Source organism: Manduca sexta, chromosome 1, assembly GCF_014839805.1.
Source record: "Manduca sexta isolate Smith_Timp_Sample1 chromosome 1, JHU_Msex_v1.0, whole genome shotgun sequence".
Taxonomy (NCBI): domain Eukaryota; kingdom Metazoa; phylum Arthropoda; class Insecta; order Lepidoptera; family Sphingidae; genus Manduca; species Manduca sexta.
In genome coordinates this window covers 3,613,769-4,135,817 of record NC_051115.1, presented here as the reverse complement: position 1 = coordinate 4,135,817, position 522,049 = coordinate 3,613,769, and the positions used below count along the sequence as shown (strand labels likewise).

The 522,049-nt window shown below is 37.0% G+C and overlaps 23 protein-coding genes across 40 annotated transcripts; 15 read left to right on the top strand and 8 right to left on the bottom strand.

Annotated features, from left to right (window-relative positions):
• The first annotated feature begins 13,033 nt into the window (after positions 1 to 13,033).
• Positions 13,034 to 61,691, top strand: LOC115454508 (M-phase inducer phosphatase). Of its 3 annotated transcripts, XM_037441595.1 has the most exons (7): positions 13,159 to 13,202; positions 50,092 to 50,668; positions 52,243 to 53,122; positions 53,777 to 53,928; positions 54,455 to 54,636; positions 55,022 to 57,248; positions 57,289 to 61,691. In XM_037441595.1, the coding sequence occupies exons 1-6, from the start codon at positions 13,159 to 13,161 to the stop codon at positions 55,263 to 55,265; spliced, it is 2,079 nt and encodes a 692-aa protein (XP_037297492.1). In that variant the 3' UTR covers positions 55,266 to 57,248; positions 57,289 to 61,691. The 3 variants fall into 3 exon arrangements, with proteins under 3 accessions (XP_037297540.1, XP_037297492.1, XP_037297569.1); XM_037441643.1 differs by having other exon boundaries at positions 13,034 to 13,202; positions 55,022 to 61,691; XM_037441672.1 differs by lacking the exon at positions 13,159 to 13,202 and adding an exon at positions 47,621 to 47,958 and having other exon boundaries at positions 55,022 to 61,691.
• Positions 61,692 to 62,310: 619 nt separating this feature from the next.
• LOC115453637 lies at positions 62,311 to 70,477 on the bottom strand. Its single transcript, XM_037442990.1, has 6 exons — positions 70,269 to 70,477; positions 68,061 to 68,226; positions 66,895 to 67,112; positions 65,170 to 65,304; positions 64,372 to 64,553; positions 62,311 to 63,049 (listed from the first exon to the last, which is right to left on the bottom strand). The coding sequence occupies exons 1-6, from the start codon at positions 70,475 to 70,477 to the stop codon at positions 62,580 to 62,582; spliced, it is 1,380 nt and encodes a 459-aa protein (XP_037298887.1). The 3' UTR covers positions 62,311 to 62,579.
• A 53,879-nt stretch (positions 70,478 to 124,356) lies between these two features.
• On the top strand, positions 124,357 to 164,254 carry LOC115451040. 6 transcript variants are annotated; one of them, XM_037444461.1, is made up of 5 exons: positions 124,357 to 130,377; positions 150,922 to 150,939; positions 155,873 to 155,981; positions 158,880 to 158,981; positions 159,329 to 164,254. In XM_037444461.1, the coding sequence occupies exons 2-5, from the start codon at positions 150,937 to 150,939 to the stop codon at positions 162,058 to 162,060; spliced, it is 2,946 nt and encodes a 981-aa protein (XP_037300358.1). In that variant the 5' UTR covers positions 124,357 to 130,377; positions 150,922 to 150,936; the 3' UTR covers positions 162,061 to 164,254. The 6 variants fall into 6 exon arrangements, 3 of the variants coding, with proteins under 3 accessions (XP_037300358.1, XP_037300395.1, XP_037300325.1); XM_037444498.1 differs by lacking the exon at positions 124,357 to 130,377 and adding an exon at positions 132,673 to 132,861; XM_037444428.1 differs by lacking the exon at positions 124,357 to 130,377 and adding an exon at positions 136,113 to 136,278.
• Positions 164,255 to 165,226: 972 nt separating this feature from the next.
• On the top strand, positions 165,227 to 225,421 carry LOC115451036 (catenin alpha). Of its 5 annotated transcripts, none has more exons than XM_037439836.1 (25): positions 165,227 to 165,425; positions 167,514 to 167,687; positions 168,804 to 168,950; positions 170,496 to 170,662; positions 171,055 to 171,183; positions 173,114 to 173,194; positions 173,733 to 173,856; positions 174,347 to 174,405; positions 175,692 to 175,810; positions 177,921 to 178,005; positions 179,425 to 179,540; positions 180,711 to 180,828; positions 183,419 to 183,511; positions 185,238 to 185,394; positions 185,930 to 186,035; positions 186,851 to 186,945; positions 208,292 to 208,443; positions 210,903 to 210,975; positions 213,159 to 213,226; positions 213,664 to 213,845; positions 214,216 to 214,321; positions 214,904 to 215,029; positions 216,825 to 216,941; positions 220,698 to 220,864; positions 221,828 to 225,421. In XM_037439836.1, exons 2-24 carry the CDS (start codon positions 167,519 to 167,521, stop codon positions 220,860 to 220,862), a joined length of 2,754 nt encoding a protein of 917 aa, XP_037295733.1. In that variant the 5' UTR covers positions 165,227 to 165,425; positions 167,514 to 167,518; the 3' UTR covers positions 220,863 to 220,864; positions 221,828 to 225,421. The 5 variants fall into 5 exon arrangements, with proteins under 5 accessions (XP_037295733.1, XP_037295661.1, XP_037295710.1 ...); XM_037439813.1 differs by lacking the exon at positions 210,903 to 210,975 and adding an exon at positions 209,112 to 209,181 and having other exon boundaries at positions 165,228 to 165,425; positions 214,904 to 215,038; XM_037439799.1 differs by lacking the exon at positions 221,828 to 225,421 and adding an exon at positions 165,678 to 165,738 and having other exon boundaries at positions 165,243 to 165,425; positions 214,904 to 215,038; positions 220,698 to 220,862.
• Positions 191,044 to 196,718, bottom strand: LOC115451037 (larval cuticle protein LCP-17). The gene is made up of 4 exons (XM_030179229.2): positions 196,622 to 196,718; positions 193,159 to 193,350; positions 192,674 to 192,778; positions 191,044 to 191,211 (listed from the first exon to the last, which is right to left on the bottom strand). The coding sequence occupies exons 1-4, from the start codon at positions 196,622 to 196,624 to the stop codon at positions 191,116 to 191,118; spliced, it is 396 nt and encodes a 131-aa protein (XP_030035089.1). The 5' UTR covers positions 196,625 to 196,718; the 3' UTR covers positions 191,044 to 191,115.
• Positions 225,422 to 227,289: 1,868 nt separating the features above from the next.
• On the bottom strand, positions 227,290 to 230,082 carry LOC115451042 (PCNA-associated factor). The gene is made up of 4 exons (XM_030179236.2): positions 229,870 to 230,082; positions 229,280 to 229,348; positions 228,487 to 228,630; positions 227,290 to 227,758 (listed from the first exon to the last, which is right to left on the bottom strand). Exons 1-4 carry the CDS (start codon positions 229,901 to 229,903, stop codon positions 227,442 to 227,444), a joined length of 564 nt encoding a protein of 187 aa, XP_030035096.1. The 5' UTR covers positions 229,904 to 230,082; the 3' UTR covers positions 227,290 to 227,441.
• A 5,184-nt stretch (positions 230,083 to 235,266) lies between these two features.
• Positions 235,267 to 255,224, bottom strand: LOC115451033 (GTP-binding protein 2). The gene is made up of 18 exons (XM_030179220.2): positions 254,867 to 255,224; positions 251,224 to 251,341; positions 250,653 to 250,802; positions 248,896 to 249,226; positions 247,410 to 247,545; positions 246,607 to 246,819; positions 243,102 to 243,195; positions 242,691 to 242,806; positions 242,435 to 242,599; positions 241,444 to 241,608; positions 241,175 to 241,278; positions 240,169 to 240,292; positions 239,525 to 239,639; positions 238,821 to 239,029; positions 238,158 to 238,328; positions 237,587 to 237,682; positions 237,072 to 237,199; positions 235,267 to 236,563 (listed from the first exon to the last, which is right to left on the bottom strand). Exons 2-18 carry the CDS (start codon positions 251,336 to 251,338, stop codon positions 236,521 to 236,523), a joined length of 2,475 nt encoding a protein of 824 aa, XP_030035080.1. The 5' UTR covers positions 251,339 to 251,341; positions 254,867 to 255,224; the 3' UTR covers positions 235,267 to 236,520.
• A 237-nt stretch (positions 255,225 to 255,461) lies between these two features.
• On the top strand, positions 255,462 to 259,105 carry LOC115451035 (ribonuclease H2 subunit C). Its single transcript, XM_030179225.2, has 4 exons — positions 255,462 to 255,713; positions 257,009 to 257,136; positions 257,744 to 257,848; positions 258,681 to 259,105. The coding sequence occupies exons 1-4, from the start codon at positions 255,560 to 255,562 to the stop codon at positions 258,693 to 258,695; spliced, it is 402 nt and encodes a 133-aa protein (XP_030035085.1). The 5' UTR covers positions 255,462 to 255,559; the 3' UTR covers positions 258,696 to 259,105.
• A 268-nt stretch (positions 259,106 to 259,373) lies between these two features.
• Positions 259,374 to 264,820, top strand: LOC119189007. The gene is made up of 5 exons (XM_037437539.1): positions 259,374 to 259,592; positions 261,544 to 261,643; positions 262,909 to 263,308; positions 263,895 to 264,085; positions 264,700 to 264,820. The coding sequence occupies exons 1-5, from the start codon at positions 259,547 to 259,549 to the stop codon at positions 264,788 to 264,790; spliced, it is 828 nt and encodes a 275-aa protein (XP_037293436.1). The 5' UTR covers positions 259,374 to 259,546; the 3' UTR covers positions 264,791 to 264,820.
• Positions 264,821 to 265,008: 188 nt separating this feature from the next.
• Positions 265,009 to 281,250, top strand: LOC115451034 (4-hydroxybenzoate polyprenyltransferase, mitochondrial). The gene is made up of 7 exons (XM_030179222.1): positions 265,009 to 265,424; positions 270,906 to 271,201; positions 272,048 to 272,223; positions 276,296 to 276,443; positions 277,268 to 277,461; positions 278,609 to 278,797; positions 279,858 to 281,250. The coding sequence occupies exons 2-7, from the start codon at positions 270,925 to 270,927 to the stop codon at positions 280,029 to 280,031; spliced, it is 1,158 nt and encodes a 385-aa protein (XP_030035082.1). The 5' UTR covers positions 265,009 to 265,424; positions 270,906 to 270,924; the 3' UTR covers positions 280,032 to 281,250.
• Positions 281,251 to 285,177: 3,927 nt separating this feature from the next.
• LOC115451039 (protein pxr-1) lies at positions 285,178 to 290,125 on the top strand. Of its 2 annotated transcripts, none has more exons than XM_030179230.2 (5): positions 285,178 to 285,296; positions 285,853 to 286,002; positions 286,715 to 286,895; positions 288,306 to 288,400; positions 289,107 to 290,125. In XM_030179230.2, the coding sequence occupies exons 1-5, from the start codon at positions 285,269 to 285,271 to the stop codon at positions 289,541 to 289,543; spliced, it is 891 nt and encodes a 296-aa protein (XP_030035090.2). In that variant the 5' UTR covers positions 285,178 to 285,268; the 3' UTR covers positions 289,544 to 290,125. The 2 variants fall into 2 exon arrangements, with proteins under 2 accessions (XP_030035090.2, XP_030035091.2); XM_030179231.2 differs by lacking the exon at positions 285,178 to 285,296 and adding an exon at positions 285,301 to 285,381.
• A 2,084-nt stretch (positions 290,126 to 292,209) lies between these two features.
• On the top strand, positions 292,210 to 295,769 carry LOC115451041. Of its 2 annotated transcripts, none has more exons than XM_030179235.1 (6): positions 292,210 to 292,243; positions 292,348 to 292,475; positions 293,153 to 293,295; positions 293,712 to 293,861; positions 295,161 to 295,299; positions 295,659 to 295,769. In XM_030179235.1, exons 1-6 carry the CDS (start codon positions 292,240 to 292,242, stop codon positions 295,752 to 295,754), a joined length of 660 nt encoding a protein of 219 aa, XP_030035095.1. In that variant the 5' UTR covers positions 292,210 to 292,239; the 3' UTR covers positions 295,755 to 295,769. The 2 variants fall into 2 exon arrangements, with proteins under 2 accessions (XP_030035095.1, XP_030035093.1); XM_030179233.1 differs by having other exon boundaries at positions 292,348 to 292,502.
• Positions 295,770 to 298,456: 2,687 nt separating this feature from the next.
• LOC115452292 (dentin sialophosphoprotein) lies at positions 298,457 to 322,454 on the top strand. The gene is made up of 15 exons (XM_037436404.1): positions 298,457 to 298,489; positions 299,521 to 299,616; positions 300,715 to 300,766; positions 301,726 to 301,773; positions 308,371 to 308,415; positions 309,122 to 309,166; positions 311,103 to 311,123; positions 312,373 to 312,438; positions 312,901 to 313,077; positions 313,997 to 314,050; positions 314,625 to 314,675; positions 315,610 to 315,654; positions 316,789 to 316,809; positions 317,683 to 317,727; positions 318,140 to 322,454. Coding segments are annotated over exons 7-15 (4,404 nt in total). The 5' UTR covers positions 298,457 to 298,489; positions 299,521 to 299,616; positions 300,715 to 300,766; positions 301,726 to 301,773; positions 308,371 to 308,415; positions 309,122 to 309,166; positions 311,103 to 311,122; the 3' UTR covers positions 322,084 to 322,454.
• Positions 322,455 to 328,737: 6,283 nt separating this feature from the next.
• On the top strand, positions 328,738 to 331,603 carry LOC115452291. Its single transcript, XM_030180769.2, has 3 exons — positions 328,738 to 328,769; positions 330,167 to 330,203; positions 330,767 to 331,603. The coding sequence occupies exons 1-3, from the start codon at positions 328,740 to 328,742 to the stop codon at positions 331,054 to 331,056; spliced, it is 357 nt and encodes a 118-aa protein (XP_030036629.1). The 5' UTR covers positions 328,738 to 328,739; the 3' UTR covers positions 331,057 to 331,603.
• Positions 331,604 to 331,611: 8 nt separating this feature from the next.
• On the top strand, positions 331,612 to 343,368 carry LOC115452288 (gastrula zinc finger protein XlCGF58.1). 2 transcript variants are annotated; one of them, XM_037444907.1, is made up of 6 exons: positions 331,612 to 331,668; positions 333,266 to 333,505; positions 338,990 to 339,728; positions 340,829 to 340,912; positions 341,670 to 341,711; positions 343,238 to 343,368. In XM_037444907.1, exons 2-6 carry the CDS (start codon positions 333,308 to 333,310, stop codon positions 343,297 to 343,299), a joined length of 1,125 nt encoding a protein of 374 aa, XP_037300804.1. In that variant the 5' UTR covers positions 331,612 to 331,668; positions 333,266 to 333,307; the 3' UTR covers positions 343,300 to 343,368. The 2 variants fall into 2 exon arrangements, with proteins under 2 accessions (XP_037300804.1, XP_030036626.1); XM_030180766.2 differs by lacking the exon at positions 331,612 to 331,668 and having other exon boundaries at positions 333,201 to 333,505.
• Positions 343,369 to 346,961: 3,593 nt separating this feature from the next.
• On the bottom strand, positions 346,962 to 349,983 carry LOC115452287 (zinc finger protein Xfin-like). The gene has a single exon (XM_030180765.2). The coding sequence runs from the start codon at positions 349,876 to 349,878 to the stop codon at positions 347,254 to 347,256; it is 2,625 nt and encodes an 874-aa protein (XP_030036625.1). The 5' UTR covers positions 349,879 to 349,983; the 3' UTR covers positions 346,962 to 347,253.
• A 1,537-nt stretch (positions 349,984 to 351,520) lies between these two features.
• Positions 351,521 to 358,908, top strand: LOC115452286. Its single transcript, XM_030180764.2, has 3 exons — positions 351,521 to 351,690; positions 355,194 to 357,638; positions 358,792 to 358,908. The coding sequence occupies exon 2, from the start codon at positions 355,379 to 355,381 to the stop codon at positions 357,635 to 357,637; it is 2,259 nt and encodes a 752-aa protein (XP_030036624.1). The 5' UTR covers positions 351,521 to 351,690; positions 355,194 to 355,378; the 3' UTR covers position 357,638; positions 358,792 to 358,908.
• A 1,327-nt stretch (positions 358,909 to 360,235) lies between these two features.
• On the bottom strand, positions 360,236 to 402,117 carry LOC115452289 (serine-rich adhesin for platelets). 2 transcript variants are annotated; one of them, XM_037447722.1, is made up of 25 exons: positions 402,038 to 402,117; positions 401,704 to 401,746; positions 399,171 to 399,416; positions 397,475 to 397,519; positions 395,809 to 395,856; positions 387,743 to 387,790; positions 387,355 to 387,450; positions 386,774 to 386,821; positions 386,579 to 386,674; positions 386,105 to 386,152; positions 385,899 to 385,994; positions 384,664 to 384,711; positions 382,981 to 383,076; positions 381,109 to 381,156; positions 378,953 to 379,048; positions 377,790 to 377,933; positions 375,633 to 375,731; positions 374,450 to 374,497; positions 373,197 to 373,337; positions 371,307 to 371,363; positions 370,534 to 370,581; positions 369,789 to 369,836; positions 368,489 to 368,536; positions 361,266 to 368,012; positions 360,236 to 360,410 (listed from the first exon to the last, which is right to left on the bottom strand). In XM_037447722.1, exons 1-25 carry the CDS (start codon positions 402,074 to 402,076, stop codon positions 360,259 to 360,261), a joined length of 8,673 nt encoding a protein of 2,890 aa, XP_037303619.1. In that variant the 5' UTR covers positions 402,077 to 402,117; the 3' UTR covers positions 360,236 to 360,258. The 2 variants fall into 2 exon arrangements, with proteins under 2 accessions (XP_037303619.1, XP_037303623.1); XM_037447726.1 differs by having other exon boundaries at positions 371,307 to 371,351.
• A 6,051-nt stretch (positions 402,118 to 408,168) lies between these two features.
• On the bottom strand, positions 408,169 to 421,256 carry LOC115454059. 2 transcript variants are annotated; one of them, XM_030182803.2, is made up of 12 exons: positions 420,989 to 421,256; positions 420,412 to 420,564; positions 419,722 to 419,901; positions 418,121 to 418,243; positions 417,556 to 417,621; positions 416,520 to 416,596; positions 414,845 to 415,237; positions 413,645 to 413,785; positions 412,101 to 412,234; positions 411,586 to 411,669; positions 410,558 to 410,676; positions 408,169 to 410,149 (listed from the first exon to the last, which is right to left on the bottom strand). In XM_030182803.2, exons 1-12 carry the CDS (start codon positions 421,163 to 421,165, stop codon positions 408,920 to 408,922), a joined length of 2,877 nt encoding a protein of 958 aa, XP_030038663.1. In that variant the 5' UTR covers positions 421,166 to 421,256; the 3' UTR covers positions 408,169 to 408,919. The 2 variants fall into 2 exon arrangements, with proteins under 2 accessions (XP_030038663.1, XP_030038664.1); XM_030182804.2 differs by having other exon boundaries at positions 419,722 to 419,898.
• Positions 421,257 to 421,791: 535 nt separating this feature from the next.
• LOC115450713 lies at positions 421,792 to 437,400 on the top strand. Its single transcript, XM_037447489.1, has 9 exons — positions 421,792 to 421,911; positions 428,674 to 428,763; positions 429,777 to 429,815; positions 430,353 to 430,533; positions 432,969 to 433,136; positions 434,453 to 434,607; positions 436,550 to 436,676; positions 437,059 to 437,067; positions 437,237 to 437,400. Exons 1-9 carry the CDS (start codon positions 421,840 to 421,842, stop codon positions 437,383 to 437,385), a joined length of 990 nt encoding a protein of 329 aa, XP_037303386.1. The 5' UTR covers positions 421,792 to 421,839; the 3' UTR covers positions 437,386 to 437,400.
• A 1,505-nt stretch (positions 437,401 to 438,905) lies between these two features.
• Positions 438,906 to 461,867, top strand: LOC115450712. The gene is made up of 26 exons (XM_030178790.1): positions 438,906 to 438,910; positions 439,248 to 439,253; positions 439,499 to 439,510; positions 440,403 to 440,411; positions 441,613 to 441,731; positions 442,965 to 442,991; positions 443,867 to 443,875; positions 445,327 to 445,483; positions 446,019 to 446,199; positions 447,563 to 447,681; positions 448,654 to 448,659; positions 448,751 to 448,756; positions 449,195 to 449,200; positions 450,244 to 450,249; positions 450,663 to 450,721; positions 453,416 to 453,537; positions 454,109 to 454,194; positions 454,641 to 454,646; positions 454,927 to 454,932; positions 455,784 to 455,884; positions 456,780 to 456,857; positions 457,782 to 457,900; positions 459,663 to 459,697; positions 460,243 to 460,257; positions 461,039 to 461,163; positions 461,803 to 461,867. The coding sequence occupies exons 8-25, from the start codon at positions 445,456 to 445,458 to the stop codon at positions 461,146 to 461,148; spliced, it is 1,089 nt and encodes a 362-aa protein (XP_030034650.1). The 5' UTR covers positions 438,906 to 438,910; positions 439,248 to 439,253; positions 439,499 to 439,510; positions 440,403 to 440,411; positions 441,613 to 441,731; positions 442,965 to 442,991; positions 443,867 to 443,875; positions 445,327 to 445,455; the 3' UTR covers positions 461,149 to 461,163; positions 461,803 to 461,867.
• Positions 461,868 to 465,566: 3,699 nt separating this feature from the next.
• LOC115450710 lies at positions 465,567 to 487,158 on the top strand. Of its 2 annotated transcripts, XM_030178788.2 has the most exons (9): positions 465,567 to 465,675; positions 476,131 to 476,257; positions 478,012 to 478,149; positions 481,423 to 482,094; positions 483,146 to 483,270; positions 484,053 to 484,178; positions 484,549 to 484,767; positions 485,409 to 485,522; positions 486,028 to 487,158. In XM_030178788.2, exons 2-9 carry the CDS (start codon positions 476,132 to 476,134, stop codon positions 486,101 to 486,103), a joined length of 1,596 nt encoding a protein of 531 aa, XP_030034648.1. In that variant the 5' UTR covers positions 465,567 to 465,675; position 476,131; the 3' UTR covers positions 486,104 to 487,158. The 2 variants fall into 2 exon arrangements, with proteins under 2 accessions (XP_030034648.1, XP_037303644.1); XM_037447747.1 differs by lacking the exon at positions 478,012 to 478,149.
• A 1,018-nt stretch (positions 487,159 to 488,176) lies between these two features.
• Positions 488,177 to 514,098, bottom strand: LOC115450711 (regulator of G-protein signaling 7). Its single transcript, XM_037445929.1, has 17 exons — positions 513,360 to 514,098; positions 507,045 to 507,198; positions 506,055 to 506,141; positions 504,954 to 505,114; positions 503,913 to 503,971; positions 502,851 to 502,995; positions 502,627 to 502,705; positions 502,077 to 502,190; positions 501,102 to 501,189; positions 500,854 to 500,995; positions 499,586 to 499,699; positions 499,134 to 499,262; positions 498,880 to 499,008; positions 498,128 to 498,191; positions 497,336 to 497,426; positions 496,326 to 496,415; positions 488,177 to 488,660 (listed from the first exon to the last, which is right to left on the bottom strand). The coding sequence occupies exons 1-16, from the start codon at positions 513,425 to 513,427 to the stop codon at positions 496,348 to 496,350; spliced, it is 1,692 nt and encodes a 563-aa protein (XP_037301826.1). The 5' UTR covers positions 513,428 to 514,098; the 3' UTR covers positions 488,177 to 488,660; positions 496,326 to 496,347.
• Between the last annotated feature and the right edge of the window lie 7,951 nt (positions 514,099 to 522,049).

Sequence of the window (522,049 nt, the reverse complement as noted above, 5' to 3'; positions counted from 1 at the left end):
ATCAGAAAACTAAAACCAGGATTTTTGTAAAAATATTAGTTATTAATGGATGATTTTTGGCACAATGTCAACAAAGGTGAAGACGAGTATGTGGTTTCATTTAGTAACGCAATGTCAATATGACTCTGTATACAAGTTATGGGATATTATATTGAGCAATCGTCCCGTGACACGAGTGTAAACTTCAATACATTTGCTTGGAGATTGAACAACAGTTAGTGCCTTGGTTGCAATTCTGCCTATCTCTTCGAGAAATAAATCCGATTTAGACTTATTTTACGACATGTTTACAATAAGTTATTTCATTAATAAGTTAATTATAAGGTAATTTTCAAGAGTTGTGAGCGCCTAAAGCTCTCTCCCAAAAGTCCTGTGTTTGTATAAGCCGGCCTTTCTAGTCTAACAAACGTAGGGTTAAAAAAAACGGCTTATAAATAAAACACAGAAGTGATTCTCGGCGCTTGAAAGCGAAACAATGCTATTGTCTACGGTTATTGTCTCTGGCTCATTGATTTTAACGGCTACCACGTGTCTATGGATTTTGGAACAATTTGAAATTTTGAAATTTTATTATTCTTTTAAAAAAGCGGCGATAGCTTAGTTGGTTGTGGAACGGACTGCCGAGACAAATGTCCGCAGGTTCAAATCCCAAGGGCACACACCTCTGACTTTTCTATTATGTGTGTATTCTTTGCGAATTATCGCTTGCTTTAACGGTGAAGGAAAACATCGTGAGGAAACCTGCATACCTGAGAAATTCTCTATTACGAATTTTCGAGGGTGTGTGAAGTCTGCCCGCACTACAGCGTGGTGGACTAAGGCCTATTCCCTCTCAATAGTAGAGGAGACCCGTGCAGCAGTGGGACAGTATATAATACAGGGCTGATATTATGTTATCATTCTTTTGTATAGTCTTTACTGGATAGTGGATGTAACCGACTAGGGATTCTTAAAGTAAGTTCCACCACGCCGTTCTGCTGTCTAAAATAAAAATGCCCATGAACTTTAATGCAAGGAAGAGGAAGCCACGGGGCTCTTCGAATGTCCTAACTAAGGTTAGTCAAGTAGAAGTAGAAGTCAAGCCGCCATCTTGCCTCTTAAGTTTTAAACTAGGCACCAGTGATGTCTTTGATAGCTATTTAAGCAATTTTTAACCACCTCTTAACGCTAAAACAAGTTTATAAGTAAGACTGATTATGAAAATGCAATGATCCCTTATGGCAAAGATCAGGGAAGGGTTAAATTAAATTCGTGTGTCGTAATTCATGGTTGAGTCCTTAAATACAACACAATGGATTTGGACCGTTGTGTTATTTATTTACGTTAGACATGAAATATAACCATTAAACAATTTATTGATCATATTTGTAGTTTTTATACGTATTAATAACGAACAAGGGAGACTATTATAACAAAAACATAATAATTACTATGTTTACGCGAATGTTAGATATTAAAATAAAACTATTTACGGATTTCATCTCGGTTTTTATATTATTACTAGTTGACCCGACAGACGTTGTCCCGTCTTAACTATGAATTTGCAGCACGCATTCTGTCAATCGCTGACAGTTATTTCAAACAATTGACAGTTATGTAAAATTAATGTTTTCGTTAAGTTTTCTTAAATTTTCAAATTTTCCACGCAATAATTTGAATTTTTTCTTTCATAAGAACCATCTCCTGTCAATAACAAACACAACAAAAAAAATAAATAGGTATTGAAATCGGTGCAGCCGTTCACGCGCGATGGCGTGACCAAGGGAAATAGGGATTCATTTTTATATATATATATAGATATTTATTCTTCTGACGTAAAGGCGTAGAAGCGGCGATAACCTAGTTGGGTGTGCAACTGAGAAGTTCTTTATCGGAATTTTGAAGATGTGTGAAGTCTGCTCGCACTACAGCGTGGTGGACTAAGCCGTAATCCCTCTCAGTAGAGGAGGCCCGTGCAGCAGTGAGACAGTATAATGTTCTATATTTAAATACTGAAGATTTTGTCATGTGACGTCACAAAACTTATGATCCCCGCATCCTTGTCAAGTCATACTTCGTTGACACTTGACACCCTCCCAAACCTGTGACGTAATTTAAGGATGAGCAATATCCCAGCTTCTGCCTCGCCTTATATATTGCGTGTGCGGTAAGACAACTCTCTGAGCTCCTCGGCAATTCTTGTGCGTCTGGTCTCCACACCTCACGCCCGCACGGGGGACATTTGTCGCTCTAGACACACAGCTCAGTGTATACCTCATAGTTGTAACACATTGAGGTCTATGAGCTCGTGAACAGTTCCTAGCCTTCTCCCCTACTCCCGTTCTATGAGGTTCCCTTATGCTTCCCCCACACTTCCTTCCCAACTTTCCTTCAGGCCCCTGCACTCGTTAAGCCGGGGGATGCCAGTACCCCGTTCTCGGGTTTCCCTTGGCTGTGACTGATGGGTACGATATCAAAAAAAAAAAAAAAAAAAAAAAACAAAAAAAAACAAAACTGAGGTCACGGATTCGAAATCTGGGCGGGGAGTGACATTAGTTCTAGATGAATCGGTAGTTGAATACACTTTTGAAGACGTGAGGCATGATGCCAGTTCACATACCATTGCAATGGCAACAAAAACCAGTTTATTTATTTATTTGTAATAAGGAACACCAACAGCACATATTACATCAATCAATATTATAAAAGCAATAAGGTACAGCATCTGATATGTGTGCTACTAATAGGTGAACACGACATTTAAAATACATCGACTAGTTTGAAATACATCGACCTTAAAACGTCATAGTGGCCCACGTGTCGCGTTCCGGGATCAGCCTGTGTATATCCAGTTCCAACATAATTGTGTCGACTGAGGGGTAATCATCTCTCGTCAGTCGACATTCTATTGAACACTTACCATCAGGGTCACTTTAATAATAATAATAATATCAGCCCTGTATTATATACTGTCCCACTGCTGCACGGGCCTCCTCTACTACTGAGAGGGATTAGGCCTTAGTCCACCACGCTGTAATGCGGATTGGTAGACTTCACACACCTTCGAAATACCTATAGAGAACTTCTCAGATGTGCAGGTTTCCTCACGATGTTTTCCTTCACTATTAAAGCGAACGATAAATTCACAAAGAATACACACATGATTTTTTTTTTAAAAAGTCAGAGGTGTGTTTGGGATTTGAACCTGCGGACATTCGTCTCGGCAGTCCGTTCCACAACCAACTAGGTTGTCGCCGCTTAAGGTCAGGATCACTTTTCCGTGAGTTATACAAATAATAAAGAAGTTCCCGTGGGCGCATCCGCGGGAAAAACCTATACAATTAACCGACAAAATCTATTGTTATATTAAGGCGATACCTCAAGGTCCATTTTCATACATTTTGTTTCACCTTTAATCTGGGTAACTAAACAAATTTAGTAGTTGTGATTAGTTCTCGCAGTTGAAAGAAAAACGTAAAAATATTTAATAATCATGGATATTTCTGCCTTTAAAATTTCGTCATATTAAATTTTAAAGGCCGAAATATCCATGCATATTAATTATTTTTACGTTTTTCTTTCAACTGCGAGAACTAATCACTAACTAGACGTGAATTTAAATTCTTTACTTGCCAATACTTGTTTAGTTACCCAGATTAAAGGTGAAACAAAATGTATGAAAATGGACCTTGAGGTATCGCCTTAAACGGAAAATTTTCCGATACTAATTTGTAGAGCGTGGAATATTACTTGCATCACGGAAGATTTAACGGTAAATTTTAATCGAATAAATAACGGTGGGCAAGGCTTGGCTGGGCTTCTGGCATTGTTTTATTCTATACGGATGCTGCTCATCATCAAGTGGATCGAAGAAGGCGAATGCTGGTTTACCTACTAAGGCAATACAAAAATGCTTGAAGGTACACGACTACATTTACATTTTTTTATTGCTTTGAATGACGAGACGAGCGTGCTGTAATGATGGTAAGCGATACGATCCATAAACAGTAGAAACACCTTGAATTACAAAGTGTTTGGTACTCCACTGCGCTCGTCCTGAGACATGAGATGTTAATTATTATATCCAGTTACACTGACTACAATGTTCAAACCTACACCAGTGACTACACATTGCTTGACAGAAATAGACGTTGCGGTGGTACCTACCCAGGACTGTCACATATGAGACATCTACCATCAGTTGCTTGTGATAGTTTTCTAAATAAAACTAAGTTTTGAAGTTTGTCATTATTTTTCATATATTAATTTAATTGTCACATGTTAGTAGATATTGGCTGATCGATCAACAACTCTGCCTCGTATTCCGTAACCACGAAGACTACAGTCTTCTAAACGTCGGTAATTAAAAAAAACCGACCAGATACAAACCTGTAGGTAAGTAACAGTTCACTCATCGCGACAATCGAGTCATAGTTACGGTATTTTTATGAAATCCATAACATTACAATATGGAAAGCTGGAGGAGCATAAATTAAAGACATAGGTGTAAAAATTTAAGGTTTTCGCAATTTTTCCTTTATATGTGCTATAAAACTTTGCTTCATGCCAAGTTTCATGATTCTAGGTCGACTGGAAGTACCCTTTAAGTTTTGATTCCCTTGCGAGTAGTTGCGAGTTTGAAAATATACGGCTTAAATTGCTGTTTCCTTTGATTGCGTTGACATAGAAGTTTGATTTTGTTACATCTTAAAGGTATTATAGATCTGAGTATTTGATATAAATATCAGTTGAATACCTCCACGCGTTCTAGAGAAAAAGGGTCTTGACAGACGGACGGACGGACGGACTGACAACAAATAATATAAGGGTTCCGTTTTTTCCTTTTGAGGAACGGAACCCTAAATAACGACGATAAACTCCGTAAATTATTTTATTTCGATCTCTAACATTCGCGTAAACATAAATCATTTCGATTAGGTTATTTGCATCCTCTCAGATAGCAACCGCACACAGGTCGTACAACCCATAGCGACGTATACATCCTTCAAACAGGCCGGCATAATTTTGTCAACTGACGTCAGTCAATACTATCTGGACCCTGCCTTACCATGAGGTGTAGTGGCAATGACGTTTTACAAAGACGCGTCATACACTAAAAAAATGGCACATATAAACGGCGCACTATTTGCTATAGTCACGTACGTACATATAATTACAAATTGGCTCGAAGAAGGAATAAAAATATGCACACATTCGTTAGAAAAGGATATATATACATCGACAGTTACGTAACAACGTTAGTGCCGCACGCTCATTGGCCGTCAAGTCGGGCAATTACCTTACTTTCGTCTTGCCAGTATTGAGCTCGGACAATGTATTTATGTAATGAAAACATCTTAGTGTAGTGGGATCACTTTGTAATGCCTGGATAACAAACGCTGGATTACATAGTTCCTAGGTAAACAGTCCTGGATTTGCAAATAGGTCGTATATGCCGCGACTTATGGGCGGCAGCCTCTTAGCTGGCAGATTTCAGAGGACGCTCACTCGATTTAATCAATCATTCGTTTAACTTTAAGGCCTTCTACAAACAAATGGAAATTTATTAAGTATTTTAGAAACCTACATACATAAACCTATCTACATGGGGCGGTGGAAATAAAGTGGCCTACACTCATACAAAATATAAATTCGACACTGGGTAACTGAAGCTTTTAACTATGGTACCAAAGCCGTACGAATTTATTGTAATTTTATGGATCACACGAACATAGTCATATGAAGTAAGAAAATGAAAATATTTATTTCGTTCCACAATACACAAAAACATTAGAGTAAGGTTGAGGCTTCATAGAAGGCATGAAAAAGGCCTTGATCAGGAGTTACCGCTCGCATAACAGAAATATTTACACTTAGTAATGAATTATTTGTCTACTACAACTTTATATAAAATAATAAATTAGTTAGAACTATTTAAAAAACCAACGCCAGGTTATATTTGTTATCGCTAATTTGCCAAAAATATACAGTCGTATTTAACCTCAAATTAATTAATCCAAAATGGCGGCCCAATTGTTAAAAATCACGAAACAATCATTAGTTCAGTAAAACACGCTCGATGCGATATCGTGTTTAAACAAATCGGAATATATTTACATAAATACATTCAAGGAATCGGCTCTAATAAAAATTTATGTTTCGAATTACAATGAGCGCATTCTTACTTCCGAATCGTTCAGTCTATGGTTTTTAAAAAGAGGTTTAGTATTTTTTTAGTCTTACGGCCATTGACGTGTATTGTAAAGACACGAACGTCCATATAAACTATTTGTTCAAAATATGAACTAAAGTGGCGACCAAAACGTCACTTATAACCTATTTATTCACTTGAACAATGAATTTAGTACTTATTTTACTAATATTTTTTATTTAAATCCAAGTTTACACTTAGACTCAATTTCTCATATCATGAGCGCCACTCCGTACATAACCACACGCTGTCAATGTTGAAATCATACTAGTCAGGTGTACGGATTGCAGTACAGTTGAGTCAAACGCAATGAGTGTACGTCAGATCTAGTACGTAGTACATATATATTGATGCTTACGCCTAGGTATTTGTAGGCGACGAATTCTTTTTTTATTCAAATGAGCAGACGAACCCGCCGCTCGCTTTATGGCAAGGCACATAACTGCTAATTCTCGAAACTCAACAATAATAATAATATCAGCCTCGTATTATATACTGTCCCACTGCTGGGCCTCCTCTACTACTGAGAGGGATTAGGCCTTAGTCCACCACGCTGTAGTGCGGGCAGACTTCACACACCCTCGAAATTCCTATAGAGAACTTCTCAGATGTGCAGGTTTCCTCACGATGTTTTCCTTCACCGTTAAAGCGAACGATAAATTCACAAAGAATACACACATGATTTTAGAAAAGTCAGAGGTGTGTTTGGGATTTGAACCTGCGGACATTCGTCTTGGCAGTCCGTTCCACACCCAACTAGGCTATTGCCGCTTAACTCAAAATATATTATGTTGCTTAACTCAACAAAAGTTACTATGCATTACTAGTCTTATAAAAATTCCGCGAAGCTATGCTTTGTTGCTTTAGGTGATAGCCTACTTGACTGTGGAACGGACTGCCGAGACGAATGTCCGCAAAACCCAAACACTCATGACTACTAAAAAAACCATGTGTGTATTTGTGAATTATCGCTTGCTTTGGTGAAGAAAAAGATCGTGTAGAAACCTGCATCCCTGAGTTCTCTATAGGAGTGAGGGTGTGTGAAGTCTACCCGCACTACAGCGTGGTGGACTAAGGCCTAATCCCTCTCAGTAGTAAAGGCCCGTGCACCAGTGGGACAGTATATAAATACAGGGCTGATAAAATATTTATCATTGACATTTATTCTATAGACACGAACGTCCAAATAAACTATTTGTTCAAAATCTGAACTAAAATGGCGACCAAAACGTCACTGTTATAACCTATTTATTCACTTGAACAACAAATAATTATACTTATTTGACTAATATTTTTTATTCACATCCAGGTTTACACTTAGACTCGAGTTCTTATATCTATGCGCCACTCCATACAACCACAAGCTGTCAATATTAACCATACTAAAGTCATTTTAAATGGATTGCAGTTCAATTCAGTTGAACTCAGTGAATGTTCGGAATGCCAAATCTAGTATATAGTACATATAATCAATGATATTTATATTATGACCCTTATAGTATAGTGCAAAAGTTGCTTACCGGTTTTTGTAGGTAAAAATTGCTTGTGAAACAAGTTTTCTTGGTGATCAAACCTAGCTTTGGTTAGGTTTTGTTGGTACCCAGACGCTCGCGATACCTAATAGATTAAAATCTGGGCCATGTGGTCATAGGTCATACTTAATGAATGATGATTGTTGTAATTTAGCGAGCTATGCAGTCTTTAGATCTGTTCGAAGTAAAAATGAAAAAAGGATTTGAATCATTGAACTTAGGCTATGTCTTTAATGACGGTATATTTTATTCAGTAAAATATGTTTTACGAGCGAAGTCGCGAGCAACGCCTAGTTTCTGATTTTTTTTACGTTTCATTTCTATTCACCTCTTTTTCCATATTCGAAATTGTATCGTAATATAGATTCTAAATTCAAATATTCTTTGGTCAAACGTCTAAAGAGATTTCGACAAAACTTTTTTCTCTCTGGTTAATTTCGGTTATGTTGTGTCCAATCATATGGTCAAAAATGTTAAACCCATACTAAATTCAACCTTAAGTCATTTTAATAAAGGCAAATATCGTATAAAACGCATTTCCATATGATTTCAGTTTGAATTGAACGCATGTGTGCGTGTGAAATACTGGATTTATTTTGAACAACTCAAGCGTATTAAAACTGTATTTCCTTGCAATAGAGTCAATATTTCACTATTGTATTGTATTTATCAGTGTGCGTAGAAACAGGATTCCCGGCTCATATGATTGTCGTGTAGCATTCCATTGAAGGAATAGACACGGGAATATAAACTTTAAACGTTCACAATAAGTTGTAAAATCGACTGGGATACAGTGTAGGATACCCGGTCTATTTGTGCGGGCCGACGGTTCTTGGGTCGACATTGGCGGGTAAAAAACTGCCAGCGTAAGGAGCAAATTTCTACCATTTTTAACCGACTTTAAAAAGGGGTTTCGTTCATTATTCAATGATTTAAGTCAAACTTATTTTGTTTCAATCAATGATCCTAACCTTTGGATCGACAACGAAAATAGACTAAAGATTATTCAATAAGAATAATGTTTTAAATGTTGTGATACCTAGCTTTTGCCTGCGGCTTCGCCTGTGTGCATTAGTTTTCTGGGATAAAAATCCTGTAGCACCCATGACCTATGTTTTTTTTATTGCTTTGAATGACGAGACGAGCTTGCCGTTTACCTGATGGTTAGCGATACGATCCATAAACAGAAACACCATCCAACACCTTGAATTACAAAGTATTTGGTATTCCACTGCGCTCGCCATCCTGAGACACGAGATGTTAAATCTCATTATGTCCAGTAGTTACACTGGTTACAATCTCCTTCAAACCGGAACACAACAGCGACTACACACTGCTTGGCAGAAATAGACGTTGCGGTGGTACCTACCTAGACAGACTCTCACATATGAGAGACCTACCACCAGCGTGTGTATATACCTTCATATTAGTGAAAAATTTCAAAATTGACATAGTTCCTGAGATTAGCGCGTTCAAACAAAATCTTCAGCTTTATATATTAGTATAGGTAAATGAGTTATTTGTTTGGCTTGTTTGTACTAATTATCCGCAGTTAGAGATGAGAATCGTTTAATGAATTTTATCGTTATTGTTTTAGTTCTGATTCAAAGTATTTTATCTAAGCCAAAATCAGAGATCGCTAGAAAATTTTGTAATTTATTAACAGTTGTTCAGCTGTGAGTCGAATTATTTTATTTATTTATTGCACTTCATACGAAACATGTAAAGGCGGACTTAATGCCAGAGACATTCTCTACCAGTCCACCTGAGGTGGTGCAGAGATAGAACTTATTTATTAATACCTATCTAAAATTATGTAAGACTGTGACTGTTTAATTAAATTATATATTAACACTGTAACAAGATACAGTGGGGTTGTTATGTCCACTAAATATAAAAACACCGAAAACAAAACCAAGATTAAAAAAATCGTTATTGTTTGAGTCAAATATTACGTAACTATAGATATCAATAGCTTAACATATAACGTAATTATTGTTTTACGAGCTATAAATATTATAAAACAAAGTCCCTTTCTGTCTATCTGTATGTTATCGATTTTCTCAAAATCTACAGAACAGATTTTTATGAAATTCGGTATGGAGATAGTTTAAGTCTCTGGGAAGGTTATAGGCTACTTTCTATCCTTAAAAAATATTAAGCGCGACTTTTATCCAGGAAAACTCCTTCACACAGGCAAAACCGCGAGCAAAAGCTAGTTGCATATAAGCGTCTATAACCTTTTAAATGGAACAGATTGCAAAAACGAAGGGCCTTAGGTATCAACCCGAGGCAATTAGACTTTTCGAAGTAGTGTATTAAAAATATTATCCTATTCATTCATTTTACACTATGTATACATGGTATACAGGCGGAATTAATGCAATGGGCATTCTCTCCCAGTCAACCTGGGAGTGGTGTAGGGAGGACAGAGGCATGTGTATAATAAAAAAAGTCTGTATTCTTGTGTATTCTGGCAAGCGCGGCGTCGGACATCCAGCCACTAGGTGGACAGATGACCTCATAAAAGTAGCAGGAGGTCACTGGATGTGGACCATGAATAAGTCGATCTGGAAATCTTAGGGGGCTTGATGATGACTCCTGCTGCTGTTGATGATGGTTCTTCGTTAATTTAGTTTTAAGCATGAAAGCAAATATCAAGAGGAAATCTACATACCTGAGAATTCTATATAAAACATTCTACGTGTGTAATATGCCCGCGGTAATACGTGGAATAAGCCCTAAACCTTCTCAGTAATAGAACACTTTTCAATCCATGGTATAATACAGATCTTGTTTAATTATATAACCTCTGCTTACCCTTCTTTGGTTAAGCGTGAGATTATGAATCTCATTGTTAAAGTTTCGCAAAATAGCAAAATGTCTGTTGAAATATTTTAGTAGCAATAAATTAGGCTTTTTAATCTCTTTGCAACTAATCTACCGCTTTCGCAAAACTCTGGTGTAAGCCTTTCTTTGTTTATCCATTATTTATTACCCGAGTAGTAAGCTTGCTTAGCTTTAACCTTTTTAGAACAATAGTTAACGATCATTGAGGTTAATTTATGATTAGCATTACACAACCATTTTGAATGGAAAATAACAATCATGACCTCACTTTTAGACCATGTTGTATATACAACGTGTTTACGTATTTACTGATGGTAGGTTTCTCAAGTGTGAGACCTATCACCAGTAATACAGTGGTCTAATGTGTGTCAAGATCCATCTATATGTTTTAAAGCTTTGTACGTTTATTTCTAACTAGTTGACCCGACAGACATTGTCCCGTCTTAACTATGAATTTGCAACGCGCATTCGGTCAATCGCTGACAATAACAAACACAAAAAATATATAGTGTAATCGGTCCAGCCGTTTACGCGTGATGGCGTGACCAAGGGAAATAGGGATTCATTTTTATATATACAGATAAACATCATCACAAACTAGCGTTTATAAAATAAGATCTCTTCACTTACAAAAGTTTACTTTGTCAAATATAATATAATATAAACAAAAAATATAAAAAATAACATTTATCTTTATTTTACAATACATTAAATATTACCAAATAATATTCATCGTCAAATTATTTTACACTACATTAATATTACTAATTCCTCCTTACAGTTATAAAAGCCGCCCGTTCCCAGTAGTGATTCGTATAATACTGGGTGTTTGTTACTTTAATTGGTAAAGAATAAAATATAACTGGATGACAAGACGAACAAGCAAAGTATAATAACAATTTGAAAAACACACGTGGCTTGTTTCTGCCATTCTGGGGCCAGATGTTAGAAAGATGTTAAGTAACCAGTAATTACGTCCTTCAAGCCTGAACACAATCGAACAAGATAAAGAAAATATAACATCTACAAATATTAAAATATCCATCATCTATTAAAATATCCATCATCTATTAAAATATCCATAGAGGTGCGCGTCTTCTTATATTTATACTTTATAAAATTTCTAAATGAATTTGACAGCAGCTATATAACTATATCCACCTCTAAATTCATGAAACTCCGTTCAATAGCATCTAAGACGCTAACAAACAGAAAAAATATTAATATCACAAATGTATCGCTTTTCTCTCAATATATAGACACACCGAATTCCACTGTATTGTTATATTATGTATAGATACCAATTAGTACGATGTATGTAAGGCTATTTGGGTGATAGAATTAAACACAAATATTACTGAACGTATTTGATAAAACATAATATTAATATCATAGATTAACAAAGCTTAATTTTTATTGGAAGTGTGTAGACTGTGATGTAATTTATGTGGGCGGGGCCGCGAGCAAAGCGTAGTATTTAAAGACTAATATTACTAATATACTACTGAAACACCGGACATGCATGGAACGAAACATGAAAAACTTTTTTCACACAAATACACGGCCACATTGACGTTTGTTCTATAGACATTAGACACGAACGTCCATATAAACTATTTGTTCAAAATCTGAACTCAAATGGCATCCGAAACGTCACTGTTATAACCTATTTAATCACTTAAACAACAAATAATTATATTTATTTGACTAATATTTTTATTCACATCCAGGTTTACCTTTAGTCTCGACTTCTTATATTATGAGCGCCACTCCGTACATAACAACACACTGTCAATATTGAAATCATACTAATCAGGTGTACGGATTGCAGTACAGTTGAATCGATCACAATGACTGAACGAAACACCAGATTTAGTACGTAGTACATTTATATCGATGCGAGGCCATAATTAAGATGGCGTTGGCTTGGGTCTTATTAATAAACAGATTAGCTAATTATTATTCGGTGCTAAAAATGGCTTGCGATACGAATTACTCAACGTTGATTCATAATCAAATCACGTTTAAAATATAATAAGAACCCTTATTATGCTCTACCGAAATAAAAGGCATGGTTTAAAAATTATTATATGGATAATTTTAAATTAAAACGTTTAATAAAACATAAAATCGTATTACTATTGTTAATGTAAATGTTTACATAGGTAATATAATATTTTGACGAATTAGTAATAAAAATATAAATGCCTGAAAAGATTTGGCCCGTACATAGACAAAGCCCTAAATTACCTTAAAAGCTATTTCTATCTCGGAAAATATACAGTGTATTTTCAAAAAATAAGAATTAATGTTAGTAATTGTTTACAAAAATCGTACTAATCTCTACAAAATCTTTACCTACCTTTTTATAAATTCTACCAAATCTACCGTAATAGTAGAATCTAGCGAGTCCCGCTATCCCGAGGGCGATTGACAAATGTTCTCATTCCGCACTCGGCAGTCCGTCGCCGGCCGCCAGCGTGCGTGGATGTACTTCAGACTGTATTAAAATCAGCTGTGCTATGTTTTAAATCTAATGGACGCGTGATTTTGTGTTATTTTTTTAGTGCCATAGACTGTGACAAAATGTGGGAGAATAAAAATTGTGAAGCAAACTGCCAGTGTTCCGGGTGAGTTCTATATTCAAAAATTCATAAAAATATATTCAAATCTATTTATTATGTCAGTTAAAATATTGAGTTCTATATTCATAATTGCGAAAAAATAACGTGAAACGCCTTTGGAACGCTAATTTATTGAGATTGCGTGGTTAAAATTGTTATTTATGAATGAAACATAAAAGCATAGAGTGCAATGGATACGGTACGAAACCAAATAGGTAATTTGCATAGAGTTCGAATAATATTTCCTTCGTCAAAATAGTATTAAAATCTTTTATTTTTACGCATATTTTTAATATATTTTATAAAAATGAATCTTACACATTGTGTTCTTTTCTTGTGTGGAACGATATTTTAGCTTTAAATTGTATTTAAAATGGTTATTAAGTGTTAATTATTAGCTTATAATATGTTAATAACACTGCAATTGTTTTAAAAACAAATGGATATTTCGTTATGCAATACCCGTTAGATAATATTTAAAGTCAAACTTAACGACTTTTTTGACTTAGTCTTAAACTGCTGCCACTGAAGCATAGATTTTCATTTTTGTTTTTTAAGATTTAGGTATATAAATAAAACGATAAATATTTAAAAAAGGAATCAGGTAATACTGGCTGGTAAGATGGAACTTTTATCAACTTGCTTGGTGAGGCTGTAAAAACCAACCTTCTTGCCGCGTTTCTTGCAAAGGCTGTATAACATTCCGCCTAAAAACTAGAAATACGACGTGTTAGGATTTTTGCAATTTTGTCCGTTATTTTTGTAAATTGCCACGTCATAGCCACGAGGGTCCCTGAACTCTGAAACTTTGTAATTATTACTTAGTTTTCTAACAAATTATAGCCAAAAACTATAAAATAACTGCCCCAGGAACTCGTAACATTAAATTACATTTTAAGTATGACGTAATATCATTGCTGATACATATCTAAAAATAGGAATATATTTACGACTTCAAATATACCAAACTATACATCATAGTAATGTTTTTATCTAGTATACCAGTTCACTGTTACCATACTTAGTTGATAGAAATCATGTGTATTACAGCATGCATTTTAGCATTTGTATTTGGAATAACGGCCTATATTCAATTTGTGACTTAAAAATAAGGCTTTATGTTCCAGGAGCATCTTTTTTGTGAATTATATTCTTGATTTAACTTCTTTCTATGGATTATGACTTACTGGAGTTCGAATTATGTGGGAACATAGTCCTATTGAACCATTTTGATCTTAATTTGATTTCATAGTGTGTGGGCGTCAGTCTTTACATTAAGTTACGATGCATAACTGGATAATATACTGCCAATTTCAAACGGCGTTTTCATTATTATCAACAGTAGTAAGAGTGTGAATATAATTTATACATACTAGTAATTTGCTTTATTTTCTATTAATTATTGCTTGTATATTTCCCTTAAAAACCAATAAATAAATACATGGTCGGAGAAGGACAAAAGAAATAGGTAGGTAATACCTTATAGTCGAATTTCGGCAACGGCTTATCTCAACGGAGATCAGCAGGAGATATTATAGTGCACGAGTGTGTGCAATACACAAGCACTCTCTGTTCCTTCTCATAGTCAGGTGAGACGACATGACCGGAGAGAGATCAGCGGGAGATATTATAGTGCACGAGTGTGTGCAGTACACAAGCACTCTCTGTTCCTTCTCATAGTCAGGTGAGACGACATGACCGGAGAGAGATCAGCGGGAGATATTATAGTGCACGAGTGTGTGCAGTACACAAGCACTCTCTGTTCCTTCTCATAGCCCGGTGAGACATAATAATTAACATCTCGTGTCTCAAGCGAGCGCAGTAGTAAGTAAATACTTTGTAATTAGGTGTTGATGTTTCTACTGTTTATGGATCGTATCGCTTACCATCAGGCGAACGGCAAGCTCGTCTGGTCGTTCAAAGCAATTGTTGCTTGGCGGCTGAAATAGTAGCTTCCCAGCCGTTTTACATACAGGAGGAATACTTAGCGTCTAGCGAACTGTTTACCTTCGTACCTACTCTAAATGAACCTAGTAGATAGGTAGATTACCAACATTGCGAGTTCAAGTTTCGCGTTGCGGTTGGTAAGAACAAGTTTTTTTGTTATTTCCCACGGTGTTTGTTGCGAGAGGATGTGGATTTTATTTTATAGTGTCATCGGATATTGTTATTAATTTTAGATTTGTACATTTGACGTAACCTCTTTGGTGTCAAAAGGCCATTTTTATGTTAACCCGGATTGCCTGCGTCACCTAAATGTTTTCATTTGTACAATTTATCACAGAAAAATACATATGAATGATCCACAATATAATGTACTTATTCTACGTGACAAATCTTTACACGTGTACAACAATATTGGCTAAATATTTTTTTGTCTAACAGAAATTTTAAATCACATATAAATTTATATAAGTAATAAATGCAAACTTAAAATCTTTTAAAATTACAAAATTACAACTTAGTCTAATTAAATTAATATATTAAATTTAATACAAATTAGCAGAGGTACAAAATTATTCAGATTGTTATTGCTTTAATGAAACACATTTTAAAACTAGACAACTCTAATGTTTTCAAATCCAAAAATAAGTTTGTCGTTCCATTGTGAAGGAAATTCTAAGGAATTTCTACTGGGAATCGATTTGAATTTCGAATGCGACGTTTCATTGTATTAGGCAAGATAGGTGTATGAAACCTTATTAGTAGAGTTCTGGTTCTACGGCGAATAAATACTAAGGAATGTTTATAGTTCATTTGAATTTCGAATGCGAAGTCTAATTACGGCCAGGTTTGAAACCTCCTTAGTGGAGGCTCAAAAAAGGTACAATAGAGAACGAATACGTAAGAAAAAGATTTAATCCTAAACACATTTCATAACCTCAAATCCATACAAAGGATGGTCATTACGTCACCAACCTTGAAACGGCGGCGAGACGTCGACCTCTAGTTTTTGTTGTCTATGGCCGGCGGAATGGCGCGAAAGTTTTCCGTTTCGTTTGAAACGAGAGTGAGAGCTATCTCTAGTTACCATAGCTACGATTTGCGCGGGAAATGTTGCAAAATTTTTATTTTTTTATCTGTATTTTATGAAAGTTATTGAGTCAATAAAAACAATATTACTTTTCGCCATACTGCATTTACAACGCGTATACAAGCGTTGTTCTATACTTTCTTGTCCAAGCATTCCACTTTAAAGGTTCTTCGCATTCTGTTAGCTTAGATATAGTGAGGAAGGCACGTAATAAGGGATAAGTAGATCCTCATTATTAGACTTACTTCCATGTCTGGCCGGATGAAAAACATCCTTGGGCAAAAAAAAATTCGTTACAAAAAATATAGTCGTCTCGCTCACCAAACGCGATAGAAAAGGACATGGGAGGAAGCGTACACTATTCTATGAATTGTAAATGAGACTGGAATTAGTTTCATTAATGCTAAATCGGTTATGTTTCTGTCAATAAGGTCATGGGAACGAAAAATGTAAAATCTTTAACCAATTTGATAAAACAAAGCTATAATAAATTGTCATATGTTTTGATCGCTGACTTGCTAGTATTTCACAGTTGAAAGATTGTAAACACGAGTATTTGATATAAATTTCAACTTTGTTACACGTTCCTAAGAAAGACAGACAAACAAACGGACAACAAACCTAAATGAGTAACGCAGAAACTAAAAAAACGTCATTTCAAGGGATTTCTAAGCTTAAAATTATAGGCTTTGTTAATTTAAACTATTTTTTGGATTCTATCGCGGTTTTTATATCCAATTGTCTCCCGAAGTTTCGAAGCCTGCGGCTTGCTTACGGAGGGGATTGACTACGTGACCACGAGACTGCAAAGTCTTCGAAACGTCGAGAGACAATTATTTATTAACTAGTTGACCCGACAGACGTTGTCCCGTCTTAACTATGAATTTGCGGCGCGCATTCTGTCAATCGCTGACAGTTATTACAAACAATTGACAGTTAAGTATATAAAATAATATTTTCGTTAAGTTTTCTTAAATTTTCTAATTTTCCGATTTGTTATCGCAGCAATGCTCCGTCCTTAGATAAGTAACGTCTACGAATAAGGGGGTAAGTAGCTATATTTTGTATGTCAACATTTTCGATTAAACACAGTATTAAAATCGTACTTTCTTAACGTCCAGACGGATTCTCGGTCCAAAAGATCTCTATCCTTCATCAAAAGACCTCTAGACTCGTCACAAGCCCGTAACCCCAGCTATGGGCAAAGCTTATCTACTGAATAATTTGAGACATATGTCGAACGTCACGGCTCGTGAGTAGGGGCTCAGGTACATTTGGGCTGGCCGTTTGATACCCGATAAGATATAGAAATAATACATTTTACTTATTTGACTAAGTAATAATTTGTATTCACTTCCAGGTTTACACTTAGACTCGAGTTCTTATATTATGAGATCCGCACATAACACGCTGTCAAAACTACACTAAAGTCAGGTGTACAGATTGCAGTACAGTTGAGTCGAATACAATGAGTGTTCGCCAGATCTAGTACGTAGTACATATATATATATGATCTACCTACATTTTACAATTATACAAAATAAAACTGGTGTTAGGTCTCTCATATGTGAGAGTCCGTCTGGGTAGGTACCACCGCAATGTCTATTTCTGTCAAGCAGTATGTAGTCACCGTTGTGTTCCGGTTTGAAGGACATTGTAGCCAGTGTAACTACTGGACATATAACATCTCATGTCTCAGACGAGCGCAGTGGAATACCAAACACTTAGTAATGCAAGGTGTTGGTGTTACTACTGTTTATGGATCGTATCGCTTATCAGGCGAACGGCAAGCTCGTCTCATCATTCAAAGCTATAAAAAAATCATTTCTCGAGTGGTGTCGGTTTGACGCCCAAAGCTCATCAAACTTCGTATTTTATTGGTCGTTTCGCAACAATATTGACTACAATTATTAGGAAATTATATTGAAAAATACATTAAATATAATAGAGACATAAACAATATAGAAAAACAACGACAATAGGAATACGGGCGCATTGTTGCATAGAGGACCGCGGTCGTAAGAACTTTTTGTACTCTATGGTTTCAATATGGCGAATAACTCACTAAAACTCGTAATATTATGTATAATTATAATTAAACAGTAGAGTATTCATATTTTGTTATAAATACTACAAATTTTGATGTAGATTTCATAATGTTAATCTAAATTCTGATGTTTATTATGCAGTATATAGTAGATATACTATCACTAAGCTATGCTTTTGGCTTTGTCCGTTTTAGGAATAAAAATGGAGTCTTTAATATTTTGATAAAGTACGAGATCTATTTGAGTGCCAAATTCAGATCCGTACTGCGCTTTTGGAGTTTAGTTTTGACGAACATCTTTACATATTTTCGTATAATAAGTATCTATTAGTAAGATTTATTTACAGGTCTGTGCAATCATCGTATCGTGTATATTGTGTCTTGCAAAGGATTGCGTAATGCTAATAATATGAATGAACCAGCCCCTCCTATGTAGATTTGGACAGGTATTTCCTATTCCAAATTCATAGACAATGAATGTCTGACATTTGACATTTACACCAAGCGGTCAATGACTAGCTAATTTATGGTAATTATTTATTTTGAAATTCTATTTTATATTGGCCGTATGAGTTTAGTTATCTTCGGTTTAGATCAACATAGAAATTAAAAAAATATTAATACGCATGTTTTTTTAATTTGGAATGTTATTTTTTTTAAATTATACCGCGTTCGGCACATGATCTAAGTTTCATAAAGTCAATAATTCGGACTACAATGCTCACACTAATAACAAAATATGGCGGCTGCAAATTGTAATAACTATTGCGATGGTACATGTAGTCGGAAACTCATACGAGACATAGTCTTACAATACATTACTCTTTGTTGTACATACATTATAAACAAATATAAAAGGACACAAACCCAAAATTATTCTTAAAACAGAAACAGGATGCATAAGTCTTAGTTGTTAGTAACATTAAAATGCACACTTATACAAAAATGATTTTATTTTTCTTTCCGCTTTGTTATTTTAGCCATCACGCTTTTATCTCCAACAACTTTTTTCGCTGTTCCGTCTTTTTTTTTTATTTGGCTAGTGTATAGCAATACCTTAAACTGATTTTGAAAAAGCTACAGTTTCTTGCCCGTCTCTGGTGAGAACTGTACTGGTGGTAGTTAATATTGACGGAATCTAAATAACATTTTACAGGTTCAAATAAATTACTTCATTTCTTTTCATATAAGGCATAACTGATTCCAATCCGATACCAAACAACAACATCAGGATTTGAACTCATGATCTCGGCGATGTCGCAATACTAAGCTATCGAAGCACTCGCTTAGTAAATAGACAAAAAGCCCAGTACCAACGTACCGTCACATATCGCTACCCACCCCCGGATGTACCCATCTGTTGGGGTCAACGGCCAGGGTGGCATCGATCGGTAACCGTCACAGGGTTGCTATTGTTTTGGCAATCATCGTTTTAAGGCTATGATTTTTGATCTAGTGGCCATTTTGTTCATTTAGGACGGATTCTCTAGGATTAAAGAATAATATTGCAGTATAATAGGAACACTATGAAGTAGGCATTACATAAGTTCATTCCTGTATTTCTTTTAATGCCTAAATAGATTTGAAAAAAGAATACCATTTAATACCACAAACAAAATGGTAGTTTAACAAAAACTACACAAAAAAATTACTGGCTATTTACGAATTCCAAATTTAAAAAATTATCTTTTCATATATTTTTAAAAAGTTTCGAACGTGGCTATGCTTATTGTATTTGTACCACAAGTTCAATACCAAAAAGGCGGAGTCTAAAGTTTGGACAATAAATAAAACCGCGAAAGCAATTTGCGAAATTCACTTAAACTAATTATTTTACTTGCCGAACTCATTGTGCGTATAGAAAGTCCAACAAAGCGGACGATTTGTGAAAATTACAACATTTAGAGCTTCACACGCGATCACGACTTCAAAAGGCGAGGAAATTGTAGACTACCCTTTTGTCGCGTTTCCACCCGTCTTTTGGTTGAGAAATAAATTACCACAAACTGAATTTTTATCCCGAAAAGTACAGGACTTTTCTGGAAAAGGTCTTACAATTCAGGAGTTCTATTGTTCCTGGTCAAAGACCTGTGCCATAAGACAGGTAAAACTATTTTATTTTTACATACAATAGTTTTATTCCGCATATAACTGTACCCAATCGATATCGCCCTTTCCAGCACCCTTATACCACTCTACACTGCATTACAGTTCAAATCACTACGCAATAGGGTTTAATTTCCCCTATACCTTGATAGAGCAGGTGGTGCTTCCCCTATCAAACGTTTTTCAAAGCGAAAAGCAACTGTCGTATCGATTTTCTTTCTAGGACCATTTTCGTTGACCCCTCTGGTGTATGATGGCCTGTATTGTAGAGAGGTCATGTGATATTTTTGATTGGTTGTGCTATTTTCGCGTCATAACCGCAGTTTTATTTATCACTCATGAATTAATCTAGCGAATGCAAGTACTTGCATTGTTTCTTATATTTGTGTTTGAATGAAAAATAAACAGTAAAATTATTTAGTACACAGATAAAAATATTAAAAAAACTTACTTTTGCCCGCGACTCCACTCGCGTAAAATATTTTCCCGATATAAAAACTAGTAATGGCGCTCTCTATTAGTGAAATAAATTTCAAAATCGATTCGGTAGTTTCTGAGATAAGCTCTTTCAAACTCTTCAGCTTTATATTATAGTATAGTTTCAAACTGTACAGAGAACTTTGATACATGCGAAGTTGCATGTTGAAGTCATACTAACATCTTATATTATTACTTATTGTAATGGCCGATATTCGGTGAATATTTTACCATAATCTCATATTGTAGTTAGACCTCTATAATACAAGCTAGATTCCCACAAAAAGATCTTATAAAAACTATAAAGGCGTTTTAACCACACAAGCGAGGTAGGTAATTTCAAAAAAAGAACTACGAAGCATAGATAATCACTAGCGCGTTTGAAAATGGAACGTAATGGTCGCCATCAGCGGTTAGGGACGGGTCGGTAACGTCTTTTTTTTTCTACATAGCACACTGCTTGTATGTAGGCGGATGAAAGTTCCCGAATGAGGTCTATAGCTTTTTATTGCTTCAAGAATTTTATTTAATTTATTTAAAAATGGCAAATCAAATTATGAAGCGATAGTACCTCAATAAATAGCAAACTCAAACACACTACATACAACTACTATCCAAGGTATATGAAATCTATCACAATACGTCTACACTCATTTAACTACACGCATTATACACCCACACTCAGACCCAAATTTATAAAACCTTGCATTGATATTTCACACTTTTATTATAATATGTAACGCGGTATGTAGGGACCGAAGTATAGTTTTTGTCTTTTGATCTCAATTTAATATTATTAGTATGTTACCTAAGAGTTATTTGTCTTAGCTCATAAGGAAAATTGTATTTTTGGTAAATTTGATAAATAAATAAAATATAGCGAGGTGGATTAAGTCCCAAACCTTCTCCATAGAGCCAAGTTCCTGCGTTGGATAATACAGGGCTGATATTATCATTTAACCATCAAGAATTCTTACATAAGTTAAAACTTATCAGATCTTCCAATCTTGGTAACCTTTACTCCTAATTCGTGACTTGTAAGAGAGAGAGCTTAGAATATTCAAAATGTAGATACGCCGTACTCTCAAACGAAAAACTCTTGCGCACACATGACATTGGCTTGTGAAAAATATGATGATATCGAAAACTGCTAGCAGTGGCGGAGCGCGACATTTTCCAAAACGAACCCGACTACATATAGGTACTAATATAAATGTTTTGCAACTCGTTCTAATGGTAATGAAATTTTCCATACGTTACAAAAGTCGGCAGGAATCGACTTATACGTATAACGTACGTTCGCCACTAAGAGCTAGTATTTCTCATTTAAACAATAAAACGTCCCAAATAGGACAATTGTGATTCTTAAGATAACCCGTCGAATCTACTGTAAAACATCGTTGCCTCGACTCTCAATGGAGCCGGTTCTTGTGTGTGGGTGCGGCGGCATGGGTTTAGGAAATGAGGTACATAGCATCGTTATAGTCACGCCTTTTTCCCTTTTCTGGGGTAGGCAGAAGTACACTTTTTTATATTGACGAGACGAGCATGCCACTTGTGTATAACAATACAACCACCTATAAATATTAGCAACATAGAGACCGCTCAAATATTACGTAACGCAATTTTTGAAGATTTTTGATCCTACCACCCCACCATGTAACGCATTGTAACGTTTTACAAGAACACCCCTTCCCCCCAAATTGCGCTACGTAATACTTGAACGGCCCCTTACAGAACTTGGAGTTACAAACTGCGTGACATTACGCTCATCTGAGACATAAGATGTTAGCTCTTAGATCCCAAATGGGCTTATTTACAAGACATAATTCTAGACTCCAGGCTAAGGGTAGCCGAATATTGCCCGACTAAGGGGTTTAAAAAAAAGCTGCGATAGCCTAGTTGGTTGTGGAACGGACTGCCGAGACGAATGTCCGCAGGTTCAAATCTCAAGGGCACACACCTCTGACTTTTCTAAAATCATGTGTGTATTCTTTGTGAATTTATCGTTCGCTTTAACGATGAAGGAAAACATCGTGGGGAAACCTGCATACCTGAGAAGTTCTTTATAGGAATTTCGATGGTGTGTGAAGTCTACCCGCATTACAGCGCGGTGGACTAAGGCCTAATCCCTTTCAGTAGTAGAGGAGGCCCGTGCCCAACAGTAGGACAGTATATAATACAGGGCTGATATTATTATTATTAAGGGGTCTAACCTGAGACGGTAGTTTATAATACAAGTATGCAACCGAAAAGTCTGAAATAAATTCAATTCATACCATATTTTCTAAATTCTGAATTGAACAATCCCTTAGTTACTTACTAAATACGATTTTTTTTAACAATCTGAGCAAATTATTGATACGTATTTTTCTTTTTTTTCGTGTGAATATTTTAATGTAAGGCTTGAAGGATTTTAGCGAGCGGAATCTAAAAAAGGAAATTGTCTTTGATTTACCTTGCCTTTGACATTGGCACGCTACATTCTGGTTTAAAATTCATAAAGCGTTACTTGCCGATTAAAACGCGCACGTCCATCTCTATGATCTAATAGGAAATGACGTCATCCGAAAAAGCTTTTATTGTCTACGGGTCCTCGTTTACGTGAAGGTATTTTTGTAATTGCCATTTTTTTGCTTTTTTAACATAACATAATTTGTATAAAGTTTTTGTGGAGTACTTATTTGATAATTACGAAAAAGTAAAAAAAAATACGCTGAAACTTTTTTTTATCGAAATATTTACTGAAACAGTGCCTAATTTTTTTTATAATTAAAAACGACTTTTTTTCTTATATCAGTGAAAATATCACTTTTTTTCACAATTTTCCCAACCACACACCTTCACATAGCAAAAAAAAAATACGTTAAATAACAGTTATAACAGTTATTTTCACAAAAAAACGTTAACTAACTCTAACAAGCGATGCAGTGTTTGTGAAACACTTAGCAGTTACGGTTGAATACATACACATGGTCGGCCGTTGAAAATATTACATATTTCTAACTTTAGCATGTGAAATATTAATATTGTACTTTAATGTTGTTTTTTTTTTAGTTATATCTCTGTAAAAAATATATCAAAGAAAACCGCATTAAAATCGGTGAAGGTTTTTAAAAAAACGTTATTTTGTAATCGGAGTTAGAGGATTATTATTTGAAAACATTTCTGAAAAATATCTATTTTTAAATAAATTATGAGTTTCCTTATATATATTTAACTTGAAAAATAACAAATCGATTTCCATGAAATTTCACGGACAAAGGCAACTTTTTATCCCGGGAAAATATATAGCGGGACTTCTATTCAGGCAAAAGTCTTTCACGCAGGCAAAGCTGCGCGCAAAAGGTATTAATAAAAAAAAACTACAAATCTTTCTAAACACCAAATATAGAATTGCGAAACTCGTTCTGTTTTCATTTAGTTTATTTACGGATCGGTTAGTTTCGTCGCGGGAGTCGAACCTGCGTCTCACACCCGATTACTCTCCCGCCGCGTCCACAATTTGTTTTCAATTACGTTTTTTATAACTTATAGTAGACGTATATAGTGAAAATACTTATACTTCAAAATTATTAAGTAGGCAATACTTAGAAAGTTGTGTTTTGTTATTAATTTATAGAAATACGGTTCAAAATTGATAATTAAAAGACAATTATTAAAATATGATTTCACGAAATATTACACTGTAGCCGGTGTAACTAATGGACATAATAAGACTTAACATCTCATGTCTCAAGCGAGCGCAATGGAATGCCAAAGAATAATTTGTAATTCAAGGTGTTGGTGTTTCTACTGTTTGGTCGTATCGCTTACCATCAGGCGAACGGCAAGCTCATCTCGTCATTCAAAGCAATAAAAAAATCCCTTAATTACATTAAAACCTCTGTAGTATCGGAGAAAGTCCGGCACACATCAAAGTCCTTAATAAAAAAAAAAACAATCACAGATAATTAGACACATGTTACTATGCACCTTTACCAACGGTGATTTCAAATTTCGAATCTCGATCCGAACGTCCGTTAGAGTTTGAATATGGAACGGGATTTGATTTTCGTAACTTTGTAAATAGAAAGCTTGTTGACTCTGGCCAATGACTCTTGGGTATGCAGATAAGTGCTAGAGTACGTACTTGTATGCGTTCTTTGGACCATCTTATTGTGTAACAACATTTTAAGTAACTCAAAAACTAGTTTTATAAAATACTAGCGACGCGCCCCGACTTCGCACGGGTACAATATTTCTCCACTATTTAATGGATGTTATTATACATATAAACCTTCCTCTTGAATCACTCTATTAAAAAAAACCGCATCAAAATTCGTTGCGTAGTTTTAAAGATTTAAGCACACATAGGGACAGAGAAAGCGACTTTGTTTTATACTATGTAGTGATTACTGTAGAATTATTACATTGAGATAAAAGTTACAAGAAAGAGTGACTGAAAACATTAATTGAACACAAATCAGCGAATTTGGAATTCATTTTTGGTCCTTTATTTTTTTTATTGTTTTGAATAATGAGACTAGCTTGCCGTTCGCCTGATGTTCAGCGATACGACCAAACAGTAGAAACACCAACACCTTGAATCATAAAGTATTGTTTGGTATTCCACTGCGTTCGCTTGAGACATGAGATGTTAAGTCTTACGTCCAGCAGTTACACTGGCTACAATGTTCAAACCTACAACAGTGACTACACACTGCTTGACAGAAATAGACATTTCCGTGGTACCTACCCAGGCGGACTCACATATGACAGTACTACCACCAGTTCAAAGAAATAGTAATTAAAATTTTTGTCTTATTCTTTTACACAGCAAACTAGCCCTTTCTTCCAGTATGTTAAAAACTTTCATGTTCTAGAAGCTATACTGCTTGTTAAGCTAATTCTTTGGATATTTAAAAAGTACTTTTAAAAATGTTTTTATTTATGTCTCAAAGGAATGAGCGAGAATAGGTGTCATAATTACGTAATATATAGGGATTTGATAATTTCAATTGTTTTTTTTTAGTGCAATCTAGATTAAGTACTAATCCTAGCTATAATAATTATTATATGTTTCGATTGTATTGTGTGTCTTCAATAAAATAAAAAATAATTTTGTCATAAAAAAAGAGGTAAGTAATTATTTCATTATTCGTTTAGATTTTGTTTTAACAAAAATTGGAGAAAAAGAATTCAAATACAAATTAAAGCTAGTTTTGAACGTTATGATTTAACAAATTGTATAAAATATTTAAAAATATTGTCTATGCCTAGACAAAAATAAGTTCTAAATTCAAACATCCTCGTCCATGGTGCGAGAGAGACGCACGGCCGTTAAACAGGTTGTTTTTTTGTCGAGATTTGGTCCCGACATGGGGACTTTGACCTCAGGGGCCTTGTACCCCAATTCTTGTCTTTGAATGTGGAACTAGATTGGGTTCGATCCTTAGATCAGAAGCGATGATCAGTCATTTTTAAATAAAAGGATTGCTCTCTAGCGTCGGTATGTACTACGTACTAGATTTGGCGTTCCGAACATTCACTGTGTTCAACTGAATTGAACAGCAATCCATTCAAACTGACTTTAGTATGATCAATATTGAGTGGTTGTGTGCGGAGTGGCGCTCATGATATAAGAACTCGATTCTAAGTGTAAACCTGGATTTGATTAAAAAATATTAGTCAAATAAGTAAAATTAATTGTTCAAGTGAATAAATAGGTTATAACAGTGACGTTTTGGTCGCCATTTTAGTTCATATTTTGAACAAATAGTTTATATGGATGTTCGTGTCTATAGAATATACGTTAATGCTCTCTAATCCCTATGGGTTTTAATGAAATGTGGGTGTCGCAGCTCTGCGTACCCTGGAAAAAGATGTGCTTCTAGTTTAACGATTCTTATATATACTGAATCGGAGACAGTGATAGGACATAAGACGGAATACACTTGGCGAAAAGTGTGTGCTTTGGTTGCGGCTCTGCATACCTCTTCGGGGATGAATGCGTGATGTTGTGTAAAAGGTCTAAAAGGTCATGTTGTTAGCAATTGATACTTTGACCTACTATTAAAATTCATTGTTAGAACTCGACGCATCATATATTTTTTGTTTATACGTTGTTGTTTTTTTAACATTTATATGTTATATCGAGGTCCATTTTGGACAATTTCACCCGTCGCTACTGACAGAAATACGGGAACCGGTGCGATATCTCGTATAAGACTATTATTAAAGGTATCCCACATTGTCTCTGGTTATAAGGAAACGAAACTGTGTCACGTTGATAGATAAATTGCTGTTTCCGATTGTCACTGGTAAGGGAACAGACTGAAGAAATCAGTAACGAGGTTCTTGTTCTGTTTCTGTAACCGCTGTATTCTATACGTATAAAACAAAGTCCCCTTTGTCTGTATGTTATCGATTTTCTCAAAATCTACTGAACGGATTTTCATGAAATTTGGTATGGAGATAGTTTAAGACCCTGGGAAGGTTATAGGCTACTTTCTATCCCGGGAAAATATATAGCAGGACATATAACATACCTCGTGTTTATGATAATAGGAATTGAAATAAAAGTAATTTTTGTAATTAATCGTGGTTTTATAAATTATATATTTCTTTCTACTAGGGAGAAAATTATAATAAAAATCCGCGATATAATTCCAAAAATACCTTAAAAAAAATAAAAAAAATTCTTTATTTATCACATAGACGAACAAAGTTGCACTTATGATACGCCAAAACGATTTATAAGAATAATTATTAATATTTTTAAACAACAATTACAATTACTTATATAACTATGAACATTTTAAATTAGGGATAAAATTTATAATGAAAACAAGGTACAAATCGAAGTATCCAGCTCGGGCTGGCAAGTAGGGGGAAATAGAAGGCTAACGCGTCGCGATCCTCACCGGCGAGGACATGAGCTCTAACCTAGCTAACCTACCTTTCACTAGCTATCTAGCTACCTTTATTTAAATGTCTAACATTCGCGTAAACATAAGAAATTACAACAGAAATTGGCATATTGAATACCATTCTACATTAATGACTAAGATGTCGGAGCGTGTCCTTTATTATATTGTGTTTACATTATCTAAGGCCCCTGAAATAGTTCACAAAACTAACTGATTTCCACAGCCTTTGTCAGCCAGTTACTGTTTATGTTGAGATAGCGCAGTGACTTAATCCAAGCATGTGTTTAACTTAAGTTTAGTTAACGAGTACTGTTAGATGCTAAACTATTATTATAATTTGTTTTTAAATTGTTATATCACATTTATTTGTTGTGATAGGAATTATCAAAATTACAAAGATTAAATAACCTCTTTTATCATGGATGTCATCGTTTATTTATCAGTGATTTTGCCAATGTCTAATAATAGCAGATTAAAAACAAAATTAAACTATCAGATCGCAATTTTTGTCCTCTTCGAATAAATAACTATTATGTTTCGAAATTTGAATAAAGAATACACAGGTAATTGAGTTTCGTAAAAGATTGAATAATTTAAAAAATCGAACATTACAAAAAGCATAGACGATTTGAGTTCCAATTTCAAAATGGTTATTTTTTTTTAGAAAATCACGTTAAGGTTTTGCTTAGAAATGCCAAGTATCCACTCCCCAACGGATATGGTAATAGTTGTGCACGCGACAGTCCTCCCCAAGCCCTTTATTAACAACATCCTGGTATGCGACGGTTAATGACAACACACACATGTACAACGTAAACTTACGCAATGTGATTTCCTTTGGCTCTTCACTGTAGCCTAGTTTGTTACTCTTGTAAACTAATAAACCGCTTTTAGGGTATTTAATATATGTATATGATTTTGACATTGCGTTACTAAATGAAACCACATACTCGTCTTCACCTTTGTGACATTGTGCCAAAAATCATTCATTAAAAACTAATATTTTCACCGAAAATCCTGGTTTTTGTTTTCGGATATTTTATCGTTTTGTAGTTTAAGGCGAATATGGTGCGTGTATAAGTGTATTTCTGACTCAAAGTATGTTTTCGCTGCGACGAATTCTCTTAGAGAAGTAGTAGTGGCATTAGGGCGTGTAATATTGATTTTGTTCGAAACTTACACTTTTTTATTTTACATCTACGGCTCAAGTAACTTATTGTAAAGTGTTATTTCTAAGTAGATAAGTATGTGGTTTAATTTAGTAACGCAATGTCAAAATGACCCTGTATTTTGGGAATACTACTTTTATGTCACTTTAATAAACACGATAATTTGTAAAAATGTGTTAATATTTGTTAGAAGGTACGCAGAAGCCGCTCAACGGGCGAATAAAACAGACATGTCCTAGATTTATATATTGGTACTAACCTTAAAAATAATATTTACTTTTATAAGTACTACAAATGTACTGTTTTATTGACGTGCACCTATTATGTTCTATCTCTGCCCCACCTCAGTTTGGTAGAGAATGCCTCTGATCTAGTTTTCTACATGATTTGTATGAACAATAAAATAAAAGTAGATATTATTACAGTACACGGGGACAATTATCCAAGGAAACTTCTTATAAGCAACACGTAAACAATAAACGGTATCGAAGTCAGAGATGCGTGGACATGACAGATGCTCCAAATTCAAAAGGTGTAACGCGATGGGAATTTCTCATACCGTTAGAAAAAATATCACCCCTCAAGGTCATGAACTTAACTGTAATCTACATTTTTTTTCGGTTAGCTTTCTTGGGTACTGGCATAAAAAAAACAAGAGACCATAGATAGAATGTAATTTAAATTTAAAATATTTCTTTATATTTCAAATTTGGAATTGAATTCCCATTCCAAGCGGAGCAATGTGGAAATGTTTTCGAAATTCGAATTTTAGTGTATGTATATTTAGGTATATGCTTGTTATTTTTAAGTTTTTAGATTATGATTATATTTCTACCATTATTTAGTAAATTTGTCGCGATTTACATTTTTTAGTTATATATTCTTTCCTAAGCAATATAAAATTATACGTTTCCATGCGTAATAAGATGAAATTATACGTTATTTATATGCAATAAAGAGATCTCAGGACGCTCGCCTGGTACTAAACACATTAGCAACACTATCTAAAACTATAATACTATTTACTACACACATATTTAAATCAATAAGTTGTGACAATCTATACCCGGTAATTAAATACATGGCAGATGTCCTTCCATGGGAATCTGACCATAACCACATGCTCTAATTCCCACAATAGGATCTGCACCCATTGTACACCAAATGTAAATCTTACCTCGCGCCTAAGGTCATGACCCTTGCGAAATTTCGCATTGTTAACAGCTTCCGTACACAAGGGAACTTCCCATGATTGTCTACTTCGAGACGATTCTCACGATGCTGATTAGATATTGTCCGTGAATATGTCTTTATAGTGTGAAATATGTGTCCCTTTTGTTTATATTATGTTTGCCAGTCTTTTGTAATGGGATATTGTATTTTAAGGTATAACAGTTAAATTAACTCATGATACCGTATATTTCATGTAGTTATTAAGTCGATTATTGATCTGTTTCATTTTTTACTATAGTTATATATTGTTATTATTAACTTAATTAGCGTAATTGGTTTAGCCGTTCTAATTGAAATAAATAAATAAATAAACAGTTTTTCTGTTTTTAAGGAGAAAGGATGAAAATACAATCTGATATTAATGTAATAGAGTGGATGATTGAGAATGCTGATTTTTGGGACTTGCATAATGTACTTCGAAGGGAATATAACTGGAAATTTGTTGGAAAAATCGTGTTTACATCAGTAGTGAAGCATCCATTCCTGTCGGATTTCCTTTATGTAGAATCTAATTATCATTAGAACGATTTGTAGACCACATTTATGCATGTTAGAACTTATATGTTGTGTCGAGTTCCCTTTTAGAAAATTTCCCCTTTGGCCACTAGGTTAAAAAACATTGCTTCATATCCTAAGACTGTCTTCGCGTTTATATTTATTCTAAGGTCACATTTATTTCCCTTACTGCGTTTATGGCGCGAAATTCAGTCACGTCAATATCGACCTAAAATAAACAAAGCAATAAAAAATTATTATAGGAAATAAAGAATGGAATTAAAATTCTAAAACCATACAAGTTTATGTGTGTTATCTAACGCCATCTTTGGTTTACGACTGCCATCCGTTATATCGCGCGTTCTATTTTTAAAACTTAGCATAGACAATACATATCTAAATATGAAACAGCCGTTACATATTGCAGTTTTGTATTTCGAATTAACTTTTCTTCGGATGGATTTCATGAGCGAGTTGCTCATAATTTTGACTTTAGTTATTTAATTCCTTTTATTAAATAATTTTTCACGACATGGGTTTTTTTAGGTTCCTATAATAGTTATTATGGACTATAATTATATTTAGAATTTTAAACACGTATTGCAACCTCAATCTCCAAACTAAAATTCTTAATTCAAAATATTTTGAATTTCGAAACTATTCCAGAATGTTAGCAAACACGTTCCATATTCAAATAGCACGAACCTTATCCCGTGTTTTATGGCGCGAACAGAGTCCGTTGTGGGCGGTTTCAGGGTGACGTCACCTCTAACGGTTGTGCAGTGTTGCCAACACGTGCGTGCTGTGCAAAAAAGTGTGATAGAGTTTTAAATTTATCTTTTTGGTGTATCGAATGAGGTTTTAAATAAAAAGGAACATGGCCTTATATTTACGTAAAAAAACCAAATCGACTTCAATATCTGCATATAGAGTACATAAACAGAAGCTGTTTAAAAATGGGCTCACGGACCAACTAATCTAACTGGGTCGCAGATATTAATGTTCTAACGCGTAAATTATCACAATATGGTCAATTGAGGTCACATGAGTTTTGTGAGGAACAAAGACTGGCTGTATGGTTATGGTGGCCTTTGCGTTTATGTTTATATTTGAATTTAGAATACATTGTCTTTGTGTTTTAAATTAAAACTTTTAATCAGGTGATTCTTATTTCGTTATTGACGGTGTTTCTTTTTTGAGTTATTTATTTGAATTTCGAACAGTTTCAGTTGTAATGATTAGAATACCTAATTATTATTGTGTGTAAATTTATTGTTTATAGTGATAAATTAAGCTTTGATAACCTTTCATTGTTCACAGAAAACGGTTTATTTTTAAAATCTAACGAATTGATGCAATATTGTTTTTTTAACCTTGTCAATGCTTTATATGGATATATATGAAACGGAATGTTCTTTTTTCAATTTATGTTTTTTATTGATATTTTTTTCTTTTTCAACCACCGATTGCGAGGTTTATTTTTTTTTTGTTATTTAAAGTAACAGTAAGTTAAACAATAATCATACAAATAACTAGTCATTAGTTAACATCCTGTTGTCGGTTCGTTTGAACTAATTTAACTCAACTGACGTCTCGCGACACGCGACGCTATAGTCGATTCCTTGAGATTTTGTAAAATTATGTTTTTCTGCCAGCAATAAATAAAATTCGCATATTTTCTGGTAATATTTTTTTTTAGTATTAATATCTAAGGACGCTGTGACATATTGTTACACGGCTATTCAAATAAGACAGCGACTTATTACCAATTCATAACTTTAAGAGCCAAAATTTGGCCCATCGACATATATATATGTACTACGTACTAGATTTGGCGTTCCGAACATTCACTGTGTTCAAGTGAATTGAACTGCAATCCATTCAAACTGACTATGTATGGTCAATATTGACAGCTTGTGGTTGTGTACGGAGTGGCGCTCATGACATAAGAACTCGAGTGTAAGTGTAAATCTGGATTTGAATAAAAAATATTAGTCGAATAAGTAACAATAAATGTTGTTCAAGTGAATAAATAGGTTACAAGTGACGTTTTGGTCGCCATTTTACTTTAGATTTTGAAATAGTTTATATCGTTCGTGTTTATAGAATATACGTCAATGGTTGGTGTTGTAGCATATGATTCACGAACGAAGCAACGTACTGGTGACTGTATGTGAGAAATCCGTTACTCTTGATAGCCTGTTGCGCTCGCCTTGACCCGTTTTGGTTCGTGTTATTGTTTATATGTATAACGCCTTCACACTGATACGGCCCGACTTCAAACTTGGGAAGAATGTATGTCGGTTTTATGTTCTTCGCTGTTAACCAATCTTAATTGGAAATCGACAAACATGCAGTCAGCCTGCGGACTGCCGAGACGAATGTCCGCAGGTTCTAATCCCAAGCACACCTCTGACATTTCTAAAAAATTGTGTGTTATTTGTGAATTATCGCTTGCTTTAACGGTGAAGGAAAACATGGTGAGGAAACCTGCATACCTGAGAAGTTCTCTATAGGGATGAGGGTGTGTGAAGTCTCCCCGCACTACAGCGTGGTGGACTAAGGCCTAATCCCTCTCAGTAGTAGAGGATGCCCGTGCCCAACAGTATATAATACAGGGCTGATATTATTATAAAAGTGCAGTTACAAAAGGAGGTCCTAGGACCTTAGACGCATTCCTTCTCTGCTATCTGCATTCGGAGTATAACTGGAACACATTTCTGAAGGTCCAAAACCATGCTTTCTAATCCCCATGGCTTTCCCTAAAGCTGTTGTTCATTCGTTGCCATTTTAGCTCAGATATTGAAATAGTTTATATGGACGTTCGCGTCTATAGAATATACGTCAATGGCTGACCTTGTACGTTTGTAAGACATTGTGAGTGACCGCGGCGGAAGTACTCGTAGGATTCAAGCTTCGGTGACTCCTGCCCTATCGAGTTTTGGGACTTACGGAAACATGGTTGAAGTATACAGTGGTTTTACATGGTCTGGAAATTGTCGCCAGTGGTAATGCGCGAAATAATTAATTGATTCTAATTCACGAAATATATTATTTGCACTTTATATTTCGGAAATCAGTTTCCAAGAGAAGGACCTCAGGTGTTTTTTTTTCAAAATCAGTAAGGTATAAAGTAGGCATGGTGTATAAAGAAAAACCTTTTTTGTTTAAACAACTTTAATAAAAATACATTTCAAATATCATACAAGTGAAACCATAAATTTTTCGGTAATATCTACTTCACGGACTTTTACATATCACTAGGCTTTGTTAAAACACTTTGTGAAATACCTGATATACTGAGATAAAAACTGCATTATAATAATGATTACAGGTTAATCCAGAAAATAATCTTTACCACAGTGTAAAATATAAAATTAATATCTCGATTGTCTTATCGTCTTTGCGTGTGAGAGTCGCCATTTCCACTGAAAATGTTTACAAACTAGTTTACATTTGGTTTTATATAAATAAAGCAATTAGCTTAGAATTGAATTATTATCCAACTGCTATTGAAGGTGTGTGAAGTCTACCAATCCGCACTAGGCCAGCATGGTGAACTAAGGCTTAATACCCCTCAGTAGTAGAGGAGGCCCGTGCAGCAGTGGGACAGTATATAATACAGGGCTGATATTAATTTAATTTTCCTGGTGCGAATGTTAGCCTAGGACATTGATTTATGTTTCCAATTTTTTTTCATATCTATCCAGCGCAGTGTCGGCCTGCGATATTATATATGTGGATGTTAAATTTCAATACCCAGTAATTCAAACTAGTACTCAATAGAGGTAGAATTAGAGTACTAGGCATTATATTTCAAAATTTGGGTGGTAAATGTAAAATAATATTTCAATGCACTTTACAATTGAGTTGGTTCGGTTTGGTCGGACGCCATATGTCGCGGGCGGGCGACCCGGGCGGTCTTCCATTAAATCAAAACGGAAAACGCTAAGGAAACACTTTTACGGCTTTTTGTAACGGAAAATGATGACGGAAGTTGCGGCTTGGGTGACCACTGCCTTTAATATAAAAAAAAAAAACTGATAAAATCGGCAGTCAGAAAGGAGGTTTAAACACATAAAATCGAAAAAGAGGTTGTAGTCATTTAATTTAAATCTATGTGGGTTTTTAAATAAAGAACGATTTATTTTTAAAATGTTTGCTTGGAATAATTTTTGTCAAATCAAAACTTAGATTATTTTAATATTTATTAATAATAAAAGTCTGAATGCTGACTCCTATAGAGAAAAGGAACTTTGAAAATAATCATTTTTCTATGGCTGCATTAGGCTGTAATGTAATTGATTGAAACCATAATATTTAATGGCGAACGCAATCAACGGACCATAGACAGCGAGTGACATGTTTCACCCTCGCACGCACACAATAGGCCAGCATCGATCGGTAACGGTTTCGACGATGCAATGTTTTGCTTTTTTTATCGCACAGATCATTTTTTTGGCAAAGGAAACTTTTGAATCTATTTGCATACTTATATTATTAACATTTAAAAATTATGAAGTTAATTTCATAAAATTTATATTCGATAATCTATATCTTTAAATTTTCCTAGAGGTAACTAAGTTAGGCCTTTTTCACTATTGGCTATTCTCTAGAGAGGGTGTAAAACAAATTTTTAAATTCTAGACTCAAAATGAAGTGCCTAGCGTTTGGTATGGATCAGGTCTGATTTTTAAATTGTCGCTCGCTTTAGCGGCAGAGGAAAACATCGCAACCTGAGTATTCTCCATAAGAATTTTGAAGGTATGTGAAGTCTTGCATTGCAGCGTGGTGAACTAAGGCCTAACCCGTCTCAGTAGAGACCTGTGCTCAGCAGCGGGTATACAATACAGGGGCTTAATTCTCCATATCACAATTATTGACAGTTCGTAACAATCACGCAACGCATTCACGTTTAAGACAAAAGAACTTGGCATACGGACTACCATTCCACGTTAATTTTACACTGTCAAAGAATAAAAAGTAGAGGCAGTTATAGCCTACTTGATTGTGGAACGGACCACCGAGACGAATGTCCGCAGGTTCAAATCCCAAGGGCACACACCTCTGACTTTTCTAAAAAAAAGGATGTGTGTATTCTTTGTTAATTATCGCTTGCTTTAACGGTGAAGGAAAACATCGTGAGGAAACCTGCACATCTGAGAAGTTCTCTATAGGAATTTCGAAGGTGTGTGAAGTCTACCAAACCACACTAGGCCAGCGTGGTGGACTAAGGCCTAATCCCTCTCAGTAGTAGAGGAGGCCCGTGCTCAGCAGTGGGCAAGTATATAATACAGGGCTGATATTATTATTATATAAAAAATAAAACCTCTGGCTGGTTGTTTTTATAGGCTCGAGATATCTTGCAATAGTTCTGTCGTAGTTCTATTGGCCAGTTTTTTTTTGCCAACCTTGATCGGCTAGGGGGAATTGCAGATGTTCCTTAGATAAGATATGGGGTTTATTGATTCCAAATCGAAAATTGTGTTAGTTAATTTGAAATACGAATGTAATTTTAACTTTGACATGTTTATTTCGATGTGGAATTGAAAATATATTGGAAGATATAGGAGTGATATTTTAATGTGTTTTTAAAATACTAGGGTATAATAAATCATGAATAGGTTACAGCTTTCAATAAAAACTAGCTTGTAAATATCAAGGAGTCCATAATTCATGTAAAACGTTTTTACTATGAGGTTAAAACAACGAGATTATCAAAAATTGTACAGTGAAACAATATTTATTATACCAGGATATCATAATCAGTTCTAGTTATATTACTTTTTATCAAAAAAGTGTAACAAATCCCCGTTTGAAGTACTAGGGCATGATGAATTAAAAGAGATCAAATTCAAAAACAGAAGTCGTGGTTGATCGAATCAGTTTCCGTCAGCTATTAAAACTATATCCAAGATTTCGCGCCATTTCGACACGCGACGGTTATCGAGTCTACAAGACAGTTCCATTTATGAATAAAAAATGTAATGGCTTTTTTAATCGACCGGATACGGAAGCGCACGTGCGCGACTCATCCCATTCACTTTCGATCAATGAATGGAGTTTGTTTTGATAAAAAGTCTGTATTATTATTTATTTCTTTAGAATAGTGTACTTATAGAATATACGTGTTGTTATTATGGCTTTAGTGATTTCAGCTGTGTACTTCTAGGTAAAATATACCTTAAATCTTAGACAAAATAATTAAATTACTCTGAAAAGTCGTCTACTTGTAAATGTTTGTCAAATTAGTTAAACAGTTCCGATAATGCTTAAAAAAGTATATATCAGTCTACTTATAAACTTGTTTTAGCGTTAAGGTGGTTAAGGTTATAGCTTAAGGTCCATTTTCATACATTTTGTTTCACCTTTAATCTGGGTAACTAAACAAGTATTGACAAGTAAAGAATTTAAATTCACGTCTAGTTAGTGATTAGTTCTCGCAGTTGAAAGAAAAACGTAAAAATAATTAATATGCATGGATATTTCGGCCTTTAAAATTTAATATGACGAAATTATTAATATATTAGTTACCCAGATTAAAGGTGAAACAAAATGTATGAAAAATGGACCTTAAGCTATAACCTTAAGTATTGCTTAAATAGCTGTCAAAATCACCGGTTCCTAATTTAAACCTAAGACGCAAAATGGCGGCTTGACTTACAGCTGATCGAGAAATGTTTTAACTAAGCATAGCTTTGCGCAATTTTATAAATAAAACTGTATGTTCGGTAGTCTACCGTGTGAATTCAAACATAGAATTTATTTCAAATATAGAATCTGTATCTCCCGCCAAAAAGAACCGTTGCAATTCACACAACAATACCGTAAATTGGCACCCTTATCATTGACCCTTGGTAACGTCTTCAATATCCGGATAAATGGACATCTTACAATAATCTCAAGGTGCCAGAACAGCTGTAAATGCATCTGCGTGCACTTGTTGCGTTTTATTGTTACGCGAGCAGCTGTGCCTCCCGCGCACGCGCCAAATCTTTTTCTTACCTTTGACCCGAGGGCTATATTGTACTAAAAAGTATTGTTACAGTAACGGTTGTATCTAATACAGTTCAGGGAAGATTGTGTATAAAAACATTTTGAGGTTATGTGGGTGGCGCGCGTCAATTTAAAAAGTAAATATGGGTTTATGTTTGATTTAGAGTCTAAAGAAAGGGCTTACATACGCTTTTATTTCCGATGGTTACTATTGGGTCCACTTTTCGCCGCACACAGTGATTGTGTATTTCCATCAAAATTAGTACATAGTTTTCCGCGTTTACTTCTAAAAACTTTAACGAACATACGAATTTTTAGGAATAAGATTTGACGCGATCTTTTCCGACCAGTCGTAGTAGGGGTCATAATAAAGGTTGAACTCGACTTGATATAATGGTAGGGGACACGTAGTGCGCCCTCGGTGCATACTGCATCGTTATAACGGTTTCTGATAACGTTTTTTTTGCTATTTTTAACGGTTATTCCGTTATGATTTGATCGATTAGATTTTGATGTTAAATTTTCTTAAACATCTCACTTTTTAATTATGAAAACTAGGAATTCTAGACTTCTCCCATTGAGGAAAAAAAAATATAGATATGTATTTTGAATTTAGAACGAAAACTTTTATATGAACAGAATTAAAAACTGAATAAATATCTACCTTACGTATACAATCGAGTCTTAATTGAGTTAAAATAATATAATTTGTATCATTAATTCATACCTTCACAATATTCCAATTAACGAACATTTAATAGATAAATGCCAATTAACCAAGAATATAAATAAACAACAACAATAGTTCTAATTAAACTCATAGTTAAGTTAACAATAGCTAAACAAGGAAACACAACTAATAATAACTAACTAGGGCAAATGGTCGATTTATACGCTTACCCTAAAATACATTATACTGGTGGTACGTCTCTCATATGTGAGAGTCCGCCTGGGTAGGTACCAATGCAATGTCTATTTCTGCTAAGCAGTGTGTAGTCACTGTTGTGTTCCGGTTTAAAGGATATTAACTACTGGACATGAGACTTAAAATCTCATGTCTCAGACGAGAGCAGTGGAATACCAAACTTTGTAATTCAAGGTGTTACTGTTTGTACTGTTTATGGATCGTATCTACTATCAGGCGAACGGCAAGCTCGTCTCGTCAATTGTGGTCATGAGATTTGTTGAACCACAAAGGCTTAGAAACATCTGAAGTAAAAAAAAAACACGATAAAATCCGAAACTCAATTGTATTTTTATATATTTGCCATAAATCTCAATATTTATCTGAAAGAAGTGCAAAATGACGTCTGCAAAGTAAAGGTGTTGAGACATAGGATGTTAGTAGGTACCAAATTTAAATGAAATAGTCACAGGAAAACAAACCAATAATGGTAAACAGGACGGCGCGGCGTGCCGCGTTCCCAAAATAGTTTGCATGTGGCGAATACTTTTTGCGAACCGTGAAATGACATTTCCTGCTAAACACCTGCACTATGGATTTATCCTTGATATTTGCGGCCCTCGTGGTTCTATATGTATAAATAAAAAAAAATGGTTTATTGGTAGCAATAATTAAACGTCATGAAAAAAAATATTAAAAAAATAAAAAGTTATGTTATTTCATTAAAAAAATATAAAATAATATTCATTTTGGTATAATGTATACAACAATTGCCATAAAAAAAAATACATTCATTGATAAATTACTAACTAAACGATTAACAGAAAAGTATAATTGGGATATTTGCTAGAAATATTCGTTATTGTTGATTTTGGGCAGTATATTTATTTATTTTTTATTTATTTATCAAATTTACCAAAAATACAATTTTCCTTATGAACTAAGACAAATAACTCTTAGGTGGTAACATTCTAATAATATTAAATTGAGATCATAGGACAAAAACAATACCTCGGTCCCTACACTAGGCACAGCCTGTATCGTAGGCGACCGATTTACATACCGTGTTACACATTATAATAAAATAAAGTAAATTGCGAAACATCAATGCAAGGTTTTATAAATTTGGGTCTGAGTGTGTGGGTGTATAATACGTGTAGTTGAATGAGGGTACACGTATTGAAGTGTCTGTGTCATGTGTGTGTGTGTGTGTGTGTGTGTGTGTGTGTGTGTGTGTGTGTGTGTGTGTGTGTGTGTGTGTGTGTGTGTGTGTGTATTATGACTGTTTAGTATGAGTATAATTGTATGTGTGTTGTGCGTATGAGTTATAGTATGCTACTGGGCTACTTTAAGTAGTGCTTCAATGTCGTTATATTCGAGGGAACATAACCACTTCTGAACCTTAAATTTCATTTCTCTGACTGAACAATGTTTAATTATACAATTTGCGTTACCGTTTACTTTATTATAAATATGGGGATGAAGAAAGACACTGAATCTTCTTGCAAAAGATGTGTTTACTTTTGATGTGGGTAGTTTATATATACGATCGAGTAACATGTTTTTATGTTTAGGCGAATCTAAGATGGTACGATGCGTATTTAGCATAACTCTCAGGATAAATAGACTACGGACTGAAAGAACTTGAGTTTCTTTATAAAGACTAGTAGTTGGATACAATATAGGCTTTTCAAAGATCACTTTGAGCACCGATCTTTGTGCTCTCTCTAGTAACATCATATATGACGCCGCTGTACCACCCCAAACTATAATACAATACGATATTACAGATTGACAGATTGCATAATAAACAGTTTTAAGTAGTTCAGTGGAAGCTGAAGTGCGTAAGTTTTTAAAAATGTATATGAGTTTTCGAACTCTATTTGCTGACGTGATCAGGTGCTCTTTAAAATTCAGTTTTTCGTCAATAAGTACACCAAGGTACTTAATACTGTGAGATTTGCTGATAGTTTTACAGGTGCAGTGTAATGAATTAGGACAGGTATGAATTTGAATATTCATGTTGGACGGTGGGGCCGAAACTTTAGTTTTGTGAAAACATATATAGGTTGTTTTTGATAAATTGAGTGTCAATAAATTGTTTTGTAGCCAAATGGCAATGTTTTTCATTCCTCTTTCGGCTACATCAAAAACTTCCGACCAAGTATTTGCATGAAAAATAACTGCCGTATCGTCTGCGTAACATATGATATCAGAATTACTTATATTGGTTTTAATGTCATTTATGTATAAAATAAATAATATAGGACCTAATATGCTTCCCTGTGGAACGCCGAATTCTAAGCTACATGGATTGCTTTTATCTTGATTAATTTTAATACATTGTTTCCGATTAATTAAATAGCTACGAAACCAATTCAGGCAAATACCTCTAATACCTAGGAGTTCCAACTTTCGTAACAAAATAGGAATACAAACCGTATCAAAAGCTTTGCTTTAAGTCAAGGAAAACGCCTATACAAGCTTGTTTTTGTCTAACTGTTCTACAATAATTTTAGTCGTTAAGTCAACTGCGTTTTCCGTTGATTTGTTTACTCGAAAACCAAATTGCCTTTCTGATAGTATATTGTGTTCGTCAAGAAATTTAATCAGGCGTTTATGCATTAATTTCTCTAAAATTTTAGAAAAAGACCCTAAAAGTGATATTGGACGATAATTACTAGGTTCAGACTTGTCCCCTGATTTATGGATAGGAGTAACTGCTGCCATTTTCCAGGCAGATGGAAAAATACCCTGTGATAAACTAAGGTTACAAATAAATGTTAAGGGCATAATTATGTGGTTTTGAATGGAGTATAACAAACGGTTTGAGATACCATCCAGGCCTGGGGCACTGGATGGTTTCAAACTTCTACTATCAAGGATTTAATCTCTTCTTCGTCAGTGGGATCAAGAAATAAAGATTGTAAGGGTGTATTGTCTATTGCTACTTTGCGGGCAAGTGAGTCCTGGGTTTCGTTAGAAGTTGACAGTATATTATTTGCTAATTGTTTTCCAACACTAGAAAAATAATTGTTACAGTAATCTAAAGATTTTATTACAGAATCTTTTGTTTGTGTGAGCTCCAATGGTACTTGTTTAGTGATCTTTGTATGTGTAATATTTTTAATGGTATCCCAGAGCTGTTTTGGACAATGTTTACTCTCCTCTAGTTTATTTGTATCATAATTTTGTTTTAATTTACGAATAATGTTACCGTAGAAATTTCTGTAGCGGGTGTAAATGAGCTTAATGGTCTCATCCTTTGGGTTCTTGCGAACCCTAGAATGTAGGAGGTCTTTGTGTTTAGAACACCTAATTAGACCAGGAGTCATCCAAGGTTCGATGGTAAATTTTGAGCGACTTACTAGTTTTTTTACTGTGTTTTTACTCAGTATATCAGCGATAATAAATTCAAACTCAGCAACAGCTTCGTCGATTGTACTTTTATTGATGACCACGTTCCAGTTAACCTGGCTTAATTCAGCATTAACCGAATCGTAATCAATTTTGGATATCAATCTTCGTTTACTGGAATATTTATTTATTTTAGTAACTACCCCTGCTATAACAATGTCATGATCTGTTATATCTGTATTACACACAACTGATTGCGTTTCGAACTTTGACGTAACATGAATATGATCTAAACATGCGTTACCACGTGTGGGCATATTAACTATTGGTTTAAGGTTCAGTTCAGCCAGTAGACACAGATAGTTTGCACTTGTATTTATATCCGAGTCATTTTCTAAATAGGTGTTTATATTCATATCACCAGCCACAATTACACATTTAGTGTCTTTAATCATTTGAACAGTGCAAGACAGGGAATTTAGAAAGGGCGAGGTGTCAACGAAGGATGGAGAGCGATATATTCCTAGTACGGTTATATCGTTTCGTATAGAAATTTGAAGGCAATTTGCTTCTTCGATCAAAGGTTCAGTGACCTGTGCCGACCACTGGTTGTTAACATATGCGACAACCCCACCAGCTCTATTTATGTATTTTGTTGTCCTATAGTTATTGTATCCTTTTAGCTGTGGAATAATGGAACTATCATTTATCCAACACTCCGTCAAAATAATAATATCAAATGACATGCGGAGTCTCACAAGTGTGGTTAGAAACGCATTAAAATTATGTTGTAAACTTCTGATATTTAAAGTCAAAATCTTAGTATTATATTTATGCGAAAACATTGCGCTGCAAGATTCAGGGTTACTTACTATATGGCACGGCATTACAGACGAATCGAGTTCTCCTAGTATATCGTAATTAGCCATTATTTATTATTTTATTTGTATAAAAGTACATATATTCCGAAAAAAGTAAGTATGCTTGCCAAAAGTAACCCGAGAAGGCACAACGCAAAATTTTAAATTGATCGGTCTCATTATTATAAGGATCGATTTCATGGATTTCGTTAACCTCAGTAGCTTTTTTATTCATTGTGTATGTTTTTATTTGGTGTGTATTGGTATGTATGTTTTGTGTATTCAGTGTGTAAGTGTATAGTGTAAAAATATGAAAATATAAAATAAAATTAAACTTGTTATAAAATAGGCAAAAAATTAAACAAAAATATAAATAGAACAATCTAAAACAAGGTTGTGCTATATAACATACTGACAGTTTACTCCTGGGCATGCAGATATAATTTAGAAGTTTTTGGCTCGCTTTGGAGAACTTTATCGATGTCTTCCTTTGATTTGATGTGATAAACATCCGAGCCTTTGCCATCGTGTTTCTTGACGAAAATGGATCCGCCCTTTGTCCAGCAGTATTTGAATCCAGCTTCTTTACAACGAGTTCTACATTCACGAAATAAAATCCTGTTGGCTCGAGTTAATCTTTCATTGAAATAAATGTTGGTGGTTATGCCTTCTATGTTAAGGTCATCCGTAGTTAGCCGTCGTGACTTAGCTGACTTGTAGAATAAGTCTCTTGCATTTCGGCGAGAAAATCGGACTACCAGCGGTCGTGGAGTTTTCATTGTTGCATTTTGACGTGGACCTACGCGGTTTACATAATCAATGTCAGAGTCGGATAGATGCGAACCCACTTTAGCGGCTATAATTTTCATTAAGTGTTGGGGGTTCTCATGTGCTGCTTCTGTGATACCGAGTATTTCAATTTCATTAGACATCATTGATTGGGTAATAGAGTTAATTTGGTTCTGTAGTATACAATTTTCATTCATTAGGTCTACAATCTTGTTAGATTTTTCTTCAGCTGCTGTCAGTCTGCATTCCTGAGAGGAGAGCGTAGATGATAATTCCTCAATCCTGCTTTCACACCGTCTCAAGGCAGTAATGGCTACATCAAATTCTGTTTTCAAGGATGCTATTTCAAGACGCAACAAACGTATTTCATCCGTCAGTTTACATAGAGGCGAATCGATGTCTTTGTGCGATGTAGTATCGGACTTACTGATGGGGTTTTCAATATCAGAGCTATTTCTTTTCGACAGACATACACAATCAGGACACTTCCATATTTTCCTTATGTCACTGCTCACATTTGGGATGTTGACACAGAGAAGATGATATCTTTTGTTACAATTTAACTTTGTGCAACAGACGAATTTTCTGTCGGTGATTATATTTGTACATGTCGCGCAGCAGTTACCTTGTTTAGGACTCATATTAAGTAAACGCTTTCTATAAATCACAATCAATTGTATTAAAAATGCTCTGTTCAATCTGGCAACGTGGCACGGGGTTAGCTTAATGGGCAGAACTTAGGCGAAAGAAATGTACTGTACAGAGCGGCAACGCGGCATGGATTGAGCGTGGAATTTGGCAACGCACCCAACGCTTAGATAGCACGAGTTGTCGTAGGTCAGTAAATTAATTATTTTGAATTGTTATATTCTCGTATTATCACTTTTTAAAACACTATTTATCACCTCTGTTTTTATATTTCACTTCTGCAATGTTTATAAGTTGTAATGTAATAAAAATATAGTACTGTTATTAGCTTTATCCACTATTTCAACAATAAAATTACGGAGCGTATGCAAATAGATGTGCTTGCATTGACGGTTCGCATTGAAATTGATATCATCAGACAAGACAAGTATACGGTTTCATTTATTAAGGCAATCCCAAAACTGTTTGGAATAACTGTAGCAGCCTCGTAACTGGCGCAAATAGGGACATAATCGGTTCACTCGTCATTTTAATTTTTTTAAACTGGTAGTGAAAGAGTATTCATGGTAACTCCGATCTGAACCTTGGACGTTGAAAGAAAGTTCGTTGCGTCAAACTAGTTTGTGCATCCATTGTGCCGTGAGTGACAGGTCGAGGGTCAAAAGGGTTTATCACATATCTTTAAGATTTGGTTCTTTCCAGTGTATCTTACATACATACATACATACATAACATCACGCATTTATCCCCGAAGGGGTATGCAGAGGCGCAACTAGGGCACCCACTTTTCGCCAAGTATGTTCCGTCCCATGATGTGATAGGGGGCGAGCCTATCGCCATATCGGGCACTAATTCCAGACTCCGGGTTGATACTGAGCAGAAAAACCCAAATATCACTTTGCCCGACCCGGGATTCGAACCCAGGACCTCAGAGCGCTATTGTACTGGACATGCAATACAACTACGCCACCGAGGCAGTCGGCAGTATATCTTATGTTTGCGATTTTAAGACATGGTAATGAAACTAGTTTTTGGAAGACCTATACCTCAATTTCTCCCTTGACCGTAAAATAAGTGGCTAATTATAATATAAAAACCACAATAAATCCCGAAAAATAATTTCATTTCGATCCAGTATTCAAAATAGTATCTTGAAGATTTGCAGAAGACTTTGGCTAGCAATTTTTACTAAAATCACAACCTGACATGCAAATGAAGACAGACATGCGACAGTGCATTTTTTTTCTTTGAATGACTAGACGAGCTTGTCGTACGCCTGATGATAAGCGATACGATCCATAAACAGTAGAAACACCAACACCTTGCATTACAAAGTGTTTGGTATTCCACTGCGCTCGTCTGAGACATGAGATGTTAAGCCCTAATGTCCAGTTACACTGGCTACAATTTATATTGAAAAAGCAATAAACCCCACGTAGGATCTGACGTAGCTGCCGTGAAGTGTTACACCTCTGCCTACCCTGAAATCCGTGATGATAAACGTGCAAACTGTTCCTCAGATTTCGTCTGTAAAGCCCAAAAAAAATCCAGAAACCGTTCTTAACTTTCACCCCAATCGTCCCTTAACCGTTAAAAGACCCCTGATAAGCGAGTGCAATGCTCTGTGTAAGAGGGTTGTTTTCAATGGGCAGGGTGATGTCGTGGGTATGAGAGGAGCGGGTAGCGGGCAAACAGCTTTTTACGAACAGTTAAATACATTTTTTTTTGTATTTTATTTTACTAGCAAATTGTCGCATGGGCTATAGAGTTTGACTGATCATCTTTGACTATAATATTTCAAAAAGGCTTGTCATTCATTTTTGCGTTAACTCTTAGCAAGTTGTATAATTTAAGCACTAATTTGATTTTTATTTTTATTTGACTGTCTCACTATGAATCCACGTCGAATTCACATATAGTAGATGTCAACAAATTGATTGTACATCATACCTTTTATTATAGCATGTAATATACAAATGGTAATAAAACAAATCTATTAAGTTTACAAAAAGATAACCTCTAATTTCAATTACTCGCCTTTCACACTGTAACCTCTGGCTTAAGATCTGCAACTTATCGGGGCCGTTATGACGTCATACATAAACAGTATTTTGAATTTGGAATTTTGGGAAACTGAAGATGATGTTCTTTTGCCTCTATAATTTTTTTTTTCTATTTCTAGCTATGTGCTATTGAATAATTCTGCCAACGTCAAGTGAGGTTGGAGTGAGGGAAATATTCGGTAAACTAAGCTTTAAAACTACTTTGTAATCTCCGATGAGTTTTTAGATTTTCAATTGATTAGTATTGGTGTAAAACATTCATGAAATAACGTCATTAGATTTAAATACTAGCTCAAAGATGTAGTAAGTAGTTCGTATCATAAGATTTCATTGGCCTATGGAAAAATTAATATCTCTATACAAATATGTGACGTGCAAAACGTTTATAAACGCATTCTCAAAACAACAGTAGCTTAACCTGAACTTCGAAATTATTCATTTGTTTTTTTATTAATTTTCGGGTAACAAACAGAACAATATTTGCCTTAAAATAAATTAACACTAAATATAATACAACCCAGTAGTTTCCGCAGTAAGGTGGTACATACATGTTAAGTTAATAAAGTAAATAAGCACTGAGAAGAAAACATAAAAAAAAAACAAAAGAAAGCGTCTGGAATATTACATAATATCAATTTAAACCAAATGACGTCATGCCAATAGTTAAGAGCCAGATCTTAATAATGCCATTACATATTACATTGCACTTAGCTCGTCATCTTGAGACGATGTTCTGTCTCTCATTATCCAGTAACATTACCAGTGGACAAATCCTTGCACTAAAACACAGGTGTTGGTGTTTGGAGATGAATGATTAAACTATATAAGTACATAGGTGGCGTACATAGATGAATGCATTTCTAGCAAAAAGGATAATAATCCGAGATTAAAAAATAATAAATTACAAACTGAATAATTCGATATTTAAATTAAAGATGACGTAATCGTTAAGAACGTTAAGAAAACCGTTATGCGTGATTATCACAACGCCCCATCCCGAAATCGATCAAGCGATTTTATGCTATTCAACTATTGTTAAAAAATGTACATAAATTGTCAATAAACGTCACGATATCATTATGCAATTGAAATTCCTCATTATGATTTTAAGTGATGTTATAGTGAGACGTAAGGGAAGACTTGTATAAATTATTTATTAGATTTCATGTATTTACAATGACTTAGTACGAAGTTTATCTGAATTAGGGTATTATTTATCTATTTTACTATTATCTTAGATATAAATACAATATTTTTCTGTAATTTCATAAAATAGTTAATTTATATTCATAAGGTCAAGACGTCTGACCGTCAAAAGCAATAACAAAACGCACACAAAAGCTCAGCTGATACCACTGGCTGAATGACGTCTCCCTCGCCGCGACAAAACTTTGACAGCTGAGTTGCAAAGCAAAGCGCGCGAACCGAGTGTAACAAAAATATGAATTTTATCAAATCTACCCTGTAATTAACAAAATATTCAATGAATATTAATGTGTTATCCCTAAAATAGTTAATTTATCGTCGACATATTGCTTAACCAACGTTTTCACACGAGAAATTAGTTGTTCGTACATCGAAAAAAACTTTGTCGCATTGTGAACTTTTTTAGTTGAAATATATTTGGATTGTGTTGACAATGGCTGTTTCAGGGCCTGAGAAAGGGCATGGAGGTACGTAAACCAGTTTTTACCGATGATATAGCCCCCGGAACCCTTACGAAAGGGTTAATTGTATTGTTATCTATTGGTACCGATTTCGACAGGATTTCGACGTTCGTCTTTTGTTAATGTTACGTAGGGAGTATCGAGGATTACGTGACCAAGAGAGCAACGCATTGTTAAAGTTTGAGGTCATTTTCTTGGTTTTGAACAGGTATTTGACGTGTTACATGTAACTATGAATTGTGGTGAAAAATCTCGTTTAAGAGCTATATTAGAGGGAAGATTACGTTTATTATTGTACAAAGAATGTTTATACGATATAAAAATAATTTTACACATGAAAATTGTCTAAGTAGAGAAATAATAACTATGCTCATACATATAAATGCATATTGAATTTGATGAAATTCCTCACTGGATAAGGTTAAACCTCTGAAAAGGATATATACTAGATCTCTAATGTTAAACCAAATTCTGCAATGCCAGTCTTAATAAAACTTTAGTATACAGTGTAATTTTGACATTGTTACTCTGCTGACAAATATTTTTCCAAGAAACCCAGCTATACTTTCAGTTTTTTGATAATTTTGTGGTATAGTATGAAAATGGCGTGCGTGACTATTTCCGCCTGAAAGTATGATGTTGCTGTTGCAAAAAAATCTTTTAGAGTAGTAGTAGTGGTGTTGGCATATGTAATGTTAAAATTACTTTATATAGACATTTATTTTATTCAAAACTTGCACTTTTATATGTTACACTTGTATAACTTATTGTAAAGTTATTTTAAGATAACTATGTGGTTTCATTTATTAATACATCATCAAAATGTCTAAACATTTAAATGTTAATTAAAACTATTAAACTTTCCTGTTATTATCAACCTTCCTATTATAGAAACATTACTATCATAGGTAAATGTAGGTTGAGTTATTGTGGAATAGAAAAACATACAATATTCTATACATATAAAGCAAAGTCCCCTTTTCTGTATGTCTGTATGTTATCAATTTTCCCAAAATCGACAACAAATTTTTATGAAATTTGGTATGGAGATAATTTAAGTCTCTGGGAAGGTTATAGGCTACATTCCCTCCCAGGTAACTCATTCATGTGAGCGAAGCCGCAAGGTAAAGGTAAAGGCAAGTAAGGAATAAATACCAGTAGGTAATAAATATCTGAAATCAATAACAAAACAAATTGATGTTTCATTATTTACCTAGTTTCCAATCAATAATATTCAACTATACTAATATACAAAGCTGAAGAGTTTGAACTTGCTAATCTTAGAACTTACTAAACCAAATATGAAAATTCTTCCACTAATAGGAAATCACATTACTCTTGAGTGCTATAGGCTATTTTTTATCATGGGAAAATATGTATCCAGAAACAAATGTGTATTTGGGCAGATCTGCAGACAAAAGATAGTTTAGTATATAGTCTAGTGGTTAATCTATGTTAAAAATTAGTCAAACACAGTTTGAATTCATGGAGTTGGCAGTGTGATACCCCCATGCCTCAGCACGTAAAGCCGTTGTTGTGATCTCTCTCCGGTCATGTCATCTCACCGGACTATGAGAAGGAACAGAGATTGCTTGTGTATTGCGCACACTTGTGCACTATAATATCTCCTGCGTGGCTGATGTCCATTGAGATTGGCCGTGGCCGAAATTCCCTTAGGGATTAACTCACTGTGGTCTACTATATGGTCGTGTAACAAGTGAGAATTTAGCTCGTCTCTTTATTAATTTGTATATGAATAAAATGCCTTGCCAATCTCAGACAAATGAAACTATATCGGAGCATGTTTCCTGTTGTTATCAAATAACGAACTTTGCGATAACTTAACGGTTTTGCATAGTTTTTTTGTTTTTATATTTCATTTACCTTGTATTTTGGTGGATATGTGCGGAAGCCTATATCTGTCTGTGTTAACAGTTTAATAACTGATTCCAATCTGCAATCCGATTTCGAGAATCAACCAATCATAATAAATCATTTGTAATATCAAAAAATACTTTGATCTGATTGGTCCATTTTTGAGATCGTGAGCCTGCATCAATCCACCACACGCCGCCTTTTGCAAAATTAACAGTTGCAAATTGGATAATTGTACTCAAAACCATTGTTTTCTCATTCCAGATTAATAACAGAAAACTTCAAAATCAACTCTGGGAACAACGGGACCAAACGGAAACAGGAAGAGGCGAACTCCCTCAACTACAGACTTAAAATGAACCCGCATTCATTAGACTTCAACAAGTCACCACACAGCCCACAGAACAAGCGACGGATACTCGGAGAAATAGATAACATATACAGTATAAAGACTTCATTGTTCAAACCAAATTCGCCATTGGACAGGCTAAAATCGCCCTTAGGTGATATCAGGCCGCTACCCATTTCTCCTTTAGCTTACAACTCGCCCGTACTCAGCCCTAAACCAAGCCCCAAGTTGACCCCAAGGTCCTTAGACGTTTACAACGTAGCCCAAAACATATTGGACAGACCTTCACCGCTCACAAGCAAGTCGGTGAGAAATAGGAGGCTTAAGAGGGTATTTGAAGAGCGCACAAGATTCAAAATGTCTAATAAGGAGAACTGTGGTCCTCCGATGGCAGAGACCTTCTTGAAGTTGGATGTGGAGGAGGAGACCAGGGATTGTTCGTTCGGAGGGTTTCAGTCAACAAGAGAGACGGAGAAATGGTCTAATACTAAGGTTAGTGTATATACTATATTCTAGAATTTATGTCTGATCTTACATTAGATTCACTCCTATCTCATCATGGGACGGAGCGCACATAGTGAAGAAATCTCTGCTTACCTCTTCGGCTACAAAGGCATCACGAGTATTTGTTTTATAGTATATGAAAAATTTCTACTTCTGCCGCTAAGCAGCAGTGTGTAGTCCCTGTTGTGTTCCGGTTTGAAGGTCATTGTAGCCAGTGTAACTACTGGACATAAGACTCAATATCTCATGTCTCAGACAAGCGCAGTGGAATACCAAATACTTTGTAATTCAAAGTGTTGGTGTTTCTACTGTTTATGGATCGTATTGCTTACCATCAGGCGAACGGCAAGCTCGTCTCGTCATTTAAAGCAATAAAAATAAAATCTGATGCCACAGACTTCTTTCATACACTATTCCACTCCTGGACCTAGACTACTACTGAGAGGGCTTAGGCCTTAGTCCTCCACGCTAGCCTTCACATATCTTATGTCTATGAGTTATTAGGTGTCCCTACAATGTTTTGTTCCATAAATGCTATTGAGAAAATATTCAAGCTATTTCGAGGCAGAGGATGATAATTTTTGTAGAGGTCATTCGGTTCATCTTTTCATCTCGAATTGCAACAGGATGCTGTGATTGTGCATAATGCCAATGAATCATTGAGATATCAATGCTGTATGTGTTGGAACTGTTAATATATTTTAATAATATTACATGCAAGCCGCTGTCCTGACCAATTTTCATTAAACAGATTTTTGACAGAGATTTTATGTTTAAAAAAATAGTACTGGCTTGTACAGTTTTAAATGGCTTGACCAGGAAAGTAAAACACCTCGAGAAGTTATAAAATAAACAACTAATTTGTGGTAATGACAATGTTAACTTTAAAACGTTTAAATATTCCCAATCAATGCTGGTGGTAGTTTATATTCTATATCCGCCCGGGTATCAAGCGGCGATAGCCTAGTTGGGTGTGGAACGGTCTGCCAAGACGAATGTCCGCAGGTTCAAATCCCAAGGGCACACACCTCTGACTTTTCTAAAAAAAAAAAACACGTTTGTATTCTTTATGAATTTATCGTTCGCTTTAACGGTGCAGGAAAACATCGTGAGGAAACCTGCACATCTGAGAAGTTCTCTATAGGAATTTCGAAGGTGTGTGAAGTCTACCAATCCGCCCTACAGCGTGGTGGACTAAGGCCTAATCCCTCTCAGTAGTAGAGAAGGCCCATGCTCAGCAGTGGGCAAGTATTATACAGGGCTGATTTTATATCCGCCCGGGTATCGACCGTACACAAGGTGTTAAAACCCGTCACAGTGGCCCACGTGTGTCGCGTTCCGGGATCAGCCTAGGATTCAACAGGCCGGCATAATTGTGTCCACTGCCGAGGTGTAATCATCTCTCGACAGTCGATATTATATTGGACCCACTACTTATCATCAGGGGCAGACGGTCACTTTGCTTATAAAAAAAGCCCTTTTATTATAATACAACCATATTCTCTATATAACATGAGTTCTTTATACTAAATATTTAACAGTAAATATTTTTAAAATTTCAGCTGGATTTCTCAAACCTCCAGTCAACTCTCCAAACAGATATCAAAGAATCCTTCGTGCCAGAGAAAGAAATGGAACCTATTGATGACTTCGAAACCCTCCATGATCTAGAAGAGGAATTTGATGCGGACAATTTTGATACTTGCACTAAATACGAGATCATATCTACAGATAGTCCAAACATCATCTCTAGAGGACGGCCATCTACTTCAAGGAAAGTTAATTCAAAGGACTTCATGTTTGGAGCTCCGTTAGCTGAGAATGAACCCTCAACTTCCTTCAATAGGCCGACAACAGCCACAAGGATGCTTAACTTCGAAGAAGAAGATTTTGAATTCACATCACCGGCCATCAAGAAGACTTTAGTGAAAAAATCTTTGAAATTCAACGAAACACCAACAAAAAATCCGTTGAGACATGAGAAAAGCGACTCTAGCATCGGCTCTATGAATTCAATTTCCCCTGCATCGTCTAAGCTAAGATTGTATACTTCAGAATCAACCACTTCTATGGAGAGCGGTTTCATTTCTGAATTAGAGGAACCTTTTTTGGAAATAGAAGAATCGATCTCGCCTAAAATTGCAAACATAGATGATCTACTGTCGGGGCAAATTAAGAATAACATTATAGCGGAGAAAAGGAAAGGGTTGAACCGCAGTTTAAGTTTCAATCCAGAATGCAAGGCCCGGGTATCTCTATTCTCTATTAAGGAAAGCCCGCAGAAGAGATGCAGTAAGAGAACGGAAGAGAGTGGGTTAGAAGTGGCTACTAAGAGGCGGAAGTCAAGTACACAGAATCCTAGCATTGAGAAAATTCAAAGACCAGTTTTACAAAGAGCGTTCTCGGAGAACAATGCTTCCATCATGTCGGCCTTGGCTAGATGTAAGTAGATTTTAATAGAATATAACTTTACTTTTTGTGAAAGTGTTTTTCGGGATAAAAGTCCCGCTATATATTTTCCCGGGATAAAAAGTATAGCCTATAATCTTCCCAGGGTCTTAAACTATCTCCATACCAAATTTCATTAAAATCCGTTCAGTAGATTTTGAGAAAATCGATAACATACATACAGACAGAAATGGGGACTTGGTTATATAATATATTCAATAGAAATTGATATAAATAACAATACAGAATCAAGAATAACGATAACAATCTGTAAGGTTTCATTTTGACAGCAAGTCTAATATAGTACTCCAGTCCAGCGTCGTCAACCGATGGCCTAAGTTCAAGTTGATATGGAGAATGAGAAAAGTATGAATTGTAGGTAAAGTCGAGAGCACGTGTTCCTCGTCCGCTCCCCTCTCCCGCTTTAACAACATAGAGCAGAGCTTATTGAGCGTACGGAATATTAGGAATGGAATTGGTGAATTTATTCGAATTTTAGAACCTCTAGGGGGGGGGGGAGGGAGAGGTAGCTGCTCCCCCCCCCCTGGCGACACCCTTGGTCCAGTAGTTTCTGAGATTAGTGTGGTCAAACAGACAAACTCTTCAGCTTTATATATTAGTATAGATTATATTATAATGTCTTTGCAGCGGCTGCAGAACCGGACCTGATCGGTGATTTCTCCCTGCCGTTCGCTTTGCCACTCACGAGCGGCGAGCACTCCGATCTGAAGAGTATATCTTGCGAGACGCTGGCGGGACTCCTCAGGGGGGAGTACGAGGACTCCATTAGTGAATTCCAGGTAATTTAAATTTGGTTTTATTTCTTGCGGACACTACTGGTGGTAGGTCTTATATGTGAGAGTCTGGGTAACAATGCAATGTCTATTTCTGTCAAGCAGTGTGTAGTCACTGTTGTAGGTTTAAACATTGTAGCCAGTGTAACTACTGGACATAAGACTCAACATCTCATGTCTCAGACGAGCGCAGTGGAATACAAAATACATTGTAATTCAAAGTGTTTCTTCTGTTTATGGATCATATCGCTTATCAGGCGAACGGCAAGCTCGTCTCGTCATTCTAAGCAATAAAAAAACTATATACACTGCTGAACATGGGACTACTGCTGAGAGGGTACAGGTCTTCATGATGGCCTACTTCAGGTCTTCACCATACGAAACGAAATAGTAAACTGAATTCATCGATTTCCAGGACAGTATTGATAAAATACCTTCAATCAGCTGTAGAAGAATATTTACCGTGCGGTTAAAAAAAACTCATTCTTCAGATGTCATGTTGGACCCACATTCACCATTTTGTCTGTTCCAGGTTATTGACTGCCGCTACCCCTACGAGTACGACGGCGGACACATCCTCGGAGCTGTGAACCTGTACACCCAGGATCAAGTCCTGGACCTGGTCAACAAGCCACTACAGCCTCGCGAGGACGAAGCCAAGCGGCGGATACTGGTGTTCCACTGCGAATTCTCGCGCGAGCGTGGGCCTAAGCTGTAAGTGCTGATCTGGTTTTGTTCACGGTCTACTGAGAAGACCATGGTTTAAAGAGAAGACTGAAGGTTTTTATATACCTTTGTGGGTCTGGGGAAGTCGAATTTGTGGGTCGAAGTAACGGTCTACTGGAAAGACCATGATAAATTTTAGTGAAAAATGGGGTATAGATAACGAAGGATATATTGTAGAACTATGGTCTAATCAGAAGACCTGACAAAAACTTAGGTTTAATGCGCATGTCTGCAGCCCCGCACTAATTGTAAGTTGAATACTAAGTTAAAGATTACGATTTACGACGATAACATCTAAATAGTATTTTAGCTGTAAATAATATACTTATTTTCTTGTTTTATTAAAAATATCTAAAATTTTTTTTTTTTACAGATCCCGCTTCCTCCGGTCTTCAGACAGGGAACAAAATAAGGAGAACTATCCCTGCCTCCACTACCCGGAAGTGTACCTTCTCCACGAGGGTTACAGGTCTTTTTATCAAAAATACCCGGATCTATGCTCGCCAGCCGGATATACCGCCATGTTGGACCCCCAGCACCGACATTTGCTAAGGAAGCACCGATCTGTCTCCCAACCCACGTCTACTCACATCAGAAGGAATAGACTACTATTGTAATAGCGGTCTACTCAAAAGACTAGCGGTCTACTCAAATGATCGACTGTGCAAGGTGCTGTAATGATGTCGTTCACTAAGATTTCAATAGTAAAAGTATATAACGTCATGGTTTCTCATGGTCTTCTGAAAAGACCGACGGTCTACTCAAAAGACCGACTGTAAAAGGTGCTGTAATGATGTGGTCTATTAATATTTCTGTTGTAAAAGAATAAAAGCCGTGATTTCTCACGGTCTTCTGAAAAGACTAAGTCTATCGTGGTTGATATCGACTGTTTTATGTGATTGAATGAAGACTGTGCTTGATCTATTGAAAAGACCATGGTCTACGGAAAAGACCACAATTTGGTCTATTAGACCACGGTCTACTCAAAAGACCATTTTCCTACATCATGAGTCCAAATTTCACAGTCATATTTGTATTAACTGTAAATATAGGTAAGAAAATATATGCCATATAATATTAAGTTTTTAGTACAAAGATAATTAGTTTAATACGGTATCCCACCTATAGTATAATGCAATTATATCTGGTCTTATCGCCGGAAAGGCCATTAATAGTCGGAATTAAGTGCCATTTTACTAGTGGCCACATTAGGTGTATTGACTTCGAAATTTTAGCACTAGTAGTTTAGAATGTTCATGATTTGCATGATAAATAAAATATTACTCCTTTGTTCGTAGACGTTATTTATCTAAGGACGGAGCATTGCTGTGATATCTAGTCTGTTTCTCAGTGCTGACGGCATGGCAGCCTTCGCAGTGTGTAGACATAGGGCCGTTGTGATTGGCTAATATTGAGATACAACTTGAATCTAGTTGGCTGTCAGATAAACAAAGCTGAGAAACAGACTTGTTTCACAGTTTTACTCCGTCCTTAGATAAATAACGTCTATGAATAAGAGGGTTAGTTTATAGTTCTACTGCTGGCCATCCACCACGCTGGACTAGTGCGGGTAGACTTCACATGCCTTCGAAATGTTTCGGATATTAAAAAGATGTGAATTCGGAATTCAAAAATGTATTTCATATCATTTTTAAATAAGGAACACTAACAGCGTTCTTTTTTCAAATAAACTATAGATTAATTTTGAATTTTTGTTACTGGCCGAAATTGTAATGTAAAAAATAAAATAATTATGTGAAGTTGTTCACTACTAGTGCCATGTCCATTACTAGTTCATCAAATTAAAAAAGGCGAGGTGAGGTCGTCTACAGAAGCGTCACAGCCTTCGAAATAAAAAGCCATGTTGAACTTAGCTTTAAATAGACAATGTGCCGTTTATTCCAAAAAAAATGTGTAAATATTAGTTCGTAGGCCTTTAGGAGTAAAAATTATGGCCAGATTTAGCCGTTAGGTTAGTTTATTTTTAATTCGTTCCTTGTGGGCAAAAGAATGACCATACAGCCAAGTTTATTTTCGATGAAATTATTAAATTCTTCAAGTACAATTAATTATTTGTCTTATTCTTTAAACTAAAAGTAAAGCATATTCTGTTCTTCGTCTTTAATCTTCAAATACGTATGAGGCTGTATGGGCTGTTTCCTTTGCATTCATCCGATAAAAAAGTAATTACTAATGGTGCACTGCCACATTCTAATTAAGTAAATTTATTTTCTTTTAGACTACACGGCATTTATTTTATTCTAAGTTAATTATTTGGTGAAATTTTATTAACTACGGTCATCGGCTTGCCTAATCTCTAACCGAGGTTTACAATAAACGATCCCGATTTGAATCTTCAATCCGATCCGAGAATGAACCTATCAGTCATTATAACCAGGTCAAATACCCTTTTTTTGGATTGGTCTATTTTTGAGATGGATTGAAAATCGATTGGAATTGTTCATTGAAAACGGCTGAAGCTAGTTTCAGGTCTGTAAAAGTAGCTAAAGTAACCCCGAGTTGCTACTGTAGTTTAGGCAAAGTAACAGTAAAATTGACTTGTTACTAAGAAACGTCGTAATTTTAACTAGGCGACTTAGGTAAACTTAGGCGACTTAGGTAAACTTAGGTGACTCTTAGGTAAACTTAGGCGACTTAGGTAAACTTAGGCGACTCTTAGGTAAACTTCGGCGACTTAGGTAAACTTAGGCGACTCTTAGGTAAACTTAGGCGACTTATGTAAACTTAGGAGACTTACAACTGATGTTAAATGGTCCCAAATGGTATCTGATTATAAACAAATAAAATATCTAATCATGTTTAAACTGTATTGATTGGTCAATTTTCATGATGGATCCGAAGGTGACGTTTGGGACCATTTGTAAATATCAGCCCTTAGGGTCCAAGCTTGTTTATACGCGCGTCGTCCGCGCGTACACGAGCCATACTTCACTCCTAACTAGGCGACCTAGGTGATTCGCGCTGATTATTTTAGGCGACTTGCGTTTTGGTTACTTGAAAGGAATTATACTGCCGTGCTAAGCGCAAAAGCGGTATGTCAGGGAAACATTATTTCGAGATAATCAAAGTTTTGTAAATATAGATTTGTATGTAAAACTGAGATAGAGAAACTCTTTAAAAGATTTTTAACAAGTTCTAAACAAGATACCGCTATTTAGGTAAGTTCATTGGATGGGTATCTCTTTAAGCTATCTGACGACATAAAAAGCAAGATTTTTTTTTGAGATACCGCTTTTGAGCTTAGCACGGCAGTATAGGCGACTTAGGTCACACTAGGCGACTTGGTCACGGAGCGACTTAATCTTAGGCGACTTACACTAGATTAGGGCAGTACGTGTTTAGCATCAGTTTTAGATGAGTAGTTTTGTCATTAGAGAGGAAAATTGATATTATTGGAATAGGCGGGTTAGTTGAAGTTGAGATCTAATATAGAGCGGATATTGAAAAGACTGTCATACAAAATTGCGCTCATGCGATGGTTCAATCTACCGTTAAATAGCAAAACATCAATGTAAAATACTTCATGTTTTTCCACATCATGATTTGCACTTTTTTAATGCGAATATTAGCATATTCTGTAAATATTTTTGTATTAATATATAAGGACGCTGCGACATCTTGTCCCACAGATATTTCAAACAAGACTTATTACCAATAGAATAACTTGCAGCACAAATTAGGTTTCAACAAGCGAGAATATTTTCTTTTTGAAGATAGGAAGCGAGTCATTAAATATGTCAATACAATCATATTTTTATACAATTCGGTTATATAATCCGTTAATTAATCCGAAAAGGAATCCCACACAACATATAGGTAATAATAGTTAGATTCTAAATAAAGAGAAGCAGGAATCCGTTTATATGGATCCTTTGCCACTAGTTTTGTGATCTTAGGCGTGTTGGTTGATCTAGGTATGTATGATAACGCTAGAGAAAGGATTTGATGTTAAGCGTATGAGTATAATATAAGGATGTTATTTTCTGACGCTAGAAGTGTGTCAAGCTAGTGTTATTTAGTGAAGTTAGAGTTTTTGACGCGTTAGTATAATTTCGTGAAATGTTGAACTAGCTTACTGTAGGCGACTTAGAGTTAGAGCTAGGCAAGCCAATGACGCCAGTGCAAAATTGTATAACTTCAAAAAATTTTAAATTGCAATATTAACAATACGCTTGGACTAATTTAGTTTTAAGGGAGATATATTTTTTATTTCGATTAAACTAGTTTTGCGTACTTGATTGCCTTAGTATTGGAATAGTTATTTTAGGTTTTGTAGCTGTTTTTATCTACTGCAGTTTTGGACCATTCCGAGTAAAGTGTTCTTATAAGTACTTTTGAATGGTTTATTGGGATCGAATTGAGGATTATGGTTGGGTTCGTTTATTGCAAACTGCGGTTACTCTATATACAGCCTCAGATCTGAAAAGTAAGTCAGAATAATAAAATTCTGAAAAAAAAAATTGACGCGGTTATTTTGAAATTCGACATAATGTTTAATTATAAAAGTTTGTCATGTATTTTTTTTATCAAGTTTTGTAAGTAGAGAGTAAATGTTCATATATTTTCGGAAAAATCGTGAAAAATTTATTTTTTGAAAACTTTTATAACCTGATTCAGATCTTTTCGTCTTAAATAATCTATAAATATAATAAAATCGTAGGTGTATCGTGTATATTAAATATTTTTAGAAAAATAATTAAGAGGCGAGGAATAGGTCGAATGCCATATAAACCAAAAATATGTTAAATAGATATCTTCAAATAAAAAAATCTCGATAATGATTCCCTATGTTAACGCGAATGTTAGACATTGACATAACATATTTTTTTTTTTCGCGGTTTTTTATATTAAAATAATTTATTTTTGGGAACAAAGGAAACAAAATATGAAAATCCGCGATAAAATCCGAATAGGTTTTTTTTTCTAAATATTAAATTGCGTTACTAAACATTTCGACTGTACTCAAACTATATTTCATTTTTATAAAAAAACTAAATAACTCAATTTTTTCTTCACTATCTCAAGCACTTTCGTCGTACGCAATAATCATAAGTGTTTTTATAGAAAAAAAATACGAAAAAAACTTTTTTTTTCTCCAACGACAGATTATGAACTCGAGATATCTTGAAGCGAAAAAGTATAGTTTATGTAAAATATAATAGAACTATCATTAGTACAGTAATATCTTAAGTTACAAATAGGGTTTTATAAACCATTTTTTTTAATAAATTAAGCCTTCTATCACATCATGGGACGGAATATGCAAATTAGCGCATCTATCTACCCCATCGTGATGTGTCTAATTATAACCTAACCTAACCTCACTAGAAAACATAGATGATTTAGCTTGACCAGAAAAATAATACACCTCCATATAAAATATTGTAATGACAACTTTAAAAAAAAAAGCAAAAATGGCGCCTCCAAAGGTTTTTTTATTTTTCCGATCAAGGTATAATTTAATACCTTATTTTTGTAACCGCCTGTATATAGTAGTAGTGTTTTAATCACATTAAATCGTAGTTTCGTTTCTTTATATTAAGTCGACAAAGGATTGGACTTGGAATTTTTTGCAATAGTTTTATACCTATTTGGTCTCACAAATTTTTCGTTTTTTTTTTTATTTTATTTTTCACAATGTCGCTTAACAAAATTTTTGGCGTTTAAACATCGAAATATTTTTGGAAAATAATAACGGGCGCGACTTTAACCGTCGTTTCATTAAATACTATTATAATACTAAGGTAATTGTTGTTCATAGTGTGATTATTAAGATTGGTACTACAGCTCTGTCTGGAAACTAATTTCGGATACGCGTATATTGAGTAATACTTAGCCCGGTTGTGCTCGTTATGGCGATATATTCACTCTCTAATGGGCCGGAATATACGAAAACTGCCTACCCCGTTGAGGCTAAGGCGTGTGTATTCACTTTTTAACATAGATTTCCCCTATATTGGCAGTTGAAAGGCTATTTGTTTTAAGCGCCTTTTTTTGCGACACAAGTTTAATACATATTTGAAATCAGCAGTTTTTTCCATATTTTTTTAAACTACAGTAGAAACCGATTATAACGACTCCGGCTGTAGTGACGCATCGGTTAAAGCGACTAAATAGTAAGGTATATTTATATAAATATATATAAAAAGCGATTTTATAACGACTATCGGATATATCGTCCAGTCAGTGATCCCTTCGAAGTCGCTATAACCAGTTTTCACTGTAGTTAAATTTTTTCGAAAAAAATGCCGCTTACGTCAACAAGGCTTTCAAATTTTGATATGATGTTTGTGTTATACAGCGTGTGTAATGTTCAAAATTATGGGTATTTTAATTATTGTATCTAGAGCGAAGTTTGAATTAGCAAGAATACTTGAAAGTCTTGTGACGTCACTGCACCTGAGGGTAAAATGAGGTCCAATAATGACTAACGAGAGATTACCCCTCAGTCGACACAATTATGTCTGTTGGATATACACAGGCTGATCCTGGAACGCTACACTTTCCACTATGGGTTTTAACACCATGTGTATAGTCGCTTACGGGCGAATATAAAATATGTTCTATCAAAACAGAATCGGGAAGTTGCGCAATATGTTGCAGCAAGAACTTGCTAGTCTGAACTAAGCAATACTGGCACATGTACATAATCTTAATATCACTATGAAAAGCTGAAGTACGTCAAACAATTCAATACGCTTACTAGTTATAAATATGTAAATAATTAGTGTATTTTAGTTTAAAATTATGTTAATTTTTATTGATGTTTATGACTTGTACATTTTAATAGGACATAATTACTTATACAGTATGTTCCAATAATGAGGTATTATTTTGTACAAGTCATAAATATTTTTTTGACTACAATAAAAGTCTATGGTGTCTTATTTTTGGTGTAAAAAATGGATTTTATTTCTTTTCGGATTTAGAAATTATATCTTTGGCGTTTAAATAAACTAATATATAAATATATCTTAGAATATTTGATTTGTAATTAAGTTGAAATAAATTATGAAAATATATTTTGGTTTTTGAATTTTAAAATATACGTACTCTTATTGGCTAATTCCAATAGGACCCACGTATGCAAATGTACCTCACAAATTATCCCAAAACAGCGATATATATGTACTACGTACTAGATTTGGCGTTCCGAACATTCACCGTGTTCAACTGAATTGAACTGCAATCCATTCAAACTGACTTTAGTATGGTCAATATTAACTTGTGGTTGTGTACGGAGTGGCCCTCATGATATAAGAACTCGAGCCTAAGTGTAAACCTGGATTTAAATAAAAAATATTATTCAAATAACTAAAATTATTTGTTCAAGTGAATAAATAGGTTATAACAGTGACGTTTTGATTGCTATTTTAGTTCAGATTTTGAACAAATAGTTAATATGGAAGTTCGTGTCTATAGAATATACTTACATCAATGTCCCAAAATAAGTTATTAATATTTAACTCACAATCAATGCAAATATGATACTGTACTGTTCAGAATCATGTGTGTGTGTGTGTGTGTGTGTGTGCGTGAAGCAGAAGTAGTGTGGAAGACTGAGTGTTAAAAATATTTGGTTTACAAGAAAACTGGGACGTTGTCTTCATTCAAATAAAAATGATAAATTGGATCAAAAAAATTATAATTAACATTTGACTAGTTACAGTTAATTTCTTATTTCTAAACATAAATACAGGTCTCATAAAATTATTTTTTATTCAATACAGTAAGAGTTAACGTGAGATGTTTTTACTTTCATTCTGGGGCTATTTGGCTGTTAAATGTTTTTATTATTACTCACACATACACACTTACATACTCATACACACACTCATTCACTCACTCATTCATCCATTCACTCTCTCAAAGAGTTTTGAAAGATTGGATTTTACATTTCAAAAGATTATCTAATTTTCGTTTTTAACTTCACTCTCAACATTATCTTCTTTTTCTTTTTCTGTGACTTCATTCTTCTTGGGTATGTCTAAGGAACTCTTTGATAACTGCCGTAAAATATTTTCAAATATTTTCGGCGCGCTTTTCGTGTTTGGCAACGAAATGTCAGTTTGCGTTGTCACTGTCTCGCTTCTCTTTTCTTCTTTCACCTCCAGAGGTATGTTTGTCTCTCTCAGATCTAATGTCATTGTTTTCTTTTTAATTTCGCGTTCCGGTTCGGCGTTTAGTTCTTGCAAATTCTCATCTTTCTCCCTAGACCTTCTTTCTATAGCTTTTGATAGAACATTGCCTAAAATATGTGCACATTTTATCATGTTTTGTGTTTCGCGCGGCGTTAAATGTAATCCTTCATTTCTGATGATGTTATTTACGTTTTTCAAATTGTCCGGTGATCGCATTCTCGAGCCCTCTGTTGATAAATCTGAAAAAAAAAAACAATTAAACACAAGAGACCAAGGCATCATCAATTTTGATATATAACCTTTATTCCCTAGGATTTAAGTTTACAGTTTCGTACCAAATTTCATTTTTAATGAATTAGTTCAGCCGTTGAAGCAGTGCAGATGAGGTGCTTTAGCATTTCTATTACAATCTAAAGGTTGTGTTGATATGCGAATATCACTTTTTAGTAGAATATTAATTAAACATTTAAACAGTATAGTTCTAGACCGGGCATCAAGACCTGGGGCCTTATTCTCTATCCCGCACGTTATTTTAACAGGGCCCTTATTCTGTATGATAGTGTAAACGCGCAACGCGGCCGTGTCATGTTATCTCCGAGAAATGTGCGTGGAATGGTATTCTGTAAGTCAAATTTCTATAGTCCTAAACATGACGCGTTGTGTTACGTGCTTGTTACGCGCTGTTAAAATAACGTGCGGGATAGAGAATAAGGCCCCAGTGCGTAACAAGCACGTAACACAACGCGTCATGTTTAGGACTATAGAAATTTGGTTTACAGAATACCATTTCACGCACATTTCTCGAAGATAACATGACACGGCCGCGTTACGCGTTTACACTATCATACAGAATAAGGGCCCTGGTGCTCCAAATGCTAATACCAATTGGTAATGTCTTGTTTGAAATGTCCATGTGACAAGATGTCAGCGTCCTTAGATATTAATACAAATCATATTTACAGAAAATATGCAAATATTCGCATTGAAAATATGAAGTATTTTAAATTGGTGTTTGGTATTTCTTTGTGAATTTATTGTTCGCTTTAACGGTGAAGGAAAACATCGTGAGGAAACCTGTACACCTGAGAAGTCCTCTATAGGGATTTCGAAGGTGTGTGAAGTCTACCAAGCCGCACTAGGCCAGCGTGGTGGACTAAGGCCTAATCCCTCTCAGTAGTAGAGTAGGTCCGTGCAGTGGGACAATATATAATACAGGGCTGATATTATATATTATTATTATTTCACGGTAGATTTAACCATCGCATGAGCACAATTTTGTATGACAACCTTCCCAATGTCCGCTCTATAATCGCTTTCTTAAAATAATGACCTATTCCAAAATTGTTAATTTGTGGGAATCATCAAAGAAATGAATTTGTGTTTGCGACCTTTAAGTTGCTATAAAATAAACTTATTAAAGATATGTCTAAAACGAAACCATGAAAGAAAGGAGAAAAAGTAAATGTCGCCAACAGAAATTAGTTTTTAGACCCACAAATTAACAAATTTGAAATAGCTCATTATTTTATTAAAAGAGCGATAATTTTAGAACTCTACTCACCCAAATCCCCAAAGTCAATGGTGTCCGTCCGGTATGGCGTCGGACACTGGTCGTAGTAACACTTCATGGGCATCTTCGAGATGGAATTGTTGTAGTTCGCCCAGAAGTGGGTCCATTCTCCCTCGCCGCGGTCCACCTTAGTATCCGCCTCAGAGCAGTCCTGCCATGTGCTGATGCAGCAGCTGGGAATCATTAGCACTAAGTATTTTTGACTGTATTCTAAAATATATTCTTTGTGAATTATCGCTTGATTTTACGGGGAAGAGAAGTTAAAGTTACTGTTTAAGTTAGCGAAGTTCTCTATAGGAATTTTTAGGGTGTGTGATCTATCAATCCGCACTACAGCGTGGTGGACTAAGACCTAATCCCTCTCAGTAGAGGAGACACGTGCAGCAGTGGGACAGTATATAATACAGGGCTGATATTATTATACTATTATTTACGGTGAAGGAAAACATCGTGAGGAAACCTGCATACCTGAGAAATTCTTTATAGGAATTTTGACAGCGTGTGAAGTCTACCCGCACTACAGCGTGGAGGACTATTGCCTAATCCCTCAGTAATAGAGGAGGCCCGTGCAGTGGGACAGTATACACGGCTCATATTAAAATACTTATCCACGTGAAAAGTAGTCACAATAGAGAGAAGCTTAGCCTAGTAAAGAGACAATATAAGACTGGTTTATTTATTTATTGTTTCGGATTATCAGTAGGTGATGCACAATACAAGAAAAAAAAAACGAAATTGCGAAATTCCTCCCCCGAAATTGCGTTACGTAATACTTGAACGGCCCCTCACCTGGACAACTGCATGTCCTGGCTGGCAGGCGTGGCGATGGTGCTGGTCTGTCTGTAGGCGCGCGGCGACAGGTCTGCCGACGACTGGCCAGAGTACTCCGGAGACACTGACGAGTAGTCCAGCTCTGTGCCGCAGCTGGGAAGAATATAGACACATTATACATTATATAACTGCGGCGATAGCCTAGTTCGTTGTGGAACGGACTACCGAGACGAATGTCCGCAGTTGCAAATCCCAAGGGCACACACCTCTGCTTTTTCTAAAAAAAATATGTGTGTATTCTTTGTGAATTATCGCTTGCTTTGGCGGTGAAGTAAAACATCGTGTGGAAACCTGCACACCTGAGGAATTCTCTATAGGAATTTTGGAGGGTGTGTGAAGTTTACCAATCCGCACTACAGCGTGGTGGACTAAGGCCTAATCCCTTTCAGTAGTAGAGGAGGCCCGTGCCCAAGAGTGGGACAGCATATTACAGGGCTGAGGGGGGAGCGAATTACGTATCAAATAGCGGAACCTCGCGCGCTCCCTAACCCTATGTGATAAACACTAACTTGTGACTCAGGTCTTGCGAAAAATACTAGAATTGTCTGTGAACTGATTTGGAAAAACAAAACAAATGTACCCCTTTGGTGATAAAAGGCGTGTATGTGTGGCACGTGCGGGCGTATACATAGGCATCCCTTAAAATCCTTACGTACTTTACCAAGTGTTAACAACATTAACATAGCATTTCTTTACAAGGGTAAGTAAATATGTAACAACCACATATTGCTAGCTATGTTACATAATGATTTTTGTGTTAACGCGAATGTTAGACGTTAAAATTAAACTATTTTCCGGATTCTATCGCGGTTATTATGTCTTAATTGTCTTCCGACGTTTCGAAGACTTTGTAGCCTTCGTGGCCACAGGGGGACTGAGGTGTTGGTCATCCACAAGTCCAAAGTTATAATATCTATGTTACAACCAATAATAAAAGTCGCTGTGTCAGGAACAAAGTTTAGACTTCGCACGGTAGTCATACAAATTACAATTATACCAGCAAACCAAACCTACTTTAACAACTTTGACTACCTCGGTGGCATAGTTGTATTTGTACACAGTAACTAACTATTGCGCTGAGGTCCTCGGTTCGAATCCCGGGTTGGGCCAATGGTTACTAGGTTTTACGATCTTAAAAAATACCCAGTCTTAGTTCGGAGTCAGGAAGGTGGTGTGATACCCCCGTGCGTGGGCATGTAAAGCCGTTGGTCTGATCTCTCTCCGTTCATGTCTCACCGGACTATGAGAAGGAACTCAGTGCTTGTGTATTGTACACACTAGAACACTACAATATCTCCTGTGTGGCTGATTTCCGTAGAGAATGGCCCCCGTGGCCGAAATTTTACTGGTGGTAGGTCTCTCATATGTGAGAGTCCGCCTGGTATGTACCACCGCAATGTCTATTTCTGCCGCCAACCAACAGTGTGTAGTCAGTGTTGAGTTTCGGTTTGAAGGACATTGTAGCCAGTGTAACTATTGGACATAATAATAACATCTCATGTCTCAGGCGAGCGCAGTGGAATACCAAACACTTTGTAATTCAAGGTGTTGGTGTTTCTACTGTTTATCGTATCGCTTACCATCAGGCGAACGACAAGCTCGTCTCGACATTCAAAGCAATAAAAAAAAAAGATTAGAAAAGAACGGACCACTTCAACAAATTATATTTGTTTGTATCCTCACCGATAAGGGCTGCTGGAAGAAGTCCTGCTCTCCTTGCTCCTGGCCGTGTTCTCCAGACTCTTCTGTTGTCTCTTGACCTCTACCTTCTGCGTCTGCATCGCGCTCTGCAGGGAGCAGCTCCTCGTCTTCTGCCAAGGTTTCTTTGGAGTAGAAGTGGCAAGCGCGCGAAATTTCTGTTTCACCCCGTATTTTGAGTTCGTGTCTTCGAAGTCTGACACCTGGTAGAATATATAAAATTAATAGTTGCTGAGTGTGCTCAATGCTTTGTCCAACCATATTGATATATTTTCATGCTCTGACGGAATTCACATCGGCCGCTTATGTAATAGTAAGTAATAATAAAATATTATAATAACTATTGTACTACGCTATTGTATTGGGTATTACCTGTAAAATAGTTGTATGTGGAAAATAAAAATAAATAAATTAATTAATTATAAATTATAGTTATCTATCTATATCTATACTATTATATAAAGCTGCAGAGTTTGTTTGTTTGTTTGAACGCGCTAATCTCAGGAACTACCGGGTCGAATTGAAAAATTACTTTTGTGTTGGATAGCCCTTTGTTCGTGGAGTGCTATAGGCTATATATCATCACGCTATAACCTATAGGAGCGGAGCAGTAATGAAACATGTTGCAATGCATTTTGCATTGCATGTTGTCTCTTAGTAAATAAGTTAAGTTTTTGTTATAAGTACTAAATACGATTTAGTTTTGAGTTAATTGTCAAACAAATAAATGTTAAAAACGCTAAATATATATATTTTACCGTCTTCCACTTTCCTTTCATGTTACCATGATTATCTTTGTACCACCATAGGGTTGAGTGGTAGATAATGCCTATGGAATTAATTTTTTAAAGTTTTCTTTCCATAAGCATCTTTTAGAAAGGTATGTACCACTGCACTGTCGATTTCTGCCGCCAGCAGTGTGTAGTCACTGTTGTGTTCCGGTTTGAAGGACATTGTAGCCAGTGTAACTACTGGACATAATAACACCTAACATCTCATGTCTCAGGCGAGCGCAGTGGAATACTAAACTTTGTAATTCAAGTTGTTAGTGTTTCTACTGTTTATAGATCGTATCGCTTATCAGGCGAACGGCAAGCTCGTCTCCTCATTCAAAGCAACAAAAAAAACTGAACAATTATCAGTCTCCTTACCTGCGACAAGTCCAGCGACATATCGTCTTCTAGCGAAGTCTCCTGACTCTTGGAGGTTTGGGAGACATGAGCGACCTTCTTTGGAGAGTCGACAGTTCGTTTTACCTTCGGCGAATCGACAGACGCTCGCCTACACGTGCCGGGAAGCGAGTTGGCGCGGTCGCATCTGGAAATATTGACGATAGATATAAACAGATCACAGGTATATACAATGACGTTTTACAAATAGACGCGTCATACACTAACAAAATTGCACATAAAAACGGCGCACTATTCACTGTAGTCACTTACCTATACATATAATTTACAAATTGGCTCGAAGAAGGAATACAAAGATTAGGCATACGTTCGTTAGAAAAGAATATATATACATCGACAGTTACAGCTCGCATTGATACGGCCCGAGCGTCGACCGCCCAGTCGCCATGACAGTCGAATAAAATGCATTTATTAGTTAAAAAATAAGTTAATAGTGTATACTTATTACTAACGTATGAAGTAAAACAATTTTTTCATTCACAGTTAGAGTATAATTTGTACATCGTCTAAAACACAGGAAGGTATTTTATTTATCAAAATACTAAAAGTTAGTAACCCGACTAGCCGCGACAGTGGTTGGAGGTTGACTACGTGAATGTCGGGCAATTCCCTTACTTTCTTCTTGCCAATATTGAGCTCGGACAACGTATCAATGTAATAAAAACATCTTAGGGTATATACAGTTTATTTTTTGCTTTCAACTAGGCTATCGTATTGATGTAAATGTTAATATTCCGATAGTTATCCTACATAACGTGTTTAACACGCCACAATGGCCCACGTAAGCGTTTCGGGATCAGTTTTTTTATAAATACACGGTGAAATGACCTCTCTGTAACTGAGTACACTGGTAATGGCCCACGTAAGCGTTTCGGGATCAGTTTTTTTATAAATACACGGTGAAATGACCTCTCTGTAACTGAGTACACTGGTAATGGCCCACGTAAGCGTTTCGGGATCAGTTTTTTTATAAATACACGGTGAAATGACCTCTCTGTAACTGAGTACACTGGTAAGTGTCTGATGAGAGATGATTACCTCTCAGTCGACACAATTATGCCTGTTGGAATATACACAGGCTGATCCTGGAACGTTTACGTGTGCCACTATGGCGGGTTTTAACACCTTGTGTACGGTAGCTATCCGGGATATAAAATATATCCAACCGGCAAGATCTGAAGTCTGTGTATGTTCTTCAAACAGGCTGGCTTGTGTCGACTGAGGGGTGATCTCATCAGTCGACTCTATCTAAACCAATGACGTTTTACAGATAGACGCGTCATACACTAACAAAATGGCACATAAAAACGGTGCACTATTCACTATAGTCACGTACCTGTACATATAATTACAAATTGACTCAAATAAGGAATAAAAAGATTCAGCATACATTCGTTAGAAAAGGATATATATACATCGACCGTTACGTAACAACGTTAGTGCCGCACGCTCATTGGCTGTTAAGTCGGGCAATTACCTTGCTTTCGTCTTGCCAGTACTGAGCTCAGACAACGTATCTATGTAATAAAAACATCTTAGATCTAAACACTTCCATCAGGTGCAGTGGGGTTGGTACCCATTTATCTATATATATTATAAAACAACGTCCCCTTTTCTGTTTCTCTGTATGTTATCGATTTTCTCAAAATCTACTGAACGGATTTTTATAAAATTTGGTATGAAGATAGTTTAAGACCCTGGGAAGGTTATAGGCTACTTTCTATGCCGGGAAACTATATAGTAGGACTTTTATCGCGGAAAACTGCTTCACCCAGGCGAAGCGGAGTAAAAGCTAGTATAAAATAAAGATATGAAATTTAAAAATTAAAGAAAAGCCATTACTTAATCCCTTGTTAGTGCGCAAATTACCTTTTCTTTTTTTAAATTTTTTGAATGACGAGACGAGCTTACAATTCGCCTGATGGTAAGCGATACGATCCATAAACAATAGAAACACCAACACCTTGAATTACAAAGTATTTGGTATTCCACTGCGCCCGCCATCCTGAGATATGAGATGTTAATTATTATGTCCAGTAGTTACACTGGCTACAATGTCCTTCAAACCTACAACAGTGACTACACACTGTTTGGCAGAAATAGACATTGCGGTGGTATCTACCCAGGCGGACTCTATGAGAGACTCACTACTAGTACTTTTCCACTCACCTCCTCAAAATCTGTTTGCCAGTGACTACAAACTCGAAGTTCTGCGGCTTTACGACTTTCTTCGGCGTGGTGTTAGCAGAGCTAGTCGCTGTGTTTAAAGGAGACTTCTTTACGTTTTCTCTAACACTGCCTCTTCTTGATAGGGAGGCTGAACTTCTTCGAGAAGAAGACCTCGTCTTGGGCTCGTCATCTTCTTGGTTTCGCTGCATCTAGAAAATCCAAGATTTATATACAGTGAGCAATAAGTATGTGAATAATTTAAAATAAGTATCAAGTCGTCGCAGGAGCAACGCTTTCAGTCAGAAATATACTCGCGCACGCCATTGGCCACTGAAAACCAGCGCCGTGTTGTGGCTCACAACGCAAGACAGCATTATGCTGAGCTGGCCACCTGATTGTCACATCGAAGGCGTGTAACATTCCATTAATTTGTTTAATGATTAATGATTAAGCGTGTTTTATGTTTAATCTTACACACACTTTTTATGTATTGCATGCATCAGTTGTGACAATAAAAACTTTTTTTTTCTTTCTTTCCATATACGCACCAACGTACATAATATTTTTGTTCTTTACTATTATGAAATATTTACGTTATATAAATTATAACACAGAAGGAATTATTTAAATCCAGTAAAAAATCAACAAGTTATAAGTCTTGGAATGTCGGTGGAAGGGGTAAGTAACAAGAAAAAGAAAAGAGACGAAATACCCACATGTGACGTCATCGGAAATTACGACGCGTGCGAAAGAAAGAGATGAAGCGATATCCCCACAACGCGCCCACTTCTGCACATTACAATATTTGAAATATGAATTACTAGCCCATTCTTTAACCAATTTTTATGCAGTTTTCGCAGGAGTGCTTCGTATTATTAACCATTACATATAGAATAATGAACAAAATCAAACATAGCCCGGTTCCCTATTGTTGCGAGCGCCTAAATCACTCACTCAAAAGTCCAAGTATTTGTATAATTCGGCCTTTGCCAGACTAACAAAAGTAGGGCAATGTTAAAAAAAATAACACAATATTAAAATGATAATATTTGATTTAACCACAAAACCCCTTATTCTTATAGTCCTATAATGTTTTGTGATAACATTCAATGGTATTTTATTTATGACATGTGATTTACGATATGATGATGTTACTTCTTAATGTATTTTTTTTATGATTATTTAGCGGTCGATTTTTATTTTTAAATAATTATAAAAAATATGTCGATTTGTGATTTACTATTTCATAATTTTTTGTAGGACAATTTTTAATTAGACTAATGCATGCTGTATCTCCTTAGAATTAAAGATACACAAGGTTTGTATATTTATGTTACTTGTACTCAATGAACCATTTATATATTATGTGTAATCTTTTTTGGAGATCTTGAATAAATAAATAAATAAAGCCGTCGCTTCACTCCCCACATTGTACCCTGTTTTATCCTTTTATTCATTTTGTATGCTGTGACGAATCGTAATTGAATGATTTAGTTTTAGTTTGAAACCTTGGTATCAGGAATCGATGTATTGTTAAACGCTCTTTTTACAATATTCATTATATTAGCAAAAATAATTACAGAATACAATTTTACTTTTTTTTTTACTACGTGCAACCAGAGAATAAAATAGTCGCCGCGTGACATATCTTCTCTGCTAGTCTGCCCGCGCAGCCGAATACTTCCGGAAACGCCCGATGTCATCGGCTACGATTTGCAATTAGTTTCTTTTAATAATTAAAGATTGTTGAGCATAAGCTAGTGTTTCTTTTTTCTAATCACAACCCTTTGTATCTGTTAATTAATAATTTACGCCACATTCCACTTCACCGACGCTATGATCACACGAGCTATAATAAGGTCCCCAGGGACGTATATTATATATGTCATGGAATACAGGGTCATTTAGACATTGCGTTAATAAATGAAACCACATACTCGTCTTCTCTGCTTACATTGTGTCAAAAATGATCCATGAATAATGAATTTTACTAAAATGCAGATATTATACTTTTCTGATGTTTTGATTATTTTGTAGTTTAGTGCGAATTTGGCGTGCGAGTGTATTTCTGACTGGAAGTGTGACGTCGCGATGATTTTAGTAGTAGTAGTGGAATTAGTAAAAAAATAAAATTACTTTTAATTAATATTTATTTTGTTCGATACATATTTATTTTACATCTACGGCTCAAGTAACTTATTGTAGTGTTATTTTTAAGTAAATAAGTATGTGGTTTCATTTATGTCAAAATTATCTTGTATATTTTTTACTAATTTTGGAGTTGTTGCCGAATTAAAATTAAATATTGTTGTCGTATATTTGTTAATGTATTTATAATAGATAGTAATGTTTCGGTTAAATGTTTTTTTTGCTTTTTTGTTAATAAAACATTGAAGGCCTCGATGGAAGAGTTATATTACGCACGCGGCAAAATTATCGTGCTGAGGTGTTGCTCCTTTGTCTATCCATGAAAAAGGAAAAAGGCGTGATACTAAGTATATGTTAAAATAAGACCCAAGAAAACAACTGAAAAAGTCAAAGGAAAACAGAATTTTGCAATTCCGTTTACTTGGTAGTGATACTTATTACACTAACAATTCTATGAGACTAATTTGAAAATAATATATTCTTTTAAATAAAATAAAATAATTTTCAAATAGGTTATTAAATGACGGAGTTCTGAGGTAAAAAAGAGGAAAAAAATACACATCGAATTGAAAACGTCCTCCTTTTTTGAAGTTGATTAAAACTAACAATAAACCTATACAACGAATCAACGCCTCTTCCAAATTTGCTTTTCAACAGTTTAACGTGTATGTATTATTCACTTTCTTTAACAACAACGAAATACATATTAAAATAGGTACTAGTATTAACAGTAAAGAAATTAACAATTCCGCAAATAATCACGTGCAATTTCAATGTTAATTATTTATGATAATTTATATTTTAAATTAGTACAAAATCATACAATATGAATGAAAACATATTTAAATATCCTTAGTTTATTATAATATTCGTAAAAATAACCTAAATTCTTGAAAATTCATCGTAAATTATATTTAGTAAACGTAAAATCACTGTCTTAACACTTTGCCGTTGAATTTCTGTCAGGCGCAATTGGTTGCTATTATACTCTTTTATTTCTTTATTTTGTTTTTTATATATTTCTTACCTGCAGGATGGTGGTGTAAGTCCAGGTGGGCGCACAGTGATACACTGAGAGGGATCTAATGGCGCGTCACGCATGGATGGAGGAGGGAGGGGATACGGTCATGAGCGGAGCGGTTTTTTTTTCTAATGAATCACCAAAAAATGTTTTATTACATACTATAAAACTAAGTCACCCGTCTGTCTGTATGTGATTGATTTTCTCAAAATCTACAGAACGGATTTTTGTACGGTTATTACTAAAAGATAGTGCAATTTTTGATGAAGGCTTAGGTTAATACATTACGGTTTTATGTAAATTGACTGAAATATAACGATTACTGTTGAAGAGGCGATAAAGTTGGTTATGGAACGGACTGCCGAGACTAATGTCCGCAGGTTCAAATCCCAGACACACCTCTGACTTTTCTAAAGTTATATGTATTCTTTGTGAATTATCGCTTGCTTAACGGTGAAGGAAATCATCGTGAGTAAACCTGCATACCTGCGACATTCTCTATAGGAAATTCGAATTAATGTGAAGTCTACCAATCCGCACTACAGCGTGGTGGACTAAGACCTAATCCCTCTCAGTAGTAGATGCCCGTGCAGCAGTGGGACAGTATATAATACAGGGCCGATATTATTACGGTTAAAGAGGTCGCGTAAAAAATCTCGTGGGTAACATTTACGCGGGAATAACTTTGTACCACTGATTTCCACGCTTAGCCGCGGGCACAGCTATTTAAATACATAAATAAATGTAAATACTTGTACTTTGTGACAAATCGGACGTCTTTCCTCCGCTACCCGCTCCGCTATCCGCTCCGCTATCCGCTCCGCTATCCGCTCTGCTCTCCGCTCCGCTCTGTACTATAACCAAGCCGTTAATTAAGGGTCGAAGCGGGGTGTCCACTCGCGCGTGCCAGCGTATCCATAAAAGGGCATATTGGCATTATAAATAACTATTTATCGATAGGCTTGGAGGTTGTCATTGCCAGTCTCAATATGTTTCTAATTCCGCCGAATGCACGCCCGCACGGACATTTGTCGCGGACCTAGGCACCCGTGGTGGAAGGTGAAATTTCCCAAAAAGAACCCGACACAACATACACAATGCATGTCTGGTCTGCAAGTCGTTCTCATGTATACCGATTGGTGTCTCACATGGGCATCTCATTGAAAACCAGCGCTGCAGTATAACATAGGTATTGCAGTATATAGCTGAATTGTTGGCCAATGGTTGCAAGTTCCAACTGCCAACTGCAAGCTGCTGACTGCCGACTGCTTTGGAGTTCGGGCTGTCAAACGCTGTGTTTTTATTCACGCAATACTTATAAATTTAAGAAATTGTATTATACAAGAGTGGCTTAATGGACTTATCTCCAGAGCCGTAACAAAAAGCAAAAAAATAAATATAACAATACACTCAAGGTTAAAGATATCACCTTGAAGCTAAAGGAAACAGATTAGCGATTCTAGCATCTCAGCCTTTCAGGGTATAGCTACTTTCATTCTTTAAAATTCCTATATTAGTGTATTATCTATGCTTTAAAGTGAAACTCTACTTTTTATAAAAGCGTCCGTAACCAGACACTTTACAAAAATTGTAATATGAAGTCGTAATATCAAATGGCGCTATTGCGTTAATTATATTATATGTAGATCCTTGCTAGAGTATACGTACTAGCGACTGCTCAAAAACATAGCGCGATGTAGCTGTAAAAGCGCTCAACGCGGTCCCGCACGCGGCACACATGTCGCGCGACATTCTGACACACGGCGACAAATAACAACACACGTCATGGAGACAGTGGATTTTTTTTTTCAGTTAAATATTGCCTCATTCGCAAGATATTATAGGAAAAATAAAAATTGTTGCAAAGATAGCGCCATCTTTTGGCATCTGGGAAGATACTAATAGTAGGGAATGGTTATTTCATATAGTCCCAAAGGTCAGTACTCAGCGCCGAAAACTACAACTTTTTAAAATCTGTTATTATGATATTTATTATTTACTAACTTTACTAAAAGTACAATTCTGCCGTGCTAAGCTCAAAAGCGGTATGTCAGGGAAACCTTAATTCGAGATAATCGAAGTTTTGTAAATATAGATTTGTATGTAAAACTGAGATAAACTCTTTTAATTTTAACAAGTTCTTAACAAGATACCGTTATTAATGTAAATTCATTGGATGGGTATTTCTTTAAGCTATCCGACGACATAAAAATCAATGTTTTGATCTTGTTTGAGATACTGCCTTTAGCTTAGCACCGCAGAATTTTCCTTATGAACTAAAACAAATAGACTGACAAATAAAAAAACTATTTCTTTTTTATATGCGCTCTTATGCAACCCAAACATTCGTCAGATAACTCTTTATACTTTGCTGTTAATTTCATGTTACAGTAGATTTTGTATTATTCATCGGATCTGTAAAACTGCACTGATCTTAACAATATTACCTTATACCAGTAAAACTAACGTAAAAGGTGGAAAAGCGACGACAACCTAGTTGGTTAATTTATAAAAATAAGTAAAAAGATGTGTTATTGACACGAGTGTTTATTTCAGAGTGTAAAATACGTAACTAGGCAAACAACGACATTCCAATATTTACAAAAAATAGAACACATTAAAAAGAATATTGGTCACAATAAAGGTTACATTCTACAACAGCCAGCTTATCGGTTTTTTATAGGATACACTTTGGAGAGTGCTCGAAGGCTCTTTTCGAACTGATTGAGCCATCTCCATACCTTTGTCGGACCACGCGGCGCAGGCAAAAGTTTCATCCATATGTTGTTGTCATACCCAAAAGTCGAACTAAGTAAAGTAACTAACTAAGTAAAGTCTACTCTCTTCTATGTATGTATTACCTATTAGTGGAAACTGTGTTGGATTAAGAACCTTAATTTACATATTATTTTTAGTCATAATTTGTTCTGTTTGTTTCCCAAATAATAAATAAAACAAAACGGTTTGACAGCTCGTTTTTGGTGAGAGTCGTCAAGATTTGGATCGACCTGCCTGGGTCTATTATTCCTGATAAGTTTAACTCTGGAGCCTTTAAGAGTAGAGTGAACAGCTTTTGGATGGGCGTGTACCATCTTCGTCTTCATCTAGACTTTCCATCAGGTGAGATGGAAGACGAACGCCTATTCCATTACAACTTTAAAAAAAAAATATAGGGGGTTCTTAAGGGTAATGCGAACTCTTGGGCGCCAGCTTAGTTTAATGTATGTATGGGCTAAGAGGCTCCAAAGCTCAGGGATCTCTTATACAGCTGATGCAGCTGTAGCTACGCCCCGCAGCACTATGACGTTTTACAAATAGACGCGTCATAGATTAACAAAATTGCATATAAAAACAGCGCACCCTTTACTATAGTCATATACTTGTACAGCCCTAGCAGCTCGCATTGACACGGCCCGAGCGTCGACCGCCGCGGCCATTTGGTTTATTGGTCTCTGATCGCTATGACAGTCGAATAAAATGCATTTATTAGTTAAAAATAAGTTACATAGTGCATACTTATTACTAACGTATGAAATGAAACGTTTTTTTCATTCATAGTTGGAGTATAATTTGTACAACGTCTAAAAACACAGGAAGGCATTTTATTTATAAAAATACAAAAGTTAGTAAGCCGACTAGCCGCGACAGTGGTTGGAGGTTGACTAAGTGAATGTCGGGCAATTACCTTGCTTTCGTCTTGCCAGTGAGCTCGGACAACGTATCTATGTAATAAAAACAGCTTAGCCGTAGCAGATATGAACTCGGAAAAGGATCGTCATTGTATTACCTTCCGCTTTGCCGTTAACCTAATGTAAGCACGTAATCAAAGTGGATCAGCATCTCCGGTGCGTCGACTCGGCTACGACCGACCGCTGGTGGACATGGCTGACATCAGAGCGGTGAGAGGCAGGGACAACGAACCGCAAGCGCGGGAACTACAAGTTGACCTCGCAATGTGAGCTAGTGTTGCATATCGATAATCTGCTATCGATATAATCGATTATCTATCGATATAATCGATTATCTATCGATATAATCGATTATCTATCGATAATATTGTCACGTATCGATACTATCGATTGTTTTGTAGTATCGATAGCCAGTAATTTTTCGATAGTAATGATATATCGATAGTTGTTGGTTAAAACGAATAGTTTTTGCAATACTATCGATATTATGACACCATTGTATGTATTATCGATAATATGGATATCATCACTTATCAATAGTATTGCACATGAGAGCTATCGATACTATCGACAGTATGGACATAGGCAATACAATCGATATCCTGAATAGTTTTGGAAGTCAACCATCAATGGTTCTGCAACACTAACTTACTGCACCTTTCAAGTTTCAGCTGAGTCATCTAGCATCTACATTGTTAATGTTCAACACGAAAAGCCTTTTCAATCAATTATAAAAGTGTCCGTAACCAGACACTCTGCGAAAATACAGTAAAAGACAAATGAGTGATCGGAATCACCATACCCCAAAATCCTTGGCTAGAGTATACATACTAGCAACTGATTCAAATCATAGCGCGATGTAGCTGTGAAAGCGCTCAACACGGACCCAGACGCGGCACACATGTCGCGCGACATTCTGACACACCGCGACAAATACCAACACGCGTCATGAGGACAGGGGATGTTTTTTTCAATTAAAAATTGCCTCATTCGCGAGATATTATAGGAAAAATAAAAATTGTTGCAAAGATAGCGCCATCTTTTGGCATCTGGGAAGATACTAATAATACGGAATGGTTATTCCATATATTCCAAAAGGTCAGCACTCAGCGCCGAAACTGCAACTTTTTAAAATCCGTTATTGTGATATTTATTTACCAATTTTACCAAAAGTACAATTCTGCTAAGCGTAAAAACGGTATGTCAGGGAAACCTTAATTCGAGATAATCGAAGTTTTATAAATATAGATTTGTATGTATAACTGAGATAGAGAAACTCTTTTAATTTTAACAAGTTCTTAACAAGATATCGTTATTTAGGTAAGTTCATTGGATTGGTATTTCTTTAAGCTATCCGACGACATAAAAATCAATGTTTTGATCTTGTTTGAGATACTGCCTTTAGCTTAGCACCGCAGAATTTTCCTTATGAACTAAAACAAATAGACTGACAAATAAAAAAACTATTTCTTCTTTCTATGCGCTGTTCTGTAAACCAACCATTCGTCAGATAACTCTTTATATTTTGCTGTTAATTTGATGTTACAGTAGATTTTGTATTATTCATCGGATCTGTAAAACTGCACTGATCTTAACAATATTACCTTATACCAGTAAAACTAACGTAAGAGATGGAAAAGCGACAACCTAGTTGGTTGTGGAACGGACTGCCGAGACGAATGTCCGCAGGTACAAATCCCAAACACACCTCTGACTTTTCTAAAATTATGTATTCTTTGTGAATTATCGCTTGCTTTAACGGTGGAGGAAAACATCGTATGGAAACCTGCATATCTGAGAAATTCTCTATAGGAATTTTCGAAAGTCAGTGAAGTCTAGCCGCACTACAGCGTGGTGGACTAAGGCCTAATCCCTCTCAGTAGTAGAGAAGGCCCGTGCAGTGGGACAGTATAATACAGGGCTGATATTATTATTATATAAGATGTGGAAGCAAAACAGTTCCCGATTTGTTTTTTAGGTTATGTTGGTGACGCGCGGCAACGACATGCAAAACGGTGTTACAGATCATAGCTCACCAGTAGCGTAGCTTCAAGCTTGCTATATAGGGGCTTATATCTAAACTTGTTGGGGGCTCTTAATGGCAGTGCAAACTCTTACATTATTAATGTTCAACACGAAAAGGCTCTTCATAAAAGCGTCCGTAATCGGACACTGCAAAAATACAGTAGAAGTGAAATGAGTGATCGGAATCACCATACACCAAAATCCTTGGCTAGAGTATACATACTAGCAACTGCTTCAAATCATAGCGCGATGTAGCTGCAAAAGCGCTCAACACGGTCCCACACGCGGCACACATGTCGCGCGACATTCTGACACACCGGTGCAAATACCAACACGGATATGGAGACAGGGATTTTTTTTTCAGTTAAATATTGCCTCATTCGCAAGATATTATAGGAAAAATAAAATTTGTTGCAAAGATAGCGCCATCTGTTGGTATCTGACTAATACCTATAATAGAGAATGAATAAGGTTCAAAAGGTAAGCGATCAGTGCCGAAAACAACATTTTTTTAAATCTTTTTTTGTGATATTTATTATTTATTGACCAAATTTACCAAAATTACACTTTTCCTTATGAATTATAACAAATAACTCTTAGGTGGTAATATACTAATAAAATTAAATTGCTAAACGGGGCACGGTCTGTATCAACCTAATTACATACCGTGTAACACTAAGGTGTTTTTATTACATAGATCGACGCTCCCTACGTAAAGTATCGAATCTCGAATCACTTTGCGTAGGGACTCGCACTCAGGACCTCAGCGCGGTAGTCATACTGACACCGTGTACAGTTAGGATTACGCCACCGAGGTAGTCCAAATTATTACCCGAGTTGATCAAGATAATTCTATCTTCCGGTGATATCTCTTAACTCTTTACCTTGCTGATATACTAAGTAAAAACAAAAAAACCGACCAAGAGCGAGTCGGACTCGGACACCGACGGTTCCATACAAACCTGTAGGTAAGTGACAGTTCACCCATCACGACAATCGAGTCACAGTTACAGTATTTTTATTACAAATCCATAACATTACAATATGGAAAGCTGGAGGAACATAAATTAAAGACAAAGGTCTAAAAATTTAAGGTTTATGCAATTTTTCCTTTATCTGTACTGTAAGACGTTGCTTCGTACCAAATTTCAAGATTCTGAGTTCACGGGAAGTACTCTGTAGGTTTTGATTCCCTTGCGAGTTTCGAAAATTTGCGACATAAACTATAACATATATAACGCGCTCTTAATAAAATAATAACCTATTTCAAAATTGTTTATTTGTCGAAGTCGTCGGAAAACAAATTTTTGTTAGCTACCTTTTTTTTGAAGTTGCTATAAAATTGAGCTTATTAAAGATAGGTAAAAAATGAAACCTGTAGCATGAAAAGAAAAGGGAAAAAACTAAAAGGTCGTAAACAGAAATTGGTTGTTTGACGATTCCCACAAATTAGCAATTTTGGAATGGGTCATTATTTTATTAAAAGCGCGATGATTAAGGCTGTATTTTTTTATTGCGTTGGCTCAGAAGTTTGTTTTTTATCACAGTTCCAAGAGACAGTAGAGCTGAGTATTTGATATAAATTTCAGCTTGATACCTCCACGCGTTCCTAAGGAAAAGGGTCTTGACTGACGGACGGACAACAAAGTAATCCTATAAGGATTCCGCTTTTTCCTTTTGAGGTACGGAACCCTAAAAAGAATAGAAATCTCTCACAATTTGCCATCAAACCTGACGACACCTCTAATTAGACGTACCAAACACAAAGATCTCTTACATTCTAAATTACGACCAAAGGACGAGACCATTAAACTAATGTAACTACTGGACATAATTAACATCTCATGTCTCAGGCGAGCGCAGTGGAATACCAAACACTTTGTAATTCAAGGTGTTGGTGTTTCTATTGGTTATGCTCGTATTGCTTATCATCAGGCGAGCCGCAAGCTCGTCTCCACATTATATCAGAGACCTAACATCAGTTTTTTGTTAACTTGTTTACCCGAACGCCAAATTGCCTCTCCGATATGATATTATGTTCGTCAAGAAATTAAGTCAAGCGATGCAATAACTTCTCTATAATTTTAAACCTTTGAATGTTTCGCACTTTTTTTTATACTATGTTACACCAATGACGTTTTACAAACAGACGTGTCATAGATAACGTGACCAGACGTCCCGTTTTGAACGGGACCGTCCCGTTTTTCGGTAATCTGTCCCGGTGTCCTCAGAAAAAACTCGGGACACAAAATTGTTCCGTTTTTCGAAACCGTGCGAAAATTTAAGGGCCGACCGGGCTGCTACTTGGCTACAACGCCTACGAATCTTTCTTCTCTTTAATGAATAAAATGTGGACATCTGAAAAAACTCAGTTATAGATTCCAGTTCTGAAAACGATGTTGATAACTAATGACAATATATAAAAAAACAGCTGTAATAAAACACTTTTTTTTTTCAGACTAATATAAATAAAACTGAACATTTGTATCTTACATAATATTTTTAATTTTGGTTTATCTAATAATCCAATCCTATCCTAATAATATTATAAATACAAAAGTTTGTATAAAGGTTTGGATGTTTCGTATGTTTGTCTTTATAGTTGTTATATTTTATCTTTATAGTTGTTCGAGAAAACGTGGAACGTGTTTTCGGAGTTTTCTTACGTGCAACGCTCGGCCGCTGAAGTACAAATTTTCTAATAAGCGTGTCTTATTTTTTTTCTATTGTTTTTTTTTTATACTTGACGTAAATAAACCGATGTCCCGTTTTGTGACGAAAAATAAATGTTTACGTTAGTCATAGACTAACAAAATTGCACATAAAAACAGCGCAGTATTTACTATAGTCACATACTTGTACAGCCCTAGCAGCGAGCATTGAGACGGCCCGAGTGAGCCCGAGTGAGCCCGAGTGGGCCCGAATGGGCCCGAGCGGGCCCGAGCGTCAACCGCCGTCCCCAATGACAGTTTTATAAAATTAATTTATTAGTTAAGCATTTTTAAGTTTATAATTTTTTTCTTCGTACTAAGTATTACAAAAATATTAAAAATACATAATCGAACTCAGAATAGGAAAATTAAGAAACGATATTTCTGTTTTAGGCAAGTTTACATTTTGACATGTTGTTAATTACTCACTCGCAGCTTGGAATCAGGAAGTTGGCGGTGTGACACTCCCATGCCTCGGCACGTAAAGCCGTTGGTCTGATCTCTCCGGTCATGTCTCACCGGACTATGAGAAGGAACAGAGTGCTTGTGTATTGCACACAATATTATGTGCACTGTATTTCTTGCTAATCTCTGTTGAGATTGACCGCCGTGGCCGAAATTCTGTAAGGAAGGAATCATTTTGCTCGTTAAACCCACAAGTTTTATTTCTAGTATCAAGCGTCTGTATTTTAATACAGCGACGATGCCTTTCAGAGTTGAAATGTGTTACGACCTTTCTTACAGATGAGTCACATAGCATCTCAGATATTATTAATGTAAAACACGCAAAGCCTCTTCATTTATAAAAGTGTCCGTAACCAGACACTCTGCAAAAATACTTAAAACGTCAAAAATGTGATATAAATCACCAGAAACATAAACCCTTGGCTACAGTATACGTACTAGCAACTGCTCCAAATCATAGCGCGATGTAGCTGTGAAAGCGCTCAACACGGACCCACACGCGGCACACATGTCGCGCGACATTCTGACACACCGCGACAAATACCAACACGCATCATGAGGACAGGGGATGTTTTTTTCAATTAAAAATTGCCTCATTCGCGAGATATTATAGGAAAAATAAAAATTGTTGCAAAGATAGCGCCATCTGTTGGTATCTGACAAATACTTATAATAGAGAATGAATATGGTTCAAAAGGTAAGCACTCAGCGCCGAAAACAACATTTTTATAAATGTTTTTGTGATATTTATTATTTATTAACCAAATTTACCAAAAGTACACTTTTCCGTATGAATTGTAACAAATAACTCTTAGGTGGTAATATACTAATAAAATTAAATTGCTAAACGAGTCACGGTCTGTATCAACCTAATTACATACTGTGTAACACTAAAATGTTTTTAACCGACTTCAAAAAAAGGAGGAGATTATCAATTCGACGTGATTTTTTTTTATTACATAGATACGTTGTTCAGGCTCAATATTGGCAAGACGAAAGCAAGGTAATTGCCCGACATTCACTTAGTCAACCTCCAACCACTGTCGCGGCTAGTCGGCTTACTAACTTTTGTATTTTTATAAATAAAATGCCTTCCTGTGTTTTTAGACGATGTACAAATTATACTCCAACTGTGAATGAAAAATACGTTTCATTTCATACGTTAGTAATAAGTATACAGTATTTAACTTATTTTTAACTAATAAATGCATTTTATTCGACTGTCATGGCGACAGAGACCTATAAACTAGATGGCCACGGCGGTCGACGCCCGGGCCGTATCAATGCGAGCTGCTAGGGCTGTACAAGTATGTGACTATAGTAAATACTGCGCTGTTTTTATGTGCAATTTTGTTAGTCTATGACGCGTCTATTTGTAAAACGTCATTGGTGTAACACAGTATAAATAAAGTGCGAAACATTCAAGGGTTTAAAATTATAGAGAAGTTATTGCATAAACGCTTGATTAAATTTCTTGTCGAACCCAAAATCATATCGGAGAGGCAATTTGGTGTTCGGGTAAACAAGTCAACAAAAAACTGATGTTAGGTCTCTGATATAATGTGGAGACGAGCTTGCCACTCGCCTGATGATAAGCAATACGAGCATAACCAGTAGCAACACCAACACCTTGAATTACAAAGTATTTAGTATTCCACTGCGCTCGCCTGAGACATGAGATGTTAATTATGTCCAGTAGTTACATTAGTTTAATGGTCTCGTCCTTTGGTCGTGACTTAGAATGTAAGAGATCTTTGTGTTTGGCACATCTAATTAGAGGTGTCTTCAGGTTTGATGGTAAATTTTGAGAGATTTCTATTCTTTTTAGGGTTCCGTACCCCAAAAGGAAAAAACGGAATCCTTATAGGATCACTTTGTCGTCCGTCCGTCTGTCAAGACCCTTTTTCTTAGGAACGCGTGGAGGTATCAAGCTGAAATTTATATCAAATACTCAGCTCTATTGTCCCTTGGAACTGTGAAAAAATCAAACTTCTGAGCCAACGCAATAAAAAGATACAGCCGTTTATGTCGCAAATTTTCGATACTCGCAAGGGAATCAAAATCTACAGGGTACTTCCCGTGAACTCAGAATCTTGAAATTTTGTACGAAGCAATGTCTTACAGTACAGATAAAGGAAAAATTGCATAAACCGTAAATTTTTAGACCTATGTCTTTAATTTATGCTCCTCCAGCTTTCCATATTGTAATGTTATGGATTTGCAATAAAAATACTGTAACTGTGACTCGATTGTCGTGATGGGTGAACTGTCACTTACCTACAGGTTTGTATGGAACCGTCGGTGTCCGAGTCCGACTCGCACTTGGCCGGTTTTTTTGTTTTTACTTAGTATATCAGCAGGCTAAAGAGATGTCACCTGAAGATAGAATTATCGTGGTTTGGCAATTCGTGGTGGCGTAGTCCTAATTGTACACGGTGTCAGTACGACTACCGTGCTGAGGTCCTGAGTTCGAGTCCCTACGCAAAGTATTGCATCTGACTGTCGATATATAGTCCATTGAAATGTTACATTTTTTAGGCCTTACCTTGCGTTTTTTAGAGGACGCAATTTTATTTTTTTAAAGTGTAGGGGGGGTCAGTGTAAAGCTAAAACCAAGTTTGTGGGGTCACCACCCTTGTCCCACGGCCGCCATCTTGGGTTGAAATGGTTTTACGATGTATCTCTTAAACTATTTATCTGACAAAAAATTATAAACATTTTTGTTGCAAATTAAATTCTCTACAACTTTGGTCTAGTAACTTTTGTCGTAGAACTATAAATAAAAAAAGTTATAAGCGAAAATGTTAAGAAATTCAATGTTAAGCAATGTCCATTGCAACGTCATCAGAACGTGTGTTTATAAGGTTCATAATACGTACAACACAAACCCGCGGTTGTCGGCTTGTACGCGAATTACTTGGATCCTAAATCGCTTTGGGACAGATGAAGCAATTGCTTAACATTTTTGCTTATAACTTTTTTATTTATAGTTCTACGACAAAAGTTACTAGACCAAAGTTGTAGAGAATTTAATTTGCAACAAAAATGTTTATAATTTTTTGTTAGATAAATTGTTTAAGAGATACATCGTAAAACCATTTCAACCCAAGATGGCGGCCGTGGGACAAGGGTGGCGACCCCACAAACTTGGCTGTAGCTTTACACTGACCCCCCCTACACTTCTAAAAAATAAAATTGCGTCCTCTAAAAAACGCAACCCCAAATGTAACTTTTCAATGGACTACTATGTAATAAAAACATCTTAGTGTTACACGGTATGTAATTAGGTTGATACAGACCGTTTAGCAATTTAATTGTATTAGTATATTACCACCTAAGAGTTATTTGTTACAATTCATAAGGAAAAGTGTAATTTTGGTAAATTTGGTCAATAAATAATAAATATCACAAAAACAGATTTAAAAAAAAGTTGTTTTCGGCGCTGAGTGCTTACCTTTTGAATCATATTCATTCTCTGTTATAAGTATTTGTCAGTTTTCAGTCTTAGTTTTTTAAATAAATAGTAAGGTGGACCGAGGAACTACTTCATTCAACCGTATGTATGACGTCATTAGGCATTTTTAGGTTTATACTTATACTAGCTTTTGCTCGCGGCTCCGCCCGCGTTATAAAGTTTTCCGTTATAAAAGTCACGCTATATGTTTTCCCGGGAGCCTATGTTCTTCCCAGGGTCTCAAACTGTCTCCATACCAAATTTTATCCTAATACGTTGGGTAGTTTTTGAGTTTAACACGTTCGGGCAGACCGATGCAGCGGGGACTTTGTTTTATGATATATTTTTGTAGAACTTTTAAGAGGAACAATCCCGTCATACATTATTGTTGCATAACTTTAACCGTTTACGCAGCGCACGCAACAGAAGCTCTCAAAACTAATAAATTGTCCCCGTTTTTGCATCATGTTTCATTACTGCTCCGCTCCTATTGGTCATAGCGTGACGATATATAACCTATAGCACTCCAGGAACAAAGGGCTATCCAACACAAAAATATTTTTCAGTTCGAACCGGTAGTTCCTGAGATTAGCGATTACTGCTCCGCTCCTATTGGGCATAGCGTGATGATATATATAGCCTATAGCATTCCAGGAACAAAGGGCTATCCAACACAAATAGAATTATTTAGTTCAAACTCCTAGTTTCTGAGATTAGCCATTACTGCTCTGCTCCTATTGGTCATAGCGTGATGATATATAGCCTATAGCACTTCACGAACAAAGGGCTATCCAATACAAAACGATTTTTTTAGTTCGAACCGGTAGTTTTTGAGATTAGCCATTACTGCTCTGCTCCTATTGGGTATAGCGTGATGATATATAGCCTATAGCACTGCACGAACAAAGGGCTATCCAACGCAAAAAGATTTTTTTCAGTTTGGATCGGTATTTCCTGAGATTGGCCATTACTGCTCCGCTCCTATTGGGTATAGCGTGATGATATATAGCCTATAGCGCTCCACGAACAAAGGGCTATCCAACGCAAAAGATTTTTTCAGTTTGGGCCGGTAGTTCCTGAGATTAGCCATTACTGCTCCGCTCCTAATGGGTATAGCGTGATGATATGTATATAGCCTATAGCACTCCACGAACAAAGGGCTATCCAACGCAAAAAGATTTTTTCAGTTTGGACCGGTATTTCCTGAGATTAGCCATTACTGCTCTGCTCCTATTGGGTATAGCGTGATGATACATAGCCTGTAGCACTCCACGAACAAAAGGCTATCCAACGCAAAAAGAATTTTTCAGTTTGGACCAGTAGTTCCTGAGATTAGCGCGTTCAAACAAATAAACAAACAAACAAACAAACAAACTCTTCAGCTTTATATAATAGTATAGATTCTTCGTACTAATTATTACAAAAATATTAAAAATACATAAGGCTCGACCGAGACGGGTTTTTCAATCTCGGCCGAGACCGAGAACGAGACCGAGAATAGACAAATCATGAATAAACTATGAAAATGTTGTTAACTGTATACTACAGTAGGCACTGTTTTATAAAAAACCGCTTAACAATCAAAGTCAAATAACATAATATAATATATATTTTTTTCGGTACTTTCACCCTTGAAAGAATGTCTCCTTTTATCGTACAAGTAATAACTCAGCAAAACAAAAATACTTATAAAATAATTTTAACAAAAAATTAAACCGCCTTCAAAAACCACTCAAAACCAAAAAATAATTTCACATAACAAGTATATAAGGTATATAGGAAATTTAGCTCATAGATGGACTATGCAACAAATATAGCTTAACTAGCAATTTTAATTAGGCACCGACTCCAAAATTGCTATCCAATATATACCTGTTATGTGAAATTATTTTTTGGTTTTGAATGGTTTTTGAAGGCGGTTTAATTTTTTGTTAAAATAATTTTTATTTTTTTAAATTTTGTGTTAGTAAAAAATAGACCGTTTCGATGGCGTGTTTCACTCACGATACGACTATCGCGCTCAGGAGTTACACCTCTGAGTACCCCTGAAAAGGGGAAAAGGTGTGATGCTATATATATATATATGCATGTAAGAAGTAGAGTCAACTAAACCCAACCCAAAAACACAACTGATATGTTTCACACACAGTACGACTATCGCGCTGAAATGTTGCGCCTCTGCCTACCCCTGACACTCGGAAAAGATGTTATGCTATATGTATAAGTATATGAGAAGTACACTCAACCAAACTCAATGCAAAAACATAATTAAAAACGTCATAGGAAAGCAAAATTCGCGATTTGGTTTTCTAGGACGACATAATTATTCTAGTTTTTTTAGTTTTACAACCAAACTAATGAAGCGATGTTGAAAAAAAAAATTATAGGACCAATCTGGAGAGAAATTCTTTCGAATAAAAAAAGAATTTTTCAAATCGATTCATAAATGAGCGAGTTCTGAGGTAACAAACATACAAAAGAAAAAAAAACATTCCCGTCGAATTTATAACCTCCTCCTTTTTTTGAAGTCGTTTAAAAAGTACTTACATTTATACAATTTATACGATGTATTAAATATTGGATCCCACTGCTGGGAACATCTCTCCTTTACTACTGAGAGGGTTTAGGCATTCACCAAGCTGGCCTAATGTGGGTTTGTTACTTACTTTTATTAACTAGAATATTTTAACTAATTTAAATTTAACAACAATAGCTAAATAAACCGTGAACGAACGGCGCGAAGGCGGCCGCAGTTCACCAAGTGGGACTCCAACCAATCACAACGCAGACTGCCTACTCACTCACTCACACCGAGCGACGAATATGGCCGCGCGCTGATTTGAATCTCATTCTGTTCCATACAAAGTTTCTCGGTAATTGCCGAGAATCTCGGCGGTTTTTAGCCGAGAACCGAGACAAAATTCTCGGTTGGATTTATAGCCGAGAATGCCGAGACCGAGACCGAGACCGAGATCTCGGTCGAGCCTTAAAAATACATAATCGAACTCAGAGTAGGAAAATTAAGAAACGATATTTTTGTTTTAAGCACGTTTACATTTTGACATGTTGTTAATTACTCACTCGCAGCTTGGAATCTGGAAGTTGGCGGTGTGACACTCCCATGCCTCGGCACATAAAGCCGTTAGTCTGATCTCTCTCCGGTCATGTCTCACCGGACTATGAGGAACAGAGAGTGCTTGTGTATTGCACACTCGTGCACTATAATATCTCCTGCTGATCTCTTTCCGGTCATGTCTCACCGGACTATGAGAAGGAACAGAGTGCTTATGTATTGCACACACTCGTGCACTATAATATCTCCTGCTGATCTCTTTCCGGTCATGTCTCACCGGACTATGAGAAGGAACAGAGAGTGCTTATGTATTGCACACACTCGTGCACTATAATATCTCCTGCTGATCTCTTTCCGGTCATGTCTCACCGGACTATGAGGAACAGAGAGTGCTTGTGTATTGCACACACTCGTGCACTATAATATCTCCTGCTGATCTCTCTCAGGTTATGTCGTCACACCGGACTATGAGAAGGAACAGAGTGCTTATGTATTGCACACACTCGTGCACTATAATATCTCCTGCTGATCTCTCTCAGGTTATGTCGTCACACCGGACTATGAGAAGGAACAGAGTGCTTATGTATTGCACACACTCGTGCACTATAATATCTCCTGCTGATCTCTCTCCGGTCATGTCTCACCGGACTATGAGAAGGAACAGAGAGTGCTTGTGTATTGCACACACTCGTGCACTATAATATCTCCTGCTGATCTCTCTCCGGTCATGTCTCACTGGACTATGAGAAGGAACAGAGAGTGCTTATGTATTGCACACATGTGCACTGTATTTCCTGCTAATCTCCGTTGAGATTGATCGCCGTGGCCGAAATTCGGTAATTCCTTACCGAACTTTACGAATTATTTTGTTCGTTAAACCCACAAGTTTTATTTCTAGTTTCAAGCGTCTGTATTATTATTATTTAATAATACGGCGACGATGCCTCTCCGAGTTGGAATGTGTTACGATTTTTCAAGATGAGTCATCTAGGACTAGCATCGCAGATATTATTAATAAAATCACGAAAAAGCCTATTCAATTACAAAAGCATCCGTTACCAGACACTCTACAAAAATTGATTAAAATATCGAAAGATGGAATATAATAACTATGCACAAAATATTTGGCTAGAGTATACATACTAGCAACTGCTTCAAATCATAGCGCGATGTAGCAGTGAAAGCGCTCAACACGGTCCCACACGCGGCACACATGTCGCGCGACATTTTAACACACCGCGATAAATACGAACACGCGTCATGAGGACAGGGGATTTTTTTTTCAATTAAATATTGCCTCATTCTCAAGATATTATAGGAAGAATTAAATTTGTTGCAAAGATAGCGCCATCTGTTGGTATCTGAGAAGATACTTATTGTAGAATGTTCATGCTTTGTGAGTATGGTTCAAAGTAGGGATGTTATGGATATGAAATTTCAGATATGGATACGGATATGGATATAGGAATAAAATTATATCGGTTTCGGATACGCTTACGGATATGTAATTATTTCGGACTATCCGGTAGTTTCCGATAGCTTCGGTTACGGATATTAGATTAAAGTAAAATAAAAAAAAATATTATGTAATACAGTAGGGCGACGAATACTAAGTATCTTTCATCGTCATCGTCGATTATTATTTATCGATGAAGTAATTGGGGGACATGGGTGTTCGGAAAACTTCTGTGTTTTAATTTGATATGAAGTTTCAGTGAAGTAGTGTCACCTCCTCTCCGTGAAAAGTTTCTATCACACTGTTAACATTTTGCGAAATTACCTTTAACAATATCAAAACAAAAAAACAAAAGGCCAAATTGAATTACTTTGGACGCATTTTGTCCTTATAAATGAATTTTGTACGTATCACAAAACTTTTCCTTCACTTTACTAAATAAAAAAAAAAACTATTTATGAATGAGGTTATGTTATGATTAAAAATAACAAACTATATAAAATTCACGTAGCGCGTGAGCGGTGAAACAAAAACCTGTCGCAACATATTATCCGTAACTTATCCGAAACTTTTTTAACGGATACGGTTTCGGTTACGGATATATTTTTATTTCGGATATCCGATAGTTTCGGTTACGGATGTATTTTTATTTCGGATATCCGATAGTTTCGGTTACGGATATATTTTTATTTCGGATATCCGATAGTTTCGGTTACGGATATATTTTTATTTCGGATATCCGATAGTTTCGGTTACGGTTATGCAGCTCCATAACATCCCTGGTTCAAAGGGTCAGCACGCAGCGTCGGAAACTGCAACTTTTTAAAATCTGATATTGTGATAATAGGTCGCATTTTGTGGTTTACAATATTGGCGTCTGATTCGCATCTTACACTACAAGCATTATTTCCACTTCCAAAGCAATAGTTTTATTAAATATGTCGAGAGTCCAAATGCCGACACATTTGTTGATAAAAGTCGCACCATCAAAGTCATTAGTCAGTAAATATTGTTATTTATAATCCGGATATCAAGGCCATACATTCACGTATATTGTATAGACACGAACGTCCATGTTAACTATTTGTTCAAAATCTGAACTAAAATGGCGACCAAAACGTCACTGTTATAACCTATTTATTCACTTGAACAACAAATAATTTTACTTATTTGAGTAATATTTTTTATTCAAATCCAAGTTTACACTTAGACTCGAGTTCTTATATCATGAGCGCTACTGCGTGCATAACCACAAGCTGTCAATATTGACCATACTAGTCAGTTTGAATGGATTGCAGTTCAATTCACTTGAACACAGTGAATGTTCGGAACACCAAATCTAGTGCGTAGCAGGGATGTTATGGAGCTCCGTAACCGTAACCGAAACTGTCGGATATCCGAAATAAAAATATATCCGTAACCGAAACTATCGGATATCCGAAATAAAAATATATCCGTAACCGAAACTATCGGATATCCGAAATAAAAATATATCCGTAACCGAAACTATCGGATATCCGAAATAAAAATATATCCGTAACCGAAACTATCGGATATCCGAAATAAAAATACATCCGTAACCGAAACCGTATCCGTTACAAAAGTTTCGGATAATATGTTACTACAGATTTTTGTTTCACCGCTCACGCGCTACGTGAATTTTATATAGTTTGTTTGTTATTTTTAATCATAACATACTTTACCTCATTCATAAATAGTATTTTTTTTTATTTAGGAGTAGGTAGGTACTTCATTTAGTAAAGTGGAGGAAAAGTGTTGTGTTACGTACTAAAATGATTGTGCAAAATGTAAACAGTGTGATAAAAACTTTTCACGGAGAGGAGGTGGCGCTACTTCACTGAAACTTCATCTCAAATTAAAACACAGAGGTTTTCCGAACACCCACGTCCCCCAATTAGTTCATCGATAATTAATAATCGACGATGACGACGAACGATAGTTAGGAATCACCGCCCTACTGTATTACATAATATTTTTATTTTACTTTAATCTAATATCCGTAACCGAAACTATCCGAAACTACCGGATAATCCGAAATAATTACATATCCATAACCGTATCCGAAACCGATATAATTTTATTCCTATATCCATATCCGTATCCATATCCAAAATTTCATATCCATAACATCCCTGGTACGTAGTACATATATATCGATAGGCCAACCAATTGGTAATAAGTCGCTGTCTTATTTGAAATGTCCGTGTGACAAGATGTCGCAGCGTCCTTAGATATTAATACTATAATTAAATATTACCAGAATATATGCTAATATTGGCAATAAAAACTTGCAAATCATTTTATGAAACTAGATCTAAAATTATGAGATCCATATTTCTTCTTTTTTCATAATTCATATATTTTCATACATGATTTTCACTTTGAATTTTGTTTTATTCTAAAACGACGTAAGCACCAAATGACGTCATATATACGGCTCAAGACGTAATGACCATTGCTTTGCAGTAAAAAAGAAGTGAAGTGACAGTTTTTTTTGTTTCTATCTCTCTCTATGTAGGCGAATGCACGCTGTACGCCGTTATTTAAGTATGAATCTATGTTCTCTTTTATATGCTATCGCTAATTTTATTTTATGCCGCTCCAGGTTTAGTCGATTGGATTTATTCACTCTCTCAGGTTATGTCGTCACACCGGACTATGAGAAGGAACAGAGTGCTTATGTATTGCACACACTCGTGCACTATAATATCTCCTGCTGATCTCTCTCCGGTCATGTCTCACCGGACTATGAGAAGGAACAGAGAGTGCTTGTGTATTGCACACACTCGTGCACTATAATATCTCCTGCTGATCTCTCTCAGGTTATGTCGTCACACCGGACTATGAGAAGGAACAGAGTGCTTATGTATTGCACACACTCGTGCACTATAATATCTCCTGCTGATCTCTCTCAGGTTATGTCGTCACACCGGACTATGAGAAGGAACAGAGTGCTTATGTATTGCACACACTCGTGCACTATAATATCTCCTGCTGATCTCTCTCAGGTTATGTCGTCACACCGGACTATGAGAAGGAACAGAGTGCTTATGTATTGCACACACTCGTGCACTATAATATCTCCTGCTGATCTCTCTCAGGTTATGTCGTCACACCGGACTATGAGAAGGAACAGAGTGCTTATGTATTGCACACACTCGTGCACTATAATATCTCCTGCTGATCTCTCTCCGGTCATGTCTCACCGGACTATGAGAAGGAACAGATAGTGCTTGTGTATTGCACACACTCGTGCACTATAATATCTCCTGCTGATCTCTCTCCGGTCATGTCTCACCGGACTATGAGAAGGAACAGAGAGTGCTTGTGTATTGCACACTCGTGCACTATAATATCTCCTGCTGATCTCTCTCCGGTCATGTCTCACCGGACTATGAGAAGGAACAGAGAGTGATTGTGTATTGCACACTCGTGCACTATAATATCTCCTGCTGATCTCTCTCCGGTCATGTCTCACCGGACTATGAGAAGGAACTAAGTGCTTGTGTATTGCACACACTCGTGCACTATAATATCTCCTGCTGATCTCTCTCCGGTCATGTCTCACCGGACTATGAGAAGGAACTAAGTGCTTGTGTATTGCACACACTCGTGCACTATAATATCTCCTGCTGATCTCTCTCCGGTCATGTCTCACCGGACTATGAGAAGGAACTAAGTGCTTGTGTATTGCACACACTCGTGCACTATAATATCTCCTGCTGATCTCTCTCCGGTCATGTCTCACCGGACTATGAGAAGGAACTAAGTGCTTGTGTATTGCACACACTCGTGCACTATAATATCTCCTGCTGATCTCTCTCCGGTCATGTCTCACCGGACTATGAGAAGGAACTAAGTGCTTGAGTATTGCACACACTCGTGCACTATAATATCTCCTGCTGATCTCTCTCCGGTCATGTCTCACCGGACTATGAGAAGGAACTAAGTGCTTGAGTATTGCACACACTCGTGCACTATAATATCTCCTGCTGATCTCTCTCCGGTCATGTCTCACCGGACTATGAGAAGGAACTAAGTGCTTGTGTATTGCACACACTCGTGCACTATAATATCTCCTGCTGATCTCTCTCCGGTCATGTCTCACCGGACTATGAGAAGGAACTAAGTGCTTGTGTATTGCACACACTCGTGCACTATAATATCTCCTGCTGATCTCTCTCCGGTCATGTCTCACCGGACTATGAGAAGGAACTAAGTGCTTGAGTATTGCACACACTCGTGCACTATAATATCTCCTGCTGATCTCTCTCCGGTCATGTCTCACCGGACTATGAGAAGGAACTAAGTGCTTGTGTATTGCACACACTCGTGCACTATAATATCTCCTGCTGATCTCAGTTAAGAATGGCCGCCGTGGCCTAAATTCGGTAAAGAAGAAATAATTTTGTTCGTTAAACCCACAAGTTTTATTTCTAGTTTCAAGCGTCCGTACTATTATTATTATCTATACTATTATATAAAGCTGAAGAGTTTGTTTGTTTATTTGTTTGTTTGTTTGTTTGAACGCGCTAATCTCAGGAACTACCGGTCCAAACTGAAAAAATCTTTTTGTGTTGGATAGCCCTTTGTTCGTGGAGTGCTATAGGTTATATATCATCACGCTATACCTAAAAGGAGCGGAGCAGTAATGGCTAATCTCAGGAACTAGCAGTTCTAATTGAAAAATTCTTTTTGTGTTGGATAGCCCTTTGTTTCTGGAGTGCTATAGGCTATATATCATCACGCTATGACCAATAGAAGCGAGGCAGTAATGGCTAATCTCTGGAACTATCGGTTCGAACTGAAAAAAATATTTTTGTGTTGGATAGCACTATGTTTTTGAAATGCTATAGGGTATATATCATCACGCTATATACCAATAGGATCGGAGCAGTAATGAAACATGTTGCAAAAACGGGGAAAATTTAGTAGTTTTGAGAGCTTCCGTGCGTACGCTGCGTAAACGGTTAAAGTTATGCAACAATGATGTATGACGGGATTGTTCCTCTTAAAAAGTTCAACAAAAATATATTATTAAGCAAAGTCCCCCGCTGCATCTGTCTGCCTGAACGTGTTAAACTCAAAAACTACCCAACGTATTAGGATAAAATTTGGTATGGAGACAGTTTGAGACCCTGGGAAGAACATAGGCTCCCGGGAAAATATATAGAGAGACTTTTATAACGGAAAACTTTAGCCCGAAAAACTTTATAACGCGGGCGGAGCCGCATGCAAAAGCTAGTTTAATAATACGGCGACGATGCCTCTCCGAGTTGGAATGTGTCACGACTTACGTACTTTCATACAGATGAGCCTTATCGCATATCGGTCCATCGGATATTAATAATAAAACACGAAAAAGCCTATTCAATTATATAAGCATCCGTAACCAGACACTCTGCAAAAATAATTTGTAATTATATAAATTAACAAATGGAGAGCTTGAAATTATACCTACTCACAAATTACTTGGCTAAAATATACATACTAGCAACTGCTTCAAATCATAGCGCGATGTAGCTGTGAAAGCGCTCAACACGGACCCACACGCGGCACACATGTCACGCGACATTTTAACACACCGCGATAAATACGAACACGCGTCATGAGGACAGGGGATTTTTGTTTCAATTAAATATTGCCTCATTCGCAAGATATTATAGGAAAAATAAAATTTGTTGCAAAGATAGCGCCATCTGTTGGTATCTGAGAAGATACTTGTAGTAGAATGTTCATGCTTTCTGAGTATGGTTCAAAGAGTTAGCACGCAGCGTCGGAAACTGCAACTTTTTAAAATCTGATATTGTGATAATAGGTCGCATTTTGTGGTTTACAATATTGGCATCTGATTCGCATCTTACATTACAAGCATTATTTCCACTTCCAAAGCAATAGATTCATTAAATATGTTGAGAGTCCAAATGCCGACACATTTGTTGATAAAAGTCGCACCATCAAAGTCATTAGTCAGTAAATATTGTCATTTATAGACTGGATATCAAGGCCATACATTGACGTATATTCTATAGACACGAACGTCCATGTTAACTATTTGTTCAAAATCTGAACTAAAATGGCAAAACGTCACTGTTATGACCTATTTATTCACTTGAAGAACAAACAATTTTACTTATTTGATTAATATTTTTTATTCAAATCCAGGTTTACACTTAGACTCGAGTTCTTATATCATGGGCGACACTCCGTACACAACCACAAGCTGTCAATATTGACCATACTAGTCAGTTTGAATGGATTGCAGTGCAATTCAGTTGAACACAGTGAATGTTCGGAACGCCAAATCTAGTACGTAGTACATATATATCGATAGGCCATCCAATTGGTAATAAGTCGCTGTCTTATTTGAATCGCCTTGTAACAATATGTCACAGCGTCCTTACATATTAATACAAAAATAAAATATTAGCAGAAAATATGCTAATATTGGCAATAAAAACTTGCAAATCATAATATGGGGAAAATGGATAAACACAGTAAAAAGACACACGCAAGTATGAATTTAAAAAGCATTTAGGCATGACTTATAATGTTATTTGTTAACACAACTAAGGGGCCGTTCAAGTATTACGTAACGCAATATATGAAGATTTTTGATCCCCGGAAGATGTTTTCCAGTACCCGTCCTCCCTCCAAAAATTACGTAACTCTAAATTTACATTTTTTTCTATTCACAATTATTTTACACAAAATACCGGAGTCACTAAAATACCTTTGCTTTATTTTAAATTAAAAAAAAAACAATGTTACATAAGGCTTTGTACGAAACTCCCTTCCCGCACCTATAAAGCGTCGTAACGTTTTACATGACCCCCCCTTCCCCCCAAAATTGCGTCACGTAATACTTGAACGGTCCCTGTTGCAAATATCAAAATAATTAATTTGTAACACCTGAATATGTGATGATTGTGATTATTATTTTTTTGATCTGGCCACGCTAAATAAAAAAATGCTCTGTCATAATTTCCTTTCAAGTAATGGTAACGTGTTTCATTTTAGCCCCTAACTGGAGGTTATATTCATTACAAACAAATTAGTAAGTAAACATAACCTCAAATAATTTTGTTTCAGTAAACATCCAAGTAACTGAGTCACATCTAAAAATATTACAATATGCAGCGAGCAACAAAAAATCCTTTAAATCCGTCATACAGTCCTTAAATTTACCCTCGTGAAAATAATGCGACAATATTGAATAAAAAAATACATTATAGAAAACATGTAATAAAATACATTTAAGTACTGGTAGGTCTCATACGTGAGAGTCCTGGGTAGGTACCACCGCAATGTCTATTTCTGTCAAGCAGTGTGTAGTCACTTGTGTACCAGTTCGAGAAGTAGCCAGTGTAACTACTGGACATAATAATAACATCTCATGTCTCAGACGAGCGCAGTGGAATTCCAAACAATACTTTGTAAGTCAACGTGTTGGAGTTTCTACTGTTTATGCTCGTATAACCATCAGCCGAACGGCAAGCTCGTCTTGTCATTCAAAGAAATAAAAAATGTACATTAAAAACTAATGCAGAAAATATTTTACCGTTATTTAAATATTCTAAACATTAGAAATTCTCGTTTGAGCAACCATTTTGGTTGTTATCATTGCACTTTCTTCATCAACTCTTCCTTCAACTCCTAAAATATGTCCGGACTTGAAGTTTTTGGCCTTTTAAAATATTCTGGCCACACTGGGTAACAATACCATTAATCGAACGGAACTCACATTTTATAATTATCATATTTGAAAAATAATATAAATCTATATATATAAAAATGAATCGCTATTTCCCTTGGTCACGCCATCACGCGTGAACGGCTGGACCGATTCCACTATTTTTTTTTGTTGTGTTTGTTATTATCAGAAGGTTCATATAAAAGAAAATTCAAAAAATTGTGCGGAAAATTTTAAAATTTAATAAAACTTAACGTAAATATTAATTTTATATAACTGTCAATTGTTTGAAATAACTGTCAGCGATTGACAGAATGCGCGCGTGTATACATAGTTAAGACAGGACAACGTCTGTCGGGTCAACTAGTGAATTATATATTAACTTCGATAACGGGTTTGAAAAGTTTCTTTTTTTATCCGCACCTTGGCTCTCGTGTCGGCTCTGTGCTGCCACCTATAGTTAGTGTACGTGCCCTATAAAAAATAAAAAAAAATAAAAATGCTTTATTCATCACGTAGGCGAACATGGTTGCACTTATGATAAGTCAAGGTACATGAGAACATTTAATTATTACTTAATTAGATTAGCTTATATAAATAAAGACAATTTATATTGAAAATAAAATAAATGAAAAATATACCTAGTAAACAAAGAAGCCAGCTCGGGCTGGCAGGGAAGAAGAAATAAAATGATGTATAAATGTATTTTTGAATAAGCAATAAGGGAGAAACGCGTCGCGATCCTCACCGGTGAGGACAATAAAAGCCCTAACCTAGCTAACCTACCAGCCTTTCACTAACTACCTAAGCGATGACTACCCGAAGAAGAAAGGCAGAAAGAAACTCCGGGCTTTATTTTTTGTCATCAATTGTCCATTCTTTTATAATATTGTTATTAAATATATATATTTTTTTAATTAGTCTTTTCTATACAAAGTCTGATTAATAATATAAGCTAATACACGCACATCACCGTAAAAGTGCGGAGAAAATCCACATAAAAGTATTTAGCAATAACTAAAAATTAACGAAAAAAAACAATAATACTAAAAAAATTATAAAAACTATGAAACGGTGTACAGCGTGCATACGCCTACATTTACAAACATAATATTTTCATTTCATATTTTGTCATAGATCTCGGTCAATATAATTTAGATTATAAATTTTAAAGCTGATGCAACAAAATGATCGGTCGGTCGTCTATTATACATTGATAATTCAATGAGTCAATATAAAATAAAATATGTCACGGACATTTAAAACTGTTACCCAGTATAATGTCAAAATTGTAGAAAGGTACACATGAGACGTTTATGTAGTTAATTTCTAATATTGGCGTTAACATAGGGTTGGACAGGGTGTGCAGGACTGTTTTTCCAAACCGTCTGATCATCGAGGTAATCCTTTACATTATAATACCCCTTTAACATTAACTCGCGCTTAATATGACACTTAAATTTGTAGCCGGGCAGATTGGTTATTTCAAGAGGAATTTTATTATAGAATTTAATACAATTCGCTAGATAAGATTTATTTGTTTTACAGAGCCTGAAATTTGGAACAACTAGTTTTTTCTTATTTCTGGTGTTCAAACAGTGCAAGTCACTGTTTTTCATAAAAGTACCTAGGTTCTTACGGACATACATAATATTTTGAAAAATGTATTCAGCTGGCAAAGTCATATACTGAGCAAAAATACCCAAATATCACTTTGCTTTACCCGGGATTCGAGCCCAGGACTTCAGAGAGCTGCCGTTCCGCGCATGCCGTACAACTATGCCACGGAAGCAGTCGAAATTATGATGGTTGAAGTAGTATCGCTACCCCACGCTAGATGGCCTTCTTTGATATTTTTTCTAATAAGAACATAATAATATATAGATTTTTGTCATTTTCATTTTATCATTATATTTTTATAGTCTTAGCAATTTAGTTTGTAAGTTAATTTAGATGTTTTGTTTTTATTTTTACGAGATTTGTAGTTATTCGTATCTACATTGCATTTTTAACTGATTACAATAAAAGGAGGTTTTCAATTCGATTGTATTTTTATTTGGTTATTTATTTAAGGACCTCCAACGAAGGATACAAGGCATAAATTAAACACAATGTCGTAGCATTTTTACAATTGGCAATGTGACGTGCCTCTTCAATTATAAGAGACCACAGCATGCAAATTTATATTAGTACAGCGGCAAAAATAATAATATTTGTTATTAATATTATTTAGATATATAAGTAGAAAATAAAACAGACAAAAAAGGATAAAACATTATAAGTGACAAAACATAACAACATCTTATAACATGTGGTGATGAATGTGATTAATTATAATTTATTTTGAGTACGTAATAATAGGGTCCTCCTGTGTTTGATTTTGTACATTATTCTATATGTAATGGTTAATACTATGAAAAAAGAAACTATCCTGCGAAAACTGCATTAAAATTGGTTAAAAAATGAGCCAGTAATTCATATTTTAAATATTACTATGTGCCGAAGTGGGCGCGAAGTGGGGATACCGCTTCATCTCTTTCTTTCGCGCGCGTCGTAATGCCCGATGACGTCACATGTGGGTATTGCGCCTCTTTTCTGTTTCTCGTTACTTACCCCTTCTACCGAAATTGAAAGTCTTATAACTTGTTGATTTTTTTACCGGATTTAAATAATTATTTCTGTGTTATAATTTTATTTATATAATGTAAATATTTGATAATAGTAAAAAAACAAAAATGAGTCCGGTCCCTTATTGCAGAACTTGTTTCCTGTACTTAGGAATGTCCGTGGTGTCAGTCATACGTTTTTGCAAGAGTATAATACTGCCTACAGAGCCTTGGCACAGCATTTGTTATGTTTATTCAGAACTTTTGATTGGGTGAAGTTTGATGATTATTTTTATTCGAAAGCTGGTGCTTGCCGTGTTTCCTATTTAAAGTTCATTGTTATTGGACCTTTGAATTTGGAGATACATCAGAAAATTCTTAAAATGATGTCATCAACCATGAAGTCAACGTATACTGATTTTTACTACAAAAAAGCAAAAAATAAAAAATTCTTTTGGTTTGTAATTGTAAAACAAATACCTTTTCAGATTACACCACTCCCTTGCATACTCCTGTCTCCTGAATAAGCATTTTCGGGAATATCAAGAGATGGCGTCACCTGCGCATAAATTTTTTGTCTTTCCGCAATATCTAAGAAATTAACTAATAACAAAATTGGTAAAAATACACCGGACCTCATGATGCATGTTGCATCTTATTGGTGTATATTAAGATGTCGCGCGACATTTGTGCCGCGTGTGGTAGCGTGTTGAGCGCTTTCAAAACTGCATCGCGCTATGATTTTGGAACAGCTGTGAGCTAAAGGTGTATAGTCAGTACTGAATATTTACCTTATACTTTACATAAACTAGCATATATTGATCAATTTTCGTAGTGTCTTGGACACTTCGCCTGAACCGAAAATTGCGGCAAACGTCGTAGTCTCTTAGGTTATACAGTAAAACTTAACTTCAAGACTTCTGATTCCACACCCAACTGGGCTATCGCCGCTTTTTAATGGTTGAATCTATCTACCGAGAAATAGTAAACACTAATGTAAAATACTTCATAACTTTCCACATCGTGATTTGGATGTTTTTAATGTGCATATTAGTATATTTTCTGTGTTTTGTGTTAAAGTCAAAGTTATAACAAACAATATCAGTTAATAGTTACACGTATTATTATTCCTATATCAATATTTTTATCTTAAAGTTTTGCTAGTAGGATATATATCCGCCCGGATAACGACCGCACACAAGTTGTTATAACCATAGTGGCTCACGTAGGTCGCGTTACCGGATCAGCCTGTGTATATCCGGTTCCTACAGGTTAGTCGTCGCTCGTCAGTCGACATTATCTTGGACCACATACCATCAGGTGCAGTAGAGTAGTTGGAAGGAAGTATTTCGGGCCCTGTTATGTTTAGAACGTATTTGTAGCCCCTAGTACGCTATTCCGCAAGTCCTTACGCTCCCTTTGTAAGTGGCAGATTTGGTCATTTTTTCTTATTTATAAAAGCGTATTAATGAAAACACTACTAAAATATTTACTATAATTTTATTATAATTATTCATGAATATGTCTGAGCATAACATTGTATACGTATTTACGTTTGTAGCTGATTCAAATGATAGCGCGATGCAGATGAGAAAGCGCTTAGCCAACGACGTTTTACAAATAGACGCGTCATAACTAACAAAATTGCACATAAAAACAGCGCAGTATTTACTGTAGTCACATAGGGGCCGTTCAAGTATTACGTAACGCAATTTTTGATGATTTTTGACCCCCGCATGTAACACGCCGTAACGTTTTCCTGTACTGCCATAAAAGTTATGTAACTCTAAAATTCGCTATAATACCTTTGTTATTTTTTTAAAATCAAAAAATCCATTGTTACGTAACGCGTTGTACGAACTCTCCCTCCCGCGCTTGTTACGCGTCGTAACGTTTTACAAGACCCCGCCGCCCCTCCAAATTGCGTTACGTGCTTAATCCTTGAATGTCCCCTAATCCCAAAATGGTCTGTCTGTTTGCCAAATTTGATCCAAGTTAACGGCAATTCTCACGATTCGCGGAAATCGAGATTTTTGAATGGAGTAAAAATATCATAAACATGCCCTTTTTGTTTATTTCACATATTCTATACAAATATATAAAAACGATTTCTACACACAGGGCTAAAGTTTTTAATACGATTGAGTTTGAAAATTCTATTCAAGGTGGTTATGAGAATGACTGTGGCAATGAATTTGCTAAAGGTAGCAGTGAAAAAAATTAACAATTTTATATTTTACATTTTAATGCATCTGTAGTCTGCTTCATGTTACTTAATAATGGACACAAATTTTTAAAGTCTTGAATAGATTTATTTTTCTTCATAATGACGTCATGAATTCTCCTTCAATTCATTTCTTTGCTGTCTCTTCTGCCGTGGCGATATGTTTCTTACTAGTTATATTTAGTTTCATATTTTTTCTTGAGATAACATTCCTGCCTTCTTATCCTAGTTTTGCTATAGTGCATACCTTCCAGAAAATCTATTTTTTATTAAATTGGCTTTGAATGACGAGACGAGCTTGCCGTTAGTCTGATGGTAAGCTATACGATCCATAAACAGTAGAAACACCAACACCTTGAATTACAGTGTTTGATATTCCACTGCGCTCGCCATCCTGAGACATGAGATTGGAAAGACAGACACTGGCTACAACGCCCTTCAAACCGGAACACAACAGTGACTACACACTGCTGCTTGGCGGCAGAAATAGACATTGCGGTGGTGCTTACCCAGGCGGACTCACCTATGAGAGACCTAGTACCAGTGTTCACTATTATTAGTGGCGAATGGCGAGAAAATCACTGTTCAGCTGTTTCTAAGGTCTATCTATAACAAACAAACTTTCGCATTTATAATATAAGTAGGATTTTACATTTAGTGCAGTTACTGAGGCGTTAAAAACGTTAAAACCTCGGAATTCTCAGGGGGAAGATGGAATCAAATGATTTTTGCGGGAATATGTTAAGAATAATATAAATAACAATCTCTACCTATTTAAAAGTTGTGCATTTGATTTTATAATAACAGACATTAAAATTAAACTATTTTATCGCAATTTTTATATTTAAATTTTTTCCTGACGTTTTGAAGACTGCAGCCTTCATGGTCACGGGGGGGACTGACGGCGGATGACCAACAAGTCATCCTCAAAGTCAAAGTTACAATACCTACCTACAATTTACAATTATACAACTATTAAATTCATTTAGCTTTTAATGCTCCGATCTGCGCAGAATAAGCTCACAGTATCTTGAAGTCTGGCAGCCGGTCTTTTGGGTTCCAATTTAATTAAATGTAGAACTGGATCCCAGGCTTGTGCAGGCTTCCAACGATCTTCTCAATTGAAATTCGGATTTTTTTTTGATTTCAAATGCCTAGCCAATAATCCTATGTAGGAATTGGTGTTTTTTGGCAAGCATTTGAGGCTTGTCTAGTTGCAGATAGTGGTTGCAGCCTTCTTCAGAATGTTGAGCAACTACAGACTTCGTAGAGCGTCGGTGCTTTACATCAGGTGTATATTCTTTTACGCGGGTTCTCACTTGACAAGTGGTAAAAATTGACTTATCTTAGGCGGCTTAAAATAAGTTTTAATGGAATCACGCTTCAGGACATAGCCAATCTTGTCGGTTACTCTTCTTACATATGGTAACACAACCGGAACACATTCAACTGTGGCCGGTTCCACTCGATTTCTGTGATGGCGGCGTGGAATTCAGAGCTTGTTGACTCGCAGTACCTGACATGTTGCAGCTCGGCTAGGTGTTTTTCGTTACTCTCTGAAACAATTATAGCTAACTGTTTTGGATGGTGATGGTGGTATTAGTAAGCTCGTGAGGAGAAATTGAACATCAAATCTGACCATTTTTTCGTTGTCAGGTAATTGTAGGTGACAACCTAAATTAGCGTATACAAATTCAGCTTGTAAATGTGGCAACAGACCATCCTTTCGCTCACTTGAGGCAGCTCTCACAGTTGTTATTCCTCTACTCCTTTTTACAATTTCCTCCAGACCTGCAACGTTTTTTCCGGAAGATAAACCCAATTTTTCTCACATTATACAGATATGCTCATCAGTAATGCTGCTGTTCGTTGGTTGATCCGTTACTCGAAAACTAGAATAGAAAACAATTAAATACGTATGCCTATGATGGATCTATTGCATTTTGGCCATGATCAATTGTTATTTACTTTAGTCAATCATATAATAATGAACTAGAATTTATAATAATATTACTTACCAAACGATATAATAAAAATCACTTAGTAAAAAAACCTTTGTTTATGAAACTTGCGTAGAAATATGTAAGGATTTTCAAGTTGCTCCGATTAAAAAACAGCTTTGATAATATTTTTAAATTTCAACAAAATCACTGAATTTTACTATTCATGCAAACAATATCTACTTATAACTGAACTAGCCAGAACAAATGCATATAGTAGTACGCAGTCTAAGCAGCACTTGCTATGCTCTCCTACACGTTTAACTCCCTGCTCAAGGACCCTACGACCCTTCAAATAAACCCCGTACTATACAAAATGTTGGAAAGATGTTTGTCTATCTAATTGGGTAAAATTGTACGTATAACTAAATATATATATATATACCTAGTCTTGCCATAAATATTGTAATAAAGAAAAAAGAAAATTGTTAACTGCAAATAACATTTATTACTTTTACAGTGTGTCAGTTTAATACATAAATATAAAACAATTAAAAATATAAAAGCTTATTCGAAGTGGTCTCCATTGGCTGCAATACAGTCCTTTAAACGATGAGGCCAGTTATCAATAGAAGCACGCACTCTTTCCATGGGAAAATTCTTCACTGCCAATCGTATAGATTGTTTTAGGGACTCCAAATTATCATGGCGTTTAGAGCAAGCTGTACTCTCTAAAACTGACCACAAATCATAATCCAGCGGATTAAGATCGGGACTAGACGACGGCCAGTCTTCAGCTCTGATGAAGTCCGAAACGTTCGATTCCAACCAAGACTGCGTGGACCGAGCTTTATGACCCGGCGCCGAGTCTTGCTGGAAGGACCATACTTGGTTATTGAACATGGTGATGTTAAGGGGCTTAACTACCTTCTCAAGAATGGTATCTTGATACACTTGTGCCGATGTTTTGATACCTTTTCACAAAAATATGGCTCAGTCACTCCTTCATAGCTAACACCCCACCAAACCATCACTGAAGTCGGATAATGTCCACGTTGCACTCTGTCGACTAATTGGGAAGCTTCCTTAGAGCTTTGAGCATAAATACGGTCATTTTGTTTGTTAAAATGTTGCTCAATTGTAAAAATTTTCTCATCCGTAAACAAAATTTTTCTGTGACCTCCCTTTGCGTACCGCTTCAGTAGTTGTTTCGATTTTACCACCCTATTCTTCTTTAAATTATCAGTTAAGAAATGGCCAGTGCGTCTCTTATAGGCTGCAAGTCCTAAGTCATCTTTTAAAATACGCGACATGGTTCTAGGTGCTATCTTCATTTCCCGAGATAAAATCTTTTGCTTTCGGACAGGATTTCTTCGAATTCTTTCCCTTACTGCTTTGACCACCTTTTTCGTACGAACACTACGTGGACGGCCAGATCTTTTTCTGTCACAAACAGAGGAGGTCTCATTGTACCTATTAATAGCCCGGTACACAAACATTTTACTAATACCAAGTGTATGGAGAGTTTTAAAAATTGCATTTGGCTCCATACCTACTTTGTGTAATGCTATCACAGCGATTCGGTTCTCTTTATCACCCCACACCATTTTAATATCGCAAAATATTTTACAATGTATTGGCGCCAAAATGAGAAAACACAATGAACAATCGTATAAAAATGACAGATTCGAAATTCAAATGTAATATTTTTTTATAATTAAGTGTAACAGTATTTATGGCCAGACTAAGTATACTCGTATATAATTTCATACAAAATATTATGCTCTCATATATTTTTTTACATCCATTGAAAAAATTTATTGCACAATATAATATTGGTAGAAATTGCAATTTAGCGCATAAAAAACAATATCCCGAAGGTATATAATAATTCGTTCACCCCTTGAGAGATCCGAGGTCAAAACCCCCGGGCACTGCATTAGTTGGTGTTTTGCTATTTCAGCGTGAACTTGTATGACATTCTTCCTAATGTCCGCAAATAGAATCTCGGAAGTTATAACTAAATAGAGGCATTAGGGCTTAGATGTCCGAATTTTCCAATAAACACGAAGCGTCAGAGACGCTCTTCCAAAAACTTACTATTATTAAATTCTGTATATAAGATAAGTGATAGTAATTACCTGAGAACAGGACCTTACCTCGCAGCTGCGACGAAATCATAGCGCGATGTAGTTTTGAAAGCACTTAACACGTTGCCACACGCGGCGCAAACGTCGCGCAACATCTTTATATATAACGATAAGACGCAACACGCGTCATGAGAGCGGGTGTATTTTTTGCTAATTTGCTAATACTTCATTTGCTAGATATTGTGGAAAATAAAAAATTGTATGCATAAGTAACACCATCTATTGGTAATTGAGAAGGAACTTATTCGAGAGAATGCGTGGTGTTTTTCAAATTTTCCAACTGGCGTATTTTGTTGGCAAGTTCTAGTCCGTACTGGTTTGCATAATGATTTCTTATGTTTACGCGAATGTTAGACATGGAAATTAAACTAATTTTCGGATTCTATCGCGGTTAGTATTTTATTTTTTATTTTTCTCCCGACGTTTCGTAGACTTTGCAGCCTTCATGGTCACGGGGGGGACTGAGGTGTTGTTCATCCGTAAAGTCAAAGTTACAATATTTACCTACATTTTACAATTATACAAATTTTTAATTTTTTTTTTTGCTGTTGGTGGTCCGATCTATGCAGAATGAGCTCACAGTGTTTTGAAGTCTGGCAGCCGGACTTTTGGGTTCCGATTTAATTAAATGTAGAACTGGATCCCAGGCTTGTGCAAGGTTCCAAACATCTTCCCTATTGAAATTAGGATATTTTTTAATTTCAATAGCCTCGCGAATCATCCTAGGCAGGAGTCGGTGTTCTTTGGTGAAGATTTGTGGCTTGTCTAGTCGCAGATAATGATTGGCGCCTCCTTCAGAGTGTTCAACGACTGCAGACTTTGTCGAGCGTCGGTGTTTCATGTCAAATATATGTTCTTTTACGCGGGTTCCTGTATTTGTTTTTGTTTACCCGATATAAGAGATGCCCGATATATAAATTTAATTATTGTTGGACCTTTGACTTCGAAGATACATCAGAAAATTCTTAAAATGATATCATCAACTACGAAGTCAACGTATACTGATTTTTACTACAAAAAAGTAAAAAATAAAAAATACTTTTGATTTGTAATTGTAAAACAAATACCTTTTCGGATTACACCACGCCCTTACATACTGCTGTCTCCTGAATAAGTATCTTCGGGGATACCAAAAGATGGCGTCACATGCGCATACAATTTTTGTCTTTCCACAATATCTAGGAAATTAACTAATAGCAAAATTGGTAAAAATTCACCCGGCCTCATGATGCATGTTGCATCTCATAGTTGTATATTAAGTTGTCGCGCGACGTTTGTGCCGCGTGTGGCAGCGTGTTGAGCGCTTTCAAAACTGCATCGCGCTATGATTTTGGAACAGCTGTGGGTAAAAGTTGTATAGTCAGAATTTAGTATTCATCATATACTTTACATAAACTAACATACATTTATCAATTTTTGTAGTGTCTTAGACACTTCTCCTGAACTGCAAATTGCGGTAAACGAAGTCTTTAGGTAGGTTAATGTTAGATCATAGATTAGTCGAATTTTAGGTAATGATCTCAGAACAAGAACAAGCATAGAAGTAACACTATGACATTTGAGTGTACTCTGTCCAATGATTAAAGAGTATAGAGGATGGGTAATATGGTCACGTGACATGCGGCACATTTAATGCATAAAATGGTGCCGACTCCGCCCCTTACAATAGTGATATGCTAGTACCGAAAATTTTGTATCGACATCGAAGAATTAAAAGAGAGACAAACAAGCCCAAAAAAAGATCAAATACGAAAAGGGTTAGGTTCTACCATAATATAAATATAACAAACCATAATATAAACAAACAAACTGAAACTGATTTATAAGTAACAATTGTTAAAGAAAGCAGCACCTGTTGTGACAAACATCCAGTTGTGTTTGATCTATATTTGTATGTTGCACTATTCCTTGCTAAAAATTTAAGTTACAGATTAACATATTTACTTAATACATGATAAATGGAATAAGATAGCGTAGTCAGCAATTATTTGGTTGGTTTTATTTTATTTTATTATTATGCTCTTTGATCGAGAAACATAACCATGTTTCAGCAAACTAAAATCAATGAGCGTAAAGATGGTGGTTAAGATAATCAATTATAATAATTATTTGCAATAACAACAATATGATTATGTATCTATTTCCGTGCATGCAAAGGTTGCTCGAAACATAAGACCGCCAATTGTAAAAATATATCTTACATTTCATCTTTATGTTGTTTCTTTTATGTTTATCTATTCTTTTATGTAACAATTCTAATTTTATTCATAGCAATATATTAAAGTAATATTACTATTAGGTGAAGTATAATAATCATTACTATTTTACTTATCGGGAATATTGTTGGAAAACAGTTATCTTTACTCGCGTTAATTAAACGTGTGTTTTATGCATATCTTCTCAAAATGTAAAGAAATATGTATTTGGTGTAGGATTCCAATCACGTCGCTCAATATTCTCAATTCATTTTGCCTTGGTTTTTAAATTTTTTGGTTATCTTAAAAAATATTCTAATTTCACTTAGTTTGTCGTTCTGGATAATACAATATTGATGTGTGCTCTAACATTCTTTCCAAAGACAAAAACCGTAACTGATAAACGGGCGTCTGTTAAAATATCGATATCAATAATTTCTAAACAAATCCACCCACCCATCCCTAAGCTCGTGTGTAAACAAACATAATGATTTTAATGTGTATAAATCACGCCTAAAAGGGTCCAAAGCTTAACAAACCAGATCCACATATCATTTTAATTGATAAAAACAAATCCAAAAAGTAAATATACAAAGATATTTGCTAATTTTCGGTAAAAACAGTTACTAACCTATGAAAAGATATTTCGGGGTCTTTCTTGCGTGAATTCGATTTGCATCCTTTCACACAACACTGAGTCATTTTCGACACTTAACAAATACACTAATAAACACACTGAACAATTGAGAATATGATTATATTACTTTAAATTCAATATTTATGAAGATTTGTTTACATCGTCTGACACTACATGTACTTGCTGACTCGCCTGCAACAAATGGCGTTTCTGCCGCAAGGCGGTCCCAGTGTGTTGAAGTAAACGAAATAGTCCCATATGCGAAGAAAGCAATTATTTTTGTCTTTTTTTGTTGCGTTCCAAATAAGCTTTGAGTAAAAGAGATAGACATATATATTGACAATTCTGCGTCGATTTCCCTGACATAAATATAACTTATTCATATAGCTAATTTTTGAGGCCTGTCCTCTTTATTTTGTCATTGAATCTGTCTTAGACAGCAAGAAATTTAATTGTGTTGCGATCCCTTCTGACATCTTATCGATATCGATATCGATAGATGTTTTGTCTATCGGCTAAATTCGCAGACCTGCTAAAATAAACACTTTTCGGTCAGTCAACTACAAACCGTTGCAAATTGCTATTTTAGATAAAGGATAAAAAAAAGATATCAAAACCCTGATTTGGTATTCAAGTACCAAATGAAGTCTGGGTATATAAAAGCACTCGTTAAGAACCTGTTAAAATACAATAAAGTATAGAACTTTCCGGCTTTCTTGGAACTAAATTTTGTCTAATTTTCATTTGCTATTTACAGCAGTTTCCATGCCTTCCGAAATGTCATTCCACAAAAATGGTTTAGCATTTAGATTAAATTAAGAAAATGTTAGAAATTTCGGAAGGAATGGAAACCGCTGTAAGTAACAAACAAGAAATCGGCCGGAATTTCGTCTAGGAGAAAGCCAGTACGCCTTCTGTTCTTTTCTGACTTTCTTAGGGATTAAAAGATACCCAAGAGGTGTGATTTGACAGAAGCTACTAAAATGGGACGGTAAAATTAAAACACAGCGGTATCATTCATGTCACATATGTATATTTGATAACTTATTTCAATGTTAATAAAACTTTGTCGAAATGCTTAGAGCTAACACGGTGCTGTTTCTTCCAATGCCAATTAGGACGAGCTATGACAACGATCCATTTTGCCTCATAGCATCATCTGTGGGGAATCTGCAATGAAACACATTGTATGAAACACACTATGAAAATCAGATAGTTTCCTCGACCCCAGCCTTCGCGCACGGTTTCCAAGTGGCTTTTACCACTACACCACCGTATATTGTAAGTAAAAGGCAATTTATGCAAAATAGTAAACTACAATATACTAACATCTATGTTATCGACAGAATATGCAGCACAACACTATTGAACACGACTACGTAAATTGGTAAAAATGAAAAATACTTAATAATTACTGTATCGAATGGCCAACAGCAGATTATAATATGACTACAGCATAATAAAGATTAATTAATAATGCTTTTTGCACTTATGTACAGGGTTTAAGCAAATATATTAGGTTTATTGAAATAAAAACTAAAAACTATTTAAACGGATTTTATCGCGGTTTTTTATATTATTATTTTCTCCCGACGTTTCGAAGACTTTGCAGCCTTCATGGTCACGGGGGGGACTGAGGTGTTGTTCATCCGTAAAGTCAAAGTTACAATATCTACCTACATTTTTCAAATATACAACTTTTTAAAATTTTATCTGTTGACGGTCCGATCTAAAGTAAATAAATAATAAAGATAAAATTTTAAAAAGTTGTATATTTGAAAAATGTAGGTAGATATTGTAACTTTGACTTTACGGATGAACAACACCTCAGTCCCCCGTGACCATGAAGGCTGCAAAGTCTTCGAAACGTCGGGAGAAAATAATAATATAAAAAACCGCGATAAAATCCGTTTAAATAGTTTTTAGTTTTTATTTCAATGTCTAACATTCGCGTAAACATAAGAAATCATTATATTAGGTTTATTGTTTACTCACCGATGGAAGCTGATGATTTCAGTTTCATTTTCGTTACGGGAAGAATGAGATTTACACCCCACAATAACGCAGGCCATTGCTTGTTCGTAGGGCTATATTATACTTAAACAGCACTGTGTATTTATTAAAATTAACAACAAAAATATTACAAAACATGTAGCCACTTTTGAAAAGCACGCGCTGAAGTATAACGTAACTAAATTGTGTGGGCGCGTTTGTGACATTGTTTTGAGGTTGGCAAGTTGGAATTTTTGACATTTTATTTGCTTTTTAATTCGGCTTCATAGAGAGGACCAAAGGTAACCATTTGATAATTTTAAAGCGTACGCAAGCCGACTTTAGCAACATAATATTTATCTCGTTCTTTTCAACGGTTTTGGCCTATTTGAAAAAAAAAGGATAAGTATATGAGGGTAATTTAGATTCCTTCTATACTTGTTCTTGTTCTGAGGTAATGATACTATTATAGAAAATAAATGTACTGACTCTCTGGTCTGTTATGTCTTATCATGACAAGATGTATTTTATTTCGCATTACCACCTATATAAATTTCTGATTTCGTCTATTTAAAGTAATATTTATCAGTTAAGAGCAAGACTTTTGATATAATTTAGAAATTAGAGTGGATATTGGGAAAATATTATACAGAAATGTTTGGCTCATGCAATGGTTCAATCTACTTATATCCACCGAGAAATAGCAAACACTAATGTAAAATAGTTCATAACTTTCCACATCGTGATTTGCATGTTTTTAATGAGCATATTAGTATACTAGCTTCCGCCCGCAGCTTCGCCCGCGTGGATTTCGGACTTCAAAAATGGAGGAGGTGCTCAATTTGTCGGGATGTTTTTTTAATGTATGGTGGTATGCAGGTGGTCCGATTGTCCTGTCAGGATCTGATGATGGGATCCTGGTGAAATCGAAGGAAGCATATAGCATGATTCAGTATTCACGCATGATGGCTTATTATTAGCGTATTTCATGTATAACTTTGGTGTTTCTATACCAATTTCTATGATTCTTTTTTATGGAATATTTAATAATGATAACTTTTTTAATTAGGGATGACTGAGAGTGTTATAAACGTAAGAGTAGACAAATATAATGAGAAAGCTTCGAACTGCTAAGCTATCAGGAGTTACACGTATTATTGTGAGTCAACCATAAAAGATAGACATATGCTGTCGTGGGATATTTTTTACATAATTTTAAGGAAAACATTTCCGTCATACATGATTTTTGTGTAGCTTTAACCATTAAGGTTGCACACGCGACGGAAGCTTAAAAAATGGAGTAACTTCTCCCGTTTTGCTAACATTTCCCTTCACTGCTCTGCTCCTATTATTTGTAGCGTGATGAAAAGTATACTATAACCAGCACAGGAGTATGACAAATAATTGTACCAAGTTTCGTTAAAATCCGTCGAGTAGTTTTTGTTTCTATAACGGTTATACAGACAGACAGACAAAAATTTTACTAATTGCATTTTTGGCATCAGTATCGATCCCTCATCACCCCCTGATAGTTATTTTGAAAATATATTTCATGTACAGAATTGACCTCTCTACAGATTTATTATAAGTATAGATTTTCTATGTGTTTTATGTATATTGTGTTAGTCTAAGTTATAACAAACAATATCAGTTAATAGTTACACGTATTATTATTCCTATATCAATATTTTTATCTTAAAGTTTTGCTAGTAGGATATATATCCGCCCGGATAACGACCGCACACAAGTTGTTATAACCATAGTGGCTCACGTAGGTCGCGTTACCGGATCAGCCTGTGTATATCCGGTTCCTACAGGTTAGTCGTCGCTCGTCAGTCGACATTATCTTGGACCACATACCATCAGGTGCAGTAGAGTAGTTGGAAGGAAGTATTTCGGGCCCTGTTATGTTTAGAACGTATTTGTAGCCCCTAGTACGCTTTCCGCAAGTCCATACACTCCCTTTGTAAGTGGCAGATTTGGTCATTTTTTTATATAGTTGTAATGGAATAGGCGTTTGTCTTCCATCTCACCTGATGGAAAGTGTAGATGAAAACGAAGGTGGTACACGCCCATCCAAAAGAAACCTGTTCGCTCTACTCCAGGCTCCAGAGTTCAACTTATCAGGAAAAATTGACCCGGGCAGGTCGTTCCAAATCTTGACGAATCTCACCAAAATAAGCTGTCAAGCCGTTTAGTTATTTTGTTATTTCACAGTAAAATTGAATCATCGCATGAGCGTGAGGTTGACGCTCTTCCCAATGTAAAATGTTAGAAGTATTAACTTCATAGAGTTCTTAACATTAGACTATCGGTTCCGAATTTTTCCAATTCAAACGAAGCGTCAAAGACGCTTTTCCAAAAGTTTTCTATTATTACATTCTATGTACTGTTTATGCTACTGTATATAATTCAGAACAGGAGGTTACCTCGCAGCTGCGACGAAATCATAGCGCGATGTAGTTTTGAAAGTATTCAACACGTTGCCACACGCGGTGCAAATGTCGCGCAACATCTTGTTATACAACGATAAGACGCAACACGCGTCATAAGAGCGGGTGTATTTTTTGCTAATTTTCTAATACTTCATTTGCTAGATATTGTGAAAAATTAAAAATTTTATGCATACGTAACGCCATCTATTGGTAACTGAGAAGGAACTTATTCGAGAATATGCGTTGTGTTTTATATAAATACAAATAAAAAGTATTTAAATTAAAGGTAATAATGAAAATACTTTATTTATATTTATTATTTATTTGAATATATTCTTTTAATATTACGGATATAAACGCGGTGAGAAAGTCAGCTGAGTATGATAATATTTTCGTTACAAAAGTTTAAATATCGATGGAAGATTAATTATATGAGTATTTTATATGATTCATACTAAAAATATTTTATTAGTGTCAGAAAAATATACATATTTCAGAATTTATAAACTATGTTTTTAAAGATATTTTTAAATAATAAAGATCAAGTACGATTATTTACCGGTGACAGTTGAGAGGAAATGATATATTACCTTTTTTGCAGTTATCACTACATAGTATAAAAGAAAGTCGCTTTCTCTGTCCCTATGTCCATTTGTATGCTGAAATCTTTAAAACTACGCAACGGATTTTGATGCGGTGTTTTTTAATAGATAGAGTGATTCAAGAGGAAGGTTTATATGTATAATAATATCCATTAAATAGTGGAGAAATACTGTTATTTTGTTATGTTATACCCGTGCGAAGCCAGAGCGGGCCGCTATGTTTTCATATACAACGTTCACAGTTTTCTGTAGTGTATTTAGTATCTGCATTGCACCCGTGCGAAGCCGGGGCGGGTCGCTAGTTAGTAATAAGTCTTGGGTGTAAATGTTGATATCTACACTAATATAGCTATATAAAGCTGAAGAGTTGTTTAAACGTGCTAATCTCAGGAACTACTAAGCCGATTTCAGATTATGTTTCACTAATAAGAAGCCACTATTTTAAACTGCTATTATAGGCTACTTCTTATCGTAAGAAAATACATAAATATAGGACTTTTATCCCGGAAAACTCCTTCGCGCGAGCGTTACTGCGAGCAAATCTAGTTTCTTAATAACAATCAACCCTTTCTCATGTTACCTACCGTACTTATTTCTCATGTTAATAAGGTCGAGTTTCGCGTGTTTCGCGCAACTGTCATGTTAGCCGGCTAACATTCCAATGATGAATGGGTTAAAATCACTTAACTACGGACATTTTAAAGTAAAACAAAATATAATAAGATTAATGTAAATAAGGATAGAACGCCGATGTAATTGTGACCCAGTTATGTTCTACTTTCATGAAGTTTGTATTTGAGGATGCATTGTGTAATGTGGTTTTAAGTAAAATGAGTAATGGAATGCCAGTGGCATGCGCTTACGCAACGTGAAACGCTACGGTCGCCATGATTTATGGACGTTACGGACAAAAGTACAAAATAAAATATCGTCGCAATACATTGTAAAGATAATACCGGATTCCTACGCAAAATGGATGTATTTTAATTAATTTATTAAACTTATTTTATCTTTGTTTATTTGTCACTCTCTTAATAAAATAATGACTTATTCCAAAATTGTTAATTTGCGGGAATGGTTAAGGCGATACCTCAAGGTTCATTTTCATACATTTTGTTTCACCTTTAATCTGGGTAACTAAACAAGTATTGGCAAGTAAAGAATTTAAATTCACGTCTAGTTAGTGATTAGTTCTCGCAATTGAAAGAAAAACGTAAAAATAATTAATAATCATGGATATTTCTGCCTTTAAAATTTCGTCATATTAAATTTTCTTTAATTCAATTCTTTACTTGCCAATACTTGTTTAGTTACCCAGATTAAAGGTGAAACAAAATGTATGAAAATGGACCTTGAGGTATCGCCTTAAAGAAACGAATTTCTGTATGCGACCTTTTTTTTAAGTTGCTGTAAAATTGAACTTATTAAACAAAAGTCAAAAGTGAAACCTGCATGAAAAAAAGGAAGAAAAAAATAAAGGTCGCCAACAGAAAAGAGTTTTTAGACGATTCCCACAAATTACCAATTTTGGAACAGCTTATTATTTTATAAAGAGAGCGTTACCTAGAATTGAAATATTTATTCGTCATAAAATTGTATTCTTATAATGATTTCTTATGTACTGGCGGTTTACTTATTTGTACCTCGTCTTATATACTGGTTTATAGCTCGTTTCATCATTTAAAGCAATAAAAACATTGTTTACATTTAGCACAAAGCGTTACATAACATTGTTTTTTTTTTATTTTAAAACAATAACAAAGGTATTTTAGCAAATTTCCGCTACTTTGCGTAACATAATTGTGGATATTAGAAAAATATTGAGTTATATAACTTCTGGAGGTGTAAATTGCGTTACGTAATATAAAGTAAAGACCTACCTTAAATTATTTATAATATTAAACCTCTGCCGGATTCATGGAGTTTCTACTCATCTGTCGAGTGAAAGTGGTAACACACCCAGCGGCCTTGCTCACCAGCGAAAGTTACTCGTATGAATGGGCGAGATCCGTGACACTCAAAAACACCTTGTTTATTCAACTTTACTATAGTTAGTGGTTCACTATCTTGCAAGATAGTGACAGACTGGTACCCCAGAGACGGAAAGAGAAAAAGAGGGAGACAACATATTAGATGGGAAGTGGAAATCAAACAGACAGCAGGACCAAACTGGAGGAGGGTAGCTCGCGATAGACGATAATGGAAACAGTTAGAGGAGGCCTTTGCCTCAAGGCACACCGAACTTCGAGACATACATTAGAATAACTTTAAACTAATAATTACTGATGAATATTGTTTTGCTGTTCAGTTTTTCGGAAATAAAAGGCTTTATTATTATAGTTAGTGGTTCGGGCCTGATTCCGTGCATATTTGAAAGATCGTCAAACCGACGGCTAAACATTTGCAATACACGGACACGCACGTGTGACTAGAGCTTAATGGCTCCCCGAGTCGTGGTGGCATCTTTCCATCCTAGCTGAACCTGAGATGCTGCACCGAATCGTCCCCGTTTCCGCAATCCAAGCACCTAGTCTTATTGCTTCAATATTGAAGGTGGAGTTAATGCAGTCCCACCTCACAACTAGCTTGCCTGAGTAGAAACGGGCGCCTCATGTATATACTGTTCCACTGCTGCACGGGCCTCTACTGAGAGGGATCAGGCCTTCCACCACGCTGTAGTGCGGGTAGACTTCACACATTCAAAATTCCTATAGAGAACTTCTCAAGTATGCAGGTTTCCTCACGATGTTTTCCTTCACCAAAGCAAGCGATAATTTACAAATACACACGAAACTTCAGTAAAGTCCGAGGTGTGTTTGGGTTTAGAACCTGCGGACATTCGTCTCGGCAGTCCGTTCCACACCCAACTTCTCTATAGGAATTTTGAGGGTGTGTGAAGTCTACCCGCACTAAGCGTGGTGGACTAAGGGCTAATCCCTCTCAGTAGAGGAGGCCCGTGCAGCAGTGGGACAGTATATAATACAGGGCTGATATTATTATAACCTTCAGTAATGGAGACGCGCCTGACAAAGAAGATGTCTCCATTGGTGCATATCTCAAATATGATTTATTTATTGCTTTGAATTGCAAGACGAGCTTGCCGTTCGCCTGAAGCGATACGATTCATAAACAGTAGAAACACCAACACCTTGAATTACAAAGTATTTGGTATTCCACTGCGCTCGTCTGAGACATGAGATGATAGTTATTATGTCCAGTAGTTACACTGACTACTTCTCAAACCGGAACACAACAGTGACTAAACACTGCTTGACAGAAATAGACATTGCAGTGGCACCTATCATGGACTCTCACATATGAGACTATAAGTAAAGTTGATTCCAATAGTACTTCAAACCCATAGAATTTTAATTTTAAGTGGTACTGTGGTATTAGTATCGAGGTCACTGCCCCAACTGGGCATCGAACAAGTCAACGCTCGCGTTTGCGCAACACTTGCACGATTCACACGAGAAAGTCATTTGTGCGTTCCATAAATTTCATGGTTTGTTTATGGCTGGTAAGGTTTGACGCTTTTGGGTATTTTTTTTAATTTATTTAAATTAATATACAGGGTAATTTTGTCATCGCGTTACTAAATGAAACCACATACTTATCTACTTGGAAATAACACTACAATAAGTTACTTGAGCCGTAGATGTAAAATAAAACTTTTTAACAAATAATAAAACCGCCTTCAAAACCAAAAAAATAATTTAACATATATTATTGTTATACAATAATTATGTAACTTTATTTTGACAAAAATAATCTCGCGACAACTTATTTGTATGACGTTTGATTCAATTTACAACATATTTATACTTTAATAAAAATATGTTTTTAAACAGGTTTCTTATTCTTTTTTGTTTTAAAGTTAATAGCGTTAATACAAGAAATTAGTTTCATATTTTGTCAACATGGCGAGGTTAGGGAAGGATACAAATTCATTTCTTAAAACACATCAGAGGGTTAAATAATTATTCTAATAAATTAAATTAATGCGTGTATTTGTGAATTATAGCTTGCTTTAACGGCGAAGGAAAACATCGTGAGGTAACCTGCATACCTGAGAAGTTTTCTATAACAATTTTGAGGGTGTGTGAAGTCTACCCGCACTACAGCGTGGTGGACTAAGGCCTAATCCCTTGCAGTAGTAGAAGTTCGTGCCCAGCAGTAATATAATCAAGGCGGGTATCATTTATTTATTTTTATTTCTTCCTGCCACGATATAAGTTCCGCTCGAATAGCGCGGTTCGCAAGCCTTAATCCGCCATAGTGGCCACGAAAGCATTAAAAAATCAGCCGCGCTAAAATCTGTAAATAGTTATTTCAATATCTTGTAAAACTTTTAAATTCCTATTTAAGAGATGTATATAATGCTCGCATCGTTACGTAATTGCCGGTAATTGCTGATTCACATATTGACGTAATGTGTAAACTTCTCAGGGCTTGGTCAAGAGAAATCTGCGACGCGGACGTCCGTGTTACATTCGCAAATATGTCGACAAAGTCATCATGTGTGATATTAAAAAGTATATGTATAAACTATGGTTTAAAACTTTTGTAATCTACTTAATAATATTGAAGGATTTATTTTTGCTAATATAATGTTTAACACTGTAAAAAGAGCGTTTAACAAATTAATTAATTGTCGTTCCAATATGTACATATTGGAACGACAATATTATTTTACAAACGCATTCCATATTCAAACTGCACAATGTACTCACCATTTTATTTTTTAAGACATTCCATATTCAAATTGTTAAAAACAAACACTACAATGTATAGAGGTTGAAAGTCAACACATAAATACTCCTTGCACATCACAAACCACTCTCAATAAAAAGGCACAACCATCGATATATAATATGTACTACGTGCTAGATCTGGCGTTCCGAACATTCATTGTTCAACTGAAGTGTACTGTAATCCATTCAAACTGACTTTAGTATGGTCAATATTGACAGCTTGTGGTTGTACGGAGTGACGCTCATGATATAAGAACTCGAGTCTAAATGTAAACCCGGATTTGAATAAAAATTATTACTCAAATAAGTAAAATTATTTGTTGTTCTAGTGAATAAATAGGTTATAACAGACGTTTTGGTCGCCATTTTAGTTCAGATTTTGAACAAATAGTTTATATGGACGTTCATGTCTATAGAATATACGTCAATGTATTGTAGTAATATTTCTTTAGAATCGTTATGATTTGAAACTGGATAAAACGAAAATGCGTTCCGATATTTGAAAAAGGAACTGCGTTCAACCAGCCTGCATGCTACATTAGGCATAATTTATTCTTTTAGTAGCTTCCGCCCGCAGCTACGCCCGCGTAGATTTCGGACTTCAAAAATGGAGGAGATGCTCAATTTGTCGGGATGTTTTTTTAATGTATGGTGGTATGCAGGTGGTCCGATTGTCCAGTCAGGGTCTGATGATGGGATCCTGGTGAAATCGAAGGAAGCATATAGCATGATTCAGTATTCACGCGTGATGGCTTATTATTAGCGCATTTCATGTATAACTTTGGTGTTTCTATACCGATTTCTATGATTCTTTTTTATGGAATATTTAATAATGTTAACTTTTTTAATTAGGGATGACTGAGAGTGTTATAAACGTAAGACTAGACAAATATAATGAGAAAGCTTCGAACTGCTAAGCTATCGGGAGTTACACGTGTTATTGTGAGTCAACCATAAAAGATAGACATATGCTGTAGTGGGATATTTTTTACATAATTTTAAGGAGAACATTTCCGTCATACATGATTTTTGTGTAGCTTTAACCATTAAGGTTGCACACGCGACGGAAGCTTAAAAAATGGAGTAACTTCTCCCGTTTTCCCAACATTTCCCTTCACTGCTCTGCTCCTATTAATTGTAGCGTGATGAAAAGTATACTATAAACAGCACAGGAGTATGACAAATAATTGTACCAAGTTTCGTTAAAATCCGTCGAGTAGTTTTTGTTTCTATAACGGTTATATAGACAGACAGACAAAAATTTTACTAATTGCATTTTTGGCATCAGTATCGATCCCTAATCACCCCCTGATAGTTATTTTGGAAATATATTTCATGTACAGAATTGACCTCTCTACAGATTTATTATAAGTAAGTACAGATTACAATTTAATTATTGAACAGTAACATTTGAGTTAAAGCGGATTTTCAACAATGCAATACTTATACATACATTAACATATATTCTCAGAGTTTTATCTATTTTGGTGATATTTAAATCTAATGTCTGCCTATGTGAAAATTATACATTAGAAATCTTTCATAAATCTATATATATAAAGAGAAATGTTTGTGTTTTTTGGTTGTAGATTTACATGCTTTTTTATTTTGGTTTGGCAAAGTGGCTTTACTGAACCTAAAAACATCGTGAGGAAACCTGCATACCTGAGAAGTTCTCTATAGGAATGAGAGTGTGTGAAGTCTACCAATCCGCACTACAGCGTGGTGGACTAAGGTCTAATCCCTCTCAGTAGAGGAGGCCCGTGCAGTGGGACAGTATAATACAGGGCTCATATTATTATTGAAATACAGAGGTCGCCGTGTACTCATTAAGCAAAAATGTTTAATTAATTGTAAATAATTAGTTTAATAAAATAATTATTGGTCGAAAGATTTTTTTCATTTTCAAATAATGTTAGTTGCGGTTAAATTTAGAAGTAGATGATTATATTACTGATGGTAACTCTCCGCCTGGGTAGGTATCACAATGTCTTTTACTGCCATTAAGCAATAGTTTGTAGTCACTGTTGTAGGTTGGAAGGGCATTGTAGCCAGTGTTACTACTGAACATAATAAGACTTAACATCTCATGTCTCAGACGAGCGCAGTGGAATACCAAACACTTTGTAATTCAAGATGTTGGATGGATACCGTCAGGCGAACGGCAAGTTCATCTTGTCATTCAAAGCAATAAAAATATATATCCAAATTCCTACTCAAAATTACTTTCTATTGTTCACTGTTTTGTCACAAACGGATTCTTTTGTGGAACAAGCGTGTCCGTTAACAAAAATATCGGAATATTTTCGCAAAACCAGTATTATAGAAAAACACATAATATTTGTTTAAAATAGAAAGTGTTCGGAACAGACGATTTCTAATACGTTTGAATTAATTTATGGCTTCATGCGTTTTATATTGAAATTTGCTATGGTGTTATTGACGTATCTTGTTATTTGCATAATGTAGGATATATCCTATATCCGCCCGGATAGCGACCACACAAGGTGTTAAAACCATAGTGGCCCACGTAAGCGTTCCGGGATCAGTCATATCAGGTTCCAACAGGCATAACTGTGTCGACTGATGAGGGGTCATATCCGATTCGAAGTAATAATAATATCAGCCCTGTATTATATACTTGCCCACTGCTGCACGGGCCTCCTCTACTACTGAGAGGGATTAGGCCTTAGTCCACCACGCTGTAGTGCGGGTAGACTTCACACACCTTCGAAATTCCTATAGAGAACTTCTCAGATATGCGGGTTTCCTCACGATGTTTTCCTTCACCGTTAAAGCGAACGAAAAATCACAAAGAGTACACACATGATTTTAGAAAAGTCAGAGGTGTGTGCCCTTGGTATTTGAACCTGCGGACATTCGTCTCGGCAGTCCGTTCCACACCCAACTAGGCTATAGCGACCGTACCCAAGGTTAAAACCCGCCATAGTGTTAAGTGTCGCGTTCCGTCCCCTGTGTATATCCAGTTCCAACAGGCATAATTGACAACATTTCATTTTTTCAACATACCAAAATGTTTATATTTTATGAAACTAGATCTAAAATGATGACGTATCTATTCTAATATTGACATTTGACATTGTCAAATGACGGTGTCTTAGTTTTTTAAAATAAGTAATAAGGTGGACCAAGGAACTATTTCATTCAACCGTATATGTGACGTCATCAAGCATTTTTCGGTTTTTAATTTTTTTTTCTCCGAAATTAAGTATTAAAAAAATATTAAAAATTCATAATCGAACTCAGAGTAGAAAAATTAAGAAACGGTATTTTTGTTTTAGGCACGTTTGCATTTTGAAATGTTGTCAATTGTGTCGACTGAGGGGTAATCGTCTCTCGTCAGTCGATATTCTATTACCTACTCTTACCATTAGGTGCAGTGAAGTAACTTTTCTGTATAAAAAAATCTAGCTTATAAGGACTGCCCCGGTGGCGTAGTTGCGCATGCGCAACGGCAGCGCTCTGAGGGTTTGAATCATTGGGCAAAGTGATGTTTGGGATTTCCTGTATCAGTCCGGAGTCTGGAATGTGATCCGATATGGCGATAGGCTCGCATATCATCATGGGACGGAACACACTTGGCGAAAAGTGGGTGCCCTGGTTGCGCCTCTGCATACCCCTTCGGGGATAAATGCGTGATGCGTATGTGTGTGTGTGATTTAAAGATCAACGAGACCTCAACACGGCAGTCGATTTATAAAACACTAGTTGACCCGACAGACGTTGTCCCGTCTTAACTATGAATTTGCAGCGCGCATTCTGTTAATCGCAGAAATGAACTTTTCTTAAATTTTCTAACGTTCCGCTCAACTTCCTTAATTTTTTCTTTCATAAGAACCTTCTCCTGACAATAACAAACACAAAAAAAAATTGTGTAATCCGTCCAGCCGTTCACGCGTGATGGCGTGACCAAGGGAAATAGGTATTCATTTTTATATATATATGGTTGCGCCATATTTCTAATTCATTCTTTATAAATTTTAACTTCGCATTTCCGGTCGCGTCAATCCCAATGATGTCTTTTTTATTAATAATTAGGTGATACGACACGTACATTTCCTTACCGCATCCCTTTCCCGCACATACCTTTCCAGCGAGCGAGAGCGAGAGCGCTTCGCTGGGAATTGGTTCCGCGAGTGCCCGCGCGCCGTACGGGGTGCGGGTGCAAAAAACACTTTTTGTTCGCGCCCCGCAATGACATGGACACGATGACGTCGCTCGCATAATTAATTGAAAATTATCGGTCTGTGATGTTATTTCCTTAATTAACTTCGTGTGACTGTGCATATCATAGATAGTGAAGTTTAGTATAAGTGGTCGCCGCAAGCAGAAACACGAAGCCGCCAGCATCAACCAGCCGAACCGCCGCCGCAGACGCCGTAAGGTACTGTGCTCCCATCCTTTAGGAGTTGCCTATATTTTCATTCCTATCCCGCAGGCAGCTCTAATCCTACAAGTGCGTGTCGTGTCCAGATACATTTTCCCCCCGCAAAATACAGTCCACTATTTTTTCTAAAGTAAAGAACCAGCGCCTCCATTTTGTGTTCCTATCGAACCGGACTTAATTAAATCTAACCGCATCGTTTGTAATAACGCTAATATTTATATTATAAATAGGATTGAGCCCTATTTATATTCGCGTAATATATTTCTTATATTATTTTCGCAATTTGTCATTCCGCATTCATCGTTTCGCAAACCGCGTGTACCTACAATTTGTCGTAGTTGTCTAGGTACTATATATCGCACCTATTATAGGAACCGCGCTATTTTTATATAGTTTATACCGCTAATAAATAACATTTATTATATTAACGCTAGGTACTCAGTAGGGGTAGGCATAGTTATACACGTGTACCGTGCATGCATCTACGCATCATAATTTATTTGTACGTAGGTAGATATATATTCGCGTTAATAAGTACTTATTTAATCCGCGTAACGTGTGGGTATATTCTGCTTTCCATTGCATCGCACCGCGTACTTCGTTATATTTCTTTGCTCACTTCGGTACCTATTTCATTTTAAATCATGTCTAACGACAAGTTAACACTTTTAAACGCAAAGAAGGAATGCATGTATATGCGCATGCAATCTTTAGCTGACAAATCTAATGATTTGTCGATCGAATTAGTTAGGGAAGAATTTCTATGTGAGTTGGAGTTAATTGATAAATTGAGGTCTGACTTCGAAAGTGTTTTAGATGAAATAAATATTATACAATTAAAATTAAAACCTACGCACGTTGTTAATTATCAGTCACTAATTGCCTTCGATGACTTGTACAGTCGAGTAAAACGCGCCGAGAAGAAATTATGTACGACAACTCAACCTGATGTTAAGTACAGCAATAAAATAAAATCTAAATTAGCTCGTATTGAATTGCCCGAATTTACCGGTGATGTTAAAGCATGGCCGTTGTTTTATTCCACATTTAAAAGCATGGTTCACAACAATCCCACGCTAGACGATTCAGATAAATTGCATTATTTAACATGTAAACTTAAGGGCAAGGCGCAGGCCGTATTTATTGGTATAAGTCCATGCGCTGAGAATTACACACTTATTTTAAACGCATTAATTAGTAAATACGAAGATAAACGGCTCCTCGCTAGTTCGTATTTAGATCAGATATTTGAACTCAAACCATTTCATTCCGCAACTGTCAATAACCTTGAACAGTTTCTCGATAAATTCGCAACTTCAGTTTCCGCATTAAAGAATTTAAAATTCGATAGTCTTTCAGATCTAATATTTTTATATATGGCTTTAAAGAAATTAGATAAAGAAACCGCACACGCTTTCGAGTTAGACAACAGGGGCTCCGCTATTCCACGTTTTGATTCCTTGGTGTCATTTGTTCGCGATCAAACCAAAATATTGCAAAATACTGTCAAATCAGAAAATGTAAAGAAGAGTTTGGACCGTCGGACAGATGCGCCATCGAAGTCGCTCAAGTCAACGCATACCTACCTTAATACCGCGTCAGAAATTCCGCAGTCTAAATGTCCTTTATGCAATGTATCGCACGAACATTTATATAAATGTCCGGGTTTTCACAAACTTACACCTAACGAACGCTTTAAATTTGTAAAATCAAACGCTTATTGTGTTAACTGTTTAAGTATGAGGCATCGCTTATTTAATTGCAATTCTAAAATGCAATGTCGTAAATGTCAATTGAAACATCACACTATGTTGCATTTTGATAATAATTCCGCATCGAGAGTGTGTGCAGTCGATTCGCCGCTTACGCCTATCGCGCCGCACACTAGTGTGACCGCGCGCGAATACAATAGCGAACGGCTCGGGGAGTCCGCTGCCGCGCCGGCCGCGCGGGCGCTCCCGCCCGCTACTACTCGCACCGACGATGTTGCGCTGTGCGCTCTCTCGCACAATAATATTCCGCCAGTGCCTAGCACTGTTTTACTCGCTACTGCGCGCGTTGTTATTGTTGACGCTCATGGAGTTGAACATTATGTTCGTGCTTTATTAGATAGCGCTTCTCAAAGTAATTTTATTACTAGTGTGTGTTGCGACCGTTTAGGATTAAATTGTCGTAAAGAACAACGGTGCGCTGTTAAAGGTATAGGAGGTGCCGCTAAATTTACCCAGGGTTCCGTGAATATTAAATTCTTTTCTCGTTTTAATAAAAATATTAATTTTGATATGGAGTCATTGGTAGTGGATAAGGTGACCGAATTATTGCCGACCGTCTCGGTTGATACTTCGCTGCTGACTTATTTAAACGACTTACCTCTGGCTGACGATACTTACGCCGTCCCTGGCGAGATTGACTTATTAGTTGGCGCTTCTATTTTCCCTCACCTTTTGTTGTCGCACAAGGTCCAAGGACAACCCGCTCGCGTCGCTCCACATGCATTAGAGACCGTATTAGGATACGTAATCTTAGGTTCCGCGCCCGCATTTAATCATACTTGCGCGTCAGTTTCGTACTGCTGTGCAGTTGAGCCGCTAGAATCGGTGATTCGAAAGTTCTGGGAGTTGGAAGAAGTGGTAGTTCCACCCATTCTAAGTCCTGATGATAAGGAGTGTGAAGAAATTTATACTCGCACTACCACCCGCGAAGATGATGGTCGTTATACCGTCGCGCTTCCCTTTAAAGGGGATGTATTTAGTCTCGGCAATTCTCGACGAATAGCTGAGAAATGTTTTTTCTGTTTAGAACGGAGAATGCAGGCTTCGCCTAAATTAAAGCAAGCCTATGATGATGTCATACACGAATATTTACAAAAGGGTTATATCGCAATCGCACCTCCGGACATAGGTGATATTAATACCGCTCCGTCATATATTATACCGCACCATGGGGTTATTAGGGAGGATAAGCTTACCTCTAAACTACGAGTCGTGCTTAATGGTAGCGCAAAAACTAGCACATCGGTTTCCCTTAACGATATTCTTCATAGTGGACCCAATCTACAGAGCAACTTATTTAATATTATTTTTAACTTTCGTTTATTTGCCGTAGCCCTTTCAGCGGATATTAGACAAATGTTTCTTTGTATAAATATACGCGAGTGCGACCGTAGATTTCAACGCATTTTATATCGTTTTACGCCTGAGGAACCCCTGCAGGTTTATCAGTTTAACCGCGTCTGTTTCGGTCTTAAGTCTAGTCCGTATCACGCGCTTCGGACGATAAGGCAACTTGCGTCAGATGAAGGCGATTCATTTCCTAAAGCTCGGGAAATTATTGAAACCGGGTTATATATGGATGACTTTGTTTACTGCGTCGACAGTGAAGATGAAGCCATCTCCACCGCCGCTCAGGTTATTTCTCTTATGAAGGCCGGGCAGTTCGATCTCGTAAAGTGGACGAGCAATTCGCAAACTGTATTAGATTCTATTCCGCCCTCACATCGTCTTTCATCCGTAAAGGAGTTTGATGATTGTGATTCGCATAAAATTCTCGGTCTGTGTTGGTCACCTAGGTCAGATTCATTTAGTTTAAAAATTTCTGCACCAGACGAGACATGTACGAAGCGTACCATACTTTCCTGTGTTGCGCGATTATGGGATTTAATGGGGTTTGTAGCTCCGGTAATATTATATGCCAAGCTCCTCATTAAGGAACTTTGGTTAATTAATTGTGATTGGGACGAGGTCCCACCTGAGAACATTATTAAGTTGTGGCAGCGCTTCAGGGAGGAACTTCCCATTCTTGAATCACTTAAGATACCACGCCATGTGGATATTAGGCCGACTAGTGTAGTGAACGTCATTGGCTTCGCTGACGCAAGTGAGAAAGCTTACGGCGGCGTTGTATATTTTCACGTCGAAAATGATGGCGTTAACACAGTTCATCTAATCTGCGCAAAGTCTAAAGTTGCGCCTCGCAAAGTTGTATCACTCGCTCGGCTTGAATTGTGTGCCACATTAGTTCTCGCGAAATTAATAAGTAGCATCATTGACGCTTGTAATAAACGCCACAATATTAATAAAGTATACGCGTTCTCAGATTCCACAGTCGCTTTATGTTGGATTCACTCCTCGCCGCACAGGTGGGATACGTTCGTGGCTAATAGAGTTTCTAAAATTCAATCTTTGTTACCTCCGCAAAACTTTTATCATGTGCCCGGTATAGACAACCCAGTGGATTGTCTATCTAGGGGACTTTCTCCCGCACAAATTCTTAATCATCCGCTTTGGTTTCATGGTCCGTCCTGGACATCGTGTAGTCCGTCGGAATGGCCCATTTCCGCTTTCGAACCGTCTACGGTTTCAGAACCGCCAGAAGAGAAGAAACACGCTTTAGTCGCTTCGATTCCGCGTCAAGAATCGGTAATTATTGACTTGGCCAATAAGTTTTCCTCTTGGTCCAAGTTTTTACGCTGCGTTGTATACGTTTGTCGCTTTTCGAAATTATTACCCTTGCGTGATAATATTTCCGCTTCAGATTTAAATTTCGCAGAAAATATAGTTGTTCGGGAATTACAAAAAATGTTTTTCCGAGATGAGTTAGTTAAACTACAAGCCGGAAGGATTTGTAGTCGTACTTTTCAACGACTTAAGCCATTTTTACACAATGGTCTTATCCGCGTAGGTGGTCGTTTAAGCCACTCTGATTTAAAATTTGATCAAATGCATCCCATTGTTTTACCGCGCAAGCATCATATTTTAAATTTATTGGTTGATTATCACCATAAAGTTAATTGTCACGCTGGTCCCGACCTACTTATGTCTCTCCTGCGTCAGAAGTATTGGATACTCTCTGCACGCAGCTTAATTAGAAATAGGGTACATAATTGTCTTCCTTGTTTTCGTCTTCGTCCGAAACAAATATTTCCGGAGATGGCAGAACATAGGCCTTGTCGAGTATTAGAATCCGCAAAACCGTTTGTACACACGGGTACTGATTACGCAGGTCCATTCAAGGTCACCCTCACTCGCGGTCGTGGTGTTCGTGCCACCAAGGCATACGTTTGTCTTTTTGTTTGTTTAACAACTCGCGCTGTACACATTGAACTCGCCGGCGATTTAAGTACCGCTAGTTTTCTAGCCGCGTTTAAACGTTTTCTTTCGCGTCGCGGTCCCATCAGTAGAATGTATTCGGACAATGGGACGAATTTTATCGGTGCCAAGCGTACGATGACGGAACATCAGAAATTTCTGAGGTCTAAATATTTTAAGACCGAATTTGGTCACATATTGAGTGAAAATCGGATCGATTGGTCTCTGAATGTACCGACTGCGAGTCATTTTGGAGGCAATTGGGAGGCTAACATCAAGAGCCTCAAATCACATTTATTCCGCGTAATAGGCGAGCAAATTCTTACTTTTGAAGAGTTGAGTACCGTACTCACTCAGGTAGAAGCAGTAATGAATACCAGGCCTTTGTACCGCACTTTATCTAGTGACCCGTCAGAACCACTAGCTTTAACTCCAGCCCATTTCTTAAATTTCACCCCGCTTAAATTTTTACCGACCAAGGAAATTACTGATAATCGACTTAATATGCTTTCGCGTCATGATTTACTTGACAAATTGTTACAATCCTTCTGGAAGCGATGGAGAGCAGAATATCTGCATACATTGCAATCTCGCGTTAAATGGAATACGCCTTCCAACCCTATTCAAACAGGGACCGTAGTTATTTTAAAAACAGATAACGCACCGCCTCTTCACTGGCCTCTTGGGCTCGTTGAAGAAGTATTTCCGGCGACTGATGGCGTGACTCGCGTCGTCCGCGTTAAAACCGCGACCGGGTCGTATTTACGTCCAGTTGTTCGTTTATGTCCTTTGCCCAACCAATAATATATAAAATTCGCATTTAAATAATTTAACTTTAATTTAGTTTTTGTTTTGAAGCCGTCCCTTCAAGCCCGGGGGGAATGGTTGCGCCATATTTCTAATTCATTCTTTATAAATTTTAACTTCGCATTTCCGGTCGCGTCAATCCCAATGATGTCTTTTTTATTAATAATTAGGTGATACGACACGTACATTTCCTTACCGCATCCCTTTCCCGCACATACCTTTCCAGCGAGCGAGAGCGAGAGCGCTTCGCTGGGAATTGGTTCCGCGAGTGCCCGCGCGCCGTACGGGGTGCGGGTGCAAAAAACACTTTTTGTTCGCGCCCCGCAATGACATGGACACGATGACGTCGCTCGCATAATTAATTGAAAATTATCGGTCTGTGATGTTATTTCCTTAATTAACTTCGTGTGACTGTGCATATCATAGATAGTGAAGTTTAGTATAAGTGGTCGCCGCAAGCAGAAACACGAAGCCGCCAGCATCAACCAGCCGAACCGCCGCCGCAGACGCCGTAAGGTACTGTGCTCCCATCCTTTAGGAGTTGCCTATATTTTCATTCCTATCCCGCAGGCAGCTCTAATCCTACAAGTGCGTGTCGTGTCCAGATACATTTTCCCCCGCAAAATACAGTCCACTATTTTTTCTAAAGTAAAGAACCAGCGCCTCCAATATAGATGTAAACCCTTGTAAGTTTATTATAAAACATAAAACGTTTGTTGATAAGAACACGCAGTTGGCAACGGCTTGGCTGTGCCTCTGGTTACCATTCACACACCCTTAATCTTATAGAGAACTTCTCACGTATGCAGGTTTCCTCACGATGTTTTTCTTCACCGTTAAAGCAAGCGATAATTCACAAAGAATACACACATACAATTATGTTCGGTTTGCAAACTTTTGTATTTACATATTAGTTAGACGTACTATTATTATGTTTAAATTATGATTACCTTCGCAGTTGTTAAGCTAGGTGAAGAATCGAATTAAGGTCTCAGACTCAAATAGTCGGGCAAAGTGATATTAAGTTTCGAAATCAGTCTGGATTCATAATGCTCGATGTGCCGGCTAGGCTCGCCTACGAACCAGTCCTGGATTTGTGAATAGGCCATATAGACCGCGGCCTATATGCGCCAGCCCCTTAGCTGGCAGATTTCAGAGGACGCTCACTCGATTTAATTAATCATTCGTTCAACTTTAGTGCCTTCCATAAAAAAATGGAAAATTATTAAGTATTTTAGAAACTTACATAAATAAACCTACCTACATGGGGCGGCGGAAATAAAGTGGCCTACACTCAAAAAAAGCGGCGATAGCCTAGTTGGGTGTGGAACTGACTGCGGAGACGAATGTTCAAATCCCAAGGGTACACACCTCTGACTTTTCTAAAAAAAAGTCATGTGTGTATTATTTGTGAATCTATCGTTCGCTTTAACGGTGAAGGAACACATCGTGAGGAAACCTGCACATCTGAGAAGTTCTTTATAGGAATTTCGAAGGTGTGTGAAGTCTACCAATCCGCACTAGGCCAGTGTGGTGGACTAAGGCCTAATTCCTCTCAGTAGTAGAGGAGGCCCGTGCTCAGTAGTAGGACAGTATATAATACAGAACTGATATTATTATTATTTATTTTTTTATTATACACTCATAAAAAATATAAATCTGGCACTACTATAGACGGACTAGACACGAATGAGTACACTAGTTGAGCCTATGCATAGTCCTTTGGATATAAAGGTGTGAGAGTGTACAATTACGAAATAAATCTCTAAAATCATTTAAACTAGGCCTCCGGAACTCGGAAATAGCACCACTTATGCAAATATGTGCAAAATTGTTACGACTTCGCTGTTTAAGATGGTTGCACACCGAGTTAAACAATAGGTTTCTTATTGAGCTATGGAACCAGGACCGTAGCTAGACTTGAATTTAAGGTAGGGCAGCTGTTTTTACAAGCAGAGCGGAAATAAAAATGTTATTAGATCTGATCTGCTCAATCGATTTTTGGTTTCCTTATATTGTGTAAGTGAGAAAAAAAAAAAAGGTAAACTAACTTACGTAATTTTTAAGCTAATATACAGATTGTAACAAAATTCCCCTAAATCTCGAAAGAAGGTATTTCACCCCACAATACGAATAACTTACTATGGGACCAACTTCCAAATCGTAAAATAAAACCGCTGCTCCATATATATTCATTGAGTCGTAATGTACAATTTAGTTCATTATTAAGGTAGGGCATTAGTATTTTAAGGTAGGGCATTAGCATTTTAAGGTAGGGGATTGCCCCTCAATGCCCCCCCCCCCCTAGCTACGGCCCTGTATGGAACGTGCTATGCTCAGAGTTTCTCTGAAGGATAAACTTCGGAACGAGGTCTTCGTCTTCTCAATGTCACCGACATAGCACACACACAAACTGAAGTGGCAGTGGGCAGGGCATACCTGTCGAAGAACCGATAACCGATGGGGTAAACGAGTTCTTGAGGGGAGACCTTGGCAAACGTAGTGTAGGACCCCCTCCAGCTAGGCGAAGTGACGAACTACAAAAGGTCGCTGGCAAGAACTGCATGCGATAGGCCGGAGTAAAATGGCACATATTGGAGGAGGCCTATGTCCAGCAGTGGACAAAGATATAGGCTGATGATGTTTCTTATATGGCGTTTAGACACAATCACATTGGTCTCGAAAACCAAGGAATATGGTTGTGCCTTTTTATTGAGAGTGGTTTGTGATGTGCAAGGAGTATTTATGTGTTGAATTGCAACCTTTACATTGTGGTGTTTGTTTTTAAAAATTTGAGTATGGAATGTCTTAAAAAATAAAATGGTGACTACATTGTGCAGTTTGAACATGGAAAGCGTTTGTAAAATAATATGTCGGGAGTATTCGAACGACAATTAAGTAACCAATTGTATTTATTGTTTGTAATAACAGAATTGTGGAAGTTTTTGGATCTGATTGCTGAATCTACTGCTCCGATATTTTTTGGTACAAGTATATCTGGTGAGTTTTTTGTTTTGTTGGTCACATTATTCACGGAAAGCCTACATGTTATGCAAAGAGTTTTATGATTATGTATAGCGGACATTGGAAATATTGTCATACAAAAAATTTGCGCTCATGCGATGGTTCAATCTACCGTGAAATAGCAAAATATCAATATAAAATATTACATACTTTTTCATATCGTGATTTGCACGTTTTTATTGCGTATATTAGCATATTTTCTGCAAATATGTTATTTTGTATTAATATCTAAGGACGCTGTGACATCTTGCCACAAGGACATTTCAAAGAAGACATTACTATTGACGTATATTCTATAGACACGAACGTCCATATGAACTATTTGTTCAACATCTGAACTAAAACGTCACTGCTATAACCTATTTATTCACTTGAACAACAAATAATTTTATTTATTTGACTAATATTTTTTATTCAAATCCAGGTTTACACTTAGACTCGAGTTCTTATATCATGAGCGCCACTCCGTACAACCACAAGCTGTCAATATTGACCATACTAAAGTCAGTTCGAATGCCTATCAGTTCAAATCAGTTGAACACAGTGAATGTTCGGAACGCCAAAACTAGTACGTAGTACATATTATATGGATGCTTATTACCAATTAGCATATCACACTCATCACACTGCACATCTGAGAAGTTCTCTATAGGAATTTCGAATATGTGCGAAGTCTACTAATCCGCACTAGGCCAGCGTGGTGGACTAAGGCCTAATCCCTCTCAGTAGTAGAGGAGGCCCGTGCAGCAGTGGGACAGTATATAATACAGGGCTGATATTATTATTATATTACTAGCTTTTGCTCGCGGCTCCGCCCGCGTTATAAAGTTTTTCAGGCTAAAGTTTTCCATTATAAAAGTAGTAGTTTCCCGGGAGCCTATTTTCTTCCCAGGGTTTCAAACTGTCTCCATACCAAATTTTATCTTAATACGTTGGGTAGTTTTTGAGTTTAAGACGTTCAGGCAAACGGATGCTTTGTTATAATATATATTTTTTAGAACTTTTTAAGAGGAATAATCCCGACATACATCATTGTTGCATAACTTTAACCGTTTACGCAGCGCACGCAACGGAAGCTCTCAAAACTAATAAATTGTCCCCGTATTTGTAACATGTTTCATTACTGCTCCGCTCCTATTGGTCATAGCGTGATGATATACAGCCTATAGCACCCCACAAATAAAGGGCTATCCAACACAAAACGAATTTTTCAGTTCAAACTGGTAGTTCCTAAGATTAGCCATTACTGCTCCGCTCCTATTGGTCATAGCGTGATGATATATAACTTAGAGCACTCCACGAACAAAGGGCTATCCAACGCAAAAAGATTTTTCAGTTTGGACCGGTAGTTCCAGAGATTAGCCATTGCTGCTCCGCTCCTATTGGGTATAGCGTGATGATATATAGCCTATAGCAATCCACAAATAAAGGGCTATCCAACGCAAAAAGAATTTTTCAGTTTGGACCGATAGTTCCTAAGATTAGTAAACAAATATAATGAGAAAGCTTCGAACTGCTAAGCTATCGGGAGTTACACGTGTCATTGTGAGTCAACCATAAAAGATAGATATGCTGTCGTGGGATATTTTTTACATAATTTTAAGGAGAACATTTCCGTCATACATGATTTCTATATAGCTTTAACCATTAAGGTTGCACACGCGACGGAAGCTTAAAAAATGAAGTAACTTCTCCCGTTTTCCCAACATTTCCCTTCACTGCTCTGCTCCTATTAACTGTAGCGTGATGAAAAGTATACTATAACCAGCACAGGAGTATGAAAAATAATTGTACCAAGTTTCGTTAAAATCCGTCGAGTAGTTTTTGTTTCTATAACGGTTATACAGACAGACAGACAGACAGACAGACAGACAGACAAAAATTTTACTAATTGCATTTTTGGCATCAGTATCGATCCCTAATGACCCCCTGATAGTTATTTTGGAAATATATTTCATGTACAGAATTGACCTCTCTACAGATTTATTATAAGTATAGATATAGATTATAATAAATCCAAGAGTCTTTTTTTGTCAACTAGAACGTAAATAACCTCTTTGATATTTTTTCTTTTTTAATTAATTACGTAATTATACAATTTGTAATACATCGTTAATCTAATACTAAATGTTTTTTATCATCACGCATTTATTCCCGAAGGCGTATGCAAAGGGGTGAACCAGGGTACCTACTATTCGCCAAGTGTGTTCCATCTCATGATGTGATAGGAGGCAAACCTATCGCCATATCGGGCTCAAATGCCAGACCCCAGGCTGATACTAAGCAGAAAAACTCAAATATCATTTTGCCCTACCCGGCATTCGAACTAAGGACCTCAGAGCTCTCTCGTACCGCGCATGCTGGTTGGCTGGCTTTTATCCCGGAAAGCTATCAATCAAAGCAAAAGGTATATAATTGCAGGTATAGTTTAAAAAATATAATGTATTTTATTATGTTTGGAGCTTGTTATGATATTTATAAGGAGTAATTTCGGGTGTGAGGGCGAGTAGCTTTTTTAATTGAGCTTTCGAAAATAGGGTATTTGACTATGCTTCATTTTGCTTTTATATATAACAGCAATTAGTACAAAAGAGAAATTCTGTGAAATAGCATTAAAATTCCATAAGAAATGACGCAGTAATTTATATTTTAAATATTGCTACGTGCAGTGGCGTGGAGTGGGGATATCGCGCCATCTCTTTTTTTCGCACGCAGGGTAATGCCCGCTGATGTCACATGTAAGTTTTTCGTCCTTTTTCTGTCTTTTGACACTCACCCCTACTACCAAATTTCAATGGCTTATATCTTGTGGATTTTTTTAACAGATTTCAATGATTTCTTCTATTTTAGAATTTATACGACGTACATATTTCATAAAAGTTATGAAAAATAAGTCATATACTCTATTATAGTGATTACGAAATGTTTTAGTGTCTCACAGCCTTAAAACTACAAAATAAAAGAGAAATGTGTTTGAAACAATCCTGTTTTTAGCAATTTATCAATAACTAATAAAGAGTTTTAAATCTTCATTATTAAAGTTTAAATCTGTTCGGTAACTTCTCTTTGACTCGGAAGAAAATATTGACTGAACAAACAATGGAATATAAACTTTAAAACTATGAAGTAAAGTGTAAATTAGCAATTTTTAACGAGAGAGCGGCCTACAACTCACAACATACGGATGATATGGGAAGCGAGACCCCACTTTCTTAAACCTCATCTCATGAGTTGGCAGTATGACCCGTGTTCTCGGGCCCTGTGGACGCTAAAAAATGAACGGTCTTAGGCGCGATTAAAAAAATAATTTAAAAAAGTAGGATTTGAAAATAGAACGTTTTGCAGTGAAGTGAATTGTGCTTGTGTTGTGTTTGGATATTGAAAGTTAAAATGGTGAGTGTTTTTTTTTTTAATTGACAAGGGAATCAAAATATAAGTTTTATTTTATTTATAAAAAGATGACATTATATAATATGTTATTTTAATTTCGTAAGTAACTGACTTATATTACTCGGTGTGCATTATTTAATTATCCGGATTATAATAATTAATTACTTATCATATATAATAATAATAAGTAAATATTTTAACAAAATATCCATTTTAAAACAATAAACGGAAATTATGTGAATTACTTTCGATTTTAAAATTAATAGTTTATGCAAATGAGGTCATTGTGCAAATTCAGTAGAAACTCAACCGAATATAAAATAATATTATAATTCTTTATGTTTATAGATTTTAATAAGTTTTTTATGTCAGAAATAATATAATTAATTCAATAATTACCGCCACAGCGTGGAGTGGAAGTATATTCGGTGAGAAACATCAAGTCGAATAATAAAAATGAATTTTCGAAATACGTAATTTGTTGAGAATTTGAAATTGGGTACAATAAAGTCAATGGACCTATATTATCTGATATAATACTCAAACTTGGAAAAAATGAGATCACGCTATTCTCGAAAATGCAAAAGGTATTTTTATACAATTTTATCCGTGGTTAACAACTGACTTATCTAGTTGTAAACGTCCCTATACTTGAGGTTAACATGCCTCCTTCAGTATTTTGTCTCCCGCTTTGCTATGGAGGGAAGTGGATAAATAATATTTCCAACTCTCTATCTTTTTGTTTGATTAATTTCGTTGCAGGATGACATATTAGTGTTCCTTGAAACTTAGTGCTCTGGAGGGAAGTGGACAATTAATATTTCCAACTTCTTGTCTTTCTATTGGTTTAATTTCAAGATAAAGATACATTAGTTTAGAAACTCGCTGGGCTTCACCGCTTGGTATCATGCGTGACCTTAATCCTGATTTACAGAAGAAGTTTGTTTATTAATCCAAACTTCGCTTTACGAGAACAATTTGCGAACCCGCGGAACTCAAGTAAGGTAGAGGGGAAGATTACTGAACACTTTATAAAATTCTATTTCTTATTTTCAATATGTTGTATATTAAAGCAAAGGCGGTGATAGCATAGTTGGTTGTGGAACGGACTGCCGAGACGAATGTCCGCAGGTTCAAAACCCAAACACACCTCTGACTTTTATAAAGTTATGAGTGTATTTGTGAATTATCGCTTGCTTTAACGGTGAAGTAAGACATCGTGAGGAAACATGCATACCTGAGAAATTCTCCATATAATTTCGAAGGTATGTGAAGTCTACCAATCCGCACTAGGCCAGCGTGGTGGAGTAAAGCCTAATCCCTCTCAGTAGTAGAGGAGGCCCGTGCAGCAGTGGGACAGTATATAATACAGGGCTGATATTATATATAAATTAATTTATTGCGAGTATGAAAATAACTGGTTGGTCTCTCATATGTGAGTCCGCCTGGGTAGGTACCACCTCAATGTTTGTCTCTGCTGCCAAGCAGCAGTGTGTAGTCACTGTTCCGGTTTGAAGGACATTGTAGCCAGTGTAACTACTGGACATAATTAACATCTCATGTCTCAGACGAGCGCAGTGGAATACCAAACACTTCGTAATTCAAGGTGTCGGTGTTTCTACTGTTTAAGTCTTAAACATCGACTTAGATCATATATCTTACGTAGTTATTTCAAGACAAAATTATCTTTAAGTTTTTGCGAGAAAAAGCTCACACTAAAGCTCCGCAGCTTTTAAGCTGAACAGGATGTTAGTTTCTCTAACGGCACGCGTATCAGCGAGTGTAGACAGAAAGCATCCTGGCAAACACATTACATTTATACTACGCACTCTTAATAAGATAATGACCTATTTCAAAATTGTTCATTTGTGGCAGTCGTCGGAAAACTAATTTTGGTTTATATAATAATAATATCAGTTCTGTATTATATACTGTCCCACTGCTGAGCACGGGCCTCCTCTACTATTGAGAGGGATTAGGCCTTAGTCCACCACGCTGGTCCAGTGCGGGTTAGTAGACTTCACACACCTTCGAAAATTCCTATAGAGGACTTCTCAGGTATGCAGGTTTCCTCACGATGTTTTCCTTCACCGTTAAAGCGAACGATAAATTCACAAAGAATACACACATGATTTTAGAAAAGTCAGAGGTGTGTGCCCTTGGGATTTGGACCTGCGGACATTTGTCTTGGCAGTCCGTTTCACAACCAACTAGGCTATCGCCGCTTGATGATGATGATGATGTGTAATATATAGCTATTAGAACTCGCTAATCTCAGGAAATACTAAACCGATTTTGATTTTGTTTATTAATAGACAGCTACATTGTTCTTGAGTGTTATGGGTTGTTTTAATCCCGGGAAAATATTTATCCCTTTTTCACGCGGGTGGAGACGGAGGGAAAGACTAGTAATAGTATACAAATCATACATACAATTGATATATATGTACTACGTACTAGATCTGGCGTTCCGAACTGTGTTCAAATGAATTGAACTGCAATCCATTCAAACTGACTATAGTATGGTCAATATTGACAGCTTGTGGTTGTACGGAGTGGCGCTCATGATATAAGAACTCAAGTCTAAGTGTAAACCTGGATGTGAATAAAATATATTAGTCAAATAAGTAAAATTATTTGTTGTTCAAGTGAATAAATAGGTTATAACAGTGACGGATTTATATTTTGTATTAGTGTAGGCCACTTTATTTCCGCCGCCCCATGTAGATAGGTTTATATATATATATATGTATGTATGTATGTTTCTAAAATACTTAATAATACTTAATAATTTTCCATATGTTTGTATTATTGAAGACACTAAAGTTAAATAAACGAATGATTAATTAAATCGAGTGAGCGTCCTCTGAAATCTGCCGGCTAAGAGGCTGCAGCCCATAGGCCGTGCCCTTCACTGCCTATTTACAAATTCAGGACTGGTTATAACAGTGACGTTTTGGTCGCCATTTTAGTTCAGATTTTGAATAGTTTATGTACGTTCGTGTCTGTAGAATATACGTCAATGCCTACAGCTACGCCACTGAGATCTTTATAATATTAGATAAGAACTTAGGATACGAACCCAAGACCACCGTAGACACAGCCACTACACCATGCCGTTTTCTAGTCATTAGAGATCTTAACTTAACACTTTCACTATTTAGCATAAAGAACAGGTGTTTCAAAATACATTAACATACGGGGCCTTAAAACGCACCGAGCCCCTCTGCCTTCAGCAAAATGGCGTGGTAACCCACTGATAATATTATGTAAATATTAATTACATTTCTTTTTTTATTGCTTTGAATGACGAGCTTGCCGTCCGCCTGATAAGCGATACGATCCATAAAGAGTAGATCCAACACCTTGAATTACAAAGTGTTTGGTATTTTACTGCGCTCGCCATCCTGAGACATGCCAATATAATAATAATATAATAATATCAGCCCTGTATTAGATACTGTCCCACTGCTGGGCACGGGCTTCACCTACTACTGAGTGATTAGGCCTTAGTCCACCACACTGTAGTGCGGATTGGTAGACTTCACACATCCTCAAAATTCCTATAGAAAACTTCTCAAGTATGCAGGTTTCCTCACGATGTTTTCCTCCACCACTCAACGATAAATTCACAAAGAATACACACATGATTTTAGAAAACCAGAGTTGTGTGCCCTTGGCTCTTGAACCTGCGGACATTCGTCTCGGCAGTCCGTTCCACACCCAACTAGGCTATCGCCGCTTTTTGGACTAGCCAATACAAACCCAGAAATCTACAAACATTACAAACCTACTAATAAAAAGTCCTTTTTATAATATTAGTATAGAGAGATATAATAACAAAAAATTTAACCGCCTTCAAAAACCACTAAAACCTAAAAATAATTTAACATTACCTATATTCTGGTTACAAATTTTGGAGTCGGTGCCTAATAAAAATTAAACATTATTCATTAAATTGCTAGTTAAGCTAGATAAATACATGAACAAATGTAGGAAATTAGTCTCCGACTCCAAAATTTGTAACCAGAATATAGGTAATGTTAAATTATTTTTTGGTTTTAGTGGTTTTCGAAGGCGGTAAAATTTTTTGTTAATTTTTTTTTAATTTTTGTTTTTTTTCGTCTTAGTAAAAATCTATATATGTTGAAGACATTTTAAGAGTTTTCTAATGTACCTCCGAACTCAAGAGTCCAACATTTATATGGGACTACACTGGAAGCACCAGCTTTCAAATAAAAATAATCAAAATCGATGCACCTAGTCAAAAGTTCTGAGGTAAAGTACTTATACATTGAGAGCATCATAGTTGACATCATTTTAAGAAGTTTTTGATGCATTTTTTGCAGTCGGTTAAAATTTAATACAATGAATTGCACCGGATCTGTGGAAATACCATTGTTTGTAGTTCCCATAGCAATACCCTTGTACACCATTGTGTTCCAAGGCAAGTCTCTGACCGACACCTGGAAGCCAGGTCTTGCAATCTCCTACAATGCTCTCAATGCGTTCCAGTACGCTATTTTTGGAGATTCGTGATTGTTTGGGTGTTCAACGTCCCCAATATATCCAGCAATGTATTAAAATAAAACTTACATATCGGTGAGAAAGACATTTATTTCCTTGAATTTGAAAACTTAAGTATATTGGTAAGCGAATCTTGACATCGCCATTAAATTATTTATAGTTTTTTATACAACACCATCTATTGGCATATTTATGACAATATTTATTTATAATTAAAATTAATATATTGGGAAACAAATGAAATTTAATTTTCCATAATAAAACCTCTGTGGTCCATAGTTCCCATTGATAGGTGCATCGTGCACCATACACCCCCCTCCAAGTCAGAGAAGTGCCTCTAGGATTTGAACCTGCAGACATTCATTTCTACAGTCCACTCTCAAGGTTATCATCACTTTTATGAGTATGTGGATCAAACAAGCGCGTGCAGTAATAAAAACATCAGCCCTATATAATATCAGCCCTGTATTATATACTGTCCCACTGCTGCACGGCCCTCTACCACTGAGAGGGAATAGGCCTTAGTCCACCACGCTATAGGATTGGTAGACTTCACACACCCTCGAAATTCCTATAGAGAACTTCTCAGGTTTCTTCACGACGATGTTTTCCTTCACCGTTAAAGCAAACGATAATTCACAAATACACACATATGTTTAGAAAAGTCAGGGGTGTGTTTGAGATTTGAACCTGCGGACATTCGTCTTGGCAGTCCGTGCCACATCCAACTAGGCTATCGCCGCTTTTTAGCCCTACTTTCAGTTTAAAACTAGTGCCATACATGCCACACATCCGGCACCGAACCTGCTCATTACGCAATGACTTCGCTTTCAAATATACTTTCTACAAATGTTGGATAACATCGCAGCCGCAAAATGTATTACCTTTTCAAAGATGTTTTAAAATTACTTTGGAATTTGCTGAACGATGCGATTGTCTCGTTGGCTTAGTTGTATTGTGGTACTACACCGCTGTGAGGTCCTGGGTTCGGAGCTGATGTGGACAACATAATGATATTGGTGTTTTTTGCTATCCGCTTGGTTTTTTTTATTGCTGTGTATGACGAGACGAGCTTGCCGTTCGCCTGATAGTAAGCGATACGATCCATAAACAGTACAAACACCAACACCTTGAATTACATAGTATAGTTCGGTATTCCACTGCGCTCGCCATACTTAGAATTGAAATGTTAAGTCTTATGTGCAGTAGTTACACTGGTTACAATGTTCAAATCGGAACACAACAGTGACTACACACTGTTTGGCAGAAATAGACATTGCGGTGGCACCTACCCAGGCGGACTCTCGGATATGAGAGACCTACCACCAGTAGTTTAGTTGTATTGCGGTACTACACCACTCTGAAGTCTGGGGTTCGAATACCGAGTTGGAAAAAGTGATATTGGTGTTTTCTCTATCAGCTTGGAGTCTAGGCTGTCAGATATGGCGATCGGCTTACCTATTATATTATGGCATATGATGAAAAGTGAGCTTTAGTTGTATCTCTGCTTACCCCAGGAATAAAGGTGTGATGAGTCATATTATACTCTGAATTATTTCTATTGTGAAATGAAATCCTTAACTGAAAAACAGTCATAAAGAGACTTATATTTATATAAAAGTACGAGATCCTTAAAACTAGAATTTCCAGGTACCCAAACTAGGCAAAGCCTGTATCTTGAGCTACCAGCGACAGAGTTAACAGACGAAATAAAATAAAGGTAACAGACTCCTAAAACAATGTACGAACTCATGCATAAAATAAAATTGTAATTACTAAGTGGACACAGAATTTTAAATCAGTTGCTAAATAGTATTACACTTACTAATGACGAGCCGCTATGCAATGTAATCAAAAGCTTTAGTTTTAATGTTGTAGGCAGTCGTATTACCATCAGGCGAGGTATTAGCTCGTCTCGTCATCCGGTCGTAGCAAGGCCTTTGACATGAGAACGGCAAAGTGACTTTCTGCACCTGATGGTAAGTGAAATGGGCTCCAATAGTGACTGACGAGAGATGATTACCCCTCAGTCGATATAATTATGCTGGCCTTTTCGAACCGGAATAGCGGCGATAGCCTAGTAATAGCGGCGATAACCTAGTTGGGTGTGAAACGGACTGCCAAGACGAATGTCCGCAGGTTCAAATCATGTGTGTATTCTTTGTGAATTTATCGTTCGCTTGAACGGTGAAGGAAAACATCGTGAGGAAACCTGCACATCTGTGAAGTTCTCTATAGGAATTTCGAAGGTGTGTGAAGTCTACCCGCAATACAGCGTGGTGGACTAAGGCCTAATCCCTCTCAGTAGTAGAGGAGGCCCGTGCTCAGCAGTGGAACAATATATAATATAGGGCTGATATTATTATTATTACTTCGAATCGGATATGACCCCTCAACAGTCGACACAGTTATGCCTGTTGGAACCTGATATGACTGATCCCGGAACGCTTACGTGCGCCACTATGGGTTTTAACACCTTGTACGGTCGCTATCCGGACGGATTTAAAAATCAGCGAAAGATTTTCGGTACAAACTAAAGAATCTTCACAGTCCATCGACAATGACATTGAAATTATAGTTATTAGAGCGTTTGATTTGAAAAGTAGACACGCGATGTTTTTGTTGGTCATGCAACTTAAACATGCATGGTTTATAGTGACGAAGCGTCCATACGACCAAGGTCGTCGCCAAGGAGGCAGGGGCAGCTACCACCCCCTCCCCTAGAAATTCAAAAAAGTTGACAAATTTAAAGCAATTTTTATGAAATTTGTCTCCTTTCTATCCCAGAAAACTTCACTTAAGCAAAGCAGTGAGCAAAATCTAGTAAATACCCATAAGAATTTGATCCACATTTATAACTAAAGACAATAATAGTAGTATCATGCTTATTACATGCTATACACGTATAAGTCAAGGACATCGGATTACATAAACATACGTGCTGAGAATAATTGGAACATTTCGATAATACGTACGAGAGGTGAATACATTCTTTTGTCTCGGCTTAGTTGTAGTGTACGAGTACTGAGCTGATGTCCTGCGTTCGAATTCCGGGCCAAAAATAATTGTGGCTTTTTTCTTTCTTTTTTTTTGCCCTAGTAAGCAAACGAGCAAGCGGTCTACCTCATTGTAATCAGCATCCGTCCATGGACTTTGCAATGCCAGAAGCACAGCAAGCCGTTGCCTACCTGGAAGTAAGCACTTTTTAATGAAAAATCTTGCGAAAGGGGAAAAATTTACACCTTTGCGAGCTTCTGTTGCGTGCGCTGCGTAAAAGTAAAGTTTGTAGTTCAATTCAGTTAAACACAGTGAATTTTCGGAACGCCAGATCTAGTACGTAGTACATACATACATATATATCGATGGTTGTATCATTCACAGAAACATAAGAAACTAGCTGACCCGACAGACGTTGTCCTGTCTTAACTATGTATGCACGCGCGCATTCTGTCGATCGCTGACAGTCATTTCAAACCACTGACAGTTATATAAAATTAATATTGTCGTTAAGTTTTCTTAAATTTTCTAATTTTCCGCGCAATTTTTTAAATTTTTTTCTTTCATAAGAACCTTCTCCTGACAATAACAAACAACAAAAAAAAATATTGAAATCGGTCCAGCCGTTCACGCGTGATGGCGTGACCAAGGGAAATAGGGATTCATTTTTATATATAATATAGATTATAAAGCAGAAATAAATTAATTATACCAGCACGCGGGTAGATAAAGCTTACATACAAAAAGATGTTATATAAATACTTCCGTTACTTTTATTAGCTGGTAGTAAAGAGAAGGTGACGTAACTTTTATCTGAGAGTAAATCAATAAATATTAACATGGAAGCGTAGAAAGGTCGGTGAAAGCATTGATGCCACAGAGTATTTGCGACGGTGGATTTTTGCCTACGCGCAGGCAGATCTTTGTATATTTATTTAATAGTTCTAGGCATAATTGTGTCGACTATCGAATCATCTCTCGTCAGACGATACTATTAGACCTACACTTACCATCAGATGCGAAAGGGCCAGTTTGCGGTGCCTGTATAAAACAATCTTATTTCTAAACTAGCTTCCGCTCGCAGCTTCGCCCGCGTGGATTTCGGATTTCAAAAATGGAGCCGGTCGCGAACGTTCGAGAATGTTCGTTTTACGAAGCTACTCGCTAGGTGATTCGCTAGCCTCTAGGTGCCAAGCAAGCCGCCTGCCTGTGCGTTCGCGACCTTATATATATACAAAAATAATCCTTATAGCATGATTCAGTATTCACGCATGATGGCTTATTATTAGCGTATTTCATGTATAACTTTGGTGTTTCTATACCGATTTCTATGATTCTTTTTTATGGAATATTTAATAATATTAACTTTTATAATTAGGGATGACTGAGAGTGTTATAAACGTAAGAGTAGACAATAAAATGAGAATGCTTCGAACTGCTAAGCTATCGGGAGTTACACGTGTTATTGTGAGTCAACCATAAAAGATAGACATATGCTGTGGTGGGTTATTTTTTACATAATTTTAAGGAAAACATTTCCGTCATACATGATTTCTGTGTAGCTTTAATCATTAAGCTTGCACACGCGACGGAAGCTTAAAAAATGGACTAACTTCTCCCATTTTCTCAACATTTCCCTTCACTGCTCTGCTCCTATTAATTGTAGCGTGATGAAAAGTATACTATAACCAGCACAGGAGTATGACAAATAATTGTACCAAGTTTCGTTAAAATCCGTCGAGTAGTTTTTGTTTCTATAACGGTTATACAGACAGACAGACAGACAGACAGACAGACAGACAAAAATTTTACTAATTGCATTTTTGGCATCAGTATCGATCCCTAATGACCCCCTGATAGTTATTTTGGAAATATATTTCATGTACAGAATTGACCTCTCTACAGATTTATTATAAGTATAGATAGATTTCTAAATAATTCGAAAGTTTGTGAAAATGTTTTGTTGTTAGTAAATGCAGAAACTGGATGAAATTTGGCACACTAGCAGACCATGTCCTGGGTTAATATAAGCTACTTTTATCCCAGTAATTTGCATTTATGGGAAATAATAGTTTTTTTAATTGTTGCCGCTAGCGTTAGATCGCAACAGTGAGTTAGGGATATAGTGGGAAAGTTTTTCACGTGTGGAGCCAACCATTGCAGCTGGCAAGACTAAAGACTACGTTTAGGGACGTTACCACGGTAAACCCCTGCCTGTCGTAAGAGGCGACTTATAGGGGCCACGAAGGGGGTCGTCGGCGGGCAGCAGGGGGCTGTCCGCCCTAGTGCATTTTTGTGCATTTCTTGCACATTTTTCGGTTGACCCCCGGGATGGACGGCAGTGTGGCGTTGACCCCATGCTGCCGTTGACGCTGAGAGCGTCCTTCGGTGCGAGGGGGCTTAGGCGCCCCCCCACATTTAGGAGACGGGCCGCAAGGCGGCACCGCGCAGGGGCGGCCGCGGACGAAGACTCGGACCTGCTGTCTCGGGGAAGCCCGCAGTCGTCCCTTATGCGCCGAAGAGGGTCAACGCGGAGTTTTAGTTGGTAGGCCGTTGCGTAGGGACTTAGGTTAGGTTCATTGGTTAGGGACTCGGCCGACCGCCGCCCGAGGGTCCCGGGCTGCTTCAATTGTCGGGTCGTAAGGCAACGGTTACCCCAACAAAACCGCTCAGTCAACCCCCGCGAAAACAAAAAAAAAAAAAAAAAAAAAAAAACGTCCGTAGAATCTACACTTATGTAATATGGTTTGTAGATAGTTCTCTTTATAGCGTGTGAATTATATTAAGTATTTTTTATTCAAATCGCGCGGGAATTTAAATATGCTTTATCATAAAACCTCTGTGGTGGAATATTCCGCTTATAGCAATGTTTTTAGTGAAGTTTTTGTAATTTATTTTTAGATAGGTGTACGCATAACCTCTTGCAACCCCCTCCTGAGGCACATTTCGCGGGCAAAAACGCTGTATCGTTACTATCACGTGCGGGATGAATGGAATGGTTATGTTGGTTTCACCGGTCTTACGGCCCAATGTACGGGAGTATAACATCCGAGCGAGCATTGGACCGAGTCCCTAACCCCTGTATAGGTACACACCGGCATACCAACCAAACTTGCGGTGGCCTTCTTCGGCGCATACGCACTTTTTGTTGCACTAAGATAGCTGCTCAGAACCCTAATGGAGCCAACATCTCGTCTATATATAAAAATGAATCCCTATTTCCCGTGGTCATGCCATCACGCGTGAACGGCTGAACCGATTTCACTAATTTTTGTTGTGTTTTTTATTGTCAGGAGAAGATTCTTATGAAAGAAAAAATCCAAACAATTGCGCGGAAAATTTGAAAATATAAGAAAACTTAACGACAATATTAATTTTATATAACTGTCAATTGTTTGAAATACCTGTCAGCGATTGACAGAATTCGCGCTACAAATTCATAGTTAAGACGGGACAACGTCTGTCGGGTCAGCTAGTATTCCTATTAATCTCAAGGTGTGTCGCGCGTCGCCTCTGCATTGTAATAGTCTATGTTCCCACCTGTTTTACAACTTTGCTTTCGTGTTGAGAAAGCGAGATGAGTCGTCCGGCCGCTTTTCAATGTCAACGAACCTCACACGTGGAACGAATGGGTCGGCTATCATTCACTCGCGAGTAAGTGAAGTGAGTGAATGAATGAACTTTAGTCTTTCGACTTATTTTTTAATCAACTTCAAAAAAGGAAGTCGTCAGTTTTTTGTATTTAATTTTTGTTACCTCAGATTTCAGTTATTTATTAACTGATTGGAATGATTTTTTTATTTGAAAATATATGGTTTCAGATTGGTCGAATATTCTTTCAGATTAATCAATCAATTCAGTAGTTTGGTTGAAACTAAAGTAACTGAAATAAGTATGTTATATCATTCAAGTAAACAAAATTGCGAATTTTGCTTTCCTGTGACTTTTACATAATGAGTGTTCGGAACGCCAAATCTAGTACGTAGTACATATATTAGTCCATTGAAAAGTTACATTTGGGGTTGCGTTTTTTAGAGGACCCAATTTTATTTTTTTGAAGTGTAGGGGGCTTCGTCTGTGCCAAAGCGATTCAGGATCCAAGTAATTCGCGTACAAGCCGACAACCGCGGGTTTGTGTTGTACGTAATGAGAGTACAAAAAAAAGTGTTATGAACCTTATAAACACACGTTCTGATGACGTTGCAATGGACATTGCTTAACATTGAATTTCTTAACATTTTCGCTTATAACTTTTTTATTTATAGTTCTACGATAAAAAAGTTACTGGACCAAAGTTGTAGAGAATTTAATTTGCAACAAAAAATGTTTATACATTTTTTTGTCAGATAAATAGTTTAAGAGATACATCGTAAAAACCATTTCAACCCCTATTTCCAAGATGGCGGCCGTGGGACAAGGGTGGCGACCCCACAAACTTGGTTTTAGCTTTACACTGACCCCCCCTACACTTCAAAAAAATAAAATTGCGTCCTCTAAAAAACGCAAGGTAAGGCCTAAAAAATGTAACATTTCAATGGACTATATATCGATGCCACGCAGGCAGACGGTATTTTCTTGTTACAAATCCGTAACGCACTTGATCAGTGCTTGGCACAATGTTCCTTGATGACAATTACTTTGAAATATATAACATTCATGTAAGTTAAACGGACTGACGAGACGAATGTCCGCAGGTTCAAATCCCAAACACACCTCTGACTTTTCTAAAGTGTGTATTCTTCGTGAATTATCGTTTGCTTTAACGGTAACGGAAAACATCGTGAGGAAACCTCTATAGGAATTTTGAGGGTGTGTGAAGTCTACCCGCACTACAGCGTGGTGGACTAAGGCCTAATCCCTGTTAGTAGAGCCCCGTGCAGAAGTGGGATGGTATAGTACACGGCTGATATTATTATTATGTAGATTTATTAATTAGTGAAACTTATTAATAATATTCTTATCATCGAACACACTTCGTTTCGCGCCTAAATCAAACAGCACCCAAATTATAGGCGTATGCTTTTTCTATTATATTATGGCTTCCGGCGATATTTATCGGTGATTTTGCCAATGTCGAGTAATAACTTATAAAACATAAGAAACTAAAAAATCAGATCGCCATTTTGACGATTAAAATAAAATAAATATAAATTGCTTTATTCATCACGGAGGCGAACATAGTTGCACTTATGATAAGTCAAGGTACATGAGAATATTTAATTATTACTTAAATAAAGCCGCTTATATAACTAAAGACAATTTATATCCTACTAATATTATAAATGCGAAAGTTTGTGAGGATGTATGTATGTTTGTTCCTCTTTCACGAAAAAACTACTGAACGGATTTGGATGAAACTTTACAGTGATATCGGTTATACATCAGAGTAACACATAGGCTACAATTTATAATGATTTTGTGTAATTTGGTCATAATATAACGATATTTATGAAGTAAGTCAGAAAAAAATTATCCTGGAAATCTCCTTCACGTGCGAAGCCGCGTGCAATACTAATTAGATGTAAAACAGATTTTCTTTAACATCTCAAGCGGATCCTTGTGACTTTTAAAGTGCACAGTTCCCGCCTTTTTGAACAACGCCCTGACTTTGACATTTCGTCTCGTTCCGATGCTAATTAAAACAACGTTGGCATGTTGAACTTTCGCACTGTCCGTCCTTGTCTAGCCGCGTATGAGTGAAAGAGACGGACCCGCGGCATTCTCCAAGTGAAAGTAACGAAAGTTGATGTATTAAGCGACATTTTAATGTTTGCAATGACCTTATATTTCATGTATAATCAAATGTGTAGTAATTTTGTTGGAAGTTTCTAATCAGTTCTTATATAATTTAAACGATTTCTAAGAAACACTTCAGCAATGTTGTCCAATGCGTCGATATATATTATGTACTACGTAATAGATTTGGCGTTCCGAACACTCACTGTGTTCAACTGAATTGAACTGCAATACATTCAAACTAAGTTTAGTATGGTCAATATTGACAGCCTGTGGTTGTGTATGGAGTGGCGCTCATGATATAAGAACTCGAGTCTAAGTGTAAACATGGATGTGAATAAAAAATATTAGTCAAATAAGCAAAATATTTGTTGTTCAAGTGAATAAATAGGTTATAACAGTGACGTTTTGGTCGCCATTTTAGTTCAGATTTTGAACAAATAGTTTATACGGACGTTCGTGTCTACAGAATATACGTCAATGGTCTAATGGTATTTTAAATGAAATTAAATAATTTATTTGAACCTGAGTTCCGTCGCCATAACAGATATAAAAATCGACAATAACAATAACAATTAAGTTAATATAAGAGTTAATGTTATAAATAAACCCCCTTATTCATAGACTTTTTATCTAAGGACGGAGTATTGCTGTGATAACAAGTCTGTTTCTCTGCTTTGTTTATCTGACAGCCAACTAGATTCAAGTTGTATCTCAATATTAACCAATCACAACGGCCCTATGTCTACGCACTGCGAAGGCTGCCATGCCGTTAGCACTGAGAAACAGACTTGTTATCACAGCAATGCTCCGTCCCTAGATAAATAACGTCTATGAATAAGGGCGAAAGTCTGTATTAATAAACCAGTTCTCAGTTAATCCAAGGGCTTTATAATTTTACACTTTTTAAAAAGACTTTCTCCCCATCTCCGGTTATAACTCCTGTAAAATGTTATATTTACATTCCTTCAATGTGAACTCTACCACCAGTTCGCGTAGTTCTCACCAGAGAACGGGCAAGAAACTGGTGTTGCTCTTTTCAAAATTAGTTTAAGGTATTAATTACGTACTGTACAAAGAAAAACATTATTTTTTATTGTTTAGATCAGTTCATTCATACGCTCGCAATATAGGTAATAAATGAATTTAAAATTTTCACACGAGTGTTCAACCTTCTCAATATGATAAACAAAACTCAACAGTCAAAAACCGTTATATGCGTTATATTATAGTCACAACTAATATGTATTTTGAAATGTTATTTGTTAATTGAACAGTGACGAACTTAAGATTTTTTTTTATTATTTTGTAATCTTGCTTGTTACAAATAAATATTTTCTTACATTCTATAAAAACATATTTTTAATTGTTATTTCTTTGTTACAGTTACTTCGATGGAGGATGGTAATTATATAGTTTTATTTACGACAGAGGAACTAACCGTGAAATGTAAAAGACAATAAAAATATGTAGTATCAGCTCTGTAATATATACTGTCCCACTGTTGGGCCTCTTCTACTACTGAGAGGGATTAGGCCTTAGTCCACCACGCTGTAATACGGGCAGACTTCACACACCCTCAAAATTCCTTTAGAGAATAGGTGTCCTCACAATGTTTTCCTTTACCGTTGAAGTAAGCGATAATTCACAAAGAATACACATCATGTCAGAAAAGTCAGAGGTGCTTTTGGGTTTTGAAACTGCGGACATTCGTCTCGGCAGTCCGTTCCACAACCAATTAGGCTATCGCCGCTTCCTTCATCGTGAAATGTACATTACTGGGCGAAGCCGCAAGCAAAAGCTAGTTTGTAATAAGTATACATGAGAAAAAATCTTAGTGTAAATTATAAGTAGGAAATAGGAAGTCAGAATTAAGTTCCTAAAGCAATTTCAAACGACTTCCAAGTCACTGTCACAAGTAAACGAAATGCTCGACTTTTACAAATATAAACATGGAAGTAAAAGGCCTTAATCACCTTTCTAATATATATAGCGTTATAATTTACATATATAATAACATAGCAACTGTTAAACGAACAGATGTTTTTATACTAACACAAACAGACCCCACTGCACCTGATGATAAGAGAGATCTGATAGAATGTCGACTGACGAGAGATGTACTCCTCGACATTCGACACCTATGACTTATTAAAACTTATGTGTGTTTGTGAATTATCGCTTGCTTTAATGATGAAAACATCGCGAGGATACCTGAGAAGTTCTCTATAGGGATGAGAGTGTGAAGTCTACCCGCACTACAGCGTGGTGGACTAACGTCTAATTCTTCTCAGTAAAGGCCTGTGTTGCAGAATGAATCCCTCATAGTCGAATGACTACGGCGGCCAATCTCAACGGAGATCAGACAGGAGATATTATAGTGCACGAGTGTGTGCAATACACAAGCACTGTTCCTTCTCATAGTCCGGTGAGACGACATGACCGGAGAGAGATCAGACCAACGGCTTTACGTGCTTATATATTACTATTATAGCACGGGTTAATTGCCTCAGTGGCGTAGTTGTAATTATACACGGAACAAGTACGACTACCGCGCTAAGGTCCTGGGTTCGAATCGAAGGTCGGGCCAAAATAATTGTGACTGGGTTTTTCCATCTTAAAAATTACTCAGTCGCATCTCGGAGCCAGGAAGTTGGCGGTGTGATACCCCCGTGCCTCGGAAAGCACGTAAAGCCGTTGATCTTGCGCCTGATCTCTCTCCGGTCATGTCGGATTGCTGTCTCACCGAACTATGAGAGTGAAGAAACAGAGAGTGCTTGTGTATTGCGCACACATTTGTGCACTAATATATCTCCCGCGTGGCTGATCTCCGTTGAGATTGGCCGCCGTGGTCGAAATTCGGCTAGGAGGGATTCATTCATTCATACATTCATTATAGCACCAGTTACAATACTTAAAAGTGTAAATAACTAGTCCGAACCGGTTCCGATGGCGTCGGGAACTAGTTAAGTCAGTTCCTGAACAAGAAACTACTTCCTTCGCTAAGATCGTGTGAATTTTACACAATTAAATTGGTGGAAAAACTGACAGCACAATTAGTAGCGATGTATCAATAGATGTAGATGTTCTCGATAATTTTAAAAGTATCGATAAGTTACAAAGTACCTTGTATGTGAATTCAGGACGTGATCCAATCAGTAGTGCTAGATTTATACTTCCCTTAAGATCCTCTTGCTAGGAAAACGGTATTTTTACAAGCTATGTACCGTTTTTTATTGCTTTGAATGATTAGACGATCTGGCCGTTCGCCTGATGGTAAGCGATACGATCCATAAACAGTAGAAACACCATCACCTTAACTTACAAAGTGTTTAGTATTCCACTGCGCTCGTCTGAGGCATGAGATGTTAAGTCTTATTGTGTTCAGTTGTTACACTGGCTACAATATCTTTCGAATTGGAACAATAATGACTACACACTGCTTGGTGGCAGTAATAGAGATTGCGGTACCTACACAGGTGAATCCTCACATCCGAGAGAATAGATACTTATCTACTTGCAAATAACAATAATAAGTTATTTGCGCTTTAGACGTAAAATAAAAAAGTGTAAGTTTCTAACAAAATAAATATTAATAAAAAGTAATTTTAATTTTACGCGCCCTAGTGCCACTACTACTACTCTAAGAGAATTTTTCGCAGCAACATCATACTTTCAGTCAGTAATTCACTCACGCACGCCATAATCGCATTAAACTACAAAATGAAAAAAAATATCAGAAAACTAAAACCAAGATTTTTGGTAAAAACATTAGTTATTATTGGATGATTTTTGGCGCAATGTCAGCAGAGGTGAAGACGAGTATGTGGTTTCATTTAGTAACTATTTATAGAAACACATATGATACCACTAATTTGTTATATATAATCGATATAATATTTTCAATCAATAGTCCCCTCACTATTGAACTAGTTCTTGAGTGATTGGGAACGAGCGTGTGAACGGCGAGAGTGATGCCCCACCGACACGGTCGTTGATTTAGCAAGAGGTTAAACTACACGAAAAACTTTACATAGATTAACTGTAGGCATCCACGTATATTCTATAGACACGAACGTCCATATAAACTATTTGTTCAAAATATGAACAAAATGGCGACCAAAACGTTACTTATAACCTATTTATTCACTTGAACAACAAATAATTTTACTTAATGACTAATATTTTTTATTCAAATCCAGGTTTACATTTAGACTCGAGTTCTTATATCATGAGCGCCACTCTTCAAGCTTTCAATATTAATCATACTAAAGTCAGTTTGAATAGATGACAGTTTAATTCAGTTGAGCGTTTATGGTATACCTATACCTCAGACCTATACAGTACATGATAAAGAGAATAAAAAAATACAATTCTTTTTTTATTGTTGTTTAGAGCAGTTAATTTTTATGCACGCAAAATAAGGAATAATATAAAAACTATTAATAATTTATGACGTAAAAACCGTGATAAAATCGGCAAAATAGTGTTAAATGCTCTTTTACAGTATTCATTATATTAGCAAAAATAATTACAGAATATAATTTAAGACTTATTTGACTACATGCAACCAGAGAGAATAATAGAATAGTCGCCGCGTGACATATTTTCTCTTCTGCCAGCCTGCGCGCGTAGCCGAATACTTCCGGAAACGCCCGATGTTATCGGTTAGGATAGCGGCGCGTAGCAAAAGTTTTACTTCAATGTCTAACATAAGGAAACTCATTGGCAGTACGCCAGCTGTAGTTAATTATCTATGCTCTAAGAGCTCATGATGTTAGAAACGCAATGAATATACAACCTCATTTGTTTAATCGTATCCGGAGAGATCTAGCATTTAAAGATGTCAGTAATGATTTATTTCCTAGGCGCGTTGCTAGTAGGTTCGCGTAGAGAGGCCGAAAAGTTCATACCATATACATATATTATAATTCTCTTTGGTTCATACCATGTGATTTACCAGTTAAAAATTGCCTTCCAATGCTCCCTCGGATAAAATAAAATGCTTCATTCATCACATAGAATATAGTTGCGCTTATGATAAGTCAAGGTATATGAGAATATTTAATTATTACTTAAATAACGTCGCTTATATAACTACTTACATTTTATATTGGACATAAAATAGATGAGAATACAAAGTAAACAAAGAAGCCGGCTCGGGCTGGCAGGAAAAATGTAATAAAAAAGATGCATTTAATTCTAATAAAGATAAAGGGAGGAACGCGTGAGGAAGATAAAGGCCCTAAGCTAGCTAACCTACCAGCCTTTCACTAGCTAGCTAAGTGATGACTACCCGAAAAAAGGCAGAAAGAAACTACGGGCTCTTATTTGGAGGATGATGATATACTTCCCTATTTCGACATTGGACCCTAAGATCAGAAAAGCAAAACCGTTCCACTTACTAAGTGAAGGTGGCTAAAACGCGTTCTTGAAAAAAAATGGTGATAAATTGCCTTTAGGTAAATCAAATAAAACAATCATCTTCTCTGCTAATATTATGCGAAAAATCATCTATGAATAATTATTGTAGTCAGAGGGCCTATTCCATATAGTGGGTATATTCGTCCTTTTGTTATTACGGGTGTTGGTATCGAAGTACAGCTTTGGTAGCCGTATAGATCACTTACGGATTTTTTTTGACTAATTTGACTAAATGAACATCAAAGCTATCCTTCGTTTTTTTATTATTTTGAATGATGAGACGATCTTGTAAACAGCCATAAACACCATCCAATACCTTGAATTACAAAGCATTGTTTGGCATTCCACTGCGCTCACCATCCTGAGACATGAGATGTTAAGTCTTATTATGTCCAGTAGTTACACTGGCTACAGTGTCTTTCAAACCTACAACAGTGACTACACACTGCTGCTGTTTGAAATGACAAACTATTGTAGCTATTCATAGTATTATCGCTGCTAAAAAAACCTATAAAAGTAAACACCGAGATGGAAAGTTATCCATATGATAATCAAGGATACGACCTATCTGTATGACAAATCCTTTCTTTTTTTTATTCGTCCAATACAAAGTGACCCCACTGCAACCCATGGTGAGTGGAATGGGGACCAATAGAATCTCGACTGACGAGGGATGATTACCCCTCAGTCGACACAATTATGTTGCAACCAGATATACATAGGCTGATCCCGTAACGCGACACACGTGTGCCAATATAGCGGGTTTTATCACCTTGTGTATAGTCGCTATCTTGGCGGATACAATAATATATCCTACCACCAGCAAACCATTCAGAGGTTCCGAGTTTATTTTAAACAAACATCGAAAAATTTCCACAAACTTTTGCTGAAGTAGAATGTATTCTATTTGTAGGTGGTAGTTCTATGGTGCCTACTCCTGGCCGTGGCTGCTGAGGAGGCGCCTCCAGGACTCGTCTCCAAGGACAGCGAACAAGACCTCGTCGCAGAAGCGTCGCATACAGGTAAACAAAAAAAATGGAATGTAATATAAACCAGAAACATATTCCACTTACCATTTGACAACATTTCATTTTTTCAACATACCGAAATGTTTATATTTTATGAAACTAGATCTAAAATGATGAGACCCATATTTTTTCTTTTTTCGAAATGCAGATATTTTCATTCATGATTTTCGCTTTGAATTTTGTTTTATTCTAAAACGACGTAAGCTCCAAATGACGTCACATATACGGCTCAAAACGCAATGACCTTTGCTTTGCAGTAAAAAAAAATGAAGTGACAGTTTTTTTGTTTCTGTCTCTCTCGTTGAAAGTGACAGTTGTGACGTATCTATTGCAATGATAAAAGAAGTATAGAGGATGGGTGATATGGTCACGTGACATGCGGCACATTTAATGCATAAAATGGTGCCGACTCCGCCCCTTACAATAGTGATATGCTAGTACCGAAAATTTTGTATCGACATCGAAGAATTAAGAGAGACAAACAAGCCCCAAAAAGATCAAATACGAAAGGGGTTAGGAACTACCATAATATAAATATAACAAACCATAATGTAAACAAACAAACTGAAACTGATTTACTTATAAGTAACAATTGTTAAACAAAGCAGTACCTGTTGTGACAAACATCCAGTTGTGTTTGATCTATATTTGTATGTTGCACTATTCCTTGCTAAAAATTTAAGTTACAGATTAAGATATTTATTTAATACATGATAAATGGAATAAGACAGCGTAGCCAGCAATTATTTGGTTGGTTTTATTTTATTTTATTATTATGCTCTTTGATTGAGAAACATAACTATGGTTCAGCAAACTAAAATCAATGACCGTAAAAATGGTGGTTAAGATAATCAATTATAATAATTATTTTCAATAACAACAATATGATTATGTATCTATTTCCGTGCATGCAAAGGTTGCTCGAAACATAAGACCGCCAATTGTAAAAATATATCTTACATTTCATCTTTATGTTGTTTCTTTTATGTTTATCTATTCTTTTATGTAACAATTCTAATTTTATTCATAGCAATATATTAAAGTAATATTACTATTAGGTGAAGTATAATAATCATTACTATTTTACTTATCGGGAATATTGTTGGAAAACAGTTATCTTTACTCGCGTTAATTAAACGTGTGGTTTATGCATATCTTCTCAAAATGTAAAGAAATATGTATTTGGTGTAGGATTCCAATCACGTCGCTCAATATTCTCAATTCATTTTGCCTTGGTTTTTAATTTTTTTGGTTATCTTAAAAAATATTCTAATTTCACTTAGTTTGTCGTTCTGAATAATACAATATTGATGTGTGCTCTAACATTCTTTCAAAGACAAAAACCGTAACTGATAAACGGGCGTCTGTTAAAATATCGATATCAATAATTTCTAAACAAATCCACCCACCCATCCCTAAGCTCGTGTGTAAACAAACATAATGATTTTAATGTGTATAAATCACGCCTAAAAGGGTCCAAAGCTTAACAAACCAGATCCACATATCATTTTAATTGATAAAAACACATCCAAAAGTAAATATACAAAGATATTTGCTAATTTTCGGTAAAAACAGTTACTAACCTATGAAAAGATATTTCGGGGTCTTTCTTGCGTGAATTCGATTTGCATCCTTTCACACAACACTGAGTCATTTTCGAAACTTAACAAATACACTAATAAACACACTGAACAATTGAGAATATGATTATATTACTTTAAATTCAATATTTATGAAGATTTGTTTACATCGTCTGACACTACATGTACTTGCTGACTGGCCCGCATAAAATGGCGTTTCTGCCGCAAGGCGGTCCCAGTGTGTTCAAGTAAACGAAATAGTGCCATATGCGAAGAAAGCAATTATTTTTGTCTTTTTGTTGCGTTCCAAATAAGCTTTGAGTAAAAGAGATAGACATATATATTGACAATTCTGCGTCGATTTCCCTAACATAAATATAACTTATTCATATAGCTAACTTTTGAGGCCTGTCCTCTTTATATTTAGTCATTGATCTATTGTAATATTGACATTGACAAATGACGGTGTCTTAGTTTTTTAAAATAAATAATAAGGTGGACCAAGGAACTATTTCATTCAACCGTATATGTGACGTCATCAAGCATTTTTGGGTTTTTAATTTTTTCTCCGAAATTAAGTATTAAAAAAATATGAAATTCATAATCGAACTCAGAGTAGAAAAATTAAGAAACGGTATTTTTGTTTTAGACACGTTTACATTTTGAAATGTTGTCAATTGCGAACCATTTTTTGGTCACGCCAACGTAGACCCCCGTTAAGATTTTCGTGGACTCCCGGGGGTCCACCTGCACCCCTCTGGAAATCAATGATCTATATTATCCTATATTTTTTTCCACTGCTGGACATAGGCCTCCTCTTCTTCTTGTCAGTGACTATCCAGATCCTCGTTCCTAGCTGGAGGGCATCATACGTTTACGGAATAATGGTCTCCACTCAAGAACTTCTTTACCCTACCATCTTAAAATAATAATATCAGCCCTGTATTATATACTGTCCCACTGCTGCACGGGTCTCCTCTACTACTGAGAGGGATTAGGCCTTAGTCCACCACGCTGTAGTGCGGGCAGACTTCACACACTCTCGAAAATTCCTATAGAGAATTTCTCAGGTATGCAGGTTTCCTCACCATGTTTTGCTTCACCGTTAAAGCAAGCGATAATTCACAAAAAATACACACATATTTTTTTTAGAAAAGTCATAGGTGTTTGCCCTTGGGTTTTGAACCTACGACATTTGTTTCAGCAGTCCGTTGCACAACCAACTAAGCTATCGCCGCCTCATCATCTTACCATTTAATAAATTATACCTCCTTAAGGACCACTATTTTAGAACGTTTCCTATCGTTTCCAGGAACCCAGACACAGAAGCGGGAAGCGGGTGGACTGTCAAATTCGTACGGGGAGCCGCTCCCGCCGGACGCGTATGGCCCTCCACGGGAGATATCTAATATAAGTGAGTGGATTTAGACAGGTACAATATCTTGCCCAAGTATGTAGAATACCGCGGTGACGTAGTAGTAATCCGTACGCGGTAAGACTACAGCGCTGAGGTCCTGGGTTCGAATCCTGGAGCAAATATATGGTGACTGGGTTTTCCATCTTAAAATTACTCAGTCGGAGCTCGGAGTTAGGAAGGTGGTGTGATACCCCCGTGCCTTGGCACGTAAAGCCGTTGGTCCTGCGCCTGATCTCTCTCCGGCCCTATCAAGAGTAGATATGTAGGGGTTGGGTATATGGTGTTGGTCCAAACAGTACTGTATCCAAAACTATAAAAATTACTTAATCAATGAATATTCTCAGTTCCAGATCTCCAACTCCCCGCGCCGATCTACGGAGTGCCGCTCCCGAACGTGCAAGAGACCCCACCAGGCGCCTACGGACCTCCATCCCCTGTGGTCTTCCCGGATCAGAACTACGAGGGACCCCCGCCACCAATTAGCAGGCCAAAACCCTTATACGGACCACCAAAGAGTTACGGACCACCGAAAAGCTACGGCCCTCCGAAATTCCCGCCGAAGTTGGTGTACGGACCTCCAAAGAAGATTTATGGGCCTCCGAAACAAAGCCTACCAAAGCCGACTTATGGAGCGCCCTTTAAGAGCCCGAAGGTGCTGTCAAAGCCGTTTGGAAAGCCGATTTATGGACCTCCGAAATTGAAGCCGACGTATGGGCCTCCAATTTTAAAGCCGATACCGTTGGAGCCCCCACCGCCAGCGCCAACCGTCACCACTATAGAGACGAGTGTCACCAACTTTGGAAACGTTGGGGCCAGTTTTGGAAGCTTCAACGGCCTGTCAAACATTGGATCAAATATTGACTTAGGTTTGAATCTGCCAGCTCCTATTTACGGCACACCAATAGTTTCCTTACCAGTGGACTTGAAGCCCAACTTCCCAATTCCTGCAGAGACTTATGGACCTCCAGGACACTCGCTGGGCCCTATAGGCCCTAACGACCAAGTCGTGTTACAAGACTTTTCGAACGTGGGTCATTATGGGCCACCGCAGCCTGATCCAAATCCACGACCGCCGCATCCAGGTATACCAGCGCCTCCTACCCCACCCCACGTGTTATACGACGGTTGGAAACCAATCCCAGGTCTGTCCTACCCAGTGGGACATGTCGAGGAGGTATTAAACTTAGGAGTTAGTGATAACTATGGTCCGCCGCCACCTCCACCGGGGCAAGAGATCCACGTTCAACATCAAATAGGTCTGGACCAACTATCGGGTCATATAGGCTTAGACCAACAGCTAACAAGTCACATAGGTTTGGACCAACATTTGACAGGTCAGTTGGACTTTAACCACGGCCTGGATCAGCAGAATCACATCAGCTTTGACCAACATTTGCCAAACGTGAACCAATTGCAGTCCTTCTCGAACGCCCAAATCGCTTCAGGGTATTCCAACGTCCATCAAGACGCGTTAGCTCATGTAGACTTAGGGTCCATTGTTGGAGGTGATTCTAACCACATAGATCAATCTAAAACGGTCTTCGAAGCGCATTATACCGAAAACCAGCATCCACAAAGCGACCTCGCGTTCGTCCAATCAGCTATCACTTTAGAAAAACCCGCTGACTCTTACGGCGCCCCTCCTTTAGATTCCCTTTCTGGTGGACCTTACCCTGCTTCGTTAAGACAACAGGGAGCTAAAGGTCTCGTCCCGCCTTCAGGTGTCTACGGAGTTCCTCCAGGAAGCCAGTACGGCGCACCACATAAACCTACCAACCTTCCCATACCCTACGGCTCGTTCTCTGGAGGTGGTCACTCCATCCACACTGGCGGAAATACTCCCAAACACCCAGTGAAGTTCAGGGAATCGGTACCCCAAGGTTTGTTAGAGCATATAGGGCAGACCACGCATGGAAAAGACACCCACGGCATTAATCATCTTACTCAGGGTCCAGCGTATCTCCCCCCACCGATTAGGGACGCGAAGGACGTGAACCAACAGACTTCTTTAGGTATAAATCTGTCGATCGAACCTTCTAGTTTGTACAGTTTGCCCCACGCAGGCAGTCCTTTAAACTTCCAATCACAACCTGGGAACTTATATGGATCTCCTATTGACTCTTATTCAGCACCTTTATTAACCGTAGGAGACCACACAGCTTCCGGATCTTCGAATAACGCAATAACTACCACTTTAGATGGGACGATTTTGGCTAATCTCTCTAGTTTGGATGCTGCAGCGATCTTGAAACACTGTCCGTATCACGAAGCTATTTTTAAAGCAGCTAAATATGGAGAGAAGATACCTATAGAGTTAGCCAACAAGTACATGGCAAGTCTTCATTCTCTCGGTCATCATTTGACTAAAACCCATTTTAAAGATCAGGCGACGTCGCAAACGATCGTTCAAGTGAAAGACCAAACCGCAAAATCGATAAGAGATGCAAATATCGACTTTAAGAACGAGAAATTACAGTACGTTTCTGATCAGATATTGAAAACGTCAGAAAAGATTCGCAACTTGAGCGAAGAGACGAAGAATTTGCAGCAAAAATTAACTTCAAACAATCTGAACAATGTGCAATTCGAAAACGATAAGAACCAGTATTCCGTGCAAATTGAGGCGTCGGGGGGGAAGAAGGGGAACCCAGCTATCCCCCACGATCAGTTATTATCCGAAGGTCTTCTCCAAAGCATTCTGCAAGCTATAGAACAACCGGGACCTAACCAGAGTCAAAAGCAATTCGGATCCAGTCAGAAGCAAGTGCACTTTCCAGACCAGAATCAAGTCAAGGTTCAATTCCCTGAACCAGTTTACGATGGCCTCGTTCTCCCCGCTGGCTACGAACCTGTAGACAGAACTAAAGATCTAGCACCTCAAGGCTCTGAGGTCAAACATGTAGATTGTGTGAAGGCGGAAGGCTCAGCGAAAGTTGAGGTAGTAGTCCCTCCGCCGGACAAAGTAAACGATAATGAAGTAGCAATATTTTTTGATAAGGACAAAGAGCCTGTAACTGAGATATCAGTAGCGACCAGTATAAGCGAGAAGGAGTATGATTTTGGTAAAAAAATCTGAGTCTAGTCGGTGAGCTAGTGGGCGATGAAACTTCTAGAAATTACGTATAAATAATTTTCATTCTTACTTTGGTAAAATTATTACTACACAGTCTAATATTGACCAACGGAAAGTGGGTCTTGGTTTGTGGATATATGATTGCTAGAGCCCAAATACATCTGTATACGATAATAATGAACTAAGAATATACAACGTTGCACTGGTACATACTACCAGAGCAAATTTTTTTATTGCTTTGAATGACGAGACGAGCTTGCCGCTCGCCTGATGGTCAGCGATACAATCCATAAACAGTAGAAACACCAACACCTTGAATTACAAAGTGTTTGGTATTCCACTGCGCTCGTCTGAGACATGAGATGTTAAGTCTTATGTCCAGTAGTTTTCTTTTTATAATACACCTAATATTGAAGGCTCTCTCTTGTTTAGCATTTGAGAAATTACTTTTGTATTTGGTCGCCTTATATTATATTTGACGATTATAGTTAACTGATAGTGAAATAAACAATAGATACGCATTTGCGATTGCCACGATTTGTGGTGTAAGCTATAAGTTTTTAATTAATAGTTGCGTTTTATTATTGCTTCAAGGTATTCGCCCACTAGCGCCATCATTCGATAAATCGCGCCATTTTTTTATTTCGAATATTTAATGTTTTAAATTTTCGATAATTTTATAGTAATAAGATTTAATATAAAATAAATATTGTAAAATATAGCCAAATAAATATAATCGTCTTAAAAATGTCCGTCGATACGTAAACTTGAATTTAGCCGAATTTCATCGAGTGTAGTGTTATTTTCAAAGATAAATATGTGGTTTCCTTTAGTAACGCCATTTCCTTTGCCTTCGACAAGGATAAAATGAAATGACAATCATTGGACACTTAACCATTATTCGTTAAATTATCTCTTTGTTTTTTCCACTTTGTACCTTAGCAGGAACAACTGCTCTAAGGTTTATATTGCTACTTCACTATTACAAGGTTCTATGTTGATTATTTTTATGGTGCAAAAATGAGATTTAAATATTTAATGTTGGTAACATTTAGAAAAGACATTTTGTTCATTTCTTTCATTCGTGTTTCCCCCTTTAGTTATCTTTCCGTATTGGATTTTTTTATTGAAAAAGACTAAGAATTATGTTATATATAATTCAATTTGCACTTCAAATAAAACATAGAACATTGTAATAGTAAGCTAGCAATAAAGTAGCAAAAACTGTATTTGACTTCACAGAAAACTAAATAACAATGGCTGTCTTTGTCGTATATTGGATAAATATATAAAAAGACAGTATCTAGACTTGGGCGAAATTATTTTAATTGTATGTAATATTGAACAACTTTACGTGATGATTTTCGCCCAATAATTAATGAAGATACCTTTTATATAACTATGTTAGATATAGTATATTGTGGTGTTTGAATGTGTACTAGTATGTGATTCCATCTGCTATATTACTACTTGTATAAAATAATACTAATCAACATTGTGCAGGCATTGTAATCTACTTTAACATAATATCCAAATTACCAGTATAACCTAACAAAATAAAAAATATCGCCATGTTGCGGTTAAATTTGGAACTAATTTCTCGTACCGACATTTTAAAGACAAAAAAATGGGGCGCCGCCCGTGCAGGTTTTATTGTGTTAGTCAGACTAAACTGGTAAATTTAATATTACGTCAAATTGGATATTTTGCTGGTGGTAGGATATATTTTATGTCCGTCCGGATAGACTCCACTCTACTTACCATCAGGTGCAGTGGCGTCAGTTTATCATACAAAAATAACTTGGCAACTGAACTCTAAACTCCAAACAGAGTGCAATGCAGTTATGTAAATTTTAGGAACACGCTAATATACAAAATGTACAATAGTAGTGTTTTTGAATGTAAAATTAATTAAACACGTAAGAAAATAGCAGTTATTCATACTACTACATATTCAAATGATTCGTTTTTATACTTGTAACAGTTCAAATGTAACTAGCGCCATCTGTTGAATTTGAGACACATCCACTGTCTGACAGGACGCTTTGGATGCGTCCCAAATTATGGAATTAGGTTATTTTATTTGTAAGCGCAGTATTTGGGAGAATGTTTCACTATTTATTGTTGTGTGTGTATTTAAGTACAATTAGTACAAATATGTTTAGTGCATGTACGGAAATAAATTATATTTTCAGATTGTTTTGTTTTATTTTACGATTTTTCTAAATTTATGTGAAATAATTTATAAAAATATTATGGAGGAAGCAATGGTTAAAAAGTATATCGGAGTATCGACAAAAAAATAAAACACGTAAAAATGTACAGTATATATAAATTTTAGTTATTTTATGGCGCCATAAAATAATTAGCTTTCCTCAAGGAGTGCCGAATAGCCAAAAAGTTCGAGAACAGCTGATTTTCAATATAAAACTTATTTCATAAAATCGGACCCGTGCGTGTCGAGCCATTGCAGTGTAGAGATCCGTAGTTAGGTACTCGTCAGTTACCAATTCATAATCCTTAAGGCCTTAATATATATTAAGGCCACTCCCAAATGAAATGACCCTAAGCAATTTGGTCTATACTTGGCGGTGCGCCAGTTACGGCGGGAGTAATATGTAAAGATTTACGATTTCATTAAATAAACAACTTTAGGTCCTATTGAAAATATTTAAGTCCCAAAAGATTTCTCATTAAAATCGTTCTATACGAAGCTTTTAATGCATATGGATGGTTGGAAGGCTAATTGACTTAGACGACATTTCTTTTCGAAATATTTTAACTACGTAGAAAAAGTTGCTAATTTTAAATATGTATGAAACTTAATACCGCAAAAAGTGGCGCCTTTCACTAGACAATAATAGATTATCATATTAGTTGTAAAATTACATCTTTACTACGGTTGCAAAATTTTTATATACCGAGAATTTATCATCGCTGTGGATCCAAAATGTGGTTATTTAGAAAAATTTGTAGGACCAAAAAAGTATAGTGAAATAATTGTACTGCTGAAAAACTTCCTAAAATACGAATAGCGCGCGATTTTTATATCAAACAACATTAATCAAACAAATTTAAATACAAAGAGCAAAAGATTTTTTTTTAATTCATCATAAAAAGTCACGCTTTTCAAACTCTTAAATGTTACCAGCTTTCCGAACATCTATAGTGTTTTTTTTTTGCTCGGGCAATTCAGTTGGTATTATTTGACACGCCTTGTCGAGTGCTATCACGATTTTTACTCAATTTCTGTGTGTTTCATCGTGAATTTGTGCTTTCAATTAGTGAAATTACGTTTAATAATTCTTTATTTACTTACAAAACATATAATTTACCAACCAACACCCAGATCATCGGATAAAAACCAGGTAAAAGTGCATCCTTGTGTTTTGACAATGTATAATGCTACCAAATTAAAATAGTATAGAATATGAATGGATGTCCTTAATTTGCGTATCATTTTAATCGTGTAGCATAAAGAAAACGAACATGGAGTGTATTCAATATTTGTTTATTTATTCTCTATTTTCGATAAGTTTTGAGGCCATTTGAACGCATAAATATGATAGAACTTAATAATTAACACGCCCATACCAATATTTTGTTTTTGTCTGACATAGATTTCTCTTGAATACTTGAAGAGTGATTCATCTTTGAACAGCAAATTGATAAAAGCTTACGGTAAGTATTATCAAACCTTTGTATTTAGGTGGTTGATAGAGAAATACGTGACATTATAGCACTTTATGATGAATATATACACAATATATGATAGATTGCATGTTTAGTTTCGAAATATTGATAGTTTTTATTAATAAATAAAAAATCAGATCTGATTATTAAATAATTGAATGTCTTTATTGTACAAATACAATGTAACATAATCTGAAGTGCGTTTTTAGAAGGATAGGCAATATTAGATAGGTAATTTATTGCACAATAATATTCTTGTGTATAATAAAATTTAAAAGGTTAATTCTCCAGGCAAATTGAATTACATTTAGGTAAAGATATTAGTATTCCTCAAGTGTACACAATGAAATAATTTTCTCGAAATATAAAAAAATTCAGTCTTCTCAGTATTTCTTTTATCTTAATATTTTCATTCTATCAAATAATATTTTCTAAATTTGTAGCCTTTATTACTGATTTTAAAGTTAAAAATAATAATATCAGCCCTGTACTATATAATGTCCCACTGCTGCACAGACTTCCTTTACTAGAGATGGATTAGACCTTAGTACACCATGCTGCAGTGCGGGCAGACTTCACACACCTGCAAAATTCCTATAGAAAACTTCTCAAGTTTTCCACACAATGTTTTCCTGCATGTCAGTAGTAGGGGCGACCTGTGCCCAGCTGTGGTACTATAATACAGGGCTGATATTATGTCTAAAGGACCAATATCTCTTCCATGCATTTGTTACTCTTCTATTTAATTCTTGTGCCATTTGGTGAAATAAGATTATATTCAAAGTATATGTAAGGCTTCATATAATCCATTTGCTATCTTTCTTTCTTCTTTAAAGTTGCGTACCAGCTTCTCAAACAATAATTCATACAAGCACTTCTTGATTAATAGAGTGTAACATAAACCAGTTTAAGAACCGACTGGACAAATACTTATCTGCAAATGAAAACCTGTTGTAATAGCAAGATACGGGCATTATGAGTTGTTTCAACTGCCTGTTTGATATATATCATAATAATAATAATATGTACCATGTATGCTGATTTCTCATCTGTTAGTCATAGTCTTGGTTCTGGATTAATGGCCATCAACAGGGGCATAGCTACCGCAGTATCAGCCGTGTCAGTGATATTGAACCCCTGAGCTTTGGGCCTCTCTTGGCTCATACCTACATTAAACTAAGTAGGTGCTCAAAAGTCTGCGCTGCCCTGAAGGGCCCCTAACAAGTTTAGATATAGGACTCTTCTATGGCAAGCTATTTTACTGGTCACCAATACTGGTCAAATTGTCAATCAGAGTGATTAAAGGCAATTGTCAAACAACAGTTATTTACTGGTGGTCTCTCATATGTGAGAGTCTGTTTGGGTGGGTACCACTGCAATGTGTTACCAGCAGTGTGTAGTTACTGTTGTGTTCCGGTTTGAAGGACATTGTAGCCAGTGGAACCACTGGACATAATAATAACATCTCATGTGTCAGACAAGCGCAGTGGAATACCAAGCAATAATTTGTAATTCAAGATGTTAAAGTTTCTACTCTTTATAGATCGTAGCACTTACCATCAGGCGAACAACAAGCTCGTCTCGTCAATCAAAGCAATTTAAATAAATATCCTCTGGCACATCATCATCATTTCAGCCGGGAATCGTCCACTGCTGAACATAGACCTCCCCCATTGAGCGCCACAGGGACCGGTTCTGGGCCGTCCTCATCCATCGGACTCCCCTGGCACATACTTAAAACTTTTTTTTTTACTAATTTGCAGCCAGCATGGCGACTATGACGGACACGTACGGTACAACCGGCACGCTGACGCTCAAGTGGGACCCTCGCAACCTGGAGATCAGGACCATGTCCGTGGAGCGCACGCTGGAGCCGCTGGTGCTGCAGGTCACCACGCTCGTCAACAACAAGGATCGAGACGCGAAGAAGAAGCGCCGTGAGTACTCAACACTCGATTGCTGGTGGACATATTTTAATTTGAGATGCAGGTTTCCAAGAAGTCAAGGTCAAGGCAGTCGAGACTATTTCATTTATTAAATGACACTCGATAGTTTAACAAATAAAAGTTAATTACGATTGGCGAGAGATAATTAACCAGTCTAAGCGCAGTTAACACGAATCGCGGTAGTATTAAGTATATGAATGGACAAGCAAATAATAATAATTCTACTCTTGCAATTTGTATATAACACGGCAGCCCAAGATACAAGTGTTGCATAGTTTGGGTGCCACTGGCAAATATTGAAAAAATTACTCGAAGTTTTCTTGAATAAATAAAAAAAAATCCGCCCGGATAGCGACCGTACACAAGCTGTTAAAAACCGCTATAGTAGCGGTAAGTGTGGCCCTCCGAGATCAGTCTGTGTATATCTGACTCCAACAGGCATAATTGTGTCGACTGAGGGGTAATCATCTCTGTTCGACATTCTATTGGACCCCAGCCCACTTACCATCAAGTGCAGAGGATCCAAAGTGATCCTGCCTTGAGTGTATAACGAAAAAGTCCACTCATTCCCTTGATCCAACATTAATCCTTTCACTTCTAGGTGTATTCACAAACGTTACTTAGCTAAGTATATAAGTTAAATTTGAAAACAAAATTTTATTTCGATATTTATAACTATTTCCAATGTGAAGTCTGCTCACAAGCCATGATGGATTAAGTTATACTTAGTAGCTTAACTTAAACAATATCAACCCTATATTATATACTGTCCCACTGCACGGGTTATACTTAGTAGGTTAACTTAACAATATTCCTGTATTATATACTTTCCCACTGCTGCACGGGCCTCCTCTACTACTGAGAGGGATTAGGCCTTAGTCCACCACGCTGTAGAGCGGGCAGACTTCACACACCCTCAAAATCCCTATAGAGAACTCGGGTATGCAGGTTTCCTCACAATGTTTTCCTTCATCAAAGCAAGCGATAATTCACAAATACACATAACTTTAGAAAAGTCATGTTTGGGTTTTGAACCTGCAGACATTCGTTTCGGCAGTCCGTTCCACACACAACTAGGTTATCGCTCATGTTATTGTTTGCTCACAGCTGGTAAGTCGAAGCGTGCCAGTGCTCTCGTGGCGACCGTGGAGCGAGCGACGGAGATCTTTATCGAACGAGGTCAAACCATCGCTTATGAGAACCCTGAGATCACGCAGCAGATGCTGGCCGCCGTGGAGGAGGTCAGGAAGGCTGGTGAGTGAGGACTTGAGCATCTAGAGTTTTTTGAAGTCATATAGATACACTAGCTTTTGTTCTGAGTGAACGTTTTCCTGGGTAAAAGTCCCGCTATATATTTTCCCGGGATAGAAAGTAGCCTATAACCTTCCCAGGGTCTTAAACTATCCCCATACCGAGTTTCATAAAAATCCGTTCAGTAGATTTTGAGAAAATCGATAGCATACAGACAGACTATGGGGATTTTGTTTATAATATGTATAGGTACATAAGGTTTCTCCCTTTCTCTATCGTTAAGTTTAATTTCTTTCTTATTGATAGATGTAGTCATCTTCATAAGCATAGTCTTTTTTAGCTGTTGATATTCCTGTAGTCAATATCAGGGGAAATTTGCCGATGGGAGACTATAATTCCCTGGTTTAGAGACTGCTGGAGTCCTGAAAAAAGTGGAGAAGGAAAAAAGAGAAGGGAGAAGGGGGTGGGATGTATACTGTGTCCACCACGAGGTATACACACTTAACTGTGTTGCTTTGTGATTTGGATTTAATTTGGTTTGTTGACCAAGTGCACAAGAATTTTCCTGGGTGGGGGTGTCATGAGTATAAAAAATAAATAAAAATAAAATACTGTATTCATAAATAGCGACCCGCCCCGGCTTTACACGGGTGCAATGCTGATATTGTATGGTATAAAATAACATAATAACAGTATTTCTCCACTATTTAATGGATGTTATTATTATACATATAAACCTTCCTCTTGAATCACTCTATCTATTAAAAAAAACCGCATCAAAATCCGTTGCATAGTTTTGACCATTAAAGCATCTCAATGTTTGCCGGCACACTTGACAGCTACATGACATTACGCGTGTCACGGAAAAATAACCTTATTATGTAGTATATAAGGTTATATTCCCGTGACACACCGTAATGTCATGTAGCTGTCATGTGTGCCGGCAAACATTGGGATGCTTTAATAGTTAAACATTTAAGCACACAAAGACACATAGGGACAGAGAAAGCGGCTTTGTTTTATACTATGTGATGGATTATGAAAGAAATAACTTAGGATTGTAAAAAGATTAGTGGCTTTATTGAGAACAGTAAAGACTAGACAGCGACAAAAGAGAAGTATACAATTTGTAAATTTAAAGCGGCATACTGCCAGTACTGGCTCACATTGGTTGTTATTATAATAAATAATAATATCAGCTCTGTATTATATACTTGCCCACTGCTGAGCACGGGCCTCCTCTACTACTGAGAGGGATTAGGCCTTAGTCCACCACGCTGGCCTAGTGCGGATTGGTAGACTTCACACACCTTCGAAATTCCTAGAGAGAACTTCTCAGATGTACAGGTTTCCTCACGATGTTTTCCTTCACCGTTAAAGCGAACGATAAATTCACAAAGAATACACACATGATTTTAGAAAAGTCAGAGGTGTGTGCCCTTGGGATTTGAACCTGCGGACATTCGTCTTCGCAGTCCGTTCCACACCCAACTAGGCTATCGCCGCTAGGTGTTACATTGGTTGTTATTGTTTGGTGTGTCCGCGCAGGCGCGGCGATGTCGGTGGCGGCGCGCGAGTTCTCGGAGGAGCCGTGCGCGTCGCTGGCGCGCGGCGGCATGGTGCGCGCGGCGCGGGCGCTGCTGTGCGCCGTGACGCGCCTGCTCATCCTCGCCGACATGGTGGACGTGCACCTGCTGCTCGGCAAGCTCAACACGGTCCGCCACTCGCTACTACTACACATGTGCTCTCGACTTTACCTACAATTCATACTTTTCTCATTCCCCATATCAACCCCCCCCCCCCCCCCCAGACCATCGAGTGGCGACACTTGTAATCGTCGGTGATTTTGCCAATGTCGAGTAATAATCTCTATAAAATGTGATGAGCTCTAAGCTCGTCGATTGTTAAGAAGTCGTCCGACATGTGTAGCGTAGATTCTCTCCAACGCCGATAGATGGCGTTGACACTACTTCGAAAAACGTGTGGCGGTACAATTTGTATACACACCGCCATCTCGTCAACATCAATAGAACTACGAGAAGACCTATGCGGTACCGCCACAAATACTACATCGACAAGTATATATTAACTGTAACTTGTGTTGCAGGTTGAGAGTGACCTCGACAAGCTGAAGTCGGCGTCCTCGCAGTCGGAGGTGATGGAGCTGGCGAGGCAGTTCGGAGTCTCCGCCAACGAACTCTCCGCAGCCGCGGGCAAGAGACAGAAGGAACTCAAGGTACTCTACTACTCACTCACTCTACTCCTTGATGCTAAGTCCAGGGTCGGGCAAAATAACTGGGTATAGGGTGAAGTATCGGAGTCAGGAAAGTGGTGATACTCGGATAACACGTAAAGTGGTTCTGCTCATTTCTCTCCAGTCATGTTGTCTCACCGGACTATGAGAAGGAACAGAGAGTGCTTGTGTATTGCACACACTCGTGCACTATAATATCTCCTGCTGATCTCTCTCCGGTCATGTCTCACCGGACTATGAGAAGAAACAGAGTGCTTGTGTATCGCACACACTCGTGCATTATAATATCTCCTGCTGATCTCTCTCCGGTCATGTCTCACCGGACTATGAGAAGAAACAGAGTGCTTGTGTATCGCACACACTCGTGCATTATAATATCTCCTGCTGATCTCTCTCCGGTCATGTCTCACCGGACTATGAGAAGAAACAGAGTGCTTGTGTATCGCACACACTCGTGCATTATAATATCTCCTGCTGATCTCTCTCCGGTCATGTCTCACCGGACTATGAGAAGAAACAGAGTGCTTGTGTATCGCACACACTCGTGCATTATAATATCTCCTGCTGATCTCTCTCCCGGTCATGTCTCACCGGACTATGAGAAGAAACAGAGTGCTTGTGTATCGCACACACTCGTGCATTATAATATCTCCTGCTGATCTCTCTCCGGTCATGTCTCACCGGACTATGAGAAGAAACAGAGTGCTTGTGTATCGCACACACTCGTGCATTATAATATCTCCTGCTGATCTCTCTCCGGTCATGTCTCACCGGACTATGAGAAGAAACAGAGTGTTTGTGTATCGCACACACTCGTGCATTATAATATCTCCTGTCTGATCTCCGTTGAGATTGGTCGCCGTGGCCATTCGATTAGGAATGAATCAATGCTTAGTTAAGAGACTTTTCCGTCCTCACACCCGCCATTACAACTCCTGTAAGCCAGGATCGACTGCATTTGAAACCAAGCGGTGAAGGTCATCGAATCTGAACACTAATCTGTCTTAAAGACAGACACATCGCGCATTTATCCCCGAATGGGTATGCAGAGGCGTAACCAGGGCGCCCACTTTTCGCCAAGTGTGTTCCGTCTCATGATAGGGGGCGAGCCTGTCGCCATATCAGGCACGAACTGACTCCGGGCTGATACTGAGTAAAAAAAACCCAAATATCACTTTTGTCCGACCCGGGATCTGTCTTTATCTTGACATAAATCAAATAGAAAGATAGAGAGTTGCAAATATTAATTGTCCACTTCTCTCCATAGCAAAGCGGTCTCTTTCTATTTCTCGTTTTTATATCCGTCCCATGGTTGCCTGGAAGACAATGCCTAGAGCGATAAGACCGCCATTTGTACATGTGCCTTTTCTCTCTCTTTTCTTCTTTGCATTGTTTTTTTTTTGTGTGTGTGTTTTGTACAATAAAGAGTAAAATAAATAAATAAAGCGGGAGACAAAATAATGCATTTGGAAGTATTTAAACTTCAAGTATGGACGTTTGCAACGAGAATAGACCGCCGGCCCCTCCGACGGTTCCTATTCAGTGGTATATAGCATTGCCAGACGTATCTTAGGCACATTTTAAAATGACCTGGCGGAACAGACTCTGTCCCGTAAATCAATCGATCTACGATTGACAAGTACTCACGCAAGCAACGTTCGCTTGCATACATATCAATACGATTCGGTTTTTTAGAAATATTAAAAAAATTCAAAAATGTCACAGAATATTTTTTTTTCTTATTTTTAAAAACTAAAATCCCGTATCAACATTCAAGCATTTGTCCCTTATAGGCTGAAAAAAACCCTAGTGGTATATGTATTGCGCGTCACGCAAACTATTACCGCAACTCAGAATCGACTAACGCCATCTAGTATGCTTGTTGGACATTATTATTACTCTCTGTTGTCAGGAGCCCCGCATGAAGGACGAGCTGGCGGCGGCCCGCGCTGTACTCAAGAAGCACTCCACCATGCTGCTCACCGCCTCCAAGGTGAGGGTCCAACTGTCTATCCACCAGGGACTCTAACATATCTAACAAATAAAACATTAGTAGCGTCTGCATCAACGCTAATAAATAAGTTAATTCAACATTTCATCTATTGTTGAAACATGCAGAAACTGTTGAAGTATCTGCTTATTAAAATTTAATCACAATTAGTTCAGCAGTTCGTGAATCCTTAAAAACGTTTTTGGATTTATTTACATGAGCGTAGAAACACTTCGACTTATATTGTTTACATGGATATCGTTTAGGCAGGGATAATATTTTTTGGTCCTTCGAACCAGATTTATTATCAGTATCTAGTTTATAGCCAGTTGTGTAGTATGTGAGAATGGAACGTAAGTAATGCATGAACTGGATCACACAATGCTCGAGCGAGATGAAAGAGAAAGAGGATGTCGGACGCAGTTTAGAATTGTAGATAATGACGGATACAAGGAAGAGGAAAAAAATATTGATCGATGCAATTAACTATGAAATTATTTTTTATATTGTAAAAAAATTTAATGTATATGCATGTGCGCAGGTGTATGTACGCCACCCGGAGCTGGCGGCGGCGAAGGCCAACCGCGACTATGTACTGCGTGCCGTGTGCACCGCAGTCGACGCCATCGCCGGCGTCGCCCGGGGACGCGCCGCGCCCAACAACGGTACTGCGACGCACTACACACTGGATACCACTACACCACACACTACACTACAGTTCACATCACACTCTACACTACACATTACTCCACAACACAGTACACCATACACTACATCAGTCACTACACCACACACTACACCGTACATTACACTACTCCTCACCATACACCACACAATACACCAAATACTACACCACACACTACATCACACACTACACTACACATTACACTACACACTACACTACACACTACACCACACTACACCACACATTACACCACATACTGAAACAAACATTGCCTGTCAGTTCAAATAAAAAAAATTATGAACTTATAAAGTGGGTAGAATTAATGTTATTTATCGAAATAAAACTAGTTTTCCAGTTCTATCTGGGTATTTTATATTTAAATTATTTAAATAATACCGCGATGAAATGCCAAAACTACGTGCCTAGCATTCGCGTAAACGTGAGAAATCATTATTTATTTTTGTTTCCAGGCACCAACAGGCCCGTGGAAGGTCCTGGAGAACTGGCCCAAGCTCTGGACGACTTCGATGTAAGTATTTTTGAGTGCTAAGCGTAGAAAAAACACAAGTAACTGTGTATTTTCAACTCTGACTTTTCTTAAAAAAATCATGTGTGTATTCTTTGTGAATTATCGCTTGCTTTAACAGTGAAGGAAAACATCGTGAGGAAACCTGCATACCTGAGAAGTTCTCTATAGGAATTTTCGAGGGTGTGTGAAGTCTGCCCGCACTACAGCGTGGTGGACTAAGGTCTAATCCCTCTCAGTAGTAGAGGAGGCCCAACAGTGGGACAGTATATAATACAGGGCTGATATTATATTATTAACTGTGTACTTCAATTATGTCAATGGTGCATCAGTGGCATAGTGGTATAGGTACGACTGCAGTGCTGAAGTCTCGGTTATGATTCCCTGGTCGGGCATTGTATTGAGTTTTTCTACTCAGTATCAGCCCTCAGTCTGTTGTGCCATTAAAATCAGCATAATCAAAATTGGTGCAGCTGTTCTGTCCTCATCCTCACCAGCCCACAACTGTCCACTGCTGAACATAGGCCTCCCCTAGAGCGCGCCACGTCGCTCGGTCCTCCGCTCTCCCCATCCAGTGTCCACCGGCGATCCTGCGTATGTCGTCGGACCAGCGGCTCGGAGCTCGTCCTACGCATACCGAGACGCGGTCTCCACTCCAGGACTCGTCTGCTCCAGCGGGCATCGGTCCTAGATACGGCCAGCCCACTGCCACTTCAGCTTGCTTATTCTCCGAGCTATGTCCGTTACTTTGGTTCTCTCACGGATAACCTCATTTCTGATTTTATCCGCAAGAGAGACCTAACATAGCTCGCTCCATCGCCCGCTGCGAGATCTTAAATTGTGGAACAGCCCCACCGTCAGTGTCCACGTTTCTGTTCTGTATTCACTGTTATTATAATAATAATAATATCAGCCCTGTATTATATACTGTCCCATTGCTGCACGGGCCTCCTCTACTACTGAGAGGGATTAGGCCTTAGTCCACCACGCTGTAGTGCGGATTGGTAGACTTCACACACCTTCCAAATTCCTATAGAGAACGTCTCAGATGTGCAGGTTTCCTCACGATGTTTTCCTTCACCGTCAAAGCGAACGATAAGTTCACAAAGAATACACACATGATTTTAGAAAAGTCAGAGGTGTGTGCCCTTGGGATTTGAACCTGCGGACATTCGTCTCGGCAGTCCGTTCCACAACCAACTAGGCTATCGCCGCTATTATGTTGCAATGGATTAAATTTTTTACTTACGTTTCCTTCACTGTTATTGACGGCTGTTGTTTTGTTTCAGGAGCGCATGGTGATGGAGCCCCTCGCGTACTCGGAGCTGAGGACGCGGCCCTCGCTGGAGGAGCGCCTCGAGTCCATCATCTCCGGCGCCGCGCTCATGGCCGACAGCTCCTGCACCAGGTAACGGACACTAGGGTGGCATGGGGCCGGAGCCTCTCGCGTACTCCGACCTGAGGAGACTGCAGGCGAGGACATACCATAGCTCGGGAAAAACTCTCCATCATCATCATCTCATCATCTCAGCCACAGGAAGTCCACTGCTGAACATAGGCCTCCCCCAAGGATCTCCACGTCGACCTGTTGGAAGCGGCCTGCATCCAGCGACTTCCTGCGACCTTAGCCAGGTCGTCCGTCCACGTTATAGGCAGGCGTCCGTCATTTCGCTTGCCTGTACGTGGCCTCCACTCTAGAACCTTTAAACTCTCCATACAAGTCATTATTTAAAAATAAAATATGTCTTATAACATACCATCCAAGACCGGTTTTATCTCCGAGTGGGACATTTTAGGTTTTTGTTCATAACCTAACTATTCTTGATTTTTTTTGGGTTCGTCAAAGAGGCTTCACTGTACCTGATGGTAAGCGAAAGAAAGCCAAAAGTACATATACAATGGTTGGTATATCACTTCCCCGAATTATTTTGTCGCGTGCCACTACTGGCACTCAGTCTCTGCCTGTTCCTCAGGGTGTAAAAGCGTTGTGTAACTATGTATGTATTTTGCAGCCAGCTTTTCGCTCGACGCGTCCATAGCACGATTATGTAAATATATTAATATTATTTTCATACGCTCGTACTCCAATGTGGTGTCACAGCAAACGTACTCCAAAGATTTGGGTTAGATTTTACTAACAACTTATGTCAACCCCATTTAGTCCCCCTTGGCAATTCTTGTGCCCTTGGTATCCACACCTCACGCCCACACGGGGAGGCCCCAGGGACAAAGTCAAACCCCCTTATTCATAGACGTTATTTATTTAAGGACGGTGCATTGTGATAACAAGTCTGTTTCTCAGGTTTGTTTGGCAGCCAACTAGATTCAAGTTGTATCTCAATATTAGCCAATCACAACGGCCCTATGTCTACGCACTGCGAAGGCTGCCATGCCGTCAGCACTGAGAAACAGACTTGTTATCACAGCAATGCTCCGTCCTTAGATAAATAACGTCTGTGAATAAGGGAGAAAGTCCTTGTCGAATGTAATTTTGTTTTTCCGTTGCCAATTTGTGACCATCAGGCGTTTTTTTAGCTAGACAGAGATGACTGACTCTCTGTTTCATTTACGCGATTGGACTGTTAGCGTAGGCTTGGTACCATAAGCTATTTTTTTTTACATTTCATCGGCACACTATTACAAGGTTTTATGTTGTTTTTTGTAAAAATTGAATAAGTTATTTGAACTCGTTTGTTACTTTTTAACCGACTTCAAAAAATGGAGGAGGTTATGAGACGTATATTTTTAAATATTTGTTACCTTAGAACTCTATCATTTATTTATGAGCCGATTTGGGAATCTTTCTTTATTCGATAGAATATACTCTAGATAGGTCATTGGATTTTTTTCTCAAAATCGTTTCAGTAATTTATTTTTAAAACTAAAATAACTACAATAAACGAAATTGCGAATATTGCTTTCTTGTGACGTTTTATGAATTATTTACGTCGTATAAATTTTGACATAAAAAAATATTAATTTCTTGTAAAAAATCTAATTATTAACCTTTGATTTGCGGTACAAGGGGTGAGTGTCGAGAAACGAGTAGGACCGCAATACGCGCACCTGACGTCATTGGGAATAACGCGTGCGAAAGAAAGAGACGGGGCGATATCACTCCTGCATGTACGGTTTTTACTATAAGATAGTGCAATTCTTGAGGAAGGTTTAGGTTAATACATTACGGTTTTATATAAATTGACTGAAATATAACGATTACTGTTGAAGAGGTCCCGTAGTTGTAAAAAATCTCGTGGGTTAGAATCAACGCGAGAAAAATGATTTCTACGCGTCCAAAGCCATGGGCGCAGCTATTATCAATGATTCTGAAACTTAAATTAAAGGGGGTGGAAACAAGAAAAAATATTTTTTAAAAAAATTTCAAACGAGTAAAATTATAAATCTCTTTTTCACGATATAAATAAATATTAACATAAAACCTTTTAATAGTGACCCGATGATTTCGTGTAAGCTGAACCCTGTTTCTTCGCAGTCGGTCAGTGTGTGGCTTGTTGCAGGGACGAGCGGCGCGAGCGCATCGTGGCGGAGTGCAACGCGGTGCGACAGGCGCTGCAGGACCTGCTGCACGAGTACATGAGCAATGTGAGTACACTGAGAGTCTACTTCGAAAAACGAACGTCGAAACGTCAGTCTGAAAAGAAGAAACGACGAACTCCGTATTTAACTTTACTGCCAAATTACTTCAGATACGTCGCCGTTCTGTAGCTAACCTTAGTGGTAGGATTAATTCCCCGTATATTTTTGAGAAAGCAGTGGAACTTTATCTCCGCAGATGTTTTTAAAAAGGAATGGCGAAACCGTATAAGTTCTTACAAATTCCACGTCTGAAATATTGCGATGAACGGATCGGTCCGTAACAGTTCGTAGTAACAAAACGTGCGATCCGTCATCCGAAACTACGGATTTCGTTTTTGGAAGTAGACCCTCTGCACTGTCAGCGTCGATATGTACTACGTACTAGATCTGGGGTTCCGAACATTCACTGTGTTCAACTGAAGTGTACTGCAATCCATTCAAAATGACTTTAGTATGGTCAATGTTGACAGCTTGTGTATGGATTGGCGCTCATGATATAAGAACTCGAGTCTAAGTGTAAACCTGGATTTGAATAAAAAATATTAGTCAAAAGTAAAATTACTTGTTCAAGTGAATAAATAGGTTATAACAGTGACGTTTTGCCATTTAAGTTCAGATGTTGAACAAATAGTTTATATGGACGTGCGTGTCTATAGAATATACGTCAATGGTTGTCAGCGCCTGTTACTTACTAATAGCAAACTTACAAAAGCGGTGGTAGATTAATTGGGAATGGATTGTTGAGATGAATGTCTGCAAGTTTAGAATCTAAACACACCTCAGACCTGTAAAGTTATGTGTGTATTTGTGAATTATCGATTGCTTTAACGGAAATCTAAAAACTTGAGAATTGCTGATGATAGGATATATTTTATATCCGCCCGAATATCGACCGTACACAAGATGTTGAAACCCGCCATAGCGGCCCACGTGTGTAGCGTTCCGGGTTGTGTATAACCGATTCCAGCAGGCCGGCATAATTCTGGCTACTGTGGAGGAGTAATCATCTGTCATCAGTCGACACTATTGGACCCCACTCTACCATCAGTAGTGGAGTCAGGTTGATGTGCCTATATGAAAAAAATATATGATAATTACAAAAAGGTCCTTTTATATTATACATTAATATACATATACACATATATTACGGGATTGATTTTTTAACTAATCACTCCTTCTCTCTTTAAATTAATTTATTCCTTATTTCACGAGCCTATAAATGAACTGCTCTAAACTTTTTTTTTTCTGTTCTCACTTTATAATGTATTGTAGTCTTTACCCTAAACAGATTGAAAAGAGCAGCACCAGAGTTTCTTGCCCGTTCTTCTCTGGTGAGAACTGCACGAACTGGTGGTAGAGTTAATATTGACGGAATCTAAATAATGTATAACATTTTAAAGATTCAAATAAATCATTTCATTTCAGGCCGGCAAACCCGAGCAATCGGCGGGACTGGAGCGCGCCATCGAGAACATGTGCCGCAAGACCAGGGACCTGAGGAGGCAGCTGCGCAAGGCTGTGGTGGACCACGTGTCTGACAGGTGAGGGATAGGATAAAGTGTTACCAGTTAGAGGGGGGGGGGTTAGGTTATGGCAGACGAGACCCTGAAGTAACGCTTAAGTTAAAAATTACAAACCATCAAAGATTTTTTGTCAATGCATGCTGTGACACCTTACAATGTTGTGTATCTAAACCTATTATTACTGTTATATTTTATTGGAGCTAATTATAATGTAAAAAATACTGGTTATGCTTATTATAAATAAATAAATCAATTTACTCAACACTGAAGAAATATGAACGACAATCTGCATTCTAATGTAATTTATTGTGACCGTATAGTTTTTCTTCTTAAAAACAAAAAACTGTTTTTTTTTTATTTTATTTTTTTTTACATTTTTGGTGTACAGAAAAGTTTTAAATAAATAAATACTGTTCGCACTCTCTTATATGTTTCAACTTGTGTAATACCTAAAAAAAATTAACTGATCAACTATGATGACTCAACATAAACTTTACTTCATTACTTTTGACTAATTGAACCGATTTTGATGATTATTTTTTTGTATTTGTTGAAGTTATAACATTAAAAAAAATTGTGCGTTTACCAACCATTTTACCCATTTTGTGTGGCTTTACATTCTTAAGTCTGTATTCGGTTTCACTAGTTTAATCTATGGTCGCACGTCTCTAGTTGTCTTTGCACACAACAAACTCTGCTTTATGGTTGCATGTTTCAAATTGCTTTTTTTTTTTTTTTTTTGTTTTGTTTTTGGACATAACAAACTCTGCTGTGTAATGCTGTTGTATAATTAATATAATAAACTGATCAATTCAATTAAATTAAAATACAAAATTCTATGGGACCAATCTGGAAGTATATTCTTTCGAATAAAAAAAAGATTTTTTCGAATTTGTTCATAAACGAGCGAGTTCTGCGATAACAAAAATACAAAAAAAAAAGAAAAAAAACTCACGTCGTATTGATAACCTCCTCATTTGTTTTTTAGTCTATTTTTTTTTTATTTTATTAAAATTAAGACGCAAACAGATTACAATCAAAATTAAAGCTAATTATAAAATATACAAGCATAAAAACTAAATTGTATTCCTAATGTAAGTCAGTTCAAACATAATAAAAAACTTCGTTTAATTACAACTGTAATCAAAACTGCTTCAGTTCTTAACATTATCTTCTCTTCATGACCAGTTTCTTGGAGACGAACGTGCCGCTCCTGGTGCTCATGGAGGCAGCCCGCAACGGCAACGAGAAGGAGGTCGAGGAGTATGCGGCAGTGTTTACAGAACACGCGAACAAGCTTGTCGAGGTGAGACATGGCATAAGGGTTTATTTCTGATGAAAATAAGGCTACAATATAATAAACTATAAATACAATTTATTGTAAATAAAATAATACATTTAGTGACGAGGGCTAGCAAGACAATAGTACGATCTAGAAGTGAAGCGAGCCATGTGACAGGACATAAAAAGTAAATATAAAAATGCCAGTTCGCTCTTCCAAGTAGGCGCTTAATCATTTGCGTCCATATTTCCAACAATTTCTAATCGATTTTTTTATACCTGATTGTTGTTGTTGGTTGTAATTTATAGGAGTCACAACCCTACCTTATATAATTTATAGGAGTCACAACCCTGCCTTATATAATTTATAGGAGTCACAACCCTACCTTATATAATTTATAGGAGTCACAACCCTACCTTATATAATTTATAGGAGTCACAAACCTACCTTATATAATTTATAGGAGTCACAAACCTACCTTATATAATTTATAGGAGTCACAATCCTACCTTATATAATTTATAGGAGTCACAAACCTACCTTATATAATTTATAAGAGTCACAACCCTACCTTATATAATTTATAGGAGTCACAAACCTACCTTATATAATTTATAGGAGGCACAACCCTACCTTATATAATTTATAGGAGTCACAATCCTACCTTATATAATTTATAGGAGTCACAGCCCTACCTTATATAATTTATAGGAGTCACAACCCTACCTTATATAATTTATAGGAGTCACAGCTCTACCTTATATAATTTATAGGAGTCACAAACCTACCTTATATAATTTATAAGAGTCACAACCCTACCTTATATAATTTATAGGAGTCACAAACCTACCTTATATAATTTATAGGAGTCACAACCCTACCTTATATAATTTATAGGAGTCACAAACCTACCTTATATAATTTATAAGAGTCACAACCCTACCTTATATAATTTATAGGAGTCACAAACCTACCTTATATAATTTATAGGAGGCACAACCGTACCTTATATAATTTATAAGAGTCACAACCCTACCTTATATAATTTATAGGAGTGACAACCCTACCTTATATAATTTATATGAGTCACAACCCTACCTTATATAATTTATAGGAATCACAACCCTACCTTATATAATTTTTGTGTAATTTTGATGTAGACTTATGTCGAAAAACTAAAAATTTATCTCAATTTGGTAAAAATATTTGTGGATACTGTTTGGTTAATACAAAAATTATTGTATTAAATAAAATCTATATAATGATTTCTTATGTTTACGCGAATGTTAGACATTGAAATAAAAACTAAAAACTATTTAAACGGATTTTATCGCGGTTTTTTATATTATTATTTTCTCCCGACGTTTCGAAGACTTTGCAGCCTTCCTCCCCCCCCCCCCCCCCGTGACCATGAAGGCTGCAAAGTCTTCGAAACGTCGGGAGAAAATAATAATATAAAAAACCGCGATAAAATCCGTTTAAATAGTTTTTAGTTTTTATTTCAAAATCTATATATATAAAAATCAATTGCTGTTCGTTAGTCTCGCTAAAACTCGAGAACGGCTGAACCGATTTGGCTAATTTTGGTTTTGAATTATTTGTGGAAGTCCAGGGATGGATTAAACGGTGACGAACATAAATAATAAATAACGGAAAATACTAAAAACGACAATATAAGTTTTCAATACAAAATGTTCCTACCTGTCAAACATTTCATGTCTTTTCTCTTTTTAGAAATAAAGAACTGTAACATATATATAGATGTATTCAGAAATAAGTCTGTTTCACAGTTGTACTATGAGGTCCGATTTCTTTGGTTTATTTTGTTAAAATACAAAACATTTCAGAAATAAATAAAGTGTAAAAGTGTCAGTGGGTTCTTAAATATAGAAAATAAATAAATAAATAAATTTCAAGACTATTATTAAAATCTATCATCAATTTGTCAGTGCGTGAGAACTTTATTTAATGTTATTGTCGCAAAATGCCACGGAGAAGATGACTTAGATCGTCGAAGTTAATCAAATGTGCGACAAGCTACCGCATGCATAAACCGTACTCTCGACTAGCGAGAGACAGATAATGATAACGTACGTATTGGTATGGCAAAATTACGTTCCACGATGAATAATAATAATAAATGTATGTAGGTGATACGAAGTTCACCGGGTCATCTAGTAAAATAATATATATCGTCGATTGGGAAGCTAATTGTCTTAAGTGACATTGTTTTACGACACTAAGTTACATACATATTTATAATCAGCACTTTTTTACTATTTTTTTTTAAGTCGTTATTTTTTTTTTAAATGTCGTCTAAGTCAGTTAGCTTTTCAACCGTGGATGTAAACAGTAGTCAATATTTTTTCTTTTTTTTTCTTTTTCCTTTCACCTCATGTATAAACAGTAGTCAATATGTTTTTCTTTTTCTTTCACGAGTCTATGTCTCTCTCCTTTCATCTCATATAAAAACAGTGGCCAATACTTTTTCTTTTTCTCTCTCTCTCCTTTCACCTCATATATACACAGTATCCAATATTTTTTTCTTCTTTCTTTCATGAGTCTCTGTCTCTCTTTCTTTTGTCACAAGTGACTCACGAACTGTCGCCCACAGGTGGCGAACCTGGTGTGCTCCATGTCGAACAACGAGGATGGAGTGAAGATGGTGCGTCACGCCGCAGAACAGATTGAGGCGCTGTGTCCGCAGGTAATAATAATATCAGCTCTGTATTATATACTGTCCCACTGTTGGGCACGGGCCTCCTCTACTACTGAGAGGGATTAGGCCTTAGTCCACCACGCTGTAGTGCGGGTAGACTTCACACACCCTCGAAATACCTACAGAAAACTGTCCGCAGGTATGTGGGTTCAAACTTTGTACAAAAAAATATACAGGATCATTGTGATATTGCGTTACTAAATGAAACCGCGTATTCGTCTTCACCTTTGTTGACATTGTGCCAAAAATTATCCATTAATAACGAATATTTTCACCAAAAATCCTGGTTTTAGTTTACTGATTTTATTATCATTTTGTAGTTTAATGTTAATGTGGCGTGTGTGAGTGTATTTGTGACTGTAAGTGTGTTGTCGCTGCGACGATTTCTCTTAGAGTAGTAGGAGTGGCATTAGTGTAAAATTTAAATTAATTTTCATTAATATTTATTTTGTTCGAAACTTACACGTTTTTTATTTTACATCTACGGCTCAAGTAACTTATTGTAAAGTGTTATTTCCAAGTAGATAACTATGTGGTATTAATTATAAACGCAATGTCAATATGACCCTGTATAAACAACTATATGTAGCTTTGTCCGCGTCAAAGGCTTTTCCCACTACAGTAAGCAGTAAACAGGGTAAATATTTTTATTTGCCGTCAAACTATCATCAACTTTGTCTTCATTGAAATAATATTCAAAATCGATTAACACAACAATGTAATGTTTTTTATTGATTTTATACTTAGGTTAAAATGCATTTATCTATACTATTATATAAAGCTGAAGAGTTTTATTTATTTTTTTCACTAATAAGGTTTAAGGTTTAAGAATCATTTATTTCTCATAAGATTATAAATTAATCACTTACTGAGAAAACTAATTAACATAGTTATTCTATACAGGCGAGCATTTTATAAAGATTGCATACTATTACAATGACATGTAAAATATTAATAACAATGATAACTAGGGCCCGGATTAATATGCAAATACATATTTTTAATTTACGCGATTTTCCTTCTAGAACTTATTCTCTACATCTATTACCGTATTTGGATTGTGAAAAACTAATTTTTATTTTCCATATTTTAAGGTTAAGTCCATGTTTTACAAAAAAATATCACCATTATCCATATTTTCAAACATCATACGTACGTGACGTTTTGAGCTGCTTGCGTGTCGTATTTTTGCGTACTTACCTCAGAACAATGGTACTAACATACTTACATTTGCGCTACTGTATATTATATGTACATATTTTGTTATTTTTTTATACATATTTATCCGAGCCCTAATGATAACTAAATTAATAATATAATAATAATATCAGCCCTGTATTATATACTTGCCCACTGCTGAGCATGAACCTTCTCTACTACTGAGAGGGATTAGACCTTAGTCCACCACGCTGTAGTGCGGGCAGACTTCACACACCTTCGAAATTCCTATAGAGAACTTCTCAGATGTGCAGGTTTCCTCACGATGTTTTCATTCACCGTTAAAGCTAACGATAAATTCACAAAGAATACACACATGATTTTTCAGAAAAGTCAGAGGTGTGTGCCCTTGGGATTTGAACCTGCGGACATTCGTCTTGGCAGACCGTTCCACACCCAACTAGGCTATCGCCGCTTATTAACTAAATTACAAATAACAATTTCATGGCCATGGGTATGAAGTTGTATTACAGTAAGCGTGTGTGCGCGTGCGCAGGTGATCAACGCGGCGCGCGTGGTGGCGGCGCGGCCGCGCTCGCGCGTGGCGCAGGAGAACCTCGCGGCGTTCGGCCGCGCCTGGGAGGCCGCCGTGCGCCTGCTCACCGACGCCGTCGACGACATCACCACCATCGACGACTTCCTCGCCGTCAGCGGTCAGTGCCACACCACACCACACCACCACCACCACACCACCACACACAGTTGAACACAGTAAATGTTCGGAACACCAAATGTAGTATGTAGTACATATATATCGATGCTTCTAAGATGTTTTTACCCATTATCGCCGATGTCTCATCCTCTCAGTGGCCGTCCTGAGCCGAGGCCGTGATCCTCTAGAGGGTCGCCCTCAGCATGGTCACTTAAGGGCTCGCAGTGCCCAAAGCACTCACCCGCAAGACCGGTGTGTTTATATAAGGGGCCGTTCAAGTGTTACGTAACGCAATTTGGAGGGAGGGGGATCTTGTAACACGTTACGATGCGTAACAGACGCGGGGGGGCGGCGGGGGGGGGATCGTTCGTACAAAGCGTTATGTAACATTGTTTTTTTTTTATTTTAAGACAATAACAAAGGTATTTTAACGACTTTCCGGTATTTTGTGTAAAATAATTATTAATATTCCAAAAAATCAGCTAAGCCACGCCTCCGGGCCTTGTAGTAATGTTTTGCTAATTATGTATACACAGAGAACCACATCCTGGAGGACGTGAACAAGTGCGTGGTGGCGCTGCAGGAGGGCGACGCGGACTCGCTGGAGAGGACCGCCGGCGCCATACGGGGACGCGCCAAGAGGTCAGCTCACAATACTAGTCCGTGTTTTAGTTGCGATGGGTCCATATAATCCGATTCCTGCTTCCTTTTATGTAGAATCTAATTATCATCAGAACGATTTGCAGACCTGCCTCGGTGGCGTAGTACTGCAGCGCTCTGAGGTCCTGGGTTCGAATCCCGGGTCGGGCGAAGTGATATTTGGGTTTTTCTGCTCAGTATCAGCCCGGAGACTGGAATTTGTGCCCGGCATGGCGACAGGCTCGCATATCACATCATGGGACGGAACACTCTTGGCGAAAGGTGGGTGCCCTGGTTGCGCCTCTGCATACCCCTTTGGGAATAAAATGCGTGATGTTGTGTGTATGTGTGTGTGTGTGATTTGCAGACCGCATTTATGTATCAGTACATATAATTTGTATCGGATTCCTTATCAGAAAATATCACCTTTAGCCACTGTTATGTTTTATGTTTTTTTTTTGCTTTCTGTTTTTTTTTATATCATGTACTAACTTTGTAAGAGCCAAATTCAAAAAGAAATGGGTGTTGAATGAAATATGTGCTTATTTCTTAACATTATCTCTCTTTAGTCACATCGAGTTACCTGTAAACTTTTTAACTGTGAAGAAAAGTCGTTGTGTTCTATAGGAATTTCGAGGGTGTGTGAAGTCTGCCCGCACTACAGCGTGGTGGACTAAGGCCTAATTAAATAATTATTACAGTTCTTACGTTGCTTTATCTAAGAATAAATTTCTTTCTTTGTCACACGATTCAGTCTTATTCACGTCATTTCATATTACTATTTCCAAAATTTTCTTACAACACTAATTGTCCCTCAGGGTCTGCTCGGTGGTGACCCAGGAGATGGACAATTACGAGCCGTGCATCTACACGAAGCGAGTGCTGGAGGCGGTCACTGTGCTGCGCGATCAGGGTGAGTCCATGTCCAGCTCGAAGGACCAATTTTATTTTGTTTTGTTTTAATTATATTTGGATAAAAAGTGGTTTTTAGAAGATAGATCGAGGTGGTCATCTATTTGTGAGACAAAAATGAGTATGTCTGGCTTGAAGGACCAATTTTATTTTGTTTTGTTTCAACGAGGTTTGGGTAGAAAGTGGTATTTAGACAAGAGTTGGAGGTGGTCACCGTGCTGCGGGAGTAGAATGACGCCATATCCGGGTCGAAGGACCAACATTTTTTAGATAGTTATTATTGCTTGCTTTATGAATACTCTAGTTTGTCAGCTGAGACCTTGAAGTATTGAGAAAAAGTAATTGTTAAGAAAAGGTTGGAGGCGGGCACTGCGTTGCGTTCAGTGTGAATTTATATCCGGCCAAAAAAAAGCAAAACAATTAACAGCTGTTTTGCGTATAATAGCCGCCAAACAACTTGAGCATACGATCGCGTGGGGGGGGACTTTTTGTAGTATACTGTAGCTACACTCATATCTTACATCCCCAAAGACATAGTCGCAGGCGCAACTATACAGATCTTATATCATATATATCTCTTATACAGATCTCATATTACAGATTTCAATAATAATAATAATAATATCAGCTCTGTATTATATACTGTCCCACTGTTGGGCCTCCTCTACTACTGAGAGGGATTAGGCCTTAGTCCACCACGCTGTAGTGCGGATTGGTAGACTTCACACACCTTCGAAATTCCTATAGAGAACTTCTCAGATGTGCAGGTTTCCTCACAATGTTTTCCTTCGCCGTTAAAGCGAACGATAAATTCACAAAGAATACACACATGATTTTTTTTTAGAAAAGTCAGAGGTGCGTTTGGGTTTTGAACCTGCGGACATTCGTCTCGGCAGTCCGTCCCACACCCAATTAGGCTATCGCTGCTATTTACAGATTTCAATCTATACTATTATATAAAGCTGAAGAGTTTGTTTGTTTGTTTGTTTGAACGCGCTAATCTCAGGAACTACCGGTCCAAACTGAAAAATTATTTTTGTGTTGAATAGCCCTTTGTCTGTAGAGTGCTCTAAGTTATATATCGTCACGCTATGACCAATAGGAGCGGAGCAGTAATGAAACATGTTGCAAAAACGGGGACAATTTATTAGTTTTGAGAGCTTCCGTTGCGTGCGGTGCGTAAACGGTTAGAGTTATGCAACAATGATGTATGACGGGATTATTCCTCTTAAAAAGTTCTAAAAAATATATTATAAAACAAAGTCCCCCGCTGCATCTGTCTGCCTGAACGTGTTAAACTCAAAAACTACTTAACGTATTAAGATGAAATTTGGTATGGAGACAGTTTGAGACCCTGGGAAGAACCTAGGCTTCCGGGAAACTACTACTTTTATAACGGAAAACTTTAGCCTGAAAAACTTTATAACGCGGGCGGAGCCGCGGGCAAAAGCTAGTATTCTAATTAATATAGTTGTAAGATCTACTATTCCATTTTTTTTTGTTTTAGTATTATTGCTATATGGCTCATGTTGTGGTTGCATATAATCAGAGTTGCAATAATTTTTTTGTTTGTTATGCATGTGTGATATATTTGAAAAATTATCATTGTAAACTCAGTTCGCAATCCTAAATAAATAAATAGTGCGTCGACTTATCTCCGTGTGTATTTCGTCACGTGATATTTTAGGGAACGACCATTTCGCCATATTAGGAACAAATTAAAGACGCTGGGCTTGATAAACAATAGCTAATAATATGATATTATTAAAACTTACGCGATACATATTAAATTAGTCGAAAACAACACGGTTTTACTCACGTTTAAAAAGTAGTCTGAATCGCCGACCAGTTTCGACCTATTAAGTGGGCCATCCTCAGGGGAGAGTGCTAAGAGGACGTCGCGTCGCGGAGGCCTCTCGATCACTGATCGATAATACTAATAATATCGCTTAAGCCGACTCGGGATTCGAACGCGAGACATACATACATAACATCACACATTTATCCCCGAAGGGGTATGCAGAGGCGCAACTAGGGCGCCCGCTTTTCGCCAAGTATGTTCCGTCCCATGATGTGATAGGGGGCGAGCCTATCGCCATATCGGACACTAATTCCAGACTCCGGGCTGATACTGAGCAGAAAAACCCAAATATCACTTTGCCCGACCCGGGATTCGAACCCAGGACCTCAGAGCGCTATTGTACCGGACGTGCAATACAACTACGCCACCCAGGCAGTCGCGAGACGTCGGTGCTAAAGTCGTTACACACCATGAGACTCGGCGAGCTTCACCACTCGGTGTCATACAATGCTGCTGATCCTTACAGGAGTTGTAGTGGGTGTGAGGGTGGGAAAGTCTTTCTGATTTCTAATCGAGTACATATATTCATAATTTTGGTTTTCTAGAGTCCTTTAAATTCGTGTTATTTAAAATAAAACTACGTTGTACTCAACGCGTGATCCAGAGACAACAATATATATTTTTATTTGTCAGCCATAGACAACAAAACTGTTATATTATTAGGGATGACATTCTCTATCATAAACTAAACAAATATTTTAGATATCCAATATAACAATTCATACAACTTGATAGTAACTATGTCTTATTATTATTAATTCAATAATCAACTCTTGCGCACGTTCAGTATTCATTGATGAACACCATTGATCCACATAGTAATTGTAACTACATGTTGTGTACATATTAATGCAGGATTTGTAAAAATAAACCCGTCATATCTTTGTCGTTTAAATATAACGAAGCTTGAAAGGCGACAAATACCGAAAATGAATTATATAAATATTTTGAATCGCCATTTTCTTCTGCGTCATTTGATCTAGGTTTTGTTTGTCTAGGACAATTTTAATAACATTAGACTATATCTTTGTAAAATAAAATGTTGAATCGTTATGAATTCTCTTATTAAAATCAAAACTTTACGCCATTTTCTTCTGCGTCATTTGATCTAGGTTTTGTTGGTCTAGGACAATTTTAATAACATTAGACTATATCTTTGTAAAATAAAAAGTTTAATTGTTATGAATTCTCGTATTCAAATCAAAACTTTACGCCATTTTCTTCTGCGTCATTTGATCTAGGTTTTGTTGGCCTAGTAAGCGGCGATATCAAATCGGTTCAAATCCCAAGGGCACACACCTCTGACTTTTCTAAAATCACGTGTGTATTCTTTGTGAATTTATCGTTCGCTTTGACGGTGAAGGAAAACATCGTGAGGAAACCTGCACATCTGAGAAGTTCTCTATAGGAATTTCGAAGGTGTGTGAAGTCTACCAATCCGCACTACAGCGTGGTGGACTAAGGCCTAATCCCTCTCAGTAGTAGAGGAGGCCCGTGCAGCAGTGGGACAGTATATAATACAGGACTGATATTATTATTATTTGTTGGTCTAGGACAATTTTAATAACATCAAACTATATCTTTGTAAAATAAAAAGTTTAATTGTAACGAATTCTCATATTCAAATCAAAACTTTAAAGCACTCAAAAATGAACTGGTTGTCGCTTAGATAATATTGCCTTCCAAGCGTCGATAAACAAATATTCTGACTGCATTATTATAGTTTTACCTGTTCTATAGGTATATATATCATTTCTTATTAAATTAAAAACTATTGGTGTATATTTTAACCTTTTATTCTTCTCTTAGTAATGACACCCTCCTTCGCTATTCACTCCATTCGTACTGTATTTATATAAATACACTAGCTTTTGCCGGCGCTTCGACCGCGTGAAGTTTTCCGGGATAAAAGTCCCGCTATATATTTTCCCGGGATAGACAGTAGCCTATAACCTTCCCAGGGTCTTGAACTATCTCCATACCAAATTTCATAAAAATCTTTTGAGTAGATTTTGAGAAAATCGATCACATATAGACAGACAGAAAAAGGGACTTTGTTTTATAATATGTATACATTGTAGCCAGTGTAACTACTGGACATAATTAACATCTCATGTCTCAGTCGAGCGCAGTGGAATACCAAACACTTTATGATTCAAGGTGTTGGTGTTTCTACTGTTAATCGTATCGCTTATCAGGGGAATAGCTCGTCTCGTCATTCAAAAAAATAAAAATAAATAGTATTTCAATTGTTTATTCGATATTTGTACATAATAACTTATAATATAATGTTATGGTGGGTGTGGGTTCTCATTTCCTCTCCGGCGCGGGAGGGTGTGCGCGGATGTACTCGAGCGCGCGCAGGATTTCTGGGGGGATCGGGGGTGGAGTGGGGATGTGGGAACCCTGGAAAAAACAACATAAGTTTTAGTTAAATACTTAGGTGATACTGATAGCGTATTGAAAATCTATCTATATATATAACTAGCGACCCGCCCCGGCTTCGGACTGGTGCAATGCTGATACTAAATACACTACAGAAAAACTGTATATAAATTATAAACATAGCGACCCGCTCTGGCTTCGCACGGGTATAACATAACAAAATAACAGCATTTCTCCGCTATTTAATGGATGTTATTATACATATAAACCTCTTGAATCACTCTATCTATTAAAAAAATCACATCAAAATCCGTTGCGTAGTTTTAAAGATTTAAGCACACATAGGGACAGAGAAAGCGACTTTGTTTTATACTATGTAGTGATATTCCCTATTTCCCTTGGTTACGCCATCACGCGTGAACGGCTGGACCTATTTCACTATTTTTTTTTGTTGTGTTTGTTATTGTCAGAAGGTTCTTATGAAAGAAAAAATTCAAAATATTGCGCGGAAAATTAGAAAATTTTAGAAAACTTAACGAAAATATTAACTTTTTATAACTGTCAATTGATTGAAATAACTGTCAGCGTTTGACAGAACGCGCGCGTGCATACATAGTTAAGACGGGACAACGTCTGTTGGGTCAACTCGTCTACTTATAAAAAATCCGCAAAGCTATGCTTAGTTAATACACAAATTTACTCGATCAGCTGTAAGTCAAGCCGCCATCTTGTCTCTTAAGGTTTAAACTAGGAACCGGCTGTTTTGATAGCTATTTAAGCAATTCTTAACCACCTCTTAACGCTAAAACAAGTTTTATAAGTAAGTTTGGTAGTAGAACTGTCTGACTTGGGGATCGAACCCTACACTTTGGAGCGGTAGACCGTGCAAGCTATACAACTACGCCACCAAAACGATCTTTTGATTTCCCGAGGTGACAAACAGAGCTTTTTAACTTAAAAAAATGCATGCTGCAAGCGAGTCGAATGTCCATAGGTTCAAATCCCAAGGGCGCACACCTCTGACTTTTCTAAAATCATGTGTGTATTCTTTGTGAATTTATCGTTCGCTTTGACGGTGAAGGAAAACATCGTGAGGAAACCTGCATACCTGAGAAATTCTATATAGGAATTTTCGAGGGTGTGTGAAGTCTGCCCGCACTACAGCGTGGTGGACTAAGGCCTAATCCCTCTCAGTAGTAGAGGAGGTCCGTTCCCAGCGGTGGGAAAGTATATAATACAGGACTGATATATTTAATCAAGCGAGAGATCGGCTCGTCTAGTCATTTAGTTCTCAAATTGTATACGTAACCTTATTGCAAACAGGCCAGCATTGTGTCGACCGCCAAGAGTTAATCATCCCTCGTCAGTGATGCTATTCGACTCCACTCCTTACCATCAGGTGCAGTAGGATCAGTTTCCCGTGCACGTATCCTTCCGTAGTTTTGCAGAAACTAAGGGAAGACTTTATTCATACTATAGTTACCTGTGGTTGGTATCCGTTCTCATCAGCGACATACTCCAGCCTCACCACTTCTCCCTCGGGAGACACCCATTGTGAGGATCCTTGGGAGATCTGTGCTGCGTCAGGCTGCGAATGAATATAGCTTATAATTAATCTATTATAACAGTGATGCTTAGTTAGAAATAATAAATCCTTTATTGTAGAATGTAGGTACTGTTTTACTTTAGAGTCGCGTGACATTACTGTATTATGGAAGAGAAAAAAATAAAAAAAAAAATATTTTTTATTTTTTTGACGTGTCGCGTGGTATTACTGTATTAGGAAAGAGAAAAAATTAACAAAAAAAAATTTTTTTTTTCTTTGAAGTCGCTTGGTATTATTTTATTATGAAAGAAAAAAAAAATTTATTTACTTTGGACTCTATTTTAAAGACAAATAATGAAAAAACATTTTTTTTTCTTCGAAGTCGCGTAGTATTACTGTATTATCAAACACAAGTCACTCACGCTCTGAGGGTTGTTGAGCACTCCGCTGGCCTTCGCAGCGATGCCGTTCTCGGTCTCGAAGGACCATTGGTACGCTCCCTCGGGACTCACGTCCAGGTCCTGGCTGATGATCTTGGCGTTAGCCTCCGGCCCCGACAGATGGGAGACGTCGGCGAAGGCGAGAGCCACGCACGCTGAGATGATTAGGAGTTTCTGGTAGAAATATAAAATAGGGTGAAGGGTCTCAAAGGGGTGCATCTCACTAGGGTAAAGGTTTCTATGTGGTAAAAACTTGAGGAGCTAAATGGGGTTTAATACCTAACCCAACGAACTGCTTTAGATGTAATTTAGTAAGAAAGTACAGTCGGCCGCAAAAACAAAACAAATCAAATTCCAATGTAAATTATAAGTACGTTTATATATTTTTAAGGAGAAAAATAATCGTATCATTATAAGTCTTTCGCCGATTTTATACTTTTAATTTTATCAACTACTTATGTACCTGACTGTACCCGATAAAGCTTTTTATCCCTCGTTTTTACGCCGAAAAATCTCAAAACTGTGAAAACTGAGCTAAGCTCTCTCAGTATAAGCCGATGCCCAGCAGTGGGATATTGCGTGGGTATTATTTATCGCGCACATCCATGACATTAAAGCGTCGTAAAGTTCATAGCTGTTTTCAAACACTGGCTTACAAAACGTATAATTAGATTAGGCTGTTGTTGTGTTCATGAGCGGAGCGGGTAGCGGATTTTTTATTGATTTTTTTGGAGAATTGTCTATAGGCAATGGGTTATTTTTCTCGTTAAATATTATTTTTGTTTTTAATAGAATTACTGAAAATGGAATGTTTTATTTTCGCGACGAAAATATTATTGATTTTTCGGATATGTCAATAGGCAATGGGGTTTTTTCCCTGTTAAGTAATGTTTTTTTATAGAAAGACTGAAAATGTACTTAGTTATATTTTATTTTCGAGATTTACTTGTTTTAGGATAAAAGCATTAGTAAAAACTAATTCAAATACAAATGTATTAAAGTTCCTTTTCATAATACAGCCAGTATTATAATTAGAAAAAAAATTACATATTTGTAATAGAAAAACGCAAAAACTACTGAACTGATTTTGATAATTCTTTCACCAATAAGAAACTACATTACTCCTGTATGCTATGGATTATAGCCTATTTATTCCAGGAAAGCGTTTTGACACGCACGGAGACGCGAGCAAAAGTTAGTGTCGAACAGAATAACATCACGTTAAACTTCAAAACTACTAAACCTATTTCGAAAATTCTTTCACTAATAGAAACTACATTATTCCAAAGTGATACAGGTTACTTTTTACAACGAAAATGGGAACTAAAACAAACGTAGCTGCGGGCAAAAGCCAGTATTCAATATTTGTCAAGTTTCATACATTTTTAAAATCAGCATTTTTTTCTATGTTTTTTTAAACTAACTTAAAAAATTTTCGAAAAAATGTCGCTTAAGTCAAGGAGCCCTTTCAACCGTTGATATAATTGTTATAAAACTGTAATGTTAGATACATTAATCCGCTATCGCTAATGAATAAAATCGCTTTCTAATACACTAAGGTCTCGCCTAAATCATTATACAGCAAATGTTGTAACGGAACAACTTAGGTTGTGTTTTTATTCGTAAAATGTCAGACAAACATCGCGTAATAGAATCAATTATTAATAATAACGTGTGATCGAAATTTGACGGTAATTCATTATGCACACATTAGCTTTTGCTCGCGGCTTCGCTTGCGTAGTTTTCCGGGATAAAAGTCCCGCTATATTTTCTCGGGATAAAAAAAAATAATTAAAACGTGTCATAAAATAATTTTGTGTCCTATTTGTCTCGGGTAAAAAAACTGAAATCCCGTATTTTTTGCCCATATAAGCATTTATTCTTGATAGACTGAGAAAAAATCTGGCTACTTTATCCTTTACGTTACAGTTTTTAATTTGTTCAGTTTATTTTGTTGCTGACTGTACTAAATGTGATTTTTCTCATCCGTTAGCTTAACACACGCCACCCCGAAAGATAGAGATGCAACCCGAGCACCAATTTTTTTTTAGCTTAACTAAGAATTAAAATCAAACTATTTTACGGACTTTTCGTGGTTTTTATATTATTACTAGTTGACCCGACAGACGTCGTCCCGTCTTAACTATGAATTTGCAGCGCGCATTCTGTCAATCGCTGACAGTTATTACAAACAATTGACAGTTATATAAAATTAATATTATCGTTAAGTTTTCTTAAATTTTCTAATATTCCGCGTAATTTTTTGATTTTTTTCTTTCATAAGAACCGTCTCCTGACAATAACAAACACAACAAAATATAGTCAAATCGGTTCAGCCGTTCACGCGTGATGGCGTGACCAAGGGGAATAGGGATTCATTTTTATATATATAAATTTTCTCACATTTCGAATTGCAGCCACGGTCTCGGGGCGAACTGAGGTGTTAGTCATCAAAGTCAAAGTTACAATATCTACCTACATTTTACAATTATACAAAGTTTAAAAATTTTGCTGTTGGTAGTCCGATGTACGCAGAATGAGCTTGAAGTCTGCCAGCCGGTGTTTTGGGTTCCGATGTAATTAACCATTAAAGCATCGGAATGTTTGCCGGCAAACATGACAGCTACATGACATTTACGTGTGTCACGGGAATATAACCTTATATACTACATAATAAGGTTATTTTATTAATGGTATAACACCACAAGCCCCCCCCCCTTCCCCCCATGACCACGAAGGCTGCGGTCTTCTCGGGACAAAATTATAATAAAAAATCCGAAAAATTGTTTAATTATAATGTCTTACAGTCGCGTAAACATAATAATTTTTGTTCTAAAACACAAATACACTTTGTAAAATTATTTTTACTGTAGTTATTATCAAAACGGAATCGTTTTGGCACTTATTATGTTTTATCCTTTTTTGTCTGTTTTAAGTTTCTACTTATATATCTCAATAATATTAATAACAAATATTATTAATTTTGCCGCTGTACTAATATAAATTTGTGTGCTGTGGTCTCCTATAATGGAAGAGGCACGTCACATTGCTAATTGTAAAAATGCAACGACATTGTTTTTATTATATGCCGTGTATCCTTCGTTAGAGGTCTTTAAATCTATATATATAAAAATGAATCCCTATTCCCTTGGTCACGCCATCACGCGTGACCGGCTGGACCGATTTCACATTTTTTTTTTTTTGTTGTTTGTTATTGTCAGGAGAAGGTTCTTATGAAAGAAAAAATTCAAAAAATTTGCGCGGAAGAATTAGAAAATTTAAGAAAACGAAAATATTAATTTTATATAACTGTCAATTGTTTGAAATAACTGTCAGCGATTGACAGAATGCGTGCTGCAAATTCATAGTTAAGACGGGACAACGTCTGTCGGGTCAACTAGTAAATAAATAAATAAATGTATGTACTGCGCGACACTGCACTCACCATGTTTCGGTTCACTGCGCGACTGTGCCGGCGTGCGCGTGCGCGTCCCTTTTATTCACAAAGATGCGTCCGACGAACCGAGGTCATTTGTTTTAATAAAATCTGGGTTCTCGCGGTAGCGTAGGAAAGCTTTTGTATATTTTAGCATTCGTTTATTAATCTAAATTAGGCATTAAGCAGTGTAGTTTGTTATCCTTATAAATGCGAAAGTTTGTGAGGATGTATGTATGTATGTTTGATCCTCTTTTACGAAAAAACTACTGAACGGATTTGGATGACACTTTACAGTGATATTGGTTATACATCAGAATAATACATAGGCTACAATATATAATGATTTTGTGTGATTTGGTCATAATATAACGATAGGTATATCAAGTAAGTCGGAAAAGAAAATACTATCTTGACGTACGCTGCCTAAACCGTTGGAGGTAGACAAAGATGATGTACCGTAGGATTGTTTGTCTTAAATAGTTCTAAAGAAAAGTACGCGACACCATATTTGCCCGCTTTACAGCTAGTTTTTGCTCGTGGCTTTGCCCACGTGAAGTAGTTTTCCGGGATAAAAGTCCCGCTAAAATAGTATCCGATTTAATTATATTTATGGCTCACTATTTTGGTCATAGTGGCTTCCACATAAAAGGCGGATATGCTGTCGCGGACTTTTATTTAGAACTATTTCATAAAAACAATCCTGCGGTACATTATCTTTGTCTAACTCCAACGGTTTAGGCAGCGTACGCCAAAACAGCAATTTATTTCCGACTTACTTGATATGTATCGTTATATTATAACCAAATTACACAAAATCATTATAAATTACAGCCTATGTGTTACTCTGGTGTATAACCAATATTACTGTAAAGTTTCATCCGAGTCCGTTCAGTAGTTTTTTCGTGAAAGAGGAACAAACATACATACATCCTCACAAACTTTCACATTTATAATATTAGTAGGATTGTAGTGAGGGGGCCCTATACCGTCTACGCGGGCATATCCGCCCTTTTCCAATTACTGACTTTGTAAACGTGTCCTTCGTTTAAAAGCCGTATAAGTAAAGAGAAAACAATGATTAATTTACTTGATTGATTTCCTCCTAACGGAATTTCGGCCACGGCGGCCAATCTCAACGGAGATCAGCAGGAGATATTATAGTGCACGAGTGTGTGCAATACACAAGCACTCAGTTCCTTCTCATAGTCCGGTGAGACATGACCGGAGAGAGATCAGCAGGAGATATTATAGTGCACGAGTGTGTGCAATACACAAGCACTCAGTTCCTTCTCATAGTTCGGTGAGACATGACCGGAGAGAGATCAGACCAACGGCTTTATGTGCCGAGGCACGTTTATCACACCACCTTCTTGACTCCGAGCTGCTGAGTAATTACAAAAAAATCAGTCACAGTTATTTTGACCCGACCCGGGATTCGAACCCAGGACCTCAGCGCAGTAGTCTTACTCGTACCATGTACAATTACAACTACGCCACTATATAATATATAATTAGTCTAATTAACTACACTGCTATTAAAGCTGTCTTCTGAGTAGAGAGCCAGTAATTGCAAAAAGATGATGTCCCCGTAGACCTTTACTGGTGGTAGATCTCATATATGTGAGTTCCCCTGGGTAGGTACCACTGCAAGGTCTATTTCTGTCAAGCAGTGTGTAGTCACTTGTGTACCAGTTCGAGAAGTAGCCAGTGTAACTACTGGACATAATAATTAACATCTCATTGAGCTGATTGTTTTAATGTATTACTAGCTTTTGCTCGCGGCTTTGCCCGCGTGAAGGAGTTTTCCGGGATTAAAGTCCGGCTATATATGTTCCCGGGATCGTAGCCTATAACCTTCCCAGGGTCTTATACTATCTCCATACCAAATTTTGCTATCTTATACCACATCTTATGTCACGTCCCGTTTCCGTGGGAACGGGATAAAAAGTATCCTATGTCCGTCTCCTGGTTCTACCTATCCACCAATTTTCAGCCAAATCGGTTCATCCGTTCTAGAGTTATAAATAGTGTAACTAACACAACTTTCTTTTATATATATATAGATATTGTGTTTCGGCTCCGCGCCCTATTTTCATTTATTTTATTAATCATAACGAGTGAGTGGTTTAAAATATTACGGTTATCTTTTTCTTTTTCATTATTTAGTTACTATTACTGTATACCATGTCTGTACGTCACATAGGCAAAAGGGTACCGGACTCATTTTTGTTCTTTACTATTATCAAATATTTACATAATATAAATTATAACACAGAAAGAATTATTAAAATCCGGTAAAAAATCAACAAGTTATAAGTCTTTGACTTTCGGTGGAAGGGGTAATTAACGAGAAACAGAAAAGAGACGAAATACCCACATTTGACGTCATCGGGAATTACGACGCGTGCGAAAGAAAGAGATGAAGCGATATCCCCACGACGCGCCCACTTCTGCACGTTACAATATTTGAAATATGAATTACTCGCCCATTTTTTAACCAATTTTTATGCTGTTTTCGCAGACGTGCTTCTTTTTCGTATTATTAACCATTACATGTAGAATAATGAACAAAATCAAACATAGGCCGGTTCCCTATTCATTGAAAACCAGCGCTGCAGTATTACATAGGTATTGCAGTATATAGCTGAATGGGAGGGCCATTGTTGATGCAATAATTGATTATGTTATGTAAAGTTTTTATTTTTTTAAGTATGTTCCATCTCTTTTTTTCTTTCGTGTCTCAGACGAGCGCAGTGGAATACCAAACTTTGTAATTCAAGGTGTTGGATCTACTGTTTATGGATCGTATCGCTTATCAGGCGAACGGCATGCTCGTCTCGTCATTCAAAGCAATAAAGTACCACTTTAATAAACGTCTATCCGGAACACATGTGATAATTCAAAACACGCGCTTTGATATTTTTTATCTCAAATTCCTAGACGGGTTGTGTCTTGTTAGCATTCCGCGCGCGGTTTCCGATTGCTCCGCGTGACGTCACAGGATCGTCTTTTGTTTTTTGAAGGTGTTCTCAAGGATGCACATCGATGGGTCGGTATTACAAGGTCCTATGTTAATTTTTGCTTATGTTGCAATGATAATATAATTATAATATCAGCCCTGTATTATATACTGTCCCACTGCTGCACGGGCCTCCTCTACTGAAAGGGATTAGGCCTTAGTCCACCACGCTGTAGTGCGGGCAGACTTCACACACCCTCGAAATTCCTATAGAGAACTTCTCAGGTATGTAGCTTTCCTCACAATGTTTTCCTTCACCGTTAAAGCGAACGATAATTCACAAATACACACATATTTTTTTTAGAAAATTCAGAGGTGTTTGCCCTTGGGATTTGAACCTGCGGACATTCGTCTCGGCAGTCCGTTTCACAACCAACTAGGCTATCGCCGCTATTTTGTTGCAATGGAATACAATTTTTCTTGTTGATAAATATAAAAATAATAATGCATTCTAACAACAATCCACTGCCTCGGTGGCATAGTTGTACTGCATGCGCGGTACGGTAGCGCTCTGAGGTCCTGGGTTCGAATCCCGAGTTGGGCAAAGTGGTATTTAGGTTTTCTGCTCAGTATCAGCCCGAAGTCTGGAATTTGTGCCCGATATGGCGATAGTCTCGCCCCCTATCACATCATAGGACGGATAATGAAAAGTGGGCTGTTGCCCTCTGCCTATGCTTTCAGGGATAAAGTCGTGATGTTTTTTATTGCTTTGAATGATAAGACTAACTTGCCGTTCGCATGATAGTAAGAGATACGACCATAAACAGTAGAAACACCAACACCTTGAATTACAAAGTGTTTGATATTCCACTGCGCTCGCCATCCTGAGACGTGAGATGTTAAATATGTCCAGTAGTTACACTGGCTACTATGTTCAAACCGGAACACAACAGTGACTACACACTGCTTGACAGCAGAAATAGACATTGCGCTGGTATCTACCCAGGCGGACTCTCACATATGAGAAACCTAACACCAATAATTGATGAATTTGTTCTTTGTTCATATTCATCTTAGATATGTAATTTGATTACAATATTAGTTGAGATTTTTTTTCGTAACTAAACAAGTTTATAATTGCTGTGTCGACCTGGAATCGACCTTGGGACTTCGGTAACATGCACTATTAGAAGGACGGTTATAAGTAATCCTTTTGTCTATACAAATAATATTTTAATGGTACTATGAAAGTTTGGTTTTAAAGGTAATACTAAATCCTCAGAGGCCTTTGTTTGCAAATTAAAATTATGTGTACATCGATATACATGTACTACGTACTAGATTTGGCGTTCCGAACATTCACTGTGTTCAACTGAATTGAACTGCAATCCATTCAAACTGACTTTGGTATGGTCAATATTGACAGCTTGTGGTTGTGTACGGAGTGGCGCTCATGATATAAGAATTCGAATCTAAGTGTAAACATGGATTTGAATACAAAATATTAGTGAAATAAGTAAAATTATTTGTTGTTCAAGTGAATAAATAGGTTATAACAGTGACGTTTTCAAATCAACAATTTTAGTTGCATTTTTATTGTAAAATAAATGACACAATATCCAATTTAAAGCATTTAAAACTACCAAAGTTAAGATATTGTAGAAATATTTCAGTATTTTTTTATGTTGTATAAATTTCGAGTAGAGCTTCTTAAAATAAGGTAAATGCGCTATTTTTCTGGGGAAGGACCTGAAGTTGACGAGATACCTTTAAAATTATTAGATAATTTCTCGGGTATGAAGGTTACCGTCTCATTGCTGGACACGGGCCTCTGCTACTGAGAGGGATTAGGCCTTAGTCCACCACGCTGGAGTGCGGACAGACTTCACACACCTTCGAAATTCCTATAGAGAACTTCTCAGATGTGCAGGTTTCATTTGTTTTCCTTCACCGTTAAAGCAAACGATAATTCACAAACACACATAACTTTAGAAAAGTCATGTGTGTTTGGGTTTTGAACCTGCGGACATTCGTCTCGGCAGTCCGTTCCACAACCAACTAGGCTATCTATAAAATGAATAAAAAATATACAATAGACATACTACCTAATCATGTTTTATAAAAACTGTATATTAAATTATGTCTATTATTAAATCCCTGGTTGACCTTTCTGGGTAGCACAGAGGTCGCTACATCCAAGGGTCATCAGTACATCCGACACACCGTTGACATACTACGTAATAGCGTCTCGTTGGATTTGAATCCTACGAAACTATAGCTAAAGGTGAAGGATTGTGTAGAGTTAGTAATGTTTTGGACACGGCAAACGGAAATGCTTATGGTAAAAATACGATAACTTGACTTTTTTATGGATATAAATATTTTTGAGTATAAAAATATTACAGTAATACTGATATTCATCAAGTATAGATGTTATGTACCAACAAATTAAACGAAAAATAACACTAACACATTCTTAACTTTTACATGACACGTGTGAAAGAGATGATGTATTTAAACCAACACGAATGAAAACGACAGCTAGCATTTGTTATTTACGCTTAGTATATGCAGTCGTTCCAGTTGGGAATACTTCGAGTCTTTGGATTGCGCATTAATCCCCGAAAGGGTCGCCAAGTGTGATCCGTCCCATGATGTGATAGGGGGCGAGCCTATCGCCATAACGGGCATAAATTCCAGACTCCGGTCTGAGGACTGAGTAGAAAAACCCAAATATCACTGCCCGACCCGGAATTCGAACCCCTGACCTCAGAGCGCTGCCGTACTGCGCATGCCGTACTACGCCACCGAGGCAGTCTTTGATTTATCTTACTGATATAAATGCGAAAGATTTTGTGTATGGATGTATGTTTGTACCTCTCTCACGAACAAACTACTGAACGGATTTGGTTGAAACTTTACAGTAATATTATTTATACATCAGAGTAACACATAGGCTAGAATTTATAATGATTTTATGTAATTTGGTCATAATATAACGACACATATCAAGTAAGTCGTAAACCCACAAAACTCATTCACGCGCGCGTAGCTGCGACCAAAAGCTGGTAAAATATAAGCATATCAATAATCAAGTGTAATCCTTCCCCGAAAATAATGTCCTGTCTATGCTCTATAAGCTCTATGGTTCAAAGCCATCGTGTCACAGATCAAGGCCTTACATTTCGGCCACATAGTATAAATAATATGAACATTATGCATAGAATTCTAAGTATGGATGTAACATCCTTGTATGGTACCTTACATTATTCATACAGGAAAAATTTAAATAGGTAGAAATATACACTTTTTTTTTTATTATTTAACAAAAGGCATAACGCAGAACACAATAATTATAAAGAATACTTAAGCACAAAATTACATTAAGACTAGATTGTATTCCTTAAACCTATGCCCTAATTGAAATAATACTACGGAAACGACTCTACAAAAAACAATTAACAAAATAAACATCTGCTTACACTTAATAAGCGGCGATAGCCTAGTTGGGTGTAGAACGGTCTGCCGAGACGAATGTCCGCAGGTTCAAATCCCAAACACACCTCTGACTTTTCTAAAAAATCATGTGTGTATTCTTTGTGAATTTATCGTTCGCTTTAACAGTAAAGGAAAACATCGTGAGGAAACCTGCACATCTGAGAAGTTCTCTATAGGAATTTCGAGCGTGTGTGAAGTCTACCAATCCGCACTAGGCCAGCGTGGTGGACTAAGGCCTAATCCCTCTCAGTAGTGGAGGAGGCCCGTGCAGCAGTGGGACAGTATATAATACAGGGCTGATATTATTATTACACTTAATTGAGTTATGTAAACATAAATTGTATGGAAACTAAATTGTACTACCTATAAACTACTTAATTTTCGAGTACTATTTAAAAACAGGCCCGGCCTGCTGTTCAATATTTTGACTTGACTTGAAGTGGATGAGTTCTGCATTTATTGGTAGGTGTCTCATATGTGAGAGTCCTGGGTAGGTACCACTGCAGTGTCTGTTTCTGCCGCCAAGCAGTGTCTACTGTTGTGATTTTCCAGTATAAAAATATCTTACAGTACTCGAGGATAACATAACTTCCTATTAGAAAAAAGAAACAAAATCGATTTATGTTTACGCGAATGTTAGACATTAAAATGAAATTAATTTGCTGAATTTATCGCACTCATAACATCACGCATTTATCCCCGAAGTGGTATGCGGAGGCGCAATTAGGGCACCCACTTTTGGCCAAGTATGTTCGGTCCCATGATGTGATATGCGAGTCTATCGCCATATCGGGCACAATTTCCAGACTCCGGGCTGATACTGAGCAGAAAACACACATATCACTGCCCGACCCGGGATTCGAACCCAGGACCTCAGCGATGTCGAACCACGCATGCAGTACAACTGCGCCACCCAGGCAGTCAAAAACAAAAACCTTTATAAATATTATTTTTCTGTACAGATTAATACATATTATCCAATAATATTCCTTAGAAATAAGAGTCCAAAACTGATCAGCCATTATGACTAAGAATACGTGATTGAAACTGTTCTGCTGTCTAGTAATTACATCAATAGCCACATAAAGTCCACTCCTGCAAAGTCCAAGCAGTCTGCAACAAACAAACTCTTCAGCTTTATATAATAGTATAGATTATAGTCATTCGTAAATACATGCGTTTTTTATTTATTACTTTCATGCATTTTGCAACGAAATGTAAATTGATGCAACTGAATGTAGAAATAGATTTTTTTGTTGACTTTTTTTCTGTGGTAAATTGGTCATAGAATTCATATTTTACTAGACAGCTTTTCAAGTTGATTAAAGTTGTATTATTGATCTCTCATATGTGAGAGTCCGCCTGGGTAGGTACCACCGCAATGTCTATTTCTGTCAAGCAGTGCGTAGTCACCGTTGTGTTCCGGTTTGAACATTGTAGCCAGTGTAACTACTGGACATAATTAACATCTCATGTCTCAGACGATCGCAGTGGAATACCAAACACTTTGTAATTCAAGGTTGGTGTTTCTACTGTTTATGGATCGTATCGCTTATCAGGCGAACGGCAAGCTCGTCTCGTAATTCAAAGCTAAAAAAAAGTTTGTTTAGAAATGCATATCACGTTTAGTTTGCATGACAATGCTTGGTTGCCTAAGTGACATCTTAAATTCAATATGGCGGACGTCCCAAGATGGCGGACTAGTTATGCGCATCTATAATTCTTTTTATTTTAAATTAAGTTGCGAACTTTGCTGATGGTAGGATTTTATATCCGCCTAAATAGCAACCGTACACAAGGCTTTAAAACCCTCAAAAAACCAGAGTTTAAATATGTATTATAATTCTACTAGCGACCCGCCCCGGCTTCGCACGGATGCAATGCTGACTATTTAATGGATGTTATTATTATACATATAAACCTTTCTCTTGAATCATTCTATCTATTAAAAAACCGCATCAAAATCCGTTGCGTAGTTTTAAAGATTTAAGCACACATAGGGATAGAGAAAGCGACTTTGTTTTATACTATGTAGTGATGTAATCTAAGTAATTTTCAATAAAAAAAAAATCAATAATCACCAAAGATAAATAAGGGAAGAACCAGGAATTATTCTTTTCCAGTTTTCACCAACACGATAAAAATGTAACCTATTGCAATGTAAGCAAAAAATAACATAGCACCTCGTGATACCGACCCATCGATGTGCATCCTAGAGGACACCTTCCCGAAATAAAAGACGATCCTGTGACGTCACGCGGACTGACGAGGGTTGATCATCTCTCGTCAGTCGACATCCTATTGGACTCCACTCTACCATTAGCTGCAGTGGCGTCACTTTGTCGTGCAAATACAACAAAATGAATACAATTTGACGTGAAATGATTAAAGATTCCAACCTATACGTTGCACAATGATTTTAAATATTCTCTCTTACGCCATGAGCTATTGATTTATTTGTTTTCGCTCGGCCTTGAGGTTTGGTATTGACCGTTGGTTGTAAAGTATCGTATAGTTTGTACAGAAGTTTTATATTCAAAATCCAAGAATGCTAAGTGGAATTTTGAGTCATTTTTTTAAATATACTAGTTGACCCGACAGACGTTGTCCCGTCTTAACTATGAATTTGCAGCGCGCATTCTGTCAATCGCTGACAGTTATTTCAAACAATTGACAGTTATATAAAATTAGTATTTTCGTTAAGTTTTCTTAAATTTTCTAATTTTCCGTGCAATTTTTTGATTTTTTTCATTCATAAGAACCGTCTCCTGACAATAACAAACACAACAAAAAGAAATGTGAAATCGGCGCAGACGTTCACGCGTAATGGCGTGACCAAGAGAAATAGGGATTCATTTTTATATCAGGAGAAGGTACGGCATCATTAGAGGTTTGAGCCGGTATAACCTTTTCAAATTCCAGACAATTAATATCAACATCGGCTGTATCAATTTGCCTCGGATTAAATTAAAAACAGCATCAATCTACGACGGCCGACGCATTAAAATGATTGATTAGATGGAAATTAGATTAAACTAGCTATTGCTAGCGGTTTTGCCCGCATGAAGGAGTTTTCCCGTGACGGAAAATAGCCTATAACCTTCCCAGGGTCTTAAACTATCTCCATACCAAATTTTATTAAAATCCGTTCGGTAGATTTTGAGAAAATTGATAACATACAGACAGACAGAAAAGGGGACTTTGTTTTATAATATGCATTAGCTGTGGCCACGACTTCGCCCGCGTGGCAATCAGTGTGTTACAATTTTTTTCCCGCGTAAATCCCGATCCACGAGATTTTTACCACGCGACCTCTTCAACAGTAATCGTTATAGTTCAGTCAATTTACATAAAACCGTAATGTACTAACCTAAACCTTCGTCAATAATTGCACTATCTTTTAGTAAAAACCGTACAAAAATCCGTTCAGTAGATTTTGAGAAAATCGATCACATACAGACAGAGCTTTTGATGACTTCGTTTTATTATATGTATAGATATGAAGGTATAGTGCAGCGACCGGTCCGGTACCAGTAAACAAGTATGTACTGGGAAAATCAAACACAGCACGCCTTCATCCCCGAACGGGAGTGCGCAGGGCACCCAGTTATCAAGTGTGTTCCGTCCCATAGTGTGATGGGGGCGAGCTTTTATTTGTGAACTGAATTTTTTGTTTTATCTTCGTTGATAACATGCACATGCTTGTGAATGCGCGCGTGTGTCTGAGTCTCTCTTTCACTCTCTCTCTCTCTCTCTGTGTGTGTGTGTGTGTGCGTGCGAGCGTCCGTTAATTTTACCCCTTTAAATATAATAATAATAATATCAGCCCTGTATTATATACTGTCCCACTGCTGCACGGGCCTCTTCTACTACTGAGAGGGATTAGGCCTTAGTCCACCACGCTGTAGTGCGGATTGGTAGACTTCACACACCTTCGAAATTCCTATAGAGAACTTCTCAGATGTGCAGGATTCCTCACGATGTTTTTCTTCACCGTTAACGCGAACGATAAATTCACAAAGAATACACACATGATTTTTTAGAAAAGTCAGAGGTGTGTGCCCTTGGGATTTGAACCTGCGGACATTCGTCTCGGCAGACCGTTCCATACCCAACTAGGCTGTCGTCGCTTTCCCCTTTAAAACCACCAAAAAATTTCCTTTTAATTACAATACCTCTTTCGGTCTCTCCCTCACTCTTTCTCCGTTATTTTCTCTCTCTTTCTGTCTCTCTCTCTCTGTGTGTATGTGTGCGCGTACGAACGTGTGTTAATTTTACCCCTTTAAAACCGGCAAAAATTGTCCCTATAATAACCATACCTCCTAAATTCAATAAAACTGGCAATCTGGCGACATGGTTTATGTTTCTCAAACAAGACTCATGAACGCATTACCGAGTTCATTAATCAGTCGTTCGGATGATGGATTATTGTTGATTAAGTATAAACTTACGCCGCGGTTGCGCGCGCGTCCGTGACATCGCGCCCGAGGCTGCCTACTTCAAATGTCAATACGGTTCGTATGTGTTTTGATAGATCAGGCGGGGCAATTATCGGTGACCGGTGATAAATGAAAAGTAAAGGTACAGTCGGCCGCCAAATTTGAAATAAATTGAACACTTTAATATGGTCAATAAAATTACTGGAAAGTAACTAAGGAGCCGTTCAAGTATTACATAACGCAATAGGGGACCGTCCTGTGTTTGATTTTGTACATTATTCTATATGTAATGGTTAATAATACGAAAAAGAACCCCTCCTGCGAAAACTGCATAAAAATTGGTTAAAAAATGAGCCAGTAATTCATATTTTAAATATTACTATGTGCCGAAGTGGGCGCGAAGTGGGAATATCGCTTCATCTCTTTCTTTCGCACGCGTCGTAATGCCCGATGACGTCACACGTGGGTATTGCGCCTCTTTTCTATTTCTTGTTACTTACCCCTTCTACCGAAATTAAAAGACTTATAACTCGTTGATTTTTTACCGGATTTAAATAATTCTTTCTGTGTTATAATTTATATAACGTAAATATTTGATAATAATAAAGAACAAAAATGAGTCCGGTCCCCTATTTTTGAAGATTACACACACCTTGTGTACGGTCGCTATCCGGGCTATTGTATAGGCACTTAATGCCACAGTAATTTCCACTCAATTTCCTGATGATGCAGAGATAAAAGGAGGAAAATAATAAATATGACCCATGTCCTCGTCTCCAGTGATGTCGAAGTTCGCGGTGCGCGTCGACGCGGCGGTGTCGGCGCTCGGCGGCGGCGCGGGCGCGGGGCTGGATGAGAACGACTTCATCGACGCCTCGCGGCTCGTGTACGATGCTGTGAGGGAGATCCGACGCGCTGTGCTCATGAACAGGGTGAGTGGAAGTGATTTGGGGCAGTGTTGTATCAAATTAATACTTAAATTTAAAAAAATCTGACTTCAAAGTATGCGTGTCGGAAATGCCAGAGTATCATTTAGGGTGTCCCTTAGTTTTTAAAGTTTTTATTTATTTATTTAGCTCTTCATATATAAATGTATACAGGCGGACTTAATGCCATAGGCATTCTCTACCAGCCAACCTTAGAGTGGTGCAGAGATGATCATGGTAGGTGCATGAAAGAAGGGTTGAAAATTTAAAAGTTCAAATGACAAATAATACAATATATAAATAATAATATATATAATAGTTTTTGCAAATACTTATGTGGAATCTCTTCCGCCTTTTTTGATATTGTGCTGAGTTCTCGGGTTCGATTCCCAGTTTGAGTATCGAGTTTTTATTAGCCCGAAGTATTGAATGTCCGATATGTTAATATTTATGGAATGAAACATGGTTAAAAGTGGGTGGCCTTGTTAAACCACTTCCTACCCTTCCGGAGATCAAAGTGTGATGTTATAACCATCCATGATAGTTGACTATTGCTTCCTTCGCCAAGCTGTACTAAGACTCATGGAAGAACTAATTGAGTTCATTGACTGATGGAAATTGGCCTACATAGTCCATGGTTTAGTGCTGATAGTCCACCGCCCCCTGACCCTCAGGACGAGGAGGAGCTGGACCCCGAAGATGTGGAGCTGGACGAGCACTACACGCTGGAGACCAGAAGCAAATGTGAGAGCTATAGGGGGTCGATATGTGCGTGCCGTGGGGACGTGTTGGCGTTTGTTGGAGCCTGAAGGGATTCTCCACCTTCATCAATCTTGCATACCCGCCGGTCCAGGGTACTTTTGACCTGGCCGTTACTAATATCTGACATTCGAAGGTTCGGTGCGGTCGACCCCTACCCGCTCTTTCATCCACATATACCTTACAAACCTTCTTGTCGGGGGACGAATTACGTATCAATCAGCGGAACCTCGTCCCCCGCCTGACCCTCTTGCGAAACACAATTTCCAAACTTATGCGAATCACGCATATAGTCCCTACATAAAGTATCGAATCTGCAAAGTTGCATTTTGCGGATTCGATACTTTACATAGGGACCGTTGATACCCTTATGAGAGCCATTGGGAAAAAAAACCTTCTTTGTCAGTCTCCTATTCTCCTCTCCAAATACCCAAACCTTAGCTAACGGGGGACCTTAACTCAAATAGTAAATCACTACTCACTACATAGTATAAAACAAAGTCGCTTTCTCTGTCCCCTTTGTATGCTTAAATCTTTAAAACTACGCAACGGATTTTGATGCGGTTTTTTTTAATAGATAGAGTGATTCAAGAGGAAGGTTTATATGTATAATAACATCCATTAAATAGTCAGCATTGCACCCGTGCGAAGCCGGGGCGGGTCGCTAGTGGGGTAGAATCTACCAACAAACGCCAATAAGCCTCGCCCGTTGCATGCATTGTCTGTTAAGCGCTCTATGCATTCGCAGTGTTGTGATGTGGCATGTCGTGTCTAACGTCTGTGTTGTTCTTATGTGTGTTGGTGAGAGGTGGTAGGCAACGCGCAGACGGATTGATTGAAGTGAAATGGTTTTTTTTTTTTCGTTTCGTAAACTGGTGTGTTGGGTTTGATTTCATTGGTTTGATACGTTTGATTTTATTTAAAAATAAAAAAAAATTAACGGGGTAAATAAAAAAAACAAAAAAAATACGGGGTAATATATACCAAACATTACCCCATTGGACTGATAGCTATTTCTTTTCCTAACTTGGAAAATAAACCAAACAAGGATCATTTATGGTTTGTCCATAAAATATTGTAAATTGGATCAATTAATACAAAATTCTAAATAGTTTAATTAATGCGTTAATATCTTTTACAAAACAGGGTAATAAATACAATATACATTGAAGGCGGGGCTGACATTCCACCTTTGAATAAAAGACCCTGAATAAAAATAAAATAAAAAAAATACTTATACAAGGTCATTTAGACATTGAGTTATTAAATGAAGCACATACGCGTCTTTGTCCCTGCTAACATTGTACCAAAAATCTTTCATGAATGACGGATATTTTTACAAAAAAATCCGGTTTTAATTTTCTGAATTTTCGATAATTTTGTAGTTTCGTGCAAGTATGGCGTGTCGGTGTATTTTTGACTGAGAGTGTGATATTGTCGCTGCGACGAATTCACTTAACGAGTAACTTATTGTAGTGTTATTTTCAATAAGTACGTGGTTGGTTTCATTTAGTAACGCAATGTCAAAATTATCCTGTATAGCGTTGATTATTAAACCCTTAATATATATCTTAATTATGATTAAATACGTTAAAAAAACAATCGCACCAGATTCACGAATTTAAATAAGTTACCCCATTCACTGAAACACCTACCATCCCCCGCCGCTAGTCGCTAACGCTCTGCATGTTGTGCATGTTTTGTAGACGAGCGACGATCTGGACACGGACACCGAGTTCGAACCCGTGGAGGACATGACCATGGAAACGAGGAGCCGATGTGAGTAATGGATGGGGTAATAACAAAAATATGGGGTATTTTGTAGGGTAGGTGAGAAAAAAAGGGTTTATGTAAGTTTGAAAAATAATAGTCATGTTTTTTTGGGGTAATTAAAAAAGATATGATTACGCACTCCTGTTCCAAAATTTTTAATTTGTGAGAATCGTCAAAAAACTAATTTCTGTTTGCGACCTTGACCTTGATGATTCTCACAAAGTAAAAATTTTGGAATAGGTCATTATTTTATTAAGAGAACGATTACCAAAAAGAAGATTACTAACATCAGCTGGAGTTAAAGTAATTTGTCGTAGGGAATATTACAAAAACATGTGAAATCGATGTAAGTGATGGGCTAGTTTTAAAAAATTGGAACAGATCTACACCTATTATTTGTAATACAGCTTTTGTTTGTGTAACTAATTTAAGAAAAAGAAATATTTTAGTAGTGTCGTTAACAAAAAGGGCCATTGTAACAACGGGGTAATTTGGGTAAGGTAAAATGATAGAAGATAACACGTATTGAATCAATTAAGCCCTAACTTTGGTCGCGTTAAAGTTTACAAAAAAGGGGATGCTATGTCATAGTTTTCACTATAGTATTAAAGAATACGCCTACATGAATTATAAAATTTGTTTGCGTTTAATAAAAATCCCTCTGATTATATATAACATATTCGTAAGCCGATTATTCTTAAATTTATTTTAAATCTAGCAATTGCGTTTACATCCAAAGTCTACACAAATTGGCGCTTTAATAATTGAGTATGCAATTTCGAAGTGAGCAAATCTCATAAATATAAATTATGTAGAAGTGTATATATAACAACAAATTTTCCGTTTTTTTTTTTATTGTTAATTGTACCCAAATTGTAACCCAAAAATATTTTTTTTTTTTTACGCTACTTTAGAAAATAATAAGTTTTTTCCATTTCATAAACTTTTTATGTTTTCAGACATGTGCCCTTTTCGAAATTGCATATTATTTTTTCAATTTAATTTTGCCTGCTAAGTTTACCCCATTAGAGAATTAACGAGGAACCAAGGATGATGTTTGATGTTTGTGTTTTTAATGGGAACTGAGGGCCTGTTACACAATGTTTAAGAGAATATTCTCCATCAATTAATGTATATAACTACAAATTTGTTTACGATTTGGAAACATGACTTTTGTATTTATAATATTGTAGAATTCGAAAAAAATAGAAAATAATAGTCTGAGATTGTTCACTTGAAATCCATTTATTTACAAAGTGACATTTCATTAGAAATATTATATAAAGAAAATCCTACTAGCCAGTACTACTATAAATATCAGTCCTGTATTATATATTGTCCCACTGCTAGGCCTCCTCTACTACTGAGGGATTAGGCCTTAATCCACCACGCTGTAGTGCGGGTAGACTTCACACACCTTCAAAATTCCTATAGAGAACTTCTCAGGTATGCAGGTTTCCTCACGATGTTTTCCTTCACCGTTAAAGCAAGCGATAATTCACAAAGAGTATATACATGACTTTAAAAAAGAGGTGATTTTGAGTTTTGAACCTGCGGACATCGTCTTGGCAGTCCACTCCACTCCCAACCAGGTTCTAGTTGCTATTTTTGTATTTGCTTCTCCTATATGATATAAAAAAATAGCATTTACTTAAACATTGCGATACAGATCCTTTATTTGTTAACAAGTTAATCTTCGGTTGAAAGTACCCCATTTTTTTCATTACATACCTCTACAGTGGGTTTCTCTTTTTATATGTTTGTTTCATTGTTTAACAAATATTCATGTTGATTCATTTATAATGTATTTGTTATATCGTTGCCTAAATTAGAAAGCTTATAACTTTGTTTTAAGCGAAGTAAAAAACTTGACATATTTGTCGATATATTTGTGCCTTTTTTTCAAAGCAATATAGATTTTTTTTATGCGTCCACGGCAAAGTAAACTCACTGCACTCCTGAGTGGGGTCATTTTCCCTTGAGATTTTTTTAATAATTTTTTTTTTGCCATCTATGGAGTTATTTTACATTAAGTTGTTTTAAATATTTTTTTTATAAAGTTGATATCGGAGATACTAGTATTTCTAATTTGGTCGACGATAACTAAGCTTGTGCTTTTGCTATGGTTTGATTTTTTAATTTTTTTTTTTTTTTATAGATTATCTAATGTTTTTTTTTTTTATTGACAGCGAGCGCTCACACGGGTGAGCATGGAGTGGACGAGTACCCGGATATCAGTGGTATTACCAACGCTCGGGTAAGTGGCTCGGATAATACCAGCGGGTCGTTTTGGACCCGGATCATTTTATCGTTGACAGGGAAATTTTAGTGAAGTTTTGCTTAATGAATGGGTTTTAGGAAGTAAAACTTTTTATATAAACAAGATAAAGTCAAATTATATTTTGTGTACTTATTTTTTTTTTTTACTAAGTAAATTCAAGACCATAATTATTTTTCGCCAAAATTTTTAATAAAAGTTCCAAATATGACCCGTTAAATTAAACAATAAAAAAGTGTCAGAACATTGTTCCATAACCATTATAATATAAAAAAACTAAATTCAAAATATAATTATTGTTATTATAAAACCTAATAAATAAAACTTAAAATAGACGATGTGCCAAATATGACCCGCAAAATTTTCAAAAAAAAAATTTTTTTTTTTTCTATTTTTCCATAATCGACCCATTACAGGAAGCGATGCGCAAGATGACCGAAGAGGACAAACGCAAGATTCTCCAGCAAGTGGAACTGTTCCGTCGCGAGAAAATGACGTTCGACAACGAGGTGGCGAAGTGGGATGACGCTGGCAACGATATCATCATGCTCGCCAAACACATGTGCATGATCATGTTGGAGATGACTGACTTTACGCGGTGGGTTTTTTTTTGTTTTTTTTTTTTATATATTTTTTTTTTTTGTGCTTTGTATGACTAGAGGAGTTTGCCGTTCGCCTTTTAAGCGATACGATCCATAAACAGCAGAAACACCATCACCTTGAATTACAAAGTGTTTGGTATTCCACTGCGCTCGTCAGGGACATGAGATGTTAAGTCTTATGTCCAGTAGTTACACTGGCTACAGTGTCCTTCAAACCGTAGCATAAGTGGGTCGGATTTGCCCCGGAAGGTGCTGTGATGGTTTTATGTTAAATAGAAAATAAGGAAAGTAACGTTTTAGTATTACGTTCCATTTTCGACCCATCAGCAAAATGTCATATTATTTACGTTTTTATTTTCCCAACAGTGGCAGGGGACCGCTGAAGACGACCATGGATGTCATCAACGCCGCAAAGAAGATCTCCGAGGCGGGCACCAAGCTCGACAAACTGACCAGAGAGATTGCAGAACAGGTGAAATATAGATAAAAAAAATTTAACCTTTAAAAAAAAACAGGCTGGATCTCAATTTAACTGTTTTTTTTAACTTATCGTTGCAAACACGACAGTTTGATGGGAAGAAAAAATGTATTTAAACTTTTTTTTTTAGTCTAACCACCAGAAAAAAAAACTGCAAAAATACATATATTTCACTGCGTTAAAACGTAAAACGTAGTGCAGGGATCGTGTAGTAATCATTTTAAGGGCTATAAAAACACTGTTATTTTAAATAAATGGTGAAAAATATGCCATAATAAAACTTACAAACATAAATACATCAATATTGGATTTAAGTTGAAAAAAAAAAGTTCACATTATTAACGATTAAAACTCACTATTTTTTACTCTTACCCAGTGCCCAGAATCTAAATAGAAGAATATTGTATTTAAATGAAAAAAAAAACACTATTAGCGGTCAAAACTCACTTTTTTTTATAGTACTACTAGGTAATAGACCTAGTGCCCAGAATAAAAAATAAAATAATATTGTATTTTAGTTAAAAAAAAAACCCCACTATTACCGATCAAAACTTACTATATTTTACTATTACCCAGTGCCCAGAATCGTCGACCAAGCAGGACCTCCTCGCATACCTGCAGCGCATCGCCCTCTACTGCCACCAGATCCAGATCACGAGCAAAGTGAAGGCGGACGTGCAGAACATATCCGGCGAGCTCATTGTAAGCGGGGTGAGTGTGTGCGCTTTTGTCTGTGACTGTACCGGGAATTTTTTTTCGTTATTTTTCTTTTTTTTTGCATAAAAAACTACTTTTCGTATGGATTATGCATTTAAACGACGGATTTTTTTATTATTATTTGCGAAAAAAGGTTTTTTTACATGATATTTAAACAATGATATATTTTTTTTTAGCATGATCAATCTATTTAGGACTAGGTTTTTTTGTAGGCATGAGTAATATCGATTACTGATATATTTTTTTTGTTCCAATTCATATGCAATATAAGCATGATTATTTAATTATTATTAAATACAAGCATGCGAAACATTTATTGCCGTAAACGGCTAACAAATTGAGTCTTGAAACATTTTTACAGAAAACAAGACATGTTTTTTCCTTATTTTTTTTTTTATTTTTGTTTTTGAAGATTTAAAAAAATCTTTTTTTTTTTAACTTAAAAAGGTAACGAATTTTTTTGCTGGTGGTAGGATATATTTAATATCCGCCCAGATACTGACCGTACACAAGGTGTTAAAACCCGCCATAGTGGCGTAAGTGTGACGCGTTCCGGGATCAGCCTGTGTATATCCGGCTCCAAACGGCCGGCATAATCGTGTCGACTGTCGAGGCGTAATCTCTCGTCAGTTGCTATTCTATTCGACCCTTTTCACTTACCATCTGGTGCAGTGGGACACTTTAACGTTCAAGTATAAAAAAATAAATAACAACATACCTAATGAAAATGGTACCTAGCAGTAACATCGGAGGACTGGCCAGTGTTTATACTGTGTTAAGACGCAGCTATTAATGGTGAGTTAATTTTGAAAGATGTACCGCTGTGGACTATCATTGGCTATTTCGGGGTTGGATAGATATGCTGAAAAATCTAAGATTAGTACTGAAAGGAATGAAGGAAATATCGCGTTGTGGTTTGGAATAACCAATAAGAAAACTGTTGATTAATAAAAAAAAGCGTTATTCAATAAAATGCTAAGTAAAGCGGATAAAAAAGTAAGAGCAAAAAAAAGTATTGAAAAAAAAGTATTTAACGGATTTTTTTCGCGGTTTTTTATAATAAATAATTTTATTTTCAATGTCTAAAATTCGCGTAAACATAAGAAATATTTATTATAAAAAAAAAGTATTAAAAAAAAACAATCAATCCATTTTTTTTATTTAACAAAAATAGTCATATTTGTTATTTAACTCCTACGCCATTTGCGTACATTTTTCAGTATAGCTATCTTGGGTCTAAATTTGTGCGATTCGTCATTGCAGTGGTATATTGGACATGTATGTGTTTGTCCGTGTTTTTTTTTTCTATATTTTTCATATTCAAAAGTCTCAATTCACTGTAAGTCAAAGTTTCTATGGGTTTTCATTCATTGAAGTTATTTTGTATGTATCTATGTTTATGGTAAAGGTAGAAAAATATCTCGTTATAGGTGTTGTAATTTATGTTTTGTCTCTCTCTCTCTCTCTCTCTCTCTCTCTCTTCAAAACTATGTTAAAAAAGTGCGTTTGTTAGATCTCAGTTAATTGAAATAATAATAAAGATTATTTTAAAGTAGTTATTATAATACTTTCAGTCAATATACTATAGATAAATAATATAAGAAATAAAAAATCAATCCCCTAATTAAAAAAAAACAGCATATAACAAAATGTCTTTTTGATTTAAAATTATTGCCACTTGAACCATATATAAAAAAAAAAAACAAAACATCGTTTACAAACAAATACACGAAAATGATGTTTTTAATTATTTTTATGTTTTTTTTTTCACTTTTTTCAGCTCGACAGCGCCACATCCCTCATCCAAGCCGCAAAGAACTTGATGAACGCTGTCGTCCTCACTGTGAAGGCTTCGTACGTCGCGTCCACTAAGTACACCAGGCAGGGAACTATCGCTGTGAGTATCTTCATATATTACCATTATTAGCGAGGATATTTCTAACAAAAAAAATTGTTTTATCACCATTTAGAGAATGGAGATTGCGCGAAAAGTCGCTTGCAACTCGGTTTGGAATACATATTTTAAAAAAGTTAAATAGCAGAGCCAATTTAATAAAGTAGTTATTGAAAAAAAAAGTATAATCACTTTCTTAACGAACGCAATGCGCTATTTTAAACAGAAGTTTAGCATCAGATGCTCTACTTTGAAAAAGCAGTGAAACTTTATCCTCGCAAATGGTTTTAAAAAGGGATGACGAATCCCTATAGGTTCTTACAAATTCCATGTCTGAAATATTGCGATGAACGGATCGGATCCGTAACACTTCGTAGTAACAACATGTGCGATCTCTCATCCGAAAATACGGATTTCGTTTTTCGAAGTAGACCCTCTGTCGCGTATTTCTGGGCGAGCAATTATCTCGTCTCGTCATTCAAAAAACGAACTAAGAATCTGTAGAACATGTGGCAATCATCCGTAAGGTTTTTAATATAATCTGATTAAATAACACTTAGGGTAACCTTACGGTCTCTACTCAGATAAAAGAAATGAAATTACATGTTTTATTTCACCGAAAATATGAGATTGCTGGTGGTTGGATATATTTTATATCTCGGATAGCGACCGTACACAAGATGTTAAAACCCGCCATAGTGGCGCATGTAAACGTTCCGGGATCAGCCTGTGTATATCCGGCTCCAACAGGCATAATTGTGTCGAGTGTCGGGTAATCATCTCTCGTCAGTCGACATTCTATTGGACCGCACTCCACTTACCATCAGGTGCGGTGTAGTCACGTTGTTTAGCCCCTTTAATAAAGATAAAACTTTATAATATATTAAAGAAAGTAAAGCTTCTAAGGCTGTGTTTTTCATATTTTTTGGCCAATTATGTCGGCATAATTTGGGGTGAATATGCTATAGATAATGGCAGTATTGAATGATGAGCTTTCATGAGCTTAATTCTTATCAAAAAAGAAAAATAGGTAGGCTTAAGTAAGCTAAGTTATTTTACAATAATACATTGGATTGCGAATTTTTTTTTACTAGAAAAACTCGTAACTTCGGAGTAAACGATTTCATTACAATAAGGTTTTTTTACAATTATTGTAACCTCTTTTGTAATGATCTCAAACACGTTTTTAAATATAATATCTTTTTGATTTTTTTTTTGACGCTATGTTTATTCAATATTTTTTTTCTTTAAAAAACTTGGCTCCTTGTGTAACGCGGATATTCTTTTTAATTCCACATATTTCAATATATTATTAACTAAATACTCATTACGTAAAGCATGGAATGTAATATTATAGTATGTGTGCCTGTACGTTTGTATAACGTTATGAAATTATCAAATTAATAATAACTATTCACTATCACGCGTTGTGAAGAAATTTCAGTTGTTTGGACCTTGAGCTTTCCCATCCGAAGGTGATTGTTTTTTTATATTTTTAATTGCATTTTTATTCTAGGCTCTTTATTTTAAAGAATATTTTTAAAGCAAATAGTGTAATAATTATTATTAATGCATTTTTTAGAATCTCTCTATGTCTCCATATTTGAGATTAATTAGCTGAATTTTTATTTAATTATTTACTTTTGAACGTTTTAATACACATTTATTTTTATTTCAAACTAAAAATTTTGTGACAAAAATAAAAAATTTCACTATATCTATACTGTGGAATAGGTGGGTCTATCTAGAAAAATAATATCTTTTAATATAAAATACTAATAAAAAAAAACGTAAATCCGATGTATTATTGTAAACCCTAATGGCATAATAATAAGCTTGGTTTTGGCTTATACGATAAACATAACGGTGTTTAAATAAGATTATAATAATAGTCTTGTTGACGCTATCTGGCTGGAAAAGAACTATGTAAGTCTTAGATTAAGCTTAGCGAGCTTAGATTAAGATTAGTAAGCTTTTGAGCTTAGTAGCAGTAGGCAGCGAATCTCTATGACAAATTACGTGGATACGTCAGATTTTAGAACAGTGGTTGAATTCAATAAAATTCAAGAACTGGAAATAAGGAAATTACAAAAAAAAAATATTGATTAATAAAATTTCCATGAATATTTCCAAGTACCGGAAAGTTATGTCATTTTTTATCAAACGGAATGGATTATACACTAACCGAAACGCCGGTATTTTACGGTGCACAGTGATGGATCAAAATAAATTTCGAACACTGCACGCAATTAACATAATGATTTCGCAATTTACATAACGTCTCGCAATTTGTCATAGAAAAAACAGAGATAGGAATCTGTTGTCATTTTAATAATATTTTTTTTATCGTAATATGTACGTCGTCAGCATGTTTGATATAAGCCACGCAATATGATTAATGTTTCACTCAAAATATATCATTTTTTAATGTAAAATATCGCACTTTTTTCCGCCTTTTGGTACACTTTTTACATTAATTTAACATTATCCGGCATGCTGTATTATGCTTTATGCATTTTAATAATTTCTTTAAATGAACCGTTTTTTATCCTTAACTATTACATATAATCAGGCCTTGTTGTGATTGTTTTTTTGGGGGCACGTTAATTCTCGAAAGCTGTAAGTCTATAATTATTTTTTATTATTACTTGAAACGTTATATTTTTAAAGAGGTTCATTGAAGTGCCAATAGTACTGGAGTTTATTACTAAAGAAAAAAATAATTAACATCCAATTTTTACTTATAATTCTTTGTGAGTTATCGCTTGCTTTAACGGTGAAGGAAAACATCGTGAGGAAACCTGAGAAGTTCTCTATAGGAATGAGAGTGTGTGAAGTCTGCCCGCACTACAGCGTGGTGGACTAATGCCTAATCACTCTCAGTGGAGGAGGCCCAGCTGTGGGACAGTATATAATACAGGGATGATATTATTTATTAGCTTTTTTTTTGGATTTTATATATTTTCTTTCTACTTAGGTTGAATTAAGATTACATAGATTTTATTTACAGTTACTCTGTAACACCCAATTATTGTTGTTTAAATGTTTGTTGATGTTTTTATAGATGTGTTTAATGTTATATATTTATTTTTATAGCAAATTCCCTAATTAATAATACTAAGGTATTAATAAATTTGTGTTATTTGAAATAATACTTTGTTTATTTACAATAAGGTATCATTTCACTTCAAACTAATAATATATAGTGTTTTGATTATCATAAATAGGATCGATTTTATGAAAACAAGTTATGTAAATGATCTATTTGTTTGCTGATAGAGTACAGTCAGTTGACATAAACAACTGAACAATTAATTACTTCAATGTACACGTAAAGTTTCCTTTAAATATACTTCCATATCAAACTTGCATTATACTATAATAAGGTTTATTTTGTACTGTCACTGTTTTAAAGTTTTATTGTCAATAATTTCAAATTCAAAAAAAATCCTTACCTCCTTTTTTAATACGTGCAAACAAAGCAATAGACCGAGCACGTAAAAAAAATATATAAACACAATAAACCCCATAACCAGTCAGTTATAATGCTGTGGCGTATATATAGCCGCGCCTAATACATTTTTTTTGGAACCTTTTTCACATTTTTTTTGTTCAAACCAGAATAAACAGTCGTTTATACTATTTTGAACAAAAAAAAACTTTTTAAATATTTTTTTTGTCGAAACCTATTTCATCATTTTTTTTTTATAAAAACCCATTCAATCTGTTTTATTTATTGAAACGAACCGTTATGTCCAGTCCCCGATAGTGGTGTGGCGTATGAAGGCGCCGGAGAAGAAGCCGCTCATCAGACCGGAGAAGCCGGAGGAGGTCCGCGCGAAGGTCCGCCGCGGCAGTCAGAAGAAGCAGCCGAGCCCCATACACGCGCTCGCAGAGTTCCAGAGTCCCGCTGAGAGCGTTTAGAGGTATCTATAATGTACACGCGAATGAAACACATCGAAATAAAACGGCATCACAACGCAGGCTGCTGTCTTCGAAACGTCGAGAGAAAAAATTTAATATGAAAACAGTGATACCTGCAAAATATTTTTATTTTAATACTGTATTTTTTTAGCGTATAGCGACCATACACAAGGTATTAAGCCAACATAATGGCCCACGTTTTTGGCGATCCGGGATCAGCCTGTGTATATTCGTCAAACAGCCCGGCATTGCAGCGTCTAGCAAGGGGTAATCATCTCTCTCTGTGGGCAACGTATCAAATAGCAAATCCCGCCGGCCACTGCTCCTACAATCTAATTCGATAGTAACTAGTATCACCATCAATAACACAATAATAGAAGCATGTAATTACTTCTTTATAGCAGCGATAGCCTAGTTGGGTGTGGAACGGACTGCCTAGACGAATGTCTGCAGGTTGAAATCCCAAGGGCACACACCTCTGACTTTTCTAAAATCATGTGTGTATTCTTTGTGAATTTATCGTTCGCTTTAACGGTGAAGGAAAACATCGTGAGGAAACCTGCACATCTGAGAAGTTCTCTATAGGAATTTCGAAAGTGTGTGAAGTCTGCCAATACTACAGCGTGGTGGACTAAGGCCTAATCCCTCTCAGTAGAGGACGTCCGTGCCCAACAGTGGGACGGTATATAATACAGGGCTGATATAATTATTATTATTATTACTTATGTCGAAACAAGGGACCTACGTATCACATAGCGGTACCTTCCACACCCCCGATATTTGCATTATACGAACTAATGGTGATATCGTCTTATATTATTCTTGATAATTAAAAACTCCTTTTGTATACTCATTAGTAAAGAAAAAAATTCTCATCTCACACTTACCATCGAAGGCAGTCGGCTCCCAACTTATAGAAACAGAATTATTAATATTTATTTGTAACAAGCTTCATTTTGTTCCAGATGGCGCTGCGAGTGACGTTAAAGCTCTATTTATTCTCTGTAAACGTTAGTATTATTATATAGAGGTTTAGAAACGTAGGATTATTAAATTTCGGGATAAAACATCCCCCCATAAGACTTATAGGCGTTTGAAAAAAAAATATTAATTAGAAAAAAAACTTTTTTACATGAATTGGCTTGAATTTTTCGTGTATTTTTAATGAATGTAATGTTTTTTCGTATTATAAGATATAAAAAAAAAATTTTTTTGGAAAAAAATTGTTTTGAAATTGGTAATAACTTATTATTATATTATTATATTTTTTAATCGAATTATCTTATAATATTTCAAGTAAAAACATGCTTATAACTCTACATAACTTGCATATTAACTGATATTTTCTTTTTTTTAAATTTTAATATTATGCCTTATATTCGCCAATTTCAAGATCTTGTATAATGGCATATAACATTATGAATTAATTTTTTTGTAGTTTAGTATATAGCTCTTAACGTATTGATTCTGTCAGATCATTATAAAAAACCAATTAACGTAGTATTAAGGATCTTGTATGACAATTTGTAAGTTAACAACGATGAAAAAAAAATTCTCGGTTAAAGAATATTGGGTAAGTTGTGATCGACATAATGCGAAGTTTAGGCAATATAAAAATAAAGGCAAAAAAAATTTTGTCACTTGAAAAAAAGAATGACATTTGTGATTATTTTGAGTGAAGAAAAAGCTTTATCTAGAGCTTTTTTGTATTTTTTTTTTCATCAAGCAATATAGTTTTATTACGTTTGGTAAACGAAATGGCTCTTAAATCATTTTCGTTGTCTCCATCGCTATGGTAAACAATAAAAAAAAATACTATGTCCTAGAATCAGTTATTTAACGATAACCTCAAGTTCTTTGTCCGAGATCATAATGTTAAGAGTATTATTATTATGTGTATTTTTTTAACTTTTCCATTTTATAACCGACTCCAATAAAAAAAAGATCACAAATAGCTGAACTAATTAAAACTACAAATCGTCTATATATTTTTGTCTTCTCCTAATTTTTTTCTTTGAAAAAAAACTGGTCTTTGATATCTCTTAATTTGTTTTAAATAACGAACAAAAACGTATAGGTAGTTTGAAGTTTGATTTTTTTTCAACTATTTTTGTAGACTACACCCGCTGAAGGTAATTCGAAGCAAGCTATATTTCACATGCACTAATATACTAAGTCATTTTGACACTGCGTTAGCATATTTAAACACATACTTGTCTTCACCTTTGCTGACATTGTGCCAAAAATCATCCATTAATAACGAATATTTTCACAAAAAATTCCAGTTTTACTTTTCTGTATTTTTTGAACATTTTATAGTTTAATGCGAATATGGTGCGTGTGTGAGTGTATTTCTGACTGAAAGTATGATGTTGTCGCTGCGACGAACTCTCTTAGAGTAGTAGTTGTGAAATTGGAACGCGTTGAATTAAAATTACTTTAGATATTTTGTCCGAAACTTACACTTTTTAATTCACATCTACGGCTCAAGTAGCTTATTGTAAAGTGTTATTTCCAAGTAGATAAGTATGTGGTTTCATTTAATAACGCAATGTCAAAATGACCCTGTATATTAGCCACGCGGTGAACAATACTAATATTGTACTCTCTTACAACATAAAATGTAAAAAAATATTAAACTATTTTTTTTTATTAATTAAGATATATAATTGGCAGCTCAATTAGTTGTCCAAATAAAAATTGTGATTTTTCTATGATTTACAAAAATACCCAAAGTATAGAAAAAAAAAGAAATTTCTCTGTTGGTGTAATGTCAATTTTGAAAAAAGCAAAAAAAATTTTGTTTAAAGGTTGTTTAAGAATGTAGATTGATTTGATTTATAAGTGACTTCTCTTTTTTTTATTAATTGAATGAAAAAATACCTCGGAAAAATTTGATCACAGGAATTATGAAAAAAAAATTGTTTTTATTGGATCTAAAAATTGTAATGAATTTGGGTGTTTTTGTAAATTTATATATTATGATGCGCGAAAGTCGAAATTATCCCACAAGGGGCGACGATAGGCCCCATTAAAACATTGCTTTAAAATAAATTTATTTTATACTTTTAGATTTAGTATTTTAATTTAGGTGCCCTGATTCAGACTTATACTGTGCTAGTTACATGGTTTCATTTAGTAACGCGATGTCAAAATGACCCTGTATACATGAACACTACCACACTCTTCACAGTTGATACTAGCACTAATTATTGCATATAAAACGACTGAATTAGGGCACGCTATTTTAGTATTATTTAATGTATTTTTGACGTTTGCATCTACATTGGAAATCATATTTAACATCCAAGTGAAAAAGTCAAATCATCTCACTCTAGAACAGTGTTTCCCAACCTTTTTTAGGCCATGCCCCACCTTAACATTACTAATATTTTTAAGCCCCCCATACATAATTTTTAACCTTTAAAAATCGTTTTGAACCCTTCAGAAATACAAATGATAAGTTTTAGGAAGAAATCACTATAAAACTGTTATCAAAACATCGTAATGAAAAATTCAAACCATATAATGAAAAATTGAAAATTCTGTTTAAATTGCCTTCCTTAACTATCAAATTGTCCCCCTGTGGGTGTGGGCCCCACGTTGGGAAATACTGCTCTAGACGCTGGTGGTAGGTCTTTCATATGTGAGAGTCCGCCTGGGTAGGTACCACCGCAATGACTATTTCTGTCAAGCAGTGTGTAGTCACTGTTGTAGGTTTGAAGAACATTGTAGCCAGTGTAACTACTGGATATAATAATTAACATCTCACGTCTCAGACGAGCGCAGTGGAATACCAAACACTTTGTAATTCAATGTGTTGGTGTTTCTACTGTTTATGGATCGTATCGCTTATCAGGCGAACGGCATGATCGTCTCCTCATTCAAAGCAACAAAAAATATATATTTCGTTTAGGATCGTATATTAACTACAGTTTTTAAAATATTTAATTGCCCCAAATGCACTAGTTGCGGTAGAAAATTTGATATAAAGTTAATATATACTCGTGTATTAGTGCGAACGTCAAACTAAAATATTCAATGCATTGTGATTATTTATTCAAAGGAATTAGATGTTTTACAAGTTTGTATCGCCAGATTCAATAGAGCTTGCAAATTAGGAAACCTTCATTCCGTTCTAAATAATTATAGTTCAGCTACATTAAACCTGCACGCTTCTAAAGTCCTGAGCACAAAATTCTCAATAAAAATGAACTTCTCTGAAATTATTTGATCTACAAAGTGATTTTGTAGTCGTTTTGGAACCAAAATGTGGTTACTAAGAACAGTTTGTAGGACCACAACAAAAGTTAATTAATTGTATTATTTTTTTTTTTTTTTAAATTATTCATAACAAATAACTACATACAGAGATTACTTTATGACAAAGAAATAAATGCATCTTTAAAACTTTCATGTATATTTTTGTGGCTTACTGTACTACGGAAACTCGTTTGAAAGTAAAAAGTTTGCAAGCTCTATAGAAAAATATTTGTGTAAGTTTTAATTTTTCTACAGTATACGTACACTTATTACAATAAAGTATGATTACTATTGAATTGTTTTTTATTTATTTACCAATGAATTTTTTGTGCCATCAACCAAGGGGTGGAGGGGTGAATCGGGACAATAGTTAAATTGAATCGAAATATATAAATCCCATGATTTTTCAAAATTATTATTTAGTATATACAAACTTTTTATTTATAATTAGGAATACAATAGAGAAATCGGTCGAACTGTTCTGTGATTTATTTTATTTATACGGATTTTAAGACATCCAGGCACAATGTCTTACCTACTATTTTTTTTACCCAATTTCAGTGTAGTACTTTCAATTCAGAATTTCAGAAGCGGCGATAGCCTAGTTGTATGTGGAACGGACTGCCGAAACAAATATCCACAGGTTCAAAACTCAAACACACCTCTGACTTTTTAAAGTTATGTGTATATTTGTGAATTATCGCTTTCTTTAACAGTGAAGGAAAACATCGTAAGGAAACCTGCATACCTGAGAATTTCTCCATAGGAATTTTGAGGGTGTGTGAAGTCTGCCCGCACTACAGCGTGGTGGACTAAGGCGTAATCCCTCTCAGTAGAGGAGGCCCAGCAGTGGGACAGTATATAATATAGGGCAGATATAATACAAATCTAGGATTTCACAAGGAAAATAGGAATGAATAAAAGCAAATAGTATTAAAGTTTTATATTTGGTCCACAAAACTACTTATAAAAATATCACATTTTCAATACATCTATATTATAAATGAAAACCTACCTTAAATACTACAATTAGTTATCTTATATTACTTATATACCAATAGTTTTAAATACCAAAAAAAGGATATAGAAGAGGTTCAACTATAAATATGCAGTCAATATTTGTTTATGTGTAGTGGGAGTTAAACATACAGGGTCATTGTGACATCGCGTTAATAGATGAAACCACATAGTTATCTACTTGGAAATAACACTACAATAAATTACTTGAGCCGTAGATGTAAAATAAAAAAGTGTAAGTTTTGAACAAAATAAATATTAAAAAGTAATTTTAATTTTACGCGCCCTAATGCCACTACTACTACTCTAAGGGAATTCGTCGCAGTACCATCATACTTTCAGTGAATACTACACTCACGCGCACGACATATTCGTATTTAACTACAAAATTATCAGAAAGTTAGGAAATTAAAATCATGATTTTTCTTGAAAATATTCGTTATTTTTTATTTTTGTCACAATTCAGCAAAGGTGAAGACGAGTATGTGGTTTCATTTAGTAACGCAATGTCAACATGACCCTGTATAATAAAAGTAGCTCCGCTACAACCTACTCTTTTTTTGGTTGATTAAAAAAAGCTTGCAAACATGTTTATATGTTTGATGAAGTAATCACAACTGAACGGATTTGGATGTAATTTGTCACACGGAAACACCATGTCCTAGATTAACATATAGGCTACTTTTATCCTGATAATTTGGTCCCATGGGAAATACTAGAATTTATCTGATTTTTAAATAGATGGCGCTGATTACGTTAAGATGGCGATGTAGATCATTCATTACACTGATTTAGCTACTTTTGTGCGTTAAAGATCGCAGACAAAGCCGCGAGCTACGTCTAGCAAAAAATAAATGCCATTCAATTAGGCGCTTAATGCAGAAATTAATTAACTAATTTAATATAGTCAAAATTTGTTCTTATCCAATGAGATGTCGCGTCAAATGCGAGGTATCGTGCGCACGCGCATACACGACGCGACAGTATCCATCTATCAAAACAGTACTAAATAATTACTATGCTAATATATACAGGGGAAGTTTTACTAAATTATAATAGTCAATTATGTAAATTAAGACTTTGATGTATTGCAAACATTTGTTGAAGGTGGAAATTTCATTTTGGAACGGCAAAATATTAGCTCTGAATTAATATGGCAACAAATATATCGCACCGTTAGAACTTTGATGACTTACCTCAAAGGTGCCAGTATTATGCTACCTAGTTTAAAACTGGGCATGTTTCCCTCTAAATGTAGCAAACATCAAAATCTATTAACCCTTCCAAAACAAATCAAACTCACTCCACCTTAACTCTCTTACTAACTTGTTCCTCTCCCAAATCCTTATCTTCTCTTTCTCTTTTCCGTTCAACATTATCACTAACATTCTCCTTGCCTTTGGTCTTCTTCCCCACTCCTTTACCTTTCACCCCCTTTACTGCATTATTATTTTCCTCGTTGTTTTTAGAGTAGTACTCATCGATTTTGTGACTACTCTCTCCTGTCAATGGTTCTAATTCAATAGTTTCATCTAGTTCTGTATTTGTCGGCGTGTCTGTTTGTTCGTCGTCTGATTGTATTATGTTGCGTTTCGGTTTAGGTTTTGTTGCGGTTTCTGTAACCAAAAAGTTTTATTATAAACTAGGTTTTGCAATCCGACATTACTGGAGGTATTACACCGCCAACTTCCTGACTCCAAGCTGCATTTGACTCTCATCTCATCTCATCAGCCTACAACTGTCCACTGCTGAACATAGGCCTGCTCTAGAGCGCGCCGCGTCGCTCGGTCCTCCGCCCTCCTCATCCAACGTCCACTGCATTTGACTATTAAGATGGAAAACCTTCGAGTCCAGGTCCTCAGTATGGTAGTCATATTCGTACGGTGTACAATGACAACTACGCTAACACAGGCCATTGTCTCAGCAGTCCATTCCTTACCCAGGCTATCACAAAACTGTATGGACTAAAATAGTCTCACAATAATCAACTTAGGATGATTCGCGAGGCTATTGAAATTGAAAACCATCCGAATTTCAATAGAGATGGTTGGAAGCTTGCACAAGCCTGGGATCCAGTTCTACATTTAATTAAATCGGAACACAAAAGACTGCTGCCAGATTTCAAGACACTGTGAGCTCATTCTCCGTATATCGGACCACCAACAATTAAATTTAAAAAATTGTATAATTGTAAAATATGTGTAGGCATTGTAACTTTGACTTTTCGGACGACCAACACCTCAGTCCCCCCACGACCACAAAAGCTGCAATTCGAAACATCGGAAGAAAATTATGATATAAAAACTGAGATAAAATCTGAAAAATAGTTTTATTTTAATCTCACCATCTTCACTATCGTTGTCAGAGTCTTTGCTCCCATTGTCCTTGCATATGAAGAAGTTTGTGATAGGTTTCTGCCACTTTGGTGTTTCTCGGGGACACACAGAATTGCCTCCGGAGTAACTGCGAGATGATCTATCTCCACTGCCTGTTAAAATAGTAATATTACATTAGAAAACATTATTGTAAGTTATTGATGACATTTTTGAGACTTTAATGGGTTATTTTTACAACAGATTGCTTTGGTGATGTTAGTACTGTAAAGTCCAAGAATCAGATCCTGTCAAGATGTTTTTCGTTATCAGCCTGGAGTCTAAAATTTGTGCTGCAAATGGCGATAGGCTCGCCCCCTATCACATCATGGGACAAACACACTTGTTGAAAAGTGAATGGCTTGGTTGCACTTCTGCAAACCCCTTTAGGGACAAATGTGTGATAATTTGTGTGTACTAGATTTGACCAGAAATTGGCACAAAACCCTGAATCAATATAATATAGGCTAATCTATCCCAGAAGTTTTTAATGCAGAAAAAGTGACCAAAGTCTGTGTGATATAATAAAATGAAATAATTTATTTGAACATATAAAATGTTATACATTATTTAAATTCCACCAATATCAACTCTACCACCAGTTCGTGCAGTTCTCACCAGAGAATGGGCAAGAAACTTTGGTGTTGCTCTTTTCAAAACCAGTTTAAGGTATAAACTACAGTACATGATACAGAGAAAAATACAATTTGCTTTTTTAAATGTTCAGAGCAGTTCATTCATATGTGTATTCATCAAAGTGCTCACCTGACGGTCCTGCCGTCACAGGCGGCGCCGCGACGCTACATCTAGCTTTACTGCTTTTACCGGCCGAAACTGTGAAGAAATATTTTATAAGTATTAAGACAATTTTAGATTCAATTATATACATGTTTAGTTTTCCTAACTTGGGCTTACATTATAGCCATAAGTTATAATATTTAATAATTGTAATCGTAGTGTTAAGTCTGCTGTACAATTAATTCACAAAATTTTTTGGTCCAACCAATAGTTCTAAGTAACCACATTTTAGTTCCAAAACGACTATAAAACCGCGGTGGATAATTATTATTGTTCTACAATATAATAATTATCCACGGCCTACGCCTCTAACTTCCGACAAAACTCATACTGTTAATTGATACTTCTCTGTTGATTTAGAGATAAGTGTCACTCGGTTCGCGCCAATTATGTTTTATCAAAGAACTCGTGACTTCTTACTTTCTTATTCGAAATGAATGCGTGCGAGGAATAACACTCCCTAGATAGTCTTTTGATTAATTTGAGAACACATTGAATACCGTAAATCATATTCCCTGAAAAAAAACTTTGATGTGATTTAGTTTGTTTAAACTTACCTTTCGAGCCTACTGATGCTTTGGTCCTCGCCATTGTTCTTCTTTAATTATTAATCCACTTATTCACAAATGTTATTATATTTGATAAAGTAACAACTTTTAATCTTTGTTGTTAACTTTTATCACGCGTTTATGTAAAAATTGCGCCAAAATTATGTCCTTGATTGATGGATCATGAACTGACATTTGACAATTTATTTTTTTATTCGTGCAGAGAACAGGCTATAGTCTTTCGACCATACTGCCTAGTCTTAAGTTGACAATTATTCATAGATTATATTTTACACTGCCGAGTAAAATTTTTAAGCCAAATGAGAGAAATAATCAACATTCGTTTTAATGTAGTATAACGGAAAGATTAAACTTAGACTTTGCTAATCGAATTCAGACGCAAAATAAATAGTGTTAATTTTTGTATCTGGAATTCATACAGGAATTTTTCCGTCCACAGCCCATACGCTATAAGAAATATCTCTCATGCGAGGGACAGAGTAGGTACCGTAATAGCTACTTTTACCGCCAGAGCACATGCACCGTTGCGTTCCGGTTAGGACATTGAAGTCAATGTAATTAAAACGATGTTTAAAACCTGCCATAGTGGCCCACATAAGCGTCTCGCGTTCCAGGATCAGCCTGTGTATAACAGGCGTTGACTGCCGAGGGTAATCATCTCTCGTCAGTCGACTTTTATTGAACCCATTCCACTTACCATCAGGTGCAGTAGGGACACATTGACGTGCACGTTTTAAATGGGCATGGTGAAATTTATCTAATGTCTTAGGGTGACGAGCGCAGAGGTCCACTCAATTCGTAATTCAAAGATCTATATGGTGTTAATGTTTATAGACGGTCATATCGCTTACTATCGGGCGAGCGGGACTTTCGTATCGAACATTTAGCTGCAATAAAAATTTATTGATTAAGGAAGCGCCACTAAACCGCCAGACTAATAATTTTTTTATCCGTAGTGCCTTACAACTGGCTTTTCTAATTGTAAACATACCTATACTTGAGGTTAAAATGCCTTCAGGTCATTTTGTCTTCCGCTTTGCTATGATGGGACAGAACAATTAATATTTCCGAATCCTTATCTTTCTTTATGATTTCGTTGTGGGATAAATACAGATTAGTGTTTGAGCCTCGGCGAGCTTCACCACTCGGTGTCATGTGTGCCTTTGATCTTGGCTTACAGAAGTTGTGGTGGTTTGGGCGGGAAAGTGTCACCTTAGACTCAGGAAAAAAAAACAAAATAATCGCTACAGATGAAGTCGAAGTGCTTTATTCAATTTTAATACAAACATGTCTAAAACTTACAAATAACGTGACATTTGACAATATAAATAATTTAATTAGATCATAGCCGAAGTTAATAAACTACGATTTATTCAAATCGATTGTAGAATACAGTTTGATCGCATAAATATATTTTTACATTTATTCTTGATCAATCTAGATTTCAGAAAATAGTTTATTAATTGCCGTAAAGCGTTAAGTGACAGGCGATTTTTTCATGTCCAAAGACATCTTAATATATATAACTCAAAGGTGACTGACTGACATAGTGATCTATTAACGCACAGCACAAACCACTGGACGGATCGGGCTGAAATTCGGCATGCAGGTAGATGTTATGACGTAGGCATCCGCTAAGAAAGGATTTTGATTAATTCCACCACCATGGGGATAAAATTAGTTTGAACCTATCAGTACCGGAAAAATATGTAGCAAGACTTATCATACAGTGGACTTTTATCCCGGAAAACTCCTTCACGTGGGCGAAGCCGCGAGCAAAAGCTAGTTAAACTATATAGTTAGTTATAGACCGAACATCAGGGCCAAATTTGTGCTTCAAGTTATTACCAATTGGTAATAAGTCTTGTTTGAAATATCCGTATGAGACGTCACAGCATCCTTAGATATTAATACAAAAATAATATATTTACAGAAAATATGCTAATATGAGCATTAAAAACGTGCAAATTGATATGGAAAAAATATACAGTATTTAAAATTGATGTTTTGCTATTTCACAGTAGATTGAACCATCGCATGAGCGCAAAATTTTTGTATGACAATCGTCCCAATGACCGCTCTATATAATCTTAAAACTCTTTCGCTCTTATTCACAGACGTTATTTATCTAAGGACGGATCTTTGCTGTGATAACAAGTCTGTTTCTCAGCCTTGTTTATCTGACAGCCAACTAGATTCAAGTTGTATCTCAATATTAGCCAATCACAACGGCCCTATGTCTACGCACTGCGAGGGCTGCCATGCCGTCAGCACTGAGAAAAGACTTGTTATCACAGCAATGCTCCGTCCATAGATAAATAACGTCTATGAACAAGGGGATTGTGTATATCAAAAAATATCGAAAGTATATATTATTATAAGACGTCTTATTGTATATTCCTTAATAATGCCCCTCAGTTTGTGCCTGACATGCCCAGCATGTGTTGATGGCGCAAAAGCAAATATAAAGTACTCAGAAACGGTACACAATATATCCCGCATTCTATAAGAAATTTAGCCTTATTTGTACCACACCTATTTAATAATATGCAGCTCTGGGTACCCTTTAGACCCTTTTAACATATTCAACTCTGACACCAATATTAAATAGTAAAACTATGTAAATCTTTGGAATCAATGGATATTTTCCGAATATTACTAAAAGATGCAGGCCCTTATCAGCTAACAAGCAGGTTAAAAAAAATGTTCACAGCTACAATCGGATCCATAATAAGGACCTTCTGTTCTCTCGGGTTTAGGTTACATTTTTATTGTTAGGTGTCCCTGCGTCAGGAAACCTGCAAATGGATGCTGAATCCTCAGCAATGCGACTGCACAGGTCCGATGGAGAATGGGGCGGAAATAGCGGAAATTAAAGCTGTTATATTTATTGAAAACGGCTGTAGACCAATGACGTTTTACAAATAGTGTCATAGACTAACAAAATTGCACATAAAAACAGCGCACCATTTACTATAGTCACATACTTGTACAAAACGAAGATCATGTCGAATGTCCATGTTGTGCCCACCCCCATCGAAGTTGGGGGCTCGACTCTCGAAGTTGTAGACGAATATGTCTATTTAGGACAAGTGGTCCGGCTAGGCAGGTCCAACTTCGAGAGAGAGGTCAATCGTCGAATCCAACTCGGTTGGGCAGGTTCGGGAAACTTCGCAACGTCTTCTCGTCCAAAATACCTCAGTGCCTTAAATCGAAAGTCTTCGATAGTTGTGTGTTACCAGTGATAACATACGGCACCGAGACGTGGCCTCTCACTATGGGCCTCATTAGGAGGCTCAAGGTCACTCAACGAGCTATGGAGAGGGCTATGCTCGGTATTTCCCTACGAGATCGAATCAGAAATGAGGAGATCCGTAGGAGAACAAAGGTTACCGACACAGCCCATAGGATTAGCAAGTTGAAGTGGCAGTGGGCCGGACACATAGCTCGAAGAACCGATGACCGTTGGGGTCGAAAGGTTCTAGAGTGGAGAGCCACGTACAGGCAAACGAAAGGTCGGACGCCCGCCTACAAGGTGGACGGATGACCTGGCTAGGGTCGCAGGAAGTCGCTGGATGCAGGCCGCTTCCAACAGGTCGACGTGGAGATCCTTGGGGGAGGCCTATGTTCAGCAGTGGACTTCCAGTGGCTGAGATGATGATGATAATGATGACATACTTGTACAGTCCTAGCAGCTCGCATTGATACGGCGCGAACGTCGACCGCCGTGGCCATCTAGTTTATTGGTCTCTGGTCGCCATGACAGTCGAATAAAATGCATTTATTAGTTAAAAATAAGTTAAATAGTGTATACTTATTACTAACGTATGAAATGTAATGTTTTTTTCATACACAGTTGGAATATTATTTGTACATCGTCTAATAGCACAGAAAGCCATTTTGTTTATAAAAATACAAGAAGTTAGTAAGCCGACTAGCGGCGACAGTGGTTGGAGGTTGACTAAGTGAATGTCGGGCAATTACCATACTTTCGTCTCGCCAGTATTGAGCTCGGACAACGTATCTATGTAATAAAAACATCTTAGCCGTAGACCGTTTGAGGTCGGAAGCAGTTTCTTACGCCATAATGTCTGGTCTATTTAGAAACAAACGCCTGACACTTAACGCAATGACAATACCTCGTGTTAGTAATTAGTGCTTTATAAAAACATTTACTGTGAAAAAAGTAAAACGTATCGGAACAGGGCCACCAAATACTAATAATATTGGACAATTTGTCCACTCTGGACATTTTGTCCGGATAGAATTTATCGGATATTAAACACTGAGAAGTTATTTATCACATTAATTCATTGACGTATATTCTATAGACACGAACGTCCATATAAACTATTTGTTCAACATCTGAACTAAAATGGCGACCAAAACGTCACTGTTATAACCTATTTATTCACTTGAACAACAAATAATTTTCCTTATTTGACTAATATTTTTTTATCAAATCCAGATTTACACTTAGGCTCGAGTTTTTATATCATGAGCGCCACTCCGTATACAATCACAAGCCGTCAATATTGACCATGCCAGTCAGTTTGAATGGATTGCAGTTCAATTCAGTTGAACACAGTGAATGTTCGGAACGCCAAATCTAGTACGTGGTACATGTGTATCGATGTATTAATTTATTACTCATGACTTCTAACCACAAGTCTTAAGTCAAAGACAAATCCGATGGTACTATTTGGCAGCCCTGAGAAATCTTTCCCATAAACTCACAAGAGAGTGCCGACCATAGAGTTGTTCTTATAACTAATAGTTAGTAAACACATCCCTTTCATGAGATCAAAAAGAGAATTACAAATCACGTATGTCCTAAAGAGTAGAAGATAATTTGTACACATGGCCATTTTCGTCCTGCAATAGGAGTCTCTAATGAACACAAATGTCCGGGACGATTTGTCCCAGATCGAGACAATAATAACCAAATCCAAAATTTAGATAATTAAAAATAAACACCGCAGAAATCTGTATACCAACCTACTTATGACTTGGCTGCATGGTCTTTGACCTTAGCCTAGCGCAATAGATAATAATAAAAAACCTATACTCTAAAATACAGTAGCGAGGTTTCAATTAGCAAGAAAACGTGCAGGAGTCGTCTTCTACAAGATTTTATTTCTTTTTAATCCAATATCCAACTCTAATAACTTAGCGTTAATTATAAAATTGACCCACTTGCTACAGTGGCGCCACCATAATTTGACGCTTTTCGAATACTTTACCACCTACGAGATAGTTCTTGCCTGTATTTCCCACAATTAGAACAAATTTAATAATTGAATTTATAACCTGACCGGGAAAATAAAAGACCTTGTTTTGATACTTATTTAAATAGAAATTAAAGTTATCAATATAAGAAATGAATTCCATATTTTACATTGTTTTTTATTTTTCGGGTTAGCCTATAAGCTTCTACCTTCTCTTTAGGAATATAAGCGTGAACTAGTGTCAACTACTTTTTTAAGGTTGTCAAAGTTAATTTCAGATCATACTAAAACACAAAAACATTTCAAACGAATACATTTAAAGCGTCACAATATTAAAACGGGGCGAATAGGAACAAAACATTTTTATAGAAAATTATCTATTTCACGATTTCATATTTCCTCACGATGTTTCCCTTCACCGTTAAAGCAAGCGATAATTCACAAAGAATACACACAGATTTTTTTTAGAGAAGTCAGAGGTGTGTGCCATTGGGTTGGTAATTAGTTAATAGTTTTATCAAAATGGCGTGGTTTTTTTATATTCCTGGTCAGGTTGTATAATAATTCTTTATCCCTATTGACCCCGTTTTATTGATACTGTCATGGTTACACAGTATTTTGTCTCACTCCCGCTCAATAAACGTCAGGTGACAGAGAGAGACAGAATATCAAATCTAGAACACAAAATTTCTTGGAAACGCTAAATTGTGTGGGGGTAACTTCGGATCACGGGGTAAATCCAATCTTATTGACCGATAAATCCGATGTTTCGTAACGTACTTCTACTGAGCCACAGAACTTTTAGTTACGGAAAAACAATTAAAACATTGTCTTACCCCATTATCCGAACTTACCCCTACAAATTATCAGGCAAAACATCAAATTGTATCTATTATTACTAAATATGAAAGTCCGTCAATTTTCATAATGTTAATTATTTTTACTTGCAAAGCGTCCCCACTGATGATAAGTGGGATCCAGGAAGAGTATCAACTGAGAGATTATTCCACAGTCGACACAACACCTATTCTAATATATCCAGGAACACACACACGGACCATTATCGTGTAACACCTTGTAAACGATATTTCATTAACGAATACCTTACTAAACCTTTTTTATACGCGCACAGCACTGCACCTGATAGTAAAAGTAAGGTCCTATAGAAAGTCGACTAACGAGAGATGATTACCCCTGACAGTTGACACAATTATGCCGGCCTGTCGGATATACACAGGCTGATCCCGGATCCCCTGTCAGTTATTACACGTAACTTGTTGATATCCGGGTGGATAGAAATATCCTACAATAATGTCACGAATAAGTGTACTTATTTATACATTGTGAGGTGATCCGTTGAATACTCGCGCATGCGCGGGCGGTGTTGGTGATTTACTGACGATGCACTGGTTCAGGGTATGTGTGGGAAGGTTTGCGTGATGCGACCCACGGCTCTGCACCAGAAAAAATATAAAATGATTACATACATAGAAACATCTATTGAAGAGATTAGCTATGGTGTATTGGTGGTACTACGCTCGGAAAAGCAGGCCCGTTATTGCTGGGGTCTGGCAGTTTCAATATTTTCGTTGGCTTTCATACACTGAGTACCACTCACACACACACACACATACATACAACATGACGCATTTATCCCCGGTTTCGAATCCCGGGTCGGGCAAAGTGATAATTGGGTTTTTCTACTTAATATCAGCCCGTAGTCTAGAATTTGTGCCCTATATGGCGATAGGCTCGCCCCCTATCACATCATAGGACGGAACACACTTGGCGTAAAGTGGGTGTCCTGGTTGCGCCTCTGCATACCCCTTCGAGGATAAATGATATGTGCGTATATACTTCCCCAGTCGAGATCGTCCTTAATACCATACTTCACTATATCCAAAAACCCCGGTTTTCTAATGGGTACCAAACCAGTCAAGTCGACTACCACTCTGATCTTACCTGGTGCCGAGTCCGGCCGTGAAGAGCATCCTCCTGCCAGAGACGAGGTACTCCGGGCAGCGCACAAACCTGAACACCACGGATGCGTTTTCGCCTGCACGCACTACACCATTGCGGCACATTATACCCTGAGAATAGATGTTATCGTGAAAAATATACGGTTTTTTTCTTTGAAATGGATGTAAGGGGGTAAGATTGGATTATGGGAGACAGAACAGCCTTATGTGGCAATTTTTTTATTTTAGAGATTACTAGTAATTTTAAATCTTTGATCTTACCCTGTAAGAGGTATTTTGAATTAACGCGAGGTGTAGATTTTAGTAAAGGATAATAGCTTGTTATTATGCTGTATATACAATAATATCCAATGATGATGAGGGTAATAGATAAAATATAGCAATTCAAAATAAGTTGCAAGGCTGTCATGCCGTCAGCACTGAGAAACAGACTTGTTATCACAGCAATGCTCCGTCCTTAGATAAAAAACGTCTATAAATAAGGGGGTAAGGATTTACCTCTATAATAGCCGTCTGCCGCACATTCCCCACGTGCACCACGCACTGGAACCCGGGATATATCGCCGTGGAGTGACGCAGGAGGTGCACCGACGCCTGGGAACGATAATATGCTTAACATACAAAGGCAAGGCCATAAGGCTGCAAAGTGTTCGAAACGTCGGGAGAAAACAAAATTATTAAAACCGCGATAACATTCGAAAAAATAGTAAATTTTCATACGTAGCACTGCCAACGCGCAATTTAAACCCACTGCTCCAGAAGTGTGGAATATAGTGATATAGCTAAGGTACCTAAGGGCCTAAGTCCAAAAACAAACTGCCCAGTGCGTGCAACACGACCAGTGGCAGCCTAAAGTCGGGCGAAAGGAAATAAAAGAGATCCCTAGTAAACTTTTTGATAGGTAAGATGCTCGGTTAGTTCTCACAGGGTGAATTAAAAAAGCTCACTAGTTAGGTCCGAGAGGCCACTAGGCTCGAGGGATTCGATGTACCGCCTAGCACTATGGAAACTCCTCGTTGTCCCGGCGGATACAAATATCCTTCCAAACCAATTTTAACCCAACTCTCACCTGGAAGAACAGACATCCTCTAGGGTTCCCTGGCTCCTCGAGGTACACTCTGTCTGGGCATATGCACTCCTCGTCGGCGCGCTCGGGCTCCGGCGTGAGGCTATTAAGCCCCACCTTCTCTGGCGGCGAGGTGTTCTCGTTCACCTGGGACTGTTTGTCAGCTTCCAGTTTCTGGAATAAGGTAGTTTAACATATAGCAGACTCATCACGGCTTTATGGGTTAGGCAGAAGTGCCCCAAGTGTGTTCCGTTCCATGATGTGATGGAAAGCGAGTATTGTCATATTGGCCAGGAGTTATTTAATTATGGTAGCTCTAGCTGTTCCAGGGATGTGAAATCTCTTCGCACTAGACTAGCGCGGTGTAGATCTAAACACCTCTAGTAGAGGAATTGAGGTCCATGCTCAACATTATAACACAATATTGATATTAGTAAATATTCCCACGGAACAGCAGTGGCTGGCGGTTTTTTTTTTGTGGGACTCTGCGCCCCCTCTCGTTCACCCTTTCCAGGACAAGGATACTTATTAATCCTATTTTTTTTACAATCTATTTATTTTAAGTTTAACTTATATTTATTTATCTTACAACATCATTTTATCTATATATTATCTACATGTAACTTATATTAGTGGCCGGCGGTTAGGTTGGGATGGGTTAGAGACCTTCCTGGTGAGGCAGCGGTGCGCGCAGGCGCCGTAGAGTCGCGGCGGCGCGGCGGCGCGCGGCGCGAGCAGCACCATGCCGGGGCGCGGCGCGCCCGCCGCCAGCCCCACGGAGCAGCAGTGGCCGGCGCGGGCGGCGCGACACGCCGCGCGGTTGCGGTGCACGCTGCGGACCACCGTCGAGCTGAACGAACCGTCCTCCAGCGGACCTGCGAGGAGAATCAATATATTTTTTTATTGCTTTCATTTACGAGACGAGCTTACCGTTCGCCTGATAACTGATACGATCCATAAACAGGAGAAACAGCATCTTGAATCACAAAGTAGTATTTGGTATTCCACTGCGCTCGCCATTCTGAGAGATGAGTCTTATTATGTTCAGTAGTTACACTGGGTACAATGTCCTTCATACCAGAACACAACAGTAACTACACACTGCTGCTTAGCGGCAAAAATAGACATTGCGGTAGTACCTACCCAAGCGGACGCTCACATATGAGAAACCCACCACTAGTACATAAACAAAAAACCAACACAAAAAATCTATGTAGACTTCAAAGAGCCAATAATAACAACAATATTACGCAGTCCACAACTCTCTAATACAAGGCCAATATTACTTCACGCAACCTAGAAGACCTCATGCGTACACGCACACGCCACTGAGGTAATTTACATAAAACATTTAACCTCAGAAAACTTACCCATAATCAGCTGGTCTCCCTCACGTATCTGTCCCTTGACCACGAGCCCGCCCACCACAGGCCCACTCGACTCGCCCACGTGGAAGATCTCATCTATCTGGAACTCGCACGTCTCCTGTGAACATAAAAGTTTGGAACATGAAGTGTTTTTGTTCAAACATTTGGGGACGGGGGAGCTGGTAGCCTAAAAATTAAGGCCATGGAATGTAGTGAACATAATAAAAGGGTCATGGAGTGTACGTGGCCGTGTGTATAACAAAATTAGTTTTTGTTAGGATTTAGTATTTTGAATAACCGGCGTTACCCCGTGATCCGATCTTACCCCTCATAATTGTTTACGGGTACGCGAATTTCACGACATTAAAATAAAACTATATAGTTTGCGAATATTAATTAAATAAGCTCATCTCGTACGCACGGTGCAGAAAACCACTTTTTATAATATTTCTTATCATTTTTTTTACTGTAAAACGCGGTCAAATTTCATTAGTTTTATAAAAATACGTGCTCAATAAATGATACAGAATAATTGTGTAGTATCTAGAAACCGAAAAAAATAATAATCAGCGACTTAGTTACACTTCCTATCCATTCTAAGTTACAGGTATAGCGTGTGTGTGTGCGTGTGTGTGTGTGTGTGTCACCTCGTCGGCGGCGGGCGGCGCGTGGTGCTGCGGCGGCGGGATGGCGAGCAGGTAGGCGTGCAGCGCGTTGAGTCCGTTCCCGCGCACGCAGCTCACCGGGAACACCGGCACCTGCTCCGTGCACCTGCGGGCGCCACGGGACTATAACTATCCGCCAGAGTACAGTTGAGCGCTCGGGATACGTAAACAAACATCATTCTGCATGAGCAAATATTTATTACTACTTTTATATAACAACACCTACACACACATCACGCATTTATCCCCAAAGGGGTATACAGAGGCGCAACCAGGGCATTCACTATTCACCAAGTGTGTTCCGTCCCATGATAGGGCGCGAGCCTATTACCATATCGGGCACAAATTTCAAACTTTGAGCTGATATTGAGCATAAAAACCCAAATATCACTTTGCCCGACCCAGGACTCAAACCCAGGACTTTAGAGCGCTATCGTACCACGCATGCAGTACAACTACGCCACCGAAGCAGTCAGTTATATGACAACATACATGGTTTTATATAAAGAACACACACATAATAGATGGGTCACTAAAAGAGCAGCTGCCACAGGGAGTATGTCAAGTAAGTGAGAGAGACTTTCCCGCCCTCACACCGACCACTAACACTCCTGTAAGCCAGGATCGAGGGGCACGAATTTGACATTTAACAGTGAAGCTCGCAGAGTTCAAGGAACACTAATTTTTCTTTATCCCGTAATGAAATAAATCAAATAGAAAGATAGGGAGGAGATGGAAATATTAGATATTATTGTTGGAGTGAGTGGGACAGTCTTAGGTTTTTTCATGAACTGCACCTGTATATCCAAGGAATACACACGACGGAAAGAGGGTGCACCATTTCCACCATTACCCAGTCAGAGATAAACGGTGTGAGTATATGTTAGTTATAATTACAGTGTACAAGTGATCTAGAACCGGTATTACCCATTATCCGGTATTACCCATAACACGGTATTACCCCAACGCACTCGTGTTTTCTACTTACTCCTCCTCCTCCTTCTCTCCGTCTTGGTTCAGAGAGTCCAGGATCAGCCTCTGCGGCGCGACGCAACTGCGGGCCGCGTTCTCATCCGTTATTAGCACTGGTTTCTGTTAGAAAATATTATTTACAAATACAAATATTATGATGCTGTCGAGTTTGTTTATTTCAACGCGCTAATCTCAGAATTGACTAAACTCTGGAGAAGAACTCTGGAGTCTATTCATCAATAAGAACTACGCCGGTGCGAATGGAAACATCCCCCCCCCCCTCACCTTCCGACTTGACTCCAGCAGCGCGGCGAGGCGGTCGCGCAGCGCGGGCACGGCGCCGGGCGCCAGCTCACACTTGGTGATGACGGCGAAGAACGGCAGGTCCAGCGCCAGCAGCAGGCTCGTGTGCTCCTCCGTGATGCGCGTCACGCCCGCCGTCGCAGAGATCTGCCACGACAACCACACACTGCAACCACTCACTAAAACCGCGCACTGCAACCACTCACCACACGCATCTACTCCAATCATTCTCACAGGGAGGACCAACTAGGTATCAAATAGCGGAACCGTATGTGAGACATAATTGTCACCCATTGACAATATTAGAGCCCATTTCAATCATTAATTAACAACCATTCTCACCACCTGCAACCATGTACCCTTTGCAACCTTATTCACCGTCTACAATAAGTCACCTTCTGCACCCCTACTATAAGGCCCCTACTATATGACAAAATGTAATAAGACACAAGATGATATTTGGTCTGATTTATTTCATGCACAAATGGCGCTTATACAGGATCGTTTTGACATCGCGTTACTAAATGAAACCACATACTTATCTACTTGGATATAACACTACAATAAGTTACTTGAGCTGTAGATGTAAAATAAAAAACGTGTAAGTTTCGAACAGCAAGTAATTTGATTTTAATTCAAAATCAGTTTAAGGTATAGACTACAGTACATGATAAAGAAAAAAGAAGTACAATTATTTTATTTTATTATTGTTTAGAGCAGTTCATTTATATACTCGCAAATTATAATTAATTTTAAATTTCTATGTGAATGCACAACGCTCTTCATCTTTCGCAACCGTATTCATCCACATCTACTATACACCACCTGCAACCATAGACATCTCACTATCCCTATACACCACCTGCAACCATATCCACCCCACTATCCCTACACCATCTGCAACCATATCCACCCCACTATCCACTACACCACCTGCCCCTCAACCCTGCATCCCTTCACCCTGAATACGAACTACGAGCATCGCATAGTGCGGCGAGTAGCCCGTCAGGCCGTGGAGTGTGGTCCGCTGGTACTTGGTGTGTCCGGCGAGGTCCAGGAACGAGACGAGCTTCGCACTACGCTCGCCGATACGCTCCGCCGTCATCAGCTCCGAACAGCCGTAGTTCACCACGTTACCCTGGGAAGATGCACCTAATAGTAAGTCATCTTTTGGGATAAAATGTGATAGGGTTTGCAAGTGTATGTGTATTGTGAGTGTGTATGCCCACCTGCGCGTCGAAGCCGAGTATCTCGTGGCTGAGCGAGGACGTCCTGCCGCTCTTCACCTCGTGCAGGTGCCGGAACATGTTCAGCCGGGCGCTGCCGCGGCCGTTGTCCAGCTCCCCTGGGACATACATCGAAAATCTATTAGATTGAGTCTAAGAGACTGAGGAAACCGCGGGGGACGGAAAGTTCGCTTATAGGAGAGTGAGGTTTGCGTGACGTCGACAAATAAGAAAAGGGGAAGGGAAGGGAATTGGGGCGGGGGGCGGGGGTCGAAAGATGACGAATAATATAGTTATATACAATAGGTCCAGTTATATGACCATCTGGGGAGGTTTATCTCTTGCCGGTTGAAGTATCCTTCACTACGCGAAAAAACACCGGAATTCGTGCATCTGCAATCTGTAGTATCTCACCTTGTGTGAGAACTCCTATGAGCGTGGACTTGCCAGCCTCGTTAGCGCCCATCACGGCTACCCTCAGCTCTACGCTCTGTTGCGGGTCTGCCAACTGTAACAAAAAGTAACACTAATTGAGGGGGTCAATGAATGACCAAGTTAGAGTTGGATTACGATTCACGAAGATTTCCACTAGTGAAGGAATGACCGAATCCGAAACTGGTACAATCGATGAGTTAATGAATCAATATTGACTAATTTTGTGAAGGATAGTGTGCACGTGGCGCGCAACATTGAGTAAGTGAATGAGTGAGTGAGTGAGTGAGTGAGTGCGTACCTTCCTGATGTAGACCTCGGCGACGGCGCTCTGGTGCGTGACGCGCCTGGCGGCGACGTGCACGAGCGTGGCGCCGAGCGCGGCGGCCATGCGGCGCAGCGCGTGCAGCGACGCGCGCAGCTGGCGGGCGCGCAGGAGTGAGCGAGTGAGTGAGTGAGTGAGTGAGTGAGTGAGTGAGTGAGTGCGTACCTTCCTGATGTAGACCTCGGCGACGGCGCTCTGGTGCGTGACGCGCCTGGCGGCGACGTGCACGAGCGTGGCGCCGAGCGCGGCGGCCATGCGGCGCAGCGCGTGCAGCGACGCGCGCAGCTGGCGGGCGCGCAGGAGTGAGCGAGTGAGTGAGTGAGTGAGTGAGTGAGTGAGTGAGTGAGTGCGTACCTTCCTGATGTAGACCTCGGCGACGGCGCTCTGGTGCGTGACGCGCCTGGCGGCGACGTGCACGAGCGTGGCGCCGAGCGCGGCGGCCATGCGGCGCAGCGCGTGCAGCGACGCGCGCAGCTGGCGGGCGCGCAGGAGTGAGCGAGTGAGTGAGTGAGTGAGTGAGTGCGTACCTTCCTGATGTAGACCTCGGCGACGGCGCGCTGGTGCGTGACGCGCCTGGCGGCGACGTGCACGAGCGTGGCGCCGAGCGCGCGCGGCCATGCGGCGCAGCGCGTGCAGCGACGCGCGCAGCTGGCGGGCGCGCAGGAGTGAGCGAGTGAGTGAGTGAGTGAGTGAGTGAGTGAGTGAGTGAGTGCGTACCTTCCTGATGTAGACCTCGGCGACGGCGCTCTGGTGCGTGACGCGCCTGGCGGCGACGTGCACGAGCGTGGCGCCGAGCGCGGCGGCCATGCGGCGCAGCGCGTGCAGCGACGCGCGCAGCTGGCGGGCGCGCAGGAGTGAGCGAGTGAGTGAGTGAGTGAGTGAGTGCGTACCTTCCTGATGTAGACCTCGGCGACGGCGCGCTGGTGCGTGACGCGCCTGGCGGCGACGTGCACGAGCGTGGCGCCGAGCGCGGCGGCCATGCGGCGCAGCGCGTGCAGCGACGCGCGCAGCTGGCGGGCGCGCAGGAGTGAGCGAGTGAGTGAGTGAGTGAGTGAGTGAGTGAGTGAGTGCGTACCTTCCTGATGTAGACCTCGGCGACGGCGCGCTGGTGCGTGACGCGCCTGGCGGCGACGTGCACGAGCGTGGCGCCGAGCGCGGCGGCCATGCGGCGCAGCGCGTGCAGCGACGCGCGCAGCTGGCGGGCGCGCAGGAGTGAGCGAGTGAGTGAGTGAGTGAGTGAGTGCGTACCTTCCTGATGTAGACCTCGGCGACGGCGCTCTGGTGCGTGACGCGCCTGGCGGCGACGTGCACGAGCGTGGCGCCGAGCGCGGCGGCCATGCGGCGCAGCGCGTGCAGCGACGCGCGCAGCTGGCGGGCGCGCAGGAGTGAGCGAGTGAGTGAGTGAGTGAGTGAGTGCGTACCTTCCTGATGTAGACCTCGGCGACGGCGCGCTGGTGCGTGACGCGCCTGGCGGCGACGTGCACGAGCGTGGCGCCGAGCGCGGCGGCCATGCGGCGCAGCGCGTGCAGCGACGCGCGCAGCTGGCGGGCGCGCAGGAGTGAGCGAGTGAGTGAGTGAGTGAGTGAGTGCGTACCTTCCTGATGTAGACCTCGGCGACGGCGCGCTGGTGCGTGACGCGCCTGGCGGCGACGTGCACGAGCGTGGCGCCGAGCGCGGCGGCCATGCGGCGCAGCGCGTGCAGCGACGCGCGCAGCTGGCGGGCGCGCAGGAGTGAGCGAGTGAGTGAGTGAGTGAGTGAGTGAGTGAGTGCGTACCTTCCTGATGTAGACCTCGGCGACGGCGCTCTGGTGCGTGACGCGCCTGGCGGCGACGTGCACGAGCGTGGCGCCGAGCGCGGCGGCCATGCGGCGCAGCGCGTGCAGCGACGCGCGCAGCTGGCGGGCGCGCAGGAGTGAGCGAGTGAGTGAGTGAGTGAGTGAGTGAGTGAGTGAGTGAGTGAGTGAGTGAGTGAGTGAGTGAGTGAGTGAGTGAGTGAGTGAGTGAGTGCGTACCTTCCTGATGTAGACCTCGGCGACGGCGCGTTGGTGCGTGACGCGCCTGGCGGCGACGTGCACGAGCGTGGCGCCGAGCGCGGCGGCCATGCGGCGCAGCGCGTGCAGCGACGCGCGCAGCTGGCGGGCGCGCAGGAGTGAGCGAGTGAGTGAGTGAGTGAGTGAGTGCGTACCTTCCTGATGTAGACCTCGGCGACGGCGCGCTGGTGCGTGACGCGCCTGGCGGCGACGTGCACGAGCGTGGCGCCGAGCGCGGCGGCCATGCGGCGCAGCGCGTGCAGCGACGCGCGCAGCTGGCGGGCGCGCAGGAGTGAGCGAGTGAGTGAGTGAGTGAGTGAGTGAGTGAGTGCGTACCTTCCTGATGTAGACCTCGGCGACGGCGCGCTGGTGCGTGACGCGCCTGGCGGCGACGTGCACGAGCGTGGCGCCGAGTGCGGCGGCCATGCGGCGCAGCGCGTGCAGCGACGCGCGCAGCTGGCGGGCGCGCAGGAGTGAGCGAGTGAGTGAGTGAGTGAGTGAGTGCGTACCTTCCTGATGTAGACCTCGGCGACGGCGTGCTGGTGCGTGACGCGCCTGGCGGCGACGTGCACGAGCGTGGCGCCGAGTGCGGCGGCCATGCGGCGCAGCGCGTGCAGCGACGCGCGCAGCTGGCGGGCGCGCAGGAGTGAGCGAGTGAGTGAGTGAGTGCGTACCTTCCTGATGTAGACCTCGGCGACGGCGCGCTGGTGCGTGACGCGCCTGGCGGCGACGTGCACGAGCGTGGCGCCGAGCGCGGCGGCCATGCGGCGCAGCGCGTGCAGCGACGCGCGCAGCTGGCGGGCGCGCAGGAGTGAGCGAGTGAGTGAGTGAGTGAGTGAGTGAGTGAGTGAGTGAGTGAGTGAGTGAGTGAGTGAGTGAGTGAGTGAGTGCGTACCTTCCTGATGTAGACCTCGGCGACGGCGCTCTGGTGCGTGACGCGCCTGGCGGCGACGTGCACGAGCGTGGCGCCGAGCGCGGCGGCCATGCGGCGCAGCGCGTGCAGCGACGCGCGCAGCTGGCGGGCGCGCAGGAGTGAGCGAGTGAGTGAGTGAGTGAGTGAGTGAGTGAGTGAGTGAGTGAGTGAGTGAGTGAGTGAGTGAGTGAGTGAGTGAGTGAGTGAGTGAGTGCGTACCTTCCTGATGTAGACCTCGGCGACGGCGCGTTGGTGCGTGACGCGCCTGGCGGCGACGTGCACGAGCGTGGCGCCGAGCGCGGCGGCCATGCGGCGCAGCGCGTGCAGCGACGCGCGCAGCTGGCGGGCGCGCAGGCCGACGAGCGCGCCGCAGTCGCGGACGCCGACCACGTACACGCAGCTGCCGCCGCCGGACGACAGCCGCCACTTCAACTGACCACGGAATACTTTCATTGTTTATTTGTAACAACATGCTGATGATTTGCGAGCGAGTTCGGAGTGTACGCTGTGCTACGCGACGTGTTCGCCGCCGGTACGCGGGCCGCGATCCGCATTTGGGATAATCACTATCAGAATAAATTCCTAGGAGAAAACATTGCCGTTTGCTTTATTACTTCGAAGAAAGTAAGTGCTGAGGGTCTACTTTGAAAAACGAAATCCGTAGTTTCAGATGACGGATCGCACATTTTGTTACTACGAAGTGTTACGGATCCGATCCGTTCATTGCAATATTTTAGACATGGAATTTGTAACAACTTATATCATCTCTTTTTTTTTTAATATTTGCGAGGATAAAGGTCCACTGCTTTCTCCAAAAAAAAAAATGGGGAATTGATTCTACCACTAAGGTAAGCTACAGAACGGCATTAACGACGGCAAACACGACAGAACGCATTCAAAAACTGAAAAAAGCACAAAAAAGAATTGAATATGACAAAATTTTCCCATTTCTAGGCAATAATTGCATACGATTTTTGCTAGCAAAAATTGCCCAGTCTTAACAAGACTGGCTGTCCACTCACCTGCGTGACTAGATGCTGGAACCTCCTCTCGCACAGCGGCACGAGCTGCAGTTTGTACTCCACGTTCCCGAACCTTGGCTCTGGAGGTAAACTGCCGTAGCTCTCGTCTCCCGAATCTTCTTCGGGCTCTGATGTCCTAGATATTTAGAGGGGAATAGTGTTACGCCCAGTGGCACTCGCTGATAATAGCGCCTGCATGAATGTAGAAGGTTCGGTGATGGAACGTTCTCGAAGGATCTCGATGTTACCGGTATGTCGTGAACACAATAACGGACCCCAATAGGGTATTTTAGCGTATGAGAATGCGTTGTTATTTGATGTTTACTGTCGAGATGACGTCAGTACCGTGGCCTCCAGCGTTTTCGTTTATTTACGCGGGAAAATATAAAATGTATTTTATTGGCACTTATAAATTGAATCTCGAGGCTCTCCAAAATTTGCCTGAGGAAAATCCTTGAGTTTTTTGGCCATATCGCCCGCAAACCAGGTGATAACCTCCAAAAATTGATAATCACTGGACGAATGGAGGGCAAGAGGTCGACAGGCAGGAATCCAATGCGCTGGACCGATCAGGTCCGCACCACACTCAAGATGAATGTGGCTAAAGCGGTTCGTGTCACCAAAAACCGAACCAGATGGCAAAACATCGTGCGCGAAGGACTGTTTCCCTGATGACTCACGACCCCCAGCATTGGGGAATCGATGCAAGGAGGAGGAGGAGGAGGAGGATAAATTGAATATTATTTTTATAAAATTTTAGTAATATTTTATCACCTTAAGATTAATTTGAGACACTTTTAAAAAAAAGTGTGTAATACCCTATTATACTAGAGGTCTCGACCACTGGATCTTTCGAGAATGTTCCAGATATCGATCGATCGATAGTACATGCGGCCGGGTATAAAAGGAGCGCGCGCGGCCGCGTGCGAGTCAGTGTTGTTTACGACACGGTCGAGAGCGGTAACTGCGAGTGATATCGGAGCGAATACTGTGAATTGTGTGTAATACAGTGTTTGTGTTTGTGTTAGTGTGTTTTAGTATTAAATAAAGTGTTGTGTTATTTAGAGCAAAACCGGTATTCACATTGTCTATTTAGAACCCTAGCATGTAACAATACGTTTTTTTTCATACAACCAAATTCAAGGAGCAGCGGCGATAGCCTAGTTGGTTGTGGAACGGAATGCCGAGACGTATGTCTGCAGGTACAAAATTTGAACTGATATCCACTCAAACTGACTTTAGTATGATCAATATTGACTTGTGGTTGTGTACCGAGTGGCGCTCATGATATAAGAACTCGAGTCTAAATGTAAACTTGGATGTGAATAAAATATAGTCAAATAAGTAAAATTATTTGTTGTTCAATGAATAAATAGGTTATAAGTGACGTTTTGGTCGCCATTTTAGTTCAGATTTTGAACAAATAGTTTATATCTCGTGTCTATAGAATATACGTCAATGCTTTAATACAACCATAGATACTCACGAATACTCCACATATTCTTCATCATCATCGCTGCAATAGAAGAAATCGTTCTCCAAATCGTCAGCGGTAACATCTCCCGCCAAAAACCTGTCATCTTTGAGACTGACTTTTTCCAATTTATCTATCACATTGTACACTGTATTGAAGTCTTCGTCAAACCTTTGACTTTTCAAGTCGTTAACATTCTTCCCTACGCTATCATCATTGATCTTTTTCGTGTTCTTCTGGTTATTCAGGTCTTCGGGCCTGTTGTCTTTTGATTTGTACTTTTTCCTACGCGTCTTCCGCGCTGCACAGCGACGTTTCGCCTTTTTGTCGTCTTGTTTTTGATCTGAAAATAATATTAGCCCTGTATTATATACTGTCCCACTGTTGGGCCTCCGCTACTGAGAGGGATTAGGCCTTAGTCCACCACGCTGTAGTGCGGGTAGACTTCACACACCCTCAAAAAATCCTGTAAAGAATTTTCTCAGGTATGCTGGTTTCCTCACGATGTTTTCACCGTTAGAGCAAGCGATAATTCACAAAGAATACACACAACTTTAGAAAAGTCAGAGGTGTGTTTGGGATTTGAACCTGCGGACATTCGTCTCGGCAGTCCGTTCCACAACCAACTAGGCTATCGCCGCTTAATCGATCTGAAAATATTTGAGTATAATTGCATAGTTGCGTTTTATACGTATTAACAAGAGGGTAGTTGAATTTTTTTTTTAAATACATTTAAATAAAATGTAATCCATCCAAAATGTAATGGAAAAAGAATTTATATAATCCACGCAATAATAAATAAGTTATAAAAAGCTTTGAAATTTTGTGGAAGGGAAAGCTGTCAAATAAAAGTAACAGAAAAATGTGACGTCACAGTGCCACCGAACATAACGCTGCGTGTGTGGGAATGAGAGCGCGATATCCCCACCACGCCCTCACTTGCTCACAACAATACTTCAAATATGAATGATTGATCTATTTTTCAACTAATTTTGATGGTGATTTTACAGAAGAATTTATTTTTCATATTGATTTCTTAAGTTTACGCGAATGTTAGACATTAAAATTAAACTACTTTTCCGATTCTATCGCGGTTTTTGTATATTTTACTTTTCTCCCGACGTTTCGAAGACTTTGCAGCCTTCATGGTCACGGGGGGGACTGAGGTGTTGTTCATCCGCAAAGTCAAAGTTACAATATCTACCTACATTTTACAATTATACAACTTTTTAAAAAAAAAGCAGTGTTCGAAACGTTGGGAGAAAACTAAAATATAAAAAATCGCGATAGAATCCGAAAAGTAGTTTAATTTTAATGTCCTTATCATATTATTTTCGGTTACATCACTACATAGTATAAAACAAAGTCGCTTTCTCTGTCCCTATGTCCCTTTGTATGCTTAAATCTTTAAAACTACGCAACGGATTTTGATGCGGTTTTTTTTAATAGATAGAGTGATTCAAGAGGAAGGTTTATATGTATAATAACATCCATTAAATAGTAGAGAAATACTGTTATTTTGTTATGTTATACCCGTGCGAAGCCAGAGCGGGCCGCTATGTTTTTATATACAACGTTCACAGTTTTTCTGTAGTGTATTTAGTATCAGTATTGCACCCGTGCGAAGCCGGGGCGGGTCGCTAGTATAAACTAAAACAAACATAGGAAACTACCCTGTTGTGTGTGTATCAATATTATTTACTTTTTTTTTTTGTAGTAGGCTTTCCGGTACACGGGTATATCCGCTAAGCAAAAGGCAACACACTCACCATCCTCCCTTTTATTAATTTCTATGAAGTTCTCGATGTAGCTCACATCTTTCACGAGCATCTCAGTGCCAAGCTCCGGCTCGCAGAGGAAAGAAGACTCTTCTGGCAAAGTCTCGTTCTTATTGTTCGACTTGCGACCTCTACGCCGTCCTGTAAAAAAAAATACATTTATAAAAAAAACGTAAAGAAATATTTTTTGTATCATTTTTTACGTTTTTTTTGTGTCATCTGTTTTTGTTTATGTTTGATGCATTCATATTATATATAAATTAATAGTAATGTATTAAAACCACCAAAAAATACTGAGACGGGAAATTTCGTAACAGTATTACAAATTAACAAATTCACACACCTTCAAAATTCCTTTAAGAAATTCTTAGGTTTCCTCACGATGTTTCCCTTCACCGTTAAAGCAAGCGTTAATTCACAAAGAATACGCACATAACTTTAGAAAAGTCAGTGGTGTGTTTGGGATTTGAACCTGTGGACATTCGTCTCGGCAGTCCGTTTCACACCCAACTAAGCTATCACCGCTCTAGGATCAACAGCTAACTGGATATATACTACATACCTTTTGGCGCGTCAGTTTTTTTCTTAACAGTATCTTGGTCCGGTTTCTGCCTTTTCTTCTTTTCCGGCTTGCTCTGTCCATCGCTGGGGTCGAAGAGACTGAAGAACGAATCCATTATCTGTAACAAAAGATATAAAACTTAGGGCTGTTATTTAAAAACTGTATGTAACATAGGTAAACTCTTTTCTATGTGGTTATCGCACCCTACAGTCAACACTGGAAGAAACCTGCGAATGGGATACTCCAATCCGCGGCTTAACGACTGCAGGGGCCTGGAGGGAAGTTGGGAGGGAATATCTGGGAACAAAGTGTGAGGGAAGGATAAGTAAAACTCTTAGGATGGGAGGAAGAAAGCCAGGAAATGTTCGCGATCATAGGCTTCAATGTGAATTGATAACCATAAGATATAACTGAACTGTGTGTCTAGGGCAGCGACAAATGTCCCCCGTGCGAGCGTGCCTTCGGTGGGGAGCGCACAAGAATTGTCTCCGGGGGACGTAAACGATGCCACGACTGCTTATAGTATAGACTATGGAAACCAGAACAGAAATGTTTTTTTATAGGGTAAATATTGGGTTCGCTTATGCAAGGTAGACGGGATGTATCAGATTTTTACCGACAAAAAACACCATTGTGGTATCCATCAGCACTTTAGAGCGACTCCGAGACTTTGTCCCGAATCATCATCATCATCATCCACAACCTGTAGAGTCCCACTGCTGGGTATAGGCGTCTCTCACATCATGCCACCATTTTCCGTCCAGAGCCAATCGCATCCAAGTTCGACCCGCAATTCTTACAATATCGTCCACCCTTGCCGCTGGACGGCCCACGCTACGCTTGCCTTGCCTTGGCCACCACTCAGTCAGCGCTTTACTCCACCTGTCATCGCTGCGTCTAACTATATGGTCTGCCCAACTCCATTTGAGTCCCATAACGAATCGTGCGATATCTCGAACTTTTGTTCGTCGTCGGATTTCGCTGTTTGGGTTTCGATCATGTAACTTGATGCCGAGCATAGACCGCTATGCTATAGTCCCGAATACGCCAGACAAACCGAACACCAAATAGGAGACAAGTCTTGGCTGCCTTGTGCCAGTACATATTTTTAATGCTTTGAATGACGAGACGAGCTTGCCGTAATGATGGTACGCGATACGATCGCCCATACACAGTAGAACCACCATCCAACACCTAGAATTACATAGTATTGTTTGGTATTCCACCGCGCCGCCGTCCATATTTAGTCTTACTTATAAACTTGTTATAGCGCTAAGAAGTCGTTAAGAATGGTTTAAATAGCTGTCAAAAACATCACCGGTTCCTAGTTCAAACCTTATTAAGAGGCAAGATAGCGCTTGACTTACAGCTGGTCGAGTTTTGTGTTTTAACTAAGAATAGCTTTGCGAATTTTTTATAACGGCTGATTATATCCAGTAATTACACTGGCTACAACTAAGATGTTTTTATTACATAGATACGTTGTCCGAGCTCAATACTGGCAAGACGAAAGTAAGGTAATTGCCCGACTTGACGGCCAATCAGCGCGCGGCACTAACGTTGTTACGTAACTGTCGATGTATATATATCCTTTACTAACGAATGTATGTTGCATCTTTTTATTCCATCTTCGAGCCAATTTGTAATTATATGTACAGTTACGTGAATATAGCAAAAAGTGAACCGTTTTTATGTGCCATTTTGTTAGTGTATGACGCGTCTATTTGGAAAGCGTCATTGGGCTACAATATTATTTTGATACAGCACAACGACCTTGGTAATACAAATCTATAATTATCTAATGTATTTGTTTACGCGCGAGAGTGAACGACCCGTCGAAGCTATACTTATCGTTGGTGACGCGATATCAAATAAAATTTGGCAAGATAAAGATTGTTTGGCGGCACGAAGCGTAAACATAAGCAATAATAAACTAAAAGAGAAGTCAACGCCAGGGGCTTGGCTTACTGTGTTTACTGGTGGTAGATCTCTCATATGTGAGAGTCCGTGTGGGTTGGTACCACCGCAATGTCTATTTCTGTCAAGCAGTGTGTAGTCACTGTTGTGTTCCTGTTTGAAGGACATTGTAGCCAGTGTAACTACTGGACATAATGAGACTTACATCTCATGTCTCAGGATGGCGAGCGCAGTGGAATATCAAACAATACTTAGTAATTCAAGGTGCTAGTGTTTCTACTGTTATGGATCGTATTGCTTACCAGCAGGCAAATGGCATGCATGTCTCCATTCAAAGCAATAAAAAATAGTCCATAAGATTAGTGCATTCAAACAAACCCTTCAGCTTTATATATTAGTATAGATTCTATAGATATGGTTAAGCATTAACTTGATTATTTATAAAAATAATCTGGTATTTATCATTGCCCTTTACTCTGAGTCATTTCAAAAGTATTTGCAGTGTTTTCAATATCCTTAATGTGCCTTATACATTGTGTTTCATCCTCCTTGTTAGATACCTTTTAGGCTGTATAATGCTTAATTCTAATCAATCATCATCATCGTCAGCCCTGTATTATATACTGTTCTACTGTTGGGCCTTAGTCCACCACGCTAGCCTAGTGCGGATTGGTAGACTTCACACACCCTCGAAATTCCTATAGAGAACTTCTTAGGTATGCAGGTTTTAGAAAAGTCAGAGGTGTGTCTCCTTGGGTTGTGAACCTGTGGACATTGATCTCGGCAGTCCGTTCCACAACCAAGTAGGCTATCGCCACTTTGTTTTATTCTAATCCATATTAAGGAAAAAAAATAAAAAGCAAAATTTACTTTTTGAAAAATCTTGTTCTGACCTAAATAATAGAAGTAACTGTAATATGGATGGATATTTGCTGTGTTTTACTTTTTCTATATATGTTCAAAATTATGTGTAATTAATTAATTTTAAATTTATAATTTAATAACTATTAATATGTATGTAATAGTATATGTTTTTAATTTATTTATCTATTAGGTACATACCTTAACAGCAATTTTCTATTTGCTATGATTTCTGTCTATTAACTTAGATTATGCCTAGGTGAGATCTGAGAAACTGATGTATAGTTTTTTTTTTTTTTCAATTATATATTGGAAGACTTCAATATTGAGTTTAAAACTTAGTTTTATGACAAAAACTATTACATATGTACATATACTACATATAATAATTTTTATTTTATATTGTTGAAGTAAAAGAAACATACAGTTTAATTAAACAAGTTAATACAAATTACTTAACACATAATACCAAAAAGTTTCATCACCAATAATAAAAAGTCATTAAACTGTAATCAACAACTGCATTACCATAAAAGGCTTATAAGGAATGCTAAAATTATTATGAAATATATTTATTGTAAGTCATCAACATTTTTAGATACAGGAAATTATCACATTAAGTACATTATTTCACAACATATGAAAAATTACTTATAGCCATAAAATGCCTGAGGGCACTTAAATGCAAGATTAGCTAAGATTAGGCAAGAGTGAGTAAAAGTAAAATGTTTCACAATCTGCTTTGCATAAATGGAAATTTATATTTTAGCGTCTTTTGCGCCAAACCGCGGTAATTTAAATTAAAAAAATAAGATTCTTTATTTAATTTCGATTTTTTATGTGTAGGAAAAGCAAAGGTACTCACTGTAACAGCTGTTTATTCCTTCAAGGTCACTTTGGTTGTTTGCTGCCAACGCAAAGTCTCAAACTATTATGAGTCAACAAAAGAAAACAAACAGGGGAAGCCAGCCAAATTATTTAATATGACGTAAAACACAAAGATTTCGTGCAACTGAACAAATTAAACTGATTTCTCACACATCGAATATGAAATGTCATGCACACAAAAACGAAAATATTCTTATTAGTAAATAGTCCGTAACTGTAAAACGAAATGCCGTTTCAGATAAGATTATTTTGTAATGGCTGTTATAAATTTCATCACGAACTCCCGACAAAATATTTACGATTTTGACATTTGGGATATCGAACTGGGGATTTTGGGGCGAAAGACATTTGGATACGCTGACATTATTATTTTTTAGATTGGTAACAATTTCATTGTAATATTTTCCACGCAATATGTGTTATCAATAAAATTAATAAAATAATAGTGTTCTCTAAAAAAAACTATAGGACAATTCGCAAAATCTTCATGTTAAAGATTTAGAAATTTGTATGGGATAACAATACTTCAAAGTATTCAGGCACGAAGGATAAAAAAAACAATGTCTAATGGCGGGAATTTGCGAGTTTGACAAATGATAAAATGACAACTGGCAGATACTGAGAGTAACAGAGTACAAAATAAAGCGAATAATTCCATAAATTGCTCAAGATGTCAATACAAGTGGAAAACAATTTAAAAGATACTGAGGATAAACAAATCTTTGAACAAAAAGCGCATTACATACCTTGCAAAATCGAAGCCGATGGCGCCGCAAACGTTGATAAATATTTTGAACCCTACGTTACAGAAACTAGTGAATCAGGTAAGTTTCAAGAACTAAACGCTTCTAAGAACCCTGAAGGACCTTTTACTAGTACAAAAGGCGGGTGGTCTATGAACCGAAAATTATGCAAATCAGTGTTTAATAATTTTAGTTTTTATTCATTACAATAACCCAAAACTGTTATAGTATTAGCAAGATAAAACTGTATTTTACTTATTTAATAGTAACCAGTTACCATTAGATTTAGTTTAGTTGAGAAAATAAAATCATAATATTAAAAAAATAATACATAATAATAACTCCTCAGGACTCCTCTACTACTGAGAGGGATTAGACGTTAGATTACCACGCTAGCCTAATACAGATTGGCAGACTTAAAATACAGAAAATAAAATACTTTATTTATCATGTAGGCAATCAAAATTGCACTAATTAAATGTCAAAGCAACTTACAACAATAGTATTAATATTATTACAATTAAAACAATCATATAACTACGAACCCTGTGAATTAAGGATATAATTAATAAAAAATAGCATAATGTAAACCATGGTAATCTTAAAAATATTTTGAAATTGTAAAAATTCAGAACACCCGTATAAGCAGACCTATGGAGGTGCCACCAAGGCAATTACTTTTCGCCTATGTGTTCCATCCCACAGTATGATAGCGAGGGAATCTATCGACATGTCAGTTACAAGTTCCAAGCTCCAGGCTGGTACTGACCAGAATCAACCCCTCTCCCTAAGGCAATTCATGTGTGCTTGGTCTCCGCACCCAATGCGCGCCCATGCACGGGGGAACATTTGCCGCGACCCTAGGCACACAGCTCATGTGTATATCTCACGATTGCTAAATTCACAGTGAGGTCTATCTAATGTTTTGTAAACATTATTTCCCTTCCCTTCCTTCCAACCATCCTAGTAACTCCTACTCCTTCCTCTTCTCTTCCTTCCCTCGATCCCTTCCCTTCTTCCTCCTGGACCCAAAGACCGTCTAGCTGCAGGCTGCCACGCCTCCAGTGATAGCGGTAGGGCCCACCAACTCATCATGGGGCTGCCGTGGTTGCTAAGCCGGGGGATCCCTTGTACATCATTAGCAGGATACCCCCGGTGATAACCAAGGCAGTTTCCCAAAAAAAAAGACCAGAATCACCAAATTATATATTTATAAACTTCTTATAGAGATAAGTATGTAGGTATTATCACTTTCCCTAATTTGAATCCCGGTATTTGAACCCAGGACCTCAGATTGATGTTACCCAGTACACGCAATACAACTTCATCACCGAGGCACGTCTAACCTATATTTATAACAAATACCTTACTTCCAGAACTTACCGGTACATTCCGAGGCCACCCACTTGATGGTTCGAAAGTAACATTCCCAGAAGGGTACAGAGCTATTGTTGTGACGGAAGCCAAGAGGCCTCTAGGAGAAGATGCTGACCGAAGATTCCAGGTATTTTACCAAATAAAAAACAATCATTAATTAATTACTGGTGGTAGGTCCCTCATATGTGAGAGTCTGCTTGGGTAGATACCACCGCAATGTATATTTCTACCACCAAGCAGCATCGTGTAGTCACTGTTTTGTTCTGGTTTGAAAGACATTGTAGTCAGTGTGACTACTGGACATAATAAGACTTAACATCTTATGTCTCAGGATAGCAAGTGCAGTGGAATATCAAACAATACTTTGTAATTCAAGGTGTTGGATGGTCTTTTTACTGTTTATGATCGTATCGCTTACCATCAGGCGAACGGCAAGCTCGTCTGATTAATTAAGCAATATAAAAAAAAAAAAAAAAATGACTGCAGCTAAACTAAAATTATAGTCTGCTGAGCTTTAGAATGAGGGCGATTTTCTTTCCGAAAATATTGAAACAAAGTTCAAAAGACACTGAAAATACATTGATTCTAATTTATCTATACTTATATATGAAGCTGGAGAGTTTGAATGTGTTAATCTCAGGAACTGCAATTTTTTTTTCACTTATACAAAGCTACATTACTTCCTGAATGTAGATGGAAGTGGCCCCCTGACTATAACTTTGTTTTAATTCCAGGTGGTTGGTGGTTTCAAAGAATTTGTGAATTGGAATTGGGACAAAAAAACATCTAAAAATGATAGTATCGTCAAAGCTATGGATTGGATAGACATTGCTGATGCTGTAAGTATTGTAATCTATACAAATATATATAAAGCTGAAGAATATATATACCCACACTAATTTTTAGTGTAATATTATTTAAAGTAAATTTAATTAGTTCAAATATAAAGGGAGAATCAACTAAACTTTACAATAAGTATACACACCGCCATCTCGTCAACATCAATGGAACTACGAGTAGACCTTTGTGGTATTAATACAATAGTAGTGATTTATCGCATAGTATTCACGCAAGATGGCGATAAACGATCCTGGATTGCGATTGCAGAATTTGCGCGACGCAGTATATATACCACCTCTGAATAGGAACCGTCGGAGGCGCCGCGGCCGGTCTTCTCGTAGTTCCATTGATGTAGAGATGGCGATGAGTGTACTAATTACACCGCCACAAACTTAATAAAATGACATATTAACAATTATAGATATCATCGAAATATATCACTCTTGTACGACATTGCATTAATCGTAGATTTTGGTCCACATACAAGAAGTTCTGGGCATGGCTGGTGTTTTTAATTAATACGCTGTTTCCTTCACATTGTGAGAAAACCTGCATATCTGAGAATTCTCTATAGGAATTTTGAGGGTGTGTGAAGTCTACCCGCACTACACCATGGTGGACTAAGGCCTCATCCCTCAGTAGTTTCTCCTGTGTCCAGCATTGGAACAGTATATAATATAGGGCTGATATTATACATAGATATTTAATATAACATATAATTATAAAGGCTAAAGGAGGAGCTCAGCTCATACTAACCCATACAGTAGTTTCATACAGTGCTTATTTTTGTCTTATCTAATTTCTCTCATTATTCAATGCCATTGTTTTCAGATACATGGAGACTGAAAAGGAAATAAATTAAAAAAGTTCTTATTTAGTTACTACAAAGAATATTGGGAATCATAAAGCATAACATTGGATATTCCGGAGATATAAATTACATTAAGTCATGCACGGAGCGTAACGGCACCGGCAAAATATTCTCTACAATTGACTGTCCGTGCATGGCACGCGCCGGTGTTGATCGGTGACGGAACGGTCTACTGAGCAGTTTCATTATTTCCAATACAAAGAATATGGTTTCGCCTGACAAATGCTTTCCCTTCCACTCATCCTGAAAGTGGTCCCATAGTTTCCCCAATCTTCCTTCGCCCAATTTCCTTCCCACTCTTCTTCAGGCCCTCGCAGTATCTAAGCCACGGTTTCTAGTATCGGTTCGCTGGTTTCTCGTAGTACAAAATAAAAACAGTAAAAAACGGTGTTTTTTTTGGTATTGTTTTAAATGACGAGACGAGCTTGCCCTTCGCTTGATGGTACGCAATACGACCGCTCATAATCAGAAACACCATCCAACACCTTAAATTACAAAGTATTGTTTGGCATTTCACTGCGCTCGCCATCCTGAGACATGAGATGTTCAGTCTTATGTCCAGTAGTTACATTGGCTACAATGTTCAAACCGGAACACAACAGTAACTACACACTGTTGGTTGACAGAAATAGACATTGCGGTGGTACCTACCCAGGTGGATTCTCACATATGAGAGACCTAGACCAGTAAAGTGGTGTAGTATGTAGTGTAGTAGGCAAATTACTTAATCAGGCGAACGCTTTACTCGTCTCGTTAAATTGTAATTACCTCTTTGTTACGCTTAATTAATAAAAAGATATAACTTAAGTCGTTTCATTTCGTCATAATGAAGACTGTGTTGTGTATTTTTCTTCTAAGAATATACGTTATTGGTAAGTGGAAGACGCTTTGATGTTTGAATACTGTGTTTTTGGACACAGTAGTAATCTTTTTTTTTTTATTTTTGTTTCGCGGAGAAAGTGCCTTATTACTACCGCCCAGCCTTCGTGGGGGGCGACTGAGCGGTTATGCTGGGGTAACCGTGCCTTACGGCCCGGCGTTGAGCCGCCCGGATTTGATGACGACCTTCGGGCGACCGCCGGGCCGAGTCCCTAACCCGAGTACAACTAACCTATGCACGGCCTGCCAGCTAAAACTCCGCGGTGGCCCTCTTCGGCGCATTAGGGACGGCTGCGGGCTTCCTCTGATTGAAGAGGATTCCTTCCTCTGGGCGTTGAAGTGTCTAGTCTGCGACCGCAGCCGCCCCTGCGCGGTGCCGCCTTGCCGCCCGTCTCCTATGGGGGGAGGGGGGGGGGGGGCTCAGAAGCCCCGCGCACCGAAGGACGTCTACGGCAGCGTGAGGCCAACTACACACTGCCGTCCATCCCGGGGGTCAACCGACAAATGTGCAAAGATGCACAGAAATGCATTAGGGCGGACAGCCCCCTGCTGCCCGCCGACGACCCCCTTCGTGGCCCCTATTAGTCGCCTCTTACGACAGGCAGGGGATACCGTGGTGGAATTCTCCAAACGCCCCCATTCCACAGGGCGGACACAGTAGTAATCTAGAGCATTGTAAGTGAACTGGGGTCCAGATAGAGCACTGCTTTTCAAATGCGCCTCATATTGGGCTGCCATTCGTCCGGATTTGTCCTAGTTTGAAAGGCACCCGAGGGCAACCCGGACACTTTTGTTGACAACGGATATCCAATATTTTTTATAGATAAGCGATAAGTTTAAATCAATTTTAGATAAAAATTATTCATTATAATCCGCATACAAAAAGGCACGACAAAATAGTCGACGATCGATCACCACCCGTGCCCCCGCGTGTATCAAAGAAACATTTTTTCAGAAGTGTTCGAGGAAAAACCCATACTTCGTTCAAATGTCTGGAATTTGTGTCGTGTTTATCCGGCGTTGGCAATTTAGATGATGGCAGCCCTAGCCTCATAGGAAGGCGTGAAAAGTTTAGTACAGGGGGTTAATATAGATTTTGACAGATTCTAACTATCTGGAACAGTATTTTTTTCTGAAAGGTACCTTATGTCCCATACTCTTGATAACTGATTTGCAAAATTTTCATTATCTGCTTGAGTAAGTGTGAAAGCGGTACAAAGTCACTTTCATACTCTTAGGAATACTTGGAAGGCCCCTGGGTCCCTTTTGAACACTTTGAAGAGTGGAGGGGGCGTGAGCATTTCTATTTTTAGCAGCAGGATGGTAGGGTCAAAAATACTTTAGGAACTAAGATAGTGTCGAGTGACAAGAGATGATTACGCACCATGATACTATGCCAATCTTTTCGAAATACACACAGGCTGATCCTGGAACGCGACATACATGGATCAGTATGGCGGGTTTTACTTTTTTTTTGGACGGATACAAATATTTCATCTAGCAGTTGTGATGTTCGTGCGATACTTTTATAAATGTATCTGAATCTATGCAGGGATTGAGCAGAGGCGGCTCTAGCTCATGTGCCGCCCGTGTGCAAGAAATTCCTTGGCGCCCCCTAGCAGACAATGTAATCTTTAATATTGATAATATTCAATCAAAAGTTATTGTGTAAAGTAAAGAAGCCGCTCGCCGGCCTTAGCACGGGCGCAGGTTGTTTGAGAGCGCCAGTGTCGCGAGCGACGCATGTCTTATTGAAAGTGTCGCGAGCGGCGCTCGGCGCCTTCTAACACACTGCGCCCGTGTGCGGCGCACACCCCACACAATAGGTAAAGTCGCCTCTGGGATTGAGGAAAAGAAACTAAAATAGTGTTACTTAAACTAGTGCACACAAATCACTGCTAAAAATGGTATAGGCTTTGAATCCAGGATATTACGCATTTACAGAAAGTAGGGTGTTTTGCCAAGATAACCACGCATCCCCATGGCAACCTCTCGGATTTTCATGCCCTTTAAACTGCGGGAACATTATCACAGCTGTAAAAAGGTAAGTTAAATTACTTTAGACGAATAATTAACCGCTTAATTAATTTTTACGAACTCAAAAATTGACCAACAGTTTTTTTTGACTTTACAAATGAGTTATTTTGATTCATTCACTCTCGAAATCTGATTGAGATCGGGATCGGTTATTGAAAATAGCTGTTATTCATTTTCCAGATTCGTTTCTGAATTCAAAATTAGTTTCCATAGGAAAGGCGAATGAGGTGCATGCCTGTGGCTTCGCGCTATGCAAGGGGCCTTGACTGATCTTATAGCTTCGGAGTACTGAGGAAATTATTGAATTTCCGAACCTTTCTTGCTTCTATTCGAAGCTTTGCACCGGCTAAGATAGCCACTGAGCATGTAAAAATGGTGGTATTTACCGCAATGCATGCACTCTGTATTCTGTAAGCGCAAAGCTTTTTCTAGAGTTAGCTAAGGCGGACATTGCCCACCCTGGCCCTCTCCTAGCTACGCCCATATAAAACTGAAAACGCAATTCCAGATGCATAAGCCCAGCATAAAAAAATATTTTAAATTTTCTAAAATCCTATAAAAATTAATTAAATTTAGGTATTTATATACTTTGTTTTATTTTTGGTAAGAACTGCATTGATTTGTGTGTTATGTGACCCTAATGTTAAACGACATCCCGATGGTCGATGTGTAAAAAATATAGCTAGAGGCTAGAGCGATTATTCTACGACAAACGTCACAACGTCGGCTGTACATACTCGCCGAGACGTGTGGCGTTTGTTTGTTGGAAACTGTAAAAAGTTATTTATTTATTTATTTCGACAGCCAACAAAACATACACCATACATAAATATTTTTTATTACATATTTTTAATCAGTTCATAGTATTGTGCCGTTTTCAGCGTAGAAATATTTCCTTTAAACTTTTAATGTAAGAAATCATTTACAGAGTAATAGCATTTATCAAGAAGGAACATTAATAATTTATATTTCAATACACTCCATTTAAGAATTTTGAAATCATTTAATGAACGAGATGCTTACGATTATCTCAGCCTTTTCTCAATAGGTTTCTCCGCATACATGGTGTAAACATTTACTAGCCGTAGTCACACGCGTCTGTATATTAGAAGTTATTTCTTTCTGAATAACTATGCTGACTACATAAATATAGTATTGATAGCTTCTTAACAGATATCATAAAAGTGACTATTATCTGGAAATCTTTAGGGGAGGTCTATGTTTAGCAGCGGACTTTGTGTGGCTGATGATGATGTCTATAATTATTTTTAGGTTGAAAATATATGATTACAAAACAATGTTTATGACTAATTTACGAAATTATGAAAATAGAACAACACGCGAGAGTGTGACAGAAATACATGCGGAAACATTAACAAATGACATATTTAGTCGCCCCGTAAGAAGAAATTTCAATTTTGTTCACGGCAATTCCTACAAAAACAATAAAATATTTAAAGATAAAAAGTTTTTAACACGTTTAAAAGTTGCTATGAAAATGGCGCTCAGCGGAAATGACGTAAAATGTCCTCCAGAAGTAAATAGCGACAATTTGAAAAACATATCAAATTGTCGAAGAAAGTATGATCATGACGATTTCATAAAGAAATTTACCAATTTATTGAATAAATATACCCATTCTGAATATCAGTTTACGGAGGAGATGACTAGCGTAAGTTTTATATTAAAATATTGAATACAATGAGGGCTTAAAACCTGCTTGTGCGCAAACTCTATTGGCTGTGTTGAGGGATGTCCTGGAATTGTCTTTCACGGCAATACTTTGTATCGTTTTTTTTATGCAATTTTAATGTTTGAGCACAACAATGTAGCTGTTTCTCTATCGCTGTAACTCAGTGGCTACCTTCGGATCAATGTCATGAAAATTGTCCTACGTACTTTATCGAGTTGCCAGTTTGTTTAAAGTAATGGCAGAACTGAACTGCCTAGTGCAAAGTCCCGGGCGGATACAATTTTGTAAATAAGATACGTGGTGAACAGGGTGGTGATCTGAAAAAAATATCCTCAGACACGCCTGGCCCTGGGCGATTGCTTAATCGCCCCTCTCCCCCTAAAACCGCATCTGATTATTGTGATTAGTTATCGAAATCGACTGTTTGACAATTAATTAATTTATTTAATGTGATAATGACTTCATATTGATGAAAAGGACATTATTAATACTTACAAATAATATTCTAAATTTCCACGTTTTTATAATTTATCCGGCTTTTTCAAAAGTCTTGCGATGGTTTCAGATGATCCTAGAAAAGATTCTGGGCACGAATATGGACCTTCGACATGGATTATTTAATGTGAAACGAATTTTAACGTACCTAAGCAAAGCTATACAATACCATAGAACACATATAAAGCCAGACGTAGTAATTAGACTGAAGTCTAGACATTGTTTATCGATATCTGTAGCCGGATGTTATTGCAACAATGGGTATGTAGATAAAAAAATGTTACTAAATTATAGTTTCTTATTAAGATGGAAACTACATTTTTATCAATGAAAAGGGAAATTATATGATTAATTACGCATGTTTATATCCTCTGATATCGCAAGTGTTCATGGGCGATGGTGATCACTTACCAACAGGTGAACCGTATGCTCGTTAGCCCCGTATGACATATAAAAGCTATTTTAATAAGGCACAACATAATACGTAATAAATGTGCCTAACGAATAACGTTTGGGATGAGATTTTTTGTATCTATACCATATAACCTTTAAGTATGTTATATAAGGAAATAATCACAAGTTGTCTTTACTGTACAAGTAAGTTGTAAATTAGCTTTTTTTCGACAATATACATTGAATATTCAGAATGAATCATGAAAGCGCTGGATATTTTTTTTGTGAAATTATTGAGAGATTATTTTACCTCAATCATACTTAGGTGGCGATACCATGAATTGTAGTCACGCTTTACTATCCTTATAAAATCGTATTGATAATTTAAAATTTAAAGTGCACCAAATGTTTACATTATAATTTGAAATTGAAAGAGTGAATTGTACCAAATGTTTATAAAATTAAACTTTAACTTTTTCCAGATTCGTAGAAAACTCAGGACAATGCGTACAACCTTCAGACTGTGTGCAAAAACATGATTCGGATTATTTGGCAAGAATAATATTAATGTAAATGTCATAAAAAATAAATCTGTTTACTGTCGCGCTATGTTTTTTTACTTATTATATTCTACAGGTATTGTATAAATAGTGTGAAACCTAAAATTACCTAAAGTTTGTGTTCGGCAACGTCGTGCATATCTCGTGTCGCCGAATATGTAATGCCGGCTTTAGTCCATACGTTCAGAAATATTGATATGATAATATTTAATTGACAGCTCTTTAGTCTTACGAAGAATTGGACTCTTATTGGATTTTATATGGTCTAAAGAAATTAACTAAAATATTAAATATTATGTACTTATTATTTTTGTGATTCAACGTCTTTAATAAAAATCTAATCTATTTTCCTTTGCAAATATCATGAAAAAGTAAAAATTAAAAACAATCTTGTGGCTTGAACAGGCGGTATATTTTTAAATCGTGTACAATTGATAAAGTTAATTAAACAAACCATTGTGTTATCGGGAAGTGCATAAGACTAATAAAAATTGTGTTAAAATAAATTTCAAGGAATTACTACTTTCGAGTAACTGATGTGTTCCGTGTTATTAACCTTCATGGACAGAATGTGTTTTTAAGTGGTTTTCAATGTATAAACTTGTAAGGATCCCAGGTTTTAGTCATTAAATACGTTTATGTTTAAGGTAAGCGCAATATTTATTAAAATAATAATGTTTTTATTTACACTTTTGAGGTTATAATTATGTCATAAGCATAAAATCTAAATAAAAAGTGTGGGTTATGTCTAAGGTCATTACTTTATAGGGCCTTATAATGGTGCGTAGTCGTGAACATATGCAGCTAGATTTGAGTCCAATAGTGGATAATGTAGCCAGGCATTTTTTTCAATCTCTATTTTTTATCTATATTTGAATTTCTAAAAACTTAACGAGTTCCACTCATTTGTTTTTAAAAAATATCAAATTACTGTGTCTAGAGGCAATGAACTACATGCATTTTAATGTTTCTTATAAAGTAAATAAAACTGAGCAACTTCTTTATTATTGAATGACGTGATAGGGGGCAAGTGTATTACCATATTGGACACAAAATCCATCCTCCTTACTACAACACTGTTCGAGTATCGAAGCCGAGACATTAGCACTGCAGATGCAATGAAATATAATATAAAACATTACAATATATCAGTATTACTTATAAAAAATTTGCAGTTATGCTTACTTACAACACAAATTGACTCGATCAGCTGTAAGTCAAGCGCCATCTTGCCTCTTAATAAGGTTTGAACTAGGAACCGGTGATGTTTTTGACAGCTATTTAAACCATTCTTAACCACCTCTTTATGCTAAAACAAGTTTATAAGTAAGACTATATGTTTATTTAATAAAATATTTAATTGGTAATGTTGAACATCCATAACTAAATTATAATTTGAGTTAGATAAAGATATTTGCTCCTATGTGTTATTATTTATTGAATATATGTATATTTCATATTAAAGTTGTCAAAAAACTTTCTTCTTTTTTTTAAAATGGCTCCACCGTTGGTAATTTTGCCAATGTCAAGTGTAGGAGTTATATTACCATAACTTTATTAAAATAATTTTCGACCCGAAGTAGGAACTAACAAAAGTCGCCACCAACAAAGAGCTATTTAAAGTAGAACATTTGACATTAGTGAAGTACAAAGCATAGGAATGTAGAGCAACACAATATTAATAATGATTTATGTTTACAATATGAATGTTAGACATTGAAGTAATACTATTTTTTTGAACTATTGTATAATTGTAAAATGTAGGTAGATATTGTAACTGACTTTTAAGATGACTAAAACCTAAGCCCCCCCGTGACCATAAAAGCCACAGTCTGAAACATCAGGAGAAAATTGAAATATAAAAAAAAGACAGAAAATTGTTTTACTACAATTTTAATATTTAAATTGCATTTAATCTTTGTTATATTCATTTGTGAGATTTTTTTGGTTTTGCTATTGGATTTGATATGATCTTATAAAGTTATTGCTAACTCATAATTATATTATCATTCAAATGAAACTATTTTGCGGATTTTATGATCGTTTTTATATTATAACTTTCTCCCAATGTTTCTAAGTCAGCCTTTGTCACAGGGGGGACTCAACATTGAGAGAAAATTTAAAATATAAAAACTGATAAAATCCGAAATATAGTTTAATTTCAATATCACATTTGTGTAAACATAATTAATGATATAGTCTGCATTGATTACTTTACCAATAAAAAACATCATTCACTATCTGTCTCAGTGGTGTAGTTGTATATGGTATGATTGCAACGCTGAGATCTCAGATTCGAATCCAAGTCGGACAGTGATATTGGGTATTTTTAATCAGTATCAGACTTGAGTCTGGAATGCTTGATATGGCAATAGGTTCTCCAGTTATAAATATTATTAAGAAGCGAGTAGTTGTTATTAATACTGTTTGAGGCAAATAAAATAATACTGCACTGGAGCAGCCAATTGTTTATTGTTATGTATTAATATGTTCATGCTGTAACAGCCTGTAATTAAAACAGCACTGCAGCAATTACTTAGTGAATTGTTAAAAGTCTAAGTCTGGTGTATGTTTTGTTGGCTGTTCAAATAAATAAATAAAGCAAGAACTTAGAACCTGTGTGTTTGCTTACTTTAGATCTATCTATCTACTATCACATCATGGTATGGCAACAGTAGCATCTCTGCCTATTTTGAGGATTAGAAGGGTGAATGTGTGTGTGTCCTTCACAGTCTATTCTTGTAAACATTACTTCAATTTGGAAGGATAATCTTTGATCTTAACCAATAACTTGTAGAATGACTTGGAACTTGATCTAGCCATTTATTTATGGAATGAATGAAAATAACTTTTCTTGTTTTTATGTATTTATTGCACTTTATACATGCAAAGGCGGAGTTAATGTCACAGACATTCTCAGCCAGTCAACCTGAGGTGTAAAATAAAAATAAATAAAATAAAATACTTTATTTATCACGTAGGCGAACAAAGTTGCACTTATGATACGTCAAAAAAAGAATAAGAATAATTATTATTTCTAAACAACTATTAAAATTACTAATATAACTATGGACATTTTAAATTAGGGATAAAGTTTATACAAAAGGTACAAACTGAAGTAACCAGCTCGGGCTGGCAAGTAGGGGGAAATAGAAGGGTAACGCTTCGCGATCCTCACCGGCGAGGACATGAGCCCTAACCTAGCTAACCTACCAGCCTTTCACTAGCTACCTAAGTGATGACTACCCGAAGAGTAGGTGTAGAGATAAAAACATGTGTGTGCATGTTAATACATTAAAGCACTGATTCCTAAAGTGGGCCAGATGGACACCCAGGCGCCACGGGAGACTTGAGGGGGTCCAGGTGGGCGTGACCCAAAACTGGGTCCACAATTCATAAGCAGGGGTCCACGAAAATGTACCTGGTTTGATAGTAAAGTACTGAAATGTTGAATTGACTTCACCTATCTGTAGGCAGATAATATTGACAGAGGTCGTAAGAGGCACTGTGAGCCCAACATAATCCCCGCGATGCAATGGTTGGGCGGTAGTTGTGATGCACATTATCTGCAAAAACTAAAAAAAACAAAGTACTAGCAAAATTGTAAAAGTGGGCTATGAGAAAAAAAAAGTCTGGGAACCTCTGCATTAATGGTAAAAATATAAAATGCGAAATTTTGTGAGAATGGATGTATGTATGCATGTTTGTTCCTCTTTCACGAAAAATCTACTGAACGGATTTGAATGAAACTTTACAGTAAGTAATATTTGTTATACAGAATAACAAATAGGCTGCAATTCATAATGATTTTGCGTAATTTGGTCATATCACGTAAGTCGGAAAAAAATAGCTATCTTGGCGTACGCTGACTAAACTATTGTTGACAAAGATGATATATCGTAGGATTGTTTGTCTTGAATAGTTCTCAATAAAAGTCCGCGACGGCACATATCTACCTTTTGATGTGGAAGCCATTATGACCAAAATAGTGAGCCATAAATATAATTAAATCGGATACTTTTTTAGCGGGACTTATCCCGGAAAACTCTTCACGCAGGCGAAGCCGCAAGCAAAAGCTAGTTTAATTATAAATATATAGAAAATATCAAAGTCATAAACCAGACATTTTTTATGAGTCCGCCAAATCCAACGCAAGTATTCTCGAAGTTTGACTTTAAACATGACGATTCCTAGACATCTGAATTCCAAAGAGCGCATTCCGGAGAAATACAGATGTTTTAACTTCCTCTAAAAAGACTTCAATGAAGCATTTAACTGGTGGTAAGTCTCTCATATGTGAGAGTCCGCCTGGGTAGGTACCACCGCAATGTGTATTTCTGCCAAACAGTGTGTAGTCACTGTTGTGTTCCGGTTTGGACATTGTAGCCAGTGTAACTACTGGACATAAGACTTAACATGTCATGTCTCAGGATGGCGAGCGCTAAGAGGCGACTAATAGGGGCCACGAAGGAGGTCGTCGGCGGGCAGCAGGGGGCTGTCCGCCCTAGTGCATTTTTGTGCAATTTTGCACATGTTTCGGTTGATCCCCGGGATGGACGGCAGTGTGTAGTTGGCCTCACGCTGCCGTAGACGCCGAGGGCGTCCTTCGGTGCGCGGGGGCTTCTGAGCCCCCCCCCCTCCCCCCATAGGAGACGGGCCGCAAGGCGGCACCGCGCAGGGGTGGCTGCGGTCGTAGACTTAGACACTTCAACGTCAGAGGAAGCCCGCAGCCGTCCCAAATGCGCCGAAGAGAGCCACCGCGGAGTTTTAGCTGGTAGGCCGTGCATAGGTTAAGGTGTATATAGGGTTAGGGACTCGGCCCGGCGGTCGCCCGAAGGTCGTCATCAAATCCGGGCGGCTCAACGCCGGGCCGTAAGGCACGGTTACCCCAGCATAACAGCTCAGTCGCCCCCCACGAAGGCTGGGCGGTAGTAATATAAGGCACTTTCTCGGAGAAACAAAAAAAAAAATATGGCGAGCGTAGTGGTATACCAAACAATACTTTGTAATTCAAGGTGTTTGTGTTTCTACTGTTTATGGATCGTATCGCTTACCATCAGGCGAACGGGAAGCTCTTCTCGTCATTCAAAGCAAAAAAAAAATATAGCACACAATTTAAATATTATAATGTCAGTTTTAATGTCAATACTTTAAAATAACCTTGTGGTTATCTCTCTGAGTCAAGTTTAATTGACATATGAAACCAGTTTTAAACATTGTTGTGTAATAAATAACGGTCTCTGAACGCCCTCCCCCGAGCAAATAGCCTTGAGTATTCGTTTCATACATTTCCGGCGCACGATTTATGGCGGGAAGAAGCATAGGCTTGCGTATAAATTATTTAAAAAAAAAAATAGTTGTCTATGAAAATTTTTATGTAAATACTAATTGTTGTTAAAATGTCTGTTTAATGTTGGTTGCAAATTTAAATGATGTGTTCGAGATGCACGGAATCAAAATTAAAATTCTTTATTTATCACGTAAGCGAACGTAGTTGCGCTTAAAGTCAAGGTACATGAGAATATTTAATTATAACTTAAATAAAGTCGCTTATATAACTACTGACCTTTTATATTGGATATAAAACTGTTGAGAGTACAAAGTAAACAAAGAAGCCAGTTCAGGCTAGCAGGAAAGAACAACGAATTTAGTGGCATTTTTATTGTTAAAATAATGACACAATATCCACATTATAAAATATTAGAAAATACAAAAATATTATAAAAGATCCTTCTCCTGACAAAAACAAACACAACAAAATAGTGAAATCGGTCCAGCCGTTTACGTGTGATGGCATGACCAAGGGAAATAGGGATTCATTTTTATATACATAAGATGTAATAGTATTTGAGCAATTCAAAGAATTGTAATTATTGGCTATTGGGTGTAAGTGCGTACTTGTATCCCGCCACGCCATCTTTGTTTTTGTTTACATATTGTAATCTGTTAAAACTGTTGTGGATAATGAGTTGTTTGTTTTTAATCTGTGTGTTATGTTTTTTTTTATAGTTTTATAAATAAAGTTAAATAATAATAAAATGAACAATGTGTTCTTTTATTGTTTTTAATCTATGTGTCATGTTGTCTCTGTAGTTTTCAAAAAATTTATGTGTAATAAATTGTTCCAGGTTACCGCCATAGTCCATAATGTTCAAATCAAACCAAATCATCCAAATGGGGAGGTTCCTACAAAATCTGAAAATACCCTCATCCGCACAATGCGTGTGTTACCACAGTCAATATGTTCAGACCAGAGTGCATTCGACGCACAGCGATCAGCATAGACAAAAAGTAGTCATAGAGACCACAACGCCAAAGATTGTTTTAGACAAATTGGGTATAGACAAGAGGGAGCATAGAAAGGAGGTTTGGCGGGATAAAATATTGCCGTATGTCAAATTGGCGAGATGGGATAAGCCTGTAGGTATGTATATGTTTTACAAGCTTTTATTTAAATTGCAATAAAAAATTAAAAAATAAAATACTTTATTTATCACGTAGGCGAACAAAGTTGCACTTATGATACGTCAAAATAAAGCATAAGAACAATTATTATTATTTCTAAACAACTATTAAAATTAATTATATAACTATGGACGTTTTAAATTAGGTTTGTTTGTAAACACAGTGTATATGCAAGATTTTACCCGAACACTTAATACAGGGTCATTTTGACATCGCGTTACTAAATGAAACCACATACTTATCTACTTGGATATAACACTACAATAAGTTACTTGAGCCGTAAATGTAAAATAAAAAACGTGTAAGTTTCGAACAAAATAAATATTAATAAAAAGTCATTTTAATTTTACACTAATGCCACTACTACTACTCTAAGATAATTCGTCGCAGCGACATCATACTTTAACTCAGATATACACTCACACACGCCATATTCGCATTAGACTACAAAATGATCAGAAAATTTGAAAACTAAAACCAGGATTTTTGGTGAAAATATTAGTTATTAATGGATGATTTTTGGCACAATGTCAGCAAAGGTGAAGACGAGTATGTGGTTTCATTTAGTAACGCAATGTCAAATTGACTCTGTACATATCGATGCTTTATATATGGAGAGATTAAGATGTCCCCTAATTCAGTACGCTTTTGGGTTTTACGACAGCGGGATTATTTTTAGAAAAATCAGAGGTGTGTTTGGGTTTTGAATTTACGGACATTCGTCTCGGCAGTCCGTTGCACAACCAACTAGGCTATTGCCGTTTTTTTGATAAACAAATAAAAATAAAAAAATCATAATTTCCAGGTGTCTACCTCCTGTACTGGCCTTGTTCTTGGTCGATAGCATTGGCAACTGTCCCCGGGAACGTGCCTCTGCAAACCTCACTCCAAACAGCTGCTTTGTTCCTCGTTGGAGCTGGACTTATGCGAGGAGCTGGATGCACTATAAACGACATGTGGGACAGAGATGTCGATGCTCAGGTAATGTTCAAGATTTCTGGAGCTTAGGAACAATTTTGTACTAGATTTTGCTCGTGGGTTCGACCGCGTGAAGTTCTTACCTATATGCCGCTAAAAATATTATATATAATATAATAATATCAGCCCTGTATTATATACTGTCTCTCTGTTGGGCCTCCTCTACTGAGAGATTAGGCCTTAGTCCACCACGCTGTAGTGCGGGTAGACTTCACACACCTTCGAAATTCCTATAGAGAACTTCTCAGATGTGCAGGTTTCCTCACGATGTTTTCCTTCACCGTTAAAGCGAACGATAATTCACAAATACACACATAATTTAGAAAAGTCAGATGTGTGTTTGGGATTTGAACCTGCGGACATTCGTCTTCGCAGTCCGTTCCACACCCAACTAGGTTATCCCCGTTGTTTTATTATTATTCATTCATTCAATATTCAATAATTTATAACATTATATTTTCTAGGTATAATTAAGCCTCTAACACCCTTAAGAGTGCGAGCGCTTCCAAAAATCGGACTAATAGGAGGCCTATGTCCAGCAGTTTTTAATCAAATAGTCAACCTTCACTTACCGACCTAACCAATTGATATTGACCAAACGATACCGCGATGCAGCGGCCACGGCGCGCAACACGCCCTCACACGCGCAACAATTGACGCGCGACATTATAAAATACGCGAATATGTCGAGAAAATTATGCGGAATTTTACTGTATTTTTAAAAATATTATATGTTGTTTTTTTAATTATTTACGAAGGAATAAGTGAAAATTTTACGTTTAACCAACGCCATCTGTTGGCGTGTTCGGTAAACTTGAACACCAAGTTGGGTGTAAAAATGGAGGGAACATGATAAATGAAAGGGAGTTATTAGATTTATTAAAACTATATATTTAATTGAATTAATTTGTTTAGAATAATTACTTAATTACTATGCAAACAAAATGAACATAAACTTGTAAATTGAATAAGGTAAATGAAAAAAATCTGTAAATACATAGGTATCTAATATCAAATACATTATACTATATAGTTAGGAACAAATTTGTGCCTCAAGTTATTACTAATCTATACTATTATATAAAGCTGAATAGTTTGTTTGTTTGAACGCGCTAATCTCAGGAACTACCGGCCCAAACTGAAAAAATCTTTTTGCGTTGGATAGCCCTTTGTTCGTGGAGTGCTATAGGCTATATATCATTACGCTATACCCAATAGGAGCGGAGCAGTAATCGCTAATCTCAGGAACTACCGGTTCGAACTGAAAAAATCTTTTTGCGTTGGATAGCCCTTTGTTCGTGGAGTGCTATAGGTTATATATCGTCACGCTATGACCAATAGGAGCGGAGCAGTAATCAAACATGATGCAAAAACGGGGACAATTTATTAGTTTTGAGAGCTTCTGTTGCGTGCGCTGCGTAAACGGTTAAAGTTATGCAACAATAATGTATGACGGGATTGTTCCTCTTAAAAGTTCTACAAAAATATATTGTAAAACAAAGTCCCCCGCTGCATCGGTCTGCCCGAACGTGTTAAACTCAAAACTACTCAACGTATTAGGATAAAATTTGGTATGGAGACAGTTTGAGACCCTGGGAAGAACATAGGCTCCCGGGAAAATATATAGCGTGACTTTTATAACGGAAAACTTTAGCCCGAAAAACTTTATAACGCGGGCGGAGCCGCGGGCAAAAGCTAGTTATTAATAAGTCTTGTTTGAAATATCCGTATGAGATGTCACAGCGTCCTTAGATATTAATACAAAAATAATAACAGAAAATATGCTAATATTCGCATTGAAAACGTGCAAATCATGATGTGGAAAAATATGAAGTATTATATTGATGTTTTGCTATTTCACGATAGATTGAACCATCGCATGAGAGCAAGTATCACAATCTACCCAAAGTCCGCTCTATATAATCTTAGATATCTTTATAGAATACTAGCGACCCGCCACGGCTTCGCACGGGTGCAATGCTGATACTAAATACACTACAGAAAAACTGTATATAAAAACATAGCGGCCTGCTCTGGCTTCGCACGGGTATAAAATAACAAAATAACAGTATTTTTCCACTATTTAATGGAAGTTATTATACATATAAACCTTCCTCTTGAATCACTCTATCTATTAAAAAAAACCGCATCAAAATCCGTTGCGTAGTTTTAAAGATTTTAGCATACAAAGGACAGAGAAAGCGACTTTGTTTTATACTATGTAGTGACTAGTTGACCCGACAGACGTTGTCCCGTCATTACTACGAATTTGCAGCGCGCATTCTGTCAATCGCTGAAATTAACTTTTCTTAAATTTTCTAACGTTCCGCTCAACTTCCTTAATTTTTCCTTTCATAAGATCCTTCTCCTGACAATAACAAACACAACAAAATAATAATGAAATCGGTCCAGCAGTTCACGCGTGATGGCGTGACCAAGGGAAATAGGGATTCATTTTTAAATATATAGATAAATGCAGTCTACATAATAGACGGATTTTTGAAAAATCTCGTATTAGTGATTAAAATTGTTTGCAAAAATTCAAGAGGCAATCGCTTCAAAGTGTTCTTGTAAGCACAGGCAGTCCTCAACTTACGTCGAGCAATGTTTTAACACTACCTATTCCTCAAGAATACAATTGTTTCGATTTCCGGTATAGGAGAATTCATTTGTCTAACGTTACACACATATACCAAAAATAACTACAGATTTCATAAGTACATAATTATTTAAAGAACTTGCTTTTGAAAATGCAGTTCGTTTTTGAGTCCTTGTGGAACCTAGCTTAATCCATGTAAACATGAAATATATCTCGACTTTATAATATGTAAGCATAAAAAGCAATGTAAACAGTTTGACTACATCAGTGGCATAGTTGTATAACAATACGACTGTAAAAGTCGCGGGTTCGGACCCGGGTCGGGCAGTATATTTTTAACAAAAGAGTCGGCTTACTACATGTAAATTATAATTGAAATGTTTTGCAATAGGGGACCGGCCTTTGCTTGATTTTGTACATTATTCTATATTGAATGGTTAATAATACGAAAAAGAAGCACTCCTGCGAAAACTGCATAAAAATTGGTTAAAAAATGAGGGAGTAATACATATTTAAAATATTGTAACGTGCAGAAGTGGGCGCGATGTGGGGATATCGCTTCATCTCTTTCTTTCGCACGCGTCGTAATTCCCGATGACGTCACATGTGGGTATTTTGTCTCTTTTCTGTTTCGTGGTAATTACTCCTTCCACCGCAATTCAAAGACTTATAACTTGTTGATTTTTTACCGGATTTTAATAATTCCTTCTGTGTTATAATTTATATTATGTAAATATTTGATAATAGTAAAGAACGAAAATGAGCCCGGTACCCTATTGTTTCGCATATAATGAGGGCTGCAGTCAATGACGATTTACAAATAGACACGTCATAGACTAACAAAATTGCACATAAAACAGCGCACTCTTTACTATAGTCACATACTTGTACAGCCCTAGCAGCTCGCATTGATACGGCCCGAGTGTACCCGAGCGTTCCCGAGCGTCGACCGCCGTGGCCATCTAGTTTATTGGTCTCAGGTCGCCATGACAGTCGAATAAAATGCATTTATTAGTTAAAAATAAGTTAAATAGTGTATACTTTTTACTAACGTATGAAATGAAACGTTTTTTTAATTCACAGTTGAAGTATAATTTGTACATCGTCTAAAAACACAGGAAGGCATTTTATTTATAAAAATACAAAAGTTAGTAAGCCGATTAGCCGCGACAGTGGTTGGAGGTTGACTAAGTGAATGTCGGGCAATTACCTTGCATTCGTCTTGCCAGTATTGAGCTCGGACAACGTATCTATGTAATCAAAACATCTTAGCACATATCCCTGTACTGTGGTGTGTACCTATTACGTTCTGCCTTGTGGTTCAGAGAACAGCTAATTTTTTTTTCTTTCTTTCTTTTTTATTTTCTTCCAAGGCCCTGCAGTGGTTAAACTATGAGAGATCAAGATACCATTCCTAGATCTCCCACAGTGTTGACTGCAGTCTGTACAAAAAAATCAGTAAGGCTATCGTTGCAGGTCGAACGAACGAAAGACCGTCCGTTGGTGACTGGCGAGGTGTCCATGACCGGCGCCACAGTGTTCCTCGCGGCTCAGCTGTCTCTCGCACTCTCTGTGCTGTTACAGCTCAATTGTTATAGCGTGGTGTTGGGAGCGAGCAGTATGCGTAAGTATTAACTAATGGGGTAGATATATCAGCCCTGTATTATATACGTCCCACTGCTGGGCCTCCTCTACTGAGAGGGATTAGGCCTTAGTCCACCACGCTGTAGTGCGGGTAGACTTCACACACCCTCGACATTCCTATAGAGAACTTCTCAGGTTTCCTCACGATGTTTCCCTGCACCGTTAAAGCAAGCGATAACTCACACATAATTTAGAAAAGTCGGAGGTGCGTTTGGGTTTTGAACCGCGGACATTCGTCTCGGCAGTCCGTCCCACACCCAACTAGGCTATCGCCGCAATTTTATAAGTAAAAGAAAATAATATGAAAAAGAAATTCTTCGTGAGGAAACCAGCATATCTGAGAAGTTCTCTATAGGAATGTGGGTGTGTGAAGTCTACCCGCACTACAGCGTGGTGGACTAAGGCCTTATCCCTCTCAGTACTAGAGGAGGCCCGTGCTCAGCAGTGGGCAAGTATATAATACAGGGCTGATATTATATTATTATATATGCTAGATAAATAAAATACATTTATTTATATACAATTTATAAAATAAAATTAATTTTCAAGTTGAATCAGTAGTTTTTGCGATTAAAGCATTCAGAATCATCAGCGTTATATTTTTGTATGGATTAAACCTTTCAATCAATCATTATTATGACTCATTATACCGTGCAACCATTCATTCTCATTACTCATTACACCGTTCAACCATTCATTCTCATTACTCATTACACCGTTCAACCATTCATTCTTATTACTCATTAAACCGTTCAACCATTCATTCTCATTACTCATTACACCGTTCATTTTTTTCTGTTCCAGTTCTAGTAATAACGTATCCGCTAGCTAAAAGGTTTACAAACTACCCGCAAATCTTACTCGGCGCCACGTTCAACTGGGGCGCGTTGTTGGGGTACAGTGCGGTCCAGGGTCAAATAGACCCTGAAGTGTGTCTCCCGCTCTACGCAGGGTCTTTGGCGTGGACTGTAGTTTACGATACTATATATGCGCATCAGGTGAGCTTTTAGTTATAAAAACATTACGCTTTTATCCTAAAAGGGTAACCAGAGTACTATCAGCCGGTTTTAATAAAAGTTTCCAATATTAATCTCATGTCGAGGTCCAGTCAAACAGACTCGTAATCGTTTATAATATCTAATAATAATATCAGTCCTGTATTATATACTGTCCCACTGTTGGGCCTCCTCTACTGGGAGGGATTAGGCCTTAGTCCACCACGCTGTAGTGCAGGACTTCACACACCCTCATTCCTAAAGAGAACTCAGGTATGCAGGTTTCCTCACGATGTTTTCCTTCATCGTTAAAGCAAGCGATATTCACAAATACATAATTATAGAAAAGTCAGTGGTGTGTTTGGGTCCGTTCGTCCGTTCGTCCGTCCGTCGTTAGTAGTAGTAGTAGTCCATTCCACAACCAACTAGGCTATCGCCGCTTTTTTAAATTTAATAATGCATTTTTTTTCTCTGAACATAAATAACAGAATGTGATTGTATCGTGCGTGACATTAGTGTATTTTCAATGAGATTAAAGAATTATCAGTAGTCCTAGATCCAGCCCAGTGGGGGGAGGGGGGTCAGGACACCCGCTAGCCCCACCCTTTCGTGTATAATGGTAGAGGTTGAACTTAAAACATAGGCTCTATTATATCTTGAAAAAATCCTATCACGTTGGAGCCGCGAGCAAACGCTAGTATGAAAATAAAGCTGAAATACTGATTGCTATAAAAAGGTTACATTCCAAACATACGTTTTGTTTGTTCTTTTTATAGATGGGATTAAATAAAATAAATAATAAAATAAAATACTTTATTTATCACGTAGGCGAACAAAGTTGCACTTATGATACGTCAAAACAAAGAATAAGAATAATTATTATTTCTAAACAACTATTAAAATTACTTATATAACTATGGACATTTTAAATTAGGGATAAAGTTTATACAAAAGACTAGGTACAAACCGAAGTAACCAGCTCGGGCTGGCGAGTAGGGGGAAATAGAAGGGTAACGCGTCGCGATCCTCACCGGCGAGGACATGAGCCCTAACCTAGCTAACCTACCAGCCTTTCACTAGCTACCTAAGTGATGACTATTTAATCTTGTTAACTTCTCTTGTTGAGAATGTTTGTCCAATGTTTTCTCAGGACAAAGCGGATGACGCCCGTGTAGGCGTCAAGTCCACAGCGTTGACGTTCGGGACTCGCACTCGCGCCGCGCTGACGGCGACGCTGGGTGTGAGTGCCGCGTGTTTCGCGTGCGCGGGCGCAGCGGCGGGACTGTCGCACGCGTACTCGGGCGCGTTGGCCGCGTTCTCGGCCATTCTGGCGCATCAGGTACTAAAAACTTAAGCACAGATTTTTATGAATGGTATGGAGATAGTTTAAGACCCTGAGAAGGTTATAGACTATCCCGGGAAAGTATTCTGGCACATCAGGTACTAAAAAATTAAGTATGGATTTTTATGAATGGTATGGAGATAGTTCAAGACCCTGGGAAGGTTATAGACTATCCCGGGAAAGTATTCTGGCACATCAGGTACTAAAAAATTAAGTATGGATTTTTATGAATGGTATGGAGATAGTTCAAGACCCTGGGAAGGTTATAGACTATCCCGGGAAAGTATTCTGGCACATCAGGTACTAAAAAATTAAGTATGGATTTTTATGAATGGTATGGAGATAGTTCAAGACCCTGGGAAGGTTATAGGCAAAGAAAATATAGCGGGACTATCACGGAAAACTACTTCATAGATGAAGCCGCGAGCAAGTGTTTGATAAATGTATTAAAAAAACATAAAGTAAACAAATAAAATGTTTTATTCATCACGTAGGCGAACTTATGATAAGTCAAGGTACATGAATATTTAATTATTACTTAAATTAACTCGCTTGTATAACTGAAGACAATTTATATCACTACATAGTATAAAACAAAGTCGCTTTCTCTGTCCCTTTGTGTGCTTAAATCTTTAAAACTACGCAACGGATTTTGATGCGTTTTTTTTAATAGACAGAGTGATTCAAGAGGAAGGTCTATATGTATAACAACATCCATTAAATAGTGGAGAAATACTGTTATTTTGTTATGTTATACCCGTGCGAAGCCAGAGCGGGCCGCTATGTTTTTATATACAACGTTCACAGTTTTCTGTAGTGTATTTAGTATCAGCATTGCACCCGTGCGAAGCCGGGGCGGGTCGCTAGTTGGACATAAATTAAAGTCGAAAAGTAAGCAAAGAAGCCAGCTCGGGCTGGCAGGAAAGAAGATATAATCTTAATAAAGATAAAGGGAGGAACGCGTCGCGATCCTCACCGGTGAGGACATGAGCCCTAGCCTAGCTACCTAAGATGACTACCCGAAGAATACCCAACTACCCTATTATTTTGTCCACAGATCTACACGTTGGACACAGAAAACGCGCAAGAATGCGCGGCCAAGTTCAAATCGAACTCGTTACTCGGCGGTCTCATCCTATTGGGCATACTGGGCGGTGGGTACCATCAGTACAAAGAGAATAGCAGGAAGCAACCGCAAGACGCTGATAGTGCTAAGAGTTGCTTCTTTTAGTGGCTGGGGTTGGGGTGACAAGGGTGACAACGGGGGTGACATCTGATGAGGTTGACAATTAATATCTTGAGAGGTCATTTGATGCAGGTGACATCCAGTGAGGGAGACACCCGAAGGGGTGACATTAGTCGGGGTGACACATGGGGTGACAGGTAGGTCTCGTGTGGTGTCAATCTTACAAGACATCCGGCGAGGTTGACATTGCGGGAGGGTGACACTTCATGGGTGACAGGTGGGTTCCATACGGTGTAGTCCGTTTGTGTAGTTACCACCGTCTATTTTGCCAGTCCATTTGTCCAGCATTTATAGTTCAAAAATGAGGGTAGGTATATATTTAGATAATTAAAAATAGTGTATGAATTATTATAAAGTATCATTTTCATTTGAAGGTAATGAATTATTGCCAATTTGTAGAGATGGGTGGATGAAATATTTTAATATAATAACTAAAGGTTTTTTTGGTACAACATGTAGGTATCACCGAATATCGACCTTGAAACACCCTGTATAGTCAGGATATAGTAGGGTAAGTTCGGATCGGGTAATACCGGTTATCAAACTGCTAAACTGTAACCAATTTATTAGCAAAGAAATGTTACAAATTACTTAAATAAAATTGCAAATAATATTCAATAAGATATGTTCGCGTCGGCAGGCCGTGGGATCGCTGGGCTGATGGAATAAAAGAAGTTGCTGGACTTTACGTTTTATCACGCAGACTTACGTTCGTACAACGCGTCATGTAACACTGTTTTTTTAAACTTATAACAAAGGTATTTTAGCGACTTTCCGGTATTTTGCGTAACATAATTGTGAATATTAGGAAAACAAATGTTAGCAGTAGTTGATATAACGGTTTTACCCCGCTGTCCGAAATTACCCAACACAAAAAAAAAACATTATACCATTATAACGATAGTTGTATTTTTACTATAAAATGTGTTATAAAAAATCCACCTATCTCGAAACATCCTGTATAGTTATGTTGTTTTTAGGTGCTGTGACTAGTGAAGTAGATAATATAGTTAAACTTATTAATAATGAAATTATCAAATGTAGATACAGGGTGGTTCTAAATGAAGGTATCAATAAAAGTCAATATTATTTCTAACTTGTTGGTGAAGTGAGACTATAAAAATTGGATTTTTTCATCAATAATTTAGAATAGCAACTCTAAAAGCAAAATATAGATTATTCTCGACTTATTAAACATTGCAAATGAATTAAGTGAATATGATAAATATTTTGTTATACCAGTTTCATAATTCAAAATCACTAGTCTCTCATTATGTGAGAGACCGCAATGTCTATTTCTGCCGCTAAGCAGCAGTGTGTAGTCACTATTGTGTAGTTTGAAGAACATTGTAGCCAGTGTAACTACTGGACATATTTAACATCTCATGTCTCAGACGAGCGCAATGGAATACTAAACACTTTGCAATTCAACCTTTGTTTTGCCACACCCTGTATATACATACTAGGCTTACGTCGATTTGAGCCGAATCGAAGTGCGTCGAATCGAGTCGCATTTAATTGTACGTAGATACGAAATAGTTTGGAGTTTAAATCGTAATTTCGCTCATTGATATTCAAATTACATATTTTGACTAAGATGTTTTTATTAATGGTAAATATATAATATTAATTTGGCATACTCGGCTCATTTTCGATCATACTGTGCGTTGGATCGTTTATTCGTATTTACGTCCAATAGGGGACCGTCCTGCGTTTGATTTCGTACATTATTCTATATGTAATAGTTAATAATACGAAAAAGAAACCCTCCTGCGAAAACTGCATTAAAATTGGTTAAAAAATGAGCCAGTAATTCATATTTTAAATATTACTATGTGCCGAAGTGGGCGCGAAGTGGGGATATCGCTTCATCTCTTTCTTTCGCTCGCGTCGTAATGCCCGATGACGTCACATGTGGGTATTGCGCCTCTTTTCTGTTTCTTGTTACTTACCCCTTCTACCGAAATTGAAAGTGTTATAACTTGTTGATTTTTTACCGGATTTAAATAATTCTTTCTGTGTTATAATTTATATAACGTAAATATTTGATAATAGTAAAGAACAAAAATTAGTCCGGTCCCCTATTGATTCTACCACTAAGGTAAGCTACAGAACGGTGACGGATCCGAAGTAATTTGGTAGTAGAGTTAAATCCGAAGTTAGTCGTTTCTTCGTTTCGGACCGACGTTTCGATGTTTGTCGAAGTAGACCCTCAGTTACTAATGGACGCAGTAAATATACCAGAATTAATGCGATTCGATTCGACTCGGCGCGCCTAACTACGCTAGCCGTAAGACAGGCTTGTGTTTGAAATGCAAGAAAATCTACGGTACTAATTATATAGAATTTGTCTAAAATGTAAACAAACTGGGAGTTATCGCTTGCTTTAACGGTGAAGGAAAACATCGTGAGGAAACCTGCATACCTGAGAAATTCCCATTCCCACTGTCCATGTCCCACTGCTGCACGGGCCTCCTCTACTACTGAGAGGGATTAGACCTTAGTCCACCACGCTGTAGTGCGGATTGGTAGACTTCACACACCTTCGAAATTCCTATAGAGAACTTCTCAGATGTGCAGGTTTCCTCACGATGTTTTCCTTCACCGTCAAAGCGAACGATAAATTCACAAAGAATACACACATGATTTTAGAAAAGTCAGAGGTGTGTGCCCTTGGGATTTGAACCTGCGGACATTCGTCTTGGCAGTCCGTTCCACACCCAACTAGGCAATATCCATATCAAATTGAAAAAATAAATACAAATGTATTAAAGTTGATTTTGATATACAAACTTAGTTATGAAATATATGTTACTTTTAGATGAATTCTATAAAAAAGAAATATATGGGGTTGTACTAAACCAAAGAGTATTTAAATACTTTAGGGGACTGTGGGTAAGTGTATAAAAATATAGATTAGTTTATTTTTTAATGAGGCCATACTAATGGGTAATTTTACCTTATTATTGTTCTAAATAGGTTTTTAAATACTGCAAAATGGGGTAAAAACATCGATATATATGTACTACGTACTAGATTTGGCGTTCCGAACATTCACTGTGTTCAACTGAAGTGTACTGCAATCCATTGAAACTGACTTTAGTATGGTCAATATTGACAGCTTGTGGTTGTACGGAGTGGCGCTCAATATAAGAACTCGAGTCTAAATGTAAACCTGGATGTGAATTAAAAATATTAGTCAAATAAGTAAAATTAATTGTTCAAGTGAATAAATAGGTTATAACAGTGACGTTTTAGTCGCCATTTCAGTTCAGATTTTGAACAAATAGTTTATATGGATGTTCGTGTCTATAGAATATACGTCAATGTACGTTAACTGTTAGTATGGTTTGATCAATTAAACATGTTGTAGTGATTGTTTTTTGTTGTAAATATATTCTTGCCATTGGTTTTTGTGTTTTATTTGCTTTTAAGTTTAATTTGTTGGAAGTAAGACACTCATATACGATAGTTTGTCTCAGTACCACCGCTATGTTTTTACAGTCGCCGGCTAGTGTGCTAGCTCCGGTTTGATGGACCTGTTTTTGACATACACACACGCGCGATTTACACACACACACACATACACACACACACACACACACACACACACAAACGCACGCACGCGCGAAATAACATACACACACACACATGTAAAATCTCTCACGCAGAAACGAAAAACGCGCACGCGCACACATACATACACAGACACACACATATACACGGAGAGAGAGAGAAAGAGAGAAAGGCACACACAGTTAAATTACTCCTTTTATTCCTAAAAGACCAAACAGTGGCGCAGCGAATGTTTCACAGTTTTTGCTATGTGTATTCCTTGCCATGGTAGAGGCAAGCCTGAGCAGAAGCCGATATCAACTCAGCTTAAAAGTCATATACTACAACAATTACAATAGTTTAATTTTTTTTTCGTTTAGCTTTTGCTCGCGGCTCCGCTTGCGTGAAAGTCCTAAAGAAAAGTAGATAAAAGCCCCGCTATACATTTTTCTAGGATAGAAAGTAGCCTATGTTCTTCCCGGGGTCTCAAACTATGTTCATACCAAATTTCATCGAAATCCATTTAATACTTCTTTGGTTTTTCGCATTCATACATGCAGACATGTGGCGGGAGTCTTATTTTATAATGTACTAGCTTTAGCCCGCGGCTCCGCCCGCGTTATAAAGTTTTTTGGGCTAAAGTTTTCCGTTATAAAAGTCACGCTATATGTTTTCCCGGGAGCCTATGTTCTTCCCAGGGTCTCAAACTGTCTCCATACCAAATTTCATCTGAATACGTTTGGTAGTTTTTGAGTTTAACACGTTCAGGCAGACAGATGCAGCGGGGGACTTTGTTTTATATTTTTTAAAACTTATTAAGAGGAACAATTCTGTCATACATGTTTGTTGTGTAACTTTAACCGTTTACGCAGCACACGCAACGGACTTTCAAAAGGAAGAAAAACCTTCATTATTGCAACATTTTCCATTGATTCCGCTCCTATTGGTCATAGCGTGATGTAGCCAATAGCCTTCCTTAATAAATGGACTATCCAACACTAAAATAATTTTTCAATTCGAACCAGTAGTTCCTGAGATTAGCGAGTTCAAACAAACAAACTCTTCAGCTTTATATAATATTATAGATTATAGATAGACATTATGATTTCTTGAAATTGTAGTTTTATTTCGACGGGGAAGTAAACAATTTTACAGAATCATGATTTTATTAATATCGTATTAATTTAACAACTCCCTATATGACATTTCTATGATATTCCGCCTTATTTCTATTGGTAGTAAAGCGTAAATAAAATTAACTACACATCTATTCGCAAAAGCGGTATCAGGGAAACCTTATTTCGAAAATATAGTTGTGTATGTAAAACTGAGATAGAGATACTCTTTAAAGTTTGTAACAAGTTCTAAACAAGATACCGTTATTTAAGTAAATTCATTGGATTGGTATTTCTTTAAGCTATCTGACGACATGAAAATCAAGATTTTGATTTTTTTTTAAATACCGCTTTTGAGCTTAGCACGGCAGTATTTAAAATTTAGTTCCTGAGATTATCTTGTTCAAACAAACAAACTCTTAAGTTTTATATAATAGTATAGATTCCTCGCGATAATCATTCTATCTGAATTATATTTCGCAGTATGTTTATATACGCCATGCATTTCTAATGTAAAATGTTTGAGTTTTATAGCAGTTGTTGGAAGGCGATATGATTTTTTACGTAGTATTTTTAGTAGGTAAGTTTATTTTAAAAAGGATTTATGTTTACGCGAATATTCATAGAAATAAAAAAAAATGGATAGCGTCAGACTACAAAAAGTTGTGAGTTTCTGCGTAGATCGGAACGTCATCGGTTAATTTTTAATTATTTTGTATAATTATAGCGACGGTTAAGAGGCTAATTGACTTAAACGATTTTTTTTGCGACACTAAATTTCTTCACCGTTAAAGCAAGCGATAATTCACAAAAAATATACACAACTTCCGAAAATGCAGAGGTATTTTGAACTTCCTGACTTTCTCGTCTGTCCGTTCCACACCCAACTAGACGATCGTCACTTTAATTTATCAATCAGAAAGAAATAAAATCAGATAATTTTTGATCTACGTATCAAAGAGCGGGCTTCGTCCCTTCTCGACACTCTACTGATAATCTCAAGAAAACTTACTTCGTAAATTGTTACTATAACCACCTTTATTTGTAATCATTTGGTTAAAAAAATCAGATAACTTAGGGTCAATCAAATAATTGACATTTTAGAAATAACTGTTATACTTAATTTGGCATTTTAGTTTTGCAAAGTTTCACTAATAATGTAGAAGCAACTCACAAAATGTCTGCAACTGTTAAACCGAAAATGGATAGAAATTTATACAAGAAAACAGCTGAATTAATTTATTTAATTAACGAAATATACAATAATGATGAAGATATATCAAAGGGTAAGTTATTTATTTATAATAGGGTACTATACTTATTTTTGTTCTTTACTATTATTAAATATATATCACTACATAGTATAAAACAAAGTCGCTTTCTCTGTCCCTATGTCCCTTTTGTATGCTTAAATCTTTAAAACTACGCAACATATTTTGATGCGTTTTTTTTTAATAGATAGAGTGATTCAAGAGGAAGGTTTATATGTATAATAAAATCCATTAAATAGTGGAGAAATACTGTTATTTTGTTATGTTATACCCGTGCGAAGCCAGAGCGGACCGCTATGTTTTTATATACAACGTTCACAGTTTTTCTGTAGTGTATTTAGTATCAGCATTGCACCCGTGTGAAGCCGGGGCGGGTCGCTACTGTTACATAAATTATAACACAGAAGGAATTATTAAAATCCGATACAAAATCAACAAGTTATGTCTTGGAATTTCAGTGGAAGGGGTAAATAATTAGAAATAGAAGAGAGGCGCAATACCCACATGTGAAGTCATCGGGAATTATGACGCGTTCGAAAGAAAGAGAGTAGGGTCAATTCCCTGTCCACGTAAAAAAAAATATATTTTAAAATCAGATTTAGAAAATTCCATTATTTACCATGGGGGAAAATTAATAATAATATCTATTCGTTCCCATAGGGTATCTATTTCTATGGCATCCTTAATCTTCTTTATTTGCTTCGTATTAAAAAAATAGTTTTTTCAGAAGTAGGAAATTATGTTAATACCCATAACAACCGTGAGATGGCGTTAAAACAAGTTATGAAGTTAATACAAAAGAATTACGATGCAAGCAAAGTGTACAAAGAAAGACCAAAAGTTAGAATGCATTTTATTAGTAATCCTGAAGTTTTGGAACAATTTAAAAGCGTTTTAGAAGAGAAAGAGTGAGTATTTCATACTAGGTTTGCTTGCTTGTGTGGAAAGATCTTTTTATTGCTTTGAATGACGAGACGAGCTTGCCGTTCGCCTGATGGTAAGCAATACGATCCATAAAAAGTAGAAACACCAACATCTTGAATTACAAAGTATTGTTCGGTATTCAACTGCGCTCGTCCTGAGACATGAGATGTTAAGTCTCATTATGTCCAGTAGTTACACTATAATGTCCTTCAAACCAAAACACAACAGTGACTACACACTGCTGCTTGGCGGCAGAAATAGACACCAATACCAGTCTCGTCTAATGCTGCCTAACTAATCAAAGAATTACTATCTTGTTATAAACCGAGTTTCGATAATGATGTAGGTAAATGGTATAGCAGGAAAAAGATAGTAAAATCTATAATTTATTTAATATTACAGACATAAATAACTATAAGATATTATTGCACAAAGTAATCAGATTTGATAATGTGTAAATGGCTCATACTACACTTTTGTAAACGTTTTTTTATAAATTAACTAGCTGACCCGACAGACGTTGTCCCGTCATAACTATGAATCCTTCTGACAATAACAAATACAACAAAAAAAAAAAGTGAAGTCGGTCCAGCCGTTCAAGCAAGGGATCAATATTCAAGGGAAATAGGGATTCATTTTTATATATATAGATATAAGATATATTATGTAGTGTTTACTGTCTTTAATGTGGTCTGGAGACTCTTAAAATCTCCAAAAAGGCCTTATTTAAATCCACAGCTGCCTATTTTTGCTTAAACTTTGAACAATAAAGCCCATCGGGTCCTTGCACTTAATTTCAATGATTTTTTATCGCCTATATTTTGTTACGAAAGAGTAACATTGAAGACTGGGTGAAATAGGTCTGTATTCTAAAACCCGTAATTAATAATATCACTAGCTATCAGTGGCGAAAGGCAAGGGCTTCGCCAGCCGATGGCTCGGGGGGGGGGGGGGGTAATTGATATGGAGAATGAGAAAAGTATGAATTGCAGGTAAAGTCGAGAGCACATGTTCCTTCCACACTCCTGTTCGCTTTAACAATAACATAGAACAGAGCGTGAGCGTACGGGATATTAGGAATGGAATTGGTGAATTCATTCGAGTTTCGACGTACGGGTATGATCGACCAAGCGTGTCAAACTTAGGAGTTTGGTTGCATTACATTTGGCAACTTTTTTAGAATCTCTTGTCACTCCCCCCCCCTCCTCTGGCGACACCATTGGCGCTATGTGATATTTTCCAAAGGGAACCTGACACGAAATATAGGTACTAATACATGAATGCAGTCTGCAAATCGTTCTGATAATTAGATTCTACAAATAGGCAAGTCGGAAGAGTCGAGTTGTATGGATCCTTCGCCATTGCTAGCTACATTGCTTTCCAAAATTCCACAGATCGAGTTCATACGAGGACGAAAGTGTCGCAAGCAGGAAGTTAAAGGAAATCCTCAGGAGTCTGAGGCGACAGGCTGTTTTCCGAATAGACGATCGTAAGCATTCTTATTTTTATTTAAAATTTTATTGTACAAGCGGCGATAGCCTAAATAGGTGTGGAACGGACTGCCAAGACGAATGTCCGCAGGTTCAAATCCCAAACACACCTCTGACTTTTCTAAAATCATGTGTGTATTCTTTGTGAATTTATCGTTCGCTCTAACGGTGAAGAAAAACATCGTGAGGAAACATCGAAGAAGTTCTCTATAGGAATTTCGAAGGTGTGTGAAGTCTACCCGCACTACAGCGTGGTGGACTAAGGCCTAATCCCTCTCAGTAGTAGAGGAGCCCGTGCAGCAGTGGGACAGTATATAATACAGGGCTGATATTATTATTATAATTATTGTACACCATAAGTATTAAAAAACAAAACAAATATGTATACCTATACATATGATGGAAATTATTTAAACATCGGTGGTACAAATGGCGGTCTTATCGCTCGAGGCCATCTCTACATGAAGTGTGCTTAATCCTTTCCTATAAGATACGCGTCCAGTGACGTAGCGTGGGTTTTCACTGTTTGAGGACCCAAAATTCGTTGCACCAATCTTTATCTTAAATTTGATCAATTACTTCTATAATGTATTTTATTTTTAATATTACATATATTATTATTACTGTAAAACTCATACTTTGTTTGTTACGTATAGATCTTTTGTGTTAAATAAAGATATGTTTCTTTTTCATTTACATTTACAGCTGAATCACAGGAGAAAACAGTTCCTGAAGAACAGCGAAATGCAGAAGCAATACAGAAAAGTGCAGAAGACAACGAAAAAGCATATCCACTAAAAAAATCAAACGTCCATAACAGTAGAAAAAAAGAAGAAAGCAAAGAAAATATAGAAAACAACGCATGGGACGTAATAACTAAAAAATACGACTGGGATAAAGATAATTGGGATGCGAAAGATAAAAAAGATTGGGGAGGCAAAGGTGGTAATATATCAGATGAGAAAAAAAGCAAAAAGGATGTTTGGGGGAAAGACAAAGATATGTGGGATGATAAAAAAGACAAAAAGAAAGAAGACAAATGGGACGATTGGGGACAGAAAGATAAAAAAGATAAGAATAAAGGACTGAAAGAAGAAAAACATCTACAAACTCGACGAATGGGGCCAGAAGGAGAAAAATGATGCACGGGATGATGTAGGTAAAGATAAAAAGAAGGATAACTGGGACGATTGGGGGGAAAAGAACGATAAAAAAGACAGCACATGGGATGACGTAGGAAAACACAAAAGAAAAGATAACTGGGACGATTTAGGACAAAAGAATGATAAAAAAGACAAGTGGGATACTGGTAAAGACAAAAAGAAAGATAGCTGGGACAACTGGGGACAACAACAAAAGAAAGAAACCTCAAATTGGAGTGTTAAACTAAAAAAGAAAGTTGACATTAAATGGGAACAGCCTAAAAATAAAAGAAAAGGAAGCGACACGAAAGATAAAAAGAACGATTGGGACACTAAATGGCAGAAGAAAGATAACTGGGATAATTGGGAGGCAACGACGCGACAAAAACGAAAAACAACAAAAAGAAAGAGCGAGAGTTTTAAAAAGATTAACGAATGGGAACATTATATTCCCAAAGTCCAGAGTAAGCCTAAAAGACACGAATATGACAGAAATATCCCGGCTGGCGCTTTTGGAAGGACGTCCATACCTTTTGTAGGAAAAAAGGGAATATATGAAGATAAATAAAATGTTTTACAGTTGCTTTCGTTTAATTACCTAACCCTTCCCTGAGTCTTTTTTATATGTGTTAGACAGAGACCTCACTACACCTGATGGTAAGTGGAGTGCGGTCCAATAGAATGTCAACTGACGAGAGATGATTACCGCTCAGTCGACACAATTATGCCTGTTGGATATACACAGGCTGATCCCGGAACGCGACACACGTGGGCCATTATGAGTTTTTAATAATAATCCCCTCCTAGCCGAATTTCGGCCACGACGGCCAATCTCAACGGAGATCAGCCATGCAGGAGATGAGTGCACAAGTGTGTGCGCAATACACAAGCACTCTCTGCTCCTTCACTCTCATAGTCAGGTGAGACGGGAATCCGACATGACCGGAGAGAGATCAGGCGCAGGACCAACGGCTTTACGTGCTTTCCGAGGCACGGCGGTATCACACCGCCAACTTCCTGACTCCGAGCTGCGACTGAGTAATTTTTTAAGATGGAAATCCCAGTCACAATTATTTTGGCCCGACCCGGGATTCGAACCCGGGACCTCAGCACGGTAGTCGTACTTGTACCATGTATAATTATAACTACGATAAGTTTTAACACCTTGTGTATGGTCGCTATCCGGGCTGATATAAAATATATCCACCAGCAAAACTTGAGAGCCAATTGTGAGCACTGTTATATGGTTTGAACATTGTAATTAGAATTACTGGCCATTATGGGTATTAGCTATTACAAGCGGCGATAGCCTAGTTGGTTGTGGAACGGACTGCTGAGACGAATGTCTGCAGGTTTAAATCCCAAGGGCACACACCTCTGACATTTCTAAAATTATATGTGTATTCTCTTTGAATTATCGCTTGCTTTAACGGTGAAGGAAAACAACGTGAAAGACCTGTATACCTGAGAAGTTCTCTATAGGAATTTCGAAGGTGTGTGAAGTCTACCAATCCGCACTAAGCCAGTGTGGTGGACTAAGGCCTAATCCCTCTCAGTAGTGAAGGAGGCCCGTGCCCAACAATGGGACAGTAAATAATACATAGCTGATATTATTATTATATTATGGGTATTAAAATCTCGTCTCAGAAAATGGCGGTCAAGGTCCCAGGCGAAAAAAAAGAACAAGTGAAGTGAAGTGAAGTGAAGTGAAGCCTCGGACGGACCCAAAAATAGTTCCTCAGTTTGAACGGTTTCAACGGTAAGATCTTAAAAAAGGTCTGTAAGCGCGAAGCCCCGGGCGGTTGCCGCTTAACCTCTCCTTAAGGCTGCTCCTGGTATCAGATGAGCGTAGTGGAGTCATCATCAACATCAGCCTTAGATTGTATACTGTCCCACTGTTGGGCACGGGCCTCCTTTACTACTGAGAGAGATTAGGCTTTAGTCCATCACGCTGTAGTGCGGGCAGACTTCACACACCCTCGAAATTCCTATAGAGAACTTCCCCAGGTATGCAGGTTTCCTCACGATGTTTTCCTTCACCGTTAAAGGAAGCGATAATTCACAAAGAATACACACATATTTTTTTAGAATAGTCAGAGGTGTGTGCCCTTGGAATTTGAACCTGCGGACATTCGTCTCGTAGTGGAGTGCCAAGCAGAAACTCACAGTAAGTGAACACATTTCTCTTGCATTTTATCCTCAAAGAGGTTCCTATTATCTAGACAGAGGAACCTTTTACATCGGTCGCCATAATCAACACGGGGGTGAACCTACGAATGGCACACTGGAATCCGCCGGCTTAGCGACTTTAGGGCCCTGGAGGAAAATTGGGAGGGGATAGCTGGGAAGGAAGTATGGGGGAAGAAACTCTTAGGATGGGAAGAGGGGAGAACGAGCCCTCATAGGCCTCAATGTGTTACAGCCATGAGGTATACACTGAACTGTGTGTCTAGAGCGACCAATGTCCCCCGTGCGGACGTGAGATGTGGAGACAGAGCGCACAAGAATTCGAAGGACCTAAAGCACTCTCCTAAAAGTCCAGTGTGTTGGTATCAGCCGCCCTTCTCAGGCTAACATACGTGTCATTTAAAAAATATATTGGGCAAGTCAAAGTAATTTTGAATAGCTATAAAATATAACACTTTATTATTGCAATAAAAATGAAAGAATTTATATACGCTAACATATTTTGTTGGATGTGTAAGTTATTTATAAATATATTTATTTTATTTCTTACTGATTGAACACTATACATTTATTTAATATTTATTTAATGAAGCAATTTAAAAATAATCTTATTCTAGTGGTTAAAATATCCTGTAGAAAATATGATTTGGAAGCGGAGGCAGTAAAACTCTACGGAGAAGACTTCGATACAGTTCTCAAGAGGTTCAGAAAGACACCTGATTATTTAATGATTTTAAATGATAAGGTAACTTCATTTTGCCCGTTGACCCACGTGAGTTGCATTTCGGGATCTCCGCCCGTATTAAAAACAAATGTGAATTCAAAATTCTCAGATTAAATAGAGAAGACATTGGCAAGAATGTTATACAAAAAATGCGTCTATGCAATGGTTAATCTACCGTCAAATAGCAAAACACTGATGTAATATGTTATTTTTATTCCGGCGCCACACATAGCAAAAATATTTGAACTCTTACCTGAACACTTGTTTGAACTCATGTGTGGCACGGGTATTTGCGTATTTGTGCAAAGTTTGTTTAAATGTTTGCGTATTTGCCATTCGGTATCGGTTTTTCGACCAAACATCAAAGCGTTCAAAGTAATCGAATTGAAGGAGAAACGATTATATGGAAACTCAAAAGTAAAAGCCATAAAAATTGAAATTTGGTCAGTGTCTGTAAGTGTTCAAATGTGTGGCAAAGTGTTTGTTCAAATATTTGTCTGTGTGTGGCGCCGGGATTATATTAATATCTAAGGAAACTATGACATCTTGTCACATGGACATTTCAAATAAAATCTATTACCAATTGGAAATAACTTTGGAGCACAAATGTGATCCCAATATTTGGTCTATAACTAACTATACTGTGTAATGTCTGTGCGAATCGAATATGCTCGTTAGTTAAAACTTATACGTTTTAGATGAAAGAACTCAATGAAAATCAGAAGGATATGGGAATGCAAACCTTGTACTATTATATTGAGAAGCTAAATTCGAAGGTAGAAGAAATGCTGGGCTTGGATAAAGAGAGGGAAATGTCCACCACTAGCAGCAAACCCCAGAGGTAAGTAACTTACTGATTCAAATAAAAAAATAAAATGTATTTATTGTTTAGTTAATAGTTTATATCAGCCCTGTATTTATACACTGTGCCATTGCTGCACGGGCCTCCTTTACTGGGAGGGATTAGGCCTTAGTCCACCACGGTGTCCTAGTGCGGATTGGTAGACTTCACACACCCTCGTAAATTGCTATAGAGAATTTCTCAGGTATGCAGGTTACCTCACGATGTTTTCCTTCACCGTTAAAGCAAGCCATAATTCACAAAGAATATCCAAATGATTTTTTAGAAAAGTCAGAGGTGTGTTTGGGATTTGAACCTGCGGACATTCGTCTCGGCAGTCCTTTCCACAACCAACTAGGCTATCGCTTTCAAACATTTCGCATAAATAAGTATAAATTTACTGATACCTTTTCCAGCTTCTTCCGTGATCACTTCGCGCGTCGTCAGCAAGAGAGTCCCGACTCCCAGAACGGAGTCCAGAAACTGGATTCCTATCCAGCACTATCCGCAGCGCTGTCTGTTGCTGAACGAAACTCATACATGGACCTCGGGTTTCAATATGCTGGGTTTGTTTATTCATTACTGTATCTCTATAAAGAATAGACATGATTTCTTATGTTTACGCGAATTTGAGACATTGAAATCAAACTATTTTCGGATTTTATCGTGGTTATCATATATATTTAACATAAAAAAACAAATAATTGAATTGGATTATTTGTTCTTTTTTACCGACTTCAATAAAGGAGGAGGATCTCAATTCGACTGTATGTTTTTCTTGTGTTTGTTACCTTACCACTCTTGATTGGGTAAACCGATTTCAATGTTTCTTTTTTAATTTGAAAGCTGGTTGTTGTTGGACCCTTGAGTTCGGGGACACATCAGAAAACTCTTAAAATGATGTCAACGTATATTTTACCTCAGAATTTTTGACTGGGTGAACCGATTTTGATAATTCTTTTTTTATTTGAAAACTGGTCCTTCCCTTTTGGTATAAATTTAATTGTTGTTCGGTTGACTTCGGAGATACATCTGAACACTCTTAAAATTATGTCAACTATGAGGTCCTCATCGTGGGCTGGCCATATCTGTCGTAGGACTGATGCCCCCTGGAGCAGACAAGTCCTGGAGTGGAGACCGCGTCTCGGTATGCGTAGGACGAGCTCCGACCCGCTGGTCCGACGACATACGCAGGATCGCCGGTGGACGCTGGATGAGGAGAGCGGAGGACCGAGCAACGTGCCGCGCTCTAGGGGAGGCCTATGTTCAGCAGTGGACAGTTACATACTGATGATATGATGTCCTCAATATATACTGATTTTCCTAACACAAAAATTTAAAAAATAAAACCTTTTATTAAAAATTTTACTGCCATTAAAACCACTAAAAACCAAAACAAAATTAACATTATCTATATACAGTTTAACAATTTTGAAGTCGGTGCCTAATAAAAATTAAATATTAGTCATTAAAATTGCTAGTTTAGCTAGATAAATACATGAAATATACGAAAACAATGTCATTTCTTTTTAGTTAGATAAAAATAACATATTGTTATGTTCTTTAGTGGTTTAAGATATTTAAAGCTTCGAAATAGACGTTCGAAGCGCAAATAAGAAAACCTCTGTTCAGTAATCATTAAAGAATTTACAAATACTCATTAAATCTAAAAATTTTCTCTACTAACTATTTAGACAACAAAATTTTCTATAATAATTACTAATTCATATGTTTTTAAAATAATGTTTTGATGGATATTATCTCCTTCGAAAAGTGCTGTTTTTGAGACATACGGCGCGCGGATGCGTAAACGTTCTTAATTAGTGATCCATTTTTATTTGAATAATTAATGATTCTTATTTCAGACATATAATCCACACTATAATCAAAAGCATGGGCCCTGATGACGAGTCCCCGGTGAAGTCGACCCGCCTGCCGTACGGTGGTGACCATCGCCACGACTTCACCATCACTACTACCACAGAACACGTACATGTTCATGAGGTAATCGATCATTATCCACTTCCTCAGTGGCGTAGTTGTGTTACTGTAATTGCAGTGTTGAGGTTTTGTGTCTGATCACTGCTGCACGGGTCTTCTCTACTACTGAGAGATTAGGCCTTAGTCCACCACGCTGTAGTGCGGGTAGACTTCACACACCCTCAAAATTCTTATCGAGAACTTCTCAGGTATGCAGGTGTCCTCACGATGTTTTCACCGTTAAAGCAAGCGATAATTCACAAACACACGTAACATTAAAAAAGTCAGAGGTGTGTTTAGGTTTTGAATCTGCGGACATTCGTCTCGGCAGTCCATTCCACACCAACTGGGCTATCGCCGCTTTGAATGTTTTTATATTTCAGGTGACACCTTCAGTTACTGACGTGGCTTCTACAGTCGCTCCTGACCCTTCACCAGCGCAGGGCTTCAAATACAGATACAAGGCTCAGAGGAGTTAATAAACCTTAAACAATGTTGTTTTATTTAGAAAAACAAACAGCACATAATTCGCTGTCTTAATAAAATAACGACGTATTCCAAAATTGTTAATTTGAAAATCGTCAACTCATTTGTGTTTGCGACCTTTTTTATTTTTCCTTTTTTTTCATGCTATAGGTTTCATTTTTGATTTATCTTTAACAAGTTCAATTTTATAGCAATTTAAAAAAGGTCGTATACAGTAATGAGTGTTTTGACGATTCCCACAAATCAACAGTTTTGGAATAGGTAATTATTTTATTAAGACAGCGATATTTTTAACATATGAAGTAAAATTAATTTTTGCATTAACCAGAAAGTTAAAAAAAATTAGGCAACGCTCCGGGCGGAGTAAGAATTCTCTGGTTATAGTTTCGTCGGTAAGATAGTAAAGAAGGTCCTCCAGGAAACCGCGCGAGGCCGTGAGCGTTCGCCCGGTTCGCCTCCCCCTACAGCCGCTTCTGATAATGTAGTGTTTTTCTTGACATCAAATTTGACTGTCTCCATGTCTTTGGGATGACTTGCGACTTGACTACCTCCGTGTCTGTGAAATGTATATCGCACTGAGCATGAGCATCACCAGGCTGTGGCCCAGATGGAGGGCGGGAGAGGGGGGGGGGGGGCTGAGCAAGAACATCGGTAGCCGGTGGCCCGGGGGTGCAAGTTGATTTGGAGAATGAAAAAAGTATGAATTGTAGGTAAAGTCGAGAGCACATGTTCCTCCTCCACTCCTGCTCTCCCGCTTGAACAATAACATAGAGCTGAGCGTGAGCGTACGGAATATTAGGAATGGCATTGGTGAATTCATTCGAGTTTCGACGTACGGGAATGATCGATCAAGTCAAGTCAAAGACTTAGGACTTTGGATGCTTTACATTAGGCTACTTTTTAGAATCTTTAGGGGGGAGGGGCAGCTGCAACTCCCTGCCCCCCCCTTGGCGACGCCCTTGGCACTGAGGGTCTTCTACAACAAACGAACGTCGAAACGTCGGTCCGAAACGAAGAAACGACGAACTTCGGATTGAACTCGACTACCAAATTACTTCGGATCCGTCACCGTTCTGTAGCTAACCTTAGTGGTAGAATCAATTCCACGTATTTTTTTTTTGAGAAAGCAATGGATCTTTATCCTTGTAAATGGTTTTAAAAAGTTATGGCGAAACTCTATAAGTTGTTACAAATTCCATGTCTGAAATATTGCGATGAACGGATCGGATCCGTAACACTTCGTAGTAACAAAACTTGCGATCCGTCCGAAACTACGGATTACGTTTTTCGAAGTAGACCATCTGAGGTCTCCAATCGAATCCAAGTTCAGCTAAATATTGAGTATTTCAGTATCGGCGTGGAGTGTGAAATTTGTACCCGAAATATCAATAGTCTCACTTCCTATCATGGGACAGAAGACAGCTAAAGGGAGTGCACAAGTTGCACCTCTGCCTACCCTTTAAAAACGCGTGTTGTTTAACCACGTGAACTGTTATTCGTCATGGCACGCAATAATGAAACACTTGTACAAATAAATAGTAATGTGCGTCAGATACAACGTTGGGTTCTTGGTTTATCGGTAACGTGACCTGTCCAGGGTTAAATTCCTTCTCGTGGATTTTATTTCTTCCCATTTCAGAGTGATGTGCGTACATCTATATATATATATATATAAAAATGAATCCCTATTTCCTTTGGTCACGCCATTACGCGTGACCGGCTGGACCGATTTCACTATTTTTTTTTGTGTTTGTTATTGTCAGCAGAAGGTTCTTATGAAAGCAAAAAATCCAAAAATTTCGCGGAAAATTAGAAAATTTATGAAAACTTAACGAAAATATTAATTTTATATAGCTGTCAATTGTTTGAATTAACTGTCAGCGATTAACAGAATGCGCACTGCAAATTCATAGTTAAGACGGGACAACGTCTGTTGGGTCAGTTAGTTAGCTTATGTAACTATTGTGACTATGTAAAAAAAAGATTTGGAAATAAAATACAACCTACCTAGGCGGACTCTCACAAGTTAAATACAATTAAATATATAATAACTACAATGGTCTCCTCTACTACCGAGAAATTAGGCCTTAGTCCACTACTCTGTAATGCGAATTGGTAGATTTCATACATTCTCAAAATTTCTCAGGTATGCAGGTTTCCTCACGATGTTCTCCTTCACCGTTAAAGCAAGCGATAATTCATAAAGAATACACACATAATTTCAGAAGTCAGAGATCTGTTTGGGTTTTGAACCTGAGGACATTCGTCTCGGCAGTTCGTTCCACAACCAATTATCCATCGCCACTTTACCTACCACAAGCATTTAGTTATTGTTTACCTTTCCATAAAAGTAAGCCTACGAGAATTTAATGTATTTTCCTTCAAATCTGGCATTTATTATTTTAGCAAGAAATACCTGTGTTTACTAAATATTGTTGCGTCGTTTAAATTATAAAGCCTAACTCTAAAGCCCTATTGATAAATCTGTGACGAAAATTACCAAAATCATGGCCAAAACTTATTAAATTAAATAAAGAATTATTGTAACAGCTGCCGCCATGTTTGTTTTTAATTTTCGTATCCTATAATTTATAATTGTTTTCACAACTGAATAAATTATTAAATCAAATATAATTCCGTGATTTTATGTATAAATACTGTGATTTTATAATTAATTGTACAGTCGTAGAAAATGGCGTCCATTAAAATTGTCATCTTGGCTGTTTTGGTGAGTTAGTTACATTATTTTAAAAATGTTTAAAATACTTAATAGATAAAATAATTTTTACTTTGAATAAACTAAAGTAAATGGTCATTTTTATAATCAAATATATTACTTAGATATAAATTCATAAATCAATAATTTCAATTAATTATAATAATGAGTCCAAATACAATTATTGGTTATTAACAAATTAAAAATAAATTCAATAGCTCTATTTCATGTTAAATAAATAAATATGATTTAAAAAAATCCAAATGTTTGATTTTATTAAGCATGTGAAACAAATTTAATTAGCTTCATTAAGTTGCATATATCATTAATCTAAAGAAAACATTCTTTAACTGTCCCAATTCTGTTCAATAAATGGACAATAACGTAATCAATTAATTGTTAATTTACGTTCTCATTTTCCAGATTGTAAATTGTATTTTAACACTTTGTTATAGTAAAATAACACCTAAAAGGCTAAAAATCCCCTTTTCCTTTAACGATTGAAAATTCCGCACTTTTAAAATTCGAATAACCGCCATTTTTCATAAGAAATCACGATCGCTTTTGCGATATATCTCAAAAAAGACCAAACAAAACAGGTTTTTTTGACGTTTACAAATGAGTTACTTGGATTGGTTCGTTCTCGGAATCGATTAAAGATTGGGATCGGTTATTGTAACTGGTTGTAAATAAATAAAATAAAATGCTTTATTCGTCACAGAGGCAAACATTGTTGCATTTATGATACTCACCAAATTAATGTATAAGTAATTGCTTATATAACTAAAGACCAGTGGCGAAGAGTCCTTATTACCCGATTCCTGCTGGCTTTCCTTGAGGTAGAATATCATTAGAATCTAATTATCATAAGAACGATTTGTCGACCGCATTTATGCATCTTAGTACGTATATGTTGTATCGGGGTCCCATTTCGGAAAATGACACTCTTCGCCACTGCTAAAGACATTATCATTGCATTTTATATTGGACTTTAAATAAATGAAAGACAAGTAAACAAATAAGTGTAAGTAATATGTTTTTAGCTGACTGTGGTTGCCGCTCATCGCAAACATTATCCCTGGAGGAAGCATCATGAAGGCAGGGGACGTAGTGGACACGGTGGATCCACAGAAGTCAGTGTAAGTGGAGTAAACCTTAATATTTCCAAACACTCGTATTAACAAACTATACTATATGAATAGGACGTATGCGTAGGACAACCTCCGACTCGCTGGTCCGACGACATTCGCCGGTGGACGCTGGATGAGGAGAGCGGAGGAGCGAGCAACGTGGCGCGCTCTAGGGGAGGCCTTTGTTCAGCAGTGGACAGTTGTAGGCTGATGAAATGAGACTAAATGGATGCATAGAGCACCCGAAAGCATAGCGTCGGCTATTTCATAGTTCTCTTTGTTTCTTTTTTAAACGAGCAAGGCAAAGCGACGTCGCTGCCCCTGATGGTAAGAGAGGGTCACAGAATGTCGACTGACGAGAGACGTCCCCTCGGACACAATTATGCCTGTTGGAACCGGATATGCAGGCGACGGAACGCAACACTTACATGGGCTATTATACTATACTATACTATACTTGTTGTATCCTTTGTTGGAGGTCCTTAAGGTTATAGCTTAAGGTCCATTTTTCATACATTTTGTTTCACCTTTAATCTGGGTAACTAAACAAGTATTGACAATTTCGTCGTATTAAATTTTAAAGGCCGAAATATCCATGCATATTAATTATTTTTACGTTTTTCTTTCAACTGCGAGAACTAATCACTAACTAGACGTGAATTTAAATTCTTTACTTGCCAATACTTGTTTAGTTACCCAGATTAAAGGTGAAACAAAATGTATGAAAATGGACCTTAAGCTATAACCTTAAATAAATAAATATACTGCCGTGCTAAGCGCAAAAGCGGTAAGGGAAACCTTATTTCGAGATAATCGAAGTTTTGTAAATATAGTTTTGTATGTAAAACTGAGATAGAGAAACTCTTAGGTTTTTTTAACAAGTTCTAAACAAGATACCGTTATTTAGGTAAGTTGTTTGGGTGGGTATTTCTTTAAGATATTCGACGACATAAAAATCAAGATTTTGATATGTTTTGAGATACCGCTTTAGAGCTTAGCACGGCAGTATAGCGGATTTTAACACCTTGTATACGGTTGCTACCCGCACGTATGTAAAGTATTTCCTACCACCAGCAAAAAATGCTAAACGTGTTTTATATTTTCTAGATATCCGGACCTCTGGTTTCTTTAGATTTCCTTGCAAAAGGAATAAATCATAGTAAGTTTGATTTATTTATTATAATATATTTGAATTGACGAGCACTGACGTCACGCATTTGTAATAGAGTATTTGACTTATTTTTTTATTTTTATAAAATATCTACAGCGTAAAAATTTTAAAACAAAAGAATAAAGAAATTATTGAAATTTGGTGAAAAATACACGAGTTATAAGCCATTAAAATTTGGGGTGAGTGTCAAAAAACAGAAAAGAGACGAAATACTTGTATGTGACGCCAGCGGGCATTACGATGCGTGAAAGAAAAAGACAGAGCGATATCTCCACTCCCCTCCTGCACGTAGCAATATCTGAAATTTGAATTACTGCCTCATTTCTTATCGAATTTTAATGCTGTTTTAACAGGATTTTTTTTTTGTACTAATTGCTGTTATATAAAAAATGCATAAAACAAACATAGTCAAATACACTATTCAAAGTTTAGTATTCTACTGTTTATGGGCGGTTATATTATCAGGCGAGCAACATGCTCGTCTCGTCATTTAACTAATAAAATATAGCTATACGTAGAAGTTTAGAAATAAAGTATACTTATATTATACAGAGAAAAAGTTTGATTGCTTGTAGAAGTTTAACTCTAGAATTACAGAACTGATTTTGAAAATTCTTTCCCTAATAGAAGTTACATGAAAATTATAAAATTTAAGAAAACTTAACGAAAATATTAATTTTATATAACTGTCAATCGTTTGAAATAACTGTCAGCGATTGACAGAATGCGCGCGTGCATACATAAGTAGTTAAGACGGGACAACGTCTGTCGGGTCAACTAGTTTTATATAAATTTCGTTTAATTCCTCTCCGTTTTGCACCCTTCTGCATGCATATTAATAATAATAATAATAATAAAGCCTATATTTATTCCAAAAAAAATATATTTTTTGTGCACATTATTATTATTTGATTGCCATGTTTTTATTCTTTAATATTTTTTCACAGAGAAATGCGGACAGTCCGGAGGGATTTTAGCCGAACTGTCAAATCACAGTAAGTTACTTTTATACGAACAAAGCAAAGTGACTCCACTGAGCCTAATGATGAAGTGCCAATTTAATGTATGTGTGAAATAAATATATTATTATGTTTGAAAGGCTAGATTCAGTCATTCAAATGTATAGTTATAGACTGTACATCAGGGCCAAATTCTTACTCCAAAACTTACCAATTGGTAATAAGACGATTTCTTATTTGACATATCCGTATGAGATGTCACAGCGTCCTTGGATATTAATACAACAATAATATATTTACAGAAAATATTCGATATTGCTATTTCAAAGTAGATTGAGTAACCATCGCATGAGCGCAATATTTTTGTATGACAATCTTTCCAATGTACCCTCTATATAATCTTAGAACTCTTTGGCTAGAAGACATAACTTACAAAAAAAGATGACAAAGAAGTTATTCCAAATAAGACTGTCACAGATTCGACTTTTAAAGTTTACAAAGAGGTTTTAACTTATCGATGTTAATTCGAAGTAAACAATTACCTTTTAATCTCAGTAAGTTTACGATTTTTAACTTTGCTTGTAAGCAGCAGTGTTGTGTTCCGATTGAAGAATATTGCAGCCAGTGTAACTATTGGACATGTGGGTTTCACAGATTGTATGTCTTCGATTAAATAAGGAACACAAAAGCTTCGGTAAAAATAGTAAATCGAGTTTATTCGTGTAACGTATATCACAGTCCGCCGTTGGCGGGGGTGTGTTGGCGTGCCTTCGGGGTTGCCAACTTACATAAATATATGTGGTGAGAAATCCCCCACATCACCCCCCCACGGAGGGGAAAAAAATAGTTACAAAAATAATACTTATTTTCTAAAGATAACTATTTTTTTTAACAATAGAATAAGTATCAGACATTGCAATATGAAACAACACTACACAATAAGTCCCACATAACACAATTCAATAGGTATAACAAAATACAATCCAAAAGGTATAACACAATACAATCCAAAAGGTATAACACAATACAATCTAATAGGTGAAACACAATACAACTGACCTGACGGTACAATGAGAGAAAGAAATAAAATAAAGAAATAAAGGAAAATTCTTGACACTAGAACAATTACTTATAACAATTCTTAAGATATAATATGTAAGAATCCTTAAACTAAACATCTATACACTATACGTCAATACGGGTTTTAAAAGTCACCTTTCTGCCAGATCGTGTAGTATAGGGTTTCTGCGTTACCCTCTTTACGACCGGCGCTGGATCTTCCTCTGTGTTAGTTAAGGGAGTAGTGGTGTTTGAAGTACAGTGTTTTGGATTATTTTCAACCTCGATAAACGCTGGCTTGAGTCTGTCGATGCTTACTACAACAGTTTTATCCCCCATAGTGATTGTGTATGTTTTCTCTGTTCTTTTTACTACTTTAAAAGGTCCAGAATATGGCGGTTTTAAAGACGGCCGAACTGTATCGTCACGAAGCCACACATGAGTAGACGTTTCTAAGTCCTTAAATACAAAGGACCGTTTTTGTCCGTGGCGGTGAACGGGAATAGGGCGCAGTAGTGATATATGGCGCCTGAGTTGGGATATAAAAGGAGGGACATCTTTGTTGGTCTCTGTGTGGTCTGGGGGTATTATAAATTCACCGGGCAACCGGAGAGGTTCCCCGTAGACCAAATCGGCAGGAGAAGCTTGGATATCATCCTTAAGTGCTGACCGCATTCCTAGTAAGACGGCTGGTAAAGCCTTAGACCAGGAAGCATCGTGGCACATGAGAGCCGCTTTCAAGGTTCTATGCATGCGTTCTACTAAACCGTTCGCGCAGGGATGGTAGCTCGTGGTTCGAGTCCGCGTAGTCGAGCAGAACTGCATTAGGGACTGGAAGAGTGCGGACTCAAATTGTCTGCCCTGATCGGTCGTGACAATTTGGGAACACCATACCGCGAAATCCATTCCCGAAAGAATGTTTCGGCTACTTCTTCTGCGGTAATGCCACTCATGGGCCAAGCCTCAGGCCACCTCGTATACCTATCGATGGCCGTGAGGCAATACTGGTATCCACTGCTCGGTGGAAGCGGTCCAATGATGTCGATGTGAATATGGCGAAAACGCTTAGTCGGGCTGGTGATGTTTCCTATGGGCGCAGATGTATGTCGCGTAACTTTGCTACGTTGGCATACGGTGCAGAAACGAGCCCACTCGCGACAGTCCTTATTTATGCCAGGCCAAATAAAGCGATCAGTTACCAGTCGCGCGGAACCTCGCGCGCCCGGGTGACTAAGATCATGAAGCTTATTGAAATAAGCTCGGCGAAATGGAGGGGTCAAATAAGGACGAGGTTTCCCTGTGGACGTGTCGCAAAAAATTGATAGATTTTTCCCAGGTATTGGTACTTTTTCTAGTTTAAGAGAAGACTTAGAGATCATTTCTTTAAGTTCTGAGTCGTTTTCTTGATCTTTGGCGAGAGCGCCATAGTCGTCTAGTAAATTGATAGACTCCACGCGAGACATTGTATCCGCAACTACGTTGTCTTTGCCACTAACGTGAACGATACTAGTTGTAAACTGCGAGATAAATGTTAGCTGGTTTAATTGCGGCGGAGGTAGTTTCTCGCGACGTTGGGAAAAGGCGTAGATTAAAGGTTTGTGATCAGTATAAATTGTCACGTGCTGTGCCTCCAACACGTGCCGAAAATGCTGGACAGCCTCGTAAACCGCTAGCAATTCCCGATAATAAGCGGGCCAGGTCGATTGACGAGTTGTGAGCTTCTTGCTGAAAAAGGCGAGAGGCTGCCAGTCATCATCGACCCTTTGTTGGAGACAAGCACCAACATGGGTGGAGGAGGCGTCAGTAAATAAACCTACGGGGGCAGTGTTATCGGGGTGAGCGAGGAGGGTCACTTTGGTTAAGTGGTCTTTGCACTTTTGAAATGCCATTTCGGCTTCGGGCGTCCACGGAACGGGTTTGGCACCTTTGAGCTGAGTATTTGCTAAAATATTTATTAGTGGTGCCTGTAACTCGGCAGCTCTCGGGAGAAATCGGCGGTAAAAATTTACCATTCCAAGAAACCTAAGTAGGCCTTCTACCGTTTTTGGTAAAGGAAAATCCTGCAGGGCTCTAATTCTCTCGGGTGGCGGAGATGTTCCGTTTTTGGAAATACGGTGTCCCAAGAATGTGACCTCGTCTGCACCCAATACACATTTTGAAGGATTTACGACTACCCCGTATTCGAATAGTCGTTTGAACAACGTGCGTAGGTGTTCAACGTGCTCTTCAGGAGTACTGGAGAACACCAAAATGTCATCCACATATGGGAAACAGAAGTTAAGTCCCCGCACGACCTCGTCAATGAACCTCTGAAAGGTCTGACCGGCATTACGAAGCCCGAACGTCATATAGGGGAATTCAAATAACCCGAATGGTGTTATGATAGCTGTTTTAGCCACGTCGGGTGGATGAACCGGAATTTGTTGGTATGCCTTGACCAAATCTAGTGTGCTAAATATTGTGGAACCAGCTAGGTCCTGACTAAAGTCTCCGATATGACGAACGGGGTATCGGTCCGGGACGGTGCGGGCGTTCAACGCACGGTAATCCCCACAAGGACGCCACCCATTTTCGCCCTTTTTAGCCATATGTAAGGGTGAAGACCAAGGGCTTTTCGACGGACGGGCTGTTCCGCAAGCGACCATATCCTCAAATTCCTTCTTAGCCGCATGCAACTTTTGTGCTGCAAGTCTGCGTGAACGACTCGTGATTGGTGGTCCTTCAGATGTGAGGATGTAATGTACTGTAGAATGTTTCACAGTCCGTTGCAGTCCAGGTGGCCGCGTAATTTCTGGAAATTCTTTAAGAATCTCCAGGAAAGGAGAGTCCCCAGCCAAAATTGTTTTCACACTGGACTGTGAAATATGGGCTATAATAGCAGACACGGATAACCGTGTGGTGCCGTCTATCAGCCGCAGGTTATGGCAGTCTGGCAATAGGTGGTAATGTGCCAAGAAATCGGAACCGATGATAGGCATACCCACCTCTGCAACTGTAAAATTCCACCTATAATCCCGGCGCAATCCTAAATTAAGCCGTAAGGCAATGGTGCCATACGTTTTTATTGGGCTGCCATTAGCAGCACGGAGGTCAAAGTCAGAGGGTTTTTCGTGGGACTTTACTAAGTTGCGAGGATAACAACAGATGTCGGAGCCAGTATCGACTAAAAACCGAATTCTAGTGTTGGAATCAGTCACGAATAACCGGCGGCCGGGAGAAACGCAATCAGATGCCGCCTCTACTGATTGCTGGTCGGGTTTTCCTGTAGCGATGGCTTCCATTCGCAAGGGTTGATGCATTTAGAAGCTTTCTTACCGAATTTTTTATGGTACCAACAAACACCGGAACGCGTAGAGGATTTGGAACGCGACCTTGAGGTAAGGGATCTGCCTCTTGCAGAAGACCGCGATTGTCGCGCAAAATCTGAAAATTGTTTCTGCAACATCACTAATTGTTGCTTAAGGTCCTGCAGTTCCGAAGGTAACGAAGCAGCATTCACTACGATAGGGGGGGCTGAGGAAGAAGGAGCTTCCACAATGGCGTCAGCAATTTCAGCGACCTTGTCAAGAGGAAGATCTCGCTGAGCCATAAGAATGCGCTGCACTTCACTAGGAAGTCTCCGCATCCACAATTCTCTAATGATATCTTCATCACTAGTGGAAGAGCCGGCAAGAGAACGCAGATGGCGGAGGAATGCAGAAGGTTTGCGGTCCCCCAGCTGAATATCACTCAAAAGGTTTCTAACCCGCTGTTCTTTAGATGCTGAAAATCGAGCAATTATTTCCTTTTTTAAATTTTCATATTTATTTTCAGCGGGAGGATTAGCAAGTATATCCTCAATTTCCTCAGCCATCCGCATGTCCAGAGTGGAAATAACATGACCATATTTTGTCACATCCTGTTTGATGCCGGAGATCTCAAATTGGGCTTCCGCCTGAACAAACCATATAGCAGGTTTGTCTCGCCAAAATGAGGGTAATTTCACTGAGACCCCATACACACTGCCTGGTTGAAGTGGTGACTTTACTTGCAACTCTGCTAGTTGTTGCTGTAAATCTTTTATTTGTGAATAGAGTTGCTCTTCCGTAGCCATATTTAAGCAAATCACCCAAGCAAACACAGATAATTAAAAATAAATTATTATGAACAATTATTACATGCACAAGGCAATGCTATAAAATCACAGGACACCTGATATATAACATAAGAGCTAAAATAAAATACATGCAAGCCCTGAACCTTAAAGTTATAATGTTAATGCACTTTTTATGCAGTCCCGGAAACAAATAATTATTTCAATAGCAATGCTGCCCAAAACATATTTTCTAAACATAAGGTAATATACAGCAATTGTTGCAGGTTTTCCAACCACCAAAGATTAAAATAACTTATATATTACAGACACAATATGCAAATGAAGTACAAAAGAAATTCAAAATAAGTAGGCAAATTTCAGTTAATAATTAATAGTGAATATTTATAACAATTATGTGCATTGTTTTATTTAAGCCCTTGTATTGGCTGTTGTTAATTTATTAATTTATATTTACAATAGGCAAGTTATAGTAAAAGCAATTTTAAATTTATTTGTGACAGCCGGTTTGTTAGGATGCTTTTCAAATAATAAAAGTAGGTCTGTGAATACACTGATAGGAATTCTGAAGACACCACTGACAAGTTATATTGTTCTTTCTTTTGCTGACACAACTTTTTATACTGGCAGATATAGCTGTGATATAGTCATGCATCCATAACCATTTACTAAATTAATTAAGTAGTTAGGTAGATATACTCGAAGAAAAGTTAGTACACAGTAATTTGGACGGCTTATTTTCCGAAGCACCACGGACATTCACATTTAAGTCAATCCCGATTGAAGCAGGATAAGCGGCCGTCATTCAAAGACGGCGGTTTAAGTCACAACGATGTGAGTTTCCACCACCGCACAGCACCAGTTTCGAACGATGTTCTTTAAATAAAAGAAAGGTGTTACCGTTGTTCTTGAGGAATGTCCAGACGTCTAATAAGCAGCCCCTCGAACCAAACTTGTTCGGCAATACTGGCCGGTCGCTGAGACGTATTTATTGGCAGCAGTTTTCCTCGATGTTCCTTCGAGACGTATTATTGCGTGTTCAGATCACGTCGGGGTCACCAATGTGGGTTTCACAGATTGTATGTCTTCGATTAAATAAGGAACACAAAAGCTTCGGTAAAAATAGTAAATCGAGTTTATTCGTGTAACGTATATCACAGTCCGCCGTTGGCGGGGGTGTGTTGGCGTGCCTTCGGGGTTGCCAACTTACATAAATATATGTGGTGAGAAATCCCCCACAGACATAATAAGACTTAACATGTAATGTATCAAGATGGCAAAACAATACTTTGTAATTCAAGGTGTCAAACAATACTTTGTAATTCAAGGTGTTTGTGTTTCTACTGTTTATGGATCGTATCGCTTACCATTAGGCAAACGGCTCGCATCGTCATTCAAAGCAAAAAAAAGTCGAGCCCAAAAAATATAAATAAAATAAAAATGGCGGATTGAGTTACTATATATAATGCTCTTTTTTTCAGAACACGCCGAAAGTTGGGACGATGGTCTAAACATAGTTGTTGGAGGTGAGTTCTTAATACCTTTTTCTGAGCAAATGTCCATGAGCATTCGTTGTATACATTTTCGCATGAGGTACGGCGGGAATATGCAAAGACTTAAAAATAATTTTATTAAAGATCAATTGTAAGCCTCTTTGATCAATTTTAACTATAAAATATTTATTTTATTTATTTTATTTTATTATATTTGGAAAACAAACAGTACAGTTATATATATAATATTAATGACATTAAGACTAATACATAGACCAGTAAAGTTTTCACTGATAAATATTGAAAATACCGTAATATCAAATTAAGAGCAAAACTAGTACAAAAGATAAAACATAAAACAAAAAGTTTAATTAAAATTACATACACTCTAATATGTTTTTTTAAACTTTAAGTAGGAGCCTGTAAATAGGTCTATATGAGAAATTTTTTTATTGTACTCATTACAGACTCTAAAGATAAATGTGTTTTGAGCGTAGTTCGTTCTTACATTGGGCAAATTAAACAAGAGCTTACTGGAATTACGTTAGTATATTCCTTATTAAATTGTCTATTTTATTAAGTAATTTTTCTGGTAACCCCGACTGCACTCTGACAACTCCAATTGCACTGTTTCTACCCACTTCTCCAGCATGCAAGCGCACGCGCAACTTATCGTCATTTTTCCCCACTTATATTAAACGTTTCACAAAGAATGTACTTAATTTGACATCATTTTCAGCTGGGAAAGCGGCTGGACTCATTCTCGATGGATGGCTGCCTGGGTGTAAGTATAGATTTTTTTTATGCAATCAACACGGAGGAATACCGTATTCCCGGCTTTGCGAATACAGGACATGACCGTAGCTAGAGGGGGGGGGGGGGGGCATTGTGGGGCAATGCCCTACCTTAAAATACTAATGCCCTAACTTAATCAACTAAATTATACATAATTACTCAATCAAAATATATGGACCAGCGGGTTTTTTATTTCACGATTTGGAAGTTGGTCCCGAAATTGAAAGGAATTTTGTTACACTCTGTATATTACACGAAAAATTATGCAAGTATTAAGCTGACGCCAGTATTAAGAAAGCCAAAAATCGATTGACCAGATCAGATCTAGTAACATTTTCACTTCCGCCCTAGCTGTAACCACTGCTACCCAAATTGTTAAATAGAGTAAGATAAGTAGAATAAGTAGTAACTATGCTAGAATGTAAGTAAGATAGTTAGATAAAGTAAGGTAAAGTAAGGCTCAAATGTTATTAGTATAGGAATAAAAAGAACAAAAAATAGACAAAGAAAAAAAAACAAACATTCCTTGTCCTGGATAGGGGGACCAGAAAAAAAAAATTAACCTCTGCTGCCCTATCTTAAATTCAAGTCTAGCTATGGCTGCTGTAGGACCCTCGAGGAAAGGTGGAAGGAAGAATCTAAATCTGTGGAAGGAAATGTGGGGGAGGAAGGGAAATTATGAATGGGATACTGGAATCACGGATTATCGACTGCAGGGTCTTGTAGGAAATTTGGGAGAGGATAGCCAGGGAAGAAAATGTGGGGAAGAAGGAACTCGCTTAGAATGGGAGGAAGAAAGAAAGCCAGGAAATGTTCGCGAGCCGTTATAGACCTCAAGGTGAATTGGCAACCACGACGTATACACAGAAGTGTGTAGAGAAGGTACCCTCTTAAGATGCGAGGAAGAAAGAAAGCCAGGAAATGTTCACGAGCTCATAGGCCTCAATATGTTACAACTATGAGGTATACACTGAACTGTGTGTCTAGAGCGACAAATGTACCCCGTGCGGGCGTGAGGTGTGGAGACAGAGCGCACAAGAATTGCCTCGGAGGAGTATGGATCAGTTATTAATTAGAAAGAAGTAGTTGTATTACGGTTCGACTGCAGAGGTCTCGATTTCGAACCCCGGGTCCCAGGGTCTTTTTTTTTTTTGTTTTCGCGGAGAAAGTGCCTTATTACTACCGCTCAACCTTCGTGGGAGGTGACCGAGCGGTTATGCTGGGGTAATCGTGCCTTACGGCCCGGCGTTGAGCCGCCCGGATTTGATGGTGACCTTCGGGCGACCTCCGGGCCGAGTCCCTAACCCTATATACAACTTAACCTATGCACGGCCTACCAGCTAAAACTCCGCGGTGGCCCTCTTCGGCGCATTTGGGACGGCTGGGTCCCAGGGTCTACTTCGAAAAACGAACGTCGAAACGTCGGTCCGAAGCGAAGAAACGACGAACTTCGGATTTAACTTTACTACCAAATTACTATCCGTCACCGTTCTGTAGCTTACTTTAGTGGTAGGATCAATTTCTCGTATATTTTATTTTGGAGGGAGCAGTGGAACTTTATCCTCGCAGATGGTTTTAAAAAGTGATAGTATAAGTTCTTACAAACTCCATGTCTGAAATATTGCGATGAACAGATCGGATCCGTAACACTTAGTAGTAACAAAACGTGCGATCCCTCATCTGAAACTACGGATTTTGTTTTTCGAAGTAGACCCTCTGAAGTCACATTTCACTATTACTGTAATTTGACAGCTTCCTTTTCCACCTACTTTCAAAGGTTATAACTTATTCATTATTGCGTGGATTTTGAAAATTCTTTCTCGATAGATTATTGATAAATGTAATTAAAAAAAAATCGTCTACCCAATTAACGTGTAGACATATAGGTTATATTTAATAATCTAACATTATTTATTTATTTTCAGTGGGATCAGCATTACATAAAAGTAAGTATCAAATATTTATTCATACTAGGTTTAGATCGAGTCTCAGCGTGAATTTTTTTTCGGGCTAAAAGTTCCCTTTTATTTTTTCCCGGGATACTTTGTACTGCATGCGCGGTACGGCAGCGATCCGAGGTTCTGGGTTCGAATCCCGCGTCGGCAAAGTGGTATTGGGTTTTCTGCTCAGTATCAGCCCGGAGTTCGTAATTTGTGCTCGATATGGCGATAGGCTCGCATATCACATCATGGGACGGAACACACTTGGCGAAAATTGGGTACCCTGGTTGCGCCTCTGCATACCCCTTCGGGGATAAATGCGTGATGAGTTTGTTTGTTGTATAATTAGCTACACATCGGTGAAAACTGCATTCAATTCTACGCAGTTGTTGCGTGATGCGTGTACAAACAAGACAATTTTTTTAAAAAAATATTTTGCATCTGTTGCCAAAAGACCGTCGTATTAAATTTTCTTCAATATCTACAATATACAGACAGGCCTTTTACAATTTTATTACATCGACAGAGTTCATATTGAATGAAACATCATTATTCGAATAGTTTAAACATGTAAAAAAAAATCTGGAAAACGTGTGCCACTATGACGGGTTTTAAAACCTTGTGTATGGTCGCTATCCAGTATAAAATATTCTACCATCAGCAAAGGTATGTAGGTTTCTTCACGATGTTTCACTTCACCGTTAAAGCAAGTTACAATTCAAATACAGACGTAACTTTGAAAAGTCAGAAGTGGGTTTAGAACCTGCGACCATCGGCTTTGCAGACCGTTTCCATCTATCATTGCTTGATTGCGGTTGCATGCACATGCGCACCTTCAATATTAAGGAGAGACTCTAATGGCGAGGCTTTAATTAGCAGAACGGTCAATATCAGCGAGTCCGACAGAAATACGTGATTTTCTCGTGTTAAAAAGTCTATCACTGCTTACCAGTATAACCTAACCCCCATATTCATAGACGTTTTTTTTATCGAAGAACGGAGCATTGCTGTGATAACAAGTCTGTTTCTCAGCTTTGTTTATCTGACAACTTGCTGTTTGTTTAGCTTTGTTTATCTGACAGCCAACTAGATTCAAGTTGCATCTCAATATTATCCAATCCCAACGGCCCTATGTCTACGCACTGCGACGGCTTCCATGCCGTCAGCACTGAGAAACAGACTTGTTATCACAGCAATGCTCCGTCCTTAGATAAATAACGTCTATGAATACGGGTGTAATTCTAATAATTTTCAGTGTGCCTCGGCGCTATGAGAATGGAGTTCTGCGTCTCCACGAGCCACTACAAGAAATTATTGAAAGGTAAGTTTTTATCTAACGAGTTTGTAACTTTGCAGACTTGAAAGAGCTATTAGATAAGAGACCCCACCGCTCCTGATATGCGAAGTTACCACAAGAGATTACCCCTTGCTAATCGGCATAATTATGTTTTGAAATCAGACAGGCTGATCCGGGAACGCAACACCCATATGGGTCGTATGACATTTTGCATGACGGTCGCTGGCACGGCAAATATACCTCTAACATGAAAGCTGTTTTTAAGACAAGCATAATATAATGAGATCAGCCCTGTATTATATACTGTCCCACTGCTGCACGGGCCTTCTAATTAGAGGGATTAGGCTACCACGCTGTAGTGCGGGCAAACTTAACACCCCCAAAATTCCTATAGAGAACTTCTATGCATGCAGGTTTCCTCACGATGTTTTCATCGTTAAAGTAAGCGATAATTCACAAAGAATACACCATTAATACACATTTCAGGTCGTCAGCTAGGGCTCTGCAAGCGAGACTTCGGGCAGAAGTGGGGCTGCAAGAAGTACACAGGCGACTTCGCGAATTACGCTGAAGTAATAAAGTTCTACGAACTCAATGAGATATGGAAGCAGATCGAAGATATCCTGAAGAAGAATTCTTACTCTCATTGGAGATCTGTTCAAGGTATTTTATTTGACTTATTAAAGTTAATGGTAAATTACAATACCTCGGAATGCACGTAAAGCCGTTGGTCCTGATCCCTCTCCGGTCATGTCATCTCACCGGACTATGAGAAGGAACAGATAGTGCTTGTGTATTTCACACTTGTGCACTATAATATCTCCTGCTGATCTCTCTCTGGTCATGTCTCACCGGACTATGAGAAGGAACAGAGAGTGCTTGTGTATTGCACACACTCGTGCACTATAATATCTCCTGTCTGATCTCCGTTGAGATTGGTCATGGCCGAAATTCGGCTAGGAATGAATAATTCACTGGCATCTTCTATTATTGCCATACACAGCTCTCTATTCAGTTTTTTTTACATTGCGTTACTAAATGAAAACACATATTTATCTACTTGGAAATAACACTTTACAATAAGTTACTTGAGCCGTAGATGTAAAATAATAAGTGTAAGTTTCGAACAAAATAAATAATAATAAAAAGTAATTTTAATAATTGCGTCCTAATGCCACTACTACTACTACTCTAAGAGAATTCGTCGCAGCGACAACACACTTATAGTCAGAAATACACCCACGCACACCACAATCGCATTAAACTACATGATAAAAAAATCAGAAAAATAAAACCGGGATATTTTGGTGAAAATATTTGTTATAGTTGGATGATTTTTGGCACAATTTTAGTCAATGTTAAAATTGCTTTCAAGAAAACTGTCCACTGCTAGACCTCTAATGAGAAGGTTTAGGTTAGTCCATTACGTTGTAGTGCGGGATTTCACAACCTTCGAAATTCTTATGGAGAATTTTTAGCTACTCATGAAGTTTTCCTTCACAGTTAAAGCGAGTAAATTCAGATGCATCCTGTTTATAATAATTTGATTTATATGTGGTTTCTAATGATTTTCTTCTTACAGGAGCCCCTAAGGTCATCATATCAACTATACTCGACCTCGCAGCTATATTCAAACGTAAGAACAATATTTTATATATTTAACACACCTTTTTAATCCAAAATTCATTGGAAAGGTATTGAACTATATTATAAATAATGATATTCAAAAAGTATGAAAATAATGAAACATCGATATATATGTACTACGTACTAGATTTAGCGTTCCGAACATTCACTGTATTTAACTGAATTGAACTGATATCCAATCAAACTTACTTTAGTATGGTCAATATTGACAGCTTGTGGTTGTGTACGGAGTGGCGGTCATGGTTTAAGAACGCCAGTGTAAGTGCAAACCTGAATGTGAATAAAAAAAATTGTGAAAAAAATAAATTATTTGTTAAGTGAATAAATAGGTTATAACAGTGAAGTTTTGCTTGCCATTTTAGTTCAGATTTTGAACAAATAGTTTATATGGACGTTCATGTCTATAGAATATAGGTCAATAGGTTCAAATAAATCATTTAATTTAATTTCATGTCATTTCATTTAAAAAAATGCTTATATTTCTCGAAGTAGAAAGTTTCTGTTAGTTTTAAGTTTTCGTCTGTCAACTCCAGTGTGGTAATATCTAATGTTTTTTTTTTCAGAGGACGCTGGATCTTGGAAACAGGAGGTTATTGAAACCGTCGTCGAAAAATGTAAGTAACATAAAGATACAAAGTTCTAAGATTAAGTATATAGAGCGGACATTGAGAAGATTGTCATACAAACATTTTTGGCTCATGCGATGGTTAATTAATATACCGTGAAATAGCTAAAAACCAAAGTTAAATACAATTTGCATGTTTATATTAGTTCATTATCTGTCAATGAATTAATATATAGAATAGTAATATCAGCCCTGTATTATATACTGTCCCACTGCTGCACGGGCCTCCTCTACTACTGAGAGGGATTAGGCCTTAGTCCACCACGCTGTAGTGCGGATTGGTAGACTTCACACAATCTCATTCCTATAGAGAACTCAGATGTGCAGGTTTCCTCACGATGTTTTCCTTCACCGTTAAAGCGAACGATAAATTCACAAAGAATACACACATGATTTTTGAACGGTTTTTATTAAAAGATAGTGTAATTCTTGACGAAGGTCTAAGTTAATAATATATTTGATCCCTATAACACAGGTTCTTCGAGCATAAGTATCACAGGTTTTATTTCTTATTGCGACAAATTTAAAAATAAATGCAATGAACAACTCTGTAAAATTTGTACACCAACTGAGTTTTGTAACAATTAACATTTGTTTGTTTTTAATACAAATAAATTATTTAATTTTATTACGGTTTTATGTAAATTGACGGAAATATAATGATTACTGTTGAAGAGGTCGTGTTGTGTTGGAATAAACAGACTTGTTATCACAGCTCCGTCCTTAAATAAATAACGTCTATTAATAAGGGAGCTAGATATTATATTTAGGAGATGTGTCCTTTTCGAAATTGCATATTTAATTGTCATCAATGTTAAATTAAATATTTTACTACCCACATTTACTTAACAGAAATTAATATTTGGAATGTAGCCTTATATATATTTACGCGTATCTAACGATATTAAAATTATTCCTTACAGTGGCCATAATTCTTGGCGCTTTGGGCAAGTCGTATCATCCTGAATGTAAGTATTTTACTATTATACCCTGTAATATGCCATGCTTCGGCGGCGTGGTGTTTCATAGCTGGTACGAGTACGACTACAACGCTAAGGTTCTGGATTCGAATCCTAGATTTTTTTTCCTTTGAATAACGAGACGAGCTTGCCGTTCGTCAGATGGTAAGCGATACGATCCATAAACAGCAGAAACACCATCCAACACCTTGAATTAAAACATTGTTTGGTATTCCACTGCGCTCGTCTGAGACATGAGATGTGTTATTATGTCTAGTAGTTACACTGGCTGCAATAATTAAACTGGCTAATTCGAAGACTTTGTAGCCTTCGTGGCTATATAATTATAATATAAAAAAAAAAAAAAAAATAGTCAGTGGGCTTAGAATGTCACAAAAACACGACTCTGTTTATTGTGATTGGTTGAAACTAACACGCGGCTGACGTAGTCTCGACCAATCACAAACTTTAAAATTAAACTTCAACTTACGCGTTCTTTTTGAAACATTGTAAGTGCATAGTAGTGTGTTTGGTTTTTTTTCGGATCTTTTCACAGCTGCCTTAACACTACACTAACTTGAAAATGACAACTATACAGGAGAGATGTTTAAAGTCAAAAATAAGATAAATTTAATTATAGTTGAGCGTTTTGTGTAATTCAAGAATTATTTATTGTATACCAAAAAGAAAAAAAAATTAATAATATATAATAATATCAGCCCTGTATTATATACTGTCCCACTGCTGAGCACGAGCCTCCTCTACTACTGAGAGGGATTAGGCCTTAGTCCACCACGCTGTAGTGCGGATTGGTAGACTTCACACACCTTCGAAATTCCTATAGAGAACTTCTCAGATGTGCAGGTTTCCTCACGATGTTTTCCTTCACCGTTAAAACGAACGATAAATTCACAAAGAAAAAAAAATAAAGAAAAAAATTGTAAGCTTATAAATGATAAAGAAATAATAATTAGCTTTCTAACGGAAATTAGCTACATCGACTTAGCGTAATGTTAATTGCAGCTGTTGCTTTGTTTGTTCTTTCCATTCACAACTAGGCTATTTTAAACGCCTTATCTGTTAGATAATCTTTATTATATTTAGTTGTTTTTGTTATTAGTAATAATTGTTTTTCTTTTTCAGTGGGCCCCTATGTGTCTGAAGGTACGTTTCACTACAATTGTTATGTTAATTAATATTATAAATAAGAAAATTAGGAGTAAAATGCAAAATGAGCTGAACGTATTTGTACGAAATCCATACATAATATAAAACAAAGACTCCTTTTCTGTCTGTATGTGATCGATTTTCTCAAAATCTACTGAACGGATTTTTGTACAGTTTTTACTAAAAGATAGTGCAATTATTGATGAAGGTGTAGGTTAATACATTACGGTTTTATGTAAATTGACTGAAACATAACGATTACTGTTGAAGAGGTCACGTGGTTGTACAAAATCTCGTGGATCGGGATTTACGCGGGAACCACTTTGTAACACATTGATTTTTACGCGGGCTGAACCGTGGGCACAACTAGTAAAGTAAAAAAAAGGAAAGCAGAAAGTAAGAAAAAGGTTTATTGTCAAAACTGATGCATGAAACATAACAAAAAAGTGGGTTATAGTATAACTTTCGCTCGCATTTTCGCCTCTTAAAAAAAGTACTCTTTATCCTTCCCAAGGTTTTAAACTGTATCCAAACCAAATTTCATCGAGATCCGTTGGGAAGTTTTTGAGTTTATGGCAGTTTTGTGGGGTAAAAGTCCCGCTATGTATTTTATCCGGATAGAAAGTAGCATTTATCTTTCCCAGGGGTACAATCTGTTTCCAAACCAAATTTCATTGAGTTTCATTGGGTAGTTTTTGAGTTAATGGCGTATTTAGTCAAGCAGACAGATAGGGGACTTTTTTTAGTAGTGTATTTTTAGAACTTTTTAAAAGGAACAATTCCGACTTACTTGATTGTTGCGCAACTTTATAATATACATAGAATTTTGTGATCTTAAACATATGTTTTATAAAGTTTATTTCTTTGCAGGATTCATTGACTACTTCAAGAACTTAGAATCGAAGTACAGCCTTAGTAAGTATACAATAGTAACGTTTATAATATATATTTTAAGAGATTAATCAAAAGACGTAATGCTATATATAAATAATTTCAAATACTCATGTTAGGTTTTTTTTTATTTCTTTGAATGACGAGACGATCTTGCCGCTCGCCTGAAGGTAAGCGATACGATCCATAAACAGTAGAAACACCAACACCTTGAATTACAAAGTATTTTTTGGTATTCCACTGCGCTCGACTGAGACATGAGATGTTAAGTCTTATGTCCAGTAGTTACACTGGCTACAGTGTCCTTCAAACCTACAACAGAGACTACACACTCTGCTTGGCGGCAGAAATTGACATTGCGGTGGTACCCAGGCGGACTCTCACATTTGGGAGACCTACCAGTAATAATGTTTAAACTAAATGTATTTTTGTCCAGAGCTTTCAAGTCGCATCGCGGATATCAAGAAAATCATCACTCCAATACAGAAGCATCGTCTAAACGAAGCATTATTCGAGTGTGAAGACTCGGAATTCAACAAAGATGATGATGATAGTAAAGAAAGCGATAGTGAGGTTGGTACTGCCGGGTCCGGTGTAAGTAAGGAGGGCAGTCAAAATAACACAAAGAAAGATAAGGACAATGAAAAGAAAAGTAAGGAGAATGATTCTAGTAAAGGAAGTAATGATAATTCTGAAAGCAAATCTGACGGTTCTAGCCAGTCAGGTAACTCCTCGTTCTCCAAAAGTGGCAAATCTGACGGATCTAGTCAATCTAAAAGCTCCTCATACTCTAAAACTGAAAAGTCTAATGGAGAGTCAGAGAGCAATTCGTATTCGAAAAGCAAAAGTTCTGACAAATCTAGCCATTCAGAAAGCTCCTCAGACTCTGGAAGTAAAGCCTCTGAGAATTCCAGTAAATCATCATCCTCTGCTACTTCAAAAACTGAAGGTAATAACAAATCTAGTACAAAAAGTTCCTCAAAATCCAAGAGCGAAAGTTCCGATGATTCTGACCAGTCGAAAAGCTCTTCAAACGCTGAAAGCCAAAGTTCTACCACTACTGGTGGAAAATCGAAGTCATCTAAAAACGGAAATTCTGACGAAAGTTCTAGCAAAGAATCTGGCACGAGTCAAACAAAAAGCTCTGCTAAATCTGAAGCTAAAACTGGCAGTGCCATTAGCAAATCAAAAACTGAAGCCTCATCGCAAACTCAAAGTGAATCGAAAAACTCTTCTAACACCCAAACCTCTAAAGATAAAAAGTCAAATCACAAAGACAGAAACCAACAAACTAGTACTCAAAAGGACAAGAATTCAAAAACACAAGAATCGGAAAAAGTAATTTCATCCAGTAAGGACAACAGGGGTAAAGCTACTAAATCCAGTGACAAAGATGACGACTCTAAGAACATAGAAGATAAGAGTAATAAGAGTAATAAAAACTCTGGCACTAACGATAAAAAGTCCGGAAGCGAGAGTTCCGGTTCAAAGCATGAAGGATCGAGCCAAACTGGATCTTCCCACAAAAAGCATGGTGACAAAAAAGATCGGAAAGATGACAACAATGGCAAATCGCGTGATGATGACAATGATTCCTATATATCAGGGAATAACGGTTCTAAATCTGGTAAAGACGCTGACGACGATTCTGATAAAAAAGATAAACACTCAGGCAAGGACAACAAGTCAGGAAATAACAGTTCTAAAACTGGTAAAGACGCTGACGACGATTCTAATAAACGAGATAAACACTCAGGTAAAGGAAACAAGTTAGGAAATAACAATTCTAAATCTGGCAAAGACGATGACGACGATTTTGATAAACGAGAAAAGCACTCGGGTAAAGGAAACAAGTCAGGAAATAACAGCTCTAAATCTGGTAAAGACGCTGACGACGATTCTGATAAACGAGATAAGCACTCAGGCAGGGACAACAAGTCAGGAAATAATAGTTCTAAATCTGGTAAGGAGGCTGACAATGATTCTGATAAACGAGATAAGCACTCAGGCAAGGACAACAAGTCAGGAAATAACAGTTCTAAATCTGGTAAGGAGGCTGACAATGATTCTGATAAACGAGATAAGCACTCAGGCAAGGACAACAAGTCAGGAAATAACAGTTCTAAATCTGGCAAGAAGGCTGACAATGATTCTGATAAAAAAGATAAACACTCAGATAAAGGCAACAAGTCAGAAAATACCGGTTCCAAATCTCGCGAAGAGAGCGACTTTGATTCCGATAAGAAAGATAAGCACTCAGGCAAGGACAACAAGTCAGGAAATAACAGTTCTAAATCTGGTAAAGAGGTTGACTTTGATTCTGATAAACGAGATGAACTCTTAGACAAAGGCCAAAAATCAGGAAAAAACTATTCCAAATCTCGTGATGAAAGCGACAATGATAATTATAAAACTACAGGCTCTGATAAAGGTAATAATACAGGTAGCACGAAAAAATCCAAAAATGAAGAATCCAGCAAATCAAGCAGTACTTCCAACTCTTCTAGCTCTTCCAGTAAACAAGGATCTAAAAGTCAAAGTTCCGCATCTGCATCCAGTGAAAGCAAATCCGATAAGGTTAACAATGATAAAACTGGAGGCAACAAAGAGTCTAAAAAAGGTAATAAGAAAGGCGCAAGTAAAGGAGATAATAAAGGACATAAAGACTCAGGCGCAGGAAAGAACAAAGGTTCCGATGATGATGTGCGTGAAGGACGGCTCCAATGTAGAAAGGGTCAAAGCAAGGATAGATCTGGCAAGAGAGGACCGAAACATAATAAATCTGGAAGTCAAGATAAAGACAATAAAATAAAACAGGGATCTAATGATTCAGAATCCAAAACAGGCAATGGATCTTCCAAAAATCAGGGTTCTAAAACGTCAAGTCCATCATCCAGTTCTTCCAATTCTAAGCAAGAATCAGTAGAAAGTATCAGTAAATCACAAAGCTCTTCTAATTCTAAAGACGGATCAGTAGAAAGTGAGAGTAAAGCACAAAGCTCTTCCAATTCTAAAGATGGATCAGTAGAAAGTAAGAGTAAAGCACAAAGCTCTTCCAATTCTAAAGACGGATCAGTAGAAAGTAAGAGTAAAGCACAAAGCTCTTCCAATTCTAAAGATGGATCAGTAGAAAGTAAGAGTGAAGCACAAAGCTCTTCTAATTCTAAAGACGGAACAGCAGAAAGTAAGAGTAAAGCACAAAGCTCTTCCAATTCTAAAGATGGATCAGTAGAAAGTAAGAGTAAAGCACAAAGCTCTTCTAATTCTAAAAATGGATCAGTAGAAAGTAATAGTAAAGCACAAAGCTCTTCCAATTCTAAAGATGGATCAGTAAAAAGTAAGAGTGAAGCACAAAGCTCTTCTAATTCTAAAGATGGATCAGTAGAAAGTAAGAGTAAAGCACAAAGCTCTTCCAATTCTAAAGATGGGTCAGTAGAAAGTAAGAGTAAAGCACAAAGCTCTTCTAATTCTAAAGATGGATCAGTAGAACGTAAGAGTAAAGCACAAAGCTCTTCCAATTCTAAAGATGGGTCAGTAGAAAGTAAGAGTAAAGCACAAAGCTCTTCCAATTCTAAAGACGGATCAGTAGAAAGTAAGAGTGAAGCACAAAGCTCTTCTAAATCTAATACTGACGAGTCTAAGGGATCATCCAGGTCTGAAAACGAAGTTTCTGGTGGGTCTAATCCTGACTCCTCCAATTCTAATAACCAAGAATTAAGCGATGATAATTCTCAAATTGTCGATAGTGGATCGAGTTTATATAACCAAGGGGCCAAGGTTGGTAGTTCATCACCCATTATCAATTCTGATAAGCAAGATTCTAGTTCAAATAAACAAAAAGCCGACAAAGAAGTAAAAGTGAATAAAAACAGACATGAAAGTGGAAATGATGAGGAGAACGACAAAAGGTCTGGTCACCAAAATGGCGTGAGTAAATCCGAACAGATCAGTTCCGGAAGCTCCTCGCAAAGTAAAACCAAAACAATTTCTGATGAAAACAAATACGAAATGTCAGAAGTGTCTTCAAGTAAAAACTACGGAAAGTCCATTAGAAAAGAACACTCGTCGTATTCCGGAGAATATGAATCTAAACACTGGTCAAAGAGTTCTAGGAGCTCTGATACTAAAAACTTCGACCAGTCTGAATATAGCAATAATCACGAAGAAAGCTACGAATTAAGAAAATCGCAGCGTAGTTCAAGTTTTAAATCGAACAAACAAAGTTACGAAGATAGTAATGGTTGGCAATCAGAACGTGAATATAAATCCGCTTTTGAACAATCATCATCCAGTCAAACTTCAGATGGTGAATATAGCGATTCTAGCTATACACAGGTAGAATCGTTTGCAGAAAATGAAGAGACTGAATATGACAGCTAAAATGGCGCGAAACGGAAAATATCGGCCTTAGTTTTTAATGAGCAATGGAAAAATGTGACCAAGTAGTTTAACAAAAAGTATTTATGAGAACATTATGGTGTATGTAGATACTTCGTTACAACTACTCTAAAACTAGGACAATATGAATCAAGGAGTGAAAAAGAAAGAAATCAATACTGCTTATCGAAAATTATTTTTATATTGATCTATAATCTGTGTACATACCTAAATACAATTCTTAGTGAATAATAATCATTTTGATATATATTTCGTGTCTATTGACCCCGTTTTAACGATATTCGAACAGTAATTTATGTGTATACTTTTTATAAACTGCATTGGATTGGTCACGAAAAAAATGGAACAACATACATAGGTCTAAGTAAGAATAAATTTTAAGATATATGGATTTTTTAAAATGGTTTATAAATTAAATAGCATTGAAAAATGATTACATTGTTTTATTCGTTAATAACATTTTACATTTCGCATCCCCAACGAGCCAGATCGAGTAATGAAATGTCAAGTTTCATTCCATTTTACATTTAGTTGCTATCTCAGACTAGCAATAATTTAAAATAAAATAAGTAGTGATACTATTACCTATTATATTACTTTATTTCTTATTTCAAAAAGAAAGAAAAGCACATATGTAAGAGTAATAATAGAACAAATTTATGACATAATTATTGAACAGAGTCAAGACGCCTTTCCACAATCTTAAGGCTAATAAAAAATATGTAGAAATAACATATTCCATCGATATACTATGCTTTTTTCTCCTGTACATATAAAAATGAATCTCTATTTCCCTTGGTCATCACATCACGCGTGATAGATGAACGGATGGAACAATTTCGCTAATTCTTTTATTTTTGTGTTAATTATTATTATTATTTGTTATCAGGCAGGCAGTTATTTAACTGATACGTCTGTATCCTGTAATTATTGATTCCGGTTTCACTTCCCAGCAAAATATTTGTCAGATTTATTCTTAAACTGGTTCACATTGTCTGATGCAACTACATCCTGTGGGAGGTTGTTCGCCCTTACTACTCTATTCGTCAAGAAATGCATGCAATTTGTTATTGGACAAGGTGGACAGTAGTTTTTTAATAAGACCCTTGAGACGAACATTGGTATCTTAGTTAAACAGGTTGTGGAACCCCTGGATGTCATAGGGCCTAAAAGAAAGTGGTGTTAGTTACACTATTTATAAGTCAAGAACGGATGAACCGATTTGGCTGAAAATTGGTGGAGACGTAGCTTAGAACCAGGAGACGAACATAGGAGACTTTTTATCCCGTTCCCATGGCAACGGGACGTTACATAAGACGTGGTATATGAAAGCAAAATTTGGTATGGAGATAGTATAAGACCCTGGGCAGGTTGTAGGCTACTATCCCGGGAAAATATATAGTGGGACTTTTATCCCGGAAAACTCCTTCACGCGGGCAAAGCCGTGAGCAAAAACTAGTATTTTATAAGTTTCCATGAAGTCACCACGGTGCCTGCGGTCCTTTTCGGTGGTTAGTTTCTATACCTCAAGGCATTCCTCATATGGACGAATTATTGTCAGGAGAAGGTTCTTAAGAAAGAAACAAAAAATGAAGTTGAGCGGTACATTAGAAAATGTATAAAAACTTAACGACTATATTAACTTTACATAACTGTCAGCGATTGACAGAATGCATGTATCATAGAGTATTATAATAATAAACACTATGCTTTTTAATATATTTTTTTAATAAATTACTTATATATTAATACAGAACAACCTTACTAAAACCAAAGAATTGGCACCAGACGAGTTCATTGTCCCAAAACAATGGTATGATTTCTGTTGATAGAAAAATCGACTTAAAATGAGAGTTCAGAAGAGCTTGTAGGTCATACTCAGCCCCCATCACATCATGCCAGCCAATGAAGTTTTACAAATAGACGCGTCATAGACTAACAAAAACGCACACAAAAACAGCGCACTCTTTACTATAGTCACATACTTGTACAGCCCTAGCAGCTCGCATTGATACGGCGCGAGCGTCGACCGCCCATCTAGTTTATTGGTCTCTGGTCGCCATGACAGTCCAATAAAATGCATTTATTAGTTAAAAAAATAAGCTAAATAATGTGTACTAATTACTAACGTATGAAAGGAAACGTTTTCTTTATTCACAATTGCAGTAGATATAATTTGTACATCGTCTAAAAACACAGGAAGGCATTTTATTTATAAAAATACAAAAGTTAGTAAGCCTACTAGCCGGGACAGTGGTTGGAGGTTGACTAAGTCAATGTCGGGCAATTACCTTGCTTTCGTCTTGCCAGTATTGTGCTGGGACAACGTATCTATGTAATAAATGCATCTTAGATGCCAGCCACATAAAGTCCACTGCTGAACATAGGCCTCTCCTAAAAATGTCAAGAGGGACCTGTCGAAAGCCTGCAGCCAGGATGTTCCTGTGAACTTCATCAACACATCCATCTTGCAAGTAGACGTCACGTCATGGGACGGAATATGCATGACGAAAAATGGATACCACAGTTACGTCTCTCCTTGCCCCTTTGATAAAAGGCCCGTGACAATGAAGGCTGCAAAATAAAAATATATAAAATTCGTAAACTAGTTTCATTTCAACAAATTCCAGACTCCGGGCCAATACCGCGATATACTAATATCACTACCCGATCCAGAAGTCGAACCGGAGACTTCAGCACTACTATCGTACTGGTATACAACTACACCACCAAGTTATCAGTCGAGTCTCGTAATGTCGTCTAATAAAGACATTAAACTATATAGTTAGTTATAGACCGGGCATCAGCAATTTTTGCTCCAAAAGTTATTACCAATCACTGCATAGTATAAAACAAAGTCGCTTTCTCTGTCCCTATGTCCCTTTATATGCTTAAATCTTTAAAACTACGCAACGGATTTTGATGCGATTTTTTTAATAGATAGAGTGATTCAAGAGGAAGGTTTATATGTATAATAACATCCATTAAATAGTGGAGAAATACTGTTATTTTGTTATGTTATACCCGTGCGAAGCCAGAGCGGGCCGCTATGTTTTTATATACAACGTTTACAGTTTTTATTTAGTGTACCTATTTAGTATCAGCATTGCACTCGTGCGAAGCCGGGGCGCGTCGCTAGTTGGTAATAAGTCATTGTCTTATTTGAAATGTGCGTGAGACAAGATGTCACAGCGTCCTTATATTAATACAAAAATAATATATTTACAAAAAATATGCTAATTTGCGTATTAAAAACGTGCAAATCATAATATGGAGAAAATATGAAGTATTTTACATTGGTGTTTTGCTTTTCTCGGTATATTGAATAACCATCGCATAAGCGCAAATTTTTGTACGACAGTCTTTCCAATGTCCGCTCTAAATGATCTTAAAAGTCTTTGGAAATTTAATATAAAGATAGATAAAGTAAAAAAAAATCTAGAAAGTAAGAAAAAGGCTTATTGTCAAATCTGATACACATATTATTGGCCCTGTATAATATACTGTCCCACTGTTGGGCACGGGCCTCCTCTACTACTGAGAGGGAATAGGCCTTAGTCCACCATGCTGGCCTAGTGCGGGTTGGTAGACTTCACACACCGTCGAAAATTCCTAATATAGGTATACAGGTTTCATTACGATGTTTTCCTTCACCGTTAAAATCTGATACATAATACATAACAAAAATGTGGGTTTTATATCACTTTTTGCTCACGGTTTCGCCCGTGAAAGTTTTCTGGTAAAAGTCCCGCTATGTATTTTCCCAGGGGGGATGTTAAGACTGTTTAATAAGATTAACCACGAACCAATTCTTGTGCGCTCAGTCTCCACGCCGAATACACACAGAGAGACATTTATGTGTATTTCCAACTCCTCCCTATCTTTCTATTTGATTAATTTCATTGCGGGATAATTACATAGTTTCCCCTGAGACTCGGCGAGCTTCACCGCTCAGTGTCATGCGTGCCACAGCTGATCCTTACAGGAGTTGTAGTGGGTGTGAGGGCGGGAAAGTCTTATGTGTATTCCTCATGGTTGCCAATTCACATTGAGGCCTATGAGGGCTCGTAGACATTTCCTAGCCTTCTCCCCTGCTCTCAACCTAAGAGGTTTCTTTCTCTATCCCCAGCTATCTCCTCCCAACTTTCCTCCAGGCCCCTCCAGCCAAGCCGGGGGATTCCAGTACCCCATTCGTAAGTTTCTCTCGACGTTGACAACGGGGTTTGATACCGAAAAAAAACAGCCTTAACCTATACGTAAAGTATGGACTGAAGGTTTCTACGAATTGTCCATGAATATAGAAAACAGGTAGACTGACAGAGACAAAGCGATCACTCAGCTCGGATAACATGTCTAAGCTAACGTACAGAAAAGAGATAGATATATCCAGTTCCAACAGGCCGGCATAATGGATATCGGTCTTTCTTTCTTAAGAGGCAAGATGGCGGATTTTGACGGCTGATTGAGTAAATTTGTGTTTTGATATTATTGTTATTGGATAGTGTGATTTTTATCAAAAATGGATTTCGGTAATTATAATTAGCTCTGATGTAAAGTTTTCTATGTGTTGTTTGGTAATATATTCATTGTTTTTGTTTCTGTAGTCTCAGTTTTTGAGTAAGAAAAAGTTAAGCACTGATTAAAAGTTTAAGAACAGATTAGTCAAGATATAACTAAGCACAGCTTTGTGAAAATTTTATAAGTAACTAGTTGACCCGACAGACGTTGTCCCGCCTTAACTATGAATTTGCAGCGCACATTCTGTCAATCGCTGACAGTTATTTCAAACAATTGACAGTTATATAAAATTAATATTTTCGTTAAGTTTTCTTAAATTCTCTAATTTTTGCGCACAATTTTTTGAATATTTTCTTTCATAAGAACCTTGTCTTGACTATAACAAACACATCAAAAAAATTGTGAAATCGGTCCAGCCGTTCACGCGTGATGGCGTGACCAAGGGGAATAGGGATTCATTTTTATATACTTATATGTATAATGTATGTGTATACGTTTGTTTTCCGCATTTTAGTTACGCACAAATCAACCTCAAACAATGACGCATTACAATCAATATTTCAGTTCTGTTATAAATATGACAGCTGGTAATTATTTGTTTTTAAATTTTCGGCCAGGAAACAGTCTGTGTGAGGGGACAGAGGCAAATTCGGGAGTTTAGTTTTTAATCTATTACTAAGTTTGACTGCAGTTTGGCTCGCGTGTAAGTCAGTGTGACACAAAGTTTCCCGCGTAAATCCCCACCTAAGATATTTTTTACAACCACGGGACCTCTTCAACAGTAATCGTTATATTTCAGTCAATTTACATAAAACCGTAATGTATTAACCTAAACCTTCGTCAATAATTGCACTATCTTTTAGTAAAAACCGTACATAAATCCATTCAGTAGATTTTGAGAAAATCGATCACATATAGACCGACAGCTAGGAAGTTTGTTTTACTATATAATATAAAGGTTTAGCGTTCTATTAAGCGGCGATAGCCTAGTTGGTTGTGGAACGGACTGCCGAGACGAATGTCCGCAGGTTCAAATCCCAAGGGCACACACGTCTGACTTTTCTAAAAAATTATGAGTGTATACTTTGTGAATTATCGCTTGCTTTAACGGTGAAGGAAAACATCGTGAGGAAACCTGCATATCTGAGAAAATCCCTATTACGAATTTTCGAGGGTGTGTGAAGTCTACCAATCCGCACTAGGCCAGCGTGGTGGACTAAGGCCTATTCCCTTTCAATAGTAGAGGAGACCCGTGCCCAACAGTCGGACAGTATATAATACAGGGTTGATATTATATAAGGGTTTAAAAATTCCAACACGAAATTGTCTCTGGATTAGAGACGATTGCGAAAGACGAGTAGGTACATTTTTGGAAGAACCTGCAGCCGATCACAAGATGGTTTGTGGGTATTACTATGCATAGGCTGTATACAGTATTTGAAGTTAGGTGACGGACCTGTTTAACGAGGACATTCAGTGAGTTCTTTTTAATTTTTAAACCGACTTCAAAAAAGGTTCTCAATTCGACTGTATGTTTTTTTTGTGTGTTTGTTACGCGATTACTCCGCTATTTGTAGACTGATTTTCAAAATTCTTTTTATGTTCGAATGGAGATACTTTTGAATTGGTCCCATAGTTACCAAGTCAGGATCTGATGATTGGATCCTGGAGAATTCGAAGGCAATCCTCAAATTTTATAGCCCCACACATCGTTTTTCTCAAATTTTATGAAGTAACTTAAGTACTTGCGTGTGGTTATCATCATCTTATGTCGCTGAGCTGATGATGGAAGGTACAACTCTTTAAAAGTAAGGAGTTACTCAAAGAGCATTGCCTAATTTAGGCACCGACTCCAAAATTGGTAACCAGGCAGTGTTAAATTATTTTTAGCTTTTTAAAGGCGGTTTTATTTTTTGTTAAAACGTTTTTATTTTTTGCTTTTTTGTGTAAGCAATTAAAACAGAGATTCTCTTTATTTATAATTTTCTATTCCAAATCCATACCCGCACTAATAACATTTTAATAAAGATATTACTAAATAAAATAATTACACCTGTAAAAACAATTTACTATATAAAAACAGAAAATCAATCTGTTTCAACACATTCTTATTAGCAACTATGAAGAACGCAATCACTGTGTTGGTTTTGGTGAGTGATTTGTTTTTAACTTTGGCTGTATAATTCGGTATCCTTTGTGTGCCTAATATTTCAAAATCTGCCTTTTTTATTAATTAATACTTTTGCATTTGTGTTTCGCCAATATTTAATAACTAGCTGACCCGACAGACGTTGTCCCGTCTTAACTATGAATTTGCAGCGATCATTCTGTCAATCGCTGACAGTTATTTTAAACAATTGACAGTTATATAAAATTAATATTTTCGTTAAGTTTTCTTAAATTTTCTAATTTTCCGCGCAATTTTTTGATTTTTTTCTTTCATGAGAACCTTTAACTGACAGTAACAAACACAACAAAAGAAACTGTGAAATCGTCCAGCCGTTCACGCATGATGGCGTGACCAAGGGCAATAGGGATTCATTTTTATATATGTAGATAGATAATAATAATATCAGCCCTGTATTACATACTGTCCCAGTGCTGGGCCCGAGCCTCCGCAACTATTTATTGAGAGGGATTAGGTCTTAGTCCTTAACTAGCCAGTTAGTGCGGATTGCTAGACTTCACTGTCAACAGTTAAGTCTTCACATACCCTCGAAATTTTTATTGAAAATCTTTAAGGTGTGCAGGTTTCCTCACGATGTTTTCCTTCACTGTTAAAGCAAGCGATACTACACAAAGAATACACACATCATTTTAAAAATGTCATGGGTGCGTGCCCTTGGGTTTTGTAGACATTCGTCTCGGCAGTCCGTTCCACAACCAACTACGCTATCCTTACTTTTATTTAAATCGAACAACTATAATTCTATCAGAGCACATATTAAAATTTCCTCTAATTATTTACTACAAACGCACAAGTGAGCAATGCATTGTCTATTTTTTCTTCCGTTAAGCAGCAGTGTAACTGTTATGCTCCGGTAAGAAACTGCAAACAAGTAATTACTGGTCAATGAACTTAAGCCCCCCCACCCCCCCAAACGGCGCGCTAGCCGTATTTTTCAAGCTATCTACACGAAATTTATAAAACATATTTAAAAATAATTAACCATTTTACTACAATATGTTATGTTAACATGAAATTCTCAATAAAAATGCTGTTAAAATTGTTGATTCCGTGCATCTCCTAAAGTACACATCATTTTAATTTGCAACCAACATTATTAAAATTAAATGGACAACTAATAATGAAAAATATTTAGAATAAAAAATGTTCAAATATACCTAAAATTTATTTTTAAAATAAATGACCCGTTGTACCTGGTGCGCTGAAAATGAATGAGACTAATGCCCAAAGCCATTTGTTCAGTAGGCCGGTATACTATCAGTGCTTTGTTTCTTTTTCGGGATTTACATTTATAAGGTATCCAAAATATTGTTTTATAATGATTATACATAAATAATGTAATGAATCCTTCCTTTTCAGGTTAGCCTCATAAGTATTGTAAAATGCCGTATAATAGGTAAGATAATAAATTAATTCAACATACTAATATAGCGAAAGAGACAATGCGACTGTGCGGTCTATTCCTTGTCTCTTTTCTGTATGAAGGTATTCAGAATTCTAGAATACTGGTGGTAGGTCTCTCATATGTGAGAGTCCGCCTAGATAGGTACCACCGCAGTGTCTATTTCTGCCGCTAATTAGCAGTGTGAGGTCACTGTTGTGTTCCGGTTTGAATAACCTGTAACTAGTGTAACTACTGGACATAATAAGACTTAACATCTCATGTCTCAGGATGGCGAGCGCAGTGGAATACCAAACAATACTTTGTAATTCAAGATGTTGGATGGTGTTTCTACTGTTTATGGTCGTGTCGCTTACCATCAGGCAAACGGCAAGCTCGTCTCGTCATTCAAAACAATAAAAAACAAAAAAAGCCCCCATAAATGATTAATATCTTGTGTCAAAGGAACAAAACCATGCTTGTGTTGACGTATTTTATTCAAAAAAAAGCATGTAAAAATTATTATATTATGCATAAAATAATATTTGTAGTTGTCTTATATATAATATATTTCACAGGAATCAACATAACAATCTCTGGTGTGGACGACGGTCCATCTAAGAACCTTCCACTCATCGTGTCCATTACTAGCGGTGCCGAAAACTCAACACAGACTATAGAATCGACAACCCAAAATTCAGTTGTTGCTACTACCCTGGCTCCTAGTGTTGCTGCTCCTGCAAATTCCACTAGTCCCCCTACTGCTACTTCTGCAAGTTCGGTTGTTGCCAGTACAGCTTCTAGTGCGGCTGGTAACAGCACAGCTGTAGTTCAAAGCGCTGCTGTAGTTAAGAGTACAGCCAGATAATTTTTTTGAGATAATAAATTTGGTTCAAAAGATATTAATCTTCTGTATCCATATTTATTTTCTTATGTAATATATTAGTAATAAAATTAGAAATATGTATGAGCAATTATTGCAATAGATTTTAATAAGATGTTATAAAATGGAGGCTGTTTATTTAAAATTTCTTCGTTTAAATAAAGAAACCTAAAGTGTTGCCAGACAGACATAAAATACACAATTTTAGTGTAAGTTATGTAATATTTATTTCGTAATTAAATAAATAGCCAAAAGGTATATGTCTATTATTTTTCTGATTATTTTATTATTAATAAGAAAGAAAGTAATAATGTAAGTAATAGTGACATACACTATTTATTCTTTTTATTTTAAATTATTTTAAGTCGGAGATAGTAACTAAATGAAAAAAGCAATTAACTAGAAATTTATATATATTTTTTCGGTTCATCCGGTTATATTTTTTTCAAATTTCCATAAATAAACACCACAAAACTCCCGAACATTGATATCCTTTTCTGGGACATTTATAACTTACACCTGGCAACATCAATCTGCACTAAAGATAGGCTGAAGGACATATATCCATGCTATGAATAATTAAAAAAAATTACTAAGGATAATATCAGCCTAGCGCAACAAGGAACAAAAAATCTTTTGTATGGAATTGACATGGCATTTAATGGCGGATACTGCTATCTCTCTCTCTCAGTACAGTTTCTCTTTCTATTCCTCACCGCCATTATTATTGTTTGTTTACTTCCTGACGTTTTGGAATACATTTGTGTTTATTGATTTATGTTTGTATTATTTGTTATTCAAACAAGTAAAAATATACCAAAAAGTGTTTTTGTTGGTGTAAGTGAATACGTTTTAAAGACATGCCACCAAAAAAACGTATCATTACGTGTGAAATTTGTGGAGATCGAGCCAGTCGATTAAATCACAAAAGCAGAATGTTTATGGCGAAATTTCCATTGGATGAGGTCAGGTAAGCATTAATTAGATGTTTTTAGTCATCGCGCAAATAAAGTAGCTTAGAAATAATAAAAATTCTCATTTTCTAATTACCATTATGTTACTAGTGATGTTGTTATGATTATCGATATCGATACCTGTTTAAATTTATTAATCAATTTGCCCTCCGTGGTTTCACCCATTTAGGTCCAGATTCTGTGGGAACATAGTGATAAAAAGTAGTAATTCTAACTATCTACATACCAAGTTTAATCGCAATCATTTTAGATTTTTTGCGGGTACGAATAATAAACATACAATTGCATGCACACGCTTTATAATATTAGTAAGATGATGACTGATCATCAGGACAAAAAATACTAAAGTCGTGTCTGTGTGTGTGTGTGTGTGTGTGTACTTAAAAATGCGTTGAGCAATCAATGTGCCTGGTCACTGTTTATGATTTTAGTCTTAAATATAATTTAATAAGCAATTTATTTACAATTAAAAAATATTTCCAGATGCCGAAAGTGAGTTCAGATTGTGGGAAAAGAAGATTTGATATATGTTCCCATAGAAAAGCTGCATACTTTGAAATATGTGTGTGGTTCTCACTTTAATAACAAAGATTTTAATAAAAAGAACAATCGCCTTAGAAACTCAGCCATACCATCGAAAAATTTGGAAGCTGATCCACTTCCTGATGAAATGTTTGAATTTCCGTGCCATGTTTTTATAAACAATTATTGCACAAATGATAATATCTTTCAAGAGAAGTGCGACAAAGAAGTGTCACCATCCTTTGACTTTATAATTAAATATTCTCATTGTACCTTGACCTATCATAAGTGCAACTATATTCGCCTACATGGTGAATAAAGGATTTTATTTTAAAATACAATTATTATTCAACATGTGAAAGCTTTTCATTTTATTTCGAGTCCTCATTTTAGTCCACCCTTGTAATTATAGTGCTAAAATGTTCACTGTATATTGTGAGATGGATTGATAATGTGGACTCGAAAATACATTATATGAATTTTATCAAAATAGCATTAGCGTCGATTCCCACCCAGTAGAATTTATCGATATCGATAAAAAGTGCTCACTACTATGTATTTTGTTCAGTTGGTAGTATTATTATTTGACGTTCCTGACGTATTTTTCCGTGATATTGGTATTGATACGCCATGTAAATTCGATTTTATTTCTTTGTATTAAGTCCTGTCTCTTAAAACGTAGTGATTATATTCTCTTTGATAATATCAATATCACAAAATTTCACCAAAATACAGTAAAAATGTTTCGAAATCACACTGATACAATACGAACAGCGATGAGAATTAAAGTGAAACAAGCCGTGACCGACGATCGTTATAAATGTGATATGTGCGATACAGAATGGCTTACAGAAACCGATGTAGAAATACATCGAAAGAAAGCACATATAAATAAATTATTATTGATGATTAAAAGCAAAGACTACAACATTTGCTTGGTAAGTAACACTAATAATGTCTTATACGCGTGACTCTTTAGTTAAAAATTCCTAATTTATCTTCAATTACAATTATTTGATCATGTCATTATGCTGGTGTCGTCCGTCTGAACAAAACTTTTGTAGTGTAAACTTATGACTATAGTGTCATTTTGACATTGCGCTACTAAATGAATCCACAAACTTATCTTGAAAATAACTTTACAATAAGTTACTTGAGCCGTAGATGTGAAATGAAAAACTAAGTTCCGAACAAAATAAATTTAAAAAATCATATTATTTTTCACGCCATAATGCCACTACTACTACTCTAACGCCCGAATACTCAAACGCCACTTAAATATTTAAGATGGCCTCACGGATTTAAGCATTCGTTATCTTTGAAATTGGTATACTGAAACGTCACTTATTTCCTAACCTTAAATTTAAGGCGACGAAGGTTTAAGGTCCGCTTATTGATTCAAACGGTATTCACAAACCCTGCTTAAAGTTTGACAGCTATTTAAGGCCGCCTTATATGGCTGTTAATTGAGATTAATTTGAGAGTGCTTGCGACTACTCTCAAATCTTTACGCTAAAATATTTATTGTTGTGTTAGTAGTTATTATATTCTCTTTCGATTTAATAAAATGTCTTTTTCTTCACTATCATCACTGTCTGAAGAAGAATATAGTGTCAATCGAAGAAATCGAGAGAAATTAGACACTTTCGAAGAGTATTTATGTTCATTAATTCAGGAATTGTCCTAAATTATGCTTTTTAATTCAGGAATTATCATTTCAGCAATGTTCATTCATCATATTGATTTAAACTGGATATTGATCCAGCCTAGCCGGTCATAAAAAGAAATACCAGATATTTATTGCCCTTCATTTCTTTGCCACAGGCACCTATCAAAGGGTCATCTGGGATATTTTTCATGTGTAGGAACCTACGGGTACATCATGGTGTACTCATATCATGGCACTAGTTATGCCTGTGCTTATATCATGGAACTAGTTGTGCCTCTGCCTACCCCTTCTAGGATGATTAGCTTTATTATGTGTGTATGTAACAGTTTTAAGGGAAATAAATTTTATTGAAAGTCTGAACATGTCTGAATGAAGAAATAATTATTAGAGAAGCAAGAAGAAACTTTATTGTAATTATTATATTTTTAATTGTAATTCTTATATATCAGAGATATAAACATTACATTACAGACATTTTGCTACACATAGTACATATATATAGATATGAGTACAATATGGTACATCATATTGTACTCATATCATGGAACTAGTTGTGCCTGCGCTCATATCATGGAACTAGTTGTGCCTCTGCCTACCCCTTCTAGGATGATTAGCTTTATTATGTGTGTATGTAACAGTTTTAAGGGAAATAAATTTTATTGAAAGTCTGAACATGTCTGAATGAAGAAATAATTATTAGAGAAGCAAGAAGAAACTTTATTGTAATTATTATATTTTTAATTGTAATTCTTATATATCAGAGATATAAACATTACATTACAGACATTTTGCTACACATAGTACATATATATAGATATGAGTACAATATGGTACATCATAATGTACTCATATCATGGAACTAGTTGTGCCTGCGCTCATATCATGGAACTAGTTGTGCCTCTGCCTACCCCTCTAGGATGATTAGCTTTATTATGTGTGTATGTAACAATTTTAAGGGAAATTCATTTTATTGAAAGTCTGAACATGTCTGAATGAAGAAATAATTATTAGAGAAGCAAGAAGAAACTTTATTGTAATTATTATATTTTTTAATTGTAATTCTTATATATCAGACATATAAAATTTCATTACAGACATTTTGCTACACATAGTACATATATATAGATGCCTGCAGAAGTCTATTTCTTGAATAAATTTTTGATTGATTGATTGATTATATATATCACACAAGAGAACCCACGGCCTCTCACTTCACAGCCGGCTACTCGCCCACAGCTCACTGCCTCTGTTCCTCACGGGAGCTGCCAATAAAACAAATATATTTTTAAAAATTACTTATTTAACACAAAAAAAAACATTATCAGCCACATGATATCCATTGCAGAACAAAGGCCTCCCGCAAAAATTTCCAGATTGAATGTCGGAAGCAGCCCGCATCGAGCAATGCCCTTTTTTCTTAATTAAGTCGATGGTCTTCCAAATAAATCCAATACTTACTTTTTCACTATATCCAGCAGTTCTTGTTTTTCTATTTACGTATAATGTCTACCCCTTTATTGGGTTTTGTTATTTGAAGACTCCGTTGATAATTTATAGAAACTTCTATGGTAAGACACGAAATAAGAATTATGAATATTGTTAACAAAGAGAATATAATCACTACGATTTAATTGTTGACGAAAATTTGACAGATACAGAAGTTTTTTTTTTCTAAAGTGACTAATGTCAATACTGATCATGCTGCCAAATGGCAAGTATAAATAAGTTGGAATGTATTTACTACATCAATGTTGAGAATTTAATAATTAAAAATCATTTTTCATTAAACTGCGTATTACGTTATTTGATTTTTTTTTATGTTTCATAAATTATGCTGCGTGAAACGACACATAAATATCATTTTATTAAAATTATGTAAACGAAAACAAACTTTTTATAATCTATAGCAAATTAACTGCTCCTCAACTGAGTTTTCCGTAAAATCTTTTAATGTACGTTTGAGAATGCCATTTAAATTAAGTAGCCTGTTAAATTTAAGTAGGCCTCAGACAAGTTGGTTGGTTGAGTAGCGTTTCAGTATTCGGGCGTAAGATAATTAATTGCAAAGGCAACATCACTTTCAGCCATAAATACTCATGCAATGCAATTCTTCCTCTAAACAGCATAATTATCAATGAATAAGAAAACTAAAACCAAGTTTTTATTGCTGTGTCATTGACAAATTCCAAACTCCATGCTCATACTAGAAAAACCAAATATCACTGCCTGACCTGGGCATCAAACCCAATATCTCAACACTGCAGTTGTACCATAATACAACTACCAAGACAGTCATGTATGATATTAAAGTCCAATACTAGATCCCCACAGGGATCATCATCGCAAACTGACCAGTACCAGATCCAGTCCTGGATTTGTAAATAGGCTGTATAGGGCACGGCCTATGGGCAGCAGATTTCAGAGGATGCTCACTCGATTTAATTAATCATTCGTTTATTTAACTTTAGTGCCTTCCATAATGCAAACAAATGGAAAATTATTAAGTATTTAGAAACATTAAAATTTTATAGCCAATATATTTATAGGGAATACTTTTTGAGCAAGCATTTTTACTTTATAAGTGCTGGTCAGTTTTTATCAAATGGAAATATTAAAAACATTGGTCTATATTTTATTGTGTACCTGTGTATGGCACACTCGTGTACTATAATATCTCCTGCTGATCTCTCTCCGGTCATGTCATCTCACCGGACTATGAGAAGGAACAGAGTGCTTGTGTATTGCACACACTCGTGCACTATAATATCTCCTGCTGATCTCTCTCCGGTCATGTCATCTCACCGGACTATGAGAAGGAACAGAGTGCTTGTGTATTGCACACACTCGTGCACTATAATATCTCCCGCTGATCCCTCTCCGGTCATGTCATCTCACCGGACTATGAGAAGGAACAGAGTGCTTGTGTATTGCACACACTCGTGCACTATAATATCTCCTGCTGATCCCTCTCCGGTCATGTCATCTCACCGGACTATGAGAAGGAACAGAGTGCTTGTGTATTGCACACACTCGTGCACTATAATATCTCCTGCTGATCCCTCTCCGGTCATGTCATCTCACCGGACTATGAGAAGGAACAGAGTGCTTGTGTATTGCACACACTTGTGCACTATAATATCTCCTGCACCTGATCTCTTACTGGTCATGTCGTCTCACTGGACTATAAGAAGGAACAGAGAATGCTTGTGTAATGCACACTCGTGCACTATAATATCTCCTGTTTGATCTCCGTTGAGATTGGCCGCTGTAAACAAAATTTGGCTAGGAGGGATTTGTTCAAACTATATTGTTAGGACGAAAATATTTTTATGAGGGTATTTCTGATCATTTTTGCTATAAAAACCCAGAGCACTTGATAGAACGAAGAAGTTCGTCATTGACAGTTGTATCAGTTGTCTAATTCATGTAGTATTTGTGAGTATATCTGTAGTCGGTGATAGTTCCTTATATTTTAATAAAAACCACTTCAGTCTAACAATATATCAATAGTTGAATTGCTAATTGACTTAAGCAACATTGTTTTGTGACACTAAGTTATAAATAGTATATAGTATAGTTTTTCTTTACCTAGTTTAAAAAAGAAATGTCGTTTAAATCAATTAGCTTTCAACCGACAATATTTTTTGCAGTCGTTGATGTACATTTTTTTTTTATTTATTTGCACATATATTATAACACCATAACAGTTAATACTAATGTGATGGTTATACAGATTTAATCTTAGCAATTGACTTCAATACATCTATGAGCCATTTCTTTGAATTCTGACAGGTTACGTTTAAATATATCAAAATTCTGGGATATAGTATTAAGGAGTCGTATGGCCCGTGACAAGGGCGCAAACCGTAGTACATTTGTTTGTGATGTTTGAAAGCGGAACAGTGTAGGGAAATTTCCGAACATTATGGTCTTCGCCATTATAATCTACAACAAAATTATTCAGAATTGGCATAGAAATGCCTGAATTTTGACCAAAGCGCTCTGAAGTCTGATTTCGATAGCTGGAGAAATAATTCATCCAGCAAATATAAATACCTATCTACATATCAAAGAATAGACTTGACAGATGCATTGGTAATTTACAAAATAATAAGAGACAAAGAGTTCCAAAATTAGAGTGGACATTGGGAAGATAGTCATACAAACATTTTGCATTTATGCGATGGTTCAGTCTTGTGAAATAGCAAAACAGTAATCTAAAATACTTCATATTTTTATATATTGTTTGCACAGTCTTAATGATGTTAGCATGTTTTCTATTAATGTTTAATATTGTATTAATATCTAAGGATGCAGTGATATCTTGACACATGGATGTTTCAAATAATAATAACTTATAAGCAATTGGTATTAACTTTTGGAGCACAAATTTGGCCCTGACATCCAGTCCATAACTAACTATACTGTTCAATATCTTTGAAGGATTAGCAAGTTACAGGAATTATCAGTTTCTCACAGTATCATAATTTGCCATAGAGGAGCCCTATATGTATATTTGTTGGGGTCTATTCAGGGCAGTGTGAACTTTTTGGCACCCACTAAGTTTAATGTAAGTGTGGACCAAGAAGGGACCCAAAGGTCGGGGGCCCTGTATCACTAATACGGCTGATACAAGGGTAGCTACGCCTCTGGTATCATAATTGCTTGCCTAATAATAAACTTCCACACATGCCTACCTTTATACTTAGTAAGAACTACCTAATATAAAATGTAATAATTTTAATTTTTCCAGACATGCGTCCGAGACCAGGGCACACCAGAAGGCCTTCTACGCCACATAAAAACCGAACACCTACTAACCTCGCCCACAGCTCACAGAATAGAAAGAGAGATCTTCATCTGCGACCACTGCAACCACATATTCTTCAACAAGATGATGCTCATAGCTCACATACAATACATTCACGGAACAAAAATATCCAAAAACAACTACATCTCTTGCCCAAAATGCTACAAGCGTAAAAATGTAAAGAAACTGTGGTTCCACTTTGCCGTTCACCAGATGAACATGATATCCACATGTCAGATATGTTTTGTCGATTGCAGAAACACGAGACGGCTAAAAGAGCATATGAGAACCCACACGGGTTACTATTATTGTGAGACGTGCAATTTCACTACAAACAAGGATAAGTATTTTGAGAATCATGTGTTGAAGCATAAGCACAGGAACGCGTTCCCCAGGAATGTGGAGCCGAGGAAATATTTTGTTCCCGGACCGTTTCTGGGTTTGTGGAAATATAAAAGGGAGACTGGTATAAAAGGGTTGCAGATTCATGACGTGTTTATCTGTGTGTTGTGCAGAGAGATATGTGCGTCTAAAGGCGATATGCGAAGTCATATCTTCGTGGACCACGCGCCTGAAACAATTGCTAAGAAGAAGCTGTTGTGCTCGTGCGGAGAGGAATTTTTCAATACAGTACTGTTGAAACATCACGTTTTTAAGATGAAAGGAGATCACAAGATTGTCGGTAAGGTTTATTTATGAGTTTCTTGAAATGAATGTAAGTAACGAAATTGTTTTTATGAGATATTGTTGATTTCTTTTTGTCTTTTTTGTTTCTTTTTTATTAATACATTCGGACTATTAAATAATAAAGAAATAATGTATTAAGAAAAACAAATGATGATACAAAAAATACAATACTATTTAGTTACGTACATTTATTTTGAGAAATACTTAGATAATTATATAATTTTTATGCTTACTCAAATTATTAGCATAGTTGTTGAGTAGATCAGTTCTCAGGCTTGGTCGGCGAGTCGCGTAAATTTTAATTGGGCTCTTATGCTCTCGGTATGGGCTAAGAGTTAGAATTTGTGCCCATTAGGCTCATTCCCCATCACATGAGGTAACATATATGTGGCTGTCCTGATCACAGGTTACTGCAGAGATAGCGATGCTTTAATAGTTAACGTGTTGTTATTTATTAAAAAATATGGCCTATAACGTGCCATCAACGACCGGGTTTATCCATCCAAGTGCCTCTTTTAGCGACTTTTTAGTTATGATCGAACTGTGTTTTTTTTTTATCTGGGCTCAGCAAACTGCCTTCACTGCACCTGGCGTTAAGCAAAGTGAAGTCCAAAGATGCATATACAATGTTTGGAATATTGTTCGCGTGCCCGAATTATATCATCACTGGCACGCGTGCCATTTGTTCGGCATTCCTGGACTCTTATATACATTGCTAGAATAAGTGTGTGTATTCAATTTAAACTGGATTTTCCTTAGTGTTTACAAGTTTGGTACAATTATGTTTTTTTTATTGTTTTGAATCAGACGAGCTTGCCGTTCGCCTGATGGTAAGCGATACGATCCATAAACAGTAGAAACACCAATACCTAATTACAAAGTGTTTGGTATTCCACTGTGCTCGCCATCCTGAGACATGAGATGTTAATTATTATGTCCAGTAGTTACACTGACTACTACTCAAACCGGAACACAAGTGACTACACACTGCTGCTTGGCAGTAATAGACATGGCGGTGGTACCTACCCAGGCGGACTCACATAGGAGAGACCTACTACCAGTAAGTATGTAAACTTGAAATTTGTTTTTTTACAGAAAACGTTGATGACAGTGACTTTGGGAGACTTTTGGCCGAAGAAAAGAACAACGCGGAGGAAAATGTGCAAAATGATTTTATTAGTGAGTACGCCGCATATACATAGTTTTGTAAAGAATCTAAACCACTAGCTTTTGCCCGCGGCTTCGCTGTTGTTAACGTTAATTCCCAGGATAAAAAGTTCGTTATGTGGTAATCATGAACTCCTAAAAATAGCCGAACATTTTTACATACTCTCGCGTTTATATTAGTTAGATCATTTGGAAACTTCGTCATATTCCTAAATCAACTTTATGCAGGTTTGCTCTTTCAAAGTAATACACATTCAATATTACTACACTTACTTTAAGATCCGTAGATAAAGCAGTAAATGAAGTCGCGGATCAAATCATTTTGCAATCAATACTCGAAACTCGCGGTAAATCCATCCGGTATTAATTAATATATGAATTTGTCAGTATGAAATTAATTCGTTTTTGAAATTGACAATTTGAGGAATGCCAATTAGCAACGTGCATTAACCGTTAATGTGGAGTGCGACTTCTCTTTCTATCCAACGGATGTGTTCTATTTATCATTTGAAAGAATGTATTAAGACATATAAAAAGACAGATGAGACAAAATATTTCGTAACAATATTTCATATAAACTATTTCGTTACGTACATTTATTTTGAGAAATAATATAAAATAATGAAACAGAAACTATTTAACATTCAATATCGCATTTATTTTTGAGAAAGAATATATTTGAAACTATTTTACTATCAATATCGCGAGCTTATGAATTACTTTTGCTTTCATTTTTTCTTCATTATTCTTATAGAATTTACTTTTGCAGATAATTATGAAATAGTATTAGACGACACATCGGACTCTGCCGGTATGTATATTTTTATTTTGACATAGAATAAGTATAAAAAATATTATTCGACTCTTGAATGGCAATCATATCTAAGCGACATATATCGGTCCCGGATTTTGAATTTCTCAAACAAAACTTAAACTAATCCCACTATCATTGCGTACCCTCAATAATCGAAACATAATAAATCAGCAGTAAGTACAAATTTATAAAAGGATCTATATCATAGTTATGTTTGCTTTGTAATTATTAGTTGGTAGATTTTAATTTGTCTTTTTTTGTAAAATATCAACATTGCGTACTAATTTGTGAGTGTTGTGTACTCCTATAACTGGTACACACATCAGAATGTGACTTTACTACTTTTATGTTATTAACAAGAAATGTGTGTACTGTTGGAGATTCATATTTAAATAAATAAATAAATAAATACTGGATAATGCCGCCTCCAACCACCTATATTTTTAACTTTGTCATCATCATCATCGTCTCGCGCCCCGCAGGAAATAATTTTTGTGTGTAATGTTCTGGATGTCTCAGTAATCAAAGTTCCGTTAATTATGGGTTGTGTATTTGTCTGCCAAGTTTGGATTTGCCGTCCGGGGAAGGGGCCCCATAGATCCGGGGCTGATATATACCGGAAATTAATTATATAAATATTCTAAATCGCCATATTTGTCTGCGTCATTTGATCTAGGTTTTGTAGGTCTAGGACAATTTTAATAACATTAGACTAACCCATATTCATAGACGTTATTTATCTATGGACAGAGCATTGCTGTGATAACAAGTCTGTTTCTCAGCTTGGTTTATCTGACAGCCAACTAGATTCAAGTTGTATCTCAATATTAGCCAATCACAACGGCCCTATGTCTACGCACTGCGAAGGCTGCCATGCCGTCAGCACTGAAACAGACTTGTTATCACAGCAATGCTCCGTCCATAGATAAATAACGTCTATGAATAAGGGTGTATATTTTTATAAAATAAAAAGTTTCATTGTTATGAATTTTCATATTAAAATCAAAACTTTAAAGCAGTTACTCAAAAATGTATTGATTTTTGCTTAGATATGTTGCCTTTCAAGTATCGATTTACTATGTCAAATGGTTGGCGCTTATTTTGAGCGGCCTGGTGTAGCAGTGGATGGTAACATGCTGATTAATTGATATCTCAAATATTTCCTTTACGGTTGTTTCAATAAACCTCACTATGCCGGGGACTTGGGTCCGAATCCCGGGTCAAAATGGTGACTGGGTTTTTCCATCTTAAATATAATTCTGTTGCAACTGTGTGATATTGTACCTCGGCACGTAAAGCCGTTGGTCCTGATCTCTCTCTGGTCATGTCGTCTCACCGGACTATGAGGAACAGAGTGCTTGTGTATTGCACACACTCGTGCACTATAATATCTCCTGTCTGATCTCCGTTGAGATTGGACGCCGTTGCCAAAAGTCGACTAGGGAATCATCATGATGGTCATTTTCACGCTGGCCTTGTAGCATTCGAGAAAAGGTAAAAGGCTATATGGTTTTTTTTTTCAGAAATAGTTCCATTGGAAGATTTCGCCGAAGAGTCTGGGAATGCATACGACATACCTGATTAATATATAAGTATTAGTTTAAGTATATCGGGTGTGGATTGGTAATAATACTATCTAAGACAAAAAAATATTTTATTGTTTTAATTAATCACCTCTCCCTTTGAGGATGAAAGGTGCAAGTGTGCAAACTGTAATTTTTTTTAGACCATCATGATAAAGTCCACTGCACCTGATGTTAATAGTGGGGTCCAATAGTGTTGACTAAAGATTGATTACCCCTCAGTCGACAGAATTATGCCGGCCTGTTAAAACTAATACGCAGGCTGATCCAGGAACGCGACACGTGCGCCACTATGGCGGGTTTTAACACCCTTGTGTACGGTCGCTATCCGGGTTTATATTAAACTAGCTTTTGCTCGCGGCTTCCTCCGCGTGAGTGTTTTCCGGGATAAAAGTCCAGCTATATATTTTCCCGGGATAGTAGCCTACAACCTGCCCAGGGTCTTATACTATCTCCATACCAAATTTTGCTTTCTTATACCACGCCTTATGTCACGTCCCGTTCCCGTGGGAACAGGATAAAAAGTATCCTATGTCCGTCTCCTGGTTCTAAGCTACCTCTCCACCAATTTTCAGCCAAATCGGTTCATCCGTTCTTGAATTATAAATAGTGTAACTAACACAACTTTCTTTTATATATATAGATATTCTACCACCAGTAAAATGTTTGCTCTTACGTATTGTTATTTTATTCTCCCAATTCACATTCGATATCTAGTGTTAAGATATTTTAGATCAATGTATAATAATTAAAATAGTTTCATATCCCTGAACGAGTTAATACTCTTGGCTTCTAGTTATACAGTCATTTTGACATCGCGTTACTAAATGAAACCACATACTTATCTACTTGGAAATAACACTACAATAAGTTACTTGAGCCGTAGATGTAAAATAAAGTGTAAGTTTCGAACGAAATAAATATTAATAAAAAGTGATTTTAATTTTACACGCCCTTAATCCACTACTACTACTCTAAGATGGTCGCAGCGACATCACACATTCAGTCAGAAATACACTCACACACGCCATATACGCAATAAACTACAAAATGCTAAAAATATCAGAAAACTAAAACAAGTATTATTGGTGAAAATATCCTTTATTAATGGATGGTTTTTGGCACAATGTCAGCAAAGGTGAAGACGAGTATGTGGTTTCATTTAGTAACGCGATGTCAACATGACCCTGTATATATAAGGGGTCCTTCAAGAATAACGTAACGCAATTTTTGAAGATTTTGAACCCCACACCCCCGCATGTATAGAATTGATGGCCGTTGGGGAAAGTTCTGGAGTGGCGACCACGAACCGGGAGACGCAGCGTAGGCCCCCACGAGATGGACCGACGACCTGGTGAGGGTCGCCGGAGTCCGATGGATGAAGGCGCCAGAACCGGTCCCTGTGGCGCTCAATGGAGGCCTATGTCCAGCAGTGGACGATTCCCGGCTGAAATGATGATGATGATGACCCCCGCATGTTACGCGCCGTAACGTTGTCCTGTACGCCCCCGCCTCAAAATGTTATATAACTAAAATTACATTTTTTTTTTAGCATAGTACCGGAAAATCGCTAAAATACATTTGTTATTGTTTTAAAATAAAAAATCCAATGTTACATAACGCGTTGTTCGAACCCCCCCGCGCCTGTTACGCATCGTAACGTGTTACAAGCACCCCCAACCCTAAATTGCGTTACGTAATACTTGAACAGACCCTAAAATCGAGAGCATATGTTCCTCCGCAACTCCTCCTTTCTTTAATAATAACAAAGCGAAACGTCAGCGTACGGAATATTAGAAATAGAATTGGTGAATTTCGTGTTTCGACGCACGGGAATCGATCAAGTAATCAAAGATTAAGGACTTTGGTTGCTTTACATTTGGCAACTTTTTTAGAATCTATCGCCCTGCCGAAGCCCTTGGAACTAACAATGTAACGTGTATTATTCTGTATTCCACACGCGGGCCAGAGCTGTTAGGAAGGTTAGGGTTTATGTAGACAGCTAATGAACGCTTACCGTCTCGCTAGTGAGCTGGGCCTTATATTATATAGCTAAGAGAAACGTTCCACTATTTACGCCTTAGTTATTTTTTCATGGATACACAGTTATGTTAATGTATATAGATAGATCTATGGCGATACTTGCAATAAATTGTTTTAAGTAAATATGTGTTTTATTTACAACTAGTTGACCCGACAGACGTCCCGTCTTAACTATGAATTTGCAGCGCGCATTCTGTCGATCGCTGACAGTTATTTCAAACAATTGACAGTTATATAAAATTCATATTTACGTTTTCTTAAATTTTCTAATTTTCCGTGCAATTTTTTGAATTTCTTCTTCCATAGAACCTTCTCTTCACAATAACAAATACAACAACAAAAAAATAATGAAATCGGTCCAGCCTTTCACGCGTAATGGCGTGACCAAGGGAAATAGGGATTCATTTTTATATAAGTATATAGAATATACAACTGCTAGACTGCCTCGGTGGCATGCGCGGTACGGCGGCGCTCTGAGGTCCTGGGTTCGAATCATCGGGCAAAGTGATATTGTTTTGTTTGTATAACATTTTATATCTATTAATACAAAACAAGATATATCCATTCCAGAAGTAAAGTTTATTAATTTCTCTTGCTATTACCTACCGTTAGTACGGTGCATTACCAGAGATCAATTTACTGATCTTAAATATATTATGGTGTGTCGTATATGTGTGCACCTTTCACTGCGATATAGTCAATTAAAACAAATTGCAATTGGATTGCATCAGTTTATTAAATAGTGACGATCTTATGATGGTGACTTGAGAGCGTCTCAGATCATATCGCACTTGAGAGCGACGCAGATAAATTTATTAAGGCTTATGAACTTACGTACCTTTGCAATACTGCCATGGTAATCGATATAGCAGTAAGAAAAAAAAAAAAAGTCAAAAGAGGCGGTCTTCTTCTCTAATATATGGTTAATTAGATTATCTTATTGTTCTTGTGTTTTTAAACAAGAAAATGCATTTATAATTTACGTAGATATATGAAAGCTTAGGAAGAAAGTTCGTTAATAAAAAAATTCAGTAATTAAAAAACTGCAAAAGCGGCGATAGCCTAGTTGGTTGCGGAATGGACTGCCGAGACGTATGTCTGCAGATTCAATATCCACCTCTGACTTCTCTAAAGTTATGTGTGTATTCTTTGTGAATTATCGCTTGCTTTAACGGTGAAGGAAAACATCGTGAGGAAACCTGCACACCTGAGAAGTTTTCTATACGAATTTTGAGGATGTGTGAAGTCTACCCGCACTAGTGGTGGACTAAGGCCTAATCCCAGTAGTAGAGGAGGCTAGTGTCCAGCAGTGGGACAATATAGAGGGCTGATATTATTAAAAAATGAAAAAATTTGGTCACCTTTAACTTACTGCCTCTCGATTACCACGACAGAATGGTTTCTATAGGTTTCTTATTGAGCAATGAAGTACAGAAAACATAATTAATAAATATTTGTCTACATATAACGGGCTCAACTACTAATTCATGAGATAGAGCAGTTGGGGAAAAATGAGTGCACTGGCTTCACCTCTACCCACCCCTTCAGGGATGTGCATGATGAATGGTTTTAATATCTGTATGTGCTGGTATATTTGTGAATGATGAAATATTAGAAAACATTATTTTGAATAGTGAAATATAATTAATTCAAGACTAGATCAGTGGTGTAGCATAGGGTTGCCGAAGGAAATAAATTCTTTAATTTTTACATTTTTGCCTGAACCAGTCAAGAGATTGACTCTCCCCTGGTATCTTGTGCAATTCTGGGACCACCCTGGTTGCAAGTACCTATGCTACCACACTGCACTAGATTTTAAAACATAATTACTATATTTACACTGTCACTTAGAGTAGCCAAATAACTAATCAAACATTACAACTTAAAATTTAAGTAAGAACCAAAAGCAAACTCTACGCATTACTATTTTGATTTCCAATTTCATTGTTACATATCTTCTTGTTAGATTTTCGTTTCCTTACGTTGGTAGGCGCGTTTGCCTTCTCCAAAGCTTTTGTCAACAAGTTCTCAACATTTTTCACTACCTTCGGCTTATAATACTTATTCTTTAAAGGCTGCAGGATCTCATCAACATTCCTATCTCCTAATAAATGCTTTAACGGGTTGACTGTAATCATCTGGGTACCATCAGGCAGTCTGATCAATTCGCTTTTTGATTCCTCTACCCGCGGTTCCAATATGTCATTCATCTTTACAATTTTGTAATACGGTGCTTGTGGTTGTAAATGGGCTATAGATACATTATCACAGCCTTGAGGTATAGGCAGAACCACTCTATTTGGAACCTGTATTTGTTTTGGCTCCTCTGTGACCTCCAGCATAACTTCTTGAGCTACGTCCGGAATGCTTTCTGTTCTATCGCAATAATCATAGCTTTCGGTAAAGAAATTGTTTGAAGTATATACATTGTGCACTATCTTGATATTACACTTCACCGGTTCAGAGTCGTATTGCGTGAATTTGACAGGCAATTGCAACTTTGGATTGTCATAAGACTCCGCTTGCTCGAACTTAGTCATTTGAATAGTCGATTTTCTGAAGAAAGGGTCGCTTATTGCTTTAATTGACACACAGTTCTCAATATGTACGTTAGATGGGTGCGATGGGTCTTCCGGTGTGAAAGTTTCTAAAAACTTCTGGACAGATAATCCATTTTCGACAGGAGTTACCGTCGCGGTTGATGAGTTTATGGTGTCTACTTTAGTTTTTTTGATAGTTCGCTGGAATTTCTCTGCTGTAGTCATCATGTTTGGTGGTGCTGTGATTTTCTTTCGCTTTTCTAGCAAGTTCTTTAACGTCTCAGTAAGTTTTGACGAGGAATGCTCTGTCTCTATATGCTGGTTGAGCTTCTCCTTGCTTTTAAACTCTTGAGAGCATTTAATACAAGTTTTAACATCATTTTTACCATGTAACGACATATGATGTTGATAATTCTGAAATGTGTAGCAGTATTTATTGCAAATGTTACAAGTAAGTTGCTTTCGATTGTCTTTTATAGATTTCTTTCGCGCCCAGATAGGCTCAAATCCCTTTTTAGGTTTCAGTGTTTTTAAGGAGACTAATGGAACGTCTTCTTCATCTGTTGAGTCTATAGGAATCACTTCATCTTCTGTTTTTTTACTCCGCTTAGTAAGTCTCTTATGCTTCAATACCTTTTTGGTCCCAACCTCAACTTCTGTAATATTCCCTTCCGTTTCAGTCTGATTGAGTAGATCCAAGTCAAGTTTGTCTTTCTCATCTGTCTTTTCTTTCTTCTTCTTTAAAATAGTATCATCTGTGCACATACGGAGCTCATCTTCAGACAAAACGCAACGAGGCACAAACGGTTTCTCCGGCTTCTTTTCAGTAAAGAAAACGTGGTAGTTCTCATCTAACTCAACAAAGCCAACACTCTTGTGATCCAGTTTGATGTGTATTGTGAACCGTTTTCTCAAACGGAAAGTTTTGTCACAAATTTTACAAGTGTACGGTTCTAACTCTTTATGCTTTATGAAGTAATGTGCAAACAACTTCTGTGGATGTTTGAACGGTGTGTCGCAAGTCACACATTTGTATTTATAGAGCCAGATATCCTCTCTGTGGGTTCGGATCATGTGTTTACGTAAAGCGTACGTTCCAACACATTGCCTGCAGCAGAACTTGCACAACTTCACTTCCACGGCCAAAGGATGGTTCTTACACTGATGGGATGACAACTCGTCCAAAGAATTGAAAATTATGTTGCACGGAATACATTTTATTGGCTTGCATTGCTTCACGTGGCTTTGGTAAAACCTTGAAAGTATATTCTCTTGACATTCTGTACACTTTTGTCTCACCTCACTCGACATTGAGTTAAAACACTCCTTGTGAATACTCAAATGGCGGAGAAGGAACTTCTTCCGTTTATACGTGTTTGAACAATTATTACAAGAGTATGACTTACAGTTTCCATTTTGGAGGTGCTGTATGTACTTTTTGACATCTACAGACTTGTAGCCACACGCTACGCACTCGCAAGACTGGCTGTTGTTCATCCGCTTGATAAACTCTACAGCTCTCATATGAAGTACTGAAGACAGGATAGGGAAAAAATCTTGGAGCATAAACCCATCATTTTCATTGTTATGGTGCTCATATTCATGTCTTTCGAGCTCAGCGTAACTTGTAAAGCACTCTGGACACTGCGAGCAAGACGCATAATCTTTTTTCGTGCAATAATGTCGCCGTTCATGCTTCCTATGCTGGTCGAAGTCTAGAAAAATTTTGGTGCAAAAACTGCACATTTTAAGAGATTTTAAATGGTAATCACGGATGTGGTGCGCGTATTTCTCGAGGTCTGGCACGCTTGATGTGCAGAATTGGCATTGGACGAGGTTCGGGATCTCTGACGAGTGCACTTGAGTTAAATGTTGCTGCAAGTCTTGTGGGTCGAGGAATTCTGCACTGCATATATTGCACACTGTATCGCAGTCCGCTGCGTATATTATTTCATCGACGAGGACTTCGGGCTCCTCGCTGTCGTCTAGTGAAGACATTTTTACGTTTTCAGCTTATTTTTACTGTTTTGCACATTCAGTTTCCCATAGAGTAAAGTAATCAGTTTCCGATGCGATTGGAATTCGGAATAATTTGACAATTAAATTTTGACAGATAACTAGGGATGTAGTTTATTATTTATTGATCGGCGGTACCGGTTTTTCAAATGTTTGGAAAAAGACGGATTTTTAGGTAATAAAAAAAATTGTTTTGATAATAAAAAACAAAAGTACATACTTGTATTTTTATTATCCCGGGTCGGGCAAAGTGTTGATAATTGAGTTTTTCTGCTCAGTATCAACCCGGAGTCTGGATTTGTGCCCGATATGGCGATAGGCTCGCCCCCTATAACATCATGGGACGGAACACACTTGGCGAAAAGTAGGGGCCCTGGTTGCACCTCTGCATACTCCTTCGGGGATAAAATGCGTGATGGTGTGTATTTTTTTTTTGCATACAGAGAAGTAATACTAATACCTGATCTTTTACCTTTACTGTTAAGATTAAATACGCAGCGCCGCGCCGTAAGAAAAAAAAGATTGCAACTCATAATTTCTTTGCACTTTTTTTTTCAGTTTTCGCATGCCTTCTTTTAATACCTATCTACTTAGCAATAAAGGGACACCTGTTAGATATAGCTTGGGCAAACAATTGAAATTGGAGTTGGTACGTTTAGAAACGTACAGACTCCAGTCCGTTCAAATCCGTTTATCATATTGATAATTTCAGTTTAACAATGCAACTTTAATCATAGTTAATTCAATATTATTAATTTTATAATCAAATGGACCTATAGCTTGCATGAAATGCAGTGGTAACGTAGCATATTAATTAATAAACATAATTTTTCCTTATCCGCTGTATTATTTCCTGTTACCTATTTGCTATAAATAGAAGGTATTATAGGATCTTATCTTTACTAAGTAATTACTACTAATAATAAACATTTTTAGTGGCTCGGCAAAATTCCTTCACTGCACCCGATGTTTTAAGCGAAGTGTAGCCTCTGGTGTAGCCCATAGAAAGTGCCTACCGGCCAAAGACATAAGCATCCCCGGACGGTCGACACAGTCATGTCGGCCTGAATAATTGCTTTTTCATAAATGTTTCCTTTTGCGAAAATTCCCCTGTTATTCATAAACTATTTTTATAGTTTACACAGTATTTTGCATATACTAAATAACTATTATGAATAATATGAGTCATTTGTAAATATTATTCAGCTGTTTCATGATAAGGTCACCGTTATTGAAATGATAATCATATGCGGACATGGAATAAAAATATTATACTTTATGTGACACGTTGTTGCTGACGTAATCTTTTTAATCTGTGGTAGATGGCGGCGGAGATTTTGGTTTAGATGAGGCAACACTAATTCATAATTTTTTCATGACACAAAGTAATTATAAAATATTAAGAAGTTCGTTGATATTATTAAAATTATTCTAGTATTTATTTATTTACAATAAAGTCGGAGGTATCATTAATTATATTTATTTATTTCAAACGAATAAAAAAGTGTGACTTATTAACAATCATATAGAAACATAACATTTCGATATATTTTGCCTTAAGACTGAGTCAGAAATATAATATAAAAATTATAAGCATGGCATGTCAAAGATAATTTACCCGAACACTCGGGTAACTTCCATAACCATAATACCCCGATGTAAACACCCAAATCACATTTCATCATGTCAAATCCGTTGTCTGTCATGCATCCATAAGACTGTCACTGCTTGCCCGTACAATAAATAAAATTCATAGCGGTACGACGCTAAAATGAACAAAATCAAGACATACAGGTACATAAATTTACTTTACTCACACATATTTAAATATAGAACGTCTAGAAAACTATTTTTTAAAGTTGCATATCATTATAACCTATGCTGAATGTTCATTATAATAATCATATTTCGTAGTGTTTTAACGATGTATGTTGTTCTAAGATGCTTTAATAGTGTCCCATATAGGATATATTTATGATTTGGGTTATATAAAACTAGTTTTAGGAAAGTATGTCGCGGAATTCCGTAGTCAGTGTGTGTTTTTTCTGCGTTCTAGTAAACAATTTTACGTCACAATAATTTTGTTCCTTTGCCCCTATTTAGTACGTATTGCTATTTTTAATACTTCCAACACTTGATTATTATAGTATATTATTTATAATTATGGTAGGTATTTCTAGAATTTTTTGCGTGGGTCGGTATATAAGCCCAAAGATTAGATTCAAATACTAGGAAATGATAAGGAACAGATAAATAATCCGTAAAATATATTATTATTGATTACATTTTTGTCTCTTTTTGTGGGCCATTGTTAGATGAGCACTAGGGTTGTCACTGAAGTTTTTTTCTAAATTAGATTTTGTTTTAATAAGTTTGATGTGTTTTTTTTATGTGTTATGATATAAAAGCTAGATAAAAAAATCAAAGGATAATTGCGTCTCTGTCTACACCTTCTATTAAGGGGTAGACAGAGACGCAACTAGTTGTAACTGTTTTCAGGCATTTCTAGACCTCAAACTAACACTGTAAAAAAATGATAATACTTTGCCTGACCCACAATTTGAACCTGAGACCTAGTAGTAGTTTTATTGGTCATCCATTATAACTAAGCCACTAAGGCAGTTTTTATAGAGTAGAATCATTATTTTAAAAATATTAATCTATATATGTGTCCATTGGTAAGCAGAGATGCAATTGATGCTTCAATAAATTTCTAAGTTTAATTATTGTCATATCAAAGGTGCAAAAATAAAATCTAAATATTTTTGCAAGTCATATTCCTTTCCTTGATCTTTGAATGAAGAACGAGCTTGCCGTTCGTCTGATGGTAAGTAATACCATCCATAAACAGTAGAAACACCAACACCTTGAATTACAAAGTATTGTTTGGTATTTCACTGCGCTCGCCATCCTGAGACATGAGATGTTAAGTCATATTATGTCCACTAATTGGTGGAAGTTTATTGTCAGTAGAATAGAGGTCTTGGGATAGGTGAGTTAAAGTCAACTGATTATAGCAATTGAAACATTGATGTATAGGTACTGTATACAATATATGTTAAAGAATTTGAAATTGTAAAAAATACATATTTTTTTCTAAATGACAGCTTGGCTGAAGAGTGTTGTTTGATTTAGCTGTTGGCATGTTGCATCTGACATTTCTTTACCAGCACAAAGGTCCCTGTTATTAGGCTCTTTTGAGGAATAAAAATGCATGTAATGATTCACTTTTTTCCACTTTTGTGTATTAAACATCAACTCCATACAGCAATATTTGTAAAAACCATATTTACAAATTTTTTATTACTTTCTAATCAAATAAAAAAACCCATTTTAAACTAGTGATCTAGCGGCAGAGTTAATCTTGTTGGAATCCAAATAAAGTATAACATTTTACAAGTTCAATAATTTCAGTAAATAATAAAGAATGTATTTTAAAATACAAAGTAATAGTACCTGTTAGCGATGTAAAAATTGGAAAATCTCTTTTTGATCCAAGGCCAAGGAATATGTTGTAACATCCGAACACTTAGATGTAAATCTCAAACACCATTATACTACAAGCGACAGATAATACATAATTTATTTGTATATTTATTTTCCTTATGTTTTATTTATAGAGGTAACAAAGTACGAATGAAAAATGTATTTATTCTATTGAAATCGAAAGTTCTAGAGCTTTGTTTGTTGAGAAACTAGGCGAGTCATATATTCAGGAAAATGTATATTTGTAATAGAGATAAACCTCGTTTGTATGAAAATAATCTCTTAATATTGAACTAACATTGTGGTTTGTTAAGAAAGATAATGGATTAACAATAATAGAGGTCGAAATTCTATCGTCGAATTTAATTTGTAATAGAGGCAATTCTTGTGCGCTCTGTCTTCACATCTCACGCCCGCACGATTGACATTTGTCGCTCTAGACACACAGTTCAGTGTGTACCTCATGGTTGTAACACATTGAGGCCTATCAGGGACTCGTGAACATTTCCACTCCATTTCACTCCGCCCATCCTAACACTTCCTCTTCCTTCCCCTCCTTTCCTCCCCTATTTCTCCTCTTCCTCTCTTTCTCCAGGGCCCAGCAATTGCTAAGCCGAGGGGAACCAGTATACCGTTCGCAGGTTTCCCTCAGTATGGAAGGCGGGGTCTGTCCTTTAAAAAAATAAAATCCCTAGATTAGATTGGTGTCGAATTGAATATATTTGTAATACATATACCAAATTTTCATTTCTTCGCGCCCTTCATAATGGTTCATGTCTCATCCTCTTCATGATTGTTGATGTCTCATCCTCTCCCAGTGAACGTCTGAGCCGAGGTTCGTAACTCGTTAGTGGGTTGCCAGGTCGCTCACTGTTGTGTCCCGTTTGAAGGCCATTGTAACCAGTGTAACTACTGGACATAATAAGACTTAATATCCCATGTGTTAGGATGGCGAGCGCAGTGGAATACCAAACAATACTTTGTAATTCAAGGTGTTGGATGTTGTTTCTTCTGTTTATGGGCGGTCGTATCGCTTCAGGCGAACGGTAGGCTCGTCTCGTTATTTAAATCAGTAAAAAAGAATATAGGTTTCAATGATTACTTCATGGTTAGAGCAAGCGATTATTAACGATTAATACATGACTTTTAGTCATTAATGTGCCTTGTGTTTTGTATTGCAATATTCATTTTAGCAACCATACCACAGTTCTCAGTGGGTTGATAGTTATTGAACATTACTTTGTTTTTATTATGTTTACATAATGATATAAATTTCTTTTATTGAACATAATATTTCTAAAGCTAGAACATACTCGTATATTTCTTTACTGCTTACACTGTATGTATACACGGTCGTTGATTTGACCCTGATTATATTGTCAGCCAGACATCCATATTCACATAAATAACATTAGCCCTGTATTATATACTGTCCCACTGCTGCATAGGCCTCCTCTACTACTGGGAGGGATTAGGCCTTAGTCTACCGCGCTGTAGTGTGGATTGGAAGCAAATGATAATTTATAATTAATACATACATAATTTTATAAAAGTCAGAGGTGTGTTTGGGTTTTGAACATTTGTCTTGGCAAACTCAGTTGTCAAAATTCGTCATTTGCTGTGACTTAAGATATTATTTGAGATGTTGGTATCTATTTATAAAATAGCGACGACTTTGAGGTTCTGATATTAATTTGACAAAGTCTCAGAGCGAAATTAAGTTACATCTATTAATACGGCCCTCCACTTAGCTTTAAAGGCCTTTAACTTCTAAATGTTACTATATTAACAAAATCTTTCTCTCGTTCCAGATCTTGAAATGCAGTGATAGTCAAACAAAAATTCCTTATTATTTTCACTTTACATAAAATTGACAAATCCTCATTTGGGACGTTATCATTTGGCAAACGGTACGGGCACATCACAACCCCAGAATTCTCATTGAGTTGGGGCCGACTCCGAATCGACATAAGTTGAAGAGTCTTTTTATTTTGAAATGGCAGACGTAGACGACTTGGTAAAAGGCATGACGGACCTCACAGTCCTGTCTTTTAGGAAAGTTGATGAGGTGAAACGGCTGGCCAAACACTTCCAGAAGATAGTCGACCATCCCCTCACTGTATGCAAGCCGACAGTGCACAAATATTTACTCAACTTAAACGATACGCACAAGAAAATATTCCTCCAAAAACGGGAATGCGTCGAAGTTGAATACATTTTTACAACTGAGAAGAAGAGTAATCTGCAGCGTCAGAGATTCAACAGCTTGCCGGTGAGCGAAGTACCAGAATTGCTCAAAACTGAGTTACTCGCGTGCGAGAATGCTAAACAAGTGCACATTTGCACCGACTGTAATGTTGAAATTGAGTTGAACGACGAAGAACCACTAATGGAATCGTTGCAAAAGCATTTCAATTTGGAAATCCATTTGCCTAAGTTGAAACGCGAGAGTATTGACGTTGCCGAACCTGTTATCCTACCTAAGATGTCTCGAAGACTGTCAGCATTGGAATGTGGAGAAACACCAGCACAAATCATTGAGCAGATCGTGCTTAAACCAGTGGAGAAGTTGGATAGAAATTTCGTTTCGAAACTCAGTGGTGCATTAATGAAAGTGCTTCCAGATAATTCAGAAGCTAGTGTTGGCGCTGCAGTGAAGTTATATCAAGAAGCTTACGATAAACTATGTCAGGAGATCTCGAATATTGACTTCTCGACTCAGGCGAGCTCCGTAGCGCCAATAATAATGTCTATTAGAGACAATGTTTACCAAAACTTTGCTGCTGATGCAAATAAGAACGCAGAGAATGATGAAAACGATCAAACAGCTGAAAAACCGAAGAATCAAGCGAAAAAATATCGGTACTACGGACCTATTGAGTCGCTGATAGTCAAGTTGTTGGTGAATCATAAGTTATTGTCGTTGGTCGACGATCGTACTGGGAAGTTGGCTTTTTTCTGCATCGCCTGTGAATATTATACCCTCAGATTCCACTACGACAGTGTCTTGAACCATGTCTTCAGCGATACGCATATCCACAACCTATCTTGTATCTTGCAGTCAGATAAACACATCCCGTTCTCGAAAACTGAGGCGAGCATCGAAAAAATCAAGGAGATGAATGAGAAGTTTCTTATAAGTCAAGATATAGTGACCAAGCAGCCAGGCATGACCTGTAGGCTATGTAACATTAATATAGAAAGCACTGATGCCATGATCCTACATATACTGGATGATAGGCATCTCGGTAAACTCTCTGATGATTTGTACATGCGCATGAAGGCTTCCAGTCAAGATGGCCAGATACCCGAAGACTGGGGACCTAAGGACTTAAACTGGACTAAATACCTAGCCAGTGTCGGTAAGCCTGTGTATGCACGCGACCATGTGATAATTGAGAACTTCATTAAACCTTCTGGAAAGATCGGGAACTTCTGCACGTGCTGCGAGATGACTCTTAAGGGCCCTAGGCAAGTGCTTTTCAATCATATACGCCAGAAAAAGCATCTCAGAAATGCAGCGCCTCGTAAACTTGCGATGCTGTTCAAAAACCATTGCAGACCGTCTGAATACTTTGCTTCCTTCGGCAATTACTATGTTTGCGCTATATGCCCTGAGTACGTCGCTCTGCCGTCCTTCTCGGCGATAGTAGAGCATTTTGAGAGCTCGGAACACATCACTACAGTTTGCAAATTAATCCGCTCGGCATTATACGACGTGGATGATGAACTTCTCAAGGCCAACAACATCATAGACCAACTTAAATGTGGATTCTGTGACATCACATTCCAAGACATGACAGAGTGTGTAAAACACATACTATCTTCAGTAGAGCACCAGAACGCCGTAGCCGATGCGAAAGTACAAGAGAACAAGGGTGACATAATCAGCGTGTACATGAAAGGGAACTATATATTGCACAGCGAAGGTGCAACTTTCACTTGCATCGGATGCGGAGAGGTTTTTAACTCTATAAGATCTCTCCTAATGCATTTAGTGTACGCCGTGCATTATCAAATGAAACCGGCTGTTGAGAGCGTGTTCCGCTTCTATTTGGAGTTGAAACACAACATAAACATGTTGGGAAGGAACAAATACGTTTACTATCAGTTCGGGAAGTTGAAGTGTGGTGTTTGCGAGCAGGATGTGGAGGCTGGCGAGAACGCGAAGAGGCACGTGCTGTCTCCGAAGCACAGGGAGAATATGGGGGCCAGTTATGTTAATGTTAGTTTGGATGCGACTGGTAATGAGTGAGGTGAGTGGATTGGTTGTTTTTTTTTTAGTAGGTTTCATACATACATATACATAACATCACGCATTTATCCCCGAAGGGGTATGCAGAGGCGCAACTAGGGCACCCACTTTTCGCCAAGTATGTTCCGTCCCATGATGTGATAGGGGGCGAGCCTATCGCCATATCGGGCACAAATTCCAGACTCCGGGCTGATACTGAGCAGAAAAAACGCAAATATCACTTTGCCCGACCCGGGATTCGAACCCAGGACCTCAGAGCGCTATTGTACCGACCATGCGATACAACTACGCCACCGAGGCAGTTAGTAGGTTTCACTCGCATATTAGTCGGAATCACCGACCAATTAATTGGTTGAAATTGGTCGGCGATTCCGACTCGAATACGTGAGTGAATCCGTGTTGGTATCTAGTAATTTAATGTATCGCATAAGTTTTTAAATTATTTCCCCCTTCACGTGGGAAGGAATTAAATAAGTCGAATGTTAAATAACCTAAAGATTTTGTTAGAATTTAACATACGAATCCAATGGCGTATTTAGTGATATGTAATTATGACTGATTTTCTAAATTCTTTGATTTATCCTTGGAATGGTACACCGCCTGCGCCTATACACTAACGGTCGTTTTAAATCAATGATTCCAATTTTAAATTTCGAACCGATCCCGAGAAACCAATCAAAATAAGTTATTTATGTAAATGTGAAAATCCTTTGTTCCGATTGGTCCATTTTTGCGGGAGATTGAAAAAGTGATTGGGATCGTTCATTGAAAATGGTACGTTTGTGTGACGACCGCCATGGCGTAGTTGTAATTGTACACAGTACGAGAACGATATCGCGCTGAGGTCTTGAGATCGAATCCCGGGTCGGTTCATAATAATTGTGACTGGGTTTTTGCATCTTAAAAATTACTCAGTCGCAGCTCGGAGTCAGGGAGATGGCGGTGTGATATCCCTGTGCCTCGGCACGTAAAGCCGTAGGTCTGTCATGTCATGTCTAACCGGTCTATGAGAAGGAACAGAGTGCTTGTGTATTGCACACACTCGTGCACTATAATATCTCCTGTCTGATCTCCGTTGAGATCGGTCGCCGTGGCCGAAATTCGGTTAGGAATGAATCCAAGGTATTGTGCCTAATTAATTTGTTTATTTTCAGGTGATATGTGTGCGCGCGGGGTCCCTCGCGCCGTGTCATTCCGTAATCATGTGCGTGCGATCTGACGATACTTTTACAATGGAAATTTAATAAATGAAATAATTTTATAAACTGCAACGTTGTTTTATTTAACCTCAAAGTTAAATGGAACGAAAATTTATAAAAAAGTCAGCAGAAATGTAATTGCAATGATATTCGGTATTCGATAGTCTGTAGAAGATTTATCATAATATGGGTTAGATTATGAGTAAAGTATCGAAAATAAACTAGTTTTTGGGTTAATTTTACTACCAATGTCAAGGGTTTTGCAATTTTTATACTCAGGGGGTGGACTGAGGTGAGAGCCTGCCGAAAAGCTGTAACAAAATCTACTTTCATTTTACAATTATACAAAATTAAATCTATTCATGTGGTTAAATTTTCTAAGGCATCTGCTGAAAATTCAGAGGGCTAAACATTATTTTAAATTAGACAAGTCATGAATTCTTGCTAAAGAACACTGATTCCTATTTAGGATGGGATCATTCGTTAAGTTTCTTATTTTAGCTATTCTCTAACCCAAGGGGGAATAGTATCGAATGAAAAGAATTCAACAAGTAAAGGCACTTTAATCAAAATCGATATTTATGTATAAAAATACTATCACGCAGGTGAACAAAGTTGCACTTATGATACGTCAAAGCAAGTTATAACAATAGTTATTACCAAATTACGTTCTCTATTGAGAATTGCTTTCCGAACTGGTGGTAGAGTTAATATATTTCATGATTCTTAAGAGGGCTGTGCACTCGTATGGAAAATTAAAATTAATTAATTACCTATTTTGTGAGCATGTAAATGAACTACTCTAAACAACAATAAAAAAAAAACAATTGTATTTTATTTCTTCTCTGTATCATGTATTGTATTTTATACCTTCAACTGATTTTGAAAAGAGCAACACCAGTTTATTGCCTGTTCTCTGTTGAGAACTACACGAACTGATGGTAGAGTTAATATTGACGGAATCTAAATAACTTATCAACATTTTACGGGTTCAAATAAACTATTTAATTTCAATATTGACGTATTCTAATGTAAGTATAACATTTTACAGGTTAAAATATTTTATTTTATTAAATTACTAGTTGACCCGACTCTGAGGACCCGACAGACGTTGTCCCGTCTTAACTATGAATTTGCAGCGCGCATTCTGTCAATCGCTGACAGTTATTTCAAACAATTGACAGTTATATAAAATTAATATTTTCGTTAAATTTTCTTAAATTTTCTAATTTTCCGCACAATATTGACTTTTTTCTTTCATAAGAACCGTCTCCTGACAATAACAAACATAACAAAAAAATAGTGAAATCGGTCCAGCCGTTCACGCGTGATGGCGTGACCAAGGGAAATAGGGATACATTTTTATATATGTAGATAAGGCTAAATAAAACAAAGCAACCACACACAAACAATATTTATTAATTAGACATCAGTGATCTTCGGTAGGTCAGAATAAGGGATTAGCTTCGGCGGAGAGATGTTGTCGCAAGTGCAGAAACAATTGTTCCCTTGTGGACCGTTGGGTAATATTAGCACTTTCAGATTCATGTCGGCTTCGAGCGCGTTCATTATTTCTGTAAAAAAAATATTCATAAAAATAATGCTTCCTATCTTCAAAAAGAAAATATTGAACTCGCTCGTTGAAACCCAAATCTAGTTTTATATTCAGTCTTATATTTAGAATATACTGCACTTATGGTGCAGCCAATTGTTTATTGTTATGTAATATGTCCAAGCTGTGACAGCCTGTAATTAAACTGCAGCAATAACTTAGTGAATTGTTAAAAAAACTATGTAATGTGTATGTTTTGTTGGCTGTTCAAATAAATAAAAAAAATATATATTAAAAAGCGTCAAGAAATATATGCAATTAAAAGCGGTTTTATTTTAACCATTAGCGGACCCCGCAGCCAACACTAGGGGAAACCGGCGGACGGGATACTGGAAACCACCTGTTAACTGAGTATAGGGACCTGGAGGAAAGTTGGGAGGGACGTGTAGGGGTAGAAAAAGGATGGGAGATGACGAGAAAATATTCGCGAGCCCTATACAGGCTCCAATGTGAATTGCAAACCATGAGGTGGGTACACATTTAACTGTGGCCTATGGCCGAGACAAATGTCCCCCATGCGGGCGTGCATTCAGAGTGGAGACCGAACGCAGAAGAATTACCGTGGTTTGATTTAAAAACGGTTGAAACCTAGAAGACGTTGAAAAGACAACAAAGGAGGACTAGGACGGCGCTCAACAGGAACAAATTCCAAGAATTGGAATACTGTTTTAGGCGGGCGAAGTCGCAAACAAAAGCTAGTAGAACTATAATTGTACTGCCGGCCTTGATTCAGCCGATAAGAAACCTGCGGAGTACGCTTAAATCCCAAATAGGAATCAAGCTTCTGTTCTTATTTGGTAAATTGTACAAAACGTACCTTTCTTCCCTTGGTTAAGAGCCAACTTCCCTCCACTAGATGTTATGGTTTGTACGTCACTGCTCGACACGTACGACCCTGGCGGCGGTGGCGGAAGCGTTTCATCGCTAAATAGTAATTCAGATTCCGTTGGGTAAGGTTCTTCAGATTTGGTTGATGATTCTAAAGTGGAACTTTCAATACGGCGTGGATTTTGGTGGCTTTTAATTGCAGAATTGGTCGATGATTGTATATTTTCAGTTATATCACTCTTTTGTTCTACAGTTACTGATTCGGTTGAAGTAGAATCGATGTTTTGTTCTGAAATGTTAGATCCGGGTGAAGTTTCTATAGTAAAGTTTTCGCCACGGCTTATACTTTGGTCGCTTGTTTGGTCATTCGATTTGGTTGCTGATTCTACAGTAGAACTTTCTGTTTCTATAGTACTATGCTCGCTCGTATATTTTAGATTTTGGGAGTTAGTTGATGATTCAATTGGGGAGTTTTCGACTTTTGTACTCTCATCCGTAATTTGTCCTGAAGTTTTAGATTCGTTCAATGATTCTAAAAGATTTTCGGTTGCGGTACTTTGGTCGCTTGTATGTTGTTCTTGAGATGTAGTTGCTAATTTTGTAGAACTTGCGGTTGCTGTATTCTCACTTGTATATTCTAGAGTCTCTGATTTCGTTGAAGCTTCTACAGTGGAACTTTCAGCATTACTTGTATTTTGGTCGCTTGTTTGTTGTGTCTGCGTTTTGGTTGTTGATTCTACAATAGAACTTTCAGTTGTTGCGGTACTTTGGTCACTCGTCAGTTCTAACTTGTCATATTTGATTGATGATTCTACAGAAGAGCTTCCGGTCGTCTCTGAACTTGGATTACTCTGTTCTAAAATTTCATATTTGGTCGATAATTCTACGTCGGAGTTTTCTGTCACAAATTCTGATGTAGTTTGGTCGTTTGTTTCTAAGAAATCAGTTTTGGTCGACAATTTTACAGAAGTACTTTCGGTTGCTGAACTATAATCACTTACATGTTTCATAGACTCGAATTTTGATAAAGCTTCTATAGTAGAGATTTCAGACCCATGACTGGTCTCTGTAGTTTGGTCGCTTGTTTTTACTAAGTTCTCAAATTTCGTAGATGATTCAACAGTAGAAATTTCGGTTGCTATTGAATTTTGCTCATTAATATGTTTTACAGAATCGGAATTAGTTGATTCCATAGAGGCACTTATAATGGCTGTGTCGATTGTTTGTGCTGAAGTATTAGACCCCGTTAGTGATTCTATAGTAGAACTTTCGGTTGTTACTGCAATTTGGTCGTTAAGTTCTAGAGATTTAGATTTAGTTGATGATTCAACAGAGGAGCTTTCGACTATTGCACTCTCATCCGTAGTTTGTTCTAAACTATTAGATTCGGTCGACGATTTTACAGTAGAACTTTCGGTTGTTGTACTTTGGTTGTTTGTTTCTGTCTCAAATTTGGTCGACGATTCTATAGAGTTTTCAATGGTATCGGTCGTTATATTTTTGTCGCTTGATTCCTGAGAATCAATTGTTGATTCAGGAAGAGGATTGTCTATAGTTATGAATTCTTCTTTGTTTATAACTTCATTTTCTGATGTACTTCCAGTAGTCAATGCATCTGTTTTTTGGCTAGCATCATATTTCTCAGTAATCACACAGTTTTGTATGGTATCTGATTTTCCTTCAGTATTTGATTCACTTTGGTTTTCTGACTGACTCGAATGTTTTTGTATAGCGTCAGATTTTTGCTGTGTTTTATCATAGTCATCTTGGTATGATTGTGTTATTACTAACTCAGATTTCTCAGTAGAAATGCTTTGTGTTTCTGATTTTTCAGAAGTAAAGAGTTCAACGTATTCCTGTTTAATTGATTCTGATGTTGATGTAACCGAATCCGTGATATCATCAGATATAATCGAAGCGCTTTGTGTTGTTTCCAATTGTTCAGATTTGTCGGATCCTTTTATGTTGGAATCTGACGTTGACGCAACCGAATCGTAGACATGTTCAGATACAGCTAGTTCACGTAGATTCTCAGTAGCTATAGAAGTTTGTGTTGTGTCAGATTTAAAGGATTCGTCATCTTTCGTGTTTAATTCTGATGTTGACGTCACAGTATCATAATCGTGTTCAGACATAGAAGTAGCACTTTGTGTTATTTGTGATTGTTCGGGCGTAAAGGCTGTGTCATAATTTTGTGCATCTGGTTCTGAAGTTGATGCAATTGAATCATATTGATTCTCTGTAGTCGAAGTAATTTGTGTTGTGTCGGATTGTTCAAATGTGCTGGATACATCATCTCCCTTTTTACTTGATTCCGATGTAGATATAATTGTGTCGTATACATTCTCAGTTTCTTGGTTATTTGATACTGATATTGACGCAACAGAATCATAGATATTTTCAGACGTAGTTGAGTCGCTTTGTGTTGTATCAGCTTGGTCAGATGTGAAGGATTCGTCGTGTTGCATAGATTCTGAAGTTGACGCAACTGTGTCGTATTGATTGTCATAAGTCGAACCACTTTGTGTTGTATGTGATTTTTCAGATATGAAGGACTCATCGTATTCCTGTTTACTTGATTCTGATGTTGACGCTACAGAATCATAGTGATTCTCCGTAGTTGAAGCACTTTGTGTTGTATCTGATGTTTCAGATGTGAAAAATTCTTCATTAAATTGCGCATTTGATCCTGATGTTACAGACTCATATTGTTTTTCAGAACTTGAAAAGCTTTGTGCAGTGACAGGTTGTATAACTGATTGGTCTTGGTCTAATTCAGGCGTCACTGATTCTAATTGGTTTTCTGTCGTTGATGTTTGTTGTGAATCAGTTTCTATTGCTTGATAATACTCAGTACTTGGCGCGATTACTGATTCTGACGATTGCGTTTTATTCGGATGTTCAGTTACCCGAGATTCATGATCAATATTTGTTTCTGATGTTAAAGCATCAGATTTTACAACTGAGATAAATGGAGGTGATTGCGATTTTTTTAGTTGATGTTCAGTTGATTCATATTGATGTTGACTTTCTTTTTGTGTTGTTGTCTCAGGTTTATCTTCTGACTGTAATGTAGTTGACACAATTGACTCAGAATTGTCATATTCAACAGTTGATTTTGGCGACTGGAATGATTCTTTTTGATTTTCTGACGTTGTTTCAGAACTATAGTTTGTTTTAGACTCAAATGTATTAGATTGGCGCTCAGTTAGTTTTTGGCCATAACTTTCGCTGATAGTTTCATACTGCTGGTTTTGTTCTTGTATTGCAGACTTATATCCGTCAGATTGACTTTCTGAAGTAATGGTGGAAGATTGTTCTTTCTGAAGTTGATGTCCAGTTGATTTTTCATGACCCTTTATTGTTACGTTTGATGTATCAAATAGCATCTCTGTTGTGAAGTCTGTTTGTTTAGGTTCATATGTAACAGTTTCCTTTATATCTGACTTGGTGATTAATTCATCTAGTTTACTATCTTCAGTGATTTGTTTTTGTTTATCTATTTGTTCCTTTGCCTCATATAGATTTTTAATAGTATCATGTAATTCTACATGTTTAGTTGAATTATCAACTTGGGTGTCAAGTTTCGGTTGCTCAGTGATAATCGGTTGGTCAGTACTAATAGATTCTTGTTCTACGTCGTGTGTTTCTATACTAGTATCTGTTTCTGAGACGTCAGCTGGGTATTCTGACACACTCAACTCTGATGATGAGATGTGAGAAGATAATTTTGAAACGTCAGATTCAGAAGTTTCTTCGGTAAATTTTTCTTTTGCCACAATTTCTTGCGAAGTTTCTTGGAATTTTTCACTAATTGAAGATAAATCTTCATTTAGTGTTGCTTTTGAAGCATCAGTACTCCAAGTATCGTTATTAGAAGTTAAGACTGTACTATCTTCGGTTGTGTATTCTTCATTAGATTTATTACTGATATCAAATACATTAGAATCTTCAGTGGTTATTTCTGATTCAAACTCGGTTCTATCTTGAATTAATGTAGGACTTTCAAATACTGAATCATCAAATTCGTTGGTACTACCTTCGCTACTTTCCGAAGTTAATGTAGCTTCTTCTGTAGTAGTTTCGTGTTTCTCAACTGCAAATTCGTGTTTAACTGTTACCTCGTTAGTTGGCTTATAGTTATTTTGTGATGTAACATCTTCAGAACCTGAAGATCCTTCTACTAATACAGGTTTATGAGTTACAATATATTCAGGCTTTGTTGCTTCGTAAGTTGCATAGTTATCTTCTATAGTTTGTGTAGTCGTTATAGAAGATTTTTCTGTACTTGTGCTTTCATGCATTTTATCAATATTTTCGTATTTGACTTTTTCCGTAACTGCGAAGTTATTTACAGTAGATTCTTCGTTTTTGCTAGGTAATGCAGATTCAGTTGAATATTCTTGAGTGAATGAATTATCTGTGGCAGATGTTACTTTATTATACTCGTTAGAGGATTTAGTTGAAGAAATTTCGTCATCAAAAAATGATTTTACTTTATTAAATACATTATCGTCAGTAATTTTAGCATCACTTACTGATTGATTTTCTTTAAGAGCGTGTTTATCTTCTTGAACAGTCGGTATAGTTCCGTCATTAGATGAAATAGTTGATTGTTGAGATTCTGAAGATTTTTCTATAGTAGTTTCATCTATACTATTTTTATTTATATCTTTGCTTGGTTTAGAGGAACTAGATGTGTATTTGGACTTAGTTTCAGTAGTTGATAACAATCCGTCAATGAGTGAGCTATCTTTGTTAGTTGATTCAGTAGAACTTGAAAGAGCTTGAGATATTTTTTCTACTTCATTAGTTGGTTCTTTTTCAAAATCTGTTGTAGCTTTTCCGGGAGTTGAATCTTTAATATTTAATACATTATTAGAGGCGTCTTCGTGGTAACTTTGAGAAGTTACTGTTTCTATATTGCTTGATTGGGAAATAGACGAAGCATGGGAGGTAGATGTTTCAGTGGATGATAAATATTTCTCAGTTGAAGTTTGTTTATTGGTTGAATAATGTCCCGTCGTTGCTACACTTGAAATTTCTTCGTTAAACAAATCTTGATGAATAGTTGATGTTTCTGATGGAGTTATATCTTCTTTAATAGCACTTTCCAAATTAGATATCACTTGTTCTTTAATAGATGTAAGATCTTTTCTAATTGCAATTTCATTGATTAATTTAGCTTCTTCAAAGGCTTTTGTTTCGACATTTTTATTATTTTCAATATCTTCGACTAATTGTTTTTCTTTGGAAGCTAATATGTTTTTATAAATTATACTGTCTTCAATGTTTGATTTAGTTTCTTCGGTAGCATTGTCGATAGTTGCTTTCTCGTTGTTACTATCTTTAGTTATTTTATAATTTGATTTGAAGGAATCTGATGCATAAGTAGATTTAGAGTTTTCAGTAGTAGAGAATGAAGCATCATTATTATTAATATCTTCGGAAGTCAATTGCATTTCTGTTAATATTATTTCACTGGATTTAATATTTTTATTAGTTGTAGATTCGGTGTTAGAAGTATCTTGGTATGTAGCTGTTTTTACTCCTTCTGTACCTGCCATTTGTTCTTCAGGAGTTATCTTTGAATTTTCAGTAGATGTACCCGTTTCTGTAGTATCTTCATAGCCAATTTCAGCTACTTCCGTCGTGGGTTGCGAAGAATAAGTTGATCCTTCAGTTGACAAATACTCTCCAGTAATTGCTAAACCTTCACTAGATGCTTTTTCAATAATAACTTCTGTGGTTAATGTAACATCTTTAGTAAAATCTTCATTAGTTGTATTTTGTTCCAAATCAAATTTATTCTGTTCTGATATTATTTGTTTGTTAGTTGAAGGAGATTCTATAGCTACAGTTGAATCTTCGGACATTTTGTAAGTTTCTTCTTGATTTTTATCTTCTTTCGTTGCTGGTTCTGTATTGCTATCTTCGAGGGTTACTTCATATTTTTCTGTACTTGCAAATTCTGTAGCAGCATGCTCGTTTAAAGATTTTTCAGTAGAAGACATATCTTTTGTAACTATATTATCTTCTGAAGTCGATGTTATTATACTATATACATAATCATTAGTCGTAGCTTCAATTAATTCATCAATACTTGTTGTTACTTCATTATTTGAAGTAAGATCTTTAGTAGTATATGCTTCATAGTTTGCATTTGTAAATAAAGTTGATTTTGGGTTGGTCGAATCACTGCTAGATAAAGTAATTTCCTCATTATTAACTACTTGACTTTCACTCTTAATTACATCAGTTACTGATTCTGGCTTGTCAGTTTGGGTTTTATCTTCGTCATATTTGACGGAACTTGATTCGTGATTTGTTGCGTCAGTCCAATCATGGTTTGCCGATTCGAGTTCAACAGGTTTTGCTGGTCGCTCAATTATAACAGTTGGTTTTTCATACATCGGTTGCTTTTCAGGGAGCAATGGATGCTCAATAATGACTGTTGGTAATGTATTTGGTTGTTCAAATGGTTGTTCAGAGTGTTCGTTGGAAGCTTTATCTGATTGCTGCTTATCTCTTAAATCGTCTGACTCTAAATAAGCGATTTCTGACTTATGTTCGTCAGTTTTTGACATACCGCTGGTATCAAAAATCTGGTAATCATTATAGTCGTATGTCGAGTCTTCCGGGTGACCTTGTGTGGTCCCTTCTGGTTGCTCGGTGGTTGTAGTTTTCGGTATACTGGGTTTATTTTGTTTTATGTATTCGATCGCTTTTGGTATATCTGGAAATTATTTGAGATGGAATTATTGGTTATATAGTAGTTATAATTAGGTTTGTTTCTTAAACTCTAAAAATGGCGGGAAGTATTTCTATTTTTGTCACGCGTGGGTAGGCGTACATTTAAGCATTAAAAATTATAGATTAAAAACTTTTTCTACTTAACCTTTTTAAAGGCAATTTCTAAATAATCATAGATTATTTAGATATATTGTCTTTGTAACAAAATTGAAAAAGTTATTGATTGAGATTGTAGGTAAGTTTTACAATAATATCAGCCCTGTATTATATACTGTCCCGCTGCACGGGCCTCTACTACTGAGAGGCCTTAGTCCACCACGCTGTAGTGCGGGCAGACTTCACACACCCTTATTCCTACAGAGAACTTCTCAGGTATGCAAATGTTTTCCTTTATCGTACATAACATTGGCAATTACTAAATAAATAAGTGACAAAAATATTATTTAACTTGTTTAATACCTGGTTGCCCGGTCGCTCTTCGTAGATCGTCCAGCGCATCAATTAAATCTGTAATTTATCATTGACTTATTGACTAATCAGAAGCAGGGTGGGATATATATCCGCTCGGATAGCGAGCGTACACAGAGTGGTAAAACCCGCCATAGTGGCCCACGTGTCGCGTTCCGGGATCAGCCTGTGTACACAGATGCGGCGGAGGACTTTGTTTTAAAATACATTTTTATAGAGAAAGAAATTATTAGAGGAACAATTCCGTCATACATGATTGTTGCGTAACTTTAACCGTTTATGCAGGGCATGCGACGGAAGAGGAAAAATATTATTTCCCCGTTTTTGAAATATTTTATATTGATGCTCCACTCCTATTGTTCATAGCGTGATGTTATATCCTTATAGCCTTCCTCGATAAATGGGCTATCCAACACTATAAGATATTTTCAGTTCGACCCAGTAGTTGCTGAGTTTAAAGCGTTCAAACAAATAAACTTTTCAGCTTTGTATAATAGTATAGACTAGGTTTTGCTCGCTGTCACGCGAAGGAATTTTCCGGGGTAAAAATCTCGCTATGAGGTGCATTCGGGTAAGATCGGATATGGGGTAAGATCATATAACGAAAAAATACTACGAAACGATGGTAATTTTTTTAGTTTAAGCTACATAGGCGGCTGCGCTGTTTCTTTTTGCCTCGTCCTATATACCGCAGTCGAGGCTACGACAAAGAACAGGTGCACTGTGTGCAGTCAAACAAAAAATGTGGATTTCGCTGTTCTTAACACTGATCGGGACTTCTATTTGATTTTGTAGACCTTATCATACTAGCTTTAGAAGCGTTATTAGAACGAAGTCCGAACTTACCCCGCGAACGTCCGATTTATTCTAAAAGTTTTAAATTTCATTACAAATATTATCACCTATTTATAAGCTTACACGGTCAGAATTAGAGACGATTAAATTATCACATAAAGAAGCATTAATAATAATTCGTTTCATGTATAAAATGCCGATACCGCTTAAATATTTTATGAGAAAAAAATATATTCGAGACTCTTCGCAACACATCGAAAAACCGTCCGAAATTAGCCGAACGCACCTATATTTTCCCGGGGTAGAAAGCCTATAACCTTCCCAGGGACTTAAACTATCTCTATACCAAATTTAATAAAAATCCGTTCAGTAGATTTTGAGAAAATCGATAACACACAGACAGAAAAAGGGACTTTGTTTTATATGTATAGATTATGTTTGCTTACACATACATTTTTATATCTTTATTTAATAGGAATAATTAAATATAACTTACTTGTAGTTTCCGTGAATTCTTCGACTATTAAAAGGGCTTCTTCGAAATCTGTAACAAAATATAAGATTAACAAAAAAATCGCGATGAACTGATAATCAGAGGCCTTTGGGGCAAGCGAACCGCGGCCACGCGCTTACAGAGGCCTCGCGCTGTGTCTCGTAGGACCTTTTTTTACGTTTTTAGCGGAAAAGTGTAAAGGAACAGATGGTTGCGTTCCTCTATGGAAGGGAAAGATTTCCAGTCAGGCAGATGTAATGACCGGCCGCGGCCTCAGATAGTTCTTATTCGGAGGTGGTATATATGCTGCACGTCACGCAAATTGTGCAAGCGTGATTCAGGATCGATGTCGCCATCTATCGTGATATCACTGTAGTTGTGTCACTGCATCGATCTTCTTGCAGTTCCGACGATGTTGACAAGATGGCGGTGTATGCATCGATTGTACCGTCACACGTTCTTACCGACGAAACTGTTAAAACAGGGGAACGGTTTTTACTCTGTCCGGGACCTCGCGTCGTTTAAGGCCGCCACTGCTGATCATCTATTACATTTGCTATTAGTAGGTTATATCCGCCCGGATAGCGACTGTACACAAGGTGTTACAACCTGCACTGGGCCACGTTTGTCGTTCCGGGATCAGCCTGTGTATGTCCAACAGGCATAATTGTGTCGACTGAGGGGTAATCACTCGTCAGTGGACATGGAGCTGTGTATAAGCGCTATAAGAATATATAATTATACTTACAGTATCGATTGCTAAGAGTAATCAGCAACTCGAAGAACTTGATAACATCTGTGAAAAAATGAATTATAATTATTTTATTGTAACAAATGAACACGGAAATAATAACATTAAGAATTACAAAAACAATAATTGGCATATGTGAGTAAATAAAAAAAAAATCTTAAAAATGTCACAATATTTAGATTTCGTCCATCTTTCTTTTCCATTATCAATATAGATTAACTAAAATTTATTTTTTTACTTATTATGAATTAAGGTATTAAAAATAACATCCTAAAATCATTCTATGTCTGGCTGTATACAACACTGCCTTTGATTTCCCAATGAAAAAAAAGTTATCTTAGCCCTAACCCCTTATAAACATAAGTACATATCAATTTTGGTTATTTAGCTCCATATTTTGTGGAATATAAACGTGTCTACCCGGAATTCAAACCCATGCAGTCCACGGAGGTTGTATTACGTCCAATTTGTCCACTACGCAACAAAAACTGCCATAATGAAAAAAGACATCTTTATTTAATTCAATAAACCGCCATTCAAAACTTACCAATATATTTCTGAGGCGATAGTTGACGGTAAACAGTTACACTATTGCAAATAATCACGTTCTTTATTCAAAAAACCAATGAATCTCGTTATTTTTTCAAATATGTAGGCTCTTGTAAAATGGACGTTAGTCAATAAATTAACAGTAGCGACATCTATAAAATAGTTAGGTAAGAGTTTACTTTATGTATATAATAATAGATGGCGTTGTTATCAATACTCACCCATTTTGCTAATAGTTGAAATCTCCTCTAGAATCTCGAACAGACCTAGAACAATGCCTGCTTACATTATTATTTCGTCTATAGATAAATAATTATGGATAACTTCTCGGGGCGGGGCGGGCGGCATTATTTTAGCATTATACATACATTGTATTCATCGAAATGGGCTGTATTGACGGATTTTATTTTACGGCTTTAGATATCAGTACTTTGAGCCGTTTTTTCGGCAAGTTTTAGAGGCTATGAAGTATCTTGGGTGTGTAGGAATTTGATCTTTAATGTTAAAATAAAAGTTAAATCAAATATGTATATTACAGTGCATTTTTTAATTTAAATGACGGTTTTGATTTATGTTATTGCTGAATCTAGCTATTTTTCTTTAAAGGTTGTGGCTTTAAAATGGAGTTCCGCGGCGATATAATTGCAATATTTTTTTTTGATTTAAAAATAAACAGATAAGGTTTCAGGTGGACCAAAGAAAAACAAATGTTTTTCAACCAATTATTGCAATGCCATAAAATATTGGAATTTGCTCAAACCGACACAACCCCTTCATAGCCACGCCTAAAATGAAGCTAATTTATTCATATTTAAAGTCGAAGGCAAAAAGCCATAATGCCAAGTTTAGACTAAAAACTCCTTGCAGTAATATATTGTGCAAAACATTTAGATACGTTAACACTAACGGAACAAAGAAGCTTATTTATTACACATTAACGGGAATATTTCAATAGCTCTATACACTTGCGACTCCTCAAGGCCTGCGAGCTTTAAAACGTGCAGAATTAAGCTTGCCGTGTGTTCGATTATTCGATATAAATTTAATTGGCAACATATTGTTGCTCGCAACACCGAGTCCGTGACGCTCGCCTCCTTTCCATTTCCTTTTTTTTTCTATACGCCGCATCATGGCTGCCATGTAACACTGTTTTATTTGTGTTATTGTTGAGTATAAAAAGAAATTCAGTCCATTACAAAACTGTTGCCTTTTTATTAAACGAGTGGTCCTTCGAGCCGGATATGGACCAGCGACCTATGGATATAAGACATAATTGTTGAGATGGTAAAAATCGCTTACGGAAGACGATTTTTGCAAGTTTCCTTGTAATCTATCCTCGCTATGTCAAAATGTCATCATAATAAGCGTATGTCATTAGCGTAGATTATTATAATTTATAGATGCTTTCTCGTTTCCTATTCTCTACACTAGATGTCGCTATTCGAAACATTTGGTATTAAAATGTTTTTAATAGTAGTTTAATCTCGGTTCGGGCATAGTGCGTAGTTGTAAGCATATTATATCTTTAATGTATAAATGTATTATTCATTAAGAACGATATAAAATTGTTGATATATCATCCTTACTCATCATTGGTATGTTCTTTGTAAATTGTATTTTATTATTATATACCGTCGGTTGAAAGTCTAATTGAAGCGACATAAGCGACACTAAGTTACACACATATTTAAAATCAGCACTATTTTAATCATTTTGTAGTTTAATGCTAAAATGGCGTATTTTTGACTGAAAGTATGATGTTGCCGCTGCGACGAATTCTCTTAGAGAAGAAGTAGTGGCATTAGGGCGCGTAAAATTAAAATTACTTTTTTACATATTTATATAGTTTTAATGCGAATATGGCGTGCGCGAGTGTATTTCTGACTGAAAGTATGATGTTGCTGAGACAAATTCTCTGAGAGTAGTAGTAGTGGCTTTAGGGCGCGTAAAATTAAAATTACTTTTTCACATATTTATTTAGTTCGATTTTTTTTTTATTTTACGTCTACGGCTCAAGTAACTACAATGTTATTTCCAAGTAGATAAGTATGTATTTTATTTAGTAACGCAATGTCAAAATGACCCTGTATTAAACAATCAGATATACTCACCCTCTTTATTGCATACTTTATTCAACAATGCTGATGCCTCATTAATATTATTAGTGCTGGTGATCTTCAAGATAGTCTCTATGAAGACCAGGGCGTCCACTTCTGTAAACTTCTCCACCATGTCGAAGAAGAAGAATATGTCTGTAGGCAATAACATTAGTTTTTAAATAATACTAGTTGACCCGACAGACGTTGTTCCGTCTTAACTATGAATTTGCAGCGCACATTCTGTTAATCGCTGACAGTTATTTCAAACAATTGACAGTTATATAAAATTAATATTTTCGTTAAGGTTTCTTAAATTTTCTAATTGTCCGCGCAATTTTTTGATTTTTTTCTTGCATAAAAACCTTCTCCTGACAATAATAAACACAACAAAATATAGTGAAATCGGTCCAGCCGTTCACGCGTGATGGCGTGACCAAGGGAAATAGCGATTCATTTTTATGTATATACAGATAAAATGCCTCATCACGTAGAACATAGTTGCACTTATAAGTCAAGGTACATGGGAATATTTAATTATTACTTGAATAACGTCGCCTTAACTACAGACATTTTATATTGGACATAAAATAATGAGTTCAAAGTAAACAAAGAAGCCAGCTCGGGCTGGCAGGATAGAAGAAATAAAAAAGTTAGCATTAGGGACTTGTAATGTCACCAGAAAAAAATTGGAAATAATTTCTTATATTGACGTTAACTTTAAAAGGTCATTTAAACAAATAAGTCACACACACATTAAAACACTAGAATTTACATAAGCAATAAAAATTCTATTAGTTATAAGTAAAAAAGAAATAATTTAAAAAATGTACATGTATATAACAAATAAAAAATACAATACTTAATTATATTGACGGTTAGAAGTCTATTTGGCTTAAGCGACATGTTCTTGCGATAATCAGCATCATTTTATAATGTATAATATCAGCCCTGTATTATATACTGTCCCACTGCTGATCACGGGCCTCCTCTACTACTGAGAGGGATTAGGCCTTAGTCCACCACGCTGTAGTGCGGGTAGACTTCACACACCTTCGATTCCTGTAGAGAATTTCTCAGATGTGCAGGTTTCCTCACGATGTTTTCCTTCACCGTTAAAGCAATCGATAATTTACAATACACACGTAACTAGAAAAGTCAGAGGTGTGTTTGGGTTTTGACCTGCGGACATTCGTCTCTTCAGTCCGTTCCACACACAACTAGGCTGTCGCCGCTAATTTTTAGGTTTAAGAAATAAATGAACTTACCAGTCGTGAAGGTGATGCGAGTTATTACCTCCCAGGCTTGTTGGATACCTGAAACGGAATTTTTGGGTAAAATAAAGGATTAAATAAATAATTGCTTTATTCACCACGTAGGCGAACATAGTTGCACTTATAAGCCAAGATACATGAGAATATTTAATTATTACTTAAAATAAATGAAAGACTATAAAGTAAACAAAGCCAGGTCGGTTTGGCAGGAAAGAAGAAATAAAAAATTAAATAAATTTTTCTAGTACACTGCCACGGAGTGCTCCATAATTCAAAGTTCTGGATGATGTTATATATTTTAACCGACTTTAGAAAAAGTAGGTTCTGAATTCGAATTCAGTAGTTTGATATTTGAATTGAAAAGACATTTGAAATAAAAATGGATTTTATCAATCGGGTAGTAGAGGCCTTTTAAAAAAAAACATTTATCAAAAGTGTATTTCATCCAAAATCTATCAGAAAAATAATTTTCAAAATCCACGCAATAATAAATAAGTTATAAAGCTTTGAAATTAGCTGGAAAGGGAAGCTGTCAAATTACAGTAATAGTGAAATGTGACGTCATCCAGTACCACCGACCATAACGCTGCGTGAGTGAGACAAGGACAGCGCGATATCCCCATCACGCCCCCACCTCGCCACAACAATATTTCAAATATGAATAACTGTTTTATTTTTCAATCAATTTGATGCTGATTTCACAGAAGAATTTCTTTTTCATATTATTTTCTGTTATAATAATAATATCAGCCCTGTGTTTATATACTGTCCAACTGCTGCACGGGCCTCCTCTACTGAGAGAGGTTAGGCCTTAGTCCACCACGCTGTAGTGCGGGTAGATTTCACACACCCTCAAAATTCCTATAGAGAACTTCTCAGTTATGCAGGTTTCCTCACCATGTTTTCCTTCACCGTTAAACCAAGCGATAATTCACAAAGATTTTAAAAAAGTCAGAGGTGTGTTTGGGTTTTGAACCTGCGGACATTCGTCTCGGCAGTCCATTCCACAACCAACTAGGCTTTCGCTATATTTTCTGGTAAATATAAAATAATAAACCAAATCAGACATAGGAAACTACCCTATGCAATCACTCACCTTCCCATGAAATATGGAGTGCAGTCGGGTCACTTTGCTCGTACGAAAAAGACTTAGCCGAACTATTAAAAGATAACTTACTCTTGGTCCCAGTGGCTGTTATCAGTCTTCTGAAGAATTCTAGCACATTCGATTGTCTTGAACCGATGCGTATCCTCTCCAAGATATTCAGAAGCGGCACTGGAAATAAAATGCTGATTAGGTTTATATTTTTCTTTATTATTAAGTTTTTCTTTTTATATTTTTATATGATATATCCTAAATATACTGCAAATGAAATAATGATTTCTTATGTTGACGCGAATGTTAAACATTGAAATAAAACTATTTTACGAATTTTATCGTGGCTTTCTATATTATTATATTATAATTTTCTCCCTAAGTATCGTAATTTGGAACCCAAAATACCGGCTGCCAGACTTCAAGATGCTGTGAGCTCATTCTGCGTATATCGGACCGTCAATAATAATAATAATAAATAATAATATCAGCCCTGTATGATATACTTGCCCACTGCTGAGCACGGGCCTCCTCTACTACTGAGAGGGATTAGGCCTTAGTCCACCACGCTGTAGTGCGGATTGGTAGACTTCACACACCTTCGAAATTCCTATAGAGAACTTCTCAGATGTGCAGGTTTCCTCACGATGTTTTCCTTCACCGTTAAAGCGAACGATAAATTCAAAAAGAGTACACACATGATTTTATAAAAGTCAGAGGTGTGTGCCCTTAGGATTTGAACCTGCGGACATTCGTCTCGGCAGTCCGTTCCACACACAACTAGGCTATCGCCGCTTCGGACCGTCAATAGCTGTTTACTTAATTGTAACATGTAGGTAGATATTGTAACTTTGACTTTGCGGATGACCACAGTCCGCCCCGTGACCGCGGCTGCAATTCGAAACATCGGAAAAAAATTATAATATGAAAAACGCGATAAAATCCGAAAAATAGTTTTATTTGAATGCAAATAAAATATTTAAACAATTAGTAACCCTCTGATCTAATTCAAGACGCCAACCACAGATGACTATAGCGTGACAAAAAAATCCGGGAAAATATCCTACGTTATATTTTTTGGGCTCAAAAGTGTGAACCAGAAGTCTGGAATTTGTACTCTCCCTATCACATCCTGGGACAGAATACACACAGAAGAAATTGGGTGCACTATTGGCGCCTCTTTCTACCCCTTCGTTAGGCTTTTAGACTTGTCGTTTCATTTTTATATTATTTTTTCCTTTTATTTTAAACTAGCTTTTGCCCGCGGCTCCGCCCGCATTATACAGTTTTTCGGGCTAAAGTTTTCCGTTATAAAAGTCACGCTATATATTTTCCCGGGAGCCTATGTTCTTCCCAGGGTCTCAAATTGTCTCCATACCAAATTTCATCTTAATACGTTGGGTAGTTTTTGAGTTTAACACGTCCAGGCAGACAGATGCAGCGGGGGACTTTGTTTTATAATATATTTTTGTAGAACTTTTTAAGAGGAACGATCTCGTCATACATCATTGTTGCATAACTTTAACAGTTTACGCAGTGCACGCAACGGAAGCTCTCAAAACTAATAAATTTTCCCCGTTTTTGCAACATGTTTCATTACTGTTCCGCTCCTATTAGTCATAGCGTGATGATATATAGCCTATAGCATTCCAGAAACAAAGGGCTATCTAACACAAAAATATTTTTTCAATTCGAACCGGTAGTTCCTGAGATTAGCGCGTTCAAACAAATAAACTCTTCAGCTTTATATAATAGTATAGATTACTATAATTAATTTTAATTACTGTTAATACATTTAATTCATGTGAGTTACCGCAATGAGCGTATTTTCTTTCTTCTTTCTTTCGTGAATAAGGCAATTCTTGTGCGTTCGGTCTTCGCACCGAATGCACGCCCGCACGGGGGGACAGTATGCCGCGGCTCTAGGCACATAATATGTATCTCTTGGTTGCCAAAAACACATTGAGGCCTATAAGGGTCCGCAAACATCTCCCTTCCAACCCTAACAAAGCTGCTCCTTCCTCTTCCTTCCCTCTATCCCCTCCCTTCCTCCCGGACCCGTGACCGAATAGCTGCGGGTTGCCAGCGTACCGCCCGCTGGCACTCTCTGTGATAGTAGTGCCTACCAAATCTTCATTGGGACTGCCGTGGTTGCTAAGCCGGGGTCGCTTGTACACCGTTCGCAGGGTACCACCTGTGATAGCCGCGGCAGTTCCCAAAAATTGTGTGGTTACTTACTTCGCCTGATGGTTAGTTTCCTGATCGCTGCGTCAGCTTCGATGATGTTATCGCTCTGCGTGACGCCGATGAGGCCTGAGAGGAAGTACAGAGGGTCCAGCCTCTTAGACACTCTGTTGATCTTCAAAGCTGCTGATACTATATCTGGGGGTAGAGATTTTATTTTAACTAGTTGACTTGACAGACGTTATCCCGTCTTAACTATGTATGCACGCGCGCATTCTGTCAATCGCTGACAGTTATTTCAAACAATTGACAGTTGTATAAAATTTATATTTTCGTTAAGTTTTCTTAAATTGTCTAATTTTCCGCGCAATTTTTTGATTTTTTTCTTTCATAAGAACCTTCTCCTGACAATAATAAGCACAACAAAAAGAAATGTGAAATCGGTCCAGCCGTTCACGCGTGATGGCGTGACCAAGGGAAATAGGAATTCATTTTTATATATATAGATTGTGTTTTTTTATTGCTTTGAATGACGACACGAGCTTGCTGTAATGATGGTAAGCGATACGACCCATAAACACCAACACCTTGAATTACAAAGTATTGTTTGATATTCCACTGCGCTCGTCTGAGACATGAGATGTTATTATGTCCAGTAGTTACACTGCCTACAATGTTCAAACCGGAACACCAGTGACTACACACTGCTTGACAGAAATAGACATGATGATACCTACCCACGCGGACTCTCACATATAAGAAACAAAATGCAAAATAACTTGAAATTAAACTAATTTTCGGATTCTATCGCAGTATTAGTATTTTATTTTCTGAAATTATAAACATTCTAATTTCAATAGGGAAGATGGTTGGAAGCTTGCACAAGCCTGGGATCCAGTTCTACATTTAATTAAATCGGAACCCAAAAGACCGGCTGCCAGACTTCAAGACACTGTGAGCTCATTGTGCGTAGATCGGACCACCAACAGCTAAAATTTTTAAAAAGTTGTATAATTGTAAAATGTAGGTAGATATAGTAACTTTGACTTTACGGATGAACAACACCTCAGTCCCCCCCGTGACCATGAAGGCTGCAAAGTCTTCGAAACGTCGGGAGAAAATAAAACACTAATACCGCGATAGAAACCGGAAATTAGTTTAATTTCAATGTCTAACATTCGCGTAAACATAAGAAATCGTTATACAAAATAACTTACTGTCTGTTTCGAAAATTTTCCCCAAAATCTTGCTCGCGTCTTCGAAGTTGTCAACACCACAGATCCTGTAGATATCGTTGATCGTAGTCTTTAGACCTGAGAAATTTATGTGATATTTAATAAGCTGTCCCCACGGCTTGACGTGCATGGAAATCAGTGTGTCACAAAGCGTCGACATTTTTTTTTATTGCTTTGAATGACGAGACGAGCTTGCCGTTCGCCTGATAAGCGATACGATCCATAAACAGTAGAAACACCATCCAAAATTCGTTTAGTACATTCCAAATCAATAATGAAATAGAGTCTAAAAACAAAAAAATATATTTAACATTACCTATATACTGCCGTGCTAAGCGCCAAAGCGGTATGTCAGGGAAACATTATTTCGAGATAATCGAAGTTTTGTAAATATAGTTTTGTATGTAAATCTTTGTAGAGTCGTTTCCGTAGTATAATTTCAATCAGGGCATAGGTTTAAGGAATACAATCTAGTCTTAATGTAATTTTGTGCTTAAGTATAGGGTACCGGACTCATTTTTGTTCTTTACTATTATCAAATATTTACGTTATATAAATTATAACACAAAAGGAATTATTAAAATCCGGTAAAAAATCAACAAGTTATAAGTCTTTGAATTTCGGTGGAAGGGGTAGTTAACAAGAAACAGAAAATAGACACAATATCCACATGTGACGTCATCGAGAATTACGACGTGTGCAAAAGAAAGAGATGAAGCGATATCCCCACATCGTGCCCACTTCTGCACGTTACAATATTTTAAATATGAATTACTAGCTCATTTTATAACCAATTTTTATGCTGTTTTCGCAGACGTGCTTCTTTTTCGTATTAAAAGCCATTACATATAGAATAATGTACAAAATCAAGCATAGGCCGGTCCCCTATTCTTTATAGTGATTGTGTTTTGTATTATGCCTTTTGTGAATAATAATAAATAAATAAAAATAAAAAAAAGATAGAGAAACTCTTTAAGGTGTGTAACGAGTTCTAAACAAGATATCGTTATTTAGGTAAGTTCATTGGATGGATATTTCTTTAAGCTATCTGACGACATAAAAATCAAGATTTTGTGTTTTTTCTTGAGATAGCGCTTTTGAGCTTAGCACGGCTGTATAATGGTTACTAATTTTGGAGTCGGAGGTAATTAAAATTAAACATTATTTTCGTATATTTGTTCATGTTTTATCTTCCTAGCAAGTTTATTAGTCACTGACTCCAAAATTGGTAACCAGTGTACAGGTAATGTTAAATTACTTTTTTGGGTTTTTGAAGGCGATATAATTTTTTGTTACTAAGTTGTTATTTTTGGCTTTTTTAAGGATCCAAAAGCAAAGAAATTTATATGGGACCATAGGGAAAGGATCAGCTTTAAAAAAAAAAGAATCATCAAAATCGGTTTACCCAGTCAAAAGAGTTAACGAACGTAAAAAAAAACAGTCGAATTTAGATACTCCTCCTTTTTTTGAAGTCGGTTAAAAATAACTGAGGGTCTACTTCGACAAACATCGAAACGTCGCGTCGGTCCGAAACGAAGAAACGACGAACTTCGGATTTAACTTTATTACCAAATTACATCCGTCACAGTCCTGTAGCTTACCTTAGTGTTAGAATCAATTGCCTGTATATTTTTTTGGAGAAAGCAGTGGAACTTAATCCTCGCCGATGGTTTTAAAAAAGGATGGTATAAGTTCATACAAATTCCATGTCTGAAATATTGCGAACGGATCGGATCCGTAACACTTCGTAGTAACAAAACGTGCGATCCGATCCGAAACTACGGATTACGTTTTTCGAAATAGACCATCTACCTTCTAGATCAGGAGTGGCCAACCGGTCGATCGCGATCGACTAGTCCAGTCGATCGTGCCAAGGCAAAAATATCAATACGTAGAACAGACCGCGTAACATACCTGATCACTAACTGCTGCACGCATCGATTTGTATCATTTTTTAATCATTATAATAATAAACTGTGTATTGAACTATGTTGTTTCATTTAAGATTTCAAGATGTATGTAGCTTGGTAGATCGCACAGAGTATCATCAGTGAAAAGTAGATCTTGGGTCTTACCAAGTTGGCCACCCCTGCTCTAGATTATCAAAGCAGTAGTAATATAATATTTTGATTACTTACTTCTCCTGTGTACTGTGTGCAGTAATTCTTCGAGAGCGTACTTCAGTTCTGAAATAAATGATAAATATATAACAGAGAGACGGATGCATGGTAATTTTAGAATATAATTTTTCTAGTTACGGTTATAATGGATGCCAACTTTAATATCTGTTGCACGGGCCTCCTCTACTGAGAGGGATTAGGCCGAATTGTATTTCACTGTCTTAATATTGTTAAATTTAGAGTTAGATTATATTGTTAGATGTAATTGTTTTGGTCAAGTGCTGTAAACTTTGATTCAATTTATAAATAAATAAATAAATTATTAGTCCACCACGCTGTAGTGCGGGTAGATTTCACACACCCTGAAAATTCTCACGATGTTTTCTTTCACCGTTAAAACAAGCCATAATTCACATATACACATGTCTTTAGACATTCCAGAGGTCTTTGGATTTTGAATTGTTTTAAAAGCGATTGATAGAGATCATGCAGTAACACTGTAGAATTGTACTCTGATATTAAAATAATAAAATAAAATGCTTTATTCATCCCGTAGGCGAACATAGTTGCACTTATAAGTCAAGGTACATGAGAATATTTAATTATTACTTAGATAAACTCGCTTAGGGGCCGTTCAAGTATTACGTAACGCAATTTGGGGGGGGGGGGGGGTTCTAGTAAAACGTTACGATGCGTAACAGACGCGGGAGAGAGGGCTCGTACAAGGCTTTATGTAACACTAGCTTCCGCCCGCAACTTCGCCCGCGTGGATTTCGGACTTCAAAAATGGAGGAGGTGCTCAATTTGTCGGGATGTTTTTTAATGTGTGGTGGTATGCAGGTGGTCCGATTGTCCGGTCAGGGTCTGATGATGGGATCCTGGTGAAATCGAAGGAACTTTTAACCATTAAGGTTGCACACACGACGGAAGCTTAAAAAATGGAGTAAGTTCTCCCGTTTTCCCAACATTTCCCTTCACTGCTCTGCTCCTATTAATTGTAGCGTGATGAAAAGTACACTATAACCAGCACAGGAGTATGACAAATAATTGTACCAAGTTTCGTTAAAATCCGTCGAGTAGTTTTTGTTTCTATAACGGTTATAAAGACAGACAGACAGACAGACAGACAAAAATTTTACTAATTGCATTTTTGGCATCAGTATCGATCCCTAATCACCCCCTGATAGTTATTTTGGAAATATATTTCATGTACATAATTGACCTCTCTACAGATTTATTATAAGTATAGATTGTATTTTTGTTTTAAAACAATAACAAAGGTATTTTAGCGACTTTCCGGTATTTTGCGTAAAATAATTGTGAATATTAGAAAAAAGTTGTAACTTTAGGGTTACATAACTTTTGGAGGGGTTTGGGACGTATAGGAAAACGTTACGGCGCGTTACAGGGGGAATGGATAGGTCATAAATCTCCAAAAATTGCGTTAAGTAATAATTGAACGGCCCCTTATAACTAAAGACAATTTATATTGAAAATAAAATAAATTAAAGACTATGAAGCAAGGAAACAATTTATTAACTGATATAGGATACTGCGATAAGCGGCGATAGGCTAGTTAGGTGTGGAACGGACTGCCGAGAAGAATGTCCGCAGGTTCAAATCACAAACACACCTCTGACTTTTATAAAAAATCATGTGTGTATTTTTTGTGAATTTATCGTTCGCTTTAACGGTGAAGGAAAACATCGTGAGGAAACCTGTACATCTGAGAAGTTCTCTATAGGAATGAGGGTGTGTGAAGTCTACCAATCCGCACTACAGCGTGGTGGACTAAGGCCTAATCCCTGTCAGTAGTAGAGGAGGCCCGTGCAGCAGTGGGCGAGTATATAATACAGGGCTGATATTATTATTATTATATAGGATACTTACGTGATTGTTTTGTGACTTTTCTTATTATTGAAACAGCTTCCGCGAAAGAATCAACGTTCAATATATTCGTGAATTCCAAAATAGCATCGCCAATGTCTGTAAGTAATAAATAAAATAATTAATTGTGGAAACTTAACTGAGCCATGTTATACTTAATTTGCTTTATTTTTATGTTATTCATTATTGCTTGTATGTTTCCCTTAAAAATACAATAAATAAATAAAAAAAAAAGCTTTTTCTTGCCTATAGGGTACCGGACTCATTTTTGTTCTTTATTATTATCAAATATTTACGTTATATTAATTATAACACAAAAGGAATTGTTAAAATCCGGTAAAATATCAACAAGTTATCAATACTAGTTCATTTTTCAACCATTTTTTATGCAGTTTTCGCAGGAGTGCTTCCTTTTCGTATTATTAACCATTACATATAAAATAATGTATAAAATCAAACATAGGCCGATTCCCTATTGAATTACACATTTATTTTTTTATTGCTTTGAATGACGAGACGACCTTGTCATTCGCCTGATGGCATTTAACTAATGAAATTAAATTAAACAGAAATAAGTTAACACACATCACGCATTTATCCTTGAAGGGGTAAGCAGAGGCGTAACTACGGCACACATTTTTCGTTATTCCTATTAGTGAAAGCATTTTCAAAATCTTTTTAGTAGTTCCATATATAAGCCATGACGTAGAAACTGCTTTATAATATTAGTATAGGGGTCATCCATTAATTACGTGATGTTTGTAGTGAGTTTCTAACCTGGGGTAGGTTAGAAACTCTAGAAAACTAGAAAATTGGTGATATGTGGTGTGGTTTTAGACTATCTTTCCCCCCTAAACCACGTGTATTTTTTTGTTACAACGTACATAATTTTTTTTTAATAATATTAAATACCTGTATAATCTGATTATTTTTTTAAAATGAAAAAGATAAAAATGTCCAGACTTTAACATGTTGCATGTTGTCCTAGGTTGTAGCGAAGCGCAGGGAAATCGCGTGATCAATAAAAATGTCCAGACAGACATGTTAATCATGTTGCAGGTTGTCTTAGGTTGTAGCGAAACGCGGGGAAATCGCGCGATCAACGATAAATAAATACACGCGATATCTCATTCCCAAACCAAACCCCTCCTCCCGCTCCTTGTGATATTTCGTGATTTTATTTCCGAATCCTTCCCCCGCTTCGAACCTCACGTGATTAATGGACGGCACCATAGATTTAATTCTAGATAAAATAAAATAAAATAAAATAAAATAAAAATAAAATAAAATAAAATAAAATAAAATAAAATAAAATAAAATAAAATAAAATAAAATAAAATAAAATAAAATAAAATAAAATAAAATAAAATAAAATAAAATAAAATAAAATAAAATAAAATAAAATAAAATAAAATAAAATAAAATAAAATAAAATAAAATAAAATAAAATAAAATAAAATAAAATAAAATAAAATAAAATAAAATAAAATAAAATAAAATAAAATAAAATAAAATAAAATAAAATAAAATAAAATAAAATAAAATAAAATAAAATAAAATAAAATAAAATAAAATAAAATAAAATAAAATAAAATAAAATAAAATAAAATAAAATAAAATAAAATAAAATAAAATAAAATAAAATAAAATAAAATAAAATAAAATAAAAATATTTTTTAGGCTCACCTCCTGTCCTAGTAGCGGATATTAACACATTAAACGCCCCCCGCATATCTGAAAAAAAACAATTAAGTTAGTTATTTTATTTTATTCAAAAGGAACAGAAAACAGTTTGTGACATAGGCAACAATAAATAAAGTTGGTTTATGGCCAAGCCTGAATGGACGGCAACACTGTCGTTGCTTCTTCCTGTTCCGTTCCTGCCACGACCAATATCGCGCACACAATAAAGTCGTTCCTGATATATGGGGTTTCATTAAGTCTCCAACAAGTAAAACAAGTTACACATTAAATAAGTAAAGGTTAAAATTACACATGTACTGCATTAATAAATATGTAACCAACATCACCGTTCACAGTTTAACAGAAAACTTTACAAAGAAGCAAACGTCTATAGGTCATAGGTATGGAATCTCAAGCCTGCGATATTCAGTTTATAATACACTAGCTGACCCGACAGACGTTGTCCCGACTTAACTATGAATTTGCAGCGCGCATTCTGTCAATCACTGACAGTTATGTCAAACAATTGACAGTTATATAAAATTTAAATTTTCGTAAGTTTTCTTAAATTTTCTAATTTACCGCGCAATTTTTTGAATTTTTATTTCATAAGAACCTTCTCCTGACAATAACAAACACAACAAAATAATAATAAAATCGATCCAGCCGTGAATATAAATATAATTATATATGTGAATAAAATAGTGAAATCGTGTGATGGCGTGACCAAGGGAAATAGGGATTCATTTTTATATATATAGATTAGTAGAAAGTAAATCATAAATTGATTTATTAGTTATAGAAAAAACAAAATCACGTCGAATTGATAACCTCCTCCTTTTTTGAAGTCGGTTAAAAATAAACTATTTTTCGGATGTTATAACGGTTTTAATATTACAATTTCTTCCGATTTCGAAGACTTTGCACACTTCGAGGTCAGGGGCGGACAGTCTACCGCAAAATAGTTTTATTTAAGATATAGATGTTTTGATATCTTACATACAGACATACAAAGGATGGTAGATTTTAACGACGCGTCTATATAACCCCACTGCACCTGATGGAATGTGAAGTGGGGTCCAATAATGTCGCGCAGTTGCCCATTAACGGGCAGTTAGAAGTAAGATAGCTCATAAGAATCGTGGGAGTTAATGGCATACCAATCAAAACCATTGACCTTGACGCATACGGGATGGGCCCAGGGTATCTTGTTGCTATGGTAGCTGTGAAAAACTTACCGACTTCAGACATAAATATTTTCAACACCTTCGGGAACTCGGAGTGTCCCTTCCCGCCGGTCAGCTTAGACACTTCCACTTTCACTCCCTCCACTCCTGTACAAACACATCACAATTACTGTCGAAGTTCTACAAAAATAGCCTTAAATACCGTCTACTTTCATTTTTATTGTTGTAAGATTATTATAACTTATATAATGACTTACCAGATGCATGTCCCACATGGCTGAAGTAATCGGCTACTCCGTGAGAATCTGTCGAATATAAAAACCAAATTTAAAGAAAAGAAAAGAAAAGAAAAGAAAAGAAAAGAAAAGAAAAGAAAAGAAAAGAAAAGAAAAGAAAAGAAAAGAAAAGAAAAGAAAAGAAAAGAAAAGAAAAGAAAAGAAAAGAAAAGAAAAGAAAAGAAAAAGAAAAAGAAAAAAAAAAAAAAAAGAAAAGAAAAGAAAAGAAAAGAAAAGAAAAGAAAAGAAAAGAAAAGAAAAGAAAAGAAAAGAAAAGAAAAGAAAAGAAAAGAAAAGAAAAGAAAAGAAAAGAAAAGAAAAGAAAAGAAAAGAAAAGAAAAGAAAAGAAAAGAAAAGAAAAGAAAAGAAAAGAAAAGAAAAGAAAAGAAAAGAAAAGAAAAGAAAAGAAAAGAAAAGAAAAGAAAAGAAAAGAAAAGAAAAGAAAATGTGACTCACTTCGTTCTCCGGATATCTTTTGTAAAATTTCAAATATGCCGTCGAAATCATCGTGACCGATCAACGGTTTGAGTGATTGGAATGCTTTGAACACGTCTGTAAAGAAAATATTTAAACAATAAATATCATCATAATTATTGAGTTAAAATCAAAAACTTTAGAACACTTTAGTATTAAAAAGAATGGCAGTGTTACCTTGTTCATCTGTAAGCGCTCTTAATAACTCGACGACGACACTCAAGTCTGAAAGACACAAATTATACATTAATTTATGTTTGTTTTTTACTGGTGATAGGATATTTAATATCCGCCCGGATAGCGACCGTACACAGGATGTTAAAGCCCGCCATAGTGGCTCACGTGTCGCGTTCCGGGATCAGCCTGTGTATATCCAACAGGCATAATTGTGTCGACTGAGGAGTAATCACTCGTCAGTCGACTTCTATTGGCCCCAGTGTGGATTTATATTTTTTATGAGTGTAGGCCACTTTATTTCCGCCGCCCCATGTAGGTAGGTTTATTTATGTATGTAGGTTTCTAAAATACTTAGTAATTTTCCATTTGTTTGTTTTATAGAAGGCACTAAAGTTTAATAAACGAATAATTAATTAAAGCGAGTGAGCGTCCTCTGAAATCTGCCGCCTTAGAGGCTGCCGCCCATAGGCCGCGGCCTATACGGCCTATTTACAAATCCAGGACTGTTTGGACCCCACTCCACTTACCATCAGGTGTAGTGGCGTCGCTTCACCGTGTACGTATCCAAAAAAAATACCTACTGGTCTTAGCTTCCATGAGCAGCAAAAAGTCAATGACGAACTTCCAACTCCTGGACCCTCGGCATCTCCGGATAAAGTCATGGATCTTCACGTGGTCTGCAAGAGAATGTTCGAGAAATAATATTAGAAACAACCGTTAACGTATACTTTGTCTTTGACTTTATTTTGTGAATTTATCGTTCGCTTTAACGGTGAAAGAAAACATGGTGAGGAAACCTGCATACTTGAGAAGTTTTGCATAATAATTTGGAAGGTATGTGAAGTCTGCTCGCACTACAGCGTGGTGGACTAAGGCCTAATCCCTCTCAGCAGTAGAGGAGGCCCGTGCAGCAGTGGGACAGTATATAATATAAAGCTAATATTATTATTATATAATAAATAAACTTACCGTTTGTGCCAATGAGATCTCCGATGTACTTAACAGCTGCTATTTCGTCTGAAATTGAATATCATAATTATTGTATGCAAAAAATGAGACAGGAAGTAAGGAACTTTACCACAGAAGTTACAAGAAAACTAAGGAGACTGTCCATTTCCGAACACACTAAGACCTATTGGCGGAATATAAAAAAGCGACCGTACAAAGGTTCACCACCAACAGCTAAAAATTTTAAAAAGTTGTATATTTGTAAAATGTAGGTAGATATTATAACTGTGACTTTGCGGATGAACAACACCTCAGTCCCCCCCGTGACCATGAAGGCTGCAAAGTCTTCGAAACGTCGGGAGAAAAGTAAAATATTAAAACCGCGATAAATTACGTAAAAATAGTTTAGTTTAAATATCTAACATTCGCGTAAACATAAGAAATCATTATTCTTACACTAGGTGTAAAAACCGGCCATAGTGGCCCATGTGTGTCGCGTTCTGGGATCAGCCTTTTTGTTCTTAACAATTATCAAATATTTACATAATATAAATTATAACACCAAAGAAATTATTAAAATCCAGTGAAAAATCAACAAGTTATAAGCATTTGAATTTCGGTGGAAGGGGTAATTAACAAGAAACAGAAAAGAGACAAAATATCCACATGTGACGTCATCGGGAATTACGACGCGTGCGAAAGAAAGAGATGAAGCGATATCCCCACATCGCGCCCACTTCTGCACATTACAATATTCTAAATATGAATTACTCGCTCATTTTTTAACCAATTTTTATGCTGTTTTCGCAGACGTGCTTCTTTTTCGTATTTGAAGCCATTACACATAGAATAATGTACAAAATCAAGCATAGGCCGGTCCCCTATTGTGTCGACTAACGTGAGATTACCCTTCAGTCGACACAGGCCGGTCTGTTTGGATATATCGCACTCTTAATAAAATAATGATCTATTTCAAAATTGATAACTTGTAGCAGTCGTTGGAAAACTAATTTTTGTTTCCTACCTTTTTTTGAAGTTGCTATAAGATTGAGCTTATTAAAGATAGGTAAAAAATGAAACCCATAACATGAAAAAACGGGAAAAAACTAAAAGGTCGCAAACAGAAAATGGTTGTTTGACGATTCCCACAAATTGTCAATTTTTGAATGGGTCATTATTTTATTAAGAGTGCGATATACAGGTGATCTCGGACAGGTTACGTGGGGCGCTATGCGGTTTGACACCTTGTGTACGGTCGCTATCCGGGCGGATATCAAATATCGTCGCTGTAGGTGGAGAACTAAATAACTCAAAATTTCTAGTAAAAAAAATAAATAAAATAAAAATGCTTTATTCATCACGTAGGCGAACATAGTTGCACTTATGATAAGTCAAGGTACATGAGAATATTCAATTATTACTTAATTAGATTAGCTTATATAAACAAAGACAATAAAATAAATGAAAAATATACTTAGTAAACAAAGAAGCCAGCTCGGGCTGGCAGGGAAGAAGAAATAAAATTATTAGTTTCGAGATAAACGCGATTAACTGTTTTTTTTTTCGTTATTTTTAAGCATTACTAAAAAACTATAAATAATTTTAATGTCGGTATTTTTATATATCTTGGGTCTTATTATCTATTATATTATGCATTAACAAAAAAAAACTCTGGCCTGAAGAATAAAAATGTAAAAAAATAAAAACTTCTTATTTAATTCTGCCACAACAATGTTTTGTAAGTTTGCTGAAATAAACTAAATAACTCGTATAGTTATTTAGTTTTGTCACACTAGAAACCATATGGTAAAGTAATTAAAAGGTTAAATAATTACAATTATAGAGTTTATTAAAGTGAATACCATTAGGACTTTTAATGTCTAAATTAAACAAATCAAGTTGTTTAGTTCATCACACACTTGATTAATTTTGTTAAACAATAGACTCGAGGAAGAATTAAACAACTCATTTTATTTAATTTCTTTACTATTGAACAGATTATAAGTACAGTTTATTATTTAATTATTTACCTTCTCTACAACAAAATATATATTATTTGAATATATTTATTTCTTCCCTTTTAACATAAAAAAGCTATAATTTCGAAACGGGATAAGATAATAATGTAAAGATAAAAATGCTTGTTAGGCCAAAATATGCGCCATGTTTTGGGCAACACAAAAGTGATGAAAGTCCAAAATGGCCAAAATCCGAGTTATTTAGTTCTCCACCTACAACGACGATATATTCTACCAGCGATTTAGAATGGTATAATATACATTTTCATGTTAGTTATATTTGATTTTGAATCTTATTATATTCATAACAAATAGCTAAAGTTTATATAGAGCGGACACTGTGAAGATTTTCATACAAAAATGTTTCACTCATGCTATGGTTCAGTGTACCGTGAAATAGCAAAACATTAATGTAAAATATATCATATATTTATCGTGATTTGCACGTTTTTAATGCGTATATTAGTATATTTTCTGTAAATACGTTATTTTTGTAAAACTAAGGACGCTGTGACATCTTGCCACACGGACATCTTGTAAATATATTATATAACTCAAAGGTGACTGACTGACATAGTGATCTATCAACGCACAGCACAAACCACTGGACGGATCGGGCTGAAATTTGGCATGCAGGTAGATGTTAGGACGTAGGCATCCGCTAAGAAAGGATTTTGATTAATTCTACCCCCAAGGGGCTAAAATAGGGGATGAAAGTTTGTATAAATCGTTTTAGATTTTCGACTGATTGAACTGAAATTAAAGATTAAAATTTTAAAAAATTTACTGAAATTAGTAATAACTTTTGGAGCACATTGGTCTTGATGTCCGCTCTATAACTAACTATACTGTTTAATGCCTGTAAATACTACATTATTAAAAACACAGTAAAATCTCAATCAGAACCGATTTTCCGCGTAACTACGACAGTCTTTACCAATAGCAAATAATATAATAAAAATCCACCTGTAAAAACAAAATATTACAGTAATATAGCCATAAAATAGCGTCGTATATTACTGAATACATATTTAATAAAAAAAATACGAAATTATATCTAAATAAGAGTATTTTTGGTCAGTTACATTGCTTCCAATCTACTTAGTGTTTTTTGTAAATTTAAATGATGTGTACTTTAGAAGCATGGAATTGTGTGTTCCACGTATTTTGTACTCTTCGATGGTGGTCGGATAAATAAGGAACACAAAATGTTTGGTAAAGATGGTGAGCCTGGTCTTTATTTCGTATCCTGGTGAGCCGTTGGCTAGTATATTGTCGTCCCTTCGGAGTTGCCAACATACATAAAATATGTTACTATAATTATCTGTGGCGACAAATCCCCCACAGAATGAATAATTTTAGTGGCATTTTCATCGTGAAATTAATCACACAATATCCACAATATAACTATTTTAACCACGGAAGTAAATATAACATATAGTAGAAAAACGGTGTATAAATATTTTTCTATATTATGCATTATAAATTGCGAATAGAAGTTATCTTCTTAAAATACAGCAATCGTACTATATTGCTGTGAAGGAGTTATAGATATTAAGGTTATAGCTTAAGGTCCATTTTTCATACATTTTGTTTCACCTTTAAAATTTCGTCGTATTAAATTTTAAAGGCCGAAATATCCATGCATATTAATTATTTTTACGTTTTTCTTTCAACTGCGAGAACTAATCACTAACTAGACGTGAATTTAAATTCTTTACTTGTCAATACTTGTTTAGTTACCCAGATTAAAGGTGAAACAAAATTTATGAAAAATGGACCTTAAGCTATAACCTTAAGCAGAAATAATTTTATTTGTTAGAAATTACAAAAAAGAATAATATGTTTTACTCAAAATAACAAAGTAAAATAGCACTTTATTTCGGCCCAATATGTTTTTTTTTTCTAATTTTAAATGGCCTTGTTTATTCCCTCAATAAAATAGGTGACAACCCTAAGTATTGTCTATTTATCCATTGTCAGGAATAAATAAAAAATCTCTCTATCTCTCTCTTTCGCCTGCCGTATAACGTCAGAATAAATCTGGTTTTTGACACTTACTTTTGTTAATTAAAATATAGGCTTATAAGTTACAACCTGTTCATTTTTTTAGTACTTTTTGATAGTTTTTTCTGCACTAGATATGAGATGGATATTTTCACCCAGAAAAGTAGTTAGTTAGTAGAAAACAAAGTTTTAAATTAAAATGTATGTTTTTAAAAACATATTACGTATTTTTTCCTTAAAAGAAAAATATCGAAGGCAAACTATAATCAGCCATAATTATATTAAACACAGATTTAATACAAATATATTTAAGTACAATATGTTATATTTGCACAAATGCTGAAAGAGGCCGATTATTTTTAATACATTTGTGTAAATAAAGGAAAGATATTATTCGATAATTCAATTTAATGTTATTGAAGTTGTGACGTTTATTTGCATAACGAGAAACTAAACGTAATTTATTATCATGGAGAATGACTTGATATTAGTAGGCAGTATGGTCTTTGACCTTAGCCTTATGAAACTTAGGAATAAAGGAATTAAATGCAATTGTAGCTTATTATTTTTGTGTTATATACTATTGTATATATCTATTTGACACCGAATCATTTAACTGATTCTTATAATCGCAAAATATATCGTGTTCGCTCACTATGGGCCTTATCAGAAGGCTGAAGGTCACCTAAAGGGCAATGGAGAGGACTATGCTCAGAGTTTCCTTGCGGGATCGAATCAGAAATGAGGAGATCCGCAGGAGAACCAAAGTGACCGACATAGGCCTTAGCGAAACTCAGGTGGCAGTGAGCAGGGCACATAGCTCGTAGGACTGATGGCCGTTGGGAAAAGTTCTGGACTGGCGACCACGAACCGGAAGACGCAGCGTAGGCCCCTCACAAGATGGACCGACGACCTGGTGAGGGTCGCCGGAGTCCGATGGATGAGGGCTGTCAACCGGTCCCTGTAGCGCTCAATGGGGGAGGCCTATGTCCAGCAGTGGACGATTCCCGGCTGAAATGATGATCTTTAATAACTTTTGCCTACGGCTCCGTCGACTTGAAGAAGTTTTAGGATTAATAGTTTCCCGGGATAAAAAATATATAGCACTCGGAAGTAATGTAGCTTCTTATTAGTACAAATCGCACTCTTAATAAAATAATTCAAAATTGTTAATTTGTGGCAGTCGTCGAAAAATTAATTTTTGTTTGCTACCTTTTTTTTGAAGTTGCTATAAAATTGAACTTATTAAAGATAGGTAAAAAATGAAACCTATAATGAAAAAAAAAGGGAAAAACTAAAAGGTCGCAAATAGAAATTGGTTGTTTAACGATTCCCACAAATTGGCAATTTTGGAATGGGTCATTATTTTATTAAGAGTGCAAATACAAAATCGGTTTAGTAATTTAGCGCATTCAAACAAACTGTTCAGCTTTATATTTGTATAGATATAATATGAGTATGTATCTACCTACATAATGCACAGTAATGTAATCAAAGAGTTCTAAGATTATTTAAAGCGGACATTGGGAATATTGTCACACAAATATTTTTCGCTAATGGCTACTCAATCTACCGATAAGTAGAAAAAAACAATGTAAAATGCTTCATATATCTTCCATATCATGATTTGCAACGTGCAATAGGGGACCGGACTCATTTTTGTTCTTTATTATTATCAAATATTTACGTTATATACATTATAACACAGAAAGAATTATTTAAATCCGGTAAAAAATCAACAAGTTATAAGTCTTTCAATTTCGGTAGAAGGGGTAAGTAACAAGAAACAGAAAAGAGGCGCAATACCCACGTGTGACGTCATCGGGCTTTACGACGCGTGCGAAAGAAAGAGATGAAGCGATATCCCCACTTCGCGCCCACTTCGGCACATAGTAATATTTGAAATATGAATTACTGGCTCATTTTTTAACCAGTTTTAATGTAGTTTTCGCAGGAGGGTTTCTTTTTCGTATTATTAACCATTACATATAGAATAATGTACAAAATCAAACACAGGACAGTCCCCTATTATTGCGTTTAATGCGCATATTAGCATATTTTCTGGAAATATATTGTTTTTGTATTAATAACTAAGGACACTGTGACAAAAAAAAAAATATGGTCCTGATGACCGGTCCATAAATAACTGTATACTTAGTTTAATTTCTTCCTGAATGTAATATAATTTAAATACAACCATTTTTTTTTTAATTTATTTATTACGGCTCTGGAAGCAAGTCCATTGAGCCCGTCTTCCATAAAATACAATTTCTTAAAATTATTCATGTTGCAAGTTTTCTAAAACCCTCAGAACCTAAAACCATTATTCAGAATTCAGTACTGCCAACTTAACGGAAACACGCAAATATTAATCGTTTACAATTAATTATACTTCTTCGTGTGTTGTTTTAAGTGGACTATAATAAATTCGGCACGCTTTCAAATTGAATTTATTCGTTAAACAATATTTTTAAAATTTCTTTTGTTCGTCGATGACAATTATATCTCATGTTTATTTTGTGAATAATTGCAATAGATATTTCAATAAGTCATGATGTAACTGTATTTATTAATGATGGTTGACGAGTATTTTTAACCGACTTCTAAAAAATCTATTCGACGTGTATTTTTTGTGTGTTTTTTTATCAGAAATCGGTCATTTATGAACCGATTTGTGTTCAACCAAAGAATATTTTTATATAATAGATATACTGGTTACTAATTTTGCAGTGGGGGTTATTTATAATTTCATTTACAAGTCTTACTTATAAAAATTTCGCAAAGCCATGCTTAAAACACAAATTTACTCGATCAGCTGTAAGTCAAGCCGCCATCTTGTCTCTTAAGGTTTAAACTAAGAACCGGTGATGTTTTTGACAGTTATTTAAGCAATTCTTAACCACCTCTTAACGCTAAAACAAGTTTATAAGTAAGACTGATGTTTATTACAGACATTTAAGTTAAAATGTGTTATTAACAACAACGCCTTGTTGCAGACTTATTTAAAAAAAAAGGGTCATTTAGTTATTATATCGCTTACAAATTGACGCTTGCTGTCACGTTTCGTATAGCGAATGCTATTTTACGAGGACCTAATCTCTTCAAATCAATACTTATAAAGCTTTTCCCCCTTATTCTTAGACGTTATTTATCTAAGGACGGAGCATGGCTGTGATAACAAGTCTGTTTCTCAGTTTTATTTATTTTACTGCTACCTGTTTGTTCAGCTTTGTTTATCTGACAGCCAAAATTCAAGTTGTATATATTAGCCAATCACAACGGCCTTATGTCTACGCAGTACGCACAGCGAAGGCTGCCATGCCGAACTGAGAAACAGACTTGTTATCACAATGCTCCGTCTTTAGATAAATAACGTCTATGAATAAGGGGGCTTGTTTATAACAATATATATTTTTTTCGTTCTTAAGGAAGCAGCTTAGGTCAAAGACTATACTGCCGACTTGTAAGATCAACAATAAACAATATTTTATTCCCCTCCCGAGGCAATTCTTTTGCGCTCTGTCTCCACACCTCACGCCCGCACGAGGCACATTTGTCGCTCTAGACACACAGTTCAGTGTGTACCTCATGGTTGTAACACATTGATGCTTATAAGTAGGCTTGCCATACGAAGAGCCAAACCGGGACGCAGAAGAGAAAGAGGCTCATTTTCATTTTGCTGCAGTCGGTATCACTCGTTCTCGCTCGCTTTTGTTTCGTCTTTGGCGCGGGTGGCACGGGCGCCGCGGCGGGGGAACGATTGATTGGGGTGTCGGTGCTGTTCAAGTTTGACCGGGACGCCGCGACAGGGATCTCAAACCGGGACTATCCCGGTCAAACTGGGACGTACGGTAAGCCTACTTATAAGGGCTCGCGAACATATCCTGACCCCCTTCCACCATCCTAAGAATCTATAATTTTCTTATCGTTCCCTTACACTTGTTTCCTCAGCTATCCCCTCTTAACTTTCCTCCAGGCCCCTGTCGCTAAGCCAGCGGATTCCAGTATTCCAGTTTCCCCAGAGTTAACAACCGATACAAAAAAAAACAATATTGTACTTACTTCGTTCGCCAGTAAGCGCGTGTAATAAATCACTGCTTTCTCTATGTCCTGAAAATAAAAACTAAATTATAGACAACACATTGTATTTTTTTTTTTTTTTTTTTTTGTAACTGCTTTGCAATGTGGCTTCACTACACCTGATGTTAAGCTAAGTGAAGTCCATACAAAGAGTCGACCGACAAGATACAAGCATCTTTGGACTGTCGGCACAGTCATGCCTGCATTATTGTAGTAAGTAAGGGCCTTATTAAAGAATAACGGTGAAGGAAAACATCGTGAGGAAACCTGCACACCTGAGAAATTCTCTATTAGGAATTTTCGAGGGTGAGTGAAGACTACCCGCACTACAGCGTGGTGGACTAAGGACTAATCCCTCTCAGTAGTAGAGGAGGCCCGTGCAGCAGTGGGACAGTATATAATACAGGGCTGATATTATTATTATTTTATTAAAATTAAGATGACATAGACAGTAGCTCCGCTACATTATTATTAAAAGATGCAACTCAATTCCGCTCTCAAGAGCGATATGAGCTGAGATGCCGTCAAAATCAGATTCTTAAAATAAAATTATTTTACGGATTTTATCGCGGTTTTTTATATAATTTTCTTCCGTTTCAAAGACTCCAGCTTTCGTAGTCCACAGCAAAAAAAAAATCAATAGGGGACCGGCCTGTGTTCGATTTTGTACATTATTCTATATGAAATGGTTGATAATACGAAAAAGAAACCCTCCTGCGAAAACTGCATTGAAATTGGTTAAAAAATGAGCCAGTAATTCATATTTCAAATATTACTATTTGCCGAAGTGGGCGCGTAGTGGGGATATCGCTTCATCTCTTTCTTTCGCACACGTCGTAATGCCCGATGACGTCACACATGGGTATTGCGCCTCTTTTCTGTTTCTTGTTACCCCTTCTACCGAAATTAAAAACTTATAACTTGTTGATTTTTTACCGGATTTAAATAATTCTTTCTGTGTTATAATTTATATAACGTAAATATTTGATAATAATAAAGAACAAAAATGAGTCCGGTCCCCTATTATGTGTTACTGTAAAATGTAAGTAGATATTATAACTTTGACTTTTCAGATGACCAATACCTCAGTCCCCCCCGTGACCATGAAGGCTGATAGAAGCACGATAAAATCCGAAAAATAGTTTGAAAATGTGAAAGATAAGAGATCAATATGTTTTATATGTCATATTTTTTTTTCATATAATATCCATAAAAAACTGGATTCTATATGATTATTGTAACAGATCTCTCATATGAGAGTCCGTCTGGGTAAGTACCCCTACTATGTCTATTTCTGCCGCCAAGCAGCTGTGTGTAGTCACTGTTGTGTTCCGGGTTGAAGGACATTGTAGCAAAAGTAAGTATTGGACATAATTAGACTTAACATCTCATGTCCCAAGATAGCGAGCCCAGTGGAATACCAAACTTTGTAATTCAAGGTGTTGGTGTTTCTACTGTTTATGAATCATATAGCTTACCATCAGGCAAACGGTAAGCTCGTCTCGTCATAGAAAAAAAAACGTATAAAAACATTAAACATAATCAACTTCCCTCCACCCCTCTCAGTAGTAGAGGAGGCCCGTGCTCAGCAGTGGGCAAGTATATAATACAGGGCTGATATTATTATTATTATTTATAATCAACTTACCTCTAATCCCAATTACTTTTCTTAGATCTTCCGATACTTGTACCTCTGTAAAGAAAAATGCTTTTAAAACATGACAAGAGCTACTTTCTTGTTTCAATTTTTTAACTATACACAGTACTTAATAGTCTTAATTTATTTTAGTCCGCACTTTAAGTAATTAACTAGTGTAAGGGCGCAATGTTTGCGCAATGTAAACGCCTGCCTGTCTGCTCACAAAATATTGACGAAATCTCCGTTATATGACGCATTCAAGTCCAAACGTGCCTTTAGAATTCCCCTCCCATCTATTAAATCATCGTTTGCAAAAAGGTTCCCAATATACAGCCATCCATCCGTTTACAATAATGTCTCCTCTAAATGCTCCCTTAAAGACTGCACCAATCACGCAGCAAAAACAAAAGTTGACCAATTTTCTCCTACGCCTCGATTACATTGGAAACAGAAAACCTAATAAATAGGTACACAAACATATTAATTGAATAATTCCTTATATTATCAAAGTATCTATCGTTCATCACAACATTCATTCATCCTACATAGACCACACCCCGCTCCACAAACACGTTCTCATATACACCTTGCCAAACAATTAGCTCATACACATAAACTCTTGGTACAGAAACTTACTATGATCATGTTATGCTTTAAACTTGTTCCAGTGTATCCTTAGATTTGTTTGCTCACCTAATTTCTATAATTTAATTATTATTGCTTTTTATAATTATTATTACTTTTATAATTATTATTACATTTTATTATTTAGCTCAAAGTTAAGTATTATAAATTGCATTGTTTTCTGCTTGCGGCTAAATACTTATATGTGACTTTTAATGTGGCAGCCCAAGATACAAGCGTAGCTTAGTTTGGGTGCCACTAGCAAATATTGTAATTAAATAATAATGCTGTAAATAAATAAATAAATAAATAAATAAAAAATAAATGTTTAGGAATACAGTCTAGTTTTTATGCTTGTATATTTTATAATTAGCTTTAATTTTGATTGTAATTTGTTTTGCGTCTTAATTTTATTAAAATAAAATAAAATGACAAGATGACAAGAGTTACTTGAGATCGCACGGGTGACTTCACACTAAGTTGTCATTATTTGATAAGAAATGCTTGATACAATTAATATAAATGTGGAAGAAAGAAAGATTTGTTACTAGGACAATAACACACACAATAAAAGGAGAGAAAAACGTCCCGCTATATATTTTCCCGGAATAGAAAGTAGCCTATAACTTTCCCAGGGTCTTAAACTATCTCTATACCAAATTTAATAAAAATCCATTCAGTAGATTTTGAGAAAATCGATAACATACCGACAGAAAAAGGCATCTTGATTAATTTGTATATATATAAGATATATTATAAAAATAAGATATTCTAAAAACGGTAATATCCTAGTTGGTTGTGGAACGGACTGCCGAGACGAATGTTCGCAGGTTGAAACACGAAGGGCTCACGCCTCTGACTTTTCTAAAAAATTATGTGTGTATTTGTGAATTATCGCTTGCTTTGCTTGGAAAACATCGCGAGGAAACCTGGATACCTGAGAAATTCTCTATAGGAATTTGACATTGTGTGAAGTCTGCCCGCACTACAGCGTGGTGGACTAAGGCCTAATCCCTCTCAGTAGAGTCCCGTGCAGTGGGACAGTATATAATACAGGGCTGATATTATTATAAAATATTACCTCCACTACTCTCCTGACTATCGGGAACATAGTCTTCATTAAAACCGTAACTTCTTTCTTCATCTTCGTATAGATTTTCATAATCAACGCCATACCCGTTTGCCGAGGAATGGCGCCCATGTAACACTTCGGGATATTTCCATTTGATATTATCGTGAGATTCATCCTCGCCTATTTTAGTGTCCAGAGACTCTTCTCCGAGACTCAGGTAATCAAATTCATGGTCGCTTGGTGAATGGTGGTGTGCTGTATACAATATTGTTATTAACATTTTATTTTGTGTCATTTTGTCAATAAAGGCTAGCTGGGACAGTGGCATAGTTGCAATTGGAGATGTTTTTTTAGCAAAATAGTAGAATGTAGGACATGCGGAGAGGCAGAATGGCCTTTACTTAAAAAAATACTTCATCACGGAGGCGAACAAAGTTGCACTTATGATACGTTAAAACAATTTATAAGAATAATTATTATTATTTCTGAATAACACTCAAGATCATATACAGAGTCATTTTGACATTGCGTTACTAAATGAAACCACATTTTCGTCTTTACCTTTGCTGAAATTGTGTCAGAAATCATCCATTAATAATGTAATATTTTCACCAAAAATCCTGGTTTAAGTTTTCTGATTTTTGATCGTTCTGTGGTTTAGTGTGAATATTGCGTGTGCGTAAATGTATTTCTGACTGAAAGTATGATGTTGTCGCTGCGACGAATTCTCTTAGAGTAGTAGTAGTGGCATTAGTGTAAAATTAAAATTACTTTTTATTAATATTTATTTCCTTCGAAACTTACACTTTTTTATTTTACGTCTACGGCTCAAGTAACTTATTGTAGTGTCATTTCCAAGTAGATAAATATGTGGTTTCATTTAGTAACTCAATGTCTAAATGACCCTGTATAACTACGGACATTTTAAATTAGGGATAAAATTCTTATGGAACACAAGGCATAAGGTAAATTTATATCTTGAAATTAAACTAATTTTTCGGATTCTATCGCAGTTTTATTTTTTTATTTTTCTCCCGACGTTTCGAAGACTTTGCAGCCTTCATGGTCACGGGGGGTGCATACGTGCACTGCAAAGTGATTCCAATGCATCTGATTGTAAGTGGAGTGGGATTCAATGTCGACTGACGAGAGCTGATTGTCCCTCGGCAGTCGACAATGCCGGCCTGTTGGAATCGAATATACACAGGGTCCCAGAACGCGACACGTGGGCCACTATGGCGTGTTTTAACACCCTGTGTACGGTCGATATTCGGACGGATATCAAATATAACCTACCAGCAATATATTTAAAGAAAGTGTAAATTCGGTACTGTTTAATATTTAAGTATTCTAACACAAGTAGGTGCATGTACTTGTGTGTACTCCGGCTCGATGAAATTCTAAAAGTTGCAGGAAAAAATTGGTTACAAAAGGCAAAGGACAGAAATATGTGGAGAAACATGGAGGAGGCCTTTACTCTTCAGGGAGGTCCTTAAAATACATATATAAAAAAAAAAAAAAAAAACATTCATACATACAAAAAAAGGAATAAATAAAGGCTTTATTATTATTATTATTATTATTCTAACACAAGATAGGAATTATAATTTGAAAGCTGAATGTGCTAGGTTCCTTGCGCAATGCGATAAAAAAGCTTGGTGTTCGTTATAAAGTATTTTACACACCTTTATCGCTATTATAAACGCGTTCGATGTTGACTTTATGGTGCAAGGCGCCTAGAAATTGTAAACATAATTAAGAAATTAAAAAAATATTTTTCTATTTTGACATTTAGCTGTCAACTGCATTCCAAAATCAAACATGGCGCCTATTTTTCATAGAACATTTATGTGTAAATGCGGAACAGGTCGAATTTATACGACACTGAGAAGTTAGGGTTTAATAATTTTGGTTTGCAGAAGAGCGTCGACTACCTGAATTGATTGGGGACATTGGTTTTTAGTAAAATCGGTTTATTCGGATAATCGAACTTTACACTTTTATACCAATATATAAATGAAAACATACAAATATCAGAGCAGTAAGTAGGAATTGAAGTACAAATAACATAAAGAACAAAACACGTTTCACAATCAATATTTTATGTGCAGAATTCTTTAATATTAGTCTGGCTGTTTTTTTAAGTGGCCGTTCGACGAATCAGAAAAAAAATTGATGGCTCAATTTTAAATAAACACAATACAACGTTAAAAAAAATTCTCAAAGAAAATTACTACTTATATTATTAATAAATAAAAATGAATATACTGTTATAATGTAGTACTTTAAACCTAAATTACATAAGGTTCAGCAAAAGCAAATCAATGTTTGAATAATCGCCGCTCCACTCTATATTCAAAATTACGTTGGAGAATTATTCGTAATTTAAAATTGTCTACATGATAAACGAACACCTAAATATTTAGTTTGATTCCAGTTTTCAACAATAATTATGCAATTAATGTTCCTCTTTCTCTATTAATTTTTAGTACGTCTCAATAAATTTCGGAACTATATATTTTTTTATTAATTTAAAACTTACGTGTTGGTGATGGTTCAGCGGCCGCGTGTTTTGCACATAATGTCTAAGGAAAAACAAACTGAGTTAATAATTAAATAGCTGATGTTAATGTATTTTGAAATTATAACTTCCATTGGCAATTAGATAAAAAAAAATAGGCAGGAATTTTGAAATATTTTTTTATTTCGCCCAGCAATTTAATCTTAAAAATGGAAATGGGATATTTTTTTATTATTTGGCCAGTTAATATGCAATCATTTAAAAATAGAACAAGTTAAAGCAACATTCATTAGTACTATGTCATCGAAATTTAAAAATTTGACAGCCCGCCATTACAAAAATCTAATGCACTTACGCAAACAGCCGCGAAAAAATAATACACTAATGTCTTCATATTGACAGCCTTCTAAGTGGGCAGATAAATATCTGTTATACCACTGAACGAAGTTAACATTTAGACAAGTATATATTGTTAATAACTAAATAAACATAGCCACTTGTTTAAATATACGTTTCCTTGCAAATTCGACTACATTGGCTGTATTTATTTGTGACGTATTACGAAGTATCTAGATTTTTTAGAGGGGATAGGAGATTGATAAAGAAATTTTATGAGGCGAGTATGGACCGAACAGCTAGTAGGGGTTGACCGCACCGAAGCTTTGAATGTGTTGGTGGTAGGATATATTTTATATCCGTCCGTATATCAACCGTACACAAGGTGTTAAAGCCCGCCATAGTGGCCCACGTGTCGCGTTCCGTCGCCTGTGTATATCCGGTTCCAACAGACATAATTGTGTAGACTGTCGAGGGGTAATCATCTCTCGTCAGTCGACATTCTATTGTACCTCACACTCAAAAATGTCTTACGTTCATAAAATAAAGGTGAAAAGCTAGACGGAAATAACTCGAAGATTTATGGTTCATCGAACCTATTAAATAAAAGCTAGCTTATGTGTAAATAGGCAAGGATACCGATTCGGGCCAAATCGAGTTTATTTTTTCAGTGGACTGAGCCATCTGATTGCAGAATAGTACTGGATACTCAATCTTAAGCCCAAGTAACGCTGCATTCGAAGTAAAATAGCGATAATCAAGGCTCAATTATTATAAAATTGCATCTTACGATATACTCTGCTCACCACTTACCATCAGGTGCAATCGAGTCGACACCAACTTCCTGACGCCGAGCTGTGACTGAGTAATTTTAAGATGAAAAATCCACAATAATTTTGTCCCGATCCGGGATTCGAACCCAGGACCTCAGCGTAGTTGCACACCGTGTACAATTACAACTACATCACAGGCAATCACAACCCGCTCGGATAACGACTAACGTACCCAAGTAAAACCCGCCATAGTAGCCCACGTAAGCATTCCAGAATCAGTTTGTGTATATTCGAACAGGCTGTTGTCGACTGAAGGATAATCAATCGTCAGTCGACATTCTTTTGGATACCATTTACCATCAGGTGCAGTGGGGGACACTTTGTGGTGCCCATGTAATCAGCGCCGGCTCAACGAAACTTGGCGCCCTAGGCAAAACATTGGAACGACGCCCATAAAAAACACAACAAAAAAAATACTAGGTACACCGATTAAAGAGTGACAAAACAAAACTCCGCAGAAACAAAACTGCGAATTCTGTACTTTTGAATAACCCGGAAATAGCATATTCAAAGATCAAAAAACATTTTTACTAGGTACTGGCATGGGTTCAGGTAATTAAAGCAAAGCAGATTATAAGTGTATTTTTTAATCAAATAATTAGAGCATAGTCTTATGACACGATTCTGTTGCTAGGCTGTAGACATTAATTTATGAAAAATGAATTTTTCTTGCCTTCATTCTTGCAAATGTAGAAACCATTTCTTTTAAATCAATTGTTTCAGCAATTTCTTGCTCTATAGATAGAGTCGATAACACCACAAGCCTTTCTTGAGTCATTGTGGACCGTAGATATGTTTTAATCAGTTTAAGTTTAGAAAAACTGCGCTCTCCACTGGCCACAGACACGGGAAGTGTGAGCAATACCCTTATTGCTGTTACTAAATTAGGTACGCTATCTAGAAGCCCATTTGCACAAATATAATTTAAAACGTCTTGTGGCGCAGTGTTATTTGGTACTCTTCTTGCAATAGCTTGTAATTCACTGCATAACTCAGTTGCATCAACATCCTTAGAGTTTCCATCACTAAGAGATTCTTCCAACTTTATGCAGTGTTCCAGAACAACTTTGGAAGTTTTATTTTGCATCTCATGAACGTTGTAGAGAAATCCAAACACATGACTAATATTTTTTAGCTGATTAAATCTCTCATCAACTGAATTTACTGCGGTATCTAGCACAGCAAAATAAAAATTTATTTTGAACTGGTCTTTCGCATCACATATTGGCTCATCTTCCGCTTCATAGCTTAACTGTCTTTTCTTTTTTCTTAGGCGCACTGGCTTCGTTTCTGATGCGAATGATGCTTCAATATTCATTTCTTCTGATATTTCTTTAGCTTCTACTAGCATTTTTTCTAATCCCAAATCACTTCTGCAGCTTTCAAGAAATGTTTTCGTTTTTAGAAGAGCATTTGTAACGGTATTGAGGTTAGATTCCTGGGATTGAAGAACTTTGCTAGTCAAATTAATTTCGAACAAAATATTATACCACACGACAAGTGAAGCAACAAACTTAAAATCCGCAATTTTTTTAGCAATAGACTGAGCCTCAATTCGAGTTTGATTTCCAGATGCACCAATCAGAGTATGATCTTCATAAATGTCCACAAGTGCATCATGCACATCAGCTAATTGGTAACGTAATGGACGCAATGCATCAATCCTACTTTCCCATCTTGTATCGCTCAATGGTTTCCAGTGTCAAACTAGGCACATGACGCAATAGGACTTCCCAACGATGGGTTGAGGCAGAGAAATATACATATATTTTTTCAACCAAGTTGAAAAAGGATGTCGCTGCCAGACAACATTTTGCAGCATCATTCACAACAAGATTTAGCGTGTGTGAACTGCAGGGTACAAAAAAAAGCCCGTGGATTTATATCTAAAATCCTTTTTTGAACACCACTGTGCTTACCTTTCATGTTACTTCCGTTGTCATACCCTTGCCCACGTAAATTTTCTAATGAGAGAGACATCTCATTTAACTGATCAAGAATTTTTTTCAGTTAAGCCAGCACCGGTGGTGTCTGCAAGAGGGACAAATCCTAAAAATATTCTTTGATTTCACATTTACGTTCATCAGTAATCAATTTGACAATTCGAACGATGATGGTCATTTGTTCAACATGACTAACGTCAGGTGTACAATCTAGAATTATTGAATAATATTTAGCTGAGTTAATATACGCCAGTATTTTCTCCTGGACAGCTTTAGCCAAAACACTGATCAGTTCATTTTGGATATTTTTTCCGAGGTAATGAACATGAATATCTTTGTTACTCGCTTTTCTAAGATGTTCATTCATTATAGGATCAAATAAAGCTAGATATTCAACCATTTTCAACAAAATTCCATTGCCAGGAGTAAATAGTTCATCATGCGTTCCACGAAAAGGTAAGTTTTGGCTTCCTAGAACTCTCACTAAAGCAATCAACCTTTCGAGAACCTGTTGCCAGTATTTTTCCTCGTCCCTTATCAAACGTAAATTTTCCTCATCGATTGTTTTATTAGTCCTCAACCGAAGCTCTAACTCTTTCCACTGTTGGTAGTTTGCTAAATGGCTACTACTTTTCTCGTGATTTGATAATATATATGAAATATTCTTCCAGTCATTCGCACCTTTGTTGCATAGAGCGGATTTTTCATCTGTAGAAAATAGCTTACAACAGAAACAGAACACAGAATCCTTTGAAGCTGAATATTGCAGCCATGAACGAGGCACACGTTCACCATTGACTAGTTTTCTCTTATAATACACTGTAGAAAACTTTCTTCGCTGGTTATCTAATGGGAACTCGATATTTTTCACTTGATCTGGCCCGTGTTTGACGAGGATTTGCCGCAGATGATCAGTAGAGACATCCCATGTTGCAGGGTCACTGAAGTTTAAAATGAGACAACTTTCTGTGGGAGGATTATTAGTGTCTTCTCCCATATCATCATTTGTACTTTTGCATGGTTGTGGTTGTTTGGTTATTTCACGCTGTTGTGGAGTATTTTCTTTTGCTGAAAATAAAGCGGGACCTTCTGTAGTACAGCTTCCTGTGGTGGGATTGGTTATGTCTTCTTTCATATCATCATTTGTATTGCTGCCTGATGGTTGCGGTTCTTGAAGATTTGGACGAAGATACTTCTTGAACGAGTCTGCTTGCTTTGCTAACGATAATTGTTTCTCTAATTTTCTCTTACGAAATTGTGCTCCAGACATTTTTTTTTTGTCATCTGCCATGTCTCAAGAAATGACTGGAACAGAAAAAAAAGACATTTGTGTAATATCAGTTTCAACAATTATCCGTTATACCGGATACATCTAGGCGCCATGAGCGCAAAGACCGAGGTGTCCCGCCTACGCGTTATTCACCGTAGCGCGTATCCGAAATGCGCCGGCCATAACCAATCTGTGATTGGCTGAGAGATTGACGTAAGAGTAATGGAGAGTTTTGAAGTACCTACAGTTATGTTACTTGTGTTAAGCGAAAAATAAAAAATTTTACCGTGATACAAAAGCGCATTTAATTAAAAACCCACCCCGACTACACCGTCCGTTTCATTTAAGCACTGCACTTTTTGGAAGTGGTACGTGTGATAACGTGTGTAACCCATCTAAGTAGGTTCAATTTAAACTCTCTCCACTCAAGATGTAGGATCTAAAGATTTCATAATACTCGCTAAGCGAATACATCTTTCAGATGTCATTACACTCGAAAAATGCATGCCTACTGTATGGACATTAGACATAAATTATATTAATAAAAACTTAATTATTATTCTAAATAAAATAATACCTTCACGAATTACTTACTTGTAGCCTGTAGGTGATTGCAATTATTATTATTCACAATGAGAGTCCGAGGAATTCACTTAGCGCATAGAGTTGACGGAGAACACATGAGATAGTTAAGAGTGCGCGGGCGGCGCGGCGGCGACTGGCGCCTGGCGGCGATGGCATGCGTGGGGTGCGGCGGGGAACGGGACGGCGGCGGCGCGCTCCGCGAGTTGCGATGCGCGTCGCGCCGCACGTCTGTCGCGCGTACGTACGATTGATTGAACCATTTTTGATCGATCCGCGTGCTCAGTGGTGATGCCGCTCGCATTGCTATGCCGCCCCCCAAATACGAGCGCCCTAGGCAGTTGCCTAGTTTGCCTATAAGGGCGGGCCGGCCCTGCATGTAATAAAAAAAGAATGTTATATACTAAGATGTTTTTATTACATAGATACGTTGTCCGAGCTCGATACTGGTAAGACGAAAGTAAGGTAATTGCCCGACTTGACGGCCAATGAGCGTGCGGCACTAACGTTGTTACGTAACTGTCGATGTATATATATCCTATTCTAACGAATGTGTGCTGCATCTTTTTATTCCTTCTTCGAGCCAATTTGTAATTATATGTACAGGTACGTGACTATAGTAAATAGTGCGCTGTTTTTATGTGCCATTTTGTTAGTGTATGACGCGTCTATTTGTTAAACGTCATTGACATCACGTGTTTACATCTGCTAATGTGCCAAAAATCCATTAAGGTTATAGCTTAAGGTCCATTTTCATACATTTTGTTTCACCTTTAATCTGGGTAACTAAACAAGTATTGACAAGTAAAGAATTTAAATTCACGTCTAGTTAGTGATTAGTTCTCGCAGTTGAAAGAAATAATTAATGGATGCATGGATATTTCGGCCTTTAAAATTTCGTCGTATTAAATTTTAAAGGCCGAAATATCCATGATTATTAATTATTTTTACGTTTTTCTTTCAACTGCGAGAACTAATCACTAACTAGACGTGAATTTAAATTCTTTACTCGTCAATACTTGTTTAGTTACCCAGATTAAAGGTGAAACAAGTATGAAAATGGACCTTAAGCTACAACCTTAACGAATATTTTCACCAAAATTACCAGTTTTACTTTTGACTTTTGATAATTTTGTAGTTTAGTTCGTATATGACGTGTGCGTGAGTGTATTTCTAATTGTAAGTGTGATGTCGCTGCGACGAATTCACTTAAAGTAGTAGTGGCATTAGGGCGCGTAGATTTTTTTTAATTTCATTAATATTTTGTTAGAAACTTAGTTTTTTATTTTACATCTTCGGCTCAAGTAACTTATAGTGTTATTGTCAAGAAGTATGTGGTTTCATTTAAAGCAGCTTTCAATAACCGATCTCAATCCCAATTTTCAATCCAATAAACGAGATATATGTAATTATTTTTTGTTGATCGCGCAATTTAATCTAAAAATTTTCGACCCGGGATTCGAACACAGGACCTCCCATACCGCGAATGCCAACCACGCCACCGAAGTAGTAACACTCAATAATTGTACACAAAGTCATAAATCATTTATTATATACATTTATACAAATTCTCTTACATGCTAAAGATCATATCGTTTTGATGCTTAAATTATTACCACACTTTATAAATTTGCCCGTGGTTTTGTCCGTGTGAAAGATTTTTCGATATAAAAGGTCCTTGCCAGGGACTCAAACTATCTCCATAACCACCCCGCTCTTCCCCCTACTCAATTCCGTGCGCTGTCTCTACATTCACTCCACGGGGGACATTTGTCGCTCTAGACACACAGTTCAGTGTACACCTCATAGTTGTAGGCTTACCATACGTCCCGGTTTGACCGGGATAGTCCCGGTTTGAAATCCCTGTCCCTGCGTCCCGGGTGATTGTACTTAGTCTCTTTTTCTTTTTAATAAAAAATATATTCACATTTATTAATATGTTTTCAATTCATAATATATTTGATTGCATTTCAAATATGAAAAACACAAATTAAGCGAAAAACAAAATGAAAATGAGCCTCTTTCTCTTCTGCGTCCCGGCGGTTTGGCTCTTCGTAATTATGGTAAGCCTACATAGTTGTAACACATCGAGGCCTATGAGTGCTCGTGAACATTTCCTGGTCTTCTCCCCTCCTCCTATTTTGAGACGGTTCCTTCTCCTTCACACACTTCCTTCCCAACTTTCCTGCGAGGTCCTACAGTCGATAAGCCGGGGGATTCCAGTATACCATTTGCAGGTATATTCCATTTGATAGTGCGGCGACGGTAACAAATTAAACATCAAAATTATAATCTTCATCGGATATGTGTTTTAAACTGTCATTCTTTTCTAGATCTCTCTCTAGCAAATCTTCTAGGCACAGCTTCTCGCATTTCCCATTTTCGATTTCATTTTCATGACCATTTTCGCTTAATTCTGCTGCACACGCAGAATTATTATTTTTAATTTCTAAAGTATTTACATTTGAGACATTGTTTTCATTATTCTTATTGTCTTTGGGTAGACATGCATTTTCAAAATCACTGTGTTTAACTTCATTTTGTATTGTATTATTTATATTTGAATCGTTTTCAAAATTCTCATCATGTTTTAAAGAATTTAAATCTTTCAAATCTTTGTCTTTATTGCTATTTATTTCTTCACTGCCTTTATCTATTTCTTTACTATGTTCATTAAAATTATCAGTTTCTTTATCATTCAATTTTTCATTTTGTTTGCTTTCATTTATTCCACATTTATCATTAATATTTTCGTCACTATGTTCAATATTATTAAAATGTTCTTTATTATTATTCAATTTTTCATTCGCTTCATTAACATTTATTTCACATTTATTATGTTTTTCATCACCCAATTCATTCTTATCTAAGTCTTTAAAGCTACGTTCACCCTCAGTTTCATCATCTTCACCAATTTGTTCATTCAAGGCAGCTATAAGTTTACTTCCGTCGATATCTTCAAAGCCGTCATTAGTATCATTGCCGGTGAGGTTTGAATTCCCAAAATCATCGATATCATTATTAAAGTCATCACCATTCTGACAGTCTTTGTCAGCTGTAGGCTTTTCAGCGTCTAATCTCTCAGTAACATCTGTTACATCCTTAACTATCGAATCATTATTTATACTGCCTTTCTCAGCGTCTAACACATCTCCAACCCTACTGCTCACATCATTAAGCTCAGAAACCAAATTAAAACCTTGAAAACCTTCCTCTGAAACATTCGCATCACTAGATACGTCGATAGTTTTGTCTTCTTCTATCTTAACCCTTCTCTTTCTCGGCACACGACCTAACACCTTCTGTGAGAAGATTGTTTTGAGGGATAATGTGACTAAACTATCCACTTCTTCCTCACTATCAGTGGAATCCCAATGAACATACTCTTCTGAGCAGAATTCTTTCCTCACTTCCTCTTGTATTTTCACCATTCCGTCAAATGGTTCTGCTTTGATACAAATTGTCTTGTAAGGGTAGATGCAGTTCGGGTCGAAGCCGAAGTCCTGGAAAAAAGAAGTTTATTTATTATCGATATTCCAAAATCTCTTGCAGTCAACATTCTATTGGAGCCCACTCCGCTCACTAGCAGACGCTGGTAAGGTACTACTGGTAGGTCTCTCATTTGTGAGTCAGGCTGAGTAGGTACTAGGTACCACCTTAATACTTATTTCTGCCGCCAAGCAGCAGTGTGTAGTCACTGTTGTTCCGGTTTGAACATTGTAGCCAGTGTAACTGCTGGATAATTAACATCTCATGTCTCAGACGAGCGCAGTGGAATACCAAACAAAACTTTGTAATTCAATGGATCGTATCGCTTATCAGGCGAACTGCAAGCTCATCTCGTCATTCAAAGCAATGAAAAGCAAAGTACAGTGTGGTCACTTTGAAGTGTACGTATAAAGAAAACTCACTGTGACACCGCTGACGTCATAGTGTCCGTCTCTTTCCTTCTCTAGTAACGGGTCACAGCGCGCCATGCGTATCTGCACTTGCTTCGTGGTCACCATCTCGGAGTCTGCTGTCGCCACGCCTGCGGAAGATATATCACGTACAGTCAACCACGTTGACGGAAATTGGGAAGGGTATTGTATATTTTTGAAGTGGCGGTGTTTCTCAAAAGTAATACATACTTCAGCCCTGTATTATACACTGTCCCACTGCTGGGTCTCCTCTACTACTGAGAGGGATTAGGCCTTAGTCCACCACGCTGTAGTGCGGGCAGACTTCACACACCTTCGAAAATTGTTATGGAGAATTTCTTGGGTATGCAGGTTTCCTCACGATGTTTTCCTTCACCGTTAAAGCAAGCGATAATTCACATATACATACATAATTTTAGATAAGTCAGAGGTGTGTTTGGGATTTGAACCTGTGAACATTCGTCTCGGCAGTCCGTTCCACAACCAACTAGGCTATCGCCGCTGTGCTTACAAATAAATAATTTGATTTGTTTTGACTGCACGGGCTACTGCAGCGCTCTGAGCTCCTGGGCTCGAATCATCGGGCAGTGATATTCGGGTTTTTTTGCTCAGTATCAGCCTGGAGTCTGGAATTTGTGCCTTATATGGCGGTAGGCTCACATCACATCATGGGACGGAAAACTTGGCGAAAAGTGGGTGCCCTGGTTGCGCCTCTGCATACCCCTTCGGGGCAATGCCAGATTTATATTTTTTATGAGTGTAGGCCACTTTATTTCTGCCGCCCCATGTATGTAGGTTTCTAAAATATTTAATAATTTTCCATTTGTTTGTATTACGGAAGGCACTAAAGTTAAACGAATGATTAATTAAATCGAGTGAGCGTCCTCTGAAATATGTCGCCTCTAAGAGGCTGCTGCCCATAGGCCGCGGCCTATACGGCTTATTTACAAATCCAGGACTGTTTCGGGGATGAATGCGTGACGACGTGTGTGTTTGTGTGTGTGTGTGACTACACTCACTCCGTCTCCTGTGCATGCAGGCGGCTTCGTGCCGCCTCAAGTTCTTCAACAGCACGTAGGTGCGGTTGCACTTTACGCATTTACCTATAAAAAGAAGTCATTGAATCAAAAATACAATAAACACTTTGCCTAGGCTTAATAAAATAGTGACGAATAGTGAACAACTACACAACATATAAGTACTCATATGAATAAATGCTATTTTTACTGGTAGGTCTCTCATATGTGAGAATCCGCTTGAATAACACAGCAATGTCCATTTCTGTCGCCAAGCTGTGTCACTGTTGTAGGTTTGAACATTGTAGCCAGTGTACTGGACATAATTAACATGACGAGCGCAGTGGAATACCAAACAATTTGTAATTCAAGGTGTTGGATCTACTGTCTATGGATCGTCTCGCTAATCAAAAAAAAAAAATTATTTTACATCTACGCTTCGAGTAACTTATTGTAATCTCAAAAAGAATGTGATTTCATTTAGTAACGCCATGTCTAAATGACTATACAACACGCACCTCCTGGTCTCCCTTCCTCTCCCGCGCATTTATGTTCGATGAGCAGGCGGTCCGTCGCGAAGTACCGCCAACAGTCGCCGCACTTAACGTCGGGCACCTCGTCGAACGGGATGCACTGACTCTGGCCGAAATGTCTGGAATGGCGCGTGACATGATCTGATTAGTTTTCAATCCCACATTCAGAGTTACCGCATGTTAAGACCTGCGGAATTTCTGTAATTGTGCGGTATATCACCGTGTGACATTTTGTGACGTGTTGTGACGCGTTGTGACAGTGAGACGTGGTATGACAAATTTATAATTTTTAATAGCAAAATAAAAAAATGGCGTTATCTACTGCTGTCCTGGTCAAAAACCAAAAAATATTTTAACTTTATACTTGTACATATACTTTATCTTAAGAGTCTGTGCCGAATTTTGACTAAACACAGTTTTTGTATATCGACGCTTGAAGGCAATCATATCTAAGCGACAATCAGTAATTTTTTGAGTAGGGTGCTTTAAAGTTATGATTTTAATATGACAATTCGTAACAATTCAACTTTTTATTTTATAAAGATACAGCCTAATGTTATTAAAATTGTCCTAGAACTACAAAACCTAGATCAAATGACGCAGAAAAAAATGGCGATTCATAATATTTATACAATTCATTTTCTGTATGTTTGTCGCTTAGATATGATTGCCTTTCAAGCGTCGATATTTATTCCTGTATTTAGTTAGCTCAGCTGGGAATTTAAACGTAAAATTAATATATGTTTATAAAATTCAATTATTTTTGGGCTATCGAATTCAGTTTAATTTTTTTTAAAGTTTGTATTCATTGTATTTTTATCAATTAATAACAATGGCATGGTGTTAACAATACTTAAATATACAATGCAGCATTCGCTGGTCATTTCCTGTTAGTTATTGGTCTCAGAGACCGTCCTGGGTCGAGGTTCGTAACCCGTTAGTAAGTTAATGGTAATGTCGCTTAATTTCCAAGGGTTGCAAGTATAAAGCGTTCACTCAAAACTCCCAAGCGTTTGTATAAGCCGACCTTTGTCAGGCTAACAAACGTAGGGTCATGTTAAGACCATTAACATCATATCATGGGTCATGTTAAATTCATTGAAGTTTCATTGTCTCTTCGGAGATCTTCATCTATATTATACACTAACCCCTTATTCATAGACGTTATTTAGCTAAGGACGGAGCATTGTGATAACAAGTCTGTTTCAGTGCTGTTGGCATGGCAGCCTTCGCAGTGCGTAGACATAGGGCCGTTGTGATTGGCTAATATTAAGATACAACTTGAATCTAGTTGGCTGACAGATAAACAAAGCTGAGAACCAGACTTGTTACCACAATGCTCCGTCCTTAGATAAACAACGTCTATGAATAAAGCGGTAATGCCTTCAGTAAAAAATTACATTTTAATAACAAAAACCTCATCCAAATAACATCAGCAGTTAAAAACATCGCAACAAACTTACATACGGTTCGAATCCAGAACCTCATCTTTAAAGTCGGTTAATAAAAATCAATTTAAAAACACTCACTCTTCGTAACTATGATGCGTTTTGAATTCACCGGAACATCTTCTACACTTGTACGGCACGAGGTCGTGTTTGTGCATCCTGTGATGGGAACACGCCTCGTCGTACGTTGGGAACCACTCGCCGCACGCGTTGCAGGCCATGCTGGGAACAGTGTACTATTATAAACACTATATCACGGTAAAGATACTGGTTTAATCACTATATCATGGTAGAGACACTAGTATAATCACTATATTACGGTAAAGACACTAGTATAATCACTATATTACGGTAAAGACACTAGTATAATCACTATATTACGGTAAAGACACTAGTATAATCACTATATTACGGTAAAGACACTAGTATAATCACTATATTACGGTAAAGACACTAGTATAATCACTATATTACGGTAAAGACACTAGTATAATCACTATATTCTGGTAAAGATACTAGTATAATCACTATATCATGGTAAAGATACTAGATTAACCACTATATCATGGTAAATATACTAGTTTAATCACTATATCACGGTAAAGATACTGGTATAATCTCTATATCATGTTAAAGATACTAGTATAATCACTACATCATGGTAAAGATATTAGTATAATCACTACATCATGGTAAAGATATTAGTATAATCACTACATGATGGTAAAGATATTAGTATAATCACTATATCATGGTAAGGATACTAGTATAATCACTACATCATTGTAAATATATTAGTATAATCACTATATCATGGTAAAGATATTAGTATAATCACTATATCATGGTAAGTATACTAGTATAATCATTACATCATGGTAAAGATACTGGTATAATCACTATATCATGTTAAAGATATTAGTACAATCACTATATCATGGTAAAGATATTAGTATAATCACTATATCATGGTAAAAATACTAGTATAATCACTATAGCATGGTAAAGATATTAGTATAATCACTTTATTATGGTTAATATTATAGTATAATCACTATATCATGGTAAAGGCCACAGTATAATCACTATATCATGGTAAAGATACTGGTATAATCACTATATCATGGTAAAGATACTGGTATAATCACTATATCATGGTAAAGATGCTAGTATAATCGCCATATCATGGTAAAGATACTATTATAATCTCATTTTATACCAGAACTGGTATTCAAAGCGGGCGGAAAAACGAGCAAAAGCTAGCAATATTAGTACACTTACGTTGGCCTTGTGAAAGTCACTACATGCGATCTCAAATGACTTTGATATCCTTGCGAATTCTTTTGCACGAGCGAACATATTTTACACGTGTATTGCACTGCAGGAATGGTCGCAGGAGACGCAGGACGTCTCGCAGGAGCTGCGTTCTGTTTCGAAGACCCCGGATGTTTTGCAGGAGCTGCAGTATGTTTTGCAGGAGCTGTAGCATGTCTTGTAGAAGATCCTGTATGTTTTGCAGGAGCCACGGCATTTTTCGTAGACGATCCTGAATGTTTCACAGGAGCTGCGGCGTGTTTCGCTGGGGGCGACGCAGGACGCTTCGCAGGAGGCTTGGGTTTCGTCTTTGGACTTGATTGCTTGTTCGATTTTGACGAGCATTGTTCTAGCAATATTCTGAAATAAATTATTAATAATTTGTATTGAAACTGTTATTGATTTTGTTATGTCACTCGGAGGCCTAAATTGAAAGTATTAAAGCACGTTGACTTTTCGCAATAGATTTTTTTTTTATTTACACACTCTACTAAAAGGTATAACAGATGTCGCTAGTAATTTCAATTTATTTTGAGCATTGTCGTATATTCTATAGACACGAACGTCCATATAAACTATTTGTTCAAAATACTAAAATGGCAACCAAACGTCACTGTTATAACCTATTTATTCACTTGAACAACAAATAATTTTACTTATTTGACTAATATTTTTTATTCAAATCCATGTTTATACTTAGACTCGAGTTCTTATATCATGATCGCTCCGTACACAACCACAAGCTGTCCATATTGACCATACTGAACTCCGTTTGAATGGATTGCAGTTCAATTCAGTTGAACACAGTGAATGTTCGGAACGCCAAATCTAGTACGTAGTACATATACATCGATGATTTTGACACATTATTCTAACAGAAAGAAAACTAATTTATTTCTCACATAATATAAACATGAATAGGTTACAACGTTGATGTTCGACTGCCTTAGGGTTCAAAATAACTGGGCAAATAAATTTAACATTTAGGAGGCGAGGTTTGGGATCAATTGGGGGCTACAAATCGTCATCCATAATAATGACCAGATCAGACCAGACCAGGTCACTTTGTGTTGAAATTTTTGTATATCAATATATACTCAAATATTGTACACCAATGTAGAATAATAATTATCTATGTTTATTTTAGTTATATTCTCCTGTGATATATGGTGATTCAATTTTTTCTGTACCTCATCACTATAAAATAAAAATATGGCGATTGAGTACAGACGTTTTATTTTCCATGTTATTTAAATGACAGCCTCGGTGGCGTAGTTGTACTGCATGCGCGGTACGGCAGCGCTCTGAGGTCCTGGGTTCGAATCCCGGGTCGGGCAGGGATATTTGGGTTTCTCTACTCAGTATCGGCCCGGAGTCTGGAATTTGTGCCGGATATGGCGACAGGCTCGCATATCACATCAAGGGACGGAACACACTTGGCGAAAAGTGGGTGCTCTGGTTGAGCCTCTGCATATCCCTTCGGGGATAAATGCGTGATGTTGTGTATTATTATAACAAGGTTATTTGTCCGTGACACGCCTTACTGTCATGTTAGCCGCCTAACATGACAAGCATGCAATGGTTAAAAAGGGTTTTAACGCGAGCAAAGCCGCGGCGAACTCCTAGCACGTAAGGAACTTACTTGACTTTCTTTACTGGTATTTCGCTTTTCACATCCTTCTCTCGAAGTCTTTTTAATCTTGATGAATCATCTTCTACCTGAAATTAATACAAAATTTTATTTTATTCAAAAGGAACAGAAAACAGTTACACATTAAAATTACACATGTACTGCATTAAACATGTAACCAACATCACTGTTCACAGTTTAACAGAAAACTTTACAAAGAAGCAAACGTCTATAGGTCGTAAGTATGAGAAAATCTCAAGCCTGCGATATTCAGTTTAAAAATACATTAGTAAAAAGTAAGTTTAGGGCGGCGATAGCCTAGTTGGGTGTGGAACGGACTGCCGAGACGAATGTCCGCAGGTTCAAATCCCAAGGGCACACACCTCTGACTTTTATAAAAAATCATGTGTGTATTCTTTGTGAATTTATCGTTCGCTTTAACGGTGAAGGAAAACATCGTGAGGAAACCTGCACATCTGAGAAGTTCTCTATAGGAATTTCGAAGGTGTGTGAATTCTACCAATCCGCACTACAGCGTGGTGGACTAAGGCCTAATCCCTCTCAGTAGTAGAGGAGGCCCGTGCAGCAGTGGGACAGTATATAATACAGGGCTGATATTATTATTATAAAAAGTAAGTTATAAATATTAGCGTAAAATAGGGAAGAAAGGGGCATGGCCAGCATAACACGTGATCTAACGACCGTGCAGTGGTATGACTGCTGACGTCATCGACTCAGTGTTGGTTGAATGCGCATGCGCAGTTTTTTTTCTTTCTTTGAATGACGATCATGCCGTTCGCCTGATGGTAAGCGATACGATCCATAAACAGTAGATCCAACACCTTGAATAACAAAGTGTTTGGTATTCCACTGCGCTCGTCTGAGACATAGGATGTTAATATGTCCAGTAGTTACACTGGCTACAATGTTCAAACCTACAACAGTGACTACACACTGCTTGACAGAAATAGACATTGCGTTGGTACCTGAGGGGCCTTAGTCTGGCCTACTTCTCGCGTATAACAAATTATCTGCATTCCATATTTACCTTAATTTCTTCTTTTTCCTTCTTCATTATACTCTTTGGAGCTGGTCTTGCTCTCTTCTGTGGATCCTGAAAACGAAAATTTTATTTACTTTCCGAGCCAAAAATCTCAACGAACATCATCCATGCAGGAAATATAATGCACGAGTGTGTGCAATACACAAGCACTCTCTGTTCCTTCTAATTGTAGTCGGTTAAAAAGGTGTTTAATGAAAAAGCAACAGATTGCATAATGGACTGTATTTTCATATATATAGTTAACAATTAAATAATTTGCATGGCAGCCTTGATGCGCCGCCGTACCGGAAGAGTAACAAAGAACAACAAAGTGTTGCCAATTAAATTTATGTCGAATAATTTATTCGAACAAAGGGCTTGTTATTTAAAATAAAATTACGTTGTACTCAACGCGTGGTTATTTTTTTTTATATTCTTTTTTTTTATTGTAGACAACAAAGGTTCATAGACAACGATATATATTTTTTATTGATCAACCATAGACAATCTTACTCACATACTATACAAATAATTTAGATATCCAATATTAGCCGACACAGGTCCCACTAACCTGAAGTCCTCCGTTGAGGTCGTTCGGGCCACAGCTGGTGCGAGTGACCCTTATGGGAGGTGGGGAAGGTGGCGCAGGCGGCCTTCGACTCGCACGACTCCTGTCGCTCGACAGAGGCTCCACCTGGACATGATAAACGGACATGAATAAATCTTATATTATCTATATATATAAAAATGAATCCCTATTCCCCTTGGTCACGCCATCACGCGTGAACGGCTGGACCGGTTTCACTATTATTTTCTTGTTGTGTTTGTTATTGACAGGAGAAGGTGCTTATGAAAGAAAAAATTCAAAAAATTGCGCGGAAAATTTGAAAATTTAAGAAAATGTAACGAAAATATTAATTTTATATAACTGCCAATTGTTTGAAATAATTGTCAGCGATTGACAGAATGCGCGCTGCAAATTCATAGTTAAGACGGGACAACGTCTGTCGGGTCAGCTAGTACTTTAAAAAATTATAATTTTGCATACCATGTTTTGGTTGAATACGGTCTCTTTAAAGAATTTCATTTATGGTTATCTGTTTTATCTATATTTGCACACACACACAACACCACACATTTATCCTCGAAAGGGTATGCAGAGGGGCAACCAGGGCACCCACTTTCCGCCAAGTATGTTCCGTCCCATGATGTGATAGGGGGCGAGCCTATCGCCATATCGGGCACAAATTCCAGACTCCGAGCTGATACTGAGCAGAAAAACCCAAATATCGCGCCCGACCCGGGATTCGAACCCAAGACCTCAGAGCGCTGGCGTACAACTACGCCACCGAGGCAGTCCATATTTGCAAAATAAATATATCTTTATCTTATGACTAAATAGACTTTTAAAACTGTAAATATTTGATCAGAGGAACGGTCTCATATAAAAAAAAATTCTTTGCTTGCACTCATTTGCACAGTATAACCAAAGTGGTAGACAGGGGCGCAACTGGAGCCCACACACGCACTCATCAGCTCATATACTAGTATTAATAAGTTAAAATTGCATAGTGTCTATATACAGGGTCATTTTGACATTGCGTTACTAAATAAAACCACGTACTTATCTACTTGGAAATAACATTGAGCCGTAGATGTAAAATGAAAAAAGTGTAAGATAGAACAAAATAAATATTAATAAAAAGTAATTTTAATATTACGCGGCCTAATGCCACTATTACTACCCTAAGATAATTCGTCGCAACATCATACTTTCAGTCAGAAATATACTCATTCATATGCTATATTAATATTAAACTACAAAATGATCAAAAAATCAGAAAACTAAAACCAGGAATTTTCGTGTAAATATTCGTTATTACTGGATGATTTTTGGCACAATGTCAGCAAAGGTGAAGACAAGTATGTGGTTTCATTTAGTAACGCGAAGCCAAAATGACCCTGTATATAAAACAAAGTCCCCTTTTCTGTCTGTACGTATGTTATCGATTTTCTCAAAATCTACTGAACAGATTTTCATGAAATTTGGTATGGAGATAGTTTAAGACCCCGGGAAGGTTATAGGCTACTTTCTATCCCAGAAACCTTTACGTGGACGAAGCCGCGATCAAAAGCTAGTAAAAGTATAAATAAGTTAAAATTGCAAATTACTTTGATCTTAACTTCCGGCTCATTCTTCACTTTTGTTTTAAGCTTTTCTTTCTCCTTCATCCTCTCTTTCTCCCTCTCTTTCACTCTTGTCTTACTCTTGTATTTGATGGAGGTTTCGTTGGAATCCTCATTTATGTAGACCGGAGCGGTGTCTCCCAAGATGCAGTCTCCAGAATCCTGCTGGTGGTATAAGGAATTATAGCATCTGATAGTGTTATACAGGGTCATATGGGTATTGCGACATTGACATATATTCTATAGACACGAACGTCCATATTAACTATTTGTTCAAAATACTAAAATGGCAACCAAAACATCACTGTTATAACCTATTTATTCACTTGAACAACAAACCATTTTACTTATTTGACAAATATTTTTTATTCAAATCCAGGTTTACACTTAGACTCGAGTTCTTATATCATGTGTCACATTCCATACACAACCACAAGCTGTCAATATTGACTATACTAAAATCAGTTTGAATGGATTGCAGTTCAATTCAGTTGAAGACAGTGAATGTTCGGAATGCCAAATCTAGTACGTAGTACATATATATCGATGTGTAGTTATATAAGTGACTTAATTTAAGTAACTAAATATTCTAATGTAACTTGACTACACCTAATTGCAACTGTTCGCCTATGTGATGAATGAATCATTTTATTTTATATTTAAGACAATATTTACCACGCCTTTAGGAGTGGTCTGCATGGGAAGACCAAGCTTCAGCCTCGTCCGCTTGTTTGTCTGCTTGCATAACTCTAAAAACTCGTAGAAATCATTCACTTTGTCCACACACAACTCACAGATCAACGGTGGCATCTTATCATCTGCATGCACCTGAAATTAAACAGTTTACATCTATAACAATCTAAAAGCCAGGCCAAATTGAGTGAAATAGTGATACGGGGCCCACTTTGGCCCATACCTGCATTAAACGAAATGCGACTCAACTTATCTATTGTGTATACCTAATGACTAATTCTGCTCGTAGATCGACACTGATTAATATCATAAATAACCATAGTAATTATAGATAGACGATAAGGCCCGGCTTAATAATAGTTTAAGGCAGATTTTTAAGCATTATCAAAGATCCAGGCTAGTTGTTTACTAACAAGATCCTATCTGAAACATAAAATTTTGTAACGACGTATACCTGAATTACAACGTGGAAAAACGCATTTTTGCACATAATGCTCTGAGAAAAATTGTTTGTACGCAAACCTTGAGTAATGTTTAACAATGAAATGTAATATTTTACCTCTATTTGCACGCATTCCCGTATTTTTTTGCTTAAATTTATTTCTGAATCCTCCAAGTGTATGACGTTTTGCATTATTGGCATTTTGTAACCAGCACCGGCCCCGCAAAGGCGACATGCTCGGTAAATCTCGTAAATTGTTTCTTTATCAAGTCTTGGGTTCAATGCGTGTTCCATTTTATACAATTTAACATTTACAACAATAAATACATTGACAACTGTACGCGCTTCGCCGCCATTTGTAATGGCTTTACCACAGATAAGATATATCTACAAAAGAGTATGTACTAATGTGTTATGTGAGTCCACCAAGTAGGTCATTGGTGAAAGTTTTAAAGAGCAGAAAGAAAGTTTTTAACTCTCCAATTATTTGCAAAAGTACCTACACATAGATAATAATGTACTTTTAAAAGATTTATTTTATCTAATCTGTATTATAACCTATAGTAAAATGGGTAATAGAACAGATTGTTTTTATTATTTATTACTTTTGATAACTACAAAATTTTATTATTCAATCCTACAAAGTATCTACCTCATCACCTTATTAGTATGTATTTATTTCTTATTCACTATCCTGGTGATATTATGAAATCTGGTAACATTATTTAAACAACAGATAAAAAATAAGTAATTAGTGGCAGGGAGCAATAAAAAAGATGCATCCTAAAAGAAAATATCGTAGATACATACTAATGGCTCGATATTTTAAATGCTACTGTATAGAAAAATAAAATAGTTATATTTTGATAAGACTAATTGGTTTATTTCGTTGCGATAGCAATTATTTTTAACTACGCCTTGATATAAAAATAAAAATCATTTAGGTTGTTTTACTGCGCCGAAGCAGTATGATACACAAATCGTTTATTTTATTTAATTTTTTTTATATTCTTCCTTTAGTTATTTGTGGATATCCACCGGTATGTTTTTTTTTTATTAATTTGTGTCATAAAAAAAATAAAAGCTTTTTAAATCTGAATTGTAATTATAGAATAATCTTTACTACTTGAATATTGAGTGATTGAATATCATTTTTATATAAACACTACCCTTTGCTATTGGTTTGTGAAAAAGGCCGAAATATTTTAACAAATCCACCAATATCCTTAGAGGTCGGAGACGAATGCAGTAATGGACATTTTTAGTTTTTTACATGTAAGTTTATGGTTTTTTTAGGCTGTATGGCTAAGAGCCTTTGCCTTCTCCTTAAGGAGTAAATCAAACCAAAAAAAAAAAAGTTTATGGTTTGGGGAATCTTGTTGGAAAAGCGCGGGAACCTTCAAGTGATTAGGCGGGCTTAAAATATATTTTAAAATTTTTATATTAAAATATAACGAAATCCTGATAATTTAGTAAAAGTAAATAAAACTACTGATAAGATATTAGCTCAATAAATATTTAATTCATTTCTTGCAATGGGGAAGGGCCGAACGAAGAAGCGGAAAAAAGATAGCTTAGGGGATACTGTTGAAGATAAGCCTGAGGAAACCTCAGGTGATTCTTCATCCTCAGAGTGTGAAGAGGAGCAATTAGAGGTTGTAAAATATGCACCATATTATGTCACAGACTATACAAGGAGATATCCTGAAGATGCTGCAGCTGCAGAGTTTGTAGTATTCGTAGAATCTGCAGATAATCAACGTTCCATTGGATCCAGGGATCTGCTTTCATTATCTACTTGCTTAAAAAGATTTAACAAAGGGGTTAAATATCTGAGAAGTTTAAATAAATTTAAAATTGGTGTTTATTTTGAAAAGCCTGGTCTTGCCAATGCATTTTTAAATAACCAAACTTTCCTAAAAGAATATCATTTTAAAGCCAGTATTCCTGCCTATTCAACAGAAGTTACAGGCATTATAAGAAATGTACCAATAAAATTAACAAATAAGAAAATTTTTACAATGTTGTCTACCTATAAAAAAATCATTTGTGTCCGAAGATTTTTGCGCAAAACTAACACTGACAATGGTTTTATTCAACAGCCAACCCAAACTGTAGCAATCACATTTGCAGCTTCTGTTCTTCCAGACCATGTCGATTTAGCAGGGTGGAGACATGACATCACAAAGTATGTGCCTCCAGTCAAACAATGCTACCGGTGCTTGAGGTATGGCCATTTATCTAAATTTTGCAAAATATCTGAACTTTTCTCCATATGCAGTGAAAGCCACAATTACTAAACATGTAACAAAACAATGCAAGAAGCTTTATGTGTGTACATTGCCAGGGCAACCACATCAGCATTTCTGGTGTATGCCCTATAAAGAAAAAGAAAATAGAAGAGAATAAAAATAAATACATGCCCAAATCCTTTGCAGACATTTTTGATGAAAAAAATTTTCCTCCTCTCAAACAAAAAAACGCGATATTGACTTTCTCACCATTCTTAACTCAGACAATAAAGCATTAAACATTTTAGTTGAGTCAATAGTTAAAATTGTAACCTTAAGTAAAACTAAAGATACACCCATTTGCTCTAAAAGTGTGCTTGACATAGTTAATGAAACATTCAAAGCTAAAAATATTTCTTCTTCGAATTCACCCACAATCAGTTAAATATAGTACAGTGGAATGCACAAAGTCTTTTGTGTAATCGGCATATTTTACCCAATTTCTTTTTGATCATTCAATTCATATAGCCATTATATCTGAGACTTGGCTCAAACCTCATCATCGTTGCAATATAAAAGGTTATTCTATTGTGCGAAATGACTGTGGCAATCATCATAATGGTGTTGCTATAGTAATTCACAACAGTATTTATTATGAGAATATAGAGACTTATTGTGATGATTCGCTACAAAACGTTGTAATAAAAATAACAATAAATAATAAGCCGCTTTCAATCGCTAGCTTTTATTGTCCTACTAATTGCACCCCTACATTTACGAAATCTAAATTTATCAACTTAATTAACAGTATTCCGAAACCGGCCTTTTATATCAGGGGATTTTTAATGCACATCATGTCTTGTGGGGTTGTTCTTCAACTGATGCACGAGGCAGAGACATTCTCGATTCCCTCGATGATTGTGATTTAGTGTTATTAAATGATGGACATGTTACTACGGTTGGCACTAACACTTGGCGACCTAATGCACTGGATCTTTCATTTATTAGTCCTTCATTGGCACTTAATTCTGAATGGTGGGTTCATGATGATCCTTTAGGCAGCTATCATTTGCCAACAATGACTAAACTTTTGTTGAACAATAGTTTTCCTCCTGTCTTTAGTGAATCTGCAAACATGAAATACTTTCGGAAATATAATCTTCGTATGATCAACTGGGAAACTTTCTCTGTTTTAGTTAATAAAATGCTAGACAATTCTGATTTTTTATCATCTGAACCACTTGAGTTATATAATAAATTCTATAACATTATTATGACAGCTGTTGAGCAATCAATTCCACAGAGTAGTAATAAATTATTGCACTATCAAACTAATTCTATTAAGAACATTCGGCATCAGACAGTTCCTTGGTGGAATGAGAGTTGTGCGTTGGCCGTCAAAAATAGTAAAGATGCTTATATAAGGTTCAAATACAATCCTACACTTGAAAATTTTAACGAATTCAAAAATTACAAGCTCGAAAAAAAATTGTAATAAAGCGAGAGAGGAATAATAGTTGGCAAGAATTTTGTTCAAAATTATCTCGAGTAACTCCTGTTTCTAAAATTTGGCAAACTATGCGTAAATTTAATAAAACTTTCTCATCATCTTCCATGTCGACTACATCAGATAGCTTATGGATTAACGATTTTTTAAGGAAATATTCTCCAGACTTCGTTGAACCCCATCATGATTTTCATTCTGGGACCGCTCGTTTAAATATCAATAACTCCTATCTCGTTGATCCATTTACTTTAGAAGAATTAAATACAGCCATAAAATCTCGGAGAGATACAGCGTGCGGATTAGACAATATTTCATATAAAATGATCAAAAATCTCTCGTCATGTAATAAATTAATTTTTCTAAAAATTTTAAATTCTTTATGGTGCGCCTCTCTTATTCCGAAAGAGTGGAAAATGGATTGTTTGGTTCCAATACTCAAGCCCGATAAATCTCCCAATAGTCCGGATTCATATCGACCAATAGCATTAACCTCATGTGTTGGGAAAATTTTCGAACAGCTTCTAAAACTTCGTCTTGAATTTTATATCGAACATAACCGCCTTTTACCCAACAATCAATTTGGTTTTCGTCGCGGGATGTCTGCCTGGGAAAGCCTTGCTCACTTTTATACTGACGTCAACTCTGCTTTTAATGAAAACAAACATCTGGCATGCATTTTTCTAGATGTTGTGGGTGCTTTTAATAATATCAATATAAGTTTGTTGTCTACATCTCTATTAAATTTGGGTATTCCAGATAAAATGGTTCATTGGATTTACAATTTCCTCTCGGGTAGAGAAGTTTTTTTTAATATAATAATAAATTTTATGGACCTAGACTTTCATTTAAAGGTGTGTGTCAGGGAGGTATTTTAAGCCCCCTGTTGTATATATTATATATACATCGATTAAATATAGTTTTGGGATCGAGCGTTGTAAATCTGCAATTTGCTGACGATTTAGCCATATACTGCAGCGGTGATGACTTGGTACAAACTAAAACTAAATTAAATCTGGTTCTTCAAAATCTTCACCGTTATTTAAATTTTTTGGGCTTAGAAATCAATCCATATAAAAGCAAAATAGTAATATTTTCTAAAAAAAGCCTTAAAATTTCTGTATTTTCTGTTTTTATATCACAACATTAAAATTCCTATTGAAACAAATGTGAAATTCTTAGGAGTTCTTTTCCATCAAAATTTAAGTTGGTTAAAGTACGTCGATTGCTTAATAGTAAGGGCTATGAAAGCTACAAATATTCTCAGATCCTTAGTTGGCTCTAAATGGGGAGCAGATCCAAAGACTCTTTTAATGCTTTATAAATCGTTAGTTAGAAGCCATTTTGAATACGCATTCTTTTGTTATGCTTCCTCTATTAGACTGATCGATAAAATTGAGAAAATACAAAATAAAAATATGCGTTTAATTCTCGGTGCCATGAATACATCTCCTATTAACTCTATGCAAATTGAATGCAATTTACCTCCTATGAGAATTCGCATTCTAATGTTGTTGTACAAATTCATCTTCAAAATGGTAACTATTTCCAATAATACTTTACTCTCTAAACTTAGAAAAAATTCCGGCACTTATCTTACCGATAACTTAGATAAAATACTAAATGTTACTACCGTTTATAATATTTATCACAATGATACTTTACCTTGCTATGATGGTGATTACGAAAGTAAGTTCAATAATATTAAAATTGTCATTGATAATGAATTGGGCAATAAGCATGATGTATACAACAGAATTTCTGAGTGGCAAGAACACATTCAAGTATTTACAGATGGAGCGAAGACTCAAGATAAAGTCTCTATGGCTATCTACGATTTGCCAAACAGAATTGGATATGGATTGAGACTTCCTGACGTCACGAGTATATATACTGCGGAGGCATATGCTATTGTTGCTGCTTTGGATTATATAGAAGACAAAGTACAATCAAATTTAGAATTGAAAAAATGGATTATAATTACTGATTGTATGAGTGTGTTACTGGCTTTAACAAATCCTATGTACTCATCTGGTACTCATTTTATCATTTACGATATTCGCAAAAAGTATTATAAACTAACTATGCAAGGTAAAATAGACATTGTCCTTTTCTGGACACCATCTCATATTGGCGTTATTGGCAATGAAAGAGTTGATTATTTGGCCAGGCTTATCACAAACACTTCGTACGTGGTACCATACAGAAACATAAAAATTCCAATATCAGACTGTTTAGTATTAATTAAGAAGGAAATTCAAGACTTATGGAAGCATCATTGGGAAGACAGTCTTCAACGAAAGGGGCAGTGGTACAGGTCTATCAATCCAAATATTATGACTCCCTGGTTCTATAAAGGTAACTTTGTTAATAGGCGTTTTTATACAACAATATGTCGTCTGCGAATCGGTCATGGACGATTTAATGAGCATCTTCATAGAATGAACATTTTGCCATCACCATATTGTACATATTGTAATTGTGGCCTAATTCAGTCTTTGGATCATATATTTTTTGAATGCAGCGACTTTGCTGTTCAACGACTTTTGTTGATTGAAGAACTTTTACGTATTTATGGAAATGCCGAGAGTATCCCGCGCTCTTTGCAAACGATTTTGAAGAATCGGCAATGTTATCTCTCTTTATGCAACTTTATTTGGTCCACTATTGGAGAAATTTGATTTTTGTACAAATTAATTAAGTGAAGAATTTTGTGAACTCTTATTTTGACATGTTGTACATATAATATGGAGATTTCTACATGATAAATAGATATAGACAGATCATATACTTGAGGATACAGACATGGCTTCGGCCTTATAATTGAGACTATTTCAGACATGGCTTCGGCCTTATAATTGAGACTATTTCAGACATGGCTTCGGCCTTATAATTGAGAATATTTCAGACATGGCTTCGGCCTTATAATTGAGAATATTTCAGACATGGCCTCGGCCTTATAATTGAGACTATTTCAGACATGGCTTCGGCCTTATAATTGAGACTATTTCAGACATGGCTTCGGCCTTATAATTGAGACTATTTCAGACATGGCTTCGGCCTTATAATTGAGAATATTGCAGACATGGCTTCGGCCTTATAATTGAGACTATTTCAGACATGGCCTCGGCCTTATAATTGAGACTATTTCAGACATGGCTTCGGCCTTATAATTGAGAATATTGCAGACATGGCTTCGGCCTTATAATTGAGACTATTTCAGACATGGCCTCGGCCTAAGAATTGTGACTATATCAGATATGGCTTCGGCCCTATAATTGAGAATATTTCAGACATGGCTTCAGCCTTATAATTGGGAACGTTGCAAACATGACTTTCGTCTTATAATTCAAGAATATTACAGATATGGCTCCGGCCTTTAAATTGTAATAAAGAAGGAGTATAAAAGAAGACAGACTAGGCTGTATGGCTAAGAGCCTTTGCCTTCTCCTTAAGGAGTAAATCAAACCAAAAAAAAAAAAAGTTTATGGTTTGAAAATTTTGTTTTACCTTTTTTTTGTACTACGTGATTTCTAGTCTACCGTTACCCGGCCCTAATCAGAAATAAAATAGGAAATCAGTGACTCTATTCGCACCTTCTACATATTTTTCTTATGCGAATTTTTTTCACTGTTATAAAAGTGAAAATATCTTCCAATACTTATTGAATATCGACCTGGTGGTAGGTCTCCCTTATGTGAGAGTCCGCCTAAGTAGGTACCACGGCAATATATTTCTGGTACCAAGTAGCAGTGTGTAGTCACTGTTGTGTTCCGGTTTGAAGGACATTGTAGCCAGTGTAACTTCTGAACATAATAAAACTTAACATCTCATGTCTCAGGAAGGCGAGCGCAGTGGAATACAAAACAATACTTTGTAATTCAAGGTGTTGGTGTATCTACTCTTTATGGATCGTATCGCTTACCATCAGGCGAACGGCAAGCTCATCTCGTCATTCAAAGCAATAAAAAAATATATATTATACTCAATAAAAATATACCTTCTCTTATAATAGTGTGTAAATCATATAGCATTGTAAGAACATGGCGATAACTATTTATTTATAGACTGGAGATGAAGTTCAGGCAGGCAGCGTGTTACTACCGGCCACTAGGAGGGGGAGGTATTTAGCTAATATTGTTAGAAGACAGGCTGTGGTAAGTAATTCTACTATATAGAAATAATAATAATAATACCAGCCCTGTATTGTATACTGTCCCACTGTTGGGCACGGGCCTCCTCTACTACTGAGAGGGATAAGGCTTTAGTCCACCACGCTGTAGTGCGGGTAGACTTCACACACCTTCGAAATTCCTATAGAGAGCTTCTAAGGTGTGTAGGTTTCCTCACGATGTTTTCCTTTACCGTTAAAGCAAACAATAATTCACACACACACACACATAATTTTAGAAAAGTCAGAGGTGTGTGTGTTTTGATTTGAACGTGCGGACATTCGTCTCAGCTGTCCGTTCCACAACCAACTAGGCCATCGCCGCTCCTATATAGAAATATTTGTCTGAAATAGTACTTTATTAAATGAATCTGTTCACGCTCGATTGTAATTATTATCTTGTGAACATGGCCGCCGGGAGAGGGTGCAAGGGGGTGTACGTGCACCCCACTGTCCGGAACAAATCACAATAAAAATTACTGAATGACAATGAGAATCATTGATCACAGAGGTTTTATTATAGTTTAGAATATATAAATACCCGTGCATAGATGTATATATACTATGTACTAGATTTCGCGTTCCGAACATTCACTGTGTTCAACTGAATTGAACTGCAATCCATTCAAACTGACTTTAGTATGGTCAATAATGATAGCTTGTAGTTGTGTACGGAGTGGCGCTCATGGTATAAGAACACGAGTCTAAGTGTAAACCTGGATTTTAATTAAATATATTAGTCAAATAAGTAAAATTATTTGTTGTTCAATTGAATAAATAGGTTATAACAGTGACGTTTTGCCATTTTAGTTCAGATTTTGAACAAATAGTTTATATGGACGTTCGTGTCTATATGTCAATGTACCCGCGCGATTATTATTTGAAAAAAAAATACATAAATTTGATGATTTTGTGTAGTACCTACTATAGGATGCAGATGCACCTCCCTAAAAATAATCTTAGCGGCGTCCATGCTTGTGAACATAATTATTATTTCAGGATGGAACCGGGATTAAATTCAACAAAGATGCAGATAGGGTATGTATTATTCTTTAACTACAGACGGTATAACACGCCAAAATTACGTATGCAGATAGAAACCTAGTTATACCTCGTACCTAGATATGATTCGTTCAAATTTAAAAAGTTCATCACTAGAGAGGCAACAAAATATATTTTGTTTTCATTAGTTCTTTTTTTAATGATTACACAAAAATAATTGTTATTTTATAAGACCTAAGGTCGTGGGGTTGCCATATAGGATGAAAGAGGGGATGAGGTTCTATTATTTGATACGTAATCCGTTCCCTTATTTTCAGTTAGGTAGTGTGTATAACCTCTATTATTTTATAACTTCACTATAAACATTCTATTATTGATTGCGTCCACTGGAACGGGTCTGGTCCAGCCGCAGCGCATAAATCTATCTTATCCATTTTATATAGGGGTGGGTTCATGAGAAATAAGTTGCAGCGAGTTACTGCGACCCGATCGGTCATTATGGACACGAAACTTTAGTGTCCATAACTGGTGCTTCTACTTATTTTTTTCCAAATGTGTCTATGGCTGATTCAGATGAACGCAGAAGCGAAAAAGAAGGTAGATGTGCTATCAGAAGAACTCTTACCGTACATAATCGCAGAGCAGGAACGACGAACAACGCTTTACAAAAGGATCATGACTGCGATTCAAAATGGCGAGAAGGGAGTCACCATAGCCGAGTTGCGGAACAAACCACCTCTTATTATTAGAAAGGGTGCGATTGATTTTGGTTTTGTTCGCATTTTCGCTATTCTAAAGTAAACAAATCAAGAAATCATTACATAAATCCATTTCTTTTTTATTATAAGGGGAACTATCAAGTAATTCACCTATATCACAATATGCAATATGGCGCCATCTAGCTGCCAATAATTCACTTTCAAAATGCTTCCAATAATAAAAAAATGACAAGCTGTTTCAATTAATTGCTAGCATAATCAACAGTTGAATATTTGACAGTAGCGTGGCTCGATGGTGTAGTATCGCGTGCGCGATACGACACTGCTTTAAGAGCCAGGGTTCGAATCCCTGGCAGTAATTATACTCAAGCCATAGTCGCTATAGCTATGGTCTTGCTCCCTTCTACATCAACGGCGAAAAGTAGCTGTATTAGCTGCACCTCTGTCTACCCCTTCGGATGTAAAAGCCTTAAACAAGTATCTCATGTGTAGGTGTTTTTATTACTTTCAATATTTTGATAAATAAATTTATTTTGTTGTAATAAAAAATAATTTGCCTCAGAGGCGTAGCTGTAATGTACGCAGTACGAGTACAACTATCGCCCTGAGGTTCTAGGTCCGAATCCTGGGTCGCAACAAAAATAATTGCGACTGGGTTTTCCCGTCTTAAAAATTACTCAGTCGCAGCTCGGAGTCAGGGAGTTGGCGGTGTGATATCCCTGTGCCTCGGCACGTAAAGCCGTAGGTCTGATCTCTCTCCGGCCATGTATCACCGGACTATGAGAAGGAACAGAGTGCTTGTGTATTGCACACTCGTGTACTATAATATCTCCTGCTGATCTCTCTCCGATCATGTCTCACCGGACTATGAGAAGGAACAGAGTGCTTGTGTATTGCACACACTCGTGCACTATAATATCTCCTGCTGATCTCTCTCCGATCATGTCTCACCGGACTATGAGAAGGAACAGAGTGCTTGTGTATTGCACACTCGTGTACTATAATATCTCCTGCTGATCTCTCTCCGGTCATGTCTCACCGGACTATGAGAAGGAACAGAGTGTTTGTGTATTGCACACACTCGTGCACTATAATATCTCCTGCTGATCTCTCTCCGGTCATGTCTCACCGGACTATGAGAAGGAACAGAGTGCTTGTGTATTGCACACACTCGTGCACTATAATATCTCCTGCTGATCTCTCTCCGGTCATGTCTCACCGGACTATGAGAAGGAACAGAGTGCTTGTGTATTGCACACACTCGTGCACTATAATATCTCCTGCTGATCTCTCTCCGGTCATGTCTCACCGGACTATGAGAAGGAACAGAGTGCTTGTGTATTGCACACACTCGTGCACTATAATATCTCCTGCTGATCTCTCTCCGGTCATGTCTCACCGGACTATGAGAAGGAACAGAGTGCTTGTGTATTGCACACACTCGTGCACTATAATATCTCCTGCTGATCTCTCTCCGGTCATGTCTCACCGGACTATGAGAAGGAACAGAGTGCTTGTGTATTGCACACACTCGTGCACTATAATATCTCCTGCTGATCTCTCTCCGATCATGTCTCACCGGACTATGAGAAGGAACAGAGTGCTTGTGTATTGCACACACTCGTGCACTATAATATCTCCTGCTGATCTCTCTCCGGTCATGTCTCACCGGACTATGAGAAGGAACAGAGTGCTTGTGTATTGCACACACTCGTGCACTATAATATCTCCTGCTGATCTCTCTCCGGTCATGTCTCACCGGACTCTGAGAAGGAACAGAGTGCTTGTGTATTGCACACACTCGTGCACTATAATATCTCCTGCTGATCTCTCTCCGATCATGTCTCACCGGACTATGAGAAGGAACAGAGTGCTTGTGTATTGCACACACTCGTGCACTATAATATCTCCTGCTGATCTCTCTCCGATCATGTCTCACCGGACTATGAGAAGGAACAGAGTGCTTGTGTATTGCACACACTCGTGCACTATAATGTTTTTCACAGAGCTTGGATATATTTATATGCAACCAATTCACAGAAATGGCTCATAGATGTATTAAAACTGTGTAAAATCGCATTGGTATTAACTGTTATGGTGTTATAATATATGTATAAATCTATATATTATATAAAAATTTATCCCTATTTCCCTTGGTCACGCCATCACGCGTGAACGGCTGGACCGATTTCACTATTTTTTGTTGTGTTTGTTATTGTCAGGAGAAGGTTCTTATGAAAAAAAAATCAAAATATTGCGCCGAAAATTAGAAATTTCACGAAAATATTAATTTTACATAACTGTCAACTGTTTGAAATAACTGTCAGCGATTGACAGAACGCGCGCGTGCATACATAGTTAAGACGGGACAACGTCTGTCGGATCAACTAGTAACTAATAAATACCTCCTGCGTGGCTGTCCATTGTTCTTTGTCGTTGCCGAAATTCAAAATAATTCATTCATTTTTAGGTCTCATGTATCGGTGTCCAGCTAACCGAGCACCGAAAGAGCCCGATGGCTCCGGTATTATAATGTGCGAAGAAGATATCGAACCCACACCAGTGATGTACGACTCCTGCCTCAGCGCGGAGGATAAGGAACTCTACGTCGCTGAGAATAAGTACTTCTTTTGTAATCGTGAGTGTTTTTCATTAAGAACCGTATTCAAGCAAATGGCCTTGAGCATTTGTTTTATGAATTATCGCTTGCTTTGACGGTGAAGGAAAACATCGTGAGGAAACCTGCGTACCTGAGAAATTCTCTATTAGGAATTTCGAAGGTGTGTGAAGTCTACCAATCCGCACTACAGCGTGGTGGACTAAGGCCTAATCCTTCTCAGTAGTAGAGGAGACCCGTGCCCAACGATGGGACAGTATATAATACAGGGCTGATATTATATTATTTGTTTTATATCTTTTGGCGGGAATATGCAATGGTTTACGAATAATTTCTTTAAACTAGCTATGCTCGTGACTTAGTCCGCTTGGAAATCAGTGGCTAACAAAGTTTTTCCCACCTGAATCCACCCACGAGATTTTTTACAACCATACAACTTCAACAGTAATCGTTATATTTTAGTCAATTTACATAAAACCGTAATGTATTAACCTAAAGCTTCCTCAAAATTTACACTATCTTTTAGTAAAAACCGTACAAAAATCCGTTTAGTAGATTTAGAGTATAGAGGAAATCGATCAAATACAGATAGACAGCTTTTGGGGACTTTATTTTATAATATGAATAGATAATTATCAATTTTAGCGCTGAAAATTTTAAGAGAGAAAGAAAATTTTAATGTACAAAAATATTCCTTATTAATTGTCTATTGAATAATAGTGTTGGTTGTAAATTAAAACGATGTGTACTTTAGGAAAAGCACGGAGTAAAATAATTTTAGGCATTTTTATTGTGAAATTAATAACACAATATCCATATTATAAAAATAATATAATATGGATAATTGACGTATATTCTATAGACACGAACGTCTGTATAAACTATTTGTTCAAAATCGAAACTAAAATGACAAAACGTCACTGTTATAACCTATTTATTCACTTGAACAACAAATAATTTTAATTATTTGACTAATATTTTATGCACATCCAGGTTTACACTTAGACTCGAGTTCTTATATCATGAGCGCCACTCCGTACACAACCACAAGCTGTCAATATTGACCATAGTAAAGTCAGTTTGAATGTATTGCAGTTCAATTCAGTTGAACATTGTGAATGTTCGGAATGCCAAATCTATTACGTAGTACATATATATCGATGATATGTATATTGTTCGCGACACTAACCCGATGTCGTTTAATTTTGACGTTCCTGATTGGTTGAGAGACCGCGCGTCATCACGTGGTATTCTCAACCAATCACAAACGACGCGGAGTCGTGTTTTTGCCTCATTCTTGATCTCACTATAAACGCAAATTTCAACCCAATCCCCAGGTCATAAAGTCGAGGGTCCAGATCTACCGCGCAACGGCAGCACTGTGATTGGCTGCGCTCCGATAGAGCGAACTTCACTCAACTACACTACTAACAAATGCGCCCTTGAAGATACCGATGACGTCCTCGTGCATTATAGATATTATCCTGATAGGGTGAGTATTGGGGTGAAAAAGGGCTCAGGGATAAAAAAGGACTCAAGGGTGAACAAGACTTGGGGGTGAAGAAGTACTTATGTAAGGGTGGAAAAATGGCTCCGGAGTGCAGTGGCGAAAGATGAAACTAAAAAGAGAACCCGACACACCATATAGGGCCTGTAGAGTTGGCTGTGTATTTGATGTAATGTATGGGAGTCGCAACTCTAGCTATAATGAAACTCCAAAGACACTGAATATATTATGTATTTCAAAACTCCAGAGTACGTTTAATACACAGAGGCGTACTTAGATGGTAATAGTAACAAATCGTAATGCGTACTAATTAAACAAAGACGCGCGTTGCTTTTATACGGGAGGTATGGTGTGACACAGCGTTCTCGCACAACTACGCACGTGCACTTACATAGCTGCGCAAGTGTGTGTGTCCCAACAGGGCCTAATATGCAGCAATGCTGTCTGTAAACCGTTGTGATAATAATTAGATTCTATATAAATTCTACATAAAGGGAAGCCGAGAGGGTTATATGGACCCTTCGCAACTGCAAGAGTAATTAGGAACGAGGGGAATATTTTAAAAATATCTTTTTTTTACAAGATATACAATTGTTACATTTACAAGGGTTGGCTTTTATAAACACATCGGACTTCGGTGAGCGCTTTGTACTCGCAACCCTTGAAAATTAAGTGATCTGAGAGCAACTTACTAGAGGGTTACGAACCTCGGCTCAGGACGGTCACTGGGAGAGGATGGGACATCAACAATTAGGGATAAACGGTACTAAACAATCTATCCATTACCGTATTCAGCACGGAGGTCGGAACTATTGGAGGGGTCGGGGGGACGGGGAATGCGGCGAGGACGAATTGCGGCCTTGTAGAGTGTACATACATGCATATCGTAATGGCTTTATCCCTAAATGGTATACTTTGTGGCAGTATAATTAGTATCCTCACCGCTATCTCGTCAACATCCATGGAACTACGAGACGACCTATGTGGTATTGACACAACTGTAGTGATTTATCGCATAGTAATCACGCAAGATGGCGATAAACGATCCTGGATTGCGATTGCAGAATTTGCGCGTAGCGCTGCATATTTACCGCCTCCGAATTAGAATCGTCGGAGGGGCCGCGGCCGGTCACTACATCTGCCTGACTGGAAATCTTCCCCTTCCATAGAGGAACGTAGCCATCTGTTCCTCTACAGCGGTGTCTACTTTTACGCCGCTAAAACTTCATCATTTTGTCTCCCGCGTTGCTATAGAGGAACATGGATAATTAATATTACCAACTCGTTATTTTATTTGATTAAAGTCGTTGCGGGATGACAGATTAGTGTTTGAGACTCTGAACTTCACCGCTCGGTGTCATGTGCCCTCGATCCTGGCTTACAGGAGTTGTAGTGGTGGGTGTGAGGCGGGAAAGTCTCAAATGGTGGGTTAAAGTGATGAGCCTATTGTCATCAACAGGGCTTCAAGCTGATATTGAGCAAACCCAAGATGTCCATTAGATTTTCTGTGGCACATCATTGCTTAGGTTTTTGCGAGTTACATTTGAATTATACATTTATATTCCATTATTAGTATACCCGACATACAATTATTTTTTAAATTCCCTCAAATTTCTAGTTTTTTGCTGATGGTGTAAAATTTGTATACCGACCGTACTCAAGATTGTTCGCGGTTCGTGTAGTACTGGCCGAGACGCGTCCAACACACACACATCGCGCCCCGACAAAAATTCCCCCCCCCCCCCCCCCACACTTACCCTTATCTCTGTTGACCAGATAGGGTGCAGCTATACCGGCACGAAAGCCCATTTTTGAAACTTGCCGCAAAGCCTAGGCCGATATTATACATCGTGTGTATGTATGTTCGCGCATGTGTGTGATATTACTATCTAGTTGCAGTTTCATATCCCACACAAAATAATTTCAGACGTACAAATTCGTGACGGAGCTAGACCCTGACAGGGAGGTGTGCGAGCATTGGAACCCATGTCAGATCGGGTATATCTACAGCCTACCCTCGCCGGACCAGGCCACTATAGCCAATGAGCTGTGGCGTAAGTATCATTACATATATAAAGGTAAAAGAGTATAGTATAGTTCAGTGTGGGTAATACCGGATTATAAGGTGTAATATCGGATATATTATTAGTCTCGGATCACGAGGTAATTCCGGATCGTGCGGTAATACCGGATTATATAGTAAACCCGTTGTTTCAAGATGCAGTCGTCTTGAAACAATTAAGTGAAATTATATTCTATTAATTTTTAAAGTTTTTTTTTTACATTTTAATATTATACTAGGTATTGCTCGCGGCTCCGCCAGCGTGAATGAGTTTATCCAGGAAAAGTCCCGTTTCTTATTTTCTTCGCGAAGTAAAATAAAGTAATGTAGTTTGTCATATTATTAATGAATTAATATTATTGTTTTATTTACAGACGATTACAGTAAGTAAAAATCTTTAAAGACACTATCAAGTACTCATCTTCGTTGGAAACTTATCCAATATTTCCCATCCTAAGAATTAAACCTGGGACTTAATTAGTACACATAACATTGTGCTATTAAATACTAAGGAACAAAGGTGTCAATTTGAATATTTTGTTTTATTTCCAGTGGAAAGTAAGTATGATTTTCATTGTTTTAACACATATAAATCTTATAGTTCTAAAAGCTGGGATAAATATAATATACAACTGGGTTTCCAAGGGCACAAAATGGCGGCGACAGACTGTAAAAATTTCGAAATACAAAAAACTTACTAAAAGCGGATACAATCTATACTTATGTGAAGACAACAATGAACTCAAAAACCTTATAATGAGACTCTTCAGACGAATGCAGCCCATTAAAAAAATGTCACGTAAGCGAATACCTTACAGTAAGACAGACGTATGCAGATCAATAAAAAAAGGTCACGTAGGCGAACATAGCACTTATGACAGACTAAGGTACAAGATAATAATAATCATGATGCAGAATTACTTATATAACTACATACAGTTATAGAAATATTGTATTAATAAAATTCTCCCGTGAAATCAGCGTCAAAATTGATTGTAAAATTAAGCAGTTATTTATATTTGAAATACTGTGTGCAGAGGAGTGTAGTTGTATCGCGTTATCGCTTTCTTACGTAGCGTTATGCATGACACTTGATGACGTCACAGTTTGCTCTTACAGTTATTTGACAGCTGCCCCTTTCCACCCAATTTCAAAGCTTTATAACTTATCTATTATTTCGTGGATTTTCAAAAATCTTTTTCAGTTAGATTTTGGGTGACATGCAATTGTAGTAAATGTATTTTTAAAAAGTAATTGACTATTCTATTGTAAGTGATTAAATATATTAGAAAAGCAATTATGTTAAGTTCGAGTAAAAAGGCCAACTAATTTATACAATAAGTTTTTATGTTTTTTTAAAAGAGAATTTAAATTTTAACCCCCTTATTCATAGACGTTTTTGATCTAAGGACGAAGTAAATAGGGCCGTTGTGAATGCCTTATATTGTTGTATCTCAATATTAGCCAATCTCAACGGCCCTATGTCTACGCACTGCGAAGGCTGACATGCCGTCAGCACTGAGAAACAGACTTGATATCACAGCTTTACTCCGTCCTTAAATAAAAAAACGTCTATGAATAAGGAAGTAAGTCTACTTGATTAAGTAAAGTTTTGTTATTCTCTTCCTAAATAAGTTTCTGATGTATAAAATTATCAATTTTATTTCAGGGTTCGATGGTAAGTCGCCTACTTAAATACCTATCACATAATAAATCCGTACCTCAACATAGCCTACAGAGAAAAAGAAAATCTGTTTTGGAGGCGTCAATTTTATGTTAACATTATTAGTACCTACAAGAATGTATGTATTTTACCACAACATGGCGAGGTATTAGATTTTCCTGGTGGAGCTATAACATGATCTAATTTTAGGGCGTCGCCAAGGGGGGGGGGGGGGCAGGGAGGGGCAGCTTCTCCCCCCTAGAGGTTCTAAAACTCGAATTAATTCACCAATTCCATTCCTAATATTCCGTACGCTCAACGCTCTGCTCTATGTTATTGTTAAAGCGGAAGAGGAGTGGAGGAGGAACATGTGCTCTCGACTTTACCTACAATTCATACTTTTCTCATTCTCCATACAAACTTGCCCTCACCCCGCCCTTGGGCCATCGGCTAGCGACGCTCTTGATGTAATTTATTGAAAAAAGAACACTATTTTTAAGATAAGAAAAAAAAATCAATTATTTTTCCTAATATGTATTATTTTCTTATTTCAGAATACGAAAGTAAGTTATGAGTATTTTTTTATCCCTTCGTTTTAGTTACCGTTTACGAGTAATATTGAAACGATTACATATAAAATTAGATTATACTCGCGGCTCAGCTTGCATGAAAAATTTCATCGCGGTTACAACTCCCGCTTCATATTACCCGGAATAAAAAATAGCCTAGAACACTCAGGGGTAATGTAGCTTCCTAATAATGAAACAAATCTCAATTGATTAAGTAGTTCTAGATTAGCGCGTTCAAACAAACTCTTCAGCTTTGTATATTAGTATAGATTACCCCGTGATCCGATCTTACCCTTACATATCAAATCGAATAATCGACGTTATTTTTCAGAGGACGGTATGTATTTTTTAAATTTATTATCTAATGGAGTGTTATAAATGAATAAAAATGTATCGGCAGACGAAAAAAAATATATTTATCGGCTAGTTAATTAAGTACAAGAGGTCCGTGCCCAGCAATGGGATAGTAAAAGTCCATTAGAATTATATACAGGAAATATGAAGATTATAATATGTTTCGATGGCAAAAACGTCTCTATTGCGCTTTATTAATTTATTTAAATGTTATATTATAATTTACAGAAATAATACCTTGTAAGTACTTAAACAATTTTAACACCTTCACACTTCGAATTGCAAGCGCTCACCCGAAAGCCCTCGACAGAGTAACAAACGTATTGCCACGTTCTAAAAAAAACATTTCGAAGCCTTATATTTATACTCATTCACCTTATATACTTATTTCTTGTACCTTATATAGTGTACTTGCATCAGATAACATTTATTTCAGGGTCATTAATAAAAATATTAACAAATATAAAATGTTATTTGTAAATCAAAATACTAATAACCTCTGCTGACACTGTAACAAAATCATTCATGAATAACGAATATTTTCGCCAAATATTCCGGCTTTAGTTTCTGACTTTTTAATCATTTTGTAGTTTAGTGCGAATGGCGTGTGCGTGTGTGTTTCTGACTGTAAGTGTGATGTTGCCGCTGCGACGAATTGTTAAAAATTGGAAAGACAATAAATCATGGCACCCCCTTTATTTATCTTTTGAGATTTCTATGTTATATTTCTATGTTATATTTCTATGTTTACTGGAAAAGAAATTGAATTATGTGTTATATAAAACAGTTTAGGCAAAAAATATAATGTAGAATTTTGTATGAATAAACCAGTCATTGGTGGTAGGATATATTTTATATCCGACCGGATAGCAACCGTACACAAGGTGTTAAACCATAGTGGCCCACGTGTCGCGTTCCGGGAACAGTCTGTGTATATTCAACAGGCATAATTGTGTCGACTGAGGGGTAATCTCTCGTCAGTCGACATTCTATTGGACCTCACTTCACTTACCATTGAATTGGAGTCACTTAGCTGTGTCCGCATAGAAAAAGCTATTAATTTATCTAGACAGCTTTCTGCTCTCGTCATTCCGATATGTAACTATATAATTTTAAAATATGTTTATTCTAGCTATACCTGGTAAGTTATAATTTAGTTATTATTTGCTATTAAAATTATAGAGTACAGTGCCTTTTAGAGAACACAATGGATTGTCGAGACGAATGCCTGCATGTTCAAAACCCAAATATACTTCTCAGTAGCTTGAAATTTTCTGAAAGGGATCCCGATACAATATATAGATACTAGTAAGTATAAATGGAGTCTGCAAATCGTTTTAATGACTATCTCATCACTACATAGTATAAAACAATGTCGCTTTCTGTCCCTTTGTGTGCTTAAATCTTTAAAACTACGCAACGGATTTTGATGTGGTTTTTTTTAATAGATAGAGTGATTCAAGAGGAAGGTTTATATGTATAATAACATCCATTATATAGTGGAGAAATATTGCACCCGTGCGAATGCCGGGGCGGGTCGCTAGTAGGGAATATAATGGACTGTCGAGACGAATGTCTGCAGGTTCAAAACCCTAATATACTTCTCAGTAGCGTGAAATTTTCTGAAAGGGATCCCGATACAATATATAAGTACTAATATGCAAGAACGGAGTCTACAAATCGTTTTAATGACTATCTCATTTTACATAAATTACGAAAGGTAAGCCGGCAGGAATAGGTTTATATCGACATTTCGCCACTGATATGTCAGACTTTTTGAAGTTGGCTTTTTTTGTTCTCATCAATGGCAAAGGGTATAAATCGTTCCAATGATGATTAGATTTTACATAAATTATATAAGGGAAGCCGGCAGGAATGGGTTTATATCGACATTTCGCCACTGTTGTTGCTTGTTTGTTGTCCTCATCAGTGACGAAGGATCCATATAATGGCTATGGGCTTCCTTTTATGTAGAATCTAATTATCATTAGAACGATTTGCACACCGCATTCATACATATTACGCACTCTTAATAAAATAATGACCCATTCCAAAATTGCCCATTTGTGGGAATCGTCAAACAATTTCTGTTTGCGACCTTTTAGTTTTTTTCCTTTTTTTCATGCTATAGGTTTCATTTTTATTTATCTTTAATAAGCTAAATTTTATAGCAACTTCAAAAAAAGGTAGCAAACAAAAATTAGTTTTTCGACGACTGCCACAAATTAACAAATTTGAAATAGGTCATTATTTTATTAAGAGTGCGATTAACACCTACATAATGTCGAGTTCCCTTTTGGAATATTTCAACTTTCAGTATGCTAATGTATTGATTGTTTCAGAGGACGATCCCAACGAGTTTGCGCCGCTTAATAAACAGTATACTACAAGTAGGAGGAAATGGCCCATCCCAGACGGGTACGACTTCGATGGAACGGGCATATTCCGGATAAATGGTGGGGTAAGTTCGAACAAAGTTATTTAGTGGTAATAGGTAACTTATATGTGAGAGTCCGCTTGGGTACCACCGCAATGTTTATTTCTGCCGCCAAGTAGCAGTGTGTAGTGACTGTGTTCCGTTTTGAAAGATATTGTTAAAAGTGTAACTATTGGACGTAATAAGACTTAACATCTTGTCTTAGGATGGCGAACGCAGTGGAATACCAAACAATACTTTGAAATTTAAGGTGTTGGTGTTTCTACTGTTAATGGATCGTTTCGCTTACCATCAGGCGAACGGCAAGCTCGTCTCGTCTTTTAAAGCAATAAAAAAAAACACAAGCATATATAGATCATTTTATTGACGATGACGCGCCCCACTAAGTATACTTTTTCTAATCGATTATATTATGCGTGAAAAGCATGAGTGCACAACTCTCTGTTAAAATAAATGGTAATGTAGCAGTGGAGAACCGTCAAGGGCGTCAAGCGATAAGTGAAGCCGATAGGAATGGGGCGGTATGGACATACAATCCCATTCCTATCGGCTTCCCTGTTAGGTTTTTTGATGTTTGTTTTAGTTTTTTGTTGTTTGCAAACTAACTGTGCCCGCGGCTTCGCCTTGCACAAAGTTTTTCCCGCGAGAATTCTAGGATAAAAGGTAGCATCTAAACCTTCCTCATGAATTGTACTATCGTTTAGTAAAACCCGTACAAAAATCCGTTCAGTAGATTTTGAGAAAATCGATAACATACAGACAGATGTTGAAGACTTATTTATTTATTTCTTTGGTAGACACACAGCATATATATTAACAAAATCCAACTTCTAAAGACATAGAAATCATTAGTGGCTGATATATATATATATATATATATATATATATATATATATATATATATATATATATGCCTATTACAGGTATACACATTACACAACTATATCTAAATTACAAGTTAACTTCAATACCTAATCAAAAAATATATACAATAGATATATTCGTTCGTTTTATAATATGCATAGATTGGCAGCGATATGTAGATCATTTTTTTTTTGCATCGAGTTCATCATTTCATCCGGGATCGTCCACTGGACATAGTCCTCCCCCATTGAGCGGCACAGAGACCGGTTCTGTTCCGCCCTCATCCATCGGACTCCGGCGACCTTCACCAGGTCGTCGGTCTGTCAGCATCGAGTTACATTTTGAAAAATTTCACCTTTCGCTCTTATAATTTGGTATTGTTTTGTTTTACAGCAACACAAACTGACAACACTTGAAAATGTAAGATTATTTTAATAATTCTTAATTATTTGAATGTCTTTTTATTATTGTTTAATACTTTAAAAAAAAAGCGGTGACAGCCTACGAATGTTTGGGAGTGAAACGGACTGCCGAGACGAATTGCGGGCTCAAAACCCAAACACACTGACTTTTCTAGTCATGTGTGTGTTTGTGAATTATCGCTTGCTTTAACGGCGAAGGAAAACATCGTGAGGAAACCTGCATACCTGAGAAGGCCTCTATAGGAATTTTGAGGGTGTGTGAAGTCTGCCCGCACTACAGCGTGGTGGACTAAGGCCTAATCCATTTCAGTAGAGGAGGCGCGTGTAGCAGTAGGACAGTATATAATACAGGGCTGATATTTCATTTTACTATCTTGCTTCCTTCTACTAACATAGTTAATGGATCGTTCTGCTCAGTAAACCGGAGTCAGGAATTTGTACTGATTTTGCAATAGGCCCGCCCCCTATCACATCATGGGACTGAACATATGGCAGAAGATATATGGTATATTTACACCTTCTGATATAAAAGCGTGATGTTTGTATGTTATTGTATGTATTTAAAAAAAAAGCTATTGTATTTTCTCTCCATCATGTACTGTAGTTTATAAACACTTTAACTGATTTTGAAATGAGCAACACTAGAGTTTCTTGCCCGTTCTCTGGTGAGAACTGCTTTCCGAACTGGTGGTAGAGTTAATATTGACGGAATCTAAATAATGTATAACATTTTACAAGTAACTAATTATTTTAATTTATAATAATTAGTAAGAATGCAAACCTTTGTAAAGATGTTTAGATTTATTCAAAAGTACATAAACGTACGAACTTTCAGTATTATAAACTGTTTTTAATGATTGACGTATTTTACAGACCCGAAGTGTAAGTAAACATTCCTTAGCTTTTAAAGACTCCAGCATAACTGAACCCGTGGTAGTATTATCCCACAGAAGACGTGGTGACTATGAGCGTAGCAAGTTATCAATTCCAGGGGAGGGATCTTAAATTTAACTCAGGAAGGGGAGAAGGGATGAAAAAGGAAATTTCATGTAGATAAAACCGGGTCAATTTGACATTGCGTTTCTAAATGAAACCACATACTACTTCACCTTTGCTGACATTGTGCTAAAAATCATTAATTAATAACGAATATTTTCATCAAAAATTCTGGTTTTAGTTGTCTGATGTTTGATCATTTTGTAGTTTAATGCGAATATGGCGTGTGTGAGTATATTTCTGACTGAAAGTATGATGTCGCTGCGACGAATTCTCTTAGAGTAGTAGTAGTGGCATTAGGGCGTGTAAAATACATTTTTTGTTGCAAATTAAATTCTCTACAACTTTGGTCTAGTAACTTTTGTCGTAGAACTATAAATAAAAAAGTTATAAGCGAAAATGTTAAGAAATTCAATGTTAAGCAATGTCCATTGCAACGTCATCAGAACGTGTGTTTATAAGGTTCATAATACGTACAACACAAACCCGCGGTTGTCGGCTTGTACGCGAATTACTTGGATCCTGAATCGCTTTGGGACAGATGAAGCAATTGCTTAACATTTTTGCTTATAACTTTTTATTTATAGTTCTACGACAAAAGTTACTGGACCAAAGTTGTAGAGAATTTAATTTGCAACAAAAATGTTTGTAATTTTTTGTTAGATAAATAGTTTAAGAGATACATCGTAAAACCATTTCAACCCAAGATGGCGGCCGTGGGACAAGGGTGGCGACCCCACAAACTTGGCTGTAGCTTTACACTGACCCCCCCTACACTTCTAAAAAATAAAATTGCGTCCTCTAAAAAACGCAACCCCAAATGTAACTTTTCAATGGACTAATAAGTATGTGGTTTCATTTAGTAACGCAATGTCAATATTGACCCTGTCAATGTCAATTTTATCTAGCGGCGATAGCCTAGTTGGGTGTGGAACGGACTGCCAAGACCAATGTCCGCAGGTTCAAATTCCAAGGGCACACACCTCTAACTTTTCTAAAGTCATGTGTGTATTCTTTGTGAATTTATCGTTCGCTTTAACGGTGAAGGAAAACATCGTGAGGAAACCTGCACATCTAAGAAGTTCTCTATAGGAATTTCGAAGGTGTGTGAAGTCTACCAATCCGCACTACAGCGTGGTGGACTAAGGCCTAATCCCTCTCAGTAGTAGAGGAGGCCCGTGCTCAGCAGTGGGCAAGTATATAATACAGGGCTGATATTATTATTATTATAATATTGACCCTGTATATTTTGTTTTTTTTCTTTCATTATACATTTAATACTGTTATTTTCCTAACAATAAAATCTTTCTTTCTTAACTTATTTTTACTAATTTCAGGGCAATCTCGAAGTAACTCAAGAAATAAAAGGCAACTTCGTGTATGTGACGTTTACTTTCAATCCGTTCAAATATGAAAATGCAGCGTCGTATTACTTGAGGTTCAGGTCTAAGAGCAACAGACAGAAGATGAAATACCCAAAATTTTTGACACTAAGTGAGTTTTTTCAAGTTTTTATTTTAATGTAAATAGGAGTGTTTTTTTTTATAATAATGTTAGATACAGTACGTATTCATGAACGTAAAAAATATGTACTTATCTAAATAATAAAAACCTTTTCGATTAAATCTAAAATTTTGTGAAATACTTATATATACTTCTTGGTATTTAATTATTTTCCCGAATATATTATAATCGGATACATATAACATCCAGACCTTTCATAAATATATTAAGTAATACCAAGCTATATTCAGTGTCTTTACTTTATAAATAAAAAAAAACAACTGACTTGCAACACAAATTCTATTCAACTTTAAAAAAACATTTAAAATATTTATGTTCTTGGAATTTTACTTTTTTTATATTCTTATTACTGTTTACTTCTCTTAATTTTTTTCTTATCAATTTATGAAAAAAAAAAAACATTGTAAATACTTTTTTTTCCAACGTTTTCACCCTTTATTATATTTGAATTATATTTTTTTTAAACTGACTCCAATAAAGTACCTATATTTTTTTTATTCCCCAGACGTAGCAACAACGTCAATACAGCCAAAATCCATCGGACTACTCCCAAGCCAGCCTCTGAACGCCACGGCCATCCCTCTGAAATGTAACCGATGCGTGCTGAAAGGAGTAATGCTCCGAGCCCAGGATGGGACGATAGCGAACCTGGACCCCTCCAGATATAGCCTTAAGGGGAATGACAAGTAAGTATTATAAACGTTGTAAACCTATAAGGTTGGGGTAAGTTCGGATTGCGGGGTAAGACCGAAATAAAATGACGTACGGCTAAACCCTACAATATTGCCTAACATAGTACATATTAAAGTGTATTTTTTTATCTATACTATTATATGAAAAGTTTGTTTTAACGCGCAAATCTCGGTCACTAGTAATCGATCTAGTTGTGTTTTTTAATTAATAAGAAGCTACATTACCCTTGAGTGCAATACTTTTATTCCGGGAAAAAATTTAATGAAATTTGGCACACGGGTAGAATTTGTCCTGGATTACTTAAAAACTACTCTTTAACCTGTAATTCGCTCTCCTAAGAAATATTAGAGTTTTTATTTTTAAGTAGATAGCGCTGGCTTTATATAGCCAGCCACCGGTATGGCTCAATATATGAATTCAAAGATAATAGTGGAAAAGCATTTCGGGCTACGCCAAGAGCAAAAACTAGTATAATAGAATGAACTTTTGATTTTTGAAGAAGTAAATTATACTTGGGCTTACACTATAGCTGTAAGTTATAATATTTAAATAAATTTAATTGTAGTGTTAAGTCTGCTGGAAAACCGTATACTTAAATAAATAAATAAAAGGTGTTAACTTACAAAAATTAAATGCATAACGTGACACGCTTGCCCTTCGTCAATTCTTGTGCGCTCAGTCTCCAGTCTCCACACCGAATGCACGCCCGCACCAGTGTTGCCAGGGCCCTTGAGTCTTAAGTTACGTTTCGTTTCCTGAAATGTTACATTTTTGCTGCAAAAGTTACATTATTGGTTTTTTTTTTTTAATTTACGTGTTTTTGGGCAAGCATTTCTGTAGCTACGAAACCGCGGGGACTCGCGAAGTAGGAAATGTGCGCGCGTACACTCAAGCAAAATCAAGTTTTAATACATGCAAAATACGTTTCATTTTGTCATGGCGAGCCATCTCTGAGTGTGAACTGTGATATGGAGTGAAATACTTTTTAGACCCGCCAGTTTTAGGTGCGTTCAATTTGGATGCGTTGAATAGAAATGCGTTCGTAAACTGTTTACATTAAAAAAAAATAATTACAAATCTCGTTGTTATCAAAAGTTACGAAAATTGCCTTAAATATAAAAATTACTTACATGTTACGCGAGGGGGTCAAAAGTAACGAAAAATGTAAGAAATGTAACCTTCTGGCAACACTGGGCCCCGCACGGTGGAACATTTGTGGAGGCCCTAGTCACGCAGATCAGTGTGCTTGCACCATAAATCTATAAACATAGCCACCGTATCTTACCACCAGCAATCAATAAACCCCGTTACCTTATCATTCATATACACCACAAGGATAAAAGATGTTTTTTCCAGACAAAAGTTCATCGAAATAGAGCTGGACAGCACGAAACCACAGGATTTCGGGGACTACTTCGCGATTATACAGAACGAAGACGGTACTGAAGAGAGAGTGAAGGCGTTGACTGTTGTTTGTAAGTCTATACATATATAAATGAATCCCTATTTCACTTGGTCACGCCATCACGCGAACGGGTGGACCGATTTCACAAATTTTTTTTGTTGTGTTTGTTATTGTCAGAAAAAGGTTCTTATGAAAGAAAAACTTCAAAAAATTGTGCGGAAAATTAGTAAATTTAAGAAAACTTTACGAAAATATTAATTTTATATAACTGTCAATTGTTTGAAATAACTGTCAGCGATTGACAGAATGCGCGCTGCAAATTCATAGTTAAGACGGGACAACGTCTGTCGGGTCAACTAGTATTTTATATATTACTGGTGGTAGATCTCTCATATGTGAAAATACGCCTGGGTAGGTACCACCGCAATGTCTATTTCTGCCAAACAGTGTGTAGTCACTGTTGTAGGTTTGAACATTGTAGCCAGTGTACCTACTGGACATAATTAATATCTCATATCTCAGGATGGCGAGCGCAGTGGAATACCAAATACTTTGTAATTCAAGGTGTTAGTGTTTCTACTGTTTATCGGTCGCATCGCTTACCATCAGGCGAACGGCAAGCTTGTCGCGTCATTAAAAGTAATAAAAAATTATAATAATTATACATTTATGTATTTGTTTATAGTGTTATTTTATTTTAGTTTTCTTTTTTCATATTGAAACCTGTCTTGTACATAATTACCCGTTTTCTTTTTTCTTCTGTTTCCATTGTGTCTGAAAGAAATCGCCTTGAATGATAAGACCGCTAATTGTACTATTTTTTTTTAATATATTTTTTTCTTAAGTACCTACCACATGGGTGCAACAAAAACTTATAAATAAAATTATTTAAAAAAATTAAATAGATTTGTAATCATTATATATTTTTCGATATTTAGAATATTTTCAATAAAATATGTTATGACAAATGTTACTTTAATCTCACTTTTAACGATTAATATATTTTAAACAAATAGTAAAAAAAAAATATTTTTTTTTTCAGCTCCACGTAAATATTTTCACACACATTTTATTATTATATGAAATATTTTATAACATTTTTTTTATCAATATTTTTTAATACTTTTTGTTTATTTCAGAAATGGGTAAGAAAAACTTCAATTATATTTTAAAAATATATTTTTATGTGCCTACACTGAATTTTGTTATGAAAACGTTGGAGTAAATTACTTCCTTGAACCAGTATATTAATGTATTATGAAAAATTTGATCAAATTTAATACTTATACGTCTCAGAACAATGACAATTATACGTCGATTGGCCAATTAATTACCAAGATTAATTAAAATGCAACTATTTTTAATATTGTAATTTTTTCCCGACCATGAAGGACAATGACCATGTAGTCTTCGAAACGTCGGCAGAAAATTATAATATAAAAAACCGCAATAAAATCCGCCTAACATTCGCGTAAACATAAGAAATCATTATACCAAAGCTAATTTATTTTTAGCCGACAAATTTTAAAAAATATATACTCAATACTTAGTACTTTTTTCATAATTTCTTATTGTTATTCCAGATGTTCGTAAGTAATTTAACTATATTAAATATTAGTTAATTACTTTAGAAAAAAACAAATTGTTTTCTGATTTATTTAATCAAGCTGTAGTTTTGATGAATGTAGATGTGATGATGATGATGATGATGATGATGATGAAAAATGCGTGAGCGTGTTTATGACTGTGTGTGATGTTGCTCAAACCAATGAACGAATCGTGTAAATAGTAAAAGCACTAGGGCAAGCTTGTAGTGGCAATAGCCTAGTTGGTTGCAGAATGGACTGCCAAGACGAATGTCCGCAGGTTCAAATCCCAAGGGCACACACCTCTGACTTTTCTAAAATCATGTGTGTATTCTTTGTGAATTTATCATTCGCTTTAACGGTGAAGGAAAACATTATGAGGAAACCCGCACATCTGAGAAGTTCTCTATAGGAATTTCGAAGGTGTGTGAAGTCTACCAATCCGCACTAGGCCAGCGTGGTCGTCTAAGGCCTAATCCCTCTCTGTAAAAGCGGAGGCCCGTGCTCAGCAGTGGGATAGTAATACAGGGCTCATATTTTTTTTTATTATTAATTATTTTGGCGCGTGCCACCACTGGCACACGTATCACTGGTTCGCCATTCCTATCCTATAACCATCGCACAATAAATACGAATCGCATGACACCTCATTTATCAAAATCGGTTCAGTAAGAGCGGGGCTAGACTGGAATAAAACGAATACTGACAAATATATGGATGTTCATAAATAAAAATAAATGTAAATATCAGAACTGACGGCAGATAGGGCAAGAAGTTATATATAAGACGAGTGGAGACCACGTGCCCACAAGCGCAGCGTTGGTCGTCCACCTGCAACAGACGACTTAATATAAGTCGTAGGAACATCCTGGATGCAGGCTTTCGACAGATCCGTCTGGACATCTTTAGTGAAGGACTATGTTCAGCAGTGGACTTTATGTGGCTGATGATCATGATGATAGGGTGTTAAAATCATTATGCTTCCTTTCTTCGCTGTAATCGGCTAAAAATAATATCACTTAATAATTAATCCAAAATCATTTCAGAAAATGGTAAGTAACTTTTTGTTTTTTCTACCAAGAATTCATATTTCAAGCGAGGTTATTTTAATCATGTCACTACATCTTTCATAATACAGATTTATAAAATTCTATTGGTGGTAGGTCTCTCAAAGTGAGAGTCCGCATTATCTATTTCTACCGCCAAGCAGCAGTGTGTAGTCACTGTTGTGTTCCGGTTTGAAGGATATTGTAGCCAGTGTAACTACTGGACATAATAATTAACATCTCATGTCTCAGGATGGCGAGCGCAGTGGAATACCAAACAATACTTTGTAATTTAAAGTGTTGCATGGTGTTTCCACTGTTTATGGATCGTATCGCTTACCATCAGGCGAACGGCAAGCTCGTCTCGTCATTCAAAGCAATAGAAAAAAAATATTTATTTCATCTAACTTATATTGCAGTGCTGAATGCGGTCCGCCTCAAAACCTCATCGAAAGTAGGGGAGCATTATGATAGTCAGGTAACAAAGAAGTTATTTTAGTTTTAAATTATTCGGCGATAGCTTAGTTGGATGTGGAACGGACTGCCGAGACGAATGTCCGCAGGTTCAAAACCCAAAAACACTTCTGACATTTCAAAATTATATGTGTATTCTTTGTGAATTATCGCTTGCTTTAACGGTGAAGGAAAACATCGTGAGGAAACCTGCATACCTGAGAAGTTCTCTATAGGAATTATGAGGATGTGAGAAATCTACCTGCACTACAGCGTGGTGGACTAAGACCTAATCCCTCTCAGTTGTAGAGGAGGCCCGTGATCAGCAGTGGGCAAGTATATAATACAGGGCTGATATTACTTTTATTACCTTTAGTTGCCACAGCATGCATTGATATTGGAAAAAACAATTATAAAATATAAAATTCATAACGTTAACAATCATAAAATTAAGGAACAAAAATTTACAATATGGACCTTTCGCCACTGGCTGGTATTATCGCACTCTTAATAAAATAATGACCCAGTCCAAAATTGCCAATTTGTGGGAATCGTCAAACGATCAATTTCTATTTCGACCTTTTAGCTTTTTTCCTTTATTTTTCATGTTATAGGTTTCATTTTTAACTATCTTTAATAAGCTCAAGTATAGCAACTTCAAAAGAAAAGGTAGCAAACAAAAAATAATTTTAACAAAAAATTAAACCGCCTTCAAAAACCACTCAAAACTAAAAAATAATTTCACATAACAAGTATATATTGGATACCAATTTTGGAGTCGGTGCCTAATTAAAATTGCTAGTTAGCTATATTTGTTGCATAGTCCATCTATGAGCTAAATTTCTTTCAAATCGATTAAAAGGAGTAGGTTTGCGTGTACTACATACAGAGTGAAAGGTGTAATACCAAGCACATGTATGGTGTTTCTTCTTTCTATTTCCTCTTTTTTCGAGGCAGGGAGTGTAATACACCCACATTTGATCAGCTATATGTAACAGGGGAAGAATTTGGGTAGTGTACAGTTCACAAATTTAAATATGTCCTTAATAGCTTCCATTTGCTGTGCTACGGCGATGTGTTTGTCTCCGGTGACGATCTGACTTGCTGACTTTGTACGCTGGCAGCACATTGTTTTCGTATATTCGTTAATGTATTTATCTAGCTTAACTAGCAATTTTAATTAGGCACCGACTCCAAAATTGGTATCCAATATATACTTGTTATGTGAAATTATTTTTGGTTTTGAGTGGTTTTTGAAGGCGGTTTAATTTTTTGTGAAAAATATTTTTAATTTTTGCTTTTTTGTGTTAGTAAAAAATAGACCGTCTCAATGGCATAGTTTTGTTTCGCTCACGATACGACTATCGCGCTGAGGAGTTTCACCTCTGAGTACCACTGAAAAGGGGAAAAGGTGTGATGCTATATATATGTACGTAAGAAGTAGATTCAAGCAAACCTAACGCAAAAACACAACTGATATTATTCGGCTCACAAAACAACTATCGCGCTGTGGTGTTACACCTCTGCCTACCCCTGAAAAGGGGAAAAGGTGTGATGCTATGATGTATGTATGTATGTAAGAAGTGGAGTCAACTAAACCCAACACAAAAACACAACTAATGTGTTTCGCACGCAGTACGACTATCGCGATGAAATTATACGCCTCTGCCTACCCCTGACACGGGGAAAAGGTGTGATGCTATATATATTTATGTAAGAAGTAGATTCAAGCAAACCTAACGCAAAAACACAACTGATATATTTCGATCATACTATAACTATTGCGCTGTGATGTTACATCTCTACCTACCCCTAAAAAGGTGAAAAGGTGTGATGTTATATACATATATGTATGTATGTAAGAAGTAGAGTCAATTAAACCCAATCCAAAAACACAACTGATATGTTTCACACACAGTACGACTATCGCGATGAAATGTTACACCTCTGCCTACCCCTGACACGGGGAAAAGATGTTATGCTATATGTATAAGTATGTGAGAAGTACAGTCAACCAAACTCAATGCAAAAACATAACTAAATACGTCACAGGAAAGCTAAAATCGCGATTTCGTTTCCTTGGACGACATTATTTTTCTAGTTTTTTTAATTTTAAAACCAAACTACCGAAGCGATCTTGAAAAAAAAATTATGGGACCAATCTGGAGAGAAATTCTTTCGAATAAAAAAAGAATTTTCCAAATCGGTTCATAAATGAGCGAGTTCTGAGGTAACAAACATACAAAAAAAAAAAATTCACGTCGAATTGATAACCTCCTCCTTTTTTTGAAGTCGGTTAAAAAAATTGTGTTCTGACGACTGCCACAAATTAACAATTTTGAAATAAGTCATTATTTTATTTATTCAAAAAAGCGGCGATGGCCTAGTTGGTTGTGGAACGGACTGCCAAGATGAATGTCCGCAGGTTCAAATCCCAAGTGCACACACCTCTGAATTTTCTAAAATCATGTGTGTATTCTTTGTGAATTTATCGTTCGCTTTAACGGTGAAGGAAAAAATCGTGAGGAAACCTGCACATCTGAGAAGTTCTCTATAGGAATTTCGAAGGTGTGTGAAGTCTACCAATCAGCACTACAGCGTGGTGGACTAAGGCTTAATCCCTCTCAGTAATAGAGGCTCGTGCTCAGCAGTGGGCAAGTATATAATACAGGGCTGATATTATTATTATTATTTTATTAAGAGTGTGTTATGTTTCCAGGTTAGCTTCACCTGCGACAACTGTGAACTTCTGGACGTATTGTGTAATGGAGAGAGCGTGCTGTCGGGTGGTAGGATCACCGTCGTGCAAGGAGCCAAGCTGGTCAGCTTTAACTTCCCCAGGTTCTCATTTTGTTTACTCACGAATCGGCGTAATCCGAAGCGCTGGTCGGACCAGAGAGTCTACTTCGAAAGAGACTTTCCCGTCCTCACACCCACTACAACTCCTGTAAGGATCAGCAGTGGCATTCTATGACATCGAGCGGTGAAGCTCGCCGAGTCTCAGGGAAAACTAATTTTTCATTATTCCGCGACGAAATTAATCAAATAGAGAGGAGTTGGAAATATTAATTGTCCACTTCCCTCCATAGCAAAGCGGGTGACAAAATAATTAACTAAGGAGGCGTTTTAACCTCAAGGATAAGGACGTTTACAACTAGATAAGCTAGTGATAAGGCACCACGGATAAAATAAAAAAAAAGGGTCCTATCACATGAGCTGTTAGATTTCTCTGATTTGCTTTAGAACGCGCTAATCTCAGGAACTATTAGTTGTAATTAAAAATATTTTAGTTTTGAATAGCCCGTGTATCGAGGAAGACTATAGGCTATATACCATCACGCTATGACCAATAGAGCGGAGTATTAATGAAAATGTTGCAATCTGAAATAATCACATCGCCGTTTCCTTACAGTTTTGACGACACAAACTCGTGTGTGTACATGGGTTTATTTAAAAAGGACAGCAAAATTTACAGAAAAATATTAGCTGTGTTCGAAAGTAAGTATTTAGTACGTTGGGTAAGTTCGGATAACAGAGTAAGACCGTATACTCAATATAGTTTCAATGCATAGTGATAAGCAAATGTATGTGGCATTTTTAAATCACAGGCAAATCATTGTGGTACGTAAAAAAATGACACTCAAGACTGTTTTAGGTACTGTCGGTTTTAGCAGTAATATTGAATCATTAGTCTTACCCTGTCATCTGAACTTAACCAAACTAAATTCTCTAAATATACCAATGGTTTTTATTTAATTTTGTTCTAATAATATCCCTTTTGTGTACTTTTAGTAATGATTAAAGCATTGCGCAGACGCTACGGTCTTCTTGCCGGGAAACACTACTTTACTATAAAGCTCGCAAAGAGATCTGTTTAAAAATGGCAATTTAAATATAATATTATATTTTTATGGGTCCACTAAATGTTTTTTTTATTATTTCAGATGACTGTAAGTATATTTAATATTATTTATTATGTAACGAGCTTTTGATAGCAGCATTGACGCAATTAATGATTCTTAGAAAAAATCGGCAGTTTATTTTCTTTGATAAAACCTTCTTAGATTTTAACCAATCGAGGACTCTAATAATCGAGTGGTTTTTTACCCAAAAGGAACTGAAATTTAAAAAATATTTCAAAATTCTTACCACTTCAGCACTCTAATAGACCAGGTATTTTTGTCAAAAAGAACTAAAATAAAAAAAAAACTAATAAACATAAATTTTCAGCACCCGGTAAGCTTAATACTCTATGTTTTTACGTTTTAAGTATTTTACATTATAGTATTCAAATCTACGTTTCTAAGTTTAAAGTTCTTAGTCATTGTAATTATGTACAAATAATCAGGGACTGTAAAGGTTACCCTTGTGAAGCAACCCCCATCAAAACGACGCGCTAACCCTATATTTCGAAGATGTAGATTTGAAATTTAAAAAACACTAAAAATATATACTGTACGTTATTTACATGCAGTCAAATCTTTTTTATGTTACCTTTTATTATTAATTTTCATTTAATATGACGAAATTTTAAAGGCCGAAATATCCATGATTATTAATTATTTTTACGTTTTTCTTTCAACTGCGAGAACTAATCACTAACTAGACGTGAATTTAAATTCTTTACTTGTCAATACTTGTTTAGTTACCCAGATTAAAGGTGAAACAAAATGTATGAAAATGGACCTTGAGGTATAACCTTAATGACTAACCCTTATTCGTATAAGGGTGATAGGTAAAGGAGAACTAAATGAAAAGGTCATGTGCAAATCAAACTTCTGGTTGCTATTTCTTTTAAGTAGACACTAGACATAGAATCAACGAACCATTTTGTTACTAAATTAAATGGAAATAAAATCTTTATTAATTATATACACATATAATAACTCTTAATACCTACGAAAACATTATTATTATTGTGCGCAGAAAATACTATTTACTTTTTTTATTTTTTTTCGCAAAAAAGTCATAAGCCTATAGGGAATCAAAAAAAAATACAAAAAAAAGAGCCCTAGTAAAGAAATTTATAAAAAAGTATATAAACCCTTGTAAATATTTAAATATAAAGTAATTGTAACATTTTTCAGCGGTCAAGATAAATACTCCTCTAGTGGCGAATTCTCCAAAACAAGGCGAGCAATTCGAACAAGAAATTAATTACTCTTGTGACGATTGTACTGTCGAAAAGGTCTGTTTTGACATCTATATTATATATTCACACCATTTACACCCGAATACGTAGGTAGAAGCCTGTGGCGTTTAAACGCACGATTTTTGTCTAGCAACCCCGGTTGCATTCTGGCAACATGAGTTGCAATGTAGCAACACCAATACCACACTTTTTGTAGCGGCAGGCACGCGCACGCGCTATTTGTTATTATTGTAACCCATTTTTATGTTTAAATCGACAATAAACAAATACAACCTCGGAACCTTTGGTATTTAACGACCCACGACGCGTACCCACAAGCTCAATTCATCATCATCATCTCAGCCACAGGAAGTCCACTGCTGAACATAGGCCTCCCCCAAGGATCTCCACGTCGACTAGAACCCAATTATTGAACCACGTCGACGAAGCCCAATTATTAAACCGATTTTTTTTAATTACTTTTTAAAATAAATTAAAATATCATAATCATATTTTTTTATTTGCATTGAATATAGGTACAAAACATAGGATGGTAATATAATTTAAAAATTCTGATATTCTGCCAATGGCGTGCAAAATTAATAAATTTACAAACCGTAAACCTTTACCCCCTTATTCATAAACGCTATTCATCTAAGGACGGAGCATTGTGATAACAAGTCTGTTTCTCAGCTTTGTTTATCTGACAGCCAACTAGATTCAAGTTGTATCTCAATATTAGCCAATCACAACGGCCCTATGTCTACGCACTGCGAAGGCTGCCGTCAGAACTGAGAAACAGACTTGTTATCACAATGCTCCGTCCTTAGATAAATAACGTTTATGAATGAGGGGGTTACATTTTCCCGCCGTAACGTATGCCAATGTATGGAACGAATACTCAAGACCGTTTGCTTGAGGGAGTGTGTTAAGTAATGTGTGCTATTTTCAGGTATCAGTAAATGGAATAGTACTTGAAATGTCTGGCGGCAGAAGGAGTAATGCAGCTGGCCCCTATGCTTTCTATGTGGTAAGTAAGCGAGTACTTTTTATTGACTTGACTGCCCTCGGCGGCGTAGTTGTAAGTGTACACGGTACAAGTACGACTGCCGCGCTGAGGTCCTGGGTTCGAATCCCGGGTCGGGCCAAAAATAATTGGGACTGGGTTTTTCCATCTTAAAAAAATTACTCAGTCGCAGCTCGGAGTCAAGAAGTTGGCGGTGTGATACCGTGCCTCGGAAAGCACGTAAAGCCGTTGGTCCTGCGCCTGATCTCTCTCCGGTCATGTCGGATTGCCGTCTCACCGAACTATGAGAGTGAAGGAACAGAGAGTGCACCTGTGTACTGCGCACACACTTGTGCACTATAATATCTCCTGCGTACCTGGCTGATCTCTGCTGAGATTGGCCGCCGTGGCCGAAATTCGGCTAGGAGGGGATTCAACTTTTCATACTTGCACGGCAGTCACCTCACTACACCTGATGGTAAGTGGAGAGGGATTCAATAATTTCGACTGACGAGAGCTGGTTAACCCTCGGCGGCTGACAAACACCCTAATTGGGGACCGGCCTATGCTTGATTTTGTACATTATTCTATATGTAATGGTTAATAATACGAAAAAGAAGCACTGCTGCGATAACTGCATTAAAATTGGTTAAAAAATGAGCGAGCAATTCATATTTAAAATATTGTAATGTACAGAAGTGGGCGCGATGTGGGGATATCGCTTCATCTCTTTCTTTAGCCCGCGTCGGAATTCCCGATGACGTCACGTGTGGATATTTCGTCTCTTTTCTGTTTCTTGTAAATTACCCTTTCCACCGAAATTCAAAGACTTATAACTTGTTGATTTTTTACCGGATTTTAATAATTGCTTCTGTGTTATAATTTCTATTATGTAAATATTTGATAATAGTAAAGAACAAAAATGAGTCCGGTACCCTATTGTTACAGTTGACGCAATCATCAATTGTGTTGAGAATAAATGAGTTCACGCCTGAATACGAAGGGGTGTACCAGGCCGTCTTCGGCACGCAAGGAGGAAATGTTACCAAAACTATTTTGGAGCTTAAGTAAGTGTCAATAAGGACTCATATATAGTATCACACTTCTATCCCGTAGGGGTAGGCAGAGACTGGATAGCAACTTTTGGGCCGTTCGAGTATGAAATAACGCATATTTTTAAGATTTTTGACACCCCCCGCCCCCTCCAAAAGTTATGTAACTCTAAAATTACATTTTTTTTCACAAAGTACCGGAAAATCGCTAAAATACCTTTGTTATTGTTTTAAAATAAAAAATCCAATGTTACGTAACGCGGTGTTCGAAAACCTTCCCGCGTCTGTTACGCATCGTAACGTTTTACAAGACTCCCTCTCCTCTCCAAATTGCGTTACGTAATACTTGAACGGTCCCTTTGCACGATTTTGGCATACTTCTCTCGCTTCCTCCACCTTCATTTATCTTGCATTCCTGCCGGTTCAGAGTATTTTTGATGGCCTTTACTAAGAATGTGATCTGACATTCGAAGGTTTGGTGCGGTCGACCCCTATCGGCTCTTCCATCCTTATTTTTTACGTTGAATGACGAGACGACCTTGCCGTTCGCCTGATGGTAAGCGATACGATCTGAAACAGTAGAAACACCAACACCATGAATTACAAAGTATTGGTTTGCATAAATATTTCTTATGTTTACGCGATTGTTAGACATTAAATTAAACTATTTTTCGGATTTAATTAAATTATTATTCGGGGGGGACCGCCCCGTGACCATGAAGGCTGCAGTTTTCGAAACGTCGGGAGGAAACTAAAATAATTAAAACCGCGATAAAATCCGTAAAATAGTTTAATTTTAATTAAGGCGATACCTCAAGGTCCATTTTCATACATTTTGTTTCACCTTTAATCTGGGTAACTAAACAAGTATTGGCAAGTAAAGAATTTAAATTCACGTCTAGTTAGTGATTAGTTCTCGCAGTTGAAATAAAAACGTAAAAATAATTAATAATCATGGATATTTCAGCCTTTAAAATTTAATATGACAAAATACTTGTTTAGTTACCCAGATTAAAGGTGAAACAAAATGTATGAAAATGGACCTTGAGGTATCGCCTTAAGTACAAAATATTGTTTGGTATTCCACTGAAACGCGTAGAGGTATCAAGATGACATTAATATCAAACTAGCTTTTGCTTGCGGCTTGGCTTGCGTGTAAATGGTTTCCAGGGTAAAGGTCCCGCTATACATTTTTCCGGGATACAAAGTAGTCCATGACCTTCACAGAGTCTCAAACTATCTACGTACCAAACATCAAAATCCGTTGGATAGTTTTTGAGTTTAACACGTTCAGACAGGCAGACAGTTGCAGCGGGGGACTTTGTTAATAATAGGCTATTTTCTATCCTGGAAAAATATATAGGACTTTGTCCTGGAAAACTCTTTCATGCGGACGAAGTAGCGAGCAAAAACTAGTTATATATTTCGTTACTTCATAAAAATAGCGGCGGTAGCCTAGTTGATTGTGGAACGGACTGCCGAGACGAATGTATGCAGGTTCAAAACCCAAACACACCTCTGACTTTTATAAATTATGTATTCTTTGTGAATTATCGCTTGCTTTAACGGTGAAAGAAAACATCGTGAGGAAACCTGCATACATGAGAAGTTCTTTATATTTCGAGGGTGTGTGAAGTCTATCAATCCGCACTACAGCGTGGTGGACTAAGGTCTAATCCCTCTCAGTAGAGGACGCCCAGCAGTGATACAGTATATAATACAGGGCTGATATTATCATTATTATATATACCATAAATTTATTTAATTTTCATTACAGAGATCCATCTCAGAAAGACGATGAAGCACCCGCAGGTATAAATGATACTCCAAGGTGTTACGCAGTCGATATTAATGTGTCGTGTCTCCCTCGGTGGCGGCATGACGGCCGATTCGTGGTTGGGTTCGAATCCCGGATCGAAAGTGATATTAATAATATTTTAAATCAGAAATAATAAAATGCTTTATTCACGTAGGCGAACATAGTTGCACTTTTGAAAATCAAGGGAGTGAGAATATTTAATTATTATTTAAATAAAATAAGTGAAAGACTATGAAGTAAGCAAAGAAACTCGGGTTGGCAGGAAAGAAGAAATAAAATAGATGTATATAATCTTAATAATAAAGGGAGGAACGCGTCGCGATCCTCATCGGCGAGGATATGAGCCCTAACCTAGCTAACCTACTAGCCTTTCACTAACTACCTAAGCGATTGGAGAGGCTAAAAACCTTACGATAATTGTCTTGCATAAAGTCGATTTTGCATCAACAATTTTACTCATGTATTTTTTGGATTAATCAAAAATAATACGGTGTCAGTGATTTGAACCATTTATTAAATATTTTCCTGTTTATTCCAGACGGCGCAGGAGCAGGTAAATTTATTTAATCAAACTATAACTTCGTGCGTACATAAGTACACACGCAAGACTTTTATGAACATTTTAAAATTACGTGGAACTTATAAGTTCCGTTACCTTATAACGAATGTTTGGCAAAGGCCTCTCTAAGATCCTTCTAACCATCCAGATGAATCCAATTCGATCCGCCAATAACGTTTTACAAATAGACGCGTCATAGAATAACAATATTGCACATAAAACCAGTGCAGTATTTACTATAGTCACATACTTGTACAGCCCTAGCAGCTCGCATTGATACGGCCCGAGCGTCGACCGCCGTGGCCATCTAGTTTATCGGTCTCTGGTCGCCATGACAGTCGAATAAAATGCATTTATTACTTAAAAATAAGTTAGAGTGTATACTTATTACTAACGTATGAAATGAAACGTTTTTTCATTCACAGTTGGAGTATAATTTGTACATCGTCTAAAAACACAGAAAGGAATTTTATTTATAACATACAAAAAGTTAGTATACCGACTAGCCGCAACAGTGGTTGGAGGTTGACTAAGTGAATGTCGGGCAATTACCTTGCTTTCGTCTTGCTAGTATTGAGCTCGGACAACGTATCTATGTAATAAAAACATCTTAGGGATCCGCCATCTTTTTCTACTTCGAGGGTTAAAGCGGTGTCCGGGATCCGGGATTTATCACGTCCGTCAATTGGGCACGTCCCAAGCACTCAGAAAATCGGGACGTCCCGCGCAAATTGAGGCAACACTAGTCCTGGCTAATGAAAAGGTCATATTGTAGAAACAACAACTGCAGCTGCTTCTGAAGCGAGTGCAGACAGTGGTGCGGCTACCGAGACCGCGGGAGAGACAACTGCAGCAGCTGAAGAAACCACTGTTGCTGCGAGTTAAAGTTTAGATTTGAAGGTAACAAAACATTCAATTCTTGTTATGTAACTGAGTCCAGTGCTTATTTTTTGAAAAACATGTAGCATGTGGTAGGTTTCTCATATAAGAGTCGGCCTGCAGTGTGTAGTCACTGTTGTGTTCCAGTTTGAAGAACATTGTAGCCAGTGTTACTACTGGACATAATAAGACAATATCTCATGTCTCAGACGAGCGCAGTGGAATACCAAACAATACTTTGTAATTCAAGGTGTTGGTGTTTCTACTGTTTGTGGATCGTATCGCTTACAATCAGGCGAACGGCAAGCTCGTCTCGTCTATATAGAAACTACATTTTCACAAAGTAGTCTATAAGAATATCAAAAAGAGAAAATGTTCGTGAGTTACTTTGTAGGAAGAAACGGCCTTAAGGGAAGGCGAACCGGGCAACCGTCCAACTGATTTATCGCTTGCTTTAAGTGAAGGAAAACATCGTGAGGAAACCTGCATACCTGAGAAACTCTATAGGAATTTTGAGGGTGTGCGAAGTCTGCCCGCACTACAGCGTGGTGGACTAAGGCCTGATCTCTCAGTAGTAAAGAAGGCCCGTGCAGCAGTGGAACAGTATATAAGGCTGATATTATTATATTATATTATAGTGAAATTTGTGTCTTGTTTCAGATTACACGACGACTTTGGCAAGAAACTGTTACCTTGATTATTTTATTAAATATAAAGCATCGAAAGCTTTTTATTTTCTTCTATTACAATATTGATTTGTTATGTGTTAGAGAGTGGTGGTGGTCAAACGTGGGAGATGACATTTGATCATTTGGCAAGTTGATATGGAGAATGAGAAAAGTATGAATTGTAGGTAAAGTCGAGAGCACATGTTCCTCCTCCACTCCTCTCCCGCTTTAACAATAACATAGAGCTGAGCAGGCGTACGGAATATTAGGAATGGAATTGGTGAATTCATTCGATCGATCCAGCAAGTTAAATCAAAGACTTAAGACTAGAATCTCTAGGGGGAGGGGGGGGGGCTGACCCTCCCTGCCCCCCCTTGGCGACGCCCTTATATTGACATATTTTTCGGTTTGACCATCCTGAACGAATCATTTTGATTGATAACCATCCTGCCCAATCACAAATATGGAAGGTCCAAAGACATTTTTATAGAATATAGTATTTCCCTGGATTTGGAAGCCAAACCCTTCACATACGTTGGAAGGCAAACTCTAGAAACTTGAGAAACCCAGTAGAAAGTAAACGGTAACTTGACACAGTTAAAATAACGGCATGACAGTTTAGCCATCTCTTGCTAACTGATCTTCGTAACCTACTTGGACGCAAACTATTTGCGAAATATATACCAAAACCATTTTCGATGAAAACGGCGATAGCCTAGTTGGTTGTGGAACCGCCTGTCGTGAATGTCCGCAAGTTCGAAACCTATGGGTAAATTCTCTAAATATTATGGGTATACCCATTTGTGAATTATCGCTTGGTTTAACGGTGAAGGAAAACATCGCGAGGAAACCTGCATACCTGAGAAGTTCTCTATAGGAATTTTGAGGGTGTGTGAAGTCTACCTGTGTGTGTTGTCAAGCCTTGGGGGGTGTCTTAGTGACAAAATTTTGCCTAATAGGTTTTCTACGATAACAATTACTAAGTCGCAGCGCGGAGTCAAAAAGGCGGTGTGATACCCCCGTGCGTCGGAACGTAAAGCCGTTGGTCCTGATCTCTCTCCGGTCATGTCTCACCGGACTATGAGAAGGAACAGAGAGTGCTTGTGTATTGCACACACTCGTGCACTATAATATCTTCTGCTGATCTCTCTCCGGTCATGTCTCACCGGACTATGAGAAGGAACAGAGTGCTTGTGTATTGCACACACTCGTGCACTATAATATCTCCTGCGTGGCTGATCTCCGCTGAGATTCGACTAGTTGCATAACGGCCCCTAACTAACGAGTAAATTAACTAAAATTCTCATTGATCTTTTTAAAGCCCTAATAAAAAATACATAAACTTTCCTTTACTAATTAAGTTCTCGTTGCCGTAAATAACTTTTATTATTGTTTTATATAATTCTGATGTTATGCGTGTTATATTTATCTATACATATTATAAAACAAAGTCCCCTTTTCTGTCTGTATGTATGTTATCGATTTTCTCAAAATTTACTGAACGGATTTTTATGAAATTAGGTATGAAGATAGTTTAAGACCCTGGGAAGGTTATAGGCTACTCTCTATCCCGGGAAAATATATAGCGGGACTTTTATCCCGGAAAACATCACGCGGGCGAAGCTGCGAACAAAAGCTAGTACTATTATATAAAGCTGAAAAGTTTGTTTGGACGCAATAATCTCAGGAACTAGTGGTTCGAATTGAAAAATTCTTTGAATGTAAGATAGCCCATTTATCGAGGAAGGCTGTAGGCTACATAACATCTCACTACGACCAATAGGAGCAGAGTATCAATGAAAAATGTTGCAAAAACGGGAAAATTATTCGTTTTGAGAGCTTCCGCCATATGCGCTGCGTACCTTAGACGTTACCTAGACGGTTTTTTTTTTTTTAATAAATAACCTTAAGGCGATACCTCAAGGTCCATTTTCATACATTTTGTTTCGGCTTTAATCTGGGTAACTAAACAAGTATTGAAAATTTCGTCATATTAAATTTTAAAGGCAGAAATATCCATGATTATTAATTATTTTTACATTTTTCTTTCAACTGCGAGAACTAATCACTAACTAGACGTGAATTTAAATTCTTTACTTGCCAATACTTGTTTAGTTACCCAGATTAAAGCCGAAACAAAATGTATGAAAATGGACCTTGAGGTATCGCCTTAAAGGCATTTAATCCACAAGATTATACTAGCCTCGTTGTATCCAAAAACTAATTTAACAGAAAAGGATTTAATGTCCTTTTTAGTTTGCATAGACAGTTAAAGCCACACAACTCAGAACAAGACCACACAACAATGATATATGACAGAATTGATCCTCTTAAAAAGTTTTGGATTTGGGTTGGGTTTTCATTAATATACTGTAAAAGAGACCCGTATCCCAATGGGATCTATTATAGTTATTGTGATAGAGGATAACTCGGTTCTTAAAAAGATCCATCGAATTTTGGTACTTATTTTTTTGTGTTGTACTTACTTAAGTAGTACAAAAACATTAGATATACCTTTTATGTTCTTTTATTAAATTTTATAGTATCAAAAGTTATTTTTTTATATTTTTTTCAAGAAACATTTTTGAGATTTTATAATAAGGTGGACATTCAAGGGTTCCGTTGCCTTATTTAAAAAAATAAGTCTACGTTCTCGTTGCGCTTGCAAAAACAAAAATTAAACGAATTTACCGCCATTTTGAACCGCTTCTGCCGGTAAATTGTTTAAACAAAAATTCCAGATGAAATTGGCACGCGACACTAAGTGCGCAACCGCGTCGCAGTCAAACTAATTGGGAATTTTGTTATAAACCTATAAATATACTCGATATACGAGTGGCGAAGTGTGAAATTTTTCAAAAGGCGAAAAAATTGCCTTAGTTAACATGTCTACGCTAATTTATCAGAAAACAAAAACTAAGACAATCGTAAATAAACTTAAAACGTAAGCCCGTAGTAATCGGGTTGTGTGGACGCTTCGCTACTGCGATATACATACAGCCAGCTTGTTATGAATTTTAGAATTAAAATAGCTAAAATAAAGCGGCAATAGCTCAATTGGCAGAGAAATGTATTGCCTAAATGATTGTCCGCAGGTTCAAAACCTAAACACACCTCTAATTTATCTAGAGTTATGTGTGTGTTTATGAATTATCGCTTATTTAACGGTGAAGGAAAACCTTTATGAGGAAACCTGCATACCTAAAAAGTTCTCTATAGGAATTTCGAAGATATGTAAAGTCTACCAAACCGCACTCGGACAGCTTGGTGGATTGAGGCCTAATCCCTCTCAGTAGTAGAGGAGACCCGTGCCTAGCAGTAGGACAGTATATAATACAGAGCTGTATAGTTACAGTGTATACAGCAGTACAGTACGACAGTATATTATATAACGGTGAAGCAAAAACATCGTGACAAAACCTACATACCTAAAAAGCTCATTATAAGAATTTTGAGGGTCTGTGAGAGTGTGTTTGAGGTGCTCTTGGGGTTTGAACCTGCGAATATTCGTCTCCGCAGTCCGTTCCACAACCAACTAGGCTATTGCCGTTTATTTGTATAATGATGATTATTAAAAATGACATTTTTCATCAATTACTCGGTATTGCCTTATCCCCGACGATATAGGCTCTAAAATAACTAGCGAAATGTAATACCTTCACCCCTGAACGCATAAAGATAGTCCTCTAGACGTAATGCAACATTCCGGTTTTATTTACCGCGACATACTTTCGCCAGAGCTAAGTAACTGTTACATTTTAGTACCTAACGAACCGCGTATGGGAGTGCACGCGGCCGCTCGCTTGAAAAGTGATGAGAAATAAGTTTTAAAGTGTTTTATTGTGTGCTATATCTTACGTTTCAAGTAAGTGTTACGATTTACGTATTATTAAAAGTGTTTGGTTGTTATATTCGATTGTAATTATGCGTAATGTGACATTTTGAAATTGGAAAGAAAAAGTTTGTGTTGGATTTATAAGTTACTGCCTTTGCGTAATGCGTATCGACTGAATAAGTATTATGTGTTTGCGTGTTTCTGTGTGAAAATAGAACTTATGACACTTACTACCTCTGCTTAATGAATATTATAATCCTTGAGTGCGCAATACGTGTTTTAAAGCAAGGCTCCGCATGTAATCTAATATAGATAGGTACCTATATGTTATATAAAAAATATAGTTCGTCAATCGAAAATCGGTGTAAATAGGGGTCAGGGGTGAAAAAGAATAAAATTTAAATCAAAATTAAAGCAAGACGTCCTCGAATGACCTATCAGATGTTACGCAAAATATAGCTTAACATTTTTAGTCATTATGTTTAGTCTAGCAAGTTCTCTTAGCGATATATTGCTCTTACTTCCAAATGCCTTTAAATTAGCGGCATTATTGCAATAAGTAAGTACAAGTAATTCTATATTAAAACTCGCTGCAAGTCCTGTAAGCAAGCAAGCAAGCAGCAAGCAAGTTTTGCAAAAGTCGCCTGTTCAGTGTTTATACTGTATAAATTGCTCGGAGAATAACTTAACCTTCTTTTGTTTCTTAATCGCTCACAAACGTATGGAACGATTTTGATGCACTTTCTTTCCAAAAATATTTAATTTAGATACAATATCTACGATTTTATTAAGGTATGTAAGTATAATTTCTTGCTTTCTAATATGTTTTGAAAAAAACATTTAACACGGGTGTAACTATGTTATAGGAGATAAAAAAAAACAAAAAAATGCAGTGAATGACAATCATATTCATTTGAAACATATTAAAAGGTTGTCAGTGTTAAAAAATCGATTATTAGTTGCAACAAACTTTATTTCTGGAGAGGTTTGAATTCTTTCAAGTTCTACTTGGTTATGCTCATTCTTAACTATATGATGCAACACGATTTTACAATGTAAACAAAAATATTTAACTGGTGGTTCACATATGTGATAGTCCGTCTGGGTAGGCACCACCGCAATGTCTATTTCTGTCAAGCAGTACGCAGTCACTTGTGTTCCGGTTTGACCATTGTAGCCAATGTAACTACTGGACATTATAACATCTCATGTCTCAGACGAGCGCAGTGGAATACCAAAAACTTTGTGATTCACGGTGTTGGTGTTTCTACTGTTTATGGATCGTATCGCTTACCATCAGGCGAACGGCAAGCTCATTGAAAACAATAAAAAAAATGCATGGACTATGCCAGTAATATATTAAGTAATTCTAGAATTTATTTATTGGCGCATTCTTTCGCACTCTTTCTTACTCCCTCTTCGCGGGTTCTGCTGCTTATTTAGAAGGGGGTTACTTATAATCCGTTAGCAAGACGACGAATGGACGCACGGGGGACATTTGTCGCTCTAGACCAATGACTAAATATAAAGAGGATAGTCCTCAAAAGTTAGCTATATGAATAAGTTATATTTATGTTAGGGAAATCGACGCAGAATTGTCAATATATATGTCTATCTCTTTTACTCAAAGCTTATTTGGAACGCACGAAACAAAGACAAAAATAATTGCTTTCTTCGAATATGGCACTATTTCGTTTACTTCAACACACTGTGACCGCCTTGCGGCAGAAACGCCATTTATTGCAGCCCAGTCAGCAAGTACATGTAGTGTCAGACGATGTAAACAAATCTTCATAAATATTGAATTTAAAGTAATATAATCATATTCTCAATTGTTTAGTTTGTTTATTAGTGTATTTGTTAAGTTTCGAAAGTGACTCAGTGTTGTGTGAAAGGATGCAAATCGAATTCACGCAAGAAAGACCCCGAAATATCTTTTCATAGGTTAGTAACTGTTTTTACCGAAAATTAGTAAATATCTTTCTATATTTACTTTTTGGATGTGTTTTTATCAATTAAAATTATATGTGGATCTTGTTTGATAAGCTTTGAACCCTTTTAGGCGTGATTTATATCCATTAAAATCATTATGTTTGTTTAAACACGAGCTTAGGGATGGGTGGGTGGATTTGTTTAGAAATTATTGATATCGATATTTTAACTGACGCCCGTTTATCAGTTACGGATTTTGTCTTTGAAAGAACGTTAGAGCACACATCAATATTGAATTGTCCAGAACGACAAACTAAGTGAAATTAGAATGTTTTTTTTTATTACCAAAAAATTTAAAAACCAAGGCAAAATGAATTGAGAATATTAGGCGACATGATTGGAATCCTACACCAAATACATATATTCGTTCTATACATTTTGAGAAGAAATGCATAAACCACACGTTTAATTAACGCGAGTAAAAGATAACTGTTTTCCAACAATATTCCCGATAAGTAAAATAGTAATGATTATTACTTCACCTAATAGTAATATTACTTTAATATATTGCTATGAATAAAATTAGAATTGTTCCATAAAAGAATAGATAAACATAAAAGAAACAACATAAAGATGAAATGTAAGATATATTTTTACAATTGGCGGTCTTATGTTTCGAGCAACCTTTGCATGCACGGAAATAGATACATAATCATATTGTTGTTATTGCAAATAATTATTATAATTGATTATCTTAACCACCATCTTTACGCTCATTGATTTTAGTTTGCTGAAACGTAGTTATGTTTCTCGATCAAAGAGCATAATAATAAAATAAAATAAAACCAACCAAATAATTGCTGGCTACGCTATCTTATTGTATTTATCATGTATTTAAGTAAATATCTTAATCTGTAACTTAAATTTTTAGCAACATACAAATATAGATCAAACACAACTGGATGTTTGTCACAACAGGTACTGCTTTCTTTAATAATTGTTACTTATAAATCAGTTTCAGTTTGTTTGTTTATATTATAGTAGAACCTAACCCCTTTCGTATTTGATCTTTTTTGGGCTTGTTTGTCTCTCTTTTAATTCTTCGATGTCGATACAAAATTTCGGTACTAGCATATCACTATTGTAAGGGGCGGAGTCGGCGCCATTTTATGCATTAAATGTGCCGCATGTCACGTGACCATATCACCCATCCTCTATACTCTTTTATCATTGCTCTAGACACACAGTTCAGTGTATACCTCATGGTCGTAACACATTGAGGCCTACAAGAGCTCGTGAACATTTCCTGGCCTTTGCCGTCCCTAAGAGGGACCTTTCCTACCCCTTCCTTGTCAGATATCCCCTCCCAACTTTCCTCTGTGCAGTTACTAAGTCGAGGGATTTTAGTATCCCATTCGCAGGTTTCCTCCAGTGGAGACTGCGGGGTCCGTAACACAAAAACAAACCACTGCAAGCCCAAAAAAACATCAAGAGACCTCAGCACGGTCGTATACAACAGTCTTAATAATCTATTAACATGTAAATACATGCAATTTTAACAATAGGTGACTTACACCAACGTTACGGATTTGGTATTAAAATCAGTGGGTCAAAATAATTACTTATTTACGCGATTTTTAGACATTAAAATAAAACTATTTATTACGTCAATGGGGAGGCTGTAGTGTTTAAAACGTGGGAGAAAATTATAATATAAAGAACCGCGATAAAATACGAAATATAGGCCTGGGTTCAAATGCCGAGCCGAGCTAAAATTAATTGTGACTGCGTTTCCCATTTTCAAAATTATATTCGTACAGTTGCAGCTCGGAGTTGGCGGTGTGATACCTCCTTGCCTCGGAAAGTACATACGTAAAGCCGTTGGTCCTGATCTCTCACCGGACTATGAGAAGGAACAGAGTGCTTGTGTATTGCACACACTTACACTATAATATCTCCTGTCTGATCTCCGTTTAGATTGGCCGCCGTGGCGGAAATTCGGTTAGGAAGGAATACATACTGAGTTAAAAATATAACTTTTCTGTACGTTTAACCCCCTAACACTTCAGTCGGTCTCTGTAAAAACGTCATATTTGTGCGAAGTCGTAATCTAATTAAATATTTATGTGACAGTATTTCTACGACTTCAATATGGCTTAAGTCGCCATTTCCTAGATAACGCAACACTATTTTCTGTGCTGGTAGTATCGGGCAGAAGTCAGCCTTTTGAAGTCCACTACGCATAGACCTCCCCCAAAGATTTCTACACCAGGCTGTTGGAATCGACCTGCGTACATCGACTTTCTGCGAGCTTCACGGGAACTCTTTGACGCTTGATACAAAGATAAGACTAAGAATGACTAAGATATACTATATTTGTACTAATATGCTATATCACTACATAGTATAAAACAAAGTCGCTTTCTCTGTCCCTATGTGTGCTTAAATCTTTAAAACTACGCAACGGATTTTGATGCGGGTTTTTCAATAGATAAAGTGATTCAAGAGGAAGGTTTATATGTATAATAACATCCATTAAATAGTTGAGAAATACTGTTATTTTGTTATGTTATACCCGTGCGAAGCCGGGGCGGGTCGCTAGTACGACTATATAATGGTGGTGGTAGATCTATCATATGTGAGAGTCCGCCAGGATATGTACCACCGCAATGTCTATTTCTGTCGCCAACCAATGTGTAGTCACTGCTGTGTTCCGGTTTGAACATTGTAGCCAGTGTAACTACTGGACATAATAAGACTTAACATCTCATGTCTCATGGCGAGCGCAGTGGAATACCAAACACTTTGTAATTCAAGGTGTTGGTGGTAGCTCGTCTTGACGATAAACAATAAAAATAACGAGAGATTTCGTTAGAGCTCGTCTGTAGGTAGGTATCTGTAAAATTCAGTTAATACTAGGAATGAAAAGACATGCACTAATTAAAACGTAAATCTAATGGAAATCTTATTTTTTGATAAAATCATATATATTATAAGACTAGCTTTTGCATGCGGCTCCACCCGCCTTATAAAGTTTTTCGGGCTAAAGTTTTCCGTTATAAAAGTCACGCTATATATTTTTCCGGGAGCCTATGTTCTTCCCAGGGTCTCAAACTGTCTCCATACCAAATTTTATCTTAATACGTTAGGTAGTTTTTGTGTTTACCACGTTCAGGCAGACAGATGCAGCGGGGGACTTTGTTTTATAATATATTTTTATAGAACTTTTCAAGAGGACCAATCCCGTCATACATCATTATTGCATAACTTTACCCGTTTACGCAGCACACGCAACGGAAGCTCTCAAAACTAATTAATTTTCACCGTTTTTGCAACATGTTTCATTACTGCTCCGCTCCTATTGGTCAAAGCGTGATGATATATAGCCTATAGCACTCCACGAACAAAGGGCTATCCAATACAAAAAGAAATTTTCAGTTTGAAATGAAATGAAATGAAATGATTTATTTGAATCTGTAAAATGTTATACATTATTTAGATTCCGTCAATATTAACTCTACCACCAGTTCGGAAAGCAGTTTTCACCAGAGAAGAAGGGGCAAGAAACTCTGGTGTTGCTCTTTTCAATCAGTTTAGGGTAAAGACTACAGTACACAAGAAAAAAAACAAAAAAGTTTAGAGCAGTTCATTTATAGGCTCGTGAAATAAGGAATAAATTAATTTAATTTTTTATATGACTGCACAACCCTCTCAGGAATCATGAAATTTCTCTATTATCCTTATAATTATTTCCTCCCAGTACCTCTAGCAATTAGAAATTAGAAATGTAAGCGAAATGTGCAGAACAGTCCACACAAGCAGCACCCGTTCACGAGTATGACGCATGTGCCAGCCATCGGCCTCCTCAACCATATTGTAGGGTTTGAACCGGTAGTTCCTGAGATTAGCGCGTTCAAACAAACATACTCTTCAGCTTTATATAATAGTATAGATATAATTAAATCGGAACCCAAAAGACCAGCTGCCAGACTTCAAGACACTGTGAGCTCATTCTGCGTAGATCGGACCGTCAACAGCAAAAAAAAAACTTCTAATTGTAGAATGTAGATAGATATTGTAACTGACTTTTCGGATGACACCTCAGTCCCCCCGTAACCATGAAGGATGCAAAGTCTTCGAAACGTCGGGAGAAAATAAAAAATATACAATATCAACCAAGTTTTATTTCAACAAGTAGAGGTACCTACTAAAATATTCCTTTATTGGTTGTAGTACCGGAAACAGGACGTCAAGTTATAAATAAAAATAAGATAAAACTATTTTTAAACATTGATAACTATTTTAAGAATAATTGATACTTTATCAAGCTCAACAAGTCACTACACTTCATAATTTATGGTATTTTAGGCGCCATGATTAGATAAGATATTTGAGTTAGTTTTAATTTTTTATTATAAAAACAACACAAACATCCACATTCATTCATAAATTATTACTGGTGGTAGGTCTCTCATATGTGAGCCCGCCTGGGTACCACCGCATGTCTGTTACTGCCGCCAAACAGTGTGTAGTCATTGCTGTGTTCCGGTTTGAAGAACATAGTAGACAGTGTAACTATTGGAAATAATGAGATTTAACATCTCATGTCTCAGGATGGCGAGCGCGGTGGCATATCAAACAATCATTTGTAATTCAAGGTGTTGGATGGTGTTTCTACTGTTTATGGATCGTATCGCTCACTATCAGGCGAACGGTAAGCTTGTCTCTTTATTCAAAGCAATAAAAAAAACATTCAACACATTGACAACGTTTTTTTCGAAGAAATAAGCAAAGGTAGAGCTAGTGCAGCTACATCTCTGTTAGAGTTGCCAAATTTTTTACGAAAAATAAAGTTTTACTATTTTTTTTTTGTTATTTTAAAATCTTACTCCCTTATTCGTAGACGTTATTTATCTAATCTCTATCTTTGCTGTGATAACAAGTCTGTTTCTCAGTGCTGACGGCATGGCAGCCTTCGCAGTGCGTAGACAAAGGGCCGATGTGATTGGCTAATATTGAGATACAACTTGAATCTAGTTGGCTGTCAGATAAACAAAGCTGAGAAATAGACTTTTTATCACAACAATGCTCCGTCCTCAGATAAATAGCGTCTATGAATAAGGGGGGAAATCTTCTAAATTTCTTATACCTTAAAGTCTAAACATTTTCCTCCATGGCCTTAAAAAAACAAATTTAAAATATTACCAACATATCTAAGGATTCATTCTCTATGACTACATTTTTCTCTATGAAATTCTCTATGTTATCTTCGAGAAATTACTGTGGAATGGTATTTTGTGTGCCTATACTTTTTCGGGTATGGCAAAGTGACCCTACTGCACCTGATGGTGAGAATGGGGTCCAACAGAATGTCGAGTAGAGATGATTACCCCTTAGTCGCCACAATTATGCCTGTTGGAACAAAATGTACACAAGTTGATCCTGGAACGCACACGTGGACCACTATCAAGGTGTTAAAACCCGTTATAGTGGCCCGTAAGCGTCCTGGAAATACCCTGTACATATCCTTCTAACAGGCTGGTGTCTGAGGGGTCACCTCGTCAGACAATACATAGACCTCACTCCTACTAACTTTTGCTATGTATTTTACTAACATTGCTATGGAGGGAAGTGGACAATTAATATTTACAACTTTCTATCTTTCTGTTTGATTAATTTCGTTGCGGGATAACGACATAGTGTTCCCTGAGACTCGGCGAGCTTCACCGCTCGTCATACAATGTCACTGCTGATCCTTACAGGAGTTGCAGTGGGTGTGAAGGCGGGAAAGTCTCTCCTACTAACTTTCATTTTCAATAAACGATTTCAGTAGCTTTTTCGATCTATTTCACAAATGTACCTGTTATAATTTGATATTATTCAGTATCAATTTGTTTAACTGTGACAATTATACTTAATAAAAATAAAGGCCCTTTTACTTGTTGGACATTTCACTTTGGAGAGAGACATAGATAATACAGATTTTTACATCAGGAATAGACACAATGAAATTAAGTTACAATGTCACTAGATGGCGTTATAATGGTTTGTATTTAACTATTATTTATCAGCACCAATCAGAACAAAGTATTTTTGACATTACAAATGAGTTATTTTGATTGGTTCGTTCGAAATCGGATTGAAGATTGAGATCGGGATCGGTTATTGAAAACTGTTGTAAATATAGTGGAGTCACATTGACGTATCTAAATATATGGGTATATAAAAAATAGGGGATGACAGTTTGTATAAATCTTCTTAGATTTTCGACTGATTGAACTGAAATTAAAGATTGGAGCTACTATGATGAAGACGTTCGCTTAAATAGGATTTTGATAAATTCAACCCCCATGGGAATAAAATTAGTTTGAACGTATCAGTACCGGAAAAATATGTAGCAAGACTTTTATCACACAGTGGACTTTTATCCCGGAAAACTCCTTTACGCGAGCGAAGCCGCGAGCAAAAGTTAGTAAAAAAATATATTAAATAAGAAGTGCGTCGACCCCGGAATTGAGACGAGATCTCTCTGCCAACTGGAGCGAGTCTGTGAAAAATGGTACATGACAGCTGCTTCCACTAGCCCACGTAGGCACCTCTGCTTGTTGAAATAAAAATATTTTTCGGATGTTATCGCGTTTATATTATTCTCTCGACGTTTCGGAGACTGCAGCTTTCATAATCATGGGTGGGGAAGTTGTACTGCTTCGATGGTACGGCAGTGCTCTGAAGTCTTGGATTCGAATCCCGGCAGTGATATTTGGGTTTTTCTGCTCAGTATCAGCTCGGAGTCTGGAATTTGTGCCTGATGGCGTCAGGTCCTGGATTCGAATCCCGAGTCAGGCAGTGATCGTTTGGGTTTTTTTGCTCAGTATCAGCCCGGAGTCTGGCATGTGATCCGATATGGCGATAGGCTCGCATATCACATCATGGGACGGAACACACTTGGCGAACAGTGGGTGCTTTGGTTCCGCCTCTGCATACCCCTTCGGGGATAAATGCTTGCTGTGTGTGCGGATTCGACTCAGAGACCTTGGAGCGGTAGTGGCGCACGCAGCACAACTATACCACTAAGACAGTCTTAAATTCAATCATGTAATACCTTTTTACGAAGTTACCTTATTTGCTAGCCTTTCATAAAAATAATATTACAATATCAGCCCTGTATTATATACTGTCACACTGCACGGGCCTTCTCTTCTACTAAGAGGGATTAGGCCTTAGTCCACCACGCTGTAGTGCGGGCAGACTTTGTATATACTGTCCCACTGCTGCACGGGCTTCCTCTACTGAGAGCCTTAAGCTTAAGCTTAAGCCTTAGTCCAAAACGCTGGCACAGTGCGGATAGGTAGACTTCACACATCCTCAAAATTCGTATAGACAATTTCTCAGGTATGCAGGTTTCCTCACGATGTTTTCCTTCACCATTAAAGCAAGCGATAATTCACAAATACACATTACTTTAAAAAAAGGCAGAGGTGTGTTTGGGTTTTGAACCTGCGGACATTCGTCTTGGCAGTCCGTTCCACACCCAACTAGGCTATCGTCGCTTTATTTCATAAAAATACCGGCCATAAATATCAAATTGGCGCGCAAATTGACGTTTCTCACGATATTTGCAATAATTTCACGCTCGTTGCGTTTACAGTAATGCCTACATAATAAGAGACACAGTTGTTTATAAAGCATTGTTGCTCGCGGTTTCGCTTGTGTGAGAAGCCTTTTCCACTAAAAAAGTCCCTAAACATTGACGTATATTCTAGACACGAACGTCAATATACACTATTTGTTCAAAATTTGAACTAAAATGGCGACCAAAACGTCACTGTTATAACTTATTTATTCACCTAAAGATCAAATAATTTTACTTATTTGACTAATATTTTTTATTCACATCCAGGTTTACACTTAGACTCGAGTTCTTATATTATAATGAGTGCCACGGCGTGCATAAACACACGCTGTCAATGTTGAAATCATACTAAAGTCGGGTGTACGGATTGCAGTACAGTTGAATCGAACACAATGAGTGTACAAAACCCCAAATCTAGTACGTAGTACATATATATCGATGTCTCTAAAACAATAGGACGCTAGCGCCACCTATTCAACATATGATTATTTTTTTAAATAAAATTTCTGGAATAAATAGCCTATGTGTTAATCCAGGACATGGTCTACCTGCGGGCCAAATTGCATACAAATTCGTTCAGTTGTTTCTGCAATTACTTCTCACAAACATACGTTGTCACAAACTTTCTAATTTATAATCTAAGTAAGAAAAATATTTCTTTTTTCTTATTGCCTTGCATGACGAGACAGACTTGCCGTTCGCCTGATAGTAAGCGATACGACCGCCCATAAGCCTTCATGGTCGTCACGGGGGGACTAGTCCCCCCCAATAGTCCCCCCCGTGACCATGACGGCTGCCAAGTCTTCGAAACGTCCGGAGAAAATAATAATATAAATAAAAGCGATAAAATCCGTTAAATAGTTTAATTTCAATGTCGTAACATTCGCGTATACATAAGAAATCATAATCTATGTTTCCAGAATGTTCCAATACGAGTATGAGAAACGGCCGCCTTCCCGCGACGCGTCTGACTGGAGGCCAGTGGAGCGCGGGCCGCGGCGCCCTCTCCCTCCCAGGCCCGTTGAGAGGGTACCTGCCAAGCCTACTGTGAGTATTCTCAAATCTAATTCTAGCAAAGCCTGTTCAGAAAAATAGGAAACCTTTAGGGCGCCATTTTTGGTCTTTTTTGTAGTTGCCATTGCAAGAAATTTGTTCTATTTTTTTCCAGAAGACGGCGAGGTCTTTTATTTTTCTGGACTGGCTACAACTTGCTTTTGTTCGCGATTTCGCTTGTGTTTCGGTGTGTGAATTTATTTTTAATAAGACAATTTTTTTGTGTCACAACTTTGCATAACAACCTATTATTTTATCAGTATTAAGTATATCATACAATTGCTGAGCTCGGGCCTCCTCTACTAGAAGTCATTATCAACTTTCCACCTCTTTAGTCCACCACGCTGTAGTGCGGGCAGACTTCACACACCCTCAAAATTCCTATAGAGAACTTCTCAGATATGCAGGTTTCCTCACGATGTTTTCCTTCACCGTTAAGGCAAATAATTCACAAATACCCACATAATTTTAGAAAAGTCAAGGGTGTGTTTGGGTTTTGAACCTGCGGACATTCGTCTCGGCAGTCCGTTCCACACCTAACTAGTCTATCTACTATACATACTATGTAATAATTAGGTGTTTTTATAGTAAAGTTCGTTGAACCCGGACAAAACCTCATATGCATTGGAATATTGCAATCAAATGGTGCAATTCGATCGCAATGGGAAAGGAATTGTCTACCAGTGTTGTAAACTTAATTACTATGTTTTAACGTAGCCAATACTATGACAGCCAACCAGCCAATCAGCCAGTCAGTAAACCATGACATTCCCTTCTTCCCACCATAGCTAGCCAAATACCAGTGGAAGGATTTCGAAATTTGATATTTTTTGATTGCTATGAATGACGGAACTAGCTTGTTGTTCGCCTGATAAGCGATACGATCCATAAACAGTAGAAACACCAACACATTGAATTATAAAGTATTTTTTGGTATTCCACTGCGCTCGTCTGAGACATGAGATATTATTATGTCCAGTAGTTACACTGGCTACAATGTTCTCAAAACCTACAACAGTGACTACACACTGCTTGACAGAAATAGACATTGCGGTCCCTACCCAGGCGGACTCTCACATATGAGAGACCTACCACCAGTAAAATTCCAGTTTGAGCGATTTTTTTGTGACGAAACAGTAAAAAGGACGTCTTTAGATAAATTCAAAATACTGATTACAAACACCTTCAAAATTCTTAGAGAACTCAGGTATGCAGGTTTCCTCACGATGTTTTCCTTCACCGTTAAAGCAAGCGATAACTCACAAAGAATACACACATAAGTAGAAAAGTTCTTGCTACTCCCAATTAAGCTATTCGCCCCCATAAATAATAATATCAGCCCTGTATTATGTACTATCCCACTGCACGGGTCTCCTCTACTACTGAGAGGGATTAGCCCTTAGTCCACCACCAGAGGCGGCCTTTGGGGGAGGCGAACCGGGAACCGCTCGCGGCCTCGCGCGTACAGAGGCCTCGCGCGGTGCCTCGCAAGACCTTTTTTTTACGTTCTTACTGACAAAACTGTTAAAACAGGAGAACGTTTTTGTACTCTGCCCGAGGCCTCCCGTCTGTTTCTTTTTGCTTTCGCCTGGGGCCACGCGTCGTTTATGGCCGCCACTGTCCACCACGCTGTAGTGCGGATAGACTTCACACACAAAAAATCCTATAAAGAATTTCTCAATGCAGGTTTCCTCACGATGTTTTCCTTCACCGTTAATTATTTATTTGCCCCATGTTATTTATCCCAGGTGCCTTTGAAGGTGTGGGTGATCGCAAGCGCCTCATGCTTTGCCGTCTGCGCAGCCCTGGTGCTGGCTACAGTAGTCATCACGAAATGGGGGACTGGAGAACAATATACCACCAGAGAATTGTACATCGAGCCACCGGTGAGTTCTGTAGTTAACAAAACAGTGATATGGTCAGGAGTGGTGAAGGGACCATAACCCGATTCCTGTTGGCTTCTCTTTATTTAAAATCTAATTATCATCAGAACTTTGCATACACCTTAATATCTATCAGTGTTATACAAATTTCGCAAACCTTTGCTAGTTCGGCGAAACCTTTGCGAGCGGCGATAGCCTAGTTGGGTGTGGAACGGACTGCGAAGACGAATGTCCGCAGGTTCAAATCCCAAGGGCACACACCTCTGACTTTTCTAAAATCATGTGTGTATTCTTTGTGAATTTATCGTTCGCTTTAACGGTGAAGGAAAACATCGTGAGGAAACCTGCACATCTGAGAAGTTCTCTATAGGAATTTCGAAGGTGTGTGAAGTCTACCAATCCGCACTAGGCCAGCGTGGTGGACTAAGGCCTAATCCCCTCTCAGTAGTAGAGGAGGCCCGTGCTCAGCAGTGGGAGAGTATATAATACAGGGCTGATATTATTATATTCTATTATATTGCTAGTTCAAATACAAATTAACTCGATCAGCTGTCAAAACCCGCCATTTTGTCTCTTAATAAGGTTTAAACTAGGAACCGGTGATGTTTTTGACTATATAAGCAATTCTTAACCTCTTAACGCTAAAACAAGTTTATAAGAAAGACTGTATGTTGTGTTAGGTTCGCTTTCGGAAAATTGCACTTTACGCCACTGATGATGAAAGGGTCTGTTCAACTGTTTTTCTTTTTTTTTTTTTGTTTTCGCGGAGAAAGTGCCTTATTACTACCGCCCAGCCTTCGTGGGGGGCGACTGAGCGGTTATGCTGGGGTAACCGTGCCTTACGGCCCGGCGTTGAGCCGCCCGGATTTGATGGTGACCTTCAGGCGACCGCCGGGCCGAGTCCCTAACCCTATATACAACTTAACCTATGCACGGCCTACCAGCTAAAACTCCGCGGTGGCCCTCTTCGGCGCATTAGGGACGGCTGCGGGCTTCCTCTGACGTTGAAGTTTCTAGTCTGCGACCGCAGCCGCCCCTGTGCAATAACGAGCGTTCTAATAGAAGAACAACTTTGTTAGCCGTTTAGGTAAATGGAGGATGTTTTTACTCTTATACCTTACTAGATTTTATATAGAAACTTACTTTTCCTTGCGGCTTCGTCCGCGTGAAGGAGTTTTCCGGGATATTTTTTTCCGACTTACTTGATATGTGTCGTTGTATTATGACCAAATTACACAAAATCATTATAATTTGTAGCCTATGTGTTATTCTGATGTACAACCAATATTACTGTAAAGTTTCATCCAAATCCGTTCAGTAGTTTTTTCGTGAAAGAGGAACATTCATACATACATCCTCACAGACTTTCATTTATAATATTAGTAGGATGAATCACTATTTCCTTTGATAACGCTGTAACTTAAGAACTACTTCGGTTTTTATCATCATTTTAAGTCTTCAAATACTCTAGAAGGTTCTTACAAAGAGAAAAAATTTGTAAAGTTAAAATAAAATAATATTAAATGATTAATTTAACTTTGCGTGTTTGATGAATGTGAATTTATAAATATCATGTTAGTTCCCAAAATGATTTTCAGTAAAAATTTAACGAAAGGCCTATAACATCACGCTAAGACCAATAGGAGCGGAGCATCAATGAAAAATGTTGCAAAAACGGGGAAAATTCATTCCTTTCGAGTTTCCGTTGCGTGCGCTGCGTAAACGGTTAGAGTTACAATGATGTATGACAGAATTGTTCCTCTTATAATTTCTTTCTTCATAAAATATATTTTAAAACAAAGTCCCCGCCGCATCTGTGTGAACGCGATAATCTCAAAAACTACCCAACGGATTTCAATGAAATTTGGTATGGAGATAGTTTGAGACCCTGGGAAGAACATAGGCTCCTTTCTTTGCCGGGAAAATATATACCGTGACGTTTGACCCGGAAAAAACTCAAAACTACCCAATGGATTTCAATGAAATTTGGTATAGAGATAGTTTGAGACCCTGGGAAGAACATAGGCTACTTTCTATGCCGGGTAAATATATAGCAGGACTTTTGTGCCAAAAAATTCCTTCACTGAGATGAAGCCGCGAGCAATAACTTATAAAATGTAAACTATTCATGTTATGAGTTATAACATGAAGTAAATTGGAATTGAGTTTCTTAAGGTTATAATAATTGATAGTCCATTTGTTGACCTTCGAATATTAATAATTCAATCAAGTTTACGTTAAAATAGTTCCGGAAATATTTTAATTACTTTGAACATGCGTTAAGTTTGTAACTGTTTTTAGCGTTCCGTACCTTAAAGTGAACCGTAATCTTGTGCGCTCTGTCTCCACACCTCACGCCCGCACGGGGCACATTTGTCGCTCTAGACACACCGTTCAGTGTATACCTCATGGTTGTAATACATTGAGGCCTATGAGAGCTCGTGAACATTTCCTGGCCTTCTCTCATCCTAAGATAGTTTCTTCGCTACAGTATCAGTCATGCTGGTACTGCAGCAAGAAGCTGAATGAGGGTTCCCATTGGTGGCACAATGGTAATTGTGTATTTTTCTTTAAGTATATGTTTTGTTTGTCTCTGCTTGTATTGTACATGTTATACTGTTATTGTCCTAATAATAAATCTTTTTTTCTTTCTTTCTTTGTCCTTCCCCAACACTTCCTTGCCAACTATCTCCTCTCAACTTTCCTCCAGGCCCCTGCAGTCGCCAAGCCGAGAGATTCCAGTATACTATTCGCAGGTCTCCCCCGGTGTCGACTGCGGGGTCCGATACCCAAAAATCTGAACACTGATAGAACTTTGAAGACTCTCTGTCCGTCTGGCAGGACATTTACCTTAAAAACGCGTATATGTATAGATAGCTTTTCAGCTGCGAAAAACTGTCCGTCGGGAGAAAACTAAAATATAATAAACCGCGATAGACTCCGAAAAGTAGTTTAATTGTAATGTCTAACATTCGCGTAAACATAAGAAGTCATTTTACAAAATATTGTTTGTTATTCTACTGCGCTCGTCATCCTGCTATGAGATGTTAATTATTATGTCCAGTAGTAGTAGTAGTACAATGGCTACAATGTCAAACCGGAACATAACAGTGACTACACACTGTTTGGCAGAAATATACATTGCGGTGGTACCTACCCAGGCGGACTCAAATATGAGAGACCTACTAGTAAAATAAGATGTATTAACTCCAGCTATAGTGATTATTATGTTTTGATTATATTCTGTGTTAAAAAAAATCATTTCTGTTTTTACAGGAACCTATATACTCCAACCTGCAAAAACCCGAAGAAACGGATATAGATGAAAACATACAAGTGATACAAAAGCTACCTTTGTTCAAAAACATTGTTGCTAATAGAGAGAACAAATCATTACTATCAAAGCCTCAGATGCATCCTCTACACGAAGACATACAGCACCCAGAAAGAAAGATCGAGAAGAAAGATCAACCTAAAATAAATATAGAAGAAAACTTAATACCAGAATTTAAACCTATAGATCTGAACAATCAAGTGAAACTCCCAGAGAATTTTATTAAATACAAAGATTCAGATTATCAAGAATACTATGACGACGTCAATCTATATGATGATTATATACAAAGTAATACCATGACAAATTATTTGATAGAGAAAGTACAAGAACTTCATGATTGGGTGACAAAAGATCCAGATTTTGAGCTTAAAAATACTACTAAAAGAAATTACAGTAATGATTTTAGTCAAGTGCTAAAAGCTCTTAACTCTAGCTTGGTCGAAGGTGACGTTTCTATCATTATGAGGACATTAAAGGACATATATTTTGGTGAACTGAGTAACACAAGTCATTCTGTGATAAGTAATAGTTCGGATTTGGTGTCGTTCGGTGTTTTGAGTTTGGATGTGATGTTGCTTCATAATATACAGATGATGGCCTGGGAAAGTCAGGTAAGAAAGACGTAGGACCTACTCAACTCGCCAAGAAGATATTTAATCATGAGTATTTGTGTAGCTAGGAAATCTTTTAATCATGAGCGTGGGTGTAGCTAGGAAGTCTTTTAATCATGTGCATGGGTGTAGCTAGGAAGTCTTTTAATCATGAGCGTGGGTGTAGCTAGGAAGTCTTTCAATCATGTGCATGGGTGTAGCTAGGAAGTCTTTCAATCATGTGCATGGGTGTAGCTAGGAAGTCTTTTAATCATGTGCATGGGTGTAGCTAGGAAGTCTTTTAATCATGAGCGTGGGTGTAGCTAGGAAGTCTTTCAATCATGTGCATGGGTGTAGCTAGGAAGTCTTTTAATCATGTGCATGGGTGTAGCTAGATGACATAGGGATACTAATATTTTTTTTTTATACGTGCTCAGGAAAGTTTCCCTACTGCCCCTGATGGTAAGTGGAGTAGGGTCCAATATAGACTGACGAGAGATGATTACCCCTCGGCAGTCGACACAATTATGTCTGTTGGAGCCGGATATACACAGGCTGATCCCGGAACGCGACACGTGTGCCACTATGGCGGGTTTTAACACCTTGTGTACGGTCGCTTTCCGGGCGGATATATATACCACCAACTATTTTGTAAAGCTATATATCATACCCGAGTCAGAAATTTGCCTGATCTGATAGCGCGGATGATGGTTAAAAATAACTTTCGTTGGTTTGATACAGTCAGTTCAATTTTGTAAACTTAGAGTATGTATTAGTCCGTCTGAACGGGGGTATTACCACTGATTTAAAAAAAAATGTGATGATAGCTTGCTCTACGTTTCTAAGTTATATTGAAACTAGCGACCCGCCCCGGCTTCGCACGGGTGCAATATTTCTCCACTATTTAATGGATGTTATTATACATATAAACCTTCCTCTTGAATCACTCTATCTATTAAAAAAAACCGCATCAAAATCCGTTGCGTAGTTTTAAAGATTTAAGCATACAAAGGTAGGGACAGAGAAAGCGACTTTGTTTTATACTATGTAGTGATAAATACTTGAATTTCAGGAGTCAGCGCGTATCAAAATGATGAGGGACCCTGACGTCTTCGCGTTCAACGCATTATTTTTAGACCCCAATAAAATGGAGACGATGCAAAATGAAATACCACACTCCAAAGACTTTGGGCACCCGTGAGTATTTCATTTATTTCAACCATTAGTTATAAAAGCAGCGATAGCTTAGTTGGGTGTGGAACAAACCTCTGATTTTTCTAAAACTATGTGTGCTATTTGTGAATTATCGCTTGCTTTAACGGTGAAAACATCGTAAGGAAACCTGCATACCTGAGAAATTCTCTATAGGAATTTTCGAGGGTGTGTGAAATCTACCTGCACTATGGTGGACTAAGACCTAATCCCTCTCAGTAGTAGAGGAGACCCAGCAGTGGGACAGTATATAATACAGGGCTGATATTATTTATTCTTAGTAATAAGAAACGAAATTATTTGATTACTTTAATATATTATATTTTACAAATGAAAATTCTGATCGCCATTTTAGAATTCCAATCACAATCTCTCCTCCTCTCCTACTCCTTATTATACCTAAAAGTTTGTCCGGGATAGAAGTACTGCTTTATATTTTCATGGGATAAAATGGAGCTTATTTTAAATTAGATCTCTAGCAATACATCGGTGAAAACTACATTTAATTCCATGCAGTAGTTCTTACGTGATGCGTGTATAAACTATTTTACTATTGTGTTCCGGTTTGAAGGACATTGTAGCCAGTGTAACTACTGCACAAAATAACATCTCATGTCTCAGACGAGCGCAGTGGAATACCAATACATTGTAAATCAAGGATGGTGTTTCTACTGTTTGTGGATCGTATAGCTTACCATCATACGAAGGGCAAGCTCGTCTCGTCATTCAAAGCAATAGAAAAAAGTAATATTCTATATATTTTGCAGTAAACATCCTAAACAAGACATCGATGAAGATGATTTTGGTAGAAATATGTTTAAGAACATTCTGGATATCGGCATGAGTACAGCCAGAGCTGCGTTGCATCTCGGCAAGGCGTATAAGAACACAAGGTATTTTAGAGTAATTAAATCTTGCTCTTTTTTGAGCAAATAATTTCTTGCTCTTTTTAGATCAAATACTTTCTTGATATATTTAGAGAAAAATTTATGATAATTTTGGTGGAGTTTGAAAATACTATTTTTTTATTGTATTTAGACCAGTTATTAATTTAAAGAACAATTATTCCGTTTTTTATTTCTCGAGAAATTAAGTTTTTGCCCTTTTCAGAGCAAATATTAATTATTAGTATTAAAGTATATATCAAATTCATCGTATTATTGTATCTAAAATGATGTCCCAGCTCGTTTTAGAACGAATTCTTGCCTTTTTTAAAGCAAATCTTAACGATTAGATTTTTAAGTAATTAATTTCTCATTTCAGGTCTCTCTTAAACCAAATGACAAAAGATGTACAACTAACAAGAGATGTAGAAGGCAACACTCAAGTATTAAATCATTTGCAAACATCATTTAACGGCAGTGTTGCCAACTCAAATGAATTTTATACAGAATTAGACTGTATTTGGTTGTTATACTGTAGGAATTTGGTTGCCACTTCGAAACTAAATCCGCCGTACGGAACAATGGCGAGGATAAATGGGTGAGTTTTGGTTTGGAAGGAGTAATAGTTGAGTGGATAGTATGGTTGCCAGATTTTTTCTCAGTCTGTAAGGAACAAATGCTTATATGGGCAAAAAATACTTCAGTTTTTAAATAGAAGCAAAATTATTTTGTGACATAATTTTTTTTAGTATTTTTGCAAAGATCTATTAAATTTTAACATATTATTATTCGTTTTAACATATTTGTAACAATCAATACAATTATAATCATAATTAAAGACAGGTATCAACTAGCTTTTTATTAAATTTATTATAATTTGAAAAGAGCAACACCAGAGTTTCTTGCCCGTTCTTCTCTGAGAACTGCACGAACTGGTTGAGTTAATATTGACGGAGTCTAATGTATAACATTTTACGGATTCAAATAAATCATTTCATTTCATTAAAAACCGAGTCGTATTGATATGTATGCGAGAATGTGAACGTTGTGAGTACTTGTAAATCGTAGATCGATTTACGGGACAGTCTGTTCCGCCGGGACCTTTTAAAATGTGCCTAAAATACGGGACGTCTGGCAACACTAGTGTACAGTCGCTATGGACGGATATATAAAATATATGCTACCAACAGCAAGATATATTGTATTTTTTTTTATTTCAAATAAATGTGTTATTTCCAGTGTGGCGTTGCGGATGCTAGCCGGAGATCTATCTGTAGATAAAGCTATAGATACAATATTGTACGAAACGTTTACTGGTTGGAAGGATTTGAAATGCAACGACATGTTTCCAAGGTAAGATCACATTTATTAATTCCAATTTGTCATAATTGGCTATATATTGTCAACTTTAAAAAGCAGAAGTTACTTCAAAATTGGTAGCCATAATGGAGATGAAACGGATATCCAATAACTATGGGGCCGTTCAAGTATTATGTAACCCAATTTGGAGGGGAGGAGGTTCTTGTAAAACGTTACGATGCGTAACAGGCGCGGGGGGGTTCGAACAACGCGTTACGTAACATTGGATTTTATATTTTAAAACAATAACAAAGGTATTTTAGTGATTTTCTCGTACTTTGCGAAAAAAAAGTAATTTTAGAGTTACATAACTATTTGAGGGGGGCAGGGGTGTACAGGAAAACGTTACGGCGCGTTACATGGGGGGTCAAAAATCTTCAAAAATTGCGTTACGTAATACTTGAACGGCCCCTAAAGCATTTTATTTATGTTATAGTTAAAGGAAGCCCGTGCACCAGTGGAACAGTATATAATTCAAGGCTGATATTATTTGTTTTAGATGCAGCAAAGTGAATGCCGCCGCAGTGATCATGGAGAAGATCGTAAACCCGATGAAGAAGCATTCAAGGGGTTGATGAAATGATGCAAGCGAACAAATAAAAAATTGTAAATTAAAATATCTCGTTCAGTTGCAAAAAGATGCCGCAACATTTCCAAAAAAATACTATAAGTTTTTATTATTTGACAAAATGTAGTTCTTATAGCACTGACTATAATTAATACATTTTCGCGTGTCCAAGAAATTTTATTTAATTTCTTGCGACACAGAATTTTAGTTATAAGTTTCCCGCCATCTTCGGGTGATTCAGTACTAATATAAGTACAAATACGAAAGCCAGTTATAACTTTTGTCTATGGTCTGAATAAAAACTATCAAACAGAACCTTTCTAATATTTGAAAGTTGTCATTGGCGTAGCACAGCAAGGAGCCGTTCAAGTATTACGTAACGCAATTTGGAGAGGAGAGGGAGTCTTGGAAAACGTTACGATGCGTTACAGACGCGGGAGGGTTCGTACAAAGCGTTGTGTAACATTGGATTTTTATTTTAAAACAATAACAAAGGTATTTTATCGACTTTCAGGACTTTGCGTAACATAATTGTGAATATTAGAAAAAAATGACACTTTAGTTACGTAACTTTTGGAGGGCGAGTGAGGGTGTACTAGAAAACGTTACGGCGCGTTACATAGGGAGGTGGGCGGTTAAAAAACCTTAAAAAATTGCGTTACGTAATACTTGAACGGCTCCCAACCCAGTGTTTGTAGCCATTAAAAAAGAAAAAAAAATTGACATGTCAAATTTGAAAATCGAATGTCACTTTCAAATTCGTCCGCCATGTTTGTTTTAGTACGTACTTTTGTTTATTCTCTACAAAATCTATTTGCTTTAAAAATACATTACGCTAATACAAATAACATAAAAAATTAAAATCTAAATCCAGTGATCAGTTTCATCGTTATATGTTAGGTTTTAGAAATTAGTGCGTATTTAATAAAGTAATTTTACTATGAGAATTCAAAATGTAAGAAATCGCGCGATAACTGAAGCAGGGTTCATATGTTAAGAGGCTCAAAATGTTATAAACATTATAAATATGGACTGATTGTTAAATAAATTTATTGAACAAAATATGAGTAATTTATTTATAATCTTTAAGTCAAGAACATCCTTTTTGACTTTATCCAACGGCATTAAACTAGAGAATAGAAAGCTAGATAAAAAGCGGCGATAGCCTAGTTGGGTGTGGAACAGACTGCCGTTAATGTCCGCAGGTTCAAAACTCCCATCTCTGACTTTTCTAAAGTTATGTGTGTATTTGTAAATTATCGCTTGATTTAACGGTGAAAACATCGTGAGAAAACCTGCATACATGCAAAGTTCTCTATAGGAATTTCGAGGGTGTGTGAAGTCTGCCCGCACTGCAGCGTGGTGGACTAAGGCTTAAGCCCTCTCAGTAGAAGAGGTCCATGCAGTGGGACAGTATAGAATACAGGGCTGATATTAATATTATTATATAGAAAGTTAGAGTAAGTCGTGAGAACAGTTGAACAATAAGTACATCTAAGATATTTTTATTACATAGATACGTTGTCCGAGCTCAATACTAGCAAGACGAAAGCAAGGTAATTGCCCGACATTCACTTAATCAGGCCCAAACTACTGTCGCGGCTAGTCGGCTTACTAACTTTTGTATTTTTATAAATAAAATGCCTACCTGTGTTTATAGATGCTGTACAAATTATACTCCAACGGTGAATGAAAAAAAACGTTTCATTTCATGCGTTAGTAATAAGTATACACTATTGAACTTACTTTTTAACTAATAAATGCATTTTATTCGACTGTCATGGCGACCAGAGACCAATAAACTAGATGGCCACGGCGCGGCGGTCGACGCTCGGGCCGTATCAATGCGAGCTGCTAGGGCTGTACAAGTATGTGACTATAGTAAATACTGCGCTGTTTTTATGTGCAAATTTTGTTAGTCTATGATGCGTCTTTGTAAAACGTCATTGAAGTACACCACGTATGTGACGAGCAGTATTTATTCACTCAGATGTGAAAGAGTATCCTTTCTATTTTAAACTTACGTATTCTTAAGGACGAGGATGAATCTAATATATTTGGAAAAATAAAAAACGTTTTGATTATGTCATCCATTTATCTCCATTTATTCTATATACATACACTAATTACACGAAGATACATTTATACGGAACGAATAACACATTGGCTGTGCATTTTAGTTTATCGGCCATTTTTAACAATACACGAAGCTGTTGTGTTATTGAACTTATTTCAATTTGAAAATCGAATGTAACGTTTTTCTTATCAAAAAAAGTTTGTTTAATAAATAAGTATATCTTAATGGCACCTATTTAAATTTGAAAATCGAACGAGTTTGTAACGGTTTTCCTATCAACAAATAGTTTGTTTAATAAATAGGTAGGTATGTATATATTATGTCATCGACGAAAACGCGCTTCACTTCTTTCCCTAATAGCTTGGAGTGTGAGCAGCATAAGTGCATTCACACCACGATATATATTCGAAGCCTGGGCTTGGATCAATTCTGTTTCCTCGCTAGACCCCCTCTCTAAAAGTAGTGGGCCGCGTCTTCATAAAATGACCTATAGTACAGAAGAATTGAATAGAAAACCTCCTTTTTGAAGTCGATTAAAAATCGATAAAATTGAAATAGGTCAGAGGTCCTATACCGGCTACGCGGGCAAATCCGACTTTTTTCAACAACGGGTGTTTAAATCGAAGGATATTGATGTTACCTAAACGACTATCACAGGTGTTCTTAGATTTGAACAGCTGGAATAGCACAAAGACGGATATGGCGGCGTAGATGGAATAGGACCCCTGAGTACATAAATCAGAAATATATTATACGGCGTATAGAATCTTAAAATCAGTTAAACATACATACAAGTTGTTGAATTCCAGAAACAATCAAAACTTCAGTTAATAACATATCTATAGTTCAAATAGATAGTCGAACTTTCTTTAAGTTTAAACGAAAAATTCGTCATGTCAAATGGAATGTTTCTAGGCAAAGGAACAAAAATGCACATCCAACAAATGACAATCTACTTAACTTAAAAGTAAAGGGTATAAAAAAATAAATTAAAAAATCTCTTCGAAAAAGTTTAGTCGAAATTTTACTACAAGTTATGAATTACGAATAAACAAGAATAAAGCCATAAATTTAGTTCAATTTTTTTCTGACACTGCTATATATAGTATGTTGGGGTAAGTTCGGAGAATCGGGTAAGACCGTCTATTCAATATCACTGTTAACATTTTTAACACGAACATAGCTTGCAATCCCATTTTATGATGAACCACAATTATTTGCCCCTAGATTACGTTTAATTAGTTTAACATATTGAATCAACGGTATTATCCCAATATCTGAACTTACCCCAACGCACCAAACTATACTTATAAAACGCATTACAAGTATAACAACAAAAGATATATCTATATTTGCCTCTCACTAAAACTTTTGAAAGAAAGAATAGAAAATATCATATAATGAGTTTATTGAAACAAGCACGACAACATGACCCCTACTGTACCTGATGATAAGAGTGAGGTCCAATAGCCGACTGACGAGATCAACCCTCAGTCACAATCATGCCTGTCGGATATACACAGGCTGGTCCCGGACGCGACACGTGACCACTATGGGTTTAGCACCTTGTGCACGGTCGCTGTCCGGGCGGATATATCACCAGCAGATCTTATACCGGCCCTAACGTCTATTTCAGATTGTACAGTTGTATATCGTGTTCGACGAAACTGTAGCCAGAGGCGAAGAGTTCATGACTCGATTCCTGCTTCACTTTATGTAGAATCTAATAGGGGACCGTCCTGCGTTTGATTTCGTACATTATTCTATATGTAATGGTTAATAATACGAAAAAGAAACCCTTCTGCGAAAACTGCATTAAAATTGGTTAAAAAATGAGCCAGTAATTCATATTTCAAATATTACTGTGTGCCGAAGTGGGCGCGAAGTGGGAATATAGCTTCATCTCTTTCTTTCGCTAACGTTGTAATGCCCGATGACGTCACATGTGGGTATTGCGCCTCTTTTCTGTTTCTTGTTACTTACCCCTTCTACCGAAATTGAAAGACTTATAACTTGTTGATTTTTTACCGGATTTAAATAATTCTTTCTGTGTTATAATTTATATAACGTAAATATTTGATAATAATGAAGAACAAAAATGAGTCCGGTCCCCTATTATCAGAACGATTTGAAGACCGCATACATGCATTAGTACCTATATGTCGGATTCCTTTTGGAAAATTTCATACTTCGTCACTACTGTCGGCTGATTTAAAACCAACATCAAAGTCTCGAAGGTATTTCGCGCCTTGTAGTAAAATGTCGACTGTCAAAATTAATACTAAATTAAAATATTTAAACTAACTTTGGTTCATAGTTTGTCATATCTAAATAATATCTTTTAGGCGAGATGTTTTGAAATTAATTATTTTAATAACTAGCAAGTTATTGCGTGAAATTATCGCACGACTTTTAATCGCGCGACAAAAAATCGTGTAGTATGCGCACTTAGGTTTTTATTGCATTCTTTTAGGTATTTATATTGCTTCTCCCTAATCATTTCGTAAAACTACCGCACGACTATTAATCGCGCGACAAAAAAGTCGTGTACTATGTTTCTTCATAACATTATTTTAGATATTGTATCTCGCTAATCAGGTTTCCAAAACATATAGGGTCTAGTGAATATTTCCCTTAAAATTTAGCAATACGTAACTATCTTACTATGCACTATACTTTTATTCCGAAATAACTTATTCACGGGGACGCAGTCGCGAGCAAAAACTAGTACAAATTAAATACGATTCAATTCGGCATTGCACTACCACTTTAATCGACAGCAGTCATAATTTATTTAATTATTCCCAAATAAAATATATCCGAACACATTCTAAACCAAACTGAATATCCAAACGCATTTTTTTTCACTAGCCCCTTATTCCAATTATAATAATTTCAAAACATCCCGCATTAATATCAACTAATCGCGTTAATCAAAACTATTTTCGAATTGCAGTCAAACTACGATATGGTCAAAATAGTTTTGTCAGCGCGAAAGTAAACATGCCTCTTGGTAAGTAACTTTGGGTATTGGCGTCCTATAGTCCGCTATAACCGCTAACTTCACACCAGTAAGAATCAACCAATCAATACAACTTATTTATTTTCATTGCTTCGAATGACGAGACGAGCTTGCCGTTCGCCTGATAAGCGATCCATAAACAGTAGATCCTACACCTTGAATTACAAAGTTTAGTATTCCACTGCGCTCGTCTGAGACATCAGATGTTATGTGTCCAGTAGTTACACTGGCTACTTCTCAAACATACAACAGTGACTACACACTGCTTGACAGAAATAGACATTGCAGTGGCACCCAGACGGACTCACATATGAGACGTACCACCAGTAATTAAATATGCATGAAACAGTATCGCAAAAAAATGTCGCTTAAGACAATTAGCCGTTCAACCGACGATATGAACGTAAACACGTTACAGTCCCTTTAGAATGTCGCTTGCGACTCGTAAGTCTATGTCGCTTAGATGTTTGTGATTGGTCGAGAGACCTTAGTCACTTGTTAGTTCCGTAAGTCTGTGTCGCTTAGACTTGATTGGTCGAGAGACCTTAGTCACTTGTTAGTTTCAACCAATACGGAGTCACGTCGCTTTCTTTTACCACCTTTCAAACACATTGACTAAATAACGCACCGCGCAAACGCGAACTTATACTGCTGGGAAGACCTTCCTTCACCCAAAATCACTTCCCACAAAGACAGAGTATTATATCTAAATAAATATATATTTGAAAACGTTGCGTTTATTGTGGTGGGTCAAATCAACTAATAGCTAGCGGTAAAAACTCAAACTTGGCGGACGAATAACAATCATTAACAACTTTGACTACTGAAAGGTCCAATTAAACACATACATTATTTTCCGTGGGCCGCGAAATGATGACAAACTATACTGCAGTGCTAAGCGCCAAAGCGGTATCAGGGAAACATTATTTCGAGATAATCGGAGTTTTGTAAATATAGTTTTGTATGTATAACTGAGATAGAGACACTCTTTTAAGGTTTTTTAACAAGTTCTAAACAAGATACCGTTATTGAGGTAAGTTCATTGGATGGGTATTTCTTTAAGCTGACGACATAAAAATCAAGATTTTGTTATTTTTAAGATACCTATTTTGAGCTTAGCACGGCTGTATAGACGCCTCAAAAAAATCAAGATCAAAGGCTTATTAGAACTAAAAATTTTAAAGCATCTTGCCTCCAGTATAATTTCTCGCACGAGATCAATAATAGAGTGAGCCTAGCCAATGACTGCCTCGTTTCCACTGGTCCTATATATATTGGTACATATGCAAAAACACAGCCTTATAGGGGAGCGATTTAAACGTTCTAAACTTTGTAAATTTGCCATATTTAAACAGAAATCTTCGAAATTTTGACATACTAAGGTATAACATTTCAAAATTTCAAATTCTGTTCGAACTACGATAACTTTATAAAGTTTAGAACATATATCGCTCTCTTAGTTGTTTTATACCAATATACGCGGGACCCTTGGCTTATCAGTCACGCACCGCCATCGCAAACTGAGCCCTGCCGCAATAAACACAACGCACACAATTGAATAACTATCTTAACACTCTTAAAGCTCAAGAAGGAAGAGAAAAAATAATACTTAGACTAGAAAACGACAGTCTATACAATTTGGCTACGTTGGGTTCGAACGGTGAGTGGCGGCGCTGTACGTGACCTTGAACATGACCTTGACATTCACCTTGACCTTTGCTGTGTTATTTTAGGCGATAGCCTAGTTGCGTGTGGAACGGACCAATAAAAATATAAAATTTCTAAATCCTCCAATGATTCGGGTAGCTATGGTGGGAAGAAGGGAATGTCATGGCTTACTGACTGGCTGATTGGATGGCTGTCATAGTATTGGCTAGGTTAAAACATAGTAATTAAGTTTACAACACTGGTAGACAATTCCTTTCCCATTGCGATCGAATTGCACCATTTGATTGCAATATTCGATTGCACATGATGGTCTTGTCCGGGTTCAACGAACTTTACTATAAAAACACCTAATTATTACATAGTATGTATAGGAGATATCTTAGTTGGTTGTGGAATGGACTGCCGAGACGAATGTCCGCTGGTCCAAAACACAAACACTTCTGACTTTTAATGTTATGTGTGTATTTGTGAATTATCGCTTGATTTAACGGTGAAGGGAAACATCGTGAGGAAACCTGCACATCTGAGAAGTTTTCTATAGGAATTTTGAATGTGTGAAGTCTACCCGCACTACAGCGTGGTGGACTAAGGCCTTATCTCTCAGTAGAGGAGCCCCGTGTAGCAGTGGAACAGTATATAATACAGGGCTGATATTATATTTCAAAAAGGTGTTTGCATAATCAAAACGAAGTCACTAAAACTGACTTTGATCTTTACATGATATTTTAGTTAGAAAATAAAATATGCCGGTCAAAGCAGTCACTAGTACATAATTAAAGACGACATTGAAATTACATTTTTATATGACCTTGACCTTGACCCTAAAGATTACCTTGACATTCATTGCACTTTCAATATTGCGTTTCGTCTGTTATCAAAATTATACCGCCTAATAATTGAAAGTGTCTCATATTTTTTTTAAGTACAGAGGCGCCACCTTACAACGGATATTGGTACTACAATACTTCTAAAAGTCCGAGATACACATACAAAATTAATTACAAAGTGTTTTTAAAAAAAATTACAATTTGAAAGTGTTAACGCCTAGGGGCGAAGGAGGGTGAAGATAGGGAAGAATTTACATCGGACGTATAATTACGTCGACGTTATGAGACGTCGCGACGAGAAAAGTCGCAAGACGATTATACACGTCATAAGTTATTGTATCGTAAAGCCCAAGGCACGAGTCCCATCGCCGACGATGAACGATTTAGCAAGTATAGAGATGCGCGTGTAAAGTCAATAAAAAAGTGTTTGTTTCGAATAAAATAAATGTCAACAAAGCAATTTTAATTTTACAATTTATTGCCACTACTACTGCTCTAAAAGAATTCGTCGCAGCAACGTCACACTTATAGTCAGAAACACTCACTCACATACCATTCACACTAGACGACAAAATTATAAAAAAAAACAGAAAACTAAAACCGAAATTTTGGTGAAAATATTCGTTATTGATAGATTATATTTCGCACAATGTTTCACACAAAAATAGTATGTTGTTTCATTTATTAACGCAATGTCAAAATGACTGTATATTACTCACATGGGATCTACATTTTAAATTTATTGAGCAAAAAACTGTCAACAGTACGTCACTTTACGTCGGCGGTGGTTCAAGTGCCTAAACAGTAAAAATATCGTGATGTGATAAGACGTGCAAACAAAAATAAATTGCCTCTTTCCACCTGCACCATTCTCCTAAATTTACTATTAAAAATGATTGCTTTTTTTCTTCACTTACGTTAATTTTGAACTCAACCATTCCCCATCTTCACCCCCCTAAAGTCAGATTATGCAATTTTTATCTAATTATTAAATAACAATTCCTTTAATAGGAAAATATTGACAGTCTTACACCAAGTTCATACTACGACACAAGCATATTTACTGTAAACTTTGTTATTGAAGGAAAACATCGTGAGGAAACCTGCATACCTGAGAAGTTCGCTATAGGAATGAGGGTGTGTGAAGTCCTGCACTACAGCGTGGTGGACTAAGGCCTAATCTCTCAGTAGAGGAGGCCCAGCAGTGGGACAGTATATAATACAGGGCCGATATTATTATAGCGAGGTTGGTATGAGCAAGAGAACTTGCAAATCCGAATCCGCGAGTAATTTTTACCAACACTCACTTAGAAATTTAACTTCATCAGCCACATAAAGTTTACTGACCATAGGCCTCCCCCAAAGATTTCCAGACGGACCTGTCGAAAGCCTGCATCCAGTGTGTTCCTGAGATCTTTATGAAGTCATAAAAGGCGATTCTGTGAATTTCTTCCCTACACGGCAAACAAAGCTTTATTTTATTGCTTTGAATGACGAGACGAGCTTACCGTTCGCCTGATGGTAACCATCCATAAACAGTAGAAACACCACCTTGAATTATAGTGTTTGGTATTCCACTGCGCTCGTCTGAGACATGAGATATTATTATGTCCAGTAGTTACACTGGCTACAATGTCCTTCAAACCTACAACAGTGACTACAAACTGCTTGACAGAAATAGACATTGCAGTTGTACCTATCCAGGCGGACTCTCACTAATACTCACAAAAAGACGAATATACCCCCTTAGACGGAATACGGCGCCCAGACTATATGCAAAATTGCATTTGCAGATGCAATACTTTACGTAGAACCGTGGTATAAACATCGCTTGTTTAGTGTTAATTACCATGGCGATAAGCACTTCGATCCTTATTGTCTTAAATAAATGCAGTTCATTTTAATAAGGACCATTAAAATATCGACAGTCCCTACGCAAAGTATTGCATCTACAAAATACAATTTTGCAGATTCGATACTATACGTAGGGACCGTCGGTATTTATATGAGTAGTGTCGTAGTCTAAACTTAGCTTTGAACACGTATTCACTCACAATACTGTAGATTTACACTACTATAAGCATTGTTTATGCGTACGAGTCATAATGGACTCTTAAGTTAAATTGTTTCATCTGTTCCTTACATTGAATCACTAGGGGTCCTCTAATACATCCAATGAAAAACGTAGAGTCAAATAATAAAGTAAATAACAATTATATTTCAGTGCATTAGTTTAACCCTTACCCCCTTATTCATGGAGGTTATTTATATAAGGACGGAGTATTGCTGTGATAACAAGTCTGTTTCAGTGCTGACGGCATGGCAGCCTTCGCAGTGCGTAGACACAGGGCCGTTGTGATTGGCTAATATTGAGATACAACTTGAATCTAGTTGGCTGTCAGATAAACAAAGCTGGGAAACAGACTTGTTATCACAATGCTCCGTCCTTAGATTAATAACGCCTATGAATAAGGGGATAATATAAGTCATGCTTACGATCACACTGAACTGATTTCGCTGAAATCCAAAATATTAAACATTAAGAAATGATTGCTTTACGTCGAAACAAAAGCCAGCTTGAAACTGGCTTGTATTTCGAAACTTCAAAATTAAACGAACTTTTAAATTAACTAACCGACGTCATCAGACGTCCGCGTTTAGTTCGACGACGTCTCCTTACGTCCGGTAAACGACACGATCGACCGAATGCCCTTTACTGATGTCTGAAAAAAATTAAAGAGATATTATTTATTTTATACTTTTGTACGCAATTTTCAAACCAGCGTGGCAGGATGTCTCCACGTCGCCTGATGGTGAGTGAAGTTATTTATAATTGCCACATATCATAGTATTTAAAATCCGTACATTTTTCTATGTTTTTTAACTTTGTAAATTTTTATCGAAAAAAATTGTCGCTTAAGTAAATCAGCTTTTCAACCGACAATATTAAATGTTTGTTAGTAGTTCGCCATCCGTGTTTTAGGCATTTGATATTATATTTTAATGCATTTTCACACTTAAAAACAAAAGCATTCAAAACAGTATGAACTAAAATATATGGCGCTGAACATATTACGCTCTCTTAATAAAATAATGACCTATTCCAAAATGGTAGAATCGTTAAAAACACGAAGTTGTGTTTGCGACGTGTTTTTATTTTGCTACAAAATTGAACTTATTAGTAATTAGCTGACCCGACAGACGTTGTCCCGTCTTAACTATGAATTTGCAGCGCGCATTCTGTCAATCGCTGACAGTTATTTCAAACAATTTACAGTTATATAAAACTAATATTTCGTTAAGTTTTCTTAAATTTTCTAATTATCGGCGCATTTTTTGAATTTTTTTCTTTCATAAGATCCTTCTCCTGACAATAACAAACACAACAAAAAATTAGTGAAATCGGTCCAGCCGTTCACGCGTGATGGCGTGACCAAGGGAAATAGGGATTCATTTATATATATATAGATAGATCAAAAATAAAACCTATAGCATGAAAAAATAAGAAAAAGTAAAAGTCACCAACAGAAATTAGTTTTAAACGATTCCCACAAATTAACAATTTTGAAATAGGTCATTATTAATAGGGCGATAAGTTCAAAACGAAATGGAACTCTATTGAAATGAATTAGAGTGCATTTAACCTTTTCTTGGACCCGTTGAGGTACTCCTTGTACATGTCGGACCTCAGGTATCGCGAGTAGCTATCCGACTTCATCAGATGGTACACGTGCGCCTGCCGACAACGGAGGTTCGGTATCATAAAATTATATATCAGATCCCACAGTCAACACGGGGGGTAACTTGCGAAATGGGATACTGGGGTCCCCCGGCTCACTCCAGGGGCCTGGAGGAAAGTTGGGAGGGGATAGCTGGGGAGGAAGTGTGGAGAAAGGAGAAGGAACTTCCTCTTATACTGAGGATGGGAGCAGGCCAGGAAATGTTCACGAGCTCTCATAGGCCTCAGTGTGGCTTGACTTACAGCTGATCGAGTCAATTTGTGTTTTAAGTAAGCATAGCTTTGCGAAATATTTATAAGTAAGACTGCATATTTCTACAATATAATAGCTTCACTTTGGTAGATTCAACTTGATTATAAAGTGGATATTGTGTGAATAATTTCTCAATAAAAATGCCATATTACATATTTCCAAAACATCGTGCACTGAAAATGTATAGAAGGAATGCTCAAGGCTATTTGCTTGGGAAAGGGTATTAAAGGTTTAGATCATTTTAATTTGCAACCTACACTATTAGATAGAAAATGTAATAAGGAATATATTTTTAGTTTAAAATTTTCGAAATTACCTAAATATATATATTTTTAATTTATTTGTAAACCATTGCATATTTCTGAGACATCGTGCACTGAAAATGTATGCAAGAAATACCCAAGGCCATTTACTCAGGGGAGGGTGTTAAACTTTATAATATTACCTGCGCCTGGTCGAAGCAGTATCTATCCGGCATGCCAGACTCCACCTTCACCCGAGTCAATTCCCTGTAAACATAAAACATACAATTAATTGCTAATCTAAATATATATAACTCAAAGGTGACTGACTGACATAGTGATCTATCAACGCACAGCACAAACCACTGGACGGATCGGGCTGAAATTTGGCATGCAGGTAGATGTTAGGACGTAGGCATCCGCTAAGAAAGGATTTTGATTAATTTTGCCTCCAAGGGGATAAAATAGGGGATGAAAGTTTGTATATATCTTCTTAGATTTTCGACTGATTGAACTGAAATTAAAGATTGGAGCTACTATTATGAAGACGTTCGCTTGAATAGGATTTTGATAAATTCAACCCTCATGGGGATAAAATTTGTTTGAACCTATCAGTACCGCGAAAATATGTAGCAAGACTTATCACTAAGGTTCCTAGTCGGAGGTGATATATATATACTGTGTCGCGCAAATTCTATAGCAACTCAGAATTAAATATCGCCATCTAGTGATTGTTGTGCGACATCACTACAATTATGTCAATACCACATCGATCATGTAGTTCCGGTGATGTTGACGAAATGGCGGTGTATTAATTGTACCACCACTAATCTATTATTATTGTTTTAAATCGGCCAGCTTTTACGAACTGCGTGTACAAACGATTTTATTTAATGTGGGGAATATCTTCTTCCAGTTTGGTTTATGAAAGCAACGTGTAAGTAAGCGGTATTACCTGCTGGCGGCGTCGACGTTGACGGGCGAGGGCGCGTCGGAGGAGAGGAACTCCTTCCATATCTCGGAGGCGCGCGCCGCCACGCGGCGGATCGGCAACGACTTCAGCTCCTGCACCGCCAGCCAGAACCTTGCACATCAATTGAACATCTCATTATTATTGTTACAATGTGGGTAATAAATAACTTAAAACAATATTTAATAATTTGACTCATTAAATAGTTGAATAGACGCCCGAGCCCCGCGAGTACTGACTTGAGGTTCTCGCCGCTGAACTCCTTGGAGAGGAACCTGGCGAAGTGTTCGCGGCCGGCGGCGTCGCGCAGCAGCTCGCGCAGGCCGAACGCCCAGCGCCGCACGCGCCGCGGCGGCAGCGGCTCCTTGCTGCGCGCACACCACTCGCGTCAACATTCAGCACGCAGGCGAACATAGCACTTATGATGAGTCAAAGTACATGACAATATGTAATTATTACTTATTAATGTCGCTTATATAAACTACAGGCAATTTATATTGGACATAAAATAAATTAAAGATATAGTAAACAAAGAAGCCAGCTCGGGCTGGCAGAAATGAAGAAATTATCTTAATAAAGATAAAGGGAGAAACGCGTCGCGATCCTCACCGGTGAGGACAATAAAAGCCCTAACCTATCTAACCTACCAGCCTTTCACTAACTATCTGCCTACCCCTTCGGTGCCACTTACGACTGCTTCTCCTGGTCCCAGAGCTCTGTGGTGTCGTTGATCCAGGGGTTGGGCCACTCTGGAGGCGTCAGGAACGCGTCGTACTCCGCGTACTGCTCGCAGTATGCTATGAACCTGACAACAATTTGATGGATCAAGTCTTGAAAATGTTTAATAAGAAAAATGGGGAGTTAATGTGTTGTTACAGAAGATGTTTCTATTCGACAAAAAAATTCTAAGCGACTTTTCATTCGACAAAAAAATTCTAAACGACTTTTTATTCGACAAAAACATCCTAAACGACATTATATTCGACAAAAAAAACCAAAACAACTTTTTAATCGACAAAAAAAACCTATACGACTTTTTATTCGACAAAAAAATAATAAACGACTTTTTATTCGAAAAAAAATCCTAAATGACTTTTTATTCGAAAAAAAATCCTTATCGACTTTTTATTCGAGAAAAAAATCCTAAACGACTTTTTACTCGCCAAAAAAATTCTAAATGACTTTTTATTTGACAAAAAAAATCTAAACGACTTTTCATTCGACAAAAAAAATCCTAAACGACTTTTTATTGGACAAAAAAATCCTAAACGACTTTTTATTGGACAAAAAATCCTAAACGACTTTTCATTCCACAAAAAAAATCCTAAACGACTTTTTATTCGACAAAAAAATCCTGAACTACTTTTATTTAACAAAAAATCCAAAAGGACTTTTTATTCGACAAAAAAATCCTAAACGATTTTTTATTCAATAAAAAAAAATCTAAACGATTTTTATCGACAAAAAAAATAATTATATCACCGGTTGGAAGACTAATTGACCTAAGCGACATTTTTTTTTGACAAAATTTAACTAGTTTAAAAAAACATAGAAAAAAGTGCTGATTTTAAATATGTGTGAAATTTAGTGTCGCAAAAAATATCGCTTAAGTAAATTAGACTTTCAATCCTCGATTATGTATTAGGACAGAACTCTTAAAAACGAGTTTATTAAATTTAATAATTTAAATTTAATGCAATCTATTTGTAACGAATTTCATTTTGCTAAAAAAAATCTTGAAAATAAATATCGCTACATGCAAACACCTCCAAAAAAAGTAAAATACTCAAAAAAAAATTATCTCTAAGAATAGCCGCGAATTATATTTTTTTACACACTTTATTATCCAATAAGTTTGTTAGAATTTGTTTTAAATATAAAAAACCAGTGCCCATACAAAAAGCGGACATTTCCTTTACCAAAAAAAATTTTTATCAACTTAAGTATTTGTACACTGACATGTCCGCGACCTTGCTGACGCGCACGTTGCGGCGCTCCATGCGCGCGCGCAGCATGGCGAGCTGGCGCCGCGCCGACTCGATCTGCTGCGACAGCGGCGCCGGCCCCCGCGCGGGGCTGCCGGCCGGCTGCGAGGGCTCGCCTGCCACACGGTAGCAATATTAAACGGTCAGTTGGACTCATCAAACCCCTCTCAAAAACCATTGAAACATACAAGACAGGTTCTACAAATATACAAAGAAGATTACCATTCTCCTTGATGGCTACTTCTGCGTTCTTCTTCTGTATCTCCTCCTCGCTCTCTTGTGGGTTCGTTATTGTTACTATCGGGTTGTTCTGTTAACAAATATTGTAAGTTTTTATTTTAATTATAGACTGAAACTAGATACTTATAGAGAACTACATATTGTTTGTAGCTACGGTTAATATACAAGGTCATTTTGATATTGGATTACTAAATAAAACCACATACTTATTTGAAAATAACACTACAATAAGTTACTTGAAATGTAGAGGTAAAATAAAAAAGTTTCGAACAAAATAATTATTAATAAAAAGTAATATAATTTTACACTCTAATGTCACTACTACTAATCTAAGAGAATTCGTCGAAGCGACATCACACTTTCAGTCAGAAATACACTGACGCACGCCATATTAGCATTAAACTACAAAATGATAAAAAAAATCTGAAAATAAAAGCGGCTTTTTCGTTATTCAAGAATATTTTTTAGCACAATGTTACCAGAAGTTAAGACGAGTATGTGGTTTCATTTAGTAACGCAATTTCAAAATGACGCTGTATATTTTTTGAAAGAATGTTTGAATTACAAAAATACAAATTATTTATCCACAATAATTACAATAGGACAGAATAAATATTGTAGGAATCAAAGTAAAAAGGTTTCACATCCAACAAAACGTTTTCTCCCATGAATAAAAGCCAATCTGAGCATTTTCACTGGAATAGACAAATCATCCAAGACTTTGTCTATTTTCGTGACAAATTACGAACCATCTTGCACTTTGTAATTCTTCAAACAAACATACAAACACCTTCACATACTTTCATATTTATAATATGGTAGATAGTAGAATAGTAGTTTGGTAGAAAAGTAGTATAGTAGAATAGTAGTATGGAGGAATAGTCGTTTGGTAGAATAGTAGTATGGTAGAATAGTAATATAGTAGAATAGTACAAAAGTAGAATAGTAAATAACCACCTTTAAATTATGCTGCTGTATCAACTCCTGGCATTGCTTCTTCCGTTTCTCTTTTAACGCGTTTATGCGCGACAACTTCCGAGGGTCCAGTTCTGTTGTGTTCACGCACCCGGGCTGGAAATAATGAATAGAAGGAACAATGTATTGGATATTTCCCAACAGTTTCAGTGGTATACATAAACATATTTTATTAGAACAATTTTTGTGTTAAGAGAATAGGGTTCGACGACATTTATAATGTAAATATGTTTGTGTCGTAGTATGAACTGGGTATAAGACTGTCAATATTTTCCTATTAAAGGAATTGTTATTTAATAATTAGATAAAAATTGCATAATCTGACTTTAGGGGGTGAAGATGGGGAATGGTTGAGTTCAAAATTCAGTTGTGATAATGAAGGAAGTAAAAGCAATCATTTATAACAGTTGATTGGAGAGAAAAGTGTAGGTGGAAAGTTGCAATTTTCAAAAAAATCTTCAAAAATTGCGTTCACTTGAACGGCCCCTTACAGGAGTTGTAGTGGTGGGGATGAAAGCCTATCTTCACTTACCATAGGTCGGTGTACGTCCCAAAACGCTCTCTCCTGACTGTCGAGCACTTTCCTTTCCAATTTATCGCGTTTTTGTCCACCTGCAAAAATAAAACTCATTTATTCATTCATTAAATTTAATGTTCAATATAAAATGTCTGTAATGATATAAGCGTATTTTCATAACGCAATGTCAAAATGGGTCATTTTGTCTAAGCCCTAAGGTCTAATATTCCTTGACTATTACCTTGCTCTGAGCTTCCGCCTGCATGAATATGAACTCCCACTTCCTGCTGAACATCTTCTGTAGTCTCGCGAGGGATTCCGCCTCGTAATCCGCCAGCTCTAAACGAGCTTTGTTCTGCATCGTGCGCTTGCACAGGTACACCGCTGGAATAGAGTAGTTTATACAGGGTGATCTTTATACGAGCAAAGTGACCACTCTGTATCTGATGGTAACAGAGGCCCAATAGTGTCGACTGGCGAGAGATGATCATTATTATTATTATATACAGGCATGCAGTTGAAACAGATAATGCCCGTATCTCGCTATTACTACAGGTTTTCATTTGCAGCCAAGTATTTTTCCAGTCGGTTCTTAAACTGATTTATGTTTCCAGCTGTAACCACATGTTCTGGGAGTTTATTCCACTCTCTGACCACTCTATTATTTAAGAAGTGCTTGTGTGGATTACTGTTTGAGAAGCTGGTATGCAACTTTAAAGATTACCCTTCAGTCAACACAATTATGCCTGTTGGAACTGGATATATACAGGCTGATCCCGGAACGCGACACGTGGGCCACTATGGGTTTAACACCTTGTGTGCGGTCGCTATCCGGGCGGATATAAAATAACCTACCACAAGTTTTTATTCAAGCCATTATCTATATATATAAAAATGAATCCCTATTTCCCTTGGTCACGCCATCACGCGTGAGGCTGGACCGATTACACTATTCTTTTTGTTGTGTTTGTTATTGTCAGGAGAAGATTCTTATGAAAGAAAAAATTCAAAAAAATGCGCGGATAATTAGAAAATTTAAGAAAAGTTAACGTAAATATGAATTTTATATAACTGTCAATTGTTTGAAATAACTGTCAGCGATTGACAAAATGCGCGCTGCAAATTCATGTTAAGACGGGACATCAGTCGGGTAGCTAGTTCAAAATAAAAATAAATAATAATATTTATGTTCCCAAGTTATGAGTACATAATTCTTTTTAACGGTAATTGCCACTAAGCTATACCTGTATAGTTAATATTGAATGAATAAATAAATATTTTAAATAACAGATAATACTCACCGTAGTCAGTATTTTCCGGCTCCCATTGGTTGGATGGCCAAAAATATGGCGTTTGGAACCTGGAATTCGAGTAAATCATTTATGATTATGTTTACGCGAATGTTAGACAAAGAATAAAATAATAATAAAGAACTGATTTTAAATATGTATGAAATTTAGTGTCGCTTAAAACATGTCGCTTAAGGCGATACCTCAAGGTCCATTTTCATACATTTTGTTTCACCTTTAATCTGGGTAACTAAACAAGTATTGGCAAGTAAAGAATTTAAATTATTTGACCTTGAGGTATCGCCTTAAGACAATTAGATTTTCACCTGTGAATAATATATATATATGTGTATGTGTGTGTACATGCGCGTGTATATGAATGACTAAGTAACATTTGCACGTCAAAAATGACAAATTGTGTGACACTTTCTACTGATTTATAATATCTTTATGTAACCACAATTACGCAAATAAATTTTGATTTCATTTCAAAAGACCGCGATCACATCAGAATACTATTTACTTAAATAGTATAATTTCGCTTGTTGAAACCTAAATCTAGTTTTATATTCAGTCTTATATTTAGAATATACTGCACTTATTAACTGGTATGTAATAATATGTTCATGCTGTGACAGCCTGTAATTAAAACAGCACTGCGGCAATTACTTACTGTAATGTTACAAATAGTTATGTATGGTGTATGTTTTGTTGGTTTTCCTAATAAATAAATAATATCAGCTTTGTATTATATACTGTCCCACTGCTGGGTCTCCTCTACTGAGAGGGATTAGGCCTTAGTCCACCACGCTGTAGTGCGGGTAGACTTCACACATTCAAAATTCCTATAGAGAATTTCTCAGGTATGCAAGTTTCCTCACGATGTTTTGCTTCACCGTTAAAGCAAGCGATAATTCACAAATACACACATAATTTAGAAAAGTCATGCGTGTTTGGGTTTTGAACCGGACATTCGTCTCGGCAGTCCGTTCCACACACAACTAGGCTATCGCCGCTAGTTACTTAGGCAGCTAGTTATGTGACTGTACTTACCTATAATAAGTGTTGTCATTCTTGACAGTGAGACAGTGGTCATCGATGGGGAAGAGGTATCCGTGGGCCGCGAGCAGGTGTGCCAGGTGGAGTGCCTCCCATGACTCCTCCAGCTGCAGGTGCCGCGACAGCCACGACACCAGCTCCGACCCTGTGAACACCTGCCAACACCAAGATGTTTAGGGCACCAAACAAAAGTGCAGGAAGATCAGTATCTTTTTTCTTTTATAGGTAGGGACTAAGATGTTTTTATTACACAGATGCGTTGTCCGAGCTCAATACTGGCAAGACGAAAGCAAGGTATTAGTGTATGTGAGAAATAATCAAAAAATACATAAACAAGATAGTTTAATCAAAAAGCAATCGGAAAATAGTAGTTTCAGTTCATAAAGTTATAAATAAAATTTTTAAATTCAATTCAGAGTTTTGACTTTATTTTATCTGTTTTACAAATATGCGAAACGAGTGCCGCCATGACATGACGTCATCAAGTCAGTAAACTACTCAGTGTCAATACGCGTTCAATATTTCTAATTTATCAAAATAGACAAATTTGTTGGACAATAAATTTGGATCTCTTCTCGCGAGCTGTAACCAAGTTTTCCTCATACATATATCAGTTGGCACTTGAATCCACAATTCTTCGGCGTTTTCACACAAATATTCTTACTTTCAGGAACACACACCAATGATAAGGATAGTCGCTTATAAAATAAACGTCGAAACATCGGTCCGAAACGAAAAAACGACGAACTTCGCATTTAACTCCAAATTACTTCGGATCCGTCACCGTTCTGTAGCTTACCTTAGGCAGCATCAATTCCACGTTTATTTTTTAAGCGAAAGCATTTGAACTTTGTCCTCGCAGATAGTTTTAAAAAGGGATGACGAAACCCTATAAGTTATTACAAATTCCATGTCTGAAATATTGCGATGAACAGATCGGATCCGTAACACTTCGTGGTAACAAAACGTACAATCTGCCAACCGAAACTACGGATTTCGTTTTCCGAAGTAAAGCCTCAGATTGTACCGCCATAAGCTCTCAGTATTAAGACCAAGCTCACAAGCAATGCCTCAGAGAAGTTTGATAATACTTACTGACGGTATCTTGCTCATGAAACTCTTCACAGTTCTGACCTGCACTCCGGTCACCTCGTCTTGCATTTTTTCTATCAAGGCTTCCATCTGCAAATTATATATTAATATCAGCCTTGTATTATATACTGCACGGGGCTCTAATACTGAGAGGGATTAGGCTTTAGTCCACCACGCTGTAGTGCGGGTAGATTTCACACATTCAAAATTCCTCTAGAGAACTTCTCAGGTATGCAGGTTTCCTCACGATGTTTTCCTTCACCGTTAAAGCAAGCGATAATTCACAAAGAATACACACATCATTTTTAGAAAAGTCAGAGGTGTGTTTGGGTTTTGGACCTGGCGGACATTCTCGGCAGTCCGTTTCACTCCCAACTAAACTATCACCGCTTTTGAAGAATTAATAGCGTTTTAATTATTATTTTCATGGTATGTTACATATCTATTATTAATTTTTACACAAATTTCAAATTTTAAATAAATTTCATTTGACAGTTATAGTATTAAACAGCTAATGTAGATAGCTCTAATTTTAGCACCATTAAGCAGTATCAAATGGGATTTGTATTTGATCGGTTGATACATTACATTGACGAGTTGAATTTACCCAGTTATTACAGACCCTTAGCATATTAAGGATTTTTGTTGCTTTTAAGGTTTCAGCGGCAAAAACAGCGGCGATAGCCTAGTGGAAGTGTGGAACGGACTGCCGAGACGAATGTCCGCAGGTTCAAAACCCAAACACACCTCTGACTTTTCTATAGTTATGTGTATTTGTGAATTATCGCTTGCTTTAACGGTGAAGGAAAACATCGTGAGGAAACCTGCATACCTGAGTTCTCTATAGGAATTTTCGAGGGTGTGTGAAGTCTGCCCGCACTACAGCGTGGTGGACTGAGGCCTAATCCCTCTCAGTAATAGAAGAGGCCCGTGCAGCAGTGGGACAGTGTATAACACAGGGCTGATATTATTATTATTAGGGTTTCTGCTTACCTTCTTATATATGAGGTAGTTAGGCGAGTCTTCTGGCGAGGGTATGGTTGCTATCAGCGCCTGAACGTTAGGCGGAAGGTTCGATATCACGTTCTCCTTCTTCTCCTTCTCTTTCTCTTTCTCCTTCTCTTCTTTCGAGCATTTCGAACTGTCTCTGCGAATAAAGAATGTTCTATTATTTTGTATACATTTATAGGTGCAGTGAGGATTAGGTGTAAACATTGCAATGTCCATCTTTCCAACGCTGTATAGTTTTCCCCTTATTCGTAGACGTATTTATCTAAGGACGGAGCATTGTGATAACAAGTCTGTTTATCAGTGCTGACGGCATGGCAGCCTTCGCAGTGCGTAGACATAGGGCCGTTGTGATTGGCTAATATTGAGATACAACTTGAATTTAGTTGGCTGTCAGATAAACAAAGCTGAGAAACAGACTTGTTATCACAATGCTCCGTCCTTAGATAAATAACGTTTATGAATACGGAGTCATTATAAAATGAAAAAATGAATTAATCTCTCTTAGCCGAATTTCGGCGACGGCGGCCAATCTCAACGGAGATTAGCAGGAGATATTATAGTACACGAGTGTGTGCAATACACAAGCACTCTGTTTCTCATAGTCCGGTGAGACATGACCGGAGAGAGATCAGGACCAACGGCTTTACGTGCCGAAGCACAGGATGTCACACCAACTTCGTGACTCCGAGCTGCGACTGAGTCAGGACCAACGGCTTTACGTGCCGAAGCACAGGATGTCACACCAACTTCCTGACTCCGAGCTGCGACTGAGTAATTGTTAAGATGGAAAACCCAGTCACAATTATTTTGTCCCGACACAAGATTCTGAACCCAGGACCTCAGCGCAGTAGTCGTACTCGTTCTGTGTATAATTACAACTACGCCAACGAGGCAGTCAATATATTACTAATGATAGATAAAGGCCTAATGTTATATGCAAATATAAAGGGTCATTTTGACATTGCGTTACTAAATGAAACCACATACTCGTCTTCACCTTTGCTGCTATTGTGCCAAAAATTATTCATTAATCTATATACATATATATAAAAGAAAGTGGTGTTAGTTACAATATTTATAACTCAAGAACGGATGAACCAGGAGACGGACATAGGATACTTTTTATCCCGTTCCCACGGGAACGGGACGTGACATAAGACGTGGTATAAGAAAGCAAAATTTGGTATGGAGATAGGATAAGACCCTGGGAAGGTTATAGGCTACTATCCCGGGAAAATATATATTGAGACTTTTATCCCGGAAAACTCCTTTACGCGGGCGAAGCCGCGAGAAAAAGCTAGTAACTAATATTGTCACGAAAAAGCCTAGTTTTAGTTTTCCGTTTTTTGATAATTTTATAGTTTAATGCGAATATTGCGTGTCCGTGAGTGTATTTCTGACTGAAAGTATGATGTTGCTGCAACGAATTATCTTACAGTAGTAGTAGTGACTTTAGGGCGCGTAAAATTATAATTACTTTTTATACTTATATTTATCTTGTTCGAAACTTGACTCTTTTTTATTTTACATCTACGGCTCAACTTATTTTAAAATGTTACTTTCAAGTAGATAAGTATGTGGGTTCATTTAGTAACGCAATGTCAGAATGAGCCTGTATATAATGATTTCTTATGTTTACGCGAATGTTAAGACATTTAAATTAAACTATTTTATGGATTTTATCGCGGTTTCAATTTTACTTTTCTCCCGACGTTTCGCAGACTTTACAGCCTTCATGGTCACGGGGGGACTGAGGTGTTCATCCGCAAAGCCAGAGTTACAATATCTACCTACATTTTTAATTATACAACATTTAATTTTTTTAGCTGTTGGCGGTCCGATCTACGCGAAAAAGTAAAATATTAAAACCGCGATAAAATCCGAAAAATAGTTTAATTTAAATTATCCTGTATATGTTTTTTTTTTTTTGTTAGACAATTTATTTTTATAAATACTTAGTTATTGAATATAGTTGTAAGTTATTATGTTATTATAGTTCCACCAGTCGAATTGGCTGTAACCTGTAATGGCTGTGTGTTGATGTAAATAAATAAAAAAAAAATAAAAATTGTTAAGTGCACTGAAGAGCAGTCGACTTATCATTCATTTGATATTAGTATCATAGAACGGGTTCTCTTTCAGTCCATGACCTGCCAGTCAGTAGAGCGAGACTGCATTGATCGACTCGCAGTAAAGGGAGCGTGATGCGCACTGGCCCGTAAGGTACGACATTCGATTACGTGTGGGATTCTTCCATTGTTTTATCACATGGGGTCATCTATTAATCACGTGTTTTAGTAACGTTTTAGCCCCTCCCCTGGTGATACGTGGTGAAGTTTGAGACTACCCCTGTACTAAAATCACGTGTATTTAGTACAATAATAATATCAGCCCTGTATTATATACTTGTCCTCTGCTGAGCACGGGCCTCCTCTACTACTGAGAGGGATTAGGCCTTAGGCCACCACGCTGTAGTGCGGATTGGTAGACTTCACATACCTTCGAAATTCCTATGGAGAACTTCTCAGATGTGCAGGTTTCCTCACGATGTTTTCCTTCACCGTTAAAGCGAACGATAAATTCACAAAGAATACACACATGATTTTAGAAAAGTCAGAGGTGTGTGCCCTTGGGATTTGAACCTGCGGACATTCGTCTTGGCAGTCCGTTCCACACCCAACTAGGCTATCGCCGCTTTTTTTTTTTTATTACAAAGTATATTGAAATTTTTTTTATGTTTTAACCCACCTGGTGATATGTGGTGAAGTTTTAGACTACCCCCTACTAAAATCATGTGTATTTGATACAAAGTATATTGATTTTTAGATAAAATCGCACGATCAACGAAAAATAATAACACGTGAGATTGAGAATCCCCAGAATCCTTTCGAGCCTCACGTGATTAGTTGACCCCATGGTAAAGTTATACCAAAAAGTAGCGATAGGTGTAGAACGGACTGCCGAGACGAATGTGCGCAGGTTCAAAACCCAAACACCTCTAACTTTTTTAAAGTTATGTGTATTTGTGAATTATCAGATTTATTAAATACAAATTATTACTTTGTATACTTTGTATATAGCGGCGATAGCCTAGTAAGCGGCGATAGCCTAGTTGGGTGTGGTACGGACTGCCAAGACGAATGTCCGCAGGTTCAAATCCCAAGGGCACACACCTCTGACTTTTCTAAAATCATGTGTGTATTCTTTGTGAATTTATCGTTCGCTTTAACGGTGAAGGAAAACATCGTGAGGAAACCTGCACATCTGAGAAGTTCTCCATAGGAATTTCGAAGGTATGTGAAGTCTACCAATCCGCACTAGGCCAGCGTGGTGGACTAAGGCCTAATCCCTCTCAGTGGTAGAGGAGGCCCGTGCTCAGCAGTGGGCAAGTATATAATACAGGGCTGATATTATTATTATTATTATACTTTGTATACGTAGAGCCCCTAAGTGATACCAAGCCCCTAAACAGTTGCCTAATTTATCTTAGGGGCCGTTATAACGTAACGCAATTTTTGGTCTTGTAACACGTTACGATGCGTTACAGGCGCGGGAGGGTTCGCACAAAGCGTTATGTAACATTGGATTTTTATTTTAAAACAATATCAAAGGTATTTTAGCGACTTTCCGGTACATTGCGTGACATAATTGTAAATATTAGAAAAAAAATGTCACTTTAGAGTTACGTAACTTTAGGAGGGGTGGGCAGGGGCGTACAGGAAAACGTTACGGCGCGTAACATCAGGAGGGGTCTCAAAAATCTTCAAAAATTGCGTTACGTAATACTTGAACGGCCCCTTAAGACTAATCCGGCTGTTTTTGGACACTCTTCACAGGAAACCAAGGGCGTCACCCATGACCCAGGGGGAGGACAAGTTGATATGGAGAATGAGAAAAGTATGAATTGTAGGTAAAGTCTAGAGCACATGTTCCTCCACCACTCCTCTCCCGCTTTAACAATAACATAGAGCAGAGCGTGAGCGTACGGAATATTAGGAATGGAATTGGTGAATTTTTACATTTGGCAAATTTTTTAGAATCTCTAGGGGGGGGGGGAGACAGAACACCTCCCTGTCCAACCTTGGCGACGCTCTTGCAGGAACTGAATGTAGAAGTGATCAAATAGCTAGCTTACAAGACAAATAAAGCACTGAAGTCTTGAAGAGTTCATTTTATTTTTTTAAATAATTATATATATGTCTTAATATAATTATTAACATTATACTAAAGTAACATATTAAATTGTATTAATTATGATGTATACTAAAATTAAATTTTATTATTTCTTCCTCTGAATTTAATATAACAAAACATATTTCTTGTACCCTAAGTTAAAGCCAAACAATTCAAATGTGTTTATTTTTCATTTGTTTTTAAACTGACGGCATGGCAGCCTTCGCAGTGCGTAGAGTTGGGCCGTTGTGATTGGCTAATATTGAGATACAACTTGAATCTAGTTGGCTGTCAGATAAACAAAGCTGAGAAACAGACTTGTTATCACAGCAATCTGTCCTTAAATAAATAACATTAGAATTAGGGGGTTAGATTTTTCACTTATATAAAATTTTCACTTGTTCTTGAAGAAGTAGATGTCAATATGAAATCTGAAATAATAAATATATTATAAAGCACCATAGTAACAATTAGAGGTCACATCAATACTGGGCAACAATCACACAATATTTAAAATGGAGGATGTAGAGATAAAATAGTTATATAATACAGAAAGCTGATGAGTTTGTTTGGACATGCTTATCTCAGGAACTACTGGATCAATTTTGAATTTATTTGGAGGGTGTAAAGATAAAATTGCTATATTATACATAAATCTGAAGATATTGTTTGGACACGCTAATCTCAGATACTAGTAAACCAATTTTGAATTTATTTCTGTACTAGGCAACTACATTACTTGTCATTGTAGACTATTATATCCTAAGAATATTTATTCTGGAAAAAAAATCCCATAAACTGAGCTTGGTGTTTTTAAAAAATACAATCATTTATTTAACAAAAGTAAACAATAACTTTAATAATATAATGTTTGAGTTTTTTAAAAAAATATATTTTATTTAGAGTATCGTTTATACAGAACATATTGAAATAAAAGTATTTTACAGTATTTTTTATTTTTATATCGTAATTTTCTCCTAATGTTTCAGTCTATCATTTTATGTATAATTGGACTGTCATTTTATTTTTTGATAAATAGACACACTCTTGCCACTATTATAATAATAATAATACATTTATTTGTTGAATACTGTAAAAAGTTGTTACTTGTCATTAATAAGCTATAGCATAGTATTCTGCCGTTTTCAGCGTACAAATATTTTCTTAAAACTTTTCATGAAAGAAATCATTTACAGAATAATAACATTTATCAAGAAGGAACTTAAATAATTTACATTTGAATATATTCAATTTAAGAATTGTGAAATCATAAGGCAATTTATTATAGATATATATTGCCATACGGTATACATTATTGTATTATTTTAGAATGGGTATACCTTATGTATAGCTGAAGATCTGCCTCACCAGCTTTTGAGCAAAATTGTTGTAGTAAAGAGGTGATCCAAGCCTCAGCCTTGACACTATTCATCATTGTGTGCATATTTGCTGGTGGTAGGATATATATCTGCCCAGATAGCAACCATACACAAGGTGTTAAAACCCATAGTGGCCCACGTGTGTCGTGTTACGGGATCAGCCTGTGTATATCCAACAGGCATGATTGAGTCGACTGAGGGGTAATCATCTCTCGTCAGTCAATATTGTATTGGACCTCACTCCACTTACCATCATGTGCACTGGGGTCACTTTGCTGTGCGTATATAAAAAGATATATAAACATAAATAAGACAATGCATATATTATAAGACATACATGTCTACATTAATACAAATATATTTATTCTAGAAAATATATAGCATTAAATCATATTATAGTTGTGAATCTGCTACTCTTTTAGATAAAAGTATTTGAGTTTTTTATCTGAAAATTTGACCTGTTAGTGGATCTCTTGATTTCTGTGAAAATAGTTGATAGCAAGACCCCAACAGCATCCATTCCTATACTTCCACATTGACAGAAGAATTTATGGTGAATCTTTAATTTCTAAATATTAGGTATTAAGTAGAGGAATTATGACACTTGCTTGATTTATTTTACACTACTATTGCCTTATTTATACTGTACAATATATGCTATTGATGGACTTCAAACTTTTGCATCACAATAGGAAAATCAGTAGAATAAATGAAGGTTTAACATTTGTTCGCTGGTTCGACTCACCTGGACGTTCCCTGCTGACACGCCTTCTGTGCCACCTTCTCCGATGAATTCATCGTAACCATTTTCATTTAAAAATATCGCATAAACACAAATAAAATATCACGCTTCTCGAAAACTGTCCATCCTTTACATTATATTTTTATTAGCATTAACTGAACAAGGAATTTTAGTTTTTATGCCTGTGGTGCACTTATGGTTTTTTATATCGCCGCAAATTTTACCGCAGCCGCGACCCTGCATCTATAAACACTTCATTCATCTCAGCACGTTATAAACATTTACGTTAGGGTAATTAATTTTATTTACAACTTATTTACGATACGCTTTAAAAGCTTTCTTGGTCCAATTCACAACAGAAAAAAGCAAATGTTTTTTTTATTGAATGCACTGCCTAGGGAATATCTCTCGAGAATACTTGAATTAAAAAGTTAAATTTAAATTTTTTGTTGTTGTAAAGATTAATTATTATTTAGGAGTATAGTATTAAAAACCAGTCTAAAGAATAATTATAAGATTTTAACACACATTTTGATTAATATTTAATTTTATAAGATGCACTACCAACAGTTTATTTGTTCGAGTCCTACTCAATCATGAGGCGTCGCACTGAACGAAAATAGTCACCAAATAATTGTTTATAGCGATAACCATTTTGTTTTATTTCATAAATGTAAATAATAACATCAGATAGCACACTTTAAACAGGTTTAATAATATCGTACTAAATGTCATGGAGCGATCGCCATTTGTTATTTTTTTCTATTTTTAGATAGAGACGAAATACGACTACGCTCTAAGAGGAAAAGAGACAACAAATAGGACGATTTATAATACGAACAAATACAGAAGTTGAGTTGTTTCGAATAGTTATTTCGACTGGATGTTGTACATAATTAGGTCGAATTGAAATAAAATGGCGCATGTGTCCTAGAGTTTATTGAACGCCTTATATGGGGCTATTTTTAGATCAATGGACTCCCGTATAAAGTATGGTAATGATTCATCATTTTTATACGAAGTCCCATCAGTAAATAAGGATATTTGTTAGTACAATTAAACAATTTTTATTCAAATCTGTGAAATAGTACGATGTGTAATTAAAAGATGGCAGCACTTATTTGTGCAAATAAATATTAATTTTATAAACATGACGTTATTGTGTTATGTCCAGGGGAAGTTTGCCATAAATCTACGTCACGTATGTTCGCATAAAATGCATACAATTTCCGCAACAAATTAGGTGTGTATTAGCAAACTTTACACCGGAAGAAAGACTCCTTCCTCGAATATTAAGTAAAGAGTATGCTAGATTGATGATAAGACTAAGAAAATAGTTCTAATTTAACCACTAGATGTCTCTTTATTTCACTTTATCTTTCAAGGTGAGCGTGGTAATAATAATCGAAAATAGTTCTAGTATTTTACAACAAGATGGCACTGTGCATCATATTGTTAACGTCGTGGCATTGCAGTTGTGTAACTAATTATTGAATTATGACATAGGTTCAGTTCTCGCATACTCAACACAACTAATATCAAAAACAAATTCTAGTTACGAATCAAAAGTTGGATTTAATTATTTTTATTAAGATATTGATATTTATTAATTGAGTAAGGTAAGTTATGAATAATATTTTATTTATTTATTAATTACACTTTATTGTAACCAGAGACAACAATCATGGAACAAGAAAAAAGTACTAATGGCGGTCTTATCGTACAAAGCAATATCCTACAGATAACCATGGGAATAGTATTTATGTAGAGAAGCCTTTCGCATCCGAAAATTTGTCTGTTTGTCTATTTCTGCACAGAGTGTAAGCACCAAGCGCTGTTATGTTTCGCATTGAAGGACAGAGTAACGACCGCAGCGCATTGCTAAGCGGTGATTTGTAACATAGAAATTACAAATACGTAAGAATTTTGCTACTAGTCGTGGCAGTTATGACTTAAAATGCGCTGTTTAATAATTCCATTGCATAAAAAAGAAAATATTTTAAAATGTAATATTATTCTAATTTTAAATATTAAAATCAACATTTCATCAAGAAAGTATTTTCAAACCTACTTAAAAAATTACAATAAAAATATGCACCAAGGAAGCTATAGCATACGGTCAAGAAATTAAATTGTTAGCTGTCAATTCGAAATAAGGAGGGTAGCAACTGTCAAACGTCACCAAATACCTATATAAGAGGTGGGAAATCAGTGTGCCGATTCATTCTGCCGACGGACGTGCGCTCGAGAACATCTCCTAGAAATTCAGTATTTTGTAGGATTTAAGTAAAAAGATATTTATTTAATATAAAATAAAATAAAATTCCATCTCATTCCTAAAATCAGAAGTGGGATTGGACGCTGTTAAAACCGCTCTAAGCCGATTTCTGAATTTTTCGTGATGTCGAGTAAAAGACGAGTTCCACCGCGAGAGCGCGCGTCCCCGTCTAGTTTCAGTAGCTTAGTTGCTACAATAGATACGGTCCTTAACCGCTTAACGACGCTGGAGCAAAACATCAACGCCTCCGTAAATGGCGTGGTCTCACTGCCGGTTTCCGCGACTGTGGCGGACTCGGAACGCACAAGTTCGTCGCAACCACCAGTCGCGCCTACGTTAACACTCGCAATGAGCGAGCCACGCGAAGAAAGTGTGAGCAGCATCCCGAGTGCCAGCGGCAGCTCCGTTGAACCAACATCGGCATCGACTGGCATCACCGAACGTCTCATCGAAGCTATAAGATCTATAAATCCGGTGAGATCCAATCATTATTACGTGTCTGATTTCGATCCAAGCATTCATGACATCGGTGCATGGTGTGACGAAGTGGATCATGCCCGTTCACTAAATCATTGGGACGAAAAAGAATGTCTAGCTCGTGTGGGACTATCCCTCAAGGGCGACGCACGCACATGGTTACGCGAATGGACTAGTAACAATCGTACTTGGTCCAATTTCAAATTGGAACTCAAGTCACTTTGTCCGCAACGCGTTGACATTGCAAACATACTTTTTGATGTTATGTGTAAAGAATCAGATAAGTACTCTACGTATGCAGACTTTGCGCGAAAATCATTATTACGTTTACGTAGTGTGAAGGGATTAAGTGACGAATTATTGTGCGCCATTATTGTACGTGGCATAAAAGACCCACAAATACATGCAGCCACCACTAACGCAAAGTTCACACCAGACAGCATCGTGGAGTTTTTATCAATATACGTGAAACCGAATCGGTCAGGCATGAACAACTTTCTTACAAGCGAAGTGGAGTATCTTGGGAGAACGATAAGTGGAGGTCAGGTTCGGCCGAGCTCACAAATAATAGAGGCTCTTACAAAATCTCCGCTTCCTAAAACCGTAAAGCAAGTGAGACATGTTCAGCCTTTTTTGAATGTAAGTTCTATTCTGTTACATTAGTTACATCTATGCCCAAGAGACATGTGTACTATGTACCAATGTATTATCGAGATACTTTCATTTCGTGTAAGTCCTTGTGTGGCATCGATGGTTTCATTTCGTGTAAGTCCTTGTGTGGCATCGATGGTTTCATGTCGTGTAAGTCCTTGTGTGGCATCGATAGTTTCATTTCGTGTAAGTCCTTGTGTGGCATCGATGGTTTCATTTCGTGTAAGTCCTTGTGTGGCATCGATGGTTTCATTTCGTGTAAGTCCTTGTGTGGCATCGATGGTTTCATTTCGTGTAAGTCCTTGTGTGGCATCGATGGTTTCATTTCGTGTAAGTCCTTGAGTGGCATCGTGTGTTAAAATTGCACATGTAAAAGAGTACCGTGAGGTTAACAATATTTAATTAGTGACCATGTTTATTCTCTAATCCAGGTCATGAAGATTTCACAAATGAAAACGCACAACCAGAGGAAGGACCATCAATTTCAGACAGCATCGGGGACGCTGCTCTGTCAGGAGAGGCCGTGTTAGCTGTCAATTCGAAATAAGGAGGGTAGCAACTGTCAAACGTCACCAAATACCTATATAAGAGGTGGGAAATCAGTGTGCCGATTCATTCTGCCGACGGACGTGCGCTCGAGAACATCTCCTAGAAATTCAGTATTTTGTAGGATTTAAGTAAAAAGATATTTATTTAATATAAAATAAAATAAAATTACATCTCATTCCTAAAAAAATATAATTTGAATATTCATATACACCTTCCATATTTAAAAAAACGTTTTAGATCAAGGAAGCTATTTCATACGGACAATATAGAAATAATAGCAATTCACTTTTATCAAGTAAAGCGGGAACCGTACAGCATTCCACATTCACTTTCAACCTTGACTCGGCGAACAGACCAGTCAGACGTGATTGAACTATATTACTTCATTTACGTCATTATGGAATTTTGGGCTGAGGAATTTGACATATACATCCACAATACTTGTAACTATAAAAATATTTTACTATACATATTACTATGCAAATTGACAAAATGCGTGAAATGATACCTTTAAACATGTACATTTTTGCAGTTTCCAGAGCGCCACATTCCAGGGAGGGTTCCAAAGGCTCTAGAGTGGTAATATAAACACTTGGGAGTTAAAAAAAAAGATCACAGAGAAAAAGGCGCGGGTAAATCTTTTCGGCCGAGACACTTGGATAGCCTCTCGCCATGTTCCTTGGGGCGAAAAAAACACACGCTACGCACTTTACAGGTATAAACATATCATCATAATTTGTACGTTTAAAATCCCGCCATATTTAATCGTTTTGATTTCAGACAGTATACATCGGGACATAGTTCTGAAGACCATTAAAAGATGCTGTATAATAAATAAAAAACTTTAATCACGTAGGTATATAAAAGTACTTAATAATAGAGACTTTCCCGCCCTCACACCCACTACAACTCCTGTAAGGATCAGCAGTGACATTGTATGACACCGAGCGGTGAAGCTCGCCGAGTCTCAGGGAACACTATGTCATTACCCGCAACGAAATTAATCAAATAGAAAGATAGGGAGGAGCTGTTAACTACATAACAATAGTCAAACCACAAAGATTTTTTTTTATTTTGATTTTCCCTTTATTATTGGGAAGGCAAAGGGTTAGCCCATACAGCCTTGTCACCAAATCACAAAGAATTTAAACGATCAACCAGCACGGGCTGCCCGAAGAACGTAGACAACGGGACTAAGGAAAAGTTTCTTACGGCCGATTTCAATAACTTACCAATCAAAACTTTATGTGGCGCCAATGACCTTGACAATCGGGTTCGGGTTGTCCGCTAAATTGCAGGAGGTGTAAGAATTTATTTCAATTCGACAGTAAAAGTTACGCTAATTGTTACTCCTGTTTTTTGTACTTCTAGTGAGTGCGTCCGCCGAAGTGTTTAATTATTCATTAAGTACTAGTATTTATTTGTTTAAAAAAGTTGTATTTGAGTACTTTTTATATTATGAGTGTCACGATTTTAGATATTATTAAATTCGATTTTGCGAAAAGCAATTTATTTAATATTATAAGTATAATGCTTTTAAATTAAAGTTGAATTTACGTAAAGTAATTTGAATTACGTACAGTATAGATTATAATAATGATTAATAACTATGTTCATCTTGGCAAAAACGAAACGCGCCAATGACAATATTAATATTCAACCTTCCGATAGCTAAACTTTACGGATAAGGTATTTTTATCTTAGTATTTAAAAACATAGATAATTACCAGAAGTAAGAATTCAACAGTTTATAATCTATCAGTAAGGTATTGGGACTTAGACTGTATGTTACATAGCTCCAAGTTATGTGATTCCTTTGCCTTTGCCGAGTCAGGAAAAAACGTCGTTAGAAAAAACCTAATTTTAATTTTCACTGCAGTATTATCGATCGGAAATAGGTGCCGTTCTGGAATGTTCGAAGCATTTCTCTAAAATAGGACAAATTGTATACTTCCCTTTAAAAGAAGAAATTGTGCTTTTAAAATCTAGTAAAGTAAAGAAAACATTAAGTTATAATCATTTGCTTAGACATTTTCTACAAGAATAGTAACGTGTTTAATAGGTAACGCCTTTACGAAATACTGTAGGTAGGATATAATTTATATCCGCCCGGATAGCTACCGTACACAAGGTGTTAAAACCCGCCATAGTAGCCCACGCAAGTCACGTTGCAGAATCACACACACACACACAACATCACGCATTTATCCAGTATGCGGAGGCGCAACCAAGGCACCCACTTTTCGCCAAGTGTGTTCCGTCCCATGATGTAATAGGAGCCTATCGCCATAACGGGCACAAATTCCAGACTCCGCGCTGATAGTGAGCAGAAAAACCCAAATATCACTGCCCGACCCAGGATTCGAACCCAGGAGCTCAGAGCGCTGTCGTAGCGCATGCAGTACAACTACGCCACCGAGACAGTCAAGTCAAGTCGTTGCAGAATCAGTCTGTGTATATCCGGTTCCTACATAATTGCGTCGACTGAGGGGTAATCATCTTTCGTCAGTCGACATTCTATTGGACCTCACTTACCATCAGGTGGAGTGAGGACACTTTGCTCTGCACTTTAAAAATAATACCGCTAGAATAAACCACTGAAAACATAATTAAAACAATTCAGGTTTAAATGTCGTTGGCGTCGAAATTGTAATTACTGAAGAAATATGAACGCTACCTCCCTGTAATGTAATTTATTGAGACTACATAGGTTTCTTCTAAAAACAAAACTGTACACTCTGTCTTCTTTTAAGGTTTAACTCGTGTAATTTCCTAATAAAAACTAACTCCGTTTATATACGATAATTTATTATTTTATCAATTATTAATTAAATTATTTGATTCAGTAATAAATAATAAACAATATATAATAATAACACTTTTCGATCTACTTACGTATCTTTTATCTTTGTCTATGCCTTCACCCGCATGAAAAAAGTCCAGGATAGAAAGTAGCCTGTAACCTTCCCAGGGTCTTAAACTATCTCCACACCAAATTTCATAAAAATCCGTTCAGTAGATTATGAGAAAATCGATCACATACAGACAAACAGAAAAGACGACTTTGTTTTAATATGTATAGATAATTATTAAAAATTATCGCTTGCTTTAACGTTGAAGGAAAACATCGTGAGGAACCTGCACATCTGAGAAGTTCTTTATAGGAATTTCAAAGGTGTGTGAAGTCTATCAATCCGCACTACAGCGTGGTTGACTAAGGCCTATTTCCTCTCAGTAGTAGAGGAGGCCCGTGCAGCAGTGGGACTGTATATTAGGGTGGAGCGTCAATTTTTTTAAATTTTTTTCTATGTTGAATAGCACTATAAAGTTGCATATCACACTCAATAATAAAAAAAAATATTAAAAAAAATATTGCAACCTATTTTTAGCCCTCTACCGACGTTTGAAGGTCACGAAAAATCGTCAAATCGAGATATTTTTAAATATATCATATAGCAAGAAGTAACTATTACTTATATTGTTAGGTAACTTATAATATCTAAATCACTATATTTATATCTATAAATAGTCCGTACGTATTGAAAAATTAACAACTAAGCAATAAAAACACAACGTCAATACGAAGGAAATAAACTATAATTGCGGTTACAAGAGAACATATTGCTTTAATAATGGAGCCAGGATCACACTATTTAGAGCATATAACTACGTTGTGTGGTACTGGAAAAGCCATAGCGGATTAAATACACTTGTTTTTACTAAAAATCATATAAATTTAAACAATTCGTTGGCTATTGGATGCGACCGAACTGCTACAAACACTGGTTAGAAAGGTGGAGTGAATTGTTTCGCATTGGCATAAAATAAAATACTTTATTTATCACGTAGGCGAATAAAGTTACACTTATGATACGTCAAAACAATGTATAAGAATAATTATAATTATTATTTCTAAATAACAATTAAAATTAATTATATAACTATGGTCATTTTAAATTAGGGCTAAAATTTGTAATGAATACAAGGTACAAACCGAAGTAACCAGCTCGGCTGGCAGGTAGGTGGAATAAAAGCATAACGCGTCGCGATTCTAACCGGCGAGGACATGAGCCCTAGCCTAGCTAATCTACTAGCCTTTCACTTTATTTAAGTGATGACTACCCGAAGAAGAATGGTAGAAAGAAACTCCGGGCTTATGTTGTCATCAATTGTTCAGTACATCTTTTGTATTTTTTTTCCAAGTCTTTTTTGTAATAAGGCAGTCCACTGCACTGGTTTATTTGTCTACTACATGCGAATGAACTATCCTTTCGGCAATTGTTTATAAAATTAGATGGAGCAACCAGCGGCCCTCAACTCTATGCCGGGCCAATAGGGAAAGGGTTGAAAAACTTTACTGATCATCCTGTCACTGAGTTTTCTTCTATACCGTCAAACGTGCCTGTTTTTCTGAAGGAAACTGAAAATAGTCTGTGTATAGATTAGAAATACCAAATGTGTCAAGCTATAAGTAGCGGCTCATGTTCTCAAGGCTTGTCTTACAGAAATCTAGGAAAAATAGCTCATTGAAGATGTTTAACGACTAACAGAATCTCAAGACAATATGTAGTCATCAAACCCTTCTTCTCAACTAATTAAATTCATGTAACACATTTTAAAAGTTTATGTCCCTGTCTGGTTTTGTATAAAGAAAGAAAGTTCGTTTATACAAGGATGGACCCACATCTACAAATTAATAGAATTTTTCCGATGTTTGAGCGCTGACATTAAAAAGATT

Coding starts and splice junctions, on each gene's coding strand:
- LOC115454508 (XM_037441643.1), top strand. CDS start 13,159: ATGTGGGAGAATAAAAATTGTGAAGCAAACTGCCAGTGTTCCGG. Junction 53,123..53,776: donor CATGTCGGCCTTGGCTAGAT/GTAAGTAGATTT, acceptor ATGTCTTTGCAG/CGGCTGCAGAACCGGACCTG. Junction 53,929..54,454: donor ACTCCATTAGTGAATTCCAG/GTAATTTAAATT, acceptor TGTCTGTTCCAG/GTTATTGACTGCCGCTACCC.
- LOC115453637 (XM_037442990.1), bottom strand. CDS start 70,477: ATGCAGCGAAACCAAGAAGATGACGAGCCCAAGACGAGGTCTTCTTCT. Junction 68,227..70,268: donor GGCAAACAGATTTTGAGGAG/GTGAGTGGAAAA, acceptor CAATATTTCCAG/ATGCGACCGCGCCAACTCGC. Junction 63,050..64,371: donor CATTGACTTTGGGGATTTGG/GTGAGTAGAGTT, acceptor TTTTTTTTTCAG/ATTTATCAACAGAGGGCTCG.
- LOC115451040 (XM_037444428.1), top strand. Junction 155,982..158,879: donor CGCAGAAGCGTCGCATACAG/GTAAACAAAAAA, acceptor TATCGTTTCCAG/GAACCCAGACACAGAAGCGG. Junction 158,982..159,328: donor ACGGGAGATATCTAATATAA/GTGAGTGGATTT, acceptor GAATATTCTCAG/TTCCAGATCTCCAACTCCCC.
- LOC115451036 (XM_037439751.1), top strand. CDS start 167,519: ATGGCGACTATGACGGACACGTACGGTACAACCGGCACGCTGACGCTC. Junction 174,406..175,691: donor AAGCTCTGGACGACTTCGAT/GTAAGTATTTTT, acceptor GTTTTGTTTCAG/GAGCGCATGGTGATGGAGCC. Junction 208,444..210,902: donor GCGCTGTGCTCATGAACAGG/GTGAGTGGAAGT, acceptor CATGTTTTGTAG/ACGAGCGACGATCTGGACAC.
- LOC115451037 (XM_030179229.2), bottom strand. Junction 192,779..193,158: donor TGCTCAACAACCCTCAGAGC/GTGAGTGACTTG, acceptor ATTCATTCGCAG/CCTGACGCAGCACAGATCTC. Junction 191,212..192,673: donor AGAACGGATACCAACCACAG/GTAACTATAGTA, acceptor TGTTTTTTCCAG/GGTTCCCACATCCCCACTCC.
- LOC115451042 (XM_030179236.2), bottom strand. CDS start 229,903: ATGGCGAGGACCAAAGCATCAGTAGGCTCGAAAG. Junction 229,349..229,869: donor AGCATCAGTAGGCTCGAAAG/GTAAGTTTAAAC, acceptor ATTTCTTCACAG/TTTCGGCCGGTAAAAGCAGT. Junction 227,759..228,486: donor TGACAACGATAGTGAAGATG/GTGAGATTAAAA, acceptor TTTTGGTTACAG/AAACCGCAACAAAACCTAAA.
- LOC115451033 (XM_030179220.2), bottom strand. CDS start 251,338: ATGGATTCGTTCTTCAGTCTCTTCGACCCCAGCGATGGACAGAGCAAG. Junction 242,807..243,101: donor CATAGGAGTTCTCACACAAG/GTGAGATACTAC, acceptor TGTATGTCCCAG/GGGAGCTGGACAACGGCCGC. Junction 242,600..242,690: donor TACTCGGCTTCGACGCGCAG/GTGGGCATACAC, acceptor GCATCTTCCCAG/GGTAACGTGGTGAACTACGG.
- LOC115451035 (XM_030179225.2), top strand. CDS start 255,560: ATGTCAATACAAGTGGAAAACAATTTAAAAGATACTGAGGATAAACAA. Junction 255,714..257,008: donor TACAGAAACTAGTGAATCAG/GTAAGTTTCAAG, acceptor CCTTACTTCCAG/AACTTACCGGTACATTCCGA. Junction 257,137..257,743: donor ATGCTGACCGAAGATTCCAG/GTATTTTACCAA, acceptor TTTTAATTCCAG/GTGGTTGGTGGTTTCAAAGA.
- LOC119189007 (XM_037437539.1), top strand. CDS start 259,547: ATGAAGACTGTGTTGTGTATTTTTCTTCTAAGAATATACGTTATTG. Junction 261,644..262,908: donor ATTATCACAGCTGTAAAAAG/GTAAGTTAAATT, acceptor AATTATTTTTAG/GTTGAAAATATATGATTACA. Junction 263,309..263,894: donor TTACGGAGGAGATGACTAGC/GTAAGTTTTATA, acceptor CGATGGTTTCAG/ATGATCCTAGAAAAGATTCT.
- LOC115451034 (XM_030179222.1), top strand. CDS start 270,925: ATGTTCAAATCAAACCAAATCATCCAAATGGGGAGGTTCCTACAAAAT. Junction 276,444..277,267: donor GTTGGGAGCGAGCAGTATGC/GTAAGTATTAAC, acceptor TTTCTGTTCCAG/TTCTAGTAATAACGTATCCG. Junction 278,798..279,857: donor CGGCCATTCTGGCGCATCAG/GTACTAAAAACT, acceptor TTTTGTCCACAG/ATCTACACGTTGGACACAGA.
- LOC115451039 (XM_030179230.2), top strand. CDS start 285,269: ATGATTTTTTACGTAGTATTTTTAGTAG. Junction 286,003..286,714: donor TGATGAAGATATATCAAAGG/GTAAGTTATTTA, acceptor TAGTTTTTTCAG/AAGTAGGAAATTATGTTAAT. Junction 286,896..288,305: donor AGCGTTTTAGAAGAGAAAGA/GTGAGTATTTCA, acceptor AAAATTCCACAG/ATCGAGTTCATACGAGGACG.
- LOC115451041 (XM_030179233.1), top strand. Junction 292,503..293,152: donor CATTTTGCCCGTTGACCCAC/GTGAGTTGCATT, acceptor TATACGTTTTAG/ATGAAAGAACTCAATGAAAA. Junction 295,300..295,658: donor AACACGTACATGTTCATGAG/GTAATCGATCAT, acceptor TTTATATTTCAG/GTGACACCTTCAGTTACTGA.
- LOC115452292 (XM_037436404.1), top strand. Junction 313,078..313,996: donor TCATTGGAGATCTGTTCAAG/GTATTTTATTTG, acceptor TTCTTCTTACAG/GAGCCCCTAAGGTCATCATA. Junction 317,728..318,139: donor AGAATCGAAGTACAGCCTTA/GTAAGTATACAA, acceptor ATTTTTGTCCAG/AGCTTTCAAGTCGCATCGCG.
- LOC115452291 (XM_030180769.2), top strand. CDS start 328,740: ATGAAGAACGCAATCACTGTGTTGGTTTTG. Junction 328,770..330,166: donor CAATCACTGTGTTGGTTTTG/GTGAGTGATTTG, acceptor CTTCCTTTTCAG/GTTAGCCTCATAAGTATTGT. Junction 330,204..330,766: donor TGTAAAATGCCGTATAATAG/GTAAGATAATAA, acceptor TATATTTCACAG/GAATCAACATAACAATCTCT.
- LOC115452288 (XM_037444907.1), top strand. CDS start 333,308: ATGTTTCGAAATCACACTGATACAATACGAACAGCGATGAGAATTAAA. Junction 333,506..338,989: donor AAGACTACAACATTTGCTTG/GTAAGTAACACT, acceptor TAATTTTTCCAG/ACATGCGTCCGAGACCAGGG. Junction 339,729..340,828: donor AGGAGATCACAAGATTGTCG/GTAAGGTTTATT, acceptor GTTTTTTTACAG/AAAACGTTGATGACAGTGAC.
- LOC115452287 (XM_030180765.2), bottom strand. CDS start 349,878: ATGTCTTCACTAGACGACAGCGAGGAGCCCGAAGTCCTCGTCGATGAA.
- LOC115452286 (XM_030180764.2), top strand. CDS start 355,379: ATGGCAGACGTAGACGACTTGGTAAAAGGCATGACGGACCTCACAGTC.
- LOC115452289 (XM_037447722.1), bottom strand. CDS start 402,076: ATGAAGACATTAGTGTATTATTTTTTCGCGGCTGTTTGC. Junction 386,822..387,354: donor GCTCATGGAAGCTAAGACCA/GTAGGTATTTTT, acceptor TGTGTCTTTCAG/ACTTGAGTGTCGTCGTCGAG. Junction 385,995..386,104: donor CCATGTGGGACATGCATCTG/GTAAGTCATTAT, acceptor GTGTTTGTACAG/GAGTGGAGGGAGTGAAAGTG.
- LOC115454059 (XM_030182803.2), bottom strand. CDS start 421,165: ATGGAACACGCATTGAACCCAAGACTTGATAAAGAAACAATTTACGAG. Junction 415,238..416,519: donor ATACCAGTAAAGAAAGTCAA/GTAAGTTCCTTA, acceptor AATTTATTTCAG/AATATTGCTAGAACAATGCT. Junction 412,235..413,644: donor ACGCATCATAGTTACGAAGA/GTGAGTGTTTTT, acceptor GCGCCATTCCAG/ACATTTCGGCCAGAGTCAGT.
- LOC115450713 (XM_037447489.1), top strand. CDS start 421,840: ATGATACACAAATCGTTTATTTTATTTAATTTTTTTTATATTCTTCCT. Junction 421,912..428,673: donor TTATTTGTGGATATCCACCG/GTATGTTTTTTT, acceptor ATTTATTTATAG/ACTGGAGATGAAGTTCAGGC. Junction 429,816..430,352: donor TCAACAAAGATGCAGATAGG/GTATGTATTATT, acceptor TGGCTGATTCAG/ATGAACGCAGAAGCGAAAAA.
- LOC115450712 (XM_030178790.1), top strand. CDS start 445,456: ATGAAATACCCAAAATTTTTGACACTAA. Junction 445,484..446,018: donor CCCAAAATTTTTGACACTAA/GTGAGTTTTTTC, acceptor TTTATTCCCCAG/ACGTAGCAACAACGTCAATA. Junction 456,858..457,781: donor GCCCCTATGCTTTCTATGTG/GTAAGTAAGCGA, acceptor CTATTGTTACAG/TTGACGCAATCATCAATTGT.
- LOC115450710 (XM_030178788.2), top strand. CDS start 476,132: ATGTTCCAATACGAGTATGAGAAACGGCCGCCTTCCCGCGACGCGTCT. Junction 484,179..484,548: donor AAGGCGTATAAGAACACAAG/GTATTTTAGAGT, acceptor TTCTCATTTCAG/GTCTCTCTTAAACCAAATGA. Junction 485,523..486,027: donor TGCAACGACATGTTTCCAAG/GTAAGATCACAT, acceptor TATTTGTTTTAG/ATGCAGCAAAGTGAATGCCG.
- LOC115450711 (XM_037445929.1), bottom strand. CDS start 513,427: ATGAAAATGGTTACGATGAATTCATCGGAGAAGGTGGCACAGAAGGCG. Junction 502,706..502,850: donor GCGGAAGCTCAGAGCAAGGT/AATAGTCAAGGA, acceptor TATTTTTGCAGG/TGGACAAAAACGCGATAAAT. Junction 502,191..502,626: donor GGGACGTACACCGACCTATG/GTAAGTGAAGAT, acceptor CATTATTTCCAG/CCCGGGTGCGTGAACACAAC.